Source organism: Ambystoma mexicanum, chromosome 1q (genome assembly GCF_040938575.1).
Source record: "Ambystoma mexicanum isolate Mex_15411 chromosome 1q, UKY_AmexF1_1, whole genome shotgun sequence".
Lineage (NCBI taxonomy): Eukaryota > Metazoa > Chordata > Amphibia > Caudata > Ambystomatidae > Ambystoma > Ambystoma mexicanum.
Genome location: NC_090922.1, coordinates 620,819,179 through 621,395,894, shown reverse-complemented (window position 1 = coordinate 621,395,894; position 576,716 = coordinate 620,819,179). Strand labels below are relative to the sequence as shown.

Below are 576,716 nucleotides of genomic sequence, written 5' to 3'. Positions count from 1 at the left end.
ATTGTGATCCTTGAACAGATCTGCACTAGTGTTGGCTTCAAGAATTTTCTCTGGAACAGAGAAACCCCCATAAGAGTTGGAGCATTCATCTCATTGTATAGCCATAAATTTGATAAAGCGGTTAAGGATAGAAAAAGGCTACATAGAAAGCAATTCAGTGAGTTGAGATCAAGTAATATGAATGCTTATGCGTATAAAAATAGCAAAAACCTTGTCTGGCAGTCTTCTAAACTGTTCACGCCAGCGCAGATTTGCCCTACTCCAGGCAGATGGGGAGAAAATATTGAATACTTGGATAGCAAAGAAGACATTTCTGGTCCCTCATCAATAATGTTAATCGCCCACAGATTTAGCTTCAATCAAATGTAGTTTCTGAAAATTCTTGGAGAGTTCATTGGAATACTATGAATGTTAAAATAGTGGGTGATCGAATGCTTGTTAACGCAAGTCATTAGGTTCTGCCATTTGCTAGAGCAGACATTGAACGGTTGATAATGAAAGCCTCTAACTCTGTTGCAGCAGGGCCGTAATGGTCTCACAAGTAAGATTCTAAAAGCAAATAAGGAATTATGGGCAGTTTGTTGTCAGTGCTCTTTAATAGCATTATCGTGGCAAAGTCTATGCCTGAAACATGGAAACTCTCAATGATTATTCCGATATTCAAGAGGGGCGATCGGTCTGACCCGGAGAATTATCGGACGGTCGCCCTTCACAAGGTGGATAGTAAGATCTTCTCCGCTTTGATATTGGAGAGTCTTGAAGCATGGATAAAAGATAAACCAAGAGATTAGAGATGGGATCTGGGCAGAAGAGAATGCTTCCCTTTGTCGCCCTAGTGAATTTCTCCAAAGCTTTTATTATGGGCCAAATTAAGAGCGTGGGGAATTCCACCTACTTCGTTGCCCGTTTTTTAACTCGAATACGGCTTCATGAGGAGGGACATTTGACCAATGTGATTAAGATTACTAGAGGTTTAAGGTAGGGATGTATATTGCGCCCCTGCCTTTATAATTTATAAATGGCTGATCTAGGAACCTCCTGGGAAAAAGTGGCCTTTGTCATTCCTAAAGTGGGTCATAGTAACATTTTCTGGATGGCCTATGCGGACGATGTAGTTTTGCTCGATCAGACTCCCATTGGCCTTGTTAGGGAGAATTCTCTCTTTAGGCTGAATTTCCTAACCTATTGAGTCCCCTAGCAGCTTTGCTGGATTTCAGGAGTTTTTTTTTTCCTCCTGCCAAGAGTGAGACTCTCTTCCTCCCACTCTTGGACATGATTAATGGTATTCCTTTGACTGGTAATGTGTTTTATGGGCTATGGGGTCCTTTACTCCATAGGGTCTCATGTGTTTTTTCCTATGTGTGTTACACAGCACCCTCCGTGCAGTAACACAGGGGTGTCAAAGTGACACCCCACTATAGACTCCATACCCTGGAACTGACTACTGTCTCCCAGGGAATGTAAAGTCACCATTGGCTTTACTAGTCCCAAATTATTAACAGAAACCAGTACAAACCATCATATTGTCGACGTACTCGTCGGGGCAATTCGATTTCCCCGGGGTCTGTTAGTCGAGGGGGCACGTCTCCGTCCCCCCTGATCGAGTTTTGGCTGGTGGCAGTGGAAACTACTTTTTATATTCAACCGCCAATATTTTCCTATGGGATTTTCCCATTGTTCGAGGCTACCAACTTTAATTATTTAATTCTCATAGCCTCGAACATACCGCCGGTTTATTTAATTAATCTTAATTCTCCGGTTGGTATTTTTTGCCAAGACTCGATTCTAAAATGGCGTTTGTGTTCTCTTCTGTGACTCCAACCCAAGTCGAGCCCTTTGTTCCATTTTTTTGGCGGGCTTCTCCACCCGAAGCCTCCAAAAGTGGTGCCACTCTGTCTGGGTACCACAGGGGGTATAGGAGGGGGGGTTTAGGCACCCTGGATCAAGTTACCCAGGTAACTCAGGTCGCACTCTTGTGTGATTGTCCCAAGTGGTGAGCCGCCCGGCTCACCGCTTAGCATGTTTGAGTGACAGCTAGGCTGAGTGAATGGGGGTTTTCTGCATAAAAGCAGGGCTTTGGGGACTGGAACTTCAGTCGCCACAGGACCTGAGAATCCGAGGGAGAAGCTGAGCCGACCTACCACAACACCACCGGTGGAGCCCTGCGGAACCGACTCACCACTTCCCGACGACAGAGAAGATCTCCCGGCTGGAGAGGCTTCTTCCCCTGACTGGTGGGCCCAACCAGTTTTCCTTTCTCTCTTCGCACCCCAGCCCCGGTTTGTGGTCAAACTGCCCGTGCCAAGCACCCCGGCAGCCGGGTAGCCACTCACCACTGAACCGCGAATCACTGGACCGCGCCTTGTACCTGAGAAACTCCGCGGCTGGTTTCTTCCCTGGCAGTGCAACGGACTCCTGTCTTCCTCCACGACGAGATCCTCTCTTCCCCCGGACGAAGCACCGACTTGCACCCGCTGCCAGGAACTGCCCCCGCTGGAGCGTTCTCACCACTTTAAGGTACTGTGTCCACCAGGCCTCCCTTTCTAAAGATTGCTACAAGGTAATAATAACTCCTTAACCTTCTGGACTGGGCTGGCCGCCTTGACCCTCTAACTGGTCCCTTTCCGTGGTCCAACTCCTTTTTGAACCTTTACAAGACCTTTGTGCACTGCAACCGTGTGACCTTGGACACATTTCGTTTGGATCCTCTGAAAGTGGATCCGGTCTCTTGAACTCTAACTTCACGGTTTTACCTTGCCTTCTTCTCTTGTTGTGCTCTTGAAAAAGTGTTGGGATCTGTTTCAATTTGTTCCCTGCTTTTCTCTCCCTTTTTAAAACGAACTATTAGAGTGCCATCTACGTTAAGCGCTCCCCGCTGTCTGAAAATAAGTGGGGCTTTACTTAAGACTTGTCTAATATTCTTTTAAGGGAGTGTATATCTTTTAGTGACCGTGTTTTTGAATTGCTTATTATTCGTGCCTGTGTGTTTTTCTAGATGTGGTTTTAAATAATGATATCTCTTTTACACCAAGCCCTGGTCACTGTTTACTTGTTCTATTGTGTGCTCTTGACCTATTGTGAATACTCTGTATACTGCCTAACTCTTCTTGAGGGAAGTCTGACTGCTCAGCCACAGCAACCAAGTGAATCTGTGTGGTACAGACTGCTACCAAATGGGTTTACTGCCAAACACCTGTAGTCCTAAATCTTTTGCAATGGTCCCAGAGGGAACTGCACAGGTTTCTGCCTAACAGGCCTCCAGAGACTATTGACATCTCTGGGGGAATACGCAGTTGAAAAGCAACAAATCATTCTCCAGCATGGGGTCTGGCATGGATTCACAGGCTCATGAATATTCCCCGTCGTCAGGCCGGGAATCCTCGGTAAAGAAAAAATCAGTATCAGTTTCGTTTCTGATCTGTCTTTCTTAGTAGTAACCAATCACTGATCTCTGGGTCATACTGCCCCCAGCCAATGACTGCCCTCTCCCTGAGGCCCTCCCCTGGCAGCCATTCAGGTTTTTACCGCACGCTCAAGTGTTGGGAGTCCTCGTGTTTAGCTCTCAAGCTTTTTGCTGCGTTTTTGTGCTTTTTCAAAGAGATGTTCTAATTTTTCAGTCAAATAGAGCCTCAAGCTCCACCGTGTCTACATCCGATCAACGGGGACCAGTTTTGGATTTTTCTACGCCCCTCAAGGGTGAAGTTTTCATCGAGTTATGCTTCTTTGAGGAGTCCAGAAGTTTGTGGCCTACCCCGGACATGGCCCAGGAGAAAGGAAGCTCGACGCCCGGAAAGCTGTTCAGGGTTTGCCCTGGATGCCAGCTGCAGAATGTGTTCAAAGAGGATGAACATTCGAAGTGCCTCTACTGCCTTCATGAGGACAAAACGCACGTGGAGAAGGACTGTGCATTTTGCAGGAACATGTCGGAACGGACCATCAAGGATCGACATCTTCGTCTCTCCAACCGGCTGGAAGGAAAGAGCCCGTCAGGTGAGAAGAAGTCGTCTGAGCGGTCTTCTAAGTCCTGTGAGGGCGCCCCGACGACGGGGGCCCAACAGAAGGCAAAGCACCGCGAGTCCACGGGCACCGGGAGTGCCGAACGGTCAGGCTCCTCGGCTGCCAGACAGGGCGCATCCCCTCCAGCACCATCAGCCACAAGCCAACGCTCTGGCTCAGGGAAGAGGAAAGCCGAGAACCTGGCAAAGCTTCTGGAGAGGCCCTGGTTGGTCTCGAAGGATCCAGCCGAGGGGGACCCTGGCGGTGACCCTTCCCGCCCCCCCAAGGTGAAGGCCACAGGCCTGCAGAAGGTGGTGAAGGCCTTGATTCACCCGGCTAAGGCCTCTATCGAGGAAGTCGCGGCGGCCCTGGCGCAGCCTGAGGAGGCTACACCAGTGGAGGCAACCTGGGGGCCCAGAGTTTCCCTGCCACCGCGGAGGGAAGCCTCTTTCAGGCCCATCAAGAAGACCCCAGTGAAGGCCCCGGCGGAAAAAGAGGGGGGGCAGCCGGTGGCCATTGTGGACACGGACACAGCCTCCGAGGAAGAACTGGTTGAAGTCTTGGAGGGCCTCTCCGGGGCGTCGAAGAGGCCCGGTCCCACGGGAAGGATCCCGACGAAGAGGACGACGAGAGCGGCGCCGGCGACGTTCCTAGTCAACCGTTGCGCCCTTCGCTTCCGGAGCCGCAGGACAACTCGGCGGCCATTTTGTTGGCAATACAATCCTTATGTTCGGAGATAAGGACGAGATTGCCCCTACCACCGATGGAGGAGCCGGAACCAGGCCCGATGGAGGAGCCAGAGCTAGGCCCGTCGGGAAGGACCCCAAACAAGAGAAGACGGACCCATCCAGCCCCGCCTTTTCAGCCCTTGCGGCCTGCTCAGCCTTTGCCCACGTCCCCCGTACCAGGGGATCACACGGGAACGGACATGGCCATGACTGGTACGGATGACAGTGGCGATGACGGGACGGAGCTCCCATTGCCTCCAGCCCGGGCCTCCCTTCCCGACGAGATTGGGTCTTTCCATGCTATGATCGCCAGGGCATCTGCGCTTTTTCAGCTCTGCCCCGAAGAGAAGAAAGGTTTCCTTTACCAACGGCGCGAGGCCAAGAGGAAGACCGTCCTCGCCGTGCCTCTGCTGGATGACATCTGGGACAAGGGTCTCACCCTTCTCAAGAACCAGTCTACGATGCCCGCAAAGAGGGATCGGTACGAGAAGTAGTACCAGGTCCCGACGCAGCACCTTTGTGCCTTAGGGCACAACCGACCCCTGACTCGGTCGTCTCAGCGGCGGCCAAGAAGAACCCGGGGGGGGGGTTTGCATCGGCCTCAACGTAAACTTCCCCGCCGGATGGCGAAGGAAAGAAGCTGGATGCAATGGGACGAGTTATCTCGGCGGCAACAACGATTAAGGTGGCCAACGCCCTCGCGATTGTGACCCGCTATGACAGGGAGTTATGGTACAAGATCGCCCCCTCTTGGACTTCCTAACCGACGACAAGAGGGCTGAGGCCCTGGAGATCTTGCAGGAAGGTCAGGTGGCGTACGACCACGCCATAACGGTGACAACGGACATTGCCGACACCGGTTTCAGCCAGCTAGGCAACGGCGTTTGCCTCAGACGACGAGGGTGGCTCAAGGCGACTGATTTCCGCCAGGACGTACAAGCCAAGGTTTTGGACATGCCGTTCGACGGGAACAACCTGTTTGGGAAAACAGTGGATGAGTCCCTCCAAGCCACCAAGGCAGACACGGAGCCAGCTAAAGCCCTAGGAGTTCTCCAGCAACGAAGGCCGTCCTTTCGGAGCTCCGGAGGCAAGGGATTCGGTGGTGGCTCCTCTACGTACCGCCAAGCGGCCCGCTCCTCGTTGCAGGAAGCCTATAGAGGACTAGGCAAGTCGGGTGGATCCCGCCGTCGTCGCCAGGGAGGCCAAGGCAGCAAGGTGTCCTTCAAGCAAGATTGAACCGACCGTGGCGTCGGGCCCCCACCGAAGCACCCCATTGGGAGACCGGGTGGCGAAGTTCGTCAGCGTGTGGGAGTCCATCTCCACCGACCGTTTGGTGCTGGACGCCCTGGCTCAGGGGCTCAGGGGCACGCCTTCGAATTTCTAAAAAAGTGCCCCCGCATTCCTCCCGTGGCCAGGAAAGAAAACCACGTCCCTCAACTACTGTTGGAGGTAAGGGCGATGCTTAAGAAAGGTGCCATCGAGCTCGTCCCAAAGAGGCTCCGGGGCTCCGGAGTGTACTTCCTCATGAAAAAGAAGACAGGAGGGTGGCGACCCATCCTAGACCTGTGACCTGCGATGGTCACCCTCCAGCATGTGCTGGACAGCTGGAGGAAGGCGATTTCCTGTCATCGTTGGATTTGGAGGATGCATACTTTCACATTCCCATTCTAAAAGGACACCGGAAGTTCCTCAGGTTCGTGGTCCAAGGGCGGCACTACCAGTTCAAGGCCCTCCCATTCGGATTGAAGTCGGCACACATGGTTTTCACCAAGTGCCTCGCTCCACTGGCGGCGCGGCTGCGCCTGCAAGGAATCCACTTCTACCCCTACCTGGACGATTGGCTCATTCGCGCAAGGACAAGGGAGCTTGCCGTAGAATACACAGCGAAGACCGTCCAGCTGCTCACGGACTTGGGGTTCTCAATCAACTTCCCCAAGTCCCACCTGGTCCCCTCTCAAGTTGCACTGTTTTTGGGAGCCAAGCTCGACACAGTAGCGCGTCTGGCCTCGCCGTCGGAGGAAAGGACAAAGGCCATCCTAGGCAAGGTGCAGCATCTGCTGGCCACCGACGTGGCCAGGGTGAGGTCCATCAAGTCCCTACTCGGGATGATGTCCTCTTGTATTTATCGCGTACGCCTGTGCAGGCTTCGGATGCGCCCTCTACAGGAGTTCGATGCCCGCTGGATTCAAGCGACGGGCAGCTTGGAGGACAGGATCCCTTTCAACGAGACCTTCCGACGAGCGATCCGGTGGTGGGGCATCCGCGCTCATCTAGCGGCGGGGACACACTTTCAGACCCAGGCCCAACAGGCGATGGTGACGACGGATGCCTCCCTGGAGGGGTGGGGAGCGCACACCAGAGATGTTCACGCGAGAGGCCTTTGGCTCCTGGAGGAGAAGCCGCTCCACATCAACATCCTGGAGCTCTGGGCAGTGTTCTGGGCCCTCAGGTCCTTTCTCCCGTCCCTCAAGGGCAAGGTGGTGAGGATCTTCACCGACAACACCACCACGATGTTCTACATCCGGAAGCAGGGCGGAACCAGATCCCCGGCCCTATCAAAGGAAGCCCAGGATCTGTGGCATTGGGCCGTTGCTCAAGGGATGTTTCTGGTGCCGTTTCATCTGGCAGGGATAAAAAAAACACCATTGCCAACTCACTCAGCAGAGAACTGCGCTCGTGCCATGAATGGGAACTACGCCAGGATCAAGTGGACCGACTTTCAGCAATGGGGCAAACCCCAGATCGATCTGTTCGCGACGGTGGCGAACTCCAAGTGCCAGAGGTTTGCCAGCCGGTTTCCCCAACCGAGGAGCATGAGCAATGCTTTCTCGTTCCCCTGGGACAGCCTGTTCCTATACGCGTTCCCTCCATTGCTGCTCCGACTCATCAACCAGTTCAAGAGGTCCCGGTGCAGGACGATCCTCGTCACACCGGTGTGGCCGAGGCAGATCTGGTTCCCGGACCTTCTAGACTTGTCGGCGTCCCTACCGGTCAAGCTGCCGACGGACGCAGATCTTCTTTCCAGAGAAGGAGGCCCCATCCTTCATCACGACCCGGAGTCGAACTTGCAGGCCTGGCGCCTGCAGCACTAGAGTTTGGAGGGTACAATATCCTGGCTGACTGCAGAGAGGTTCTCGCAAAGGCCAGGGCGTCTTCAACTCTCAAGTGCCACGGACATAAGTGGAAGAGGTTCTCTGTCTGGTGCCGTGCACAGAAGATTAACCCTCTGCGGATTACGGCCCCTCAAGTACTGCCGTACCTACTGTCGCTGGCCAAGGCTGGACTAGCTCATGCTTCCATCAAGATACATCTGGCTGCGATCTCCCGATACAACAGAACTACGGGACGGGCGTCCTTGTGGTCTCATCGCCTGGTGAAGGAATTTATGAAGGGACTGTTCCGATCGTTCCCGCCGGTGAAGGCTCCTGCCCCGGCATGGGAACTCAACGTGGTGCTGTCCAGGCTCATGGGGGCGCCATCCGAGCCTCTGTATTCAGCGCCATTGAAGTTCCTGTTGTGGAAGACAGCATTTCTTGTGGCCATCACCTCCGCACGACGAGTGGGAGAGATCCAGGCCCTATCCTGCAAGCCTCCATACTTGACTTTTCACGACACAAGGGTGGTGCTGAGGACGCACCCCTCCTTTGTGCCCAAGGTGCCGTCGGACTTCCACCTCAACGAGCCCTTGGTGGTTACCAGTTTTCTTCCCGTCGCCGGCTGAGAGGACTTTGCACTCGCTAGATGTGGCTAGAGCACTGAAGTTCTACGTGGACCGCACAAAGAGTTTTCGGAAGACGTCACAGCTATTTGTGAACTTTGGACCTGTGAACCAAGGGAAGGCTCTCTCGAAAGCTTCCATTTCCAGGTGGCTCTCTGGCTGCATCATGCACGGTCACCGGTTGACAAACCGACCGTTGCCCGGCCGTCCGAGAGCCCATTCGACCAGAGCGATCGCTGCTACCACGGCATTGTCTGGTGTGCCCCTGCTGGACATCTTCAGGGCTGCTACGTGGAGGTCGACGCACACCTTCTCGAGATTCTACTGCGTCGACCGGGATTCCAGGGAGGAGTCCACAGTCGGCCAAGCAATGCTGCGCAACCTGTTCGCCTGAAGGTGGGCCTGGTGAGGAGGTAAGAGTGCTTAATGTTGAGTTTATGTATTGCTTAATGTTGAGCCTTTGCCACCTCCCGTGGTTGTGCATGTGTGTACTGCTATGTATTCTTGTATTCGTGAGCATGTGAATCCATGCCAGACCCGATGCTGGAGAAGGAACAAGTTACTTACCTGTAACTGTTGTTCTCCAGCATGGGTCTGGCATGGATTCACATGCGAACCCTCCCTCCTACCCCTCTGCAGCTCTTCACTTGGTCATACTGCCACTTTATGTGCTACCAAATCTGAAGATGGCTGCCAGGGGACGGGCTTAGGGAGAGGGCAGTCATTGGCTGGGGGCAGTATGGCCCAGAGATCAGTGATTGGTTACTACTAAGAAAGACAGATCAGAAACGAAACTGATAGATTTTTTCTTTACCGAAGATTCCCGGCCTGACAGGGAATATTCATGAGCATGTGAATCCATGCCAGACCCATGCTGGAGAACAACAGTTACAAGTAAGTAACTTGTTCCTTAATCAAACTAAGTTGTGTCCTGCACCTCACCAAGTATTCTAAGAAAATATGTGGGTTTAAATGCTCAATAGAGGATGTCCAGATCCCTATGGTGAACCACACTAAGTATTTGGGATTTCTACCGTTGAATCTGGACTGTTATTGATAGATTGGAGGCCAAGGCAGATTTAGGTCTACATCAGATGAAAATGATACAGGGTCACTATTGCACATTTTCGCTGAAAATCCTTATTACATTTTGTGTTGGTAAGGTTGTGCCGACACTACTCTATGGGAGTGAGGTTGAACCACTGTGTATGAGATGCAATGGGAAAAACTAGAGGAGAGAATCTGGAAGCGTGTATTAAATCTTCCTCCTTCCACACCAATGCCTTCTTTGAGGTTTCAATTGGGCCTTCAATCTCTTCAAGCATGGTTCAAACGGGCGCGTGCTAACTCTCTGTGGTACAATCATGTTTCCCCCCTCAAGGCACCCTCTATGAAGTCTTAAAAGGGGACTTAAATGGCGAATCTAAAAGGAATCTTACTAAAAAGTGGTAGGACCATCTACGAATATAACAATCCCTTGTGGGTGAAAAAATTTACTAAGGAAATGGATTGGATTGAACCTATTGATAGAACAAGAAGTTGGCATCTTCATTCTACATTCTCAAAGGTGGATAAACCCTTGGGTTTATTACTAGAATATCTTTCATTATACCCCAATCCATATTATCACAGAATTCCTTAGATTTCGATTGAACTTATTACCCACAGGAAAAGTGTTAATGGTGCGCTGTCGCACTCTGGATCTGATCATTTGAAACAGTGTATATCATGTGTATCCGATGAGGCATTTTATTAGCTGTACTTTTGCTATTTAACGTCATTTCTCTATTGTGATCAGTGTAATGAATGATTTTAACACCCGACTCATTTGTGATCCCTCGCAATATTCGCGGATTGAAGCTCTATTGATGTGTATTTTAAATGTGTGTTTTCTTTTTGATGAATTTGAAAGATCTTGATCATATCAAATAAATACATTTAAAAATAAAAATACCGGATGCAGGCATCCTGAGGTACAGCCCCTGAGGACGCTTCCTACGCCAGATGCATTGTTTGAAGAACGCAGTATATGGCATTTGCGTCAGAGGGAGGTACCTTGCAGCAAGAAGAAAATGGAGCGTAGATTTGTCAAGCATAGCAAATCCTGACCTGGCTCCTAGGCGGTAAAAACATGAACTGGGTTTGAATGTTGGTGACCGGTGTGGGGGTGGATTGGTGAATGGGGGTCTGCATGGAAAGGGACCTGCACATAAAAGACTTCAAAACATTATAAGTTCATAAAGTGACAGCTATCGTTTGTACCAGCTTTTTTCGGACCTACCAGCCAACCAGATGGAACGGAGGGAGAGCAGGGCGACAAAGAAATGCATATATCCTTGGTTAAATAACTCCAATTTGAAAGCTACTTAAAATTGTGCAAAGTTAACAAAGAAATAATGGCAATGAGACTAATGAAATCTTAATCTTAAATTATTGGATCTCAGAAATGTTAGATGAGCATTATAGCATTTGGGGCAAGGTACTACTATCGAGGTTACTGTTAGTGTTTAGTTTCTACTGCGCAGTAAGTATGGACTCCATTAGTAATTGCCAATCACTTTAAGAAGCTACTGTTCTTATACTGCAACCCTGGAACAATGAATACATTGTTGTACTTGTGAGGTTTAGTGTGAACATGAAATAGTCCAATAGCGGAATGGCTCTCCTTTAGTTGTGGTCTTGACACAAATCAAACACGATTTACAATACAATGGGTTGGAACATGGATTGAATCTAGATGAAGTGTTTATATTTATAGATATTATTTTGTATTATTACACACTTGCTGATGTTATGGAATTTGCTACAATCTCATCCCTTTCTGCCACGACCAGTCTGACTATTCAAGCTGTGTATCTAGTTTTATCAAAAGGTGGGGTGTAGTGGCATAATCAGTTACAGTGTAATTTCTGCATTTTAATATAGTATATACTATTTTTCTGCCCTCCTAGTGATTATGCATTTATAACTATGAATTTCCTCTTGTGTAATGAGTGATTTTTATATTTCAAATAAAAACATCAGTAAATTGAGAATCAAAGTCAGAAACATGCATAGGCAAAAAGGCAATGTGATGAGAAACTATAGTATAAAATCCTGATTTGTTTACACTCGCTTTCTCTTCCCAACAGGTTGTATGGCGGAATGAACTATCGTCGGCTGGGTGGTGGTGTGGGAGTGATTAAAATGACACACTGCGAGTCGCATATCTGGTGACCGTCTCCACGATGGCAGTGTGGCACCTGTCCTCCTGTACAGAGTGAGAAACTTGACGATCTGCAGAGTGGAGGGCTCCCTTCTGTTTGACCGGAGCATTGCATCCCGACTTCCTCTCTTCTGCGGCCCCTCTACCACGCTTTCAAAGCTCATTGGGGTTCTTTGGTTTCTGACGATAATGCATATAGCAGAGTTTTACCTCTTGGCGAACTTCAGTTTAAGCAAACAGACTTTTTTTGCCTAAAAGTTTTCTTTAGAGTTTTTTTAATTTTATTTTAAAGTTTCCTCGACTTCAACCTAAGTGAACATTTGAAGGATTCAACTGCAGGTAAAAAAAGCCAGTTGGAGGCCATGTGAATCGAAGGCGCTCTCTACAAGTGTGCTGCTCGAAGACCACCCTCTGTACCTTCCCTGGATAACCATGCAGGGATTTGCTGCGGGAATCAATGCTTTGCCTTACTCCTCGTAACCGCAGGTTTATCCAAGCGGTCTCATCCCACCTTTGAACAGAAATAACCTTCTCGGAATGCGTACATGCAAAGCAGATATATTTATCAGTGTATTTTTTGTCATCACAAAGTCTTTGATTTTTTTGTCCACCTGTAGTTGGCCCTCTGTTCATGGACTATTGTCATGCATCTGTTGGGGGGTTGCACTTAACTTCAAAAGAACTTAAAGTAGTGTCCTTTTGCCACCTGATTCAGACAGTTGTTGGAACAGGAGTTAGGCTACTTTCAATTCTCACATCGCATCGTGGGTCATCTCGTAGGATGCTTTTGACAAAACCTTTAATCACCTGCAATGAACAGTGGTTAGAATCTGCTAAGAGCAACAGTTTTAACTCCTTCCTAAGTCTGGAACGCGAGGGAACCCTAAATAGGGCAACGCCTACATTTCATGATAATATATGCTGCATTAAATTGGTCACGAGGAGCAAAACAAGTATTTGGTTGCTGCCATTGGTGGACGTTGTATCACACGGAGCACATCAATCATCGCTTTGTTTCCATACTGTGTTTGAAAGATTAAACAAACTGAATCTCTTTGGTTTAAGACAGCAGGAATTGTTATGGATCCAGTTTTCCACACTGGTGGGCTTTCCTGATCGTAGGTTAGTATGGGAATGGACTGTGAATCTAAAATGTGCCCACAGCACCCACTAAAACTTTAATTGGGATAGCATTAAAGGGTTTTTGGTCTATTCTGTAATAAAACAATTGATATTGGTTTATGTGCATTTTTAAAGGTTTGCTCTGCCACCCCAACACCCCCTCCAGTTTCCTTACTTAATCAGTTTCTCACATTGTGTTCTTAATCCTAGACACCCATTAGAACCCAGTGTAAATTATGTACCTTTTTATAAGTCGTAGCCAAAATGATTGTCACATGAAAAGCAGTGTCACTCCTCACTGTTCCGATAGCGCTAAACACTATATCAAGGTTTACTGGGCCCGCATTCCTCTGAGTTTAGACAAGCTGTTTGCCATGCTATCTGGTTTACTGTGTGGCAGCCAACATCTGTTGGCCAGCCCCAAAAGTATGCCTACCATCAGTGCTTCAAATAAGAAGGTGTCAGTTTGTGTTGTACAACGGTGCCATCATTGCCCTTTTGGGAAAGTGTGTGTGAAATGTTAATCTGTAAACTGCTTGTACAGTATTGTTAATAGATCTGCAGCACGCCATAAGCTAGACAGGCTGGCCTTTTCATCCAGTTATAGAGTACCTCAGACGTTTTCAGAAAAAATCAAATTTTTGTTGCAAACCATTATTTCTCCCTTTAACATGGAAATTCATTGCCTTTGCTTTTTAGCACTTGTAACCATGGGCACCCTTTGGCCACCCTACAGTTGATCTGACACCTGAGCTTTTTGCAACTGGAATAATCACTATTACGTATGAGCTTCAACCTTGCTGTGGTGATAAGTGTTTAATTTTCTCGAGAATTCTGTAGTCCCCTTGCGTTAAAATGCAGCCATCATCTACAGCCCCTTTATTCAAGACTGGTGAAACACTTCAGTTTAAGCTAGCAAACATCCTCTCGCACAGTGCAAGGATCCATGTCAAATAGAGTCCACATGTACATGCATGGTTCTCATGTCAGACCCTGGCCATGCCTCAATTGATTCCCTTCGTGCTCCAGTCTTATGTTCTTTACATTAAAAAGATGGAGGGTTGCCCTGTTTCTGCTCAGATGGCATACTATGTCTTTATAAAGCAAGTTTCCCTTTGCTTCATTTCAATCTAGACGCATACCTCCCCCTTCACATAGGCAACGTTGTTAATACCCCCTGGGCCCGTATTCAAAGATTGACGGTCATACAATGACCAGATCTTGGACACTTACCTCCAACAGGCTGGCTTACGTTTCCTTGAAGACTTGCACTTTTTAGGGCCTTAAGTGTCTTGCCAACTCGGAGGACCATGAGGGTTCTAAGTCAGACTTCAACATCAGTTCGACCAGTACCAATCATGCCCTGCCAAGCCATTTCTAAAAGCAAGTCCCCAGTGTCTCTCTCTTACTGGCCTGAACTCGAGGCATTGAAAAACAAATCCCTAAAACGCCCATTTTGGAACCTACTATCATGTGTAGCATCTATGTAACTGATGTCTTCCTTATGGCTACAAAGCACTCCCACCTAGTACTGCTGCTCGTTTAGAGGGAAGGTTGCTTTGAGCATCCAAAGACTGAGGTTCTGTGAGACTAAAAATATGACTCAAGACTTTTGCATTTTTACTAGACAGATGCCTACTAGCCCATGCGATTAACACCAAAAGCAGATTCACAGACCCTACGTAGTCTTCAGAGCGTTGCCCAGGAGGGTTGAAATATATATTCCCTGCTGTTGAAATCGACTAATTTTTCAGTGCAAGATGCTCCTTACAAAATGCAGGAGTAATCGAGGACATGATCTTGAAACGACTCAAGATTCCTCAAGATGCTTGGCCACAAATCCCTGATCGCTAATCTGAAAACAGTGGATGAAAAATAGAAGTCTCAAATAGCCCTTCTACCCAGCCCCCAGGCAACTTATTGAATTTAGAGAAAGACTTTCACTCTTCAGAATTAGGCAAAAAGTAAATTTCTGCCATCTTGTTTGAAGGGAAACAGTTAATGTACTGACCCTGAGATATATTCCGTATCCTCATTGCCATGTCTGCTCCACAGTTGGCGCTTGTCTTGATTTGGGTCATTGGGGAGCTGTTTTTGTAGTGTGCTTTCTTTTCTCTTTTTAAGAAGTGCCATTGCTAATGACAATCCCACACACGCGCTAGTGGTGACACAAACATTTCAATCACTCCACATAGCATAGTATTCCTTGCAGAATTTAGCAATTCGTGATTTTCTAGCAGGGATTTTTCTACTTCAATCCCAAAGTGGAACAGGAAGGCTCCTCACACCCAGTGGAGGACAGCCGTCTCCTTACTAGCATCACAGAACTTGCTGCTTAATGCATGGATCTATACTCCTTTTAAAATGTTACTATATTATTTGGAAATTAAAAAGCTCATGTAAACGGGTATGCATTTGTGTTTCTTGAACCCTGAAGCACGATTGTAAGGCACCTGAAACCATAGGTAACATAAACCAATTCACCAACCACTACTTGCCCATATTTTATTTTATTAAAGAAAGGTGACCGTCAAGTCATTTGCATATACATTCCAAAATAGTGTATAAAATATGTAATTCATCGCAATTAGTGTAAACTCTAACACTGAAATGCTGAGTTTTAATTTAATCATTTTCAATCTTTGATTCCTGGGTTCATCTTGCATATCCCAAAGTAATACCTTTCTTCAGGGTAGTAAACGTCCCTCCTAATCCCCCTCCCTGCAGACCATCTTGTAGATGTTCAAAAAGGCCTGGTCTTACTTGCTATCAAACTGGTCCACCAGGAGCCCGGTCTTTACTCAGTGAAAAATGCATCACTGATCCAATTCCAGAGACAATAACCCACTCTCGACTTGTACAAGCTAAACACATTCTTTATGCTCTGAAACATGAAGACTATCACCTTGGCTCAGACTGTAATCTTCAAACGAGAGAGACTTAATCTATTTCTCCATTTCAATCTGGGACCATCATTGGCAGTTACTGTAGTTTGTGGTGTGCATCAGTAAAAAGCCCTTTACTGATCAAGCCTCTTCCCTCCACATAATGCACATGCTTCAAAAATCTTACACTTGCTGAAGTTCTAGGTGAAGTAGGCCAACTTTTGTCTTCAAATGTCAGAGGCGCAGGTTCATTGGGACTCCTCCCAAAATGGCTCATAGTCGTGAAGGTGGTCTTGATCCACTTCTGGAGGGGTCCTCTCTTTTAAGGTTGATGGTTTGTGGTCTGCGCTGAACTGCCTTTGCCATACCTGTAGTCCTGCCAGCAAGGCTCAGTAGTAGGAAAGTTCATATGCAGAGGTAATCGCACTGAAGGAAGGGTACTGAATGTACTTCCACTTACTTATTTGAATTTTGGCCCTACTAGAGGTAGGTACTCCGCTGTAAAGGTATTCAGATTTTGTATAACCCCTGTTTCATTCATCAAACATCAGGTGTTTTGCTACCGGGGGGCACACAATACTCACTAATTATGGACTGGGCAATACAGCCATCTGTTCTTCCAGCCCCACATGTAGAATTGGTTCTAGTTTACTCAATGCTTTACTCAAACTAGACGGGTGGCGCAAAGCTAGAGCATCTTCTTTTTCACCATTAGCTTTGTGGGAATGCATAACACAGGTTCTGGCAGATTGCATTATTTCACAGTTCAATGGGGATTAAAAACTAGAGTGTCTGACTAGACCTTTGGCTTTTGGGAAATTCAACATTTGTGTTTGTGTGCATTTTGCATGAGCAGGTGTTGATGCTCCAGTAAGGACAATGTCCTCACCTCACAGTGATTGCAAAGGGCTTTAGCAAAGTGCAGCTTCCAAGAATCCTGCGTCTTAGAGCATTCTCCATTAGAAAAATGTATCTTCAAACCGTCTCAACTTGAAAGCTTGGTTCCAGAAGCTCTAGTTTATAAAGGCATCTAAACTGGTGGTCTTATGGTTATTGCTGTACCCTTTGGGGTTAGAGATGAGGCTTTGCAAAATCTTAATAAAGAAGTAGCCGAATTGCATGTGGCCCTGTTTAGCATGTGTTCTCACACATCTGGTAGTTTGCCAACATCCAAGTGGATTATTTTAAGTTATTTGGTTGTAATAAAACTTTCTAGGCATACTCTGGCAGAGACTTGTTTGTCCTTTCAAGCAGTTGCGCACCATTTTGGCGGCCTAATGTATTTCTGTAGTAAGCATATCCAGCTGACTGTTGTTGTATGTATGTATTCAGCCTCCATTGCTAACCCCCAGTTATCCCCTTGGGACCCAGTGGAATTCAATTGTTGACTTTTCTTGGCGCTACCACGTTTGTATTCCCAGTGAGTGACGTATGACCTTACTAAGCTTCTGAGCCATAAACTGTTTCATTAGGGTACTTAAGATTTATCCCTTGAATTCTGACCTTTTTATCCACCAGGCTATCAGTCTTAGCACTGTCTTACCCAGGCTCGTTGCATCCGAGCCAGAGGACTTTGTGCAGTCACCTATGGGAGGGAATATCCCAGGCAGGGATGTTTCCAGGTCTTTTGTTGTCAGTGTGCTTTCTTCATGTATAATTTCATTCATGAACATTTGTTCCAAAAGACAAACCGTGAACAAAAGAAAACCCATGGACCACAGCTGAATTACACTCTAAATAAGTAGGCTTTTAGGGAACTCCTAAAGGCCAATTGATTATCGTTTTCAAGTGTAAAGGTAAAGCATTCCATTGTTTTGAAGGCTGTAGGGAAAAAAGGAGACCCAGCAGTGAGGGTCTTCTTACATTTTGGGATCATAATTAGTACAGATAAGGCTGATCAAGCTTGAACTACCAAAATTAATTTCAGATGAAGGAAGCGGTTAAAATAGTTGAGTGCTGTTTCAATGTAGACAGGGGAGGTGTTATCACAGTTGGAAAAAAATGTGGTGACCTAGGACGGCCCTGAGGTACACCACAGGCATAAATGGGTAGGTACTGAAATGGGTGCATAGTTACCACTTGAAATACCTAAATTCTTGATCTGTTCTAGTTTTGTCAAGGCCAACCGTGTGAAAGGCTACTAATCATATGTTGATTGAAAGTCAGCCCTCTGACTGCATTACCATAGATATATTTGTCTACGATTTGAAAAAGTGATACGTACCAGACTTGAAGCTCACTGATGCTATTCACCCAGTTTAATATTTTCTGTACGCTTAAGCACCAGTTATTTCCACTGGCCCTCACTTCTATCCCTGCATTTCTGTCCCTGTGAGGTTCCAATTTCAATGGATGAAATTTGTTTGGGAACTGAAGAGTGCGAGTCATGTATTGGGAGCATGAGTATTGGGGAAACGGTCTGTGGGATTGCCTTAATACCGTTGCTTTAGGCATTGTTTCAATGGATTGCCTTTTTCCCGCAGATTGCTAATCTGATGGATATGCCTTCCAGCTCTGTTGCTTTGGAAAATTTTCGACAGGGGGCGTAGTGGACCTCGACTCGACAAGTCAATCCGTCTTGTTCAGCGTTTGGTAGTCGGCTCCGGACGTGATGTCAGGCATCATATACATAACACATCACTGCGCCCCACACCTCAGTTCCTTTTTTCTGCATGCCAGGACGCTGCTTGGGAACACAGGCGAGTCTTCGACTCAATGTTTTCATCAGAAAACATTTGTACTTTTTTCATTTCCTCGACGTGAGATGTCGACGGTTGTTGAGAAAATATTCACCCCACAATCCCGGTCAATTTTTCAAAACACTGGCAGGTATCTTTGGCGGTAATGACACCGATGATCAGGGGGATGTCGACCCTGTTTACTTGGGTTCCGGGGATGGGGTCGATTATTTTGGCAACCAAAATCGGCTTTTGTAGCTGGCTGAAGGCCTCCTTGACACAAGCGGTCTGGACACCTCTCCAGGCCTCGAATTTCAGCAAGCCCAACCCTATGTGCATAATACTTCTAAATTCAGGGCTTCAGTGGAAAGGGTTGACACCCTGGGATTGCATTCATCTGTGGCGCCCATACAAGTTTATGACCTTACTGACATTTTAGATGAAGGCCTCACCAAATAACGCAATATTCCTTTAAACCCTGAGATTGCCGATCCTTTAACACTTATGTGTCAAAACCCTTGTTCCATTCCTCCCGTCAATATCACCGTTTCTGGGAAATACAGGCCGGCTAGACGAGACCCTTTGTACCTTGCCTCTCACCTTTCCCCCAAAGGTGCTTGTTATGCAGGCTGCTACTGTCTCGTCTAGACCTGCATCTTCCACGTTTACTCTACCTCCTGGCAGGGAAGCAAAAAAAGTTGATGCTTTAGCAAAGAAAGCATTTACTTCAGGCAGTATGGACCTGAAAGCTATAAATGTGGCAAGCAGTTTTGCCAAGTACTCCTTTGGTCTATGGAAAGCAGTTGAAAATGCTGCTCAGTATGCCCCAGAAGGAGAAATGTGCGAGGGCTTCCTACAGCTAGGGGAGGATGGGAAAGAGGTGGGCAAATGGTGGCTGCGAACGGGCCTGGACATCTTAGACATGTGTGGGCCGATTTATGGTGTCTGACAGGTCTATTTAAAAACTTCTGGTTTTTCGCCTAATGTTAAAGTCAAGCTTCTGGACATGTCCTTCGTAGCCGATTTTCTATTTGGCCAGAGTCTCGACGATTCCTTAGCAGTGATTTTTGGATTCCTTATATTTTTCTAAGTCCTTAGGCCTAGCTGTGCAGCCGGCCAAACCTGCATTAAGCTTCGCCTCTAGGGCATGGGGCTACAAGAAATATGCTCCTCATCAAACATTTGTGTATAGGCGTGTTATAAATGCCATATCGTATGGCAGGAGAGCATAGCTCCCACCAGCCAGGTAAGCACTGAAGCATTTCTTGCGCTCCAGAAGGGGCACCCGGGCTTCTAGAGGCCAACAGGCAGCGACAGCGGTGGGGGCAACCCAGCCTCCGAAGCCGCTTTGATTTTTCCCTCACGGTGCACTGGTTGGAGGACAGTTGACAGAACACTTGCTCTGGGGCAGGGAATTACTTGCCTGGGCCTTTCAGCTCATTCATTGGGGTTATTGTCTGCCATTTGTAAGAAAACCACTGGACAGACTGACTGTTCCCACCCCCAATCCAACCGGCACAGGATCTCCAGGAAGAACTGAGCGCCCTTTTGTTTAAGGGTGCTGTGGAAGAGGTACATCCTGAGCAGAGAGGATTGGGTTGGTATTTCCTGGTACCCAAGAAGGGAGGAGATCTCCATCCCATTCTGGACCTCGGGCCTTGAACAAGCTCTTGAGGAAAGACCAATTCCGGATGGTGAGGTTGAGAGATTCTCCATGCTCTCAAACTACAGGACTGGCTGGTGTCCATAGACCTACTGGACACTTATTTTCATGTGTCAATCCATCGAAAGCACAGGAAGTTCCTAAGGTTCACCATAGGAAATCTGAAATATCCGTTCAAGGTACTTCCTGTTGGTCTAACCTCTGCCCCAAGGATCTTCACAAAGCTCATGGCGGTAGTTGCGGCTCACCTCTGGCGATCCAGGGTCCATGTATTTCCAAAGCTGGACTGGCTGATCCCAGGAAAGTCTGCAGCGCAGGTCTTGTCTCATTTAGAGGACACCTGCTTTCTGCTGCACAAGCCGGACTTCTCCCTAAATGTAAAGAAGTCCCCCATGACACCATTCCAGAGACTCCAGTTCATCGGAGCAGTCCTAGATACCCAGGTGGGGAAGGCCTTCCTACCCAAGGAGAGAGTAGTCGGCTTGACTCAAATGGTGGTCTTGTTCTGGAACCATTCCACTCTACCAGCAGCTTCCTTCCTCTGCCTCCTAGGTCTCATGGCCTCCTGCATTTTTCTGGTGCAACGGGCCAGGTTGTGCATTAGATCCCCACAATGGCTCCTGCGGGGTCAGCAGTGGTCTCAGCACTCTCTCGGATCACCTCATGGTGTCTGCATTAGTGGTCATCAACCTTTCCTGGTGGGCTGACCGCAACAGACTCTTGGTGGGGGAACCCTTCTTGCCTCCTTGGCCTCAGACCCGAGTGGTCACAGATGCCTCTCTGAAGGGTTGGGGCACTCACTGCGAAGATTTGTAGATTTTGCCTCTGGTCAACGACGGAAGCCAGATGGCACATCAACAGGCTGAAGTTACGAGCCATCAGTCTTGACCTGAAAGCATTTGCCCCGTTTCTGCAGGGGAAACATGTCCTCTTTCTGACTGACCACACAAGGTGGTGTGCACTCCCGCCACGTCTGCACAGAGGCGATGATGCTTTGGTTCTGGTTGCTGGAGAACCGGACCTCAGTCTCTGCAGTTCATCTGGCGGGCACAGAAAACAACTTGGTGGATGCTCTGCGCAGGAAGAGCACGTTCTCGCACGAGTGTGAAGTGTGCCAGGGAGTCCAAAAGGAGGTCTTCACTCTCTGGGATACCCCAGCAGTAGATCTGTTTGCAACGGATTCCAACATGAAATGTGAACAGTGCACTGGAGGACATGTTTCTGATGGATTGGACCTTCCCTCTCCATTACGTGTTCCCTCTGATTCTTGTCATTCCATGGGTTCTCTGGAGGTTGAAGAGGTTTCGAGCGACCATGATATTGATCGCCCTGCAGTGGACAAGGAGAACATGGTACACCAACCTCTTGGATCTGTCCTCCTCACAGATTGCCTCAGGGTCCAGATCTCCTAACCCAGTCGCAAGGTCGGATATTCCACCCGACCCCGGAATCTCTCAACCTACATGTATGGCTCTTGAGAGGATGAGATATGACTGGGACCTCTGAGGAAGTACTTGAGGTGTCGATGGCTGCATGCAAACCGTCTACAAGATCATTGTACGCGTGCAGATGGAGAAGATTTGAGGCGTGGTTCAGGGAATGCGAGATTGAACCCATCTCTTACCCCACCACTACAGTGGTGGAGTTCCTTCTTTCACTGGCCTCAGCAGGCCGTTAGGTTACCACAGTCAAAGGATATTTGGTGGCCTTGTCTGTGTTTAAAAGATCCCCGGATCAAGGCTCATTTTCTACGATCCCGGTAATGGCACAATTCCTGAAAGGCCTTGTAAATAAGTTTCCATCAACTCCCTTTGTTCCGGATTGTGATCTTAATCTGGTTCTGACATTTCTGATGGTGGTTCCCTTAGAGCCTATGCACTCTTGTCCCTTACAGCTTCTCTTTGAAAACAGCCTTTTTGGTGGCTATTACATCCGCTAGGCAGGTGAGTGAACTGCAGGCCTTATGCTGTAAGCCACCCTCCCTGCATTTTTTCCAGGAGAAAGTTTCACTCTGGGTAAGGCCTGGCTTCTCCCCCAAGGATGTCACAGAATTTCACCTGTCTCAGTCCATCCCCCTTCCCATCTTCTACCCTCCACCACACCCTTCTGAGCAGGAAAAATGGTTACATCGCCTGGACCCAAAAAGGGCGCAGAGTTATATTGCAAAGACAACTGATTTCAGGAGAGCTGGCCAGCTCTTTGTGGCCTTTTCCTTGGCCCGCAAGGGCTTACCCATAACTAAGCAGACTTTAGCCTGTTGTATAATTGTCTGTATAGCTGAATGCTACCAGTCTGCTGGAAAGGAATTACCGGCAGGCATCCGTGCCCATTCGACAAGGGGAATCTCAGCATCAACAGCATTGCAGAGGGGAGTACCTGTCTGGGAGATTTGTTGCGCTGCGACATGGTCATTCCTTCATACTTTTTCTAAGCACTATAGTCTAGATGTGGCTCGTACAGCTGATGGGCGTTTTGGCAGGGCTGTGCTGCAAAATGTCTTAGTATAACTTTCTGCCCGTCTCCTTCATCTGCTGCTTTGGGAGTCTATCCGATGAGGAATCTGCAAGAGTAAGGCAATCCATTGAAGGAGAAATTACCTACTGTAATGTTTTCTATGGATTCTTCTCCCACAGATTCCTCATCTTCCCTCCCATCCAGCCCCGCTTAGAAAGTCAGTGGTTGGCGCGCATCTTCTTTCACGTTGGCTTGATGATGGTCCTATGTCTGTTTTCTGTCTTCCTGTCACAGGTTTTTAAGAAAAGAGATTTTTCTAACGCTACTTGTAGTGTTTGTTGCAATTGTTCCGCCTATGGAAACTTTCATTTTTAAGGGCTCATTAACCCGTTTGTTCTGTTTTCCTATGTAGCGTGTGGCGCTCTGGGGAAACTGAGGTGTGGGGCGTAGCGACGTGGTATTTATACAACGCCTGACGTCCTGTCAGCTGCCAAGCAAGACAGATTGACGGCCGGGTCGAGGTCCGCTACGCACCCTGTCGAAAAATGTTCTGAAGCAGCAGAGCTGGAGGGAATATATATCCGATGTAGAATCTCCAGGAGAAGAATCCATAGAAAGAACATTACAGTAAGTAATTTCTCCTTCCAGAGCAGTTTTTTTAGACTGCAGCGTTAGCACTTGTGAAAGGAGTGATGTAAGAAATAGCATTACAACAGCCGGTGAGTATTTTGTGTTTCAACTAACAGTGCTACTGATTAAATGAACACCATCCCATAGCATGCAGTTTACATACTGGAAAACGTCTGCACAAGAGAACTATTAAGATGTAGTTGATGATTTGGTATTTTAATCCAAAAGAATTTGGGTAAAAAAAAAGCTTCAATCGAGAGTCTTTTTTACTATAGGAGACTGTCTTTTACTACTTCATAGTTCTGCAAAGGTCGAAAAAGTGCTGGCTAATGTGAGTTTTGTCACAGTCCTTGTGTTCTCCCATGTTCTGAAATTTCAGCTACTACTTAAGTTGTCAATTGCACCTAAAATAGTTACTGTTCCCCGAGTGACATCCGACTAAGCGTGCCATGTTTTATTCTCTTCGACAGTGAGTTTTGAATGCCAAAAGTTCAGACAAAAAAGTGCTGAAAAGTGTTTTTTTTTTTTTTACAGGGGCGGGGCCAAACCCCCTTTTTTTAAACAATTATTTTACAAAACGAAATTAAAATAAACCCTTTAATATAAAAAAAATACATTCAAAACTTTTTTTCCGGCACTTTTGTGTCAGACTTTTAACATTAGAAACTATTGTTTAGGAACTTTGACTGGACACCTGAAATTGCCCATTTATGCATGAGTTAAAGCCACGTCTGAATCCAGGATGACAAGTCTTCAATACTGCGGATGCAAGGATCATGCTTGCATCCTTAAGTATTCTGCCTGTGCTGTCCCTAACCACTGCAGCAACGTTGTGAACTGATGAGAATTGGGCCTCTAATGCTGCTTTTCTTTTTGGTCGGTTCGAGATTTTTCCTGGTCCTGGCAAATGTTCACAAGACCCACTGCAAGATTGCTAATCTTTGAGATTGGTTTTTGGTCTGGATTGACATCTGCGTGCCTCCTGCAAAGGACTAGCACAGTAATTAATTATTGGTCAAGGCCATGTTTAAAGGACTCCTTTCCAACTTCCTCCAGGATCTTGAACTGATTGTTGCCCATCAAGTCCCAAGGGACACCATGCTATGTTATGACTTCATTAGAGGAATTGCTTTAGTAGTACCAATATATTGTTCTACGGTTGACCAGGCATTTTGCTATTTACTCAAACTTCCTTTTCCTTCTTTTTTCTGAGCACAAAATGATGCAATGTTACAAGTGGAGTCAAACGGATTGATGTTTTTACTGAGGCCAGGTCCTCTCCTGGCGAGGCCCTGTTGCTCTTTATTTCGAGTTGCTTGCCTCGGAAGCCATAACTATTGCAACTCTGTCATTCTGATTTGCACACAAATTGGCAATATCTGGGGCAGCACCAGGCAACCCAAGATCTCATGTTAGTTGGTGGGCATTTCTGAACATCAGGAAAACTTCGAGATTAATCAAGAGATGGAGGGCCATGCAAGTGTGATGGAAAGAATCCATGTCTACCACTCTTTGTATATGACATCATGGTTCAAGCGCTACGATCAACCTGTTCTAGCCGCCCTAAAGTTTAGGTTAGCCATATGGGATTCGCCTCATCCCGCCATCACCAATTCAGCCATGACATAGACTTTTGTCAGTGGTTCTAGATTACAGATTGGGTTTCTATAGAAGCACGGATGCTGGATGTGAACATCGACCTCTGTGAGTTGTAATTCTCTGGGTTTGCAGTTTTCTTCCCCTGCGCATTCCAGTGCTGGGATCTAAAGGATGCTAGACTGCCTACAGCTGGCATATATATTCCATCTGAATGAAGGCAGCATCGGCAGCTTCCATGAGCTATTTTATAATGAAGGTTTCATACAGTAGCAACTTGAGATGCATTATTTCCTCGTCACTTCTTTCACACGAATATTTGGGTTGATGGGTTTTATTGAAACGCACACACCCTATTTACACATAGTGTTAGTCCATAGGTCCTCCTATATTTCAGACAGCGATTTTGTAAACCTTACTCTGTTGCTAGTGCTAGTTTACTGGATGAGGTGCCAGTCTCAAATGTTGAACATTCATGTGCAGTTACAAGATGCATGACTGAAATTTGAAATGTCCGGTGGTGTCAATTACCATTGAAAGTTAATAGAGTTCTTATATGTAAGAACTATAGAAGGAGTGTTCTTTTTTCTGCATGCGAGTAAGAGGATTGATTTCACGGCTCCGTACCACTTGTTATCAACTTTTTTTATTGTGATTGTTACATTGACCACCAGCCAGCATTGAGTACACTGCAATATTTGCAAGACCTGATGTCATTGATTCTTAGCACTCCTTTGACGGACACATTTTACTTAAACCTACAACAAAACAAACTTCACAAGTCAGTACTGTGCTTGGGCTATCTGGCTATGGCATAAACACTGGCAGGGCAGCAGGTTCCTTCTCGCTGGGCCATTGTTGTGCCACAATATTTCAGTGACATTGGGCCCTGACCTCTTGCAACTGGAAATTTCAAGACCATTTTATTTATAACGGCCACCATAAAACTGGCAGATGACAAGCAGTTGGGGTCCCTCCTTAGCATTGCAGCATATTGACCATTGACTTTAACGAGCATAATCCCTACAGTGAACTGTGGTTAACACTGAAAAGAAAGGATCACATTAGATATGTTTGGAGGCTGTTACCCTCTTGCTCTTAATCTGTTCTCTTGGGCAGGGGTCTGCAACAGTCGGTTCTCTGGACTACAACTCCTTAGCCAGCAAAGGCAATTGTGAGCGATCATGGAAATTGTCCAAAACATTGGGAGAGCTGCAGATCTGCCCTATGCCATGGTTGGTGCCCTTTGGTAGGCAATATAGGGAAGATGTTTCTTTTGTGATCATTTTCATTTGCTGCATATCCAACTCATTTCACAAACACTACTCTTATGCATGTAGTTTGTGCACAGTCGGTTCTCTTCCTCAGGCAGGAAAATTGAGGCATCTCCTTACTTGGGTGAGAGTTCATCCACTTAAAGGAAAAGTTATTACCGGCCCATATATTTTCTTAAAATTCATTCATCTTGTTTTTGGTCTGTATTTACAATGGGAAATATGTATTCTCGTTGAAAACCATGCCCCAGGCCTTTCCTTAGCATGTCTTGGCCTGCACCCCATTAGATCCTACATCAGTCTAAAGCCATGAACACGTGGCTGGCTGAAGCTGGCCTATCCATGTAAAGGAACAAAAGCACATTTTTAGAAAGTGTAAAACCTGTTTCTAACGGTCAACTTTCACACTTTAGAGGGTAGTACTAGACCCGCTCTTTGGTGATTTCAGTACATGTAAATGTAGCCGGCTAATTGAGAGAGATTCTACTGCAATCATAAAAGTATGGGGAGGGGAGGCTTTAGCCTGTCTTCAATCAGTACATGTGTGTTTGTATACAGACCGAAAACTGGAATAGAAATATTTTGCCTAAACAAATGTATTGGCTGAGCTCTGCAATCTTAAACTGCTGTCTCGCTTAAGCGGCTTTAAAAAGAAAAGTCCCTTGTAGATACCCTATAATCCACACAAATGGAAAAGAAACGGGAGTTTACTTTGGCAGCTTTTTGCTAGAGTTGTTTCTAAATAGTTGTTGCTTGTGCTTGCCATCAGAGTAGTTTAGTTTAATGGGCAAGTTCTGGGTGACACCAGGATAATTAGATTGGAAATATTGCCTTCAATATTTTGCGGCCTAGGGAAGCAAATCAGGCTGATGTTTGCAACCCATTGTTACCCATAAACTCTCATGCTTTCTACATAATGAGCATCTTTAAGTAAGAAAATGGTTAGGTATTTGTAGCTTGCACTTGCAATAGGATCGGACAAGCACTGTTGGACGCTTACTAGTACACACTGGGAATCGTAAATCAATGTTAAAGCTCTACTGCTTTCAATTCAAAGCCGTTCCATGCCCATACAAAGAAACTCCCTGTGGACCTATTGTGTACTCCCCTCCTCACACAGATGTGACAAAAATATAATGGCACCTTAAAGAAAAGTGATCTTCTGAAACAAAGGAAATGTTTACATTTATAATTTGCCTTTTTTGCATGAGCAACTTGTATAATGAACGATATTAATGTGTTCTCTTCCTGAATAAAAACCATTCATGCAATTAATGTGGCTATGTTTTTTTAATGCAAGCAGCACACTGTCACAGTAATTAGTTATTTGACCCTTGATGTAGCCTTATCTGAGGGTGCCATTTGAGAGCTTGTCCTAATGTTGATGGTCTAATCTGATTTCTGAGGTGTGTAATATTTTTCATCCCCAGAAGATACTGCTGGTTCCAGTGCCTACTTCAATTTGCATTCCTCACCCTGTGTTTGAGGGATCCCAAACACCTGTCTGATGTCAGTAGGCCTTCTATGAATTTTGATATTGGCTGTGGTGTTTCTATTTTCTAACATCCGGCCTCCATTTTACAATTTATTGGCATGATGGCACATGGGTAGCCACAATGAGATTTGGTTTGGTTGGATAAGGGTAGACCTTCCATCCCAACTCCCCTAATTATACTATTGCATAGCCACCATGCATTTTTCAATGCGGTTATCTTTGAACGCTGTTTTAAAAGAAGGGGTGGGTAGTGGGTTGAGATAGATTGGCTAAGGCCAATAAGCAGCCCTTCATTTAAAACAGCCAGCTTGTCTATCTTCTTTGGAGACACTGTTCTAATTGATGCCTTGCCGAAGAAACACTATTTCACCTGAGTGTACACATGCGTCTGAGTGGCCTGTTCCTCCATGCAAGGCACTTACTAATGGGTACACGCCCTTAAGAAACATTTATTTCTGCTGGTACTGGTAACCATCTGCATTAGGGACGTTAATTTCCTCCCAAGCCCCGACAAATGCACTAGGACAAAATGTTTTCAATAACAGATTTGTTTTTGTGTGCCACCGAAACTGTGTTTTCTAGTTACTCACATCTTTCTGTTTAGGACTGGTTTTTCAACTTGTACCCCAAATGTTAACAGGCTCATTCTACATATTTCTCTACCTCGGTTCCTTTTTTCAACCCATTGAACACAGGTTGAAACCTTTGTTTGCACGGTTCTATTTTTGTTGTATTTTGACGGCATCCCCCTTCTTTTTATGTGGATTAGTGTGCACACTTTGTTTTTGGTTTCTTTTCTTGCGCTTCACTGCATGCTATTCAAGACAAGTTTCAAAACTTATCAGGACTACTCTCTAGACTATAGCCTGCTTCGTTGGTATTACACCCCCCCCCCCGCATATATTTTCGGCAAATTCGGAAGCAAAATAAAAGGTCAATTCGGCCGGTCAGTTGTATTCGAGCAATTCGTATACAACCTGCTTCATTATGTGTTGCCTTTGTTGCATAAGGTGTGCTGTGCTTCCCAACTTGACTCTTGCATGCGCCACAAATTTTCTAGTATGTGCTACTTAAAGATTTGCCAAAGCTTCACACATTGTTATAATGTGCTAGAAAGTTCATGAATATCACGTTTGCTACAGACATTCGTTCTGTTCTTTATAAATGCAAAGTCTCCGGCATGATCTCCTTGGAGACTTTAACATCCACCTGGATGCTTCCTGTCCTTCCTCTGAACACTTTTGCGACCTCTGCAAATCTCCCTCTCTATTATCCCCTCTGGCCCGAATCACTGTGCAGGGCACACCCAGGATGCCTTTCCCCCTCATGATCCCTCTCCCCTCTCCTCTCTCCTGGAGTGATCACTTTCTCCTTTCCTCCCACCTCACCCTCTCCAGCCCTCAGGCCAAGCCAACTCCAGCACTGCCACCTTCCTTCTCAGTAATCCGGCCCACGAAGCGTCACTTCGCCGCCACTTTCTCCCCCCTCTTCCCACATTGGCTGACTGACACCCAGACACAGCCCTCTCCATGCTCCACTCTGCTATATCTGATACACTCGATGCTCTTTCCCCTGTCATGAGGATCCGCTTGAAGCCCAAAACCAAGTGCAACTCTTGGTATAACTCTGACCTAGTCACCCTTAAACACAAGTGCAGGGTGGCTGAGAGGAAATGGCGGACTTCCGGTACATCCTCTGACAAACTGGCCTGACGCCTGCTCCAAGGGCAATACCGGCTCTCTGTCCGCACCAAAAAGAGAGCCCACATCCAAGCCTGTCTCTCTGTGGCATCTAACAACTTGGCCGAACTCTTTGAAATCTGCAAGTAGCTGGCCAATCCTGCTGCAGTTTCTACCTCTCCTGTCCCCTCCCAGGCCTCTGCATGGCCCTGGCTTCTCATTTCATCTCTAAAATCTCAGGACATCCTGTCCTGTCTCTTCCTCTCCCCCCTCCTCCCTCTACTCCCTGCTCTGCCTCTGGCCCTTCTTCGGCAACCTCTCCTGCCTCCTTCTCTGCCTTTCCCCGGTTCTCCATCAAGGACCCTATTGACAACCTTGCTCCTGCTCTGGTTGACTTCTGCAACCTCTCCTTTGCCACTGGAGTCTTCCCTTCCCCCCGAAGCACTCCCTTGTGTACCTTCTCCTTAAGAAACAGTCTGCTGACCCTTCCTGCGTGGCTAGCTGTTGCCGAATCGCCATCACTCCTTTCCTGGGCAAACTCCTGGTAAAGCTGGCCATCTCCCAGCTTAATCTGTTGGTTGTCTCCATGGCCATCAGTCTGGCTTCAGAGCAGCCAGAAGCACGGAAACTGCTCTCCTGAACATCCGTGAAGACCTGCTCTCCAACCTTGATTCCAACACCCCGTGTCCTCATCTTACTTGATCTCTCTTCTGCCTTTGACACGGTCAACAATGCCATCCTGCTGAACCGTCTGTGATAACCTGGGTATCACTGAACAGGCCCTGGCTGACTTCTTTCCTCTCCGATCGACCGTCCCAGGTCCAACTGGGGTCCTTCATCTCCTCTGTCTCTACCTGTGGTGTTCCCCAGGTGTCTAACCTCCTCTCCCTGGCTGTTCAACCAATACCTGGCACTTCTTGCCCACCGCATTGTCACTCTGCCCCAACTTTCAGTGCCATGTGGATGACACTCCACTCATTTTAAGGCTCCCTTCCGCCACCTCTTCGCATCTCATATCTGACTGTCTGCTATCCAAGAGTGGTGTGCTGCCAATCATCTCTGCCTTAATGCCAGTAAGACTGAGATTCTCCTCATCCGCACACATGCTCCCCCCTTTCCTCTCGCTCTCTGGCCGGCCTCTCTTTGCCCTCTTCCTGCTTCCACCTATCAGGCTAAAAATCTCGGGTTATCTTCGACTCCACACTCTCCTTCTCTCCTCACATCTCCGTCTCTAAGAAATCACACTACCAGCTGCACCTCCACAGAGGTATTCTTCCTTTCCTTCCCCCAGAAGGTCACGGTGTCCAGAGCGCTAGTTCTCTCTAGGCTGGACTACTGCAACAGCCTCTTTCTAAATCTGCCTGCCTCTACTCTCAGCCCTCTGCAACTTATCCAGAACAGGACTGCAAGACTTGTCCTTGGCCTCCAGCCCAGGGATCGTATCTCTCCAGGACTGAAATCTCTGCACTGGCTCCCAGTGGCGTCAAGGATAATGTTCAAAACCCTCTGCATTGTCCATAAGGCCTTCTGGGGCCTCAATACCTTAAACTCTCTCTTCCTAAATATCTTCCTTCTCAAGCTCTTCGCTCATCCACCTCCAACTCTCTCAGGGTCAGTCGCTTCTCCAAGTACGAGTTGGTGATAGATCTTTCTTCTGCTGGGGCCTCCCTCTGGAACAGCATCCCTGCCTATTTGAAACTTGAGGAGAACCATCTCTGGTTCCGGAAGCACCTCAAGAACTTCCTCTTTGCTTCTGCTTTCTCGCATCTGCTTCCCTGCTGATCTCCTGGCTGAAACTGAAACGGCACTGCTTTATCTGACCATCCTCTGATCTCGGGCCCAGGTCCCCTCCCCGCCAGTTGCACACCTGCACTGTTCACCCCCCTGGCAACCCTTGCACTCGGGGTCTGTCTCTGTATCCCTACAGCACCCCACCAGCACTTCACACCTGATGTCTGGCCTTACCCTTACACTTGCCACCAGCTGGCTGCACCTTATTCCCTTTCTTCATTGCGCCTTGAAACACGTGTGTATAGGCGCGTTATAAATGCCATATCATAACTTCTTCGTGTATGGGTCTGCCAAGGGGACAGGCAGGGGTGTCAGCTCAGGTAATTTGGGGCCCAGGAATAGCGTGGGCCAAATCCACTGTCTACAACCCCCAATAACATGTGTGGAGGTGGCAGGAGCTTTTCACACTGCTATTGGGATGCTTCCGAACCTTTAAGGAAATAGAGAGGCGTTCCTGTGGAGCCGGCAGCACTGGCATGCTTGGCTTCACACAAGCAGTTGCAGAATGCATATCCACTAGAATAAGACATGGAGCCAGAAGAAGTTGAAACTTGCGGTATTAACCAGCCATCTCACAAGATCTCTACACAGATATGCATGGAAAGTTGGTAGGCTAAGGGAGACCTTCCTGAGGGTGGGGCAAGGGTGTTGCTAGATGAGAAAATGCTATCCAAGGGGAGTAACTGACCAAATCGAAGTCCCACATTAAAGCCGCAGGAATCCTGAGGGTGAGGTTAAACTGTGAACCCTCCCCTGACCCCCCAGCCTTCTACCGCCACATAGGGTGAGTACCCGTAGGCCAGAGAGTGCAACAAGGGTCTGTGAAGGAATACAGTGGGAAGTTGCACATCACATAAGTGTTGTGTATAGTGAAGCTGAGTCATTTGAAAAGGAATTCAATAATAGTAAATTGTATTAAAGGTGTAGGGGAGAAAACAGTGTCTGGAACAAGGGCTGTACATGTACAGAAAACGCAAGTTCCCAATGATGCGGGAACTCATGTCCCCTGCAGATATACACATGTTGTCTCCAAGAAATACATGTGAAATGTATAGAGTAATATAATATTCATGAAAAAAGTCAGAATAAAATTTCGTTGTCAAACGTATAATAAATATAAATCCTAACACGTTTCAAGATATCAATCTCTTCATCAGGGGTGCAGTTCTTTGTAAATACTGAAAATAAGAGAAAGCTAATATCAGTGACCATTCCAATATAACTACAGTTATTCATGAAATACATATTAGTTTTGCTTTATTCTACGATGCACTGTAAGCTTGATAAATCAAATCATATATGTAAAAATCCAAAGGCTTCTCTGATGTTTGAGTGGGATCAATGGTCAACTCTTAAGTACTCCATGGAGGGATCAGACAACAATCTAAAAAAAGGTAAGTAAGTAGAGTAGGAGCCAGTCAATGGTTGCTATAAAGAGAAGTATTTCTTATAGAGGGAATGTAATTGTTAATATGTCCAGTAAATCCTTACCTCGACAAAGTTATGGAGTTTTAGGAATATTGGTAATCAAAGATGCTAAAGATATAAACCGTGATATAGTAGTTGATTGAATAGTGACTGCTATTTCTGCAATTATGAAATGTCCCATGGGACAGAAAATGAGTCCTCACTTTAGTATCAGCCAGGTGAGGTATAGTTGGGTGAGACAATGGGAATGGGTGGAAAATCCATCACAAAGAACGTTACGGTACGTAATTTGTTCTTCTAATGGATTCTTTTCTCCCTCTCTATGACACTGTATATAAATCTGGAGGGGAGAGAAAACTATATAAACCAGAGCACACTGCCCAAATAGGGAATCCAATAAGTAGTGTTTGGCAAATGTATGCAGTGGGGACCACCTGGCTGCTTGGCAAATATCCAAAACCAGGATCCCCCCCACCGCCTCTGCAGGGCAAAGGTGGAAGCAAGTTCTCTTGATATATCTGACACTGTGGGGGAACATTCTGCCGATCCAGACCATAGCATTATAAGGTGCAGATGATCCACCTTGACAGTATCTTTATACTCATTGGCCAACCAGCACAGGCACTACATAACCCACAAAAAGCTGGTCTGCTTTCCTGATATCTCTTTTTGGAGAGATGTAATATCTGAGGGTGTGCAGCCAATTAAAAATCTTCTTGTCTTTAAAGTGTGAGGTGGAGCAAAAAACAGTGGAAGAAGGATCTTTTAAGAGAAGAAGTGTCAAACCGCCTTGTGGAGGAAGAAAGGTCGCCATCTCAGTCACTTTCTCCTTAGAAAATCTAAAGTAGGGAGGTTTAACGGACGACTCCTGGAGCTCACTTGCCCGTCTCGAGGAAGGGATGGCTACCAGAAAAATTACCCTGAGGATAAGCAGCCTTAAAGGAACATGACTGCAGGGACTCAGTGACCTCCCATTAGGAGTCTACACTAAATTCAAGTCCCATGCTGTAACAACAAACTGCTGTGGGGGAAACTGGTTGCGCAAGCACCACATAAACTTCATAACGGTGGGGATTGTGAAGAAAGTGTCTTTTGATGACAGAAGTGCGAGCTACGTAGCCTGGTCCAGTGAAGCTACAAGGCCGACGTGTTATTTTGGATAATTGTCACGATGCCTACCCCCCCGGGGATCCAGATCCAGTCCAGCAGCCCCGGAAGCAGGCATCAAGTTATTCCAAGCAAGCCCAACAACCCCTGCTAGGGGCCATTTGGTGCAGTCCTGGCGTCTATGGTGCCAGGCTCATATGGAGAGTCAGTCCAGGGGCGTGGCCTGATGTCCGAGGAGTGAGGACGCAGGCTCCCTGAGCTCCGGTTAACCCACGGCAGTCAGATCCTCTGCTGGGTGCCTCGGCCCACAGACACCACAGACACAGGGACCCACCAACGATCGAGGCGAAGAACTCTGCTTTCCGCCTTACTCTGACGAAAATCGGAGCCTGAGAAGCCTCTGCAGCGACTCGGCCGGGCTCCCCCGCCTCCCCGTGCGAGGCGCACAAGATGGCGGCCGCCTCACGCTGACGAACCCGCCGCGCACATCAGGGCTGGGGACCAGCGAACACAGACCCAGGCGGACCCGGGCTGCTCACCAGTGCCCCCCTGCTGATGTCGCTCCCTGGGGGCACGGGGCGAACCCACGGCCCGACAGCCAGAGCCTGCTAAAACCCCACCAAGGACTGGTGGTGCCCCCTCCCCCCAGGGCCTGAGCCCCGAGGGCTGACATCACGCAGGATCACTGCGCGACGGGGCGCGCGGAGGCGCCGGAACCGGTGGCGCCTGAGGTCCATTTCAGAGGAGCTGCACGACGGGGAGCAGCGCCGACCCGCGCTGGAGGAGCCACGCCCCGCCGGCCCGTCTGGTGAGTGTTCCCACCGATCATCGAGCCCGGTGTGCCCACTGGAGGGGGGCGGCACTCTGTTCCAGGGAGGTGCGCTGACGGACCCCGCCGGGGCCGCTCGCCCCACCACCCGATAGACACCCCAACATTGGGGGGCTGCTGCCTGGCTCCCCAACCCATAACATAATTCCGGATTCCCGGACGGCCACCTCGACATAGGGGGGCCGGGCACCTACTCCCCGAAGCGGACCCTGCCTCACCGATGGGGGCCGGGTCATCACCCAACCACCTGGCCCCACGACCCTACAGCGCCAGAACATTGTAGCCCACCTGCGGCGCGCACGGAAAATCCCCCCCTGGGACCGGCGACCCAACCTCCCTCACCTACCAAGTGAGACTACGGCTACTTCACAGTGGACGAATTAATCAACCGAACTCTGTTGATTTGCGCTGGGGAAGCCTCCCCCACCGCTCCAGCCGCATACCATACCACTTAAACGGTGCCATCTCATGGGCCCCCTCAGAGGCCCTTCCACACCATAGAACACCCCATGGTCCCTAGAGACACTGCCACTCCCTGAGGTCCAGAACATCAAGGTGAGCGGCGGAACCACACAGTTGTACACTGGGCTGAGACAGCCTCTGAGAGCCCACACAGGATATTTCCCTCAAGGGGAACTACAGACACGCTGCACCACTTGCTGAGACCAAGCCAAAGAGAGATGGCCGCTGCCAGGAACAAAGCCAAGAACGCTACCCTAGACCCCTTCATGACACCCAAGCCTCACCCCACTGCCCAATCCACCCTGAAGAACCCAACAAATCACGACGGCCCAGAAGAGGAGGCCAGGCATAACCAACTGCTTGAGGCGATGGCAGCCCTGAGAACATTCATCGACACGAAAATAGGGGAGGTTAAGGCTGACATCCAACTCATAAGGCAAGACGCCTGCAACTTAACGGAGCGCGTAACCATCATTGAATCTTCCCAGAAAGACATTTCAGACGGGACATCGTCGCTGCAGAAAGAGGTCGCAGACTTAAAACGCAAAGTGAGCTTCCTGGAGGCGAGGTCCAAGGAAGCAGAAGGGCGGGCCAGACGAAATAATATCAGGATCCTGGGCATACCGGAGGGGACAGAGAACATGGACCCGACAGCCTACGTAGAATCCCTAATACAGCAGGAAATAGGGGCATCGAACCTCTCACAGGGTTTCGCCATAGAGAGAGCCCACAGATCACTCCCCCCGGATCCTATCCCCGCCCCATCATCGCTAAGGTTCTCAACTTCCGCGATCGTGAGGTGATTTTGAAATTTTCAAGAGACGGAGGAGAAATAGAGCGGGGCAATTCAAAGATCACCATATATCCTGACTATACACAATCGGTACAGAGAGCAAGGAATTCCTTTGTTCCGATCAAGGCCAGGCTGAGGAAACTAGACCTGAAATACATGCTCCTATACCCCTCTCGACTAAAAGTAATCCATAAAGGGCGTGCGATATTCTTAGAATCACCAGAGGCAGCCACCATGTGGATGGAACACAACAACCTGGCTGAGGTTCCCACAGAATCCACACCTGAGAAACACAAAGAAAGCAACCAGGGTTGACCGCTTACTACCACGGCCGGGGCACCCAAGCCCCTTGCATCGCACCCTAAACCAGAACGAAGCTACACTACCACTGAAGCAAAACTACCAAGTGAGAATGCTGAACGACTGCGGGGCTTGCCTGACCTCTCACCCATGGACACAGACCGCGCACCCACTGAAGACCAGTGCAGGCCAGTTGCCTGCACGCACCCACTCGCGCCAGAGACCCGGATTAGGTCAGACAGCGCGAGAGCCCCCGAGCACTGCACTCTGGTGACAGAAGCTGGGCGCGTCAGTTACAGTTACTGTTTTCAAGTTGTTATCGTCACGACTGTCCTACCTCAGATGAACAATGACTGGCCTGGTCTGGACCCCGAACCAGGGGCTAGTCCTACCCAACCCACACAAGCGAAGCAACATGCATCTCACGATGCAACACATTCGACAAAGAAGGAAGGGGAGGCGCGCTCCACAATGAAGAATCCACTCACGCAATGGCAGCAAAATTCAAGTTAATCACATGGAACGTTAGAGGGATGGGAACATACATACGGAGAAACCGAATATATTCATACCTGAAGAGGAAAAGAATATCACTGGCTCTTCTTCAAGAAACGCACCTAACCAAGGAGGCCACAGACAAGATGGTGAACTACTGGGGGGGCCAGGGCAACGGCTCATCCTTCTCAAAATATGCAAGAGGAGTCTACACGTGCATGAGTCCGGAAATACCGTTTCAACAAATGGGGGTTGAACTGGACAAAGAAGGAAGGTATGTGATAGTGTGGGGCATGCTTGAGAACTCCCCTCTATGCATAGTAAACTCGTACTTTCCTCACCACAGCATACCCTCTCACATCAAGGAACTATACGCCAGATTGCTGCACTACAGAGAATACACGTTCATATGGGGGGGGGGGGACTTCAACTCCGTTATGAATGCTGAACTAGACAGATCAGTGACCCCACGCATACCCAACAGCCCTTCCCCAGGGCCCCTCTCCAAGATGGTGGAAGACCTACACTTAACAGATATTTGGAGGGACCTCCACCCCTACGACAGATCATATTCATTCTATTCCGCTCCCCATAACCTCCACACCAGGCTAGACTATTTCTTCATCGCCAATGAGCTAACCCCACAAGTAGAATTGGTAGAATACATGGGCAGATCAATATCGGACCACTCCCCTCTACTGCTCTGCTTCAAGGGCCCTCGCCCACCCATCCCGATGTGGCGCATGCCAGTAGATGCCCTGACCGACCCAGCGTTCAAGGACACCTTAGGAGAAAAGCTAGAAGAATACTTACTGATAAACAAGGGCTCAGTCGAGAAGTGGAGCACACTCTGGGAGGCGATGAAAGTGGTGACAAGGGGAGAGATAATCGCCGAAGCTGGCGGGATCAGGAGACAACTACGCAGGGAACTAGAAGCAGTGGAGGAGAAAATCAAACAACTCGAAAGGGATGGTCCACTGAATACCGAAAAGGAATCGGAATTGAAACCGATCAGGGAAGACTGCAGGGCGGCATGGGAGAGACTCTCAAAGTTCGACTTTTCTGTCCGCACCCTAAAGGCCCACAGGGAAGCAGATAAGCCGGGCAGAATACTCGTATGGTTATGTAGAAAGGAACACCCGAGACAAGCCCTCAAGGAGATCAAAGACAGCAAGGATGTGACCCGCAGGACACAACAAGAGATCAACGACACCTTCACGGATTTCTATAATGACCTGTACGCCCACAAGAACGAGATCCCTGCGGCGGACATAAGAGACACCCTGGCCGAAGTAGGACTACCCAGACTGAACCAAGAACAACGGGACAAACTGGGATAAGCCATCACGATTGAGGACATCACGGATGCGATCAGATCCCTACCCACAGGCAAGTCCCCCGGAACAGATGGCCTCATCCCAGAATTCTACAAAGCCTACGAGGAGACCTTGTCCCCTGTACTGCATGCAGTATACATGGAGGCATATGAGTCGGGCACACTCCCCAATACCACGAGAGAAACTATTGTCGCCCCAATGCTCAAGCCAGGCAAACCAGCCGACATGTGTGATTCGTATCGCCCACTGGCGCTCCTAAACTACGACGCCAAAATACTAACAACCATATTGGCTAAGAGGCTTTCGAGGGTGATCGGATCTCTGGTGCACGAGGACCAGAATGGCTTTATTCCTGGACGAAACACCACTGCCAACCTCAGGAGGCTCCAACACATAATAGCACACACGACCGAAAGCGAGGAGGACCTAGCAGTACTCTCACTGGATGCCATAAAAGCCTTTGATTCTATTTATTGGGAATGGCTGATAGAGACCCTGAGGGAATTTGGACTCGGAGAGCACTTCATCCGCTGGATCAAGGTCCTCTACACCGACCCAGTAGCAAGAGTAAAAACAGGTGCTATGGTATCAAGGGCCTGGCCCATCCAGAGGGGTACCAGGCAGGGATGCCCGCTCTCACCAATGCTGTATATCCTAGGACTGGAACCAGTGGCAATATACTTTAGGAAACAGTTCTTCGACGCTGGCATCAGCATTGGTGGGTCGGACAACATTATCTCCCTATACGCGGATGACGTCCTTCTATACCTGCGCGACCACCTCGAAAACGCCCCGATTGTACTGAATGTTTTGGACAACTTCGCGAAATATTCGGGGATCAGATTCAGTAGACAGAAGTCATGCTCGTTCCCACTTGCAAGGCTAAAGGATAAACCTGTGGAAGAGCTTCCAGAGATCGGGATCCGTTGGCAGGTGGACACCTTTCGATACCTAGGCCTGGACATCACTCACACACACACACACACACACACACACACACACCCCCACCAGTATCCACCCACAAGTACAACACCGAGGCGGCAATGAGTGGAGTGCGTAGATCTATGCAATTCTGGTCGAAGCTCCCGCTCTCCATGATGGGCAGAGCTGCAATATCCAAAATGATAATTCTCCCCAGGTTCCTCTACTACTTCATCAACGTGATATACTACATCCCCCCACCTTTCTTCAAGAAGCTAGAATCCATGATGAGAGACTTTCTTTGGGGACGAGCCAGGCACAGACTCACTCTAAACGTCCTCACACTCGCCTACCCCGAAGGTGGTATCCAACTCCCCGATTTCCAAAGGTACTTCTTGGCGGCTCAATTGACACACCTAGCAAAATGGCTATCGGATGAACCCACAGCAGAGCTAAATCTGATATCCCAATTCTCCTCACCGCTACATCCCAAAGAGCTAATTTGGAACACTCGAGCAGGGCCATACAACCCACCCATGATACTGGAGGTGGGGAGACAGGTATGGAGCAGGGTGAGGTCCATAGTCGGACTACAACACACATACACACCCGACATTCCCATGCTGGCCGACACCTGTAAAACCTCCAGTGACCTAGCAACGATGAGGAGATGGGAGAGTTACGGCCTTTACACATGGGGGGGGGGACATGTTCCACGAGGGACTCTTCAGGGACTTCGATTCACTCCAAGAAAAGGATGGACTTCCACCAGGCCAATTCCTCTGGTACTAAAGAGTGAAACATGCAGCAAAAGAGAACTGGGCCGAATGGCCCGAGGAGCCAGAGACACATCCCCTCCTGAGGGAAATATACAAACTTAGCGACGGATGGAGACCGACATCCAGGTTGTACACCCAAATAAACAACAGATCCAACCCAAAGAGCACAAGGCTAAAAGAAAAATGGGAGACAGACCTGGGAATCGAAATCACGGAGACTGAGTGGTCAAGAGCCTTGATATACCCAAAGGAGGTATCTAGGAATGCCAGGTTTAGACTGATCCAGCTGAACACACACTACAGAACATATATGACCCCGCACAGGATATCCATGTTCAACAACACAGCCGACCCAAAATGTCCCTGGTGCTCCTCAGACCTGGCAGACATGATCCACATGTTCTGGACCTGCCCCAAAACTCAGCAACTTTGGCAGGCCGCCGAACAAACCTGCAGGAACGCTGGCCTAGAGACATACGAATGGACACCCAAGGAGTGCCTACTGGGCACTTACCCAAGATTAACTAAAATCAAGCACCTAGCAAAGATTATGGATATGGCCTGCGTGCTAATCAAGAGGACAATTGCCATGGCCTGGAAATCCCCAGCAGGCCCCAGGTATGAGCCCTGGATCAAAGAGATGGAGAGGTGGACCACGGCTGAGACCAGTGCCTGGGAGGAGGGGAACAGACGGGGAGGCGATGACGTGAGCAACACGTTAGAGGCTTGGAGGGCCCTCCTGAGAAACATGATCTTTTCAACAACCTATAAACCTCCCTGAGCCTGTACCCCAGAAGACAACAGCCAGCAAAGAACGGCCCATCAAACCTAACCACCCAACTTTGTTCCCGTCCTGAGTGGCCAAATACAGAGAACTAGCTCCAGACCTATGCCCCTAACCTAGAAACGAGGAATACAAGGCCTTAAGACACGGTGGGACAGTCAACGTTGTTGTATTGTTGGTTTATTTGTTGTTGCATTTTTATAAGACTAATTGGCACACAACGTATGCATCAGATGACATGACCCAAAGAAGTTGCTCAACAGATACTCTCTTCTTATGTATGTACATTTACAAATGCCAATAAAAACATTTAAAAATAAATGGAGAGTCAGTCCTGGCGCCATAGGCGCCAGGCTCATAGATTAAAACTTTCCTGATGCAGACCATGCTTCAGAGCTCCAAGCCAAAAGAGGCTTGGAAGGGGCTACTTTACCTAGGGACTATTTTTTTTTTTTTTTTTTAACACTCGGGTGGGTTCAGGGAGGAATACTTACCTGGGACTACTTTGAAGGCTATTTAAACCACACCCGAAGCAGCGTAACGCTCACCGTGCCTGCAAGTCTGCATCCAGTCTTCTGCCATGCCCGCCTCACGTCTGGAGCTTCTAGAAAAAGGGAGAAAGAAGGAAAAAAGGTTAGAACACGAGCAATACCTTTGATCCTTACTTGAATTCCCGATCCACCGCGCCTTCGAGCTGGAAGAAAGAAGTTATTTTATGCGCGTCACCTCGCCTGCTGCAGCGCCACGCTGAACTCACCGGCCTTTGCAACATCTTCACTATTCACCGCATCCTTCTGCATGTTCCCGCCTCACTCCGGCACCTAAGGGGAACACAAGAACAGCAAGGTGAGCCAAGGAAATAAGCAGAGGCAATATTAGTTACCCCCCCATAGACTTACCTGATTTTACCACCGGGGGTACTATTCCCCTTCACGGGTCGGCGCAGCCTCCACTGCATCTTTGCCGTACCCCGACCCCTAAGGGGAAACAAAAGGACAGCAAGAAGAAACAAAGGGACAAAAAAGGGGAATACTCCTCACCACAATAGACTTACCTAGTTTTACCGCCAGAGGCATTATTCCCCGAGACTTCATAATTTCTCTCAGCACCTGAATAAGGGAGAAAGCAACAGGTTATATACTGACATTATTTTATCGAACTGTGTTGGATAATACAAATCCTTACCTGAATGTTACCGGTTGCCATGAGGAACTCTTCGCTAGGGTCAAGCTGCTACCTGCAAGGAATCGGAAAAGAGTGAAAGTCAGACATTTGAACTCTTACGAACTATATACCTACAGCGTCTTGCCGGAAATCTGAGTCAATATTGTTCTGGAACTCACCTATTCTTCGAACCAGTGAAGCAACTGGTTATCTACGCGCCCCTGCGCTCAATGCAGGATGGAGAGCTCATCTTTCCAAACCATCAGGTGAGACTATAAGAGGGGACATTAAAGGTGATCAGTGGGGAGAACAGCGTGGGTGGGGGTTAAAGCTCAACTCCACGGGTGGTTAATTCCCTTTCTCCATTTGCAGAAGTATACTCCTACGGGCCAAGCAAACCAAGCTAGGTGGGCCAGTCCAGTCTGTCATCTCGGCACTAAGCATCACATTGGTGGAGACCACAGCTGTCCAGTTCAGATCGACGCCCCTATGGGAGCCCGGTGAGCGTAACAATAATCTCAGACTCGGGCAATCCTACGATCTTGCAGTCTGCTAACGCAAGTATTGGAATAACTGGGCCTAAACTAAGAATATGACAATTTGCTACCTGATTAATTTGAAAGGCTTTGGGGACTGTGTATATGCCCTATTGTTTTGAAAAAGGCTTAGTGTAAAGCCGAAACATGTGTCAATATGTTCTAAGATCAACTTTGTGATTTCATACAACTTGCAATTATAAGTTTGTGTTAACCTAACTAAGTTGTGGCGCAGTCTTTCATGTGATCAATCATCTATTCAACCACGGAGTTGGGGATCTTTGGCTCCTCCGACCACATCACATGTTTTTGCGACACACCGATAACTTAATGGGAAAGGTTGCTGAGCACAATAAGTTGCACCACACTCAAAAACATCCCAGAAATCTCCTCAACTACGTAACCCATTACAGAGTAAATCTGAAGGACTTTCTGGGCCAAAGAAAGCAGAAAATCCAGAACTGAGGAGTTTGGAGAGATGAAAGGGTCCAGACCAGTCTCCTGACACGAGGCTCCTAGTTGGTGACTGGTTTCTGAGAAGAAAGGAGTACATTCAGGACTTGGTCTGACAGGTTCCACTCTTTGTATCACAGCCACAAAGCATGAAGATTCAGACTGCTGAGATTTGGATGGTGTACCCGCCCCTCCAAATTGGAGAGTATGTCCACTGACATCGGGAGGTGCCAGGGAGGGGCGATGGATATCTCCAGAAGCACCGGGACCCAGCCCGGAGTGATCATAATCAATGTTTACCCAAACAGTCAGTCTGCTGAGAACTAGTGGAATCGCAGTACTTGGCAGGAATGCATAGAAGATTTTGAATTTTCATTTGACCATCAATACACCCGTCAGACCTTCCTGCTGAGGAAAGTCTGTGGAGTAGAATAACTTGCAATTTGTGTTCACACTGGCAGCAAAGCGGTTTACCAGAGAAATCCCACATACAGAGTAAATCTCTGCTAGAACCTCCTGGCAGAGCACCCTCTCGTGGAGGCCGAAGTCTATTTACTCAAAGCATCTGCTGCAACATTCTCCATCTCGACGAGATTGGGCCACCGCCAGAGAGGCATTGTTCTCCAGTGCCCGAGCCACAGTGGCATGACTTCTCTGCACAGAGGCAACAACCATATCCTATCTGTTGCGATACTGCGTGGCCGCTGCTTTGTTAATCGGGCCCAGCACATATTTTCCATGAACAAGGGAAGGAAGGCAACGAGGCCCAGCCTGATTGCCCACAGTTGAAGCAAACTGATGAGTTCTTGGACTTCTGTCATAGACCTGAGTCACCTGACAGTAAGATCTGACAGGTGAGCACCCCAGCCCTTTAAGGTTGTGTCCTGTACCACTGTCCGATGGAGCCGATGTTGCTGGAGCAATGACCCTCTCCGAAAGTTGTCTTCCACAGATCACCATACAAGGTCTTGCGACACCCTGTCCGAAACCTTAAAAAGATCTAACGTGTTGCCCTGGGACTGAGGCAACTGGCAACAAAGTAGCCAGTGCAGGCACCTAATGCGTAGCAGAGCCTATGGCACTTCCAGAATGCAGGAAGCCATCCGACCCAGCAGTCTCAAAGGCTGGAACCAGGGTCGGATTGGCCCCTCGGCCTTTCGGCCTGTGGCTGGGCCAAAATCGTCCCTGGGGATTGGGGCCGGTTTGGAAGGAAAAAAAAATGGAATTTTTTTTCACATTTTTTTTCTAAAAGCCTTTCATCCTTCTTAGGTTGATGAGTACCAACACAGGTCGGGTAATATTGTATGCATATTTGTTATGTAATAAAGTGCTATACAATAACATATCATTTGGCCTTGGGCGTCTGCTTGGATTCATAGTAATTTAGTGTACTTAGGCACAATGCTATTTGATGCCACTTCCTGTTTTGTCAAGGAGGTGAAAGGTTGTGTTTCATCACTTCCTGGGATGACACTTTGGGGTGGGGTCAAATAACATCACTTCTGGTGATGTCATCGGAGGTCAAGGGTCGTGAGAGGCGAGGGGTGGGCCACTGTTTGGAGACAAAGGGTGGGCTGTTTTCTTTTGGAAGAAATAAACCATCTGTAAGATGTTTGCCACTCGATCCTTGCTGCAGGGAAGCAATGGAATGCCTTCTCATGCAAATATGTCCAGGACTACACTGATGAATCAGAGGGCTTGCAAAACATGGGACATCTTGAAGCCCAAACTGTGCAATATGGGGCATTTGCTGACAGCCAGTCTGGGGTGCGAGCTGAGATAAGCATATTGTGCAGGTAGGGGAGACATGTATTCTTTCCTTCCTGAAGCGACTCTCAACCATTGCCAGCAGTTTAGTGAAGCCCCCTGGTGCTGAAGAAAATCAGAATGGCAGGACTTTGAATTGGTAGTGGGTGGATCTCACCACAAAACCCAGATACTTCTGTGCTTTGCTTTGGGTGGATAGGCACATTGAAGTAGGTCAACCCTGCAGATTGAGGGCCTGAAGAATCTGGGCCAGGAAGGCCGTCTTGAACTTGTCTTTACACCTGTACGTTTCCAAGAGTGTCAGATCCAGGATGGGACGCAAACCCTTGCCATTCTTTGGAACCAGAAAATAAAGAAAGTAACCAGCCCTTGCCTCATTCCAAGTAGGGTTCACTTCCTATGGGCCTCTTGGCTAAAACAGATCAACATCCTCCAACAGGGAGGGTTTGGAGGCAAAGCAGGGCTGGTCGGAGTATGACCTGGAGAGTGTTGAGCAGAAGTAGGGGGCGTGTGTGTTGGCAACTGGGAAGGATTTCCTCCATTGCTGCTGCTTCAGTCTTTGGCCCTGCCTCCCCCTGCGCACTGGATCTTCGAAAAACATGCTGGACTACCTGTGAGGGTGAAGCCTGCGTGAGTCAAAGGTGCATGTTTTGGTGCCCGGGAAGGATTTCCTCCTCTGCTGCTGCTGCTCCAGTCTTTGGTCCCCCCACGTACTGGCTCTTCAGAACCCACTGGGCTACCCGTGTGAATGAGACCCATGGGTGTCAAGGGCACGGGTGTTGGCACCCAGGAAGGATTTCCTCCATTGCTCCTGTGCCAGTCTTTGGCCCTGCCCCCCTGCATACCGGATCTTTGCTGGCCCGCAATGGTGAAGCGCTCTGGAGTCAAGGGTGCAGGTGTTGGTGCCCAGGAAGGATTTCCTCCATTGCTGCTGCTCGAGTCTTTGGCCCCACCACCCCTGCATACAGGATCTTCAAAGCCTGCTGGGTTACCCGCGAGGGTGACGCCCGTGGGTGTCAAGGGCATGGGTGTTCGTGGCGGGGAAGGATTTCCTCCATTGCTGCTTCTCCAGTCTTTGGCCTCGCCCACCTGCACCTCCTGCATACTGGATCTTCAAAACCCACTGGGCTACCCGCGAGTGTTAAGCCTGTGGGCGTCAAGGGCCTGGGTGCCCGCTTAAACCTCTGGGTATTAAGCGCGTTATAAATAACCTATCATTATCATAGCGTCCCGCTGACACAACTTGTCCACACATCGCGGCCGGCTAATTCCTTAGTGCCTCTGCAGTAATCTTACCCGCATGAAGAGGAAGTATCAACGGCTGGCGCAAAGGCTTACACGGTCTGTGATATGGGTAAGCGGAAAGCTGAGGGTAATGCTCCCCTGGGTGGTAGCCAAAATAAGATATCAAGAATGTTTAAACCGATAAGAGGTGAATTCCTTGATGGTGGAGATTAAGGACTTGCTGGTTGACATTGATGGCTTGAGCTGTGTCAACTCCATGGACTCGCCCGGGGGGCTGAATCAGATGAACCACGATTCTACAACTGCTCTGACTTCTTCCTCTAATTGGGCTGTTCGATCAAGTGCAATTGATTGTATGCCCATTTTAGTTGAGGTTTCTTAGTTTGATTCCCTCGAGTACTATCTGTACATTTAACAGATTTGAGTGCTTGTCCAAGGATCCCTCTAATACGAGAACAGTAAATAGCACTCTGCTGACCCCTGTTTGGAAGGTGGACTCTCGCAACGAAGAGAGGAAGGTACCAAAACTTCCATATTCACAGTTCAGGCCTGACAGGGACACCTGAATGCTGGGAGAAGTTTAAAACATTAGTAAACTTCGATAACATGTTAATCTAATTTAAGGAATTAATAGCCCAAAAAATTGAAAGTTGGCTCTGAGCTATCTGGATTCTTTAAGGAGATTAAGGAAAAGGTCATGTTGCGTTCCTCTCCTATAGAGACTGGTGCCTCAGTGATTTCAAAGACTTCTATGGACAGTGCTAAACAACTTACTAAGGCACTACGTCACCCTCCCTTAAATAACCTTTTGTCGACTACGGATGGGCTCTCCAGTCCCAGCCATCTCTCCCCATAAACTTGCATGTAGTCCGGGTCTTTAATACAATGAAACCCCCCCCCCCCCCCCCCGGCACCCTCACACATGTAAGGTTATCTGGTTCAAATCTTGACCCATTGGGCAGGGTAAGAGGGTATGGGCAATCAAGGGATTACCATCCTGATTTTAAGAAAATAAGTCATGCTCCGTATTCTTGGTAAACGTGCCTAGGCTGTCAAATGGGATATATGAAGTCTCCCCCCGCCCCCGGGATCCTTGATTAACAAATGTATTTATTAGATTTCTCACACCAAAGGTTGCCTTTTTATTGTCGGTGAGGACATTCTGAGATGTATACAGACCCAATTGCAGGCTCTAACTTTGATTACATTGCGATTTATTTTTGTATCCGTGGATCTGGTGAAAGGCCTTTTGAGTATTGATTGTAGGTGCTACCCAATTGAAAACTCTGCAATCATGATTAGATCCTGGGATTTTTTTCAGCTCCACTTACCGAGCCACATTAGGGGCAAGAGACTGATAAACCATGTCCCTTATATCCTCGTGGCCCATTGCTTTTCGGTCCTACTTTTAATGGTCTTTTGCAGGGGCAGTGGCAGGGCCTGGGCCTGGGCCCGATTAGAAGTACGAATGACCTTGAGGCAGTGGACTGACTAACCAAGGGAGAGAAAAGTAGAACGGATGTTTGTGGACATAAGTTCCTCTCCTGGAACATTGCGGGCGTCAATAGGTTGTTGATAACTCCGGACTGGTGCTTATATATTTTCAATGAAAAAACTCTGTTAAAGGGACGTTATGATTAAGTTGGACTAATAAAAACCTATGAAATTCAATGAAAAACCTTTGTTAAAGGGACGTTATGGTTAAAAGTAAAACTGAAAAACCCCATAAATTCCCCAGTTATGGTAAACTAAGCAACCATAACTCGCGCCACCACCCTGCACTGCTAGGACTAACACACAGGACATCAAAGATGACATCACAGGCCAGGTGGTTTGTTCACTGACCGTCAGAATATTAAAATTGAAAAAGATGCTATATATATCTAGACATTAACCTTGTCATATGTTCATTAAGTACTTTCCTTAGGGTTTGGTCTCAGCGCATGGTGTACGTACATGGGAAAATGAGCAGGCCTCAAACACACAATTCATTTGTATACATGAAGATAAACTTTAATGTAATTAACATTTTCTGATGATGCGGTTTCTTTCTTCCTTACTTTAATTTCCCTCTATGTGCCTCTGATTTATTTGCATTGTGGTTCTTCATATGTGCTGTTTGTACCAGCACAAGAGTTGTAAATCTTGAATTGTTAGCTAGTTATTACATGTTTAACATGACTCAACTCTGATAAGGTAGCATTCATTATTGTACTATCCAAAATTACAAGATTATAAATGGTGCACCTCTATGTTGCATGCTGCAGTCATTGTGTATGTTTATATATGATTAGGTTTCTGTATTAACACTCCAATACAATGATTTTAGATGAGTACATTCTCTAATAGATTAAGTAGTTCATGATGGGTCTCCCGATCAACCCTGACATCTTGTTACCAACAATATAAACACAACTCCTTGTAGGGACTTTTCATAAAAATGCATTTCACATGTGATGTCATCAATGACATTTGTGTTGTCATCTTTGATGTCCTGGTTGTTAGTCTTAGCAGTGCACGGTGGTGGCGCAAGTTATGAGTGCTTAGCTTACCATAACTGGCGAATTTCTGGGGTTTACTTGTAACCATAACGGGGGTTCCTCGTCATGCATAAAAAGTGCAAAACCCAGTGAAGGCAGTCTATCTTCAGCTTGTATCAGTGTCTTCAGTTTGCTCGAAGAAGCTACATAGAGGATTACCTTATCCAGTCTTGATTCCTCTGGGAATTCCACCAGATGAACATCCTTAGATTCCATACTCCTCAACAATGGGATGCACTTCAACAGTCGCATGATGTTTGCTTGGTTCAGTACTAGATTGTCTCTCCTCCAAACTACCCGTTCCAAAAGGATGCGATGTGTATTATTTTCTGTTTTCCTGATGGAGGTTTGTCTCTGATTCCTCTTGCTCGCGTTCAGTAGTAACTTTTCTTCGAACTTCTTCTCTTGTTTTATACTGGTCATGGATTTGTGTTCTTTTTTCTTGCATAGTAATAAAAGTGGGAGTTTTTTTTTTACCTTTTATTACAGATTTCAAGGGCACAAATTGGGTAATGGAATCATCCAAATCATCATCTATGTCAGGCAGATGGCCCCTGTCTTTATTTTATTTCTTATGGATTTTTATCTGGCTTTGAATTTTGCACACATTTCCACACTAAGTTAGTAGGCGGCTTAATTGTGCCCTAAGGCCTTGCATTTAATTGCTTATCCTCTTCTAGTAGCCTCTCCAACTGAGGGCTAATTTTTCCAGAGGTAGCCGGTAATTTTGTTCCTAGCTTTACCCTTGTACCAGCATCTTTCACTTGTCTTGCTGGTGTCAAATCTTCTTCCTCTGAGTCCTCCCTGTCTATATTTTCTACAATATATTCAGTCTCCCTTTTTCCTCTTGTGTCTTCATTAGAGCTGGTGTCTTCTTCTTCTGAAATGGTATAAGTAGAAAGATCCATCAAGTGTACCGTCTGGTCATATTGTTGAATGTTGTCTCCTAATTCATTCCTATCGGAATCATTATCTTTCAACTTGTTGCACCCATTCTCTGTCACCTTACTCTTGGGTCGTTTGAAGTGTAGTATGTTCTCTCGACTTTCAGTTTTGTCTCAATACAGAGACTATACCTTTTGTTGGAAGCAATACTCTAGCCGGTTGCACAGGTGCAGAATATTGTTGTTGTCTCCAGGCATTTTATTTGCTGTTTTTTTTGTTTTGTTTATTCAGCGCTGATTTGAGCAGCGCTCTTTTTGTGCTGGCCGATTGCGAATTATTCCCTGGAGCTGCCATTTTTTTTAAATGAAATATTTATTTTTGATTTGTGTAGCTGGTAGAGCCTGGGATTCTTCCATTGATTCATGAGCATTTCTTTGTGGTTTTGCTACGTCCTTGGTCACTGGTATTTCTTGTCTATGGACTGTGTCTAACCCCTCCACTGTAATGCGGTTCCCGGCAAAAACAATGTCTCTTTCAGAATACTCCAATACAAGCAAAATATCCTGCTGATTTACTTGCTGCCTTTGTATTGAATTCAGTTCTCTTACTACAGGCCCATTAGCTTTTAATCTTTCCCTGGCACATGTTGTTTTTATCTGTAATCATTGCGCCCATACCCTTGGTACCTTTCTTGGAGTCAGCTTGTCTTTTTTGTTTTTCTCTAATAATGGGGTCAATGATACCATGTAATATTGATGTAATTTGATCCTTTGATCCGTGTTCTTATCTAGATTCGACTGAATGGCTGTAACAAAACCTTCCAATAACTATCAATTTGGAGTGCAGCATGACTAATGGAGTCGATTGATTTCGAATTTGGTCGTTTAGCGACTCATGTAACTTCATATATAGGAATAACTTTAAAGTTAAAGCTGCTATTAGGTCTGTGTCAATCAAATGTTTTTATTTTTCCCTTCTTCCTCTTGTGCAACGGTTTATACAAAGTCCATTACAGATATCTCCATCAGAGGGAGGGATATCTTGCTCACTGCTCTGGTTCACTAATAGGCTGGTATGTAGGTCTATTCTGCTGCTGTTTGCATCATTTTGTAACCAGTTTGCACTGCAGATCCTTTTTGTAATTTCTGGTTTATCTCTATTCATCTGGTCTATTCCACTATGATGAGAGTTTGAATTTGAGAAACGGTGGACTTTGATTTGAACGAGCCGTTAAGCCCTTCTGATTGTTCATGGGCATAGGCAGGAGCTCTTCCCCTTGTTGCTTGTTTGTGTTATCTGCCTTCTAGAAGAATCATCCTTTTTTAGATAAAAGCATTTCGGAGGTTAGTGTCTGGGGCCTCCAAGTTCTTTTTCCTGAGATTTGGATTTGTTTTTTTGTAGTCTCTTGTGGAGTTGAATTTGACGTGCCAAACCTGTATATCACAGGTGGTGAGGTAGCCCGAAACTGTATCCTGACTACAGCCCTCTGATTCCACAATCTGTGTCCTTGAGACCGATAGCTCATTAGGTACAACGAGATCACTACTGCATAGATTGTTATCAGTTGGGAGTGCAGGGCTCTGTTCTACTGAAAGATTTGTTTGCATCTCTAAGGTATGATTCAAGTCCTGGATTTCATTTGTGTGTTTATTGTTGGAGTATATTTTTGTGTGAGACTGTGGCACAACAAATTACCACCCTTATGTGAATTGGACCGTCTGAAGACATTTCCTCAGCCTGGCCGGCTTATCTAGCCTATCCTCTTCTGCTGTTTTCATTTCATCTTTTGATATTGAATCAACATGAGATGGAGAGCTGTCTGCAGGTGGGTAAATACCCCTTCCATCTACCAAAACAGCCTGCATGATGTTGCTGATAAAGAGGTAAGGCATGTGCTTTACCAGTATTATTACCTTCCCTCGAAGGTCCTAGCAATGAGAACAGAGAATGACATTCTTGTTCCCGTTTAACCATGGGATGTGGAATAAGGGCTAGAGCCTGCCAACTATTGCCTTTCTAAACAGCGTTTCAGTTCCTAGTCTCGGAGAGGAAGGTTCTTAATAGTTTCCAGGAACAAAGGAGAAATCTCCCATACTGGCCCCTTCTGTTCGGATTTGCACAATTATGCAGTGGAGGGTATAAAAACAAGAAATAACAGTTTACTTGCAAGTCAGCCTTGGGGAAGACTTTTAAGGCAAGACAGTCTGGTCTGCTCCAAATGCTCCCTGCTAACTGCCAACTGCCTCTCACCTATCCTCGCTTTGCGGAGCAGAAGTGTTTTTAGGCAGTTCCTGGGGGTGGAGCTAGTCTGCCTGCACAGCATCCCCTGGCAGATTGAGCAATTAAAGGTGCAGTCTCCTTCTTTACACGCACAGTTGTACGTGATATATGAAGCTTCACGTTGTTCATTTATCAAGGAGTCTGTACTTATTCTGTCGCAGTAGAAAGTAAAACAAAGACGATCTCTCCACTCTAGCAGTTCCTCTGCCAACTGCCTCTCACTTACTTCATGCTCCTTTATATGGAAGTTCCACTTCATGACTGCCCAGGTCTCCTGTAGTGCTGATGCAGTATTCTTTTAGACGTATCTGTCCTTTCACACTCCAGGAATTAAGGGCCTGATGGGAAGGACGTCCGATTGCCTTTTAATCTGGCTCTGTTACCCTTAATTGGAAGATTGAAGTAATTCAAATTGACAGCAAATATCTCCAAAATCTCCAATTGTTTGAGGACTAGCAAGGATGAAATGTTCTGTTTATGTAATATTTACAATAGGCCCTGGGGTCAGCATGGTTTGTCAACCATAGAAGGTCTCCAATCCTACATTTGAACTAAGTTTGATCTTCTACCTGCAAAAGGGAAATACATAATTGTTGCAGGAAATGTTAATGTCTAGTTGGAACTGCTGAGAGAGCTGAAGGGTTTATGGGATGATCAAACCCATTGTTTGGCTGTAGACTACATGTGTATTCTGTCTAATCCTTGCCTGAGGGCTTGCAGTGGGAGATTTGTCAGAGAGCATCCGGCACAGTTCACTTTTAATGGGGCAAATGGGAACTCTTATCAATTGCATTTTCATCTCACCAAACGATTAGAGTTAGATTAAAGACTTTGAGATATACCCCAGATCAGTGTGACAATTTTCCGCTTTCAGTTTGTATCCTAAATCGTGTATTTACGTCTCAGTTCTTCCTAATTTAGATAAATATCTTCAAGTTGGATATTACTGACAAGTCATTGTTAACACATGAAGGCCAAATTCTCCCCTTTGTGTCGGCTCCTGTTACTAATAAAGAGGAAAATGTTAGCTCTCTCTCACTACTATAATGAAGTCCCATTCTGGCAAAAGGGAAGTTAAAAGATGTATTGCCTCAAAAACATGGTGTGGACAGGGCTACCCTTCAAATCCTGAGAGCCAACTATAAAAGTCTGACTAAGTCAAAAAAAATAAAAAAGGAATGTTTTGCAGACGAATGAATTGCCCTTCAAAATGCTCATATCAGAAGATAATTCTCTTTTTTGGAAATTGGTGCATGATAGGATTCGAATGATGACCAGTCTGCTCAATTGTATTAGTGAAGTTTGGAAGTTGCATTTTTCTGGCTTTTATTTTGACTCTGCCCCTTCTTTTTCCTCTTGCACATTACCAATTGTTTTGTCTTCAGATCTTATGATCATATGATCTAGTGCCAGTTACTATCTTTAAAGATGAGGTGGGGGGTGTGAGCTCCAGTTTTTTGTAAGATTTATAATGCAATCTTAGTCCAGGGATCTATTGCAAGCCCTTAGCTTAATGAAGGAGCAAGAGATTTGGTTCAAATAACGGACCAGGAAAGAGAAGCACTAGGAGAAATTACATCAGACGAGGTGCAGAGGGTCATTGACCCTTCTCAGCCATAATTCCCCCGGCCCGGATGGTTTTAGCGCAGATTTATATAGGTCTTTTAGGGAATCATTGATCACATACCTGGTCCCTCTCCAACGGAGTGAGGAGTAAGGGAAAAATTACAGCAACTATGGAAGAGGCAAAAGTAGTCGTCCTCCCAAAAGAAGGTAAAGACCCAACCGTATGCAGCTCTTATAGGACGATAGCCCTACTCAATGTGGATGCGAAGAGTTTTACAAAGGTCCTGGCGAACCACCTAGACCAAATCCTCCCAAACATAATTGGACCAGAACATTTGGGGTTCATCAGGGGCAGGCAGACGAGTGACGACAGGAGGATAGCTCACCTCATAGAAAAGGCTAACAAAAGTATTGCAGCAATATTAGTAGCTTTAGATGTGGAAAAGGCCTTTGACAGGGTGGGGTGGCAGTTTCTGTTCATGGTAAAGAAGCAAATGGGCTTTGGCGAGACATTTCTAACAAGGATCAAAGCCAACTACCAGAACCCATCCTTAAGGCTTGCAATAAATGGCCAGTTATCCAAGCCCATTAAGGTCCAGAGGGGTACTAAGCAGGGTTGCTCCCCTCACCCCTGTGCTCTATGCAATTTATTTGAAACCTTTGGTGGCAGTAAGAGCGAATGGGGAGATTGTAGGGTTGCCATTTGGGAGAAGGGTCCATAATATAGCTGCTGACTTTGATGAATCTGGAGGGCTTCCCTAAGGGCAATGGTGAGAAAGATTTTATGGTTCGGGTCGGTAGCCAGGCTAAAAATAAACCCCAAAAAACCCAGAAATGTTGAATCTCAACTCTGAGAGAGGAGGGGCTCAAGGGCATGCTTCCATACAAATGGGTTGAGAAGTCCATACCCTATCTAGGAATAAAGCTAACTAGAACCTTGGGCAGGTTTTATTGGAGCCAATAACATCGCCTTTCTGAAGGTATTAAAGAACAAACTAATCAACCAGGGACCAATAACGATAACCTGGATGGGCAAAATCAATGTTTTAAAGATGGTTATTTTACCACAGTAGCTGTATTATTTTAGGACTCTCCCCATCCATGTTACTGCCTCCTTTCGGGCTGTCCAAAAACATACTGGGGTATTTGTCTGGAACAGTAAAAGACCAATGATAGATGGAAGGGTTATGATGATGCCTGGAAGTATAGGAGGTATGGGGGAACCACACCTTATAACTTACTTTATGGCAACACAAATGAGGATAATGAGGGACTGGCTGAAAGATGACCGGGAAAAGATATGGAGGAGAATCGAGAAGGCGGTAATGGGGGGGACAATCTCGAGGAGTTACTCTGGAAACCAAGGGGAGATGGACCAAAAAATATGTACTTCAGTAGGATGCTGACAGTGGGAGGGGACTCCTGGGACGAGGCAAAAAGGCAGGCCGAAATCACCACATTTCCGTCTCCATTTACACCAATTTTTGGCAACCCAAGTTTCACTGCAGGGTGTGGAGAAAGGGGCTTTGGGGTGTGGCGGGAAGGAGTTTGCCAAAACATCTGGGATATGTTTGTCAGTCCAGACATTAAAACATTCCCTCAATGCAAGGCAGACTTTGGAGTGGAAGAGACAGAGAGGTATAAATACTTTCAAATAAGGCACTGGTTAATGCAGCCGTCCATGAAGGAACCAGTGACGTGCAGCTTAACCCCCTTTGAGAAATACCTAGTGTCTGATAAGTGATTCTGGAGACAAACATCTAGTGGGGTGCATTTTACTCCAACAGGGTGAGGAACCAGGGGAAAGGAGATTAATGGCATTCTGGGAAGGGGTAAACGGGCCAAGCGATTGATGCAACAGAATGGAAGCAACTGTGGGCTAATATACCCAAGCTAACAAGATCGCTACAAATCCAGGAAATATGGGTTAAATTCATGTTACAATGCTCCTAACCACAGATAAAATACAGAAATGGTATCCCTGAGTGTCTAATCTTTGCTGGAGACAATGTGGAATGGTGGGGACCTGGAACCATATCTGGTGGGACTACCTTCTAATTAAGGAATACTGGAAGGTAATATGGTAAGCTCTAGGGGAGGCAATGGGCCTGAACGGAAGAGGTAATAGAGGTACGTCCATAATAGAAGCGGAAAATATTCATGATTCTGATGATGGCTGCGTCGGTCACAAAAATGGAAATCAAAGGATCCCCCAACTGAGCATGAATGGGTGGGAAAAGTTTGGAACTTTGCAGTACGGAAATGGGCTACCTACTCGAGAGTGTGGGGGTCGGACGTAGGGAAGAGTCCCTCGCAGGCTGGACACCCGCTGAAGTTGACATGCGACGGGGAGGAGCATGATGCCGAAGGACCAAGTACCTGAATGACAAAAAGAGGACAAAAAGAAAGAAGAATACGGGGGAAGAGCATGTGGAATTACATGGCAAAGCCAAACACAGGAGCACTGGGGAAATCGGCCCATTCCCGTCGATACGGAAAAGGGGATTGAGGGGTGGTGCATTCTCCCAGGAGCACACCCCCGTGCGCCTCTAAATTTAAGGGGAAGGTTTTTTCTGGTGAAAAAGGTTCCATCTCCCGTCCCTAGTAAGGGACACCCATGCAGTATGGAGCAAAGGGGACGGGATTTAAGAGTATTTTCAGAAAAAATTAAAGCGAATTATAAACATCCTATGGCGAGATTATTAGTAAATGGGCAAATATCTTTCCCCATTTCATTGCACCATGGGACCAAACAGAGGTGTCCCTTTCACCGTTATTGTACACACTTCATTTGGAACCACTACTTGCTAGAATTAGACAGACACAGGACATCAGGGAAATTGACTTTTGGGGTATTTTGCATAAAATCATGGCGTATGCTGATATGCTCTTTATGGTGGAAGACCCTTTCAATATTTTGCAAGCAGCCATGCGTGAATTCACAGTGGGCCTAAAAAATAAATTATGCCAGATCAGAGGTCTTGAACCTGTCTCTCTCTTTGGCAGAGGTACAGTCTTTGAAGCTACACACTCAGTTGGGGTGGGCGAAGGAAGGGATAAAGTTGCTAGGGGTGACCATAACTCCCACAATGAAAGGATTATGCGCAGTCAACTATTCTGCCCTGTTAAAAGGTATTGAAACACAATTATTAAAGTGTGGCCCACTCACTATCTTTTGGTTGGGTAGGATCAATTCGGTGAAAATAGTTACTCTCCCTAAGGTCTTGTATTTCTTTCAGGCATTCCCTATACGAGTCATTCTTCCGGAAGCTCCATAGGGTGAGATCTACGTTTATATGGAACAATAAAAAACCAAGGGTATCCCTATGCATATTAATGACCACAATTGAACAGGGAGGGTTAGGTCTCCCTAATTTTATGAAATATTACTGGGATGCACAAATAGGCTTTGGGAGGCCACTGTGTCAGGGATACCCTTTGGTTGCCGAGACAAGATTGGCATCCTATATAGATTACGAGGACAGTAGAGGCAGTATGGGATGTAGTAGTTCAAAAAAATATCAACCAACGACCCCACCTTGCCCCCCCCCTGTTTAATAATCCACCATTTACCCCAGGTCTCTGCATTTAAAGAATGGAGGTGTGCGGGTTGCAAATGATTGCGAGATATGTTCCATGGAAATTATAGCAAATCATTTATGCAATATAAACAAGAGCTCGCCCTGCAGGAAACTTCCTGGTTCCAGTATTTCCAAGTTAGGCACTGGATTTTAGCCCCACCTGTTAAGAAGGCTGCAGTAAGAGATGTGACACCTTTTGAGAGATAAGTAACCTGTAATCATGGAAATAAGGCATTGTTCTCAAACATGAAAAAGTGATCAATACACTGAGCACACCTTCTTCTGAGGAAAGTAGTTTAGTTTTAGCCATACGTATTAATTTGCAATTAGGACAAATGTTATGTTAGGTACAGGTGCAGGGGAGAGGTACTCAGCCTTGGTATCTAGGCTGGGGGGTAGAGAGACAAAAGAGAGAATGTTTTCCTAATTAGGAAAGCTTTGTCCCCTGCACACTATCTGCAAGGCCAAGGCCTAATGATTGGTTAAGAATTAGGTGGAGAGAGACCATTTAGGAGCTCCCCAAAATTGGAGGCACTGATAATTGGTTACCACCCTTGGTTGAAAGACATTTTTAGGCATATTTAAAATTTTTAAACTTATTTGTTCCGAGATAAAAGATCTCCCCAAAGAATTCTGTTTGACAACTTATGTATCAATTCAAAACAATACAATTTATTATTCATACAAAATGATGTGAGTTGGCCCAACGCGTTTTGAGTTCGAAAAGACTCTTCATTAGGGGCATCTTCATTTTCAATTACATTTCTATAAAGAAAAGAAACATTTTAAATTTAACATTAATTGTTTGTCAGTATGTCTATTTCAAAACAACTTAAAAGACAAATTTCAAAACAACTTGAGTATGCAAAAGATCTCAAAATCACAAAGTAATGTCCAATTCTTCGGGTTTAAGGATCTTAATGTAAAGTACCTATTTTCATCAAGAGTCTAGTAACCTGGCTGGTTTGTGTATTTATCCGGGTTCTAGAGAAGAACCAGAAAACTATAGCTTAGATGTGGGTCCCAATGATTGGGGGGATTGATGAAATATTAAAAAATGATTTGCTAATACCTAGATAATTTAATAGGACCTGTCTTAGCCTATTGAATTGTCCAAATAGGGTAGGGTATCCTAAATTTGTATGGAAGTTGTTGCAAGGTAACTTACTGTTGTCTCTGTTTTTAGATTCAGATGGAGTGCAAACAGTCACGTCGTACTTCGCGTACCACGCAACATTGAAAAACAAACAATAGTGACGTCACTCGTGCATGCGCGAGTGACGTCACACTACCAACAACCCTATTTACTATGGGACAAACGTTCTATTTTTTGTTTTGAACTACTCACATGCTTGAGCATGCCCATAAACCAGATAGTTAACTGGTTTAGACACATCTTGTGTCATTTACCCCCAAATGCTTGCGCAATCGCGAGCTGCATACTGGCGATGACGTCACTCGCGCATGCGCGAGTGACGTCAGTCCACTTGTAGACGTATTTAAGGGACTTTTGAATCCAAGATGGCAGATGCTCCTTCTGCCTTCGCGGGACTAGACGCAGCACTCCATCTGGATCTACAAAACAGAGACAGCAGTAAGTTACCTTGCAACAACTAGCTACAATATCTTAATTTACAGGGAATAGTAGACTTACCTCTCTCCTTTTGGACTCCACAGGATATCTACTTTTTAGAAGTAGACCCATTGGATTAGATCAGCCAACAAGATCATTACATCTACTAAGGCTAACTGGTATTGCGGACCTGATTAAACCCCACCAGGGCAGCTCCAAGATCCATGAGCAGTAAGTCAACATCCTTTTAGTCAGATTAGAAATGTCTTTAGTTCTAACCCATTCAACCCATTTATTGTACTCTCATATTTCTTTAACCACAGCTATCCTCTACGGGTCAAAATATCTTCCATACAAATTTAGGATACCCTACCCGATTTGGACACTTCAATAGGGTAAGACTAGTCCTATTAAATTATCTAGGTGTTAGCAAATCATTTTTTAAATATTTAATCAATCCCCCCAATCATTGGGACCCACATCTAAGCTATAGTTTTCTGGTTCTTCTCTAGAACCCGGATACATACACAAACCAGCCAGGTTACTAGACTCTTGATGAAAATAGGTAGTTTATATTAACATCCTTAAACCCGAAGAATTGGATATTACTTTGTGATTTTGAGATGTTTTGCATACTCAAGTTGTTTTGAAAATTGTCTTTTAAGTTGTTTTGAAATAGACATACTGACAAACCATTAATAATGTTTAAATTTAAAATGTTTCTTTTCTTTATAGAAATGCAATTGAAAATGAAAAGATGGCCCTGATGAAGTCTTTTTGAACTCGAAACGCGTTGGGCCAACTCACATCATTTTGTATGAATAATAAATTGTATTGTTTTGAATTGATTCATAGGTTGTCAAACAGAATTTTTTGGGGTGATCTTTTATCTTGGAACAAATAAGTTTAAAAAGTTTAAATATGCCTAAAAATGTCTTTCAACCAAGGGTGGTAACCAATTATCAGTGCCTCCAATTTTGGGGAGCTCCTAATTGGTCTCTGTCCACCTAATTCTTAAGCAGTCATTAGGCTTTGGCCTTGCAGATAGTGTGCAGGGGACGAAGCCTTCCTAATTAGGAAAACATTCTCTCTTTTATTGATCTCAAACTCACCAATATTGCTGGTTGATACCACTCCTAAGGATTCAATAAGTTATACACAACGATGGTACCATACCTTGGGGGAGGAATTACCGGAAGAGGACTTGGAGGTGATATGGAAAATGATACCCAAACTTACTAGATCGCTCCAACTGACAGAATTTTGGTATAAATAAATGATGCAATGGCACTATACACCTGCTCGATCAGAGAATTATACCATCTATCTCTGATAAATGTTGGAGGGAATGCGGTATGGTAGGCGATTGGGAACATATATGGTGGTGCTGTCCAGGGTTGCAGCAGTATTGGGATGAGATTAATAAATGTATGTTTGAAATGTTTTCTTTGCAAGTACCTAGGTCCTTGAGATCATGCCTTCTGGTGGTGATTGATGAGAACCTTTGACAGAGCTGTAGACCTATACTGAAAGCTTTTGTTATATTACAATTATCTGCTCTGTTGGTCACAGCCCAAAGATGGAAATCTAAAGCGCCACCTCAAATCAGTGATTGGCGCTCCAAAGTCTGGGACTTTTTGGCATTGGAATGGATAACGTACTTTTATACAGGGTGCTTGTGTCAAATTCACCAAAGACTGGAACTTGCATTTTAGGTATAGCATGAAAATGTGAAATCTGGTAAAGTTGTATGGCGGTCAGGTCTATATACTTATCTTTTGTATGCACTCTGGGTTAGGGAGGGAGAGGGAATGAGGTGGGCGGTTTGGGAAGTTTGATTGTTGTAGTATACTGAAAAATCATAATTAAAAAAAAAGTCAACGAGGAAGACGTACATCGAAATGAAATGCATTCCAAAGCTTTGGGGCCAAGAATTGAAATGTACGGAAGCAGCACGAGGGATAGTAAGAATAAATTGAGGAAGAACATAATGGTTGATACAAAGAAATAAGACAGGAAATATAATTAGGAGCAAAAGTAGGAAAACATTTGAAAACAAGACACCCGAAAAACTGGAAATGGGCAGCAATAGGAAGCCTAGCAAGTTGAGCTAAACAGAGGGGAAATACTTGAATAGCCAAGATTGAATACACTACAAATCTAATAATGCAAAATCGAATGAAAGGGTGCAAGTGTGTAGTTGGGCAAACTAACACAGTGAGCAACAATAATCGAGCCAAGAAAGAACTACAGTTTGAAGAAATTGTTTAACAGAAAAAAAGATCAATACAAGATTAGGTTTGTGAATGTTAAAGAGCTAAAACCAACAAATACAAACAACTGAGAGGATTTGCTGCTGGTTGGAAAGTGTGGAGTGAAAAATAAAACCAAGAAAATTGATTGACCAGAAGGAAGAATGGGAAAGTGGAGGAAAGGAAATAGATGGGGTACTCTAATAGAGGCAAGGAAAATAGTGTTTGTTTTTTGGGATTACGTTTGAGAAGAGTGGACAACATCCATACATTGATGGAAGAAAGACAAAAAGATAGCCAATGATGTAAAGAGTAAAAGTGGGAAAAGAAACAATATCTGGGTAAAAGCAGCGTTTAGATGGATTGGAAAGTCAAATGGATAAATTAAAGAAGTGAATGGCATTCTATAAAACGCAAAAAGTAAAGTCCCCAATACTGATCCCTTGGGAAACCCCAAAGGTACAGGATAAAGGTGAAGAAAGGGAATCTTGCCATGCGCCTGAAAAGGTGTGATTACATGAATGAGAAGAAAAGCAGTCAGGAGCAGAGTCAGAAACCAGGAGAAAGAGATTGAAGCAGAATAGTGAGAGACAGTGTTAAAAGCAGCACTGAAATGGGTGACAATTTGATACTGTCACAAGTATGGGGAAAAACTGAGATGATACCCAGAAACGGAAGAGTTTGAGTGTTTAATTAAGAACATATTTGCAAATGAACAATCCTTTTTGAGTAATTTAGACAGGGGAAGAAGAGAAATCGTACAGAAATTTGAAAGGTCTGTGGAATCAAGACAGTGCTTGTGGAGAAGGGGGAATGACAGTTGCTTTCTTGAAAATATTAGGAAAAATACTAGTAGATTGTGATGAATTGACAAAGACAAACAAATAAGAAGGCAAGGAAGGAAAAATCGATGTAATCAAAGGGGCCGCAAGAGGATACCAGTGGGCAGCAGTCAAATGAGAATGGGAAATAACATGAATAATAATGTGATTGGAAACCAGAAAAAAAGGAATCTGATAATTATAGCAGAAGATACATGGTGAGAAGAGCTAGAATTCGAGATGTTATCCAAAGAAGACCAGATAGACTATTCTTTTTAACGAGTTTACAAAGAACTTTATTTTCATGTTCACGCAAGAACTGGACAATGCATAGCAAGCATTTATTCTACTGTATGAAAACAGAGTAGCTTCAAAAGTATATCTTCTCCAGCCACATTGGAGGTGGTCATTGACTACTCTTGAAAGTATAAACATTTCAAATAAAATAAAAGGCAACTGTTTCATAGGGTCATTATTCAATTGTGATATACTCACCCTTTATATTTCCTTTATAGAGTTGCCAGTCACTAGGCCACACTAGACAGAGTAGATGTGACCAGTCAGTGCAGGAGAATATAGCCCGATTTGGTCACAGGAAAGCTGCACTTTTTGCGTCAAATTACAAATAGAGCTAAACAAAGTAGGAAAAGGGGGAAGTAATAGCAAAAAATTGGGAATGGTTCTCAATGCGCCAACCTTTGTAGTCAAATGATAAGAACAAGTGATAATTCTTTGCTGGTGAGTCAAATAATAATACAATTGGTTAACAACTTGGATTCTTGAAGAGCTAATGCTCAGTTAAGTGTTTTTATTATCCAATTGTTCAATTTGTGTTACTTCACAATTAGATTTGTTTGAATTTTCCAAATGTGTGTTGCTTCACACTTGTAGAAAAGTTCAATTGGTGATTATTTCTAAATAAATGTATCCTATTAGTGTTGCTTCACACTTTAATAGATCATTCAGGTTATATATTTAATCTCTCCACACGTGTTTCACCATTGTTTTGTATAAATGGTTCTTCAGGAGAGAAAAGGTAACTATAAAAGAAAATAAAAGTATATGATAATTTTGAGATAAAAATAATAAAGAATAAACTGTTTGCCAAAAAATACATTTCTTTGGTCATGTCTTAATTGAGCCTTTTCCTGATTGTATCATAGAAAAAAGAAGTATATGAGACTCACCAATTCCTATTAGTTCTGAAGTCATTCCAATTTAGTTGTGCAATGTGTTTTCAAACATAATTCTTATTTTCTTCAAGAAGACTACTGAGCTGTGAGGAAATGTCCAGAGGAAAAAGGGAGGACAAAATGGAAAAAGGAAAAAAAGGCAAGAAATTGTAAAAAAAAAGTAGTAGTAAGGCAATCTGCAATAGAATTTTGTTGAATAAAGACACTTTTTAGTGCCCTTAATGTTGTCTAGAGGTGGGTAAAAAGAGGGAAAATGAGAAAAAAGCATCTGGCCTAAATGGATTAGGCTGAAAAGGCCATGATAAGCCTGGTGTCCTGTTGCTGTCCCGCAAAGGCACAGGAAAGAGAAATCGACTTGCGTTTAAATACGTGCGAGATTGCGTGAAAAATGCGTAAAATACGTGATGACATCATACACTGTTTCGAGCGTGATGATGCCATTGCGTATGTTCTGTGGCCACTGCCAATTTGGAAAGGGAAAATTTAAGGTGGTATGGTGTTTTTTTATGGGAAAATTACGGGATCAAAAAATAGACGTGAGAAAGTAACAAGGTGCTGTTTGAAGCATCCTATGACTGTTACAAAACGCAAGTAATTATGCATGTTGATAATAGGCTAGTATGATCATAAAGTTATACCAAAAATTCAAAGATGGTTATAACCAGGAAAACATTTCTGAATCATGATTTAAACCAGATATGCAGGTGTCCATGGTACAAATCAATTTGGATTCCTTTTGCCGAAGAATTCTTTCCTGGTTACCTCCTCTTGGTAATTTGTTTCCAATTTTCAAAAGCCAAACACTGTAAGGTCCTCCATTTTGAAATTGTTGTTCTGTTGCCATATGTGCTTTTAAAGGGTATCTGAGAACCTGATTTCGAATTGCTCAGTTATGCTCGAAAATCCTAATCTTTAACGTTCTGATGGTACTTCCGATGTAGATCTTACCACATTTGAATGAAATTCCATATATCACATATTTAGATTTTTAGACAGTTAATTGACTGATTATTTTGTTTCGTTTGGCCATTGGGTAGTAAGAAATCTTTCTTTCCTTGTTGTATATGTGGGCAAAGTCTACATTTTTGACATTTGAAAGTTCCTAGTAAAGGTGAAAGATTGAGGAACTCCCTTAAAGGTTGATTGGGAAGCTGGGGCTGATTTGGTTGCCAATTGTAGGAGCCTGTTGGTAGCAAATGTTAGGATGACTTTCCAAATGTTTGTTGAGACTCGAGTCTGTCAAAAGGATATTCCAATATTTGTTAAGCGCTTTGTGTTTATAGCTTCAGTGCTGAATGTGGTGATGTATTTGAGAGAGATTTCTTTATTAATGTTTTTGGATGTGTCTGTTAACAGATAATCCCTTGAGATTTGTTTTCTGAATTGCTCTTTTGACAAGTTTTGTTTCATATCCTCTTTGTTGAAATTTTGTTTCAAGTTTGCTGAGGTTTTCATGGTAGATATTGGGTAAGCTACAATTTCTTTTGGTTCTTAATATTTCACCTTATAACATATTGTTAATGGTATGTCTCGGATGGTGAGATGAAGCATGAAGAAGACTATTGCCAGCTGATCATTTTGTGAAGAGTTTGGATTGTATCTGTTTATTTTGTACAAAAAGCTCCAGATCCAGAAATTCAATTCTGTTTGGATTTACTTGTTTGGTGAAAGAAAGGTTGTAGTTCTGATTTAGATGGCTAATATAGAGGTCTAGGGTTTTGATGTCTCCCTCCCAGATGATTAAAATGTCATCAATGAAGCGTCCCCAAAATTGACATGATTCGTAAAGAGTAGATGGTTCCATGCATGTTTAAGTAAAATAAAGGCCATAAACAGGTTTGCAAATGACAGGGCAAATTTGGACCCCATTGCGGTTCCTTATAGTTGTCTGAAGATGATGATGTCAAAACAGAAGATGTTTTTTTTAAATGAGATATTAAGCATGGCCAGGATAATTTCATTTTATTGTTTGAAAGAGACTGATCGTGTTTTTAGAAAGTATTCCGTGTTTTTCAGACCATTTTCATGTTGAATACTCGTATATAACGAGACCGCATCTAAGGTTACAAAAAGATAATTCGAGGCAAAGGTTGAAAATCTCAATTGGATGGTTTGTGGGTTGACGTTCTCCTTTGGAGCCTTTGCTCAATACAACAGCTGCAACATTTCTGATTATAATGTGATGAATCATGCAGAACTATTACTCCTCCCTGCAATCCTGTGATTAAGAAACTGAGATTCTACTGTTGGTCTCCATGGCAACCAAGGAGAGGAATGGGGAGAACTCACCGGGTAATACGGGAGGGAAGGGTAAATGTACTGTCCATTCATGTCCAAGGTGCTACTGTTTAACTTGGTTGACTGAGAGCGCTCTTGCAGTGAGAGTTTCTGGTCAGACATACTCAGTTTGCCGCTTGAGCCTGTTGTCTCTTCTGAGACGTCTGGTGCAGTGTCCTCAATGGCTCCCAGTTCCACCAGCCGCCTGAAATCGGGTGTGGTTGACTCTGAGCAATGGTACATGAGTTCAGCTTTAAGATCCTTCTGTCTATTCTGCCCCTGCTCCCCACCAGGGGGAACTTTGGTCACATTCTGTCACCACAATGAAAGACTCCATGCCAAGGACAATATTCAAAGATGAAGCTGCACATGTCCGGTTGTTGTTTCTTAGCCTCCTGGCACTTGTCATCCTGGCAAATGGTCCTCTTCGCTAAAAGCCTACCTGAAACACATGATGACCCGGTGTACGTCCCAGCTTCATCCAAACATCTCCATTACTTCTGCCAGAGGTACAGTATCAAACCTCCGTTCTGCAGTTGTCCGTTTTGTTGTGGCATTGCAGTTTGTGTAGACAGCAGGGTCGGTGCTGCCAGTTCCAGGCAGATTAAAGCCAGCATTACTGGGATTGCTGGGTTTTCAGCTATTTTCTTCTGGTGAAGGGATTAGACAGCAAATTTGCTTTACAGCAAGGCTAGGAGATTCCAATTGACTTCTCAAGCACTAGAAGTGTGGTGCCATCCTGCAGCCCATGGTACCGCAGGGCTGGAGCACTCGAAGACCGGTGCAGGTCACTGAGCAGCGGTCAGGAGAGCCCGGACATGGAGAGGTAAATTGGAGCAATAACCACCTCGCTAGCAGCTCTGCCTCCCACAGAGCCCCTTCTTCCCTTCAGAGCTCCCTCTGAGACAACTTTGTTGAGAAAAAGATATAGCTAAATCATTTGCAGAAAAAGAAAATAAGCAGAAGAGTCACCTGAAAGAGGGATTAATAGTTTAAGGGTGGAAAATAAACACTGTGGAGATTGTTCAGTTGAGATACAAGAGTGTTAGTAGTTGGCTTTAGCATTCCTGATGGCAGAAGAATATGCAGTATGTAGATGAGAGAAGGACAAAAACATTTCAGTTGATCTATCTTGCAGCCACTTGCATTCAGCACATCAAAGTTGAACTCTTATATGCCTAGGAGACTGTGAGAGCCAGAGCTGTGGTGGCCTACCATTTTAAGGTAAAAGATGTTAAAGGACAAAGACTATCCAGAGAAGTAGAAATGGTATAGGCCAATGTAAAGGCAATAAGGTGTGTATTACAAAACAGAAATGCCTCAGAAGAAAAAAATCGAATCCCTGAGAGCAGAAAGAGTCTTGCCGTAGATCAGTGATTAAAAGGTAGTTAGATTGAGGCATTCAATAACTAGGATCCACTGGGATGGCGATTCTACAGGATGTGACATGAATAGGCTATTTGTTGTAAATAGCAAGTATGATCCCATACATGTTTTGCAATGCTCTTACATGATGTGCAAACTCAGTATTGAAACCCTAACATATTTATTACAAGATAAATGTGTGTTTGGGGTGCTGAATGATTGGGGGCTGTTTTGGAAGTTAAGAGGGTTCTTGACTGCAGCCGATAAATAATCCCTTATGTAGAGGTCGTTATCACGTCATTAATGATGCCAAAGTATTAGCTGTGGTCAAGTGTGCCAAATACCAAATTCCCAAAGGCCGTGTTCTAAGGGGGGAGGGGCATGTCATTGCTGATGCAGCAGAAAGGTGTGTAGGGGGGGTGGGTGGTTGAAGCTGCATTTTCCCCTGTTCCCTTAGCTGAAAACCTATTTCGCAAACTCTAGTGCTGCCACTTACACCTCCCTAGACTACTTTTTTTATTTTTTATTATAACTGTTTGAGTTTTATAGAAACAAAAACAATATGAACATAAATAAAAGGCAGCAGAGTCAGAAGATGTACCATACATATTACCAATCAAAAGCATGTTTTTTCATAGCGCTGAACTGTGGGCGTCAGAGGGGGGTGGGGAGGAGGAGAAAAGGGAAGAGGGTGGGGGTGATTGGGTGCTCAATAATCGTCCATCTGTTTCCCCCATATTTTCTGGATTTTTTTGGGACAACCTCTCGTTTTGTAGATGAGGTGTTCCATAGATGCACACCTACTTACTTTGTTGGGCCAGCAGTTTATACACAGTGTCTCAGCTGAGCCCCAGGCTGCGGCAGTCAATAGTTTCCCCAACCCCAAAGCCACTGCAAGGAATGATTTTTCATATTTGGTAATGTCCACCTCACCCCAGATCCCTAACCGTATCAATTCCGGGTCTCTTGGAATTGGGGACCCCAACGTCTTGGAGATCCTGTCGATGCATTCCCCCCAGAAAGTCTGTAGCACGTTGCAGTCCCAGACCGTATGGAAAAAGGTACCGCCTTCTCTCTTGCATCGAAGACAGACCACATCAACCATCCCACCCCACTTGGCCAGCATTGAACGGGAGTAGTGAGACTAGTGCAGTATTCTGAGCTGTATCAGCCTTAACTTAGCGTCAATGCCTATATCTCGGGAAAACATCAATGCGTCCACCCATTCTTCCGATTCCAGCCTGCTCAGGTCCCTTTCCCATTTTTCTTTCAACCTAGTAAGGTCCCTGGTGCCAAAGGAGTTAAGAGCCTGGTAAAGCATGGAGGTGACCTTGGAGGGGATGGGGTCCGCCAGGTTCAGGAATTGGGCGTTCATGGTCTGAGCGAGCTGTGTCTCTTAAGCGGTCCATGGGTTGTACGCCAAACTTCTCCTTCAGTGTTTCAAAGTCCAGAAGGCGCCCCTCATGGACTGTGTGCTAGTGTGCATATTCCTTGCTTCGCCCAATTTCCAAAACATCCCATTTTTCGTATTTCTGGATGGCGTGCGTTGTGCCATAGGGGTTGGGTTGGTGTAGGTTTTTCACCCCATCCAATGTGTCGGTGTGCCTGCTTCCAGATACGGCGGATGTGGAGTGACATTCTAGGTATGCCCAAAACTCTACTATTGGCAGCGCATAGAGCCTGGAGGGGGGGGGGAGATGGAGCCCATGGTGCCTAATTCCATGTATATGTGTGGGTGTGTGGAGTCACCGTGCAGCCAATCGTTCACCACCCCCGTTTTTGAGGCCAAGTAGTATGTACAAACGCATGGCAGTCCTATGCCTCCCTCCCATACTGAGCGCTGCAGTGTTGTAAGAGTGATTCCGGGTTGTTTCCCTCCCCAAAGCAGTGTCCGTAGGGTCTTGTCAATCATTGCAAAGGTTTCGGGTGGGGTGGGGGAGGGGGATGGGGAGTGGAGCGTTCTGTAGGACGTACAAGTCTTGGAAGCGTCATCCTTTTAAACATTGCCACCCTGCAATGGGGAAGAGACTGCCAATGAGAGACGGCTTTATCGAATCTATCCACCACTGGTTGTAGGTTGAGCCGGAGGAAATCGTCCAGAGTTGGACTAATACGTATGCCTAGATATGTGAAGCCTAGGATTGAAACGTGATATGGACAAGGTTCTGGGATTGCGGCATCGCCCCCTTGGATCGGGACGTACAGGGTCTTCAGGTTGTTCACTCTGTGGCCTCCAAAGTTTTGGTATTCCCGGAGGATTAGGGACACAATCGGGCAGAAGACCACAGAGTTGCTGAGGTAGATGAGGAGGTTTGATCATCAGTGGTTCGATAGCAAGAAGGAATAATAGGGGGGAAAAGGGGCAGCCCTGTATGGTTCCGCGACCAAGCGGGAACATCCATTCACTCTCACAGTCGCCTCGTGGGATTCATAGAGAAGCTTAACCCAAGATATGTAGCCTTGCCCAAAGTGCATCCGTCTCATGCTTTCCCACAGGGCCACCCACCCTACCAAATCAAACTCGGGAGGATAGTTCAGGGGCAACCTGCTCGCCTTGGAAGCAAGACGACACAGAGCAACACAGGGTCGATCCTCTGGTATTAAGCGTGTTATAAATAACCAATCATATATCATAAACGCCTTTTCAAAATCTACAGCTGGCAAGGCTAGCAGATCTGGTAACTCAGGGTCACGGTCCACAGCGAGTTGGATTCTACGTAGGTTCATGCAAGTGGATTTATTATGCATAAATCCGCAATGGTTCGGGTGAATGAGGGATTCAATCACCCCAAGTAGTATATGAGCCAGGACTCGCGCAAGGATTTTTGCCTCTCCATTTATTAGCGATACAGGACTTTAGGAGGCACAATGTTCCGGGGGTTTCCCTGGTTTAGGGATCACCACTATGCATGTTCTCCTAAGGTCCAGGGGAAGTTTCCCCTGTTCCTTGCTCCAGAGGAACATACGGTGCATATGTCCGGTTAACGTGCCACCTAGGCGTTTCCAAGTTTCTGATGGGAAGCCATTGGGCCCCGCAGCCTTCCCTGTTTGGAACGGCGCTAAAGCCTCCTGCACCTCGTTATCTGTGATGTCAGAGTAGAGTTGTTCGGCCTGCTGTTGTGAGAGTCTAGGGATTGCCATCGGGACTAGAAAGTTGGAGTGCCAGGGCATGGGGTCCTCTGCTGGTGGAGAGTAGAGTTATTTGTAATAGTTAGCGAAAGCCTCCGTAATGTCAGCGTCAGCCGTTAGCAGTTCTCCATCGATCGACCGGATGGCTCGCATGTGACCCCTGCTTTGCATACGTCTCTCTAGCCAGGCCAGAGTCTTGTTATCAGGGCACTGGTTCCGAGCTCAAGGAGTTGTTCTTCCAGTCTGGACACCCGTCTCTCTCTGCTTCCATGATCTCCCAAGTGTGGTGCTTGCAATAAGCCGATATCAAGGAGATGGCTTCCCCTCGAAGGACTGTTTTGTATGCCTCCCACCTTGTAATCTGGCAGTCCACTGATCCCTCGTTTAGGTCAAAGTACTATGTGGTCTTATCAGAGTCCCTCCACGATTTCAGGCAACCCTAAGTAATATGTATTCAGGCGCCAATAGGCGTCCGGTTTATGCTGTGTGCCTTTCAGTGTTATCAGTAGGGGGAAGTGGTCCGAAATTCCTCTTGCTAACAATTCTGCGGATGTGAGTCTGTGGGACATATTCTGGGGAATGAAAGCATATTTAATTCTCAAGAATGACTTGTGCGCATTGGAGTAGAATGTGAACCCAGTGTCAGTGGTGTGCAATGTCCTCCAGGTGTCGGACAGACCTGTGGCTTCCGCGAAGATATGTAGTATGGTCGGGGCATCCCGGATCCTGTTCCCCCTGTGTGATCTATCCTGGGTGACCACCATAACCTCATTGAAGTCGCCTCCCAAGGCCCACGACTCTGCTCGCTCTTCCAGTAATATTGTTTGTAGCTCACCGAGGAGCTCCTTTGTGAGTGCGGGGTGGGGGTCCGGGGGGGGGTGGGTCTATGCAGGGATAAGGCCCACCATTCCCCCCCCCCCAACATGTCTCAGAGCAGCACCACTAATCGGCCACGTGGATCAGTTCATACTTTTTTGATCTGAAAAGGTACTAGTTTATGAATAAGGATCATTGTGCCTCTAGCACCCCCTAGAGAACCCAGCCTGCTATGTGTGCGGGTAGTTGGACCTTTTGAAGAAACCAGTCTGTACCGATCAGATGGGTCTCCGTGAGCAAGGCTACGTCGGGAGAATATCGGTTAAGGTATTGGAGTACTAATTCTCATTTGATACTGGAGCCTAGGCCATTAACGTTGCAGGTCAACAGAGACAGCTGGCCAGCTTGTCATGTTCACGTGTACAGTGTGTCGTGACATCTAAGAAGCATCATGTATCATATGGACCTGCCTATCCCTGAAAGACCGCCCCCCCCCCCCGCCCCATGTCTCGGTGTGCATTCAATTCTGACCCCGCTGCTGCCTTGTTGCAATGTAACTTAAGCCATAACTGTCTGGTTTCTCCAGTCCTACAGGACTGTAGGGGTGTTTTGTATTTCCTACTCGGGGTGGAGAGGGTGCTGTAGCCTCCCCTTCCCCTGGGTTTGATAATTGGTGGTTATACCCCATTCCTCCCGCATATGCTAACATTGCCCCATGAACTCCCCCACCCCGTACTTCCTGTCCCCCTGCCCCAACCAGAAGCACCTGTCGCCCAAACACACAGAACTGTAAATTCATGAAACCTGTTCTGGAATTCCCCAGGGTTCAGTCCACCGCTCCTTGCCCCCGTCCGGGGCTGGCAATCTTAGTATTCCATTTTGTGAACATTGAGTATATTGTCAACAGGGGAGGGGTTGGGGGGAGAGGAGAGGAGAGGGAGGAGTTTCGTCCAAAGCAAATGCGGACTCTTGTGGATCTCATCTTGTGTCGTTAGCCCTCAGATATTTCCTGTGCGCCGAGGTGAGTTGTCATCCGTGTCCTCCCTGTGTGGCGTGAGGGTCTGCCCTTGGTTTGGACTGTCTCAGCCATCTTCCTTTCACGGTGTGTGGTCCCTCGGGCGTAGGACAGACAGAACCTGCGTCTCCAGCCACTCCCAGGCCTCCAGTGGGTTGTGGACACGTGGACTGTTATTGTGGTATAGCTTGAGGGTGGCCGAGGAGAAGAGTGTGTATTTGATGCCCAAGGATGCAAGTTTTTTTCTTTATAGTCATAGGACTGATGGGATTTCTGGACTTCTCTTGTGTAATCAGGGAAGAAACCAATTCAATTGTCATTATATGTAATAGGGCCAGTTGCCTGTGCCATGTGGAGGAGTGTGTCTCGATCCCTATGGTACATGTCTGGCAATCACCTTGTGAGGGAGGCTCCTGGTACCGGTCTGATGGCTGGGATCCTGTGCACCCTCTCAATGGAAAAGAAGTTGGAGAGCTTTTTAGGAGCCTTGAGGTCTGAGAGCCAGCTCTCCAGGAAGAGTTCCATGGATGGTCCTTCTTAATTTTTTCCTGAAGGCCCAGGATGCGCAAGTTGTTGCGGCGGGATCTACCTTCACTGTCTTCTGCTCCATTTTCCAGGGTAGTGAGCTTTTGCACTGTGTGCTCCGGGCGTTCTTCCAACTTCTTGACTGTATCCTCGGTGTCTGAAATCCGTTGTTCTGTTTCACCCACTCGAGATGTCAAATTCCACAGTTCCTGTCACAGGAAGGAGACTTCACAGGTTAGTCTGTCAGTTTTAGTCTCCACCGACGTCCTGGATTCCCCAATGGCCGCCATAATGTCTGTGAGTGATGGGGTCTGACAAATATTGCAGGCTGTGGCGCCGTCTCCTGCAGTGTCTGCGGATTCGGGGGCCTTTGCTGGGGTGCTCATAGTGTATTTATCAATTTTGTTCTGTGTCGTCCCTTTACGAAGCATGTGTTTCCCCATTGGTTTTGAATCAGCGGGCTGACCCAGGGATAATCGCCCTCCTTATCCCCAGGTCGGCTGCAGCCAACCATGTGTATGGTGCAGTGAATAGTTACTGTTCCGGGGGCGCCTGGGCAAGTGAGTTGTTTCCACCCCAGGACTGGAGGCTATCCAGATGTGGCCCGTTTTCTCAGTCCACTTAGAGGATTCAGGGTGCGGGGTCTTTGGTGTTCAGCCGTCGTTCCATTCCCCGGTGGGCCGGTTAGATTAGATTTGTCCACTGGGGGAGGTCCTGTAATATCAGGGGCCGTGGTCGTCTGCTGCTCAAAGCCCGGTCTGCAACCACCGGCGCAATACCCCCAATCTCAGGTGTTCTGGCTCCCTGCGGTATCCTCTTTTCTCCAGTTCGCAGTTCAGTAGACGGTACTGTATCTCATCATTGGGCCACTCACATTATCTGGGCAGGCGCGCTCTGAGATCCGGGTGTCACCCAATATGGCTACTGTCGTCGTGACTTTTTGCCACCCGCTGGGTGCCCCGTAGGCCCGCAGGGCCAGGGTGCAACCTCCCAGCACCACCCACCGACTGCACCAGTCTCAGAACACTCCCAGAGCAAGGTAACCCAACACTCCCAATGGGCACAGAGGGGAGGGGGTCACAGGGTGAGGTGAATCGGGTGCTCAGCCAACCTTAATGCAGCGTCTCGCCTCCACGGACCTACTCGTCCTGAATTCTGCCGGTGGTGGGGGTTTTAATTCTGAAGCTCCCTATATATTCCTCTGTGGTCTGTTTCTTCCGTAAACCACTTCCCCTTGCTCATGGGCACTGCACACATCCACAGAGTCCCTGCTGGTTCGCACTTACTTGGTGGCCCGTGTTCTCCGCCAAGGCTGCGCAGCACGTAAGGCGGCTGCCACAGTCAGTTGTGTCCTGTCCCTTCCGTGCACACTGGCGCCCCTGTGGGGGACGGAAGATCAGTGAATCAATACTGATGTAGCAATTGCCCCCAGAACATCGAGCTCCCCTCCCACCTGGTTGAGGGACAGGGGTTCCCTAATCTACTCTTGATGAATTTGCTGAAAAACAGCAAAATGCTTCACATGTTGATAAGCAGGCAGAAACTAAATTTTCCCCGTTAGGGCAGAAATCTCCTTTTAGTAGTGATGCAGTTCCTTTTTTAGGGACACTTACACATTTTGCTTATCCCTCTTTGGCATTGTAGGATCTCTGACCTCTTTTTGTGGACAGAGGGGCTTCTACACAAGGCTCCCTGTCCCTGCAAACCTTTTTGAGTATATGGTTCTTGGTAGCCCAGGAGCCTCACAAGACAGGAGTGGTGGTTAAGCACAGCATGCACCTTTTTTGTAGCCAAAATGTAATGGTGTACCAATGTATTTTCTGAAGTCCTGCACTTGGCCCTTTTCTTTCTTGGCCATTGCTCTGTTTGGGGGGAAACCACAAAGCGGTCCTAAAATGGCTGTTTTGCACACCTGGGCTCACTTTGACCATGCACCGCATCCTCTGCAGTGGTTTGGGCTGGTTTAGACCAGTCCGTGGCCCTTGACATGCCCATACACAAACCATGTGCGCTTTCCTGAACGTCACTCAGTTTTGGGGACCAGTGTGAATGACTGGCTGCCAAATCCTTTGTTTGAAGCCATGTTGTGTCATTTAAGGGCTGGCTTGGGCCTACCTCTGTGTATATGGGATATCTAGCGAAGGCCCTTTTCCTACACTCAACTGATTTACTTTCCTGCTGGATTATTTTTGCCATCTTGAAGGTGTTGATGCATGTTTATGACTACTGTGAGGCTACCTTATTCGTGCCTTTTGTTGCTCTCTGGATATGACTGTTGGAGATCTACCTTTCTATATGGATCCAATATATAGTGTGCATTTGTATTGCCCATATTACTATGTAAATGCAATGTCTAGAGTATCCTATTCACCCCCGCCCCCAACTTCCTACACTATATGTACAGTGCCCTTCACTAGATAGTGGGCTTACATATTATCAGAAGTGCTGGATTGAATCCCAACTGACCGTTGTTTTTTATACATACATTGGTTCCATCATGTCGTATTTGTACTTATTTTGTGCTCGTAAAAGAAACATGCAGTTTATTAAATGTACACATAATTCAGGGGGGAGCAGCTTCCCAGTTATGGCTGCCCAGCTTTGGAACACACTCCCAACGTACCTCAAGACGACCCAATCCTTTACCAACTTTAGGAAAAACTCTATTACCTGGCTAACTATGAAGGACCACTAAGGCCTCTCACTATACACTAGTGATACACTACCCTACTGCCTGCTCTGTTTTCTGCCTTATTCTACGGTTCTACCTGTTGTTATTCCTATTATCTGCAACTACTGTCATGTCCTTTATGGAACATGTGCTCTTATTTACAGTTCTAAGATACCTGCTGTTAATCCGATTATCTGTAACCACTGTCATGCCCCTTATGTAACATGTGCTACTTCATTGTACCGTTCTCATGTAATCTGTGATTTGCCTTACTTGTAACACTGTAACTTACTATAATGCACCCAGATACCTCCTGGTTCAGTGTGCTATAGAAATAAATAAACCTATATACTCTATGTACTAGTGTTGAATGGTTTCTTTGGTTAACTGTGTGAACTAACTGCCCTTCCTTGCCAGACCTCATCCCTCCTGTAGTTGAGCCTGATTGCTCTGCCATTTCTACTGCCCTTTAGAGAGGTTTGGCTTCCACTTTGGGCTGGATCTGTTGGGTCATTTCACTATTAGGTGGTTGCACATCCCTCACCAAAGAGCTATGTACAAATCCTCATAACCGTCCCTATTGCCCACAATCAGTGGGAATGATGGGGAGAGAAAATGGGGTCCTGAAAAATAAATTCTCAAAAAATTGTTCGGAAACCAGCCTCTGCTCGTTTCATTGAAAATGGGAGGCACAGCGAACAAGAAAACAGATCTAAGCCCATATGAGATTTGCCCTGGTACCCCCTGCTACCATTAAGTCGGGGAAACATGCACTGTTACAGTAGTGCCAGAATTCGGTCAAAGTAGTCCAGTGTATCTATTTGCAGGTTCAGCAGGCACTGTCAAAACGACTTGAAATTCCATGCCACATGTTCAAGCCAAGGAGCTGGGTCTACATGAGGAGTAGCTTGGCATCAAGGTAGAAGGGCCCCTTTGAGGCTCTCCTCATGACAAGCAGTGATGTCCACGGTAGGAATGCCTAGGTCCATTATAGATTTTGTCGACAAGTGACGCTGCCGCAAGCTGAGTTTGTACCCAGTTGAGATTATCACTAAGTGGAAATCTGGGATCTGATTCAGAAGCAACCGGAAGGGATGTTGGAGACAGTCAGATTGACAACAGAGGAAGTTAGAACCTCTCTCTCGTGGTAGAAAATTGCTATAATTGTGTGGCTGGGAGGTAATTGCTGGATTGCATTATGGGAATCGGGAGTCACTATTTTGTAAAACTTTCTGAACTGGACTCCAAATGATTGTGAAAGAGGCTCTTTTGAAGGCACTGCCTGTGTTGGACTAGAGCAAAAAAATGGAGGCTCCCCCTAAAATTAATGTTCCTCCTGACAAATTGGGTGGCCAAGCCCAACACAGAAAACTAATTTGACTTATTTTTCATCCAATATTGATTTTCTGAAACAAGGAAATCTATAGGAGAAAGTGCTCCATTAATGAAAGATCTATGGTACAGTGAATGGTGAAAGTGAAAAGCTGATGGGGAAGCATTCTTCAGGGTGAGTTCTATCACATACACATGAATGACCACGCAGAAATTGTAGCAGCCCTAGGGTTCTGTATACTGAGTAACCAACAAACTGAAAGAATGGAATGTTATATGGTTACACATTTCATGCAACATGAACTTACAGTGGACTGACTTTGGTTATCAGATGGGGTAACTGTGTGCCTAGATAAACTACCTGTGCAGTAAGTTGCTTGTACCCTGGTCCAACATGGGCTTTATCGCCCGATAATTAGAGACTTCTGTGTTATCATATAGAACATAACTGAGCTCATTTTAACGTCACCTTGGTCGGAAGGTAAAGTGGGATATTGCATGTAGTGAAATTTTAGACTACTTGAATGCCCACTTGAGAAAGATTGAAGATGACGTCTCTCACCAGACGGCCTGAAGAACTCAATACCGCTTCAGTAGTGCCAGTTGTGCTGCAGCCCTAGTGAACTAGGTGTACGTTTTCCAGCTGCCAGTGTAATGTAGAGATGGCACAAGGTTCAACATTGTTGGCCCCAACATCTAGAATAATACCTGGTTTTGGGGCAGGTTGCAGATGGAACTGGGTGATCACCATAATGCCTACAATATCCAAATCCCTGGAGACCTGGGTTGCTATGTCGAGAGCATTCCTGTGATGTCTGGGATATCCAAATCCCCCAGACCCAGTCGTTATGTCGTGAGCATTCCCAAAGTAAAGCCAGGTGTGTGGATCAGACCAGGACATAAATAGACCATTTGGCCATAAGAGCCAGCGTACCTTCCATCTATGGACGAGACGAGGCCCAGCATTGACTGGTGGAGGGCGAATTTGCTGGGAAGGTGAGGCCAAGGACTGACAGTTGGAATGAGAATCTCCAATGCATCAAACTTGTCGCAGAACTAACATATGATGTCAACTTTGTGTTGCACATAAAGACTGAGAAACATAAAAATAGCATCTATTGGCCCACAGAACTGAAAGTGTGACATATATTTATTCTGTTGCCATTTAAAATGTATTGAGACATATTCAACATTGTGCTGTAAACAATGACATGACCATACATAATCAATATGGCAGAGGAGAGGCCCTACGGCCTTACTAGCATGAGGAAGCCAAGAAGAATCATAGAAGCTCCCCTGGTACAGTGTTATATGACAGGTAAGAAACTGCAAGACATTTCTAAAATAAATTGGGGAAAAAAAAGGAAAACGGAACATTAAATACATAGCCAAAGTCGGCCACTAGGAATATAAAAATATAGTTATATAAGCAGGTGCTATATACAGTACATGATGCCCTCGCAAGCACAATGTCAAAATACCTCTCCACAGGTTACAATAATAAGAAAGCTGACATCTTGTGGGGCTTGTGATGAATGCTGGGATTGTTATAGTCATTCACAAAGGTTATTAGCGGGCTCCAATCCATTATAAATTACGCCATTTCCCCCTGCATGTAGTAGGCGCCCCATTCATTTTGGACATAGCGGCCACATACCACAGCCGTGCCCACCACTCCATGTCGGGTACAACCTGGGATTTCCAGTGTTTTGCAATCACAAGACATGCCGCTACCAAGAAATGAGTAATCGGGCATTTAGCTTATAATGACCATGACTCTTTGTTTCCCAAAAAGAAAACTAAGGGGTTTATCTCAAGCTCAAACCCACATATACCACTGAATTTGGGGACAACCCCACCACATGTGGAAATAAGAGTCCAGGGATGCCCCACACTGCCAACCCTGAGGGGAGCGGGAGACATTTTATGCAACGTACCAGGGTGAGATACCAGTGGCATAATAGCTTGAAACTATTCTCCCTCAGTTGCACAGCCTGGAAGGTCTTGTTGGCCCTCGTCCAGATGTTGTACCAGGCTAGGTCATCAGTGAGTGTCCCAATGTCCTCTTCCCATTTAGCCATATATCGATGTGGGGATTTGAGGCTAGTCTCATTCAGCACCCTGTAGAGTGATGCCAAGCTAGCTGCTGGTGGGTCACCTATAAATTTGATCCTCCGTGTGTTGTGTCCCTCCTCCCTTGAGATATTACCTTTGCTCGAGATGCCCAATGTTGAAGCTGCAAGTACGCAAAACCATCCATATCCTCAACAATATAGGCCTGTTTGCACTCTTCAAACGTGAGAAGATGGTTGTCCTTAAATAGCTGGCCCAGTCTGTATAACCATTGTTCCTTACAGCAAGCCAATCTGCCCTTATCCACCCCAGAGGGAACTCTGCATTATCCCAGGGACCTGTCATAGGCGAGGAAAATGTGGTTGTGGCATAACCTCACACAGTGCCTAAATCTCAATATTCCATTGCAGTTCAATTCGTCGGAAGCCCCATGCTCCCCCCCCCCCTCTTCCCCTACTAAGACATCCTACTAATAGCCACCCAAAGCTTGGGGTTGTGCTTAATTGACTGACTTTTCACTTTCCAGAACGGGAGTCAGCTGGGCCGCATACAGGTAGCTCTCAATATCTGGCACTGCTAAACCCCCTCCGCCCTTAGCTGCCAGTAGTGTGTGCCTCGCTACCCTCAGAAACTTTCTGGACCATATAAATCTAAACACATGCGACTGCAGATCTTGAAGCACTGCCTTTGGAATCCAGACTGGCAAGGTCTGGAATACGTAAAGCAGACGCGGCACCAAGGTCATCTTAACCGCTGTTATTCTCCACAACCAAGACATTTCTGAGTCCCCCCAACGAGCCAGGTCCTATTTGGCTTTGGCAAAAAGCGGCAGAATATTGCCGTGTACAGATCAGTATATTGGGGTGTCAAGTTCACCCCCAAATATTTCAGGGACTTTGGGGGTCCATAGGAAGGGGAACTATGCTTTCAAGTGCCTCACTGCTTCTGGTGATTCCAATATATTAAGGATCGTTGATTTATTTTGAAGTCTGAAACCATGCAAAATCTTTCCAACGAGGCGCAACGTGATACTAGCATCTTGCATACAAAACAGCATTTCATCCGCGTGTAACGCCAATTGGTGTTGACCCGCTATGCCTAACCAATAGATCTTCCCTGATGCACGCACTAAACAGGCCAAGGCCTCCATAGACAGGGCAAACAGGAGCGAGTGACAATGGGCATCCCTGGCTAGTTCCTCTGTGTAAACCCACCGGGTCCCAGAGGGCCCAGCTCACTTTTATCTGGGTGGACAGGAGCATAAAGTTGGCCAGTACCAATCTACAGAACATGGGGGCCAAACCAAATTCCTCCGACACCCTGGACAGGTATGCCGGGTCGAACGCTTTCTCAGTGTCGATGAAAGCAGGGCCATTGCGCGTTTGCTTTCGTGCCATGCCGACATATTTATCATGCGCCATATGTTGTTGAATGCCTGCCATTAAGGGACGAACCCGGTTTGGTCTGCAATTACTAACTCGGGTAATACTGCAGCTAGCCTCGTGACTAGGATTTTCAAATATATTCGGGAGTCATAATTAAGAACTGCAATCAGCCTAAAAGAGGAACATAGGGCGGGATCCCGACCAGGCTTGGGGATCAACGCGAGCGTGGATTCCCCCATTGTGGGTGTGATAGACCATGTATCGGCAAAGGAGTTGAACAATTCGGCTAATCTGGGGAGGTCTCCAGAGACTGTTTTGTAAAAAAAAAAAAAGAGCTGTAAACGCATCGGGCCTGGGGCTTTGTTACACGGGAGGTAGTGGATTGCTTGAACAACCTCCTCCACTGCTATGGGCGCACCCAACAAAAATCTCTGGTCCTCCAATATGCGAAGGCAAGCCTCTTGAATAGATGTCTCCTGTTGCTGGCTGTCCAGGGGATCCGCCGCAAACATGTCGGAATAGAACGGTGACAGTATTTGTATTTTCTTGGGTTCAGCCTCATGGAGTGAGTATGCCCACCTCATCCCGCAAACCCCCAATTGTGGTGCTATTCCTTTGGGCCTGGTGTTTGTAGGCAAAAAGTCGGGCACTTTGTTAGATGTACTATAATAGAAGTGCTTTGTTCTAAGTAGCTTATGTGAAATGTCGTCAGCCCATAGCGCCTGTAACTGTGCTCTTGCGTCTTGGAGCTGCCTATAGGTTTTCCTAGCCCCGTCCCGCTTATATTGGGCCTCCCACTCTTGAACTCTCTGCTCAGCCCAGACCCGCTGGGCAGAAAGAATCTTTTTGTGCATTGAGGCTATACTAATTCCCCCTCAATCTCAATGTAGGTTTGACAGTCTCCCATACCTCTGATACTGAGACCTCCCCTGTGAGATTCTCCTGAAAGTACTGCATGATCCTGTCGAGATAGTGGTGCAGACCCCGCCTGGTCAGCCAAAGGGGAGTCGTTCAACTTCCAGCCCGTGAACTTCCTTCCACTAGGCCATATCCGACTAATTGCAAGGTGATGGACGAGTGATCGGAGACCTCTATGGTGGCTGACGAGTGAGATACCAGAAAGTAGTCAATCCTGGAGTAGGACCGAGAAATGGGAATAGTCTCGCTGATGGGGGGTGCCGATGCTGCCACACAGCGACCAGCTGCATATCAGCCATGTGTAGATACATTTAGGATAAAAGATTAATGTTGTCCATTCATCCACAGTGGCTCACTGCTTTGATAATCTGCTAGAATTACTGCCCCAGATACAGAAGATTGAGGATGCAAAACAAGAATTGTGCATGTTACAAGTGACGTTCGAAAAAAGGAAAATACCTTCACATTGCACATAATGCACTTCAAACGCTATACTATGACACATCACCCAAATGCTCAAACTACTGGGCCCGCACATGTGCGCCTAATTACAGTAATCTTTGCCACCCTAATTCCCTTAATTCATCACATGTACATATACATACCGAAGCTACTACCTCCAACGCTAACCAATAGCATAGCATCGAGACAGATGATTAAATGGCACATATTATGCCAGTAGAGTATTTATTTAAAACATACGAGTATGCATTTAGATAATACCTTGACAACTGACTTGACTGAATGAATGGTTATTTGAAAATAACTCCGTACAGGAAAGGATACAAAATAAAGTCTCTGTCCGAGGCCTGGAATATTTAGGGAAATATAAATACTTGAATGCAATTGGGTGGAATAAAATATGTGGAAAAAACTAACAGTATTTTATGTTCTCTCATATGCACTGATCATGCAGCTGTAATGGATGGGGCAGAGGAGGACCCAGCCATGATTAATCATATGACGTAGTAGAGCTGCAAATAAATGTGAATAGTTGCCAGACGCTAGAAAAACAAAAAGGATAGGTGGCTGGGATGTTACTCTATACTTAGGACAGAGGCACACCCAGTGACATGTGACACAAGGGCCAGGCACTTGTCGGAGAACCGAAATAGGCCATCTATGTGCTGGTCACCACACTGTAGCTCGTTACATATGATGGAGTGATCCACTGCTGGCAGTGATTTTGCACTTGGGTAGGCAAGTGGAATTGTACAGACATATAATACTTAAGCTAAACTATGCACCTAGGGCCCGTTACGTTGCATTTGTAAGCATATGGTTCAACCGTAACTAGACTAAATGTATCTTACTGTCTTATGTATAATTCTCAATGTGTAAAACCTTATGAAAACCCCAATACATCTGTGCTCAGGGGCCACACATTTGGGATTGGCATACTCTGCTGGCATCTGTCAATTTCTCTACAACTGTACAGAAATAAAATATAATGCTGCTGTTGTGGTGGTACTCGCATTGGATTTACTGGACACACAACCTCATTTTTGTTGGGCACAAAAAAAGTGTCCTCATCAACTGATAGGAAAGAACCTTTTCATGACTATTGGATTTTAGATTGAACAATTTCAAACAGGCATTCCATCTTGTAACAACGGTGTGGAACTTAACCCACACAACAGTGTCCCCCATCATGTCTCGACAGCTGTCGAGGGGATGCTTTCTTTGACATGCCTAAAAGGAATCAAAAAAAACCTCAGAAGCCTGCATGTGGCCATCTCCTCTAGGATTTGTGAGAAATAGCAAGAACAAAAAAGTACTTACTCCTGGCAATGTTCTTTCGACTGGAGGTTCCTCACGCGTATTCCTCATCTTTGATAATCTCCAATATCCTGCTTGCAGCTCAGAAACGTTTCTCAGCAGAGGGCGCCGTGCGTCGTCGACATTGTGTCCTTCGAGGGCCTCTGTCCTCCTTGAGTATGCCATCTACGCTGGAATATAAAGGCATGCACCATGCCCGTTGTCTCAGTTCACGTTTTTCCTCTCACCAGCACAGCAGTTTCGAAGATGAGAAATACTTGAGCGTTAAGAGAGGAGGGTGTAAATCACAGAAACTCCTTCTTGACAGAGGGGATGGCTGGGAGGGGCAATGAAGAATACGTGGGAGGAACATCCAGTCGAAAGAACATTAACCGGGGTAAGTAATTTGTTTTTCTAATGGATTGTGCCCTTCCACGTAATCCTCATCTTTGATATTTTCCTATAGCAGTGCTTTACAGGAGGTAGGGAAGAAGAGTTTAATTTTGATTTATGCTGTGTAAAACAACCTTTCCAAATCTGGATTCCCGGCCCGAAAGGGAATCCAAACAGTAATGCTATGCAAATGTATGCACAGAAGACCAGGTGGCAGCATTGCAGATGTCCTGCAGCGGTACTCCTCTCTGGAGGGCTGAAGAAGTGGCTACACCTCTAGTTGAGTGGGCCCTTAGACCTTCAGGAACCTATTTCCCTGCCAAGTTGTAACATTCATATATACAGAGTATAATCCACAGAGAGAGCGTTTGCTTAGTAACCGCTAGTCCCATTCACTGGTCTGTGTAACCAACAAAAAGTTGGTTGTCCAGTCTTATCTTAGAAACCCTGTTAATATAAAAGCTCAAGGCTCTTCTAGGGTCTAGTCTGTGTAAACTCCTCAGATGGATGAGGGTAGAAAGCCAGTAAAACCATTTTTTGCATCAAATGAAATCTGGACACTATTTTTGGTAGAAAAGAAGGGCAAACCCCTCAAAACTACCGTGTCTTTGTGGAAAACCGTGAATGGTGGTGTAGAATATCAGGCCTGAAGCTCGCTCCCTCTGTGAGCAGAGGTAATGGCCATCAAGAATACTGTTTTCAAAGACAACATCCTAAGTGGATAAGAATGTAATGGTTCAAAAGGAGAACCCATCAAGAAGCTTAAAACCAAGTTGAGATCCCAGACCGGAATAATGGATGCAACCAGCGGGAAGATATTGGTCAACCTTTTTAAAAACAATTTCAATTGGAACCTTGAAGTAGGAACCTTGTTCTGGAGAGCGCTTGAAAATGGACAGCACAGCCAGATAGCCCTTGGCCGCAGCAAGCTGTAGCCCCTCATGGGTTAGGTGTAGTAGAAAAGACAAAGGAATTTTCTTGTGACACAGCATCGGTTTTATCTCTACTGCCAGCTGCAAAATGTGTCCCAGTGGCAGCGGTATAGAGATTTAGTTGCTGGCCTTCTGGCCGACAGCAACACCTCCATGACATCTTCTGGAAGGTCCCAATTTTTGTTCCTAAACCTCTCCGAAACCATGTTTGGAGTTTGAGGGTCTTGATATCTGGATAAAGAAAGCAACCTCCCTCTTGCGAGAGGAGATCCTACCTTTGGGGAAGACAAATTGTAGAGCAGATGCCCATTTCCAAAAGTTCTGGGTACCACGTCCTCCTGGGCCAGTCCGGGGCAATCAGGATCATGGATTTCCAAAACCTTCTGCCAACATGAGGCATGATGGGGATCGGTAGAAACGCATACAGAAGTGGAAATTCCCAGTCTATGAATGCATCTCCTAGAGCTACGCTCTGAGGAATTTCCCCGGGGCAAAACAGGTTGCAGTTCCTGTTGACACTGGACGCAAACAGGTCCACTTGAGGGGATCCTCAGAGGGGATCCTTGAAGGACTGCCTGAGCTGGCTCCCACAAAAGGGAGACAGTGCTCTGTCTGCTCAGAGCATCTGCTGCCATGTTTTCCTCTCCAGCCAGATGAACTGCCGACAGAGAAATTCCTTCTTGCAGTGCCAAAACCAGAGCTACATTGCCTCTCTGCACAGTGGTCGTGACCCTACACCCCCGCTCTGGTTGAGGTAATGCTTGGCCACTGTGTTGTCTGTCATTATCAGGGCACTTTCCCTGTACAGAGGGGAGAAAGGCCATCAGCACTAGTCAGATAGCCCTCAGCTCTAAAAGGTTGATATGCAGTTTGGACTAACACAGAGACCAGTGTCAGCTGATTGCCAAACCATTGGTGAGACCCGTCCGATCCCCGAGAGGCAGGCGTCTGTAACCACTGTAATCTCTGGCCATGGCTGCCAAAAGGGTTCTCCCTTTAACACATTCTCCTTGACTACCCACCACAGGAGATCCTGCATGACCGTGCTCGGGATCCGTACCAGATCAGTCATTCTGCCTAAGAACTGTGACCACCGAGTCCTGAGAGCCCATTGAAGGGACCTCATTCTCAGATGGGCCTCCGGCACCAGAAAAATGCAGGATGCCATGAGACCGAGCAACCGCAGAATATCGAAGGCCAGAAGATTTGGGGCACTCTGAAATTTGTTTACCATCTGCGATATGTGGATAGCACTTACCTCGGGTGTGTAATGGAGGCATCGTATCACAAGTATGACAATGACACAATAGATTCAGTTTGAAAAGCTATATTCAGTTTGGGATTTGGAAAAACTCCTACTTTGCCCTATAACTAGGATGGGAGTAGTCTCTACCATCAAAATAATAAAGAAACAGTCCTAATCAGTCTCTGTCAAAACAAAGATGGCCTATACTGACAAAACCTAGTGCCTGCACCATTTCTCTTTATAAAAAGTGTGTAAAGGGGAATATGTATGCAAAGGAAAATCAGTGTTGTAACATAAGAAATCAGTGTGACTGAGTCAGCTCTCCTTCCCACGTTGGACCGAATGGAGTAAGGCAGTCCATGTAAACAGTTCCAAAAACGTGGCTCGAGGCCCGCTTAGCCTTCCACGTTTAATCACTTCTAGCTTTCACCAGTTCTTTTGCAGTTCAAATAAAGTTCACACTTCAACAAAAAGGTCACATAGGTCTCCCTCGATCAGGCTTAGACATTTCAAAGCAAAATGTTCACGTAGGTCTCCCGCAATCTAGCTTGGACCTTTCAAACACAACTTGCAGGGGTTCCCTTTCCCAAGCTTAATTCACATTGGTTAGGGGTTCCCTTCCTCTAATCCATCGCACTTCTGGTCTCCCTCCGTCAGGCTCTGACCTTTTCCTGAAGTTGAAGACTTTCAAATGTGCAAGGCTTTTGATATAGACCTCCACAGGACCACTTTGACTTTCCCTCTAGATCACACTCTTGTTTTATCTGCCCCATTGCCTCTTGGTCAGGGTAGATCAGTATCACAAGCACAAAAGCTCAACCTTCACCTTGTCACTTCCCCTTTTGTCTGGATCATTCTTAACAATTACGTATTTTAGAGTTCATTCACTTTGTCGATTTGTAACAAACAATTCACCTTTTGCTGAGACTTTCGAGTGCGCTACTTCCTTTCGCCCGACCACTCCGCTACTCGGTATCGCTAGCTTCACAGTTATCAATAATTCAAAGTTCCTCACAGGTCTGCCTTCCTATGCGTTTTATACATACAAGTGCAGTCTTCAATTATGAGCTATATTGTTGCACTTTCAATCTTTCCTAAACACACAGTGGCCTTTCATGTCGCAGGCCAACTCACTGGCTGTGTGCATGCCTTTCTTGTCTTTTCTGTTTCAATTCACGAGTCAAGGTTAATACCAAAGGCAAGGGCATGGCCAGCCACGATGTGAACAGGATGCGACCAAAGCAAGCTAACCACATGATCCTGCTAAATCCTATCCTTCGTGCGAATTAAGAGATTCCTAGCCTCCAAAAATGCAACCTCAGACAGGAGAACCTCTGTGGCACCCACCACTCCATTTTTACAGGAGATTTTGCAGCTTCATTGAGGGGGAATCCACAGCGATAGCCCGGGAAGGGACGCCTACAAAATGGCAACCACTACAAACTGATGAGGATGGCGCGGAATGCCCATGCAAGCAGTCCTCATGCTAGAGGAGCCCTCCTGGAGCCCCAACGGACCAGACAGAAGCCAACGTCCACAGCTGTGTGTTAGGAAAGACTCCCATTTATGTGTAATTTTCCCTCCGGTTGTTTAACCCCCCCAGTGCTTATTTTGGCATTTTCCCATGAAAGGCCAAGCTTTCGCAGGCTTCTGCATGCTTTGTGTGTCTGCCTCCAGGATGTGGGCTGGACTGTCTAGTTCCAATACACATCCTGGGTGCCAGAGAGTCTGGTGTGCTGGGAATGACTGGGACCACCATGGTCCATGATTGGTCAACTTCAGGTGTGCCTGTATGTGAGCAGATCTCCCATTGGGTCCTCTTCGATTTGGCACAAAGGAGATTCTGGATAAGATAAGGCTCTAAACACCCATACCAGGTCGATCTCTTGAGCTCTCACTGAACCTACAATAGGATCTAAGCATCCTAAAACTAAGAAGCCAAGTTGAGGAACTGCTGGTGACCCGCTGGAAGGTTTGGCACCCTGAGCCCGCTATTGTCCCTCAGGACCCCTCTGCATTCAATCGAACTTATGTCTGCAAAGGCACTTCGGCCCATTTGAATAGTGGGAACAACTATTCACAGCACCAGTGTTTCTGGGCCAACCAGTGAACTGACCAGCTTGCCCAGGACCTTTGCTCTGAAACCATCACTAAATTCGAGTTGACACTTGAAACTTGGTAGATCATAAGCACTGGGTCGTACATCTAGGCACCCTAGGTCTGGAATTAGGAGAGTACACCTGAACCCGAGTGCACGCAGTCACCGCGTCACCCAGGCATGCTGACTAACTTCACAGGTGCCTTGCTGCTGTGCCCCTCTGTGCCATGAATCCTGCTGCAGTGAAACTGGCCTGATCCCTTCATCAGGAGCGGAGTAATCTCCACTGTGCTGCGACAGAATCAACGCTGTAACTCAGCCACTGAAAGCCGCAGAGCCGCACAATTGCCACATATGAACCTGAAACTGAAGTCGGCTCGACTGCCGAAGATTGGTCCGGAGTAAGCCTGGGGTCGGTGAGTACTTGCAACCCTTACCGGTGGTCCCCAAGCAAATCCATCCATTTTTATGCACAAGTGTCCTCTGAGGGCCACTCACCTTTCCACAGGTAGCCTGTGCTACCGTCCTATTCCCAACTCATGGAACCTCTTCTGCCCTCTTGGGAAGATCCTCCTTGAATAGTAGGAACTTATTCTTCATCGCATCACCCACCTTCCTAGGTCGCTACAACCCCTGCAAGAGACCCCATTTTCGTTCTACAGCACCATCGCGTGCACCTGCATCCGAAAGTTCTTTTGAGAGCTAGGCTTCACTCTTCGTAGGGACTGGATTTCCTCTTAGTTAGGGATTGATTGATGAAGAACTGCCTAAAGTTTATTTGCACTGTTCACTCCCTTTCTTCGTAGGTTGTGGACCCATTCTGTGCACTATTCCTTTAGGCCACACTTGGTAACTGTATATATGTTTCATAGTAGTGTTGAATTGGTTTGAAGTATTGCTGTTGATATTTGCTTTGTGTTTGATTTCAAAAGGCCTTGAATAAATGTATATGTATTTTTGATATATAAAACTGACTGGGAGTGATTTGTAGTGTCCTTTACTGTGTGTGCTCATTGTGGGCTTTCGGTCACCCTCACCGCTCTTGAGAACTAGTCTTGACCGCTGCCAATGCTACCTTGATTTGTCTGGCTTGTCCCTGTTCCAAGAAACTAGGCTGTCCTTCTGAACCTCTGCCCACCAGGTCAGAGTTTAGAAATCCATCTTAACACTGTGGACTAAGTGGTAAGAGCAGACATCAGCTCCCGCAGCGACAACAATCAGGGTTACCAGCAGCAGAGTGTAGACAGACCCGTAATACGCTGTAATAGAGGACAGGTTAGAGGAAAGGGCACATCCACCCCCATTTACCCTAAAAAGAAGCCTGCAGATAGTTTCAACAGCCCAAGCACTTCTCTTCCCAGACCCTTTTCAACACACGCAAGGCGCGAAGACATAACGCACCAGCCTGCTTGCATACTGACAAACCAGCTGCCCCCTCACCACCAACCCAGATCTGGATAACCAGAGATAGTAGCCGGGCAGCCCAGGAGCCCACACAAGCCCCGTGAGAGCACAAAGTGGGCTCCAGCAGGCAGCAGCCCATAAAACATTATATGCCGCAATAAACCACCAGGAACCGTTAACAGATCACCAAAAGAAAAAGGTGCCTAAACACATACAGGACCAATAATAAAACTGTGCTGGGCACCAGTCCCAGGATCCCCCCCCCACAAACAGAATAAATACTCCAGACAGAAGAGATCACAAGGCCTGAGCAACTTACCAAAACAGAGACTAACCCCCTGTTGCCTGAAGGAAGGAGGAAGATGGCCATGCAGCCAAAGCAGACGATGGAATCATACATGAAGAAAAATGACCCAAAATTTGACCCCATACACCCAGAAGACCATCCACTGAGCAGAGAACATGAACCCCAGCAAAATGAAACAGATAATAAGATCCTTGAGGCAATTGCAGACATGCGAACATCCATGGAAACCCATATAGGGGAAATAAAATGTGACATGAGCCTCCTGTGTCAAGATGTGCACAATCTGGCCATCAGAGTGGGCGAAACTGAAAAGAAATTTGGAGACCTCATCCTCCACCAAAGAACTGCGAGCAACAGTCCAAGACCTAACAGACAAAGTCGGGATGCTGCAGGTCAGGGCTGAAGACGCAGAGGGAAGGGCAAGGAGAAGTAACATTCAGATCCTGTGACTACCTGAGGGGCGGAGGGCAGAGACCCCACTATATTGAAAATATGTTCCTCCAGGAAATAAGGCCAGGAGCCCTGTCACAAGGTTTCACAGTAGAAAGAGCCCACATAGCACTTACAAGAACTCCCCCTTCCCCTTGACCCAACCTCCCGGGAGCACCCCTATATCCAGATTACAACATCCAAGTCCAAAGGAGTCGAGCTCAGTTTGTACCAAAGAAGGGCTCAGACGCCAGGGCATAAAATATATGCTCCTCTACCCGGCAAAACTTAAAGTACTACACAAAGGGAAACCTCTCTTCTTTGAAACACCAGAGGAAGTAAACAACTTGATGGATGCGGAGAGACAAAGCCCCAGCAGAGCCAACAAGTGAAAAGAAAAGGGACAGAATAACAAATAGGACGCTGTCCGCACAAACAAATTGTGACAATTTCGGCGTGAACCCCGCACACCTAGTTTTCAAAACTCACACGGCCAGACGAGTGCCAGGCCAGGACCACAGTGAGGGGTGCAATAACCGGGAATCATCACTGTCTGCCCCGGTTTCCCCATCCAAAAAGCCTGGGAACTGGATACCACACCTCCATTCGAAAGAACTAAGAGTACTCCCCAGTAGTCGCCCACCGAATCCCGAGATGCATCGAGAACAATTGGTGGCTTAGCCTCTATGGGTTTACACAGATGGCCAACATGTTAGAAGCTACACCAGAGGTTTGGTTGAAGTTACACTGTTCAAGTTACAACACAGTCAAAACAGCCACATAAGCAGGAATTTAACAAGAACCTATGGGTCAATACCACGAACGGAAACAACAAAGTCGGCTCCCTGAGGAACCGAAGAAACACAGAAAAAGAAAAAAAGGGAGAAGTACCTAATGGCAGGGACATTGCAAACTATCACCCAGTTCGTGGAAGGGCCACTCCCCACGGCAAGAAGCAGTGACTACACAAGAAGCTCCCCTGGGAAGGAGCGAATCACAGGGTCAAGGGACATAACCCTGGGCCGAGACCCTTAAGATAGCCACATGGAATGTGCGCGGCCTAAACAATTACGTCAAAAGACAGAGTGGCAGCATACCTATGCCGCAAAGGGGTCCACATAGCACTACTTCAAGAAACACACCCAACGCCTGCAAAGCAGACCCAAATACTCAGGAAACAGAGGGGAAAGGGGTCCGGGTCCACATAGTCTAACTACGCCAGAGGTGTACTTATTTGGATAGCAACTGGAGTGCCATTCCACCTATTACACATCCAAACAGAACCAAAGGGAAGATTAATACTAGTTCATGGATTCCTCCACAAAAAGAAAATCTGCCTAATACTTACGCACCCACCCACAATGCAGAAGCATTCTACCACTCTCGATACACCAAACTGACTCCTTATAAAAGGCATGATGTGGATTTGGGGAGGGGATTTCAACTGCACATTATACTCTGCCCTAGACAGATCAGATAACACACCCGGACCCCCTAACACCCGACTAAGGCTTTGAACACATTACCAAAGGATCTAGAATTACAAGAGATATGGAGGTGGATACATAAGGGAAAGAAGGAATTCTCGTTCTTTGAGTGTTCTCAAGATATATACGAGAATAGATTATGTATTTACAGGGAGAGGACAGCTGGGAAACATTGTGGGTGCCTCATACAAAAGGTAGAACTCCCTCAGACCACTTGCCACTGATAATGCAATGAATACTCTCTAATCACCCAGCCCCCATACCCACCTGGAAATTAAGGGCAGCAACACTGCGGGATAGTGCTTTCAGGGAAGATCTAAGACACCAAGTGGAACAATGTTTCGACCATAACACAGGGAGTGTTAAAGATATGCGGACAGTATGGGACACCTTCAAGGTAGTAATAAGGGGTGCAGCCATAGCCAAAGCAGGAGGGGTCCAAAAAGACCTATAACGACAAATTGCAGGTGCAGAGGCTAAGATCAAAAAGCTGGAAGGGTCCGAAGCCATAGGAACAAAGGTAGAAGAATCATAACAGACAAGAATGCCTCGAGAACTGGGAAAAACGGGCCAACCACAGCTATGCAAAATATACAGAAAAGCTACACGGGCAAGGTGATAAAACTGGTAGACTACTGGCTTGGTTGACTAGGGACAAAAATACCAGAGAAGAGATTGTAGAGATAACGGATGAATGTTGGGAAAACTGGAGATCACAGAAAGGTATCAACAAGACCTTTAGAGATTTCTATTGCAGTCAATATGAGGAGAACGCTGACTCGAAATCATAGAAACCCTAGAAGATATTGGCCTGCCCGTAGTGTCGGTAGAACCAAAGGAAACGCTAGAAGCGCCAACTACAATAAAAGAGAAACAAGGGATAATGGCCACACTACCAGCATGAAAAACTCCAGGAGGCAATGGCCTTCTGGCAGAGTTCTACAGGGAATACACAGACCTAATAGCCCCACAATTACTCCAAGTTCTAAAAGAGGCATATGAAAAAGGGAAACTACCTGATGCCGTGGAACAAGCGGTCATACTCACATTCCTAAAGCCAGGTAAAGATAAAAAGCTATGCAGAGAGACTTAAGAAAGTCGTTACAACACTGATACACCCTGACCAAATGGGTTATGTCCCAGGCAGTGCCACTAAAGAAAACATGAGACGACTCCAGGCAGTGATAGACAGAACACGTAACTGGCCCGAAGGCTGTTCGGTAGTAGCGCTCGGCGCCGTCAAAGCATTCAATCAGATGGGAATACTTGAGGAGAACCATCTCTGGTTCCGGAAGCACCTCAAAACCTTCCTCTTTGCTTCTGCTTTCTCTCCCCCTCTCCCCTGCTAAATTCTTGACTGAAACTGCACTGAATCTGCAACTGGGCCACCCTCACCGATCTCGGTCCTTGGCCCAGCCACTCTCCACTTGCACTGCCTCCCTGGCAACCCCTGTACTGTGGGACTGTCTCTGTATCCCTACAGCCCTCCCTTCCCAGCACTTGTCTGCACTTACCCTGCACTTGCCACCAGCTGGCCCTATTATTTATTTGTTATTCTACTTACCCTGTATTGCACTTCCCCCCTCCCTTTCCCCTTGCACTTCTCCCTTTCCCTCTACCCATGCACTTGCGCGATCTGAATGACACCTGGCCTAGTAGGATCGTTGTCTGCCTTCCCTTTGTCCCCCCCCTCCCTGCCTCGTTGTGCCTTCAAACACTTGTGTATAGGCGCGTTACAAATGCCATATCATATCAATGGCTGTTTGCATTCCTGGAACACGACAGCATGGGAAGCCAGTTCATGAGATGGACATGCATGCTTTACTCAAGCCCAACTGCAAGAGTGCGCACTGGGAAACACCTCTCAGACCAATTCTCAATCCACAGACATACCAAGCAGGGCTGTCCCCCGTCACCTCTACTATACATCCTGGCACTAGAACCCTTAGCAATACACGAGGAAAACACTTGAAGACACAGGGCTTCGAGTAGATGGGTCACTACACATTATATCCCTATACACAGATGACATGCTGCTATACATAAGACATCCAGAAGACAATCTTGAGACATATCTAGAGGTATTAGGAAACTTTGCAATGCGATCCCGAATCTCGATCAGCAAGACAAAATCCTGCCTCTTCCCCCTCTCGGGGTGGATAGGGATTGAGGAAGATCAACTCCCTCGTCTAAGACTTCAATACAAAGTCCACTTCTTTTGATACCTAGAATCAATATAGACCATGACATTAGAGAGACCCATACACAGAACACAATTAAAGCAAAACTGGGTTAGAGGCCGCAATTACATTCTGGGAGAAACTGCCCCTTTCAGTGATGGGCAGAATTTCCCTCTTGAAAATGATAGCCTCCCCCGCTTACTGTACCATTTTATAAATGTACCATACCTCATACCAAGAGCCTTCTTCACATAGCTAAATTCAACACCGAGTAGTTTCATATGGGGAAGTGGTAGGAGGAGACTCACACTAGATGTCCTATGCAGAGATTACACAGAGGGCGGAGTACACCTTCCACATTTTGAACTTTACTACTTAGCTGGGCAACTCCAGCATGTGGCAGGATGGCTAGCAGACTCGGAAACAATAGACCATGTCCTGAGCAGCCCAGTCATAGCCCCCTAACTCCTAAAAGAAGTGTTGTGGCTGGGGGAAACTAGAATTACCGACCCACCAGCACTCCTTCAGCTAGGCAGACGGATATGGTCCAGGACCAAAAAGATACTGAAGGTGAGAGAGCCCTACTCCCCACAGATTCCATTGGCAGCCCTACATGGACACAACAGAGAGCGCTTAACTCATAGCAGGAAGTACTGGGAAGAAAAGGGGATAGTAACAGTGGGAGATCTCTGTCCTACAGGGAAACCACAGACATTCCAAGACTACACACACCAGACTAACACACGCTCTAAAAAACACATGGTCAACCTTCCTGGATCTAGAAGAAGAAAATCTGACACTGGGACTGTTATATGATGTATCCGAAGGAGGACACATGGTGTTCAGAATATACCAGGGACTGTTGGAAGCAATACCCAAAGACTTAAACAGAGGGAAACTATTATGGGAATCACAGGTGGGGAGACAAATTACGGAAGAGGAGTGGTCTAAGGCAATGCTATACCCCAAGAGAGTTTCGAGAAATGTTAGACTGAAACTGACCCACAACTATACATTTCACAGGGCGTATATGACACCCTAGAAAATATCGTAAATCCCGGGGGCGGGAGTAAAGATTTTACCACAATGTGGGGAAGAAAAAGCCACCATGGGACACATGTTCTGGTCCTGGCCAGCAATCCGGGAATACTGGCAGGAATTAAAATGTGACTACAAAAAAGAGGGATAAAGGGCCAGGAATGGACAGCAGAAGCATGTTTCCTTGGGATCTACAAATACCCCAGGAGAGAGAGAGAGCGTGTGAAAAATGATAGACTTTGCATGGGTACTGGCCAAAAGCAGAATAGCGATGACATGGAAGACCAAAAAGGGGCCGAGCATAGAGACAGGGTGGTATGATCTGAAAAGATGGACCATGACAGAGACAGCAGTATGGTACAAAGCACTTCAAACAGGCAGAAGAGAAAGTTCTGAAGACATAACATGGAATACACTCGTACAAGATCTGTTTACTTTACCAGGTGACAAACCCCCCTGAAACCAGCTCCCCCCGATTAACACTCAAATGAGACCAATGATGGACATGAATGGATAAAGCCACATACTTCTCACCTGGACAGAGGTTTCAATGACCCAAATGATTTAGACTCCTGCAAAGTCCTATACCGTGCTTACAGTTACAGTTCATATTGGGTTTAGGAGGGAGTTGGGTTGGGAGAGGGAAATAAGAGATGATTATAAAATATTGGAGATAGAAAATGTAAATGACTTGTTATACTATGAGAAATACCCAATAAAACATTTCGTTTTTTTTTTTTAAAAAAGGTTAATACCACAGGCTTGGCCACGCCTCCCCAACTCGTCGTTTACCCGAGAGGGTCGCTGGCACCTTTGAAATACAACGCAGTTTTCTTGTCTCGGATTCAGCCTTCTCCACACTAGTGGCGTAACACAAAATGTGGGGGCCCCCCTGCTAGCCATGCTGAGGGGGGGGGCCCCCAACTCGGCAACAAATCGTGGGTCGCGCCTCACTCTGTGCCAGCCTAGATTGTCACGCTTGCGCAATACGCATGAACGTGCTGCTGAAGGGGTATGCCGCACACTGCACTAGGAGAAAGATATAAATATGTGTTTTAACGCAATATACAGCACACTTTCTGAGATAAACTGGCTATAAAGCCAGAGTGTTTGCAATTGTTTTGTAGGGTAACACAATCCAATACATGCAAGTCACCAACAGTGCACAGGAACATTAATGCTTTGCTATTAAAAATGACATGCCACAATGAAAACATGTCCAACTGGCTGCACAATGTAGAACAGTGTAAACACGTAATAACATTATAGTAAATCATGCCAGGCCACATTTAGCCATACCTAGACTGGTTGCACCAAAATGCCAGTCGAAGCAATAACACTCATCAAGAAGAGAACACACATTAAAGCGTGTGTCTGTGTGGCCTCTAACAACACAGCCAAACTCTTTAAAATCTGCAAGGAACTGGTCAATCCTGTTGTGGTCTATACCTCTCCTCTTCCCTCCAAGGCCTTCTGTACATCTCTGGACTCTCACTTCTCTGCTAAATCTCAGGACATCCTGTCCTCTGTCTCTCTCAGCCCCTTTTGGCCATTTCTACCTCTCCTCCTCCTCCTTTTTCCTCTTTCTCTCTGACAACACCTGATGAGGTTTCTAGACAAGTCCGATCTATGAAAGTGTCATCCAAACAGGTGCTCCGCTGCTCCTCCAGAACCATCAAAGACCATATGGACACCCTCGCTCCAGCCTTGGCCGATTTCTGTAATCACTCTTTCGCCACTGCAAAGTTCCCCTCTCCCTTTAAGCACTCCCTTGTGCACCCACTCCTCAAGAAGCCGTCTGCTGATCCTACCTGCCCGGCAAACTCAGCTCAATCTTCATCCATCACCCATTTCATGAGCAAACTCTTGGAAAAGCTTGCCATCTCCCAGCTTACTCTCCACACTGAATCTGTTGGTTGTCTCCATGACCATCAGTCTGGCTTCAGAGCTGCCAGAGGCATGGAAACTGCTCTCCTTAACACCCGTGCTGCTCTCTAACCTTGATTCCAGCATTCCTTCTGTTCTCATCCTTCATCTTTCCTCTGCTTTCGACAGGGTGATTGTCGCCATCCTGATCAATTGTCTCTGAGAACCTGGGCATCACGGATCAGACCCTAGAGTGACTGACCTACTTCCACTTGGACCGCCCCTCCGCTGCCAGGTCCATCTTGGTCCTATTCTCTCCACCACCTCTCTCTGCTTGTGGCGTTCCCCAGGGCTCTATCCTCTCACCCTGGTTTTTCAACCTCTACTTGGCCTCTTTGGCCTCCCTAACCTCTACCTTCTCCTCTAACTTTCAGTGTTATGCGGATGACTCAGCTTTCCTTCGGGCTCCCCTCAGCCTCCTCTCCTCTCTTGCTCATTCCTGACTGTCTATCCACGATTCAGGATTGGTGCGCCTCCAACGATCTCTGCCTTAATGCCAGTGAGACGGAGATCCTTCTCATTGGGACCCTTACCACTGCGTTTCCTCTCTCACTATAGCAGACCGCCTTGGGCCCTCTTCCATGCCTTCCTGAGAGGCAAAAAACCTTGGTGTCATCTTAAACGCCACACTCTCTTTCTCTCCTCACATCTCAGACATTGCCAAGAAGTCCCACTACCAGCTGCTCCTCCTCAAAGGGACTCTTCCCTTTCTCACTTTCCACCAGAAGCTCACTGTCTCCAGAGCCCTGATTCTCTCTAGGCTGGACTACTGCAACAGCCACTTTCTCAATCTGCCTTCCTCTAGTCTCTGTCATCTGCAGCTAATCCAGAACAGGACTGCAAGACTTACCCTTAGCCTCAAGCCCTGGGATTGTATTTCTCCAGCCCTGAAATCTCTCCACCGGCTCCCGGTGGCTGCAAGAATCAAGTTCAAGAACCTTTGCATTGTCCACAAGACTTTCTGGGGCCGGGGCCCATACTAAATCCAATGCTCTCTTCCAAAATACCTTCTTTCTCTATCCGTTCACTCAGCTACCTCCAAGTCTCTAAGGCTTAGACGTTTCTCCAAGCAGAGAGTGGGGTAGACATCTCTCCTTTGCTGGTGCCTCCCTCTGGAATGGACTCCCTGCCCCTCTCAAACTTGAGCCGGACAACCTGAAGTTTCGGAAGCAGCTCAAAACGTTCCTCTTCTCCGCTGCTTTCTCTCGCTCTCCCTCCCCTGCTGACCTACCTGTTTGCTGTACCGACTGGCTGTTTGGCTACCCTCAGAGTCTCTTTGAGTCCAGGCGCTTTCTTCATTGGTCACCTTTGCACTGCCTCCGGGCCTACCATGCACTTAGGGGCTGTAACTGTAACCCTGCAGTCCCTTGTTCTCCTTGCACAACCAATAGCCGCTCTGCCCTGGCTGCACTTACTCAGAGCATTGCTGTCCTGTTTTCCCCTCCCCTCTCACTTGCACTTTCCCCCTCCCTTTCCCCTTGCACTTCTCGTTCTTGCAATGACACAAGGCCTAGTGAGATTGTTTGTCTTGTCCTCCCTCTATCTTCCCTCCCTTGTGTACAATTGTGTACAGGCGCGTTATAAATGGCTTGTATCATATCATTTTATCACAGATGCCCAGAAAAATATACAATGCCGCAGTAAGAACTGGCTAGACTGGCAGCACCCAAATGCCAATCTATCCAGGTAATTAAAGTTAGCAGGACTGCTTTATCAGAAATGTCCAGTTAAAAGAAAGTCATACCAAACTGAGGAATGACTAGACTGGCTGCACCAAAATGCCTCTCTAGCCACTAATACCACATATCATGCCTGCTTAGCCTGGACATGGACAACCATTATGATTTATGTTAATGTTAATGTTAAAGGACATTTGTACCGCGCACTATCACCACCGGAGTGGTCCCCTGGCGCTCTGGCCGCTCTGAAAGAGGAGGGGAGGTTGAGTTAGTGGAAGGAAGCAGGAAAAGTGCAAGAGAGCAGTGATGTGCTGTTGGCGGCCTCCACACAATCCCACCCCCACACATCCCCTCTCTTTCCCAACCACTACCCCAACCTCCACAATCAGCTCCTTGGCCCAGAATTACCTCCACGTCCCTCTTCCTTGTCCCAGAGCTTACGTATGAGGCTCGTTGTCTCATAGGTAGGTACTGGGATGAGGAACAGTGGGACTAGGAGTGATGACGATTACAGGTAGCTAAATCAGGCATTACCTCCATGTACCTCTACCTCTTCCCAGTACTTGTGTATGAGGCAGAGTGCCTCACACACAAGTACTGCCTCATCCAGAAGTACTGGGACGAGGAAGAATAGGGCTACGAGTAAGCAAAGCATTCAAAGTAGTGGTGCAACACCATTGAGTTGACTGGGCTTCAGCACTACCCCCCCCCCTGAAATTTTGGGCTACATTGACTCAACCTGGCTAACCTTTAGAGCAGTTGCCGGACCGAACAGGACACAGATGTTAAACGGCACCTGGTTTTTGCTGTTAACAAGAACCCAGGAATTACCAACATGAAGCATTTCACTGTTAGTACCTACATTCAAATGCCACATTGTTTAGGCAATTGAAATCGTGATGTGGGTTTAGTAATTGCATGCCAGGGGAGTGATTGGAAGGGTATAGAGAGAACAGGACACTTAAAGGATAGAGTTAACTGCTTGTAACACCAGAACAGTCTCATTAAAATGCGGAAATAATTTGGATGCCCCCACACAAAAAAGTTTCCCTCTCCCCACCGCCTGTGAAGTTAGCGCCTCTCCCAACATTTGAAGGGTTAGCCCCCCGAAATGAAGGTTTTGTTGTGCCCCGGTACACAAGCACACACACCATTCACCATATACACACCCATCCATCCATACATTTAAGTGTGCGCCCTTCCACCATGCAGGCACACTCAGACAGCCACCCATACATTTAAGTGTGCACCCTTCCTTTCACCATACACACACAGGCAGCCACCTATACATTTGAGTGTGCACCCTTTCACCATAGACTCACACGCGCACACATCGTGGAGGGGAGCCCTATTACTTCAGGAAGAAATTGGGGCTCATTACGGGTCCAGCGGTAACCGTGCCGGTAAAAATTACTAGCGCCTGACATCCCGGTGCCACTGTGTTATTTTAAGTCCGGCGGCTGGGAAATCAGGCACCAGTAATTTTGTTAATCCCCAGACTCCACGGGAATGGGGACACGGAAGCACCGGCACCGTTGTTAACGGTGCCGGTGCTTCCGTGACAGGTCCGCCTACCGTGGCTGCTGTGCCTGGCAGGGTCAGACCTGTCGGGCACGGCAGCCCCAGCAGGCAGACCTGTAATATGCCGGTCTGGAAACAACAGTGCCTGTAAGCTTACTAGCACCGTTGTTTCCGGACTGGCATGGTCAGAATGAGCACCATTGCTACTTTTTTAAGTCACTCTAACTTCATTAAGAAATTATTTCAGTCAAGGACCGAATCATAACCAAAATAATTTCTTTATGAAGGCTGAGTGACTTCAAAAATAAACTATTTCTTTTTGAAGTCATAGGGCTCCCCCCCCACCCCATGACATGGAGGCCTCTAGCCTAGGGTCTTCCAAGTCATGGGGTAGGGGGGCCCTCGGACTTCAAAAAGAAAGTTTCTTTTTGTAGTCACTCTGCCTTCATAAAGAAATGATTTCTGTTATAGAAGAACAAGTTACTTACCAACTGTAACGTTCTTTCGATTGGATGTTCCTCCCACGTATTCCTCATCTTAGATATATCCTTACCTTAAGGTTTTGCCTCAGAATTTTTTTTTCTCTTTCTCCAGCAGAGGGCACTCCACTCGAGGTCGCGGCTTCGATGTCCCTCAGCGGCATCCGTCGAGTATCAACGTCATCCCTCGTATAAGAGCCTCGAGCACGCCCGTTGGCCTCAGTTCTGTTTTTTTGTATAATATAGTCCATGGATCTTACTTCGTTTAAGGTATGCCTCTTTTGACCCAAGCCCTAAAAGAGTTTAGAGTGTAATACACGTAAACTGTACTGTGGGGTTAGGATGGGAGGGTCGATGAGGAATACGTGGGAGGAACATCCAATCGAAAGAATGTTACAGTTGGTAAGTAACTTGTTCTTCAAATGGATTGTGTTCTCCCACGTATTCCTCATTTTATATAGACTCCCAAAGCAGTTTTGTCTCGGAAGTGGGAGTACAGTATCCTTTTTTAATCATGTACAGAATGTAGTACAGATTTTGCAAACAGACCTCCTTGAGAAGAAGTCGAGTCCAATGCATAATGTTTTATAAAGGTGTGCATAGATGACCATGTGGCTGCTGCACAAATATCTTGCACAGGGACACCCCTTTTTAATGCTGTAGAAGTTGCCATGCCCCTGGTCGAATGAGCTCTTAGTCCATCAGGTGGTTATTTTCCTGCCAATCTATAACATTCTGTTATGGCTAAGATTATCCATCTGGATAAAGTTTGTTTTGTTCCCGGAAGGCCCAGTTTACGTCCAGTGTATCCCACGAAAAGTTGATCACACTGGCGAATCTTTGCAAATCTAGAGATGTAAAAACTAAGAGCTCTCCTGGGATCTAGTCTATGAAGTCTTTCCTCTTCCTTGCTTGTATGAGGGGGAGGATAAAACATAGACAAAGTTATCTTTTGTGACAGATGAAAATCCGAAAACAATTTTTTGGCAGAAAAGAAGGTTTAACCCTAAGAACTACTTTGTCCTTATAAAAGATGGTGTGAGGAGGTCCGCTCGAAAGCGCCTGCAACTCACTTACCCTGCGGTCGGATGTCAATGCTACAAGAAGCATTGTTTTTAACATAAGGAGCCTTAGTGGGCAAGAATGTAAAGGCTCAAATGGAATACATGTGAGAAATTTTAAAACTAGATTTAGATCCCACACCAGAACCTGGAAAGGTACTGGGGGAAAGACATTATTTAAACCTTTTAGGAATTGAATTATCAAGGGTATTTTAAATTAACATTCTTCTTCAGAAGAGCGCTTAAAGATGGATAGCGCTGCTAAATATCCCTTATTGTCCCAACCTGGAGCCCCAGAATGGCCAAATGTAACAGAAAAGACAATATTGTGAGGCTATTACACTGAAAAGGGTCCACATTCTTTTCTCTGCACCAGCTACTGAACTTGTTCCAACGACACCGATACATAGACTTAGTTGCTGGCCTTCTGGCCGAAAGCAAAATCTCCATCACATCATCCGGAAGGTCCCAATCCTTGTATCTCAGCCTTTCAGAAGCCATTCATGAAGGTTGAGTATGTTGACCTCCGGATAGAGAATATGACCTTCCTGTCGCGAGAGAAGATCCTCTTTTCTTGGAAGACGAATTGGAGGGCAGATGGACATGTCGAGAAGGTCCGGGTACCACATTCTCCTGGCCCAATCCGGAGCAATAAGGATCATGGTTTTCCCAAACTTTCTCAACCTCCTGATTACTTGAGGGATCACAGGGATTGGAGGAAACGCGTACAGTAGTTGGAACTCCCATTCCACCACAAACGTGTCCCCCAGAGCTCCTCTAGGGGGAAATTCCCTTGAGCAGGACAGTTTGCACTTCCGGTTGACCCCGGTTGCGAACAGATCTACTTGAGGGGTTCCCCAAAGGGCGAAGATCACTTGAATGACTTCCTGAGTTATCTCCCACGCGTGAGAGACTCTGCTCTGCCTGCTCAGAGCGTCCGCTGTTGTGTTTCGCTCTCTGGCTAGATGAATTGCTGATAGAGAGATCCCTTCTCGTATTGCCCAGAACCAGAGTTGCATCGCCTCTCTGCACAACAGTAGTGACCCTACTCCTCCTCTCTTGTTGAGGTAGTACATGGCCACTGTATTGTCCGTCATTATCAGAACATTGTTTCCCCGTACAGAGGGCAGAAAGGCCTTCAGCGCTAGTTTGATTGCCCTCAACTCCAGAAGATTGATATGTAGTTTGGACTTCGATGGAGACCAACGTCCGCTGATTGTCAGGTCGTTGATGTGGGCTCCCCAGCCCGTGAGTGAGGCGTCCGTCACTACTGTCATCTCCGGCCATGGTTGCCCAAAAGATTCTCCTCTGAGGATATGATGTCTGCAAGCCCACCATTGTAAATCCTGTGCTACTTGGGCTGGGACCTGCAGTAGATATGACATTTCCCCTGAGAACTGGGACCATTGAGTTCTGAGAGCCCATTGAAGAGATCTCATTCTCAGTCTGGCTGCTGGCACCAGGAAAATGCAGGATGCCATCAGACTGAGCAACCTGAGAAAATCGAAGGTCGGAAGATGATGGGCATTCTGAAACTTTGTCACCATCTGCAGAATGTGGTGAGCTCTCGCTTCGGGAGGCGAGGCTGTGCCCGAACAGGTATCCAGGACTGCTCCTATAAATTGGAGCTTCTGTGATGGTATCATGTTTTATTTTTTTTAATTCAGAGAAAAACCTAGTTTGTGAAGGAAGTGACAAGTCTTGGACAGGTGATCCAGGGCTTGTTCTGGAGAACGTGCTCTGATCATCCAATCGTCCAGATAGGGGTAGACATGAATCCCCCCTCTTCTGAGACTCGCTGTCACCACCGCCATTCAACTTGGTGAAAACTCTTGGGGCGGAGGTCAACCCGAATGGCAGAATTCGAAACTGATAGTGAGAATTGCCAATTGAGAACCTCAGGTACTTTCTGTGCTTGAGATGGATTGGCACATGAAAGTAAGCATCCTGAAGGTCCAGTGATACCAGCCAGTCCTGTAGTTGGAGAGCCTGAAAGATCTGAGAAAGTGTGACTATCTTGAATTTGTCCTTCCTTGGGAACTTGTTCAAGTTTCTCAAGTCCAAGATGGGTCTCAATCCTCCGTCTTTCTTTGGAATAAGGAAGTATGGGGAATACCAACCCTTGTTCCTCTCCGTACAGGTACATGTTCTATTGCACCTTTCTGTAGCAGGGTTAAAACTTCCTGCAACAGGAGCGGATCCGGATGCTTGGCAGAGTTATATTCCGGAGGATGATTCTTTAGAAAAGGAAGGCAATAACCTTGGGATACTGTTTCCAGTGCCCAAGCATCTGAAGTAATGCCCCGCCATTCTTTCAGATGCTGCGAGATCCTGCCTCCCACCGGGGTAGTGTGGGTCAAAACCTCAGAGTGGTTTTGCGGCAGCTGCAGCAGCGGCTGATGGTACAGATGCCGTTGCTGGGGCTGATCTAGCACCTTTTCCTCTTCCCCGAGGAAATTTTCTTTGCCCTCTTTGATTGACCTGCCCTCTTCCTTTTCCAATTGAGGAATAATAGCAAAAAGGACGACCCCTCCAGGAAGATGAGCCTGTGTAGGGGCGTTGCTGAGGTTGTCTTATAGCGGCACTTAGAGATTTTGCTGCCGCTTTGGAGGTCTGTAGCTTCTCCAAACTTTCATCTGCCTTGCTACCGAACAACCTCGAGCCATCAAAGGGCATATTAAGAAGTCTGGATTTCACATCAGGAGCAAACCCAGATTTTCTTAGCCACGCAAATCTGCGTAGCACTGTGCTAGTCGCCATGGACCTGCTGATACTGTCAGCTGTGTCCAGTCTTGATTGAAGGCATTCTCCTGAAGCCTCCTTTCCATCCCTTATAATAGCTAGAAAGCCATCACCTTCTTCGCCTTCTGGGATGTGTTCAGCTGCCGCTGACATACAGTCCCACAGGGTATAAGAGAACCTTGCTAAAGTACAGGTTACACTAGTAGACTTCAAAGGCATACTACCCGATGTAAAGATTTTCCTGGACCATGCATCCACTTTTTTATCATCCCTATCTGGAGGGATTATAGGGTATGCAGCATTTTTTGTGGAAGTAGCTGCCTGTACTACTAAGCTTTCCGGAGATGGATGTTTACTGAGGTATTCCAGATCAGATGTACAAGGTCTATACTTTGCCACAAACTTTATATTCACACCCCCTATGGCTTCAGGATGTTCCCATACAGAACTAACCCTTCTTTGTAATGCAATGTGAAAGGGTAAAATGGGGTCTTGTTGGGGTGTTCCAGATAATATATCTGTCATGTCATCATCATGATTGACTGGTGAACTCCTACCCCACCCCATAAATTCTGTAACTCTGCCCATGAGTCTTCTATAACTCGTATCCACTTGTTCTGATGGGTCTGGTTTGTCAAATTCATACTCTGGAGAAGTATCCAGGCCACTTGCTGTTTGCAAACATTCTTGCAAATCTTTAATTCTTGATTGAGGATCAATTAATTCCTCTGGGACAGATCTTGTACCATATCTAACACCAGCACAGATTACTTCCTCTTGTTCTGATGAATCTCCCTCATATATGGATGACATGGTCCTGAAAAACTCATGTCGACTCAGATTGAAAAACCTTTTCAGGCATTGCAGGTCTTTCCTTCAATAGAGGTTTGGGTGTCGACGAAAGCGTCGATGGCGCCGAAGTCTTAATCACTTCCTTCGATATCGTTTAAGGAACTTTCGACGATCTCGATGTAATCGTCGAGGAAGCCGTGGTAACCGTCGAAAGAACCTTTGTGGTCTTCGAGCGCGAGCTCGACGTAGCTTCCTTCGAGTGAGTTGTCGACTCGAGGAGCTTCGAAGTCTTCGACGGCGTCGATGTCGACTTCGATGGCGTATGATCTTTCAACGCCATTTTGTTTCCCTCTGCCTTCAATTTATGCACCGAAGGATCTGTCTTACGAGGTGATCGAGAAGAATCTCTCGATGACGTTCTCGACGTCTTTTTATGAGCCTTTCTTGTTTTGGACCTTCTTCTGTCACCTTTTTCGTGAGCAGGAGCATGGTCTTCTTTAGCTATTTTTGAGGGGGTCTGGGCCGCGTTCTAAAAATGTTTCAACATGGATACTCGAAAGGCTTCCCATTTTCTAGGAGAGTCATGTTTGGATGGGCATGTTATAACTCCTTCCGAAGATGTCGAAGAGGATGAAGGAGATCGATGCCGTCTTTTCTTCGCCTTCTTAGAAGACGAAGAAGAAGATTTCCTCGATCTACTTCTCGGATGTCTTTTACGATGAGATTTCGAAGACTCGTCAGAGTCTTTATTTTTTAAAGTAGGCTTCGATAAACCCTCCCCCATCGCCAGTGGTCGGGGCTGAGGCACCAAAGACAGTTCTTATGTGGATCCGTCAAAGACATTTTCTTTCCACATCCTAGGCATTTTTTAAAGCCTGTCTTCGGCCTGGAAGGGTTCGAAGACGACGACATCACTTTTTGTCACGAAATACTGAAGCGCCGTTTTACTCGATCCGAAGCGAAGCTAACAGAAAAACGGAACTGAGGCCAACGGGCGCGCTCAAGGCTCTTGTATGAGGGATGACGTCGATACTCGACGGATGCCGCTGAGGGACATCGACGCCGCGCCCTCTGCTGGCGAAAGAGAAAACATTTTCTGAGGCGAAACCTAAAGGTAAGGATATATCTAAGATGAGGAATACGTGGGAGGACGCAATTCCATTCGAAATGTTCTTTATGAATGCAGAGTGAATTTCAAAAGAAACTTTTTTTTTTTAGAATTTTTTTTTTTAAGTGGGGCCCCCTCCAAGGACATGTGTTGGCGGGGCCCCCCGCACTGCAGGGGCTGCGGGAGCCCCTGTTACGCCAGTGCTCCACACATCTTTCACAGTTCTTCTGAGGCAATGACCTCCTGCAAAGATTATCCTGGGTTTCTCTGCCCTTTGCTCTCGTCCCTTAGCCGGTTATTCTGCTCCTGTAGGTTTCCCTTCACTCCGCAGAAGTTCTGCTCCTTCTCGTGTTCCACCTTGCTCAGAGTGTGTCACCATTTTCTGCCTTTTATGCATGTGGGGAGAGCTAATGGGTGTCGGATGTATGCAGTTAAAGTCAAATGCCTAACTTTGCCTGACCCAATTAGCGGGACATGTCCAATGTAATGTGTAAGGGTTAGCCTCTTTACTCTCAGTCGCTCTCTGCCTCGGCCCAGTGTTTGTGTAGAAAGGGGGGGGAGAAGAGTTGGGATGTTGGAGGATCCTATAAAATAGGATGGGTCATGGGCAAGGGAAATAGGGGAATACCGCATCTCCCCATCGGTTGTCTCACCCCCATTCCCCGAAGATCCCTTGCCCAGGTGATCCTCCCGCACTGGTCCACCCGCAGGGTCTGGATCCAAAGGCAATGGCTGTGCCCTGGCCACCTGAGAGAGAGAGAGAGATCCCTGGGGGATTAGTAGGTGAGACACCCTTTGGTTTCTCACAGGTGGTAAAGCTGTACCCGAGGAAGAGCCCAGGGCTGTTTCAATCAATTGCAGCTTTTGTAAAGCTGTCATATGGGACTTCTTGAAGTTGAGGGAGAAGCCCCAGCCTGTGGAGAGAGCGGCAGGTGCTGTCTAAATGTTCCAGAGCCTGCTCGGGTGATCAGGCTCTGATCAGCCAATTGTCCAGGTAGGGGTAGATGGGTATCCCCCCTCCATAGATATGCTGCCACCGCCGCTGCCACCACCACCACCACAAGCTTGGTGAAGACCCTCGGGCGGAGGGTAGCCCGAAAGGCAGTACCCGAAACTGGTAGCAAGAACTGCCAGCAGCGAATTTCAGGTATTTTCTGTGCTTGAGATGAATTGGCATATGAAAATAAGCATCCTGAAGATCCAATGATACCATCCAATCCTGGAGCTGAAGGGCCTGGAGAATCTCGAAAGAGTGACCATCTTGTACTCCTCTTTCCTGCGGAACCTGTTCAAGCATCTCAAGTACAAGACGGGTAGCAACCCACTGTCCTTTTTCGGGATCAGAAAATAAGGAGAGTACCAGCCGTGATTTCTTTCTGCTACAGGTACCTGTTCAATTGCACCCTTCTCCAACAGTGTCTGAACTTCCTGTAGGAGGAGCGGATCTGGTACGTTCAATGATTGGCCACGTGGGGGACAGTTTAGTGTTTTTTTCAGAAAGGGGAGGCAGTAGCCATGGGCATTAGTTTGCAGAGCCCACACACCTGTTGTAATGCTCTGCCATTCCTTCGGATGCTGGGTTAACCTGCCTCCCACCACAGACAAATGCTTTAAGTCTTCAAAGTGGGTTTTGGGGCACAGGTCCATGTGGATGGCAAGGAAGCAGATGCTGTAGCTGCTGCTCCTCTGCCTGTACAACCTGGGCCGTCTCGTGGTTGCCTTCTCTGTCCCCTTTGCGTAAACTGACCTCTTGCTCTCCCGACAGAGGAATAGTACCGAAATGAACAGTTTCTCCATCCCTGGTTAGAAGACGGTGTCCATAGTCTCTGTTGGGGCTGCCTAATGGCCAGATTCAGAGATTTTGCTGCTGCCCTAGACGACTTCTATTTCTCAAGGCTTTCGTCTGCTTTTGTTCCAAACGGACAAGAACCTTCAAATGGCATATCCAACAACATGGATTGCACATCAGAAGCAAACCCTGATTTTCATATCGAGGCGAATCATCTAAGCATTGTGCCAGCAGCCATAGAACAGCTAATACAGTCTGCAATGACCAAACCTGACTGTAAGGATTGACACTTACCGTCTTTTCCATCCTGATGTGCTCAGATGCCATGGCAGTTACCTCCCACAAAGCGTAGGTGGACTTTTCTAGTGCACAGGTTGCATTGGCTGCCTTCAGCGCCATACTCCCAGCAGAAAAAACCTTTTTTTCCATTAGCAACAAGGCTTTTATCCTCCCTGTCCATAGGAACCATGGGATAGGCTGCTCCATTAGAAGCAGAAGTGGCTGCTTGAACAACAAGGCTTTGTGGACTTGGATGTTTCAAAATAAACTCTGGATCAATTGATGAAGGTCTGTATGTATTTGTGAAGTCCTTGTGGACTGCAGGAGTGGTATCCAGTCTTTTCCAATTCTCCAAGACCCTATTCTTGAGGGAAAAGGAAGGATTGGGTCCTTATGTAGCCCCGTATCCAAAATATCAGTCAAGTCATCCTGTTCAAACTCAACAGATGACCTGGCCCAGCCCAGGTATTCTATTTCCTTTGCCATCACTGATCTAGAAGAAGCATCAGTGTGATCTGTGCATTCAGGAGTGCCAAACTAAACTTCTGGATAAGTATTCAGACCATTAGGGTGTCCACAAGGTCCTTCATTCTTCATTTGTGGGATATTAGCTCCTCTGGAACACCAGGAGTGCTGTACACCAGGCCAAAACCATAATTATAGCTTTCCTCCTCCACCTCCTCCTCATAAATAGAAGCCATACACTTAAACAAGTCTTTCTTGTCTTGCGGTTTGTAAACCTTTAACTGTTCCGAAAAGGACATGGAGGACCTCGACTCCAACAACTTCAAAGTCAATGACCTCAACCTCAATGTTTTCCACAGTGTCGATGGGTCGGAGCAGTATCCCTTGGAGGCATTGAAGTCTTGGAAGACCTGCTGTCCAGGCTCCAGGGCGCAGTCAGAGGTTTTCACTGACTCCCTGTCTGCCTTTGGTGCTATGGGGTCAGGAGTTTCTAACGACTTCTTCAAAGGGGCTGATATTGCCGCCTTCTGAAACACATCCAACGTCTGCAGATGGAATTTCTCCAGTTCTGCCTTACTAGCCCCCTTCTTTGGAAAGCTTACCCGTTTCCCTTCGGGGGAGGAATCCGTAGAGGATGATCTGGAGCGATGACTCCTTTTCTTAGATTTCCTCAAAGAGGAATGACGAGATATTGCACGATTTGCACGCTTGCCGTGCTTCTTAGCCCAGTGTTCAGATCTCTCTCTTGGGCTCTTATCTTCAGACGATTTTTTTGTGGGGGTTACCGAAGACTATTTTGGGGAGGGCTTGCCCAAAGCAAGTTTCCCCTTCCTCGCTTTGAAAGCTTTTCCAGTCGTTGATTATGTTGATTACGTTGATAATCGTTGATTATGTGGCCTGACCCCAGGCACCAGAGAAATACCCGATGAGGATCGGTTATAGACATTTTAGCCAAACACTCGGCACATCTCTTGAAGCAAGTTTTCGGGGTATGGTTTGACATTTTCGGATAAAACTCACAAACTACACAGTTATTGAACACGCTGAGGCGAAGAACCGTTTCCAGCAGCTGTATGGAAAAACACAACTGAGACAACGGGTGCAGTGAGTGCCTTACATACCAGCGTCAACGCCATACTTGAGGAGGAAGGACGGAGGCCCTCGAAGGACAAGGCTTCCCTATGGTTCACAGGACCAAAATTCGTGAACAATTGAAACATCTTCCGAAAACTCTAAGTCCGTGCCACGTAGAACTTCAGAGCACGAACAACGTCCAGTGAGTGAAAAGTGCCCTCAGCCGGTGACAAAGGTTTCGGAAAGAACACAGGCAACACCAAAGGCTTGTTGAGGTGGAATTCTGATGGAACCTTTGGCATGAAGGAGGGGTGCGTCCACAGCACCAGCCTCGAATTGTGAAAAGTCACATATGGCTGTTTGCAGGATAGGGCCAGGATCTCACCCACTCTCCTGGCAGAGGTGATGGCCACAAGGAAAGCCGTTTTCCATGAGAGGAACTTGAGAGGGGCCTGATGCATAGACTCGAATGGGGCCGCCGTGAGCCTCGTCAACACCACGTTCAGTTCCCACGTCGAGGCAGGAGCCTAGCCCTCAGATTCAGCGATCCCGGGTCGTTGTGCAGGATTGCGCCTCCTTCTCTGGTGAGCAGATACGCGACCACTGGCAGCTTGACTGGAGGTGACATTGACAGGCTGAGAAGATCAGGGTACCAAATCTGCCTCGGCCACGCCAGGGCCATGAGTATCATCCTGCATCGGCACTGTTTGAGTTGATTAATGACTCACAGCAGAAGAGGCAACTGAGGGAACGTGTATAGGAACAGGCCTTCCCACAGGAAGGAGAACGCGTCCCCCATGCTCCTCGGCTGGAGGAACCTGCTGGTGAATTTCTGGCATTTGGAATTTGCCGCCGTCGCAAACCCATTTCGATCGAGGGTCTGCCCTCTTGAGGACGATGCGGTCCACCTGATCCTGCCCAAGTTCCCACTCGTGGCAGGAGTGCAGTTCCGTGCTGAGGGAGTTGGCAATGGTTTTCTTGATTCCTGCTAGGTTAAAAGGGATAAGGAACATTGCTTGGTCGATGTCACAGTGCCACACATCCTGCGCCTTTCTGGAGAGCGCTGGGGATCGGGTGCCCCCCTGCTTCCTGATGTAGAACATTGTGATGGTGTTGTCCGTGAAGATCTTCACCACCTTGCCCTTCAGGGACGGAAGGAATGACTTGAGGGCCCAGAACACTGCCCACAGCCCCATAAGACTGATGTGGAGATCCTTCTCCTCTGGCAGCCTCAGGCCTCTGGAGTGCAGATGTCTGGAGTGGTTTTGAAACCCTGTGCACCAGGCACATTGGAGTGGACGCGCCACCACCTTATCACCCTACGGAACTCCTCGTCGAGATGGATCTTGTCTGTGAAGCTTCTGGACACTTGCACCCAGCGAGCAGCCAGGAACTCCTGAAGAGGTTGCATCCGTAACCTGCAGAGTCTGATAAGGTAGATGCACAATGACATAATGCCGAGCAGCGACTTGATGGTCCTCACCATGGCGGCATTCAATGACAACAGCCATTGTACCTTCCCCAGTATGGCCACTTCCCTCTCTCCCGAGGGCGATGCCAGGCAGGCAACCATGTTGAGCCTCGCTCCCAGGAACAGCGCATTCTGCGATGGTGTCAAGCAGGACCTTGGATAGTTGACGGAAAACCCCAGATCCGTCACCAGCCTGCCGGTCCTCTCTGAGTGTTCGATGGCTAATACCCTTGACTTCTCCCATATGAGCCAGTCATTGAGGTACGAGTAAGGAACAAGTTACCTACCTCTAACTGTTGTTCTCCAGCATGGGTCTGGCATGGATTCACATGCTCATGAACATTCCCCGTCGTCAGGCTGGGAATCCTCGGTAAAGAAAAAATCAGTATCAGTTTTGTTTCTGATCTGTCATTCTTAGTAGTAACCAATCACTGATCTCTGGGTCATACTGCCCCCAGCCAATGACTGCCCTCTCCCTAAGCCCCTCCCCTGGCAGCCATCCTCAGATTTGGTAGCACCTAAAGTGGCAGTATGACCAAGTGAAGAGCCGCAGAGGGGAAGGAGGGAGGGTTTGCATGTGAATCCATGCCAGACCCATGCTGGAGAACAACAGTTACAGGTAAGTAGCTTGTTCCTTCTCCAGCATGAGGTCTGGCATGGATTCACATGCTCATGAATATAAGCATAGCAGTATACACATGCACAACCACGGGAGGTGGCAATAGGCTCAACATTAAGCATTTCTTACCTCCTCACCAGGCTCACCTTAAGCGAACAGGTTGCGCAGCACTGCTTGGCCGACCATGGACTCCTCCCTGGAGTCCCGATTGACACAGTAGAATCTTGTGAAGGTGTGCGTCGACCTCCACGTAGCAGCCCTGCAGATGTCCAGCAGGGGCACACCAGACCGGAACGCCGAGGTAGCAGCGATCGCTCTGGTCGAATGGGCTATCCGACGGCCGGGCAGCGGTCAGTTTGCCAACCGGTGACAGTGCATGATGCAGCCGGAGAGCCATCTGGAAATGGAAGCCTTCGAGAGAGCCTTCCCTTGATTCACAGGTCCAAAGTTCACAAACAGCTGTGATGTCTTCCGAAAACTCTTTGGGGCCGATTCATGGAACAAACGTGCACCGAAAATCCATGCGCAAGCAGGCGCAAGGGAGCGCAAGCGTGAGAAACGCAGCGCACGCGCACGCGTGCAATTCAAGGAAGACGCTGCGCGTGTATCCCGCTGTCCGTGCGCCCAATCCAGCCATGGCGCACGCAGACATACACGGCGTGCGCTACGCGCACAGCAAAAGCGCACATAGCGCGGCGCACACAACCAAAGTGGGCGGAACAGTGGGCGTAACACACGGAATGGGGAATAACACGTGAAAAAGAAGGCGTAACTGGGGAAGTACTGCAGGGAACTACACGGAACGCCCACACGCACACGAACAACCCGTATTCATGGATCCGAATACGGGAAACCCGCGCACGGCAAAAGACGCACACAAGCGTCAACGCGTCCGCCACACGAAGGCAGGCAGAAGCGTCCCCGCGCACAGTACAAAAGTGCGCGCAAACAACAAACACATATATACGGTACGATGAACGCCCCATTTGTCGCAGCACTGATCGTGGGACACCGCAGGAGGAGGAGAATAGCCGGGGCACGCATTTTCACACCACGGAGAAGCCTTTTTGGGATGCCTGACGACCAGGGTTATGGCAGGTATAGGTTTCCACCCCACATCATCCTAGACCTGGTCAGGGAGTGGGAAGATGACCTTACATCCCCCACCCTTTGCTCCCAAGCATTGAGCCCCTTGGAGAAGGTGCTCAATGTCCTGCATTTTTTGGCCACTGGGTCATTTCAGCGGACTACTGCCATAGTGGGGGGGGTCTCACAGGCCACGCAGTCACGCTGCCTACAACAGGTACTGGCAATCATGACAGCACGCCCCTCAGTCCGCAGGCACATATACATGCCCAGAACACCCGCAGAAAGGCAGGCCGTTGTCCTGGATTTTTTCAGGGTGGCACACTTCCCCAAAGTGCTCGGTGCCATAGATTGCACCCATGTGGCCCTACGTCCACCTAGGGCCACTGAGCACATCTACCGAAACCGCAAGCACTGGCATTCCATCAATGTACAGGTGGTATGCGATGCAAAGGGAATCATCACCTGTGTCTATGCAAACTACCCTGGCTCCACCCATGACAGTTTCATATACAGAATGTCCGCCCTGAGCCAGGCCCTGGAAGCTGGGCAGCATGGCGACACATGGCTCCTAGGTGAGGACAAATGCCCTTGCACATGCATGCAAGTCACACACAGACAAATACCCAAACCCTAATAATCTCAACTATTATCACCTCCCCAGGGGACAGTGCCTACCCTCTGAGCAACCACATGATGACGCCAATCCAGAACCCCACCACACCACCCCAGGTAAGATACAACGCCGCCCATATTGCAACAAGGGCCATAGTGGAGCGCACATTCGGAGTGCTCAAGTCACGTTTCCGCTCCCTTGACCACTCTGGCGGGCAGCTACTCTATGCACCACCAATAGTGTGCAGGATCATTGTGGCAGCATGTGTCCTGCACAATGTTGCAACACGGCAGGGCGTCCCGGTGGACATGGTGGTGCCCCTACATCCCCAGGCACAGGCGCTGCCCATGGGAGGTGACAGGGCACGTGGCGAGGAAGCCCGGACCCAGCTTGTGGCCACATTTTTCACCTAAACTCCCACCCCTGCGGAATGCACACAGGCCTGGCACATACCAGGTGACAATCGATGATGACAAAGAGACAGTCAACTGTCACAACCCTACCACCCTGAGATAGTTGCCATGTAAGTGCCACATCGTCTGCATCCCTAGCTACTTAAACACAAGCTATCCTGTGTGACCAAAAGGCACACATATGACATATGACATGATATGGCCTATACACAAGTATTTCAAGGTGTGATGAGGCAGGGAGGGGGGAACAAGGGAAGACAGACAACGGTACTAGTAGGCCAGGTGTCATTTAGATTGTGCAGGGGCAGGGGGAAGGGAAAAGTGCAAGGGGAGGGGGTGGGAGTGCAGTACAGGGGAAGTAGACCAAAAAACAAATACATAGGTCAGCTGGTGGCAACTGCAAAGCTAAGTGCAGACAAGTGCTGGGAAGGGGGGGCTGTAGGGATAGAGAGACAGTACCGCAGTGCAGGGGTTGCCAGGGAGGCAGTGCAAGTGGAGAGTGGCTGGGCCAGGGACCGAGGTTGGTGAGAGTGGCCCAGTTGCAGATCGAGTGCAGTTCCAGTGAAGAATTCCGCAAGGGAGAGGCAGAGAGAAAGCAAAAGCAAAGAGGAAGGTCTTGAGGTGCTTCCCAAACCGGAGATGGTTCCCCTCAAGTTCAAGTGAGGCAGGAAGGCTGTTCCAGAGGGAGGGCCCTGCCGCGGAGAGAGATCTAACCCCAGCTAGTTGCTCTGAGAAGCGGATGACCCTGACATGCAAGGTGTGCATCTCACACACCTGCAAAACAGGCCATGGCCATCACTGTTATGTCACTCAAACCCTCCCAAACCACAACATGACATGGCAAGCAATACCCATACACCAACACAGTAACAATAAGGTACACATTGCCATGTCCAAAATGTACAGTGGCATCAGACTGATGCCTGACCTGGAATCAGATGAAATGACAGACCAACAACCTCCCACCCAAAATAAGTCATTTCCAAATGCATTACAAGAGTTGTAGACGTAACATAACAATGAATGCCTGTCTACATGCACATTGTGCATTGCAAAATTAAACCCTGCTGCTTCTGTGTGCTGTGTCCTACTCCTGCAACACACTGCTCAGCGCACAGCAAACAGCCATTGTGTGTGATGCACACCCTGAGCATTACATCTAAGCGACAGACCACATCAAAAAGCAAATTAGGCATGTACAGGATCCATAATTGGTCACAGAACATGTGCTGCAGGGACACAGTGGCCACCAGAAGGCAGTGTACACGTGGATATGCAAGGGTGGGAGGACATGTAGTGCATCAGAGTGCAAGTGTGTGGGTCTGCAAGGACATGCACTCAACATATGCATGTGCACTCAAGTGACCATCAGTGTTCTCTACACATCACATGTGAACATTCACCATGTGTACACCCCAGCATGTCAAACCACAACTATCACCTCGCACCTGAAAGGTAAACACAACACATGAACAGGCATTGATCAGCAGAACACAACATGTGCATAGGATACCACCATTACAATGTCAGAGTTCCCATCACACTGCAGGGCAAGGCAACTATCAACAACAACCCCCTCCCTCCCTCACAAATGACCATGACCCACTGAACAACTGCACCTGGGTCATGGAGCCTTCAACCCTCAATTCCACCTGGCCACAGGATCACCTTTACCCTTCGTCACCATCTCCCACCTTGTGTGTAAAAAGGTGCCTGCACCCTCAGAATCCACACTCATTTCCAAAATCACAAAATCCAAGCCATAAAAACAAACCAGAACACCCTCCAGTAGATGACTTGACGTAGCAGTACCTCACAAAGGCCAAGTACTACCACAAAGATGCAACAACCAAGGTAGCACAGTAAAACAATGCCACAACAGGATGTGAACCATGTGTGGTACATAACATAGGATGATGCACCATGAACGGATGTGTACTGTCACAGGTCCCATGAACAGGCGCAGGAGTGTCGCGAAACAACCACCCCCACTGTGTCCCGGGTGCCTGCAAGGTCAAACTCACACAGGCCCCTGAGACCCTGGTGGGGAAGGAGGGTCAGGGATATGCAGTCGGGACAGGTGTTGGCACACTGGATAACTGGAATGAGTGGCAGGAGAGGGGAGGAGGAATGACACATGAAAGTAGGGAATGCACGAAAATGTACTACCTGCATGAACACATACACAATCCAAACAAACTTGGACATCATTGTCATGGCCTTCTGTAGTCCAGGCTTAGGAGTGGTACGAACCAACCACCCCCTCTAGGGTTTTGGCGCCTGCAAGTTCGGGGCTTACACAGGCATCCGCAACCCCAGCGGGGAAAGAGGGTTAGGGAACATTGCTTGGATAGGTACGGGAAGCAGGAACGCCGGGTACAGGGTACAGGGTTCAAAATTGCATAGGATTCTGGGTGATTAGGGGGAAAAAAACATACCAAATTGAATCACACATACATCCATGCATTAGTGCACCCCCCAGCAAGCATATGCAGAGCAGTTTGAAAGAAAAACAACAAGACACTTAGCTCTGGTTTTGAGTGCTGGCCTCCTGCCTGCGCACTCTCAGGTCCGGTTACAGGAGCACTGCAATGCTGCAAAGAGAGCCACAGTCAACAACCTGTACGTGCCAATTACACAAATACACACCACCAAACATGCCCCATAGCAACAAACTACTCTACAGACAGACAATCTGGTGTAGATGCTTCATACCCATATATAACATTACCCCTGTGACGGGTCATACACAGTCAATGCAGTAAGTCAACTGCCGGTGGGTGCGTGGCAAATGGAACACCAATGTGTCACAATTCACACAACATGCAATGTTCCCTGGGTAAGCAGACAGACCCATATAGCAAGCCATGACTTCAGAGCAAGATGCGTACCACCATGACCGAAACAAAGTTGGCAGTGCATTCATCATAAAGTACATGCAAATGAAATGCACTGCACCCGAGTATGTCCCTTGCTGTATGTCCCTGTGAGCTGCCCCTTTCCATGTCTCGGAAGGCTACATGGTTGATACAAGTGCCTCGATGGACCTTGGTGTACCGGAGGGTATGTGCCACTGCCCCTGCAGGTGACCCAGACAACCTTACAATCAACAGCCATCAGTGCACCAACACATCTGAGCTGCATTGTGTGCTTCAACACCAATATCCGTCCAAGCTCACCCTCAGTGCTGTGACTAAGCCTGCATGTGCAACTCGCCTGGTGCAAGCTTTGCTGTGTTGTGGCCCCCCTGTGCTGCTCACCTTGCCTGGAGTTCCTTGGAACACGTCAGCAGTTCTAGGATGTAGGTCTGCAATCCCTGTGCCTCTGCTTGTGCACACATGTGCATGTGGGCACCAACAAACATGTCCAGAATTCTGTCGTCCAATGGGCCATGTCTGCTGGCAAAGGTGCTCTGGAGGCTCATCCCCCTGCAGAAAGGGCATGAAACACGTGATTAATGCTTCAAAGTCATCTGTGTGTGTCTCTTCAGGCATCTAATTACTTGACCATGTCAGAGAGTCACAGCATAAATCACACCATCAGTCCGTCTTTCACATCCAAAGTGTGGAACACTATCTACAGCATGAATTGCAACAAGCACGTGTACAGTAAAGATAATAAACATACTACACAATGCATAGAAATTAATGTACACATTAATCATGAAACACCCCATCTAGCAAAAGCTTAACAGTGGACAATAACACCAAAATGATCCCCACTAGGGGTGTAAACACAAGTCACACAGCACCAGACATGCCACAGATATGACAGTCCAAAGCCCTTGTGTAAAAGTTTGTGACACCGAACCATCCTTGCGAGCCCATGGATAAGGGAGGCAGGAGTGGCATATGTGAGTCAAGGACCCCAAGCACCAAACACATACACAAGACAAGCCTAAAGGGCCCAGCTGGAACAGACAGTGGATGCCTTCAAAAGCCACAAAGCACCGCACCGTCACATGAAAGCACAATAGACAAGCAATTTTAAACTATATTAACTAATTACACTAACTATGGAAAACCTACATTACCTAATTAAACTAACTATCAAACAGAAACTTAACTAACTAAGCTAAAAGAAAAATCAAAAATGTCCACATACGACCCAGGGGGGAGGGGAGGCACCCAGGAGGGGGGAGGTACAGGGTGCTGCTCAACATCCACATGCGATGATGCTGAGCCAAAAAAAAAACCTCCATGGGCTCAACGCCTGCACAGCCCGACCTATGTGGGAGATAGATGGTCGTCCGAGTCTGGCTCATCCTGGAAAGGAGGACGTGGCACAGTAGCCTGGCCACGCCTAGCCACAGCTTGCCCCTCGTCGGCAGCAAGTCTGCCGGACGGGTGAGCCTGGTTCTGTGTGGCGATGTGACGTAGGTCTGCATGCAGAACCTCACGTGATACACGTGCCTCCTCTTGCAAGGTAGCACGTGTAACACGGAGTTCCTCCTGCAAGGCCTGGCTGGACAACCGCTGCACCTCCCGGCAAGCCTGTAGCTCAGCCGAGATGGTACGCTCAAGCTGTGCAAACCTCTCCTCTGACACCCAGAGTGGATCTGAGGGAAGCATACTCCTCCCTCAGGGCATCCATGTGCGCCTCTGCGTGAGCAGCAATTGCTTGACGCAGAGACGACATTTCAGCCTGGCGTGCCCTGTCTGAGGCCGCCATGCCCAGCCTGAGCGAGCAGGCCGTGGACCGTGCCGCCTGCTGCTGGAGAAGCACCTGCCTAGCAGGGGGGAGCACAGATCGGGCCACACACTCCATGCTCTCAGCGATGTTCTCCATTGCTGCCCCCTCCCGTTCTGAATTGGCAGTCATGTCTTGCTCCCACTCAGTATACTGCGGAAGCGCGGCGACCGCGTTGCCGGGCTTGACCCCTGCGGGACCCAAGGACCGGGGGTCCTCGCTGTGTTGGCACCGCCCGCGGCTGCACGACTACATGCCCCCGTCGACGTGATGTCCCAGGCACATCAGTGACTGGTGTGGAGGGTGACCCTGCGTCCCGATCCACCACGGGCGGAGGAACCAAGACTGTCCTAGCCCTCAGTGCAGGTGTCGCAGACAGAGGAGTGTCCACATCAGAATCACTCACCCCTGACACATGGACTTGATGCTCATCCAACTCAACATGGACGTCAGAGTCGTCATCAAGGCTGGACTCATAGGCAGCCAGAGACAAGATGGACTGTAGCACTTGGGGGTTTTCGTGGCCTACCAACCCATGACCCCCACTAGTGCTGGGTTGAAGTAGTGGTAACAACCCTGTGTCTGGCATGACACCATCCTCCGCCTCCATTGCGTCATCACCTGAAAAATAGAGAGAAAAAAGGTCACTACACATGTCAGAAGCACACACCACACACACACACCGACAGCAAACGCATCAGGCAGACATGTGACACACAACATATAACCTGGCATGCATGCTGGGTCAACTTTGAATTGCTTCTCCGATCAGACCTGTTGAAAGGTGGCAGTTTCCATGGAAGTGGGTCTATGCAGTGCAGAAAATGTGTACGCCACTCACTACCTACATGTACAAGGACTCCATGGTGTGTGCCAGGAAATGTGAAGGCAGTGCAATGTCAAATTCAGACATCACGTGCATTGTGCATTCAATGTGTACCATATCTAGAAGCCAAGCACCCCTCCACACCAGTACCAAAGCAGGGATGCCTAGCATGGTATCAAAAGGCTGACCATACACCTGTGTATTGACAGGCAGTGTTGACTGGCATCAACAGCTTAATGTGATTCAAGTGACAAGACTGCAAATGATGCTGGGACAGTAAGCAGGACACATGATCAAAACTCTGGATTCCGCCCATGTGTGAAGAAGACACAACAACAGTTGGACTGAGTCATTGGCCATTGAACAGGCTGAGGCCTGTGAGCCACACAGATTGTCAGACCCTAAACATGTGTGCAACGCAGGACTGAGCCACAGTTGACATGGGAAGGCTGATGAGATGTCAGGCAATGTATGTAACCAAGGACTTGTATTACAGTGATCATCCAGTCAAGGACACATAGGGGCATGCTGTCATGAGCAGCCGACCCTGGCAGGTATGGAGAAGGTGGAAATGGTAGACGGACACCGCCTTTGTAAACATCAGGCGCATTCTAGTCTTCCAGCCTATAATTACCCGGAAGAAGCTAACGCGCATGCGTTGCAACTTTCCAGTGCTACGGGAAAGTTTTTCCTAACGCTCCGGTGCGTTTGTTTTTCTTCCTTCCCGTTTTCAGACGGGATCCCTTCCTTCTCCTTTCCCGGCTTTCCTGCCCTTCCCTCCTTCTGACTTCTTTCCAGTACGTTGTTCCCTGTGTCTCGTACTTTCTACCTTTTCCGTGCTTCCCTGTTTACATAGCCTTGTGCTATGCTTACCTTCGCCTGACCACTCCCTCTGTTGGATTCTCCGCCTGGCAATCTTTGCTGTACTGTTGCTGTTCCATTTTCGCCGATCTCCTGCGCAGCACTCTTCCCGGAATCCTTCTCCGAATACACGCATCCGCATCACAGTGCATCCTGGGAATTGAAGTCTTCAGCTGGTATACGCCGTCACAACTTGCCAGGGTTTTTTCGACAAGCTTTTTCCCTGGTCTGGGGTGGGCTCCCTGGGGTCCCCGCTGCCAGATTTACCCGCATTTCTGGCAAAGTGGCTTCCGGTGGAGCCCATACCTGCAACTACAAGCAGAAGGGAAGGATTTACCAGAAGGAGACCAGCGAAACTTGGCGACAAAGAAGGAAAGGAATCTCCTCAGGCAAATCGGAAGAATCCTCTACAGCTCATACCAGTTCAGGTGAGGAGGGGGTCGGGGAACCTGGTGTTACCACACAGTCCATCCCTGAGAGATTGCAACGCCCAAAAATGGCCTCCCTTGAACAGTTTCAGGAAATGGTAAATGCCATTCAGGCTCTGTCCACAGAAGTACAGTCCCTGAGAGCGGATAATTCCGCACTCAGACAAAAAGTCCAACAAATCCAACAAGCAGGGCAGCATGTCCCAAAACAAGATAACAATCGTGGAGAATTGCCTCCCATTCCATTACCTTGTGGGAAATATGACGGAAATCCCAAAAAGATTAAAGAATTCTTGGACGCTTGTACTATCCAGTTTACCTTTCGGCCTAGAACCTATGATTTAGATAAAACAAGGGTGGGATTCCTGGTTTCCAATTTGACAGGAAATGCCCTTGCATGGGCCACTCCTCTGGTGACAAGTGCAGATCCGATTCTCACTGATTATTCCGGTTTTGTCCAAAGATTTCGGGACAGATTTGAAAGACCCGAAGTAGGGTATTCGGCATATGAAAACCTGTTGGACATCCGCCAAGGTTCTTTTGATGTCCAGACATACGTCACAGGTTTTCAAAGGATAGCTGCCGAAGCTGGATGGCCAGAGACGGCCCAACAAACTATCTTCAGAAGAGGACTCCGTGAGGATATCAAGGATGAACTGGCGAGAGTAGCCAGACCGAATACCTTTCAAGAGTTGATTTCACTAGCTCTACAAATAGAGTTTCGCATGGCCGAAAGGAAAGCAGAAAGAAGAAGACCAAGAACCTTCGTTCCAGGCCCAAACCCCTCCTCAATACCTGAAAGAGGATCCATGGAAGAGCCGATGCAAATTGGATCCACCACAAGAGGACCGCTTTCCACCAGTGAACGCAAGAGACGGAAGGACCTTGGGTTATGCATGTATTGTGGTTCAAATGGCCATCTGCTACGGGACTGTACGGAAATCCCTCTCAGAAGACAGGGAAACGAAAGACCCCAACCTTAAACAGGGAAAGGGAATGGGTGAATAACGTAAATCCCTGTCGCCCAGCACAGCCTCCGGTTTTCAACAATAACTGTTTACTGGTTATCAAGGTCCAGATCGAGTGGGTCGAACATGAACCGGTGACATGTCTAGCCATGGTTGATTGCGGAGCTGCCGGCAACTTCGTGGACGATAAATGGGCTCTGGACCAACAGATTCCTAGACGCCCCAAGATACGACCTATACCCGTAGAAGGGGTAGATGGTAGCCCGTTAACCTCCGGTCCCATCAGTCATGAAACTCAGGATCTTAAGATCACAATGGCTTCCCATCAAGAATATCTAACTTTCGATTTGATCAGGGCGGCACATTTTCCAGTGATACTAGGCATACCCTGGTTGAGGAAACACAACCCGTATATCAATTGGAGTCTTAACACAGTGGACTTCAGATCCCAGTTTTGTGAACAACATTGTCTTACTGCAGAATGTTCAAGGTGTGTACAAGCAGCACTACATCCTTCTAATAGTATCCACATGATCCCAGCACACTACCAAGAGTTTGTAGATGTGTTCACTGACACACAACCCCGCCTACTACCTCCTCATCGCAAGGAAGATTGCAAGATCGACCTGATTCCAGACGCAGTCGTTCCCTTCGGAAGAATGTTTCCTTTGTCCTTACCCGAGAAAGAAGCCCTAAAGGAGTATCTTGCAACCAATCTAAAGAATGGTCTCATCAGGGAGTCGTCGTCATCAGCTGGAGCTTCACTTTTTTTTGTGTCCAAAAAAGGGACGACTGAGTTAAGACCCTGTATAGACTACAGAGGCCTGAACAGTCTTACGGTGCGGGACAGATACCCTATGCCCCTAATAAAGGACATTTTAGAAGCGGTTCAGGGAGCTCGAGTATTCACGAAACTAGACCTGAGAGGAGCTTACCACCTCTTACGTCGCCGTGAAGGGGACGAGTGGAAGACTGCTTTCCGGACACCACTAGGTCATCATGAATATAGGGTTATGCCATTTGGCTTAGTCAATGCACCTGCTCAATTCCAGCGATTTATGGACAATGTTTTTGCAGATATGCTATTCTCTTCAGTAGTAGTCTACCTAGACGATATTTTAGTGTATTCTACAAACCTGGACGAACATCGCACGTTGTTTACAGAGGTTCTACACAGATTAAGAAGACACAGTCTATTAGCTAAGCCCGAAAAGTGCGTCTTTGAAGCAACCACGGTACCTTATTTGGGTTTTGTTTTATCCGCTGACAATGTACAGATGGACCCAGCTAAGACTAAAGCAATCACCCAGTGGTCTGTACCCTCCAATGTGAAGGAAGTTCAAAGATTCCTAGGACTTGCGAACTTCTATAGAAAATTCATACCGAACTTCTCAATGATTATTCTACCCATAACGAATTTGCTAAAGTAAGGAGTCAAATTTATTTGGGACTCAAGCACCGAACAAGCCTTCCAAGTATTGAAAGAGGCATTTGTAAGTGCTCCTATTTTGAGACAACCGGACCAGACTAGACCGTTTATCGTGGAGACCGATGCCTCCCAAGGTGCGATTGGGGCTGCTCTTCTACAGAAGGAAGAAGATTATTTGGAACACCCTGTCTCCTATTACTCACGAACGTTAAGACCAAGTGAAAGGAACTATTCAGTCCTAGAAAAGGAGCTTCTAGCTATTCGCCAGGCCTGCAAAGAATGGAGACATCTTCTCCAAGGTTCCGTGGTTCCCTTCCTAGTTCGCACCGATCATCGAAACCTTAAGGTCTTACAACAGATGGAGTGTCGTAATTCAAGACATGCCAGATGGGCCTACTACTTTTCACAGTTTGATTTTTCTATCACCTATCTCCCAGGGAAAGAGAATACTCTAGCAGATGCCCTTTCACGCAGCTTTTGCGAAGAAGCAGAAGAGCCACACGAACAGGAACTCATACTAGCAGGAAAGACATTCATCAACACAATCAACTCTTTTCTACAGAAGGTACAGGCAGGACAACAAAGAAACCCCAGCACGGGAACATGTCTTAACGAGAAAGGTGGTTTTCTCTTCAAAAACGATGTCCTGTTTTTACCTACCCGAGACCTACAAACACAGGCGGTTTCTTGGTGCCATGATATTCCGTCAGCAGGACATAAGGGTCAGAGAGCCACGATAGAACTTACATCCCGTCATTTTTGGTGGCCTTCTCTGATCAAAGATGTAAAAGAATATGTAGCGACTTGTCCAGTGTGCGCTCAGAGTAAATACTCCTGCCATAAACCTTTGGGTCTTCTTCAACAAGAAGCACCTCCAGGTGGTCCATGGCAACACATTTCTACGGGTTTCATTGTGGATTTACCAGACTCATGTGGATACACCGCCATAATGGTCACAGTGGACTCCTTTAGTAAACTGGCTCACTTTTCTCCACTTAAAGGACTCCCTACTGCCAGTGTTACCGCAGAAGTTTTCTTGAAGGACATAGTGAGGCTGCATGGGCTCCCCAACATTATTGTCTCCGACAGAGGGACACAATTTACATCCAAGTTCTGGACCGTTCTGTGCAACATGTTAGGAATAACGAGAGCACTTTCTTCAGGATTCCATCCAGAAAGCAACGGACAAACAGAACGTCTAAACGCCACCTTAGCACAGTATGTTAGGTGTTTTTGTAACCAGGAACAAGATAACTGGCTCCATCTTTTGCTGCTGGCTGAATTCTCATATAACAATGCCATCCATACATCCATTGGAATGAGTCCCTTTAAGTGCACCTACGGATACGAACCCAAGCATATACCACTGTCTGGTTTGCCTCCTACCAATACACCTTCAGTGGATCAATTACTGGACACGATACAAAGATTGCATCGGGATACATTCACTAATCTCAAGAAGGCCCGACAAGACTGCAAAAGATGGGCGGATCCCAAAAGGAGCCCGAACCCTCAGTGGGAAATAGGAGACCGCATATGGTTGTCTACTAAATACTTACCCAGATGGGTTCGTCCAGGAAAGTTTGCACCCAGATATCTGGGTCCCTTCTGGATAACAGCTAAGATCAATCCAGTAGCATTCAAGCTGGATCTCCCATCAAGTCTCAAGAGGGTTCATCCAGTCTTCCATACGTCGCTTCTTAAAGCCTACAGTGAAGATCCCCATTCTAGAAAGATACAAAGACCACCGCAGAAGACTCCGGATTCTACAAAGGAATATGAAGTATCCGGCATTCTCGATTCCAGATACAAGAAGGGAGTTCTGCAGTACCTGGTCTTTTGGAAAGGGTATCCAAAGACCGAATGCACATGGGAACCACTTAGGAACATTTCTGCTCCTAAATTGCTTCGGAAGTTTCATTATCTCCATCCCGTAAAACCGGGAGGGAGAGCACTGAAGAGGGGTCATACTGTCATGAGCAGCCGACCCTGGCAGGTATGGAGAAGGTGGAAATGGTAGACGGTAAACATCAGGCGCATTCTAGTCTTCCAGCCTATAATTACCCGGAAGAAGCTAACGCGCATGCGTTGTAACTTTCCAGTGCTACGGGAAAGTTTTTCCTAACGCTCCGGTGCGTTTGTTTTTCTTCCTTCCCGTTTTCAGACGGGATCCCTTCCTTCTCCTTTCCCGGCTTTCCTGCCCTTCCCTCCTTCTGACTTCTTTCCAGTACGTTGTTCCCTGTGTCTCGTACTTTCTACCTTTTCCGTGCTTCCCTGTTTACGTAGCCTTGTGCTATGCTTACCTTCGCCTGACCACTCCCTCTGTTGGATTCTCCGCCTGGCAATCTTTGCTGTACTGTTGCTGTTCCATTTTCACCGATCTCCTGCGCAGCACTCTTCCCGGAATCCTTCTCCGAATACACGCATCCGCATCACAGTGCATCCTGGGAATTGAAGTCTTCAGCTGGTATACGCCGTCACAACTTGCCAGGGTTTTTTCGACAAGCTTTTTCCCTGGTCTGGGGTGGGCTCCCTGGGGTCCCCGCTGCCAGATTTACCCGCATTTCTGGCAAAGTGGCTTCCGGTGGAGCCCATACCTGCAACTACAAGCAGAAGGGAAGGATTTACCAGAAGGAGACCAGCGAAACTTGGCGACAAAGAAGGAAAGGAATCTCCTCAGGCAAATCGGAAGAATCCTCTACAGCTCATACCAGTTCAGGTGAGGAGGGGGTCGGGGAACCTGGTGTTACCACACAGTCCATCCCTGAGACATGCGTGCAATGCACATGGAGCATGAATGGGCACTCATGTCCCTGCGGGACCTCTGACCTATGCACAGTACAAGTGAGATACCCGGCATCGAGTACTAAGGCTGTACCACACGGCATATGTTTGGCAGACTCTACGCTGGAAGTGAGCATCTACACAGGACGCATGAACAAGAAAGTACACATTGGCAAGATTGAAGAACACCAGTGCAAAGATGGAACTGGGGTGCAGAGTGGCGGAGGAGGGGCAAGAGAGCATGCCTACATGGAGTCCCCGCATGCAGGCAGAGGAGACATGCATGACGGAAGCATTGCATTACTTACACATCAGAACCATGTACACGTCACATGTAGCGGCAATCATGCACAACACATCCCACAAGTGAAACACACACGTCCTCAACAAACACGCATCAACACTCACTGGACTGGGCATCAAAGTCCATCATCTCTCCCACTCCTTCGACCAATTCAGGTGGTATGAACTCCGCAACGAGTGCCTCATGCGGAGTGAGCTCTTCCTCCTCTGGTGCAGGCCCACCGTCAGTCACCAGAGTCAAGTTGTAATTAGAGGCACGCTTAGCCTTAGTGCTGCGTTTGATGTCATTCCAACGCTTTTTGCACTCTTGCGCCGTGCGCACCTCATGGCCGAATGAACTGACATGTTCCGCAACATGCTTCCAGTAGGTGTCACGTTGGGCAGCCGTAGTCTGACTATTGGCACCCACTAGCATGTCACGGCTGTGACCCCGCATGTAGTCCACGAGGAAGTCCAGTTCCTGCTTACAGAAAGGCTTCTTCCTCGACGTGCAGGAGGTCATGGCTGTGTGTGGGGTCCTAGCCTGTGCTGCAGGTGCAGCCTTCCTCCTCTTGGACTGTGGCACAGACCCTGGCTGGCTAATGCCGCCCTGACCAGTATGGCCAGTGGGTTCGGTGGATTGAGCCAAGGGAGTGGCAGGTGGAGGGATGACCAAAGGCCTGACTTGTGTCAGTGGCAGCTGGGTGCCCACTAATGGACCCTGCGCAGCAACATCAGCTGTGGCAGGGTCATTGACCGCAACGGTCCTGGTTGGCAGACTCACAACCGGGGTGCTGTTGGGTGCATCTGCCCCTGCACTTGCCAACACCCGGCTGTTCGGGGCAGCAGATGACATGACTGCCCCAGGGACACGTGTCTTGGTCTGAGCAGCCTGGCCTGTTGGAGATCTACCAAGGGCTCCTCAAGTGCCAACGCAGCCTGCGCTGGCAGACCCCAAGCCTGGGTGGCGGTGTCCACAGCTGCACCTGCAGCTACCACTACCCTTGGGCCCGTGGCAGTCGATGGAACGGACTGCCGGGTCACACGGGCACCAGTGCCAGATGCAGAAGCTGCATCCCCCGGAACCACTGGGGGTGGTGGCATGACTGCACCGACACATGGCACAACATTGTGCTCAAGTGGCGCACCCCTGCCTCTTCCCCCTCTGTGGCCGCCCTGGACACCCTGGAGTCCCCCTACTCCCTGGTCACCACGGCCACGTCCCCGACCACACCCGCCGCGAGGAGTACGCCCAGCTGAGGCGCCCCTCACCTTTGGTGGCCTCCCAACCATGGCACAGATGTAGTAGTGCTGGCACAGATGGAGTGGTGCCAATGGGAGGTGTACACCACAATTGACCTGGGCAATTGGGGCGAAGGGGGTGGGAAGCAAGATGTTAACAGCCCCCCTGTACCTGCAAGGCTGTATGTGACCCCGGTGATGTAGTGACGGGTCACGCAACGCTCAGGCACTCCAAAACTGCAGTAAAACCGTGCACGCAACCCTGCAGCCTACGTGCGTGGATTCAACCTCCCGCAGTACGCGGTGGCACCCAGTAACACGAATAATGCGTACGCATGGGACACGCAGGCTACTATGACACCGAAAATGGGTGCGATACACAGGGGCACCCGCAGTGGGAAAAAGAGCGTGTGCGACTCACCGTCTGACTAGCGCGATGCAGAAAAACACGTGTAGCCAATACCCCCGCCAAAAGAAGAGATACGTCCTTGATAGCTGTGAAGTTGTGATGGCGCGCGAAACAACAGGAAGCAGCAACACACATCGGTCTCCACGAAAGGCACGTACAGCGAACTGCTGGGCCCGCTCACCTTTAACCCGTGCTGAGGGAAACGCACGCGCACGTCACGTCACTTACGCGCATGGGCCCTTTCCTCGTATTACACGCGGACGTGCAGTTTTTCACGCGAACTGAAATGCCCATGCACGCCTGTGCGCGTCACATCACAGGGGCGCTTGTGCTTGAGGGGCCTTCTGTCCAATGAAATTGCGTATGCGTGCAGACGCGCTTACGCGCTAAGGGCCTTTCCTCGAATTACACGCTGACGTGCCGAATTTTCACGTGCCAAATCACTCCGTATCAAGCTGGCCACGCGTAAGCACACGGAAGACCACCCTCCTGCCCAGAAGGCCGAACTACTGCCCCCCAGAGCCCCGAGCACGCTCCCACCTGCCATCTGCTGCTGCCCGATTGCCTGCTGCCCACATGCCCTGCCATTTGCTGCCTGCACATCAGCCAGGGGTGCTGTTGCTGTGACCACCCCTGCTGGAACCGAAGACTCCCGACTGGGATTCCATCGCTCCACAGCCCAGCCCCAGGACCCAGTTGCCCACCCACTCCTGCCTCTGGGGTTGTCATGTCGGGCACTGCAACATCTGGCACCACTGACAACCCCCGGCCGGAGAGGCAGAGGGGCACCAGCTTCAGTGCCAGGGAAGTTGGTGTCCTGGTGGAGCAAGTCCTGGGGCAATATGATGCCCTCTTCGGAAGTTCCTGTGCCGACAAGGAAGGACGGACTCGGATCTGGACTGACATCGTGACTGCCATCAACGCGTAGGGGGTGGCAGTCCGCGACTTCCAACATGTCAAGAAGCGCTGGGAGGACTTCAGGTCCAGGACCCTGAACAAGGCCCGGCGCCTCTTGAAGGCAGCGGATGCCAAGGGGCGCCGGGGCCACTTGTCGGAAGATCAGATGAGGGTCCTGGAACGCATATCCCCAGCGCTCCACGTCCAGGTCCTTGAGAGGCAGACCCGTCTGGAGTCGAGCGGTAAGTGTACATGCATCCTGATTGTGAGCTGTGCGTGTGGTGATGTTTCAGTAGTGTGCAGGTTGCACATCTGTTTGTATGGGGTCGAGTATGGGTGGGGGTGTACAGGGCCGTGAGGCTAACACATGCGAGGGCTGTAATGTGTGAGACATGGATGGTGCTTGTGTGTGTAGGCTTGCATGCCAAATGCAGTTGTGTGGGCACACATGTTTGGATGAATGTGTATGTAAGTAGACATGTTCGTGATGTCACGCATGTATGTTGTTTTCAGCTGCATGTATCAGCACTGTGTACATGTGCATTTGTGTGTATTTGACAAGGGTGCAACAGTGATGCAACATGGATGCATGTGACAGCGGGATGTAGAAGCCTGATTGGCAGATGTGACATGGATGCCCATCTGAACACTGCGACACTTGGCAGAGGTGTACACATGCATGCAAGTGTGGTGGTGTGTGTACATGTGTGGTGCACTTCCTGTGTTGCATGTGATGTCTGGCTCAGCTTTGCCTGCTCATGCTGTTGTATGTGTATGGATGGTGCTGGCAGTTGCGATATGGCTGTGGTATGGCTCATGTGTGCGAGTTGAAATGACGTGTGTTGGGGATTGTGATGGCATGTCTGAGGTTTGCCAATGCCACTCATGTACAACTGTCATGTGTGTATGTGTCCATTGTACAGTGCCCTGATGCCTGTGTTTTATTTCTCCCTGTCTGCAGCGTCAACTGATGAAGAGGGCGGAGAAGGTGCTGTGGAGCACAGCGGCGGGGATCCCACCGCCAGCCGGAGACGCAAGTCCCGGCTCCCCTCCCATGTTGTCATCTCGTCGGGGAGTGAGGAGTCCGGTGCCGCGTCCCAGGCCGCAGCTGCCGGGGGGAGGTCCAAGAGGCGGAGGTTGGAGTTGGACTCCTCGGCAGCAGAAGGGGCAGCTGGGACCCCAGGGGAAGATGGGGAAGATGGGGAAGATGGCACGGAGTCAGGTTGGTGGGGGGTTTGGTGGAGGAGGAGGCCGTGCAAGCAAGCAACAGAGACGGGGTCTGGAGGTGGGGGTGGAGGTGGGGATCCCACTGGTGCTAGTGGTGCAGTGCAGGACCAGGGACAGGAGGCAGCACAGGCCGCCGCGGAGGTGCCTGTGTGCAATCCTGTCCCTGATCCTGTCCCTGCATCATCTTGCACCAGCAGGGATGCCTACGTCCAGACCCGTTTTCAGGCAGGGGATGAGCGAACGACAACTGGCCTTCCTCTGCCTGCGGACGTGGCTATCCGGGTCCGGGTTGAGCCTGTCCTGACTGGTGTGGCGTTGGGTCAACGGGCCATGCGAGGTGACCTGCAGTCTTTTCATGAGGAGACTGCAAGTCATCTCGAATGGCTCGTTGACCACGTCAGCCTACTGGGACAGGTCACTCAGGCCGGATTCCTCCGTTTGATGGGGCTTGCTACGACCCCCTCCTCAACTGAACCCACTACGCGCCAGTCCTCCGTGACATCTTCCCACCCCTCAGTCACCTGGGTGCCCTGTGGAGCTGCCTCTGACGGTGCTGCCAGGCTGGTGGAGGAGGCATCCCTGCCACAGTCGGGAGTCGGACGTCCAGCAGGGGTGGCCACATCAACGACTGCACCCCAGCCGGCAGAGGATGTGCAGGCAGCAGGAGGCAGTGCACGGGCAGAGGCACAGCAGCAACATGGTGGGAGCCATGAAGGCTCGGGGCCTTCAACATCGGAGGGGCAGGCATCGGCCGGAGGGCAGGAGGACCCAGGACAGAGAGTGTCTTCCGTGTGGCAGCGGTTGGGCCACGCCATAGATGCGGAGCGGCAGCGGGCGGAAGAGGCATGGCTCACAATGGTCAGGGCGGAGAACTCCATGCGGAGGGCCCTGAGGCGGGCCGAGTGCCTCGAGGCAATCCGCAGGGGGTTGGAGGTGGACACATCGACGGCCCTGCGGACCCTCAGGGCCATGGAAGAGGACCGCCTCCGGGACATTGAGCAGGAGTTCGATGCCGCCCTGGACCGGGACATCCAAAAGTGAGCTGTCAGACTAGCCCGCTGCCCTTGTACATAGTTATGTAGTTAGTGTTAGGTTTCCTTTGTTTTTGGATTTATTTTGGACCTTTTGGACATTGGCCACATTTTTGTATAGTTTATTTTATTAGTTAGTGTTGTTAGATAGATTTCATTTCTTTTGTTGGGATAATGGACCCTGGCTTGTTCGTCTGTACATGGTTCACTGTTGGATTTTCTTTTTCTTTCACAATTTACCCATGGAGCAATGGCTTTCAATTATTATTTCCCATTGGATTTTCTTTTGTGGACTGTGACTTTGGACACCATTCCTTTGGATTATGATTTTTGTTTTTTTTCACGGACATGCTTCTTTTCATTTTTGTACATTCCCATTTCTGTTTCTTTATTTTTGAATCTATTTATGTTTCCTTTAATACATATTTTTTGATCGAACTTCAATGTGTAGTATCATCTCATTGGTTTCATGCATATCATGATATGGGTTTTGAGATTCACTGACACCCATTGGGTGTATGTGAGGGACATGTGTTTGTTTCAAAACTTGCAATTGGTGTTCTGTCATGTAATTGCCATTTCTGAGTGGGTGGATGCAATACTCGGGTGGGTGTTTTGCATTTGGAGGCTGACCATAGGGACCAGGAATCTAGATTGTGATGACATGTTGGGTGGGGAACATGAGTTGGGGCCTGCTGGCAGGTGCCCCACAGTGTAGGGGGTGGGAGTGGTGGGGAACATGAGTTGGACATGGGTGGGGGCCTGGTGGAGGCTGCCCCTGCACTGCTGGGGGCTGGGGGTGGTGGGGAACAGGAGTTGAACTAGGTTGGGGCCTGCTGGCAGTTGCTCCACAGTGCTGGGGGGTGGGGGTGGTGGGGAACATGAGTTGGACATGGGTGGGGGCCTGGTGGAGGCTGCCCCTGCACTGCTGGGGGGTGGGGGTGGTGGGAGACATGGGTGGGGGCCTGGTGGAGGGTGCCCCTGGATTCTGGGGGGTGGGGGTGGTGGGAGACATGTGTGGGGGCCTGGTGGAGGGTACCCCTGGATGCTGGGTGGTGGGGGTTATGGGAGATATGGGTGGGGGACTGCTGGCAGGTGCCCCACAGTGCTGGGGGGTGGGGGTGGTGGGGAACATGAGTTGGACATGGGTGGGGGCCTGCTGGCAGGTGCCCCAGAGTGCTGGGGGGTGGGGGTAGTGGGGAACATGAGTTGGACATGGGTGGGGGCCTGGTGGAGGCTGCCCCTGCAAAGCTGGGGCGTGGGGTGGTGGGAGACATGGGTGGGGGCCTGGTGGAGGCTGCCCCTGCACTGCGGGGGGTGGTGGGAGACATGGGTGGGGGCCTGGTGGAGGGTGCCCCTGCACTGCTGGGGGGTGGGGGTGGTGGGGAACATGAGTTGGACATGGGTGGGGGCCTGCTGGCAGGTGCCCCACAGTGCTGGGGGGTTGTGGGGAACATGAGTTGGATATGGGTGGGGGCCTGGTAGAGGCTGCCCCTGCACTGCTGGAGGGTGGGGGTGGTGGGAGACATGGGTGGGGGGCTGGTGGAGGGTGCCCCTGGATGCTGGGGGGTGGGGGTGGTGGGAGACATAGGTGGGGGCCTGGTGGAGGGTGCCCCACAGTGCTGGGGGGTGGGGGTGGTGGGGAACATGAGTTGGACATGGGTGGGGGCCTGGTGGAGGCTGCCCCTGCACTGCTGGGGGGTGGTGGGAGACATGGGTGGGGGCCTGGTGGAGGGTGCCTCTGGATGCTGGGGGTTATGGGAGACATGGGTGGGGGCCTGCTGGCAGGTGCCCCACAGTGCTGGGGGGTGGGGGAGATGGGGAACATGAGTTTAACCTGGGTGGGGGCCTGGTGGAGGCTGCCCCTGCACTGCTGGGGGGTAGGGGTGGTGGGAGACATGGGTGGGGGCCTGGTGGCGGGTGCCCCTGGATGCTGGGGGGTGGTGGGAGACATGGGTGGGGGCCTGGTGGAGGGTGCCTCTGGATGCTGGGTGGTGGGGGTTATGGGAGACATGGGTAGGGGCCTGCTGGCAGGTGCCCCACAGTGCTGGGGGGTGGGGGAGGTGGGGAACATGAGTTGGACATGGGTGGGGGCCTGCTGGCAGGTGCCCCACAGTGCTGGGGGGTGGTGGGGAACATGAGTTGGACATGGGTGGGGGCCTGGTGGAGGCTGCCCCTACAAAGCGGTGGGGGTGGTGGGAGACATGGGTGGGGGCCTGGTGGAGGCTGCCCCTGCACTGCTGGGGGGTGGGGGTGGTGGGGAACATGAGTTGGACATGGGTGGGGGCCTGCTGGCAGGTGCCCCACAGTGCTGGGGGGTGGGGAACATGAGTTGGACATGGGTGGGGGCCTGGTGGAGGCTGCCCCTGCACTGCTGGAGGGTGGGGGTGGTGGGAGACATGGGTGGGGGCCTGGTGGAGGGTGCCCCTGGATGCTGGGGGGTGGGGCTGGTGGGAGACATGGGTGGGGGCCTGGTGGAGGGTGCCCCTGGATGCTGGGTGGTGGGGGTTAGGGGAGACATGGGTGGGGGCCTGGTGGAGGCTGCCCCTGCACTGCTGGGGGGTGGGGGTGGTGGGGAACATGAGTTGGACATGGGTGGGGGCCTGCTGGCAGGTGCCCCACAGTGCTGGGGGGTGGGGAACATGAGTTGGACATGGGTGGGGGCCTGGTGGAGGGTGCCCCTGGATGCTGGGGGGTGGGGGTGGTGGGAGACATGGGTGGGGGCCTGGTGGAGGCTGCCCCTGCACTGCTGGAGGTGGGGGTGGTGGGAGACATGGGTGGGGGCCTGGTGGAGGCTGCCCCTGCACTGGTGGGGGTGGTGGGAGACATGGGTGGGGGCCTGGTGGAGGTTGCCCCTGCACTGCTGGGGGGAGGGGGTGGTGGGGAACAGGAGTTGGACATGGGTGGGGGCCTGCTGGCAGGTGCCCCACAGTGCTGGGGGGTGGGGGTGGTGGGGAACATGAGATGGACATGGGTGGGGGCCTGGTGGAGGCTGCCCCTGCACTGCTGGGGGGTGGGGGTGGTGGGGAACATGAGTTGGACATGGGTGGGGGCCTGCTGGCAGGTGCCCCACAGTGCTGGGGAACATGAGTTGGACATGGGTGGGGGCCTGGTGGAGGGTGCCCCTGCACTGCTGGGGGGTGGGGGTGATGGGAGACATGGGTGGGGGCCTGGTGGAGGGTGCCCCTGGATGCTGGGGATGGGGGTGATGGGAGACATGGGTGGGGGCCTGGTGGAGGCTGCCCCTGCACTGCTGGGGGGTGGGGGTGATGGGAGACATAGGTGGGAGCCTGGTGGAGGCTGCTCCTGCACTGCTGGTGGGTGGGGGTGATGGAGGCTGCCCCTGGTGGCTGGGGGTGCAGGGGGACATGGGTTGGTGGGCAGTAGTGCAAGTTGACATTTGGGTTGGCTGGGGGGCATGGCCATGGTGGATGGGGTGCCTGCGGGACATGTGCAGGGTAGGCCCCTGTGGTGTGAGCCACCTGCAGGGGCCGTGGAGGGTGTAGAGGGAACACCTGGGAGGACCCACACGTGCAATTCACGTGTGGTGCTCCCCGCGTAATACATGTACCCTGATGGAATCGCGTGTGATACTTTCCGCGCACCCCTGGAATACACGTACCCTGCTGATATCGTGTGTGAAACTTCCCGCGCACCCCGAAATACACGTAGCCTGGACATTCGCGTGTGGAACTTCCCGCGCACCCCTGGAATATACGTACCCTGCTGATATTGCGTGTGAAACTTCCCGCGCACCCCGGAATACACGTAGCCAGGACATTCGCGTGTCGAACTTCCCGTGCACCCCTGATATATACGTACCCTGCTGAATTCACGTGTGAAAATTCCCGTGCACCCCTGATGTACACGTACCCTGATGGAATCGCGTGTGGAACTTCAAGCACACCCCTGAAATACACGTACCCAGCTGAAATGACGTGAGGGGCTTCCCGCGCACCCCAGTGGTACACGTAGCCCGCTTGCCGTGCTGGTACAGGGTTGGCGCAGCCCTTTGCGCTGGATTGGGGATTTTGATGGCTTTTCCCTGCGCTAGGGCGTTCTTGGGGGCGTAACTGGCGCTGCTGCAGGGTCGCTGCGCCACTGTGCGCCACGGCTGGTTTTGGTAGCTGGGATCCATGAATACGCTGTGCGCGGAAATGGGTTTTGGCGCACTCGGCTGGCGCAGGGATTCGCACACGCACACTGTGCGCCAGCCGCGTGCGCCACTTGTGCGCTGAATTCTATGAATTACCCCCTTTGTGCAGTCCACGTAGAACTTCAGCGCTCTAGCTATGTCCAGCGAGTGCAGAGTCCTCTCGGCCTGCGACGAAGGCGACGGGAAGAAAACTGGCAACACCAAGGGCTCGTTGAGGTGGAAGCCCGACGGCACCTTGGGCATAAAGGAGGGGTGCGCCCTCAGCACCACCCTCGTGTCATGAAAAGTCAAGTATGGAGGCTTGCAAGATAGGGCCTGGATCTCTCCCACTCATCGTGCGGAGGTGATGGCCACGAGAAATGCTGTCTTCCGCGACAGGAACTTCAACGGCGCCGAATGCATAGGCTCGAATGGGGCCCCCCATGAGCCTGGTCAGCACCACGTTGAGCTCCCATGCCGGGGCAGGGGCCTTCACTGGTAGGAACGATCGGAATAGTTCCTTTATAAATTCCTTCACCAGGCGATGAGACCACAAGGACGCCCGTCCTGTAGTTCTGGTGTATCGGGAGATGGCAGCCAGATGTATCTTGATGGAGGCGTGAGCCAGTCCAGCTTTGGCCAGCGACAGTAGGTACAGCAATACTTGAGGGGCCGTAATCCGCAGAGGGTTAATCTTCTGTGCACGGCACCAGACAGAGAACCTCTTCCACTTATGTCCATAGCACTTGAGAGTTGAGGACGCCCTGGCTTTTGCAAGAACCTCTTTGCAGTCAGCCGGGATATCGTATCCTCCAAACTCTAGTGCTGCAGGAGCCAAGCCTGCAAGTTCAGCGACTCTGGGTTGTGATGAAGAATGGCGCCTCCTTCTCTGGAGAGAAGATCTGCGTCTGTCGCCAACTTGATAGGTGGGGACGTTGACAAGTCCAGAAGGTCCAGGAACCAGATCTGTCTCGGCCACGCCGGTGCAACGAGGATCATCCTGCACCTGGACCTCTTGAGCTGGTTGATGAGACGGAGCAGCAATGGCAACGGAGGGAACGCGTACAGGAACAGGCCGTCCCAAGGGAACGAGAAAGCATCGCCCATGCTCCTCGGCTGTGTGAACCTGCTGGCGAACCTCTGGCACTTGGAGTTCGTCGCCATCGCGAACAGGTCGATCTGGGGTTTGCCCCATCGTTGAAAGAGCCGATCCACCTGGTCCTGGCATAGTTCCCACTCGTGGCACGAGCGCAGCTCCCTGCTGAGTGAGTCGGGGATGGTGTTTTTTATTCCTGCCAAGTGGAAGGGAACAAGAAACATCCCCTGGGCGACAGCCCAGTGCCACAGATCCTGGGACTCCTTGGATAGGGCTGGGGATCTGGTGCCTCCCTGCTTCCGGATGTAGAACATCGTGGTGGTGTTGTCGGTGAAGATCCTCACCACTTGTCCTTGAGGGACGGAAGGAACGATTTGAGCACCCAGAACATGGCTCGTAGCTCCCGGATGTTGATGTGGAGAAACCTCTCCTCTGGGAGCCAGAGGCCTCTTGTGTGGAGATCTCCGGTGTGGGCCCCCCAACCCTCCAGGGAGGCGTCCGTCGTCACCGTCTCCTGATACGCCAGGGTCTGAAAGTCCGTGCCTGCCGTGAGGTGCGCACGGGTACCCCACCATAGAATCGCCCGACGGAACTCCTCGTCGAGCGGGATCCTGTCTTCGAAGCTGCCCACCGCTTGAATCCAGCGGGCGTCGAGGAACTCTTGTAGCGGACGCATCCCAAGTCTGCAAAGGGGCACAAGGTAGATGCATGAGGACATCATCCCGAGGAGGGACTTGATGAACCTCACCCTGGCCACATCCGTGGCTAACAGGCGCTGCACCTTGCCCAAAATGGCCTTCGTCCTTTCTTCCGAGGGAGATCCCAATCACTCCACTGTATCGAGCTTCGCTCCCAGAAACAGTGCCACCTGCGACGGAACCAGTTGGGATTTCGGGTAGTTGATGGCGATTTCCAGTTCCGTGAGCAGGCGGACGGTCCTCGCTGTGTGTTCGATGGCGAGTTCTCTTGACCTTGCACGGATTAGCCAGTCATCCAGGTAGAGGTAGACGTGGATCCCCTGCAGGTGCAGCTGCGCCGCCACTGGTGCGAGGCACTTGGTGAACACCCTGGGTGCCGACTTTAATCTGAACGGCAGGGCTCTGAATTGGTAGTGACGCCCCTGGACTATGACTCTGAGGAACTTTCTGTGTCCTTTTAGAATGGGGAAGTGGACGTAAGCATTCTCCAGGTCCAACAACGATAGGAAGTCGCCCTCCTCCAGCTGTCCCAGCACGGGCTGGAGGGTGACCATCCTGAATTTCTGTGCTTTGATGTACTTGTTTAGCCGACGCAGGTCCAGGATGGGGCGCCAACCGCCTGTCTTCTTTCTGACGAGGAAGTACCTTGAGTATACTCCGGAGCCTCTTGGGGATCAGCTCGATGGCACCTTTCTTGAGCATCGCCCTTACCTCCAACAGCAGTTGAGGGACGTGATTCTCCTTCCTGGCCACGGGAGGAATGCGAGGACACTTATTTTGAAATTCTAGCGAGTGTCCGCGGGCCAGGATGTCCAGCACCCAACGGTCGGTGGAGATGGACTCCCACACGTTGACCAACTTTGTCAGCCGGCCTCCCACCGGGGTGCTTCGGTGGGGGCCCGACGCTACGGCCGGTTCAGTCCTGCTTGGAAGAGGCCTTGCCGCCTTGGCCTCCTTGACGACGGCGGCGAGACCCTCCTTGCTTGCCGCAACCTCTGTAGGCCTCCTGGCGGTACGTAGAAGAGCCACCGCTGGATCCCTTGGAGGCTCCCTGTCTGCCTCCAGAGCTCCGAAAGGGCCGCCATTGCTGAAGGACTCCTAGGGCTCGGGCTGTCTTGTGTCGGTCTTGATGGCCTGGAGGGACTCATCCACCGTCTTCCCAAACAGGTTGTTGCCGTCGAACGGCATATCCAACACTCTGGTCTTGTCGTCCTGGTGAAAGTCAGTCACCTCGAGCCGTCCTCGTCGTCGAAGGCAAAGCCCGTTGCCCAGCTGGCAAAATCCGGTATCGTCAATGTCCGTTGCCACCGTTATGGCGTGATCCAACGCCACCTCACCTTCCTGCAGAATCTGTAGGGCCTCTGCCCTCTTGTCGTCCGGTAGGAAGTCTAGCAGGGGAGCTATCTTGAACCAGAGCTCCCTGTCGTAACGGGCCACAATCGCTAAGGCATTGGCCGCATTAATCGTCGTCGCCGCCGACGAGATGACTCGTCGTCCCATGGAGTCCAACTTCTTGCCCTCGCTGTCCGGCGGGGAAGTGGAAGTTGAAGTCGCCGCACCCGCCGCTTTCTTCTTGGCTGCTGCCGAGACAACCAAATCCAGCGTAGGCTGGGCCCTGAGGCACAAGGGGGCAGCGTCGGGGACCCGGTACTTCTTCTCTTACCTGTCCCTTTTGGCGGGTGTCTTGGAAGGGATCTTCAGGATAGCCAGCCCTTCGTCCCAGATGTCGTCGAGCAATGGTACCGCGAGGACCGTCTTTCTCTTGGTCTCCCGCCGTTGGTAAAGAAAGCCTTCCTTTTTCTGTTCCTCAGGGCAGAGCTGGAAGAGCTCGGATGCCCTGGCTATCATGGCGTGGAAAGAGCCAATTTCGTCGGGCGGAGAGGCCCGAGGGGGGGGGTGATGAAGGAATGTCTGTTGTATCATCACCACCGTCGTCGTCCGTCCCCGTCGCTGTATCCGTCGCCGTATCATCCAGAGGGTTCGGCAAGGGGGGTGAGGGGTCCACAGGCCTTGTGGGCACAAAGGGCGGTGCGGGGTGGACTCTCCTCCACTTGTTCGGAGGGCTTCCCGACGGTCCAGGTTCTGGGTCCTCTGTCGGGGTCTGTGGTAACCTCGTCCTTATCTCAGTACATAAGGATTGGATCGCCAACAAAATGGCCACCGAGCTATCCTGGGGCTCGGGCAATGGCTGCGACGGGCGGGATGGCTGCTCCACTGGGCCCTCGTCGTCACCATCGTCGCTATCTTCGATCACATCAGCAGGATCCTTCCCCTGGGATCGAACCTTCTCGAACCTCTCGTTGAGGCCTTTCACGGTTTCCACCAGATCCTCCTCGGAGGCTGAATCCGAGTCTGTAATGGCCACCGCCCTCCTCCCGCTTTTTCCACCGGGGTCTTCACGGGGGTCTTAACGATGGGCTGGAAAGAGGATTCCCTCCGCGGTGGCAGGGAAACTCTGGGCCCCGAGGCCGCCTCCACTGGCGTAGTCTCTGCCGGCTTCGCCAGGGCTGCTGCAACAACCTCGATAGAGGCCTTTGCCGGTTGGATCAAGGCCCTCACCACCTTAGGTGCGTCCTGGGCCTTCGCTTTGAGGGGAGGGTCATCGCCTCGCTCCCCCTCGGCTCCCTTCGGGATCGACCGGGGCCTCTCCAGAAGCTTACCCGGGTTCTCGGACTTCCTCTTCCCCGAACCAGAGCGCTGGCTCGTGGTTGATCGTGCTGGGGAAGTTGCGCCCTGCTTGGCAGCCGAAGAGCCCAACCTTTCGGGGCTCCCGGTGCCTGCAGACTCACGGTGCTTGGCCTTCTGTTGGGCCCCCGTCGCCGGGGCGCCGTCACAGGATTTAGAAGACCGTTCAGACTTTTTCTTCGCCTTTTCACCTGCTGTGCCCTTCTCCAGCCAGGCGGCGAGGCGGGAACGACGATCTTGCTTGGTCCGTTCCGACAGGTTCTTGCAGAACGCACAGTCCTTCTCCACGTGCGTCTTGTCCTCATGAAGGCAGTAGAGACATCTCGAATGCTCGTCCTCCTTGAAAACATTTTGCAATCCGTATCCCGGGCAGCTCCTGAACAGCTTGGATCCGGGCGTCGAGCTTCCCTTGTCCTGGGCCATGTCCGTTGAGGTAAGCCTCAGATCTTCTGGAATCCTCCAAGAAGCGTAACTCGACGAAAACCTCACCCTTGAGGGGCGTAGAAGAACTCTGACACGGTCCCCGTTATCGGAAGTAGAAACGGTGGAGCTTGAGGCTCGATTAAACTGAAAAAATGAGAAAATCTCCTGAAAAAGCGCAAAAACGCAGTACAAGCTCGAGAGCTAAAGCACGAGGACTCCAAACACTTGAACGTGCGGTAAAAATCTGAGGATGGCTGCCAGGGGAGGGGCTTAGGGAGAGGGCAGTCATTGGCTGGGGGCAGTATGACCCAGAGATCAGTGATTGGTTACTACTAAGAAAGACAGATCAGAAATGAAACTGATACTGATTTTTTCTTTACCGAGGATTCCCAGCCTGACGACGGGGAATATTCATGAGCATGTGAATCCATGCCAGACCCCATGCTTGAGAAATGTGTATCCCCTGTAGACTTAGATGGGCCGCCACTGGTGCCAGACACTTAGTAAACACCCTGGGCGCCAATTTCAGGCCGAAAGGGAGGGCCTTGAATTGGTAGTGTCTTCGCTGCACTACGAAGTGCAGGAACTTCCGATGCTTCCTGTGAATAGGGACGTGGAAGTATGCGTCCTCCAGATCCAGAGATGTCGAGAAGTCTCCTTCCTCCAGTTGGCAGAGCATGTGCTGCAACGTGACCATCCTGAATTTTTGGGACTTCAGGTACATGGGACGCCACAGGTCTAGAATGGGCGTCCAGCCACCAGTCTTTTTTCTGACTAAGAAGTATCTGGAGTAGACTCCGGAACCCCAGTCTTGTCTTGGAATTAGCTCTTGCTGCTCCTGCTGGGTTCACTGGAGGGATGCATGGACACTTTCCCTGAAACTCCAGTGTATGTCCGTCGGCGAGAGCGTCCAGCACCCATCTGTCGGGGGAGCTGCTCTTCCACTCCCTGACAAAACTCATCAGCCGGCCGCCCACCAGGGTGCATGGGTAGGGGACCGACGTCCTGGCCGATTCAGTCCTGCTTCAGTGCCTGCGTCCCGCCTTGTGAGCGACAACGGCGATGGACACCTCCACAGAAAGTCTTGGACCTGCATCTGCAGGTCTCCTGGGTCGTGGATGGGAGGGTTGACGGTACGATGTGGAACCTCCACCAAGACACTTTGTTGATCCAATGGATTTTCTGCCAGAGGCGCGAAAGGTAGGGTGGTGCTGCTGAAGAGTTCCCAAGGCACGAGCCGTCTATGTATCAGTCTTGATGGCCTGTAAAGGCTCGTCAACGATCTTCCCGAAGAAGTTTTCTCTGAAAGGCATGTCCAGTACTTTCGTCTGGACCTCCTTGTGGAAACTGGTGGCTGTCAGCCAGCCTCGGCGACGGAGGCAGACCCCATTCCCCATCTGTCGGAAACCTGTGTCGGCGATGTCTAGGGCCACCGTGATGGCATGGTCTGACACCCCCTCTCCTTCCAGGAGGAGGGCAGAAAGTCCAGATCGGGGCCAGTTTGTACCAGTGTTCTCTGTCGTACCTGGCCAGGACCACCAGCACGTAGGCCGCCTTGACTGTCGATGCTGCAGAGTAGATGATCCTTCTCCCCATGGCGTCAAACTTCTTCCCCTCGCTGTTCCGCGGGATGGAGGACAAAGACGAGGGGTTAGATCTCTTCCTCGCAGCCGCCAATAGCACTGAGTCCAGCGACGGTTGCGACCGTATGCACCTGAGTGCGGACTCCGGCACGCTGTATTTTTTTCTCTAGCCTATCCTGCTTTGCTGCGGCCGTGGCCGGGTTCTTCATCCGGGCCAGGCCCTCCTTCAGATGTCATCCAGGAGGGGCACCGCGATGACGTTCTTCCTTTTTGTCTCGCACCTCTGGTAGAAGCAACTGTCCTTGCCCTCTTTGGGCGTCAGCTGAAGAGCTCGGACGCTCTGGCGACCATAGCATGAAACTGCCCCACCTCATCCGGTGGGGATGCCCTTGGCAATGTGACAATGTAGTCATCCATCATTGCCACCGTGTCCGTCCCCGTGTCCTGGTCCCTCAGGGGGGGGAGGGAGCAGGGTGTGGGGGCGGAGGCTGATGCTGATGAGGCTTTGCTGGAAGGCGCTTCCTCTTTTTCACCAGAGGTTGATCCAGGGCCACCGGAGCCGGGGGCATCCTTTTCTGAATTTCTGACACCAACCTGTGCAGGGTCGAGAGGATGTCCAGCGATATCTCTTGGAGTTGGGGTGGCAGGCCTACTAGGCCCTGCACCGCTGGCATTTCCGCCGTTGTTTCTGCTGTCGTCCCCGTCTGTGTTTGTCGTCGTCGTGCATCGTGTATATGGACTCCTCCGTTCCTTGGAGCACGGCTAGCCCTGAGGACTCCTCGCACCCCGCATTTTTTGCATCCTGAGGGGTCTAATTCAGGCTTAGGTCTGGCATCCTCTTTTCCGGTGTACTCTCCATGGCCACAGTTGAGGACTCCCGACTCGGGGGCAGGGGCACTCTGTGTGCAGTCGGGGCTACCTTGACCGGGTCAGCCTCTTTGGCCTTCGAGAGAGCAGCCACTACCATCTCGATCATCAATGATGATTATTCCTGCACCACCTGGCCGCCTTAGGCAGGTCGGCCTCCTTTTCTTGCACCTTAGGCTTCTCCCGCAGCTTAGCCAGGTTAGCCGATTTACTCTTTGAGGAGAAGCTGGATCAATGGCTGGAGGCAGAGGCAGATGGTGAGGTTGATTGTACCCTGCCCATTGCGGGACCTGGTTGCGCGGCGACCCCAACGGAAACAGAGTCACATTGCTTGGCCTTGTCTTGGCCCTTACGGATGGGGCGCCCTCAAAGGACTTCAAAGCCCACTCCTTGGACCGGCCAGTCATGGGTGAAGCATGCCACTGCTTGGGGCATGGGCTAGAGGCCTTGGAGAGTAAGAGCACACAGGCTCTGTTTGAGTAAAATAGCACTTTTTCCTAGAAAAAGCATGAAAAACGTTGAATAGTTCACAGGCAAAACTCAAGGACTCCCAACACTTGAATGTGCTGTAAAAATCTGAAGATGGCTGCCAGAGGAAGGGCTTAGGGAGTGGGCAGTCATTGGCTGGGGGCAGTATGACCCAGAGTGCAGCGATTGGTTTAGAGGAGAAAGACAGTTTGTAAGTGAAAGTGAAACAGTTTTTTCTTTTACAGATCATTCCGGCCTGACGACAGGAAATATTCACGAGCATGTGAATCCATGCCAGATCCCATGCTGGAGAACAGCATCTGCTATAGGATAATCAAAATGACACTGAATGCTAGCCAAAAACCTCATCTCGCACCAGGCTCCATTCCTGGGTAGAAGGAGACCCCTCTGAGAAAATGGCCAATGTTTCTTGGAATCCCACCTTTTGCTGTGGTTATTTATTGTCCGAAACAACACCAGTATGTGCGATTCAGGACTCTAGTGCCTGTCACTATGCTACAACCCATGTATGTGCCACACCACTTTAGCAAAGCAATGCAACGTCTGAAGAAGTGCGCAATATTAAAGCATGTGTTTAAATGAAGTGTGCCAAAAAGGCATGTGCATGAACGTAAAAAAGTCCAACACAAGCAAAACAATAACAGCATTGCACAAACATCACTGCAAAAAAATCCTGCCATTCTATGATATGCATACCCAGATAAGGTTGCATTTCTTTGTTCAACCTCTTCCTCCTAACCCAGCTTGCTCCTGCATCACCTGGACCCATCTCATATGACATGCATTACTCACCGTAATAGCATTTCTGATGATTGTATCTGCTTAGATTCACATGCTGTGCATATAGTCTGACATCTACCGGTAATCGCGGAGTATTGCATCTTTCTTTAGAAGATCGAAAGGGGACGTCAACATGGGCGTGACCAACACTATCCCTAACGTGATGTGCAGTGTACCTAAAATCCCTCATGCGTCGAGGCCCCTCTGGTTGTGTTGGGAGCCTTATAGTCAGCGTGAGCGAGTACAGAAGAGAGAAGTTGTAAGATGTCTATGTTCCTTCTACGCCACAAGGGGAGGAAGGGTGGGCGCATGTGAATCTAAGCAGATACAATCATCAGAAATGCTATTACGGTGAGTAATGCATGTCTTCTGATGCTTGTCAATCTGCTTAGAATGTGCATAGACTAGTGAGCAGTATCCAGAGATGGTGGTGGGATGTGTGAAGGAACAGTAGCAAAGAGATGTTTTAGCACCGCTTGTCCCACCTGAGAATCAGACCTAGAGTGTGTACCTAGACAGTGTTGTGTAAAGGTGTGTACAGAACTCCAGGTTACTGCTTTGCAAATGAGCTCAAGAGGAACATTTGCAATGAATGCTAGGGGAGCCCCTGTGCCCCATGTAGAGTGTGCTCTAGGCGTGAAGGGTAGATCTCTCTTAGCAAGAGCGTAACACAGTGTGATGTAGTTTACGATCCACTTTGACATTGCAGATTTAGAGACAGGGTCCCCTTCTCTGCCAGCTGCCACTGAAACTAAGAAGTGGTTTGTTTTCCTTATTGGCTTTGTCTTTTCCAGATAGAAGATTACCACTCTCCTCACATCCAGTTTGTGGAGGCTTTTTTCGCCACGTTAGTGGGGTTCTGGAAAAAGGTGGCTGGTTCTATGGCTTGGTTTACATTGAACTTTGAGATAAACGTAAGCGCAAAGCATGGGTGTGTGTGCAAAACCACCTTATCTTTGTAAATTGTGACAAATGGGCCCTGAACTGAAAGGGCCTGCAGTTCACCCACTCTCCTTGTAGAGCTGATCGCCACCAGGAAGATGGCCTTGTAGTTATGATATGGCATTTATAACGCACCTATATACAGGTGTTTCAAGGTGCAACGAGGCAAGGGAGGGGGAACAAAGGGAAGACAGACAACAATGTTGCTAGGCCAGGTGACATTGAGATCGCGAATGTGCGGGGGAGGGAAAAAGTGCAAGGGGAAAGGGGAGGGAGCAGTGCAGTACATGGGATCACACAGTAGAACAAATAAAACAAATACAAAGGGAGGCCAGCTGGTGGCAAGTGCAAGGGCAAGTGCAGACATCAAGTGTCAAGTGCTGGTAGGGTACTGAAGGGATACAGAAAAAGACAGAGTGCAAGGGTTGCCAGGTGGGCAACCAGTGCAGGAGTGCAACTGACGGAGAGGGGACTTGGGCCCGGGATCAGAGGGTAAACCAGGTGACCAGTGCAGTTTCAACCAGGAGTTCAGCAGGGGAGAGGAAGAGAGAAAGCAGAAGCAAAGAGGAAGGTCTTGAGGTGCTTCTGGAACAGGATATGGTTCTCCTCAAGTTTCAGTGAGGCAGGGAGGCTGTTCCAGAGGGAGGCCCCAGCCGAGGAAAGAGATCTACCACCAACTGTTGCTTGGAGAAGCAACTGACCCTGAGGGAGTTGGAGGCACAGGAGCAAAGGGCTCAAGAAGGAAGATATTTACGAAGAGGGAGTTGAAGGTTTTGAGGCCCCAGCCACCAGAAGGCCTTGTGGACAATGCAAAGAGTTTTCAACTTAATCCTCGCAGCCACTGGGAGCCAGTGAAGAGATTTCAGTCCTGGAGAGATACAATCCCTCGGCTTAGGGCCAAGGACAAGTCTTGCAGTCCTGTTTTGGATGACTTGCAGAGGGCGGAGAGTAGAAGCAGGCAGATTTAGAAAGATGAGTGCTTTAAGGCTGGCCTTGTGCATTGGTTCAAAGGGAGGACCCATTAGTCTGGTAAGAACAACATTCAGAGTCCCACACAGGAGCAGGGTTGGAAATAGGGGGGTGAAGCCTCATTATCCCTTCCATAAATGCTTTGATAACCAGAATTTTCCACAACAAACCGTGCTTTGGGACTGGGATGTGCTGTATGCTGAAAGCGCAGTTAAGTGGACCTTTTAAAGAATTGAAAACCAGACCTGAATCCAACAGGTGGGTTAGGTACAGGACAATATGTTTAGGTGAGCACTCAATAGGATTCATATACTTTCTTACAGAAACAATGGAGACATTTATGTTTATTAAAATCTTTATTCACATAACTTTCCTATTCACCAAAATGTTAACCCAATGTCGCATTGTTCATTGGAATTGCATGTCCATCTATCCACAATGGATTGCCACATTTGATATTGCTGGGACATGTGCGTATCTGAGATGCAAGACAGACCCTACAGTCCCATCCCCCCCATGCTCTTACCCACCAAGTCCAGGAATCGACAACATACTTCATGTTTATGAAAGATCACTTGAGGAGAAAGAGAAAGTGAACATGTACAAGAGAAGGAAATGGAGGTTGTTGCTTTTAAGTGAGTGTTTAGGCTGTCACAAAAAAAAAACAGCGATAAAAATAAAAAAAAAGGACCTGGGACTTCTGAATCTAGAAGGGCTTCGGTCGTTGCAGAGCCAACCCTCTAAGTAAAAACCAATGCCAGAATTACACAATTATCCAAGGGTACCGAGAATGTGATACATTTGAAAGTGTGGGAGCCAGAAGAGACGTCAATTCTTAAAAGTCTAAAACCTCTCCAAATCATGGATGTTGTTGCTCGCATGGAAATTGCATATTATTCTTCTAACTAGTCAACAACAGGGAACCTTTGAGATCTGCAGTGTGAAGCACATGACCTGCACAACAAATGGATTACTGAATTTATGGAAGAATAACAGATAATTATATTACAATTTGTAATAACATTTTCCACCTGCAAGATGTCAGTTACTAAAACAGGTTACACTTTTGGTAATATTTGGTTGAGGAGTAAAAAGAAGTGTTGCCCAGAATTTCTGCTTGGATACACATCGATTCCATTGCCCTGAAAACCACCACGACAGGGTCTATTAAGTTAAACTCACCCTGGGAGATAATGTATTGATCCAGCTATTGTTGTAATCCTTTTAATCAAAGATGTAGTCCAGGAATCATACACAGGAAGCATTGAATGGCCAATTAAACATTGCAAGGCCTTCTCCCATAATACCAAACACCACATTCAGTGCAAGAATATTGGCTAACTGAACAAATAAATTCTATTCAAAAAGGTAAATCTAAAGGGGGTCTGACTAGAGTGAATGAAGGGAATAATCACACCACTGTTCAGAAGCTGATTTTGTAAAGGAGATCATTTGCATCAAAATCCCATTATGAAAACAACTGATCTTAAAACTTGCTAAAAAGTTTTTTTTATTTTTCTTACATTTAATCACAATTAGACCCTAGGTGTGGATATATCCTCACTGTGAGTGGCAAGGTGAGCAGAACACTTGGCAAAAGGTACCTTGGCGCACAAACTACCAGGCAACATCACTCTTGAGGTATTATTAAGTTGTTAAAAGCAGTTGCATAGTGCTGAAGCCATGCATGCAGTTTGATAGCAGACTTCAGAATACAAAACAAGGATGTTAGGTTATTAGATGGAAAATTATGAAAATTTTCGTATGCCTGAAATAATACACAGGAACATGTGCCCACATTCTTTGTTGATCTTGAGAAAGCAGGACAGTGAAGCTTACGAAAAGGGTCTTTCTATGAAACTATATCCCAATTACTGTAAAATGGGCCTCCGGATGTTAACCTATTTAATTAGTTTGAAAATGACCTTTGTTAAGAATAGGAAGCTTTTCCATATGGGCCAAAACTTAAATGCTGACATAACCCATTCTTTCAGATAACCACGGATAGCCTAATTTAGACCTGCACGTGGCTTTTAGTTTAGTCTATTTTATTCAATTGAAGTGACCCAAGACTATACACATAATGGGGAAATTAAATCAATTGAAGGGACACAGTGTCCCAGATAACATGGGGGTCATATGACAACTTTATCCTTTTTCAGTTTGTTTGTGAGGCAAACTACCCTCTGAAATCAAAATACTTAAATGGGGTATGCCCCTGCTGGCCTTCTGTCTGAAACACCGAAACCTACCCAAGTATCCCCCAAATGAAAAGCAGCACAAAGTGAGTGATTTGGCATTCATGAAAAGATATAAACAGAGTTTAGTTTGATTTCCTTTGGAGGTGGGGTCAATAAATGACTTGCCTCTCGGTAATGTTCTTGCTGACTGATGCTCCTCCCACTGATTACTCATCTACGATAGTCCATCTCCAGCAAAGCCACCAGGGGTGCAGCACGGCTCTGAATTGGTTATGCTTGACGCCTCTACATGTCCCACGCCGGACTTGATGCCAGGACTAGTATATATCAAGGTGTCACACCCCATGACATCAGTTCTGCCTTTTCCCCTAGCACTCAACCACTGATGAGATGCACAAGGTATTCACCAAGAGGGAGGGTGATGAGGAAACTATGTGAGGAGAATCCACAAGAAAGAACCCACAAGAAAGAACATTAGTAAGCGAAAAGTAATTTGTTCTTCTAATGGATTCCTTACCTACCACTGATTCCTCTTTTATGAACTCCCACAGCAGTACGTGGAACTTTAGGCGGGAGGAGAGTTGGAGGACACCACCTATACCAGAAAACTCTGGAGGACTGCTGTGCCGAAGAAAAAATCCTAACCGGACAGGAAATCCAAGCAGTTGTGTGGAAAACATTGCAATGAAGCCCACGTTGCTGCCTGGCAAATGTCCAAGACGGGCAGCCGCATTCTGCAGGGTAGAGGTGGCAGCCAGCCCTCTGGTTGAATGAGCGTTGAGAACCTCAGGCACATCTTTCCCAGCCAGATCCTAGCATTCCGAGATGCACAGAATGACCTACTTTGACAAGGTCTGTTTAGTCACAGCCCTGCCAGCACGGGTACCAGTGTAATTCACACACAGCTGGTCATCTTTCTTGACATCCCTCGTCTAAGAGACATAGTAGCTGAGGGCCCTGTAACCAGTGCTAGCCGGTGGAATCACTCCTCTATGTTAGAAGAATGCGGCAGGGATAACAAAGAAGAAAAGAACAGGAAAATTGACATTTTGAGAAAGATGGAAATCAGAGACTACACCTTGGGTAGGAAGGACAGCCGCACTCTTATTGTCACCTTCGCTTTGAAAAAAACAAATAGGGAGGCTTCACAGATGACTGGGGCTCAAGCCCCCGCCTTGTCGAAGTGACTGCTCACCCTTAAGGTGACCTTCCTAATAGCCATCTTAATGAACATGTATGCAGAGGCTCAAACTGAGCACCCATCAAGAAAGCCAACATTTAATTAAATCCTAAGCTGCAACACCAAACTGGCATGGGGGGGGACTAGTTGCACAACCTCCGTAAGAACCTCATATCAGTAGAGGTTATGAAGAAAGAGCCCTGTTCCAGGTTTTCTTAAAGGCTGAAAAAGTAGCTAAGTGCTTCTTCACAATGCCAATCTGCAGGCCTGTTCAGGGCAGAACAAGTTGGTAATAAAAAACAGGAGGAAGGACAGGCAAAAGTATCCAGATCCCTCTTCTGACACCAAACTGAGAATTTACACCATCTGCAGGTATAAATGGATTTAGTGACTGGCCTTCAAGCCCAATGCAGTATGTCCAGGACATTGTCTGACAAATCCCACTCCTATCACTGCCTCTCAGCAGTCAAGCATGAAGGTTCAATATGCAGAGGGTTGGACGAGCACCCACCCCTCCGACTGCAATTGCAGATCCACCCAGTTAGTCATAGCTCACCTATGTTATATATCTGTAGAATTTAGAATTAACTCTCGAAGTGGAATCATACAGAAGGTGGGGCTACAGGATTCCAGATATGAGAGGAGGTTGAGTGAGGAGAAGGCTGCGTTTACTGTTCCAACTAGTAACATAAAATGAACAGAAGAAAACCTAATGCTATCCCGAGTGTCACTAGTCTCAATGGACATGAATGCATGGTTTCAAAAGGAATGCAAGTTAAGAATTTTAATACAAGATTTAAATCCCAAGCAGGTACCTGAAAAATTATAAGTTACTCACCGTGGTGACTAATGTACTCCTAGTCCACAGTCCCCTTTTCTCCATAGTGTGTGGGCCGTCCCTCGCTAGGGACTGGAGACAGAAACTTTTTCACCAGAAAAAAATCTTCTTCCCCTTTTAATTTAGAGGTGTGCAGGGCTGGGAGCATGGGCTCCCGTGACTCTGCCCACCGGCACCCTCCTCAGTTCTATTTGATGAGTCGACAATATTACCATTGCCTAATGACACCAGTTTTATTAAGGAGGAGGATGGTGGGACATATGCAGGAAAGGGGACTATGGACTAGGAGTACGTTAGTGACTATGGTGAGTAACTTATAATTACTCATACGTCCCGTCCAGTTTCCTCCATACTGTATGGGCGATTACAACTGAATGTAGCCCCAGGGTGTAGTGGTGACCTTCCTAAGCATATAAAGTTCCATAAAACTGCCTGACAAAATGCTGCGTCCGAACTGGAGCTGGCATCCAAGCAGTAGCGCTTGCAGAAGGACGAAGGTGTAGCTCATGTAGCCCCCTACTGATGACCTGCCATGGAACGTGCCTCTGGAAAAACACAGCCATGGCCTTGGCTCCGATAGCATGGGCATGCATATTTGCTGGGAGTGGTTTGTGCTTCCCCCATAAGCCTGCTTGATGGCCGCAACCATCCATCTTGCTATGGAGGCCTTGGAAGCTTAATAGCCTGGCCTTGATCCACCGAAGGTAACAAATAGTGCTCCCGATTTGCGGAAGCTCTTGGTTCTGTCCAGGTAGAATTTTAGAGCACCCCTGACATCTAGACAGTGCAGTACCCTCTGCGCTTCGTCCTTGTGGTCAGTGAAAAAAGTAGGTAGCCCTATCTCCTCATTGAGGTGAAACGAGGAGACTACCTAAGGTAAGAATGCAGCATGAGTTCCAAGGACCACCTTGTCCTTATGAAAGGTAGTATAGGGCTCTGAAGCCACCAGTGCCTGGATTTCACTGACCCTGAGTGCAGACATAAAACCCACCAAGAGGGCTGTTTTAATGGTCACGAGCCTGATGTCTGCAGACGCCATTGGCTCAAATGGTTAGGCGCCAGGGTGCCCAACACTACATCGAGGTCCCACAACGGGTGGGGCCTCTTGATAGGAGGGTAGAGCCTGGTGAGGCCCGCCAAATGTCTCTTAACTATCGGGCTGGAGGATGAAAAGGCCTCCTCCTCTGAGTTCTTTAGGCTCCGATGGCCGCCAGATATGTGCGGCATGTTTCCACTTGCACCCCCGAGTGTGCGAGGTGTGCTGAGAAGGACAGCACGTCATCCAATGTGCAAGTCAAGGGATCGACTTCCTTTAACTCTGCTCAGTGACAAAACCTAGTACACTTGCTCTTGTACTGGCTCCTAGTAGCGTTGCTTCTAGCACCCTGTATGATGTCTACGTTAGCCCGTGACAGATGCAGGTGTTTTAAGGTGACCGGTTCAGGAACCACGCTGCTAGGGCTAACCTCTGGGGGAGCAAGGTGGAGGACTGTGCCTCCCTGCTGTATGAGTAGGTGAGCTGGACCCATCGGAAGGTGCACTGGGGCCTGTTCCGACAGGCTGAAAAGCTCCAAAAACCATGGCCCCACGGGCCACCATAGAGCTATCAGGATGATAAGGAGGTGCCAAGCTTCCCTGATCTTGCAGATTACCCTGTGGAACAGGGGAGTGGGAGGGAAGGCATACGCGTTCAAATTGTTCCAATCGCGTCCCCAGAGAGTCCCAGCCCTGTCCCTGTCAGGACGCGAACTGGCGGCACCTCCTGTTGGACCAGGTGGCAAGGAGGTCTACCTGGGGATGACCCCATCTGTCGAAGATCCCCTGAAGGACCTGATTGTTCAACTGCCAGTCGTAGTGGTCCGCACCCAACCAGCTGAGCCTGTCCGCCTCCAGGTTGAATTCCCCCGGGAGATGTATAGCCCCCAGGTGTATGTTCTCCTAAGCCCACTCCCAAATGCTGACTACCAAGGTGCATAGGGGAGGGGACCTGGTGCCACCCTGCTTGTTGATGTAATACATGCTGGAGTAATAGTCCGTCTGGATGAGGATCGTCTTGCCACTGATCATCGGCAGGAAGGCTTTGGGGGCAAGCCAGATAGCCTTCAGCTCTAGCCAGTTGATATGGGCCTCCTGCTCCAGAAGAGACTAGACTCCATGGATGCTGTGGTTGTCCAGGGTGGCTACCCAGCCCTCCAAGGAAGAGTCTGTGGTGATGGTAACCTGCGTTGCTGGTTGCCTGAAGGGTCTGCCTATCCTTAAATCGCAGTCCGTGCTCCATCAGACAAGGTCCTGGTGGAGAAGAGGAGGAATTCTGACGAGTTCCGCCTGGGAACCCGGTTCCTGACTCCATGAGGCTGCGAAGTGCAGCTGCAAGCGTCTCATTCTGAGCTTCGTGTATGGCACTGCCAGTAGACATGCCGCCATGATACCCAAGAGGTGCTGGTCCCAACAAGACGAGGTCACCGCTCTGCTGAGAAAATGACTGGTGGCCCTCTTGTGATGGCTGTGATCTTGTCTTCAGCGGGAAAAATTCTCTCAGATGAGGCCTAGGAACGTTAGAATCGGAGTAGGATCCAGCTGTGAGTTCTTGGGATTGATGGTAAATCCCAACTCGTGTAGTGTATTCATGAGGGCGGAGGAGGTGTGATGGACCGTCTCGGGGGATCTCGCCCTGACGAGCCAGTCGTCTAGGTATGCATAAGCATGATGGCCCTGGGCCCTGAGAAAGGCTGCCACTGCATTCATGAGTCTGGTAAAGACCCTGGGGGCTGAATGGAGGCCAACGGTTAGAACCTTGTATTGGAAATGGAAGCCCATGATCCTGAACCTCAGAAAGGACCGGTGAGGGTGCCAAATCAGGACGTGTAGGTATGCGTCCTTCAGATCCAAGGAGCACACCCAGTCTCTCCTGCACAGTTTCTCCGCAATAAGCGCTGGTGTAACCATCTTGAACATTTGAAGAGGAAGGGAAAGGTTCAAGGTGGAAAGGTCCAATACAACTCTCTGGCCAGCCTGGTTCTTCTTGTGTATGGCGAAAGTCCTGGAGTAGAAGCCCATGCCCTACTCGGAGGCTGGGTCTTCAACTGTCTGACTCTATACGAGCGACAGAATCTCTGCCAACAGAGTTGTTGTCCCACTCTGTGGGAGGGGAGGATAGAGGGGAAGGAGGAACCGGTAGGTGGTAGCCTGAGGAGTCCACAGAGTATATATTATGATATTTTATTTATTTCACGCTCATACACAAGTGTTTCAGAGCACGAAAAAAAAAATCCAGGGGTCCGTGAACCTTGCGCACCAATAAGGTGTGTGAAGGGGAATCATGCCCCCCACCGGAGACACGTGGACCCGGAGGGGTGTGTCATGCCTTCCTTCCCTCCCTCCGTTCCTCCCTCTGTGGCTGGGGCGGAGGAGGGTGACTGAAAGAAGCCTTTGCTCCCTACCTTGTGCTGTTTGCACCGGTGCTGGCTTGCAGACCAGTCCGGCTGTCTTGACCTCCGTTCCTGGAAGCCTGGAACCCGCTGAAGGAACCCCCTTGTCGGAACGTTGATATGTCTGGCTGTATTGTTTTGGGCATGGCCTTTGTGAGGATACATAAGGATTTAGTAGTCTGGGAACTGTTTTTCTTCTTATCAGGTTCCTCATCGGTGGTGGAATGAAAAAGGATTGCCACCCTCGAATGGAAGGTCCAATATGCGTTCCTAGACGTCCGAGTTAAACTTCGTAGCCCGTAGCCAGGCCATCCTTCTCATTTCCGTGGCGATGCAGATGGCACAGCCTGAGGTATCTATGTGCGCCGTAGTGGACTCCATGATGTCCTGAGCCACCATTTTTGCTTTTGCCAGCCCCGCCTTGAAGCGTGCCTGACTGCACTGGAAGTTCTGGGAGGAAAAGTCAGCTATTTCCTGCCAAAGCCTCTGATTAACGGCTACGAGCATGGCGTCTGCATTAGACTGACGAAGGTGCAGCAAGGCATTGGAATAGACCTTTCCACAGGCCTCCAAGATCTCCTCCTTGCCTAGAAGAGCCGCAGACGAGGTGGCCAAGGATGACTGAGGTTTGGAGTAGTGACGTCGCAGCAATCACTGACGAGTGTGGTTGAGGGTGTGCCGACAGCAAGAGTGGATCCCCTCCAATTGTCTGTACTTGGCGTCAAGGTGCCGATTGGTAGGCTGGGCCGAATGGGGTTTAAGCCATCCCTTTTTGGCCAGGGAGACAACGTCCTTCTGCATCGGCATCCCCGTTCTCGCCACAGGGTGTAGAGTGAGGACCTCGGCCAGGACCCCCGCCTCTGGTTGTTCAACCTCCAGTTGCGGAAGCCCCAAGTATTCAGCCAAACCTGTGAGACGTTCAGGAAAGGCCTTGGCTGAAGATGGCGTGTCGGGGTCCTCCTCCTCCTCATCCGTGTCCACTAGGGTGTCAGGCTGGTCCGGAGGAGGTGAAGGAGTGCCGGGAGCCGAAGGCTGAGGCGTGGAGACCGTAACCGGAGGCTGGTGTGGAACCGCTGGAACTGTGAGAGGCAGGGAAGCTGTAATCGAAGGACCCGTCGTGGGCAGCTGGGGCTGCGCGGGGGCCTGAGGCACTGGAGCCATAAGAGGAATGACTATCAGCAGGACTGGAGGCAGCATGTCCCTGATCACATCCCAAAGGATGGCACTCATCTGAGGGGACCTCATAAGCATGAGGAACTTTAAAAAAACATGTCCTCAGAGGCTAGTGGGGTGGTATTGACGGAGTAGCGTGCGTCTGCTGGGGCCTGTGCGTACTCTGCCTTGCTGGTTGTGGGGTGTATCTGCCCTGCGACGCTGATGGATAAGCTGTAGGCCACGTACCTGCCAAAGACCAATCCCACCTGCGCACTCTATCACCTACCTGCTCCCCGAACGGGGGTGATGTTGGACGAGCGGCCATTTTGTCTGGTGCGGCGGCCATTTTGTCAGGCTGCATGCCACGTGCCTGCGCCGTGGTGCTTGCCTCGCTGGGCCCAGCCTTCACCAGAACTCTTGGCGGTGGAGCTTGAGCTCTACCCTGCACCTCAAGACGAGGCCTGGTAGGTGTAGTGCCCTCGGCTGTGTAGCCACGGGTTGTGCTCCGTACAGGTGCCCTCTCAGACATTTGTCCAGTAGTAGGGAGTAGTCCCTTGGGTGGAAACCCGGTAGAAGAACTGTACGGTCCCTCAGCACTGTCTCTGGAAGGATCTAGCGACCCCTCGGCCTGTCGGCTGGTAGCTGAAGTAGCCACGGTGCATGTGTTGGTGTGAGAACCTGGACGGTCCCTCCTGCTCAGACGTTTCCTTGGGAAGGAGTCACCCTTGGGCCTTGACTTGTGTCTGACGAAGTTCTACAAGTCCTCTGGAGGCGACTTCTCGAAGAGCTGCCACCACCGAGCTAACCTGTTGTTCAAAGCGTGTGGTGTAAGCGCGTTGCACACATTGCAACCCTCCCAGCTGTGTTCGGGCCAAGGCAGCAGAGGCAAAGAGCGTTGGGGTCGGATGTAGGAAAGAGCCCTTCGCAGGCTGGACACCTGCTGAAGCCCGATGACGTCGACATGCGCCAGGGAGGAGCTTGGCGCCAGATGACCGAGAACCTGATTAAGACCAAAAAACAGAAGACAAAATACAGAAGATAGTATCCTGGGAAGAGCTTGTGGAATTACAAGGCTGAAGCCAAACCCAGGGAGCGCTGGTGAAAGCGGTCCGTTCCTGTCGATGCGGAAAAGAAGACTGAGAAGTGGCGCCAGTAGGCAGAGTAAGGGGAGCGCATGCTCCCAAGGCTGCGTGCCTCTAAATTTAAAGGGGAATAAGATTTTTTCTGGTGAAAAAGATTCTGTCTCCCCTAGCGAGGGACGCACCATACAGTATGGAGGAAAGGGGATGGGACATAGGAGTAGGAGGAAACACATTAGTGAGTCCTTTAAGAAACCAAATGATATAAGAGATCTTAAAGTATGAGGTTTCCTCTGATGAGCGCTTGAAAATTGAAAGCGCTGCCAGATGACCTTTTTTTGTTGTGATCTGGAGCCCCAGATTTGCTAAATGAAGTAGAAAAGATAACACTGTGGGTGTATCGCACTGAAATGGATCCACATTCTTATCCCTAAACCAGCTGATGAACGTGTTCCAATGACAGCGGTACAAGGATTTTGATGCTGGCCTTCTGGCCGAAAGCAAAATCTCCAGTACCTCTTCTGGGAGGTCCCAATCCTTGTACCTCAGCATTTCAGAAACCATGTGAGAGGGCGGAGTGTTTTGACCTCTGGATGGAGAACATGACCCTCCTCTCGTGAGAGAAGGTCCTCTCTTTGTGGAAGACGTATCCGAGGGCAGATGGACATGTCCAGAAGCTCCAGGTACCACGTCCTCCTGGCCTAATCTGGGACAATTAGGATCATGGATTTACCAATCTTTCTCAACCTCCTGGTCAAGTGAGGAATGACGGGGACTGGAGGAAATATGTACAGAAGTGGAAACTCCCAGTCCACCATGAACACGTCTCCTAGAGCTCCTCTTGGGGGAAATTCCTTGGAGCAGAATAGCTTGCACTTCCGGTTGACACTGGTTGTCGAACAGATCAACTTGAGGCGTTCCCCAAAGGGTGAAGATCTCTGCAAGGACTTCCTGAGCTAGTTCCCACTTGTGGGAGACTGCTCTGCCTGCTCAGAGTGTCCACCTCCGTGTTCTCCTCTCCGGCTAGGTGAACTGCCGATCGGGAGATTCCATCTTGAATTGCCCAGTACCAGATCTGCATTGCCTCTCTGCACAGTGATAGTGACCCTACACCACCTCTCTTGTTGAGGTAGTACATGGCCACTGAATTGTCCGTCATTATCAGGACATTCTTTCCCTGTACAGAGGGCAGAAAGACCTTCAGCGCTAGTCTGATTGCCCTCAGCTCCAAAGGATGACATGCAGTTTGGACTCCGAAGGAGACCAATGACTGCGGATTGTCAGATAATTGGTATGGGCTCCCCACCCCGTGAGTGAGGCGTTCGTTACTACTGTTATCTCAGGCCATGGTTGCCAAAAAGGTTCTCCTTTCAGAATGTTGTCATTGCAGGCCCACCACAGAAGGTCCTGTGCGACTCTGCTCAAAACCTGAAGGAGGTCTGACATCCTGCTTGAGAATTGGGACCATTGAGTCCTGAGAGCCCACTGGAGAGATCTCATTCTCAGGCGAGCCTCTGGCACCAGGAAAATGCAGGATGCCATGAGGCCGCGCAACCTCAAAGAATTGAAGGCCAGAAGACTCCCGAGGAGGCATCCAGGACTGCTCTGATAAATTGGAATCTTTGAGATGATATCATATTTGACTTCTTGTAATTGAGGGAGAAGCCCAGTTTGTGGAGAAAGTGGCAAGCCACACTGTTCTCCAGGGACTGTTCTGGAGAACAAGCCCTGATCATCCAATCGTCCAGCTAGGAGTAGACTTGAATCCCCCCCTCTCCTGAGACTCGCTGCCACCACCGGCATCAACTTGGTGAAAACCCTTGGGCGGAGGTCAGCCCGAATGGCAGAACGCGAAATTGAAAATGAGAACTGCCAACTGCAAACCTCAGTTACTTTTTGTGCATCTGATGGATAGGCACATGAAAGTAAGTATCCTGAAGGTCCAATGATACCATCCAGACTTGGAGTTGGAGGGCCTGAAGAGTCTGAGAAAGGGTAACCATGTTAAACTTGTTCTTCCTGAGGAACTTGTTCAAGTTTCTTAAATCCAAGATGGGTCTTAATCCTCCGTCCTTTTTGGGGATTAGAAAATACGGTAGATAGAGTACCAACTCTTGTTTCTCTCTGTTGCAGGCACTGGTTCTATTGCACCTTTCTCTATCGGGGTCAAAATTTCCTTCATAAGGAGCCGATCTGGAATTTTCAATGAGCTGTTCCCCGGTGGATGATCCTGGGGCCTTTTTAGAAAAGGAAAGCAGTAACCCTGGGCTACCGTTTCCAGTGCAGAACTAATGTCTCGTCACTCTTTCAGATTCTGTGGGAGCCTGCCTCCCACTGTGGTCTTGTGGATCAAGGCCTCAGAGAGGTTTTGAGGTGGCTGAAGCAGCGGCTGAGGGCAAAGCTGCCGCTGCTTGGGCTGATTTAGCACTGCTCCCTCGTCAACCACGAGGGAATCTTCTTTGTCCTCTATCACTGGCTTGTCCTCTCCCTCTTACAATTGAGGAGTAGAAATTAAAGAACTTACCCCTCCAAAATGACGTACCGAGTAGGAACGTTGAGACTGTCTAATAGCAGTGCTGAGAGATTTAGATGCCGCTTTTGAGGTCTGTAGTTTTTCCAGACTTTCATCAGCCTTGCTACCAAACAGTCTTGAGCGGTCAAAAGGCATTTTGAATAATCTAGATTGTACGTCGGGTGCAAAACCAGACTTCTTCAGCCACGCAAATCTGCGTAGCACGGTACTAGTCGCCATGGATCTGCTAATACTATCGGCAGAATCCAGACCTGACTGGAGGCACTCACACATTGCCTCCTTACCATCTTTGATAATAGCCAGGAAGCCGTCTCTCTCTTCCCCTCTGGGATGTGGTCAGCCGCCATTGCTACGCAATCCCAAAGGATGAACGAAAACTTAGATAAGGCACAAGTGGCATTTGCCGATTTCAAGGCCATGCTACCAGCAGTAAATACTTTCCGTGTCCAAGCGTCCACCAGTTTATCATCCCCGTCTGTAGGAATGGTCGGATAAGCAGATTGTTTTGTGGATGTGGCTGCTTGGAACCCCAAACATTCTGGAGTCGGGTGCTTGGTCAACTAATCTGGGTCACCGCTTGATGGTCTATATTTCTTGGGAACTTTTTTATTGACCGGAGAAAAAAAATCTGGGGTTTCCCTATTTGTTGTTACCCTTTTTTGCAAAGCAATATGGAAGGGCAAAATGGGATCCCCCTGTAGACCTTGGTCTAGTATGTCCAAGAAGTCCTCCTGTTGAAAAGGAGGAGCAGTCTACCCCATCCCAAGTATTCTACTACTACCTTGTTCATCAGTTGTCTGTATGACCCGTCAGCATGATCCGCAGGATCTGGCTTTCCAAATTCCAGCTCAGGAGATGCATCTACTCCACCGGCTGTTTGCAGTTTGTCACAGAGATCTTTAAGTCTTGTGAAATAAACTCATCTGGTACACTTGGAGTGCCATATTGAAGACCAAATGGTATTTGATCATCATCAGACAGTACATGTCCTTCATAGATTGAAGACAAATATTTAAAGAAATCTTTTAGTGTTAGATTTCTCCAGTGTTTCCTTCAATGGTGGCAATGACTCCTCAACACCTTATCACTCTTTCAAGGCTTCGAAGGCGCTCTGTTCGTCAGGCCTGCGTCCCGGACTCAAGGAGCCTTAGACTTTCCCTTGTCGTCTTTATGAGCGAAAGGGACATGGTCTTCCTTTCGATCTTTCGTGGGAGTGGGGGCTTCTCTCAAAGACTCATCTTCTCTCTCCAAAACTCTTTCCATTTTGCTGGGGAGTTGGATTTTGTTGGACGTGTTATTCTCTCAGGTGAGGAGTCACTCGCTGAAGAAGACTACCTAGGACGCCTTTTCTTTGATTTCTTAGAAGATGAAAAATGACGTGAACGACTTTGCAATCAAGATTTCTTCAATCGTTTTCGATGAGGCGAATCTCTCGACTCATCTAAAGTATGTTTTTTTCGGGACAGAAGGGTTTTTGGAATTCTACCCACCACCAATGTACCTTTGCACTCTCTCAGAACCTTGTCAGTCATCGCCTGATAGGATTTGCACACTGTACGATTCTCTGGGCCGAGGCACCACAGGCAAACGCGGTAGGGGTCGGTGATTGACATCTTCGACCTGCAATCCTGACACTTCTTAAAACCCGTCTTGTGCGTCGATGGAGTCGACGGTGAAGACATGATGTTCTTTATTTAACGAACCGAAGCGCGCCGTAATTTCTCTTCTAGCTTCAGCTGCGTCAGAAAAACAGAAATTAAGCCAACGGGCACTGCGCTTGCTCCATATGCTGCGGATGATGTTGACCATCAGACAGAGGCCTTTGAGGGACATCGAGCTATTTGATGCTACCACACAGCACCTTCCATCGAGACAAGTTTCTCCGAAGCAGCTGAAGCTGGAAGAAAATTATCAACGATGAGGAATACGTGGGAGGACACAATCCATTTGAATGGTGATGTTTTAAATGTATATGAAAACAATGTTGCATGGATGGAGAAACAATATAGAAGAAATGACAGCATTATACTAGAGGGACACTCCTTTTACACAAGGGAACAGTTAGCTGGAGAGTGAATATATGAAGATCGGTCTGCTTTAAGAGGGCTAGCAGTACACTGCCATTTAGGGCAATTTCTCAATGAAGTACTCCCGAGATCAGTAGATGGTTCATACACGTAATTCAGATAAGAGCGTGCAGGGGAGGAATCTTAACCGTCACTGCAAGAAGTGATTCATATAGCAAAAAAACAGAGATCCACCAATGCGTGTATGAAAATAGCACAAGAAAGCGGGTAAGGATCATATATGTGCAGTGGATGCCAAAGCAATAAGGAACAAAATACCTACGACAGATCAAGATCAAAGGTCAACAACTTAACCATGATGTTGCAAATGTGGAGCGGGAGATCACATCGCTATATCCCAAGGCGTGCATAGCCATTGGGAAGAAATGCAATGTGCAGAGAGAAATAAACCAATTGGTTGTTGCTGGTGAAAATGGTAAAACAGTAGGATTAGAAGAGGACCATAATTGCAGAAGTTATGTATAAAGGAGAATTAGAAAACATTGAGTTGCATCACTAAGTACAATTAATAAAATAATGCATGCATACACAGGACATCCAATGTGAGTGCTAGGATGGCTTGTGTAGAAAATGAAGTTCAAGGATCGTGAGACATTGGGAAAGGGTCAATGTTGTCGACAAAGGACCACCCATTTTGAATTGGTGCCATCAAGCATAGTTTGGGATGGAGCTGATATCAGGGACGCAGCAACAAGTCTTGTTGGAGCATGGCCTGCAACAATTAATTGTTTTTTTAAAGAAAGGGTTAGGACGCTGAAAGGTTATCAGCCTAATATTAAACAAAGAAAACGTGGAGCCCTTCAAAAGCAAACTAAGGAAGGTTGCAGTGAGACTGCCAGGTCGGTTGGAATTACTATTGCAAGACATGGCCAAACAAGGCTTCATATAAGAAACACATTTTCAGAATGGGTGTCTCCAATGTTCTTAGTGATCAGACTAGACAATACCATCAGATTGTGTGTTGTCTTGAGAGGTTTGAATGCCAACATCATAACAGACACCTCCATTGCATAATATAACTGAAATGATACACAAAATTCAAGGTCCCATCTTTTTATTTACAACTGACTTACGGAGTGTGTACCATCTAGTAGAATCAAGCAATACAAACACCTAACTACTTTTATAACTCTGTGTTGACTATTTCAATTTAACAGGATACCATTTGGTTTAGCATCGGCCGGCCTGGTCTTTCAGAAGCTCATAGGGCAATTACACAAGGAACTCTTAGGCATATGTTTTCAAGATGATTTACTAGTATTTAGTAAACATGAGGTGGAACACACATCACAACTGGGCACAGTTGCGACAAGCTCAAAGAACATGACATGCAAATTAAACTGTAGTGAAACCAAGTGGAGTATTTAGATCACAAGTTATCCAAGGAAGGAATCGGTCAAAGAATCTTTGGGAAAATGCTAAACTGCTGCACCAGAACTCAGTGACAAATCAAAATTATCATAATTCCTGCACTATATGAGTGTTATACTAAATTCTTGAAGAACTTTGCAACCATAGTTGAACCGCTAGGAGAACAATAAAGAAAGGGAGTGAAATTAGAATGGAAGGAGACAAGTTGCATTTGAGAGGGACAAAGAATGCATAATTAGAGCATATACACTGATGCGGTTTCATACAAGGAGAAAAACTAGAATCACTTTGGATACCAGTGGTAAAGGCTTGGAGGGGGTCTTGACCCACGAGAATAGGAGACAAGGAGAAGACACCATTAGCTTTGCTTAAAGAACGCTGTCTCAAACAGAGCAAGGGTACTCTGTAATGGAGAGGCAAGCACTGGCCTATGCAGCACTTCAGTCCAAATGACAAATGGTGTCCCCCCCGCCCATATGAACTGCCTGATCACAGACCACTATTGAATGTACTGGGGTAAGTGGAGCAGAGAAAGCAACACCCAGGCTATTTCACATAGTTTCTAAATTGGTTGAATACAATTATAAAATGTAATACAAAGAAGGTCAACAGAATAACATAGCCGATTGCGTGTCGAGATTGTCGGTACGAAGTACAACTGAGATAGATGCCGAAAAACCAACAGAATCTTCAGCTACAGCCGTGTGTGTGTGTGTGTTAGCGTGATATAATATATCCAAGGAGGGGTGGCTGTCAGCCCAACATGATGAAATGGTGCTGCAGGAAGTAGGCAGGTACACCAAAGAAGGGTGGCCATCAACTAAGAATCAGGTAGAGGAAATGAAACCTTGTGGGAGGGTAACAGATGAATTATCAATGGAGAATGGAGTACTTCGTAGAGGAGAGAGACTTGTACCACTCAAAGATATTAGAGGTGATTTAATACCCAATGCCGAAATAGCTCACCAAGGGATAACCAGCACCAAGGGCATGGTAAGAGAAAACCTTTGATGGGCCAGCCATAAAGAAATAGAGAGATGTGTTTGGGAATGTACACAGTGTTTGGCTAGTGATAAAGTTTTGACAACCAGGACACCACCACTAGTGCCCTCTGCAATTCCGGAGGAACCATGTAATAAAGTCACCTCTGACATAATTGGTCCATTTCATGGGTTTGATAGAGTATTCTAGTCAATGGCCAGAAGCGGAATTGGTAAAGGAAATCCCAAAGGAGGTTGTGATAAAGTTTATGGAAGACGTTCTTTACTGACAATGGTAAGCAATTTGTCTGAGCGAAAATGGTACATTTCCTGAGGGACAATAACATAAGGCATGTTAAGACAACATTGCACCAAGTACAGGCAAAAGGAATAGTTGAAAGTTTCAATAGGGTAATAATGCAGTCTGTGCAATTGGTCAAGATCTCGAGTCTGGGTGAGAAGGGGTTATGCATGTACAGGGTAAGAAAACACCACAGCACAGCTAAATCAACTTTTACATTAACAAGGGGTTGAGGTCCCTAGGATAGTAGGTGTCTGCAATGGTTGGAGAGAGCGATGGGTATGAAATCAAGTGTGTACATGCTCCTTTGGATGAAGTGGAGAAGGAAAACAGAAACTGATCAAAAGTCACATGCAGGATATGTAGGGATCATATTGACGTATGCAGTTGACAAAGTTTGCTAGTCCCATCAGGGTTGAGAGAGTAACCAAAACCAGTGTAAGGACAATGATTGGTCAGGATTCGGGAAGAGTGGCTCAAATTGCATGAGTTGTATAGGTGTCCATGAAAAAAGTAAAGGAATGTAGTTTAGGTTCTGAAAGGGGGAAGATGTGTTATAACCTAGCTGAGCTATGACTATCTGTGGAATTTAGAATGACCTCTTGATGTGGAATATTTGGGACACCATCAGAAAGATGGTCTTCCGGGATTCCAGGGAGGTTGAGTGAGGAGGAGGATGTGTTTACTGTGGCAACTAGTAACATAAAATAAACAGAAGTGAACCTACTGGTTTTGTAATTCTCATACTTGGGAGTCGTCGGTGTGATACAACACACCCTTGGCAGGAGGCGCCAACAGAGGCAAATGTATATGTCCAGAAGTCCCAGGTACCATGTTCTCCGAGCGCAACGTGAGCCCAAACAGGTGTAATCTCTTGAGAACAAGACGTATGACAGAAATTAGCGGGAATGCATAGAGCAGACAGACGTTCCATATGATCGTTGTCTCCCCCAGAGTACCCCGTAGAGGGAATTCCATGGAACAGAACTCCTCGCACTTGATGTTGACACTGGTGACGAAGAGGTACACCTGAGGAGTTCCCCAGAAGGAGCAGATCTCCAGAACTTCCTGGTAGAGCTCCCACTCGTGGGAGGCAGAGGAATGCCTGCTCAAGACATCTGTCATGAAGTTCTCGGACACCGCCAGATGTGATGCTGTCAGACACCTTATTCTCAAAAGCCCATAACCACAGTCACATTGCTTCTCTGCACCAAGGCAAGGGCCCTACACCACCTTGCTTGTTGAGGTAAAGCACGCCCACTGAGTTGTCTGTCAGGATTAGCACACATCTGCCCTGCACAGAGGGAATAAAGCCAACCAGGGCCAGCCTGATCGTCCTCAATTCCATCAAGTTGATGTGTTCCCGAGACTCCAAGGGGGACCACAGTCTGCTCAGTAACATCTTGCAGGCAAACCAACCAGCCTTTCAAAGAAGCACCTGTGATTACTGTTAGTTGAGGCCAGGGTTGCCAGAGCAATTCCCCCTTCATTAGGTTGTGTCTCGGGGACCACCATATGAGGTCTCAAGCCACATTATTCGAGACCTGCAAAAGGTCTGACAGGTTTTCCTGATATCGAGACTGCTGCCATTTAAGCAACCTCATGCACAACTGAGTCTTTCGCACTACAGAATGCAGGAGGCCATGATGGCCTTTGAATGCAGGATGGTCAACGCTAAAACCTGTACGTTTTGGTACATTTGTGAGCAGTTTGCTTTTCAGGTAGGACGGGGCAGTCCAGTGGATGCATCAGTTTGTCACCGTCATAGCCTTAAATGCAATTCTTTCCTCAACGACTAACCAGCGTAGATTCCTTCTATCTTTGCTTATGTGTTCCTTTTTGGACTTCCTTTTTACAATCCCTCCGCATTATTTTGGATAGTTTGGCATTTGGCAATATATGACCCTTATATGTTCCGAGCGTAAGGGCATTGCCGTAATCCAGCCTTGATAGGATGGTGGCTCTGGCTATTGTTGAACAATTGTCTTAGTTCAGGTAGGGGCGGATTGACATGAGGAGACGAAGGTGGTATGTGCAGTTCTTATTTAATTGGAGAACATGGGCTTCAGCACTCATGGACGAATCCATATACATCCCTAATGTTTTTACTATGTCTACCACCTTGATTTGGATGTTGTTTATGCAGAAGGATTGATATGAGCTGTTAAGTTTGGCTCTGGCGTGGCTTGGACCGAAGACCATTAGCTCCGTCTTATTTGCATTTAGACATAGCCAGTTGTTATTCATCCAGTTCTCAATGGTTTTGTAGACTTCTTCCACCCTTGCGCTATCCTGTTCATAGTCCCGGCTCAATTCCACCACCAGCTCAGTGTCGTTGGTTTAGCTGATGAAAAAGGCACCCAATTTGTTAAGGACCAGACATAAGAATCATATGTCCAGATTAAAGAGTAGTGGAGAAGACAGGCTGGCTCCTTGAGGCACACTGCAGCCAATTGTCTCCATGAATGAAAAGTTGTTACCCCAATGAACCCTGGATTTTCTGTCTGACAAGAAGGAGTCTAGCCAGCTAATTGCTACAGGGGAGCAATTACGACCTTCGCTAAAGCCAATTTAAATTGATTATGGGGCAAGGCCCCTCCCACCTTACCCAGAAATCCACTTAATTCAGAGGCTGCACGTTTCCTGCGTGAGTGGTTCCTGCGAGTGGTGACTGCCCGGCTGTTCAGCTGTCTTTTTCTTTTCTCTCTGGGAAAGGATTCACTGCCAGGAGCCTTCTTGTCCGCGTATTGTTTTGCTAACCCTCACCGGAGAGAAAACATATGTATACACTAAGAACGGCTATGCCCGAGAACACCATGGAGTTAGTACGAACTTCGATGCCTGTCTCGGCAAATCAAAGGAATGCACAAGAAAAGCAAACATGCAAAAAAAAGGTCTGACATGTTCTAAATCAGTTGGTGTGGGCATCCGACAAATGTGGTTACCCGGCAAAACTAAGCTGGCGATGTTAACAACCTCATGCGAGGGTTCATCTAAAAAAAGCCCTTGCACTGAAAAGGAGAGCGAAAGTGGGTGTCTATTGAAAACTTTGGAGCATGTAACTGATGATGAAATCTTGGCTTTTAACATTCAAGGGTGCCTGTCTGAGACAAGAAAGCACAGTAGCATGTCACAGCTTGTAACCACTTATCTGAATGCAAATGTGATACATCCACCTCTACCTGACATACAAATTGAGTTTCATGCCAGTGTAAACTTGGATGTCCCCAAGTTATACTCTCAAATTGTGGCAAATGACAAATGCATTGTAAGTGAAGACTTACTCCACTTACCCAAAACATGTGGGGGTGGCTGTAAAGAAGTAAAGAACAATGTTGAAGCTGTTAAAGCACCCTCAGATAGCAAAATTCTTCAGTGTAATTAACAGAATGTGTCTGAGAAAGTTCTGTCGAACAACACAATACCTGAAAATAGCGGGTGTGAGCCAATCAGCAACAATATAGAGAATTGCATTGAGGACATATACTTGGAAGATGTGAAACCCCATAGATGTGAAAACGAGGGAAGTGTGCTGGCTTTGACACCCAGACAGCTGAAAAATAGTTGCTCTGTAGTTAAATCTGCTTTGACAAATTCAAGACACAGAGTCCCAAATGAATGTTTGTAATTCGATATCAAATGGGCTGAATGATATGAATCTCTCAGGCTCTCTGGTTTTTAACCCAGGTCCTCCAAAAGAAGCAATGAATTTCACTAGATCATCTGACATGTCATACATCAGACTGACCCCAAGACCCCCTTTTGGGGTTAATAACTCCATTATTGCAGCGTATGAAATAACTTTAGCCTCAATGAATACTGGGATTTACAGTCTAACCAAAATGTATGAACATATTGAAAAGAAAACAGACACATTCGACCTCTTTGACTGCCATCCATGTTAAAATTAATGATGTGCTATCTGAACTTAATCAGCTAAATTTGAGATTATTAGAGATGAAAATGCAAATATCCTCTCTGAAAATTACCTCGGATTGTCAAACGGAGGCGATAACACCAAAGGATAACCTTGGGAGCGGTCGGTGTGATGTTGATGTCTCCACTCATTAACATGATGAGTGCGGAAGTACAGAATAGAGAAGACCTGGAAGTTGATGAAACACGTAAGGAACCAACTGTGGAGGAACTCGAGAGTGAAGGGAATATTGTCCCGGATCTCGCCTTTGACAGAGAAAACGAAAACAGCTTGATAGAGATAGCAGATAGCAACCCACAAGGGGATGAGCAGTTCTACGACTTGTTCAACCGACAAAAGATTTGGAATAAAAAAAAAAACACAAGAGGTAGGCAGACAAAAAAAAATAAGAATCAATGTGCCTACAAGAGCACTAATCAAATAACAGGGAAGCAGACATTTTTAAAAGCTTTAACGATCCCACAACAGAACAAAAAATAAATCAAAGAAATTAGGGAAAAATCGTCAAAGATGCAGATATCTATCCAGAAAACAGAATCTGTTTCAAAATCTTGCGCGGATGAAGAAAAGAGCGCAATAATAGAATCGGAGACCGATGAGAATATGAGTGTACTTATGAACTTAACGCACTCTATAACATCTGCGACGCTTGAAACAGAGAATGTTGTACCTGAAAAAGATCCCATGCAGAGTTTAGATCTAGTTAACACCAACGATGGGACCTATGCCCCACAATTGAAGACAATGGAGCAGAAAAGGCATAACTGATTTGCTAAGAAAAACTCGAGAGATATTGCTGACGCGTGAACTGAAAAATTAGGAAAGTATAATAAAGTTGAATTTGAGCAGCAAATAGGAGATACACACAATAAAACTGCGATCAAGACCACATGAACTTGAAAAGGGAGGGAGGTTACAGACTAGTAATTGTTTTGTAATAAAGATGACTGACAGGAGGCATGGAGATCCGTACCCTGACATATCAACCCTACTGACGGTATTTCGTACCATCTTACCTCTGCAAGCGATAAGATCCAGAGATAAAGATACTGTAACAATTGCTAAAATAAATGAATGGACAATGCTGTTGTCTATGTCCCGTTGCTAATAGTTGGGCAATTGATATGGTCAGAGAAGGAAACCATATGTGAGAAAGGGTTTGCGATACAAATTAAAAAAAAAACAGGCTGGAGGAAACACAACGCAGCCGAAAGACAGACAGTGATAATAGAGGAAATGAGCAGAAGCGCTGAAATGGTACTGGTGAGGTGAAAATGTACTGATTAATTGACAAGCCCTAGCTGGCAGATTACGAAGAGAGGTGTACTATAAAGAAGAGAAACCCAAAACTCCCGTCAGTCAACCAATGAAGTGGGCATGGCTGTACCAAGACATGTCCGACACCAACCATCGACCACAGGACTAGCATAACAGCGACAATAATGAATCGGTATTGAGTTTTGCCATCTGGAATACTAGAGGCTACATGCATTTGATGCAGCCTGAAAATTCAAATGTTTTGAGCAACTATGACATAGTACTATTACAGGAAACTTGGCTAACTACCAGCCATAAAGCAGCCCAAACGTAGACCTACGATGGGCTTATTAGGTGCACTAAAGATGACATCACCAGGTAATTTGTCTTCATGGAAAAGCCCCCATCCACGACTACAATTAATGAGTTATAAAACGAAAAATCCACCCACTACTATGGATATCATAAATGTTTATTGGAACTCTAATTATTCCAGATGACTCCTTTCTAAAACTGATGACACATTTGTTAGATGATATTGACCTATACCCGACCATAACAACATTAATAGCTGGTGATCTAAATCTGCACTGCTTGATTAATGAAAATAAGCTTCTATCTGCGCGAGCATAGAAGTGGCTTAGAATTATGGAGAATTGAAATATAACAATGTTTAATGGGTGTGTTGAAGGGGATATTGCACCTTGAACCACTTGGAAAAAAGAGAAATCAGAAAGTATCATTGATTATGTCTTCTTGTCAAAAAAATCATTGGAAATAGTAACTAACTTCACCGTTATATCCACAAAGCTAAGCGATCACAACATACTAGCCATTACATGTGGACGATAAAAACCCCAGCCCTATGTCACTACAAATTCCATCTAAACGTGAATCAGGGACTCAATCGCATTAAATGGACACCTGAGAAGTTGGATAGGCTGTTGAATGACTTGATTCATACTAAACAGACGCAGTATGTAAATATACTTCATAAATTCAAGACAATACAAAATGAAAATAACATATCTAAAGAAAGAATAGTGAAACCATTTCATCCAATAATTAAAAAAAAGAAGATGGAAAAAAGAAAGGCTATGAGAAATATTGCATCTTGCAGCGAGTGTATCAGGAAAAACGTGCAATCATAAATACAAAATACAACAACTTTATAAAAGAACATAGACTCATTAAAACACAGAATGAAAATGGATGTATGTTACGCACAATTCCAAGTAAATCTAGTGTGCAGATATGGTGCTTACTTAAAGATGGAGCTAAAACCGAGAGATCACCACATACCTTAAAAGCACTAGGAGAAGAAGGATGGGTCAATAATTTTACCATGCTATTTTATAGGGTGAATACAAAAGAAATCTCGGACTAGACAGATCTGTCAAATACAATTCTGTAGAGAATTAGCGATTGATGTAGCATCTATACTCTACATAATAGAGAAGTTGAGTACTTAGAATGTGACCGGGACCCAATGGCATTTCGAATGCGACTATGAAACTGCATCCAGAAAAATGGGCCCAAATACTACACAAGCCATATCAAAAAATAAAGCTAGCAGGCATGATACCGGCAACTTGGAAACAATCCATCATACACCCTGTTTTTAAAAAGGGAGACCACTTGAATCCAGCCAATTCTAGACCGTTAGCTCTATTAGATTCAGCCAGGAACATGTATTCCAAAATTATCTTGATTGAATTGAGTAGATGGCTTAAAGAGAAAAACCTGTTCGATATAAACCAATCAGGATTCGTTACTGGAGTGGGCAAAGCCCTAAATCTCCTAATAGTACAAGCATTAAAATCTCAAGCATTGACCAGAAAAACACCTTTGTACATAGCCTTCATTGACTATAGACAGGCGTTTGACATGTTGTCACAAACGAGGTCATGGAGTAAATGAAGTAAAGCAGACTGCCCCAGATGTTTACTAAACCTAATTCAACAGTTCTATACATGGACAGCAGTTAAAGTCAAAATGAATAGAGAAGGTGCATTAACGAAAGGCATTATGACCAACAATGGGCTTAAGCAAGGATGCCTATTGGCGTCAACCCTTTTTAATTTTTCTATCAGCAATGTCAATAATTATTTTGACAGGGTAAGATCTTTCCATCCGCGAATAAATGTAAATGAAAGTACTATGACGATTATATTTGACCAAACACCTGTGGGCTTGCAAAGAATGCTGCAGGATCTTGAATTGCACACGAAGGATAACGATCTACAAATCAACACAGCAAAGCCAAATGTACTAATTATTGTCAAGAAACAAGGAACTATAAATAAATTGGTGAATCGTTAGACTATTGAGGGTATCATCATCCAAGTGGTCACACAGTACAAATACTTGGGATTGAACATTAATGATAGCAAGTATGAGGCACCATATAAGGAATAAGTAAAATATAAAATGCTAACTATGTTCTCAAGCCAGGCTAGTGCAACATAAATACGGTAAATTCACAAGCAAACCAATCATTATAGGCAATAAGTTACACTGTCACATACGGAGCGTCCACCAAGATGGTGACTGACCAACCAAATTGGCCATATTTGGAGGGGTTATATTGGAAGACAATCTTAAAACTACCGAAAGCTTCCCCATGCCGATTTTACGGCATGAGTTGGGACTCACCTCCTTACAGGCAGTCGTTAATCGGAGCTCCTTGTTATTATATGAAAAATGCAAACAGAAGGAAAGATATGAATTAACAGTTATTAGCACCATCTCCTAGATGTCCACTAGTGGGAGCAGAAATATCATAGCTTCCTGGATAAATAGTTGTAGTGAAATTATGGCTGAAGCTGGCATTAGTGAATTTCTGTTAACAAATGATCCAGATAGGGCTAAACAAATACTTTGGATGTCAGACTGGATAAAAACGAGAAATGAATGTGAAAGATATAAATGTTTTAAAACAGGTTATTTTCCAATGAAAAAATTAAATGATCTTCCAGGCTACATGCAAAAACATCGAAACATACAGTATCGTATAGATGTGATGAGATTTCGATTTAATCTGGTACCCACCAAAGTAGAAAAAGCAGGATGGGCCAGAAACAGAAAATTAAATTATATATGCCGATATCGCAAAAAAGAAACAGTAAAGGAGACCTTTAAACACATTATGAATGTGAAGCACTCATAAGTCTTAGATGTGAATATTTTAAAGAATATAAGTTCATCACACAAGATGACGTATGGTTAATGATGTGCCACTCTAAACACATTCCTAAATTTAGCGGTTGCAAGATATTTAACCAGGAAAGGACTAAGTGAGAATCTGAAACGCCACATATAGAATGTGATTGGAGAATAAGATAAAGCTAAAATCTATAATTAGACTTCTCCGATATAAAAATACAAATAGACGTGAAAAAATGACAATTTTAAATGCGATTTTGGTCTTAAAAATGTGTAATTTGAAAATGTTCATTTAGATTCTTTTTATTTATTGAATTGTCTTTTCTTCCTTTTTTCATAGTGAATGTTTTTAGTTGGAAAATGGAAGATAAATGAAATGTTACTATAGTGATTGTTTTAAGTTTGTATCATTCACATCGAATTAAATAATATTTGTAAAGATGCACTTGCAACTAATTCAAATTAAATTTAAAAAAAAATAAGGCCATGTCCAGACGAATGTCTAGGACTGCACCCATAAAATCGGTGGCACTGGGATGGCGAAACATGAGACTTCTTCAAGTTCAGGTAGAAGCCAAACTGCGCAACAGGCTGCACTGCCGTACAGGTGTTCTGACACCTGGTCGTGGAACAAGCTCATATGAGCAAGTCGTCCAGGTAGGGAACTCACTTCAGGTAGTGAGCTGCAACCACTTCATACGGCAGCACCCTAAACTAATAGTGGGAAGACTCTTGCTATGAATCTCGGGTACCTCTTGTGTTTGAGATGTATTGGCACATAGAAGTAGGCACCCTGAAGCTCCAGGGACACCGCCATGTCCTACATTATAAGGGTCTGGAGGATCCGCGCTATGGTGACCATCTTGAACCTGTTCTTACGCAGATACAAGTTCAAAAGCCTCAGAACCAGGATGTGACATATGCCCCAATCCTTCTTCGAAAGCAGAAAGTGCAGAGAATACCAGTCTCTGCCTCAATCGAAGCTGGACACCAGTTCTATGGCACTCTTGCCCAGAAGCTGGTGAACCTCCTCCGGTAGGTGGACAGGGGCTGCCTCACAGATGGCATGGAGGGCGGTGAAGAAAAGGGAAGTAATAATCCTGTCTCACAAGCTCAAGCATCAGACTTGTAAAGCGTAACGTATGCCCAGAAGCATCTTGGTGCCAACTTGCTAAACAGGGATATTCTCTTTCACCAGTGACGTGAGCAATGTCTCCTTCATGGGGGCTCTGCACCTAGGGCTGTAGAAGGGACGGCAGCAGCGATCCCACCTCCCTGGTCTCCACCTCTATTGTGGTCATGGGAGAGCACAGCTGTTTGTTCAAAGGGGCTTGCCTCTTGCTGCGGGGGGCATAGAAGGTGAAGGGGCGAACCATTCTTTCTCTAGCTGCAGTAGTCGATGGCTGCTGCACCAAGCCCTACGTCTTCACAGTGGCCTTGGGCGATAAACCTTTTTAAGGAGTTCCCAGCTTTTGCCCCAGATAGGCAGAGCCCATCAAAAGGCATTCCCAGACGCTTCGCCTGGATTTCTGAGTGAACCCCAAAGTCCTCATCCAGGAATTCCGTCTGACACCTGTACTCATGGACGAGCCACACAATCAACTATATGCAGGCCAGATTGTAGGACTTGTCTTGGCACCTCTCTGCCATCCTTGACAAGAGCGTTAAACTCGGTTCTCATATTTCCCTAAGAGATTCTCAATCACCTCTGACACCACTGTCCAAAGACCAAAGGACAATTTGGCCAGAGCGCAAGATGCCTTTACTGCCCTTAGGGTCAGGCCGCCAGAGGCAAACACCTTACACCCGCAAGCATCCAACCTCTTGCTCTCCCTATCAGGGAGCAAAGAGGGTAAAGCACAAGGTTTTAATTTGGCTGCTGTGGCCTGAACCACTAAGCTTTCAGGGGAGGCATGGGAAGGAAAGGAAAGGAAAGCAGGTTCAGAGGGTGCCCGGCAATGTTTTCTGGCCAAGTCTCTGTCAACTGCAGGGACTGAGGCAAGTTACTCCCAGACTTCCAACACTGATGTTTCAACTGCCATGTGGAATTGCAAAAAGGTTTCTCTTGGAGGGCCCGCATCCAAAATATACATCAACACAAATGGAGTTTCTGGTCAGGTGGGGACTGACAGGCCCAGTGTCTCCACTACTTTCACAATCATTATTTGGAAGGAGGCGTGGGGCTTTCCCAGAGTCAGCGCCGGAAGGATGTTCAAATCCACTGAGGTATCTAGGCCACTGGCGTCTTGTAGGTTAGAGGCTAGCTCCAACAGATCATCTCCCTCTGCGCAGAATTCCTCCAGGAAGTCACGCATCTCTTTAGTGTCCAGTCATCCAATACAAATGAGATAGTATGACACTAGTCAAAAACCTCAGTCAACTTCGAAATAAACGTGCCCATAGGGAGCAGAGCACAGTCTAGAGGAGCTCTGGCACTGAACAATGGTGCAGAGGAGAGGGGACCCAGGGCCTGGGGTTTGACATCAAAAGGTGGAACTGCTTGGCACTGCGATGGATCAATAGCCTTGTGAGTCTGAGCAGTAGGTGTGTGGATGCAGTATCTGGAAGGGTCTCTGCCAGCTCGTCCAAGTGGGTCCCAATAGCACCACCAGCATCGGGCCTTGGCAAAGATGTCTAGCATCTTAAGCTGGAAAGTCTCCTATTCCTCTAGAGTGGCTAATTGGGTGAGACTAACTGTGGCACGTGCCCTCTGTGGAGACCCTGTAGCAATGGCTACTCTTCTTCAAAGACAAGGGCTGATGCTTCAAAGACCTGATGGGGATCATGACCTCTTGGCGGGGCTTCTTTCTCTTCCTGGTTAGATATTAGTCTTCCTCTCGCACCCGCTTCAGTCCCAGCAACTCCAAAGAGGTCCTTTTGTCTCTGTGAAAAAAGTGCATATGTTTTGCGGCATGCTCAGGCAAAGCCTTAGGGTTCATGAATTTGCATGATCCACAGTACTGCAGATCATGTTCCTCCCCTAGGCAGTAAAGACAGATCCTGCGGGGATCGGAGACAGACATCTGCCCCCCGCAATTTGTGCAGGGCTAAAGGTCTTACTAGTTTGAGGCATGACAAAGGTATTAGAATTTAGAAAGAAATGGCTTTCCTGCAGCATACGGAGTGCACGAATAAAAGGAACTGAGATGTTGGGCCGTGGTGCGTGTGTCTCTCTCTAAACACACACACACACACACACACACACACACACACACACACACACACACACACACACACACACACACACACACACACACACACACACACACACACACACACACACACACACACACACACACACACACACACACACACACACACACACACACACACACACACACACACACACACACACACACACACACACACACACACACACACACACACACACACACACACACACACACACACACACACACACACACACACACACACACACACACACACCCCCCCCCCCCCCCCCCCCCCCCCCCCCCCCCCCCCCGAATTCGAAAAGGGTCATCGACAGGGCGTGTTTGTAATACTATCCTTAGTGTGACGTACACTTGGTTAATCACACGTCGAGGTCCTCAGATTGTTTGTTTCTGACATGTGGGAGCATGAAGTGTATGCGCAAGTACAGGAAGGTGAAGAAAGGTGCAAGTTGTCTATGTACCTTCTACTCCAAGAGGGGAGGAAGGATGGGCACATGTGAATCCAAGCGGATACAAGCATCAGAAAGGCGACTACAGGTATGTAATATTTGTCTTCTGAGGCTTGTGGGTCTGCTTCGAATAACATACTTTGCATTGACTAGTGAGCAGTACCTGTAGAAGGAGGTGGGTTATTAGAGGGTACTGATAGGGTGGTCATGAAAGATCCTGATGAGAAAGAGGGGTTCACGTTGCGAACGCCAGATAAGTGACTGGGGGAGTGGCAAAGTTGGCACGATGTTGCAATTTTAAAAGTATCTAGCGCCGTGAATGGGATATGTGTTACTTTAGTGTTACTTTGTGTTTAAGTTGATACATTTAAGATTTGCATGTGCGCAGCAAGATAAATGTCAAAATCGCTAGGGAAATATAAATACAATGTGGTTATGGTGTTCCACGAAGCGCCTAGAAGCCGGGCAACGAGGAGCTTCAATATGCACATGCGGGAAAGGGGATTTGTTATGAAAAACCACTGTGAAGAGGTCACAGTAGTTTTAAAACAAGCATGCACCAACATACATACATGGGGGGTCAAGGGATATAAGTTGAGGACAGCTTGGGGAACATAGTGAGAATGTACAAATCTCTAGGCTGTGCGTCTTTCAAAGTTTGGCCAGGCACTGCAGCCAGGGCTTTGTGAGGTGAACTCTGACTGGGAAAACTAGTTTTGCAGAGTTTGGAGGCTGAGGGAGAGGAAATGAATAACCGCGACATTAGGTAGTTTCGTGGATAGGAGATGCAATCTTTTAAGTGCATGGGAGCTTGTTATTTATTGTTCAGGGGAATCTGGTCATTTGCTTTTTGACCAGCAATAAACCTTGGGTGAAGGAACACCTGAGGCCAGAGTTGACCGATACATATGAGTTTCAATTATTTTCTCAACACTTTGTCTGGAGATCATGCGTGTTGAATTGGTAGTGTCACAGCCAGCAAGTCTGGGTGGGTGAGATAGTTATCACCAGCTCGAGGGAACTTATTTACTCTTCCCTTCTCCATATTGTTTGAAGTGTCCTTGCAAACCATGTGCAATCACATCTGGGGTTAGAGGTCTCAGTCAAGCTGGAACTTGTAATGAATTATGTTTGTATATGAATATGTAACTATATGATCATGTGTCAACCTACCATGGACAAATCCTAAAAGCACACATGAGCTGAAGATACTAGTTAATGTAATTGTGACCAATGACAACGGGGGAATTGGTAGAGGATTGGATTTCTTTTGTATAGGTTTTGACCAATCATGTGTGGGGGGCGGTTTGTAATAAAAAAGTGGGAGTGTTTTTTATTGTTGCAAAAATGTATATAATGTGTCAACTTGTGTGGTTCAGGTAGACTCAGGGTAGTTTGACTCTATTGCACAATAAACTTGCTTTATGTACAAACGTGTACTCGCTTCTTAAGTGGTGGGCGTGCTTTGGGTTGAGGTGATTAGAGGCCCATCCACACAGTATAGACCGTATAGAGGCAAAAAGATGCCTTAACACTGCCTGGCCTACTTGAGCATCTGCTCTTGTATGAGCATCCATGCAGTTGTGTGAAAGTGTGAATGGAACTCAATGTAGCAGCTTTACAAATTCCTATAAAGGTACATTTTCAATGAAGGCTGGAGTAGCCCCAGTACCGCTTGTAGGGTGTGCTTTAGAGTAATGTTTTCTTTAACAAGATAGCACAGTTGGATGCAATTTATAATCCACCTGAAATTTGCTGATTTAGAGACAGGATCCCCTTCTCTATAAGCAGCTATGAAGACAAAGAATTGATCTTCTGGATTGGTTTTGTCTTGTTTAAGTAGTACATTACAGCTCTCCCGACATCAAGTGTATGGAGGCTTCTTTCTGCAGAGTTTTGAAAGAACACAAGTAGTTCTATGGACTAATTAACATGAACAACAAGGGTGTGTCCTTAACACTACCTGGTCTTAATGGATGGTTACAAATGGGTCATGGATAGAAAGTGCTTCACAGACTTCTTATTGCGATAATGGCTACTAGAAAAGCTGTAGGTCGAAGACGGTCGTCTAAGTGCTTTGAATCTGTTGAAATGTCGCTGAATGCCACTTGTAGCGTTGAATGATGTTATGGAAGCGGTTGGCGAATAAAAATAAGTTATTAATAACGATAAGTAAAGGCTAGACGCCAAGAACTCTGCATAGAGCGACCGACCACAATGGTGGAAAAAAACAATCTGAGGACCTTGACGCATCAAGGACCATGGGTACAGTACACATCACACTAGGGATAGCATTACAAACACGCCCCGTCAATGTCCCTTTTTGTATTTCGAAAACAAGTCATGCAATACTCTGCACCTACCACTAGATGTCGGCCTGTGCAAATCATGTGATTCTAAAACAGATCCACAAGACTCAGGCGTCAAGAAAATGCAGAGGCGTACATGCTATGTATGCCCCACGGTGGTGAACATAGTTAAGAAGGACAGCTGTGCTGGAGATGGAATATCATAGATGAGAATGAGAAATCTGCGGGAGGAAAGAATACATCACAATTCTATATTTACATATAGACTTCCAATCCAGCTGTCTTGGGTGCCAATCCCAAACTCCCATGGAACAGTCAAATCTGAAGGAGTGCGAGATGGTGGTGTTTATCATCTCCCTTTCCCTCCCACTTTAGTGCCTTCCAAATCATTCCTCACTTACTTCTCCCCTTATTTGTTGTGGCCTTATGTGCAATTCTTACACATGGATCAAGAGAACTAAAAACATTATAAAAATATGAGGTGCTTGAAACTCAGAAATGGCAATGTGATACGCAAGTTAGAAGATGTGCTGCACAAACAGCCTTACTTCTAACCCACCTCTAACCCACCCTTCCTGCTTTGGATGGGGTCATGCTGTCTGTCAAATGCTCAGATATCCTTATCATACCCAAGGTCTGTCCCCAAATTCTATGGCCAAAGATGCTTCTACATGTTATAAAAAAAGTCCTTAGGTGGGCAGAGACAGTTCACAAAGATGGCTATAAATTGAAAGTACAAAATAAGAAGTAAATGAAATAATATCTATTATTAGGAAGGCAAAATATCTATGAATGACATCTGAAGAGCACAAAAGAGAGCATTGGTCCAAGATTAGGAGAGAAGGGGCAGAGGATATCAGTATTTTAGCGCAATACCAGGTGCAGTGTTTGGAAATGAAGGAGGAAATGTGCAAGTTCAGTAAAAATAATATTCTTGTAAATTAACCTTGCAACACAGTAATCAATGTAGGGAGATACTTTGGAAGAGAAAAGCAGAGAAGGAAATTGGAGAATCATTTTGGACAGTAGGCACATTTTGTCAATTTGTATCAATATCCCACCAATTCTGAAATTTGGAGCATAAAACTCAATCTTTCCCTGATCTTTCACTGCTGCACCAATGCGCAGTTCACTTGTCCTCCCACAGGAGGAGATCCATTTTCTACTAAATAAAAACAAACATACTAAATAAATAAATCCCGGCTATAAAAATAAAATCTGCAAATAGGTAATAGACTGATACAGGAGTGTGAATCTGCAACACTCTACTCCCACAATCTTCATCGGTTTATCCGGCTGCCCATAAGGTTCCATGGCTGGAAATAATTTTGAGCCACCGACAGCAAGCCTTGCTTTAACAAGCATTAATTCAGGAAGGGAGGTTCGACAACCTCTGTTCGACACCCTCCCCCACAAGGGATTTGCTATGTCTATCCACTCGACTGCCACACCCATATAAGTGCCAATGACATTCAAGTTGTGTCCGTACTTGGGAGCCTAAAAACAACGGAACAAACGCTCTGTTCAGAACTTGAGTTCATTGGAGCAAGCTTGTACCAGCAGTTCGATTATCCTCTAGTAGTACCAAACCAAAAAATGAAAAACCTGCCATCTCGACAATATCCGATTGTGGCTACAGATATACCTGTGGCATTTCATTACCCAACCAAGAAGATGACCCGCACAACTTCTTCGGACTTTGCTAGACATGGCAATCAAACCTGGTCTGTTAGGGTCTTCTTGGTCAGTTCCTTTTCAAAAAATTTGGACACCCACCTTCCCAGGCAAACTAAGCAGAATATAAACAATTGCATGAACAATTGCTATGCAACCACCCACGCCTTTGCCATTAAATGTTCTGAGTGAGCAAGTGAAGTGATGCACCTCCTCAGTTTACCTATTGTATATTGTGAGAGGTTCTCATCCTTTAGTGTAATCTGGCAAGTGTGCAAAACTTGCCAGTAAATGGATGATCACACAAAGAGGTTTGCTGCCTTAACATTCTTCTTCAAGACAAAGTTACTGCCCAACACCCGAGCAGTGTTTGGAAAGGTTCAAATTGAAACATCAGGTAAAGGTATTTTATGTGTACCGCTCAACACCTTCACCAAGCTTCGTAATAAACTTTCAATAAAGTGGTTATGTAAAATGCCAGATTTCCTTGTGTGAATGTCAACCTCTGCAGAAATAATATGTTGGTAATCAAACTGTCTCAAGAAGACCCAAGTAACACCTCTCCCATTTAGTCTATGACTCTTAAATGAACATGTATTGTCGCAATGATTCACTTTATTCCTTTCTCTTTTGGAAGCAAAGAATTCTCACCAATATGGCCCAAATAAATCTGGAGATTCCCTGAACAACGACTCTGAAATATTGTTAATGGCTGGCCCCCCTCTCCAGAGGTAATGCCCCTTCTGCCACCCTGAGGGCCCATAGATTCACAAGGACCCGTTGGGCGGGTTATAAAATCCATCAACCTTCTTGGGTCCAATCAAAATCTTAAATCTCACTCTGTTTTCTGATGGCATTAAGGCCGGACCATATGTCCTTAATGTTGTTCAGTAGTTTGGTGAGAAGCTCACAGGTGGGCAAGGGGCATTCTGTCCTCCATCAGTACCACGTCGGACCCCAGTTGGTCTGTGCATTGTTTGACTGTTGCCAGGATGCCTAGTAGCCGCCGTTCCATTGCTTCCAAATGGGAGTCTGAAAGCACAGGAGCAATGGGGTCATGTGAAGTGGCTACCTTCATGGCAGACCACAAAGAATGAGCCTTGAGGTGGTTTAAACGGTTCCAGGTGGAGACTCTGATTCTACAAAGACAAAGAAGAGGGTTTGTGAGAATCAAAACAAATATTGTTGCCAGAAGAAAGGTTGGTAAGGCAAAACCCCAGAAAGGAGTGGGCCACATTTTCCTGAGGAGCATTTAACATGCCCACTAAGCACAAAGTTCAATGGAGCCCCAAATAAGTCAGTCATTGTACCCCTTCCACCTTCCCAAAAGGAGCAATAGTTAACATATTAGTATGGAACAAAACTCATTTATCAATAAGGAGCATTTGTCAAATGAACTGTATGCCCAAAATCCCCCGAAAGCAACAACAAATGTGCACCAGGAAGATAAAGTCCCAACAAAAGTGCAATTCACATAGCCAAAGGAAATGCATGCAATGTCTCTACGGAAGTGCAAGTAATGAAAAGGAAGGGTAGCCACCTCTACATAAGATGCATTATTCAACATATGCCCAAATTGTTGTGCCAATAATGAATATAATAGCTATAAATTGCTCCATGGCATAATCTTAAAGGGGAGTGAGCCATATTCACAGTTTCAGCCATGATAGAATGCAAGCCATAATTAATGTAGCGGATCAGAACATCATGATTTTGTTCATTTACCATTTGATGGATATGTAAATATGCACACTGCTAGGGCAGAATTAAATGTTTGAGATTCTCTGGATCTACTTTTTTGGTACCCTAAAATAATTGCTTTCCTTTTAACGGCTTCCCTGATTTTTGACTTTATGTTTATGGCCAGAGGGACTTCTGTTTAAGACAACTTTCCACAGCAACTCTTTTTGTGCTGTGTTGCCCTAGTAGCCCAGATAGCTAACAATGCAGGGAGGCTTTTTAAGCACACTATTTTGTTGTCCGGGTGACTATCACCATACAAGTTTGTTGTGGAGAAGGTTAGAGACAGCTGTAACTAATTTTGGATTCACCAGGAGTGCTGTAAATGTTACTACATTAGTGCCCAAAGTACCTGTAGAGTCAGCAGTGAGTACTAATGTATATCTTTAAGCCATACCCATGGCCATCTTGTTTAGGTCTAACCATTTGTCTCTATGGACCAAGAGGCAGGCTTATAATGTTAGTTGTGCTGACTTGGGCTCACTCTAAAGCCAGTCCTGCACTCCCTAAAATGGTTTAAACACTATCAGCCTGGTCTTCTGCCCCAGATATGCCCAATATATATAATGTGTGAGTTGACCGGACGGTGGCCGCCAAAACCTGTGTTAATCTGTCTGGTGTGTGACTGAAGGTTTGGCTAGGCCAGCGTCTGAGTGTTCTTTGTTGGTTGGATGACCCATCTTGCCCATCTAACTGCAAGATACCCTTGGTCGGGTCCTTACGTCTTCCTCATGCCTTTCCAGTTGATGCTGCTGCGTCTGCATGGTGGACAGTACCTCTGGATACAAGGATTCATCTATTAATCAGCCTGGATGTCCAAGGTTCAAGTCCCGGATCCTTCTACCAGCCCTATACAGTGACTGGCATCATGAGTACTTGGCCCTGGGTCCTAATATAGTTCAGGGGTCACCTGGTTCCATGAGTAGGGGGGTTTTGCTGCTCCCCCACCCCTTTACAGCATGTTACCACCAATTTCCCTTGGTCCAATTTCCACCCATCTCCAGTTTGCTGGGTCTCAATCGTAGAGCTGGGGGTTCTATATGGGGGGTCTACTAAGGTGTTCCCTGGGGTTAGTTGCTTCTTTGGCTGCACCTGTGGGGTAGACCGGCTGCTTACCTTGCTGTATCTCATAACTGTGCTTTGTTTTCTATGTACAAATCCTTTATAAACTTTTTAACGTCTACAACTTGACTGAAAGCAGGTATGTACCTAGACTTCTGCCTTTTTTTCATCCCTGGAGTTAACTGCCACAAGCTGACTTTAGAATGTACGAGCAATCTATTAGGCACTTTAATGTATTAAACACTGTAGTTCACTGTTTCCATATGATAACACTGGACAATGTCACAATTGTTGTTACTGTGTTTCTGAATGCAGCTAGGGGTGAAATGGAACCGAGCTAGGCCCAATACAGTCTATCAGATTTGACTGAATTTTTGGGTGGCCCGTTGTGCCTGGGTTGTAATTTCTTTGAATCCTTTTACTGCTCCTCCTTTGGATAGCATTATATGTGCCTAGCACGTTTCCTTCTAAATGTATGCCTTTTAGAGGTGTGGGGAACAACTGACATGGTAATTAAAGGATATGACAATGCATTACTTACCGTAAAAGCATTTCTGATGGTTGTATCTGCTTAGATTCACATGCTGTGCATAGTCCGGCATCCAGTGGTCACTGCAGAGTATTGCATTTTGTTTTTTGTAGTCGAAAAGGGGACGTCGACAAGGCGTGTCTGTAAGACTATCCCTATAGTGACTTGCATTGGACCCACAATCCCTCACACGTTGAGGTCCCTCTGTATTTTTTCTGCCCTGAGGGAGCCTATTAGATGTGAGTGAGTACAGAAAAGAGAGAAAGATAAGGATGTCTATGTTCCTTCCAATCGAGCGGGGAGGAAGGGTGGGCGCATGTGAATCTAAGCAGATACAACCATCAGAAATGCTTTTACGGTAAGTAACGCATTGTCTTCTGATGTTTGTTAATCTGCTTAGAATCACATGCTGTGCATAGACTAGCGAGCAGTACCCAGAGTTGGAGGTGGGTTGTGAGAAGGAACAGTAGAAAATAGATGTCTTAACACTGCTTGCCCCACCTGGGAATCGGATCTAGAGTGGGCATCCAGACAGTAGTGTTTTGTAAAGGTGTGTACAGAACTCCAGGTTACCGCTTTGCAAATGGACTCCAGAGGGACATTTGCAATGAATGCTATGGAAGCCCCAGTGTCTCGAGTAGAATGTGCTCTTGGCTTGAAGGGTAGTTCTCTCTTAGCAAGAGTGTAACAGAGAGTGATGCATTGGACAATCCATCTTGATATAGTGGATTTTGAAACTGCATCTCCTTCTCTTCCTGCTGCCACCGAGACAAAGAACTGATTAGTCTTTCTCAGAGGTCTAGTTCTTTCCATGTAAAACATGACAGCCCTGCGCATATCTAGTGTATGCAGGCTCTTTTCTCCCAAACTTGAAGGGTTCTGAAAGAACGTTGGTAATTCTATTGATTGGTTGACATGGAATTTAGGAATATGAATATCGGTGCACACCTAGAATGTGTGCGTAGAACCACCTTATCTTTGTGAACTGTTACAAAGGGGTCTAGTATAGAGAGCGCTTGTAGTTCACTCACTCTCCTAATGGAGGTGATAGATATTAAGAAAGCAGTTTTAAGAGTGAGGTTCTTAAGGGATGCTTTGTGCATGGGTTCAAAGGGTGAGCCCATAGGCCTGGTAAGTACCACATTTAGGTCCCTTCCGGGAGCTGGATTAGCTATAGGAGGGTGTATTCCCTTTACTCCCTCCATGAAGGCCTTAATAACTGGGACTTTCCACCATTACACTTTGTGTTGAGAAGTGGTATATGCGGAAAGGAACAAGTTACTTAACTGTAACTGTTGTTCTCCAGCATGGGTCTGGCATGGATTCACATGCTCATGAATATATTCCCCGTCGTCAAGCTGGGAATCCTCAGTAAAGAAAAATCAGTATCAGTTTTGTTTCTGATCTGTCTTTCGTAGTAGTAACCAATCACTGATCTCTGCGTCATACTGACCACAGCCAATGACTGCCATCTCCCTAAGGCCCGCCTCTGGCAGCCATCTTCAGATTTGGTAGCACGTGAAGTGGCAGTATGACCAAGTGAAGAGCCTCAGAGGGGTAGGCGGGAGGGTTCGCATGTGAATCCATGCCAGACCCATGCTGGAGAACAACAGTTACAGGTAAGTAACTTGTTCCTTCTCCAGCATGGGGTCTGGCATGGATTCACATGCTCATGAATATAAGAATACACAGCAGTACACACATGCACAACCACGGGAGATGGCAAAAGGCTCAACATTAAGCAATACAACGACTCAACATTAAGCATCTCTTACCTCCTCACCATGCTCACCTTAAGCGAACAGGTTGCGCAGCACTGCTTGGCCGACCCTGGACTCCTCCCTGGAATCCCGATCGACGCAGTAGAATCTCGTGAAGGTGTGCATCGACCTCCACGTAGCAGCCCTGCAGATGTCCAGCAGGGGCACACCAGATAGGAACGCCGTAGTAGCAGCGATCGCTCTGGTCGAATGGGCTCTCGGACGGCCTGGCAGCAGTCGGTTAGCCAACCGGTGGCAGTGCATGATGCAGCCGGAGAGCCATCTGGAAATAGAAGACTTCGAGAGAGCCTTCCCTTGATTCACAGGTCCAAAGTTCACAAACAGCTGTGATGTCCTCCGAAAACTCTTTGTGCGGTCCACATAGAACTTCAGCGCTCTAGCCACATCCAGCGAGTGCAAAGTCCTCTCGGCCGGCGACGAAGGAGACAGGAAGAAAACAGGTAACACCATGGGCTCGTTAAGATGGAAGTCCGACGGCACCTTGGGCATAAAGGAGGGGTGTGTCCTAAGCACCACCCTCGAGGCATGGAAAGTCAAGTACGGTGCTTTGCAGGATAGGGCCTGGATCTCTCCCACTCGTCGTGCGGAGGTAATGGCCACCAGGAATGCAGTCTTCCACGACACAAACTTCATCGGTGCGGAGTGCATCGGCTCGAACGGGGGCCCCATGAGCCTGGTCAGCACCACGTTAAGTTCCCACGCCGGGGCCGGGGCCTTCACCGGCGGGAACGACCGGAACAGTCCTTTCATAAACTCTTTTACCAGTCGATGGGACCACAGGGACGTAAGTCCTGTGGTTCTGGTATATCTGGAGCTCGCCGCCAGATGAATCTTAATGGAGGCATGGGCTAGCCCAGCCTTTGCCAGCGATAGCAGGTACGGCAGCACTTGAGGGGCCGTAATCCGTAGGGGGTTGATCTTCTGTGCTCGGCACCAGATAGAGAACCTCTTCCACTTGTGACCGTAGCATTTGAGAGTCGAGGACGCCCTGGCCTTTGCAATAACCTCTCTGCAGTCGGCCGGTATATCGTACCCTCCAAACTCTAGCGCTGCAGGAGCCAAGCCTGCAGGTTCAGCGACGCCGGGTCGTGGTGGAAGATGGCGCCTCCTTCTCTGGAGAGAAGATCCGCGTCCGCCGACAGCTTGATGGATGGGGACGGTGACAAGTCCAGAAGGTCAGGGAACCAGATCTGCCTCGGCCACGCCGGTGCGACGAGGATCATCCTGCACCGGGACCTCTTGAGCTGGTTGATGAGTCGAAGCAGCAACGGAGGGAACACATACAGGTATAGGCCGTCCCAGGGGAACGAGAATGCATCGCCCATGCTTCTCGGCTGGGGAAACCTGCTGGCGAACCTCTGGCACTTCGAGTTTGTCGCTGTTGCGAACAGGTCGATTTGGGGTTTGCCCCATCGTCGGAAGAGTTGATCCACCTGATCCTGGCGCAGCTCCCACTCGTGACACGCGCGCAGCTCCCTGCTGAGCGAGTCTTCATTGCTTGTTCAGATAGTACATGGCTGTGGTGCTGTCTGTGAGGACCATCACCGTCTTCCCTTGCAGGTGTGCCTGGAAAACCTTCAGTGCTTTGAAGACTGCTAGCAGTTCCAGCAAGTTTATGGCCCTCATTACAACACCGGCGGTAACCAATGGCGCTATTAGCACCATGGTTGCTGCCGGTATTGTAACAAGTCCGCCATGGTGCAATGGGGAATTACCACCCCATTCCAAAGTTGGCGGGGCGGTAATTCCCCCATGCACCATTGGCCCTTCCCCATTCCCATTTTTGCCCCGTAGGGCTCAATGGGAATGGGGAAGGCTGTAATTAGGGTACCACAAATTGTGGTACTGTAATTACCTTCAAGGTCCCTTTGCGGGTCCCTACTTTAACGGCTGGTCCAGACCAGCCGTTAAGGTTGGGAGCCGCAAAGGGACCTCGTAATTAGGCGCTAAGGGGTTAACGGCGCTGCAGCCTTTAACGGCGCCGTTAACCCCTTAGCGCCAGGGTCGTAATGAGGGCCCCATGTGTTTGGACGCTACGCTCGGAGTCCAAACTCTGTATGCAGTCTGATGGGATAGGTGAGCCCCCCATCCTGTGAGGGATGCATCTGTGGTTAGAGTGGCCTCCACTGCGGGGGTGGCGAATGGTTTCCCTATTACAAGGTTTTCCTTCGACCACCACCGTAGCGAGAGAATCAAGGCTTGAGAGACCACCACTAGATCGTCCCATTGTCCGCTGGCCTGACACCACTGGCTGTTGAGCCACTCTTGCATTGGGCGCATGCGCAGTCGCGCGTGAGGTACCAAATATATACATGACGCCATCATTCCTAGCAAACGCATTGCTTGCACACCATCACCTCTCAACCGGCCACATATAGAGGGATCTGAAACAGCATATTTTGGACCCTCTCGTTGGAGGGGAAGACGAGGCCGTCCTTTGTTCGAATTAGAGCCCCTAGGAATTGTTTGATCTGGCTGGGGTCTAGGCTGGACTTCTTCTCGTTGATGGAGAAGCCCAGTTGGAACAAAAGGTCTACAGTCCTTTGGGTATTTGAGAAGCATGTTTCATAAGAATCCCCTGTTATGAGGCAATCGTCGAGGTAAGTGTATACTGGGATGGAGACAACCTCTGCAGGTGGGCCGCTGCCACTGCCAGTACTTTTGTGAAAACCCTTGGCGCTGACGCTATGCCGAAGGGTAGCACTCTGAACTGGTAGCGTTTGCCCTCTATCATGAACCTGAGTTATTTTCTGTACGCTGGCAACATTAAAATATGATAGTATGCATCTTTCATGTCCAGTGTTGTCATGTAATCTCCCTGCGAAAGTAGGGGGATTACTTCCTGTAGGGTCACCATGCAAAATTTTTGAGGTTTGACAAATTTGTTCGCTGGGCGCAGATCTAGTACAGGGCGCATGGTTAAGTCCTTTTTGGGTACTAGGAAGTACACTGAATAAATACCTTCCGTTACCTGTGATAGAGGCACGACCTCTATTGCTCCTTTTAGTAGCAGTAGTTCCACTTCTTGAAGAAGAATGGCGAGGTGTTCCGATGACAGCCGTCGTCCCCTTGGGGGTCTGTACTTGGGGGACCGACTGAATTCTATACAGTACACGTGGGCTATATAGTTGACAATACCCATCGGTCTGATGTTATTCCCTCCCATGCTGGTAGGAAACATGTTAACCGGCCCCTGACCGGTGATGCATGGGAGGGGACCCAGATCTTCGGATCATTTGGTATTGGTAGCCGGGGAACCTCTGGGAGTGGGGCCCCCGACCTCTGCCCTTGCCACGGCACTATCCTCTTTGCGTGTACTTCCACTGGTTCCTGAGTAGAGGACCAGTTGCCTGTAGTGTACTGCTGTTGTTGACGTTGTCCTCGAAAAAAGCATTTGTTGCCAAATCCTTGCTTATTGGGAGGCCTTGAGATTTGGTCTAAGGCCTTGAGGGTGTCGAATTCTTTCTTCGCAGTCTCCAGTGGGTCGTCCACTGCCTTCCCAAAGAGGTTATACTCCTCTATTGGTTTGTTAATGAGTGACGCCTGGGTTTCCGGCTTGAAACCGGAATTGCAGAGCCAGACATGCCGCTTCAGAAGAATTCCCTGCACTAAAGAACGGCCAGCCGTTTCTGCAGCATCAAGAGTGTTTTTAATGATGCACTGGTTAACCAGAGTTCCTTCTGTTACTGTGGCCAATAAGCGAGTTCTTAAGGGCTCAGGAACTTCGAGGTCTTGCTGTAATTTTCCCCATTGGGCATCAGCATAACTTGCCAGTAGTGTATTATTTTTGGCAATTCTAGTTGAAAAAGCTGCCGAGGCTGTAATTCTTTTACCCAGGACATAGAGCTTCTTTCCTTCTTTGACTGGGGGAGCTTCGCTGGTTGACAGCGGAACCCCCGCTCTTTTCCTTGTGGTAGTTACCACCAAGGAGTCCGGAATTGAGTGACCCCTAATGTATAATGGTCTGACTGAGAGGGAGTAAACAATTTTTCAATTCTGGGATTGACCCCTCTTACCAGTGCAGGTGTGGACAGCGATGGAGTAATTTGTCTCTTAACTGAGGTGAGGAAGGGAATGATTTGACTAGTGGGAGGTCGTCCTTGGAAACTATACGCGCCAAGCTCTCGACGATTAGTTCCTCCGTCGAGGGTTCGTCTGGCGTCGTGCTGGGCGGTGCCGAATCTTTTTCGGCGACGATAGCGCTCTTACAAGGCACGTCGCCTGATGTTTTGGTGGTAGCACACTTGTCTGCAGGTCGGCCAGTCGCTAGTCGCGGCTGCGGTGGCGGGGAGGGCTTGCGACCCTTATGGTCAGTTGATGTCGCTGGTAGGCCCGGTGTCTCCATTGGCGCTAGGGCTGTCTTCGATGAAGATGTGCCGTGGGTTGTGTGCTTGTGTTTGTGTTTTCTGTGTTCGTCCGTGTCGCCGGGGGTGTTCATCCCCATAAGCAGGGCGTGAGCTGAGCTTGTCGGGGCCGGGGACAGTCACACTCGGCGGCGGGTGAGGAATCAGACCTAGACATAGCATAGGCTTCCCACCTTTTGACCCTGCGGTACTTTAAAGTCTTAGGTTTAAGAAGCTTACAGGCCGCACAGCCGTCCTCTTTGTGGTCGAGGGGCAAGCAACGGTTACACCGTTTATGCTCGTCTTTCCAAGTGAATTTGCCATTGCAGTGCGGGCAAAATCTAAAGGGAGTCCTCTCCATAGCTGAGGATACAGTTAAACGTGATAACGATCCCGAAGGAAAGGGAGTGTAAAGACGAAGGCATTCTCAGAAAGAACAAGAAATGTCCTACGACCCCACTCTCCATACTGTCTTAGGCTGGCAAGGCCAGGCCACGTGTTCGGCAGCGCTGAAGGATCTCATCCGTCGAATCACCGCCGTCGAAGTTCTTATTCGGCGGTGAAACAGCTTCTCAGCTACGATGTCGAAGGAGTGTTCTAATGTATATGTTCTTAAATAACGACCAAAGGGTCGAGTAAATGTCTTTGCAATTTCTCTCGAGGAGCTCCACGTAAAGGCGGCCAATATCTGGGCGGGAAAAAACAATCTGAGGCACCTCGAAGCGTGAGGGATTGTGGGTACAATGCACGTCACTACAGGGATAGTGTTACAGACACGCCTTGTCGACGTCCCCTTTTCGACTACGAAAAACAAAATGCAATACTCTGCAGTGACCACTGGATGTCGGACTATGCACAGCATGTGATTCTAAGCAGATTAACAAACATCAGAAATGAATATACTTACCTATCCAGCATTACAATGTATAGAGTTTGCCACCGTGTGCAGGCCATCAATTTAGCTTCAGGAGCGGAAGGCGTGTACATTAAGGCCCTAAAGGTGCTTGCTGGTTTTTACTGTGTTGAATTACATATTAGGTTGTTAATCAGTTAGAATATGTACTTTGGTATAAAGAGTGTATGTTTTTAAGTATACCTGTGTAGTGTAATTTCCTATGTTAGCTATTGGGACTAACTGTAGACATCCACCCCCTCTACCGTCCCAGAGCAAAGCCAAGACTGCTCTACTACATTTATCAAGATAAAAAGTTCGGACTACCTTGTGTGGTTACCCTGTTTTACCCTTAGGTTAGATGGATTCACACACCCCATACCAGGGGTGTGGTAAAATCTCCCCCACAATCTTAGAGCTAGACACAAACTCATTGTGATTATCCACACTGTAGATTTCTTTAATTCAAATGCCGATTTCTTTTTCTTTTTAAAGGGAGCATGCAACATGTAAAAGCAGAATTAAAGCAGTCAATTTATCTCTTCGGAGCAACAGTAAACATGTCCGTGGGGAGTCAAATCCTCAGAAAGACGCTGTCTACATAGCTCAAAAAACCCTGTAGACAATAAGTTGGCAGGGAGAGCGACATTAATTTATTTGAGATTTGTGCTGCACAGCCTGCATCAAGTTGCTTCCACAGGTAAGTAAAACACGAAAACATTCACTAGTGATATATACACATTCACCTTTATGTACTCTGCTTTCTAAAGAGCACTAGCACTTCACTTTTGAAATACTATTCTCAAAACTGATTCTAAATGTAAGTGTAGTAAAGTAAGTGAATAAAGTGATAGATCCAGCCAATTAATCAACATTATGGGAACTAATAGGAAAATAAAGAGTTAGCAAACGCCATACAAAACATCATAAATAAGGCACTATTCTTAAAATGTCCTTCCCTAGCTACATAATAAAGGGCCTAGTGTCCCTGGAGTCACAGGTCGCAATGAAAGTCTTTTCAGGAGGCTAGGGGTCTCTTTAGGAGAATTGACCAAGTGTCGGCTTGAAATAACAAGTAGTTTCTAAGTGTTCCAAAGCACAATAAAAACAAGAGGAAAGTCTTTAACAGGGAGGATACCTGACCAGAACACCATCGCTCAAGGATAAGCAAGGGAGAGGTAGGGTTTGGACTTTGTGCCCATGCAACCATGATATGATATGATATATGGCATTTATAATGCGCCTATACACAAGTGTTTCAAGGCTCGACGAGGCAAGGGGGAGAACAAAGGGAGGACAGACAACAATCCTACTAGGCCAGGTGTCATTCAGATCGCGCAAGTGCATGGGAAGGGGGGGAAAGGAAAGTGCGCAGGGAGAGGGGAAAGTGCAGTACATTGGAAGTGGAATAAATAAGACACATAAAACAGCCAGCTAGTGGTAAGTGCAAAGGAAGTGCAGACGTAAGTGCTGGCAGGGGGACTGAAGGGATACAGAGAAACGGTCCCCAAGTGCAGGGGTTGCCAGTGAGGCAGTGCAGGTGGGTAATTGACGGGGCCTGGGCCAGAGATCAGAAAGGGTGGCCAGATAACCAGTGCAATTTCAGTCAGGAGTTTAGCAAGGGAGGGGAGGAGAGAAAGCAGAGGCAAAGAGGAAGGTTTTGAGGTGTTTCCGGAACCGGAGATGGTTCTCCTCGAGTTTCAGGGAGGCAGGAAGGCTGTTCCAGAGAGAGGCCCCTGCCGAAGAGAGTGATCTGCCACCAACTCGTTGCTTGGAGAAGTGACTGACCCTAAGGTAGTTGGAGGCAGATGAGCGAAGAGCTTGAGAAGGAAGGTATTTAGGAAGAGAGAGTTGAAGGTGTTGCGGCCCCAGGCCTTCCTTCTCTGGTCATAAAGGGACGTCTCTAACCTTAAGGACATTACGACTTTTAATATAATGTGTACATTTATCTTTGGTGCTAGCTACTTACACGCAGCACTGATACAGGGGAGCCAGGATACTCCTTTCATCAAGTGCAGGATTTCCAAAGCTGAAAAGAAAAGGCAATAGTGATTAGTCTACCAGCAGTTTGAAACATACAACCCGCATGTCCAGACGTATTACACCTTATCTAAATAGTTATGTACACCCCAGGAAAAAGTACATTTACAACTAATGGTTATGGCATGAGGAGTATAAGGCTGGCACTCTCAAAGCCATTAGATCAACCCCAACGGCTTCCCTTTAAACTGCTCTCTCACAAAGAAAGTATAATGTTCAAATAGAACATTATAGGATTATAAAGTCAATCTAACTTCAAGCAAACATCAAACTCATTTAGCGCCTCTCTTGCGTCCCGTCACTGAATTTAGGCAACCATTCTACAATACTTTATCGTTGGCTCAGGGTACTAAGCCCTGGGAACCGGATCCTAAAAATTGGGCCACATTGTTTCAGATCGCTGGAATCGTTTCTGCTGAATCCACTGATGTATCTACTTTGGAGTCCAAGGAAGTGTGATTATTCACGATACTCACCACTCGGTGTTCCCCCGTTTTGTAGTAGTGATTCCTGGGAGGCAAGTCCTAAGCTTTATTCCCCATATGGGGGCAGCGGCGGCTCCTGTTATGCAACTTCTTCTGGGGTGCCTCTTCTGACCTTCGGAACCCTTCCTTGGGTTCTCCTGCGGTCTCCCATGGGGTTGATCATCGCAGCATCTGAACCTGTGGAGAAGAACTGTACTTACCTCCCATACTGTGGATGGGCCTTCAGCCTTTCCCTTTATCTCCTAAGAACATTTTAACTAACACTGGAACTCTCCTTAAAGTGACTTTGGGGTACTTACCTGCACCTGGCCATTTTTCCTGAGTCCCCAAGGTGTTCAGTGAGCTCATTATTTTTGTACTTACTTACTCCCAGCCAATGAGGAGGCTTGGAACGGGGTCCTTACCACACAGGGAAAGACCCCGCTCCAAACCTCCTAGGGGCGGGAGGCTGCCATCTTCCCTCGCCGGAAATCAGATACGTGTGCACCCCGTGCCCCCTTCCTCCCACCCCCACCCTACTTTTTCACATATTTAAGGGCCCACCTCCGCCTCCCAACTTACCTTCTGCTGCGTTGTTCCTCGCTGGCGCCGGGAACAGGACTGTCCCTTCTCCCTTTCCATGGCGACTATTTTAGGGGCAAGCAACGGTTACACCGTTTATGCTCGTCTTTCCAAGTGAATTTGCCCTTGCAGTGCGGGCAAAATCTAAAGGGAGTCCTCTCCATAGCTGAGGATACAGTTAAACGTGATAACGATCCCGAAGGAAAGGGAGTGTAAAGACGAAGGCATTCTCAGAAAGAACAAGAAATGTCCTACGACCCCACTCTCCATACTGTCTTAGGCTGGCAAGGCCAGGCCACGTGTTCGTCAGCGCTGAAGGATCTCATCCGTTGAATCACCGCCGTCGAAGTTCTTATTCGGCGGTGAAACAGCTTCTCAGCTACGATGTCGAAGGAGTGTTCTAATGTATATGTTCTTAAATAACGACCAAAGGGTCGAGTAAATGTCTTTGCAATTTCTCTCGAGGAGCTCCACGTAAAGGCGGCCAATATCTGGGCGGGAAAAAACAATCTGAGGCACCTCGACGCGTGAGGGATTGTGGGTACAATGCACGTCACTACAGGGATAGTGTTACAGACACGCCTTGTCGACGTCCCCTTTTCGACTACGAAAAACAAAATGCAATACTCTGCAGTGACCACTGGATGTCGGACTACTTTTTCACATATTTAAGGGCCCACCTCCGCCTCCCAACTTACCTTCTGCTGCGTTGTTCCTCGCTGGCGCCGGGAACAGGACTGTCCCTTCTCCCTTTCCATGGCGACTATTTTGTTTGTTTATTTATTTTCCCATTCATTTCTGATCCCTGGCGTTTTTTTTTCTTGAGTCGAGAAACAATTTCAATGCCGTTTCTCATCTCGAGAAAAAAATGCTTTTAGTACCCCGGTATGGCGTGCCGGGGTACTAATTGCAATAGAACCCTCAGAGGGGGGCATTACCCGTCTGGAAACGCCCCCAGGACTTGTAACTATCACCCTGGGGGCATTACCAGACCCGTAATGCCCCCCTCCGAGGGTTCTATAGCTTTTTCCTAAGGTTCACTATGGTTTCATCCTCTTTGTGGGTGTAATGCATTGTTTTGGGCAACTGGGAATTAATGCTATGATAAGCCCTAGGAGGTCTAAATGTATAAATGAATTGCTTTTTAGGCAGATGGGATTGTAAATCTATTTGTCCTCAGGATAAAATTGTGTTTCCCTTTTAATCCCACACCCTGCTATATGTTAGCTATGTGCTTGCCAACAGGTCTAGGGCCTTCCACACATAATAGGGTTGGAGTGTTTCTTTAGTTCACTGCAAGTAGTTGTGCAGGCTACTAGATCTTGTAGGGTTGGATAATATCCTGGTACTCCCCAAGACCCCGTTATTTCTTTTGGGGTGTTGGCCCTTGGCAAACACCCCAAATACAGACAATGGAGTTAGGAGAGTCCTTGTATAGGCATTACTGTTTTTATAAATATACTTGATATTTGTTTAATACTGCAGATTTTATCTCCTAAAGTACTTATTTGACTGGATACCTCTGCGTCTACCTACAACACTATCTGAAAGTTAAGCTTTGTTGTTCTGACCACACTACTCCCATTTAAGAGAGGTTTGTCTTCCCTTTCTTATAAAGTGTTTTAGCCTTCCCATAGGGTTAGTTGGTGTCTCCTCAACAGTGGGTGATACAAAACCTGCTATAATGAGGTGTGAGAAGCAAGAGGTACTCCCACTAGTATCTGTCAAGTGGAGGTGTACAGAGCTCCCGGTTTTACCTATAGTAACATTTGACAGCAGGACAAGTAAGAGGATTCCCAACTTGCACTACCCCAACATCTGTCAGTATGCTAAATACAATTATGTCAGGCTCTGGTGCATACAGGTCTCTGCACCAGTGACTGATGTGTAGAGAGGAGAGTATCATTTTCATACTGAACCTTTTGGCATTGTCCAGCAGTATGAGCATGCTGGTCCCTTCATCGTCTTGGAAGCTCTCATAGTGATGGCGGTCCGCATTGCCAATCAGATAGTCGAAGACTGCTGTGTCAATGACATCAAGGAGGCGGGGGCCAGAGTCGTATGGCGACATCTTCTTTACTGCATCACAATAGCTCTCATCATACTCCCACCTAAAGAAAAGATGTTTAAAAAAAGCCCTTTGTTAGACAGCCACACCAGAGGATCAATGGCCAACGGAAACTAGAGAGCACAAACAAATACATAAATGACTCCGGTACATGGCAGGTTTACATCTGGTGCTTCAAGCTTAAGCAGCAGATGAAAATTCAGGGAAGGGGTGCACTGGCAGGGAAGATTGTGGGACTCATTACTAGTGTCAGAAGGTCTTCCGGTCAGGATGGTAGTACATTAACAAAACTGGATTTTGGATCAAACTATTCAAAAAGTGAACGTGCAGTGGGTTTGTGCAGAGTTGCAGTGTCCTAATAATAAAATCAATGGCTGTGCAGCAGGAACAAATTCCAGTGCTTTGGAAGGGATGTGTGTTGAGATTCAAAATTTAAAAACAGTCCTACAACTCAGAATTGATGTACGTTAATAAAGCTGCATTTGGAACTTCAGGGCTTGAATATAAGGGGTAGTGAAGGTCAGGATTATTTTACATTGGTAGATGTTAGGGCAGAAATCTCCCCTGCTCTGTGAAGGGTCAGCAATACAAGGTAGACAACCTTTTGATATTTGTTTAAAATATGCTATTTTATTATAACTAAAATATTATCAAAATGCCTCACTTGCCCTACTCTACGGTGGGTTTTCCTACCTAACAAAACTAAGGGAACACAATCTAACATATGAATGCTGGTACTCACTCCGAACATCAAATGCAAAAGAAAACATATGGAAAATCAGTTAACTTCAATAATGACATTCACAATATATTGAGAACCTCTCTACTAACTGGGTGAACTCCCTTCCCCAGGATTCAAGGTATATTCTTCAACTTCCAGCAACGAAAATATAAGGAAAATTCACAGTAAAGTCCCAGATCAATTCTTGAAAAGCCAATATCAGCTTTTGAAAAGTCAATATCAGGGTAAAGATTTGTTAACCACAGTTCCAACATCAACAACAGTTACTCTTCTGCTGAAATAAAGATCGTCCACTTCTTCAGACTAGCATCAATGGTTTTCTCTGCCATGATGTCTTTTTACCACTTCCAAACTTGACACAGTTCAAAAGTTAATACAACTTCCAGAAGGCTTATGGAACAAAAGTCTTGGTTAACGATGCTTATTCATCTCTTCAGGTTAGAAATCACAGTAGGTATATTTGTTAGGATAACTTCTTAGTTCTGCTGCTTCTACTTCTTAACTTATATCACAGTTTACCATGAGGACACTCGTTGAACCCATAGCACTCTCCTTCAATTGAACTACTGAAGTCTTGCATCCACTGACAACCAAAAAGATACCATCACAACTTCAGTACTTTGCATTGCAAAGACAGTTTTGGCTTCAGTACTGTGTACTGTAAAGACAGCTTTGGCTTCCGTACTTTATTATTGTAATGATAGGCTTGGACAAGATTCACTTTAAGGCACTGCAATACCACAAAGTAGACATGGCACTCGTCCGCTGAATATCTCTTCTCAAAAAGGCAGCTTCTTTATGTTTCTTGTCATTCTACAACCACAACCACTTCAGACTTGTATTTGAGTAGCAAGGTTTCCCTTCCCCAACTTTGCCACCTCTTTTGCCAATGCCAGACCCACAATTACCCAGAAGCCTTGGTGCCACTCTCTTGGCTCTCGGCAATGCTTGCACGCTTGTATCTTAGGCAAGTTTGATCTTATGTAGGCTCACAATATTCATTAGTACAGTTTCTGGCTTTGAGAAAAGGCTGATTTATTCTCAATAGGGGAATACTCTTAGCTTAGGCAATGCTAGCTCTCTCTCTCCAACTTCAATTATTAAGTTAAACACTTGGCTTCTCTAAGTAACAATGATTGTTTGCTTCAATAGAGAAGTAAAGTTCCTTCTGCACTTTGTATTTGTTTTTATTTTATTTGTATAGCGCACCAAGCCCAAGGGCATCCGGGCGCATATCTTGGCGCCGAACATTGGTACAACACAGTAATAGTTACAGTTAGAAAGCATGATAGCAAGGAGAGGCAATAGGTACACAAAACAAAGTGTACACGAAATACAATATAAAAAACCAACAATGTAAGGTGAGCACTATATATACAGTAGCATTATAAACAATATATAATATAACATGCAGCATTATCTACAGTTAGCATATAGACTTTAATTACAAACGCTGGGCAGGTAGCGAGCTGAAAGGAGTTTAGTCTTGTGTAGTGGATAACCAAAGTTTGTTTTTTTGTTTGAATAGGGATGGAGAGTTTTCGGATCTGATGGTTAATGGAATCAAATTCCATAGTTTGGAGGTGAGGACTGGGAAGCTTGCACCCCCTGCTTTCTGCAGTTTCTATCTAGGGATGGTCAGGCAGTGTGCTTGGGCAGATCTGCGTAGCCGGGTAGGCGAGTAATGAGAGAAGCGGGAGGCTAGATAGACGGGGGCCTGATTGTTCAGACATTTGTGTGTGAGGGTAAGAGATTTCAGAGATATTCTTTGTGTTACTGAGAGCCAGTGTAGACTTCTCCTTGTTTCGGAGATGTGCGAGGATCTAGCGATGTTGAGGGCAGCTCTGATGGAGTTATCTTGGGTAACCTGGATTTTATTTAGGTTATGTTGGTTTGTCCCTAGATATAAGGCATTACAGTGGTCAAGTTTGGACATAACCAATGTCCTAGCCAGATTAATGCAGTCCTGTGTGATTAGGAAGGGTCAGCATGCTGTAATAAGCTTACATGTGTAAGCGGAGGCAGAGACAACAGCATTAGTTTGTCTGTTAAGTGATAAGGTGGAGTCAAGGTTGATTCCTAATCTTTTGGTGTCAGTGGAGACTTTAATGGAGTTGCAGTCAATGTTGAAAGTTTTGAATGAAGGGTCAAGTCTGTTCAATCGGTGTTGGGAGCCCAGGTTGAGGAGCTCTGTCTTTTCATTGTTGAGACAGAGCTCACGCTGGGCCATCCAGGCTTGGATGACTTGATAGATATCATTCAGGGCTTTTGAGTCCACTATGTAATCACTTGTGATGGGAATGAGTATCTGGGTGTCGTCGGTGTAGTTAGTATAGGTGACAAGTACATCGAACAGAGGTTTAGTGAATACGTTATCGAGCGTTGGTGAGACGCAAGAGCCTTGAGACACCCCGCAAGGCACCGGTGTAGGCTATGCCGATGCAGTAGGTGAGAATACCCTCATCTGTCTGTTGTCCAAGAAGGAACTGATCCATTTGGTGGCTTTCTCAAGAAAGTGGGCCACTGATTTCAAGTGACGACAGAGGATTTGATGGTTGACCAAATCGAAGGCTGCCGATAAATCGAGTAATAAGGCCATTTTACCATTGTCTTTTAGGTCCTCAATTTGAGTTTTAAGATCTAATAGGGCTGTTTCCGTCTCGTGCTTAGGTCGAAAACCAGATTGTCTTGTGCCGAGAAGATTGTTGGTTTCTAGATACTTCTGAATCTGTATATAAACTGCCCTATCCAAGATTTTCAATAAGAATAGGACTGTGGTGATGGGCCTATAATTGGTGGGAATACTAGTGTCCAAAGTAGGTTTTTTTAGCAATGGGATGACCCAGGCATCCTTGAGGTTGTCAGGGACAATGCCCGAGTGAAATGAGGAATTGATAAAGGTGGTGATGAAAGGGGCAAGTTCATGCGCAGATTTCTTAATGATGGGGGCAGGACAGGAGTCGCCCTGACAATTGGACGGTTTCAGTTTACTAATGATGCTTTCTACCTCAGGGATGGTAAGAGGAGCAAAGCTAAATGGTGTATGAGTGAAAATGGGGGTTTTGAGTTTATTAGTCGAGAGTTTAGTTTGGGAAATGGTTTGTAGGCAGTTTTGCTTAGCATTGATTTTAGACTGTAAGGTGGATATTTTAGTAAGGAGGGCTTTTTGAATGTTGTCGCACTATGTGCTGTCCTTATTACATGTATGGGGGATGGAGGAGGGGTATTCTAATTCTTTAAGAATTTTAAATAGCTTCTTCGTATTAGATTCTGCTTGTGAGATACGTTGGTTGTACGTCTCTTTTTTTGCTTGTACAAATGCTTCCTTGTAGTTAAGTGACACTATAATGAGGTTGTCTTTATTAGCCTCACATGGATGACTTTTCCAGAGTTCGTCAGCATTCCGTTTTTCTTTACGTAGTGTTCTGAGATGTGGAGTGAACCAAGAATTGAGGTTGGCGTGCTGTTTAGGTTTCCTAGATTTGAGAGGTGCTATAGTGTTAATAGCTTTAACCACAGTTTGGTTAAAGGTGTCCACTAAGACCATCGGGTCATCATGTGCGAAGGCACGATTATGGAGTATGGGCAAGATGAGAGGGAGCAGTTTGTCCCTGGTAATGTCCTTTTTGTTTCTTGTGGGGAGAGAAGGCGCAATATTAGGTTTGGTGCGTGGATCATTGGCGGGTATGTTAAAGATAATGATGTGGTGGTTTGACCAAGCACAAGGGTCGTTGCAGCCAATATGCGTGTTGCAATTTAGGTCAGCAATCCAGTCGAGCGTCCTCCCCTTGGAATGGGTTGGTTCGAGAATGTGACGAGAGGATCCTAAGTTTGAGATATTGCTAGCAATCTCTCCGGCATGGAGGTCATTAGGATCCAGTAGTCCGAGATTGAGGTCACCAAGTAGTAAAACTTGGGAGTTAGGTTTAGTGTTGTTGGCAAGGATGGTCATGATGTCATTCGAAAATGTAGAGAGAGGGCCTGGGGGTCTATAGATGAGGTGCAAAGCGGCTGTGTTATTATGGGATAGAGAGAGTTTGACTGAAAGGGACTCAGCAAAACTAAGTTGTGTGTTAGGAATCAATCTCATATTGATGTCATCTTTGTGGATAAATGCAACACCGCCTCCTTTAGAAAGGTTGGAGTTGCGATCACTTCTAATAATGGAGTATCCGTCAGGGATGGCTAATGCCAATAGAGGACCTGAGGCTGCATGTAGCCATGTTTCCGTGATGGTGATAAAGTCAAGGTTTTGTGTGGTAATGAGATCTGCATTGTCAAGGGCGTGGGCCGGGAGGGATCTGGTATTGATGCGAGCACCCTTTACCTCATTTTTAAAAGGTGTCTTGAGGTTGTCAGACTGTACCTGGGCAGTCTGAGGCGGGATAGTGTTTATTCGCCGGTAGGTAATATGAGAAGGTTGTGGTGTGTGGAGGAATCTAGATCCTAATCTGTGGTTTCTCAAGTGGAGCGAGCAAGGTTGATTGGGTGTGGATTTTGTTGCAAAGTGCTGAAGCCATAGGGACGGAGAGTTGAGGTAAGGATTAGTAGTGTGGGGAGGGTTAACATTTTCGGTGATACAGTGTGTAGGTGTAAAAGGCAAAATGGGTGTGGTAGTATGGTGAGCCAGTGGTTTGGTGACAGGTTTCACGGCCGGTGACATGGTAGTAAGATAATAAAGGTGGGTCTCTTATGTGATGTTGCACAGTGAATTGTAAGTGCAGGCCAGGGGGGTTGCCAAGGCCCAGTGTGCAAGGAGGTGGCAGGCAGCAAAGAAGTGCAGCAGCATACCGAAATGCGGATGTACTGTAGGTTGGCTAGTTCTGAGCAGGGTGATAAAAGCGTGGCAGTGATACTAAGTCCTAAGATCAGGGACAAGGTCACTATCATTATTTATGCACAGTGCTAACATAGTAGGAGGCAGACATTCTAAAATCATTGACACAATCGCCTGTATGCGCGTGTTAGTAGAGCTAGTGCGCAAACACAGTCACAATCACAGGAGTAGAGGAGTAGGACACAGAAGTGCTAAGAGCAATTCATACAGTAGGTAACTTTGTAAGTTGCAGCCATGCCGGTGCACAGATCTAGAACTACAAGGGGAAGGTGCAGTACATTATGCAGAGGGCAGCGGTACAGGGTATAACGGAATATACATGGCAAGTTGTCAGAGCAGTAAGGCTAGCAGCGCAGAAGAAGTAGCGTATTTAGTATGATTAGACAGAAGTTGGAATACAAAGTAAACAAGCAATGAGAGAGTATAAGGCACACTAGTGCAACGAGTCGGAGACAACAGTGCAACTACTTCATAGCATATTTGAATTACGGCAAGTAATCAGGAATCATACTTGCAGGCACACATAGTGACGCAGTTAGTGTTTGTACAACGTGGTGCTCAGTGTCTCAGGGACAGGGTGTGGGCGCTGTCAGCATGAGTGAACAGGATGCAGGCAGACTCTTACCGGTGGTTTGGGGAATGTTCAGGAAATGAAGTGCAGGGTGGTAGATGACTGGAATACTTCCGTTTGACACAGTTTGCGAGAAGGAGGCAGTGAAGAAGTGTCACACGCCGTACTGCCGGTGTGGACAGGTGCAGACAGGAAGGGGCCTTACTCGTTGTGTGCCTTTTGTTGGTGTGGGCCGGCTTCCGCCTCCGGCTCAACGTGTGAGGTTTGACCTCGTCACACAGCAGTTGCTAGGCAACCATGATAAATAATGTGGGAGCAGGGAGGCGGCCATCTTAGAGATCTGGGAACGGAGCTCCGGCTCCTTGTGGTGGTAAGAGGCCGAGGGGCGCTTCATACCTTGCTGGAAATCAAATGCAGGTGATCAGAGAGCCACGATGGGTAATGCCACAGAAGACAGATCGAAGATGATAAGCTCTGTTGTCGGGAGCGCATATGCTGAGCTGCTGGGCTAAAGTCCAACTTCCCCTGCAGCACACGAACTCCGTGGGCAGCGCGGTGCTGCTGAGTGAGGCAGGGCTCCTGTCCTGGGGAAATGAGCTGAGGTGCAGACAGGAAGGGGCCTTACTCGTTGTGGCCCTTTGTCGGGGTGGGCCGGCTTCCGTCTCCAGCTCACTGTGTGAGGTTTGAACTCGTCACACAGCAGTTGCTAGGCAACCATGATAAATAATGCGGGAGCTTCATTGAAAAGGAAACCAGGCACATGCAACCACTTCATGTAGTTTCAAACCCTTAGGTGTTGTGTTAACAAAGGTATTTCATGACAGTCTTTTTGCTTAATGACACACACGCAACCTATAATGTTCACTCTCCGCTTAGGAAACAAAATTAGGTACACTCAACCACTCCTTCTTGAGTTTAAGGACTTTAAGGGCTTAATAATAGTGTTCCCATAAAATTAAACTTCTACGCGAGTAAAAGAAAACCTTTCCATTCACACCTGAATGTTATTGTTAAGACATCCTTTCTGCACGTCTTGCGCTGCGCAGCCGCTGCAATTCTGAATTTGGGGTAATAGGACCCTCTCGGAACAAGCAGATGAAATCTGCTGCATCCATGTTCCGGTGCCTCTCTGGTTATCCCACTTCTGCTTGGTTTGCCAGCTCCATCCCTTCTTCTTTCATCTTCTACTGTCACTGCTGCATGCATTCCAGTCACAGTTCCAGCTTCTTACTCTCCTTCTCTCCATTGCGTGCCCCTGACGGGGGGCTTTTATGCCTCCCAGGTTCCTTCAGGTGTGGGCTGTAAGGCTTAATTGCATGACTATGCTAACAACATGCCTCTTCAGCCCTCTTTCTTGTCTCAGTACTCATGGGATTATGGGACATGTAGTCCCCAACAACAAAGTTAATTCTCTTAGGTTTTTGTTTAACTTCAAGGGTAGGTTTACTTCCCTTAAGGTTACTAAAAAGTAAACCTTTAGAATGTGTTGGTACAGGGGAAGACCATCTATTTAAAGGCAACATTTCCACATTCCTTTACACTATACCGTTGAGAGTAAGGAAGGTATAGATCCCGAATGACTTTAAAAGGTCTTTCTATTGGTAAGGCTTTCTTAGATGTTATAATACTTGTGTCCAGAACCCCAGATTCTATATGTGGGTCAGGGACAGCACAACGACAATAAGCAATAACTGTTTTGGAAACCTAGAGAAGTTTTCCTGGTCACAGGACAAATACTTTGTCTCATTCCACGGGATCTCCTCACCACCCTGGGCCTGAATCCTCCCAGGTGATCCTTCTGCAGTACATCACCCCCAAAGTCAGGATCAGGAAGTGTCAGCGTTTCCCTGGCCACCTGGGAGGAAACTTTAGGCAGGGTTTCAGTGAAGAATCTGTAGGATTCTTCACAGCCCCCTAATACTTATGCTGATTTTGCTGATGCACAGAACACATTTTTGCTTAAGTGAGGCTTTTTCAAAATGACTCAATTGCATGTGCCTTATAGCCCATGCAGCTTCAAGCGTAGAGGTGACCATTGTTGCCCCTTTCATTATCCTTGGATGACATTTCCTCTTCTAGGCAGTGTTTTTGGTGCAAGTCGGTGGCATCGATATATTTTACTTGATTGCACACTTCGGTAGCCAAACCTACGGTAGCACTTAGCCCCTATTTATTTTAAAAAACCCTGAAACCTATACTACTGGCTTTGTTGGTCGTCTTGATTCATTTTCCCCGCAACAATGACTATATTTGTCATTCACTTTTATGGGCTCTACACAGAGCCCACTAAGGAGCTTTGAATTAATGGAATCCAGATGTGACTAGTTAACAGTCTCCCACTAATCTGAATCTTTGTGTGTATGCCTAAAAAGTGGAGTTTGCCAGGCCATCCATGAATCGTGCACAGTGATTACAGGGTTGGGGTTGTTGGGGGTCATGTACCATTGCCTCAGTTTACTACCATCCTGATCCTCAAGTTGCAGAGAAACGAGAGACCATAATGTTGCAGAGAACTCCTGATTACCCTCAGATAAAGCTCTCTCTCAATGACCAGATTAAATCAGAATCAGGCAATTCCATTCCTTGAGACAGCAAGTGCAGTCATTGCATCCTTCATTGCAGCCTCTTGTGCAATTCCCTGTAGTTCCTGAACCAGGAAAACCTCTCCACACAGAAGCAGACACTCAACTACTACTCTTCTGGCCTCGTCAAGAAGGGGAGGAGCGCCTCTCAGCTAACTAGGGAGGTGGGGAAGGTCTACGGGGAAGTACAAGGTCCATCGTAACCTTGAATGGGATGGTAAAAGCAGAGAAAGCACCAATTCCTGTTTCTCCCACTGGTGCCCAAAATGCTTCTGTGAAGACCAAATATTGCTTGTGCCATGCTTTGGACCAATACCTGTCAGTCTCCTTTTATTCTTCACAGGACCTGCATGCAGCCAGGTGGAAGATAAGTCAAAAGCCAGGAAAGAGCAGCAGACGGAAAAAGCAACCAAAGGCTGGTACGCAGAGAATGCACCACCAAAACCAACTGGCAGAGAGAAAGACCACTCCAACCCACTCCATGATGTAGACCGCCCTGAGCTCCCCCTCCCCCCACCAGAGGGAGCTTGCGGAACACCCACACGGGCCCCTAGAGCTCTTGGGACCAGAACACAAGGCAAACCCTTACCCCTCAGACTTACTGTGTGAGCCCTAGGCACAGGGCCCGGCAACACAAGCATAAACATTGACCCTCATAGGCCACCAGATGCAGTACACTACGAACCTGTGCCGATGAAGAGGGCTGGGCACAGACCCCCTTCTTTGAACTTTTGGCCTTTTGGCCTGATTGGCTAGGGAGAGACATACAATCCTAGTAGAGGGAGGGGAATTAAAATAGAAACAGGAAGTGTGGTTTATTCAGTTGTGGTCAGCAGTGGAAGTGAAGGTGTACCAAGAGACCAGTAGGAAGAGGAGATGGTGAGGTACTGGCTTGGGAGTGAATGGGGTTCTGCAGTTTGAGTGTGTATGGTTGTATGGCGAGTGAGTAGAAGTAGTGTAGGAAATGAATGTGCAGTGGCTGGTACTGAGTGAAAGAAGGATGTGTGTGTAGTTTGAAGGGTGGAGTAGCAGTAGGAGGACGAGATTAGTGGTGCGAGGAGGGAAGTAGAGTGGAGGAGGGGAGTAGTGTGGAGGAGAGAGAAGGAGAGTAGTTGTGGGAGGAGGAGTGTGGAAGAGGGAGCAGTGGTTTGAAGAAGGGGACCAGTGGTAAATAGGAGGAGTAGGGTACTAGATTGGTAGGAGAGGTAACATGAAAGGGCGGAGACAAGGACTAGATTGTGTGAAAGACCGGAGAGATAGGAGAGGAGGAGAGAAAAGGTTAGAGGAGTGGAATCAATATAGGGACTGTAAAATTACATACAGAACACTAACATTTGGATGGAGTAGGAATGTCCCTGTGGAAGTTTAGATTCATTGTTTTAGGGAAGCATCCATGGCCTAAAAAATCCATTACACAGTAGGGGTAACACTTGGTAGCACTAACTGGGGATACGGATGCCTTGGTTAGGGAGGAAACTCCAAGGGCAATGAGAGCGAGAGGGTCAGCCCTAGGGCCCACAAAGAAAACTTAAATCCTTGAACTGTTCCTGAGACTCAAGAGTGGTTTTCTGTGCATCCGTAATATCAGCTAGTCAGACAGGACTTCCAGCACCACCTTCTTTCGAGGGGCTGTCATTTCTCCTGGCTGCAGTGCAAAAGTCTTCAAAAGAGAAAAGTGTCTGAGCTGACCAATGCTGAAAGGTAAGCATTGTGCTTTTCTTTCTGGGCTGTGGCTGGCCCCACCATGTCATATCTTGCAAATCCTTTGCCTTAGTTTCCCTCCTCCGACCCAGCCATCCGACTCCAGATAAGATGCCTGCAGTCCTGCAACGTAACCTCAACTGTAACCATTAGAAACCTGACACTAGCAGCAGCTCCTGTACCACAGAGTACCATAGTCCTATTGGTCCCTTCAACGTAATCCAGCAGCTTGATCAACATCTTGGTGACTTCCTCTCATAAATCTGTCACTGGTTGCCATCTTTGTACTCCGGGGCATTGCTTGCAATCATCTTACCAGGTACTGATACCATGACTTGTGTTCTTCCACAAACTTCTTCTGCCACTATAAGGTTGAACCTCAGAAAAGGATTCCTTTCTGGAGAACCTCCATCGTCACCGGCCGCAGATTATCATTTCTGCTGCTCCCCAAAGGCAGTGCTAGAGGTCCCCTACCACTTTCCTACAAAGAGGAGTTTAATATGAGCCTTTTCCATTCTGTCCTATGGAAAAGCCATCTCACACTTTAAAACTTGAACAGAATTAGCCAAAAGATTACATATCATTGAAATTGTGTTTATGCTGTAAAGAGTAGTGTTGCCTTCTAGAGACACTTCCACTGATTCAAACATACCTGATTTGTAGTACATAGCTGTTTTTAGATTGAATGTTGTGGCTCAAGAATTATGCACGTATTTTAAGAAATTCAACTGATTAGACAATCCTTTGAGTGCTGTTGTCTGTGTTCACTGTACATTACCACCTTCTGCCCTCCTAAGAGTCACATTATCACTGACAGTCCGAACTAACTTGGTGAAAACCAAGCACATACACTGACACCTAGTCTTCCTAAGCAGTCACCAGAGAAATTCAGAAAAACTTATTAAAAGGAGATCTTTTGGTGGGCTACGTGCTGGAGTAGGAGGAAGTTCTACCCTTTAAGGAAGGCTGACAAGGATGTTAGAGAGATCTGTATTTGTAATAGCAAGTGGTTCTGCAGATCAGGACATAGGTGGTTTTGGCAATGCATACAGCTATGTAGGGGATCCTGCCTTCGGAATAGAACGCATGCTGCAGGACTAAGGTGTACAAATGGAGAGATGTGCTAGTTTCAGTGGTCGAATAGCAAGCAGTGGCACATGCCAGATTGGGCACACATTTGCAGAGCGGTTTGAGCATCCATACTCTAGAGCAGCAAGGACTCCAGCAGATCAAAAACGGGGTACACCTGCAGAGCATTGTATGGGTATCAGTGCTCTAATAACAGGACCACTGCAGGTCAAGAATGAGGTGCCAGACAGCTGTGTGAGAGTTCCAGTACTGTGGCTATAAGGGTTTCAGTGGCTTGAATGATTAAGCCATACAATCCTCAGAGATGACAGGCTCCTAACTTACACCATCTTCACATTTTCCTTTTTTATTCTAACATATAGTTTAAACAAACTTTTATTACACATTCACCATTCACTTCAAGCTTCTTGGCTTCAACCTAAAACAACTTCCAAAAAATAAATAAGAACATATATATATATAATACATTACTCACCGTAATCGTATTGCTGATGCTTGTATCTGCTTAGATTCACATGCCGTGCATAGGTCGACATCTAGTGGAAGCTGCAGAGTATTACAGTTGTTATTTTCGAAACTCGAAAAGGGACGTCGAATAGGGCGTGCCAGTAATACTATCCCTAGTGTGACGTCACCTGTAGCCATGATCCCTCACGTGCGTAGGTCCCTCAGATTGTATTTTTCTGACATAAGGTAGCATGAGGAGTAGCATGAGTACAGAAGTATCCAAGCAGATACGATAGGCAAGCTCACAAGTTTATGTGCCTTCCCTCAGAGGGGAGGAAGGGAGGGCGCATGTGAATCTAAGCAGACACAAGCATCAGAAATATGATTACGGTTACTAATGTATCCCTTTTGAGGCTTGTGGAATCTGCTTAGATCACATGCTGTGCATAGATTAGGGAGCAGTGGAAGAAGGAGGTGGGATGTGAGAAGGTTCATGAGCGAATAAATGTCTTAGAACCGCTTGTCCCACTTTTGTATCTGTCTTGGAATGAGTGTCAATGCAGCAGTGCTGAGTGAAGGTATGTACAGAGCTCCATGTAGCTGCTTTGCAAATACTGTCTAAGGGGACATTTGCAATGAAGGCCAGAGTGGCTCCTGTACCTCTTGTGGAGTGAGCCCTGGGCGTAAAAGGCAGTGTTTCATCTGATAGGGAATAGCACAGTTGGATACATCTGACTATCCACCTAGAGATGGCATTCTTAGAAACGCAGTCACCTTCGCTGCCTGGCGCTATGGAGACAAACAATTGATCTGTTTTCCTTAGCGGTCTGGTTGTGTCGCTCTCCTCACATCTAGTGTGTGGAGTTTTACCTCAGCTGAGCTTTTGGGTTCTTGGAAGAAAGCCGGTGAACAGGAAAAATGTTTTAAGTCTGTTCCATCATGTTCTTGTGTTACGTACTATCGAGTCCAGTGATATTCAGGCTGTGGAATTCAAGGATGATATTGCTTTGGATAGAGTGTTTTTATATGTAAACTCCAGACTAGTGGGTGAAACTCTATTACAAGGTGCTGCAGCCCTATCATCTTGTGGCTTTGACATTGTCGAAGTAGATAGAACCATCTCCACTAAAGAATCTAATAATGTGGTCCCTTTGACTGAATGTCAGCGAAATGAACTTCCAAATGAAACTCAGTCAAATTCGCAAACAACGGTAGATGAAAGTTGGAAAGCAGACCATAAACAATTTAATCTGCTCCGAAATGAACAATCTGATAATCAGCAAGCAAAACAATCCGAGCTAATTCGAATTACAGTAAAAAATACTCATCAAATTCCTAAAAAAAAAGGAAGTGAACAGATCCAAGTACCTTATAACGAGTGGAACTGGTTAGCAGCAACCTTAGCGAATAACAACCGAAGTTAATGTTTATTGAAACCAAAAAATGTTGGTCTAGCCATTGGCTCGTGGAATACAAGAGGCTTTACTCATTTGTATAACTTCAAAGAAAAGTGGGTCAATGAGCTAGACATGATATGTTTGCAAGAAACTTGGTTAGATATTTGTCCTATTGCAGAGGATTATGAAATAGCATTCAACCCTGCTATTAAAGGGATTAAAGGACGTCCAAGTGCAGACATTCTCACTCTTGTAAAAAAAGCTTTTGGTTGTAGACTGATGGAATATGACAACATATCATCTTATATTCAAGTTGTCACCATCAAAAGGAACTTTAATGAAGACAATAAACATCTGATACTTTTTGTCATAAATTTTTATTGGCATCATAGTAAAGCTGGAACATCGTCCTTTGTTGAACAAATTATGGATATAACTGATGAATTGATGATCAAAGATACCAGTGCCGGTCTGATTATATGTGGAGATTTTTATCTGTATTTTATAAAAAAAAGCAAGAATGACCTTTCAAGGAAACAGAACTTGATACAAAAATGGTCCGGAGAATTAACCCTACGCAGAATCTCCACGTTGAATGGTAATGTCGAGGGAGAGATACCTGCCAAATCAACCTGGCAAAGAAATGAACAAAACTCAATTTTGGATTACATTTTTGTATCTGAAAATTTATCATTACGGATTCTAAATTTTGAAGTCCTTAACACACAAGTCAGTGATCATAATATTATCATAGCACATTTCGAAATGCCACAACTTTCGCCATCAACAACATGGAATTGGAATATAACTCCTAATTGTAGTGGTAATAGATTAAAACTTAACTCACAGCAAGTGAATATATTGAAAAACACATATGAGAAACAAATTGACTTGTTGGGTGTAGATTATACCCCCTTGTTAAAACAATATAAAATCTCGAGGAATCCAAATAGTATTCAGCCTCAAAAATACTCACATTTATAATCCTGAAATTGCTGCAAGAAAAAGAGAAATGCGCAGGGCCCTGCGACAATTAAAAAATGACAGCCAAATGGATGAGTTGAAGATGAGGAAAAAGATCAAACAAAACTACAAGAATTGGTGGATAGCACATCGTGCTCTAACTGAACAACATGATGCTGAACAAATAATAAAGCCCTTGAAAGAGAAAAATTCTGCAGACAAGAACATGGTCACAGAAAAAAAATTGACTGAGCATTTTTCGACCCTGTTTTCAAAAACCCTTCGCTACCTGCACTCTCTTTTTGGGATATTCAAGTTGAAATTTTGTCAGACATTAAAAAACTTTCTAACTCTCGTGCACCTGGTCCGGATGTCATAACAAATGCCATGTTAAAATCTGATCCGGAAGCCTGGGCTGAGTTTTGTAAGTTTCTGTTTGATAAAATCTCCATGGAAGGTACCCCCCCCCTAAGTCATGGAAAAAAGCCATTGTTGTCCCAATATTTAAAAAGGGCAATCGATCAAACCCAATAGACTATAGGCCTATTGCTTTGTTAGATGTAATGGGTAAGATTTATGCAACACAACTTGCCAGACAAAGTGGATTTGTGAAGGGTGTTGGCTGCTGCCTAAACCTAATCCTCATCAATTTAATGAAAATGGACATGATTAGGAAACAAATCGAAAGTGTACCTTGCATTTGTTGACCTGTCTCATGCTTTTGATAGCATAGACAGAGAAATTCTTTGGACAAAATTAAAAAGCTGGAATTGTCCAAATAGCTTGTTACAATCCATCAGGGATTTGCATACCGACATTAAAATTTATATTGGTGGCACCTTATCGGAACCCATTCTTACCCACTGTGGAGTCAAGGGTGTCCTCTAGCGGCTATAATATTCAATGCCTTCATCTCTGATATCGGTGAAGCACTTGAGAAAGCAAAGGGATTTGACCCGAAATAATGGACTCTGCCTTAAATGGGATCCTATATGCAGATGACTTAGTACTAATGGACCTTACACCCATTGGACTACAACGCAAACTGCACGTGCTAGAACAATATGTCCAAGCTAATGGTCTACAGATAAATCCAAGTAAGTCTGTCATCTTAACACTGCAAAATTTGAATAAAGGTACATCCAAGAAATTTAATTGGCGCCTTGACGGCGAATCACTACAACAGGTAAAATACCTGGGCATGTGGTTAAATTCCAATATAAATGATCATACTTGGGTCGAGAAAACGAAATCCAAATGTTGTCAACTAAGTACCCAAGCCATGGTCTTAGATATAAAATATGGCAAGTTTTCACTGGTTCCAACTTTAAAGTTTTACAAACAAAAAGCGGTGCCTGCGATAACTTATGGCGCCGAAACTGCCTTGGGTTGCCCCGCGAGTTTGTCGAATAATTTTGAAAACATCTTTTGGGGCAGAATCTTGAAAGTTGGCACAGGAATACCGGCAGTAGTAGTAAGATACGAATTGGGGCTGATCTCAATAAATGCAAAAGTTACATGGAACACTGTCAATCTTTCGCAAGATAATCTTACCAAATGGTGCACCGCGAATGAACATTTTACATGATTTGGTTGACAAACAATCAAATACAGTTTTTCGGCCTGGATAAATCAATGTCATCAAATTCTAATGGATATAAATAGTGATGTAATCACTTTGAAGGAAAATCCAGATGGTGTAAAGAAAAAATTGTGGGAAACCGATTGGATCAGCACCTGTACGAAAAGAGCCAAATATTCACTCTTGAAGAATGTTCCTCCAGAAGGGAAAGCCTACAACTCAACCTATAAATATCTTGAAAAATATCCAGACAAACAAAAAAGGACCCTGCTTATGAAATTCAGGCTAAATCAATTTAAGACAAAAGAAGTAATTATGCGATGGAGCAAATTTGAGAAGCTGAACCCTAAATGTAGATTCTGTGACCATTTCGAAGAGAATATCAAACATTTGATTTTAACCTGTGAAGCTTTCTCCACGAGAAGAATGACATTGTTCAATACAATTGTGGCAAATAAACCTTTCCATACCATGGAAGAATGGTGGATGGAATGTTTTACAGAGGTAAATAATAAACTAACATACGCCCTGACATTCCTCCTTAAAAACATTGAAGAAGAATTAGCCAAATCGCATGAAAAATGGAACTAGAAACTGGCTTTCGACTTGTGTTGTACTTTGCCCAATTCAGTGTTCATTACTTCTCTTTACTATTTTAAACTGTTAATATTTTACTTTGTGATCTTTTTTGCTTCCTTTTGCTCTTTGCTAATTGTGATATCTTTTTATATGAACCGTTAAATGTGATGCCATTTTTCTTTAAAGGTTTATCTAAACCAATAAAAAGAAATAAAAAATATAAAAAGAAAGCCGGTAGCTCAATTGACTGGTTTACATGAAATCTGGAGATGAATTTAGGTGAGAACCTCGGGTGAGTATGTAAAATCAGCTTGTCTTTGTGTACAACAAAGAAAGGATCCTACACTGATAAAGCTTGAATTTCACTGACCCTTCTTATGGAAGTGATAACCACTAAGAAGGCAGTTTTACAAGTCAGGTGTTTGAGACCAGACTTGTGCATAGGCTCGAAAGGGGTTCCCATTAGCTTAGTGAGTACCACACTGAGGTCCCACCCTGGCGGCGGTTTAGAAATTGGAGGGTGGAGTTTCTTTACCCCTTCCATAAATGCTTTGATGACTAGTACTTTCCACCATAAGACCTTATTGTGAGAGGTTGTGTAGGCTGACAAAACCACAAGGTGGACCTTTAGGGAGTTAAATACTAACCCTGCATCTAGCAAATGGAGCACAGAAGTTATAATGTGTGATGGAGTACATTCTATTGGGTTGATTTGTTTTGTCTGGCACCAAATTACGAATCTTCTCCATTTGTCAAAGTAACAGTGCCTAGTGTTTGGTTTTCTTGATTCTTTCAAGACATCCATGCATCTCTGTGGCAGGTTGAGATGTCCGAACTCTATGACCTCATGAACCATGCTGCCAAGTTCAATGAGTGTGGCTGCGGGTGCACTGTTAGTACCTCATGCTGGGTGAGTAGGTTGTACTGGCAAGGGAGTTTGATGGGATCGCACATCGCCAGTTTGCGCAGATGTGGATGCCATGGTAGTCTTGCCCACATAGGAGCAACTAGGATAAGCGTCATTGGTTCCTTGTGTATCTTTTTTACCACCTTCCTCATTAGAGGGCTTGGTGGAAAAGCGTAGGCAAATATCCCTGACCAGTTCATCCATAGGGTGTTCCCCTTGGATCCTGGCTGGGGGAACCTGGACGCGAAGTCTGGGCATTGACTGTTTTCGCTTGTGGCGAATAGGTCTATTGTGGGGAAACCCCACTGAGAGAAGGTGTTCTACGAAATCTTTGTGTAGTCGCCATTCGTCTTCCTCTGGAAGGTGATCTCTTCTCAGAGAGTCTGCTAGTGAGTTGATTTCCCCTGGAACATGTTGGGCTGACAGGTAAAGCTTCTGTTTGAGTGCCCATTTCCAAAAGTGCTGGACAAGCCTGGACAGATTTTGAGAACGAGGGCCCCCCTGCTTGTTTATGTAAAACATTGCAGTTGTGCTCTCTGTAAAGACCTGCATTGACTGCTACGATAAGAGGGGTTTGAATGCCCAAAGCGCTCTGAACACTGCTAGAAGATCCAGCAGAATGATGTGGTTCTGAGCAATCTTGCGAGACCAGGGACCCTGAGCTGTGTGGTGAAGGTAGTGAGCTCCCCACCCTGTTAAGGAGGCGTCTGTTGTGATGACGGCCTGAAGGGTTTTCCTTTCGTTAGATTCTCTCTCGTCCATCGGCAAAGAGTCTGTACTAGTGTTGGCGAAAAGACCACTAGATCGTCCCACTGACCACTTGCCTGAGACCACTGTTTCGCCAACCACTCCTGCATGGGAGTGGTTGGCGAAACTCCTGTTTGGATCTTTTTCATAAAAACCTGCCATGAAGGTCATCCTTTTCATTACTCTGTCTATATCCTGAGAGCTCCATTCTTTGGAGCTTGGTATAGTAACAGAATGAGGGCTAAGGCCCATGTCCTCATCTGTGGGAGGTGTAACTTTGGTCTTGGGGGCTGACCGAGGTTCCTTTGATTTTTTTAGCAGCCTTGTCCTCCCTATGCTTCTCTTTAGCAGTGTGGGTATCTTCAGATTACTTTTTGCGGCATTTACCGCCTTCCACATGGCCATAAGTGGTCTTACTAGACTTTTTGGGTCCTTCGGCTTGGTCCGACACATCGCGTCGACTCTCAGAGGCGTGATCCGACGAGTAGTGTTGAATTTCAGGTGTAGTGTTAGACGCGGAGCGTCCAGTTTCGGTAGTGGGTTGAGACACGGTGTCGTCGTCGGACGATCGGGGCTCGGCGGCGGTTTGATGGACGACACCTTTTCAGTCTGAGGACGGATGGGCCTTGTCGTGAGGCTATCGGGAACGCCCAGAGGACAAGGATTCGGTGAACTGCTCTCTAAGTGTCGACCGTTTCCGATCGCTCGACACGCGTGCCGACTCTCGGCTGGAACTAATGTGTTTGGTGGTGGATGTACGTGTTGCGCTTTTGCCGCCGGGTGTGGTCCCCACAACATGGCCGCCGGCCAGTCCTACGGGGTCGGGGGTCTGTGCATGGGTAGCTGAAGCCGCCCTGTCAACCTCCGATTCGGCGGTGTTGCTGCCATCGCTGAATGCTCCCTCTACATCCATGGCTTCGAGCTGCTTGGCGTAGTGGGCCCAGTGCTTAATGGATCAGTCCTTTAGGGTTTTATGCTTAAATAGTCGGCAGGCCCGACAAGAGGCCTCAAAGTGGTCCCGAGGGAAACACAAATTGCAAACAGAATGTTTATCCACCCTGGGGAACTTTTTGTTACATTTGGGGCAGAATTTAAACGGAGTACTCTCCACAAGGTCAAGGTAAAGCAGAGGGCCGAATATATGTAGGAAAAGGGGAATGAATATATATATGTATGACCTCTGCCCACCCTCCCCCTACTGACTGGGCCGAGGCCTGAGGTGGCCTTCCAAGGCATGGGTCCGAGGCAGCAGTCTTCGACGGAAGTCTCTCCGACCTTCACCGGCGGCGTTATTCGGCGTTCAGTGAATAAAGGCTAGGAAGAGATCTAACAGTAATTGAAATATAGATAAGGCTGTACGCCGAAAGGATCTCCGCACACATGCGTCCGACTAGTATGGCAGAAAAAACGATCTGAGGGATCATGGGTACAGGGGACGTCACACTAGGGATAGTATTACTGGCACGCCCTATTCGACGTCCCTTTACGAGTTTCTGTAATACTCTGCAGCTTCCACTAGATGTCAGCCTATGCACAGCATGTGATCTAAGCAGATTCCACAAGCCTCAGAAATATATATATATATGATACATTACTCATCGTAATCGTATTTCTGATGCTTGTATCTGCTTAGATTCACATGCTCTGCATAGGCTGACATCTAGTGGAAGCTGCAGAGTATTACAGTTTGTTTTTCGAAACTCGAAAAGGGCTTCGACACAGGGCGTGCCAGTAATACTATCCCTAGTGTGACGTCCACTGTACCCATGATCCCTCACGCGTCTAGGACCCTCAGATTGTATTTTTTCTGACATGAGGTAGCATGAGGAGTAGCGCGAGTACAGATAATCCAAGCAGATAGATAGATAGAAAGGTAAGACTACAAGCATCCATGCGCCTTCTCTCAGAGGGGAGGAAGGGTGGGTCGCATGTGAATCTAAGCAGATACAAGCATCAGAAATACGATTACGGTGAGTAATGTACCCCTTCTGAGGCTTGTAGAATCTGCTTAGATCACATGCTGTGCATAGATTAGCGAGCAGTACCTGAAGAAGGAGGTGGGATGTGAGAAGGGTCATGAGGAAATAAATGTCTTAGAACCGCTTGTCCCACTTGTGTATCTGTCTTGGAATGAGCGTCAATGCAGTAGTGCTGAGTAAAAGTGTGAATAGAGCTCCAAGTAGCTGCTTTGCAAATGGTGTCAAGGGGTAAATTTGCAATGAAAGCCAGAGTGGCCCCAATGCCTCTTGTACAGTGGGCCCTAGGCGTGAACGGCAGAGTCTTTTCAGAAAGTGAGTAGCACAGCTGGATACAGTTAATAATCCACTTAGAGATGGCACCTTTAGAGACGCGATCCCCCTCTCTGCCTGTAGCTACGGAGACAAACAGCTGATCTGTTTTCCTTAGCGGTCTGGTCTTGTTTACATAGTAGAGGACTGCCCTATGCACATCTAGTGTGTGTAGTTTCACCTCAGCCGAGCTTTGTGGGTCTTGGAAGAAAGCCGGAAGCTCGATAGACTGGTTCACGTGGAATTTTGAAATAAACTTAGGTGAGAACCTAGGGTGTGTACATAAGACATGCATTACTTACCGTAAAAGCATTTCTGATGATTGTATCTGCTTAGATTCACATGCTGTGCATATGGTCCGATATCCAGTGGTAACCGCAGAGTATTGCATCTTGTCTTTCGGGGGACCGAAAGGGGACGTCGGCATAGGCGTGTCTGAAACACTATCCCTATCGTGACGTGTGTAGTACCCAAAATCCCACATGCGCCGAGGTCCCGCCGATTGTATTTTTTCTGCCATGAGGGAGCCCAAGGCTATAGTGAGTGAGTACATGAAGAGAGAAAGTAGTAAGAAGTCTATGTTCCTTCCACCCCGAACTGGGAGGCAGGGAGGGCGCATGTGAATCTAAGCAGATACAATCATCAGAAATGCTTTTATGGTAAGTAATGCATGTCTTCTGATGCTTGTTAATCTGCTTAGAATCACATGCTGTGCATAGACTAGCGAGCAGTACCCGGAGTTGGGTTGTGAGAAGCAACAGTAGAAAAAAGATGTCTTAGTACTGCTTGTCCCACCTGAGAATCAGACCTAGAATGAGTGTCTAGGCAATAGTGTTTTGTAGAGGTGTGTACAGAACTCCAGGTTGCCGCTTTGCAAATGGACTCTAGGGGAACATTTGCAATGAATGCTATGGATGCCCCAGTGCCTAGAGTAGAATGTGCTCTAGGCTTGAAGGGCAGTTCTCTCTTTGCCAGAGTGTAACATAGTGTGATGCATTTGACAATCCACCTTGATATTGCTGATTTAGAGACAGGGTACCCTTCTCTACTAGCTGCCACTGAAACAAAGAATTGTTTAGTTTTCCTCAGTGGTTTAGTTCTATCCATGTAGAACATGACTGCCCTGCGCACATCTAGTGTGTGAAGGCTTCTTTCGGCCATGTTAGTAGGTCTATGGAAGAACGTGGGTAGTTCGATTGACTGGTTCACATGGAACTTCGAAATACATTTCAGCGCAAATCTGGGATGAGTGCGCAGAACTACTTTATCTTTGTGGACTGTAACAAAGGGGTCCAAGACCGAGAGGGCCTGTAGTTCGCTATCTCTTCTGATAGAAATGATAGCTATTAGAAAGGCTGTCTTGTAAATCAGGTCTTTCAGACTAGCCTTATGCATAGGCTCAAAAGGGGGTCCCATGAGCCTAGTTAAAACCATATTTAGATCCCACCCAGGGGCTGGGTGAGTGATGGGGGGATAAATTCTTTAACCCCTTCCATAAAGGCTTTAATCACAGGTATTTTCCACCACGACACCTTCTGCTGTGACGTGGTGTAGGCTGACAACGCCGCTAGGTGAACCTTTAAGGAATTGAAGACTAACCCAGAGTCCAACAGATGGGTTAGATATAACACAATGTGTGAAGGCGAACAATCGGTGGGATTGATGCCTTTGGAACTGCACCAAATAACAAAACGTTTCCATTTGCTGGCATAGCAATAACGTGTGTTAGGCTTTCTTGCCTCCCTCAGTATGTCCATGCATCTTTGAGGGAGTTGCAGATGTCCAAACTCTATGACTTCAGGAGCCAGGCTGCTAAGTTCAGAGTTTGTGGGCATGGGTGCAGAGTCTCCCCCCTGTCCTGAGACAACATGTGGTACGGGCAGGGCAGCTTGACTGGTGGGGAGAGGGACATTTCCATCAGGTGCGCGAACCAGGGTTGGCGGGCCCACATGGGAGCCACCAGAATCATGGTGACTGGTTCCTGGTGCATCTTGTGCACTATCTTGTTCAGAAGGGGAGTCGGGGGGGAAAAGCGTAAACAAATTTCCCCGACCAAGTTATCCAGAGACCGTTCCCCTTGGATCGGTTCTGGGGGTACCTGGAGGCGTAATCTGGGCATTGGGCGTTCTCCTGAGTAGCGAACAAGTCGATCTCTGGAAACCCCCATTCTGCAAAGACGTTGGATACAATGTCTTCGTGCAGACGCCATTCGTATTCTTCTGGCAGGGGAAAATCTCTGCTGAGTACGTCTGCCAGAAGATTGAGTTCCCCTGGAACATGTTGGGATATCAGGAACATCTTGTGTTTGAGAGCCCATATCCAGATGTTTTGGGACAGCTTGGATAGCCCTGGAGAGTGAGTGCCCCCCTGCTTGTTCAGATAATACATTGCTGTTGTGCTGTCGGTTAGGACCAGCACTGTCTTCCCTTGCAGTTGCTCCTGAAAGGCCTTCAATGCTTTGAACACTGCTAGTAGCTCCAGTAGGTTTATATGGTTGGACACTACCTGAGTGGACCACACTCTGTGCGCTGTCTGTTGAAGCAGGTGAGCCCCCCCCACCCTGTGAGAGATGCGTCTGTCGTGAGAGTGGCTTCCACTGCAGGGGTGGTGAAGGTTTTCCCCTCCAAGAGGTTCTCCCTCGACCACCACTGCAGAGAGAGAACGAGGGCTGGCGAGACAACTAACAGATCTTCCCATTGTCTGCTGGCCTGACACCACTGGCTGTTGAGCCACTCCTGCATGGGACGCATGCGCAGCCGCGCGTGGGGGACCAAGTATATGCATGACGCCATCATCCCTAGCAAACGCATAGCTTTGCGTACCGTCACCTTCCGACTGGCTACATACTGAGGAACTTGAGAGAGCATGTTCTGAACCCTCTCGCTGGAAGGGAAGACTAGACCGTCTTCCGTGCGAATTAGAGCCCCTAGGAACTGTTTTACTTGGCTGGGGACTAAGCTGGATTTCTTTTCGTTGATAGAAAATCCTAGGCTGAACAGTAGGTCTACTGTCCTTTGGGTGTTCGAAAAACAAACGTCGAACGAGTCCCCTTGATGAGCCAGTCGTCGAGGTAATGGTAAACTGGAACTGAAAGTCTGCGCAGGTGTGCTGCTGCCACTGCCAGGACCTTGGTAAACACCCGTGGCGCCGAGGCTATGCCGAAGGGGAGTACCTTGAACTGGTAGTGTTTGTCCTGAATCACGAACCTTAGGAATTTTCTGATGGCTGGCAGCATTGAAATATGAAAGTATGCATCTTTCATATCCAATGTTGTCATGAAGTCCCCTTGTTTTAGCAATGGGATCACCTCTTTAAGTGTTACCATGCAAAACTTCTGGGTCTTTATGAACTTGTTCGCTGGGTGCAGGTCTAGAACAGGACGCATGGTGAGATCCTTTTTGGGTACAAGGAAGAATATTGAATAAATACCCTTGTTTACCTGAAGAATCGGGACGGCTTCTATGGCGTCCTTTCCCAGCAGCGCCTCCACCTCTTGGACCAGGATCTGCAGATGTTCCGGTGAAAGGCGTCGATGTTTCGGCAGTCTGAACTGTGGGGGTCGGGCGAATTCCACGCAATAACCGTGGGCGACCGTCTTTAATACCCACTGGTCTGAAGTTATCCCCTCCCATGCCTTGAGGAAAGATGTTAATCGCCCCCCGACCGGGGAGACATGGGAGGGGACCTGAACTTGGTGGTCATTTCTGACCAGAGGTTGACGCACCTCTGGAATTGGAGCCTCTGCCTCTATTCTTTCCGCGCTTCTGACCCTTCTGGGGGTAGTAAGTGGGGCTTTCAGCCGGTTGACTTGCGTTGAAGTTGCCCGTGCCGAAATTATTTTGAGCGGCACGGGCTTGTCCTCGAAAGGACCGCCGAGAATTGCTGCCCCTCTGTGAAGAGGGTTTTTGGGAAATTTGGTGCAGCGACTTAATAGTCTCATGCTCCTTCTTGGCTGTCTCCAACGCATCGTCTACCGCTTTCCCGAAGAGGTTGGCCTCTTCTATGGGTTTATTGATGATGGATGCCTGGGTCTCAGGCCTGAAACCAGACGTGCGCAGCCACGCGTGTCTCTTTAGGAGAGTACCCTGTGCAAGAGACCTGCCTGCTGTCTCTGCGGAGCCCAGGGTATTCTTTACAACATTTTGATTGGCAAGTTTACCCTCCGAGACAATGGCGAGAAGCTTGGCTCTGGTTGGTTCCGGAACCTCCTGGAGGCCTTCCTGGAGTAGGTTCAATCGGGCATCGACGTAGCTTGCCAGTAACGTTGTGTTATTGGCAATCCAGATGGTATAAGCAGCCGCCGACGTGACCCGTTTGCCTAAGGCATACAACCTTTTGGACTCCTTGTCCGGGGGTGACTCTCCCGTGGCAAGGGGAACCCCTGCTCTCTTGCGAGTGTTGGTCACCACCAGCGAGTCTGGGATTGCGTGCCCTTTGATGTAGAGCGGGTCGGTGGGGGAGGGCTGGAAGAGTTTTTCGACCCTTGGGTTCACAGCCCTCGTCTGAGCGGGTGTGAGTAAAGAAGGGGCCACCCGTCTCTTTACAGAGCTCAAGAGAGGGATAGACTGGCTAGCCGGAGGCCTGTCATTAATAATGTTTTCCGCGGAATCCCGTTTAGGCAATGCCTCAATCGTGGCAATTTTAAAGAATTCCGCTGCTTTTTTCAACGTGTTGTTGAAAGCCATTTGATCATCCACCGGGGGAGCCTGCCTAACCAGTGTGGATGGAGGAGAGTCGAGGCAAACGATATCAGAATTGTGATCGTCCTGCTGGGTGTCCTCCCAGTTGTCCGTTGCGCCTTGATCTTCCCCATAATTGTCCAGAAAAGAAGTCTCCTCTTCTTCTGTATAGATGTCTCTATACGTGTCCTTCTGGACATCTTCTTGATAATCAACATAGTGTTGAACATATAGGTGTTGGGCAACTTGTGTATGAGGGTTAGGGTCTACCCGAGCTTTTTTCGGTGGAGGTTGATCAGAAGCACCGAAAACCTGCTGCAGCCGATCCATATACCCCTCAAATTGCTCCGTGGTCCACTTGGATGACCCAAATGGACCCAGCTGAGCAGGAACCGGGTCCTCCGCCCTAAGGCGTTCAGAGGATCTCCTCAGGGTGCTTGAGAGGGGTACCTGGCTCTCTTCGTAAGAGTCCTCAGGGTCGTCTTCCAAAACCGTGGAAAACCTTTCGGCGGATTGGCCCATAACTGTGGGCGAAATCGGTACAAGGCCCACCGCTGTAGCAATCCTGTTGATGCTCTTACTGATAGTTACCGAATCTTCGGGGGACAACGCCTCCGATGATGGCTTCCCGGGTAGAGGCCTAGTTAGAGGCCTACTTGTAGTTTTCGGGCCTGCACGGGCCTTGGAAACCTTGAAAGTCGAAGTTTCTTGTTCAGTAGCGCCTTTCTTAAGTTTATTAAGCCCAGTCGTCATGCGCTGCTGCGGATGCGGGGAAGGCTTCGGATCAGATCGATCCGATGGCGCTTGAGCCTTCTTCGACGTCGTCGAGGAGGGCGCTTGGGTTGTGTGTTTTGTGTGGTGCGATTGTACACCCCTGTCACCGGGTGTGGTCCCTGTAGCAAGACCAGAGTCGAGCCTGGAAGGGTCGGGGACGGGCTTGGCGGCTCTAGAATTGTTCGCCTCAAGGTCTACAACGTCCGCGTTGGACGTTTGGTCATCCGATGTACCCCCGTCACTCTCGGCTGGTGTTGCGGCAGGGGAGGGAGGCTCCATGCGTGAAATACCGTGTGCGGCCCACCGCTTCAACCGGCGCTCCGTAAGGGATTAGGTTTAGGAGTTTATACGCCGAACACCGCTTTAGTGCTCTAGGGGAAGACAAGCGTACAGGAAGTGTGCTCGTCTTTCCACGGATATCTGACCCTTCACAGAGGGCAGAATCTAAATGGAGTCCTTTCATAGCAGAAGGGAAGGGTGACCAGACCAAAAAGGAAAGAAGTGGAAAAGAGGAAAGACATCTTATAGCAGTATGGCAAAACCTGAGCCCACTGTCCCTACTGTGTAGGCCGGCCAGAAGGCCCGACCACGAGGAGGTCCGAACGCCGGATCTTAGGTGCCGGAATCCACAGCCGTAGGCGTTCCCCCGTAGTCTTCGTCGAAGATGTTCTTGATAGTTGAAGTCACTTAACGCGGATTAAACCGACAATTCGGTAGATAAACAATGTCTCATGAAGAGCTCCGCTATAGGGCGACCAGTTATCTGGGTGGAAAAAAACAATCTGAGGGACCTCGGCGCGTGAGGGATTTTGGGTACTACACACGTCACGATAGGGATAGTGTTTCAGACACGCCTTTGCCGACGTCCCCTTTCGGTCCCCCGAAAGACAAGATGCAATACTCTGCGGTTACCACTGGATGTCGGACCATATGCACAGCATGTGATTCTAAGCAGATTAACAAGCATCAGAAAACCAGTTTATCTTTAAGGACAGTAAAGAAGGGATCTTGCACTGACAGAGCCTGAAATTCACTGACTCTTCTTATAGATGTAATTGCTACTAAGAAGGCCGTTTTGCAAGTCAGGAGTTTGAGACTGCTTTGGTGCATGGGCTCGAATGGGGGGCCCATGAGCTTAGATAGCACCAAGTTAAGGTCCCATCCTGGTGGTGGGTTTGAAATAGGAGGGTGAAGTCTCTTTACTCCTTCCATGAAGGCTTTAACTACTGGTACTTTCCACCACGACACCTTGTTATGGGAAGTGGTGTATGCTGACAGGGCTGCCAGGTGTACCTTTAGTGAGTTAAAACCAGTCCTGCGTCCAGCAGGTGGAACATGTATGTAACAATAGTGGAAGGAGTGCAATAACTGGGTTGATTTGTTTATTCTGGCACCAGATAACGAATCTCTTCCATTTGTCAAAGTAGCAGTGCCTCGTGTTAGGTTTCCTAGATTCCTTTAGGATGTCCATACACCTCTGTGGTAAATTGAGATGTCTGAACTCTATGACCTCAGAAGCCATGCTGCCAGGTTCATTGAGTTGGGTTGAGGATGCACTGTTTGACCTCGGTGCTGGGACAGTAGGTTGTACCAGCCCGGAGGTTTGATGGGTTCGCACACCGCCAATCTGCGTAAGTGTGGGAACCACGGTTGTCTTGCCCACACGGGAGCAACTAGGACGAGCGTCATCAATTCTCTGTTCATCTTGTTGACCACCTTCCTTATTAGAGGAGTTGGTGGAAAAGCGTACGCAAACATCCCTGACCAGTTCATCCACAGGGCGTTCCCCTGGGAGTCTAGTTGGGGAACCTGGATGCAAATCCTCCTGGGCATTGTCTGTTTTTGCTTGTGGCGAATAGGTCTATAGTGGGGAAACCCCACTGAGAGAAGATATCTTCGACGACCTCTCTGTGTAGACAGCATTCGTGTTCCTCTGGGAGGGGGTCTCTGCTTAGAGCATCCGCTAGGGAATTGAGATCCCCTGGAACATGTTGCGATGACAGGAAGATGTTACGTCTGAGTGCCCATATCCAGATTTTCTGGGCAAGCTTGGACAGATTTGGCGACCGAGTACCTCCTTGCTTGTTCAGGTAGAACATGGCTGTAGTGCTGTCCGTCCGGATTTGCACTGACAGATTTAATAGGTAGGGCTCGAACGCTTGAAGTGCTCTGAATACTGCCAGAAGCTCTAACAGGTTGATGTGATTCTTGGCCACTGAGTGCGACCAGAGACCCTGAGCTGTGTGGTGGAGATGGTGAGCTCCCCACCCTGTCAGGCATGCATCGGTTGTGACTACCGCCTGTATCTCGGGATCGTAAAAGGGTTTCCCCCTGGACAGATTCTCTCTTGTCCACCAGTGAAGGCTTTGTACAAGTGTTGGCGAAACGACCACTAGATCGTCCCACTGACCACTTGCCTGAGACCACTGTTTTTCCAAACATTCTTGCATGGGACGCATGCGCAGGTGCGCGTGGGGGACCAGGTAAATACATGACATCATCATGCCCAGCAAACGCATTGCTTTGCGTACCGTTATCTGGCGACCGGACTGATGTTGCGGAATTTGCAGCAGTATATTCCGAATTCTTTCCTCGGAAGGAAAGGTCAACCCCTCTTGAGTGTCTAGGATAGCTCCTATGAACTGTTTGGATGTGCTTGGCACCAGACTTGACGTTTTCTTGTTTATTGAGAAGCCCAATTCGAAGAGGAGGTCGATAGTCCTTTGAATGTTTGCTCTGCAAATAACTCGGGTCTCCCCTGTGATGAGCCAGTCGTCCAGGTAAGGGTACACCGGGATTGCCTCCCTGTGTAGGTGTGCTGCCGCCACCGCCAGTACCTTGGTGAATACCCTTGGAGCCGAAGCTATCCCGAAGGGCAGTACCTTGAACTGGTAGTGCCGACTGTCCACCTTGAAGCGCAAGTACTTTCTGTGCGCTGGGAACATGGAAATATGAAAATAGGCATCTTTCATGTCCAATGTTGCCATGTAATCCCCCTTTTTTAGGAGGGCGATTACCTCTTGGAGAGTAGTCATATGAAACTTTTGGGGCTTGACATACTTGTTTGCAGGCCGTAAGTCCAATACTGGGCGCATTGTCAAATCTTTTTTTGGCACAAGGAAGTAAGTTGAATAAATAACCTTAATTACCTGGTGTCACGGGACGAGTTCTATCGCGTCCTTTGCTAGCAGATTGACAATCTCCTCAAGGAGGATCTTCTGGTGGTCCAAGGAATGTATTTTTTGTTGTGGAGGATGGTTTCTGGGACGCTCTAACAGTTCTATGCAGTACCCTTCGGATACTGTGAACAGCACCCATCTGTCTGATGTGATCCCTTCCCAAGCTTGGGTGAAGTTGGAAATGCGTCCCCCTACTGGGGTTGCGTGAGAAGGGACCCTGAACGGAGCGTCACTGTTTTGGTGGAGGCGTGCCGCCTCCTCTACTGGGGCTGCCTCTACCTTTTCCGCGTCCTCTTTTATTACCCCTGCCGTAACGCTGGGTAGACTGTTGGTTATTATTGCTCCACGGTGTACCCTGCCCCTGGGAATAGTTAGATCCTCTCTGGGAATTTTGGCAGCGTGGGTGACAAAAATTGCCATTCCCTCTCTGATTAGGGGGTTTATTGGTTAGTTGGCCTAGGGATTTGAGTGTTTCATACTCATCCTTGGCATTTTTCAGCGCGTCCTCGACCGCCTTACCAAACAACAGATCCGGCTCCACCGGTTTATCTAACAATGATGCTTGGGTTTCAGCTTTGAACCCAGACTGCCGTAACCAAGCGTGTCTCTTGATAACAGTTCCTTCTGCTATCAATCTGCCGGCGTTATCCGCGGCATCAAAGGTTGCCTTTAAATTGCAACCGGACACGGCTCTCCCCTCCGCCGAAACTCGTGCCAACTGGCTCTTTAAGGGTTCTGGGGCGGAGTCTATGAGTGCCGCGACTTCTTCCCACTGATGGCAGTTGTAGCTGGCCAACAGGGTGGTGGAGTTGGCAATCCTTGCCTGGTAGGCGGAAGTGGAGGCTACTTTCCTGTCCAAACCATACAGTTTCTTGCTCTCCTTGTCAGAAGGAGCTTCGGACGATGACAAGGGTGTTCCAGCCCTCTTACGGGTGTTTGTAACAACCAGGGAGTCCGGTTTCAGATGCCCCCCTTATATACAGTGGGTCTGATTGGGCTGCCCTGAAAGTTTCTCAATCCTGGGGTTCACTGCTCTGGTGAGGTTAGGATTTACGAGTGAAGGGTCTATTCTCCTCTGAATAGCTTCAGGATAGGGATGGCCTGAGCAACAGGCCTCCTTTCTCCCACTAATCCTTCGGCGAAGACCCTCTCCTCTTGAGCACCCTGGGTGTCAATGTGGAAATGTTCAGCTGCTCGAGACAGAACTTCATTCAGGAGAGGTTGGTTGTCGACAGGGGAGTCGGTAACCGGGGGTTCCTTCTCTACCGGGGAATCTACTCTGTAGGTTTCCGGGTCGTCCTCATTCTCTTCTTGGTCCTCATCATCCCCATAGTAGCCCGTACCAGTTTGTTCTTCCAACATGCCCAAATCTGGATCCTCACAAAAGGATGTCTCTCCTTGATACTGAGAGTAGGGCTGTACATAGAAGGGGTCCGAAGACCGTGTTGGTGTTTCAAACCGAGACTTTTTACTTGGAGGTATAGGATCCTTAGAGCCTGAGGGTGCTGACCCGTCGGGAGTATAAGGAACAAGTTACTTACCTGTAACTGTTGTTCTCCAGCATGGGTCTGGCATGGATTCACATGCTCATGAATATTCCCCGTCGTCAGGCTGGGAATCCTCGGTAAAGAAAAAACCAGTATCAGTTTCGTTTCTGATCTGACTTTCGTAGTAATAACCAATCACTGGTCTCTGCGTCATACTGACCACAGCCAATGACTGCCCTCTACCTAAGCCCCACCTCTGGCAGCCATCTTCAGATTTGGAAGCACGTGAAGTGGCAGTATGACCAAGTGAAGAGCCGCAGAGGGGTAGGTGGGAGGGTTCGCATGTGAATCCATGCCAGACCCATGCTGGAGAACAACAGTTACAGGTAAGTAACTTGTTCCTTCTCCAGCATGGGGTCTGGCATGGATTCACATGCTCATGAATAAAGAATACATAGCAGTACACACATGCACAACCACGGGAGGTGGCAAAGGCTCAATATTAAGCATCACATCAAACTCAACATTAAGCATCTTACCTCCTCACCAGGCTCACCTCAGGCGAACAGGTTGCGCAGCACTGCTTGGCCGACCCTGGACTCCTCCCTGGAATCCCGGTCGACGCAGTAGAATTTCGTGAAGGTGTGCGTCGACCTCCACGTAGCAGCCCTGCATATGTCCAGCAGGGGCACACCAGATAGGAACGCCGTGATAGCTGCGATCGCTCTGGTGGAATGGGCTCTCGGACGGCCAGGCAGCGGTCGGTTTGCCAACCGGTGACAGTACATGATACAGCCGGAGAGCCATCTGGAAATGGAAGCCTTCGAGAGAGCCTTCCCCTGATTGACAGGTCCAAAGTTCACAAAGAGTTGTGACGTCTTCCGAAAACACTTTGTGCGGTCCACGTAGAACTTCAGCGCTCTAGCCACATCCAGCGAGTGCAAAGTCCTCTCAGCCGGCGACGAAGGCGACGGGAAGAACACAGGCAACACCAAGGGTTCGTTGAGATGGAAGTCCGACGGTACCTTGGGCATGAAGGAGGGGTGCGTCCTGAGCACTACCCTCGTGTCGTGAAAAGTCAAGTACGGGGCCTTGCAGGAAAGGGCCTGGATCTCTCCCACTCGTCGTGCGGAGGTGATGGCCACAAGAAACGCTGTTTTCCACGACAGAAATTTCAACGGAGCTGAGTGCAGAGGCTCGAACGGAGGTCCCATGAGCTTGGTCAGCACCACGTTGAGCTCCCAAACCGGGGCCGGAGCCTTCACCGGCGGGAACGATCTGAACAGTCCCTTCATGAACTCTTTCACCAGACGATGAGACCACAAGGACGTCCGCCCCGTGGTTCTGGTGTATCGGGAGATCGCAGCAAGATGAATCTTGATGGACGCGTGTGCCAGTCCAGCTTTGGCCAGCGTCAGCAGGTACGGCAGTACTTGGGGGGCCGTAATCCGTAGAGGGTTAATCTTCTATGCGTGGCACCAGACAGAGAACCTCTTCCATTTGTGTCCGTAGTATTTAAGAGTCGAGGACGCCCTGGCCTTTGCAAGAACCTCTCTGCAGTCGGCCGGTATGTCGTATCCTCCAAACTCTAGCGCTGCACGAGCCAGGCCTGCAGGTTCAGCGATTTCGGGTCGTGGTGGAGGATGGCGCCTCCTTCTCTGGAGAGTAGATCCGCGTCCACCGGCAGCTTGATTGGCGGGGACGCCGACAAGTCCAGAAGGTCCGGGAACCATATCTGCCTCGGCCACGCAGGTGCGACGAGGATCATCCTGCACCGTGACCTCTTGAGCTGGTTGACGAGCCGGATTAGCAGTGGCAAAGGAGGGAACGCGTAGAGGAACAGGCCCTCCCAGGGGAACGAGAAAGCATCGCCCATGCTCCTCGCCTGGGGAAACCTGCTGGCGAACCTCCGGCACTTGGAGTTCGTCGCCGTCGCGAACAGGTCGATCTGGGGTGTGCCCCACCGTCGGAAGAGGCGATCCACTAGATCCTGCCGTAGCTCCCACTCGTGGCACGAGCGCAGCTCCCTGCTGAGTGAGTCGGCAATGGTGTTTTTTATCCCTGCCAGATGAAACGGCACCAGAAATATCCTTTGGGCGATGGCCCAATGCCACAGGTCCTGCGCCTCCTTGGACAGTGCTGGGGACCTGGTTCCGCCCTGTTTCCTGATGTAAAACATGGTGGTGGTGTTGTCGGTGAAGATCCTCACCACCTTGCCCTTGAGGGACGGACGGAAGGACCTGAGGGCCCAAAACACTGCACGGAGCTCCAGGACGTTGATATGTAGGGATTTCTCCGTCGGGAGCCAAAGGCCTCTTGCGTGCAGATTTTCGGTGTGCGCTCCCCACCCTTCCAGGGAGGCATCCGTGGTCACTGTCTCCTGGTGGGCTGGGGTCTGGAAGTCCAAGCCCGCCGTCAGATGCGCGCGGGTGCCCCACCACCGGATCGCTCGTCGGAAACTCTCGTCGAGTGTGATCCTTTCCTCGAAGCTGCCCGTCGTTTGGATCCAGCGCGCGTCCAGGAACTCCTGCAACGGGCGCATCCGGAGCCTGCACATGGGAATGAGGTAGATGCAGGAAGACATCATTCCGAGGAGGGACTTGATGGACCTCACCTTGGCCGCGTCGGCCACCAACATCCGCTGCACCTTGCCCAGGATGGTCCTGGTCCTCTCCTCCGACGGGGAGGCCAGAAGGGACACTGTGTTGAGCATCGCTCCCAGAAACAGAGCGTCTTGCGCGGGTACCAGGTGGGATTTGGCGTAGTTCACGGAGAATCCCAGGTCCGTGAGAAGTTGGACGGTCCTTGCCGTGTGAACCACGGCAAGCTCCCTCGTCTTGGCTCGGATGAGCCAGTCGTCCAGGTAGGGGTAGACGTGGACCCCCTCGCGGCGCAGCTGCGCCGCCACCGGTGCGAGGCACTTGGTGAATACCCTGGGTGCCGACCGTAGTCCGAAGGGGAGGGCTTTGAACTGGTAATGACGCCCTTGGACCACAAACCTGAGGAATTTTCGGTGCCCCTTTAGGATGGGAATATGGAAGTAGGCATCCTCCAAATCCAACGACGACAGGAAGTCTCCTTCCTCCAGCTGACCCAGGACGTGCTGGAGGGTGACCATCCGGAACTTCTGCGCCTTGATGAACTTGTTCAGACGCCGCAGGTCCAGGATGGGGCGCCATCCCCCCGTCTTCTTCTTCACGAGGAAGTATCTCGAGTAGACTCCGGAGCCCCGAAGCCTCTTTGGGACGAGTTCGATGGCGCCCTTCCTGAGCATCGCTTTTACCTCCAGGAGAAGTTGAGGGACGTGAAGTTATTTCCTGGCCACGGGGGGGGGACGCGCGGGCACCTTCTCTGGAACTCTAGCGCGTGGCCCCGGGCCAAGGCGTCCAGCACCCAACGGTCGGTGGAGATGGACTCCCACACGCTGACGAAGCTCGCCAGCCGGCCTCCCACCGGGGTGCTTCGGTGGGGGCCCGACCCCACGGCCGGTTCAATCCTGCTTCGACGAGGCTTTGCCGCCTTGACCTCCTTGGCGACGACGGCGGGGTCCGCCAGACTTGCCTCGTCCTCTGTAGGCCTCCTGAGACGACGAGCGGGCCGCTTGACGGTAGGTGGAGAAACCGCCGCCGGAACCTTTGGAGGCGCCCTTGCCTCCGCTGCTCCGAAAGGGCGTCCGTTGTTGTTGCAGAACTCCCAGGGCCCGGGCCGTCTCAGTGTCCGCTTTAATGGCCTGAAGGGAATCGTCCACTGTTTTCCCAAACAGGTTGTTCCCATCGAAGGGCATGTCCAGGACTCTGGTCTGAACGTCTTGACGGAAGTCCGTAGCCTTGAGCCATCCACGCCGCCTAAGGCAAACGCCGTTGCCCAACTGGCGGAACCCAGTGTCGGAGATGTCCGTCGCAACGGTAATGGCGTGGTCCGAAGCCACCTCACCTTCCTGCAGGATCTCCAGGGCCTCTGTCCTCTTGTCGTCCGGCAGGAAGTCCAGCAGGGGAGCCAGTTTGTACCAGAGCTCCCTGTCGTAGCGGGCCACGATAGCCAAGGCGTTGGCCGCTTTAATCGTCGTCGCTGCCGACGAGATGACTCTGCGTCCCATAGCGTCCAATTTCTTTCCCTCACCGTCCGGTGGGGAAGTCGATGTGGAGGCCGCACCCCCCCCCCCGCTTTCTTCCTGGCCGCCGCGGAGACGACGGAGTCCGGGGTAGGCTGCGCCCGGAGGCACAGGGGGGCCGTGTCCGGGACCCGGTACTTCTTCTCGTACCGGTCTCTTCTAGCTGGCGTCGTGGAAGGGTTCTTGAGGAGGGTGAGGCCCTCATCCCAAATGTCGTCCAATAGAGGCACTGAGAGGACCGTCTTCCTCTTGGCCTCGCACCGCTGATAAAGGAAACCTTCCTTCTTCTTCTCCTCAGGGCAGAGTTGAAAAAGCTCAGATGCCCTGGTGATCATGGAGTGGAACGATCCAATCTCGTCGGGCGGAGAAGCCCTGGTGGGAGGCGACGACGGTACATCCTCGTCGTATACCTCGTCGTCCGTACCCGTCGCTGCCGTGTCAGTCCCCGTATCATCCCCTCGGGTGGACGGGGAGGAGGGCTGGACGGGGCGCGACGGCTGAAAAGGAGGTGGAGGGTGGATCCTTCTTTTCTTAGTAGGGGGAACACCAGAAGGTCCCGGTTCTGGGTCCCCCGACGGGAGAGGTTCCTCCGTCGGCAACGGTAGTCTCGTCCTTATCTTTGAGCATAAGGACTGTATAGCCAACAAAATGGCCGCCGAGTTGTCTTGCGGTGCTGGCAGAGGGGAATCCGACGGGCGATCAGGGGCCCCGTCGGTACCCTCGACGATGTCGTCGTCACCTGCGTCGGGATCCATCCCGACGGGCCGGTCTTCTTCCACGCCGAGGCCGTGGCTTAAGACCTCGACCAGTTCCTCCTCCGAGGTTGAAGCCGAATCTACGACGACGCCCTGCCCCCCCTTTCTCTTCCCCTCGGGGGATTTCACGGGGGTCCTATCGATGGGCACAAAAGAGGACTCCCTCCGAGGTGGCAGGGAGCCCCGAGGTCGCCACCACTGGTGTAGCCTGCACAGGCTGAGCCAGGGCCGCCGCGACAGTTTCGATAGAGGGCTTGGCCGGATGGATTAAGGCCTTCACCACCTTAGGTGCGCTCACCGCCTTATCCTTGAGGGGGGGGACACCGCCTCGCTCCCCCTCCGATGAGGCCTTCGAGCTCGACCGGGGCCTCTCCAGGAGCTTCGCCGGGTGCTCGGCCTTCCTCTTACCCGACCCAGAGCGTTGGCTCGTGGTTGATGGTGCCGGGGAGGGTGCGCCCTGCCTGGCACCCGTAGAGCCCGACCGTTCGGCGCTCCCGGTGCCAGCGGACTCGCGGTGCTTGGCCTTATGTTGGACCCCCGTCGCCGGGGCGTCCTCAAAGGTCTTAGAAGACCGCTCAGATTTCTTCTTCTCGCCGGACGGGCTCTTCCCTTCTAGCCAGTTGGCGAGACGTTGATGGCGGTCCTTCATGGTCCGCTCCGACATGTTGCCGCAAAACGCACAGTCCTTCTCCACGTGCGTCTTGTCCTCATGTAGGCAGTAGAGACAAAAAGAGTGTTCGTCCTCCTTGAAGACGTTCTGCAGCTGGCATCCAGGGCAGACCCTGAACAGCTTTCCGGGCGTCGAGCTTCCCTTCTCCTGAGCCATGACCGGGCCTGAGAAACTTCTGGAGTCCTCCAAAAGCGTAGCTCGACGAAATCTTCACCCTTGAGAGGCGCAGACGAATCCGACACGGGTCCCCGTTGATCGGATAGAGAGTCGGTGGAGCTTGAGGCTCTTTTGACCGAAAAAACGAAGTTTTTGAGAAAAAACGTGAAAAAATAGCACTAACGCTCGAGAGCAATAGCACGAGGATCCCAACACATGAACGTGCGGTAAAAATCTGAAGATGGCTGCCAGAGGTGGGGCTTAGGTAGAGGGCAGTCATTGGCTGTCGTCAGTATGACGCAGAGACCAGTGATTGGTTATTACTACGAAAGTCAGATCAGAAACGAAACCGATACTGGTTTTTTCTTTACCGAGGATTCCCAGCCTGACGACGGGGAATATTCATGAGCATGTGAATCCATGCCAGACCCCATGCTGGAGAAGAGAGAAAGTGTTCAGGGTTTTTTGCGTAAAAATCTGCCAATAATGACATCCTTGACATGACCCTGTCTATGTCATCACTGGACCATTCTCTAGAACTGGGGATGACTCTTTCTGGAAGTTTCTCTGACTTATCCTGACTAGACTTGGTGGTCTGAGTAGGGGTCTTTGTGATAGCAGAAGACTTGGACTTGTCTGTCTATGAGTGGAGTGTATTAAAGGTGTGGAAGTAGGCAGAGGCTGCTTCCTTTGTTGTTTTTTCCCCCTCCCCGTGAGTGGAAGAGTGTTTTCCCTGTTTTTTTTGCCCCTTCGGAGCCTTTCGACGCCTGGCGTCGAGGTTCGGGGGTAGTGTCCCTATCCTTCGAGTGTGGAAGTAGGGGTTCGGGAACCGCCGTAACGCGGTCTGCGGGCGCTGACTCCTGGAGTGCGGTCTGCGGATGGAAGTCGGCTTCGTCCTCCGACGATCGAACTTCCGTTACCTTGGGGAGCGAGGCACTCTTGGCAACAGTGGATGATTGCCTGGAGTCATGCGGCAATCTTGATCGAGAACATCCAGAAGACGCCGATTCGGACCGTTCTCTATGTGCCTCTTTCCGAAAACTCGACGTGTGCGTCGAGTCCCGGTTGGACTTCATGTGTTTTGTGGAAGTGCTGTGGGAAGCGCTTGTGTCGCCGGAGGTCTTCCCCATAGCCGCCCTGCCGGACGACCTTCCGAGGTCGGGGACTTGCGCTCGGCTGTCCTTCGACGCCATAATGCCCTCGCCGTCCGAAAGCACGGCGTTGCTGCCATCGCTGAAGGCACCCTCCGCTGCCATGGCCTCTTGACGTCTGGCGTGGTGGGCCCAGCGCTTGATCGAACGGTCCTTAAGTGTTTTGGGTTTAAACCTACTACACGCTCTGCAGTTCGCCTCGGGGTGGTCCCTCGGCAAGCAGAGATTGCACGTGGCGTGCCTGTCGACCCAAGGGTATTTGCGGTTGCACTTGGGGCAGAATTGGAAAGGGGTACCCTCCATATGCACCTTGTGGCAGCAGGCTTGTAATTGTAGGAATATATAAGAATGTACCTATATACCAAAAGAGTCTAGAGTATGTCCACCCCCCACTCTCCCTACTTGCAGGGCCGAGGCCAGCGGGCCTTCCTAGGCCCAAATCTGTCGTGCCGCTGTCGACGGTCGAATTCTTCTCCGGGCCGGCGTCGAGTGTGGAAGTTCAGTGACTCGACGTTGAGGTGGAGAAATGGGTAAATTTAACAATATTTAGCAAAAGTATGGCTAAGGCCAGGGAACTCCGCGAAATGCTTCCGACCAGTATGGTGGAAAAAAACAATCTGAGGGTCCTAGACGCGTGAGGGATCATGGGTACAGTGGACGTCACACTAGGGATAGTATTACTGGCACGCCCGTGTCGACGCCCTTTTTCGAGTTTAGAAAAACAAACTGTAATACTCCGCAGCTTCCACTAGATGTCGGCCTATGCACAGCATGTGATCTAAGCAGATTCCACAAGCCTCAGAAATATGGGATACATTACTCACCGTAATGGTATTTCTGATGCTTGTATCTGCTTAGATTCACATGCTGTGCATAGGCCGACATCTAGTGGAAGATGCAGAGTATTACAGTTTGTTTTTCGAAACTCGAGATATTTGTGTAAGTCAGGAGCATGTCATCACTGAGGATCTTCACATTATAACCATGCCCAAGGTGGATTAGCATTGGTACCATACCTGGCCAGCTTGCCTTCACGGTACGTTCGGCCCCATGGGTGCCGGTGGTTCTGTAGGGGCCACACATCAGGAAGCCAAAGTGTAACTGATCCTTCCATGACTTCCACGTTGGCACAAGCAGGTTCTGTTTCCCGACAGTAGTAGCACTTCCCATAGAAACAGCTGTTATTCCCTGAGAGGAAACAATGCACAGGTCAAGAGAAATTAGCTCCCATGCCCCAAAAATATTGAAAAACAAGGGCAACAAGGGACCACTGCCATTCCTCCCCACCATGATTACACCCACACGGCTATTAGGGAATAGTCAAGAGCACTCCAGGCCTACCAAACATAGGCCACGTTGGCAGAAAACAATACATTTTCACACATGTAATACAATAACACAGGAGGTACAGTTGCTTTGCGGACATGATGCATCTGGCCCAAACAACATCATCTATGATCTGCTGGTCTACCATGCCTACAGTTCCTGCACCTAAGGCTAAACAATGCTGCCATGGATTTGAGAGTGCTGGGATCTGGATTATTGTAATATGTGGTTTCAAGTCTTTTTTAATTGTAACCAATAAGTAATTGGATAAGGACTCCATTATTTTTGTTTTTAATATAACATATTGGATATTAGTACCCAGAGGGGGGAGCAGCCTCTCAGCCAATGAGGAGGCTTGGAACGGGGGCGAATTACCAGACGGTAATCCCCCACTCAGCCTCCTCACGGCTGGAGCCCTTCAACTTCCCCCGCCAGGGAACAAGGTAAGTGGTCCCCCTCTCCCCTCCGCCATTCACAGAATTCCCTCCCCACCTCCTACTTACCCTCTTTTCTGTCCATTTTGGGAGAGGACGCGCTAGGAACACTTCTTTCCCCAGCGCGTCCACTCCTGATCTGCGACAGGCCGTCATGGAAAGGAAGATGGGATTACACGTAGTCCCTTCTCCCTTTTCCATGTTGGCTTTTATTTTTGTTCATCCTTTCCCTATTTTTTGAATGGCCCCCATGGATAGGGAGAAGTGACTACATGGAGTCCCTTCTCCTTTTCCATGGTGGGCATTTTGTTTCTTTACTTTGTTGTATTATTTTCAATGGTCGCCATGGAAAGGGAAAACAGACTTAGTGTCCCCTTCCATGGTGGGCATTTTTGTTGTTCTTCCAGTGAAAGAGTGTTTTGCAAAGAAGAAAGAAGCTTTTAGTAGCCCAGTTCAATGGGTTTGGCCGGAGTACTAATAGCAATATGTGGGGGCAATATGTGGGGGGCATTACAGAGTCCGGTAATGCCCCGGGACCTTCGTTAAGGCCCTGCTACGCTCAAGCCTGTAACTATGGGCCCTGGGGCATTACCTGACTCAGGGATTATTACTTAAATACAACCTCTCAATGCCACTTTCAAAGCATCCCAGTTATTGTGAACCAAAGTATGTGCTGGGCGATTGATGATAATGAATTAATTAATAAAGGGATTCTTTTTTTGTAGAAAAGTGGCATCTTTCAAAAGAAAATAATAAAATCTCCATCTTGGGGAAAGCCTGGGGAAATGAGTCCACTCTAATGTAGTAGTGACGGGAGCATGATCTGATAAAGTGATGGGGCCAATATGTGAATCAATTAATGCTAATGTCAACGAGGGATTAATAAATATATAATCTATTTTAAATAGGGAGTGGTGGGGGGGGTAAATTCTTTAGAATCAGGGTCACAAAACCTCTAGGAGTCAATTAAACTGAGATTGTCCAGTAAATGTGAGACATTTTCAGGCATTTTTTTGTTTCATATTGAGGTTTATTGCAATTTTCCATACAACAAAAACAGCAGCATAACAGGAGGTAAAACCCCAACATAGGTACACCATACCACTTCAACAAAAAGAACCAACATTGCACATCATATTCACAACACGGCTGGGTACCCCGAGAGTCCTCGTTCCAATATGGGGGGGGGGAAAACATCCAGAGATTGCAATAGATTCCAAAACCAAACCAAAACACTCATTGATAATATTAAGAGTCATCAAGCATCCCTCTGCAGGCTCCCTCACCCCCAAATAGAAACCAGCCATGCCACACATAGACCCCTGGCACATATACCACTAAGATACAATACCCAGGCCGCCACGGAGACACACTGCATAAAACACCTTAACTTGAAAGTAGCACATTTGTACACATTCACTGGGAATCGGAGGATCGAGTCTCTGAAGATATAACCAACTGGAGACAGAAAAGGCATGCAGCATTGCCACAGTGGAAGACCGAAAGGCCTCCTCAAGACCCAAACCTCTCATCCTTTATCCTGAGTAGGAAGCGTCTAAGCTGGTATAGTTGACAACAACTTTTCAGCGCTCTCTGGGTCAAAGAAGATGTATTCCTTATCGCACCATATCACTCTGAGTTTTGCAGGTCTATGCAACCCCGCTTTCACCAAACAAACCAAAAAAGACTTCTTAATGATGTTGAGCCTCCGTCTTTTCTTTTCGGTCGCTCGGACTAAGTCGGGGAAGATATGGATCACATTCTCCTGGAACTCTAGCGACTTCTTCAACCCAAGCGTCACAAAGCTTGACAATGAGTGTCAGGCCAGTAGACTGATTCAGGGATCTATTGGAGGAGGAGGATTTGAGTCTAACATTTGTCCAGGTATATAGGGTCTTCTTCCACCTCTAGATTGAGCAGTTCTGGGAGCCAAATAGAAACAAAGGTAAGTGGGTCATCTCCTTCCGCTCCCATTGGCAACCCAATTATCCACAGTTGATTCGCCCAGGCCACATTCTCCAGATGTTCCAACCTATTTTCTATTGCCAAATTCTCTTTAAGAACCCCGTCAATCTCCCGCAACGTCTGCTGAACCAAGGGAAGATGTGCGCACATCGTTGGCCAATTTCAGAGGTTGTTTGCTCCAAAGTGACGGTTTCCGTTTCTAATTGGGCGTCTTTCGCATTTAGTGTGTCGAATTTCACTTCCAACCGTGCTATGGACTGCTTAGCCTTCTTGTCATCCCTGCCCTTAACACCCCAAGATGGTAAACACTGTAGAATGCAGACCAGGAGAAACTATCCTGCAGGCCCTCTTTTGTGTCACAGACCCCCACTGCCACAGATCCTTTCTGGTGGGCACCCTACCACCACTGTGACCTGATGGCCTTCTTATGTAGGGGTACCTTCTTGCATCAACACTTTCCATGTAGTCCAGACTTGTTGCTCAGGCAGAAAAGAGGCCCCCTCTAGTCCAGATCACGGCACCATAGAACATCTCAGTCATAACTCCCCTCTTTCCAGCCACTCCTCAATCTGGGTAGCACGCTGTTGCAACTGTGCCGTTCGAACCGCTCTGAAGCTCCACCTCTGCAAGAGCGCCGTCCCTTCACGAACAGGCCTCCATAGCGGCCCAGCCGCTTGAGCCAATACGGGCCTCACGATGGTCATATCACCACCCAGTGGGCGCGCCCCTGGGCCCGGATGACAAGGAAGAGGGGAATCACTCACAGGAAGCGCTCTTGGTTTCACCACAGTGGACCTGCCCTCCTCAACGGGCCGGGGCACCACAGGCATGCATCGAGCGTACCCCGGCCAGGCACTACACCCTCAGATGTCGGGCTGCGCCCAAAGTTGGTCCACTTCCCCTCCAGCACCGGAGCGGCACAGAGAAGGGCCCATTTTCATTGGGCCGTCAAGTCACCCCCCACCCTTTTATGCGATTTTGAGTTGACAAATCTGGAAGCAGTCTTCTGGTCTAGGGTAAAATCAACCAACTGGTTGATATCACCACAAATAATACGTCGATTACAATCTTTTTGCAGAGGTTTTAATTTCAGGTTAGATAAAAAAAAAAAGGTTAGGAGCAGTAGGACCATAAACATTCACTGTAGTGACAGGAAGTTTATTTACAATAGCATTGACAACAATCCAGCGACCGCCTCAGTCTTTTTCTTCTTTGAGTAAAGAAAATGAAATCCGCTTGTTGACTAAAATAGAGACACCCCCTTTTTTACCATCTGCATTAGAATACAAAGAATGCCCGATCCATTAACTTTGACCTTAGCAACTTCACAATCGGATTCTAAATGAGTCTCTTGAAGTCAAGCTAAGACAATTTTATATTTCTCAAGCTGCAAAATGATTTTCTGGTGCTAGATTGGATGATTAATTCCATTAACATTCCAGGTAACAATTTTCATAGTCATTTGTAGGAATCATAATAAAGGATAGTCATCGAGAGGATAGCTCAGGGGCAACATGCTCACCTGGCAAGCAAGACGACACGGAGCAAAACAGGTTCGATCCCCGGGTCCGCGCTTAGAAACCTCTGGGTATTAAGCGCGTTACAAATAACCTATCACATCAAATGTAGAGAATTAAAAAGATAATGTAAGGGGTTATATGCACTTTATGTCCATTTTAAAACGGCATTTGACTCGGCCAACAGAGACCGACTGTGGCAAGAATTGGAGATATATGGGTCCCCAAATCACATACTTTATTTTATTAAGCAACTCCATGTTGATAATACAGTTTGGGTGTGGTTGGATGTTGAGGGGACTTTAACTGCCCCAATTAAGATCTACAGAGGAGTAAAGCAGGGGTGTGGCTTGGCCCCCTTAATTTTCAAGATCTACCTGGCCGATATGCCACTAACTATGAATAGGGTCGGAAACTGTCCACCTAGGGTATTTGGGCAAGGGTGTTGTGCCTTGGCTTATGCAGATGACCTGGTTATCTTGGACCGCACGTTTAGTGGGGTGAAAAGAATGTCAGTGGAACTATGGGGGTATGCTGCTGATAATGATTTGATTATGAATCAGGACAAGGCGCACCTGATGTATTTTGGCAAGGTAGGGGTCAGGATAGTAGCTTTAAATGTGGAGGGGCAATCAATCCAGTACGTTGAACAATACAGATATCTGGGTATCATCATGGAGATGCGCAAAGGATACAATGAATGTATTAACGATCGGATTAGAAGGGCAAATCAGCTTGCGGCACTAATTTCCCAATATGTATTGCGCACTGGGGGTGTTAGGCTTTACGATGATAGGTACTAGGATGCTGTACGTCCAGTGTTTCCTTCCACCGGTCCTGTATGGACTTGAGGCGTCGTCTATGATAGATTTGAAGTGGCTCCAGGCGATTGAAAGTACGTTTTGGAGGAAAACCTAGGGGCTCTCTCTGTGTGTCCCAATTGAAATCATTTGTCTGGAGCTGGGGCTAATATCATTGAGACATCTTCTCACACAGAAACGAGCTACTCTACATTAAGACAAGAAAAGCAGGAACAGATCTGCTGCTTTATTTGCTTGGTATGAAAATGGAGACAAAGAAGGCAGAGGTATATGTGGCTCAAATTATGAGCCTGTTGGAAAAGATGGAGTGGTATGCAGATCAGGAGGAGCACTTGCAGGTTATAAAGAATAGGGTGATTAAGAAAATAGAAATGGAAGATTGGGTAGGGAATTTCACACATTTAGCTAAACTAAAACGCTATACATTTGTATCACAAATGTTATACGGGTTTAAGAAGCCACAAGCCTATCATTGTCGTTCCAAGGAATTGCGGCGGTTCATAGTGTTACTACGGTTTCACCGGTTGCCGGTATTGGCAAATAAAGGGGTTATCTTGAAAACACCTCTAGAAGAAAGATACTATGGAATGTTTAAAAACAAGGAAAGAATTAAAACGGGGAGGCATGTGCGGACCATGAAGGGACCAACATGTTTTACAAATATGGGTGCCTTGGTAGATGACCTGGATTCTATTAAGGAAAGGGAATTCTGGTTAATGTGTTTAAATTCAAATACTAGGTCAATGCTAATCGCTCTCTATAGAACATGACTGGTGGTAAAAGAAAAAATGCAGGTAGAGCGAGTGGTAAAACATGCCTCTATGTCATATCTACAAGGCTTTTAGTATTTTTTAAAAGAATGTTTTGACAAATTGATTGGTATTTAATTGCTGTATTTGTACATTTGGTATTTTATGTAATCGTTGTAATGAAATTGTATGTTTATTAATTGACTTTGTCATTGTATGTATGTATGAAGTTTTAATTAACGGCAACAGATTAAATAAATAATATAACCAATAACTTACCGGATGTATAATAAGTAGTCTACAAAAGCAAAATTAACTTTTAAATGTTACATAAACATAGAAACCAAGTGGAAGGATGAATGGGGTAAGGTGAATATTAAAAGAAAAAAAAGAAAGGAAAGGAGGGGAGAGGAACTGATTGTACAAGATTAAAAAAGATGAGAATACATAGGGAGAAAAAGAAAGAGGAAGAAGGAAAAGTAAAGTATAGGCAAAATAATGTAATGAGAGTTACAGAAGCACAAGATAAGTTCTGCATGGACTCCAGCAAAGGACCAACAGGAGATAGAGAAGTTAACGCAAAATTATAGGATGGTTACAACATTGTTATATGAAGGTAATGAGAAGAGTAACATATTAGTTAGAGATTAGTAAAGTGACATTGCTACAAAGTTGAGCGTTTTAGCATTGCAGAGAGGTAAGAGAAGGCTCAGCAATTTTAACAGAAGACCTCGATGTGTCTCTCGATCTATCAGGGCTATTAGAAGGATCTGAGGGGATCGTTGATTCGGATCTGCTACAGGCGACGCAACATTTTCCTTGTTTTACTTTTAGTTCTTTTAAAGATGCGTTGTTGTGGAAGTAATTAAGCTTGAATAAAAGTTGAGGGCGGTCTGGGGGGTTTCATGGGAATTGCTTGAAAGGATTGAAGAAATTTAAAGAGGTCACTGGAGTCATCAAATTCCTTGGTGGGACCATCCGGGATCATTATGATCATTATGGCGGGATTGAATAGTTCATAGCTGACGCCCAACTTTTTCAAGTGAGGTCGCAAGTCCAGAAATCTTTTCCTCTTGGGTTAAGTATTTTTTGAAAAGTCCAGGGAAATACATATGTTATGACCTTGAAATAAAATAGGAGATTGCTTTTTAGCTGCAGATAAAATTTGGCAGACATGCTGGCGCCTTAGGGAGCAAGCGAAAAGGGGCCTGTGAGTAGAATTATTAGAGCTAAAGTGAGGTTTTATTCTATGTGCTTGCTGTAATTCCAATGGTGGAGAGAAGGTAGATATTAATAACTTTGGGGATACTATTTATAAGTAAGTTCATAGGGTCATCAGATTCAGATTTTTCCGGGATTCCATAAAAACGAAGATTAAACCCTGGCGGTTTATGTCTTTTAAATCATTGATGTCCGATTCCAACTGGAATAGTCTTTGTTGCATGTTCTCAAGACCCTCAACTCAGTCTTCTACAGTAGGAATACTTTCTGCAGCCTCATCCAATCTTGCAGTTATAAGTTTCACTTCACTGTTAAAGCATTTTAAATCTTCCTATACGTTAGAAGAGCGTGCATCAGTCAGAGATGTTGAGGAGCGAATATTAGTGAGTTCATCCCCAAAATTGTCATACCCGAGTTAAGTGATGAGGCATCAGGTGAGGATATATTTTTGTGTATACACAAATATATCGTCTGACAGGATACAAGTTGCCGTTATGGAAGGGGAGTGAGACACGCTCTGCATCAAAGGTTGAAGGCAGAAAACCCATCAGCATAGAAGAATCCCAGAAGAAAGCGTCTGATGGGAATTATAACTGCCTCACCAGATGCGCTGACAGGCGTGAAGTCCCTGAAGCCAGCACAGCAGTGCTCCATCACGGATTCAGTCAGCAGCAAGGAGCTCCACAGAAGTCTCGTCAGCCAGGGATACAAACGCTAGCAAAATAGCTAATAGGAGGCCACTTAATTTATATAGAAGGTACATGCCTTGCGAGTGAGTTACAGAGCGATATTAAAGGTCCATAATTGAAGATTATCTCTCTATCGGAGGGCCCCAATATCTAATACGACAATCTTGTTGCGGCTTGGCCACGCACCTCCGGGATGATATTTTTTTAACTAAAGGTTTGTCAAGGGCCACCCCAAACTGGAAATTTCCGTTAAAACATGACAAAGTTATAAAAAATAGTAAAATGCAGTTTTCAGCCTACTCCCATTCATTTTCCCATAGAGAAAAAGTGCAGTTTTTGAACAGGCGTAGCGTGAAAAACTGCTGTGCAGATTTGGACCAAACTTTGGAATGAACACCCCCACGACCTTACAGAGTAATAAAGTTCTCGATATCGGAGAGGGACTCAAAACTCTTCTGTTTATGTAGTCACTCCTAGGAAAAGCAATGGCAATCACACATCAGGCTAGAGTTCAGGTGCAGTAAAGAAGACCCAATATGAAGTAGGAGATTTGGCCGTGGGTTGGGGAGGCAGTTAAGGGTAGAACATTTTAGGTTAATCAGGGGAAACCAGCGTGAATCTCAAGATTACAGTGGCAACGCTGCAAGACATGCTCAGAAAACAATGTGCATCACACTAAGCGATGCGTGATAAGGGGTAATTGCAGAGAGTCAGAGATGGCAAAAGCTATTCAATGGAGTGAGGGGACCTGGAAAAAAGAAGGGAGACCCGTGTTGAGTGCCTGTGAGGACATGGAAGGCAATAGCTAGTGAGACCTCAAGAAACTATGCAACATGTTCGGCCATAGCCACTGGCCATACCGGGGGAATCCCACATGCATGGGTAGTTCAATGCTGCTTTATGTGTAGTTTGTTGTGATTATTGCGGGAATATCGGGGTATCCCGCAGGAATGGGGAGAGGGTTAAATTTAAATTGCAGTGATCACATCTCCTAAGCAGGGGGCAATGGATCTTTATGCCGAAGGTCATGGCTAGTAGACCCCCAAGAAACCATTGGTGCAACAAAAGAGGCCATGGCGAAGGCAGTGGCCAAGGGATATGAATAGTGGGCCGCAATGAAGCCTATTGGTGAAACATGGGCACTGGCCATGACCAAGGGCCATTGCTAGTGGACAGCAAAGAAACCTTTTGGTGCAACATGTACAGTGCCCACGGCCAAAGGCCATGGCTGTGGGTTCAGAAGAAACCTTTTGTATGACATTACAGTGTCGACGGTCGAAGGCCACAGCCAGTGGGCCCCAAAGAAACCTGTTGGTGCAACATGTACAGTGGCCATGGCTAAAACCCTTTAAATTCATTGAAAAAAACTTTAATTAGGAGAGAGTCAAGATGGTCAGATTTAGCATGAAAAATACATACAAGGCATCAATTTGTTTTCCAACATTAACAGAGATTGCTAATTAAAATTGTCTTGATTAGCAAACAAATCCATTTGATTAGCAATGTTGTACTCGTATTTTAACGCCATCAGAAGGTACTTGTGCCATACAAATTAACAGTGCAGCAGTTTTGTGTACCACTGAAGTAAGAAATTTGTGATTCAAGTTCTAGCCTGCAAGTTATTTAAAATTCCACTAGACCTGCAGGTCGAGTAGCTTAGTTTACGCACTCGACGGAAGAGAACTGCATTAGACCTATGGCAATGGATGACAACAAATTTAAATGTGCTTTCTGTAAAATGGTGCATGTCACCACAATACCACTTTAGTTTGATACACTGCTGTCATGAAGAGGACAGGCCTGCACAGTGAAACTTTAATTTGACATTTACTGCAAAGTAAAGTTTCAATAAACGTTTCAAACATCCCCAGCAAATGGTACTGGCCCTTCTTAAAATCTAATCCAATATGCGAGTGGATGAAAGTACTTTGCGAGCCCTGGCAGAGTGTATCTGAAAGATTATCTGCATGAATGGAGACAAACAGATATGATAAAAAGCCTCTGCAAAACGTTTGGTTAACTATCTACTGCAGGTGCCAATATATAATGCAATAATAACCGTAGAGCAAAGAGTGTTAGGGAGAATTCTCAGAAATGTGCTAATTCCCTTCTACCTTAGAGACCCCCAGCTCGTTTGCTGGATTTAGGGACTTTTAATTTCTATCCTGGAGAGAGTGAGACCTTTTTCTCCGCTCGCTCATGTATTTTTCATGTATTTTTCTGTGATTTGAACTCTATGTTTCTTGTGGTTTTGGAGTCTGACAAACTCCATAGGAATCATCTTTTTACATTGTGACACACAGCACCTTCAATGCAGTGTCACAGTTTAAATACCTTCACTTGGATAACTACTGTTTCCAAGAGCAGTGAAGTGAAATTGACTTTACTTACATTTATAACTTTCGAGACCCAGCACACACTATCTTACAAAAAGGTGCTGGAGGGGTTACTTAGTATCCCCTTTGTTTAGTTTCTCATGTAAACATTTTTTGTTACCCTTTCTACAATTAATGGCTGGTGGCAGCGGTTTACTTTTTACTGCCATTGAATGTTTCTAACGCAGGCTGCAATTGCAGCTGCAGTAGAGGAGCCATGGGTGCCCATTTTGTCAAAATGGCCCGGTCTTCTTTTTTCGCCATTTATTGTTCGAAAGGTCCTTCTTGAGATTTACTCTGCGCGCCAAACCAGGTTTGGTCTCTTTGTTCATTTTGTCTTCGGCGGGAGTCACTGGTGAAGCCAGCCTCTGGCTCCAGCGTGTCTGGCAGGGCAGGAAGCGAGGGAGGTGCCCGAAACTCCCTGTGTTTAGTCTCCTTGGTTACAGGAATGCACCCAAAGGTGATTGGCTGGCTGGTTGTCCTCGGAGGACAGCCACCCTGCTGTGTGATTGACAGCTAGGCTGCGAATGAATGGGAGAAACCTGCATAAAAGGCGAGGTTTTTGCTTGGGAGGCAGACACGACCACTGGACGAAGGAATCCGAAGAACTTGGAAGAGACGCTTGCTGCAACTCCTGGACCATGTGTTCGCCCGGTGAAGCCCTTCTGCAGTGCTGAAGATCTGAATTTGCCTCGACTAGAGAAGCCCTGCAAAGGACGACTTCTCCGCTTGGGTTGGTAGGACCAATCGATCCCAAGAAAAACTCATCTGGAAATCCACTCAGAGCTGGCTGTACTTCCATTGCTGCTGCAGGAAACGGTTGCCAGGGAGAGGAGCACCAGAATCGAGTATGTCGCCTTTAAGTCAGACCCGAGCTCCAGGAAGATCCTCTGGACTCCCAAGAAGCAGGACTGACCAAGCTTGAGCCACCTCAACAGATTGCTGGACCGCAGATGCAAGGAAAGTCCATAAGATATCCGAGAAGTGCAGTGGTGCTATTTGCGAGAAGCTGAAACCACGAAGTGCCGCTGATCTGAAGTTTGCCCATTGCTGCCGCCGACCTTCAATTCGTAGTGCAGGAGTCTCCAGACGTCCTCCCTCTTGTCCCCATGACCGTGGCCCAGGAACAACAGGATCTGCAGACCTACAACAAGAACAGAGGCCAGCTGGAACCAATTTCTTCAGACCTAAGGTACTGTAAAACTAAGGGGTACTTACGTCTTGTTGTGTAGCCTTGCTAGCTATCAGTTGAGACTTGTCTTGGTTGCTTTTGCAGAGTTGCTTGTAGCTTTGCCCATCACAAGCCTCCCAGCTTGTGGTCGAACAGTGATTTCATTTTCTACAAACATTTCTAAAACATTGTGCAAGACTTTTTACTTGCTTTCAAGAAGTGCTTCAGCTCACCTAGCCTTTTTGCTCAATTGACATTAGCTGTCCTGGCTCCCTGAAAGACTCTTCTAACCTCTGACTTTGTGCTTTAACTATCCCCCCAAAAAGTCACACATTCTATAGCTTGTATAGCTGGGAAGGGGTTAATTTACTTTGCATTGGGGGTTTAAAAGTACTTAACTGCTTAAGAATATTTGTTAACCATTGTTTTATTCCCTAACTACTTTCCTTTTGACACCAAAATCAGTATTGCTCTAAATGTACCAGTGATATATTAATGTCCACAGTGTCCTAGTTAAAGTCACCTCAGTGTGTAGGAAGTGTCTGTATGCCATCCCAAATGGGAGTATATTTTTTAAGTATTTTAATTGTTATATAATTGCTCCCTTCTAAGGAAGGCTTATTCAACAGATTGTTAAATTAATAAATAATTGTTTAATCAAGAAACCTTGAGCATAAGTGTGTATTTGAATACTTGTCACTGTGGAACTATGCTACAAAACTACAGCTCACATTGAACACTCTTGAAATAAGCCTGGCTGCTCGGTCACTCTACCAACTTGTGTAGTAGATGCTTATTCCAAAAGGTTGAGTTAACTATTACAAAGAGGACAAGGCTGGTGCAGTCTCCCACAGGATACTGCATACAACCTTGCCTAACAGAGAGTGATGGAGGCCAACTACTGTGATGGTAGTGCAGTAGATCTAAAGATGTACAGACTAGATGGAACTATTGATCACTGCTATTTGTAAACATCTAGTTAGCTTTGTCTATTCATTATGTAAGAGGAAAGAACGTAAGAGACTAAGCAGAGTGGATGGTGTAGCAGGCAGAGAACTGGGCAAACTAGGTAGAATATTGTGGTTGGCAGTCATCTTAGTTTCAGGACAGCTGGTATAAAGCAACAGGGGTAACAAAACAGAATGTCAAGGAGTACAGGATCAGCTTGTGAGTTGCACAACAATTGCAAGATGCATGTAAACCAACAGATTACATAACTAGGTTTGCCATCTAAAGCATTTGGCCGTTTCATCATGTACATTTTCAAAAATGTTCACTCGTCAATATGATGCATCTTACCCAACTAAATGAAATATAGTTGACACTATGATATTTAGATAAACTAACCTACCCTTTACTGTAAAGCATGGAGACAATGCAGTGTTTTACAGTAGCCATACAGTAGTTTAGCACCTGGGCGCCACTCTGGTGGTGATGGTGCGTGGTACAAATTAATTTAACATTAATCATGCATTATGTAACAAATTACATTTTTAGAAATGGAATTGAATAACCGCATTAAAAAAAAAGAATAAAGTTAACACATACTTGTCTTTGGCAGACATGGTATGGTTAGTTTAATAAAAGTATTTTACCCGATTACTTCTAGTTACCAATTATTTGAAAAATAAATTCTTGCTTGCATACACACACAGGCCTTTGGCACATAAGGGTGGAGGAGACTGGTGCACCCCCTCTCCATTAGCCCTTTTGATAGATGTCCAGTAAAGAAATGCACCCCTGTGTGCTGGATCAACAGCACCTAAGGGGAGCCGATTTTGGCAGGTGTGTAGGAGAATTGTGCAAAAAAGGATTTTTTTTCAAATAACTTTTAATTAGCATTTTCAACCCTTTTTAACAGAATAAGGAACCCCCTCTCACCCTCCCCTTTGGTCCGATCTTGATCCTTCATTAGCCCCTTTCCTCCCTCCTTCCTTCTTTGTACCTCAAGCCCCTTTTGGACTGTAGAGTCCCTTCCTTCTCTTTGATGGTTTCAACGTACTTGTGTCCCTTGGGCGATTGGCCGGCAGTGATTACAACAAGCCCAAGAGTTTCATTCTTCTCGGGCACCAGTTTCCCCTGGCTCCTTTCTGAAGGAATCGCAGCACCAGGGCCCAATCGGTCAAGTATCCTTGGTGGTCTCCTTGTAGGGAGTAAGATACCCATTCCAGAGCTGCAAAGTTCCACATTTTTCCCACCCATTCATGTTCCATTGGAGGGTCCTTTGATTTCCACTTTTGTGCAGTTACCTGTGCCCCTGTCATCATTAAGATTACATATACCTTGCGTTCTGCTTTTGAGGGAAATTCGTCCAAAGTTCCTCCCAGGCCCATCAATGCCATCCCTCTGTTGCTCCCTCCCTTAACTCCCAGGGGTTTCCTCTACAGCCACTTGAATTACCCCCCCAATATTTTTGGATGCACGGGAATTCCCACCAGATATGTTTCCAGGTTCCCTCCTTTCTGCATTCCCTCCAACATAAGTTAGATACTGTGGGATACCATTTATGGATTTTTACAGGGGTTAGGTGCCATTGTAACATACGATTTAACCATATTTCTTGAATTTGAAGGGACCTCGTAAGTTTGGGGATATTGCCCACAGTCGCTCCCAATCTGTTTCTTCTATTAGTTGGCCTGTTGCCCCTTCCCAACTTGCCATATATCTACTTTGCCCTGGCTCCTCCCCTTGTTTGGTGTACAAGTATATTTCCCCCATTATGTTTGTCGCCTGGTTCTGACACTAGATATTTTTTGAAGGACGTTCGGGTTTGTGTCGCAGATTCCTTCAGTGGTGGCTGTAGTATCCAATGTTTTATTTGGATGTATCTAAACCTCTCCCCTTCTCCCACCACAAAGTATGTCTTGCAGACTGAAGGGTTTATTTTCAGTCCCCTTGAACATGTTACGGATCTTGTGAAACTCTCCCTCCTGCCATTTGCTAAACCCCTTTCCACCCTTTCCATCCGCCCCCAGAGAAAACTGGAGATTCCCAAAAATTGGCATAAATGGGGATAAGGTAATTTGGGCCCGCTTAATTAATTCATTCCAAGAGTCTCCCGCCACTGATAGTATGTTGCTGCAGTATATATTTGTTGGTCTATCATTGTTGGTTTCCATAGTACCTCCTCTAAGTTCTCCCCTACCAACGCTTCATCCATTGCCCTCCATACCTTATCCTGATCATCCCTCAGCCTGTCTCGAATCACTCTTGTTTGAGCCACTAAGAAGTACACTTTAAAGCCTGGCTCCCCCATTCCGCTCTTGTTCCTTGGTATCATCATTACCCTTTTCACTATCTTCAGACTTTTATAATTCCAAATTAATCTCCCCATTTGTTTTTGGATAACCTGGAAGAAAGAGTTAGGAACTTGTATTGGTAGGGTTGTGAAATAGTGCAGTAGTTGGGGGAAGGATGACCATCTTCAAAACATTGATTCTGCCTAGCCATGTTTTCGCTAATGGGCCCTAGTCGGTCAGTTTGTTCTTTATGGCCTCTTGCAGTGGCGGGTAGTTCGCCAGAAAAAGCTCCTCCATGGTTTTCGTTAAATTCACTCCTAGGTATGTTATAGCCTTCTCAACCCATCTATACAGGGGAGTTTCTTTAAGTCTGCTTTCCATTTCTCTTGGTGTATTGAGGTTCAGGATTTCTGATTCTTTAAAGGCTGTTTATTTTAAGCTCTACTACTGACCCGAACTGATGTAATCTTTCTCCATGGCTTTAAGGTAAAATTCAGGCTATGTTACCGTTAGTAGCATGTCATCTGCAAAAGCAGCGATTTTGTGGTCTCTTCCCCCAAATGGAATCCCCACTCCCCGTTTTTCCTTACTGCGGCCAGTAGGAGATTGAGGGGAATTGCATAAAGTAATGGCGAGAGGGGACATCCCTGTTTTTTACCTCTCTGTACTCGGATTGCATCTGATAATTAGCCATTGATTACTAATCGTAATGATGGATGCTGATAGCTAGCTATAATCATTGCTAAGAATGTTTCCCATGAAACCCATCTTCTTCATAGACTTTACCCTGTCAAAAGCCTTTTGGGCATGTAGGGCAGGAACAAAGTTTGTTGACAGACACAGACACACCTATCATTCACTATAACACAAACATACACGCATCCATACACATATTTAAATAAAAAATAAATGAACATAAATGTACCTTCTGCCCCGGTCCTGAAGTTTCCTCCCCAGCATTAAGGCTCCTGCATCATGAACAGGAATTGGGAAGCAAGAGCTTCCTGGCTCCTGCACATGCGTGCAGGGGCCGGAGTGTGGGTGCTGCTCTGTCTGTATGTGTGAGGAGGCGCAGGAGCTATTTCCAATGAGCTATGATAGGCTGCAAAGCAAAACACTCCAAGCCTTGCATGGCTCATTAAGCATGCGCGGCTGGGGAACTGAACTGTCAAAGGGAAACAGTGTTTCCCTTTGATAGTTCAGCCAGCCCAGGAGCACTCCCTCAGCTGGAAAAAATCATCTGTAAGGAACACATGGCGGCAACAGTTAAGGCAGACACAAGTGATCACAGTTCAAGGCTGTTTATTAAACTGTATGCAGGGGTGAGAAAAAGGCCTAACATAAAGCTAAAGCTAAGATGGGCGCAAGCTACGACCATCAAATAATAAGGCAGTCCTAGTAGCGTCTTGTCAAATAAAAAAGTGTCTATACTAAAAAACCTATTGCAAATCCTTACCAATGAGTTACAAAAAGAGCGTGATAATGTTCACCAGTAAAGGAAGTAGTGTTCTGAAGTCAGGATGGTATGGCTGGGTCTCCCTTCCTCACATTTCAAGCATGGAACAAGGAGCACAGCACACTCCTGGGCCTCTCCAACATGAGGCTCACTAGTCTATTCAACGATACCAGAACCTGCAAGGGCGAAGTCTCTTTCCTCAAAGTCTAGAAGGCCTGCTGAATCAAAAACAACAAACAAACACGTTAAGTTTCCATGCCAGGGCAGGCGACTTCACCAGCAGGAACTAACTAAACAGTCCTTTGAGTAACTTCTTGACGAGACGGTGGGACCAAAGAGAAGACCGTCCTGGATACCTGGTGTAGCGGGAGATAGCCACCAGATGCACCTTGAGAGGCGTGCGCCAGCCCTGGCCAAGGACAACAAGTACGGAATAATTTGCAGGCACGTGACCCTCAGTGGGTAGATCGTCTGCGACCGGCACCACGTAGCAAAACACTTCCACTTGTGCCCGTAGCACTTAAGAGTTGACAATGCTCTGGCCATGGCAAGGACCTCCCTGCAGTCCGCTGGCAATACATACCTTCCGAACTCTAAGGCTGCAGGATTGCACCTCCTTCTCTGGTGAGCAGATCCGTGACCACTGGTAGCTTGACTGGAGGGGACATTGACAGGCTGAGAAGTTACGGGTACCAAACCTGCTTCGGCCACGCCGGGGCGATAAGGATCATCCTGCATCGGCACTGTTTGCGTTAATTGATTACTCGCAGCAAGAGAGGCAACGGAGGGAACGCGTACAGGAACAGGCCTTCCCACGGGAAGTAAAACGTGTCCCCCATGCTCCTCGGCTGGTGAAACCTGCTGGCGAATTTCTGGCATTTGGAATTCATCACTGTTGCAAACAGATCGATCTGGGGTCTGCCCAATTTGAGGAAGAGGCTGTCAACTTGATCCTGTCGAAGCTCCCACTTGTGGCAAGAGCGCAGCTCCCTGCTGAGGGAGTCAGTGATGGTGTTCTTGACCCCCACTAGCTGGACAGGAATGAGGAACGACGGCCCAGTGCCACAAGTCCTGCGCCTCCCTGGAGAGCGCTGGGGATCTGGTTCTGCTGTGCTTTCGGGTGTAGAACATTGTGGTGGTACTGTCCATGAAGACTCTCACCAAATTGCCCTTGAGGGACGGAAGGAACGACTTGATGGCCCAGAACACTGCTTGCAGCTCCAGGACGTTGATGTGGCGATCCCTCTCTTCCAGCAGCCACAGGCCTCTGGCGTGGAGAAGTCCAGTGTGGGCTCCCTATCCCTCCAGCCTCCGGGGAAGCGTCCGTGGTAATCGTCTCCTGTGCCCGCAGAGATGTTGAAGCACACGCCCCACTACCTTATTGCTCGACAGAACTCCTCGTCGAGAGTAATCTTGTCTTCAAAGCTTCCAGATACCTGGATCCACAGAGCGTCCAGGAATTCCTGAAGGGGTCACATGCACAACCTGCAGAGTCGGATCAAGTAAATGCACATCATGCCGAGTAGAGACTTGATGGCTTGCACTGTGGTGGTCTTCAGTGTCAACAGCCATTGCACCTTGCCTAACAGGGCCGTCAACCGCTCGTCCGCGGAAGAGACTGGGTTGAGTATGGCCCCCCCAGGAACAGTCTGTTCTGCGATGGTATAAAGCAGGATTTTGGATAGTTGACAGGGAACCCCAGATACGTCAGCAGCCAGATGGTCCCCTCTTTTGTTTGGCAGCCAGTTCCCTTGACCTGGCCCGGATGAGCCGGTTGTCGAGGTACGGTTACACGTGTATCCCCTGTAGACACAGGTGAGCCGCTGACGGTGCCAGGTACTTCGTAAACACCCTTGGCGCCGACTTCAGTCTGAAGGGGAGGGCCTTCAACTGATATTGCTTACCCTGCACTATGAAGCGCAGGAACTTTTGATGTTTTTTGTGAATGGGGACATGGAAGTAAACGTCCTCCAGATCCAGCAACGTCAGGAAGTCTCCTTCCTTCATTTGGCTGAGCATGTGCTGCAATATGACCATCCAGAATTTCTGGGACTTTTGTTGAGGTGCTGCAGGTCTAGAATGGGCCTCCAGCCCCAGGTCGTCTTCTTTACCAAGAAGTATCTGGAGTAGACTCCAGTGCCGCTTTGGAAGCAGTTCTATCGCCCCTTTTCTTATAATGGCCCGTACCTCCTGCAAGAGCTGTGGGATGTGCTGCTCCTGCCGGGCCACAGGCGGTATCCACGGACACTCATTGGAATTCCAGAGTGTGTCCATGGGCGAGAGTGTCCAGCACCCATCGGTCAGTGGAGATCTTTTCCCACTCGCTGACAAAGCCCGCCACCCGGCCTCCCCCTGGGGTGCAAGGGTGGGGGCCCGACGTCCCGGCCGTTTCAATCTTGCTTTGGTGCCGATGTGCCACCTTGGGAGCGATGACGTTGGCCACTTCTTCCGAATGCCTTGGAGCGGCCTCTGTAGGCCTCCTGGGTCGTGGATCAGAAGGGCTGGCGGTACAAAGAGGATCCCCCGACAAAACCCTTCAGAGACCCGCCAGGTTTTCCTCCTGAGGCACAAAAGCAAGGACGATGTTGCTGAAGCGTGCCCAGGGCCTGAGCCATCTCTGTGTCAGTCTTAATGGCCTGCAACGATTCGTCAACAGCCTTCCCAAAGAGGATGTCCCCGTCAAAAGGCATGTCCAGCACCCTCATCTGGACCTCCTGATCGAAGTTGGTGGCTTTGAACTAGAAACGACAACGGAGGCAGACACCATTCCCCATCGGGCAGAACCTTGTGTCCGCGATGTCCAGAGCCACAGTGATGGTATGGTCCGATGCCATCTCGCCATCCTGGAGGATATACAGCGCCTCGAACCGCTTGTCATCGGGCAGAAACTGCAGCAGCGGGGCCATCTTATACCACAACTCCCTGTCATTATCTGGCCAGGATTGCAAGCGCGTTCGCTGCCTTGGTTGTAGTCGCCGCCGAGTAGATCACTTTCCTACCCATGGCATCCAACTTCTTCCCTTTGCTGTCCGGAGGGACGGTGGCTGAATAAGAGGGGTTAGATGACTTCGTTCTTGCTGCAGCCAAGACCACTGAGTCCGTAGAAGGCTGCGAACGTAGGCACTTGGGTGCAGACTCTGGCACCTGGTACTTTTTCTCCAGCCTATCCCTCTTCACCAGGGCCGAGGCCGTATTTCTCATCAAGGCCAGGCCCCCGTCCCAAACGTCATCCAGGAAAGGCACCGCTAGAATGGTCTTTCTCTTGGCTTCACGCCATTGGTAAACAAACCCCTCCTTCTTGGTCTCTTCTGGCATCAGCTGTAAGAGCTGACGCTCTGGCTACCATGGCATGCAACGAATCCCATTTCGTCTGTGGGAGAAGTGTCCATAGTCACAGTGTCCGTCCCCGTATCCCTAAGGGGGGAGGGCATCTGTAGAAGTTGATGCAGCGATGTAGGGTGCTGTCTCCTCCTCTTCTTTGCCGCGGGCTGGCCCGGTGTTGCCGGGGACGGCGGCGCCAGAGGCATTCTCTTCTGGATCTCCGACACCAGGGTGTGGAGGGTCAAGAGGATATCCAGTGACACGTCCCTTAGAGGTGTGGGGTGAGTAGGTTTTCTGGGGCCAGCGCCCTTGTCGTCTGCATTTCCACCGTCGCCGCGGTCGCCTGGGCCTTCAGGCGTAGGTCGGACACCTTTCCCTGCGCCTTGGTCTTCTCCGGCTTCTCCCGCAGCTTCCCTGGGTTAACGGACTTCCTCTTTGAGGAAGAGTTGGAGCGATGACTGCAGATGGAGGCGGACAGTGAAGAGGAGCGCGCGCCCTGCACATCGCAGGATCCGCTTGCGCGGCAACCCCTCTGCCCCCCGACAGAAATGGACTTGCAGTGCTTGGCCTTTTCTTGGGCCCCCACGGATGGAGTGCCCTCAAAGGACTTAGAAGCCTGCTCCTCGGACCGGGTGGTCCTGGGTGAGGCATGTCCCTGCTTGCCGTACGAGGTAGAGGCTTTGGCGTTGAGCCACGCAGACAACCTACTGTGACTATGCTTGACAGTACGCTTGGAAAAACCAAGGCAGATTTCACAATCCACGTCCCTGTGGTCCGGATGGAGACAGTAGAGGCACTGGAGGTGTTTGTATTCTACAAGCACGTTTCTCAATCCGCAGCTCGAGCTACTTCTCCTCCGACATGGTCTGGATTTGGGTGTAGGCATGAAAGGCCTTAATGATTCTTGCCCTTGAGGGGCACTGAAGACACCGACAAATGGATCCCTGCTTACCAGTCAAAGGAGTGAAAGAGCACACAGACTCAATTGAATAAAAATATAACTTTTTATCTGACACAAAAGCTAAAACTTAGAAAAGCTCACGGAGCAAAACACAAGGACTCCCAACACTTCACTGCAGTAAAAATCTGAAGATGGCTGCCAGAGGAGCAGTATTACCCAGAGCTCAGTGATTGGTTTAGAGGGGAAAGACAGTTTGTAACTGAAAGTGAAACTGTTTTTCTTTTACCAACGATTCCTGTCCCGACGACGGGGAATATTCCTCAGTATGTGAATCCACGCCAAACCCCATGCTGGAGAACAATCTTATTAGTTGTGTTTTTAGTTTTGAGCACTTTTTGGCAAGTTTATATGTAAAATTGTTGACAGGTTTCCCCAAACAGGACTACAGGTACTAATTAAAGTCCTGTGCTTGGTCTACGCCTTGGGTAAATATTATTTGATTATATAAGGGCAAGAATGCTGTAAGTACAAAATGCCCAAAAGTTAACTGCTGAGTGATATATAGAAGGGAATGCAGAGGGTGGTGGGAAAAGGGGAGTAAAATCAAACTGTTTGGGAGAGGGGGATGTTGTGGACTTGCAATCCATAGTGAATGACCATTACACCTCAACTGCATCTCGCTCAGCTAATGGTCCAACGATACAAAAAACAGAGGTTATGTGAAATGAAACCTTACGCGACTTTGAAGTAGGGAAAAAAGTAGAGCAAGTAAGGGACGCAAACTATATCCTTCTTGTTGGTAAAACAATTGGGGATGGACAGGTACCGCAGTGCATAATTGAATACATCTGTCCTAGGCACAAAGAAGAATTACTTCTTCTACCACCACCCATTGACCCGGCAGTGACTTTGGAGGTACCCCAGGTAGCTGTCATTATTGACAAAGAGGATGACGTGGAAGAGATTGCACTTCCAATTCCGAACAGGTTTTCGATCTTGGGGCTGGAACCTGCCATCAACTTAGACAAGCCGTGGGGCACTGGAGCATAACGAATGAAACAAAGGTCAAAACCAGGGCCAAAAAATATTCCAGAAAAGGTGCAGAGGGTCACAGGCACACAGCAAGGAGTACATAAAACAGTGAAGATGGTAAACAAGAGGGAGAGAGAGCATAAATCCCCTGGTATGACCATGGAGAGCATCATGGGACAAGTTGTGGAGGATGTGGCCAACATTAAGGTGATCATGAACAAGATCCTGGAGGAGGTGGGGGGGAGCGTAAGGCAAACAGATTACTGGTTGCCCAACTGATGCAAAAATGATGACCCAGGTTGAGGGATCCTCAATCCCTATGTCAATGCAGCACCAGTGCACTTAAAAGCAGATCGGCGGAGCCCCCCATTGAACCATCAATCACCAAAGGGATGAGTCATGGTTTAACAGCTGATAGATGACCCACGGGGGCAGGCACCCTTATTGAGGCGATAGGGAGGCAAGCTGTTAAAGCCCCTACCCGCCAAAAACAATCTGCCTTGTTCTAGGCACCCCCTACAACCTCAAGCCACACCCGCGGTATTGTACAGCCACAATACTCACTCGTCTCTGTGAGATTCTCAAGATTATACAATCCAATGAGAAAGGCTCCATGGGGACACATTGATTCACCTGTATTTATGACTGACATCCCATGTTATCAAAATAGACCTTCAAAAATCAAGATGCACTCACTAACAAAGTAATATCCTGGATGCCCTACAAGAGGGGTTTACGTTTCTGTCATTCGTGAGGACATTGTGGCTAGTAGAAGACTTAGTTAACCTTACAGTAGGGCAGCCTGTATTGAGATCACCCTGAGGGACAACCGGCTGGCGCAGGGGCTCCTAGCGAATTAATCTAGATCTTATCCTCCCATAGGCTGTAATATTGTTCTAAGAGCGACCCTGCCAGAGCAGATTGAAGTTTTAATAGATCTATCCTCGACCCCCCAAATACTATGGATTGTCAACCCACTAGAATGCAAAGGCCCAATTCTGGCAGAGGGTTAGGTGAAATCCTTGTGAGTACCCCGCTGTACATAAGGGCCTGGATGGAAGATTGACTGCCCATGGAAATTGGAAGTATGGCTCACCCAAAGTCCTGGAACATTGCAGGGGCCGTTGAACATCTTAAATACAGTGAATGGGTAAAATGATTGATGGGTTTTGACGTCATTTCCCGGCAAGAAACATGGACCACAGACGAGATAAACATCCCGGGATATGCTTCATTTTCTGTCAGAGCAGAAGAGGGCCGAAGGGAAGACCGTATGGAGGGCTAGTCACATGGGTGAAGGCTCCCATGAATTGGGAGGTTAGCCAGATAAGTACAGGTTCCCCATATCTGCAGCAGTTGGCAATCAGTACGCCCGAGAACCGAAGTATATTATTGCTTAATCTTTATAACAGGCCAAAAGAGAGACCACATTTAAATGCTCTAGTGAAGCTAGTGGAATGTGTAACTGGCTGGGAACATGGTGGTGATTAACGACATGATAGTTATGGGAAATTTGAACATGCAGTTTGAACCCTTAAAAGAACTTGAGGGACTGTGGGAAGACCAGGATGCTGCACTGGGTGTCCCCCAAGTAGTTGCCAACCCACCAGCCAGAACTCAAAAATGCAATGGAGCCCGTTCAAACCCCCTATAACCTTGGCTTGAGGGCATGTAATGGTCGGTTTATATCCAATCAGCCAGCAAAAGACACTTATTAGGGCACGAACAGGAACTCGAGAATGGACCACGTCTTGGTTCTCGCTCAGGACTGTGGACAAGTCAGTCCTTGGGTTAGAGGTGGCTGAATGTTTGGAAAGCGATCATAGGCCCCTGATATTTGCCTTGGCGGATTCCACCATGGGGAAAGCTAGGAGTTCTACAACCCTTGTTGACATTGCGATCAAAGGACATGCCCAGCACGATGTGAAATGGGCCACATTGTTAAAGAAAAATCAAATCAATATAATGTATTATTCAATAATGGGGTACATCGAGTGGCTGTGTTCTAAGGAGTGTGTGGGTACTAACACCTTGTGTGAGTTTGGGAAGCTGGTTGAGCAAACACAGTTGTGGGTCACTCTCTAGACCTTAAAACCCTAGGAATGCAAAAAGAGGGGAGCCATGGTTTGACCTAGCCTGTAGAAATGCAAAACAAAAACGGCTGGCTTATATGAACTCCAAGGAACATCTGGATAGGACGCATCTTCATATACTGAGAAAAAGGGAATACAAAATACAGTTAAAGAGTGAAAAAAGGGATACATGAAGAAGAAATGGGCTTTAATGCTGGAATACGCCAAGGCAGGGGATTCCAAAACATTCTGGTTGTCTGTCACTGATAGAGGCTTGAAGGGTGATGGTACCATGCAAGTCTGTATCCCCCCCTGACACGTGGCATTCCAACTTTGAGACCCTCTACTATTCCCCATGTGGGAATGGCAGAGAAGGAACAAGTTACTTAATTGTAACTGTTGTTCTCCAGCATGGGTCTGGCATGGATTCACATGCTCATGAATATTCCCCGTCGTCAGGCCGGGAATCCTCGGTATAGAAAAAAAATCAGTATCAGTTTCGTTTCTGATCTGTCTTTCTTAGTAGTAACCAATCACTGGTCTCTGGGTCATACTGCCCCCAGCCAATGACTGCCCTCTCCCTAAGCCCCGCCTCTGGCAGCCATCCTCAGATTTGGTAGCACGTAAAGTGGCAGTATGACCAAGTGAAGTGTGGCAGAGGGGTAGGCAGGAGGGTTCGCATATGAATCCATGCCAGACCCATGCTGGAGAACAACAGTTACAGGTAAGTAACTTGTTCCTTCTCCATCATGGGGTCTGGCATGGATTCACATGCTCATGAATAAGAGAATACATAGCAGTACACACATGAACAATCACGGGAGGTGGCAACAGGCTCAACATTAAGCAATACAACAACTCAACATTAAGCATCTCTTTCCTCCTCACCAGGCTCACCTTAAGCGAACAGGTTGCGCAGCACTGCTTGGCCGACCCTGGACTCCACCCTGGAGTCCCGATCGACGCAGTAGTATCTTGTGAAGGTGTGTGTCGACCTCCACGTCGCAGCCCTGCAGATGTCCAGCAGGGGCACACCAGACAGGAACGCCGTGGTAGCAGCGATCGCTCTGGTCGAATGGGCTCTCGGACGGCCGGGCAGCGGTCGGTTTGCCAACCGCTGACAGTGCATGATGCAGCTGGAGAGCCATTTGGAAATGGAAGTCTTCGAGAGAGCCTTTCCTTGATTCACAGTCCCAAAGTTCACAAACAGCTGTGATGTCTTCCGAAAACTCTTTGTGCGGTCCACGTAGAACTTCAGCGCTCTAGCTACATCCAGCGAGTGCAGAGTCCTTTCAGCCGGCGACGAAGGAGACGGGAAGAAAACTGGCAACACCAAGGGTTCGTTGAGGTGGAAGTCCGACGGCACCTTGGGCATGAAGGAGGCGTGCGTCCTCAGCACCACCCACGTGTCGTGAAACGTCAAGTATGGCGGCTTGCAAGATAGGGCCTGGATCTCTGCCACTCGTCGTGCGGAGGTGATGGCCACGAGAAACGCGGTCTTCCACGACAGAAACTTCAACGGTGCCGAATGCATAGGCTCAAATGGGGCCCCCATGAGCCTGGTCAGCACCACGTTGAGCTCCCACGCCGGGGCAGGGGCCTTCACCGGCGGGAATGATCGGAACAATCCTTTCATAAATTCCTTCACCAGTCGATGAGACCACAAGGACGCCCGTCCCGTAGTTCTGGTGTATCGTGAGATGGCGGCCAGATGTATCTTGATGGAAGCGTGAGCTAGTCCAGCCTTGGCCAATGATAGTAGGTACGGCAATACTTGAGGGGCCGTAATCCGCAGAGGGTTAATCTTCTGTGCACGGCACCAGAAAAGAGAACCTCTTCCATTTATGTCCGTAGCACTTGAGAGTTGAGGACGCCCTGGCCTTTGCAAGAACCTCTCTGCAGTCGGCCGGGATGTCGTACCCTCCAAACTCTAGTGCTGCAGGAGCCAGGCCTGCAAGTTCAGCGACTTCGGGTTGTGGTGAAGAATGGCGCCTCCTTCTCTGGAGAGAAGATCTGCGTCCGTCGGCAGCTTGACTGGTGTGGACGTTGACAAGTCCAGAAGGTCCCGGAACCAGATCTGTCTTGGCCACGCCGGTGCGAGGAGGATCATCCTGCACCGGGACCTCTTGAGCTGGTTGATGAGCCGGAGCAGCAACGGCAGCGGAGCGAACGCATAAAGAAATAGGCCGTCCCAGGGGAACGAGAAAGCATCGCCCATGCTCCTCGGCTGGGGCAACCTGCTGGCGAACCTCCGGCACTTGGAATTCGTCGCCGTCGCAAAGAGATCGATCTGGGGTTCGCCCCATCGTCGGAAGAGTCTATCCACTTGATCCTGGTGTAGTTCCCACTCGTGGCACGAGCGCAGCTCTCTGCTGAGTGAGTCGGCGATGGTGTTTTTTATTCCTGCCAGATGAAAAGGCACCAGAAACATCCCTTGGGCGACGGCCCAATGCCACAGATCCTGGGCTTCCTTGGATAGGGCAGGGGATCTGGTTCCGCCCTGCTTCCGGATGTAGAACATTGTGGTGGTGTTGTCGGTGAAGATCCTCACCACCTTGCCCTTGAGGGACGGAAGAAAAGACCTGAGGGCCCAGAACACTGCGCGGAGCTCCAAGATGTTGATGTGGAGTGACTTCTCCTCCGGGAGCCAAAGGCCTCTCGTGTGAATATCTCCGGAGTGCGCTCCCCAACCTTCCAGGGAGGCATCCGTCGTCACCGTCACCTGGTGAGCTGGGGTCCGAAGGTCTGTGCCCGCCTAAAGATGAGAGTGGGTACCCCACCACCGGATAGCCTGACGGAACGTCTCGTTGAGAGGGATCCTGTCCTCGAAGCTGCCCGTCGACTGGACCCAGCGGGCGTCGAGGAACTCTTGTAAGGGGCACATCCGAAGCCTGCAAAGGCGCACCAGATAAATGCAGGAGGACATCATCCCGAGAAGGGACTTGATAGATCTTACCCTGGCCGTGTCCGTGGCCAGCAGACGCTGCACCTTGCCCAGAATGGTCCTGGTCAGTTCCTCTGACGGCGAGGCCAGCCGCGCCACTGTGTCGAGCTTGGCTCCCAGAAACAGGGCGACTTGCGACGGAACCAGGTGGGATTTTGGAACGTTGATGGAGAATCCCAGGTCCGTGAGCAGCTGTACGGTCTTCGCAGTGTGCTCCACGGCGAGCTCCCTTGTCCTTGCCCGGATGAGCCAGTCGTCCAGGTAGGGGTAGACGTGGATCCCCTGTAGGCGCAGCCGCGCCACCACCGGTGCGAGGCACTTGGTGAACACCCTGGGTGCCGACTTCAATCCGAACGGGAGGGCCTTGAATTGGTAGTGCTGCCCTTGGACCACGAACCTGAGGAACTTTCGGTGTATTTTTAGAATGGGGATGTGGAAGTACGCATCCTCCAAGTCCAACGACGTCAGGAAATCGCCCTCCTCCAGCTGTCCCAGCACGTGCTGGAGGGTGACCATCCGGAACTTCTGTGCCTTGATGTACTTGTTCAGTCGTTGCAGGTCCAGGATGGGGCGCCAACCTCCCGTCTTCTTTTTTACGAGGAAGTACCTTGAGTAAACTCCGGAGCCCCGAAGCCTCTTTGGGACGAGCTCGATGGCACCTTTCTTGAGCATCGCCCTTACTTCCAACAGTATTTGAGGGACGTGATTTTCCTTCCTGGCCACGGGTGGAACGCGAGGGCACTTTTTCTGAAACTCGAGGGTGTGCCCTTGGGCCAGGGCGTCCAGCACCCAACGGTCGGTGGAGATGGACTCCCACACGCTGACGAACCTCGCCAGCCGGCCTCCCACCGGGGTGCTTCGGCGGGGGCCCGACCCCACGATCGGTTCAATCTTGTTTGGAGGCCGCCTTGCCTCCTTGACCTCCCTGTCGACGACGACGGGCACCACCTGACTTGCTGCGTCCCCTGTAGGCTTCCTGGGACGAAGATCTTGCCGCTTGGCGGTACGTGGAGGAGCCACTGCCGGATCCCTTGGAGGCACCTTGTCTGCCTCCGGAGCGCCGAAAGGACAGCCGTCGTTGTTGGAGCACTCCCAGTGCCCAGGCAGTCACTGTCTGTCTTGATGGCCTGAAGGGGCTCATCAACCGCCTTCCCAAACAGGTTGTTCCCGTCGAAGGGCATGTCCAAAACCTTGGTGTGTACGTCCTGGCGGAAATCCGTCGCCTTGAGCCATCCTCGTCGTCTCAGGCAAACGCTGTTGCCCAACTGACGGAAACCAGTGTCGGCGATGTCCGTTGCCACCGTGATGGCGTGGTCTGAAGCAATCTCACCTTCCTGTAGGATTTCAAGGGCCTCAGCCCTTTTGGCGTCCGGAAGGAAGTCCAACAGAGGGGCTATTTTGAACCACAACTCCCTGTCATAGAGGGCTACGATAGCCAGGGCATTGGCTGCCTTGATAAGTCGTTGCTGCGGATGAGATGACCCGTCGTCCCATCGTGTCCAGCTTCCTGCCCTCGCCGTCCGGCGGGGAAGTTGATGTCGAGGCCGATGCCCCCCCAGCTTTCTTCTTTGCCGCCGCCGAGACAACCGAATCCGGGGTAGGTTGCGCCCGAAGGCACAAGGGGGCAGCGTCGGGGACCCGGTACTTCTTCTCGTACCGTTCCCTCTTTGCCGGCGCCGTGGCAGGGTTCTTGAGGAGGGCGAGCCCCTCATCCCAGATGTCATCAAGAAGTGGTACGGCGAGGACCGTCTTCCTTTTAGCCTCGTGCCGTTGGTAAAGGAACCCTTCCTTCTTCTCTTCTGGGCAGAGCTGGAAGAGCTCGGATGCCCTGGAAATTATGGCATGAAAGGATCCAATCTCGTCGGGCAGGGACGCCCGAGCAGGGGGCGACGGGGGACACGTTCCGTTGTCGCCTCCGTCGTCATTTGTACCTGTAGTAGCCATGTCCGTGCCTGTATCGTCCCCGTGGGTAGTAGACCGGGGGAAGGCAGAGCAGGTGGGAGAGGTGGCGTAGGATGAGTCCTCCTCTTCTTATGCAGTGGACTTTCGAAAGGTCCCGGCTCTGGTTCCCCGTCGGGTCTGGCTCAGGTACCTCCGTCGGGGGGAGGGGCAACCTTGTCCTTATCTCCGAGCATAAGGACTGAATCGCTGATAAAATGGCCGCCGAAATGTCCTGCGGCACCGGAAACGACGGGCGTGAGGGCTCTTGAGGAACCTCGTTGGTGACACTGTCGCTCTCGTCGTCGCCCTCCCGATGGGCTGGGCCTCTTCCACGACTTCGATGAGCTCTTCTTCAGAGGTTGTGTCCGTATCCACGATGGCCACCTGCCCCTCCCCCACCTTTTCCAACGAGGACTTTGTGGGGGTCTTCTCAATGGGCCTGAAAGACTCCCTCCGCGGTGGGAGGGAGACTCTGGGTCCTGAGGTCGCCTCCACTGGCGTAGCCTCCACAGGCTGAGCCAGGGCCGCTGCGACATCCTCAATCGAGGTCTTAGCAGGGTGAATTAAGGCCATTGTCACCTTCTGTACGCCTGGGGCCTTCACCTTGGGGAGAGGGTCCGAGCCTCACTCCCCCTCTGCCGGAATCTTCGAGATCGACTGGGGCCTCTCCAGAAGCTTCGCCGGGTTCTCGGACTTCCTCTTACCCGAGCCAGAGTGTTGGCTCGTGGTTGATGGCGCCAGGGAGGATGCGCCCTGCCTGGCAGCCAAGGAGCCCAACCGTTCGGCGCTCCCGGTGCCCGCGGACTCGCGGTGCTTGGCCTTTTGTTGGGCCCCCGTCGCCGGGGCGCCCTCACAGGACTTAGAAGACCGCTCGGACTTCTTTTTCTTCTTCTCGCCTGACAGGCTCTTCCCTTCCAGCCAGTTGGCGAGACGGAGGTGGCGATCCTTCATGGTCCGCTCAGACATGTTCCTATAAAACGCACAGTCCTTCTCCGTGTGCGTCTTGTCCTCATGGAGACAGTAGAGCCATAACGAATTCTCGTCCTCCTTGAAAACATTCTGGAGCTGGCATCCAGGGAAGGTCCTGAACAGCTTCCCGGGCGTCGAGCTTCCTTTCTCCTGGGCCATGTCCGGGGTAGGCCTCGGAACTTCTGGAATCCTCTAAAAGCGTAACTCGACGAAATCTTCACCCTTGAGGGGCGTAGAAAACTCCGAAACGGATCCTCGTTGATCGGATGTAGAAACGGTGGAGCTTGAGGCTCTATTTAACCGAAAAAATGAGAAAAATCTCCTGAAAAAGCGCGAAAACGTAGCAAAAGCTCGAGAGCTACAGCACGAGTACTCCCAACACTTGAACGTGCAGTAAAAATCTGAGGATGGCTGCCAGAGGCGGGGCTTAGGGAGAGGGCAGTCATTGGCTGGGGGCAGTATGACCCAGAGACCAGTGATTGGTTACTACTAAGAAAGACAGATCAGAAACGAAACTGATACTGATTTTTTTCTATACCGAGGATTCCCGGCCTGACGACGGGGAATATTCATGAGCATGTGAATCCATGTCAGACCCCATGCTGGAGAAGAGTCAGAATTTCCAACTATGGATGAATCTCAGGGGATGGCCAACTTGGTATTCACTTTGGAGGAACTAGAAGAGGCACTGATGTCTCAGGCTGGTGGGAAAGCCCTGACAATATACCTGTTGATTTTTTTTTTTTTTAAGCAAGCTTGTAATTTGGGTGCCAGTACTGACCAAGGTTTTTAATGCAATTCTGGCCACTGGAGTGATGCTGGCCACTGGAGTGATGCTGGCCACTTGGAATGGTGCTGTGATTGTCACAATTTTCAAGCAGGGGAATAGGGCTGTGCTATCAAATGACCACCCTATCTCCCTTCTTTATGTGGCTGACAAAATATTTGCAAAATCCATTTTTAAGCACTTACAATGATGGACCCTCGCCAGTGAATCACATTCAAGCGGGTTTCCAGGTCAGCATAAGCACGGTGGACCAGAGCTTCAGGTTCAATCTGATCATCCAGAAGTATCTCCTGATAACTGGAACTCTGTTGTATGCAGTGTTCGTGGATCCCAAGATGGCCTTCGATTGTGTCCCTACAAGGGTGCTCTGGGAGGCACTTCGGGTCAGGAGCATTCCAGAAAACATTTTGATTCCGATACAGCGATTGCACTCTAATAATACTGCAGCTGACCGATGGAGTTTGGAGGGGGCGCAAATAAAACTCTAGGAGTCGACAGGGGGATGCGTTTTGGCTCCATTGTTATTTTGTATCTGTAGAAACTCTATCACTGATGGACTTCTGGTAGCCAATTCAGATTCACCTAGGCTTGGAAGAGATAAGGTCCCTGCTCTCTTCTTTGCGGACGACGCAGTGTTGTTGCCCACATCCCTGATGGGGCTGCAGCAGGCATTGGACTGCTTTGAGAAAAAGTGTGGTGAGCTTGGGCTGGAGATCAATGCTAGAAAGACCAAGTTAATAATTTTCAGCACATGTAATCTCGGAGCCCGAAGCCTGAATGCTATGGTGGGAGGCATTGTATTGGAACAGGTACAGTGGTATGACTATTTGGGTAGTCGCTTTTCATCTCGTGGCAATTAGCTGGCACAACCTTTGAAGGCCAAGTCCACATTGGAGAAAACTAGTGGGGCTTTAAAGCGTTACTACTTCAGGCACGGTGGAGGAGCAATTAAGCCAGTCCTCGTAGTGTACCATGCTCAAGCTAAGGCATTAGCAATCTTTGGGTCTGAGGTATGGGCCTATGTGAATTCTGCCCCTCTAACAGTGGTGGAGAGTACATTTCTCAATAATGTTCTACTCGTCCCACAAAGCACTCCAACTATAGCAGTACAGATGGAGTGCGATGTAGGATCCATTGGTGACGAAGTAGAAATGAGACCTGTTTTCTACTGGCTGAGAGTATGGGGCACCCCCTGGCCTGGTTAAGTACAGAGATGCTCTTTACTACGGGATGTCCCCGAGGGGGGTCTTATAAAGTGCCCTGGCTGTTCCATGGAAGGAAATGGCTTTCCATTCTGGACATAAGTATATTTTGGAAAAATCCTCTAAACGTGCCTTTGACTGCTAAACTATTGGTCAAATTGGCTTATGGACGTCGTAGCTCCGCCCTATTGTTACGAATGATTTCTGAACTCTGACATGGTGGGCAGAGGTTCAGAAGGCCAGCCTAGTTTCTTGGAACAGGGTAACCTTCTGGACAAGCCAGACCAATCAAGATAGCATTGGCGGCGGTAAAGACAAGTGTTGGGAAGGAACCAGGGTCCTCCCGAACCCCCCCAACCGCTTTAGTGTTAGGCCTAAGTCACTATAATGGACTAAGGGGGAGGAGGGGCACTGGGAAGGCTCTCTCATACAAACCTAATCACATACAGACATAGTCAAGCACTGAAGAAGGTAGTCCTTGCCTAAATATAAGGCACAATTAATTATTAGCTTGATAGATGTGCAATGTCAGATCCTAGGCATTGTAAAATCTTAGTGCTGTATATGAGTCAAACTCCCCGTCCTTCAATATGGAATGCGGCCTGTGGGATCTAAAATTGAGCACAGGTGCTTAAGTGCACAGTGTTAGTCACCATGGCCAGCATGAACTGACTCACCAGGTGTCCACTGTCCATCAAGGGCCCATGCGTGTTAAAAATAGGACTAGCTTGTTTTGTGCAGCAAAGTGCATTTAGAAATACAAATACAGGACTCAGATAACGTTAGCAGGAGGAGTGGAATATGGAGAGAAAGACTGGAAAGTGTGCGTACATAACATCTTTTAGTTTTTACTCGGGATATGGCCTCAAGGTTTGTAAACCTCTGCAGAGCTGCATGTTATTTTTTTTGCATAGTTAGCAAAATGGAGGAAAACATGAGCTACAGTGTGTTTTTGAATAGCTAGCAAAATATAGAACCGCATGCCCTGACAAAACAGCTGACAACGAGAAAGGCGGCTTTGGAGCATCCCTATTATAGGCAAAGGACGGATTGGGATGAAGCCATGATCCAGTGAAACCACCACAGCAAACCAGGTATATATAAACCCACGCTTGAAAGCACTTTGGCAGGAAGGAACGGGGAGAGAGACAGGAGAAGACTTTTCAGGCAGCAGAGTCCTTTGCTACAATCCTAATTTTTTAAGATTAAACTTGTTATCCTTACAATATCGCCTTTTTACCTTATTTCCTTAGAGGGGTGTATTCATTCTGATGTGAGCATAATTAGGGACACACCTTACAATAGGTCTCAGGAGGTTACCCTGTTCCAAGAAACTGAGCTGGCCTTCTGAACCTCTGCCCACCAGGCGAGTGTTCAGAAATCCATCTTAACAAATTGGTGGCAGTGGTGGGATAGATTGAAGGTACCCAGTGTTGTGCATTGGTAAAGGTACCCAGATTACACTTATCCAAGACACACAGTGACCTTAGTAGTAACGTAACAGTAAAGCTAACAACCTATCCTAAATCATGGAAGCAATAACCAAAATACCCTTGAATGCTTCCAAGTCAGAAGCACTGAGAATGATGTGTACAGAGAGGCTTAACTGCTCAAGGTACAAAGAGTGAAATGATCCAAAGGATCATGGAGTGGCAAGAGGTGCAACTCGATGCCATTACCTTGGATGAGAGTGCAGAAGGTGGTGGGGCTGCTCTCACTGACAGCTCTAGCAGAGCCGTCGCTGCACTTATCCATGGGGTCCATGAAGACAGGGATGATGTAGAGTCCCAAGTGTTATCTGTCAGCTCTGATGCTGAAGCAATGCTTGAATTCAAGAAGGAAGAACTACAGTTTAAGCAGAAGGAGCTTGAGTTCAACATGGCAAAGCTGAGAGTTGAGCAGGCAGAAAAACAAAAAGGACAGGGATCACCAGTTGTAACTGGCAAAGATTCAGGCTACAACTGGGTCCTCCAAGGGATATGGACATGGGTCTGTGTCCTCCTCCCATCCAAGATTTCCTAAAGATCTGCTCAGTATGTATGATAAGAAGAATTACATTATGGACTGGTTGACTGCATTTGAGTATGCCTGTGAAGTCGAAGAGGTTGTGGATGCTGATAAGATTGCATGGCTGGTCAGTCGACTACCCCATTCTGGCTGCAGTACCATTATGGAAATGTCTAAGACTGATCAAGTAGATTAGAGAGTACAAAAAGAAAGAAGTTAACACTTGGGTGTCCCATGTTACCGATTCCTTGTAAAACTTCACTGGCTGGGTAGAAGGCTATAAGGTTGCCACCTTTAAGGGTATGATATGTTTAGTCATGCTTGAACATATTTTTGCATTTTGTTCCCCTGAGCTTAAGCAGCACTTAGCTGATTAAAAGGAGATAGATCTGACTAGTGCAGCAAATTTGTGGGTGTCTCACAGAGTCCCAAAAGAACAAGACTACTTGTAAGCAGGAGGAGGGGAAAAAGAACAAAGATTAGGACGGTGGGGGTATGGAAACTTCCTCCCAAAAGAGCTACAAAAAGAAAAACAAGGGTAAGTCCCAAGAGAATGTATGGGGTAGTGGGAGTTATACTCCCAAACAGAACTCTGGTTATAGTGAGCCTCCCTATGTCCCAAGACCCAGTGGATCTTGTGTGTCTTGTGGAGCAAACGACCATGTGAAGGGTGATCCCAGATGTAGGGTCAAAACATTGGGGGTCCACTCTGCGAGTCTGGCCTTCCCCTCCTATGAGGAGGAAGAGATCACAGGGGCATCCTTCTCCACAGGCTCCTTCCCCAGTGGGCTAGAATCTGAGGTAGTCCTACTTTCCTTGGTTCCTGGGAGCCTAAAGTCTCAGAGGCTTATGCTAGCATTCCAGACAATACCAAACACTACTTTAAGGATAGTGTGCTAATCAATGAAGTAGATACGTCTGCCCTTAGGAATAGTGGGGCCAGCAGAACCGTGGTAGATTGGGGCCAGCAGAACCGTGGTGGATTTCACTTTGGTATACCCAGAGGAGCTTGCCAGAGCTCCCCTGATGCCCACCAAGTTAGCCGATAGTCCCCCTCTCAAGTTCCCAGTAATGCCTTTCAATCTTATTATAAATGGTACGATGATCAGGATTCCAGTGAGCATTCAGAGGCAAGTACCAGGTAAAGTCCTGCTGGGGTATGATCTCAGAGGCTTGGGTCTAGTGGGTGACACAGCAGAGAGGCCATGCACAAGGTCACAACAAGCGCTGCCCTAGCCAAGCCAAGGCAAAGCCCAAGCCAAAGGGGAAACCCAAGGCTAAAAGGAGTCAAGAATGACAAGAGAGGGAAAGAAAATATTCCCCCTAACTAACCTACCACTGAGGTGGAGGTAGTTGGCCAAACACCTGAACCTGACGAGGAAGAAGGAAGAGGTGTTGCCTGAAATTCTTAATCCACATGACCATCCTGAACTCCAAAGTTTATTGGTAGAAGGTGGTCCTGATAGGTGTGAGTTTAGTAAGGGCCAACAGGAGTGCCCATCTTTGAAAGGCCTAAAGAGACAGAGCTGCACCTAGCTTGAGGGTGAACCTCCTGGGAAGCACAGGACCTATTGGGAAGGTGGGCTCCTCTACAGTGAGCCCACAGAGTCTACAGAAGGAGGCCATAGGAGGTTGGTGGTTCCCCTTTATGTAAGACTCTTCCTCTTGCAGCTGGCGAATGAAGTCCCCCTTGCTGGTCACCTTGGCATCAAGAGAACCAAGCAAAGGTTAGCCATGCACTTCTACTGTCCCAAAACGGGGCCCAGGTAGAAAGTCACTGCAGGAGTTGTGCCACCTGCCAGTTATCTGAGAAACGTGGCACAACAACAATCCTAGCTCCATTCGTACCACTCCCAGTTGTGAGGGTACCATTTGAAAGGGTAGGGATTGACATGGTTGGTCCCCTTGATCCTCGGACATCCTCAGGCAATAGGTTTAACCTGGTGCTGGTTGACCATGCCACCAGGTATCCTTAGGACATCCCATTAAAGACTAACTGCCAAGTCAGTTGTAAAAGCTTTGCATATTCCCTAGGGTTGGCTTCCCCAAAGTTGTGTCTGATAGGGGCAGCACCTTTATGTCCAAGTACATGCAAGCCGTGTGGAAGGAGTGTGGGGTTACTTACAAGTTTTCCTCAGCATATCACCCCCAAACCAGTGGCTTAGTTGAGAGGTTCAATAGCACCCTCAAAAGCATGACTTGGGCTCTGAAAGAGCTCCAGAGGAGAACATGGGATCTCCTTCCATCCATTGTTTGCCGACAGAGAAGTACCTCAAGTGGGGGTTGGCTTCAGCCCCTTTGAGCTTCTTTTTGGTCACCCTGTAAGGGGACCCTTGGCTATAGTCAAGGAAGGGTGGGAGATGCCTACTCCCATTATCACTACAAATGTAGTGGACTATGTGCTAGGTCTAAGAGGATGGTTCTCCTGATGGGTCAGGCTAGTGATAAGGTGAAGGCTGGGCAAGCTCTAGTGAAACACTGATATGACCAGAAGGCTTCCCTTGTCAACTTTACACCAGGCCAGTAAATCCTGATCATGAACCTACAAGGCCTAGAGCTTTACAGGATAAATGGTCAGGCCCTTACTCGGTAGTGGAGCCCCTGGGTGCGGTAAACTTATTTAGTGGACCTTGGAAGGGCTGGTCAGGCTCCAAAAGTGTTCCATGTGAATAGACTGAATGCTTTCATCCCTACGGTTGAAATAGCTGCACTGCAGTTGACAGACATAGAGGAAGAGTCAGAACCTCTTCCTGATCTGTTCCAGGGCAATCCTTAAGACAGCTCCATTGAGGGTGTCAAAGTGGCCCCTCACCTGACTTCTGTTCAGCAAGATGAGGTTAGAAGTTTGCTGAGGCAATTCTCCCCCTTGTTCTCCCTAGCTCCTGGTTTGACACCTTGGTGCAAACATGATACTGACACAGGAGATAATGTACCTACCTATAATGGTCATGAAGTCAGGGGCACAGGCATGCAGGGGTTGCATGCACATGAGACCTGGGTGGACACTGTCCTGGCGCCGTTGGTGCCAGGCTCATGAACAAAAGTAAACAAGAATATCCATTTAACACCAAAAAGCTTTTATTATTGACATAGCACTTCAGATGCATTAACCATGAACATTCCATCCATTAAGCAGGATGCATTAACCTTGAACATTCCATCCATTAAGCAGCCCCAAGTGTATTCTTGGGTGTGGCTGCTAATGGATTGCCTTCGCACGTGCTCACTCTCTAGGAGTGGCAGGGTGTGGCTAGTAAGCCGGCCCCAATGGTCGTGCCTACGATCTCAGCTATATAAGCTGCCCCGATCCTCAAGACAGACTCTTCGCGTTATTCTGCACTTGCAAGCAGCATAACGCTCACCGTTGCCTGAGGTCAGACTTACCTTTGAAGATCCTGCTTCCTGGACATCCTGCTTCCTGCCAGCATACTTATCAACTGAGGGAAGCTGTTCTTACCTGTACATCTCTTCGGCGAATTAAGTATTCATCTTTAAACTTTCTGGAATGCCGAAACCTTCATCTTGGCACCGTAGCACGACACGCTCATCGTCGTGTGCAGCGCCTGCAAGGAAAAACAGAAGTCAAGGTTAGACATCGAAAATACAGTCAGTTTAAGGTTGCGCTTCGCCATACTTTGCGCTTTTCCTTAAACCATCACTTACCTGCTGCCGAACATTACAGTAGCATCCATCTTCCATCCGGCCGCATCTCGCGTCTCACAGCTGCATTGAGGCCGCATTCCATCTAACGGAAGAAAGCAGAAGAGAGACATTATTGCGGGCATAAATAGGAGCAACATATAAAGACAAACAGAACAAACAGCATCACAAGAGCTCAAAAAAGACTTAACCAATCAGGAGGAGAAGCATAATCGCAGCTGGACTGGACTATTCCTTATCAGGGATCAGTGAAGGAACTTGATCCCATTTGACGCGCCCCTGCCAGAAGTAGCAGGACGGAGAGCTTATCTTTCATAATTCACAGGTGAGCTTTATGGGCCGGCATATTCTCACAGAAACCGTACTTTGGGGTCAAGGGTTCGAGAGGTACAACAATCACAGATTGGCACACTCACACACTCTTATCTCCACGAAGAGCAGTATCACCACGTACCACCGCTCATAGCTTTTCTACTGAGGGAGAGGCCTGAAGGAGGTGATTCAAGTTCAGGGAGGGCTGCAACCGTGCCCCAATGCCTCCGCAGAGACCAGGTAAGCGTAACACTACCAAAAGTAAAGGATACAGGATGTCAGATAAGGTGAAATATTCCACCAAGACAGAGGTCAACAAGATGTTAGAAATTGGGATGATTGAACCCTCGAGTAGTCCTTGGTCCAGTCCTGTGGTTCTGGTCCCAAAAGAAGGTTCCTCCGAGTTGAGTTTCTGTGTGGATTACAGGGCTCTGAATGTTGTCACCAAGACACATGCAAGCCCCTTGTCTAGAACTGATGAGCTGGTGGATACCTCGGGTGCTTCCAAGTATCTCAGCACATTTGAACTCACTGCAGGGTATTGGTAAATAGCCCTAGCAGAACACGCCAAGGAGAAGACCGCATTCTCAACTCCAGAAGGCCTTTGTCAATTCAGGGTAATGCCATGTGGATTGAAGAATGTACCGGCCACTTTTCAGAGGCTTGTGAATCATGTCCTTAATGGGTTGGATGAATTCTGTCTTGCATATCTAGATGATATAGCAGTTTTCAGAGCCACCTGGGAGGATCATGTGAAACATCTTAGAATTGTGTTGCAGGTTCTTCAAAAGGCCCACTTCTCCATAAAGGCCAGCAAGTGCCAGATTGGTCAAGGTTCAGTGGTATACCTTGGGCATTAAGTAGGTGGAGGGAGGATTTAGCCTCTACCCTGTAAAGTACAAGCAGTATAAGACTGGCCTACCCCACTACTAAAACTAAGGTGAGAGCCATTTTAGGTCTCAATGGGTATTATATAAACTCATGGCAGACTAACTGCCCCTCAGATGGCTCTCACTACTCCAAAGACGCCCAAGAAGGTCTCTTGGTCTGAGGAGTGTGGGAAGGCCTCCAATGGCTTAAAAGACTCCCTGTGCCAGGCCCCTGTTCACAGGGCCCTTGATTACAAAATACCTTTTATTGCGCAGACAGATGTCTCAGACACTGGGATAGATACTGTACAATCACAGGTAGATGAGAAAGGCAAGAACACTCAATTGGATTCATAAGACACCAGCTTAAGAACAGAGAGCTCAGGTGGTCCACAGTAGAGAAAGAATGTTTCTCTGTTGCGTGGGCCCTAAGGACGATGAGGCCTTACCTCTATGGGACCCACTTCACTGTGCAAACTGACCATAAGCCCTTAAAGTGGCTCATGAACATGAAGGGAGAGAACCCTACATTGCTCAGGTGGTCCAAAAGCCTGCAAGGGTTTGACTTCACCATTGAGCATAGGCCAGGTGTCCAATATAGCAATGCTGATGGGTTGTCCAGAATGTTTAACTGGCCTGAACAAGAAGCTCATCCAGGGTCGAATTAGTCCTTGGTCTGTTAGGACAGATTTCCATTTATGGGTAATTTTTCCTCCAGTTGTGTACTCCCCCCAACTTGTTGCTGTTGTCTGACCATCATAGCCTCACTTTTGCCAGTGGAGCCCGGCTTTCTGCTCTACTCCGCTTGGCTTTTGCTAATTTTGTTATGGGGAAACTGACATGCCTTTAAGACAGACAGTACTGGGAGACTTTGTTGCTATTCTTAGTAACATTTTATCAGTGCACAAAGTACCTTACAGTACAGTGTCCTGGGGCCCCTTTTTCACTTTCAAGGCCCTAGACACCCGCAAAGGATTTTCTGGTGAATGTACAGATTAGCGTTGGACAGAGCTGGTGGCAGCTGTTACTTTTTATGTTTTCAACTCTTTTCAATGGTCCTAATCGCGTTTGGCCCAGCACACTGGCCAGTGCCTAAAATGGCCATGCCACAAGGTCCTTTGTTCTGTCCTTTGGCCATCTAATCCCTTTGCCTTTCCCAGGTCCAGACCTGGGAAATTCCTTATTTATTCATGCAGACCCCCGCGCAAACCAAAGCTTTCGCTGGCTTTTGCATGCCTTGTGTGTGCGCGACCTGGGATGTGGGCTGGAGCAGTCTAGTTTCAACACACATCCAGGATGTCTGATGTGCTGGGATGACTGGAACCACTGTGGTCAATGATTGTGCCATTTCTGGGATGGCTGTACGTGAGCATATCTCCTATTTTCTCTTCATTTTGGCGTGAAGGAGATTTTGGATAAGAGAAGGCATCTTACACCCATTCCAGGTCAATCTTCTGAGTTCACACCAAATTTAGTAAAGGAGCCAAGTATCCTGAACCGAAGAAGCAGAGCTGTGGAATCGCTGGTGACCTGCTGGAAGGTTTGGCACCCTAACCCCGCTTTTGTCCCGTCGGACCCCATGTTCCGGATCGAACCTAGGCGGCCTCCAAAGGTGCTTTGACCCATTGGAATAGTGGGACCAACTATTCTCAGCACCTCCAATTTAACCTCTAAGAAAGCCTTTTCGGAAGTGTTCCTGGACCGCCCCGTGAAATGACCAGCTGGTACGGGACCTTTGCCCTGGAACCGGCGCTGGCCTGGCTCGAGTTTCGATTTGAGACTGTTAGCTATGGGTATAAGGCACTCCCCCACCGAGTTTCATGCACCTAGCATTCCTAGGTCTGGAATTAGTAGAATACGCCTGAACCCGAGCATACGCGGTCACTGTGTCGGCCAGCTGTGGTGACAAACTTAGTGCCTTGCTGCTGTGCACCCCTTTGCCCACAGACTCGCTGCAGCAGAACTGGCCTGATCCCTTCACCAGGAACGGAGAAATTGCCACTTTGCCGCCACAAAATGATTCCTGAAACGCAGCCCATGAAAACCGCAGAGCGGCGCAACTGCAGGATTTGAACCTGCGACTGAAGTGGACTCGACTGCTGAAGGTTGGTCTAGAGTGCGCCGAGGGTCTGCCAGTACTTGCAACCCTTACCGTTGGCTCCTGGCGCATCCATCCATTTTTGCGCAAGTGTCCCCTGAGGGCCACTCTTCTTTATCGAGGTAGTCTGTGCTACTGAGCTATTCCCAACTCTTGGATCCTGTGCTGCCCTCTTGGGCAGACCCTCCTCCTTAACTGTACGATTGCGTGCGCCAGCACTGAAAGTACTTTTGAGCTCAAGGCTCGGCTCATTTTAGAGACTGACTGGACTGCCTCTTAGGTAGGGTGTGAATTGTGAAGGACTGGCACAGAGATATTTGCACTGTATAACTCCTTTCTTTGCAAGTTGTGGAACTGTACTGAGTAATATCCCTGTTGGCCATTGATTACTGTATACATGTTTGCTACATTATTGTTGTGTTGGTTTTGTTATTACTGCTGAATAATTACTTTGCGTTTCACTTAAAAGGCCTTTAATAAATGTATATATATTTTTGATATACACCTGACAGAGTAATTTGTGGTGTCGTTTACTGTGTGTGCTTATTGTGGGCTTTCGATCACCAACAACCCTCCTGAGACCTAGTCTTGACCGCCGCCAATGCTACCTTGATTGGTCTAGCTTGTCCAGAAGGTTACCTTGTTCCAAGAAAGTACGCTGGCCTTCTGAACCTCTGCCCACCAGGTCAGAGTTCAAAAATACATCTCAACACCTATACCCGAGGATTATTTTCACTTTGCGGCTGAGGTCTGTTACCGCAAGCTGGGACAAGAATCAGAGCAAAAGTTGCCCAATCTGTGATGCTGAGAATGAAAACTTAAAGAATTTCTTGCTTCTCTGCCAAGGTTTGAATGACCTTAGGAGTAAATATTGGATCCCACTGTTTACTCTCCTTTGGGTGAGAACTATCAGGGGGGCTATGGCTCACTGTAAATCAGTTGAAAATCTGAATACTGTATTTTTTGTCTCCCTGTACATTTGACGGGCATGGTAGAAGAGGTATAACTCACTAACCCTTACAAGTTGAATATTATTCATTTTCTGCACCAGCACTTTCTGCCTTAAGGTTTAAACTTTTTTGTAAGGATAGTGTGGAAACATTGTCTATTTATGGAATTTTAAAATTGTTTTGTATGCATGTTTTGTAATGAATGTTTCTATTTGTGCCTAATGGCTCACGCTGAAAAAAGATTTTCAACAACAACATATATTTTCTTTGTGTGTGTAAACTAGAGGCGGCTGGGACTGTCTTGTCCCAGAGAACACCTTCTGGCACCTGCAAGTCTGTTGCTGGACAGATGGGATGGCCAGTGGTGAGTCAGTATTGGACAACCATGAGCTGTTTCAATGAGAATGAAGGTGGTCCCACACCACTACATGAGAATGTGCCTCTCTGACAGCAAGAAACAGATGCTGGGCTACCAGGACAAACTGATGATTATACATTAATCCATTCACTGAAAAAACCTTAGTTCAGGTGCAGTCAAGTTGCACAAATTTAACCCAACAAACCCCTTGAAATTCAGCGGATGTGGGAAGTCATGACCAGCTTAACTCGGCGTGCTCCCACTGGAAAGCTCTTGAGCACATACATATTAAAAAAAGGGATTCACAATGACATACAAAATGGCATTATGGGGGGGGGGACATCAACATGAAACGGCCAAGTTAATCTGGTCATTACTTCCCACATCCACTGAATTTCAAGGGTTTTGTTGCGTTAAATCTGCGCAACTCTGCACATTAACTAAGGGGTTTCAGTGAATTCCGAGGGTTTTGTTATACCATTGTTTGTTCACAGGCCACTAGCCATGGTCTTTGGCCCTGGCCAGTGAGCACACCCTTCGGCTGTGCCCACTGTATATTTTAAAACACTACCGGGCCAATAGTCGTGGCCAAGGCCTTCGGCCGTGCCCATGTACATGTTCCCCCAATATATTTCTTTTGGACCCACTAGGCCGTGGCCACTATACACGTCTTATGGGCCCACTAGCCAGGGCCTTTGGCCATGGCCAATGAGCATGGCCTTAGGCCATGCTCACTGTATATTTTAAAACAATACTGAGCCACTGGCCATGGCCAGAGGGCACGGCCTCTGGCCGTGCCCACTGAACATGTTCCCCCAATATGTTAACTTGGCAGCTTTTTCTTTTAATTTCTGAAAAGCCTGCCAGCCTCTCTGATGCATTCTGGGACATACATATAGCTTTAATTCTGCGAGAAGGGGGCAATTGATTTGCTAATAACCTTTGACTCACATGATGGATTTGGCTGAAATTTTGCACAGAAAGTTTGCCACAGGCCCAACTAGACTAGACATTCTGGAAAGGATTAGTTAGCAATTGCATAGTCAGCGAACAGGGTTTAAACAGGGAAACGTGAATGGTAGGATGAAGTCTCCAGGTAAGAGGTAATTGGAGTTGCACCGCAACTGGATTGATCATCCGTGTAATGGGATAAGGACCTACAAATCTTGGCAAGAATTTCTAGCCATGTAGGTGTATGTGAATTGTGTATACAGGGTCTGTGTGCCTATGTCAATATGCAACAATAAGGTGTTTATCTTGGCTTTACGTAGGTGTTCAGTTACCATGTCTTGTACATGCATGAGGGGAGTGAGTGAGCGGATAAGTGGATGGGGGTTCAACGGACAAGGACCTGGGATGTTGACTGTACAGTGCATAAAATGGAGGGCTGTCTATAGAGGAATGACATGAATTGTTCCACGCAAATTCAGCAATGGTAAAGGCTCCTTATTGTTGGACACTGAGGCAACAGAGGTATTGCTCAGTTGTTCAATTGGCCCGCTCTGTTTGGCCATCCATTTGTGGGTGAAACGCTGAACAGTATCTGGCATCTACCCCCAATATCCTGGTCAAAGCCCTTCAAAAGTTTGAGGTAAACTGTATACCCAATCCGTGATGACAACGGTCAAATGCTTTAATTGTTCTTTGAGTACACATAAACGTCCTGATGTATGGAGCCCCATTGACTACCTCAGCATTCATGTCTGCAACGAGTTTGGTTGTTCTTTAACCCATTGTTTCACTTGTTCAATAAAATTGAAAGACGTAGGGTAGGCACAGACTATCTTGTAGGGATCGAGCAAAAAATAAAAATAAAATTATGTTTGTCCCATGTTATGAAATATGCGTGAAAGTGCATCGGCTTTACTAGGCAATCCGCCTGGTCAGTGAGCCGTAACAAAAATCAAATAATGAAAAAATCAAATGGAAGAGTGTTTATCTAGGATTGGTAAACTTCAGGGAGGCAATTGGCCGTCAATTCAGATGATCTCAATACACCATAACTGGAGTCAAAGCCCCTTGGAAATGGTGTCTCCATTCTTGGAAGGTAATAAATTACAACTAGAGTCACAGGGCTAGCATATTCTGTCTGAACCCATGTATAGTTTAACACAACACAGACAGAATCTATGTATTAAGTTACCACTTCTAAATCTACAGTAACCTACATCTGACTAAATGTCCCTAAAAGGAATCCCACTATCCCTCAAATAGATGTTCTATCCCTAGTAAGCGTTGGTGTAAAGCCTATCTAGGTTTGGGGAAAGATAAGAAACTCGCCCTACCCTCTCTCAATACTTTTTCTGTCATCTAAAATTATGTGCACACATGTGGAAGTCAATACTCCTCTTTTTATTTGTATTGCTTCCATGACTTATCAATACCCAATGTACAATTTTTAAAAAAATATTAAAATGCACTCCATTTTGTGTATTGCTAGATTTGTGTATATCAATTTATCACTTTTCATGAAATGATACCATTTTACCAAGCTTGCTAATTGTTAAGCATGTCTCAGGGCTCAGGTCATCACCCTGAACCTGTTTTTTGTCAACCGATTTCAGCAGAATAGGTATCCCTCTCTGCTTTCTTCAGGACTCTATGACTTCAATTATAAAGTTACGACTGATATTTTATAAAAAAAATAATCTTTTTCTTCATCCCTTGTTCTCTATTATCCTGGTCGGGGGAGAGCGTCTCATATTTCCTTATGTGGACGTCTTTATTTTCCAGGATCCCTAAGAGGGAATACATAGAAAGGGAAAACCATCACTTTTTGTCTCTGTGTAACTAATCTGGGCATCTATAGTAAACATATTTATTTTTCAGGTATTCCTACCCATCTTTTTAAAAAATTGTTTTTATTGTTTTTATCAACACCACAACATTAATATCATTTCAGAATCAATGAAAAATCCAGAGAGTCCCTCCCCCCTCTCATCCCTCCCTTCTTCCCTAGACCACTCAGTTTCGTGTTAGGCACGTTCAGCACCGCAAGTTATCATGGGCTGTGCATGTCCCCGTCAGAGAAGCCCTCATCCCTCGGTGGAACAGAGACTCTGTGAGTGCCACCCACTGTAGTAGGTCATCAGAAGTGTCTAGTTTTTGTTGTCGCTGTGCGTTTTCCCAAGCTCCTGTTTCAGCGGCCGACCATCTACATAGATCTTCCCACCATAGCGGTACGCTAGGGGCTTTGGGACTTTTCCACCCCATGGCGATGTGTCTTTTCGCTAGAATGTACATTAGGTCTTTAAGTTTGTTTAGTGGCTTGGTTTTTATGTTTTTAGGGTATCTGCCCAGGATGCAAGCCTTTGGTGTCTGCACGTCCAAAACGATGTCCGCTTCGGCCACTCTAGCCTTGATTTGAGTCCAGAAGGATTGGATTACTTGGCATCCCCAGAACATATGGGTCATTCCCGCACGAGGCTCTCTACATTTGGGGCATTCAGTGGCTATCGCGCTCCTCTAAATCTGGAGATGGCTTCGGGGGTAAGGTATGCTCTATTACTGATGTAGAACTGTATGAGTTGCAATCGGGAATTCCTGGATACTTTTTTGTGATAGTGCGTTATGGTCTCCCATTCTTTGTCTTCAAACTGCAGGCCTAGTTCCAGTTCCCATTTCGCTTTGCACTTGAGGTCTTGTTGGGTGATGCATGCGAGCATGGACTCGTAGAGTCTCGAGGTTTCGTGCCCTCCTGCAGAAGGCACTAAGCAAGTTCTCAATGGCCCGGTGTCAAGGTTATCGATTACCGGCCAGCAGCTTGCGAGTCTGCTTGCTACAACGCCATGTAGCAGGAACTGGCCTGTTGGTAGTCCGGAGGCCTCCTGCAGTTCTGCAAACGTAAGGATGCCCTGGTCATCGACCAGATCACCGAGGGTAGCAACGCCATGGGTTTCCCAAATGTCTCTCATCGCCCTCGGGGCTCCAGGTCTGGTTGTTATGATAGCAGCTATAGGACTTTGATGGGAGTAAGGATCGGCTAAGTTTGTGATCTTGCAGGCTCATTTCCATATCTGGGTCCCAAGGGTAATTAGGTATGTTTCGTGCAGTTTTGGTCTAGGCGTGATCCAGAGGAGGTCTCTAAGCAGCATGTGGGAGATGGCGGGATGTAGGAGGCGAGTGCCCGTTGTGGCGTCATCAGCCATCCACTGGATGACATGTTTCAGTTGGGCCGCTAAGTAGTAGAGTTCGAAATTGGGGACCTTGAGGCCACCTCTCTCATAGGGTCTCTGTAGTGTTTCAAGTGCGACTCTTTGTCTACCTTCTTGCCATAGGAATTTCCTCCAGAGTTTATTTAGGTCCTTGAAGAATTGCTGCAGGATACTGTATGGGACATTGGTGAAGAAGTATAACAGGTAGTGCCACCATCTTGAGAAGGCCCACTCTGCCTGCTACCGAGAGCGGAAGTTTGCTCCAGAAGTCCATTGATTTCACCAGGCCCTCTTTAGCCCTAGTAGTGTTTAACGCGTGTTCCGTCTTGGGGTCCCGGTGGATCATGATGCCCAGGTATTTAAAGGAGGTGGTTTCCCACTTTTAGGGTCGGGAGGCTCTCTGCACTGGACTGGCCCATTGCCGCCAGGGGGTAGAGGCAAGATTTGTCTTGGTTGATCTGTATCCCGGTGTATCTGTGGAATCCTTCTAGGGTCTCAAGTATGTACGGAATTATGTGTTCTGCGTCTTTTAGGTAGAGTAGCATGTTGTCTGCATACATAGAGACTAAGTGGGTCACCCCATTTATTACTATACCCCTGTCACTGTACTCCTGCCTCAGATATGCTGCCACTGGTTCTATGCCTATGATGTACAGCATGGGGGAGAGTGGGCATCCCTGCCGGGTGCCACGGTGGAGGTTCCATTTGCTCGAGAAGGTGCCGTTGGTGCACACTCTGGCAGCGGGGTCAGTGTATAAGTTTAACCCATTTGAGAAAGGCCGGCCCTATTCCCATCTTGGTCATGGTGGCCTGGAGACATTTCCATCGAACTGAATCAAAAGCCTTAGAGGCATCCAGGGACGCCACTGCAGTTTTTTCAGGACTGCTATTTGTACTGTATATGACGTGGTGCAGCTTACGTAGGTACACATACCCGTCTGGTCAAGATGGATCAAGTGTGGGATGGCTGTCCGCAGCCTATTGGCTAACAGCGCTGTCAGTATCTTGTTATCAACATTCAGCATGGATAGTGGCCTGTATGAGCCACACTCTGCACTGTCTTTATTAGGTTTTAATAGTGGGATGATGACTGCTTCTCTCATGGTGTCTGGGAGGGAGCCTATTTCATATGATTCACTCTACACTTGGGCTAGTAGTGGGGCCAGTAAATCTTTGTATGTCTTATAGAACTCACCAGGGAGCCCGTCTGGTCCTGGTGCTTTTCCGGAGGGGAGTGATCTAATGATGGCCGTGACCTCCTCTGGGGTGATGGGCTCGTCGAGAGTATCTGCCATTTGTTTTTCGAGGTGTGGAAACTTGATGATGTCAAGGACATCGTCAATTTCGGTGTATGTGGGTGGGGAGGGGTTGGTGTAGAGGGCCTGATAGAACTCAGTGAATGCTTGATTTATTTCCGCCTGTGTGTGTGCAACCCGGCCGTCCGTTCCCCTGATTTGACAGATGGGTTTTCCAGGGGTTTCACGTTTACAAAGCCACGCTAATAATTTCCCAGGTTTATCGCCTAGCGCGTGGTTCCTTTCCGTGTATTTTGCGTGGCTGAGTTTTCCCAATTTCTCCCAGTGTACAAGGCAGGCCTGTTTGAGTTCTATTATTCTATTTAAACGGTCGGGGTCGGAGGGGGCTCCAGCCTCCAGATCTCTCAGCTCCTCTTCGGCGCCCAACAGCGAGGTCATAATAGACCTTTGGGCCCCCCCCAATGGCAGCGATAATTTCCCCTCTTATCACCACTTTGTAAGCCTCCCAAGCTGTGCTGATGTGTTGGACGCTGTCTGCATTAATTTGCCAGTTGTCTGTCGTGCCCTTCCTGATTTGCTCACAGAAGGCTATGTCCAACAGCGCTTCGCTTCTAAGCCGCCAAGTGGGCGCGGGGGGTCTAGGTGCGACTATTGTCCAAGTGGTTACCAGAGGGGAGTGGTCCGACAGTACCCTGGCCTGGTATTGTGTGTCTGCAAAAGTGTCTAGGTGTTCCTCACTCACGAATATGCAATCTATTCTTGTGTGTACGGCGTGTGGGGCGTAAAAGGAGTACACTCTGTCTTCGGGATGTTGTTCTCTCCAAAGGTCTTTCAGGGCAAGCTGTTGTGTGAGTGCGTTCAGTATTTTGGTGGGTGGAGAGGGGCGGGCGTGTTTGCCGTCTGATCTGGCGCTGCGGGGATCTAGGGTGCAATTGTGGTTGCCTCCCCATATCAGGATGCAGTCCCTGTATGGGCCCAGTCGTGTATACAACGAGCGGAAGAAGACAGTGGCGTTGTGGTTAGGGGCATAAGTGTTAATCAGGCAGCTATTTCTCCCTTCTATGGTGCCTTGTACTAGGGCCATTCTGCCTTTATCATTTGTTTTAGTGTGTGTCAGTTTGATGGGGACGGGTGGGGCGATCCAAATTAGGACTCCCCTGGCGTACGTGGAATACGAGGCGCCTATTAGGGTTCCACGTCAGGCTTTGGCTAGAGCTGTTAACTTCTGTGCGTTTAGGTGGGTTTCTTGCAGGAGGGCAATTCCGACTTTGCAAAGTTTCATAAACGTGTAGATTCGGTGATGTAGCTGTTCAACCCTCTCACATTCCAAGACAAGATTTTGATTTTGTCAGCCATCGGCATGGTATGGTTGAGAGTTCATGGGGGGGCTCAAGAGGCTGCACAGCTTTCTGGTCTGACGGTATGCGGCGCTTTGGGTGGTCTAGGTGTTTCCTGTGTACAACTCTAATCGGGATCCTAACTCGTGGGTTCCCTTCCCTCTAAACCTTAAACTTAAAACTTCCCATTAACAAAACTGGTCTAGCGGGGTTGCCCCCGTTCTGACTAACCCGTTTCTGCTCCATCCGACCTTCGGTCTTTTGGTGCCCTACGGGCAGGTTAACTACCCAAACTAATTTGGGGGGGTAGAAGTGAGTCTGCTTCAGATGGTGTCACTGGACAAGCAGTTCGTGCTCAGTATGGCTCCGATTAATTCACTGTTGCCGCATTCCGATCGTGGTGCAGTGTTTTACTGTAAGATTGCCTGGGGGTTATATGGGTAGCTGATTGGGTTACAGTTTGCCGTGGTTTGCGCTGCTTCACTTCGATATCGGGGATCTGTTCTCTATGCATCCACTCACTGACTTCGACAGGTGTCTCGAATAAGAGGACTTTATTGTTATGCAGGACTTTCAACTTTGCTGGGTATAGGATCATATAAAGCATGCCGGCATTCTTTAGCCTAGCTTTAGTGTGAATGAACTGGGCTCTGCTCATTTGGACCTGGAGGGTATAGTCCGGGTAAATGGCGATTTTTGCTGAGTCTCTTTGTATGCAGCCACCCGATCTTGAAAAAGCCAGAATTGTCTCTCTGTCCCTATAATTGAGGACCTTGGCTATTGTCGGCCTGAGTGGGTTGCCTGGGGGCGGCCGTTTGGTGAGGGACCGGTGGGCCCTTTCAATAGTAAATCCCTGCGATAGTTTCCCAGCTCCGATTTCTTGGAGTAGGAGGTCCTCAACGTAATTCGTGGAGTCGTTCCCTTCGATGCCCTCAGGCAAGCCTATAATTCTGATATTGTTTCTGCACGCGCGCCCTTCTGCCTCATCTGCCCTGTCCTCCAGGTTTTTAACCCTTTGCGCCAGGACGTCTACATCCTTTAGGAGCTGAGTTTTAGTTTCAGTGTTCTCGTGCACTTGGGTTTCCAGTGCTTCAGTTCTACTGGCTATGGAGCGTACGTCCTGCCGTAGTAAGTTTAAGTCTATTGCAACGGCGTCTATTTTGCTCTCCATTGTCTTCTGTAGCGTCATAATGGCCTCCAAGAGCTGTGAATTCGCTGGTTCAGGGGCATCGACCCGACGCCTCTGTGGTGTTAGTGGAGGCATTGGGCCTAGCAGCGCCAGCAGCCGTGTAGGTCTCCATGGTGGTTTGTTTATTCTTACTTCTTGCCCCTTAGTGGTCCTTCCCCAGAGGACAGGCGGGCCCTGTGGATTTACTTATAGGCTAGCTCAGCGGGAGCTACAATGGTGTGGCACAGGGGCGGCGCTGACGCGACACGCCGCACACGGTCTCACAGTCCGAGTGTGCTTCACTCTTCTCCTGTGGTGTATCTGGGGTGGGACCCTAGGGTTGCAATGGCTCTGTCAGGCTCCCCACCCCCAATCAGGTGTCTGGTGCGTGAGGAGGGCAAGGGTGGATCCTCCAGGCTGGCAAGTCCGGGCGTCCCCCCGGCAAGGGCGCGGTGCCCAAGAGGGGCCAGGGGGGCCCACTATACGAGGCTCAGTTGTACTTGGGTATGCTTAGCCGAGTGCACGGCACGTCGAGCGCTGTGGGTGGTCCTGGAGTCCGCTTGAGGTAGTCTCGATGGGGCACAGCTATCAATGAGGATCGCTGCACACGGTCCCACAGTCCGAATGTGCTTCACACTTCTCTTGTAGTATACATGGGGGGGGGGGGGGGACCCTTGGGTTGCAATGGCTTTGTCCGGCTTCACGTCCCCAATCAGGTGTCTGGTGTGTGGGGAGCGCGGGGGTGGACCCTCCAGGCTGGCAAGTCCGGGCGTCACTTCAGCAAGGTCTGCGATGATCAAGGGGGGCCAGGGGGGCCGACTTTTATGAGGCTCAGTTGTGCTTGGGTCTGCAGGGTGGTCCTGGGGTCCGCTTAAGGTTGCTGCGATGGGCACAGTTGTCAATGTGGCCCTACTGCCTGTAGCCCAGGTATGGGCTCTAATTACACTGTGGCAATGGAGTGCGATTGTTCCTGTCCAGGGGTCAGAGGAGGAGCGGGGGGAGGGTTACCACTTACATGGGGCGCTGGGGCAGTGGTGTCGTCCAAGCCCCCACCCCTCCGACTCCTTACCTCATGTCTACGGTTTTGCTGCAGGGTACCCGGTGTTCCAGAGCAGGTGTGCAGCCGCGCCTCGGCTCTCTGATGCACCCGCTCTCTCCTGCCCCGCAGACTCGCTCCGGATGCCGGTCCGCTCGCGCCGCGGTCTGCCGAGTCTGGTCTGCTGCTCCCGCCCCTCCGCAATGCTCGTGAGCAGCTCCGGGTCGCAGGTCCAGATCTTTGTCTGTTGGCCTGCAGCTCTCCTCAGAATGCTGTGCGAGGCGTACCGCTGTGTCTGTGCTACGGGGCTCGCAGTCGCCCCAAAGTTCGGCCGATGATGCCTCAGGCAATCCTCTGCATACAAGGTGATTTTCGATAGTTTCAAGAAAGCAAAGCTGTTAGTTTACGGCAATATCAAGGGCACATCGATGGAGCTGCCCGAGAACGCGTCTACTTTACATGGCGGTTAGCCACGCCCCCACCTATCCTCACTTGTTGGGAGATTCTTCTTTTTCCGCCCAATTCTTCAAAGCCTATCCATTCCTGTGCATAGTTACCCTGTTGGTAAGTAATCAGGAACTCAATCTGTAAAGTTGGTAACAGTATGAAACAGTGCTTGAGGTATTCAAAGTTCACTCTGCTTACCAATTTTTTTCTGACTGTATTTACTCAAGGGGCCATGGGTCGTAATCTGGATGGTGGATATAGGTGCATGCCGTTTCCTCCCTCCGCTTCCCACAGTGTTCTTTCGTGGGTAGTTAAACAACCTGTTCAAGAAACACACATGCAAATTAATCGCAGTCCTAGAATATTTACTGCCCTATTTGCTCAATTGTCTATAATCAGGTGCATGTCCCTGTCCTGGGAGTCGTTACTCTCTTATAAGCCGATTCTCCAATTATTTCTTACATTTGAAAGACTATCAATTGTAGGATGTATATTTTCAGAGGAAGGGTTTGTTCCAATGGGCCATCTCACTGTGTCTATGCACAATCACAATGCGTAGATAGCGTCTTCTAATATTTCAAACTTCGTTATGCATTCCGCAATGCTTTGCAGTTCGTTTTAGAGACGTTCTGCTTTTTCACTCTGCTCACTGATAGCGTCTTCTAATGTTACTAACTTTGTTTTTTTACTTCTGCAATGCTTTGCGGACAATCATACAGACTTTCCCCTTTTTTATTGCTCAAATCGCATCTTACCTCAGTTGCTTCAGTTGAGACGTTTACTCCTTTCTTTCTGCTTTCCAAATGGCTACGGCCATTTTGGAAATTACGCATGCATATATTCGTAGCGTCAAGGTCTTGTTAGTCCTCTTTCTATGGTCTTGCCGTTACCGCATTGTATCTATGCATAATGCTGCCATTATTCTAGGCATCATTACCTGATGTTACGATACAAGTATCTTCCATAGTCTGAACTACAAGAGGATTATTATCGAATACTTTCAGCCATTTGTCACGCATGTATATTGCGCTCGGCATTCTGGGCATCGTAGTTTGTAGCAGAATAGTGTGTACACCCGCTGTTATTTGTCATTTTCTAAATCTCTCTGTTTTTTGTATGGTTAAGCATTTTACATTGGAGTAACAGTATCAACCTAAATTTCGAAGATGTTTCATGTGTTATTGTATACCAAAAAAGTTGTTAAGGCTTGTCACTGCCCCGTATCTCGCGCATGTCTTGCGTGCAGCTTTCGGGGATTTGTAGTGTAAAACAGAGGATGAATCCACCAGCTTCAATTGTAACAGTGTCTCATATATCCTAATTTTCCAGGAAGGGTTATTCCGGCTTTTCTCAACCGCTTGTCCCACGCATATTGCTTATTGGATGTCATTCTGCCTATACCCAAGGGGTGAACATATCAGCTTTATTTACATCACACGTTATCTCTGATTATTTCTCGAGATTATATTATTATTCTTAACAGTGCTATGAAAATACTGAAATTTCATATTTTGTTCTCCTTATGCCCTAATGGGATACTCTGTATCCCGGTCTAAAATATCTATTAAGGCCTGATACTGGTCGGGTTTCTGTGTCCTTCAGAGTATATTCAGGGATTTCCTGACAGTGATGTAATAATCCTGATATTTCTTTTTCTGTGATGGGATGCTACATGTCCTTTTCTCAAATGTCTAATTTCGGCCTGTGGGATCCTCTGTTGCATGGTTTAATCATAATTCCCTAGGTCTCCCATCCATCTATTTTATCTTTATTAGTTGGATATGGCTTCCATTGTCTATAGTGTGGCTAGTGTTTGACAACATATTTCTTAATTAAGCCCCTCAATGTGGCTTTTTAACCGGAAGATCCAGAGTTGTTCCTTTCTTAAGAGCATAGGCCCTATATTCCTCCTCTTTTGGGGACCAGCACTTTTTCAAGTATCGTCCAGGTTATATCATTTTACGAAGGTTTGTTTTCTACAAAATGTTCAACAAGTGGAGCTGTCATCCGTTTTGTCCCGATGTAGGATCTATGTTCACAGATTCTGATTTTAATGGCTCTCGTCGTCATCCCAATGTCTTTCTTCCCACAGGGGCATATAATGAGATATACCAAATTGGCAGTGTTGCAGTTCGTAAGGGATCTTTGCTCCCATGGCGTTGACCATCCTATATCTATGGTTGTAGTGCGTTTGGTAAAAAGGCATACAGCGCATGTTCCACATGGTGTGTGTCCAGTGGCTCTAGGTAGACCCCATAACGTTGTTTGGTTCTCAGTCTCTTGTCTCTCCTCCTTGTACGTGTGCACTGGTGAGTAACTGATGTTTCTCCTCCTCTTGATTGCAAATAGAGGGAGGGTTAGAGTACTCTCTCCTACATTCAGGAAATGCCACATTGTCTTCACTTCTTTTTTGATAAGTTTAACAAATGGTGAGTGGCTGAAGACAGCCGTTATTTAATTTTCTCCCTGTAGCTTTTTCCCATGTTGTGTCAATGCTATCTCTCTTGGTATATTCCGGGCTCTTTTCCTAGCATGTCTGATTGTTCTCTCAGGGTAGTTCCTTCCTTTCGGTGAGCTTTTGAGTTAGTCTTTTTGCCTGCACATCATATCCGTTCCGGGTTGTACAATTCCTTCCGAGTCTCAGGAATTGCCCAAAGGGCAGGTTTTCTTTCAGGGTTCTTTGATGGAAGCTATTAAATTCCAACAAAGAATTTCTATATGTAGCCTTTTGGTAAATTGTAGTTTCCAGACTGGTTCAAGTTCTGACAATCTTCAGGTCTAGAACAGTTGCCGATTCCTTACTAAATTCATGACTGAACCTCAGGAAAGGGTTTTGGACATTAATCCACTATGAATTTTAATAGGGTGTTTTTGTCTCCTTCGAAGAACATCAGCATGTCATCTGTGTAGCGACGCCAACTCAAGATGTTTTTTGAATAGGGGTTAGACTGATGTATATGCTTCTCCAATTCTGCTACATAGAGGTTGGCTAGAGTGGGTGCAAATGTCACACCCATTGCAGTGCCCGATATTTGTTCGTAATATCTATCTTCTACCAAGAAGTAGTTTTTTGTGAGTGCTATCTCTGATAGCTGCATTATTAAATGAATAGGCATCTCTACTTCTGGTCTTTTTGCTTGTAATACCTTCTCTATCACTTTCAAGGTTTCACCCCAAGTAATTTTTGAATATAGTGATTCTATATCCATTTTGACTATGTAGATGTCACTAGGTAAGGCCATGCTCTCAAGGTGTACTAATACCGCTGGTGTATCCTTGGTATATGATATCATTTGAGTCACCTCATTCTTGATTTTTTTTAAAAACTACAAATTGAGGTAATGTTATGTTACTTGGTTATGTAATGTTACTTGGCATTTATATGGCGCCTTATGCATCATTGGTATGACCTCAAAGCGCTGGTAGGTTGAACGCCCTCAGGAACCGTAGTTCATGTCAGTAGAGAAAGAGTGAGCGTTGAATGGTGCGTGGGCTTAGCGGATATGTGTGCAGCTGGTGTGGTTGTTGTATGATAGCTGCTTCTTAGCAGCAGGGGTGGTGCTGAGGAAATCAGTTGGATGTGTTCAGTCTGGAGGGTGGACATCCAGACTGAGTTCTGGCTGCGTTAGGCCTGAGGAGACACTTAAGCTACCCGGAATGTGCTTCAGCTGGCTGTGTATTATTAGGATGTTGTGGGGTTCGTGTTAGTATGACAACAGCTAGACCGAATGCGTCATAGTACAGCTATGTTCTAGTTGAATGATGGTGTAAAGGAGAGAGTAAGCTTAGTAGTGGGATATGGTGGTTATCAGTAAAGCACTTGCGACGAGGCACGAGAGCAGGACAGGGGGTGTACATAGTGACATCCGTATATAAAGCAACAGGCTGGATAGGGTAGACATGTAATACAGATAACATGGGGATACAGGTAGATAGCATTTACATAGCAAAGTTCAAACTATGGCACAGTGACGCTAATTAGGCATATTTAAAAAAATCAACTGTACTACAGTGATGCAATTAGGCACACTTTCTAAGTTCAAACCTTGGCACAGTGACGCTAATCAAGTATACTACAGTGACGCAATTAGGCACACTTTCTAAGTTTAGCTATACCACAGTGATGATGTACTTTCTAAGTTCAGCTGTACCACAGTGATATTAGGCAGGCTTTCTAAATACGACTATCCCACAGCGACGCTATTCGGTACACTTTCTAGATTCAACTTTGACACAGTGACACTATTAGGAACACTTTCTAGATTCAACTTTACACTTTAGGCACACTCAATGATGTTGGGGATACTTTCTAAGTTGAACTTTAGCACAGTGACGCTAGTCAACTATACTACAGAGAGGCAATTAGGCACAGTTTCTAAGTTCAGCTGTACCAGAGCGATGACATTAAGCAGGCTTTCTAAATACGACTATCCCACAGTGAATCTATTCGGTACACTTTCTATATTCAACTTTGACACAGTGACGATATTAGGAACACTTTCTAGATTCAACTTTGTTTGTTTGTTTGTTTTATTATTTATAATGCGCACAAGGCCCAGGAGCATCAGGGCGCAGCAGAAAGGATATGTTCAACTTAGTTACATGGCCAAGCAGGCCGACATATAAAATAACACGTCAGTATATACAAGAGTAAATTACATAATCACACGAAAATGCACTGAAATTACATGTGTCCATGAGGTACAAGACAAAGTAGGCAGTGGCATGTCAATATATACAAAATAGGTTCCATGGTTTAGGTAGCATGGAATGAAGTAGGCGCAATACCTTAGTAAGGTTGTCCAAGTGGACTGGTGCAAAGTAGGCAAATCCATGGGCAGGGGATAGGGGCAGTGCACCGCGACAGTGTTAGTCTGAATTTATTTGTCATTTTCTTTTAGCCAGTTAGTCAAGATCTGTCTGAATTTGGCATAAGGCTGGGGGACTCTAATACATGGAGGTAGGGAGTTCCATAGCTGCGCAGCCTTGACAGTGAAGCTATGTCCACCAATAGTGGAAAGTCTAAATCTTGGACTATGCAGGCAATTAGAGTTAGCCATTCTCATCGGTCTGGAGGATATTCTTTTGCAAATTCTGTCTGTGAGGTAGGGTGGTGCATGGTTATTGAGGCACTTGTGAGTGAGGGAGGCAGTCTTAAGTTTGATTTTATCAGAGGTAGATAACCATTTGAATTTTCTTCTTGTAGAGGAAATATGCTCACTTCTGTTGATCTTCAATGCTGTTCTCAGGGCATTGTTCTGGAGAACCTGTATTTTATGGATAATTTGTTTATTCGCTCCGATGTAGAGTGCATTATAATAATCCAATTTGGAAAGTATGAGGGCTCTAACCAGCGTAAGGCAACTCTCAGTGGAGAGGAATTGTTTACTAGCTCTAATGAGTTTGCATGTATATGCAGTAGCCGAAGCAAGGGAGTTAACTTGTTTAGTGAAGTTCATGGTGGCGTCTAGATAAAAACCTAGGGTCTTCACTTCTTTTGCTACTTTTATATTATTACCATCAATAGCGAAGTTGGCATAATCTAGGCTAAATATGGCTAAAAGGGACGGGGTGTCTAGAATGATGAGCTCAGTTTTGTCGTTGTTTAGGCATAGGCCATGAGTGGCATCCATGCCTGAACGATACTGTAAATTCTATTCACCAAAGCCAGATCAGTGGCATAATCTCCTGAAAGCGGAAGTAGGATTTGGGTATCGTCTGCATAGTTAGTGTAGGCGATACCCAAATGGTCCATTTCGTCAAAGAGGGGCTTGGTGAATATGTTATAGAGTGTGGGTGATACACAGGATCCCTGTGGAACGCCACAGGTTATGGGTATAGGATCTGCTGAGGCCAAGGGAGAGAAGACTCTCATGGTCCGGTTACTCAAGAACGACTCAATCCAGGCTATAGCCTCCTTAGAGAACTGGGCTGCGGAGTCTAGGTGATTACATAGGACTTTGTGGTCGACCAAGTCGAATGCAGCCGAGAGGTCTAGAAGGAGGAGTAGTGCTGCTTGGCCTTTGTCTCTAAACTCATCTATTTGGGCCTTAAAATCAATTAAAGCCGTCTCAGTGCCATGTTGAGGGCGAAATCCAGATTGACGAGATCCTAGGAGGAGGTTGGATTCCAAGAAGTTCTGAATTTGAATATAGGCCACTTTATCTAAGATTTTTAGAAGAAATGGCACAGTCGTGATAGGCCTAAAGTTAGTGGGAATGGCAGGGTCAAGGGTTTGCTTTTTCAGTAATGGCAGGACCCAGGATTCTTTCAGATTGTTTCGGGACCGTTCCTGTGGTGAATGATGAGTTGATAAGTTTGGTTATGAAAGGAGAGAGTTCTCTTGCAGCATCCTTGATAAGTTGTGCCGGGCATTGGTCTCCTTTGCAATTGGCCGGTTTGAGTCCCAGTATGACCTTCTCTACCTCGATAGTCGACATTTTAGAGAAGCTGAAACGTGTTTCTTGTTTGTAGTGTGGTAGGGGAGCGTACTCTGAGGCATTTGGGGTGCTAGAGAAGCTTTTTTGTTGGCCATTTTGGTCTGTAGGTTAGCTATTTTGTTGGTTAGGGCATGTTGGATACTAGAACACCACTTTCTATCTTTAATACAGTTTTCTTGTGGTACAATGGGTGTTTCCAGTTCTTTCAGGATAGTGAACAGTTCTTTAACACTGGACTTAGATTGGGATATTCTGTTATTATAAGTTTCCTGTTTGGCTAGGAGAATGTCTTTCTTGTATTGAGAAGAGCTTTTGGTAAGGTTAAGTTTATTTTCTGCTGATGGGGACTTTAACACTTCAGGCACACTCAATGATGTTGGGGATACTTTCCAAGTTCAGCTTTAGCACAGTGACGCTATTCGGGCACACAATGAATTTGGGCATATCTTCCAAGTTCATCTTTACCATGCTGTTAGGGATATTTTCTAGATTACAATTTAACATAGTGACGTAATTAGGTACACTCAATGATGCCTCTAATATTGAGCCTATCCCTGAGTCTATAGGGCGTCCAGGTGGTGGTGTGGTGCCCTTATGTATTTTCGGGAGTGAGTAGAATGCCGGACATCTCGGGTAGTCTGTGCAGAGGAAGTCTGCTTCCCTTTGAATGATGTACCCCTCTGCCAATGCTTCCTCTATCACCAGATTGATCAAGTTTCTCAGCACTCTTGTTGGATCAGTGCCTAGTCTCCTGTATGTGGTCAGGTCATCGACTAATTTATTAACCATTTCGTGGTATTGTCCCTTGTCCATGACTACTATCGCCCCTCCCTTATCTGCAGATTTGATGACAATATTGTTGTAGTTTTGGAGGTCTTTTAGTGCATGTGTCTCTATTTAGGTTAGGTTATAGAACGGATTGCAGTTTTCTGTCTCTATATCCTCTATTTTTTTGAGCAATGCTTTTTCAAAGATGATCGATTCTGCTGTTATTGAGTTAGGTGGGGGATAGAACGTGGATTTATTGTGCAAATTGGTGACACCTTTCCGAACTTCATATGAATTGTTTGCAAAATAATTGTTTCAGACGGATCATTCTCATGAGCTGTGTTGCCTCAATTCTTGTCCGAAATAGGTCGTGTTTAGTAGTCGGGACAAATGACAGTCCTTTCTGTAATACCTTAACTTGTATTTGGTTCTGTTGTGTTTTTGGCAAGTTCACCACTAGAGACTGTTCGGATTGAACTTGCATCATTCTTCTATCTCTTTTCCAGTCTAGACTCCTGGGGTGTTTTGTTGGTACCCACTGCCCCTGTTGCGCGTTATCCTGGGTGATTGATCTTGCCACCATCCTCTTGGTCTTCCACGTCCTCTCGGTGGTTGAAAACCCTGGTTGTTTCCTTGTCTTTTCTGCTCCTGATCTTCAAACCGTACATTTCTGCCAGGTCTTGTTGAATCTTCATCTGAGCTGCCGCTTGAGAAGTTCCAGTTGTTAGGTCTTGGTCTGCTTTTCTGTTTGTATTGTCGTCCTCTTTTGGTTGACCATTATTAGGATTTTGATTTTTGTCGGCTTCTTCATAATACTCATCGGTAATATATAGGTATTCCTTTTTATGTGAAAACATTGCAATGTCTTTCTTTAGTTTTATACATTTTTTGTTTAAGTTGAATTCTTTGAATTCTTTTATAGTTGCGTCCAATGCTTCCATACTTTTCAGATAATTGGCTTCAATCATTTTGGCTGTCAAGGCGTCTTGTTTTTGTATTATTTCGTTCATCATTTTTTCCGAAACTGCCTTGGCTGTATTTATAATGAGGATCAACCAATCCCCGGTGCACTTATTTGCGATGAAGCTCCAGTCCTTCCTGAATTAGATCTGGTCAAGAAAAAGGTGTGGTTCAATCTTTATGATGAGCCCATTCGGAGCAATATGTGATCTAAGGTATTCAGTCATAATGGCTCCATGGAGCTCCGTTTTGATTAGTTTCTTCCGCAGAACTTCCAGTTCATTCCATTTGCCTGCAGGGTGGCTTATTGGTCTACTCCCAAGATGGAGAGATTGGCTAAGATGCCTTCCACCAATTCCTCCGCATAGGCCAAATAAGTTGCCTCTGCCATATTGATCTCAATTTTCAATTGTCCTAGTATAGATGCCGTCTCAAATAGTCCCCTTTACACTAATGTCCTTTTAAGTGTCATTGGAAGTACACTGACTCATGTGGGTTACACCGCTAGAAAGGTAATAAATTACAACTAGAGTCACAGGGGTAGCACATTCTGTCTGAACCCATCTATAGTTTAACACAATACAGACAGAATCTATTTATTAAGTTACCACTTCTAAATCTACAGTCACCTACATCTGACTAAATGTCCCTAAAAGGAATCTCACATTTTACAATAAATATACCATTTCACCAAGCTTGCTAATTGTTAAGCATGTCTCAGGACATCACCCTGAACCTGTTTTTTGTCAATTGGTTTCAGCAGAATAGGTTCCCCGCTCTGCTTTCATCAGGACTCTAACTATGACTTCAATTATCAAGTTAAGACTGATATTTTATAAAAAAATGCAATCTTTTTCTTCATGTCTTCATTATCCTGGTCGGGGGAGAGCGTCTCACATTTCCTTATGTGGAAGTCTTTATTTTCCAAGATCCCTAAGAGGGAATACATAGAAAGGGAAAACTATCACTTTTTGTCTCTGTGTGTAACTAATCTGAGCATCTATAGTAAACGTATATATTTTTCAGGTATATTTTTCAGGTATTCCTACCTGTCCTCACTTGTTTGGAGATTCTACTTTTTCCGTCCCTTTAATAACCTAAGCAAAATAGAGACAAATGCACTAAAAGACCTCCAAAACAACAATATTGTGATCAAATCTGCAGATAAGGGAGGGGCGATAGTAATCATGGACAAGGAAGAATACCACGAAATGGTTACTAAATTAGTCGATGACCAAACCAGATACAGGAGACTACTAGGCACTGATCCAACAAGAGCGCTGAGAAATTTGATCAATCCGGTGATAGAGGAAGCACTGGCAGAGGGTTACATCAGTCAAAGGGAAGCTGCCTTCCTCTGCCCAGACCACCTGAGATGTCTGGCATTCTACTCACTCCCGAAAATACATAATGGCACCACACCACCACCTGGATTCCCTATAGTCTGAGGAATAGGCTCAATATTAGAGCCATTATCTCAATTTGTAGACTTTCTTTTATCAATAATGAAGTGACACAAATGAGATCATATACCAAGGATACAACAGTGGTATTAGTACACCTTGAGAGCATGACCTTACCTAGCGCCAACATCTACATAGTCACAATGGATATAGAATCATTATATTCAGAAATTCCTCAGGGTGAAACCTTGAAAGTGTTAGAGAAGGTACTACAAGCAAAAAGACCAGAAGTACAGATGCCTATTCATTTAATAATGCAGCTACCAGAGATAGGACTCACAAAGAACTACTTCTTGATAGAAGATAGATCTTACGAACAAATATCGGGCACCGCAATGAGTGTGACATTTACACCCACTCTAGCCAACCTCTATGTAGCAGAATTTGAGGAGATAAGCAAATATTCCATCAGTCCAACCCCTACTCAAAAAGCCCCCCCACTGCAACCTGGAATGAATAGGATGTGTAGGCAAAAAGACTAACTCAAAAACTCAGAGAAAGGAACTACCCCGAGAGAACAACCAGACATGCTAGGAAAAGAGCCTGGAATATACCAAGAGAGATAACATTGACACAACATGGGAAAAGGCTACGGGGAGAAAATCAAATAACGGCTGTCTTCAGCCACTTACCAGTGGTTAACCGTATCAAAAAAGAAGTGAAGAAACTATGGCATATCCTGAAAGTAGGAGAGAGTGCTCCAACCCTCCCTCTATTTGCAATCAAGAGGAGGAGAAACATCAGTGACTCACTAGTGCACACGTACAAGGAGGAGAGACAAGACTGAGAACCAAACAACATTATGGGGTCTACCTAGAGCCACTGGACACACACCATGTGGAACATGCGCTGTATGCTCCTTTACCAAACGCACTACAACCATAGATATAGGATGATCAATGCCATGGGAGCAAAGATCCCTTACGAACGACAACACTGCCAATGTGGTATATCTCATTATATGCCAAAGCAAGGAAGAAATACAATGGAATGACGACGAGAGCCATTAAAATCAGAATCTGTGATCACAGATACAACATCAGGACAAAACAAATGACAGCTCCACTTGTTGAACATTTCATACAAACCAAACATTCGGAAAATTATATAAACTGGAAGATCCTTGAAAAAGTGCTGGTCCCCAAAAGAGGAGTAAATATAGGGACTATGCTCTTAAAAGGGGAACAACTGTGGATCTTCCGGTTAAAAAGCCACATCGAGGGGCTTAATGAAGAAATATGTTGGCAAACTCTAGCCACACTATAGACAATGGAAGCCAAATCCAACTAATAAAGATAAAATAGATAGATGGGAGACCTAGGGAATTATGATAAAACCATGCAACAGAGGATCCCACAGGTTGAAATTAGACAATTGAGAACAGGACACAGAAAAAAAAATATCAGGATTATTACATCACTGTTAGGAAATTCCTGAATATTCCCCGAAGGACACAAACCCAACCAGTATCAGGCCTTAATAGGTATTTTAGACCGGGATACAGAGTATCCCATTAGGGCATAAGGAGATCTAAATACGAAATATCAGTATTTTCATAGCACTGTTAAGAATAATAATATAATCTCAAGAAATAATCAGAGATAACCTGTGGTGTAAATGAAGCGGATATGTTCACCCCTTGGGTAAAAGCAGAATGACATCCAATAAGCTATACGCACGATATGCACGGTACAAGGGGTTGAGAAAAGCCGGAATAAACCTTCTTGGAAATTTAGGCTACATGGGACACTGTCACAACTGAAGCTGGTGAATTTGTCCTCTGTTTTACACTACAAATCCCAGAAAGCTGCGCGCAAGACATGCGCGAGATACGGCGCGTGACAAGCCAGAACTACTTTTTGGTATAAAATAAAACATGAAACATCTTCGAAATTTAGGTTGATACTGATAATCCATGTAAAATGCTTAACTATACAAAAACAAGAGAGATTTAGAAAATGACAAATAAAAGCGGGTGTACACACTATTCCGCTACAAACTATGACACCCAAAATGCCGAGCGCAATATACATGCGTGAAAAATGGCAGGAAGTACTCGATAATAATGCTCTTGTAGATCACAGAACATGGGAGATAATTGTATCCCCTAACATCAGGTAATAATGCCTGGAATAATGGCAGAATTATGCATAGATACAATGCAGTAACGGCAAGACCATAGAAAGATGACTAACAAGACCTTGACGCTACGAATATATGCATGCGTAATTTCCAAAATGACCGTAGCCATTTGGAAAGCAGAAAGGAAGGAGTGAGAATCTCAACTGAAGCAATTAAGGGAAGATGCGATTTGAGCAATAAAAAAGCAGAAAGTCTGTATGACGGACTGCGAAGCATTGCAAAAAGAAAAAAACAAAGTTAGTAACATTAGAAGACGCTATCAGTGAGCGGAGTGAAAAAGCGGAAGGTCTCTAAGACGAACCACGAAGCATTGCGGAATGCATAATGAAGTTTCAAATATTAGAAGACGCTATCTACGCATTGTGATTGCGCATATACACAGTGAGATGGCCCATAGGAACAAACCCTTCCTCTGAAAATATACATCCTACGATTGATAGTTTTTCAAATGTAAGAAACGATCGATGGAGAATCGGCTTATAAGAGTACCGACTCCCAGGACAGGGACATGCACCTGATTATAGACAACTGAGCAAATAGGCCAGTAAATATTCTAGGACTGCGAGTAATTTGCATATGTGTTTCTCGAACAAGTTGTTTAACTACCCACGAAAGAACACTGTTGGGAGCGGAGGGAGAAAACAGCCTGCACCTATATTCACCATCCAAATTACAACCTATGGCCCATTTAGTAAATACAGTCACCATCCAAATTACAACCCGTGGCCCATTTAGTAAATACAGTCACAAAGAATTGGTAAGCAGAGTACATTTTGAATACCTCAAGCACTGTATCATACTGTTAACAACTATACTGACTGAGTCTCTGATTACTTACCCACAGGGTAACTATGCACAGGAGTGGATAGGATTTGAAGAAATGGACGGAAAAAGAAGAATCTCCAAACAAGTGAGGACAGGAAGGAATACCTGACAAATATATGTTTACTATAGATGCCCAGATTAGTTACACACAGAGCCAAAAAGTGATGTTTTTTTTCTCTATGTATTCCCTCTCAGGGATCTTGGAAAATAAAGACGTCCACAGAAGGAAATATGAGACGCTCACCCCCGACCAGGATAATGGAGAACAAGACATGAAAAAAAAGATTGTCTTTTTTTATAAAATACCAGTTGTAACTTGATAATTGAAGTCTTAGAGTCCTGAAGAAAGAGGAGAGGGATACCTATTCCGCTGAAACCGGAAGTGATGACCTGAGTCCTGAGACTTGCTTCACAATTACCAAGCTTGGTGAAATGGTATCATTTTATGAAAAGTGATAAATTGATATAGACAAATCTAGCAATACAGAAATTGGATTGCGTTTTAACATTTTTTGAAAAAGTGTACATTGGGAATTGATAAGTCACACGGGATGGAAGCAATATAAATAAAGAGAAGAGAATTGACTTCCACAAGTGTGCACCTAATTTTAAATGACAGAAAAAGTATTGAGAGCGGCTAGGGCGAGTCTCTTATCTAGCCCCTAACCTAGATAGGCGTTACACCAGCGCTTACTAGGGATAGAACATCTATTTGAGGGATAGTGGGATTCCTTTTAGGGACATTTAGTCAGATGTAGGTGACTGTAGATTTAAAAGTGATAACTTAATAAATAGATTCTGTCTGTGTTGTGTTAATCCATTCTTGGAAGGACATACGGACTGCAAATAATTCTTTATCTGTCGAAGTGTAGTTCCTGTCCATGGCATCGAATTTACAAAACAAATGCAATGGGATGCAGTCGTCGTGTCTGACTGCACCTTTGTTATAGAATGTCCCCCCATGGCTATTGCTGATCCGTCCACTTCCACAATGAATTGTCATTTTGGGTTGAGATGCTGTAAAACAGGAGCTGTGGTAAATGCTTTTTTCAATATATCAAAAGCATTTTGTACCGTGGCTGACCCATGAAACAGGATCCCAGGTTTAGTGAGTTTGTTGAGTGGAGCCGCAATCTCAGAGAGCGAGGAGATAAAGCAGTGATAAAAATGTGTGAAACCCAAAACTGATTAGAGGCCCCAAACAGACGCAAGCGTTGGCCAATCTATGAAAGCTTGCACCTTTTTGGGGCGCATGTGTACTACTTCGGGTGTGATCGTAACTGCAAGAAATTCAGCCTTTTCGGCATGGAAACAACACGATCCTAATTTAACATATAATTGGTTCTCCGGTAATCATTGAAGGATAGTTTGTATGTGACGTACATGCTCTTCTGGATTACTTGAATACATAAGTATATCAACTAGATATATGACGACTAATTAATGTAGAACGCTATGAAAGATGCTATTGACAAAGTGTTGGAAGGTTGCAGGAACATTACAGAGGCCAAAAGGCATTCCGAGGTACTCAAACAGGCTGTACTGCATACAAAAGGCGGTTTTCCATTTGTCACCCTGTAGCACACGTATAAGATTGTATAAGATTGTAGGCACCTCTTAAATCAAACTTGTTGAAGACTATGGCAGTTTTGATTGATCCAATAGGACTGTAAGCGAACGGGTAGCATTCTTTTATGGTTAGCACATTGAGAATGCAGTAGTCAATACAAGGCACCCTTCTTCGGAACGAAGGACAATGGTGAAGCAGCGGGTGACTGAGTGGCAGATCCAACCCTTCTTTAGGGACTCCTCGATATGAGTCTTGAGCACCAGGTCTCCCTCCCTTGCTAGGGAATAAATACAACAGTGATGGATCGATGCACCTGGAAACAAGTTTATCGGGCCATCGTACTCCTGGTGTGATGGTAAATGATCGGCTGCCTTTTCGCGGCATACATCAAAGGCATGATATGCATTCAGTAAGGATGGTTCTAATGCCCCGTCATGACAAGATGATCTGGCCACCCCAAAAAGCGTCTGATGGAAAAAAATAAAGGAAAAGCAGCAAAATGTTGAGGGGACCTAAAAAGTGATCCAGGAGTCCCCAAAAAAGGACTTCTGTCTTAACAGTTCCCAAGATGAAACAAGGAAATTAATTGTGGGGTATGCATTTTGTTCTCCCCCAATAACAGTCGAAAGTGCCCAGTAATCAATTGTGTTCTCCACACAAGTTGCAGAATTAATAACCCTACACGTATGTTAGTGAATCAACATAGCATTACAATATACACATATTCTAGGTAAGCCTTTGGCGGATCACATGACTTTGGCCAACTATGGAAGAAAAAAGGCTTCCTTACATAATTTTCACAACTAATAATAGAAGCAACTGCTTAATAGGCGGAAGTTACTGGCTGATAGGATAAACATGTATTAGAGTGACGTGTCAGGCACAGAACCCCTACTTTCTCCTTGATGCAGGAGCTGGCAATTCTACGAGATGCAACCATTAAATCAGAAAAAGGCATCTGGCCTAAAATGGGCTGTCAATTCATGTTCATTGTACCAACAGTTAAATCAGAATGGTCACCTCATTGCACCAAAGTTACTGTTATCCTGCATGACTTGTGTTTCCCATGGACTCAGCCACGTAGGAAAGAGGGTATGGTGGCTATCCTTAACCGGGATTGGGAAGCATCAGCTTTTTCCGCAATGGCACAAGCGTATTGTAGACTGTTATATCTGCCAGCAAAATAGCATAGCCAATTTCAGCCGGCCAGGCAGAAGCAGGTGCAGAGAGCGAACCCAGTGTGCCGCTGGTGCGGTCGGAGCCAGGAATGCCTTTATTGCGCTTTACCAATTTATTACTGAGCTACCTGAGTCTCAGGAGCCTTAATAGATCATTGCTAGAACTCTGAACATCGCGGTCCTCTTGCCGAAGAAGGTAACAGGGCTTGTGGGGTGTGGGGTTGACTGTTTTAGGGGCTCTTCATTGGATATCAGATATGTTTGGTATCACGACCCCTAGTAATTAGTTTAGGTGAACAAGTTACTTTCTTACCTGGTAATGTTCTTTCTATGGGATGGTCCGACGACGTATTCCATATCTATGACATGCAATCACCACAGCTGTGCTGCTTCTGAAACTTTTTTCGGCGTCTGCGTCCTGCGTCGATGACGTTGATGCGCCGTCGTCGAGGACCTCCTCCGACGTCATCCGATGTGATAAGTAGGACGCACGACGCCCGTAGCCTCAGTTGTAGTTTTTTCCCCCAGAACGTGTGACATTAGTCAACTGCCAGTCAGACACAACGCCTTGCGGAACGTAAGCTGCAATCGCAAAAGAAATTCTGCAGCGGGGAAGGCAGGGCGGGAGCGATATGGAATACGTCGTCGGACCATCCCATCGAAAGAACGTTACCAGGTAAGAAAGTAACTTGTTCTTCGAGGGGATTGGGTCCTCCGACGTATTCCATATCTATGACAGACTCCCAAAGCAGTAACAGAGCAAGGAGGAGGGAAAGAATTTAGAATCAAAATTTAGAATAGTCAATCAAATAGCAGAGCAAAGGACCGTCTTGCCAAAGGCCAGATCCTGTCCTCGGATGGAATCAAGGGAATAGTGACGTACAAGTGTATGTACTGAAGCCCAGGTGGCTGCATCACAGATGTTGCGAATAGGAACACCCCTCTGCAGGGCAGTAGATGCAGCCATACCCCTGGTAGAATGGGCCCGCAAGCCAGCCGGTGGGTCCTTACCCGCCAAGCGGTAACACTCCGAGATGGCCAAAATAATCCAGCGAGACAAAGTCTGTTTCGTCACAGCTTGCCCCAAACGCTTTCCAGCATAACCAATAAAGAGTTGAACGTCCACTCTGACCCGGGACATGCGTGAAACATAAAAGCTTAAAGCTCTCCTAGGATCAAGCCTATGGAGCCTCTCCTCTTCCTTACCAGGATGCGGAGGAGGATAGAATGCCGGAAGAACAACCTTCTGGGCCAAATGAAATTCCGTCACTACCTTCGGAAGAAAAGAAGGACGAACTCTAAGGACAACCCTGTCCTTGTGAAATACAGTGAAGGGTGGCTTAACTGAAAGTGCCTGTAACTCACTCACTCTGCGGTGGAAGTAACCGCAACTAAAAACACAGTTTTCAGAGTTAACAGCCTCAAAGGGCAAGAATGTAAAGGCTCAAACGGAGCACCCATAAGAAACTTAAGAACAAGGTTTAAATCCCAACCGGGCACCAGGAAAGGTGACGGAGGGAACATGACGGAGGGAACACATTAGTGAGCCCTTTCAGAAACTGTGAAATCAAAGGGATTTTAAAGTAAGAACACTCTTCAGACGAGCACTTAAAGATGGACAGCGCCACCAGGTAACCTTTAATGGTACCCACTTGCAAGCCCCTGTGGGCCAAAGAAAGTAAAAAGGACAGAACCATGGGGATGTCACATGCAAAAGGATCCACATTCTGAACTCTGCACCAGTCGCAGAACTTACGGCAACGGTACAGAGACTTTTTTGCTGGCCTTCGGGCCGAAAGCAACACCTCCATCACGTCTTCAGGGAGGTCCCAATCCTTATACCTCAACCTTTCAGAAGCCAAGCGTGAAGGTTGAGGGATCGGACCTCTGGATGGAGAACCTGACCCACCTCCCGTGAGAGCAGATCGTCTCGGTAGGGAAGACGACGTGGAGGGCAGATGGACAAGTCGAGAAGGTCCGGGTACCACGTCCTCCGAGCCCACGCCGGGGCAATGAGGATCATCCGGGAACCGAACTTCCGTAACCTCCGCAGCACTTGCGGGATGACGGGGACTGGAGGAAACGCGTACAGCAGCGGGAATGACCACTCCACCACGAACGCGTCTCCTAAGGCTCCTTTTGGAGGAAATTCCCACGAGCAAAACCTTTCGCACTTCCGGTTGACACTGGAGGCGAAGAGATGCACTTGAGGGGTCCCCCAAAGGGCGAAGATCTCCAGGAGAATCTCCTGAGCCAACTCCCACTCGTGAGAGATTGCGCTCTGCCTGCTCAAAGCGTCCGCCGTCACGTTTTCGTCTCTGGCCAGATTAACTGCCGAGATCGAAACTTCCTGCTGGATGGCCCAGAACTCGAGCTGCAACGCCTCCCTGCACTCCCTGCACAGAGGAAGTGACCCTGCCCCCCCCTTTTTGTTGAGGTAGTGCATGGCCACTGTGTTGTCCGTCAGGATCAGGACACTCTTTCCTCGCACAGTCGGGAGAAAACCCTTCAGGACTAGCCTGATGGACCTCAGCTCCAACAGATTGATATGGAGTCTGGACTCCGACGGAGACCAACGACTGCTGACTGCCCGTTTGCATGAGCTCCCCATCCCAAGAGGGATGCATCCGTCACGATCGCCACCTCCGGCCAGGGAAGCCAAAATGGAGCCCCCTTCATCAAGTTGCCTTCGACGGCCCATCACAGAAGGTCCCGGGCGACCGAAAGCGGCACCTGAACCGGGTCCGATATCCTGCCGGAGGACTGCGACCATTGCGCCTTGAGTGGCCACTGCAAAGATCTCATCCGCAGGCGAGCCTCTGGCACCAGAAGAATGCAGGATGCCATGAGGCCGAGCAACCTCAAGAACTCGAACGCTCGGAGCATCTGGGCATGCTGAAACTTGTGCACCATCTGCTGAATGTGAAGAGCCCTCACCTGGGGAGGAAAACACTGCCCCAGGGAAGTGTCGAGCACTGCTCCGATGTACTGGAGCCGCTGTGTTGGCGTCAAATGGGACTTCTTTAAATTGAGGGAGAAGCCCAGCCTGTGAAGGGAGTGGCAGGTGACGGACAGATGATCCAGGACTTGCTCGGGAGAGCTCCCCCTGATCAACCAATTGCCCAGGTAGCGGTAGACGTGAATCCCCCCTTGCCTGAGATGCGCTGCCACCACCACCATGAGCTTGGTGAAAACCCTTGGGGCGGAGGTCAATCCGAACGGCAGGACCCGAAACTGAAAGTGCGAGTCGCCAACCGCGAACCTCAGGTACTTCTTGTGCTTGGGATGGATCGGCACATGGAAGTAAGCATCCTTGAGGTCGAGAGACACCAACCAGTCCTGAAGCTGAAGGGCCTGGAGGACTTGAGAGAGAGTAACCATCTTGAACTTGTCCTTCCTGAGGAGTTTGTTCAAACCGCACAAGTCCATGATGGGTCTCAATCCCCCCGTCTTTCTTCGAAATCAAATAATAAGGGGAATACCATCCCTTGTTCCTCTCCGCTACAGGCACCAGTTCTATGGCACCTTTCTCCAGCAGGGCTTGAATTTCCTGCGCAAGGAGCGGATCCGGACTCTGCAAAGAGAGGTTCCCCGGTGGATTGTCGCGAGGCCTGTGCCGAAAGGGAAGACAGTAGCCGTGGGTTATGATCTCCAGAACCCACACATCTGAAGTAATGGCTTGCCACTCTACAAGATGCTCCGCCAGCCTTCCCCCAACCGGCGAACCATGGGACATGGCCTCATGATTGAGTGGGAGCGGCTGCGGCGTTACCTGAGGGCAAAGAGGCAACTGCCCGAGCGGCCTTGGCACCACGGGTACCCTGTCGTCCACCTCTGGTACCCCTGCGTTGGCCTCTTTGACTGCCAGCTCCTCTCGCTTTACTGAAGGACGAGTAATAGCGAAAGGAACCACCCCTCCACTGCTGTCCCCTGGGACGAAAAGGCAGAGGTTGGCGAACTGCAGCGCCCAATGACTTCGCTGCAGCTTTTGAGGTCTGCAACCTCTCAAGGCTCTCGTCAGCCTTGCTGCCAAAAAGGTGTTCACCGTCAAAGGGCATGTTGTGGAGCCGGGACTGCACATCAGGAGCAAACCCCGACTTCCGCAACCACGCAAACCTGCGTATCACGGTGCTTGCCGCCATGGACCTACTGACGCATTCAGCTAAGTCCAAACCCGACTGAACGGACTCACACATGGCATCCTTACCATCCTGGACCATAGCAAGGAAACCATCCCGTTCGTCCCCTTCGGGAATATGTTCAGCCGCTAACGCAACACAATTCCACAGAGTGTGTGTGAAACGAGACAAGGCACAAATGGAGTTGGCCGCCTAAAGCGCCATACCACCAGAAGAAAACACTTTCTTCGCCCAGCCATCAAAACGTTTGTCGTCCCTATCAGGAGGGATGGTAGGGTACGACGCCTGCTTTGCCGGGGCCGTGGCCGCCTGCACCACCAAACTCTCCGGAGTGGGGTGCCTGGTCAAGTAGCAGGGGTCACTACTGGCTGGACGGTATTTTCGCGACAAAGATCTGCCCACCACCGGGAGACTCTCCGGAGCAGTCCAAGTCGCTGCCACCCTTCTCTGTAAAGCCATATGGAACGGCAGTACCGGGTCAGTTGGGGGACCAACATCAAGGATGTCCGTTAGATCATCCTGCACAAACTCCCCTGGGGGAGCAGACCATCCCAAGTACTCAGAAACCCTAGCCATAAGGCGCCGGTACGAGGAATCGGCATGAGAGCCAGGCTCAAGCCTACAAAACTCCACCTCCGGAGAGGTGTCCAGTCCACTGGCATCATGCAGTGACTGCCTCAAATCGTCAAACTGACTATGGCCCGAGACAATTTCATCTGGAACCTGACTAGGAACCAGGCCATCAGAATCCTCATCCGCCTCTGAAATATATTCCAGGTGGCGAAAAGAAGGCACCCGAGAGTGCTTGCTCTTAACCAGAGCCTTCCTAGGGGGTTCCCCTGTGTCACGGGCTACCTCCGACACGAAAGGAGTCGATGGCGTCGAGCGAATCGGCGCCGGCGTCGAGAGAACAGGCATCGGCGCCGAGAGTATCGGCATCGACGAAATCCGCGTCGACGTCAGATGCAGCGCCGCCAGCATCGGCGGCGTCGACACAGCCCTTGAAGCCAGAGCCCCGAGCGTGTCCTTCGACGACCTGAGCGTCGACGGCTTCGACGACTTCCTCGGAGCCGGAGCCTCGAGAAAGCCTGTCGACGCCCTCGACGCCTCAGACGTCGATGTCTTCCTAGAAGACCTCACAGGTGCACACGGTCTCGAACGCGTCGAGGACCGGGACCTGGAACGGGTACGTCGAGAACGAGTCTCCTTGTCCGAACGGGACCTCTCCCATGACTCGTGCCGACCACTCTTGCGAGAGGTGTCTCTCGACCTCTCACGACCGACCCCCCTCGGGGGCGCGGACGGCTTAGTACCCTGCGACTCAAGAATCGCCAGCCTTTTCTTCCCGAAGGAAGCCCATTCCTCCGGCGTCGCACGGCTGGTGGGGTAAGGGACGTGCCGGGCAGAGTCCTCCGAAGAGGACCTGGAAGACGACCGGTGTCGGCGCTTCCGAGAATGCCTCGAAGAGGCTGAGGAGTGGCGAGACCGACTCCTAGAAGGAGACCCACGAGACTTCTGACGATGACGCGGAGAGTCACCCCTCGAATCATCTGTCGAAAGCCCCGCAAACTTCGACTTCCGGGGCTTGGACACCCGACCTACCGACAACAACTTCTTACATTCGCGTAAGGCTTTGGACGTGAGCGACTGGCAGTCGATACAGTCATCCGTGTCGTGGGCCTCCCCGAGGCACCAGAGGCAGGTGTCGTGCGAGTCCGTCACCGACATCTTGGACCCACACTCCCCGCACTTCTTGAAGCCCGGACGCGGGGTCGAAGACGAAGTAGAAGACATCTTCACACGAAGGATTTTCACAAAAACTAACAGGTTTGAAGAACCGAGACGAACAGAACTCCAAAGAGTCGAGGCGTTAGAGATTCACGAAGCAACATGTTCGCGGAAAAAACGGAACTGAGGCTACGGCGTCGTGCGTCCTACTTATCACATCGGATGACGTCAGACGTCGGAGGAGGTCCTCGACGACGGCGCATCAACGTCATCGACGCAGGACGTAGAAAAAAAGTTTCCGAAGCAGCACAGCTGTGGTGATTACATGTCATAGATATGGAATACGTCGGAGGACCCAATCCCCTCGAAAATTAAGATTAGACCAACAAGGTACGCTCTCTAAACAAATACAGACCCAAAGAGGTGTAAAACAGGGTTGGCCTCTGGCGCCGACACTGTTTCTTGCGTTCCTCGGTGATATCAAAAACACTGAACTGGAGCTCCGTATGTTTCCATCGAAAATTGCCAAAGCTCAAATAGACTTCTGTATGCAGACGATTTGATACTCCTAGATTATACACCAATAGGATTTCAACGCCAATTTAGCAACCTACAGTCATATATGAAAGAAAACAACTTGGAGATCAACGAAAATAAAACTAAATTTATAACTGTGTCAAAAGGTAAAAAAAGGAATGAAAAAAATAAACTTGGTCCTGGAGGGAAGACGGATAGAAAACGTTGTGGAATTCAAATACCTAGGAGTGACCCTTGATAATTCCAAGAACGAATCAGGCATGCAAAAATCCTTGAAAGAAAAAACTAAAAAACTCATGACCCAAGGTTGCGCAATTGACAGGAAATTTGGGCGTTTTTCTTTAATTCCTGTATTAAACATTTACAAGATGAAAGTTGTCCTGACACTGATCTATGGCGCTGACGCCATGCCTAATATTCCAACCTCACTTTGGTCAATATTAGAGGCCCGATTCTGGAGGAAAGTGTTAGGTCTACCAAACAGCACGGCAATAGCTTGCATCAGAAAAGAACTAAGCCTACTCTCCTTAGCAGCCTCCGTAAGGTGTAACTCCTTGATGCTCTTTCGTAAATGCCAGCTGGCTGAACATCCGTCGCTATACAACCTCATTTTCCAGGAAAGTATGGACTCAAGCTGTGAAATGCTAAACAGATGGGTTCCTCGGAACCAGGAAACTCTTCTTGAAGTGGCTTCAGACGTAGAAACACTCAAAACATCCCCAGTGAAAGTTTTGACCAAAATAAAAGAACTGGATTGGATCAAGACCGGCGAAACAGCAGCTGCCAATAAACTGACGCGCCATCTTCCACTAGCTCCGAGAAAATTAAACAACTTACAACCCTTAATAAAACAGTTTCCATCAAAACAGGCAAGGAACCTGTTAAGAGCAAGACTGAGGTCTACCTGATGTGGTGGATTCCGTCTGACATTTACTTCACACCTGTCCAGGCTTTTCACAGTTAAGAGGTCATTATTTGAGGTACTTAGCCTCGGACTTCGTTTTGCGAAACAAAGACTTTTGCTGGTCCAGAAAGATGGGAGACAACAGATCTTGGCTGTTGGCAACTTGTAACATCTTGCAACACATACAGAGTTCTTTCCCTACGCCATCAGAACCAACGAATGACTGATGATTGCGGTTTGACTCATACAGACAGAGTTCTCTACGCCTAAAAGCTCGAATGGCTAACCTTTACAAATTAACTTAATGAGACTACAAACCTCTTCTTGTATCTTCTGCTACTTCAGTGTTTTGTAAAAATCTATTTGGATTAAAATACAAAAAAAAAATAAAAATAAGATTAATACTTAGGTTAAATGCAGCAAGAATTGGGCTAAGTATCTAACTGCCAAGTAACTTTTCTTCTGCTTTCAAAAGAGAGAGATAGAGAAAGAAAGAAAGAAAGAAGGAAAGAGAGAAAGAGTGGGAGAAAGAAAGAAAGAGAGAGAAAGAAAGAGAGAGAGAAAGAGAGAGAGAAGGAGAGAGAAAGAGAGAAAGAGAGAGAGAAAGAGAGAAAGCGAGAGAGAAAGCGAGAGAGAAAGAGATCTCAATCTCAAATTCTTACTTCTTGCCATCGGAAGAGGTGTGACCGGTAAGAGTTAAGTTTAAATGACATTAATATAAGAAAATAGTTTTGATTCTGAAAATGAAGTAACAATGTGCATTTGTTGTCCCGCTGCAGAACGTGGTAACCGGAGCCAGCGAATCATCTGTCTCTTTATTATTTTATCCACTACCCCTTTCCCCTCCCTGGGGTATCTGACTCAACTGTAACTAGGAAGGTTTAGTTGGAGACGTCCAAAGGGCGTCTGTGGGATCAGCAGTTCCTGCAGAGAAGATAAGAGTCTGATCCGGACACTATTGTTGCACTTGTCGTTACAGTCTCTCTAACTGTGCCCAGGCCGGCCCATTGTTGATCACTGACACACCTTATCTATCTACAAATAGACTTGTTCCGCAAAGCATAGAAAGCAGAATTAAGTGGCGTCAGTGCTGGGTGCCAAGCTTCAGTGCTGGAGGCTGTAGTGAGAAGCAGCATTTGATTTTAAATACAAATAGACCGGACAACCTTGAAAAGGTACAGTAATTCCTTTTCCATATTGCCGGCTTTATTTACGTGCTTTCAACGTGTTGGGTTTGGGATCCTGAACCTTTAAGACTTTTTTTAATGTATAGATATCTGTGTAGTCAGATAAATATGACAATCAGTTGTGTGATGTCAGAGCAACTAACAATAGATGCGCCCAGTATTTCGCCCATGTTGCCACAAAGTACTTTACAATCCTTTGTGGGTCCTGTTTCTGGGGGAATCAGAAGAAACTGGAGCTGAGAATTGCAATATTGACGCCCCGGTCGCAGATAATAAAGAGGGGAGAAAAGGTGAAACAGTAAATAAGATCAATACAAAGAGGAAACGTTGAATGAGTATTAAGTTTACTGGCCTCTACTGAAAATGATAATGTCTGTACTGTGTTTCAAAGTCTGGAATTGGATAAAGGAGGTAGACAAACACAAGTGGAGCAAAAGACTCTTAGGCTGGTCAGCGGAGGAGGAGACAGTTCTGGCCATAGGTCAATGCTCTGGGCCTGAAGTAAGAGGCATACAACCATCAGAATGCTTGATGACCCAGAAACATGATGGACAGACGGGAGAATCCATGGCAAATGGACTTATGCCAAAAGAGATTGATTGTTGTGGTGGAGGTACTACGGGCTAATGAAAGGGCAGTGGGGGTGGCTCGCCTCTGTCCCATGTGAGACGGCAGAAAGAGCCGGTCTGATACCCCAAGAGTCAGGTAGCTCTTTATTACTACACACTTTGAATAATAGCCTGGTAGAGGAAGCAGAGCAGTTTGATTTGAACATAAGGAAAGCACATATTGCACATATCGCAGAACATCCAAATAGTCTATCAGGCCCCCATCTGGTTGGTTCACAAATGGACTCAGGAGAAAATAAGGGCCTGCATCATAATCTTGAAGAGTTAGATAATCATGTTAGGCTAAATGCTCCCGAGACCTCGGCCCTTAAAATGGTGCTTCGTTTTTTTTCTACTTTGTATGAGAATATCAAGCTGGAGCTTTAGAAATATGCTGCAGCTGAGCGACATGAAAATCCATCAGGAGTCCTTGGAAGAGGGCCTCAGTAGCCTCACATCGATGGTAGCCCTTCTAAAAAATGAAGTGGCCAGGCCAAAGGAGACCATTTTGGTTGTGGAGGGGCAAAACGGAGCACTCCAGAACATCTTCACCAAAGGATTGAAGTAGCGTGGCAGGAAAAATGACAAGAAAGGAAATGGGTCGTAAAAAGCAGAGCACTGGATCCTGAAAGTTCGTAACGAACATCCAGCTTACGGAGGAAGATGTTCTGGAGTGCCAGGCTCGGGAATCCTTGCTGGAAAAGGAAAAAAAACAGCCTGTAACGATGGTGAATGCTGAGACGCAAAGCAAGGTGGTTGAAACCATTGTATTGGACAAAGAGCCTTTGGAGAGGACGTGTTTTTGAAGGGTGGATTGTACATCCCAAACCGTGCCCATTTGTTCGTATGCCAAATGGTGGGGTATGGATAAGGAGGGTACGGCAAGGACCAGCTCAGGGTAGATTGAATAAACTATTGTATTCCAAGTCTGATGGGGTGGTGCCTAGTGTGTCTGGGGAACAGCTCCTTTTCCCCGTCCAGCCATCACTGCAAAATCGATGGGGGCTTTGGTTTTAGAAGATTTTCACACAGGTGTCCTCTGGGTGGCTTATCCCCATGTAGGGGCTTCTGCTCTGGTGGGTACCTATGGCCTTTATCCTTTGTTTACTAAGACCGTAAAGGATAGGGGCTATCAGTGCCAGTGAGCATTCATAAGAATGGATCTTCTGAGGGTGAGCCTATGCCTCCGAATTTGGTGCAGCCTGAGGAGTTGAGCTTGTTTGAAATCAGGCCCGAGCACCAAAAATCTGGGTTGTTGGGGGGAATCGGGACCTGAGCAGAGGATGGGTGGGATGCTAAACATAGACATACAGTAGGGGGGAAATCAAATCAGGAGGTGGGTTGTGAAGTGGATCTAAGTGACCCTGTGGTCTCGGGAATGGCCATGAGTACTGTGTTGATTTCACAGGAGGGTGAAGGGGCCTCGGTAGGTAAGAAAGCTGGTTCCCAGAAAGCAAGGATGGACATCTTGTTCAATAGTGTAAAGGATCTATTGGTAACCTGACAGAATGTCTGAGAAAAGGTGTAGGGGAAATTAACAAGTTGCTTATGATAGTGAGCCTGTGGCAATAACAAAAATAAAAACAAAAACAAAAAAGTAGGACGGCCACTAGGGGGACGCATGGTTGGTGGTAGCGTAGCTGTATCGCTCCAATTGCACTGAGTCTAAAAGGGTCCTGAGCCCCCCTTTATAATCCCTGATGTAAATTCTAAGACGATCGGCCATGAGAAGCATTCCCTCTGCACATCTGATGGAAATCTGGGACTGATTGCCCCAGGGGTTCCCGAGCTACGCCCGAGTGAATACACAACGAGGTCTGCATGGAAGCAGGCATCACAGAGCTGCATGAACGAGCGCAGGAGAGAGGGTGTGGTGTCGCCTCCCTAGGCCGCGCAGGCCCCAGCATAAGAGGGTGAACAGAGAGAGGGAGGTCCCCGCAGTGGCTGGAGTGCAAAGCCCCCCGCATTGGGAACGGGGAGGAGTGAGGCACCGGCCCGGGCTCAGTACTCTATACGCACCCTAGCAGCAATCAGAGGTGGGAAGCTACTGGATATAGAGGACAGTGAGAGGGAACCAGGTCTCGGGAACTGTGAGGGACACCATACTCTGGGTACGCACTGGGTGTGAGGTGGGTAAAGAAAGGGCAGCCCACCAGACCGAATTACTTAGGCGACCACGAGATCAACCTGAAAGCATACAGCGCAGGAGAGTGCACGCTTGAGGTTGAACCCAGTCTCTGGGTGTCTGCTAGCCATTCTGCCTGTTACTGAAATTTATCGCACATGGTATTGAAGGGGCCGACTGTGGGATGCCTTGTCAGCGGCGCTTGAGACCACGAACGGGGGCTTATTGAGGTGGCCCGCTCCAACGTGGCTGGAGAGCGTAAGAGGAGGCAATCACGGGCACCGAGGTGGGTGGGGGGCAGACAGGTGTTCCACAGAGGAGCTCTGCATGGTCTACGGACAGTGACGGGTCTTGCAGGAGAAGGAGGATAAGGAGCCCAAGGCGGGGGAGCCTTGGGGGCACTGATCTAGTGGAACCAGTGCGCTGTGTGGATACACAGGGAGAGAGTACAAGGGTACCCCACAAACTCGGGGACCCTACAGCATGGTAGACCATGCCCCACAACAAGCTGCTGTGAAGTCTGTGCAGGGAAGGCGTGGTGGTGGTTCCTCAAAGGGCAAAGATCTCCAGAAGGACTTCCTGAGCCAACTCCCACTTGTGGGAGACCGTTCTCTGCCTGCTCAGAGAGTCCGCCGCCGCATTCTCCTCTCCGGCTAGATTAACTGCTGAGAGTGAGATTCCATGCTATATTGCCCAGAACCAGAGCTGCATCGCCTCTCTGCATAGCAGGAGTGACCCTACCCCACCTTTTTTGTTGAGGTAATGCATGGCCACTGTGTTGTCTGTCATGATCAGGACACTCTTCCCCCGCACAGACGGCAGAAAAGCCTTCAGGGCCAGCCTGATGGCACTCGGCTCCAACAGGTTGATGTGGAGTTTGGAGTCCAACGGAGACCAACGACCGCTGGTGCTCAGATCATTGGCATGAGCTCCCCATCCTGTGAGGGAAGCGTCCGTCACCACCATCGTCTCTGGCCACAGTTGCCAAATAGGTTCCCCCTTCAGCAGATTCCCTTCGCTGGCCCACCACAGAAGATCCTGCGAGACCGAGAGTAGAATCTGAACGGGATCCGACATTGTGCCTGAGAATTATGACCAATGCAGCTTGAGAACCTATTGAAGGGATTTCATCCTCAGTCTGGCCTCTGGCACCAGAAAAAATGCAGGATGCCATGAGGCCGAGCAACCTTAAGAATTCTAAAGCCAGAAGACTCTGGGCACCTTGAAATTTGTTGACCATCTGTACAATGTGATGAGCCCTCACCTTGGGAGGTGAGCACTTCCCCAAGGACGTGTCCAACACAGCCCCGATGTACTGGATGCTGGAACTATTGGGAAGGTGTCATAAGCGACTTCTTCAAATTGAGGGAGAATCCCAACTTGTGAAGGTAGTGGTAGGTGAGATGGAGATGATCCAAAGCTTGTTCGGGAGAACGCGCCCAGACCAACCAATCGTCGGGGTAGGGGTAGACGTGAACTCCCATCCTCTCCTGGGATATGCTGCCACCATCACCATTAGCTTGGTGAAGACCCTCGGGTGGAGGTCAATCAGAATGGCAGGACCCAAAACTGAAAGCGCAAGTTACCAGCCGCAGACCTCAGGTATTTTCTGTGCTTTGGATTATTCGGCACATGAAAATAAGCATCCTGTAGGTCCAGAGACGCCAACCAATCGTGAAGTCGAAGGGCCTGAAGGACCTGAGAAAGAGTGACCATCTTGAACTTGTCCTTCCTGAGGAACTTGTTCAACCAACGCAAGTCCAAGTTGGGTCTCAGTCCCCCGTTTTTCTTTGGAATAAAAAAAGAAAATGGGGAATACCATCCCTTTTTCCTCTCCGCCACAGCCACCAGTTCTATAGCGCCTTTCTCCAGCAGGGTCAAGATTTCCTGCATAAGGAGCAGATCCGGAAGCTTCAAAGAGAGATTCCCTGGAGGATTGTCTTGAGGCCGCTGTAGGAAAGGAAGGCAGTAGTAGTGGGCTACCGTATCCAGAACCCACGCATCCAAAGTAATAGCTGGGCATTCTTCGGGATGCTGAGACAGTCTGCACCCAACTGGCGAACAATGGAACATGGCCTCATAGCTGTTTTGAGCGGCTGTGGCAGTGCCTGAAGGCAAACCTCTAGTACCCCGTCCAACACGGGTACCCTTACAATGACCCCTTTGATTAGCGGCTCCTCTCGTTCCACCAAAAGAGGAGTAGTAACGAAAGGAACCCCCCTCCACTGTTGTCCCCGAGGACAAAAAGGCAGAGGTTGACGCACAGCTACGCCCAAATATTTAGCAGCAGCTTTTGAGGTCTGCAACCTCTCAAGGCTCTCGTCATACTAGCTGCTAAACAAATGAGAGCCATCAAAGGGCATGTTCAGAAGACTGGCTTGCACATCCGGAGCAAATCCCGACTTCCGCAACCACGCAAACCAGCTTATCACGGTGCTCGCAGCCATGGACCAGCTAACACTATCCGCCGTGTGCAACCCAGAGTGAAGGGATTCACACATGGCATCCTTGCCATCCTGCACAAAAGCAAGGTACCCATCCCTTTCTTCCCCCTCGGGAATATGCTCAGCTGCTAGAGAGAGAGACAATTCCACAGAGTGTATGAAAATCTTGCCAAGGCACAGGTGGGGTGGTAGGGTACGTTGCCTGCCTCAAGGTGGCCGTAGCCGCCTGAACCACCAAACTCTCTGGAGTGGGGTGAGTGGCTAGGTAGCTGGGGTCGATACCAGATGGGTGGTATTTCTTAGTCAACGACTTGCTGACCGCCTGATGAGACTCCGAGCTCTGCCAAGTAGCCGCCACCCTTTTTTATAATGCCAAATGAAAAGGCAACACTGGGTCAGTGGACGGACCCAGATCCAAAATATCAGTCAGGTCATCCTGATCGAATGCAACTGGAGGACCAGACCACCCGAGATACTCTAACTCTAGACATCAATCTCCTATAGGAGGATTCAGCATGCACCCCAGGCTCTGGCCTACCAAACTCCACCTCCGGAGATGTGTCAAGGCCACTGGCGTCATGCAAAGATTGACGCAACTCCTCCAACTGACTGCCTTTAGAAAAGACCATGTCAGGAACCTCATGAGTCCCAACAGGCTACAACTCCATATGTGACCTCTCCTCATCCTCAAATATCATGCAGAGAATGAAGGAACTCCTTTCTAGGGACAGGAGCGGCCCTGGATTCCACAACAGGCCTCACAGTCTTGCATAAAGCCTTTCTCGGAGGAGCCACAGTGCCGCAAGGCCTTGGCAGTCAACGACTGGCACTTCAAGCAGTCGCCGGTATCATGACTTTCGCCCAGACACCACTAGCAGATGCGGTGTGGGTCCGTAATCGACATTTTGGACTTACAGTCCCAGCATGTCTTAAACCCAGACCGCAGAGTCGGAGTAGAAGATGAAGATATAGACATTTTCTTCGAAGAAGATAACACGAGGCGCGCCAAGTTCTAGAAGCAAACACGTTTGCGGAAAAAACTGAACTGAGGCTACGGGCGCTGTGTGTCCTATTTATAACATCCAGTGACGTCACCCTCGACGGAGGCCTTCGAGGGACATCGACCCGACGCAAGACGCACTCTGTCGAAAACATTTCCAAAGCAGCACTGCTGTGGACATTACATGTCAAAGTTGTGGCATACGTTGGAGGACAGAATCAATTTGAAATTCTCTTTCTCCAAGAGAAAAGATTTTCCCGGAGAGAGGAAAGGGCTGTTCCTTGTGGTCTCCTTGGACATGGGTATTGGAGGTCGGGTGACTCCAGCAAGAGGGGGGTTGGCATTTTGCTTCGTAAGCGTTTGAGGATCGAGGAGTTTGGGTCGTGGAATAGTGTGGATGGGAGGGCGCTGCTTGTCCCGGGACCCATTAAGGGAATAAGATTTACGTCTGCGATGATATATGTCCCCAACCAGGGGCAGTTGAAATTCATAAAGCCAATGCTGGCAAGGGTGGTGAATGCGGGCACAGGGCACTTAATAGTGGGTGGGGAGACATGAATATGTGGGCAGATTTAACATTGGATAGATGGATGTTGGGTTTATTGGGAACGGAGGCCAGTAGGTGGGAGGGGAAGGTCTGCAAGTCTTGTCTGCACTTGCATGGCCTACGGGACTTGTGGCACTTCTTTCACCCCCAGGAGAGGAGTTTCACCTGTTACTCCCCGCCTCATTGGACCTATACTCGCATTATCTTTGTATCTCGTTATGGGTGGTGGCCCTGTGCTTGGAAATTCACCCGTTTAGTTGGTCGGATCATGACATGGTCTCTACAGATTTATCATAGTTGGGTTTGAGTGCTCTTAACTCGTTATGGAGATGTAATAAATCTTTATGGAAGGATCTAGTGTTCAGGGAAGAATTTGAGGGGGAGATTAAGCCATTTTCTATCTTGAATGTTACGTAGTGTTAAGGATTTCAATCAGGCACACACCCATGTCTCGCCTAGCATGTAGCACGCAATGAAACCCTTATTTATTTGTGTCTATAAGTTCAATATTCTGAATGATATACCACTCATATCACACCCTTCTCAAAATACCCCCTAGGTCACACTGGATCAGGAATCAGGCTAGTTTGAATAAATAAAGAAATCTTTACCTTTACAAACTAGCCTGATTCCTGAATCCCCCCACCCCCCAAGGGTGAAAATACAATTCAAAATAAGTAAAGCAATTGAATTCACTTATGATAATGCAGAAGGTAAAACACAGGGAAAAGAACAGTTTTGGTTTGTGCACAGATAGCGTTTAGATTAATATTTCTCCCTGCCAAGTACTTTAAGGAACAAATAAGCAGTCCTACACAGAGGTAAGCAATCAGCAGGTATTCAGGAATGAAAGATAATGTCTAGAGTTTAAATGCAATCTTCCCTCCCCAAACAAGAGAGAAAACCGTTCCTGGAATTTGACTTTGTGTAATAATGCAAAAGGGTGCAAAAATGCTTAAATGGAGAAAAATTCACAGGAAAGCAACACTAAACAGGTCCTAACACACAACAGTACACACTTTAGATCAGTATGGGATTTGAAGAATGCTTTGAATGGGGAAAAGACACGTGTAAACTTGTGAAAACTGCAAATTCACTGCAAAATTTCACTATGCAATATTTGAAAAAATGGGTCAAATACTGATCTGTGATGCTGTTTTTGAGTGTGGATTTAGCTAAGGGTCTTAGGTATCAGTGAGGTGAAATTTCGTTTCTATCTATAAATTTGAAGAAGTTATAGAGGTTTTAGTGAGAGGCGTTTTTGTAAAATAGGCGCAAAATGAAACAAAAATTCGGTTTTAAAAATGACAGATGGGTTTCATTAGACTATATTAATGACTATGAAAAAGAGAATGCCACACATGAATCTTCACAGTTACGTGGCCAGCGTAACCCTTCACGTGGTGGATACTCTAATTCTTTCTGGGATTTACTTTAGTTACTCAAAATCACTAATGACTTAGGTTTTGTAATACAGATGAGAGAAAAATCAGCGCAAGAATGGTTCTGAAGTTAAATATGGGATGGGTTGAGATGGGATAAGACAATGCAAATATACTATGGGACACTGTTCTTCCTATTAATACTTACAGTCCCTTGTAATTAAAATTGGACCGTCATGGTTCTGGTCATGGATCAGGTCAGGTCTACCGGCAGCAGGGCACTTCTGGAAGGATTGGATCAGCGGCGCGGTTCTGGTCAGTTTTGGACTGCACCTCAGACTGGATTTTGGATGGGCCCTTCTGGTCACTGGACACAGTAGATTGCAGGATGCAAGTTTCAGCGGGCAAGCCTTAATGGGTAGCAAGCCAGACTGAATCAGAATTATTCTTTTAAGTTTTGGGATGGTTGAATTTGGGCCTAGCTAAAAAGAGTTCAGCAATGCTAAGGCCTGGTTCTGCAAAGAAATCTGGAGTCAACTGCAAGGTGAAGAGTTCTGGACAAGATGAAGACGTCAGAAACAACACGTTGCACAGAAATCTGGATGTGTTCTGGAAGCATTGTGTCCTATGTCAGGTGAAGTTCCTATATTTATACTATCAAATGACATCACCAAGTTTGTGGTGTGGGCAGAATTTCAAAACACCCCCCACGGCTGTGAGTGGCCACAGGCACATGCTTTGTTTTGGTTGGCAGTCAGAACAGAGCTATCATCTTTATGATGGAATTTAGGAACTCCCACATTGATTTTGACCAAACCTTTGCACAAATGTACATTTCTAAAATGATGTACCCTAATAAAATCGGACATATACATTTCATATTTGATGGGCTATATTCACCTTCAATCCCCATCTCTGTGCAAGCTGTCTTTCTCATTCCATAGCATTTTCTCAATTTTAACCATAACAGTTTGAATCAATAATTTCTAATTTGGTACATCTCTGGGCGCTTATCAGTGGATCATGTACATACAATCTTAGGCTTGCAACATTAATAGTTCTGCTACAATGAGTTTTTTTTCCATAACTTTGGTTCCTTAAGTGGTACAGGTTTCATCAATGTCTTCAAAGCAAAACCCTGCAATTAGGTTAACATCTACCAGTTTTCAGATTTATCCTTCTTTAGGTTGCACAGTTAAAGAGTTTCAAACTTAACCACAAATACAGATTTAAACACAAAAAAGTTGCTTTGAAATGAGTTTTTTTCTCTCCTGTCAACAAACAACAGATGTCAGATCCCTTTGATCAGGGTGGGGTGTAGAGGGAAGCATCCTGCCCCTCCCCAGCAGAGCCTGTCCTTTGTTCTTGGCTCAGCCACAAGACGAATGTCTAATGAAGTCTATTGTGCTCCATATGCAAAAACCTCCAGCAGCCATTAGCTTTCCTGTAGCAAGGGGCTGTCAAACTGAAGTGCCAAACTTTCCCAGGCTGGCCACTGTCCTATCAGAATTAAGCAGTTACTTAACTCCAATACTGGGTTGCTTTAAAACTCACAAAGTCTTTTCTTTAACACATATAAAAATAAGCACAGTTGATAAGGGATTTGGACATTTAAAAGAATTAAGTCCTTCATAAACATGCTTTAAATCGGCGAATGCTGCACTTCTTCAGAGAAAATGTACTTTTAAACTGGGTTTGCCATCTAATTTTCTAATGCAGCTGTCAGGCAGTGAGGCCTGGATTCCTCTGACTGTATTGGATGATCTGTGGTTTCAGCACACTTTAATTTCAATAGTTCACTTGCAAAATGCCTGAAATTAGCATCAAAACAGCACTTTGAAGGTTGCAATTGATTAAGAGGACTGTATTTTAAAGGCATTTTTGGATTTTAGCCCACTTCTGTGGCCTTTGACATCATGTGGCAGGTAACAGGACCCATTGGCATTCTCCTGCAGGGAGTTCTTGTTTTGAATCAACTTTGGCTGTGTGTGGCAAGGTGATGCAGCCTTTTTGTGATTCATGAACCTTGCACAGTTTTGCAGATTTGGCACGCACAGGGGTTAGCGTCTCCATTTTTGGCAGTTTCTTTCCCCCATTGGCAAAGGGGTGCAGTGTGGGGCATGGGCATGGGTTGCAATATCCCACAGTAGATGGACCTGGGCACTATATGGGATGCGGCAAAGGCGACTGGGAGGGGTTTATTGATCAGGAAGGGGGCCCGGAAAAAGAGGGAGAGGACTGGGTTGGAAAATAGACTGCGTGCTGAGATTGGGACTCTGGAAAGATGGCTACAATTATCGGAGGGGCGAGTGGGAGAATTAATAGAGGAGGCGAGGGGCAAGAGGGCGGAGCTGCGGTTATTAGAGGAGGGTAGTCCAAAAGCTTCAGTTCTTGAAGCAAAACTATTACAAGAGGGGGGGGGACAAGGCTGATGCCCCATTGGCAGCCTGCCTACACGGGCAGCGTACCGAACAGTGGATAGCGGCGGTGCAGGGACAGGGAGGTGCAGTGGAAGCGTCCGCAGGGATTGTGGAGAATTTTGCCTCCTTCTATAAGGGGTTATACGAGGAGAAGGAGCAGCTGGGCGTGAATGGTATAGAGGCTTATTTGTGGGGTAGGCTAACTATATCATGGCTCGGGCGTCTTAAACGCTATAAAAATGAATTTCCTCCCCAGGATTTTATATGTATTCCAGATGCTTCCTACTATGATCCTGAGTCGATGTTCCAGAAGGTGAAAGGGCATCTTTTGAAGTTTCTGTGGCAGGGAAAGAAGGCTCTGTGGCGTATGTTGTCTTGGTCCTAGCGAAAGAAAGAGGGACTGTGGGTTTCCCAGACTTGTATCTGTAATATAAGGCCGCCCAACCTCAAATCTTGAGTCTGCATTTGAGGGAACAGTGGGAACGTCAGTGGGTGGGGTTAGGTCATTTTCACCTCAGGCCAGCAATGGTGGGAGAATGGCTAAGGGTGCTGAGGGACTGGATCCGGAGAAGAATTAGAGAACACCCTATTTTGGGGATCATTTGGAACATTGACATAAGGGTCCAGAGATGAAGGGTATCACGACTTGGCCCTCCCCGTTGAGTCATTTGTGGGCCCTGGGTGTGAGGGACCATATCCTTGGTTTGAGGCAGGTCTAACCAGGATTGGACAGTTATGGAAGCATGGACAGTTTATCCCTGGGAAGTCTGCCTGTATTTTCTTATCTGCAATTAAAGGGAGCAATCACGACCAAAGTCTGGAAGGAGAAGATACCGAGAGCTCTCACCCCGATGGAGAATGTCCTGGACTCTCGAATGTAGATGTAAGGGTTGATTTCTCTCTATAAGGTGCGTGGGTGGAGGTAGGAAAGGGGACCACATAGAGGCTTCGGAGTCAATGGCAAAGGGATCTGGGCTTGGAACTTGACAGGTTATTATGGTACAACCTTTGCTGTAGAGCGAACAAGGTTTGAATCGCATACCAATATAAGCTTCATGTGATTAAACTGTTGCAACAATTGCACTACAATCCGGTGTGCTTTTCAAAAATCTGTGTGAGGGTGAGCCTGTTGTGTTGGCATGAGTGTGAGGCATGAATGGATTATTGGCATATGTGGTGGGGTTGCAAGAGGGTGCAGGTCTTTTGGGATGAAGTGCTTGGGTGGGTTAAGGAACCAAATGGGGTCTCCGGGTGTGTACTCCACTATTGGTACTGTTTGAATTGGAGGGGATTGAGGCGGAATATATTGATTTGTCATACATGGGGCACTGCTTGTTATTGGTGGGGAGGGCATGCTTAGAATTGCATTGGAAGAGGGTCCTGCTCCCGGGAAAGTAAGAATGGATAAACACAGCAAATAATATCTATATGATGGAAAGAATTACGGAAACCATCCACGGAAACAGTGTGGATATTGAGGTGGCATGGGGCAAACTTTGGGCTAGGTACATGTCACCTGGGATCTTGGCGGCAAGGGGAGTGGCATAATAGGGGGAGGAAAGGACAGGTTTGGAGGTAGTTGAGGTGCTTCAACATAAGACTATGAAGAGGGCAAGGGAAATTGGGAGGAAGGGAACCAGTCGGCGGAAGGTTGACGAGCAGGTCCGGTTGGAACATTCTAAGGTGCCTGTAATTATACTCGGGTCAGCCGTTGGTGGTGGCAGTCTATACCAGGGACATTGGGTAGGGGGGTTGTGGGGGGATTTGGAGGCTGGAGGTGTTGGGGTAAATGTGGATGTTATGTGGATTGGCCTGTGTTATGTGGCTTGTTGGGAGTTGTATTGTTGGTTTTTGGCCTCGTGTTACTATGCAATATTGGAAAAGCTAACAGAGTCAAACTTCCCACTGCACTTTCTCACTCAGGGGTACTCTGCCTTTCCTCTCCTTCCCCCAGAAGAATTTGAACCAAAACATTTGTAAGCATTCGCAGCCTGTCTTGGGAGGAAAAGTGTGAGATTGTAACAATAGAAAAATGACTGGTTGACTGGTTTATTGAAGGCTTCGGTTGTTCATATGATGAAAAGAGGCTTTCTGCGAGTCACCCAGCGTATCCATTTGATATTGCTCTAATGGAAAAAAAGAAGGAGTTGAGAAGGAATATCAGGCCTGCTCGGGGAAAGGAGGGCCAAAACCAACTGTGTAACGAGGAAATAAGGAAGCTAAAACAAACCTTCAGAAACCTTCAGAAATTAGTATAAGAGCCACAAACACATTCAACTCCAAAGGGAAGGAGAAATTATGTTGACAACGTTAGTGGAAAAGACCTCCTGTAACTAATAAGAGTATTAAACCATACGATCAGGTAAAAACTAATCTGATTTCAGAAGGTTCTTAGGAGAAGCATTTTGGAAAGTTATATAGAACATCGAATGAGTACTCATCTTGCTCGCACTATCAAGCTCTGTGGTTATTATCCTTTGAGAATCTTATTAGAAAAGCCTCAAATTCCAGAGCAGCTGGCCCAAGTGGCCTGACAAATGCCCTAATAAAATTGAACGTTGAACTTTGGGAACAGATTTTATTTGTATTATTTAGGGCAATTATTCAGGCAAGACATTTTTTAAGCTCTTGCAGTCAGTTGATAGTTGTTACAATATATGAAAAGGCAACAGATGTGATCTGTACAACTGTCGTCCAATCTCATTGATTGACACAGAGAGTAACGTTTTTGCCTCTATTATTTTGGGGGACCTCGAGCCCTGGGCAGTAGCAAGTGGTCGTTTGCAGATGTTTCAAACAGTTTTTCATAGGGGGCTATCTACTACACTTAATCATTTCATCATTGGACGTCTTCAAGAATATTCTTGGAGTAAAGTAGCCCCCACTATTTTTACTGCAATGATTCACTACTCCCAGGCATTCAACTCAGTAAACCGCTCTTTACTGTGGAAAAAACTGCAGGACTGGAAAATCCCAGGGCCACTTCTTTCTATGCTAACAAGGCTGCAAGAATAGCCTGCTGCAGGTACGATTGAATGGGCATGGAGCTTTGACTAAGATTATCCCTACTATGAGAGGTTTGAGACAGCGGTATGTGCCTCTTCAATTTATACCTAGCAGACTTAGGAAAACAATCTGGGGGAGTCTAGCTTTACCCCACCAAAAATTGGTAATCTAGCAATACGCTATTTAACATATACGGATGTGATGTTAATGGATAAAACCCAGATAGGGTTGCAAAGGCAACTGGCATCTATCAAGTGCTGCTCCCAAAAAAACGAATTAGTGATAATAGAGACAAAAACAAACATCATCCGAACATCATCCGCTTTATGGGTAATGCAGGAAAGAAAGTTCAGTTTAGATGGAAAGTTGGGCTCCAGATGTTGGTCCCAAAACCTCAATTATTTACCTAGGTTTATTTATCAACTCTACCCCATCACAAAAGAACACGTTATCTACCCGTGGTAACGTACTTTCGATTGGATGTTCCTCCCACGTATTCCTCATCTTTTGATAATATCTTTCCAGCTCTAGCTGCTTCAGAAATATTTTCTCGACAGAGGGTGCTGTGTGCTGTGTCGTCGAGTCGATGTCCCGCGAGGGCCTCTGTTCAACTGTCGATGTCATCATCAGTATAAATAGCGCACGCAGCGCCTGTTGGCTTCAGTTCTGTTTCCACCCCCTTCCTGTAGAGGAACTACAAGACGTACCATAGAGCGTAGCCTCCAAGAAAGCGTAAAGACATGTAAATTCTACATTGGGGTAGGCTAGGAGGGGCGATGAGGAATACGTGGGATGAACATCCAATCGAAAGAACGTTACCATGGGTAAGTAACTTGTTCTTTGAATGGATTGTGTCCTCCCACATATTTCTCATCTTTTGATAGACCCCCAAAGCAGTAATAATTTGGTGGTGGGAGTATGAATTTTATTTTGTCCTTAAATGTGGTCATGGACTGGATGAAGGTCCACTTTCCCAAATGTTCCTTCTTGACTGGAAGATGATCCAGGCAGTAATGTTTTACAAAAGTGTGAACAGACGACCAAGTGGCTGCTGCACATGTCTTTTACTGGAATACCTCTCTGAAGAGCAGCAGAGTTTGCCATGCCCCATGTAGATGTGCCTTTAAACCTTCCGGCGGGTCTTTGCCCGCTAACCTGTAACATTCCCCAATAGCCACAATAATCCATCTGGCTAGGGTCTGTTTTGTCACAGCTAAACCAAATTTAGGAGCTGTATAGCCAATTAATAATTGGTAATTCTGATGAGTTTTGGACGTTCTGATATATAAAAGCTGAGAGCTTTTGTGGGTCCATCCTATATAATCTTTCCTCCTCCTTTCCAGGATAAGGAGGTGGCTAGAAAGATGGTACAATAATATTTTGCTGTAAGTGGAAGTCAGAGACTACCTTTGGTAGAAAAGAAGGTTTCACCTTGAGAACAACCTTGTCTTTATAGAAAACTGTGTATGGGGGTTTACAGGAAAGTGCCTGCAAGTCGCTTACCCTGCCGGCTATGTCATTGTTATTAGCAAAACACTTTTCAGAGTTAACAGTCTTAATGGGCGCGAGTACTGGCTCAAAAGGAATGAATGTTAGACATTTTAACACCAGGTTAGGATCTGATATAGGGACTTCGAATGGAATTGGTGGAAATACATTATTAAGATCCTTTAGGAATTGAATAATCGGAGGGATTTTAAAATAGGACTCCTCCTCCGAAGAGGGCTTCCAAATTGAAAGTGCTGCCAGAGAACCTTTAATTGTTCCAATCTGGAGCCAAAGATTCACCAAATGTAACAAAAAAGAAAGCGGCATAGGTGTATCACACAGAAAGGGATCCACATTCTTATCCCTGCACCAGCTGCTGAACTTGTTCCAACGGCAGCGGTGCTAAGATTTTGTTGCAGGCCTTCTGGCCGAAAGCAAGATCTCCATTACGTCATCCGGGAGGTCCCGATCCTTATATCTCAACCTCTCAGAAACCATGCGTGAACATTGAGTGTCTTGACCTCTGGATGGAGAACCCGTCCCTCTCGCGAGAGAAGTTCCTCTATTTGTGGAAGACTGTTAGGAAGAATTCTCAGAAATGTGCCAATTCCCTCTACCTTAGAGACCCCCAGCAACTTTGCTGGATTTTGAGGACTTGATTTTTTTTTACCTGGAGAGAGTGAGACCCCCCTACCTCCCCCACTCATGTATTTTAATGTGATTTTGAACACGTTGTTTCTTTTGGTTATGGAGTCTGCCAAACTCCATAGGCATCATCTTTTACATTGTGTCACACAGCACCTTCAGTGCAGTGACACAGGGAAGTCTTTCAGATTTCCCAAAGGTTTAAATACCTTCTCTGGGATAAACTACTGTTTCCCAGAGCAGTAAAGTGAAATTGACTTTAGTTACATTTGTAACGTTCTAGACCCAACACACACTATTTTACAATAGGGTGCTGGAGGGGTTACCTAGTATCCCCTTTGTCTAGCTTCTCATGTAACATTTTTATGTTACCTTTTCATCACTGAATGGCTGGTGGCAGTGGTTTACGTTTTACTACCATTATGGGATTTTACCGCGGGCTGCGTTCGCACCCCTGGGTGCCATTTTTGTCAGAAATGGCCCTGGTCTTCTTTTTTCGCCATTTCTTTGTGGAAAGGTCCTTCTTGAGATTTACTTTGCGCGCCAAACCAGGTTTGGTCCCTTTATTCCCTTTGTCTTTGCCGGGCTTCACAAGTGAAACCCACCTCTGGCTCCAGGGTGTCTTGCGGGGGCAGGAAGTGAGGGAGGTGCCCAAATGCACTCTGTGGTGATTGGCCGGCTGACTGTCCGGCAAGGACAGCCACCCTGCCCGGTGATTGATAGCTAGGCTGGAATGAATGGGAAAGTAAGGGGGAAGTGGGCCAACTAGACCAGAGATGACAGCTGACTTATTTAAATCATAGTAGCATTATATTTATTGTACAGATACAATCGAAATTATACAAAAGATTTTCAACAGTTGCATTCATATAAAATTCAGCTCAATATTTCAAACAACACATCCCTCCGTACACTATTCATTCATGACTTCTTCATGCATTCATCATATTCACATAAATGGAGACAAAAAAGTGATATATCGTTAATATCACAGTTGCAAGTCAAACAAATGTCAATTTCGCAATCTATTATTTTACGATGTGACCCTCTGTCTAGATTCAAGGGGTTGGAAAACTGTTGTCAACATGTTTCGGTTGAGTTCTCTCAGCAAGGGTAAGGTCCCCTTGTGCAATAATTTTATATTCAACCTTCTTCAGGATGGAGTGCAATCGCCAATTCCGCGTTGCCTCTTCGTAACGTAAAAGAGTTGGGGGGGTGTGGCAAGAGAGCCTTGTTTCTGGGAAATAAAAAATATATGAAAGACTAAATTAGTCTCAATATGTCATCTCTGTTTATTTACAACCCTTTACTGGGTAAAGGATACAGCTGTATTATTCAGCTATATGGTACCACCTCACCTCCTCTGGATTATATGGGGCCGGGAAACAGGATTATCAGGGGCCGGGAAACCGGTGTAATGGAGTTGATCCTGTCGTGAGTGCTCCCATTTGTGGCGCTTTACGTCGTGTTGGGTGTCCTATATTGTAAAAGGACATGAAACTCAAAGTGTTGTCTGCAGTAGAGTAAATGGTTGCGGCATATATTGCCAGGTTGGCTGATACTCAATGTTTAAAATTTCTTGTAAACCCAATATCGTGGAGCCAAAAACAGATAAACTGCCAATTTGTCTATAAGCGTGGTTGGTACGTCTGCAGAAGAGGAGACAAACATACCAGAACAGAGTGTCACCTTTTATATGGTTTTACCCTATTGGTACATACGAATAACTAATTGTCTTACGAGAGTGGATTGCTTACTTTAGACGGCCGCCTGCTGCGGACTGAAGGCTGCAGGTTACTGGGTGCCGACAGATATTTTTGTCAGGAGGCCGTGGGCTGGGCTGATGTGCCGCACGTCAATGGAAACCTCTCATTTCAGCTATCGGGCTGCCAAAATATAAAAGTGTATTTGGCGTCATTAGTAATACTGCTCGAGCCGCCTGTGGTCCTGTGCACATCCCTGCGGTGGCTGGATATGGGTTGGTTTGCTTACCTTGTAATCGGAAAGTGATTTATGGCCGGCTGCAGGGTTCGGGCAAGTCGCCAGTGTCTCCTCGCTTGTTCGCTGTAGCTGCCGTTGCTAAGGTAACATTTGATCATGCGCCGGGTCCGTCTCACGTGGCCGCTTGGAATTGTGGGCACGGGAGTCCTCATAGAACGGGACTTGAGTGTCAGGAGCGGGCACAGATCCTGCGGTTCTGCAATTACGCACAAATGTGTCGTGTAGGGCCAATGTAGTTCAAATGGGAAACAGAGTTCCTAATGCGAACTTAATACGGTATGAATGATCTTAATTAACATAGTTCCTCGGGAAATTGGAGTAATACTTACCTCTTGTTAGAAGGTACGTTACATATGGAATTATGGGCAGTGTAGTCCTGATGGGGGTGCCTAGATGTCATCCTCATAGGTTCAGGTTTAGTGTAGTGTCATGGATGACATCATGCCTAGGAAGGCGGGGAACCATCTTCCTAGGCATATCATGTCCAAATCATTAGGTTAATTACTGTTTAGTGCATTCCATTCTATTGAAATGTTTAAACCGTGTTGTACCGTATCAAAGGAAATAAATCCATTTTTGTTTGAGACGGTGTAGGGCACTTTCCATATCTCCGCCTCTGATTTTTGTACTTATGGATTGCAATACAAACCATTTCATTTCGGTGTCTTTATGGTTGTTTCTATTGAAGTGATCAACCAAGGGTTTGTCTGGTATGTGGTTCCTGATACACGAGCGGTGCTCCGCAATTCGCACCCTGACTTCTCTGGTGGTTTTCCCTACATATAGCAGGTGACATGGGCATGATATGACGTAGATGGCATTTTTGGTTTGGCAATTGGTATGACTTTTCATCGTCCAAGTCTTGGCCCCATACTGGAAACTGTGTTTGGTCTCAGTCAGGGGGCATACACTACAGTTGCCGCATTTGTAATGTCCAATAATTGGGGGAAGTCCCCATTGGTTCATAACAGTGTTTTCTTTTAGTTTCTCACGGTATGTGTGGACCAACTTTTGCCGTAAATTGCAGTTGCGTTTGAACGCAAACATAGGTTTTTTGAATAGGGTACCTGGGTTTTTGACTAGGTCCCAATTTTGATTAATGATTTTTTTGATCGCGTTACTGATGGGGTTATATGTGGTAACGCAGATTAGTCTCTCGTTCAATTTTTTGTCCTTGCCTTGTAAGGTGAGTTCTCTGTGTTGGCAGCTCTCTTAAGATTGTTTTTGATCAGGTGTTTCGGGTAACCCCGTGTACCCAGTCTTTCTTTTAGTTTGTGTGGCGTGTGCATTGTAATCCTCTCTGTCTGTGCAGTTTCGTCGGATCCTTCAAAATTGTCCATATGGTAAATTATATTTGAGACTCTCCGGGTGGAAGCTAGAGTAGTGGAGTAGGGTATTCTTATCTGTGGTTTTATGGTATAGTGAGGTGGCCAGATTGTTCCCTTGTTTTTTAATCATCAGGTCCAGGAAACTTACCTGGTCTCTGCTCCATTCAATGGTGAATTTGATATTAGGGTCACACGTGTTGAGCCACTTGTGGAAGGTGAGTAAGGATGTGTTGTCACCTCGCCAAATGAAACACGTCGTCGATTTAATGATGCCACATCTTGAGTTGTCCATGTGTCTGTTCTTGTAAGACTTCCGCAATGTGTCTTGATTCAAACTTGGCCATGTATAGATTGGCTACATGGGGAGCAAAGGTTGCCCCCATGCTCACCCCTTTCTGTTGTTTATAGATTTGATTTTTGAAAAGGAAGTTTTCTTTCATGGCAAGCCTAGAACATTCTAGTATAAATCCTGTTGGTGGTTTGTGTGGTCTTTTGCGTGTGTCTAATGCGTGTGTTTAATGCTTCCAAGCATTCCATTTGAGGAATTGACGTATACAAAGCCTCAACGTCCATGGTAACTAGGAGGTCTCCTGCTTCTATGGTGACACCTTGGAGGATTTAGATCATATCTGTGGTGTCTTTGATGTAAGAAGGCATAGCCAGAACAAATTGTTTAAGGAAGAAATCGCTGTAGATGGATAAAGGTTCGAGTAGAGAGTCTATTGCTGACACAATTGGTCTGCCTGGTGGGCTATCAAGGCTCTTGTGTACCTTTGGTAATGTATAAAAAGCTTCTTTCTTTGGATATTTCTTGTTGCGAAATGTCGCCTCATCCGGGCAAATCCATTCTTCTAGTAGGGCATAGGCTGTGAGGCTTTTGATTTCGTCTTGTAATCTTTCAGTGGGGTCTTGATCTAGTTTTCTATATGATCTAGTGTCATTCATTAGTCTGGTCTGGAATTGCCTGGAGGGCCATAGACATTAATCAGGCTTCCCTTGTATTTTTTCCTGGAATTAATGGGAGCAAGCTGCATAAAAGGCAAGGCTTTTTGGCTTGGAAGGCAGAGTCGACCACTGGATGAAGGAATCCGAAGAAGAACTTGAAGAGGACGCCTGCTGCAACTCCTAGACCGTTGGTTTGCCCGGTGAAGCCCTGCTGCTGTGCTGAAACTCCGAAATCGTATTGACACAGAAGCTCCTGCAAGGACGACTTCTCCCTTTATGTTGGTGGGACCAATCAACTCCAAAGTAAGCCAGCTGCACATCCTCTAGGAGCTGGTTGAAATTCCACAGAGTTGCTGCTGGAAACCGAATAGCCAGGGAGAGGAACACCAGTTAGTGTGCGTTGTTTTTAAGCTGGCCAAGAGCTCAAGGAAGATCCTCCAGGACTCCCAGGAAGCAGGAATGACCGAGCCTGAGCCCCCTTAACAGAGTGCAGGACCCCAGAATCACCTCGACAGCCAGGAACCACAGTGTTGCTATTTGTGGTAGACGCGAGAGGCTGAAACACCTGGTTGCGAGCAGTGACCGTCCCATTGCAGTGTAGAATGCCCAGAATACCTCCCTCACGACTGAGGCCCAGAACAGTGAGATCCGCAGAGCTGCTCAGGAACAGAAGTCATCTGCTGCCCTTTTTCTTCAATACAAAGGTACTGTAAAAGTCTGAGAGCACTTACCTCTTGTTGTACCGTTCCTTGTATCTTCTACCCCTCACAAGTCTAAATAGCTTGTGACCCTACATTGATTCTTCCTTTGCTTCAAAGACTTCTAAAACATTGTGCAAAGACTTTTCTTGCTTACCTGCAAGTAAGTGCTTCAGCCCATATATACTTTTGCCCACTGACTTTAGCTTAGCCTGTTACACTGAAAGACTTGTATTGGAGGATACAAAAGTATTTGCCTGCTTGGGAATATTTGTGGTCTCTTGTATGTTCTAATAACCTTTTCCTTTGACATCCTAAGAATATTCTAAATACAACAGTGATATATTAATGTCCCCAGAACCCTAGCTCGTGAAGTCACCTGAGGGTGTAGGTTGTGTTTGTAGGACATCCCAAAAGGCTATTTACTGATTTAGAAATATTGAGTGTGTATTTTGCGAAGTATATTTGAGTGTTACTATTATATTGCCCCCTTCTGAAGAAGGCTTACTCTAACTGACTGATAAATTAATAATTGTTTATTCAAGAAACCTTGTGTGCAAGAGTTTATATGAATACTTGTCACTGTGAATCTCTGTGCAACTCCCCCACAGCTCCCATTGACCCCTCTTGAGATAAGCCTGGCTGCTCAATCACGCTACCAACCTGTGTAGTACAGACCTATACCAAAGGTTAGGTTCCTATTGCCAGGAGGTCAGGGTTGTTGTAGTGCACCCAAAGGGTATTGTATACAATCTTGCCTAACAAAGACGCCTTGGAGGGCAGATGGACATATCCAGAAAGGCCGGGTACCACGTCCTCCTGGCCCAACATGGGGCAATTAGGATAATGGATTTCCTGAACTTTCTCAACCTCCTGATCACGTGAGGAATGTCGGGACCTGGAGGAAACACAGAATTTTCAGTCCACGTAGTGGACTGAAAATTCCCAGTCCACTACGAGCGCGTCCGCTAGAGCTCCTCTTGGATTAAATTCCCTGAAGCAGAACAGTTTGCACTTCCGGTTGACACTGGAAGCGTACAGATTCACTTGCGTGGCTCCCCAAACGGTGAAGATCTCTTGAAGGACTTCCTGAGCTAGTTCCCACTCGTGGGAGACTGTGCTCTGCCTGCTCAAAGCGTCTGCCGCCATGTGCTCCGCTCCGGCTAGGTGAACTGCCAACAGAGAGATTCCTTCTTGAATTGCCCAGAACCAGAGCTGCATTGCTTCTCTGCACATGATCCTACACCTCCTCTCTTGTTGAGGTAGTACATAGCCACTGTGTTGTCCGTCATTATCAGGACATTCTTTCCCTGTACAGAGGACAGGAAAGCCTTCAGCGCTAGTCTGATTGCCCTCAGCTCCAATATGTTAATTTATAGTTTGGACTCTGGTAGAGACCAACGACCGCCGATTGTCAGATCGTTGGTGAGGCATCCGTAACTACCATTATCTCTGGCCATGGTTGCCGTCCTTGCAGGCCCACGGCATAAGATCCTGTGCGACTCTGTTTGGAACTTGAAGGAGGTCTGACATTCTGCCTGAAAATTGGGAACACTGTGCCCTGAGAGCCCATTGGAGGGATCTCATTCTCAGGCGAACCTCTGGGACCAGGAAAATGCAGGATGCCATGAGGCAGAGAAAAATAAAAAAAATGTTAAAAAAAAAAGAAAAATCGAAGGCTGGGAGACCCTGGGCACTCATTTGAGGGCCATCTGTAGAATGTGCTGAGCCCTCACCTCGGGTGGCGAGGCTTTCCCCAAGGTGGTATCCAGTATTGCTCCGATAAATTGGGAGTCCTTGTGATGGTATCATGTGGGACTTATTTTTAATTGAGGGAGAATCCCAGTCTGTGGAGAGAGTGGCAGATTACGCAGAGATGTTCCAGGGTTTATTCAGGTTAACGTGCCCTGATCAGCCAATCGCCCAGGTAGGGGTAGACACGAATCCCCACTCTCCTAACACTTTCTGCCATCACCACCATTAACTTGGTGAAAACCCTTGGGCGGGGGTCAGCCCGAACGGCAGAACTCGAAATTGATAATGAGAATCGGCAACCTCGAACCTCAGGTACCTTCTGTGATTGTGATGGATACGCACATGAAAATAAGCATCCTGAAGGTCCAATGATACCATCCAATCCTGGAGTTGGAGGGCCTGGAGGATCTGAGAAAGGGTAACCATCTTCAACTTGTCCTTCCTGAGGAACTTGTTCAAGTTTCTTAAGTCCAACATGGGTCTCAATCCTGGGTCCTTTCTGGGAATTAGAAAGTACGGGGAGTACTAACTCTTGTTCCTCTCCGCCACAGGTAGCGGTTCTATTGTACCTTTCTCTAGCAGGGTAAACATTTCCTACACAAGGAGCGGACAGATGTGGGATTTTGAAAGAGCTGTTGCCCGGTGGATGATTTGGAGGACTTTTTAGAAAAGGAAGGCAGTAACCCTGGGGTACCGTTTACAGTGCCCAAACATCTGAAAAAATGCCCCGACATTCTTGCAGATGCTGTGAAAGTCCGATTCCCACAGCGGTCTTGTGGGTTAAGGCCTCAGAGTGGTTTTGAGGAGGCTGAAGCAGCGGCTGAGGGTAAACCTGTCGCTGCTTGGGCTGCACCACTCCCTCATCCACCACAAAGGAATATTCTCTGACCTTTGACTGGCCTGTCAACTCTCTCTACCGAATGAACAGTGGAATCAAAAGGACATCGACGAGACGAGACTGAACAGAGCGCCCTCGGTTGAGAAAAATGTATCGAAGCAGCTGAAGCTGGAAAGATATCAAAAGATGAGGAATACGTAGGAGCACACAATCCATTAAAAATGTGTGATTGCTCGATCGGTGGAGAAGGTCGAGCAATATGTGTGTCAGGGTTCCTTATTTTCCTCGCAACACTGTCAATACTGTTAGGGGTCCATGTAAAAACGTTCTATGTTAAATAGTTTAGATTTTCACCCAGAGAAAACATTTGAGATGGTGCTGGTAGCAGTCTTTTCATCGTGAGCAGTATCAGGAAGCAGAGAGGATCAGTCAGCTGGAATATAGGTCAAGACCAAGAGACTAAACTAAATGCATTCATTCCTAATCCAAAAGTTGTAATTCATTTTCTGAACTGAGGCTAGTTAGGAGATTGCTGAATGCAGTGAAATGGGAAGAAGTGTTTTAGTAAACTCAGAAGTCCCGTAGCTCAGTGGATTAAATCACACGCAGGAGAGGAGTTATTAAGTATTCAGTGGGTATAATACATATTAACAGTGGCACGCGGGCAGACAGCGTTGTGACAGATACTAACCCAACTAATGTCATAACTCATTCTTTAGGGTAAACAGCGTATTCATTTTTGGTTCGGAGTTGGAGTCTGAAGGTTTACGATCGTGCGCGCAGTAGTGGAAGGCACCGGCAAATGTACCGTGCGCCTCTTCTTTTTTTGTTCATGTCAGTTAACATAGTATGCAGTAGTGCTGTCAAGACATGTATTCTCGGCGGAACTGCAATTACGCACAGAAATCATTGCGTGCATCGGCATGGTGCAAGCAGCTGAAAAGATATGTTTAAGTTATAATCACAATTGAGCAGAGGCAGCAATTTTAAAATATTTATTTCGAAAAGAATCAAGACACAAGCAGAAATGTAAACTTCAGAAGCAGCAACCAGAGAAAATTCCAGCAGCATAGGTTTCTACATACAGCATATCAGCAGCCAGTAACTATATACAAGCCTATCAGCCTTAAGGCATAGGACGCAGGTACTGAGGGGAGCTTGGGTTTAAAATAGTTCTAGAGTTAGATAGCAGCACACTAGAACAAGTAACCCGTTGAGATTTATTATAGGTCTTCTTCTGAAGAGTCCTGTCAGGAAGAGAGCAGGATACGAAGGCAGTAGAAGATTTGCATTTTTTATTTTCTCCACTTCCCATTTCCCCTTGGGTTTGCCAGTTGGACAATTGTAACTAGAAAGATTTTTGGGCTGGCAGACTAGGGGGTTCTGGTGGGCCATCGTCACTCTTGCAGGAACAAGATTGGGCAGACCTGACAATGTGTCACAGATTAAAAAGATCTGTGTTAAACACTGTCCATTTTCCATAACCCCTTGGATTAATTTTTACACAATGAAGGTGGTACCAGCATTATTATATGGTATGGAGACGACCCGAGTTACATCTATATGGATTGGGGAGTTGTGGAAGCTAGATTGTGGTGTAAGGTTTTGAGGCTTGAGGCTTCTTGACTCTATACCAGTCCATACATTACATTTTGAATTAGGTTTAACTTTGCTAAAGTGTTAGCTATATTAGAAAATTCTGACCCTGTACTGAAATGTAATGGTCCCTGTTCATTGTACGCTGACCTTGCCAAGGTTATGCAGACTGGCAGGTCAGTAACACTAAAAAACTTTGAAGATGAAGTGTTGACAATATTAGCTGAATGTAACCTCCAAGTAGCGGAGCTAATTTGTGATACAGTTAGGCTAAAAAAGAAACATGCTTGATTTTGATTGGATCTGCACAACTGATAGTGAATTCGTACAAACTATATGAAAACCTGTTCTTGTGGACAAGAGAAGAGGCACACTGACACTTTACTTGAAAACATTCCCTAATTGCTATTGGAGTACTTTTAATTAAATGTCTTACATACAGGTGAAGTACTGCAAAGGACTTCCCTAATAATGTTTCTGCAGGGGAGTGTGGCTGCTGTAAGTGACAACGTGTCCTTCAAACAAGATTTAATGTAATCATTTAAAGTGAAACCATGCGACCGTTAGTAAAAGAACTGCGGGCTAAGTAATTGCAAGTTTTTCAGTTCATCGAATTATTCACATTTTATAATAGTCACGAGCAGGAGGTGACTGGTTTGATATGTAATGTGATTAAATTGCTTAAGGCAGCGGGGCTAATTGAATTACGTATTTAAATAATAGGGACTGCCGATTGGAACCATAATTGCATTTTACTCTAAGCATAGACACCTTAAATTCGGGAGGGATTTGGTTTTTGAATTGCACCTTACTCTAAGCATAGGCACTTTAAAGAAGGATCTGGTTTTCTAGTAGCGTCCAAAAATGCACTTTTGTTATGCAAGTGGACGGTCAAATGAGGGGGTGTGGGTTAAGATTAATGATTGCATTTTATCTTGTAAATCTGTTTTTAAATACAGGACGTATCTGGGTGCCAAATTTTGTATAAAAATATACTTTAGATATGTATACATTTTGTTTGGATATAAAGGAAGGCTGGACCTCAATCTAAGCATTTGCACTTCAAATCCTTAAACGATTGGATGTTTGGGACTGTATAAAACTATTTTAAAAAAAAAGATTGAGGGGAGGGTCATTGAGAAAAAACAGGATTGTTTAGGTTTTTTAAAATAATTTTTGGGAATGTATTTTACAATTTTGTGTGTCCAAATATGTATTTTTTCTTCCCGACTCATCTTTCTGTTATTAATGTGATTGACGTAACAGAGGTGATTTTACACAACTAGTATTACAATAAATTAAAAAAATAACAGTTAAAACTGTCAAAGCGGCTCATCCTCTCCCATGGGGCCCCTTTGTTAAAATCCAGAGGGATTTTATTAAATTACACAAATACCATAGGTATCAGTTCCTATAGTTATCCGTTTGTCTTGGTGCTCATTGACACAATCTCAGGGTGGCTAGAAGCAAACCTGTGCCACAAAGTCAAAACGTGACAGTGGCAAAAAGGTTTTGCAACTCGGTCCAGTGAGGCAAGGATAAACAATGACACAGGCACCCACTTTGCAGGCCAAGTTATCAAAGAACTAGGTGCAGCATTCCAAATAAAACGGAGAATACACCACCCGCATCATCCTCAATCAGCAGGGAAATTGAAAAGGCAGAATGCAAATATATATGTCAATTTATAGAAGCTGTGTCCTGAAACAGGCAGATGCACTGATCCTGCTACTTTTCAGTATTCAAAGTCCCCATGAAATCTCGATGAGATGCCCTACATGTCAAACCTTGCTGATAATATGGTACTAAATCTCTGAAAAAGGCGTATTTTTTTAATTAAGTCTTTTCACATGCAGATAAAAGAAGCAGTACTGCAAGAACGAGATCAAGCTTGTCACACCTTGAACCCCAGAGACAATGTCTAAATCAAAGTACATCAGAGGAAATCCTAGGGCCCGGGTGGAGGAGTCCCTACAAGGTCTTAATTCTCACAAACACTGATAAAGGTGAGAGAGAGGTCCATATGTAGCTGCAGGTCATCCATTTCAAAGCACACAAAAAAAAAGAAAAAAAAAAGAAAAAAAAAAAAAAAACTGTTCACACGAAGGATTCAGAACAGCATAATCTAATTTACGATCATACTGGGTTTCCTCTATTTTGTAGTTTGATCAGTGACTTCAGACAATGGGAAATGGATGTCAGTACCATGGCCGAAGTGACAAGCTAGTTTTGGAGGAGATAATAATGGCACGACACGGAGGAAAGTGGATTTGTGGGACGCTGTTATTGTGTGAAATAGATTGTCTATTACGTTTTATTCTGTTGGCAGCTAAGAGTGAGAAGGACAGGTTACTCCTCCAGGTTCTGCTCTTTCTAATGGAATTTCAGATTAAGAACATGCGATAAAACTAGCTGCAACCACTGTTAAACCAGACTGCTGCCATATATGTTCGCCCAACTGTGCCCGTTAACGCTCAAATGACTACTACTGTGCCAGATAAACTCAAATGGCTTGAACCATGTCATGTAACTGACCAGATTTCTTATAGATCATTTGCATTCGTCATAGAACGGACACAGTGTTGGGAGATTCATCACATGCTATGCAAATGGTACTGTTCAGGTAATAAAAGGAGAAACTACTCACTAGGAGGCACATGAGGGTATTACAAGGCTTAGAGTTCCTCTTACAGAAGCAGTGGACATGGTGGCAGTTCCTGGTTATTTCCATATTGAAAGGGACAGTGATAATTTTAATGGATTCTATTGTTTCCTGTTTACGCCAGAGTTGTTTCTTATTGCATTGTGATGTTTTGGGTGGGCTTAATTGTGGGTAGGCTTGGACGTGAACTTTATCTCTCGTCTACTAGCTTGCAACATGACAATTCTATCCCCTTGAAAAGTGTCCATTTGGCTACCCTGGTAATACATATATTCTTATTGACAGGAAGAAAGCAAAAGAAAAGATGTATTGGCCAATATCAGATGACGAACTTACCCACTTTTATAAAGGTGCTCAGCAGTACGTCTGTGGCGACAGTTTTAATCTCTGACTGCAGGTTTACGAAACGCCCTACAACCAGTGGAGCTCGCCGGAAACCCAGAATCCTGTGATGGGACAAAGGAAGGTGTTGAGGCAGGTCTTTGTTATAGTACCACACATACGCCCCATCTTTATTTCTTCAACAACAAACTTATAACATTTACTCTTATGACGATATGTATTTAAGCAATAAACCCCTGCAAAGGCCTTTAACAAGGGCACAGATTTGTTTCCCAAAGGAGGGTTTTCTGGTATTAACACATACTCAGGTGCAAACCCACAGGGGGCTAAGGGTCTGTGAACAGTCAGATAACTGACTGCAGTAAACGTGGGACAGAGGGAGTCAGTATTTGAAATAAAATAAAAACAACCAACATGGAAACGAAAGCAGAACACCCCCCCCCCACTTCCATTTCCATGACCTCAGCAGGAGGAAGTAGCGAGAAAGATGGCAGCCGGCGGAGGATTAATGGGCCAGTGGAGAGGGGTCCTCAAAAATAGGTCAAGAGGTCTGGGTGGTCTTGATGGGGGCAGGCGGTGTGGGAGGAAGGAGAGGAGTAAGGGCGTCAGGGTCAAGGCAGACACATGGGTGCCTGGGGATGCAGTGCCACCCAACAGGGTGGAACGGAGGATTTTATCGGTAAATAAATCAGTTATAAAGTGACTTAGCAGGACACAGCAAGTAAGTTCACTTGTAGAAACTTTATTAAGTTCCATTACAAGTTCAGGTAGGTTCCAGGACAGGTACCACGCTGGGCAGAACATCTTAGCAGTCACACATACACATTCTAGAAAGACATCACTCACGCTGACCTCACACTACCAAGCATTCATCCATCCAGACATACATCAAAGACATACACAACACACCTCCCTTCCTTACTGAACACACAACCCAATAACTCATTAAAATACATCCATAACCTTTGGCACATGCCATACTACCTCCTTAACTCACTTCAATTCCTCCATAACATTTGCTATAAATCCATAACATAGGGCACACCTATGGTGCCCCCATAAAATTTGCTATTCAACATATAACACATGGCACCCCCGGTGCATAGATAACACTTGTTAAACATCCATAACATGCAGCACACTATAGTGTCTTCATAACAAGACACCGGTGACACAGGGAAGTAGACAACGATCCCCCATAGTTTCACTCTGCACTCCAAGGCAAAGGAAATCATAAAACGGTTTGGCTTACCACAACCCTACAATTCGATGCTGGCAGTCTGGGATCGATCTTGCGCCCCATGGAACATGCAACCCTTAAAATGTCTTTTGGAGCAGAATATCTCCTCATGCTGCACAAGACAAGTCATGAGCATGTAACACACAACATGGCATTTCCGAAATCATCTTTATGTCCTGAAGATGGCTGGTGTATGTGACTTAGACAGATTACCCAGCAGAAATTCGAGCAGACATGTTTAAAACTTCCAGTGGACAACAAATGCTTGACAGCTCAATGAAAATTGAATAAAGCAAATGATTGTATCATAAATGTATTATTGATATAAGCCAGCATTTCTAAATGACACTGCATTTATGGTCATTATAGCACGTTGCACTTTAGGTCGATTTCCTTTTTTGACCTATCCTTGTTTTAAATGATTGTTCATCAATTTGCACAGTCTGAACAAAATCGTATGTGAATGATGTTGTTCAGGTTGAGTGATTGGTGTGTAGGTTGTGTAGGTGAATCAATTTTTTAGTAAGAGTGGAGCTATCAATTCAAAAAGATTTTATGAATGTTTTCTGATTTTTCACTGTTTTCCTTATGTACCAATAAAATTGTTCAAATAAATGAAATTGAGACAATTCGATATTGAAATTGAAATTTTATTTCTATCAGGCTCGTACACAAGTGTTTCAGAGCGCGACAAGGCAAGGGAGGGTAGGGGAACAGGGGAGAACAAAACAGTGATCCTACTAGGCCCAGTGACGTTGAGAATGCGCAAGTGCATGGGGGAGGGGGAGAAGTTGAAAGTGCGAAGCAGAGGAGAAACAGATAAATAATAAATAAATAAGGCAACAGTGGTAGTGCAGCCAGCAATTTGCAAGTGCTAGGTTTAAGGCAGCAGACAGGGTAGGTCTGATAGGTGCAGGAAGAAAAAGGGGGGGGCTGTATGGGTACAGATACAGACCCCAGTGCAAGGGGTGGCCCGAAGACAGCATCGGAGTGTGGCAGGGAGAGCAGGTACCTGGGCCCGGAGGACAGAGGGTGGCCAGGTGCACGGTGCCAAGAGAGAACAGATCAGCAGGGGAGAGGGGGAGCGAAGGCAGACGAAAAGAAGAAGGTCTTGAGGTGCTTCCGGAACCGGAGATGGTTTTCCTCAAGTTTTAGAGTGGCAGGTAGGTTGTTCCAGAGGGAGGCCGCAGCCGAAGACAGATCTACCCCCAGCTCGTTTCTTTGAAAAACGACTGACCTTGAGGGAGTTAGGGGTAGAGGAGCAAAGAACTCGAGAGGGGAGGTATTTGCGGAGGGATAGCTGAAGGTATTTTCGACCCAGGCCCCAGAAAGCCTTGTGGACAATGCAGAGGGTTTTGAATTTAATCCTTGCATCCACTGGGAGCCAATGGAGAGATTTCAGAGCTGGAGAGATACGAACCCAGGGCTTGAGGCTAAGGACAAGTCTTGCAGTACTGTTCTGGATTAGTTGCAGAGGGCGGAGAGTAGAGGCAAGTAGATTTAGAACGAGGCTGTTACAATAGTCCAAGCTAGAGAGAACCAGAGCTTGGGATACCATATACCATGAGCTTCTGGGGGAAGGAGAGGAAAGGCAGAGTACCTCTGAGGAGGTGCAGTAGGAAGTTTGACTTCAGAGATGTGGGCGAAGAAGGAAAGGGTGGAGTCAAAGATGACCCAGAGGTTCTTAACCTTGCAGGTGGGGGTAGGAGGAGGGCCAAGGGAAGCCGGCCAGAGAGTGAGCGGAAAAGATGGTGAAGGTGTGCCGATGAGGAGGATCTCAGTCTTGCTGGCATTCAGACAAAGATCATTGGCGGCACACCAATCTTGAATGGCAGTTAGGCAATCAGAGATGAGAGAGGGAGAGGAGGTGGCCGAGGGCAGCCTGAAAACGAGTTGAGTGTTGTCAGCGTAGCACTGGAAATTTGAGCAGAAAATAGCAATGCAGTGGGCGAGAGTTGCCAGGTATAGGTTGTAAAAGCCATTGTTACTATGTGTAAGAGTTTGTAATACTAGAATACTTGATGAATGCTATGAGAGGTGGTATATGCCTTTTGGTATATACTATTTTTTTGTGTCTTGTGTAAGGAAGGCATGGTATCAAACAGTGAAGACAGACACAAGTGATCGCAGTTTAAGGGTGTTTATTGAACTTCAAATGGGTTGAAGTTCCATGGGTTGGTTGAATGCCTATCTAAACCTAAAGCTAAGGATGGGAGCAAGCTACCACCATCAAATAATACCGCAGTCCTAGTCAAGTCTCTATCAAATAAAGGAGCCTATACTAATAAACCTATTGCCAATCCTTACTTCTAAATACAAAAGGGTGTGGGACAATGGTGTACGCAAAAAGAAAAAGTGTTCAAGAAATTATATATGTCAGGACGGTTGAGCAGTTGGCTTCCCTTCCCCACGTTTTCAGCACGGGGCAACGCAGCACTGTTAGGCAAGATTGCATGCAGTACCCTTTGGGTGCACTACAATAACCCTGACCTCCTGGCAATAGGAACCCAACCTTTGGTATAAGTCTCTACTACACAGGTGGCAGCGGTGGGATTCACGAGTGAAGCCTGCCTCTGGCTCCAGGGTGCCTGGAGGGGGCAGGAAGCAAGGGAGGTGCCCGAAACTCCCTGTGCTTAGTCTCCTAGGAGACAGGAATGCACTCCTAGGTGATTGGCCAGCTGGCTGGAATGAATGGGAGAAACCTGCATAAAAGGCTAGGCTTTTTGGCTTGGAAGGCAGAGTCGACCACTGGACTAAGGAATCCGAAGAACAACTTGAAGGGGACGCCTGCTGCAACTCCTGGAACGTTGGTTTGCCCGGTGAAGCCCTGCTGCTGTGCTGAAACTCCAATTTCGTTTCAACTAGGGAAGCCCTGTAAGGACGACTTCTCCCTTTCCATTGGTGGGACCAATCAACTCCAAATTAAGCCACCTGGACATCCAATCGGAGCTGGTTGAAATTCCACTGCAGTTGCTGCTGGAACTGAATAGCCAGGCAGAGAGGCACACCAGATCGTGTGCGTTGCTTTTAAGATGGCTAAGAGTGCTGGACCCCAGATGCAAGGAAAGCCCATCTCGACAGCCAAGAGTCCGCAGTGTTGCTATTTGCTTAGACGTGAGGAGCTGAAACCGCGAAGTGCCACTGAATAGAAGTTGGTCCTTTTCTGTTGCCGATTGTCCCGTTGCAGTGCAGGAGTCCTCCAGACGTCCCCCCTCTTGTCCCCACGACTGAGGCCCAGGAACACGGGATCTGCAGAGCTGCACAGGAACAGAAGCCAACCAAAGCCCTTTTTCTTCTAACCAAAGGTACTGTACAGTCTAAGAGAACTTGCCTCTTGTTGTAACCTTACTTGTTCTCTGCTGAGACTGGTTTGGGTTGCTCTGTGGAGTTGCTAACAGCTCCTTTACTTCACAAGCCTAATCAGCTTGTGGCCCTGCTTTGATTTCTTCTTTCCTACAAAGACTTCTAAAACATTGTGTAAGACTTGCCTACCTGCAAGAATTGCTTCAGCTCACCTAGACTTTTGCCCAATTAACTTTGGCCTAGCCTGGCTCCCTGAATTACTCTTCTTCCCTCTGACATTATGTTTGGTCTTCCTTCCAGGAAGGGGTTAACTAACTTTGCATTGGGGGTTACCAAATGTACTTAGCTGCTTCAGAATATTTGTGCTATCTCTTGTTTTGTTTGAATAACCTTTTTTCTTTGACATACTCCGAAGTCTGATTCTAAATGCAAACAGTGGTATATTAATGTACACAGTGTCCTATTTACTGAAGTCACCTGAGGGTGTAGGAAGTGTCTGTGTGCCATCCCAGAAGGGTACTTGCTGATTTATAAAGATTAAGAGAGTGTATTTTTGGAGTGTATTTTGTGTGTTACTGCTATATTGCCCCTTCTGAAGAAGGCTTAGTCTGACTGTTAAATAAATGAATTGTTTAATCATGAAACCTTGTGAGTAAGAGTTTATTTGAATACTTGTGACTGTAGAATCTCTGTGTAACTCCCCTACAGCTCACATTGACCCCTCCTGAGATAAAGCTGACTGCTCAAAAAAGCTACCAACCTGGGTAGTACAGACTTATACCAAAGGTTGGGTTCCTACTGCCAGGAGGTCAGGGTTGTTGCAGTGCACCCAAAGGGTAATGCATACATTCTTGCTTAACAAACACGTTGAAGCTTTGCACAACTCTGACTTCTCGGCCACGAGGATACAGTTCAAAGCACAGACATCAGGGCCTTCTGCCAAAGCCTCTTTTCTAATAACAGTCTCTTAATGCAGAGGGTCCGTCATAACAAAGTCTCAAAGTTCCATTCCTATCAGGATTTTCACATGCACAAGTTCTCGTTTTCAATGTTCATCATGCGTCTCCCTCTACAGGCGGAGACCATCTTTTTATCACAGTGTTCACACTTGGTTTCCCTTGTTTGGGCTCAGACCATGGATCTCCCTCATTCGGGCTCAGTTCCTCTTGATATGGATCTCCCTCGCTCTTCCTCGGATCCTCTTAAATGGATCTCCCTCGTTTGGGCTTGGATCCTCTTGATATCAAAATCAAAGACTATCGAATGTAAGATGGGGTTTGTTTAAACCATCGCTGGACCACTTTGTTTAACTTCACACATTTATTTTCATCAATTTTCTACTTTCTTTGTTGTTGGCGGGATACCTTACAGAGACTTTCGATTGAGCACATCCACAGTGCCGGACCGCTCTGTCAACAGTATCTTATCTTTCTTTCTCAAGCTCAAACATTCATCAGCAGTTTAGCTTTACTCGCGCCTTTCATCACACGCGTTCAACAATGTTCGTTCCAGCTCTCACTAAACAACGTTGCCGCTTGCAAACTTGACTTCAACATAAACCGGTCTTGCATCAGTCTCCCCAACTCACCGGCTGTGTTGATCTTTCTGGCACTTCGTTATTGGAGCCAAGGACGATACCACAGCGGCTGCTGCCCCCCCCCCCGTCTTGGTCAGTTACGTGGGAGGTCCTTCAGTCTGGTTTCCTGGCCTTGCGCGTTCTGCCTTGAAGGTTTCTTGAAAGCAACAGCGTCTTTCCAGAAAGGTCAAGGGTAATTAACTTCTTACATATCCTTCTTGGTCTGCCGTCTTTCTCCCCTCGTTCAGCTGCCGACTTGAAACTGCTGTACCTTTGTGTGCTTTGCCTCGCTGAGTGTGCTTTCATGCTCCACCCTTTATCCGTGTGGGGAAGTCTAATGGAAGTCAGGTGCGAGTGATTATCAGTAATTGCCTGACCGCGCCTGACCACAGTAGCGAGACATGTCAGATGCACTGCTTGGGCTGTCCATGTGAAAGTGCTGGAAAACAGAAGGGGGGTGGAGAGGTGTAAGGTTCCCACGTATCCTACCTGGTAGGATGGAGGTAAAGGTATTGCAGGGGGAGGGATACTGCATCTCGCCATCTGGTGCCCCAATCCCAGAAGCCCCCTCACCCAGGTGAGCCTCCCACACTGGTCCACCCCCAGGGTCTGGATCCAAAGACACACAGACACACACAGGCACACATCTCTTTAATACTGAGACAAAGAAGAGGCAACTAGGAGCAATGCACACATCCACTTGGGCACACCACTCTGGTACTGAGATGAAGAAGAGGCCTATGAAACAACACTACCATGGTCAGGCATGTCCCATTGATTGGGGTCAGGCAAAGAGTCAGAGGGAAAGAGTCTGGCTTGGAAAGAGAGAGAGAGAGAGTCCAGTTTGGAGGGAGAGTCCCGTTTGGAGAAGGCGTCCTGTTTGGAGAGAGGAACCCGATCAGTGAAAAGGACGCTGAGCACTGCAGGAGAGTGAGGGAGACGTTGCAGCCCGAACGGTCTATGAAACAGTAAGGAGCCCTGCAGAATCCACTGAAGACTCTAGGGAGCCGTCAAAAGCAGCAGGAAGTTTCAAAAGAGGCAAGCTCTGCTCTTGTCGAAGCTCCAGAAGAGTGAAAGGGGAGCAAGGGACCGAAGAGCAGAAAACCGGAGCCACCCAAAGGAGCTGCCTGATACTGGTGAGTGACAGAGGGAAAGTCACGCCGGGGCGCTCCAGGGGCTTGGATTTGGGTACAAGGAGATGCTGATCAAATGAAAGCTTATGCTAAAAGGGGAGAAAGATTTGTGAAAACACAACGAGCTGCAAGGCTTTTCATGCTAGGATGACCCGGCACCTGTACCTGCGTATCCACTGAAGAGTTCTCCGTATCAGAGGGAACGGAGGGAAGGCGTAGAGGAACTTGTCCATCCACGGAAAAGAGAACGCTTCCCCCAGCGAGCCTTCCTGTGGCCACCTGCTGGCATACATTTCGCACTTCTTCTTCTTCGTAGCGAAGAGGTCCAGCGGAGGCCGTCCCCATTTCTCGAAGACTTTCGACAACTGGACGCTGTCTATCTCCCACTTGTGAATTTGGTCCATATTTCTGCAGAGCGAGTCCGCTTGCTCGTTCGGCACCCCCGGAAGATGATGAGCTACGATGGATATATCGTGTTTCAGAGCCCAGTGCCACACCTTCTGAGCCTCGGTGGAGAGGGTTCTGGATCGCGTGCCCCCTTGCTTCCTCAAATAAAACATCGCCGTTGTGTTGTCTGTCAATACTCTCACTATGGACCCTCTGATGTGCGGCAGGAACAACTTCAGGGCCCAGCGCACTGCTCTCAGTTCCAGAACGTTGATGTGCAGGAGAGATTCCCTCTGAGACCAACGACCTTGCGTTTGTAGAGTGCCCATGTGTGCTCCCCAGCCTGTCAGGGACGCGTCTGTCACTATGGTTAGCAGAAATTCCGGCTCCTGTAGGGGTACCCCTTTGGATAGATTCTGGAAGCTTCTCCACCACTGAAGAGCTAGTAGGAGCTCGTCGTCGACGGTCAGTTTGTCCGACCAGAGCCCTTGGGCCTGCGTCCATCGGTCCGCCAGAAACTCTTGCACCGGCCTCATGAACAGGCGGCAGTTGCCCACCAGAGGAATGCAGGACGCCATAGCGCCCAGAATTGACATATATTTTCTCACTGACAGTCTGGTATTGATTTTCAGCTGACCTGCCAATCGATTGAGTTTGGTTATTCTGTCGAGGGATGGCTTCACTAACCCTGACTGGGTCTCGAACTGTGCGCCCAGGAACACCAAGCTTCTCGATGGCGTTAACAAGGATTTCTCAAAGTTTACTGCAAACCCCAGCCGTTGTAAGAGGTGCATGGTGGCCTGCAAACTTGTGTGAGTCGACATAGGGGAGGACCCCCTCACCAACCAGTCGTTGAGATACGGGTATACATGATGGCCTTGTCTTCTCAGCCAGGCTGCCACCGGGGCCAAGCATTTTCTGAACGTTCTGGGAGAGGATTTCAGCCCAAAGGGAAGTACTGTGAACTGGTAGTGAGTCTGCCCTACCACAAACCTTAGGAACTTTTTGTGTCACTGACACATCGGTATGTGGAAGTACGCGTCCTGCAGGTCCAGAGACGCCAGAAAGTCCCCTTCTTGGACTGACCGTATTACTTCTTGGAGCGTGAGCATCTTGAATTTAAGGCTTTTCAACGATTTGTTTAGATCGCGCAGGTCTAGAATGGGACGCCACTTTCCGTTTGTTTTTTTCACCACAAAGTATCGGGAATAAACCCCTTGATCCCTCTGTGACGACGGAACCAATTCTATAGCACCTTTTTGTAGCATAAGTGCTACTTCCTGCTGCAACACGCTCAGATGGGGTTGAGCTACAAACGCCGGTGGAATGTGCGGAGGGTTGCTTTCGAATTGCAGGGAATGTCCGTATCTTACAGTGTCCAACACCCATTGATCCGTTGTCATCTGCTCCCATTCGTTGATGTAGCACGATACCCTGCCTCCCAGAATGTTCCGATGCCTGTCATTGCTGGTCCTTGGTCTGCTTATCCCTCGTCGACGATGAGTAACCTGTTCTCTTCTTGGGGGCCTGGTAGTCCCAGCGTCGTTTTGCCGCTTGAGAAGCCCGTCTGTATCCCTGGGAGGGGTATGCTGGCCTACTGAAGGATCTGTCTCTCGATGCCGAGAATCTGGAATTTCCCGATGCTCCTCTGATGGGACGAAAAGACTGGAAGCTTCGACCACTTTGAAGGGCCCCCAAGGAATGTGCCGTGTCCGAGTCCTCTTTCATGCCCTTCAGGGCCTCGTCTACCTTCTCACCGAACAGAAGGTCTCACTCAAAAGGCATATCCAGCACCTTGTATTGCACCTCTGGTCGGAAGTTGGTGCATTTCAGCCATGCCTGCCTTCGGAGACCACACCGTTATTCACCTGCTTAAACCCCGATTCCGCTAGGTCCACCGCGATGTTTATGGCATGACTGGAGGCCTCTTCACCCTCTCTGACCAGTAACATCGCCGCCTTACGATGTTCTCCCGGAAGATGCTCCAGCATAGGAGCCAGTCGGTGCCACATCTCCCTGTCGTATCTGGCTACTATAGCCAGGGTATTGGCCACTTTCACTGTGGTAGCACCTACCGACAGCACTTTTTTGCCAAAAGCATCCTGTCGTCTGGCATCACTTTCCAGGGGAGTCGTGCACTTGTGCTGGGCCCTCGCCTTTCTCGCCGCCGCTGCCGACACCACTGAGTCGGGAGTTGGTTGGGAGGAGAGACACTTGGGGGTAGACTCTGGAGCCTTAAACTTTTTCTCCAGCCGACCTTTTATCGCTGGTTCCGAGAAAGGGTGGCGCATGTTCTGCAGCCCCTCTTGCCACAAATGATCCAGGATGGGTACTGAAAACACTGACCTTCTCCAGCATGGGGTCTGGCATGGATTCACATGCTCATGAATATTCCCAGTCGTCAGGCTGGGAATCGTCGGTAAAGAAAAAAACAGTATCTGTTTCGTTTCTGATCTGTCTTTCGTAGTAATAACCAATCACTGGTCTCTGCGTCATACTGACCACAGCCAATGACTGCCCTCTACCTAAGCCCCGCCTCTGGCAGCCATCTTCAGATTTTTACCGCACGTTCATGTGTTGGGATCCTCGTGCTATTGCTCTCGAGCGTTAGTGCTATTTTTTTCACGTTTTTTCGGTCAAAAGAGCCTCAAGCTCCACCGACTCTCCATCCGATCAACGGGGACCCGTGTCGGATTCGTCTGCGCCCCTCAAGGGTGAAGATTTCGTCGAGCTACGCTTTTGGAGGACTCCAGAAGTTTTCTCGGGCCCGTCCCGGACATGGCCCAGGAGAAGGGAAGCTCGACGCTCGGAAAGCTGTTCAGGGTCTGCCCTGGATGCCAGCTGCAGAACGTCTTTAAGGAGGACGAACACTCCTTTTGTCTTTACTGCTTACATGAGGACAAGACGCACGTGGAGAAGGACTGTGCGTTTTGCGGCAACATGTCGGAGCGGACCATGAAGGACCGTCATCAACGTCTCGCCAACTGGCTGGAAGGGAAGAGCCCGTCCGGTGAGAAGAAGAGGAAGAAATCCGAGCGGTCTTCTAAGACCTTTGAGGACACCCCGGCGACGGGGCTCCAACACAAGGCCAAGCACCGCGAGTCCGTTGGCACCGGGAGCGCCGAACGGTCGGGCTCTACGGGCACCAGGCAGGGCGCACCCTCCCCGGTACCATCAACCATGAGCCAACGCTCTGGGTCGGGTAAGAGGAAGGCCGAGCACCCGGCGAAGCTCCTGGAGAGGCCCGGTCGAGCTCGAAGGCCCCATCGGAGGGGGGAGCGAGGCAGTGTCCCCCCCCCTCAAGGATAAGGCGGTGAGCGCACCTAAGGTGGTGAAGGCCTTAATCCATCCGGCCAAGGCCTGTATCGAGACTGTCGCGGCGGCCCTGGCTCAGACTGTGGAGGCTACGCCAGTGGTGGCGACCTCGGGGCTCAGAGTCTCCCTGCCACCTCGGAGGGAGTCCTCTTTTATGCCCATCGATAGGACCCCCGTGAAATCTCCGGCGGAGAAGAAAAAGGGGGGGGAAGGGTGTCGTCGTAGACTCGGCTTCGACCTCGGAGGAAGAGCTGATCGAGGTCTTAAGCCACGGCCTCGGCGTGGAAGAAGACCGGCCCATCGGGATGGATCCCGACGCGGGTGACGACGACATCGCTGAGGGCGCCGACGGGGCCCCTGATCGCCCGTCGGATTCCCCTCTGCCAGCGCCGCAAGACAACTCAGCGGCCATTTTGTTGGCTATACAGTCCTTATGCACGGAGATAAGGACGAGACTACCGTTGCCAGCGGAGGAACCACTCCCGTCGGGGGACCCAGAACCGGGACCTTCTGGCGTTCCTCCTCCCATGAAAAGAAGGATTCACCCTCCACCTCCTTTTCAGCCGTCGCGCCCCGTCCAGCCCTCCTCCCCGTCCACGACTCGAGGGGATGATACGGGGACTGACACGGCCGCGACGGGTACGGACGACGAGGTCTACGACGAGGATCTTCCGTCCTCACCTCCCACCAGGGCTTCTCCGCCCAACGAGATTGGATCGTTCCACTCCATGATCGCCAGGGCATCCGATCTTTTCCAACTCTGCCCTGAGGAGAAGAAAAAGGAAGGATTCCTTTATCAACGGCGCGAGGCCAAGAGGAAGACGGTCCTCGCGGTGCCTCTACTGGACGACATTTGGGATGAGGGCCTCGCCCTCCTCAAGAACCCTTCCACGACGCCAGCGAGAAGAGACCGGTACGAAAAGAAGTACCGGGTCCCGGACGCGGTCCCCCTGTGCCACCGGGCGCAGCCTACCCCGGACTCCGTCGTCTCCGCGGCGGCCAGGAAGAAAGCGGGGGGGGGATGCGGCCTCCACATCGACTTCCCCGCCGGACGGCGAGGGAAAGAAATTGGACTCTATGGGACGCAGGGTCATCTCGTCTGCAGCGACGACGATTAAGGCGGCCATCGCCTTGGCTATCGTGGACCGCTACGACAGGGAGCTATGGTACAAACTGGCTCCTCTGCTGGACTTCCTACCGGACGACAAGAGGGCGGATGCCCTGGAGATCCTACAGGAAGGTGAGGTGGCGTCGGACCACGCCATCACTACTGCGACGGACATCGCCGATACGGGATTTCGCCAGTTGGGCAACGGCGTGTGCCTTAGGCGGCGTGGATGGCTCAAGGCTACGGACTTCCGTCAAGACGTACAGACCAGAGTCCTGGACATGCCGTTCGATGGGAACAACCTGTTTGGGAAAACAGTGGACGATTCCCTTCAGGCCATTAAAGCGGACACGGAGACGGCCCGGGCCCTTGGGGTTCTGCAACAACGACAGCCGCCCTTTCGGAGCAGCGGAGGCAAGGGCGCCTCCAAAGGTTCCGGCGGCGGTTTCTCCACCTATCGTCAAGCGGCCCGCTCGTCGTCTCAGGAGGCCTATAGGGGACGAGGCAAGTCGGGCGGACCCCGCCGTCGTCGCCAAGGAGGTCAAGGCGGCAAAGCCTCGTCGAAACAGGATTGAACCGGCCGTGGGGTCGGGCCCCCACCGAAGCACCCCGGTGGGAGGCCGGCTGGCGAGCTTCGTCAGCGTGTGGGAGTCCATCTCCACCGACCGTTGGGTGTTGGACGCCTTAGCCCGGGGCCACGCGCTCGAGTTTCAAAGAAGGTGCCCGCGCGTCCCCCCCGTGGCCAGGAAAGAGCTTCACGTCCCGCAGCTTCTCCTGGAGGTAAAGGCGATGCTCAGGAAGGGTGCCATCGAACTCGTCCCAAAGAGGCTTCGGGGCTCCGGAGTCTACTCGAGATACTTCCTCGTGAAGAAGAAGACGGGAGGATGGCGCCCCATCCTAGACCTGCGACGTCTGAACAAGTTCATCAAGGCTCGGAAGTTCCGGATGGTCACCCTCCAGCACGTCCTGGGTCAGCTGGAGGAAGGAGACTTCCTGTCGTCGTTGGATTTGGAGGATGCCTACTTCCATATTCCCATCCTAAGGGGGCACCGAAAATTTCTCAGGTTTGTGGTCCAAGGGCGTCACTACCAGTTCAAAGCCCTCCCCTTCGGACTACGGTCGGCACCCAGGGTTTTCACCAAGTGCCTTGCACCGGTGGCGGCGCAGCTGCGCCGAGAGGGGATCCACGTCTACCCCTACCTGGACGACTGGCTCATCCGAGCCAAGACGAGGGAGCTCGCCGTGGACCACACGGCAAGGACCGTCCAGCTTCTCACGGACCTGGGATTCTCCGTGAACTACGCCAAATCCCACCTGGTACCTGCGCAAGACGCACTGTTTCTGGGAGCGAGGCTCGACACAGTGTCCCTTCTGGCCTCCCCGTCGGAGCAGAGGACCAGGGCCATCCTGGGCAAGGTACAACGGATGTTGGTGGCCGACGCGGCCAAGGTGAGGTCCATCAAGTCCCTCCTCGGAATGATGTCTTCCTGCATCTACCTCATTCCCCTGTGCAGGCTCCGGATGCGCCCGTTACAAGAGTTCCTGGACGCGCGCTGGATCCAAACGACAGGCAGCTTCGAGGAAAGGATCACACTCGACGAGAGTTTCCGACGAGCGATCCGGTGGTGGGGCACCCGCGCGCATCTGACGGCGGGCATGGACTTCCAGACCCCAGCCCACCAGGAGACAGTGACCACGGATGCCTCCCTGGAAGGGTGGGGAGCGCACACCGAAAATCTGCACGCAAGAGGCCTTTGGCTCCCGACGGAGAAATCACTACATATCAACGTCCTGGAGCTCCGTGCAGTGTTTTGGGCCCTCAGGTCCTTCCTTCAGTCCCTCAAGGGCAAGGTGGTGAGGATCTTCACCGACAACACCACCACCATGTTTTACATCAGGAAACAGGGCGGAACCAGGTCCCCAGCGCTGTCCAAGGAGGCGCAGGACCTGTGGAATTGGGCCGTCGCCCAAAGGATATTTCTGGTGCCGTTTCATCTGGCAGGGATAAAAAACACCATCGCCGACTCACTCAGCAGGGAGCTGCGCTCGTGCCACGAGTGGGACTACGGCAGGATCTAGTGGATCGCCTCTTCCGACGGTGGGGCACACCCCAGCTCGAGCTGTTCGCGACGGCGACGAACTCCAAGTGCCGGAGGTTCGCCAGCAGGTTTCCCCAGGCGAGGAGCATGGGCGATGCTTTCTCGTTCCCCTGGGAGGGCCTGTTCCTTTACGCATTCCCTCCATTGCCACTGCTGATCCGGCTCATCAACCAGCTCAAGAGGTCACGGTGCAGGATGATCCTCGTCGCACCTGCGTGGCCGAGGCAGATATGGTTCCCGGACCTTCTGGACTTGTCAGCGTCCCCGTCAATCAACCTGCCGGTGGACGCGGATCTACTCTCCAGGGAAGGAGGCGCCATCCTCCACCACGACCCGAAATCGCTGAACTTGCAGGCCTGGCTCCTGCAGCGCTAGAGTTTGGAGGATACGACATACCGGCCGACTGCAGAGAGGTTCTTGCAAAGGCCAGGGCGTCCTCGACTCTGAAATGCTACGGACACAAATGGAAGAGGTTCTCTGTCTGGTGCCACGCACAGAAGATTAACCCTCTACGGATTACGGCTCCCCAAGTACTGCCGTACCTGCTGACGCTGGCCAAAGCTGGACTGGCACACGCGTCCATCAAGATTCATCTTGCTGCGATCTCCCGATACACCAGAACCACGGGGCGGACGTCCTTGTGGTCTCATCGTCTGGTGAAAGAGTTCATGAAGGGACTGTTCAGATCGTTTCCGCCGGTGAAGGCTCCGGCCCCGGCGTGGGAGCTCAACGTGGTGCTGACCAAGCTCATGGGACCTCCGTTCGAGCCTCTGCACTCGGCCCCGTTGAAGTTTCTGTCGTGGAAAACAGCGTTTCTTGTGGCCATCACCTCCGCACGACGAGTGGGAGAGATCCAGGCCCTTTCCTGCAAGGCCCCGTACTTGACTTTTCACGACACGAGGGTAGTGCTCAGGACGCACCCCTCCTTCATGCCCAAGGTGCCGTCGGACTTCCACCTCAACGAACCCTTGGTGTTGCCTGTGTTCTTCCCGTCGCCTTCGTCGCCGGCTGAGAGGACTTTGCACTCGCTGGATGTGGCTAGAGCGCTAAAGTTCTACGTGGACCGCACGAAGTGTTTTCGGAAGACGTCACAACTCTTTGTGAATTTTGGACCTGTCAATCAGGGGAAGGCACTCTCGAAGGCTTCCATTTCCAGATGGCTCTCCTGCTGTATCATGTACTGTCATCGGTTGGCAAACCGACCGCTGCCTGGCCGTCCAAGAGCCCATTCCACCAGAGCGATCGCAGCTACCACGGCGTTCCTTTATGGTGTGCCCCTGCTGGACATATGCAGGGCTGCTACGTGGAGGTCGACGCACACCTTCACGAAATTCTACTGCGTCGATCGGGATTCCAGGGAGGAGTCCAGGGTCGGCCAAGCAGTGCTGCGCAACCTGTTCGCCTGAGGTGAGCCTGGTGAGGAGGTAAGATGCTTAATGTTGAGTTTGATGTAATGCTTAATGTTGAGCCTTTGCCACCTCCCGTGGTTGTGCATGTGTGTACTGCTATGTATTCTTTATTCATGAGCATGTGAATCCATGCCAGACCCCATGCTGGAGAAGGAACAAGTTACTTACCTGTAACTGTTGTTCTCCAGCATGGGTCTGGCATGGATTCACATGCGAACCCTCCCACCTACCCCTCTGCGGCTCTTCACTTGGTCATACTGCCACTTCACGTGCTTCCAAATCTGAAGATGGCTGCCAGAGGCGGGGCTTAGGTAGAGGGCAGTCATTGGCTGTGGTCAGTATGACGCAGAGACCAGTGATTGGTTATTACTACGAAAGACAGATCAGAAACGAAACTGATACTGGTTTTTTCTTTACCGAGGATTCCCAGCCTGACAACTGGGAATATTCATGAGCATGTGAATCCATGCCAGACCCATGCTGGAGAACAACAGTTACAGGTAAGTAACTTGTTCCTTCTCCTCTTTCCCATGTGGTCGAAAAGAAAACAGTCCTTTTTCTCTTCTTCCTGTGCCAGGCCGAATTCTGTACAAGCCATCATGGAGTGAAATGACCCAATATCGTCCGGGGGGGGGGGGGACGGCTGAGCCGGGCTTCTAATTCTGCTTCGGACTCCCAGGTTGGAGGGAGAGAGCGAGACCTTCGATAAGGCTCTACTGTCCGAGTCTGAATCCATCAGCTCTCCTTCCTCGCTGCGTGGAGCCGAGAGGTCTGTAACCGCTGGCAATGCCGCGGGGGTTGACTGAGGTGGCCGACGAGACGGGCCCGGGTCGTCGATGGTCGACCTAGCCGGAGTTGCTTGAGGTAGTCTGTCGTCCAGTGTCTTCAGCAACGTTTGCGACGTGGATAAGACCTCCAGCGACAAGAGTGACTGCGGATTGAGCAGAGGGGTAGACCCCGGAATGTTCCCTGAGAGGGGCCTGGTAATCCCTCGTAACCCAAGGTCTGCAGGGCCAGCTATTCTCACATCCTCATCTCCCAAGGACACCGAAAAGGCCTCTTGTTGCAATAGTGTCTCCGGCAAAACTGGGACGTAAACCTCTGGTCGCCAGGCCTCTTGCGGAATCTCCGTCGACGAAGCAATAGCTGGACTCGTCGTCGTCGTTATTGCCTGCGGTCCAAGAACGGTTGAGGCCAATTGTGCCAGCGGCAGAGAGGTGGTCGACGACTGCCCTGCCATCAACGACGGCGGCGGTCGTGCCGGTCCTTGAGGCGTTCCCGCCTTTTCCGAACTCGACCTGCGCTTCTCTGCATCTCGACTCGTGGTAGACCTATGATGATCGCCCCAGGAGGATTTAGATTTTTCTTTTCTGTCCTTCTTCGTTGAAGATGAGGATGACGAGGCTTTCTTCGACGAAGAGTCCTTAGAATGGCCTCTCGATGATTCCTTCTCCGCCGGTCGTGATTTCTTCACCAGGGGTTCTGACGATGTTGAGCGGCGCGGGGCCCATGAAGATTTTGACACTGAGGCCACGCTGCGCGTGGAGCCCACCTCCGAAGCCGAGTATGCCCCCACTCCATCGTTTAACCATGTCACAAGTCTTCGACTTCGATCTTTAAGAGTCTTCTGGGAGAAGCCCTTACATATGCCGCACTTGTCCACCGAGAGATGAGGGTGTAGACAATATATGCAATCCATATGTCCGTCCCCCTCATACACCTTCTTCAACCCGCACGTAGCTCATGGGCGGAACAGCGCTTTTCCTGACATCAGGAGAAACTCCAACAGCACAACCTAGACAAAATAGTAGACTACACGAGGTGCTCCCACTACTTTGGAGACGGTTGAAATCTGAAGGGAGCCGCGGGGTGGGGCATTTATACCGCTACGTCGTAGTGGGGCATGTGTGCGTGGTCCCAAAACGACGTAGATAGGACACAAAAGTGTCAAACGTTTTCCTATGGGAAACGGCTTTATAAGTGTACCGAAGGTTCCCAGACTGTCGACAGGGAATATTCTAAGCATGTCAATCCATGAAAGATCCAATGCTGGAGAAAGATTAAGATACTGAAGCTGTTGTTCCTGTCAAGTATTAAAGTAATTCAAGAAAAGAACAAGCTAAGTGAACTATTGAAAAGCCTGAAAGTTTGCAAAGTTGATTTGGAATACTTATTGAAAGCCAAGAGAACTGACCATAATTTTTAAGCTAAAAAAGAGTTGTCTTCTCGGGGAAGGGAACCCCGCGGCCGTTTGGAACTTTGTTGGACTTGGGGAAGGGAACCCAGAAGCCTTCTGAAACTGTGTTTGTGTGGAACTGTTTTGAACTTGGGGAAGTGGCTGTAACACAAGCAAAGGAGCTGGAAGAAGCTTAGAGCTTTATTTTGAACACTATTTCTTTGGTTGCCGACATCCCTATACATTGTATATCTCTAGTTGTGAGGGCTAGTATAGGTTTTGGACACAGACTTAAGTTGAACTTAAGGACAGAGACTATCCTTAGTTTCTTTAATTAGGGAAATCCCACATTGGTATAGGCCAAGTTAGGCCTTACTCCATCCTGACAAATAAGAAATAAATATTTGATTTTAAGAAAAGTGAATATGTTGTCTGTGTCTTACTTCATGATGCCTTCACAAAGGACACACTGCTTCTGTCACCACAAAACAACTCAGTCGAACTGTTGCCGCCCGTCAACGTTGGTCTATGCTCCTCAGTTCTGTGGCTTAAATGCCACCCCGGCAGCCCGCACATCCATCATTCTCCTTGTGTGGTGATGAACAAATAAACTTGCATGCAACTTTAGGCACTCGCTCGTGCACTTACTACGCTAGCTCTGCTTTCCTGATCGCAAGTTGCAGGGTTGAAATTAGATAGGCTCATAGAGCCATTTAGCTGCTGGTTTGTATGTTTCAGCACCTGCTCATGCCACTCTGAACTGTTTCCTGGCGCTGCAAACAGTGCCTACTATATATCTAAAGTGTCCCCCGCAATTGTCTATTTTTGCCACCACCTGGCAGTAGAGGAGGCACATACAGACACTGTTAATGGGAGCGCAGCAGGCGACTATGCAAGTTTGATTGTTAACTATGTCAGTGTTACAATCCTGCCTTTTTTGTAATTAAGAGGTTGAATCAAACTTCTTTTCCTTTCTTCCCCGGAGGGAAAAGCTTAAACGTGGGGGTGTTGCCTGCAGTCTTGGGTATCTGCCTTGTATGTGGGACAACCGCCCTTCAGCCCAGCGGCAGTCATGGGGTGTCCTGGCCGGGTGCCCATCCCCCCTCAGAGGAAAAAGCATCAAGGCAGCCCGGCCAGAGCTCCAGGGCGGCTGGGGGTGCTGCCCCTGGCTTTGGGCATCTGTCCCCAAGCCCAGCGATAGTCCCAGGGAGCCCTGGCAGGGTTCCCATCCCTCCCTGGAGGGAAAAGCTTCAATGTGGTCCGGCCAGAGACCTAGATCGGCCGTGGGTGCTGCTGTCGGCTTCCAAGAGGTGGCCAAATGGGGCCAGACCCCCCGTTCCCCCACCACCAGGGAAGCAGAAAGGATCTGCACTTCTGTGGGGGGGATTCCTGCGAGGGCTGGCCCACATGCACTGGGCCAGCCCCCTTGGTCCCCCAAGGTTGCCACTCTACATGGAGTGGAATGTTGTTTTGCCCTCCTTGGGAGCAAATTGGTTCAAAACAGCACCAACATGCCCCCAAAGAAGGCAACACAACAATGTGCGCTCTTGCTGCCAATTTTGAGAGTTGGGGTGGGAGGCTGTTTGTCCAGAGGGTGTGCTCCACACCCCAGAATAATTTTCCTGGTGGCCTAGGGCTCCTTTCTGGTCCCCCCGCTCACCTGCCAGGGTGGCAAAATTGTGCCAGACCCTCAATTTAGCCCCCCACCGGGTAAGCAGAAAGGATCTGCCATTCCTTGGGGGGATTCCTGAGGGGGCTGGCCCCACAAGCACAGGGCTAGCTCCATGATGCCTCCAAGTGTCCCTCTCCCAAAAATGCCCTATTTTGTTCTGCCTTCCTTGGGGGCAAATGGGTGCGCACCCATCTGCCCTCAAAGAAGGCAAAACATTGTGCCCTCTATATTTCAATTTTATGTGTGGGGGGCTGTTTGGCCTGGGTGGATCCCTCACCCGGAAAAATCAGTTCCCTGGTGGTCCAGTGGTGATTGCTGGTCGAGGATTGAATGATCCTTGACCAGCAATCTGCTTGTGGGGGAGGCTTGTTTGAAACGGAAGAGTCACCCCTTTCCAACAAGTCCTACCCCAAGCAGATCAGGCAAACAATGCCCATGCAGCCCGACAAACCGTGTCTGCACAATTTACAAGATGAAGCCAAAAGGCTTTAGCATGTAAATCTCACTTCTTGCTCACGTCAGGGCTGACCCCCCCCAGCATGAAATGGGAAGTCCCCCCCTTCATTGCCTGGGGGTCGGGAGGATTGTTGCTGCTCCGGGGAGGAGGGGGGGCAGGAGGGGTGTTTCTGCCCTCCCCCAACAGTTAGGCAGTGCGGAGGATGAGATATCTTGTCCCCCGCAGTTAAAGGGTTAATCAGACAGAGGGCATCTAACTCGCTAGTCCCCGGGGAGATCTCTCTCAGGTGGCCAGGGAACAGCCATTGCCTTTGGATCCAGACACTGGGGTGGACCAGTGCGGGAGGATCACCTGGGTGAGGGGTCTTCGGGAGTGGGGGTGAGATAGCCGATGGGGAGATGCGGTATCCCCCCCCCATCTACATCCCCACTGTCACTTGCAGGTCATTGGTGGTAGTCGAGATTTCTGCTACTGTACCTTCTGTCTCACCCACCCGGCTCGTTACGCTGCGCACATCCTGTCGTAAAAAGTGCTTTTAAAACAGCGAAGACGGCCCGTAGATCGCTCTGAGCATTCTTTATAAATGAAACTGCCATGCCTCTGCTGCAAACGAGTGTGCGCAGGGACTGACACACGCAGCCAGATGAGGGAAGTCACAGGAACAATGTAAATGGTGTGTGTGTGTGTGTGTGTGCACACGTGGGAGAGGAGGGGGAATGTTTGCAGTGGGGATTGGAAGGGGCAGGGGAAACATGTGATTACGTGACTCTGGGGGAATGTGTTGGGCTGGGAGGGGGGGGTTGATGGCCCCAATAGTAGCAGCACACCACCAAGCGAGAGAGAAAGAAAGTAAGAGGGAGAGGAAGAGAAAGGGAGAGTGAGAGAAAAAGCGATAAAGAAAATGAGAGAATGAGAGAGGGTAAGAGGAAAATGGAGAAAGAGAAAAATAGAACACGAGAGAGCTAAAGAGAGAGAAACAAAAAAAGATAGACAGACAACAGCTGCAGCACAGAGATCCGCATTGCAGGACCAACAGAGTACACTGTCAAGCTTGCGCAAATCAGTCAAATATCCCCTAGACCACCTGGGAGAAAGAGCGAGAAAGGAACCATCTTACCATAAACCTATCCTAATACCACAAGGGAATGGGTCCTAAAACATGAACTTGGACACTGCAGTTCCTACGCCGCCATCTTTAGTACCTGGTGAGTCTACCGAAAAAGTGGGCAGGGCTTCGGACCAGTTTTATGATTTTGTTTCTCACACATGCACAGCCGGGTGCAGAATACAGGGCGAGATTGGCCTGGCATAGTTGTCCAATCCTCACAAGGGGAGGGGATTTAAGCAGATGACAGAAAGTAGAAGTGTGGGTTTTTCGGGTGAGGTCTGAGGTGGACGACCAAGAGACCAGCAAGATGAATGAGGGAGTGGCAGCTTGTGGAGGAAATGTGCATAGGCGAGGAGAGTTTATGAAGGGCAAGGACAATTTCCTTTCATGGCGAGTATAGGGATGTTGAAACGTTTAATTTGCCATTTACTGCAAAGCAACATACTTTGCAGTAAATAGCCAATAAACTATCACTGTGTGTTTGTCCACTGGGTTGCAGCATTGGCCAAATATGATATTTATTCATGGTGAAATGCACCAATTAATATAAAACACTGTGGATTTTTATTTTCAACATATTTGGGGATAAGGTATTACCTTTGAAGTGAAGTGGTTCTGCAGCGTGAGTGTGCGTGTTCGAGTACAGAGGTTCGTGTAAGGAGTGAATGTGGATTGAATAGTACAGGGCGACAGGAAAGTGTTTAGTAGTTGGTGGGAGGAGAAGCCGTAGTGGGAGGAGGAAAGCATTAATGGGAGGAGAGGATTCACAAGTTAGGGATGAAAGTCCTGTCCCCATGCACCATTGTTGAAATGTGCTCCAATGGCGAGTATAAGAGCACCTAGCATGCTGTCCTTTAGATTCTTAACTGCAGCCGAAAGTGAGATGCAGGGGACAGTTGATTTGGTCCCACGCACATGACAATCTAAGTTGGCAATAGTGTTCAAGGTCTGTGCTTTCATGCCCCCTTTGGATTATGTTGTTTAAGTGGTCTTGTATAGCGCCCTTTTGCCAATAATGTTGGTGCATGGCACTTCAAGACAAAGATGTTGGCGGGGGCAAGGTTAGTGGGAAAGACGGGAGAAAAGCTGTGGTGTTGGCAAGTGTAAGTTTGAAGCACCATTACCTCTGGCCAAGCACAGGCGATGGGTATCTCTAAACCAGGGATCCTTGATTGGGGATGCGCTACCGTAAATGTGTGGAACAGAAAGCTGGACTCCTTTATAGAGAGCTCAGATGTTAGGCCAACTAAGCACCTAGATGCTTCATGAAATTAGACAGAAGATGTAGATCCAACTTGCTTAGTTAACAAGCCATGTCTCAAGTTGTTTCCTAGACAGCAGGTCACTCACTTCAATGCGAAGATACTTGGGTAAATTAGTTCCAAAGTTTGGTGGCCAATATGGAGAAAGATGATCCTCCTGGTCTCTTCTTCTGAAAATCAGATTAAGGACTCCACCCAAGTGTTCTGTAGGGTGAGCAATGCTGGACAATTCTTGTGAAGCAGGCTGGACCTCTTCCATGGTAAGCATGGTGGGCAATGCAGAGGGTTTTGAAGTGTATTATTTTCTTGACATGGAGTCAGTGAAGCATGCCAAGTGGAGGGGCGATTTGTTCAAACCTTTTCATCTTGAGAAACAATCTGGCTGCTGTGTTTGTAGTCTGTCCATGAGTTATTCCGTGAGGACAAAATAAAGTATATATGCATAGTCCAGTCTTGTTATCACAGCCATGGTCCTATGAGTGAATGACAGATATGGTCTGATGTGTCGTAGAGTAAACAGCTTCTCACGATGGCTCTTACTTGCAGTTCTAGCGTGAGGCTACTGTCCATTGTGGTTCAGAGGTTCCATAACATGGAGGAAGTTGTGGGGGCGAAGGAACTGTCAAAATATCTAATGGGTGTGACAGTGTCAGGAGCATGGTCTGTGTCAGAGGGGAACAGGGACCCCCTTCCATCCTGGGACAGGAGTTGTTCAAGTCACCCGCTCAACTACAGCTCAAAAAGATCAGGCTAAAGGGCCCCTCGATCAATGCCGCTCATTCAAAACCTTCCCAGTCAATGATCTAGAAGCAAACTTTGCAGGCTTCCCACCACAGGGAATACATCAGGACTCCTGGAATTATTCTGCAACTCTGCTACTAAACTAGTTGACACTCATGCCCCCCTAAAATCCAGCCGGGCTAAAACCAAACCATTTGGCCCAGGGTACACGCCCGAAACAAACGCTCAATCAGAGCCCTAGAGAAACAGTGTCGCAAAAGCCATAATTCAGGAGACCTCACCAACCTCAAATCTCTCAGCGCAAACATTAGGATTATGATTACTGAGGCCAAAGCTGCTTACTACTCCACCACCATTGCGGCAGCCTCCAATAGGACCAAGGCCCTCTTTGAAGTAGTAAAGCATTGTACCAAAACCTCACCCGACTCGAGGTACCCGCAACTCAGGAAAAATGTGAATCCACACATTTTAGGGTGAAAAAATAGGCTAAATCCGAGAGACCATTGAATCAACATCTGACAGCATTAGCATCCCCTGCATCCCGGCACGCATGCACACACCACTTCTGAGCCTAATTTGCTCCTCTATTTCCCCAAGATCTCCCAAAAATGATTTTTATTTATTGCTTGTGCGTTTATAAAGCGCCAATACAGCAAATGATGTTTCAAGGCGTTTCTCCCTCAAACCTACTTCTTACTCAGACAATATAATTCCGGCCTCCATCATTGAACAATTGACAAGCGTGGTGCTTAATGCACTCCTCAGCATCAAGAATGACTCCCACGCAGAAGGATCATTAATGAACACCTGTAAGACTGGTCTCATATGACCTCTTTTGAAAAAAACAACCGTAGATCCAGACAACCTAGCCAGTCAGCTACAGGCCCCTTACAAGCCTCCCTTTTATTGGCAAAATCTTGGAAAAAGTAGTTGCTACATAACGACTAACCAGAATCGAGCAACTCCACCTCCTAAATGACAATCAGTCAGGGTTCCACCCAAGTGTAGCATCGAGACAGCCAGCATCCAGGTGGTGTATGATGCCCTGCAAATCATGCATAAGGGCGACGTATGCCTCCTTGTCCTCCTTGACCTCTCGGCTGCATTCAACACAGTCGACCACCACATCCTTCTATCCCTCCTTGCTGACAGGATGGGACTCTGGCACTGTCCTGAATTGGTTTGCCTCCTACCTCTCAGGCAGATAACAAGCTGGGCAGATGAAGTTGCTGCGTTCTAATTGACTGCAGGTCTCCTGCAGAGTCCCTCAAGGCTCCACCCTCTCACCAATCCTTTTTAACCTTTACATGGAGCCTCTGGGCACTCGCCTCAAAGATCCCAATATACCCATCCACCAATTACGCAGACAATACTCAGTTGTACACGAGAGTAAATAGTTTGCAGGACATCTTTCGTCTCTGTGATTTTATATCCATCATCCAGTTCTGGATGTCGAATGCCTACCTCAAACTGAATTTGTCCTCATTGGTCCACCCGCTTGTCCAACAATGGCTCAATGATATGCGCCTAGAAGGAAATTATCCACACATCTCAGACTCAGAAAAATCATTAGGCTTTACCATGGACAGCAGTCTGTCCTTACAGAAATACATCACCAAGAAGGCCCAAACAGCCTGGCTCAGAATCTCTACCCTTAAAAAAAATCAAACCCTTCATCCCACACTTCCAGACTGTGGTGCAGGCCCTTGTGGTCTCACACATCAATGGGGGAACTTCTCTACTGACCGGGCTCCCAGCTGCTCACTTGGCATCTCTAAAAACAGCTCACCACGCTGCAGCATGTCTTGTTACAGGAGCACAGAAATTTGACCGAATTACCCCCATCCTATGCAAACTATATTGGCTTCCACTCCCAGCCAGGATACTATTCAAGACTGCATGCATCATCTACAAAGCAGTCACGAGTAGCACACCAGCGTACCTGGCGGCTAAGCTCCACACATCTGATGGCACATGCTCCTCACGCAGCAAATCGACCAACCAGCTTGAATCACAACTCATCCACAAAGAGAGGACCCGCAAACAATCCTTCTCTTGTCATGCACCCACCCTCCGGAACTCGATCACGGTGTACTTTGCTACAGTTAAAAGATGCCAGCCCAAATGCCTGCTACCTACACTCAAGCGCTCCGTTGCTCTCGAGCTAGGTCTGCAATTTAAACATTAAAATAAAAATACAAATATTAAAAAGGGTTTACCAAAGACAGTTCTGCTGCAGAGTTAGGGTGAGGGAATTGGTAGGGCCCCAGTTTCTGCCCCCCTGTATGTGCATTATTAAATGAATATAGTGCCACTGTCAATCACTCCATACCGTGACAATTTGATGCTGGCCTGTGTTGGTTTTATTACAGAACTACCGATACCACCATGCACATCAGCTGTCCTGGACTGTAAAAGGGAGGGACCTGCGGTGCCAGTAACATCTACGAGTGGAGAAAAAAAACAAGGTCGTAAAATAAAAATGGTGAGGGGCCTCAAAAAGTGGCCTTCGAATCCCCAAAATAAGAATTCTGATTTAACACGTAACAAGAATGGGAAATGGCTACTCAGGAACACAGGATTAATTATTAAGGAAAAATGAGCCATAGACAGTGGGTCTTAGAGCTTCTGTCGTCACTCAATACCCCATTGCAGCACACTCTGCGTAGTCAGCCAGGAGTCTTTGGTAGCAAGCAAGAGGAAGCAAGGGCAGTTGGTGATAAATACAGTAGAAAAATCCAGTACCTGTCCAGGTGAAAGGCAGCAACCTCTGCATTATGTCGGTCGTAGCCTGCATACGGCTCCCCATCCACCACATAGTCCCGGCTGTACCTGAAATGTGAACCAATATGGATTATACAAGGAATTGCAGTTCTGCCCAACCAGTAAATATCCAATCACTTAAATACATGAAGCACATATAAAATAGTGTTAAACTAGACTGGCAAAAAAAATGTACGAAGCGTGAAACCCTACCACACAAGAACATTTAGGACACACCAGTGAAACATGCTACTGACAATGCTTAAGAACCTTAATATGCAAGCCTTTCACCTGGAAGACTTATTAGCAACTCATATCAATTTGTCAGAGCTTTGGAAAGTTACATTTAAAATTAATAGCACTTCACTACATCCTGTGTAGCAGAAAAGGTGCTGAGTCAATGCGGGCATGGCTGTATGAGACAGACCTGGCCTGTACAGTTGCATGAGGGTCACCTGCAGCAAGTGTGAACTCAGTAGCTCAAACTCCAACCCTTTGATTCTGGGGGCGGATCTACCACTGTGCTGCACAGCACTACCTGTAGCAGAAAGTGATCACAGAAGCACCCTCATGTAGGGACACAGCCAAAACCACTGCAGAGGGGCCCACTGTGGCAGAGTGTGAGAAGAGCAGGTCTACTGACTTCTCATTACCCCACCATGCCCAACCCACAGTGGTCAACCTGGCTAGCTCCACTGCCCAGTATCTACAGCAGCAATAAGCAAGCCTAACCGGTTGTACAAACCTGGGCCCCCTGCAAACTAGTCTGGGAACGTTGTGTCTAAATCTCAAGGATCTGGGAGAGGTACCCAGTCTCAAACAATTCACAGTCCCCTCTCTAACAGTGTGGGACCACTATACGGCCTCAGTAGCAGGACCACTGCGTGGGCGTCCCGACCCTGAAGCATATAAGACCAGTAGATTCCACAGACATTTTCCCTTCACCCAAACCTCAGGGGAAAACCTAGCATTTTGCACTACGCAGTGCCACCCGTAGCCGAGTGCGAGCGTTTCAACTTCCACAATCCTGGCAATAGACCTAGCCTATACCGATTCATGGGTGCATTCTGCACCAAAGTGGACGAGACAATTTCCACATACGTGCTGAAAAGCGTAACTAGTAACATGAACCTGTGCAAGCAAGCAGAGATAATTCCACATCCCAAAGAGTGGTGGGACAGCCTGTATCACTGTAGCACACTGATAACAGAGAGGCTTTCACATCCCATGAGGTGGGAGCTGACCTGAAACAGGGCACATGAATCTGCAGAAATGTCTGATCCACACCATCCTTACCAACTGCAGCGGTTCTTTGTAAGGACAGCAAGTTTTGCGGCCTGCAGGAGAGGGCTTACGATACAACAATCTTGTAAAAGGTAGATATCTCCCCTTACATTTACTACTGGGTGATTTTTATTTCCACAAGCGATGGGGAGGAACAAATGTTAAATATTACAGTTTGCTTTTACACCTGATAATGCGCTAACACTAAAAAGCTAGTTCCAGAAAAACATGACATTGTGCGTGGTCTGCATTAGAACATACAAATATGCTGGTATCTCCCTCATGAAAAATTGAATGTGGGACAGAATTCTCAGCTCTGCGATATTTTCTGCATAAACTGTCAGTTAAATGTGCCAGCTGCAACAACCTGTGTGCAACCTGAAAGTCACAGGTTTGAATCCCAGTAAACTGGCACAGCAACTTCATCCTTCCAAGGTTGATACAATAACTATAGTTTGCAATTCTGAAGGTTCATCCTATCCTTCTGGTGCGTGACACAAATATTTTTGCTACTACCCATATAAGGGATACATTACTCACCGTAATCGTATTTCTGATGCTTGTATCTGCTTAGATTCACATGCTGTGCATAGGCCGACATCTAGTGGAAGCTGCGGAGTATTACAGTTTGTTTTTCGAAGTCGAAAAATGGGCGTCGACACAGGGCGTGCCAGTAATACTATCCCTAGTGTGACGTCCCCTGTACCCATGATCCCTCACGCGTCTGGGATCCCCAGATTGTGTTTTTCCTGACATGAGGTAGCATGAGGAGTAGCGTGAGTACAGATAGTCCAAGCAGATAGACAGAAAGGTAAGACTACAAGCAACCATGCGCCTTCTCTCGGAGGGGAGGAAGGGTGGGTCGCATGTGAATCTAAGCAGATACAAGCATCAGAAATACGATTACGGTGAGTAATGTATCCCTTCTGAGGCTTGTGGAATCTGCTTAGATCACATGCTGTGCATAGATTAGCGAGCAGTACCAGAAGAAGGAGGTGGGATGTGAGAAGGGTCATGAGCAAACAGGTGTCTTAGAACCGCTTGTCCCACTTGTGTATCTGCCTTGGAATGAGTGTCAATGCAGTAATGCTGAGTAAAAGTGTGAATAGAGCTCCAAGTAGCTGCTTTGCAAATGGTGTCAAGGGGAACATTTGCAATGAAAGCCAGAGTGGCCCCAATGCCTCTGGTAGAGTGGGCCCTTGGCGTAAAAGGCAGAGTTTTTTCAGAAAGAGAGTAACACAGCTGTATACAGTTGATAATCCACTTTGAGATAGCGCCCTTAGAGACGCGATCCCCCTCTCTGCCTGTAGCTACGGAGACAAACAGTTGATCTGTTTTCCTTAGCGGTCTGGTTTTATTTACATAGTATAAGACCGCCCTACGCACATCTAGGGTGTGTAGTTTCACCTCACCTGAGCTTTGTGGGTTTTGGAAGAAAGCCGGAAGCTCGATGGACTGGTTTACATGGAACTTGGATATGAATTTTGGTGAGAATCTAGGGTGTGTGCGTAAAACCAGTTTGTCCTTGTGGATAGTAAAGAAAGGATCTTGCACTGACAGAGCCTGAATTTCACTGACCCTTCTTATGGAGGTAATGGCTACTAAGAAGGCCGTTTTATAAGTCAGGTGTTTGAGACTACTTTTATGCATGGGTTCGAAGGGGGGCCCCATGAGCTTAGATAGCACCACATTGAGATCCCATCCTGGCGGTGGGTTCGAGATAGGAGGGTGAAGTCTCTTTACTCCTTCCATGAAGGCTTTAACCACTGGTACTTTCCACCACGAAACCTTGTTATGGGATGTGGTGTAGGCTGAGAGGGCTGCCAGGTGTACTTTCAGAGAGTTAAAAACCAACCCTGCATCCAGCAGGTGGAGCATGTATGTTACAACGTTGGAAGGAGTGCAATCAACCGGGTTGATTTGTTTACTCTGGCACCAGATAACGAATCTTTTCCACTTGTCAAAGTAACAGTGCCTTGTATTTGGTTTCCTGGACTCTTTTAGAATGTCCATACACCTCTGTGGTAATTTGAGATGTCCAAACTCTATGACTTCAGGAGCCATGCTGCTAGGTTCATAGAGTTGGGTTCCTGATGCACTGTTTGACCTTGTTGCTGGGACAGAAGGTTGTACCAGGCTGGGAGTCTGATGGGCTCGCATACCGCCATCCTGCGTAGGTGTGGAAACCATGGTTGTCTCGCCCACATGGGAGCAACTAGGATGAGCGTCATCGATTCCTTGTTCATCTTGTACACCACCTTCCTGATGAGAGGAGTTGGTGGGAAAGCGTACGCAAACATCCCTGACCAGTTCATCCACAGGGCATTCCCCTGGGAGTCCGGTTGTGGGAACCTGGATGCAAATCCTGGGCATTGTTTGTTTTCGCTTGTGGCGAATAGGTCTATAGTGGGGAAACCCCACTGAGAGAAGAGATCTTCTACTACGTCTTTGTGCAGGACCCATTCGTGTTCTTCTGGGAGGGAGTCTCTGCTTAGAGCATCCGCTAGGGAATTGAGCTCCCCTGGAACATGTTGCGATGACAGGAAGATGTTCCGTCTGAGTGCCCATATCCATATTTTCTGGGCAAGCTTGGACAGATTTGGCGAACGAGTCCCTCCTTGCTTGTTCAGATAGAACATGGCTGTCGTGCTGTCCGTCCTGATCTGCACCGACAAGTTTAGTAGATGGGGCTCGAACGCCTGCAGCGCTCGGAATACTGCCAGAAGCTCTAGCAGATTGATGTGGTTCTTGGCTACTGAGTGAGACCAGAGACCCTGAGCTGTGTGGTGGAGATGGTGAGCTCCCCACCCCGTCAGGCATGCATCTGTCGTCACCACTGCCTGTACTTCGGGATCGTAAAAGGGTTTCCCCTTTGCGAGATTCTCTCTTGTCCACCAGTGTAGGTTCTGTACGAGTGTTGGCGAAACGACCACTAGATCGTCCCACTGACCACTTGCCTGAGACCACTGTTTCGCCAACCATTCCTGCATGGGACGCATGCGCAGACGCGCGTGGGGGACCAGGTAAATGCATGACGCCATCATGCCGAGTAACCGCATAGCTTTGCGTACTGTTATCTGTTGACCTGACTGATAATGCGGAATTTGCAGAAGTATGTTCCGAATTCTTTCTTCCGAAGGGAAGGTCAATCCTTTCTGAGTATCTAGGATAGCTCCTAGAAACTGTTTTGAGGTGCTTGGCACCAGACTTGACTTTTTCTCGTTGATGGAGAAGCCTAATTCGTGGAGGAGGTCGATGGTCCTCTGAATGTTTGACCTGCAGATTCCTGGGGTTTCCCCCGTTATGAGCCAGTCGTCCAGATAAGGGTACACTGGGATTGCCTCCCTGCGTAGGTGTGCAGCTGCCACCGCCAGTACCTTGGTGAATACCCTTGGTGCAGAAGCTATCCCGAAAGGCAGTACCTTGAATTGGTAGTGGCGACTGTCCACCTTGAAGCGCAAGTATTTTCTGTGCGCCGGGAGCATGGAAATATGAAAATAGGCATCTTTCATATCCAAGGTTGCCATGTAATCCCCCTTTTTTAGGAGTGGGATTACCTCTTGTAGTGTGGTCATACGGAATTTTTGGGGCTTGACATACTTGTTGGCAGGCCGTAAGTCCAAAACTGGACGCATTGTTAAATCTTTCTTTGGCACAAGGAAGTAAGTTGAATAGATACCCTTGTTTACCTGGTGTCCCGGGACGAGTTCTATCGCGTCCTTTTCTAGCAGAATGGCGATCTCCTCGAGGAGGATCTTCTGATGTTGTAAAGAGTGGACTTTTTGTCTTGGAGGATGGTTCAGGGGACGTTGCAGTAGTTCTATGCAGTACCCATTGGATACTGTTGACAGCACCCATCTGTCGGATGTTATCCCTTCCCATGCCTGGGTGAAACTTGATATTCGTCCCCCTACTGGGGTTGCATGGGAAGGGACCCTGAACTGAGCGTCACTGCTTTGGTGGAGGCGTGCCTCCTCCTTTACTGGGGCTGCCTCTGCCTCTACCACGTCCTCTTTTACTACCCCTACCATACGCCTGGGTAGACTGTTGTGAGCTGGTGTTCCACTGTGTACCCTGGGTGTGGGAGTAGCTATTTCCTCTATTGGAATTTTGGCCGCGGGGGCGACGAAAATTGCCATTCCCTCCTTGGTTAGGTGGTTTGGTAGTTAACTGGCCAAGGGATTTGAGGGTGTCGAATTCTTCCTTAGCGTTTTTTAGAGCGTCCTCGACTGCCTTACCAAACAGGAGATCACTTTCCACTGGTTTGTCTAAGAGCGCAGCTTGTGTTTCTGCTTTGAATCCCGACTGCCTCAACCAAGCATGCCTTTTGATGACAGTCCCCTCTGCTATAAGTCTACCCGCATTGTCAGCGGCGTCCAGAGTTGCTTTTACAGTGCAGCCTGACACGTTCCTTCCTTCCGCACAAATGCGAGCTAGCTGGCTTTTAAGGGGTTCGGGAGCAGAGTCTATTAGTGCTGCCACTTCTTCCCACTGGTGACAGTTGTAGCTAGCCAACAGTGTGGTGGAATTCGCGATTCTGGCTTGGTAGGCTGCCGTGGAAGCTACTTTCCTGCCAAAACCATAAATTTTTTTACTTTCTTTGTCGGGGGGAGCCTCAGAGGAAGATAATGGTGTACCAGCTCTTTTGCGGGTGTTGGTTACTACTAGAGAGTCTGGCTTAAGTTGACCTCTAATATATAGGGGGTCCGACTGGGCTGCTTTAAACAGCTTCTCCACTCTCGGATTTACAGGTCTTGTCAGGTTTGGGTTGACAAGGGATGGTGCTATTCTGCGTTGAACAGATTTTAGGATGGGAATGGTCTGGGCTACTGGCTTCCTTTCCCCTATTAGTTCTTCCGCAAAGTCCCTTTCTTCCTGGACACCTTGTGTGTCTATGTGGAAGTGGTTAGCTGCCCGAAAGAGCAGTTCATTCAGGAGGGGCTGATTATCTATTGGGGAGTCAGACACTGGGGCTTCCCTTTCGACTGGTGAGTCCATTCTGAAAATATCTGGGCTATTTTCTGGCTCATCCTCGTCTTCGTCTTCGCCGTAATAATCTGATCCTGCAGGATCTTCTGGCGTGTCAATTTCCTGACCTTCTATCAGGGAAGAGTTTCCTTGGTCTGTAGGGAAGAGGTAAGAATAGGGTTGGACCTCGATGGGGTCTAAAGGCCTAAATGGTGTCTCGACCCGGGGTCTTTTATTTGAGGGGATAGGGTCCCCTGACCCTGAGGGAGAATCTTCCTGAGGGTTTAAAGCTAGGAGTTGTTCAGGATGTCTTTCGAAAAAATTCGCCAAGGAAGACATCCTTGTCATTACTCTGTCAATGTCCTCGCATGACCAGAGTTTTGAGCTTGGGGTGACCTTGCTGGGACTTTCTATGGATTGGCCCTGAGAAGACTTGGTCAGTTCTTTTGTAGTGGAGGACTGCAAGGGTTGTTTCCTTTGCTGTTTACCCCCTTCCCCGTGGGTGGAAGTGTGTTTCCCCTTTCCCTTATCTTTCGACGCCTGGCGTCGAGGATCGGAGGTGGAATCCCTGTCTTTCGAACTAGCCTTCGAAACTGGCCCCTCTTTACTCCCAAGTGATGTACCCTTTTCCTGGGGTGCAGGCTGGGGGTGGAAGTCGTGTTCATCTCCGGACGATTGATCTTCCGGGATATTAATGGTCGAGGCACTCTGTGCAAGTGTGGAGGCTTGCCTGACGTCGTGCGGCGACCTCGACCGGGACCGCCCAGAGGACGTCCTTTCGGACCGCTCCTTCTGTGCCTCTTTCCGAGGTTTCGACGACGTCGAATCTCGGGTGGATTTTTTGTGTTTAGCGTGTGTATGTGTAACGCTTTTGTCGCCGGGGGACTTCCCCATAGTCGCCGGGACGGACGACCTTCCGAGGCCGGGGACGTGCGTTCGGCTGTCCTTCGACGCCTTGGTGCCCTCGCCGTCCGAAAGTTCGGCGTCGCTGCCGTCGCTGAAGGTACCCTCCGCCTCCATAGCTGCTAGCTTGGCGTGGTGGGCCCAACGCTTGGTGGAGCGGTCCTTAAGAGTTTTGGCCTTAAACCTATTACAGGCCCTGCAACCCGTCTCGGGGTGGTCTCTGGGTAGGCAAAGGTTGCACGTAGCGTGCTTATCTACCCAAGGGTATTTCTTATTACACTTGGGGCAAAACTGAAAGGGCGTACCCTCCATACGCGCCTGTGGGCAGCGGGCAAGTGTGTGTAGGTAATAAGGTGTCGAGTGTGGAAGTGTACCACCCCCACTCTCCCTACTTGTAGGGCCGAGGCCAGCGGCCCAGGCCCGAGCCGAGGCGGAAGCCTCAAGGCCCAATCCGTCGGGTATTCGACGTTGATCTCCTCCCCGGTTCGGCGTCGAGATGTTGATCGACGAAAGGTTGGCCAAACGGGGCAAATTAGAATTAGTTTAGAGTGAAAATATGGCAAAGCCAGGGAACTCCGATGAAGTGCTTCCGACCAGAATGGCGGAAAAAAACAATCTGGGGATCCTAGACGCGTGAGGGATCATGGGTACAGGGGACGTCACACTAGGGATAGTATTACTGGCACGCCCTGTGTCGACGCCCATTTTTCGACTTCGAAAAACAAACTGTAATACTCCGCAGCTTCCACTAGATGTCGGCCTATGCACAGCATGTGATCTAAGCAGATTCCACAAGCCTCAGAACTTGGTTTACCCACCTTTTCCTGGTGAACCCTCATCAAGGGTACTGAAAGGTATATAATTATGCTCATAATTCTCAGCTAAATTCCAAAATATTCTCCAACTCAGCAGATGCTATCCAAAATGGTACAATCTGTATGTGCCAAATAAATCAATGGATTGCATAGAATTCCCCCAGATAAAATCCAACCAAAAGAGAAATTCTATTTATTTATTTAATTCATTTTAACTTTCGTAGAGCACGCCAAACCTTTAGGCATTAGGGCGCTGGCTGCATGAATAAGGCACACTAAGGTACATCAAGGATCATAAACAACAACAGAAGGCAACTAAATAGGGATAGAAGGCACAAGAGTCAAGGGGAAGTGATGGTCTTGGTGAAGGGCTCCTGCAGGTAGGGCATCCTTGGTGAACAGCAATGTCTTGAGGTGCTTGCAGAAGACCCAATATGATTGTTCAGCTCCAGGTTTGTGTGGGAGAGTGTTCCAGTGTTCTGTGGCAATGGCAGGGAAGCTTGCACCCCCAGCTCTTCTCAGTCTGTACCTTGTGGTGATCAGTATTTACCCTATGAGCGTAGAGACAAGGTGGCGTCTAGATACACTCCTAGGATTTTAACCACGCGGGATACTGGTATTGTGATTCCATCTATGGTAAAGGCTTTGTAGTTGAGGTCAAGTTTGTTGAGGGTAGTCTGGGAGCCTGTCAGGAGGATTTCTTTTTTTTTTGTTGTTTACATTGGTGGCATAGCATGTTGGAAGCCATCCAAGCTTGCATCGAATGATAGGTAAGAGTTCAGGGTAATGGTGGCAGCATTATAGCAGCACTATAGGTTGGAGAACATCCAGAACAGAACAACCATTAAACATTTGCCCTCTCAATTTGGAATCTGCCCCCCCTGGTAACAACAGTAAAGAATTTAGGAATTATGGTTGAGACCAAGCTTCCCCTGGCACCCTAAATGGCATCATCAGTAAAGAAATGTTTTTACCAGTGGAGAATTCTTTCCCATTACTGAAATTTCAATGAAAGGAACAGATAATAGCATTGGTAAAGTCCCACACTGACCATACCAATTTTATCTACCTAGGCAGTCTGGCATATAGGGCGTTGCGATTTCAGAGTATACAGGTAGCATGAAAGCTGGGCAAATAACACCTGTGTTACGGTCTCTTCCCTGGCTTCCAGATACAGTTGGAATACAATTTAAAGCCCTCTGCACAGCACAGTATCCGTTTGCCAGAAAGTCTGCAGGTTAATCAGCAACAAACGTGGGCCGGAAAGTTACAGGCCACGCCGACCCGGCTGCCCACGGAAGGGATGTCCCCCTACTCACCGCTGCTCAGCAGCTGAGGTCCGCCTCTACCCAGGGCACCGGCCTCCACAGCCAGCAGCGCCGTGTGGGTCTAGTCTCTGCGCAGAGTTGATCACCACCCAGCCAGTGGCGGGTCACCTGTGCGAGACAGAGCCTCGGATCTCCACCTGGCAAGTGCACTCGGGCGACCCAGCTTGTCAACTGCCTGCAAGGGTGTTCCTAGTGACTGCTCTCCGGGTGTAGGCTCACTCCGTCCCCAGTCGCCTCAGAGCTCAACACAGTATGGCCATCTTGGCTAAGCACCACCTAGAGCCCCCCAATGATCCTCCCAATTCTGCTCAGAAGTCTTTTACAGACAAATTTTAGGGTGGTGAAAATCTGAAAGTTACCAGATTTGTTATTCAAAAATAATCCAAATGACTTTTTCTCGATGGAAACCAGTACACGTTTCTATACGTACATAGGTTTTTCATGCCTTTTATTCTCAATTCTATTTTTCTGATGCCCTGATTGCTGATGCCCTGACAGCGGTCGGGAAGCCACACCCAGACACATTTCACATAGAATTGAAGAATAAATTGAAATGTGAGAAATACGTTTTTGGATTTGTAAATGCCGCAATATTTACAAATCAAAAAACGTTATTCTGAATGCGGCAGCTTTCGCTGGGAGTCTCCTGGACTCCCTCAGGGTTGGGGGAGCCCAGGAGACTCCACGCGAAAGCTGCCGCTGTCAGAATAACAACGTTGTTGTATTTGTGATTGCCGTGGTTTTCTAACCACAGAATTCACAGTCCCCTCTCTAACAGTGTGGGACCACTATACGGCCTCAGTAGCAGGACCACTGCGTGGGCGTCCCGACCCTGAAGCATATAAGACCAGTAGATTCCACAGACATTTTCCCTTCACCCAAACCTCAGGGGAAAACCTAGCATTTTGCACTACGCAGTGCCACCCGTAGCCACAACAACGTTCTATTTTTAATTGGTGCGGCTCGGCTTTTTGCCTTCATTTTAGGTTTTCTGTGCTTCCCTGGGATTGGGGGGCACAGAAAACGTAAAAAGAAAGTGAAGGCAGCCTCCTCAGCTCTGCTCAGGCTGCAGTAAGCAAAACCTCCCAGTAGGGGGCTTTTGCTGCTTGTTTAGTGCCACAAGGGCAGAGCTGAGGAGGCTGCCTGAAATCACAAAATGGATGCTCCCATGTTTTCTCAAAGTGTTTACATAGGAACTTCCATTTAAAATATGTCTAAACTATGTTTTAGACTATTGCCAATCATTTTATAAATCATTTCTGAGCGCACTATTCCTTTAACCAAGTGTCAACGTACAAGAAAGGACATGTCTTAACCACCAACAACACATCGTGCGTGAGCAAAGCCAGACTGCATTAGCATCCAAATTTGCAATAACCGTAATCAACAAAGTCTATCAACTTTCAGTCATCTTTTTGGCAAGGACCTTGGAAAAGAAAGAACGTCCTCCTGGTCAGTTAAGAAATGAATCTTATTACTTTGTACCACTCGCAATCTTGACGTATATAGCTTTGCATACTGTAGCCCTCGTTTACATAGCCGGCGTTTCACCACCAGAAAGGAAATGTGTCTGGACACAGTGCGTAACATTCGGGTAAAAGGAGATCTTGGATTTGTTGATATTGGAGATCACCCAGTTGGCATGCCTTCCTCAAGATAATTTCCCTCTTTATTTGTCGTCCCATGACATGCGGTCAAAGATATAATACATTATAGCTGGGCTGTAAATGATACATGTCGCAAACGATGTGCCCTCCTCCCAAGGACGCTCTCTGATCATTCCCCTGTGCTGAGGAGATTTGGATTGGAGGGTGGATCTATTACTAGTCCTTTTTGGCGATTCAAGGCACAGGCACGACAAGACATTGTATTTCAAGGGAAGATACTAGAGATTATTCATACTTTTTTTTTTTTTTTTAGACCAATGTGGGGTTTTGTGCCTTCTGTGGGGACGGTGTGGGTGTGGGAAACATTTAAAGTATACTTGCAGGGGCACTGCATTGTGTTGGAGAATGGGGTCCTTAAAAAGGTACTCTGCAGCAACTAACGGGGTTGGAAAGCGTGCTCCAGCAGCTGGAGACCGGGCAATCTCTTAGAGAGGGTACGATCAGAGTCGCAGTTGAGCGATTCAGACTTGAAGCCGACAAGGAAGTCAAATATCTCGCTGCCCCTCGAATGGCACGCAAATATGGCAAAGAAGGCAGGCCTGCATGGCATTTGGCTAGCTTACTGAGGCGCGAGAACAGTCATGAAGATATATCTGATCAGATATGAGGATAGGACGCTTGTATTATAGCCAGATAGGATACTGAGAGCCTTTCATCGTTTCTATGAGAAGCTATATACTAGGAAGGAAACCCCTCTCCTGGAAGCTTTGCATGCATTTGTGGGTAGTCTGGGAGAAGATGTTTAAAGAGTTCTGTGATGCTCTAATTACCGTTATTGATATTTTTAGCGGCTTTTAAGGCATTGCCAACTTCCAAAGCACCAGGTTCCGATGGCATCACATCAGAATTGTATGAAGAATTCGGAGCAAATGTGGCATCACACCTGCTTCAGGTGTGGCAGGAGGCTTTGCAGGTCGGTGGCTTGCCTCACACGATGAGAGTGGGGGTAATTTCACTGATTTCAAAGGCTAGCAAGGTCCCAGTAGATTGCTCGTCTTACAGGCCGATTTCAATAATAAACCTATATTCTAAGATTTTCTCCAAGATAGTGGTGGATAGACTCCTTCCTCATCTTACCACTATAGTTCATCTAAGTCAATTTGAATTTATGCAAGGATGTTCCACTGCCTTGAACTTGCAGCAGATGTTTGCGATCTGTGCACAAATTGACACAGCGGTCCACACTGTGGGAGCCTTATTAGACTCAGGAAATGCGTTTCATTCAGTGGCATAGGAGTACCTGTGTTTTGGAGAAGATGGGAATCCACTATTTTTTGCACTGTGTGAAGTTATTGTATGAGGGGGCCACAGCGAGTATTGTGTTTGTTTGGCCCCGTTTTTGTTGGGGCGGGGTACGCGGCAAGGGTGCCCACTATCGCCACTATTGTTTACACTGGCCATTGAGCCCCTTTCAGTTTGACTATGGTCGCTTCACCGTCAGCGTGGGCTAGCCTAGGGGGTAAGGGGAGGATGCGCGAGTTGCTGTCCCTATATGCAGACGACATTGTACTATACATTAAGTACCCCAAGTTGAATTTGCTTTCCCTTACTTAGGTAGTGGAATATTTTGGTAAAGCATCAGGTCTGTGCATAAATTGGTCCAAATTAATGCTGTTCCCATTGACGGACATGACTAAGCCGACTCAAGGGAATAGCATATATCGCTGGGAGCAGTCTGTAGTCCAGTATTTACTTATTAAGGTGTGCAGGGACTGGGCCACACTACTGAAGAACAATCATTTTGCATAGTTGGAACATTTATGGAGAAAAATTGATAGATGGATCACGGTCCTGCTCTGCTCTCAGGCCGTGTCACCATTATTAAGATGGTGTTGCTCCCTTTTGACCAGGGGGGCAGTTCTTTGCAGAATTACTATTAGAAAAATTGATATTGCATCCCAGGGTATGACATGAGAGCTAAAAACAGCTCCTAGGCGTCAGGCATCACCAAGTAGGCAGGAGCTACCACTAGGGAACTAAGAGCGAGTACCCAGCGCACTGCAAATCTCACTTCCACATTAGAGGCGCACTTTAACTTTTTGTCCATTTTCTATGATTCATTATGTTTAAATGTGTACTAGATATGCCCTAAATCTTCTTTATAAGCATTCTCAAAGTTAATGTCACATATGCATGTGTGTACGGCACCAACTGGCCTGGGGACCCAAATGTAGCTTCTGATAGCTGTAGGTTTCAAGCTAGCTAAACAGGATCTCCTAAGCTAGAAGCAGGAGCCGAATAGCTCCCAGCTCCCCTCAATTTTGAACCCTGCATCTGAAGATTCCTACTGTTAAATGGGATATGTTATTCACACCACACGTCCAAGGGGGTCTAGGAGTACCGGATCCAGGGCTGTATTACTTGGCTGCCGAGGTGTCGTTTGCTTCATTCTGGATGCCTGATTCACGAACATTGCTGCACGTAGCAGTGGAGAGGCATTCGACCCACCCGTGTTCACTGCAGGGTGCCTTAGTGACTTGGACCACTAAGGAAAAGTGGCAGTTTGATCCGGTGGGGTGTATGATTAATGCATGGAACAGACTCAAACGGCTGCTCAACCCATCTGAATATTTATTTATTTATATTTATAAAGCGCACAAAGCGGCCCTTAGGCATCGTGGCGCTGTTACAGTAGGCTTACTTAGTTGTGCAGGGAGTAAAACAAATGACAATGAGGACCAACATTGTGGTAAAAAGATACAGAGAGAGAGTTACAAATTACATGGTGGGGTTAGCCAGGTGTTCAGAGGAAACAGGTTGTGGTGGCTTATGCAGTGGGGACGGCTTAAAAAGGGACTAGACAGACATTAGACTTAACAGTGCAACTAGCAATGTGTATGGCATGATGTGTCCGTGGTTACAGGGGGCACAAATCAGACGCACAGGCAATTCATAGATCAATAATAACTGGAGTTCCGAAGGGGTGCCGGGTTGTCTGGTGTGCATGTTTAGTTGAAGAGTTTGGTCTTAAGCGCTTTCCGGAAGACGGTGTATGAGGCTTCATTTCTGAGTGAGGTGGGCAAGGCATTCCAGTTTTTTGGTGCTAGATGTTGGCAGCTGGAGCTTCCCGCCTTGGCTCTTTTGAAGGTGGGGACGTAGATCTGATTTGATTGGTGAGAGCGAATGGGTCTGGAGGATGTGACTGGAGTAATTTTTTCGGATAAGTAGGGGGGGGGAACAGTGCGATGGAGGCATTTATGTGCGATGCCCATGGTTTTAAATAGGATGCGCTCTTTGACTGGCAGTCAGTGCACATCTCTTCTAGCCTTTGAGGGATGTTCCCTTTTCAGAATGCTCAGTGTCGCTCTGAGGGCATCGTTTCGAGTGACTTGTAACCTGAGGAGATTTCCAGAAAAAGGGCATTGCAGTAGTCCAATTTGGCCCCAATAGTGGCCCTGGCTATCGCAAGGCAGTTTTTGGTAGAAAAGTAGGGTTTGACCACGTTGATGATTTTGGTGGTGAGAGCTGCGGAGGAAGCAATGGCACTGACTTGGCGCATCATGGACAGTGATGAGTCAATGAATACCCCTAGAGTTTTGACTGCTGATGACACAGTGATGGAGTATTGTCAATGTTAAAAGTCCTGTATTGAGGGTCAAGTTTGTTGAGCGTGTCTGGTGCCTACCAGGAGGATCTCTGCTTTAGCCCCATTGAGATAAAAACCCTTTGCTGCCATCCATGCCTGTATGGTTGTGTATATGTTAGCTAGAGTAGCTGAATCCTGAGAGGAAGTACTTGCGTACTAGCCGGTCAAGTGGCACAGCGAGTAGAGCGCTCGCTTTGACATCCGTGCAGAGCCTGTTAACGCAGGTTCGAATCCCGGCAGGGCCAAACTCAGCCTTTCATCCTTCCGAGTTCGATAAATGAGCACCGCACACGTGGGTAATAATAAGCAGCGCTCAGATACCTGAGGGTTCGTAGCGCTATATAAATGCCTAATTATTATTATTATTATTATTATCATCATCCTCGGCATAGTTTGTGTACGCTATGCCGCGATCATCCAGATCATTGAAAAGGGGTAGGGTAAAGATATTGTATAGAGTGGGTGCGGTACACCACAGTGGATGGTAGTGGGGGCTGCGCATGCCTGGTCAGAGAAGACTCTCATGAGTCTCCCCTTGAGGAAGGAAGAGATCCAAGATGTAGCCTCAGGGGAGAAGTGGGCTGCATTTTTTAGTTGCTTACATAATTCATCATGGTCAACAAGATTGAACGCAGCCGACAGATCTAGGAGGAGAAGTGCTGGCTTGCCTTTGTCCATGATGTCACAGAGTTGTATCTTGAGATCCAGTAGAGCAGATTCTGTCCCATGGGCAGGGTGGAAACCAGATTGCCTCTTGACCAGTATGCCATTTGCCTCCAAAAACTGCTGGATTTGCATATAGGCAACTTTGTCCAGAATTCTGAGCAGGAATGGGACCGTGGTGATAGGTCTGTAGTCAAAGAGTGTTTCTGGATCTAGGGAAGTTTTATTTTTAGTAGAGGGCGAACCCACGCCTCTTTAAGGGATGCAAGGACTGTGTTGGACTTGAATGAGGCATTGATGAAAGCTTTCAGGAAGGGGCTAAGATGTCAGCACACACCTCGACGAACTGGCTGCATCGTCTTTGCATTTTGAAGGTTTGATTTTCCGAATGATGGCAAGTACTTCAGTCTCTGTTACTTCCCTGAATGAGAGAAGAACAAGTTACTTACCTTATCTGATAACGTTCTTTCGATGGGATGTTCCTCCGACATATTCCACATCTATGACAGGTAATGACCTAAGCTGTGCTGCTTTGGAAAATTTTTGGCAGAGGGCGTCCTGCGTCGATGACGTTGATACGTTGTTCCTCGAGGGCCTCTGTCGAGGGTCGATGTCACCAGATGTTATATATAGGATGCACGGCACCCATAGCCTCAGTTATAAGTTTTTCCCCAGCATGTGCGGCACTAATCACCTGCCAGTTTGACTGCAGAAAGCCTTGCGGAAACGTAAGCTGTAATCGCATAAGAAATTGGGAGGGTGCGATGTGGAATACGTCGGAGGAACATCCCATCGAATGAACGTTACCAGATAAGGTAAGTAACTTGTTCTACGAGGGGATTGTGTCCTCCGACGTATTCCACATCTATGACAGACTCCCAAAGCAGTACCAATGTATGGAGGTGGGAAAAGAATTTACAATTTCATAATTTTGGAATGCCCAATTAAATGGCTGAATAGAGGACTGCCTTACCAAAGGGCAAATCCTGCCCATGGATGAGTCCAAGGAATAGTGTCTCACAAAAGTATGGACAGAGACCCATGTGGCTGCTTCGCAAATGTTGCGAATCGGAACACCCCTCTGCAGGGCAGTGGAGGCAGACACACCCCTGGTAGAGTGAGCCCGTAAGCCCACTGGAGGGTCCTTTCCCGCCAAACGGTAATACTCAGAGATCGTCAAAATGATCCATCTAGACAAGGTCTGTTTGGAAACAGCCTGACCCAAGTGCCGTCCAGCATAACCAACAAAGAGCTGATCGTCCACTCTGACACGGGACATCCGTGAGAGAGAGAAACTCAAAGCTCTCCTAGGATCCAACCTATGGAGCCTCTCCTCTTCCTTAACAGGATGTGGAGGAGGATAAAACGCTGGAGAGTTACCTTCTGGCTCAAATGAAATTCCGACACAACCTTCGGAAGAAAAGAAGGCCGCACCTGCAGGACAACCCTGTTCCCTTATGGAACACAGTAACGGGTGGCTTGGCAGAAAGTGCCTGCAACTCGCTCACTCTGCGTGCGGAAGTAACCGCAACTAAAAACACAGTTTTAAAGGACAACAGTCGCAACGGACAAGAATGTAAGGGCTCAAACGGATCTCCCATTAGGAACTTAAAAACCAAAATTCAAATCCCATCCCGGCACCTGGAAAGGCGACGGTGGAAATACATTAGTTAGCCCTTTTAGAAACTGAGAAATCAAAGGGATCTTAAAATAAGAACATTCCTCAGACGGGCGCTTAAATATGGACAACGCCGCCAGGTAACCCTTAATGGTACCCACTTGCAGGCCCTTGTGGGCTAAAGAAAGCAAAAAAAAGCAAAGACGACAAAACCACAGTCACAGAACTTTCTCCAACGGCAACGGTACAGGGATTTCGTTGCGGGCCTTCTGGCCTCCATCACATCTTCGGGGAGGCCCAAATCCTTATACCTCAACCTTTCAGATACCAAGCATGAAGGCTGCAAGACTTGACCTCTGGATGGAGAACCCGACCGCCATCCCGTGAGAGCAGATAGTCTTGGTAGGGAAGACGGCGTGGAGGGCAGATGGACATGTCTAGAAGTTGCGGGTACCACGCTCTCCTGGCCCATGCCGGAGCAATGAGGATCATTCGGGAACCGAACCTCCGCAACACTTGCGGAATGACTGGGACTAGAGGAAACACGTACGGCAGTGGGAAGGACCACTCCACTACGAACGCGTCCCCTAAGGCTCCTCTTGGGGGAAATTCCAGCGAGCAGAATCTTTTGCACTATCGATTGACACTTGTGGGGTTGCCCAAAGGGCGAAGATCTCCAACAGAACTTCCTGAGCCAGCTCCCACTCGTGAGAGACCATGCCCTGCCTGTTGAGAGCATCTGCCGCCACGTTTTTGTCTCCGGCCAGATGAAATGCCGAGATCGAAATTTCCTGCTGGGTGGCCCAGAACCAGAGATGAATCGCCTCCGTGCACAACGGGAGTGTCCCTGCCCCCCTTTTTTTGTTGAAGTAGTGCATGGCCAACGTATTCCGTATTGTCTGTCATAATCGGGACATTCTTCTCCCGCATAGACAGCAGAAAAGCCTTCAGGGCTAGCCTGACGGCCCTCAGCTCCAACAGATTGATATGGAGTCTGGACTCCGACAGAGACCAACGGCTGCTGACTGTCAACTCTTTAGCATGAGCTCCCCATCCCGTGAGGCATGCGTCCAATACGATCGTCACCTCCGACCAGGGTAGCCAAAATGAAGCCCCCTTCATCAGATTGCCTTCGACGGCCCACCACAGAAGATCCTGGGCGACTGAGGGCAGCACCTGAACGGGATCCGACATCCTGCCGGAGGCTTGCGACCCCCGCATCTAGAGAACCCACTGCAGAGATCTCATCCGCAGCCTGCTCTGGCACCAGAAGAATGCAGGATGCCATAAGGCCGAGCAACCTCAAGAACTCGAACGCCGGGAGACTCTGGGCACGTTGAAACCTGTCCACCATCTGCAGAATGTGATACGCCCTCACCTGGGGAGGCGAACACTGCCCCAGAGATGTGTCAAGCACTGCTCCGGGGTACTGGAGCCGCTGGGTAGGTGTCAAGTGGGACTTCTTTAAGTTGAGGGAGAAGCCCAGCCTGTGAAGGAAGTGGCAGGGGACTGACAGATGATCCAGGATAGCGCGACCTGATCAACCAATCGTCCAGGTAGGGGTAGACGTGAATCCCCACTTACTTGAGATACGCTGCCACCACCACCTTGAGCTTGGTGAAGACCCTCGGGGCGGAGGTCAATCCGAACGGCAGGAACCGAAACTGAAAATGCGAGTCGCCAACCGCGAACCTCAGGTACTTCTTGTGCTTGGGATGAATCGGCACATGAAAGTAAGCATCCTTGAGATCGAGAGACACCAACCAGTCCTGAAGTTGAAGGGCCTGGAGGACTTGAGAAAGAGTCACCATCTTGAACTTGTCCTTCCTGAGGAGCTTGTTCAGCCAATGCAAGTCCATGATGGGTCTCAATCCCCCGTCTTTTTTCGGGATAAAAAAATAAGGGTAATACCATCCCTTGTTCCTCTCCACAACAGGCACTAGTTCTATGGCGCCTTTCTCCAGCAGGGATTTAATTTCCTGCGCAAGGAGTGGATCCAGACTCTTCAAAGAGAGCTTCCCTGGTGGGTTGTTGTGAGGCCTCTGCCGGAAAGGAAGATGGTAGCCATGGGCTATGATCTCCAGAACCCACACATCTGAAGTAATGGCACACCATTCTACAAGATGCTGCGCCAGCCTTCCCCCAACCGGCGAACCATGGGACATGGCCTCATGACTGAGCTGAAGCAGCTGCGGCAGTGCCTGAGGGCAAAGAGGCAACTTCCCGAGCGGCATGGACACCTCGAGGACCTTGTTTTCCACCTCTGGTACTTCAACGTTGGCCCCTTTGACTGGCAACTCCCCTCGATCTACCGAAGGACGAGTAGTATCGAAAGGAACCTCCCCTCCATTGCTGTCCCCTAGGACGAAAAGGCGGAGGTTGACGAACTGCAGCGCTCAACGACTTCGCTGCAGCTTTGGAGGTCTGCAACCTAGTCAGCCTTGCTACAAAAAGATGGTCACCATCAAAGGGCATGTTGAGAAGCTGGGACTGTACATCAGGAGCAAACCAGACTTCCGCAACTACGCAAACCTGCGCATCACGGTGCTTGCCGCCATGGACCGGCTGACACAGTCTGCCACGTCCAGACCCGACTGAATGGATTCACACATGGCATCCTTGCCATCCTGAACGAGGGCAAGAAAACCATCCCGTTCCTCCCCTTCGGGAATATGTTCATCCGCCAAAGATACACAATTCCACAGAATGTGAGTGAATCTTGCCAAGGCACAAACGGAGTTGGCTGCTTTTAAAGCCATACCCCCAGATGAAAACACTTTCTTCGCCCAACCGTCAAAGTGCTTGTCGTCCCTATCAGGAGGGATGGTAGGGTACGACACCTGCTTCGCTGGGGCGTAGCCGCCTGCACCACCAAACTCTCCGGAGTGGGGTGCAAAGACAAGTAGCCGGGGTCGCCACTGGCTTGACGGCATTTTTTCGGCAACGACTTATTCACTGCCAGGAGACTCTCCGGAGCAGTCCAAGCTGCCGCCACTGTTACACTCACCTGGTATCCCAGCTGGGTTACTCGCTGGTATGCTTCTCAGCTTTGCCCTGATTTGGTCTGCGGGGAAGGTTCTTGTGGTAGAATTAGGCGTGCTCTCCGTCCTGCCTTCTTTGCAGGGGCGCGTTGTCTTTCATTGGCAAGTGCGGTCCAGTTACTTCACTGACGCCAGCCCGTTTGATATTGTTCAGGTAGGTCTTATTGCTGTTATTTAGTTTTGTTGCTATCCTGCATGCCTTTCTTTGTTTAAAAGGTCTCTTTTTTCTCCCTTAGGTATGCCGAGCTTCAGCACGGCGAACTGGATTGGTTGAGCCCCGCTGGTAAATGATGGCGCATTAAGAGCGCTATGATGCGGTAAGTAAGCGCTATGCGCAGAGCTGCGAAGTCTTGCCTTTGCTAACTTGTGTTTTCCTTCCTTGTAGGTCGTGGTGTTCTTCAGCGCAAGTGGAATGTCCGGAGTGGTGCCAGCCGAGAGGCGACCAGCCAGGTAAGCCTTTTGAGCAGTTCGTAATTTGTAAATATCTCTACAGCTTTCTTTAATGTTGCCGCTATCTTCCTCTTTCAGGTCGTTCTGTCTGGGAGGCGTGCAGATTCGAGGAAGCTGTTCTCAGTAGCTGCAAGTGTGTAAAGATGAAGACTGCAGGTAAGATGCTGCTGCTAATGATGTTCCTTTTGTCTCCTTGCAGGTTCTGCTTCTCCGAGGTTCGAGGGAATAGCTGGACACGGTGAGCGTCACGTTGCAAGCTGCAAAGTAACACGAAGCATGTTCTGCAGTCAGGGTGTGGTTTATATAGCCCAGGTAAAGTAGTACCAGGGAAAGTAGTTCCAGGCCTGCCACACCCAAAACACTAGACCGCATAGCTTGGTTCTTAGGAACCAAGCTATGTGGATGCCTCCATGTTGGCTGACAATACAATAAGGTAGTTCCCAAGCACATTGTTGTTCATGGTGTATGAGCCTGGCGCCATAGGCGCCAGGACTGGCCCCATGAGGGCTTTTGAACAGGATGCCAGGCTCTAGAGGCCCGAGTCCTGACTCCACCTGGCCAATGGGTTTGCCAGAGGGGGTTTTGGGTGAGGGTCGTGACAGCCACCCTTCTTTCTAAGGCCATATGATATGGCAGCACCGGGTCAGTGGGTGGAACTTGGTCCAAGATATCTGTCAGGTCATCCTGCAGAAAATCGACGGGTGGAGCAGACCACCCCAAATATTCTGTCACCCTCGACATGAGACGCCTGTATGAAGATTCGGCGTGAGTACCAGGCTCAGGCCTACCAAATTCAACCTCCGGAGAGGTGTCCAGACCACTGGCGTCATGCAAAGATTGACACAGGTCTTCCAACTGGCTATGACCAGACAACAGTTCATCAGGAACCTCCTGAGGAACCAAACCTTCCACATCCGACCCTTCATCCACCTCAGAGATATAGTCCAGAGGCTGGAACAAATCCCTGGATGAGGGCACAGAAAAAGGCTCAAACACAGGCCTCACCGACTTACTCAGGTCAGGGCTTTCTTCGGTGTATCCACCGGTCTCCGGGGTACCTCCGATAAAGCCTCCTCAAAAGGTATTGATGGAATCGGCGTCAACGCCGAGCGAGGCGCTGACTGCTTCGACGACGGCTTTGAGGCCGGAGCCCCGAGCGTGTCCTTCGACGGCCTCTGCGCCGATGGCGTCAATGACTTCCTCGGAGGCGGAGCCTCGAGAGTCTCCCTCAACGGACATGGCGTCGACGTCTACTTAGAAGACCTCACAGGCTCTGATGGTCTCGAGGGCGTCGAGGACCGGGACCTGGAGCGGGCATGGCTAGAGCGATCTACCTTGTCCGATCGGGACCTCGACGGCACCGATGATCGCGCCGACCACCCGAGCCCAGAGGCGTGCGAGCTGTGGCCCTAGCGCATTCCCTGCCAGCTTCCCTCAAAGGCGCAGACGGAACGGAGCCCTGCAATTCGAAAATCGCCATCATCTCCTTACGAAATGCGTCCCATTCCGCAGGAAATTAATGCTTGTTGGGACAAGCTACCCGCCGTCTGGCGGAGTCCTCGGACGAGGAAGGTGACTGGTGACGGTGCTTCCGTGAGTGCCTAGAAGAGGCAGATGAATGGCGGGAAGCACTCCGGTACCGAGACCCCCCTGGACTTACGCCGACACAGAGAGTCGCCCCTTGAATCGTCGGTCGAAAGCCCAGGAGATTTTGACTTTCGGGGTTCGGAAACCCTACCTACAGATAGCTTCTTCTTCCGCTCCCGCAAGGCCTTCAACGTCAAAGACTGGCAATCGTCACAGTCATCGGTGGCGTGGTCCTCGCCGAGGCGCCAGAGGCAGACGTCGTGCAGGTCCGTAAGCGACATCTTGGAACCGCAGTCCCGACACTTCTTGAAGCCCGACCGCGGGGTAGAAGAAGACGAAGACATGATTTTTCACAAAAACCAAGAATTGATGCAATCAGGAGAAGAACCAAGGTGCGCCGAGATTCCGAAGCGAACACATTCGCAGGAAAAACGGAACTGAGGCTACGGGCGTCGTGTGTCCTACTTATAACATCCAGTGACGTTGGCTCGACGGAGGCCCTCGAGGACAGCGTATCAACGTCATCGACGCACAAGAACTTTCCGAAGCAGCACAGCTGTGGTGATTACCTGTCATAGATGTGGAATACGGAGGACACAATCCCCTCGAAGTAGATGGGAGGATGCAGGCTTTTTACATATGCCTTGGGTGAGCATGAAACTCTCAGGATTCTGGGATCAGGTGGTGGATATCACAGGTCAACTAGTGGGGCGAGATGTGCTATGTGAACTGCTATGCTGTATGTTTGTTGGTTGCCAGGGCTGGCTTCACGCAGTAGGAAACTATTGTCAATATGTATGCTATTGGCTAGGAGGTGTATTCTGATGCTCTGGTCGAGTCCGGCCCTGCCCACCATTAACAGATGGTTGATCGATTTGACGTGGTGCTGTGACACAGAAGTGGGCTGTTCTCTAATGACAGTCACATCCAGGCATAGTAATATTTGGGGACTTAGTCTTTCCTCAGCAACAGAGCGATGGCGGTGGAGAGTGACAGAAGCATGTTGGTGTCTGTACCCTGAATTGTACCTCTCTCAGGGGCCCTCTGGCATGTTCTACTTATGTCACAGATTGGAAGATACTGGTAGTGTTACTATGGAACCCTTGTTCATTGTATGCAGTGGCAATGCCTCTTATTGTTTCTATAGTGGGTATGTGCGTTGCAATATTTAGAAATGTCTATGTAATGTCCTAATGCCAATTACTGCTGTATGTTATTTTTGTGCACAATGTGAACTGGAATAGCTCACGTTTTATTACAAACAAAACGAAAAAAGCATTTACCAAATTACACCATAAACTGCATTTTTTTCTAAAGTATAAAATTCACAACCTAGTTATGATCAGCAGATTAATTAATATCGGCAATGTAGGACTCAATGCAGAAATACAGTAATATTAAGATGGATTGTGAGTAATTAAAGGAAACTCTAGGAAATGTGTCTCCGACTTGAGACTCTTGACACCAAGCACTTAACAGTTTACCAGGCTTATATATTGAGAATAAACCAGTCGTAGAGCAATGTAACTAGACAAACGAATTCATGACAATGCAGGAGGAGAATCAAGCCATCCAAAAACTGGAGGCTAGAAAGCCTTTACAGAACAAAGCAACTGAAGTATATGGATAAGAATAAAAGCGCAAGAACACCTTTTAGTGTGAGTAAAGTCCTAGTAGGGAATTGTAAAGAGCAGCCACCAGAATACATTGTATGGAGAACATAATGTATTCCAGAATAAAGCCATGAGGATAATGTATCTAGCAGAAAAGGCCACTAAACCCTCTGTAATGATAATAAACCAGATTAATTGCTCTTGAAAATAAAAGGCAACAGAAAACGCTATATGGAGACGAAAGCCATCAGAATACTTTGCATGAAGATATGTTAATGTCATGAAGAATTGTGACATTGCAAAAAGAGCAGGGAGAACAAAGGCTTTATAATACATTTTATGGAGAATAGAATCATACAAATGCAGTGAATAAAGGATGCATCTATTAGACTACATATGCAGACTATTGTGTAGTAGGGCGAATTACACCCAAATACTTTGCCTAGGTTACAAAGGGATCACTGTGCGTGATGAGAAAACTCAATTAGAATACTCACTAAAGGAAACCAACACCACAGAAAGCTTTGCATACAGAATAATTAAGGAGTAACAGCATGCAAAAAGAATTAACAGAATACTCTATATGTGATATAAAACAATCACTAGATCTCTAATAGAAAAGTAATTCATAAGAATAATCTTTGCTTGTTTGCCTCCCTCCCGCTTGCCTAGAGGATCACCCTTCTTAAAACTCACTTTACGCACATCGTCAGACTGAAGAGGATACTTGTACAGATCCCTGCCCAGCATGCCACTGCGCCAACCAACAAATGGGAAGAATAAGAACCAGGCTTCTCACTCATTTCATCCCCCTTATCCTGTGCTTGGGCTTTACGTGATGGAGCCCAACGGCAGCAACACATTGTACCTTTTTACTGCATTCGTCCCGGTCTTCAATCTGTTTTGATTTGCCCAGCGCGAAACCTGGCTGGGCAACATTTGGCCGCCTAAGAAGGGATGCACGCGTATATGCACACCATAGATGAGGGAGTGTTGATCACCTATTTCGGATCAGAGTTGATTCCTTAGCTTTATGCTCTTGTGTGCCCACTTATGGGTAAAGGATGACAGAAAATTTAACAGCAGGGACCAAAATTCATGTTTGATAAACAGGAGCTAAAAGCAGCTTCTTGGGCATCCAACATTGACCAGTGACCAGGAGCTACCACATGGGATCTGGGAGCTACTACATAGCTTTCTGCAAATCTAACTTCCACATAAGATGCAAACATATCAATATGTCCATTATTTATGACCCATTATGCTTACAATGTTGTATAGATGTATCTTAATGTTCAGCTATAAATTGTCCTAAATGCACAGATTTAAATTCACATAGATGTGTTTGTTTGGCATCAATTGGCCTGGGGAGCCACAGGTAGCTCCTGGTAGCTGTTGCAGTCAAGCAAACCAGGCTCTTCCAAGGTAAAAGCAGGAGTTACATATCTCCCAGCTCCCCTCAATTTCAAACCCTGTGACAGTGGCGAACCTTAACTCCTGGGTTTGAAAAACGATGTTTGCAACTATTGCAGTATGAAGAGAGATATTTATGTAGGTCCTTGTAACCAAAGGAGAGAAATCAATTTCAATTGAGTCAGTGTTTTGTTTTGGGTTTCATTAACTCAGATTTGAAGACCATTTTCAGTCTCTACTCTAGTATCACTTTAGGCTTCAGCTGCATGTATTTTTAAACTTGATATGCAGGTATGTTTGGGAGAGTGGGGAGGAATAAAGAACTCAGCTGTAGGGTACCTTACTTTTTGGGTTTAAATGCCACTTTCTGACCCCCTGTTCTAGCATTAGCAACGTCTTCCGCTGTGTTCCCTTGTAGCCCACATCATCCTTCACAATCTTCTTTGGCACCATGGCATGCAGACGAGCACCCAACGCCAGGGTGTCTTCAGGGTAAAGCACTTGGTTGCTTACAGGAGCTAGTTCTGTGTTAGGGAGATTTATCATGTTTATGCTTCATCCCCTTTCCTAGTGTGACCTCCAGCACTTTTTGCTTGACTTCTGGACCTTTTTCTTTATATCCTGAATGAGGGGAGCCTTTTTCCACTCATTCATTCTTATGGGCTCTACCTTTTGGAACTCTGCTCTCTGTGTTTTACCTTTACTATGGAGTCTACTTTCCTCCATCTCTCTTTTAAGGCATCTATGTTTAACATTTGCAGCACACAGCTCCTTATGGGCAGTGCTGCTGGGAACCCTTTGGGTTCTCCTTTGAGATTCTTTCTGCATCATTACTTTCTACTTTTCTTAAGGATAGTATCTCACCTAAAACGTTATATTCTGAAAGATTGGCACACGCCACCTTATATGGAGTGCCAAGGGGATGTCTTAGTTACTTACCTGTAACTGTATTTCTCCAGCATTGGTATCTTTCATAGATTCAGATGCTAGAATATTCCCCGTCGTCAGACTGGGAATCCTCAGTGATAAAAAATAATTATAATTTTTTTTAATATACCCACATTGCTACATAGCAATGCATGTACATAGCCCATTATAGCCTAGGAGCCATTCTATTGGGTAGTCCCTCCACCTCACTTTGGTCCTTTATGGCCCCAAACCAATGAGGTGGCAGGGCTTAAGCTGCGCCCCCAGTAGCCATCTTCAGATTTTGGACCGTATAGACTACAGTATGATGGATGCTGAGCGTAGGAGCAGCCTCCCAGGGGAGGCGGGTGGCCGCATGTTAATCAATGAAAAATACTAATGCTGGAGAAATACAGTTACAGGTAAGCAACTAAGACTTCTCCAGCATTGGATCTTTCATAGATTCAGATGCTTGAATAGAATACCAAGCAGTAAAAACATGCCACCATCATATACATATATGCATAAATACAGAAAAAACATATTTCTGATCAAACCTTTACCATGCAGCAACACAACGGTTACATACTCCGGGAAAGGTGGGAAAAGGAGGCTGGTCCTACCTTATGCAAAGAGATGGCGAAGCACTGCCTGTCCAACTGCAGTTTCTTTGTTGGTATCTTCAGCCAGGCAGTAGTGTTTCCCAAAAGTGTGCAGAGTGCTCCACGTGGCTTCTCTGCATATTTCCTTCAAGGCAACCCCTTCGTGGAATGCTGTTGACACCGCCCTCCCTCTGGTGGAGTGTGCTGATAGCGGTCTAGATAGAGGGTCGCCTTTCAACTGATGGCAGTGGGTGATGCAGGACGAAATCCAGCGTGCCAGACTTTGTTTAGCGATATGCTGGCCCTTGGTACGGACAGAGAAAGCAATGAACAGTCGGTTTCAGGAGCGCAACTCCTTGGTTCTCTGCAAGTAAAACTTCAACATTCTCGCCACGTCCAGAGAATGTAATGTTCAGAGGCGTGATTCTGTTAAGACAATGGGCTCAGTGAGTGTCATTTCCGACAGCACTTTAGGAAGGAACTTAGGATGTGGTGTTAAGATGACACGTCCTTCTGTAACAAAGTAAACTGAGGCTCAGACGACAAAGCTTGCAACTCACTGATCCTTCTGGCTGATGTGATGAGTATCAAAAAGGCCGTTTTCCAAGACAAGAAGGAACAAGTTACTTACCTGTAACTGTTGTTCTCCAGCATGGGTCTGGCATGGATTCACATGCTCATGAATATTCCCCGTCGTCAGGCTGGGAATCCTCGGTAAAGAAAAAAACCAGTACCAGTTTCGTTTCTGATCTGTCTTTCGTAGTAATAACCAATCACTGGTCTCTGCGTCATACTGACCACAGCCAATGACTGCCCTCTACCTAAGCACCGCCTCTGGCAGCCATCTTCAGATTTGGAAGCACGTGAAGTGGCAGTATGACCAAGTGAAGAGCCGCAGAGGGGTAGGCGGGAGGGTTCGCATGTGAATCCATGCCAGACCCATGCTGGAGAACAACAGTTACAGGTAAGTAACTTGTTCCTTCTCCAGCATGGGGTCTGGCATGGATTCACATGCTCATGAATAAAGAATACATAGCAGTACACACATGCACAACCACGGGAGGTGGCAAAGGCTCAACATTAAGCATTACATCAAACTCAACATTAAGCATCTTACCTCCGCACCAGGCTCACCTCAGGCGAACAGGTTGCGCAGCACTGCTTGGCCGACCCTGGACTCCTCCCTGGAATCCCGATCGACGCAGTAGAATTTCGTGAAGGTGTGCGTCGACCTCCACGTAGCAGCCCTACATATGTCCAGCAGGGGCACACCAGAAAGGAACGCCGTGGTAGCTGCGATCGCTCTGGTGGAATGGGCTCTCGGACGGCCAGGCAGCGGTCGGTTTGCCAACCGATGACAGTACATGATACAGCCGGAGAGCCATCTGGAAATGGAAGCTTTCGAGAGAGCCTTCCCCTGATTGACAGGTCCAAAGTTCACAAAGAGTTGTGACGTCTTCTGAAAACACTTCGTGCGGTCCACGTAGAACTTCAGCGCTCTAGCCACATCCAGCGAGTGCAAAGTCCTCTCAGCCGGCGACGAAGGCGACGGGAAGAACACAGGCAACACCAAGGGTTCGTTGAGATGGAAGTCCGACGGTACCTTGGGCATGAAGGAGGGGTGAGTCCTGAGCACTACCCTCGTGTCGTGAAAAGTCAAGTACGGGGCCTTGCAGGAAAGGGCCTGGATCTCTCCCACCCGTCGTGCGGAGGTGATGGCCACAAGAAACGCTGTTTTCCACGACAGAAACTTCAACGGGGCCGAGTGCAGAGGCTCGAACGGAGGTCCCATGAGCTTGGTCAGCACCACGTTGAGCTCCCACGCCGGGGCCGGAGCCTTCACCGGCGGGAACGATCTGAACAGTCCCTTCATGAACTCTTTCACCAGACGATGAGACCACAAGGACGTCCGCCCCGTGGTTCTGGTGTATCGGGAGATCGCAGCAAGATGAATCTTGATGGACGCGTGTGCCAGACCAGCTTTGGCCAGCGTCAGCAGGTACGGCAGTACCTGGGGAGCCGTAATCCGTAGAGGGTTAATCTTCTCTGCGTGGCACCAGACAGAGAACCTCTTCCATTTGTGTCCGTAGCATTTAAGAGTCGAGGACGCCCTGGCCTTTGCAAGAACCTCTCTGCAGTCGGCCGTATGTCGTATCCCCAAACTCTAGCGCTGCAGGAGCCAGGCCTGCAAGTTCAACGATTTCGGGTCGTGGTGGAGGATGGCGCCTCCTTCCCTGGAGAGTAGATCCGCGTCCACCGGCAGCTTGATTGGCGGGGACGCTGACAAGTCCAGAAGGTCCGGGAACCATATCTGCCTCGGCCACGCAGGTGCGACGAGGATCATCCTGCACCGTGACCTCTTGAGCTGGTTGACGAGCCAGATTAGCAGTGGCAAAGGAGGGAACGCGTAGAGGAACAGGCCCTCCCAGGGGAACGAGAAAGCATCGCCCATGCTCCTCGCCTGGGGAAACCTGCTGGCGAACCTCCGGCACTTGGAGTTCGTCGCCATCGCGAACAGGTCGATCTGGGGTGTGCCCCACCGTCGGAAGAGGCGATCCACTAGATCCTGCCGTAGTTCCCACTCGTGGCACGAGCGCAGCTCCCTGCTGAGTGAGTCGGCGATGGTGTTTTTTATCCCTGCCAGATGAAACGGCACCAGAAACATCCTTTGGGCGACGGCCCAATGCCACAGGTCCTTCGCCTCCTTGGACAGTGCTGGGGACCTGGTTCCGCCCTGTTTCCTGATGTAAAACATGGTGGTGGTGTTGTCGGTGAAGAACCTCACCACCTTGCCCTTGAGGGACGGAAGGAAGGACCTGAGGGCCCAGAACACTGCACGGAGCTCCAGGACGTTGATATGGAGGGACTTCTGCGTCGGGAGCCAAAGGCCTCTCGCGTGCAGATTTTCGGTGTGCGCTCCCCACCCTTCCAGGGAGGCATCCGTGGTCACTGTCTCCTGGTGGTCTGGGGTCTGGAAGTCCATGCCCGCCGTCAGATGCGCGCGGGTGCCCCACCACCGGACCGCTCGGCGGAAACTCATCGAGTGTGATCCTCTCCTCGAAGCCGCCCGTCGTTTGGATCCAGCGCGCGTCCAGGAACTCCTGCAACGGGCGCATCCGGAGCCTGCACATGGGAATGAGGTAGATGCAAGAAGACATCATTCCGAGGAGGGACTCGATGGACCTCACCTTGGCCGCGTCGGAAACCAACATCCGCTGTACCTTGCCCAGGATGGACCTGGTCCTTTCCTCCGACGGGGAGGCCAGAAGGGACACTGTGTCGAGCTTAGCTCCCAGAAACAGTGCGTTTTGCGCGGGTACCAGGTGGGACTTGGCGTAGTTCACGGAGAATCCCAGGTCCGTGAGAAGTTGGACGGTCCTTGCCGTGTGCTCCACGGCGAGCTCCCTCGTCTTGGCTCGGATGAGCCAGTCGTCCAGGTAGGGGTAGACATGGATCCCCTCGCGGCGCAGCTGCGCCGCCACCGGTGCAAGGCACTTGGTGAATACCCTGGGTGCCGACCGTAGTCCGAAGGGGAGGGCTTTGAACTGGTAGTGACGCCCTTGGACCACAAACCTGAGGAATTTTCGGTGCCCCTTTAGGATGGGAATATGGAAGTAGGCATCCTCCAAATCCAACGACGACAGGAAGTCTCCCTCCTCCAGCTGACCCAGGACGTGCTGGAGGGTGACCATCCGGAACTTCTGCGCCTTGATGAACTTGTTCAGACGTCGCAGGTCTAGGATGGGGCGCCATCCTTCCGTCTTCTTCTTCACGAGGAAGTATCTCGAGTAAACTCCGGAGCCCCGAAGCCTCTTTGGGACGAGTTCGATGGTGCCCTTCCTGAGCATCGCCCTTACCTCCAGGAGAAGCTGAGGGACGTGAAGCTCTTTCCTGGCCACGGGGGGGACGCGCGGGCACCTTCTTTGAAACTCGAGCGCGTGGCCCCGGGCTAAGGCGTCCAGCACCCAACGGTCGGTGGAGATGGACGCCCACACGCTGACGAAGCTCGCCAGCCGGCCTCCCACCGGGGTGCTTCGGTGGGGGCCCGACCCCACGGCCGGTTCAATCCTGTTTCGACGAGGCTTTGCCGCCTTGACCTCCTTGGCGACGACGGCGGGGTCCGCCAGACTTGCCTCGTCCTCTGTAGGCCTCCTGAGACGACGAGCCGGCCGCCTGACGGTAGGTGGAGAAACCGCCGCCGGAACCTTTGGAGGCGCCCTTGCCTCCGCTGCTCCGAAAGGGCGTCTTTCGTTGCTGCAGAACCCCAAGGGCCCGGGCCGTCTCAGTGTCCGCTTTAATGGCCTGAAGGGAATCGTCCACTGTTTTCCCAAACAGGTTGTTCCCATCGAACGGCATGTCCAGGACTCTGGTCTGTACGTCTTGACGGAAGTCCGTAGCCTTGAGCCATCCACGCCGCCTAAGGCACACGCCGTTGCCCAACTGGCGAAACCCAGTGTCGGCGATGTCCGTTGCAATAGTGATGGCGTGGTCCGACGCCACCTCACCTTCCTGTAGGATCTCCAGGGCATCCGCCCTCTTGTCGTCCGGTAGGAAGTCCAGCAGGGGAGCCAGTTTGTACCATAGCTCCCTGTCGTAGCGGGCCACGATAGCCAAGGCGTTGGCCGCTTTAATCGTCGTCGCTGCAGACGAGATGACCCTGCGTCCCATAGCGTCCAATTTCGTTCCCTCGCCGTCCGGTGGGGAAGTCGATGTGGAGGCCGCACCCCCCCCGCTTTCTTCCTGGCCGCCGCGGAGACGACGGAGTCCGGGGTAGGCTGAGCCCGGAGGCACAGGGGGGCCGCGTCCGGGACCCTGTACTTCTTCTCGTACCGGTCTCTTCTAGCTGGCGTCGTGGAAGGGTTCTTGAGGAGGGCGAGGCCCTCATCCCAAATGTCGTCCAGTAGAGGCACCGCGAGGACCGTCTTCCTCTTGGCCTCGCGCCGTTGATAAAGGAATCCTTCCTTTTTCTTCTCCTCAGGGCAGAGTTGGAAAAGCTCGGATGCCCTGGCGATCATGGAGTGGAACGATCCAATCTCGTCGGGCGGAGAAGCCCTGGTGGGAGGTGACGACGGTAGATCCTCGTCGTATACCTCGTCGTCCGTGCCCGTCGCTGCCGTGTCAGTCCCCGTATCATCCCCTCGGGTGGACGGGGAGGAGGGCTGGACGGGGCGCGACGGCTGAAAAGGAGGTGGAGGGTGAATCCTTCTTTTCTTGGGCGGGGGAACACCAGAAGGTCCCGGTTCAGGATCCCCCGACGGGAGAGGTTCCTCCGTCGGCAACGGTAGTCTCGTCCTTATCTCTGAGCATAAGGACTGTATAGCCAACAAAATGGCCGCCGAGTTGTCTTGCGGCGCTGGCAGAGGGGAATCCGACGGGCGATCAGGGGCCCCGTAGGCACCCTCGACGATGTCGTCGTCACCTGCGTCGGGATCCATCCCGACGGGCCGGTCTTCTTCCACGCCAAGGCCCTGGCTTAAGACCTCGATCAGCTCTTCCTCCGAGGTTGAAGCCGAATCTACGACGACGCCCTGCCCCCCCTTTTTCTTCCCCGCCGGGGATTTCACGGGGGTCCTATCGATGGGTACAAAAGAGGACTCCCTCCGAGGTGGCAGGGAGACTCTGAGCCCCGAGGTCGCCACCACTGGTGTAGCCTCCACAGGCTGAGCCAGGGCCGCCGTGACAGCTTCGATAGAGGGCTTGGCCGGATGGATTAAGGCCTTCACCACCTTAGGTGCGCTCACCGCCTTATCCTTGAGGGGGGGGACACTGCCTCGCTCCCCCTCCGATGGGGCCTTCGAGCTCAACCGGGGCCTCTCCAGGAGCTTCGCCGGGTGCTCGCCCTTCCTCTTATCCGACCCAGAGCGTTGGCTCGTGGCTGAAGGTGCCGGGGAGGGTGCGCCCTGCCTGGCGCCCGTAGAGCCCGACCGTTCGGCACTCCCGGTGCCAGCGGACTCGCGGTGCTTGGCCTTGTGTTGGACCCCCGTCGCCGGGGCGTCCTCAAAGGTCTTAGAAGACCGCTCGGATTTCTTCCTCTTCTTCTCGCATGACGGGCTCTTCCCTTCCAGCCAGTTGGCGAGACGTTGATGGCGGTCCTTCATGGTCCGCTCCGACATATTGCCGCAAAACGCACAGTCCTTCTCCACGTGCGTCTTGTCCTCATGTAAGCAGTAGAGACAAAAGGAGTGTTCGTCCTCCTTAAAGACGTTCTGCAGCTGGCATCCAGGGCAGACCCTGAACAGCTTTCCGGGCGTCGAGCTTCCCTTCTCCTGGGCCATGTCCGGGCCTGAGAAGCTTCTGGAGTCCTCCAAAAGCGTAGCTCGACGAATTCTTCACCCTTGAGGGGCGCAGACGAATCCGACACGGGTCCCCGTTGATCGGATGGAGAGTCGGTGGAGCTTGAGGCTCTTTTGACCGAAAAAAACAAAGTTTTTGAGAAAAAACGTGAAAAAATAGCACTAACGCTCGAGAGCAATAGCACGAGGATCCCAACACATGAACGTGTGGTAAAAATCTGAAGATGGCTGCCAGAGGCGGTGCTTAGGTAGAGGGCAGTCATTGGCTGTGGTCAGTATGACGCAGAGACCAGTGATTGGTTATTACAACGAAAGACAGATCAGAAACGAAACTGATACTGGTTTTTTTCTTTGCCGAGGATTCCCAGCCTGACGACGGGGAATATTCATGAGCATGTGAATCCATGCCAGACCCCATGCTGGAGAACTTCACGTCGCATCTGTGTATGGGTTTGAAGGGAGGTACCATGGGGGCTGTCAAGACAGTGTTCAGGCTCCAGTTCAGGACTGGCGTGGGAGTAGGAGGATAAGTACGCTTCAGCCCTTTCAGAAAGACTTTAACCGCCGGCAAAGAGAGCAAGGATTGCATCTCCGGAGTTGTTGTGTACACAGCTATGGCTGACAGATGGACCTTCATGGAGGACAATGAAAGCCCTGTTTTAGCTAGGCACAATAAGTAGGGTAGAACTTGGTCAACCAAGATAGTGAGAGGATCGAGGGCAGATCTCTCACACCACTTGGAAAATCGAGTCCATTTCCTCTTCCTGGTGTAGGTGACTCGTGTGGACGGGGCTCTCGCGGCCCTGATGATATCCCAACATTCTGATGGTAGCTTAAGATTCATCAGTTTACGCTGCTCAGGAACCATGCCTTGACAGATAGGCTCCTTGGGTCGTGGGGTGGGGTGGGGTGTGGTGTGGTTCTGGTGCGTCAAAAGATACTGATGCGCCTTGAGGCGAATCGGGGGCCGTCGGTATAGATGCTTCAGAGTCGAGTACCAGACTTGTCGTGCCCAATCCGGCGCAATTAGGATCATTGAACAATTTTGTTCCTTCAGTCTGCGTAGTACCCTCGCAATGAGGGTAATGGGGGGAAAAGCATAGAGGAACTTTCCCGTCCCAGCCACTGAGAAAGCGTCTCCCACTGATTGATACTCCGGGTACCTCGTGGCAAACCTTCGGCACTTCTTGTTGTCCTTGGTGGCAAAAAGGTTGATCTGCGGATGGCCCCATGAGGCAAAAATCCATTGGGTTTCCTTTTTATCCGGCTCCCACTCGTGAGACATGTATTCTCTACTTAGTTTGTCCGCTAGGACATTGTCCATTCCTAGAAGATGCTCTGCCTTGATCTGCACTCGGTGGTGCAAGGCCCATGCCCAAAGCTGTTGGGCTTCTTGTGACAGGGTCTCTGACCTCGTGCCTCCTTGCTTGTTTGTGTAGTGCATGGAGGTCGTGTTGTCTGTCTGGACTGTAAGTACCTGTCCAGCTACTACAGGAAGGAAAGCCTTCAGCGCCCACCTCATGTCCCTGACCTCTAACACATGGATGTGGAGTTGGAACTCTTGTGCTGACCAAGCGCCCTTGGCTTGGAGGTCCGCAAGGTGAGTGCCCCAGCCTGATAATGACGCGTTCGTCCTCAGCAGAAGGGTCGACGTCAGTGCTTGAAACGGCATCCCTGTAGAAGATTTTGTGGAACATTCCACCATCGAAGAGCCTTGTGTAACGTCAATGGAATCTGGACGACGTCCTCCCAACATCCGAGAGCTTGTTTCCACTGGTGGTCCAGGGCCTCCTGAACTGGTCTCATGCGAAGCCTGCAATTTGGTATGAGGAATATGCACAAGGACATCATGCCCAGAAGGGATTTGTAAGAGGGTACAGATGTCTCTCTCTCCAGGAAGCACGAGGTTGAGCGTAGAATCGCTGCTACTCTTTCTGCCGATGGTCTAACCCTGGGAATGCTGGTATCAAACTCAGCACCCAAGAAGAGAACTGTCTTGCTGGGAACAGGGCAGGACTTTGCGTTGTTTATGGAGAAACCTAACTATTTTAAGAGGTTGATAGTCCTTAAAACTGCTGAGCGAGCACTTGCGGCGGAACATGCTTTTATCAACCAGTCGTCCAAGTATGGGAAGACTTCCATTCCTGTCCTCCTGAGTTTTGCAGCTACTGGTGCCAAGCATTTTGTGAAAACTCTCGGTGCCGATTTCAGCCCGAACGGGAGTACTCGAAACTAAAAATGAAGTTCTCCCACCGCAAACCTAAGGAACTGCCTGTGAGCTGGATGGATCGGTACATGGAAGTATGCGTCCTCCAAGTCTAAAGTGGCCAAGAAGTCGTGCTTGTTTAACCAAGGAAGCACTCCTTGCAATGCTACCATCTTGAACTTTATGTGTTTCATATATTTGTTGAATGCCCTCAGATCCCAGATGGGTCTCCATCGACCGTTTTTCTTTTTGATGAGGAAGAAGCGGGAGTAGAAACACTTTCCCTTCTGGGTGTACGGCACAGGCTCTACCGTGGCTTTCTGGAGCAGTTTTTGAACTTCGGACATGAACTGCTTTAACATATGCACCCTGCGCAAAGTTGGAGGCAGGGAAGGAGGTTGGTCTAGAAATTCTAAGGTGTGACCCTCTCGGATCACCTGCAACACCCATTTGCCTGATGTAATTGACTGCCAGTGCTGGAAGAACAGACTCACCATTCCCCCCACCGGGGTGTGACATTGAGGGGAAAGAATCGGATAGTCCGTTTTGTTTGCTCTGCCATTTCCCCTTGGCGGCGCCATGCCTGCCTCTATGGGATTATCTGTTGGAGGATTGACACTTGTTCTCTTGGTACGTGCTACCTTGCGCCTTCTGACGATAAGAGGAGCGGCCCTACCCTCTGTACTTGGAAGATGAGCCTCTAAAGGGGCGAAAAGACCAACAGTCCTTATCCTTGTCCTTTAAAGAACTGATGGCTAGGGCTGTGTCCTTGTCGGATTTAATTCTCTTCAGGTGGTCATCGACTTTCTTTCCAAAGAGCTCTTGTCCATCAAAGGGCATGTCCAATATCTGCGCTTGGACTTCGGGCCTGAAATTGGTAGACTTCATCCAGGCCTGTCTCCTGAGTACTGTGCCGTGAGCCATCTGCCTGAAACCTGATTCGGCCACATCAACCGCTGCGATGATTATATGATCCGAGGTTGCTTCACCATCGGCGATTATCGATTTAGCCTCTTCCTGGAGCTCTGGTGGTAACTGGTTAGCCAACTAGGACATACGGAGCCAAAGCTCGTGGTCAAATCTCGCAGTCATGGCCAGCGTATTGCCCGCTCTGATGTTAAGTGATGCAGAAGCGGATACCTGCCTGCCCATGGCTTCTAGCTTACATCCGTCCTTGTCCGGTGGTGCTGATAGCGGCGAAGTAGGATTGGCAAGCTTCTTCCTAGCTGCAACTGCGATGACAGAGTCTGGTTTTGTATGACCTCTCAGACAAAACGGTGCAGACTTGGGTGCTTTATATTTCTCCTCTGGTCTGGACACCAGAGCTGGAGTAGATAAGGGTGTAGACAGAAGCTTGGATCCGGACTCCCAGATGGTGTCAAGGAGAGGGATGGTGGTCAGCGTCCTCCTGCGTTTGTCTCTGTGCTCATAAAGCACCAATTTCTTTTCCTCTGATGTAACTTGAATCTTGAACAATTCTGCAGCCTTGCCTATTATGGTGTGGAAAGAAACCAGATCATCCGGAGGTGAAGCATCGCCTGTGGAATCTTTCTTCCTGGGCTTCTCGACAATGTATTCATCCCACTCACTGGCTGCGTCAAGCTCTTGTGTAATCTCGCCTTCTTCTGGATCAGAGAATTCTCTAAAAGGATCCTCAAGCTAATCAGAGACTGAAATGGAGGACGGCACCATTGTTGGATCCCTATCCGGAGATCGAGGTCTATACGAAGATGGTGGTGATTCGAGCAGGCTCAGATGATCGTGCTATCTTTTGAGGCCTACTCCTGTGATGTGAACTTCTTGATGTACCTGGAATTGGAGACGTGTCTCTCAGACGAGTTTCCAGTTCTCTCGAAGCAGCCGGCCTGCTCTGCTCCCTTTGACGCCTGTAGAACTCATCCATGATCCTCTGTATGGACAACATCAGTATCGGGTCATGAGGATTGGCGACCTCTTCTGTAGAAGGCTGCCAAGGGGGACTGTGTTGCTTAGGAGAAGGACAAGGTCGTTCTTCCACCACTTCTGCATCTGAAAACTCCTCCTGGAGAATCACGTCAGGAAGCTCTGCCATGTCCCCCAAAGGAGATACTTGTGCCATCATTGGTTCAGCAACTTCTGCAGCTTCAAGGAAACTGTCCTCAATGACAGGTGTCACCCTGGCGTGAGCGGGAGGCGTCTCAGGCTCCAATTCCTCCGTAGATACAGGAATTTGCGGTGTTGTCGACGGTGTTGTGGTCGACGGTACATTCGTCGAAGAGCATCCCGCCGGCGGTAGCTTCGTCGATGAATGTGTTTTGGAGGGTCGCTCCCCGTCGACGTGGACGAGTGTTTCGAAGACGAGTGCCTCGTGTGTTTCCTTCGTCGACAACAGTTTCATGGACGATAAATCTGATGACGAGGACCTTGCCGTAGACGATGTCTTATGTGTAGTCGTCGACGATGAGGGTTTCGTCGATGGACTGGCCGACGACGGGCCTTTATCCTTCCCATCGCTCGTGGACGGTTTCCCCGTCGACAAATGCCCCCCCCCCCGGTTCTTTGCAAACTCCTCCTTACCTTTGGAGGTAGATTTTGCTGTCAAATGTGACTTCTTCTGGCTCGTGCAGTCCAGTGGAGGTACAAAAGGTATTAACTCCAGCTTCCTCTTACTTTTGGCAATGGGAGAGGAACTCCTTTCCACTGAAGAGGCCCTTCTCTTCGAAGTATGCCTCTCAGATGGAATGCTGGAGTAGACAGGAGCTGTTCTGACAGACTCTCCGATGATCCCTGGCTTCCAGATGTAAAAGAAGTCTTCTGTGCCTGCCATGAAGGGTCTTGTTGGAAAAGGACTTGCAAATATCGCATTTCTGAATGTCATGCGGATACAAGCAGTAAATGCAATGTTCATGAGGGTCCTTCATGTAAACTAACTTCTTCTTGCACCTCGTGCAGTCCCTGAACAGGGAAGGCTTCTTGACAGCCTGAGATGCAGCCATTCTGAAGAGAAGGTTTACACAATGATTTTGGGTCAAAGACAAAGGTTATTTGTCCCAAAAATGATCTGAGAACAAAGCCCCTTACCAGGTGAACAAAGTAGAATATATTTGAAAAATATATTCCACACAAAAAAGTAGAAAAGAATTGAAGAGCTCAGAGAGCTTGAGGATTCCCTATGTCTGTTAGACTGCAGTGAAAAATCTGAAGATGGCTGCCGGGGGCGGAGCTTAAGCCCTGCCACCTCATTGATTGGGGCCATAAAGGACTAAAGTGAGGTGGAGGGACTACACAATAGAATGGCTCATAGGCCATAATGGGCTATGTACATGCATTGCTATGTAGCAATGTTTGTATATTAAAAGAAAATGTAATAATTATTTTTATCACTGAGGATTCCCAGTCCGACGACGGGGAATATTCAAGCATCTGAATCTATGAAAGATCCAATGCTGGAGAAACTTGGTAACCCCCCTTCTCTCTGCTCCTGTGACTTTTTACTCGCATAGACAAGCCTCTAGTTATGGCTGTTGGCAGTGGACGTGTTCTACCAACTATTGTGCTATTTTCTACTGCAGACTGTACTCACAGTCCCGGCTGTGAACATTAGGGTCACCTATGTACTAAAATGGTGTGTCTGTCTGTCTGTCTTTGGCAGGAATCCTTGGGTGTCCCTGCCTAGGCTTCTGTGTGTCTGGGCAAGCAGAAAATGGGGGAGGAGTGCCTGAATGGAAACGGCTCCCACTAACTGTCTGGCTGTCCAGATTGGACCGCCACCCGCCCCTTTCTGTAAACTGCAGAGAGAGATTGCAGAGGAGTGTGTGCTGAAACTGAATAAAAGGTGAGGTTCCTGGGGTGAAATGCAAGTCGACCACTGGAAACTGAAGTAACTGAAGAAGACAAACAGAGACGCCTGCAGACCCTTTGCAACACTGAAGCGACCACTGCTGTCCTGACCCTATTTTCTATGCGACAGAGGAACTCTGGAGAGGACGACTCCTTTCCTTTGACTTGTGGGAACAACCAGTCCTGTGATAAACTACAATCTGAGCCATCTCCCGAGGTCCTGTGACATTTTGAGAAACCTGAAGGTTCTTTCGCATCTACTCCCACATGGATATTCTGTTCAGGTGGTCAGGGAACAGCCATCGCTTTTTGGATCCTGACCCTGGGGGTGGACAAGCGAGCGAGGTCCATGGTGATTGGATAGAGGGTAGCTGAAGGTGAGACATGGTATTCCCCTCCCCCCTTCACTAATGCGGACCTAACCGACCCTCCTTCAATCTTCATAGGATAGTCCTATTGTCAGTCCTTTCCAGTTTTTCCCTGTAAACTCCGATCGGGTACTGAGATGAGGAGGAGGCAACTACGAGTAATGCACACTTCCATTTGTAAACACCACTTTGGTACTGGGACGAAGAAGAGGGGTCTGCATGCACTTCCTAATTAAGGTCAGGCATGTCACACTAAAAGGCTTACACAAGGTCAGGAAACTGAGTCTAACCCTTTTCACCTGCAGCCTGTTAATAATGCTAAAGAGTATAAAAGCTGGAGCCCAAAAGCAGAGAGAGGAGAGAGAGGGAAGAGAATCTGCTGTGTTGGGACCGAGCCAAGGAGCAGAGATGCTGGCAACGATTCCCAGAGACCTGCCAGAAGAGCTCTGCAGGACCCGGATCCCTCTACTGTGAAGGCGGGCAGCAGGCGCTGCCAGGTAGCAGAGGGGAGAGAAAAGCTGTACGCGCCGAAGCCCCAGGTACACCTGGAGCTGTGGAAGACTATGCGGACCACGTGTAGAGCAGAGGAGCCTTGGCGCGTCTGCAGATGTGCCCAGCAAACGAACTGAAGGTTTTCCTGTTCGGTGAGAGCTGCTGGGAGGAGCCGCGAAAGCCGGTAAGTGTCAGGAGACGCGGAGGAGGCCGGAGCGCACCAAAGGAACTTTAAATAAGTAACGGTTCCTGCATTTAAGTAAATGCTACTCATATTGAATACCGAACTGAATGAAAACCTCTAATTGAATAAACACAAGTAAATGCTATCCATATTGAATACCAAACTGAAAGAAAGTTTCCATTAAAATGAGCACAAGTAAATGCTACCTGTAATGAATGCCGAACTGAAAGAAAGCTACCAAATGAATAAACTACGATATGCCGAATGGTGAATTAACACTTAAATAGATATGTCAACAAGCACCATCAATTAAGAGCAGTATGGCCAGAATCAAAGGCATATGAAGCATTGCAGAGTTGTGGCAAGCAAAGATCAGAAAGACTTAATTAGAGTTGCAAACGTGAGAAAGTCATCAATATATTACATCAAAGAGGGTTACAAAGAATACAAGTGTGCAAAGTGAAAACCCAAGGCAAAAGAATCTACAAGGGGCCCAACAGCTTTGGGGAGACTTATGGTAGCGTAAACTGTGATGGGTGGACCGTGCAGTCTGACAACTGCTCCTACACCAGGAAACCCTGAACAATGAACAAGCTGTAAAGAACTGTGAAATACTTGATGAAGCAAACCTAAAGAAGGGTCAATCTGACCAGGTGTTTTCTTTTGAACTATTGAGAAGGGGAAACCTAAAGTGAAAGTTATGTTAAAGTTTTGGGTAAGGGAACCCTGAGAGTCAAAACACTGAAGAACTTTGTCTTGAGGAAGGAAGTCCTAGGACCTCTATTTTGTGTAAAAAGTGCTACCGGAGAAGGTTGTCTTGTGGAAGGGAAACCCAGGCTTTTAATTTTGTATAAACTGTGCTATATTAAAACTTTGGGAAAGAGAAGTCCCGGACCTTTGTTTTGTGTAAATAGTGATACGTTTGAACTTGGAGAAGATATTTTTCTGAACTTGATCAAACACGATTGAACTGAATCTTTCTTGTAAATGTGTTGAACTTGAAACATGGAACCCAAGAAGAACTCAAGCTGAAAGTAGCTCAGTCTTTATTTTTGAACACTTCTATTTTGTTGAGAAAGATTCCCACACCAGGTTTTGATATAGTTGTGAGGACAAGCATAGGTTTCGACATAGACAGACTTTCCTTTTGGACTTGCAAAGACTTTCCTTAGGTTTCTTCAGGCAGAGAAAATCCTGCTATGGTATATGGCTAGTTAGGAGTTACACAATCCTGATCATTAATAACGTTTTGTTTAGAATGGCACTTCAGTTGTCTGCTTCATCTCCCTTGATACCATGCCTGTCTCACAGAGCTGAAGACTGCAAATACCAGGAGACCTCCGACCCAATCATAGTACATTGTCTTGCCAAGGCCTAATCCGTCCAAGTCTTTGCTGAGCTCCAGGTGAACCTCTAGAGACCCAATTGGACTCATCCAAGTCCCCTCACCAGAGTGCAGGACTCGAGGAATGGAAGAAGATTGACCGGGCGAACAGTGTCCATTGTTGGTGCTGCAGAAAAGGTGCCAAAACCCCAGACTGACCAAAGAAGCAGAAGAAATCTGTGTCAGAGGTCCTCCCTTGAGACTGCTGCTGAGAGATCCCGTCCATTGTCCTGCCTTTCATCACCAGACCAAGGAATCCGGAGGTCGGGTCCAACGCTGCCACAACAAGGAGAATCCAGATACAAACATTTCTTCTAACCTAATGTACTGTGGGGAGAAAAGGTATTGCTTACCTTAAAGAAGTCGCTCCAGAGTGTTGGAGTGCAGGTAAAGGTGCCCACTCTTACCTCTGACCCATGCTGCCAGCTTGTCTCACTTTGTCGAGTCCTTTAATAGGGTCTACACCATCGAGTTATTCTTCTAGTATCCTTACCTAGAGACTGAAAGTATCCACATGAACCTTTGCTGTTCTGCTGCTTTGTGAGACTTTGAGCCCTCTCCAAACTGACTTTTACATACTTACAAAGTGTTAACTTGCGCCAAAACTGCCTCTAGAACGTTAAGCTCTGCTACTGTTTTGACTAACCAACTGTTTTCCTTCCAAAAAGACTTAATTTATATGTGGTTTTGCTAACTAAATACAATTACTGTACATCTTTGCCTGTGCCCACGTGCGTGTTATTACAGATTGAACAGTACAACTGTCCTTAGTGTCAAACTCAATTGTAACGACAAGCAATAACCATCTAAAACTATTTCTATGTATGTTGGTTTAATTATCTAAGCATTTTGAAACATTCCTTGTGCAAATATAATATATATTTTAATATTCACAAACAAAAAAACCTTGTTAAAAGGGACGATATGGTTAAGTTGCACAACTACAAAACCTATGAAATCAAATGGAAAAACATTGCTACAGGGACGTTATGGTTACAGGTAAAACCTAGAAACCCCAGAAATTCGCAAGTTATGGTACGCTACCCAACCATAACTTGCGCTACCACTGTGCGCTGCAAGCACTAACATCAAAGATGACATCACAAATGCCATTGATGACATCACAAGCCTTGCACCCTCTTTTTTAGTTTAGTGAGATATGTACACAAGGTGTTTTTCTTGACTAGCAGTGAGGAAATGCAAAGTGAGAAGGTACTACATTTGTACACCTTACCTTCTCATATGTTCTTACACTGCTTTCCTTAGGGGTCAGTGACATCCTATGCTACGTATGGGATACATTACTCACCGTAATCGTATTTCTGATGCTTGTCTCTGCTTAGATTTGCATGCTGTGCATAGGCCGACATCTAGTGGAAGCTGCAGAGTATTACAGTTTGTTTTTCGAAACCCGAAAATGGGCGTCGACATAGGGCGTTCCAGTAATACTATCCCTAGTGTGACATCCACTGTACCCATGATCCCTCACGTGTGTAGGACCCTCAGATTGTATTTTTTCTGACATGAGGTAGCATGAGGAGTAGCGCGAGTATAGATTATCCAAGCAGATAGATAGATAAGACTACAAGCATCCATGCGCCTTCTCTCAGAGGGGAGGAAGGGCGGGCGCATGTGAATCTAATCAGATACAAGCATCAGAAATACGATTACGGTGAGTAATGTATCCCTTCTGAGGCTTGTGGAATCTGCTTAGATCACATGCTGTGCATAGATTAGCGAGCAGTGTTAGAAGAAGGAGGTGGGATGTGAGAAGGGTCATGAGCGAACAGATGTCTTAGAAATGCTTGTTCCACTTGAGTATCTGTCTTGGAATGAGTGTCAATGCAGTAGTGCAGAGTAAAAGTGTGAATAGAGCTCCATGTAGCTGCTTTGCAAATGGTGTCAAGGGGTACATTTGCAATGAAAGCCAGAGTGGTCCCAGTGCCTCTTGTAGAGTGGGCACTTGGCGTAAAAGGCAGAGTCTTTTCAGAAAGGGAGTAACACAGCTGGATACATTTGACTTTCCATTTTGAGATGGCACCTTTAGAGACTCGATCTCCCTCTCTGCTTGTAGCTACGGAGACAAACAGTTGGTCTGTCTTTCTTAGCAGTCTGGTCTTTTCTACATAGTAGAGGACCGCTCTTCGCACATCTAGAGTGCGTAGTTTCACCTCAGCAGAGCTTTCGGGTTCTTTGAAGAAGGCCGTTAGCTCAATGGACTGGTTAACGTGGAATTTAGAAATGAACTTCGGTGAGAACCTAAGATGAGTTTGTAGAACCAGTTTATCCTTATGAATGTAAAGAAAGGATCCTGCACTGACAGAGCCTGAATTTCACTGACCCTTCTTATGGATGTAATGGCTACTAAGAAGGCAGTTTTATAGGTCAGGTGTTTGAGACTACCTTTATGCATGGGTTCAAAGGGGGGCCCCATGAGTTTAGCAAGCACCACATTAAGGTCTCATCCTGGTGGTGGGTTAGAAATTGGAGGGTGGAGTCTCTTAACCCCTTCCATGAATGCTTTAACCACTGGTACTTTCCACCACGACACCTTGTTATGGGAGGTGGTGTAGGCTGATGGCGCCGCCAGGTGTACCTTGAGTGAATTAAATACCAACCCTGCGTCTAGCAGGTGGAGCATGTAGGTGACGATATTGGAAGGAGTACAATCAACATGGTTGATCTGTTTATTCTGGCACCAAATAACAAATCTTTTCCATTTATCAAAGTAACAGTGTCTTGTGTTTGGTTTCCTAGATTCTCTTAGGATATCCATGCATCTCTGTGGTAGATTGAGATGACCAAACTCTATGACTTCAGGAGCCATGCTGCCAAGGTCATCGAGCTGGGTTGAGGATGCACTGTTTGTCCTCTGTGCTGGGATAGTAGGTTATGCCAGCATGGGAGTTTGATGGGTTCGCCCACTGCCAGTCTGCGCAGGTGTGGGAACCACGGTTGTCTAGCACACATGGGAGCAACTAGGATGAGCGTCATCGATTCCCTGTGCACCTTGTTGATCTACTTCCTCATCAGAGGAGTGGGTGGAAGAGCGTAGGCAAACATCCCTGACCAGTTCATCCACAGGGCGTTCCCCTTGGAGCCTGGCTGGGGGAACCTGGATGCGAATCCTGGGCATTGTCAGTTTTCGCTTGTGGCGAATAGGTCTATAGTGGGGAAACCCCACTGTGAGAAGAGGTCTCCTACGACTTCTTCTTGTAGACACCATTTGTGTTCTTCTGGGAGGGGATCTCTGCTCAAGGCGTCCGCTAGTGAATTGAGATCCCCTGGAACATGTTGAGATGACAGGTAAATGTTCCGTCTGAGTGCCCATTTCCAAATTTTCTGGGCAAGCTTGAACAGATTTGGTGAACGAGTCCCTGCCCGTTTGTTTATGGAAAACATGGCTGTGTGCTGTATGTTAAGATCTGCACTGACAGTTTCAACAGGTGAGGTTTGAACGCTTGAAGCGCTCTGAAGACTGCCAGAAGCTCTAGCAGGTTTATGTGATTCTTGGCCACTATGTGAGACCAGAGACCTTTAGCTGTGTGGTGAAGGAGGTGTGCTCCCCAGTGCCCAGTGTGCTCGTAGTGACTACGGCCTGTATCTCTGGGTCGTAAAAGGGTTTCCCCTTTGATAGGTTGTCTCTTGTCCACCAGTGAAGACTCTGTATTAGTGTTGGCGAAACGACCACTAGATCATCCCACTAACCATTCTTGCATGAGCCGCATGCACAGGTGCGCGTGGGGAACCAGGTAAATACATGATGCCATCATGCCTAGCAAACACATTGCTTTGCGCACCCTTATCTGGCGAATGGGCTGGTATTGAGGAATTTGCAGTAGTAGATTCCGAATTCTTTACTCCGGTGGAAAAGCCAACCCCTCTTGTGTGTTTAGGACAGCTCCTAGGAACGGTTTGAGGTGCTTGGCACCAGGCTTGACTTTTTCTCCTTGATTGAGAAACCCAATTCGAAGAGGTTGTCGATCGTTCTTTGGATGTTGGAACTGCAAATTACTGGGGTCTCCCCAGTGATGAGCCAGTTGCCCAGGTAAGGGTACACTGGGATTGCCTCCCTGCGTAGGTGTGCTGCCACCACCGCCAATACCTTGGTGAATATCCTTGGAGCCGAGCCTTTACCGAAGGGCAGCAACTTGAACTGGTACTGCCGACTGTCCACCTTGAAGCGCAAGAATCTTCTGTGCGACGGGATAATGCAAATATGAAAATAGGCATCTTTCATGTCCAATGTTGCCATGTAATCTCCATTTTGTAGGAGGGGAATTACCTCTTGGAGCGTAGTCATGCAAAATTTTTGGGGCTTGACATACTTGTTTGCAGGGCGTAAGTCTAATACTGGGCGCATTGTCAAATTTTTTTTGGCACAAGGAAGTACGTTGAATAAATACCCTTGTTTAACTGGTTGCCCGGGACAAGTTCTACCGCGTCCTTTGCGAGAAGATTGACGATTTCCTGGAGGAGTATCTTTTGGTGGTCAAGGGAGTGTATTTTTTTGTCTTGGAGGGTGGTTGCGGGGGCGCTCCAGGAGTTCGATGCAGTATCCTGCGGACACCGTGGAGAGCACCCATCTGTCTGAGGTGATCCCTTCCCATGCTTGGGTGAAGTTGGAAATGCACTGTTAGGCAGAATCCTGTGCAGTTCCCTTAGGGAACACTGCAAAAAGATTAAGACTACAGGAGTAAGCAGTAAACCCAATTGGTAGCAGTCTGCACCACCCAGATTTACCGGGTAGCTGTGGCTGAGCAGTCAGACTTCTCTCAAGAAGAGTTAGGCAGTATATAGAGGATACACTATAGGGCCAAAAACACAGTAGAACAAGCAAACACTGACCAGAGCTTTGTATCAAAAGTATATAATTATTTATTTAACACACACTTTAGAAAATACACTAGCACTATTAATCAAAGCAAGTTCAAAACACAATCAGAAAAGTATACACACCTCCCTTAAGAATTATTTAGACAAGTCTAAGTTAAAAACACCACTTTTTGTCAAAACAGAGGTGAGCGTGTAACTTAGATGGCACTCCAATAATTAGGTTAAAGGGAGAGAAAATGACAGGTCATAAAAATAAAACAGTTCCCAACACTTTTAAGAGACAAAATCAAGTTACTGAAGGCAGGGTATACTGTAGAGCCAAAGTTCATAGGCCAGGCCCACTTTGAATGGAGCAAGGAGAAACGTGCCCAAGATCACACGGTTTAGCAATGCATTAAAGTCTTTGTAGGAATGTTCAAAAGAGGTTGGGGTGGTTCAAAAGATAAAGTTAGAAGGTCTGGGGGCCAACCCAGTTGGAAAGCCAAGGATTTAAGGGTCACCTTGAGCAAACCAAAGAAAGGGAGGCCAGGTGGAACACAGTACCTTTAAAGGTGAGGACGCTCCAGCGGTGGCAGTTGTTCCTGGCAGCGGGTGCAGTTCGTGGTTTCGACCAGGGGAATAGAGGATCTCGTCGAGGAGGAAACTTGGAGTCGTTGCACTGTCCTGGGAAGAAACCAGCCGCGGAGTTCGTCGGTTAAAAGGTGCGTTCCTGGTATTCACGGTCACAGTGGTGAAACTTGGCTATCCGGCCACCGGGGTGCTTGGCACGGGCAATTTGACCAAGAGACGTCCTGGAAGGCGAAATGGCGAACTGGTTGATCCCACCAGCTCAGAGGGAGCAGTCTCTTCCAGCCGAAGATCTCCTCTTGTCATCGGGAAAGTGGTGAGGTCGTTGCAGCGCGGCTCCACCGGTGAAGATGCTGCGAAGGCCGGTGAGTTCAGCGCGGCGCTGCAGCAGGCGAGGCGACGCGCATAAAATAACTTCTTTCTTCCAGCTCGAAGGCGCGTGGATCGGGAATTCAGGTAAGGATCAAAGGTATTGCTCTTGTTCTAACATTTTCTCCTTCTTTCTCCCTTTTTCTAGGAGCACCAGACTCGAGGCGGGCGTGGCAGAAGACTGGATGCAGACTTGCAGGCACGGTGAGCGTTACGCTGCTGGATGCAGAATAACGCAAAGCGTGTGCTGCTCTTCGGGCGTGGTTTGAATAGCCTCCAAAGTAGTCCCAGGTAAGTATTCTTCCCCGACCCCACCCGAGTAAAAAAAGTCCCAAGGTAAAGTAGTCCCTTTCAAGCCTCTTTTGGCTTGGAACTCTTGCAGCATGGTCTGCATCAGGTAAGTTTTAATCTATGAGCCTGGCGCCTATGGCACCAGGACTGACTCTCCATATGAGCCTGGCGCCATAGACGCCAGGACTGCACCCAAATGGCCCCTAGCAGGGGTTGTTGGGCTTGCTTGGAATAACTTTATGCCTGCTTCCGGGGCTGCTGGACTTGATCTGGATCCCCGGGGGTAGGCATCATGTCAACCAGGAAGTAACGGTGTAGTGTGACTCCGCCTACGTGACATCAACAGTGCACGCAGGCTTAGCGCACTGGAAAAGGAGGGGCTACTGCTCAGAGATGGCACGCCAGTACAGCACGCAGCCCTATTGAATAGGCTGATTAAGGCACTAGAGCTCCCAGTGGGCATAGCGGTTGTGAAATGCGCCGCCCACACGAAGGGGACAGATTTTATCTCACGGGGAAACCAAGCAGGAGACACAGAAGCCAAGCGTATGGCATCCAAGAGCGAGACGATCATGGATGTGGAAGTCACAAATCTAAATGAAGTCACAAATCTAAATGAAAAAATTATTGTCGCACGGAGTGAACCTGAAAGCTACAATAATATGGGACAAACAGTTAATGGAACTCCAAGTGGAGGCACCACAGGAGGAGAAAAACCTTTGGAAGCAGCAAGGGTGTTCTTTAAACCCCCCCCGAAAGCTTGTGGTGACAAGACAGCACTGGCAAACCAGTAATGCCTATAGCCCTGTTAAAAATAGCACTGGAACAGTTACACTATCCAGCACACATGACAAAAGAGAATCTCGCAGCAACACTCTGGTTCATACCGAATTTAGCAGAGCACGTTGCATTTTTTATGGTGAACTGTATAATTTGCCAACAGTTCACGGCTGAGCACACACTAAAAGTAATTAGAGGAGTCATCCCAAGGCCCAATGGACCTTTTCAGCACTTGCCTGTGGATTACGTCGATATGATTCAAGTATGTAACGAGTACAGGTATCTAATTGTTGTGGTGTGTCCATTCTCTAGATGGATAGAAGCAGGTCCATGTACATACCCAGACTCTACTTGTGCGGCCACATTTCTGGTGAGAGGTATTTCCCAGGTGGGGAGTATGTGAAGTCATGAGATCAGATAACGGGACTCACTTTGTAAATGAAGTTTTTGATCAGATTAGCTTGTTGCTTGGTATAAAGCACAAGTTTTTGTTGGCTTATCACCCGCAAGGTAACAGAACATGTGAGAAGCTCAACGGCTTGTTAAAGGAAAGGATAGCCAAGTTGAAGCTTACTCTAAGAAAGGGATGGTTACACTGCCTTCCTTTGGCACTGTATGCACTCAGAAACCAACCCGGTTCTGACCATCATCTTACGCCGCACGAAATAGCCACAGGAAGAAGAATGCGCACTCCCCTGATACCCAGAGACAGAGCTAGATGTGATGCCCAGCCAACAAGAGAAGTTTTAGGGTCTGAAATGCAAAATTACTTGAATTGCATGACATCTTGTCTTACTGTAATTTCAGGCATGCTGCAGCGACGACGAAAAGGGTGCAGGGCAGCACGGAACACAGAAGGAGATGCTACTGCAGACACAGCTCAAGGACTACGTGTTACATCAATCTTCCCTGGAGACACCAATCTGGTGAAGAACCACACCAGGAAAAAGTGGGACGAGCCAAGGTTCAACTGTCCCTTTACAGTGGAAGACGGCACACCCTCTGCAGTAAAACTACAAGGAAGAAGAGCTTGGATCTTTTTGGGTGACATCAAGCCATGCATCGGAGAAGGCCCCCTGCCTGCACCCCACCGTGAAGAGACTACGGATGACGGGGAAGAACCACAGCACGTGCAGACACAATCCATGACGAGGAAGAAGGATGCATGACCAGAAGCAAAGCAAAGACAAGGAACTTTTGTGCAAAAGTTGTGGCTTCATTTTGGACATTCCTCTGAGCAAAGAAGTGGATAAGGGCATAAAAACTGACACTCTGTGCATCCTAGTTGTAGAGTGAAGAAGAAAATTGCACGTGTAAGCCACAACCTAGTCTGTTGACTTTGAACTCTGGACTGAGGCACGCTGAAGCCTTGATTAGAAAACAATATGCCAAATTTTGATCGAGGACACATTAGTTGGAAGAAAATACAGTATCCAGATTCTTTCCACACACGTTGTTCGGAATCAGTTATGGTGTCTCACAGTAGCGGCATCACCAAAGATGTGTTGACATATTTCGATCTAGTGCTAGGTTCGTACCCGTCACTGGTGGGGAGGCTCACCAGTATCACAGACTTTCTTCAAGATCCTAAAAACAAACAGACTAAGGAGGCTGCTTACTGTAATTGCCAAGCAGTTCCTCCTGCTTCCGGAATACAGCGAGGAAAAACCAAATGTCCGAAGCGGAGGAAGAAGCGAATAGGTTTATCAACGTACTGTTCTTTCGACTAATTGAAGACTGTCCAGATCTTGTCGGAAGAACTACAGGCGTCTTGACATTTCTTCGAGATCCAGCAAATACAGAACGTCTAAGTATAATCCTGAACGGAATTGTTATTCAAGTTGTTCTTTATGCACACCGAAATTGCAGAAACTGTTTACAGTGAGTGAGGGCCAAACAGTCCCAAAACTCAGCAAGGGCAGGACAAATGTCCCTGTCACGAGAAGACAGCAGGTTGGCGAGTAACGTTTTCTTTCGCCTAATCGAGGATTTTAACTGTCGGTGTCGACGTCCTCACATTCATCAGATACCCAGCTAACTCTGCACGGTTGGGCATGCTCTTGCATGGTATCGTGATGCAAGTCGAACTTTCTAACCATCAGAAGAACTATTTGAGAAGATTTTAAACTTTCCGCTGAGGAACAGATCGAGGAAGTAGTGCAAGAGACTTCACTTTTGTTATACTGACAAGGACACAACATGTCTTCAGGAATTAAGCAAATCAGAGGCACAGATTGGGAACTCGTATATTTTGAACATGGACAGTAAAGAGACTTGCCTGATTTTGACACTTCACATAGCCAAGAAAAAGAACTGTATCCAGAGATAACAGGCAATCCATTGTTCAGACAAAGGGGGACAATTGTTTTAGTACCTGCAACTCACAAACAAAATCCAGAGATAATATTGTTTAGAAGTTGTATTAAAAGTTAGCATCTTTCAACGGATGATCGAGATGGGGATCCAAAACAGCAATCTCGTCCTCCCTCAGGAGGAGGGACGTTTGTACTTTTCTGGAAGTAAATGCTGTAGATGGACCTACAGGGGTATTATGCATTTATGCATTATATTCATCATTGTTTTACTGTCACTGACGATTAGAACTGCATTTTTTTATTGGTGCACAAAGCGTTCCAATCCCATTGCACCCACCTAATGATGCACACATGAAGCCCACGAAGGTACCCAGACCTTACATAGTCATTCCGGTCATTCCAGTCCCTAGAAGATCTGATGGTGGAATGAATGAACTTGAGATGGAAGTGATTAGCAATGACACACACACATTTATGGTAACAAGCAAATTGAAAAGCCAGAGACAGGGTCGGCAGAGTATGAATGTAAAAAGGTTACTGACAACCACACGCATGCAAACATTGAATGCACACACACCAGGCCTAGTGTCAATAACTACAGAACCATAGGTCAAAGGAGAGTGGAAGGCTGGACAGCCAACAATGGGAATCTACCCTACCAATGCAGTGACAAGACAAGTGGGAAAAAATGAACCTGTAAAGAGACAAAAGGAGTTGAAGAATTAAACAACCCAAACAGCATTGACAGGCACTCGTGATCCAGGGGACAAGTACAATACAGCCATATACTGGACCAATGGCAGAGTGGATATGGACATTTTTAACCAAAAGAAAAAGAATGCAAGAGGAGTTGCAGAAGAAACCAACAGAAATAACATTAATAAACACCCCTGATACGACACTGATAGAGACAAAGACAAGCTCAAAGAAAATCTCACGAGCATAGCTGATAGCAGAATCAATATGGCCATCATTAGCCAGAGCCAGGAAGAGGCAATAGAAAGAATTTCCAGACTTTCCTCCACTCGACTGGCACAGATGAAGATACCTGCATCATGGATCAGGATACCTGAGGACCCTCCAGCAAGAAGAAGCCATACCGATGCATTCAGGGATGTAATTGTAGCAAACTACATGAAGACCTTAAGAATCAAGAGAAGCACACATGGAGATGACAGTGAACTAAACGATTACTTGGACAGCACAGCACATTTGGGAAACAACATCTGGTATCAACATATGAAAGACGTTGGAAGACGAAGTTTAGAGGGGGAATGCTTTGTTTGTGCACTCCTACCGTATAGCATGGGGACGTCCAAGATCTTCATAGCTGTAGAAAATGATGTCCAGACAGCACACTGTCCTTCACACGTAGCAATGTGCAAGACCAGAGGCCAGTTCATGGAAAGTGATGCCTCACTGAAATGGGCAACTGAAGCAACTGATCCAAATGAAGATGATTATGTCCAGGACATAAAGACAAGAAACAATGGAAAAACAAAACACATTATGATCAGATATGAGAAGCCTGGAGTTAAAAGAGCAGAAATCAGAAGAGAAGCAAAGCAGAAGCTAACTGTCCAAGGAAAAACTCCAGAAGAGGCTCGAAGTTGGAAAAACAGAGGCCAAATGCAGATTTGGGGAACAGTGCTTTCACCAGACGAACGGGAGAAAGGAGTAGGGATTTGCAGAGCATGGATGGTCATTGGAGTCTGCAAAGAAGCAATTGAAAACGCACAAGGGATATGCAAGCCATTGTGGCCAAGGCTTGCAAAACTGCTCACATGGGTCGAAGATAGAGGACCCCCCTTGCAGATAGCACCACTGGAGAGCTCAAAATTGTGCTTCAGGAATAATGGAACAAGGAAGATGGCAGAGAATCAGAACTGTGGACGCATCTTTAGATGCTCCAGGAATGATGCATGGAACTGCAGTAATTATGGACCATTACTGGGCATGTGGATCCAAAGCATACATCAGACTGCCAAAAAACTGGGGAGGTATATGCACACTGGTGAATGTCCACGTTCCAGCATTGGTGATCCCGAAGAGTGACCTGAACATTGACAGTTTCCCGAAAGCAGATGCTCACCTGAGGAAGAAGAGATCTGTGGAACTGCTGAATCGAATGAAGAGAGAGAATTACTTTTCTGCCAAACCAGAAGAAGCCTTTCATGCAATCCCATATGAACGCAGACTGTTCAGCCTCACCTCATCAGTGTTCGCGACAATCTTCATGCCAAGATTTCAAGTTGGAGCAAATACTAAATGGTTGCAGATAACCAGATGGGAGTTACTGCAAACCATCAACACAAACATAAAGGGATTCAAAGCAATCAAAGAAGAGTTAAGGGCAATCCGACTGATGACTCTCCAGAACAGATATGTACTTGACATGATCACAGCTATGGATGGAGGTGTTTGTGCAAAAACAGGAGAATCATGTTGCACATTTATACCATCTCACAATGAAGAAAATTGAACTCTAACAGAGGCATAGGTATGCTGACGAAACTACAGAATCAGATGATTTATGAAACTGACTAAGTTGACGATGACAGCTAGTTTGGATCACTATTTTCATGGGTTCCACAATGGATGGCAGATGCATTCAAGTTCCTAGGAGCCCTGGTAGTGGTGATATCGCTAGGATTCTGTGTTATCAAGATAATAAGCTCTCAGTGCCAGAAAACTGCGAAAAAAGCTATAGGGATGAAGATCATGATTGATGTTGAGCCAGGATGGAAGCTCAAAGAGCTGACAGACGAGGAAATAAGAGACTTTGTGAAGGGCAGCATTCATGCACCAGAAGGAACAAAGTTTCTATATCCCAGGAAGCATAGAAATTATGTGGGAAGATGGGTTTACTGCAGCCCAAATGGACAGTGTCAACTGATGACGTGGAACAAGGACGAACACGTGAGACTAGCAGGAAGTTTAAAAAGGAGTAATAAAGATATGGACCCCAAAGAGACATTTCTTCAGACCATCATGTATAGACCCAGAAGATGAAGAAAGAATGGACCCAGGCGATGAAGTGAAGGTGAATACAGAGGAACCAAAGAAGATGGATCCAAAGAAAGAGGTGAAAGTAGTCGATGAATCGCCCAGATGGGGGAGTGTAGAGGAGGTCCCAGAAATTATGTGGGAAGATGGGTTTACTGCAGCCCAGATGGACAGTGTCAACTGATGACGTGGAACAAGGACGAACACGTGAGACTAGCAGGAAGTTTAAAAAGGAGTAATAAAGATATGGACCCGAAAGAGACATTTCTTCAGACCATCATGTATAGACCTAGAAGATGAAGAAAGAATGGACCCAGGCGATGAAGTGAAGGTGAATACAGAGGAACCAAAGAAGATGGATCCAAAGAAAGAGGTGAAAGTAGTCGATGAATCGCCCAGATGGGGGAGTGTAGAGGAGGTCCCAAGTACAGCCCGCACTCCAACCGTCCATTTTGAAGTACCAGAAACATTCAGGCCGAAATATGTGAAGTATGATGAGCAAATAAACCAGCAGAGAGCCGCAGTGGGACTCTGTCCAGTACCCAACCGAAGAACAACACCTATTGAAGTACCAATACCAAGGAAACCATGGACAGTAAGGTACCCATTAAGAAAATCCATATCAACAAATGAAACGAAATGAAGATTGTCAAAGTACAGTCCTTGAAGAAGCCAAAAAGGTTTTAATGTAAGGCGAATGGTGACGTCACGAGAACCCAGACTGACTCACATATAGAAGAAATGACGACCAGAGAATGACGTAAAGAAACGAAACACCATGAACAACGGACATTGTGGACCTAAAGTGAAAAGACGAAGTTAAATGTAAGAAGAAGTAAGCATGATGAAGATATTTAACCAGTTTACGCATGTACATATGCTTGAAACTGCAAGAAAGCTAAGAAAACTGTGCAGCTTGTATGCCACCTATACATATCTACCTCAAACAAAGTACATTATATAAGTATACTTCCACTTTGCACAAGAAGCAGAATTAACCAAAGGTTACTAAAAGCCACACTAGGAGAGCTTCGTATTCAACAAATCGAGAATAAACGGCAGAAAAGAAACTCAGCAGAGGCAAATCGTGCCAAGAAAGCCAAGGTCGTATCAGTAGAATAGACAAACAGTAGCTACAATTAATTAAAGCGAAGAACAGAATATCCTGCTTCAGAAAGGTCAAGATAAGTAACTGGAGGCAGGTGGTGAGTAAAACGAAAATCAACTACACGAATTACATGAAGAAGAGGCAAATTCACGGTGTCTGAATCATGTGACCAGCCGAGCAAGAAGAAGTGAGACTTTCACATCTACATCTAGTGAGCATGGCAGCAGGCCAGGTGAAGATATCAGAACTTTTCCAGACAGGAGATGCAGTCTCGAGGACAACCACAGTGAAATAATTGAAACATGGCCACTAATGTGATGATTGATTGTAACAATAACTGGAGGAAGGCCGGGGAGCTGAAGGTCACCCTGGACCTGGCCGACCATTCTGCGTGCTGCTAGGCAAAATGGTAAAGTAGGAGTGGGGTTGGTGCCAACCCAATCATAGTGGACCAAGTAATCTAGGGTCCTATAGTTAGTAGAACCAATGAGATGTCGTACTTTTAGTGACGTTTACCGGAGGCCTTTTGAAGGTAGGGCTTAGATGCCCTACCTGACAGTGTTTATCCAATCCCCTTACTCTGTTACCATATACAGATATAGTACCTATATTAAAGTTACCTTTCCTGAACCAATAGAATTGCATGCCAACTTTTAAGCGTTAAACGTCAGTGATGATGAGTTTTTTGTATAAATGATGTGTTTTTTATGAAGTTCGTTGGAGTAGTGAAGCGAGAGAGAAGATCACGCATCCGCCGATATTCATGACGCTCCCCATTTTTTGTACTTGTCATTAAACAGACTACATTTGCCAAACCGTTCAGTTGTTATTATTGATTTGGTGTTGGAGTATACATCTGCACCCCCATCCATCTCACGGGTGCTATCTTATCTTAAAGTGCTTCTGGGCAAACCCTGACTCTATGGGCCGGTTGGGGGTCCCGGTATACAGGCGGAACCTTGAAGCCCACCACCAGGCAGCTATTTGGAGAGTTGTCTCCTTCCAAGTAGGCAGTACGTTACTGTCCACTGCAGCATGCTCCGCATCTGCTCCTACCACCAGTAGAGACACTCCAGTGGGCCACCGCGTCCCGCAAGCAACCTTGGAAGACATACACAATACAACAGACCCCTACCTTTCAAAAGTAACTGTATTGTGCATATAATGCGACGCGGTACTGTGTAGGGGAGAACACTGTCGAAGTGCTTTTAAGTCAGCAGTCCGGGACCATACCCAAATAAGGTGCACCTTATATCTGCTACTCTCCACTTACCATTTCTTATCCCTGTGCTTGGTACGCTCTGTGAAATCTCTCTTCCACTGCTGTCTTTTCTGGCGTCTCTTATAACGGGAAAAAAGCTAAACAGCCCGAAAGCGGGGCAAACAAAAAGGCGCTTTTCAGAGCCACCTTCCAGTGTTTAAAAATACAACTTCAAATGAAGCATGCAGGCAGTGACGCAGCCTATAAGTGCAGTGTACATAGATAGCAACAATTAGCGGCGAGACGCCGTCAAAAGCATTTCCACAAAAAAAGTAGTGGCTCTGAAAAGAGACTTTTTGGTAGTATTTGTATTTTAAATGTTACAATTTGGGAAGGACCACTGGGAAAATGCATCCTATACTTGCAGGAAGCGCTGTGCTGCATTTTGGATATTACGCAGAAAGATCTCATTGCCAGCATCAGTCGGATGAACTCAATCTGAACGAAAAATGTTCCTACTATGTAAGGTTATGTTTTCATTGTGGAAGGAGAACATGCCAACGTCACAGTGAAAAGCGCACACAGCCTTGTTCACATTGCGTTGCGCTTTCTCCATTTGTGGACCACAGAAGGAAGAACGCAGCCACGCCTGCCTCTGGGCAATGAGAGAAAAGATTATGTGTGAATTTGGAAACATTTCCATTAGTTGGCAAAATATCTCCTTCATTGCAAACTGCAGTGAAATGCCAGTAACATGCCCTAAACTGTTCCCTCCACAATGAATAATAATAATGTCTGAATGAGGAAGCGTCAGCAAACTAGCACAAAAAGGACCTACATGGACCCACTGCATTCCACGTATTCCGTACCAGTGCACAGCAACATTATCGAAACCAGGGTGGGCTGCTAGTGCACAACGCTCTGCGTAAAGTTGTACCCAATGTATCCACGAGTCGCCCAACAGCCATATAGTCTGCCTACTTAACGGCACACCCGTCGCCGTAGCCATGTCCAATCCTGTTGGCAAAGAAACGTTATGCCACAATCTTTTCCTACACACCACACCCACAAATTCATATTGACCAATCCAAACTCCTGCATAGTCCCATTTCCATTCCAGCCACCCTCACAGTACCCGGACGTAGCACGTGCGCTCCTCCAAAAGGCGTGGCTTTCGCCAACATATTGCCCTGTGTACGGGGATACACAAACACATTTGAAGCGTAATGAAAAATCGGCGTCTACGTAGAAGCTATGCAAAGTGTTTATCTCTAATTTTGCTAAAGAGACGTGTCAAGAAACAACTTCTGTGCTCCTTCGTTATGGTTTGCTCTCGGCTTCTCCTCCATATATCACTACATGTGTGTCTGCAGCGTACATAGGATGTACTGCAACAGATTACTAATTGCAATACAGGAGAAAAAAATTCACTGCTACTAACAAACGTCACACTACAAGCACTAACGTTATCATAGGCACAAAACAACATCCTACCATGGAACACAAAAGCATACATAAATGTGAATCACTCAATCGTAGTCCCATTTCCATTCCAAGCATGTTATGAAGAACACCATTTAGCATGTGCGATTTCCCCTACTGCCACAAGGGATGCGGCCCAGTAGAGCAGGGCCCGTCCTTCTTCCCTTTCAAGTAGTCTTTCAGCAGCACTCCCTGATTGGCTACTGTTAAACTATTACATATGCATAAATCAATTACAACCAAGAAGGGTGCATTTAATTGTATCACATCTAATGAACAGTGCGTAACAGCTGTTACTGACGCAGAGGTGACTTCTCTTCTAAATGAAAAGCACCTCCATGAAAAATTACAGGTGAACGATCTTCGCGTTCTGCGCCCACAAACATCAGCATCAGTACCCATCAGCACACCCAGTAGGTATTACTATTTTTTCTACAGTGCAGTGCCAACTGTGTTAAACTTCTGCATACCTCTCAAATCACACGCTTTTGGTGGCTGTCACCCGCCACTTATACAATTGTCTGGTCCGCCAAGCTCCCAAAACGCCCATACCAATGAATGGGCTTTCACACACCAATTACAACATCAGTTGTTTTCACCCGCCCAAGAGCCATGAAAGGTTGAGAACTATACACCATGCGTAGCGACAGAGTACCTAGGTCTACATCTCCATAACATACTCAAAATGTGTACTGTTGTGCCTCCCATCACATACCATGAAATTGATCCTACGGTGGTAGGAGGTGGCAAAGGTTCCATTTTGCTGCAACACGCATTGGTAGACGAAAAAGGTTACTGTGTTTTTTTGTTCCGTCTTTTTTTACAATTGTTTCCCCCGTTACACCACCTCCTAGCAATTTTGTACAAATCGCAAACACAACTATCAGGCAGCCTTTCCGACCAAACTATGCAAACTACATACATGTCAAGCATAACAACAGTTTCCACCCGTACGTCATCCCTAACAACAGCAGTTAAGCACTAAAAAAAGTTATCGCCACATTCAAAACAGTAACATACGTAAATGTGCATATTTTTTTTGATTTATTTGAATTTAATTGCATTGCGATTTTTACAAAAGAACAACATACAAGTCCCATGTACCCACTGATGGGTTTTCTTTTTCCACCTTTCCACCAAGTGTTCATAACATTTCCATCCTTGAGTTCTTTAGTTAGGGGTTGTTGGAAGGAATTATCGGACTCAATGGGAAAACTTTCTGAATTAATCTTACTACCGCGAACACCCATGAAGAAGACGTGCCGCTCATCAAAGCAGACCATTGTTGGTCGTCATCCAAAGTGTGCAATGAGTGGAAGAGAGGTGTTAAGAGCTGCTGTCAGAGGACAATCAAACCAGGGCAGTAAATCATCATGTGTTTGATTGATTCTACCGCTGCCTCGCTCATACAGAATCTGCAGCCAATCAACTGGCTAAGCCCTCTTATAGACAGGATTTTATTTGTTTGCATTAGATTGAGGTGTACTCTCATGAAGGTTTCCCTGTAAGAACGATCTGGGAATTTCAGAAGATAAGACTGCACTTCATTGAGTTTCAAAGCACTCTGAGGTATCCCTTTAACCAGTTTCGAGGCGTTTGCCTTCTCCAAAGTTCTAATCCAGTCAGCGCAAAACAGTTTTTCCTTCACAGGCATCGGGTTTGCAATGAGGTCCTCTTCTGAGCACCACACGTCAGCCAAAGTGGTCTTGATGTGGCTGACCCAGTTGGTCAGTCTCTAGGGTGGGTTTTTCTTGATCTCACTATTAATTAATCCCAGCACCTTTGGCCCATTTGGTGTAATTATTTTCCGAAATAGGGTAAGTCTTTTCCAGTCAACTGCTGCTTGGATCGATGATGATGTTAATTCCCTGCGAATCACATTGATTTGGACTGAATCTGGGAGATTGCATTTTTTTTTCCAGATGATTGATTCAAGTCGCCCCCAGGACACAACAGGGATACCCAAAATACCTTTGATACCGTATGTTAACTGTCAGGTTGGAGCGACATATTCTTTACATACAGTATCATATACGCATTTACATTGGGTCAGGGGAGACACATATTTAGTATAGGAAGGTTTTGGGAAGTTATTATGGGTTATATTTTTAAACAGCCAATTTTGCCCTTAACCTTCCTTGTAGTCTATGGAAAATGCCCCAAGCCAAGATGGAGGTTCTCAGTCTAAATTCTAATTGGCTGGAGATTGTTTATAGGGAGGACAGTGAACATTCTAAACTGCCTTTCCTCGTCTTTGCCCAGCTGAGAGGTCGTGTGCCTTGCTGCTCCTGCTTAACTTGTTCAAGGGTGTCACGTTTCAAGCAGTCGAGCGGCATCTTTGAAAATATAACAGGAGTCGTGTTTGGAGTTTGGTGGAGACACAGGACAGGAGTGAGAAATTTCCAATTTTCTGAGAAAAGAAGTTTTCAAGTCTCAATCACAAGATAAGTGACTTTCCATGTTTTGATGAACTTTGTAAAAAGGTTATATTAATTTTAAAGGATAGAAATCGCAAATCTGAATCTAAAAACTGAAGCACGTACGTTTGTTTTCTTTCTTACGTATCATTTCAAACTAGCGCGTGATTTTTTTGCCGTTACTTTGAGCCTGCGCGTGTGACTGCGCGTGAGAGTGAAGCGCGAGCGTGAACTTTGGACTCGCGTTTACTGTTCATTTACGCGAGGGTTTTTTGTACGTGAGTTCGCGTGTGTGTTATATTACGCGTTTCGTATCTGCGCGTGCTCAAGAACAAATCTATGTGGAGCTTTCGCGCGAGCTCTCAGAATTGTCACGTGATAAAATAAAAGCGCGTGTGCTTTTTCCCGCGATTTGGTTTTTGCGCGTATGCGTATTTTTTCGTGGGTTGGACTTTAGCGCGAGTGAGTTTTACTCGCGTCTTGGACTATAGCGCGTGTGCATCTTACCCGCGATTTGGATTTTCTGCGCGTGTGCGTATTTCCCGTCACTTGGAGAAAAGCGCGTGTGTTTTTTCCCGCGGTTTGGATTTTCAGCGCGTGTGCGTATTTCCCGCGACTTGGAGTAAAGCGCGTGTGTTTTTTCCCGCGGTTTGGATTTTCAGCGCGTGTGCGTATTTCCCACGACTTGGATTTAAGCGCGAGTGTTTTATCCCGTGGTTTGGATTTTCAGCACGTATGCGTTTTACCCGCGGTTTGGATTTTAGCGCGTGTGCTGGATTTTCCACGTGAAGATTTCATCGCAAGTTAAAAATTCGTTCCTGAGTAAAAGACACTCTAAAAAGAAAATATAAAAGCAAATACAAGAACTTAAAAGAACTTCCTTAAACTTATTTGAAGAACTTTAGACCTTGTTCAAGAATCTTGAGGTTGAGAAGACGAACTACAAAGTTAAATATTACATTCATGGACCTGCTGAGAAGGCTGAATGATCTTTAAGATTCTGGTCAACAAGTAAGGAAGTCTTGTCTGCTTATCACTTCTCTGGGCATACTGAAGAGAAGTACCAGGTATGGTTTTTTGACTATTTTGGTAAAGGATATAGAGTTTAAGGTTAGTATAGTAACCCATTGAGTAATGAGGTGTATTACATGTTTATGTTTTAACTACAGGTGAAGAACCAGCGAGTTGATAGCTTCCAGCCTGGTGTTTGTTTATTTGTCCCTTCCCCCTTTCCCCTGGAAGTGAGGTAAACTGAGCGGTTATATATTATCAGCCCAGAGTGCCACATTTTGGGTGGATTGTCGGGGGTTCAGCAGCTTCCGCAGACACCAGGATCTCAGCCTGATAGAAACGAGGGGATAGTTTTTCCCTTGTAAAAAGTTACGGCTGCCACCAGCGAGAATCGACCAAATTTGGCATCCATCATTTTTACTTGGCTAGCCAGCTGTTTAGCTTTGACTTGTACGTCTTCAAGAAGCGGAGTCTCCACTGAGCTATTGTTGGTGGTCATTCCCAGATATTTAAAGATCTCAACTTTCTCAATTGGGTTCGAGTCCACGGTTCATGTGAAAGATTCTTTCTTTTGGTTTCCTTGTTTAAAGCACATGACTTCAGTCTTGGATTGGTTTATTTCCAAGTGGTTCAAAACGGTGTATCTATGTAGGCTGTCAACTGTCTATGCAAGCCAATTCTTGTGTGATCGATCAATATGAGGTCATCCGCGTATACCAAACGCGTCACTTTCTCCCCTCCAATTGCTGGTGGGAAGGATCTCAATGTGTGCTCAAAATGATGAACGTCTGAGGTGAAAAAGTTGTAGATGGCTAGGGCCAAGGGGCATCCCTGCTTTACTCCTCAGTAAGTTGGAATTGGGGAAGACAAGAGCCCTGCTTTGTTTAACCAAACTTGGATTTTAGTACCTGTATGACGCGCTTTCAAAGGGCCCGTTACTTCTCCAGGGTATCCTAATGCTTACAACTTTTTCCATAATAGTTGGCGATCGACTGTCGAAAGCTTGGACGAGGTCCACAAATGCTATGAAGATCTGGTCTTTGCTGGAATGAGTCATCTTTCAGCATGCTTAATAGCATTAGATTTACTGAGGTACCCATGATTTTAACAAATCCGGTCTGGAATGGATCGATTGCATTGGTATATAGGGTCCAGGCTGAACATTTTTCCAAAAGGAAGGACCCGAAGATTTTCCCCATCACGCCCAACAACGCTACAGGTCTAAAATTCTTTGAGTCAGACTGATCTCCTTTCTTGTGAAAAGGAACTATTACTGCTAGTTTCCATGAGTCTGGGATTAACCTTCCTTTAGAGATTTCACTGAAAACAGCTCGAATGAAGAGCGACCATTCATGGGGGTGTTCCCTTAAAATAGCGTTGGTCAGGCCATCTGGGCCGGGGGCCCTTGATCTGTTAAGCTTTTTTATTTTTTTCGTGATATCAGTTGCTTCATACTCACAGGCCCACAGTGCACCAACTTCATTTGAGTTCCCAGATCCTAAGCTCTGATTTGGATCGGTAAAGAGGGCAGAGAAGTGGGATATCCAAGCCCTTTCATTCACACTGTTCGATTGGACCTCTTGGTTTATGTTCGAGGCACCTTTTATCAGCGACCAGAATGCTTGTTTTTTTTCCCCCACTGAGAGTTCTTAGCATTTGCTCTGCATCCTTCTGTAACAGCATGTCTGTGGTTGATTATCCAAGATGTATACTCTTTTTATGGTTCTAGCAGCCTTAGCTTTAAAGCCTGGATGGTTTGATTTTGCAGCCTGCCGTTTGATGTACCTCATCGATCTTTTTTTCTCAAGCAAAATGGGATCGAATGAGTGACGTCGCAAGATGTTTTGGTTATTTTTTGATGAACTGCTGTTAAATGGAATTAGCAGTAGTCTGTAATCAATCGTTTTTAAAAGTTCTTTGCCAGTCTTTCTTATGGCAGAATATGCTTTTGTGACCGATGTTATGTCATCAGATTTCAAGCGCAGCCTGTTACCAGCGTTATTTGTCTCGACTCCAACCGTCATTATAGAGCGCCAACTGGTAATTACTTGATGTAGCTTTAGTTCTAAGAGGTCATGGTCACTATTTGCAGTTATTTTAACAGTGACAGTGTTACTAAGTTGGAATAGATCGGGAGTGACAAAGATATGTTCCAGATCAGCAGATTGATGTTCTCTTTCCAATGTGGGTATATTTATGTGATCGGTACCCTCCTCCTTTTTTAGTTGATGGAAATCTCTACCCTTCATTAATCTTGACCATATTTTACCTCTTCATAGGGCCGTGCGGTTCGCTTTTTGAAGCTTCATAGGTTGCTTTGCAGAAATAAAAACAGCATTTAGATCTCCACAAATTAAGGTGTGATCGATCTCGTTTTCTGCCAAGGAGCTGTCAGGTATTGAGGTAACCAACTCAATGAATTTAACGTCCGAGATTGCTTTCGGATTGCAGTAGCATGTCACTATCAACAAGTTTTCGCAGTTTTTTTCCTCGCTGACTTAGCGGTTCATTAACCATTCAATAATGATTGCTAAACAGAAAAGGTCAGAATAGATGGTTTTAATTACAGTCAACCACACTCCGGTTCTAACTGCTATCAAAAGGTCGCAGCAGGGGTGTCCTTTCTCTCCCTTTGTGGCCAGAGCAGCAGTTACTTCATAGCCGTCTATATATAAACGCCCAGGTTTACATCGCTTGAAGTCGTTAGATGGTGAAATCCTCTGGTATTTCAACAGGCCAGCTTTAGTGGTTTGACTTTATCCATTTGATCGGCGTGAAACGGCTCCAAGTTCAAATTTGTGTTTGCCTGAGCGTCATGAGGGGCCATTTGCAGCGAGCTGGATGGCTATGTTCTTCTATTACAAAGCGCATCTCAACCAGGGGCACGTTTGTTTCTTTCTCCAGGGATCTTCCAGATGTTAATAGATACGGGATCCTGTTTTCTGATTTAACGGGCATAGTGATGGCCGGTCTTGGTCCAGTGGGTTTCCTTCCTATACTCAATGGGTCCAGGTAAGCCCAAAACTCAGGTTTTACCTGGGGCACGTTCTTGCTCGGGGAGGGACTTGGGGGTTTCCTTACATACTTGTTGAGACTGAGCGTCTTCTATGGTTAAGGAACTTTCCCTTGTTGGAGCAGAAGGTCGGTCTTGTTCCACTGGCGTTAGATCAAAGCCTAAAATTCTGAGATTTTCTGTCTCTTTAGACACCATTCTTCGTACTACTCGAGATGGTATATGGAGGAAAACACAGTCAGTTCGGCGTTTCATGCCAAATTCCACGATTTTAATGTCTTCAGACACGAGTTGACGTAAATTAGGAATGCTGTGTAAAATGTGTACAATTGTTCGTCGGCTCAAAATGAGCCTTTTGCTTTTGTCTAATATAAATTTGAACTTAAACAACCTGTTTTCTCTCTGGTCGTTTCTCTGGTGCACAACATTTTGATCGTGTCTATGGGTGTCATTTTGGCATCGAGGTGAAGCGAATCTTCTAGACCCAGGTCTTGCCGTGTGAAGTCTATGATCACTGACATGGCCAACCTCGTTATTGGGCCGGTCTTTGTTGCACTGGGTCGAGGTTGGCTTAGAAAACTTATTTTGCTCCTTTAACATCCGACCATGGTCCTGGGCCAAGGATTTGGGCTTTTTTCCTTGCGTAGTTGAAATGCGCGACTGACCTTATGTAGGGCAGGGGAAGGAAGGCCTCGCCTTTTCTATGGTGCCCTTTCTCGTTTCCGATAATGTTAAAAATTTGGATGAATTGTGCACGTCTGGGCTTCCTGCCGCTTCTGTTATATTCGACTTTTACAGTTGTTCCTGATTGCCAAGTTCCGGTTGGAGGTCGGCCGGGCTGTCTTCCTCGGATTCCTCTGTTTGCTGTTGTGAAAGATAAAGCAGATTGGTAAGAGTTTCCGAGGATTCACTTATATGTCTAGAAACAGCGTTGGTCGGGTTAAGGTCTTCACAAGGGACCCCAAGAGGAAGACAGCGTTCAATTACCAAAGCATTTTCGTTCGCCCGTTTGGACGAAAGATCGTCAGAAGAGGTCTTAGATCTTGGCCCTCTAGGCCCTTGTCATGATCTCTGCTTCCAAAAGGTCAGGACTTGCCCAACTCCCTTGGAAGCAGACCCATAACCCAGGTTCCGAGTGCCAATCAGTCCCAATTGGGACCTTTTGGACCCTGTCCTGGCGCCAGTGGCACCAGGCTCATAAATATGCCCAGTCCCAGCGCTGGAAGCGCCGAGCTCATAATGCTTGGGTGGACTTACCTGCAGCAGACCATGCTGCTTACTTACCTGCCAGTTGAGCCTCTGATCCTCTTCTGTTTGGGACTACTTTTCCTGTTGGGTGGGGCAGGAGCCACTCCCTAGGTTCAGAACACTGGAACTCTTCTGGAAAGCAGGAACTCTTTTTCTTCTAGGCGAGGCTGTGGAAGGAGACACCTAAGCACTACAGGAGGCTATTTAAACCACACCCGATGGATGAATCTTGCTTTGCGTTATTCTGCATCCTCTGCAGCAGAACGCTCATCGTGTCTTCTGCATCTGATCCTGGGCCTAAGGGAAAAAGGCTTACCATCCTGAATCCAGTCTTCAGCAACACCTATAAAGACAAGAAAGAACAGGTTAGCACTACGGTCTTCAGTGACAGCGCATCTCTTACCTGGTCCATTGGCTGTCACCAACGCTTCGCGCTGCATTCCGGCATCTGAAAGACAAAGGCTTACCTACTCTTCGCGTGCTCCGGAGGTCTTTGCACTGCATTCCGGCATCTGAAAGACAAAAGCTTACCAACTCTGCGCACGCTCCGGAGGCCTTCGGCGCTGCATCCCGCATCTGAAAGACAAAAGAAGGTGCGTTTAAAGACATTGGGTAACTTTAATACTCACGTGCCATTACTCCTTCCCACGCCGAACCCAGTGGGTTTTCCGGCATCCTTCAGCAGCTCCGAACTTGTACCTGCAATATAAAAGGACAGTTAGTGCGCATCGTGAAGCAGGCAACAAGCGCTTACTTACGTGCTTCCAGGCGCTTCTATTCCTCACAGGGGTTCCATCCTCAACTCACTTCGGCCCGTCATCCGCCATCGCCGGAACCCTGCAAAACAAGAGACATCATTACAAAAGACTTTTAAAGACATTTGAAATGCTCGGAACTTACCGTTCGTGCAGTAAACGACGGACAGCAGTCCTCTGAAGTCAAGAGGCCTGCACCCTTATCCAGTGAAGAAACTGGTTACGGCACCCTGCCCCGAGGCAGATGGAGAGCACGGCGTTCACTTACCTAAGGTGAGAGCGTTAACCTTTGGGGTTCTACAGGAGAAGAGAAAGGGAAGAAGAGAGAGACACCCAATAACCCAGTTCATTAATCCCATATTTTCTATCTGCAGACATCTTACTCTTCGAGTCAGACATACAGTGCACAGAGGTCCAGCCCAAAGAGCCAACCGTGTGTTACACATCACCTTTGAAGATACGGTATTCGCCCAGTCAAGACCGGCGCCTCTGCGGGAATCAGGTGAGCGTTACAGCCCTTAACGTGGGGTGATAGGTACCCTGTTTGAGCAATTTCCTGGTCTGTTTTTTGGGTCAGCAGGCTTGAGGTTTCTTTTCTCAAAAATCCAATAGTCTTTGTTAATGGTTTCGTAAGTGTGATTTTCAATTGTCACCTTCCGAGTCTGTTGGCGGGGGCGGGGGGAGACTGCATCAGGTCCGCTAATTTAAGGACTACACATCCATTACTATGTCCTCTTTGCTTGGTTGCCAGCCAGCTTGGTGCTTTTCCCACCGGGAATCGTTATTTTTTGAGGCTCTTGAGCTTGTAGAGGATTTAAGAGACTGGGTGTTTGTGTTGATCTTTCCGATGTGCATATTCAAATTAAAACCCCCATGCAATCGCTGCACTCCGTTACTGAGCATACATTTGCACAAAACTGCATGCACATGGACGCCCAAAAACATTGTACTTTCCACTCTGTACATCTTTCTGCACCTTTGTCTCATCCTCCCACACTGCACAGTACTGCATTTGTCAAGTAAATAGGCCTACACTAATACACACACGTTTTCCATGACCTGTCACACACTAAACTCCCAAGTAGGCCACCTACTCCCTCAACAAACATTCTTTTACTCCCAAACCGCCCTTCATATTGTAGACCTTCCACTTATACAAACACACTTCGTCTTCCTGCCAAGACATCCCCATACAGTTCTCAAAAATGTAATGTAAAAATGTAAGCATTATGTCATTAGCCAACATATTTTCTAACTGTCTTCTTCTACAGGAGCAGTACCCACCAGCCTCTGGGAAGCTACTGGAGTGTACACTTCAAAATACAGCCTAGAAGACACCTACTCTCTGCAATCAACAAAGTAAGTAGAATAGCAGCATACTCTTGTGTGTCTTACTAAACCAGTGCACTAATATTGTACTGTAGCATTATCATGTGTGCCCATCCAACCATACAGGTGCTAAGTGTTTCTTATGTCGCCACCATTACAATAATACCCACATACCAACAGTGTCCCCAACCTAACCTTGCACACCACTGCACAGTCACACACTTGCACTTAAATAGCTGCCTACCCTCCCATTCACCCACTGCCGCACATTGTACACAGATGCATGTGAAATGTGCACACCCAAACTTCCCTTTCTTCGCCAACAGCTACTACACAATGCCTACCAAACGGCAATTCCGTAGAAAACAACGCAGAAAGAGAGCCACGCAACCTACAAACACAGAAAGTACCCATCCACTGCAATCTAAACGTAAACAGAAAGGTTCAGGAGAAGAGTTAATTTAGGCAGTAAGGAAAACAAATCCATCTACCAGTAAAGACAGTATAGGTGAGCTGGCAAAATGTGAGAATGTACAGGAAACACAAAATACAGTCCAACGTAGAATACTCCTAAAAGAGCACACACAAATAGTAGTGTAATCACAAGCAAGCATTCAAGAAAACTAAACTCAAAACCTTACAAGTAGAGGACAGAAATCACGTTCAACCCTCAAACCCTACTGCAGAAAAGTCATCCTGGAAGCTCTTGTAGACACTGCTATAAGTGTGAAGCGGAAATTGTTTATAGTAACTTTAAAGAGAATGAAACCACTAACAAGATTAAATGGTAAATTACAAGCAGTACTATGAAACAAAACGCAATGTCACCATAGATACCTTTGGCCACATATGTGCAGGTGAGTGGAGTCACACCACCAACACAGAGCCATACTTCAATGAAGAATCCTACAAACAACTAACTAAATTGCCTTACATCAAAGTGGACGAGGATATGAAAAGATAGCCAATACTATAATGGAAGAACAAACACTTCTTTCACAAATATCTCCATCAAACTTAGATGGCACTCTCCAATCCACCAAACCAACACACCTTACCTACAAATGGCCTTGCACATCTATGTGCGCTGTTCGCCCATGCCTAATCAAAAAGTTGCAGCAATTCCTCAATCAGTATGTCAAAGGCACCAACAAAAGAAAAATTAAAATACTACAAAGTATGGACTCCTATCCAGTGCGCAAGTAGACTGGAATACGCAGACATTCCTTAGCCTGCATTTGTGGAGCAGCTGGCAAAAGCACCTTCCAATGTATTAAAATGTTAGCAACCCACCATTCAACAATCAGCAATCTAGTCTACAAACTGAACTATGCAAAAACTCCAGCTTTAGCAATCCAACGTTTAAATGATATTCTCCTACACGGTACAGCCAAACAAGTGCGCGATGAAGTTGAGCACATCCTAAGGAAATACTGTGTAACTGAAGAGCACTTACCCACTGCAACATTGTCAGCCAACAAAACTGACAACAGTGCTGCTATTAACGTTTTACATCACACATACACAAAAGAAATTGAAAAGTTCAAAAGCACTTCTGCTGAAATGCCAAACCAAGTATGTGTGTGTTGTAGTAGAACTTTCTATAAAAAGAGCACCAAAGCGGTTGATATAATTCAGAAAATAGAAGGCAATGAGGAATCCCAATGGTTTCAATTAGCTGTGTACCTTCTAGCAGACAACAAGTACGACATTACCAACACCTCCATACTGTGCACATACTGCACTTCAAAACTTGACAATGACCAAAGGCCTTCATGTGCAATTAATAATAATTTGGAACGGTTTCCAGTGCCAAGCGCACTGCAGCAGCTTAATTTGTATGAGAGCATTATAATACGAACAGTGCACCCATTTCAAGCAATAATATGTCTTCAACCAAAAACTGCAAAATTACCTCCCACCGAATTACTCAAAGGCATTTCTGGTAAAGTAGTTTATTTACCGTTAGATCTGAAAGAAAATGTAGAGACTCTACGAGTGCAAAGGCCAATACACGAATCTTTGATTATCCTGGTAAATGGTGTACCTACAAAAGACAAACAAAACTGACAACACCAAGCGCACTTAACCAAAGTTAGAGAGGCCTTGCAGTACCTTAAAGAGAACAATGAATACTACAAGGAAACAAACATTGAAGAAAACCTGAGAGCAACAACTGAAATAATGCAGGACTCCTCAACAAGTGGCCAATTTGAACACCTAGATCCTAGTGCAGCCTCCAGTATTTTAGACCACTATACAATTCACCCACTGCACTCCAGAGATACCATGGACGATGCACTAGAAACATATCAAATGCGGCAAGCCAAAAGGAGTCCCAATCAGTATATGGGAAAACAGTGTGGAAGCGCAAGCCTTTCCTCTACTCTTCCCCACTGGAAAAGGTGGAAGATATGATGAAAGAAGCACACAAATAACAGCTTCCGAATACCGCTGTTTACGAATGTATGCTGAAGACCCAAGATTTAGACAGAATGTGGAGTAAATATTCCACCTGCTCTTTGAAAGTGAACTAGCAACCCTATGTTATGGAGTTGCCCACACATTAAAAACAGGCTCCCATTTCCAAAACAGGTCTGCTACACAACTACTTGAAAAGGTGCAACAAAAGCATTAAGTTTTACAAATTAGTGTTACAAATGTCTTGGCAAACATGCGTGGCACCAAAGAGTACTGGTTCTGATGGCACGCAAATGTACAGTGTATGCTACGTAACCTTGGCCCACCCACATGGTTTGTCACTTTAAGTTATGTGGAGTATGTATCGGAAGATTCCTACACATAGCAAAACAAAACAGGTATAGACATGAAAACACCAGGAGAGCTGTGCTCTCTCGATCCAGTAAATGTTTCACGCTACTTTCATCATCGCTTCCTTGCGATGCTGCACTTCATTTGCAATAAAAGACTTCCTGCCCTCTGAGAAGTACAACACTTCTTTTGGACAATCGAATATCAAGCAGAGGAGCACTACACATCCACATGCTTTTGTGGATTAATAATGCTCCTAAAATTGGTGAGGAGTGTGATGAAACTGTGTTGGAGTTCATTCACAAATATGTCACTTGAGAAATCCCTCCTGAAAGTACCCATAGTGACCTACGAACACAAATTTTGCATTTCCAACTACACAAGCAAATACAAGAACAGAGGCAAATACTACACCAAATGCCGCTTTGGTTTCCCTAGACCAGTTTCAACAGGCCAAGTAAACCGCTTCATGTCTTCAGTTCGACACAGTGTTAAAGGAAAATCTCCTAAAAACACATATTTAGGACCGAAGCATCCAAGTACATCAATGATTGCAATTCAATTATTGCCCTCTTGTGGAATGCCAATGTTGATGTACAGTACATTGCAGACAATTCCACTACTGTTGCATGATATGTCACCACCTACTTAACCAAATCAGAGAAAGCAGAGCTGAAAGACCTCTGGGATGACATTCTCTGAGAACACACTGGCAAAAAATGTACAGCTTTGGCATTAAACTGCTCTCCCATAGAGAATGTGGGAGCTACGAAGCCGCTGACCGCTTAACCAGCACAGCCTTATATGGGAAATCTGACAGCATAGTGTGGCTAAGCCTTGGGCCTGCAGCATCCAGAAATAGAGTACTTAAATCGTACGAAGACATACAAAGAATAGCCAAAAGCAATCCCAACAGCCAGGACATTTTGAAGAACAACTTATTGGACACATACTACCCAAACAGGAGTACTAGTTTAGAAACCTTGTCCTTGTACCAGGGAGCCCAAAATGTCTCATACAAAAACAACATTACACCAAATGAGGAAAAATGTAGATACATAGTGGAAAGTTGTGAAGGCAGTCTCGTGACACTAACCAAACGAAGCCTAATTAATCATATGAAGTTGTCCTTAAAAACTCAACACAAAAAAAAAAAAAAAAACTGTACTACATGGCTCTACTGCAACTTTTTTAAATCTGGAGAAAAGAAGATTAGCCACCTACACGCGCTATGAAGATGCTTTTCAAAGCCACTGAAAGTACAAATACTGATGAAAACTTTACACGGTACAAAACCATATTGGACAGTGAACACCAACAAGAAGAACTTCAAGTACACCTAAATGTAGACACCTCTGAAAGCAGTGAACCTTTGCAAACAGGCAGCCAAGAACCACTTGGAGAGCCACTCATAGCAAATGAGAAAGAATTAGCCATGACGGAGGTAACCACCACTATGCTTCAGTACGAGCACTCTGCAGAAGAGTTTGCAGTACTGAAATCGCAACTAAACAATAAACAGCGTACCATTTTTGAAGAAGTAAGTAAAACTATCGACCATGGCATACAGCACGAAAGTACAACTTGCACCTGTAAGAACTACAAACCTATACTACTGTATGTTAAGTGGTGAACCTGGAACAGGTAAAACATTCTTAATTCAAGTTATCAGTAAATATGTCCAACAAAGAAACAACAAACTTTCTGCGGTTATAACTGCCCCTACAGGTTTGGTTGCATACAACATAGGTGGAGTCACTCTACACCGATTTCTACTCCTTTCAGTGTAGCACCAAAACAAATTAGAGTACTATAAACTTTCAGCACAAGCTGCTATGGAGCTACGCAGAGTTTTGAAACAAATGAAAATACTCCTAATAGATGAGGTCAGCATGATTTCCAACCTAATGTTGGCTTTGATTCACCTCAGAATGCAAGAGGTTCTCAAAACAGACTACGAAGAACTCTGTGGAGGAAAACATGTCATTGTTTTCGGAAATCTCCTTCAATTGACACCAGTCAAAGGTGAACCTATCTTCCAAACCTTAGGACACAAACAGTGCCGTAAAAGTCTTGGAAGCATGGGCAATGTAAATCTTTAGCACAAAGAGGGGAGTCCCCCAGATGAACCATTTTGAACCAAATTTAATAACCTAGCTCCAATTTAGACTAGGTCACATTCCGTGAGTTGTATACATCACCTCACAAAATGAAAATTACACAGAGTACCAAATTTTTCATTTAATAAAAAATATTTTCATAGTTTTATTACGTAGGCCATGGGTCCTACGTGCACCAATCATAAAAACACCACACAAAGACATGTATCAATGTAGAAAATATGTACAATGCATCTATTAGCAATTTCATGTGTAGTCATAAAAACACAGATGACGCCGCCAGGGTTTTGTGTCACTGAGCTGGGAGGGCACATATTCTAACTTCCTATCCCTATCTGGCTAACAAGTCACAGATATGCTCTGTATGGCAGTGTCACCCAATAACAATGCTAAAACTAATTAGACATGGTACATAAAAAAATTGCGTCTGACCAAAACACACACATCCCAGGGATTTTTTTATGTGCCATGTCTAATTAGTTTTAGCATTGTTATTGGGTTATCATAGAGTACAATAGACTACGTGCACTGTACACACCCCATCTAAAAATGTACCCTATTCCTCAAAAACTTTAAAAAGAAGGCTCATTCCATCAGAAGTACTAAATGATTGGGCCACAGTACCATCAAAGAAATTCAAGAGTCGTACTACAGAAACTACCAAAGGCACATACAAAAGGAGTAAAGTAGACAAACCAAACTCCACCCACAAAAAAAAAGCCTCTGCTAAGAAACCACGTAGCCTTCCATTAAAGGGCTCAGACACAAAACGACCTGTCTCATTCAAATTTTCCAATACAACAGGTGTTAATTGCTATGCAAATGTAGCAATAAATGTTCTATTCCAAATACCAGCAGTTGTTGAACACATTTATTCAAATGGCGCAGACCAATTGTGTTTGCAAATGCTGATCCTTCACAGAATTGCAGTAAGCAATCGTGACACCATTTACAGTGTCTCAGGAATAAGGCAAAAATTGGACTACAGTTCTGGAATGGTGAAATTCACTTTAAACCGACAAGAAGATCCCCAAGAATGTCTAGTGTACTTACTACAAATGCTGGAAAGAAAAAACATACTTATAATATTTCCTACATATGGAGAAATACATGCACCCTTTGCAACCATGTCATTGAGGAGCAAATCCCTAACGAATCCTTCGTGTATATACCAATACCCACCTGTGACTCCATTCCATTTCAGCAACTGGTGCAAAATGCAAACCATAGCAGGTTCTGTATGTCGTGCAATTATGATAATCGTTCAACGCTACATATACACTCACGTAGTCAATATGTGATATTAATGCTCTTAAGGTACAATGTCGACGGTACCAAAAATAACGGCAAATTACTGCCTTCACACATGGACAGATATCCCTTGGCAGGAAAACCTTCACAACTGTAGCCATAATCTACCACACAGGAGACTCCACCAATGCAGGCCACTATACTGCATACATTAGGAAGCAATCGTCATGGTGGGAATGCAATGATGTTTCCATCAGTCCAAAGCACAGACTATCTGCAAATGCCTACTTCATTATCTCGAGGCCAAAATGTACTCATTAATATGCAAAACTAGTATACCTTACTCCCCAGCACCAACCAGTACCTTCGTAAGAGCCAAAAAATGTTTTCCTTCCACACTATCGGCCTAAAGCAACATACCATACATGAAGCATTGTGAAATGCAGAGTATATTTGCCAATTTTATCCCCAATGATTCCAAGGAGTACAGTTGCACAAACAGTACGTGCGCACAAAGTGTGAGGGTTCAAAACTATCCTCTGTAACCTCTAAAATCACCACTAACGGAAATCAGTCACCAGCTCTTCAAGAATAGTCCTACAACTACCAACACATATTTACGTATCACCACGTAAATACACAAATGGACAGTACCACTTCAAAATGTACACAGATGTCCAAACAACCACAGGAATGCAAAACTTCTTTACGTACCCTTTACAAACGGGACACTGCAAACAGTTAGAATATGCCACCTAGTATCTAACTGCAACCTGAATACGACAATGTTATTTGCAGAATCACAACTACCCAACTCAACCATCAACAACTACTGTGCTACAAACATAGCATCAAACACTTCCAAAGTATAAGCAGTTACAATACGCCAACAGCTACGTAACAACTGTCATAATACTGCATAACCACTTAACAATATGATAATACTTGCAAACCACCAGCAGAAACCAAACGCATAAAGAAACAATGGTACAAAAAGGAAGCAGTGAAACATTTACAAATCAGCACCTGCTATAGAACGCCACTCATCCTACCAACATATATTGTACACCATTACATTTCCTCCTATTTCAACAGTACTCCTTAAAAAGTGCTGTAACCACTTCAAGCGTCACTATCACTCATTCTGCACTATATTAGCAACTACATTTCAAAGTTTTTTTTTAAATCCAGCATGGATTTATTTTCCCCACAGACCCAATGATTATTCAAAGAACCACAGGAACTGCGCTGATTGCACAGTGCACTGGTTCAAAGCGTAGTACTTACGAAGTGCTAGTTATGAGGGTTCACAAAATAAAGAAATGTATGCTATGTAGTGTACTTCAAAGTAACAAAATATATGCGCTAACATATTGTGTTCTCTTTTCCCACAGATAATACAGCAATCAGTACGACAACATTTTACACTCCATACCCAAAACACAGTGCAGGGCTTCCTCAATGCAAACAGTAAGTCTTCAACGATTGCTATTATACTTCTGTACAATATCCACAGTGCAATAAGTGCACTTATTTCTGCTATACACATACCAATAGCACCACTGACAATGCACACCTATGTTACACTATGCAGATTGTGGCCATGCCCTACACGCTTCACTACACCCTCTACATTGTAGTGCCTCCAGCCATACACTAAACATTATACACCCTGACCACTATTGCCGCTATACCACAGAACCGCACATACAAACATCTATGCATGTACGACTAACCCCACACATAACACAGATACCTACCCCTTAGCCACTGCAGTTTACATTGCCTACTACTTCACAGAATACATAACCTGTTTCCTACGTACTCTGGTCACCTAACCCTATTATAAGTGCACACACTGAATTAACAACACTACAGTAACCTACCCTGCAATCTGCACAATTACAACCATACCACTTCATGCATGCATCCATACATCTTACGTAACACTCCTAAGTTCTCCAACATTTGCCTCCTTCCTTTACACTGCCACCATGTATGCCATTAGGTCACTTTCATTGTTATGTACACTATTTTCAAAAAACATAGCCAACCCATATTTCAGTACAGCGCATACATCATAGCTCCCCAGTTAAATTGCAGCCACTACCGTACCTCTTTACTTTTCCAACTTGTGTTACCCTTTTTTCTTCTGTAAAGAAAACACCATTTACAGGCCACAACCGCCTTACAATGTTAAACAAACGTTCACACTAACTGCTTTCCTTTCCTGAACAGTAGCCCCAAAAACAGTCATGCAGTATAACACCAAACTGCGTACTATGGACCACCCACCCAGGTGTTCTCAAACAGTAAACACAGGGTCACACTACCCACCGTTGCCTCGTAACACAGTGCACATCTAACTTTTCCTTACACACTGTAAAAAAACATTGTGTATTTTGCCATCTGTGCACTCACGTGACCATTTTTACAGCACCATCATATCAACTTGTACGTTGCACTACCTTCACCGTAATGACACTACCAACATTCGTAAATAGATGCTACACTCGGAACACGTTCCTGGCTAATTCCTTCCTTTTTTTCCTGCCTCATCTCCGGAAATCGAAACTTAACATACCTCTCCTTAAACATAACACACGCTCATTGTAAAACAACCTTGAAGGGGAAGCATGTGTAGAAGTCCTGCAAAAAAAGATACATAACTTGCACTGCAGATCCTCTGTCAATGTGCCCCAAAGGTACTCCGCAACCATCTCATACGCCATACAACGCCATTTCACGGCCTCCCAATAAAAGGATGGAATTTGCAGAAATTATGCAAGTGCACATTTGCATCACGTGTATTACATTTGCATCACATGTGTATTACGATTAACAGTTATGTACGTGCTCCTCATTATGCATATTTACAAACTTGCTCTACCGCTCACTTTCTCTCCATACATTAGACGGACCTTTGTGACGGCAGTAAAAAAACGCTGTCAGACTGCCATGTCTCCACCATTCCCAGTAACTTGCAACTGTCATTGTACTTTCTTTTGCTTCTCGTACAGTAAAGCACCTCACCTTCTACGCACTCGTACACTGCTAGATTCCCTGTTCTGCCCTTTGTATGCCTTTCACACAATTACTAGGTCTTCACACCCTCAGTGAAGTATCCGTTGTAACCGACACAAGTGCACGCGGCAGTCAACCGGCACACAAATATGAACAACTCACATTTCTTTCACGTGCTTCTTACCAAAGCAGCTACTCCATTCTCCAGCAATCCAAGGTAACCCCCATTACGTTTCTTATTGTATTACTTTCTTTGTAAACACACTGACACATTGGGCCGTGGGTCCAACTACACTCGCTACCAATGGCAATTTTCTTTAAATTGTTATTTTTTATTAACATCTCTGTATTAAGTTTTGCACATGAACAATAAAATAGAACAAACGAAAACTCAACAGTACCCCCCCTCCTGTACCACCCCACCTACCCCCCGGACGATTTCCCCCTCCTTTCTAGGGGGAGCCCCTGGTTGGGCCTGTTCATTAAGCTTGATACAGATCTAGGATCTTGAGGCGTTGGGGGCACCAGTTTGCTCTGTAATCGTCTCTAAGGAAGGCCAGCGTCTCTCCCCAGTCTCCAGCAAATATCGACAGTTCCCCGTTCATAGCACATGTCACCCGCTCGAGAGTGATAGTATCCCATAACCTTCGTAGCCAATCTTGGAAGGTCGGCACATTAACACTCCTCCATCTCTGGGCAATAAGAGTCATAGCAGTAAGTGTCAATATCACTCTTGCTCTTTCTCTGCTGTGCGTTCCCCAACTGCTCCCCTGCCCCGGAGGCCCAGTGGCACTAACTCTGGAGGTCTAGTCCCTCCTTCTCCCAATGCTTGATCCTGTCCCCTCTGTACTTCCTCCAAGAATGGAGCGATTTTCGGACACCTCCACCAAATATGTTCGGCTGTTCCCTCCTGCCCACAACCTCTAAAACACTCCCCTGCAATCTCCGGGTTCATCCTCCACAGGTGGGACCATTCCTCTGGTTCCAAACCCCTCCCTAGTACCCGCTCCCACCTTTTCATGAAGGGCCATCGCTCATGGGGGGTAGATTCTTCCAAGATCTTGTAAAGATTGCCGATTAGACCCTTTGTCCCATCAGTAAGAATTTCTCAAGGGAAGTGACCTCCCTTGTTGCTGTTTGTTTATTTGGCGGATATAGCAGCCAATGGCGCAACTGGGCGTACCTAAACCTCTCCCTTTCGCTAATCCCAAAGGCCTCTTTACATTCCATAAATGACCGGATTTCACCATTCTGAAACATGTCACACATTCTCCTACAGCCCCCCTCCTCCCATCGCGTGAATGCTCCCTTCTCGGTTCCAGGGGTGAAGTCAGCGTTGTTAAATATCGGTGTAAAAGGGGATGGGAAAGATGTAATCCCCCTCCTCTTAGCCAGACGGTCCCAGTTGGTCGCCATTAAACTCGTAATGGAGCTTTCATACATGTGCTTTGGTCTAAGGTCCTTCCTCAACCATAGAACCTCCCCTAGGTCAAATTTAGTCACTGCCCTATCCATTCCTACCCATAAAGGTCCCTCCCCTTCCCGCAACCACTCTCGGATAACTCGCAGCTGCGTTGCTTCATAATATTGGCTAAAATTTGGAAGGGCCAAACCCCCCTCCCTCTTGGAGGACTCCAACAGGCGTCTGCTCTAGCTCGTCTTCCTTCCCAAATGAACTCCTTTGTAAAAAATCGAATCTCCCTGAAAAATTTCTCCGGGACCGTCTGCGGGAAGGCTTGAAACAAATAAAGCAAACGCGGTAATATGACCATTTTAATCACAGCTATACACCCTGTAAAGACTGGAGGGGGGTGTCGGTACTTCTGCTCTCTATATGGTAGAGGAGAGGCACAGAGGACCCCAGCCAAGATTCTCCATTATTGGTGACGTAGTCGAGCAATCAAGGCCTAGCTTCTCAGGAGGTGATGCAGGCTGGTTCTTAAGTACAGTGTAGTCCCCAAGCACCCACAAAGGAATGTCCGCACACTATCGGTTAAAACACAGTCTTTATATAATTAATATTCAAGGTTATGTACACTATCACAATAACTCACTTTGTAGAACTGTATATATTTACCATTGTTGATTTTCTGAGCACAGTGGTACCACAAATCGCATTAAAGTGCATCACCTATACTGTCAAAATGTCACACAGATCAATAAAGAGGAAACAAGCAGTAGAGAGAGGAAGGAAAGCAAGATGGATGAACAATTGGCAGAATACTGGTCGCTACCGTTAAACACAGCTCTGTGTGGAGATCCCCCCCCACCTGGGCAACCTGTAGAATAAAAAGGTACAAGCCCAGTCCATATATTGTTCACAATAGACTTTCCAATAGTTCTGCAACCCCAAAGTACCTGGCGTTGTAGGGTTCCTCGTCAGGGAATCGACGGCCCTTCTTGAGTGCCCTCCCTTTAAGGCAGGAGTCACGGGTCGACGAAAGAAGACGGAGAACAGGGTGAGCTACGACAGTGAAGTGGCAGCTTCGTTCCTAGCAATGCTCGTTGACGGGGAAGCGTAAACGTCCTGCAAGAAGAGGCGTGCGGGGCACCTCGGTGTCGATAGTTCTGGACCGCAAAGAGTTTGAAGAACTGTGGCTCAGCAAGGGCGTCGAGTCGTCTGCGTTTCTGTGGTCTTTGAGTGGCGGGAAACCCACCGGCGGATGCTCCTCAGCTCGTCGACAGTCAGGCCTTCTCCAGCAGGATACAGCAACGACGATGCGGACGAGAGCGTCCTTGGATCAAATGAAGTTCTTAGGCAAACGGGAGCACAGCGGCTCCAGTCGGCACCAGCGGTCGTCGACAGAGGCGGACAACAGTCCGGGCGCTTCTCTTTGGGATTCCGCGGCAGTCCCTGTCTCCGGTCGGCAGGATGTCGTAGGTCTGTCTACCGGGGAGCTTTGGCAAAGATCAGCTGCTGCACGATGGTCCCTCGTAGCTCGGGAAGAGGGCGCCTTACCAGGTCCTCTCTGGGTCAGTTCTTGGAGAAACAGCAGCTTTCAGATTGATGAAGGAGAGCAACAGCAATTCTTCTCTTCCAGCAGGGCTTCAAGGTTAAGCTTCAGTTTCACTCCAGTTACTCTTCAGCTTCTGAACACGAAGTCTAGCAGTGGGAGGCCCCCAGATATACTAGTTGGTCTCCCATTCATTCTGCTGGGTCACACTCAGCAACCAATCTGTCAGAAGGGCATTCATGCAGGCAGGCAGCCAATCAGGTGCATTGTGTATTCAGGCCATTCACTCCTCTCCAGACACTCACAACAAGTTATGTGTGTTGGAACAAGTACCCAGCCATTCAACACTCCACACTGCATTCATACCAGGTTCAGGCAGGGCTGTCTCAGTCATTGTGTCAAACACCAGATACTAGACACCCACAACACAGAATGCGTATTCGTCACAAACTCCATTCACCCAGGCCCCACCCACAGGGTGTACCCACAACATACAGTCACTGGGAAGGCTCCAGCCAGTCTGGTCTGGAGTTCACAACAACACCATATATGGAACTTCCACCCAACAGCCGGTCAGGGGGAAGGGGCAGAATCAGGGCTTCCCAGGACTTTGGGAAAACAAGGTAACAGGCAATAGAAAGCAAGAGGCCACGGGAGGCATCTTGTTTCCTAGCAGGAATCAACTGATTCCAATGACAGGGCCTGGGTATCCCAAAATGGAGGATACTCAAGAGCACCTGTCAAATTCAGCATGGAGCTGCCACCAGCCCATACCCTGCTCTGTGGGCCACACACAGCTGCCCAAAAACATACACTAGGGGCACAGGGTGTAACCCCCACCCATGGGTGCGATAAGGGTATCCAATGTGTCTGTACACCAAACCAAAAGAGAGAGCTGCTCCGCCAGGAGTCCCACAAGAACTCCTGCATGGTAAACACGACAGAACACACGATAAAAAGTAGTAAAGGACAAGGATACAGAGGCCCTGTCCCTCCGATGCATTTCCAGCATCACAAGCCCCAATCAGGACCCCCATCTCCTGAGGTCCTTTTTAATCCGGTCCAAAAGAGGGAGATAGTTTGCCACATACCAGCCCTTGAGTGTAGGGTTGACCCGCACTCCCAGATATTTAATTCCCCCCGGGGACCAGACAAACAGGGTTTCCGTTTTCAGTCTAGCGTTCAAGGCCCCATCCAGGGACAGGCCCATAAACTCTGATTTTCCCAAATTGATACGAAGTCCCGAGGCCTCCCCAAAGTTTCCAAGTATCTTTTTGCTGGCTTCAAAAGAATCTACTGGGTTGATTATGGAGAGCAGCATATCATCGGCAAATGCCGTGACCTTATGCGGCTTTCCCCAAATGGAATTCCCTACATCCCATCCACGTCACGTATTAATTGCAGGAGTGGCTCCAAATATATTGTCATGATCCCTGCTTCCAAGGGGTCAGGACTGGCCCCACGACCTTGGAAGCAGGCCCATGACTCTGATCCCAGGAACCAGCCAGTCCCTATAGGGACCCTCTGGACCTTGTCCTGGCGCCAGTGGCGCCAGGCTCATGATGGTGACTGGTCCCGGCACAGGAAGCGCCGGGCTCATATTGGATAAGGGTGCTTGGTGGACCTACCTGTAGCAGACCATGCTGCTTACTTACCAGCTAACTGGTCTCCTGATCCTTCTCTGCCTGGAACTACTTTTTCTGTCTGGGTGGAGCAGGAGCCACTCCCTGGAAGCAGAACACAGGAACTCTTTTAGAAATCTGGAACTCTTTTCTTACCTGGGTGGGGCCGTGGAAGGAGACGCCTAAGCACTACAGAAGGCTATTTAAACCACACCCGATTGGTTTCACGTGCTTCGCGTTATTCTGCATCTGCAGCAGGACGCTCACTGTGTCAGCTCCAGGAAACCTCCAGCTCCAGATCCTGTGAACACGAAATAACCTGCTGGAATCCAATCTGCAGTCTTCTTCAGTCTTCTGCAGCTCCTGCAAAACAAAGGCACAGGTTAGGTTAAAGTAAAGGCAGTGAATCTACTTACCTAATCCAACGGCAGCATCCAAGGCACCTTTTTCTGCCTTTCTCTTCCGGCATCCGACATCTGCAAAGAGAGAGAACATCGGTTAGTAATATTCAACTACAAGTTCTGCTTACCTGTGTTACGCCCGTTCCAACTCAGCTCGCGCTGCATTCCGGCACCTGCAAGGCAAGATACATCGGTTAGTAACGCTTAGTTACAAGACTGCTTACCTGTGTTATGCTCGCTTTCAATCTGTTCGCGCTGCACCTCAGCACCTGCAAAGACAAAAGAGACATTACGGAGCATTCTCCAGCGCTAGTGCAGTCTTTCTACTTACGTGCCATTAGAAGGATAATCTTCATCGTCACAGCATCTGAAAAGGGAAAGAACTAGACTTTACAGACTTAAGACTTTTGAAAGAGAAGAAAACAAGGCAAAAGGAACTTTAATACTTACAAGGCACGCTCGTGCATTAACGGCGTCTTCGCTCTCAGCAAATCCTCTGCTATCAAGAGGCAGAGCTCGCATCCAGTGAAGCAACTGGATCCAGCGCCCCTGCATAAGACGCAGGATGGAGAGCCCGGCATTTACCTATATAAGGTAAGCGCAATATCAACCCAGTTCCACGGGGAAAGAAAGGGCGAGGGGGGGCTAGGAACTTTCCGAACCTTCCAAACACTAATACCTTGGTTTACCCTTGCAGACATCTCTCTCTTCAGCTTAAACTCTCGGTGGGAAGGGGGCCCAGTCCGGGAGCAAAACGAACCCTGCGCCTAACACTGAAGACAGTATCCTCGCCAGATCAAGACCCGCGCCTCCGGGGGAACCAGGTGAGCGTTACATATATGGCGTAAAGCAGCGGGGATAGGGGACAGCCTTGTTTTGTGCCCCTATTCAGTCGAAAGGAGCGTGAGAGAGTCCCGTTCACCATAATCCAGGTTTTTGGCTCTTGATAATTGGCCTTCACCATTTGTTTTTTTTTTTTTATTTTTTTTTAAACACTTTATTTTTGGAATTTAACACACTATACAACTACACACCCACATTAGGGTGGAAAGTAACTTTGCGCCGTCGTCTTAGAACATCCCTTCAACCCCGTCACCTCCTCCCCGCCCGCGCCCAGCCTCTGCAGAAGCTCGTCCCTCCACTCCCGACTCGTGGCCTGGGGGAGAGATTGTCCAGGAATAGATTCCTTTAGGGTGTGTCTCCTGACTCTGAGGTGTCACCTGAGGGAGGTTCCGCCTCACTTATCAGGAATGATGTCAGCGGGCCACAAATGTCAGGAGGTCGAGCGTGTAGAGGTAGGAGTTTTATAAAGTCCGTCTCTACATCCTGGTAGTAGAGTAAGTCTTTGCGCCAGGCTGCGTAAGCCGGAGGGGGACCCCGGCCCCACGCCATGGCCACTCTTCTTCGGGCAAGTGTCAGCAGGACCCCCGTCAGCCTCCTGGATGGGACGGAAAGCAGCCTCGTCATGCCGAGCAACGCGGCTGTATGCCTCGGGTGTATGGCTTCACCGACAATCGCCGTCGTCGTGTCTAGCACTTGGTTCCAGAAAGGGGCTATTTCAGGGCACTCCCAGGCCAGATGAACAAAGTTCGCGGATAAGGAACCGCATCTCTTGCACTCCGCATGCGCGTCCGGGTGATGTTTGTTGGTCTTTTCGGGCGTGTGGTAGGTTTGATGGAGGAAGTTGAAGTGGATGAGTTTGAGGCGTGAATTGAGTGCGATTTTCTGATTCTGCTTCAGGACGTAGCCCCAATCCTCATCTGAAATGGCTGTGTTTAGTGCCCTTTCCCATCTGGATTTTGCTCGGGTGACGGCGGGGGTCGCGCTAGGGATTAGTGCTTTGTATATTTGTGACACCAGCCTGCCGTCGCCTTGGGCTTGAATAACATCATGCAGCAATTGCCAGGTAGGTGGTTGGTTCGGGAAGCCTGGCAGGAGGGACTGAAATGTATAGCGAGTCCGGAAATAGAGGAAAACGTCCAGTGCGGTGTTGCCCCCTTTCGTTTTTGCTTGGGCTGGTGTCAGAAAGCCTTCCTCCGTGAAGAGGTCTCCTAGAGTATGAATATGAAGCTTCTCGACCCACTGGTGAAAGACCTTCTCCGAGGTTAGGGGGATTCCGGGTATAAACTTGACTGGTAAAAGAGGGGAGTATCGTGTTTGCACACCGAGACTTTGGGCTAGGGTTGACCAGACTTTGTACGTCGTGAGCATCGCGTTCATCGTGTGGTTGGGAACGTGAATCTGGCCAAAGATTACTGCAGTCAGAAGATTAGGCGTTGCCAGGGCTCGCTCCACTTGTACATGAGGGCGGATTGTGTGAGTCGCATACCAGTGGCTGAGGTATTGTGCCTGGGCAGCCCAAAAGTATTTCTCCAAGTCTGGGAGGGCCAGTCCCCCATTGGGCACTGGAAGAATCAATGTTGAGTATGCCACTCTGGCTGGTTTTCCTGCCCAGAGAAGTTCAAGAACCAAGCTTTTCAGCTTCTTCAGAAAGGTTTTCAGTAATAACACAGGGATATTGTTAAAAAGATACAGCAGTTTCGGGAGGACCACCATCTTGACCAGTGAGGCCCTGCCCCAGAGCGTTAGTGGAAGCGTCTTCCAGCGTGCAACCTTGTCCTGGAGGGCCTTGACCACTTCCTCATAGTTCTTGCAAAACACCTCATGCTTGTCCAGGGACAGCTGTATCCCCAGGTACCGGACACTTGCGGTATTCCACATCAGATTGAATTCGTCTGTAAACTGTTTTGTGGCCCTGGTCAGTGGGAAGACGACGGATTTGGAATGATTAATTTTTAGCCCAGAGGCTGCTCCGAATTTAATGACTTCCCTCATGACTGGGTTCAGGTTGACCTCAGGGTCACGAACGAATAGGGCCACATCGTCGGCATATAAGGAGATGATGAGACTGTGTGGGCCGATGATAAGCCCCCTCTGTTGTCTGAGTTCCCGAAGGTTAGAAGCGAGCGGCTCCATCACCAGGGCGAAGATTAACGCTGACAGAGGGCAGCCTTGTCGTGTACCTCTTTGCAGGTCTATTGACGCTGATTTTGCGGAGCCTACAATGATGTTTGCTCGTGGCTTGGTGTACAGGAGAGAGACGAGCTTGATGAAACGGTCTCCCAGACCCATCCTGGTGAGGACCATAAACATAAACGGCCACTCCACTGAATCAAACGCTTTCTCTGCGTCTAGAAGTACTGCAGCTGCCTGACTAGAGGGGTCTAGTGCCTCAATGATGCCGAACATTCTCCGGATGCCGAAGGTCGTGTTGCGGCCTGGGATGAAGCCGGCTTGGTCTGCTAGCACAAGGGCAGGCATCAGGGGCATCAATCTATTGGCTAGGACCTTGGCAAGTATTTTGTTGTCGAGGTTAAGTAACGAGATTGGGCGGTACGATGCGCAATCTTCTGGCGGTTTGCCTGGTTTGTGGAGCAGGATGACATTGGCTTCACAGGCGGAGTGGGGGAGAGTCCCGACTTCCAGTGCCTCTTCGTACACTGCCGCCAGGAGGGGAGCCAGGGTGTCCGCAAATGCTTTATAGAATTCTCCCGTTAGGCCATCTGGGCCGGGTGCCTTGGAAGCGGGTAGGGCCTTTATAACTGCTTTAATCTCTTCCTGCAAGATCATTTCATTCAGAGGCTCCCGTAGGTGTTGTTCGACCCAGTAGAGCTCGGTGTCTTCTAGATATTCCGACGGGGTGTTTGAATCGTTTGGGAGTTTCGTACTGTAGAGGTCTTGGTAGAATAGCCTGAATTCTTCTGCAATCCTGTCGTCGGTGTGGATCACCTCGCCTTGTTTGGTTCGGATCCTTTCGATTTGGGATTGTTTGTTGTCGGCTCTGATTAGCTTCGCCAGAAGTGCGCCTGGTTTTTGACCCTCGCCATATTGGCGGACTTGACTGGGGCGGCTTAAAAATTTGACCTCTCGCTCTGCAGTGGCATTGAATTTTTGCAGTTCTATTTTCAAAGCTGCCGCTGTCTGTGGGTCGGATGGGTTCGTGTTCTGGATCTCGAGAGATTTTAGTTTACTTTCGATAGCCGCAAGCTCGCTCCTGATGAGCTTGAGGATGCCGTTTTCTTTGGCGTGGCAGACTCCCCTGATGAAGCATTTTAAAGACTCCCAGATTGTGCCTGGTGAGGGGACAGAGCCAAGGTTGGCTTCAAGAAACACGTCCATCTCTTCTCTTAATTTGGCGGCAAAGGCTTCGTCGTGTAAAGAGCCCGTTTTGAATCGCCAGCGCTGCAGGGGCGGCGTGGGGTTGGACGGCTTGAGATTGAGAAACAGCGGTGAGTGGTCTGAGAGCGTTCTTGGATGAATGCAACATCGGCCACGAGTCCAGGGGCCGTATGCTGAGGTGAGTAGATAGTCGATCCTGGAGCTCGTGTTGTGGACCGCGGAGTGGAAGGTAAAGTCCCTCAGGTCTCCGTTAGAAATTCTCCAGACATCATGAAGATTAAATGCTTTGCAGATTTCCTTGATTTGGAGGCTGGCCTTCGAGGGTGGCAGCGGAGTGGCTCTTGATCTGTCTCTCATGGGGTCTAAAACAGTGTTCATGTCTCCGCCCCAGATTATTGTTGCGTGGTCGTGGGTGGAGAGCTGTGTCATCACCCATCCAAAATTGTCAGGCCCGTCCACATTTGGCGCATAAGAGTTAATGAAGGTCATTTTTTGACCTGCGATGATGCCGCACACCAGTACGGCTCTTCCTTCAGCGTCTTTCGTCGAGTGGAGTAGACGAAACCCGAGCCTCCTGTGTATGAGTATAGCGACTCCTCTCGAGTATGTAGAATAGGATGAGAAATATCTGTGGCAACCCCAGCTCTTGGCCCACTGATGATCTGTCCCTGGGCTAAGGTGCGTTTCCTGGATCAGGGCCACATCCACCTCATGACGTCTGAGGTACTGCAGGATTTTTCTGGATTTTGCTGGGATATTGCCACCTCTTATATTCCACGTTAGGACGTTGAATGGGATGAGTAGAGTGTTATATCAGACCACGTTGTCCTTCCGATCTGTTGGGCTGATTTGGCAATGAGTGGTCTAGTGCCAGGTTTAGGGCTCCGGGGTGGAGGGCCCGGTTGTGGCGGCGAGATTAACACTGAGCAAGGAGCAAGCGGGGAGCGGGACGGTCGGGAGCCGGCGGCGCTGAACATTACCAATGCCCTCTGAGGGCACGAACTCCGGGCAAACCCCAACTGGCCCGAAACTTTCCTCTCCGAAGGGTGGGCAACCCCCAACTGGCCCACCGAGAGGCCCTTCATTGTCCAACTGTTAACCCAAACGGCCCATGGCATCTCCATGCCGAAGAATGAACCTCCACCTCCGTGGAACAAACTCAACTAAAACTAAACTTAACGGTGGCTGAGCTAGGGGCGCGCGGGGCCCTCCAGGTGTCCCTGCCCCGTCTTCAGCTCAGCTTGAAAGTTCCGGCTTGCTCTGTGCAGTGGACTAGTTACTGGGTCGCCACCCAGCCTTACACTTTATGGAGGATTCCTGGGATTCCTTTCTCTCTGCGGTCTGGGGCGGGCTTGGTTTTGGTCCGGACATCCCAAACGGTCCAGGAATAGGTTTGCCTCCTCCGGGGTTTGGAAGAACTGGATCTTCCCTTCGTGCTGGATTCTGAGGCGTGCGGGGTATAGCATTGAGTACATCATTTGACTGTTTCGGAGTCTTTGCTTGACACTGGTGAACGTTTTCCGTTGTACCTGCACTGATGGGGAGAAGTCGGGGAAAAAATGAATAATGTCCCCCTCGTGGCGCAGCTCGCCTTTTTCTCTGGCAAGCCGGAGTATGGAGTCCCGATCTCTGTAATTCAACAGCCTTGCTATTATTGGTCTGGGTGTCGAGCCCGGAGCTGGTCTAGACATGGGAACACGGTGAGCCCTCTCTACGATAAAGAGATGTGATAGAGCCTCTCGTCCGAACAGGTTTATGCAGAGGGACTCGACGAATACCTCCATTTTCTCCTGCGTTTGCTGTTCTCTCACTCCCACTATCCGAAGGTTGTTCCTTCTTGATCGACCTTCCAAGTCTTCACACTTAGCAATTGTTTTGAGTTGCGATTCTAGTAGGGAGACTTTGTTGGTTAGAGTCGTTGAGCTGTCGTCGAGATTTGAGACTCTCTGCTCTATGTCGTTCAAGCGTTCAGTTTGCGAGTCCATCCGATGTTGTAGTAGGTCGACCTTAGATGCAAGACCATCCATTTTATTGCTCAAATTGCCGATTCCAGCTTTCAGGTCGAGGAGGATTTCTTTGATTTCGGAGGGGTTACCACTAGGATCTTCTTGTTGCGGGTCGACTGACATTGAGGCAATGTCATCCTGGGGGAGTGGTGCTCTGGGTGTTGAGCCGCTTTCAAAGTTTAACTTCCTCTGGTACTTGTCGGCCTTCCCCATCGTGACCACGGATGTGGGAATGACTGGTGACGGTAGCGGGAGTGGGGATGGCAGTTGTCGGCAACTTCTGTCCAGACTCTACCAGGGGCGCCAGCGGGACCCTTCCCGGGGCTGGCCTGGTCGCAGGCTGAAGTGGCTGGTGATCTTGTGGGTAGCGCAGGTTGAAGCGTCACCAACCGGTGATCACGGGCAGTGGGGAAGGGCTCCGAGAGCTTCTGTGGGGAGGGCTCTGCAATTCGGGGTATATGACACTCTTGCTGCGGGGTGGTGTAAAGTGTTCGGGCAGCGATGTTCTGGGCACAGCCGGAGCAGGGTCTTGATGGGCTGCTTCCTTGCTCTATGGAGGTCCCGGCTGTCTGGGGGGAGGGGGCAGCCGCGTGTTGGTCCGGCGCTCTACGGGGAGTGATGAAGTCTTCCCCCCGACTCCTTACCTCCACACCCGCTCAGCCTCTTCTTTGTCCCGGTCGCGTTCCACGCTGGGCGCACTCGGGCCTTGGGGAGAGGGGGGGGGTCGTGGTTCCTGGTTCTGTGTTGACGCCTGGGCAGCGATGGTCTCTGCGAACTCAGCAGGGGCTGTACGGGCACCGGAGGTGGGGGAAGGTGCCGGCCTCCGACTGCTGCTGCGGTCCTCGCCCCACGGCCCTCGGCCCCGGAGCCGGGCGCCGGAGCGGGCGCGGCAGAGGTGGGCGGTGACGCCGTGAAGGAGCCGCTGTTCCTGTCTCGACTCCCCTGAGGCCGACGCCGGGCGCTGGGGTAGCTTGTGGCCACGTTTGTTGCACGGCTGCCGGGGACTGGTGGCGAAGGAGGCTGGAGGAGGGGGGGGGGCACCTGTGTCCACGTCGACACTCAGTCTTCTGGCGGGTGCCCGCCCGGAGTTGTCGGCTGCCCTCCTGGCGCCCTTGTCCCGGCTCGGCTTCTGGTGGGGGGGGGGGTTACCGCTGGCGAGGAGGCGGGGTATTGGCTGGTCGGTGCCCCGCCAGCCAGCTACGCGAGGTTCGGGGACAGAGCCGCGCGGGCCGTGCTCCGACTTGGCGGCACCGATTCGGCTCCAGATTTTCGCAGACTGGTCGCTGGGGAGACCGGGAGGACAAGGATCTGTGGGCCGCTGCACTGATCTGCCGGGACTTGTAGGATTCTGCAGGATTAATACGGGGCGAAGCGGGAGCTTTAGACCTGGTCGGCCATCTTGGATGGCCCTCTAGCGCCCTGGCCTTCACCATTTGTAAGAATTCCCCTCCCAAACCCATCCTCTCCATAGTGCGAAACAGATACGACCACTCCACGCGGTCGAAAGCCTTCTCAGCATCCAAAGAAAGTAGGACCGCGGGAGTGTTCGTTTTCTGCGTTTTTTCCACCAAGTGTGCTACTCGCCGTAGGTTATCTGCCGTCTGCTTGCCGCGGATAAACCCCAATTGGTTCCGGTGGATTAGCTCCAGGAGAAATCCCTCCAGTCTATTGGCCAGAATCTTTGTGTACATTTTAGCATCAATATTAATCAATGCTATCGGCCTATATGATGACCGTTCTAAGGGGTCCTTGTGGGGTTTCAGAATCAGGGACATTTTAGCCTCCTCCATAGAGGGAGTTATACGTCCGGTAATTTTGAACGTGTTAAATAAGTAGGTCAAGTGCGGAGCGAGAAACGCACAAATGTTTTATAAAAACGCCGACGTACACCCATCGGCACCTGGGGCCTTACCAGGGGGGAAGAGTTGATATGATTCGTCTCACTTCGTCTTCTGTAATCTCTTGGCTTCTGACCTCTTGGGACTCCTCATTGATTAACTTTCCCCAGGAGCTCTTCCTGGGATCGGGGCGTGGGGTGCTGTGATGTGTAAAGTGTCTCATAATAGGTTGCTAGATGTTCCTGGATGTCCTCATTGCGCGTTATCCTTTCTCCCGCCTCTGACCTAAAGTGCCCCCATCACCTTCTTCACTGCCTGCCCCCTCAGAAGTCTGGCCAGGAGGGCGTCTATTTTGTTCGCCTTGGCACAGAATCTTTGCCGTACGGACAGTAAGGCCCCCTCTGCCTTTTTCGTTCGGAGGATTCGGAGCTGCTCCTCAGCTCGCCTATACTCTCTCAGAGAGGCTCTATTCGGCGTTGCTTCTGCTCTTAGTCGAGCAGCTTCAACTTCCCCCTCCAACTGTCTCTCAAGCTCCCCCATTTTCCTATCTCGATTGGCCTTGGTTGCTATGAGCTCGCCTCTAATAGTAGCCTTAAACGCATCCCATCTTACACCCTCAGATGTATCCCCCTCTTATTTTCTTCCATGAGTTTTTTCATTTTACCTTCTATTTCCTCCCCGAGAACCGGGTCTCTCATGAGGGCCGCCGGATATTTCCAGTTCCAAATCCCCCTCCTCCTCTCTCCTAATTCTAAGCGCATAGTAAGGATTTTATGATCTGCTATACCCAGGGGGCCCACATCTACTTCCTTAACCTGACCCAGGAGGATCGCCGACACCCAGATGTAATCTATCCTAGATTGGGTCCCATGTACTCCTGAGAAAAAACGCCTCATCCCCCCCATGCCTCGCGCCAAACATCTCTCAGGCCCAACCCTGCCATTCTCTCCTGTACTTCTGCTGAGACCGCTGCCTCTGTGCCCGTTGCCCTCTTCCCAGATCTATCTCAAGCCCCGTCCCACGGTAAGTTAAAATCCCCCATTACCACCACAGGGCCCCTTGCCATTCCGCCTAAAATTTCAAGGAACTGCTTCAGAAACAATTCTTGTACTGTATTTGGAGCGTATATAACCGCGATTGTGCATACAGCGCCCATACACGTCCCGCGCACAATGAGGTATTTGCCCCCCTTGTCCGGGACTATGCACTCTTCCCTGAACTGCCAGAGTTTTTAAATGCCAACCCCGCCCCCACCGTTTTCGTGCTAACTGAAGCCTGAAAGATTTGGTTGAAGCCCCTAAGCCTCAACCTCTTTTGGTCTTTATTTAGTAGATGTGTTTCCTCCAGACCCAATATGTCCGGCCCCTCCTTCGTAAACCTCTCCATATTTTTTCTACTCAGGGGGGAGTTAAGCACCCGCACGTTATGGGTTATCCACTTGAACTGTCCGGATCGTTGCTAGATCCCTTGTAGCCACCCATTTCTAGGGCCTCTCCATTTAGAGACTTTCTCCCTTTGGCCCCCTGGCCCCTGTGTCTTATACCAGAGAACCTCTCACCCTGCCCAATTAGATCCCTGTTGCCACTTTTCTCGTGCACTGGAAATTGTCGCCAGTGTTCCCCCCTGACTCCCCAACTCCCCCCTCACCCTCTTTGCCCAACTGGGGTTTTCCCTCCCTAACCCCCCTATGTTCCCCACTTCCATTACCGCCCCCAAGATGTTTGCTCCTTGTTGCTCCCTGCCCTAACAATAGCTTCTAAGCCCACCACCCCTTTGAATCAGAGCTTTACCATTAGGGAGTCTGCCCGTTGGCTGTGTCTCCCCCTCCATTCTGCTTTTCTCTTCTTTCAGACCTCTCAGGGAGTCCCATGAGAGCAGGTTTCCTCCTTTTTTTCTCCCCACCGTAGACCAAGCCCTAGTTTTCTGTGCGTGATCGACCCCCTGTGACCTCTCCGACCTCCCCCGTGTCTCTTCCTGGTCTAGCTCCAAATGCAGCAGGTCCGCTCCTTCTTGCGCTAAGGTTATCCTTTTTTGAACCCCCTACCATTCAAAGAGGAGGCCGAAGGGAAAAATCCATTTATACTTAATCCCCTTAGCCTTTAGGAATATCAGGATAGGGTTAATTTGTCTCTTCACCAAGGTGCTACCGGCCAAGTCCTGATATAGCTCTATTGTATGGCCATCATGACTTAGGGGTTCCCTCTGCCTGTCAGCTCTCAAGACTGCCTCCTTTTGTGCATACCTGGCGAATTCCGCTAATACATCTCTTGGCCTGGCATTTGCTCCACTGTTGATATGGCCCACCCTGTGGACTCTATCCAACTCCACAGATTCCGGGGAGGATTCATCCAGCAGCCTCGCAAATATGTCCTGCAGTGTCCCCTTTAAATCCTTGTCTTGGACCGCCTCTGGTAGCCATTTCAGCCAAATGTATACTCTCCTAGACCTATTTTCCAAGTCCTCCATCCTCGGCTCCAAATTCCTTGTTGCCGTGTCGAGTCTTTCAATCGCTTCGCTATTCTCTGTGACCTCTTTGCCCACCTCCTGCAGGCCCTTTTCTAGAATGTCCGTTCTTTCACCTAGCTGGCCCACTCCTGCCTCATTTCCACCACCGCCTGATTTATGTCTGCTATGAGCAGCTGAATTTGATCTTGGAAGGTCTTGACCAAGTTATTCTGGAGTGTTAGCATCTCGCCATGGAGGTCCTGTCGTGACATCGGGGCTTGCATGGCATCCCCCACATGGGGGCCCGGAATCCTGCTTTTCTCCTGGGGGTCCGCCTGCTCGTCACATTCCTCTCTATGCTGCCACAAGGTTGAAAGGGTGCAGGAGGTCTCTGCTGGTGACAGGCCACCCTTGGTCTGTTTGCTTTTATTCTTTGAGGACATTCTTGAAAGTGGGGCGGGTGGCGGTCAAACCCCTCGCCTTGCGGAGGCACCACTCCAATTGGAACCGCTGATGTCACTGCGCCTCCCGAGCAGCCGCCTTCTCCCCAGGCTCTCTTCTCCCCGTTGACCTAAACTTCGCTATCCCTTCAATGAGCTCTGTGTGAGGGGGGGGCACGAACACTCACGTAGCCGTAACTTCCGTCTTGCCTCAGCTCCTGGCCGTACCTTGAGCCTTCCGCCCCGTCTCTCCTCCTCGCCCGTGCCACCCTCTTTCGGGGTCACCCTCCTCCCATAATTCACGGCTCACCGTGAGAGCTGGAAAGCACGGCTGGGGGGTGAGGTGGGCTAATAGGATGCTGATATCTCCCTCCCTTGTGACCTGCCTTACTTCCCACGGAGCCTTTCCGTTTTCACGTTCCTAATTGTAGTCCAAATGAAAGTCTAGTCTGTGGCTTAAGTCTATGGCAGTACTAATTTGTATTGGTTGATATATCCGCCGTTACTGTTCCAAGCATACAAACAATAACTGTCATCCCTCATGGCGCCTACAGCTTCTCCATAGCTTTTCGTATCTTCCGGCTTATTGAAATGTAAACAGTGGAGCAGTAATTTTATACGTGCTGTCAGATTCAGGATTGAGAAGTGGACCGGGCCAGTGTCATGGGGTCCACCCCGCAGTCTCTCACTCTCCTGCACACGGGGTCGACCAAACGGGGGGGTCCACCCAGCACTCCACTCATACCCTATGGCCGCATACCTTGTCCGCCGCAGCCGCGCTCCATGCAGCAAGGCGGCTGGTCTCCATGCAGCCGTTGTTGGCCCAAAGCTCCTTCAGGCCAGACAGGCCCCCTCTGCCGTCGCACTCTGCCCGGGCGCCTCCCTGTTCCTTGAGAGCGCTGCACTACTCTCAGCTGTCTTCAGGCTTTCCTCTCCTACCCGGCACGGAAACCTTGCTGTCGCGGATGGTTAAGTGGGGTGGTGGGGACTGCTTAACACCGCCTGAGGGCTCTGGAGCGCCGTTGACACGTCTATCTCATGTCGGCGGCCATCTTGAAGTCCCACTGGCAACTTTTGTAAAAAAGCAACACATGAAAACATCATCTTGTCCCAACGGGTCCAACACATTTTCTTCTGTGCACCTGTACAATCACTGTATTACCTACAAACCAGACACCAGGACAGTGAGTTCATATATGGCGCTACGCACTAACACACACGTCATTGTTACTCAGCCATTCATCTAGGACTACATTATCCTTCCCACAAAGTTTTGTTCAGTACGCTACAACTTATAGCCGCTACTTACATGTACTCTTATTCCTCTTTCCACTCAGATATGTTGTACCCTACTGCGCATGCCACACATTCCACATTCCAATAGACGGCTGGTGGACCAACCACTGGAAGATTACCATAAGCAATGTCTTTTCCATTGTTATTATCTGGGCCGACCACTATGGGTCGGTATGTCCACTTACGGTTCCTGCTATACGAACCAACCTGCAAACCTTCATTCTATAAGCCATCCCAGAGGCACTGCATGCTCCCTTGGCTACCTTTCAAAGACAATGTCTTCTTCCACACGGACCACCAAGCAGCATTACATACTCCTTTTCCCCACTGTGCTACACGAGAACAGAAGAACAGAATTGCACAGATGGCATAGGTCACTGTATTTTGTTGGCAAAATAAAAGAGCGGTGAATCCACCAACTGCGTGGACATTCTGTGGCAAAATAAAGCACTTACAACCACTCACTGTATTATTAGTAAAGTATGGAATGATCTGGAATTGTACAGTCTCTCTGCACATGTCCGCTTTTTCTTTTGTTATGTTGTTCCTTTCCAGATCTAGGTGCTCACATGACAGAGTGCGCTATGCTTGGCACGCACATAAAATACATACCTGGAGTGCACGCCGTGAGGAACGACCGTCCACAAGTAAAGTCACTAATGCCAGTGACTGCTGCAATGGTGTTTGCGGCACACAGGCACAGCTAACGGAAGTGATGCACACATTACAAATGCACACACTTCAAGCTCCACTGGCTTCCTTTCGCCCTCTGAACAAGTACGTCAAACAAAAGCTAACAGTCAGATGGCCTGCCATCCTGTATATAACTCCACTTAACGGCGTCCATCATGTTGCCAGCTGCAAATGTATATTTTTTCCAATTTACATTCTCCATATGTAATACTCATTAACTTGTGTCATGTTGCACTGCCTTCCTTCTGTCTCAACGTACTAGGTATTATGAGAGGTGTACCATACTGTACATTGTGTCCTCTCACCACCTCTACTGGTATGGCACCTGCAAAATTTCCTCCACAACCATGCTGCGACAGTGAGCACCCACAGTAGACATACATATTTTCTGCCCATGTACGGTGGACTTCCATATCAGTGCAAGAACTGGACCAAAGAAGGGAAGATTGTTAAACCTACTTCCGAACAATGTCCACATTGTTAGGTGAAACACCCGTAGCTATACATACACGGCAGTACGCGCTTGCCACTCCCAACACAACATGGTACACCAATTAGAGCAATCCCTATACCATCTGCAATACACTCCAAGGTGGTCACCAGCGCACCTACCCCACACCAGTTGATGTGTTCGTATCTGCGTACATGTGCCATGTCGCAAACGTTACGTACTAAAACAAGCCTTGCATTTCCCACTATCTTACTGCACTCCCTGAACTGAATCTCGTCCACAGCCCTCAGAACACAAATGATGTCTTATCTCTGCAATTCCCCTTTACGACCTGCACCATGTCCTCCACATTAATGCTGCAAAGGTGCGGATCTTACGGCACTTACATATTTACAAGTGTATAAAATAGCACAAGGTAAGCTTATAATGTACTGCCTACAAGCACGTACTGTTACAACAATATACTCATACAAGACAATAGTGTCACACCTACTTACAACCAGTGCCCACACTGTTGCAACCAAGGGCCGTACTCATGCACACAAGCCAGTACAGGTTTTACAGGCACAAGACACCATGGAAGTTCGAATGCAAATATCGTCATATTGTCTCCAATGCACTCCCCATCCCCAATAGTCTGCATGCACTCACCGAAAAATTATAGTCGCCTCCAGAACTGCCCACCAATTAACTATCTGTGAGTACCTGTATACAAATTCCTTCCATCTGCCAATGTCTACCTGCCCTCCCTGAAGCGAGGCTGTGCCCAAGCCCTACGCTCTTGGGTACATAGGCGAATACATTCATGCATGGAAAACATGTCAGCACTTACCCTTTTTGACCACAGATATATAGCAGTTCAGTAATACACCCAAGCAAGTCAACTATCTGTTACCTACTTCCAACTAGTGGCCACCCTCTTATGTTAAATGGCCCCACCCATGTGCACAAGTCAGCATAGGTTTTGCAAGCACAATACAACATACCACTAATACTGCAAATATCCTTATATACTGTCCAATGCACTCCATCCTCAATGCAGTCTGCCAGCACTCACCAGAAAACGATAGTCGCCTCCACAACTGCCCATCAATTAACGATCTGTGTGTACCTCTGTACAAATTCCTTCCATCTGCCAAGGTCTACCTGCCCTCCCTAAAGCAAGGCTGTGCCCAATCCCTAGGCTCTTCGGTACATACGCGGAGGCCTACGGCCTCCACCCATGCACCCAAATGCCTAGTCCTACTACACATCCACTAGAAAGCAATAAGGTCATGCATGGTAATATTTCCCACAGTGCTTTACTGCCTACCATTACGTATAGATACAACAGACTCAAACAAAGCAACATTCTCACACCTACTTCCAACCAATGCCCACACTGTAACAGCCAAGGGCCGTACCCATGCACACAAGCCAGTACGTGTGTTACAGGCACAAGACAACATGGCACTCCGACTGCAAACATCCTCATATTGTCTCCAATGCACTCCTCATCCCCAATAGAGTCTGCCTGCACTCACCAAGAAATGATAGTCGCCTCCACAACTGCCCACCAACTAACTATATGTGAGTACCTCCAAACAAATTCCTTCCATCTGCCAATGTCAACCTGCCATCCCTAAAGGAAGGCTGCGGCCAAGCCCTTGCTTCTTGGGTACATAGGTGGAGGCCTAAGGCCTCCGCCCATGCATCCAATTGCCTAGTCCTATTATACACCCATTCGAAGGCAATACAGGCATGCATGCTAACATTTCCAAAGTGCTTGGCTTCCTACACGTATGTATACGTACAGTAGAGGCGCAAACCAAAACAGCATTCGCACACCTATTTCCACCAGTGGCCACACTGTTACGGCCAAAGGCCACTGCCATGCACACAAGGCAGTAGGGCCTTTGGAGGCACAACACAATGTAGTACACCGACTGCTAATATCCTCATATTATCTCCAAGTCATTCCTTATAGTCTGCGTACAGTGACCAACATATCATACTTCCCTGTGCAACTACTCACCAATCCAGTGTATGTCAATAGCTGCAGGATTGCTGCATATCTCGACAGTGTGCTGCCAAACAATCCTTTTTCTCCATGTCGTCATGCACTCCCTTGCAGCAATGGTGTAAGCAAACTAACCCGCCTACCTAATCGCTAAGTGCCTCTCCCATACAATCAGCCCTTACATTAGGGGGGTTGTACCCAAGCCGTACACGCTTTCTACATGGCGTGGCCATGCAGTGAAAAGCCTATGCCTTACCCAGACCCACAGCAAGTCAAGTAAAAGAAGCAGGTTAATATGTCCTCACAAGGATAAGATATCTTGTATTTAATGACCCTGTAGCATGTATTGCTCTGTGTATACAGTTTTAGGGACAACTAAAAGTTCCCACCATGGGATCTATGATGCAATGAACTTATTGAATCATCACCATACATCTGGTTTTTCTCCCATCCCTTTTAATATAAGTTTTGTTAGTGATTTAACTAACCAGCATTGCGCTTTGCTTTTGTTTCTGCTATATGCATGTCTTATAATATTCTTTTGTATTTTTGAATTTCATTGTCAATTGCACTTAACTATATGTACCATGTTGATTTATTTATTCCTTTTTATGCTTTTGTTTGATACTATACCCATGTTGACTTTCTGTTATGCTCTTTGCTGAAAATACATGATTTATACTTTTTCGGAACTAGGATTTGATCTTTTTTTTTATTGTTCAGACACTTACCTGTCAACCTTAGTAATAATAATATAAACACATGTCTTAGAAACAAATAGCAATTTCACTAAGTGAGTGGCAATCTGCAAAACAGCGGATGATTCAGTCATAGGATTTCTAGAATAAGGAAACCTAATCCTGTTATAAAGTTAAAGTTAGTGGACAGCTCTAGATACTTAAATATCTGTCCACCCAAAATTTCTGTGGCTCCAAACAGAATCAGTAAGGGTACACTCCTTCATTTAGATAATATGTCCTCACAAACTCGCTGCAACAAAACAACTCAAACGCACAACCTCAACATAACCACTGGCAGCCGCAGCCTACAACACAAAACATTGGCAAAATCTTTGCTTCCCCTTCTTTCACCCAGCCAATCCTGCAAAGCAGTCTTTCCAACGACTTTCGGCGCACCACTATCCTCTGATACATGCGTCTCACAAAAACTTTGATGCACAGCACGCTTCCCTCCAGCCAACCACCGGCCGCGTCCACTGTTCGCGGAGAGCACAGCGTATGGCGACCCAATTACACATCGGTCCGCAGAGCGAAATGGGAAATGGGTCCACAGAGATCACACATTTTTTGGGACGTACATTTCAGTGTTTTGCAAAAAAATGTAACGGTCCGATTTCCACCGAACACACAAAAGCACACTTTCTGGCCCAAGCCCCTGCCCTTGCCACAAATTAGGTGAAAATCCGTCCAGCAGTTCGACCTGTAGCCGTGTGCAAGTTTTTCCCCATTCAGGCTATGGGAAAAAAAACATTTTGGGACCCCTTCACGAAACCTCGCCCAACTGGCGAAAAAATTCTGAGCCGCCCATATACTTTTTCTGCAAAGTTTGGTGAGGATTCGTCCAGGGGGAGCGAAGTTATAAGCTGCCTAAAAATTGCTCTTCCTATGAGTTTAGCAACTTAACCATAACTACACGCCCGCTACTGTGGGCCGTGTAATACATTTATTGGTGCAAGTGTTTCTTTGTCCTGCTTTATTAACTAGGTTCAGTGTACTTACCTACAGCTCACACCTTCCTCTTATGGTAAGCCTGACTGCTCTGCCACTCTACCAAGGTTCCATGAGTAGTACAAACGGATACTAAGAGTTGGGGACATGTATACCATTGGGATAGTTTTATGAAGTCTTACCTCAAATGGACTTTAGGAAAACTCTGCGCCCAATAAATACCTTAATAATAAAAGAGAAAACTTTCCTTTGCAAAACCCACATACAGCAGCCTTACAGGGGTACTGGGCTGCATGATCCAGGTGTAGGAACAGGTGCGCTTTGAGTGGAAAAAGAACATCAGAGTTTTTTGCATCTAGAGAAGGCCTATCAGAGTGCTTGTTATCGGAACACACACAAGAGAATATCTAGCATGGTGAATAAAGTTGCAAAATGAGTTTGAATAAAGAATAAAAAGGCATTAAAATCAGCATTTGTGAAGATAATTTAAGAATACAAAAACCTCCAAAATACCAACCAGGTTGCGTACTGCTTTAGCCGAAAGACCGCTTTCAAAGAGCCACATACACGCAGCATGAAAGCAACCAACTCAAACTGATGGCAGTTACCCTCCTAACAAATAAGTAACTGAGTTGTGAAACATGGTGTACTTTCCGAGGCTACTTTGCCAAAAACAGTTTTTCGCTTAACATAGAAATAAATGCAAAATATTAACTTAAATAAGAAACAATCACCAAAATTACTTCATCTAGAGAAAAAAGTTAAATATTACAAAACGTTACTTTCCATGGATACTTTACTTATCAAAATGCTGTATGAAAATAAAGTTGCCAGAATGTTTTTCTTGAGAAATAAATATAAAAGAATGCTTTGTGTGGAGCATAAAGCCAAAAGAAATTTGACATAGAATGAAAGACACCAGAATACAGAGTTTGTAGACGAACGTTGTATGGAGAAAAACAGAACGCTATACTTTGGAATACCATACGTTGTCATTTTTATAATTCCCCAATGACACATGATGGCATTCTGAAACAGAAGTGAAGATGAACAAGAGAAAGTTTAATTTCACCCAACTTAACTATTAATCAGATACATGAAAGACAGGAATAAAATGCTCACAGAACATTTTAGAGGAGTATAAAGCCTGGAAAAAATGGCCATAGAAGAAAAGGTCTTCGGAAATAGTGAGTGGAGAATAAAGACAGCACAATACTTTTCATGGAGAAAAATACCAGTAGAGACCATCTCCAGAATAATTGGTTATGAGAATAAAGCCAATCCAAGCATTTACAGCAAGAATAAAATCCTTAGCAGGAATAATAAAAGGCAAGACATCCTAATGCTTTGTTGGGGAACAATGGCACTTGTCTATATTTATTAGAGAGAACTAATGCACCACTAATGCACCACAACATTTAAAAGACTAAAGTAAAATCATTTGGATGCTTTGCAAGGAAAATAATGGTGCCATAACTCTTTGCGCGAAGAATATTAGGAAGGCATGACAATACTAGTATGCAAAAGTATCAGAATGCTTTGTATGGAGAACAAAATGAATTTGCATATGTATCATGGAGTTAAAGTCTTCAGAATTAGAACTCTTTAAACCCTTCCTGCGTAACTTGATCCTCTCGTTTTAGCTTCGTCCCCACTTCTCTTGATGACACCTCTCTTAGAGCTCAATTGTATGTGATCAGCCAAAATGAAAATGAAAACAGACCCAAATGAAGAAAGAAGCTGAAATGTTCCTGCCCAGCCTGCCACTACTCCAACTGGCAAAGAACAGGAGAAGACAAAATACAAAACATATTTCATAGTAAAGCTCACTTCCTATCTTGCACCCTTTGCTTTTGCTTTCAATGATGGTTCGGGAAACAGAGCAACATTTTGCCGCATTCCCCTACACGTCCCCTTAATATTGATCAAGTACTACAAGGGCAGCCTAATGGAGAAGCAGGAGTGTAAGCAGATTATGCAACAGGCAGTGTTAATTACCAGTTTCCACTCTGAGTTGATCCTTAAGCATATACCTCTAACCTCCCAAACCCATGGTTATACATAACTTGGAATAAGTAGACCTTAACGTGATGGGTGAAAGACCACTCTCTTCACCTACTCCAATATAAAACAGAGAATATAGGTCAGAATGGTTTCCTCGGAAACAGTATCAGGGGTGACAGAAATGCATTTTGGGGCACCAGAACTCTTAAATGTGACATAGAACCCTGCTTTGGGTTACCTTACCTCCTGGGCTTGAAGACCACCTTCTGACCTCCATCCAGTGTCAGCAGAGCCTTCAGTTGGGTGCCTTTGTAGCCCACATCAGCCTTCACAATCTTCTTAGTGGCCATTGCATGCAGAACTGCGCCCAACTCAGGAGTCTCATCCGGATAAACCTCACGCGGCACAACCCATTGTGCCGCAATCTCCCAGGGAGACTGCAGTGTGTGGTCCAGGCGTGGGTCGAGAGACACTCGTAGGCTCTCTTTCATGCGGTGAAAAGAGCGCTGGTCCTCCCGGTTGGCGGCCGATGTGTCCCAATTATCTAGGAGGAAGACCTTGGTCAAGATGAGGAGGACAAGGAGAACAGCCAGCAGGACCACCCGCTGTTTCAGCTTCATAGTTGCCCCTAATCCTTCTACTCCACCTTCCTAGGCCACTTCACTGTGGGAAACAAGACCATTTTCTAATCCATTGGGGGAGGATGAAGAGGTGAGCCAGCAGGCTATCATCATGGCATTCATTATGTGTGAGCCAACATTATAGCAGCATCTAATGTGGACCTGAAAGTGGAAAAAGCGAGAAATGTGTGTTTATTTTGTCTGAACAGTTCTACCAACAATACTTTACATAAGGTGCAAAGAGGATTTAAGAATATGGTAGCAACCTAAACTGTAAAAGGTGTGAAGAGAAGGCATCAGTACAAGACATAGCAGTTAATACAAAAGTTCATAGAATGTTTAGAGTGCCAAAACTGGTGGATGTGACAAGCTGAGAACTTAGCGATAATATTCTACTGAGAGCCAGTTGACTCTGGGCTGTTTTAAAGGCCATCAATGACAGTCATTAATGGCTTTTGTGTTCAGGTGCGTTATACATGCCATGTCAGTCTTGTCTATGCCCATTGTGAGGCTTGAGCAATAGTCCATTTTTGACCCCATTATTGCTCTTGCGATGGTCTCTGCATTTTCCTGAGATATAAGGGGTCTTAGATGAGCTAGTAGTTTTATGTAATAGGAATATGAAGATAGTAAGCTGCTAACATGTTGCTTAATGGACAATCTTTGGTCAAAAGTGACCCTGAGTGTTTTCACTTTTTTCTGTCTGGATGTGACGTGAGTTAGTATTAAAATTCTGTCTAGATCTAAAGCAATGCCAGTCTTCACAAATTCTGTCTGGATGTGATTCGAGCTAATCTTCACAATTCTGTCTTGATCTAATGCAAGCTAGTATTACAATTCTGTCTAGATGTGACGCAATGCTAATCGTCACAATTCTGTCTAGATGTGATGCAATGCTGATCTTCACAATTCTAACTAGATGTGACGCAATGCTAATCCTCACAATTCTGTCTAGATGTGACGCAATGCTAATCCTCACAATTCTAACTAGATATGACGCAATGCTAGTCTTCACAATTCTGTTTAGATGTGACAGAGGCTAATCTTCACAATTCTGTCTGGGTATGAAGCAGGCTACCATTACAGTTCTGTCTAGATATGACGCAATGATTATCTTCACAATTCTGTCTAGGTGTGGTGCAGGATGACATTCATAATTTTGTCTAGGTATGATGCAAGCTAGTATTACAGCTCTGTCTAGATATATCACAAGCTAATCTTCACAATTCTGTCTGGATATGAAGCAAGCCAGTATTATAGTTTTGTCTAGATACAATGCTATATAATCTTCACAATTCTGTCTAGAAATGACGCCTGCTAGTATTACAGTTCTTTCTAGATATGACACAAGCTAACCTTCACAATTCGGTCTAGATATGACACAAGCTAGTATTACAGTTCTGTCTAGATATGACGTAATGCTATGGACTAGCTAGCACAGAGTATAGTCTACCTAGTTGTGAGATATTGCTCACTAATAGTTATCTTGATGTGAGAGATCTAACATAATCATTCTGGCACAAATGGGGTAAATGCGAAATGCTGCTGTCTGGCACAGTTAGGCTGAATGTGAAATGCTGCTATCTGGCACAATCAGGCTATCTGGTACAACCAGGCTAAATGTGAAATGCTGCTGAGGATGAAAAATTAATGCTATCCAGAGGGAGTCAGAAGGAAGAGGAAGTGGTTGCTGCTGTGATTGATGGGAAGTAGACCATTTCTGATTCAGGTGTATTACATATTAGGTCATCTAAGATCAACCAGATGAAAATGGTGGCCATGCAATTGTTACCCTTTTACTTGAGTTCAGTAGTAAGGAAAGAGTTTGGGTGTCAGGCTAACAGGTTGTAGGCGAAGCCAAAAAGTGCAATAGTGTACACTGTGAGAAAGAAGGTGTCTCCATGGCTAATCCCCGGGGATCTGTCATCCAGTCGGCAAGGACACGGCCATCGATATTGGATCCAGTTCCTGGGGGTGAACCAGTGAGGGATGATCACCTGGACGAGGGGTGAGGGGGAGGGGAGTTCCTTCAGGGAGTGGGAGACCGACGGGTGAGAGGCGGTATCCCCCTTCCTTCAGCACCTTTTCCACATCCTAACACGTTGACATTCAAAACCACTGTACGCCCCCTTTTTCTGACATGAACACTTTCACACGACAAACCACAGAACAACTAGCACCTTAGCTGTTTACCTGACATGTCCCAATATAAGGATCAGGCAATTGATCAGAATCACACACACCTGACGGCCCTTTCCCTTCCCCACAGGGATAAAAGGAGAAGCAAGAGAGCACAGTACGAGCAAGGCAGACCACACGACGAGAAAGCTATCCAGGTCCGGCAGCTCAAGAGAAGGAGAAAGGCGGCAAATATAGAGAGGCTGACAAGGAGAGACACGACCTTGCCCTTTCCGACACAGACCCGCGAAACCTCCGCAGAGGGAATCGTAAGACCGAGGACAATGCCCAAGTGTGCTGCAACAGATGTCAACGGTACACGGAGCGTGTAGATGCTGATAAGCAGAAGTGAGGGAAACTCCTGCTACCGTAGTACCGGCCTTGACTCCAGTTACAAAGAAAGCCATGTGGTTCATCACAGCAGGTGAGTTGAGGGGTGAGCCAATAAGAGCCGGGCTGTGGTGGATGAAAGACACAAAGTGGCAAAAGAACTGTAAAGTGTTGAGGGGAGACCAGCTGCAGAGGGAACCGGCACCATGTGGGTGCCAACTCGAGAGACTCTGGCCGATCCCTGTTTGAATTAAAACTACAGAAACCAGAAGGCCATGGGAGGTCAAGCAAAATCCCTGTACAGTTGAAAGACTTTGATCTACGAACTTGAGAAAGCCAGGGAAGTAAATCGTGCAAGCCTTTATGTATGTGAAGTTGACAAAAGTGAACCCAGCCGAGGGATGTTCAATGGAACTCTTTAAAAAGACATTAAGATTTGTGAACCAAGGAAAAGCCGTAGTGAACCCAGAGAAGGTAGGTTGAAAATAAAGAAGGGTCAACGCCCAGGAAGAGGGGGACCCAGGGGTGAAATGTCTTCACCCAAAGTGAAACCAAGAAACAAACTTTCATTTTGTTGAAGGACTTTTGTTTTGTTGTTGAATACATCAGGTCCTCGAAGGCAAGAGACTTTCAAGAGAAACGTGACTTAGCCATCGACGGTCCCGATAGCTGCAAGTGGAACTGTCGACTCATGCTGGGGAAAGTTCGAGTGTGTGCTGTTCTCCAAGATCCCATTTTACCCAGTGTTCAAAATGTGGAGAAGGGAGAGCCAAGCTATTGCATCCTGGCATATTATTTGGGGGCTGTTAAGCAAAGTTTGCATGCAGTACCCTCTGGGACCACTACACACAACTATGACTACAGGTGTAAGCAAAACCGACCTTTGGTGTAAGTCTGTACAACACAGTTTCTGGTAGCGAACTGAGCAACCAGGCTTATCTCAAGAGGGAATGTGAGCTGTAATGATGTTACACAGAGGTCTACATTCATAAGTTTTCAAATGGACTCTTAAACTCAAGGTTTCTTGGTAAAACACTTATCAATTTATTACACAGTCAGTTAGAAAACATTCACTAAAAGGAGGCAATCAATATCACAAAAATATTCTACAGTACTTCACACTTCCCGGTTCTGAGGCATTTAAACTATTTTGAAGGAGGAGCAAATGGCATAAGTTAATAAAACGAATAGTAAAATTATTCTTAAACAGTGCAAATAGTTTGAGTTCACCAGAGGAGTTATCAATTCAACGAAATCCCAAGAACCCAGAGACTAAGGCCTTATCACCCACTTCCTCCTTTCACAGAATCATTTTACTACTCATCGGGTTCGCCAATCACTTCAAACCCCTCAGAACAAGAGCTAATTAATGTGGTACTTGGACACTATACACTAACACCACATACAAAATCTGTCAAAGATGTACATAATTTAGTTGGGCATCATTGCCTCACTGACTTATGTTCTGCACTCCACCGTTAAGGTGATACTACTCAGCACTATCATATAAACACACTTGTGGCTGTGTTACTGTGTTCTTGTTCCCATAAATCCATTGCTGATGGAATAAAAGTGAAAGACCACAGTTGTAAACTTCCGGAGATATCAATCAACTATCCACGAGGTATAGGCATTGTTTTGTTTTATTTAAAATTATTTATTGCCCGTTTGGCTATAGCACAAGCCTTAAGCACATATAAAAAACAAATAACACAACACCAATATATTAAATAACTTTGCAGACAAAATCCAGTATAAAAAGACTGTTAGGTTAGCAAGCAATAAATCTCAAACCTCATTAAAAATACATACAAGATTTGACATCTATAAATACTTAAACTCCACATGTTATACAAATTTCAGAACAATTTTAAAAACTCCTTCCAAATATAAAAAGCAGCTGAAGTCATAATCACCGATTCTGCTCTAATGAGTGTGTTCCAGAATTGATCTCTTCAATCTGATCAAAGTTATTAATAAAATGACTATAGCCTTTAACATAGAACTTCTTCAGGACAGGGCAGGTCATACGGATGTGTCAAGAGGTTTCTATGTTCTCACCGCAGATGCGGCACAAACTGGCCTCTACTGGTATTTTTTGCCAGGCACATAATAACTCTCCCGTTTGTAGGATAGTCAAGCATAATTGATATTGAAACGTAGTTGAATTATAAAAGGGGTGTTGGGTGAAAAACATTTGGTAGAGAATTCCTTATCTCGTCTTATATTGGAAAGCTTCTCTATATTATGAGTAATATCCCCATCACTTAATTTACTCCGTACAATGCTCTTAATGTTAGGGGTGGTCAAGGCCGCATACAAGGGGATGTTTAGTATTTCCAAATAATCAAAGGCAAATCGTAGCTCAAGGATAAACCAGTTTTTTTAGATCCCTTAGGGGTTTTACCAATCCGAGTCTGTAGCTCATTTAAATTTATGGCACTTGCTGTAGCTTTTAAGTAGAGCAAGGTGGCTTGGGTGGACCATAAAGAAGATAAAGAGCTCAAGCTATATTCCAATCTTGGTGCCTTCACAGGGATTGTAGCTGGGAGGTTAATAACAGATCGTAGAATCCTACCCTCGATTCTATCCAACCAAATCATGTGTTTGGATGGCAATACGAAAGCCCATAGAGCAAGCTTGGAATAATACTAATACGGTCAATCTCCAGTAAAGCCTCAATATTAAGTCAATATTTAGTCATCGCAGTTTGGTTATATATTTTTTGCCATATGCCATTTTCTCCAAGTTTTAGGAGTCATAAGCATCTCATAATATTTTAAAGTGGGATTCAATTTAATAGGGAAGCCCAGGTAATAGTATTTGTCCACTACACTAAGGACGATACCGTTTAGTCTCCAGATAAAAACGGGTTTCTTTGGGAAAGAACTGCCAAGGCACATCATTTTGGTTTTTGCCAAATTAATTATCATAAAGTTCCCTGTGACTTAGGCTGAGAGTGCATTCAAAGATGGCTATAGGCCAATCAGTGTCCTATCAAACAAGATTGTGTCGTTGGCGTTAATCAAACATGGAATCTTGAGTACCATAGATATTTGGTGGAAAATTGTGTGCAGCACTAATAATGCCTACCAAGTTTGACATGCATAAATTGTACAGCATAAGAGCCAATACGCATCCTTGCTTTAGGCCGCGGTTAGATTTGCAAAAGCCCGATATCTCACCCTCTTGGTTTAAAATCGTACAGTAATTGAGGTATTTGTATAGAGAAGTTTAATAAAATATAAAAGTTGAGGTTCAATCCCCCAAGATTCCAACTTGTTGCATAAGAGGTTGTGAGACCAGGTCGAAGGCTTTGCTAAAGTCGACAAAGCAACAAAACAAATGATGATTAAAAGTGCCTCTTGTCGCTTCAGCCATCAAGAATTGGCTAACAGAAATGTTATTTATGGTGCTAAACGTTTTTCTAAAGCCCATTTGAAGCGGCCTTAATAATCCCCCTATTTTTTGCCAAAGTCGTGAGTTTATGTAATAGAATAGTGGCAAAAACATTTTGGCTAGAGCCTACCATAACCAATAGCCGATAGCTGGCAGCATCCAAACGGTTGACTTTCTTAAAAACAGCAATAAGTATGGATTTTAGCCAACTACTGGGAATAATGCTTGTAGACTCAATGGATTTAAAGATATTAAATAAGATCCCAGCCCACACCTGAGGATTGGTTTTGAAAAAGACATTAGGAACTCCATCTGGCTCTGGTGCTCTAGAAGATTTCAAATTGCCCAGGATAATGCTCATGTCTTCCGCGTCCTAATCCATAAGGATGAATCAGTCTCTCTTTGGTGGTGGAGATTTATCATACTTATCGCTTTGTATGTCATAGAATAGTTCGGTGATAGAAGAACTCCAAATTGAGGTAGACATTGAATTGAGTTCCACAGCACTAATCCATGTTTTAGTGTCATTAAAATAAGCCATCTAACAATAGCCAATTTACACTTCTCAAAGAGCATTTGTGGGATCGTAACCAATTTTTATATTGAGTAGCCAGATTAATCAATTGAGATTCTTTCTCTTGTTTACTTAAGGAAAGTCATTATCGAATATGTGCCCTCGCTTTACGAAACTCTAATTTGCGTTTGTGGATCAATATAGAGAAAAGGAGAAGAAATAGAGCTACAGGTATTTCCCAGAGGCTATTTTAATTGTTTTTTCCCAATGGGTACATTTGCAGATTTTTTCAATCTGAGCCTCCATATCCCACCTTCTCTGGGTCATCCAAAGCTCAAACGCCTCTTGATTGGCATAGATGAAGTTGTTGACCTCTCTTATCTTTGCGCTGGTTCAAATGATCTGGTTGCCCTGGGGAATAATTCTAATATTGATGTTCTGAAATAAAGGGTGTTGGGTCTCGCGTATATTCACTAGCCATTTAAGGGAAGAATGATCATTGCCAGCATTAGTCTAAATTCTGACCGACTTACAATGATTGCTCATCATGAATCAGTAATGACAATCAATGTGGGAACTTAAATTCCCATTAGACTATGTGCAAGTGGGAGTCGTAGGTGTAACTACCTCGAACGAAAAGTACTTCAGCCCATGGGAGACAAAAAATTGGCAACACTCATTGTCAATACCACCAGGGGAGATAAGTCGCTGGCATTTAAATCACCCGCTATCATTTTACTGCTGCATGGATTTTTACCATACCAGTGAAAAAGTACTTTGCTAATAGTCCTCTGAATTTCCTTGAGTCCCGTGGGGGAAGGGGGGGTCATATAAGTTTATAATTGAAATCTTCGAAGATTCATTGTCGCTTAAAGAGAATATAGCAAATAATACATAGGATGAACTGATATGTTCACTGAATGGTTCAAGATCAAATCTAATCTTTGAACCAATCGCCAAACCACAGCTGGTACGCACTCTAGTAGAAGGCTTGGCTAATTTGTGCAGTATGGTATAGCATCAATCCTAAAAGCATGGGTTGTCCAAGTTTCCTGCAATAAAAAAAAGGTCAGAGGCCAAAATGTTAGTGTAACCATAAGGATGCGTAAGAAATTATTTGTAGCATCTCGCATTCCAGGACAACCAAGTCAAAGTGCAAGGATCAGGGATTTGTCAATTAGAGCCCTTAAGAGTCCTTTCAGGGATCCAAAATGTTGCTTGCTGTTGAACTTCGGTAAATGCAAGGCCCGTTGTATAGCACGCTCAGCGGTATAGAGCTCAGTTGTCTTTGCGGTTTTTCACCTTAAAAATTGGCTCCTCTGAATAGTGAACCATTTTCTTCAATTTACGGCAGGTAGTCGGTGTGAAGCCCATTTCCTCGAGGGCCAGTATATTAGATTTCAGTAGGGCCACCAGTATAGGAGAGCTAAACTCTACGAGAGCCCAATTAGTAGCACTGCCTAATTTAGGAATTTCAATTTGCACTATGCCAGATGAGAAAATAATACTAGGCTTATAGGAGGATATAAATAGATGTAAAAGACCGGACCGATTAAGGAAAGGGCTGTAAATGGAAGGATCTGGTTCTTCCAGAAAAACCCACTTTCCCAAACTCCCAAATCTTCCCACATGTTGGGTCAAAGTTTTTGGTTTCATAACACTGTCAGCAGAGTGTTGGAGTCTTGCAGTAGAATTTACCAAAACAATCAGTGATTGAAAAGGGGGAGGGGGGGTCAGCCCTTATAGAGGACACGTCATCTTGGGGAGTTAAAGTTTGAGTAGCTGAATTACTGGATTGAGGAGGTTTATCAGACGACTTCACTGGATTAAAGGGAACCGCTTTGGAAGTTCTAGGTTGTAGCCATTGTGTTATCGGGCCTCATACTCTGGCCTGCCTGATAGTACCATCTTGCAAGCATTTGAAATCAGAATTCCTTTCTGTGCATTTCTTGTTTTACAAGAGTGCTTGCCTCCAACTGGTTTTGTGCCAGATTTTACTAAAGTATTGGATTTTGTCCGATTTAAATTTGTCTTTTTCCTCCAAGGTTCTGAGTCAAGCGAAAGCTGCAATTCTTCAAGGGATACATTTTCAGCATTTTTCTCTTGGTCATTAGGGGAGATGAACCTCTCTTCATAATCCCAGTTTGGCTGTAGAAGGAGTAGGTTGCGCCACAATGACCCCACTATTAGTAGGTATTTGAGAGTCAAACATCCAAGTTCGTTAGAGGCAGTTTAAAGTTTTCACGCTGCTGTTTCAGGTTGCCAGTGGTGTCTGTTAGCCTTACTCCAACAATTGCAGACTTGGTAGGGGTTGGTCAAGACAATACCCACTATTTTCCCCAGTATTGTTTTGACTTCCACTTGCTCTTTAGCAATGATTGAAATCAAAGCCATTAGGGCATACATTTTAGAGTCAATTGACTTACCAAGGTTCATAGACATGGAAATCCCTATACTTTTCAGTGAACCAGATTGAGAAAGAGGAGAGAGTCATCACTGTCTGAGTCAAATATTCTGATGACTCAGTAGTAGAGGCCCATATTGCTAAATCTGGAGTAGTAGGCAAATTACTAGCAGTGATAGATTCTATTCCATTCCGTTGGGGGTAAAGTTGTCACCACCAAGTGATACAGACTGTAATCCAATACACATTTCAAGAAGTGATTTATTGTTGCCAATAGTAGAAGATATTTCTGAAGCAGTCTTTTCAAGATTAATGTTAGTGCTAGTTTGTTTGTTTTGAAGCCCCAACTTGGGAATAGTTTCAATAGCATTGAAAAAACAAGTGATAGAAGGCTGAATGCTAAAGGATGCTTCAAGTGTGGCCTTCTTTGAGTTGCCCTCAGAGTTAGTGTTTTTAGAGGTCAAGGCCAGGCTCTGAAGTCTTTTTCCTGGACAGACTGCCACACTACAATGGCCCGACTTGCATGCAGTAGTGCACTTCATAATAAAGCACGATTAGGTGGAATTGTGGAGTATGAGAACTTGGCCGACACCACCTCCTCCACGGATGCAATTGCATGACCCGAGCTGCCAAACACCAATGTCTCCCACCACTCTGTAATTGAATTGGGGCTGCTAGGTGATTCGTAAGGTGAAAAAATATTAGCCACAGAAGGCCGAGGGGCACTACAAGGTGGAATTACTACCACAGGCACAGCCGGTCCTAGAAAGCAAATTTAGCTGGCCTGGGAAATCCTCACCCGCCTCCCGCCTTGGGCCGTGAGAGATCCTGTTTCCCTCCCGGGGCCATAGAAGCTCCTTAAGCACCAGGGAAATATTAGTTACAGCCTCCACTAGAATTTTTTTTGGGGGGGGGATAACGTTTTCCTCAGGATGCAACGTGCACTCAGAGGGGCACCAGAAGGGTTTGCTGGGAATGTCCCATAATTTGGTGCTCTGTCCCCCTCTATCAAGATTATGTTTCCATTGGAAACTGCAGCGGCCAAGGTTTTTTGTAGTAGCTCTTCATAGCTGGGAGGCAGGAATGCACATTCTCGCACAGAAGAAATGCTACATTTTACACCTTAAGATATTGTCAGTTTGTGATAAATTAATTATAATGTGTGTTTATTTGAACAATAAAACTCAGACCCCCTTCTCCTCCAAACGCTACTGAAGTGTAGTGCCTTGACAGCCACTTTCAAGAGTTAGTCCTACTTTCATGTTAGTTGCCCTGTCACAGTTTTAACTTTTTTAATCTGGTCACCCCTAGTCACTGAGAAATCTAGTAACCCCCCACTACCTTAGCACAGCATCAGCAATAGTAACACGACACCAAAGCCTCCCACAGGTCTTCTCACTTAGTTACCGCACTTTATTCAGGCTTCTAGGGAATTCAGCACCTCATGACAAATGCTCTGGACCTTGGAACAAATACTCAAATCGGGTCAATGAGCAAACCTCCACAGTCAAAAGCATGGACCGGAGATCTTACGTTTTCCGCCTCTGCACCAGTTTTTCTGTGCCCTTCGCAGCACCAAATGGGCTAGAGGAAAGGACCTGTTGCCGACCTGCGTCAAGCCGCACTGCAATCAGAAAGAGTCAAAGAACAAAAAGGCAGCCACTTCCCACGAGCTGGAGGTTTTTACTCCACTTTACCTCATCATTTAAAAATCCCCCACACATCAAAAACTAGCAATTGAATTAGCCATTCCCACATTACACCCCAACCACACATTAAATCTGCCTCAGATTTTTCTTTTTTCCAGAGCACCTCAGCTTCTAAGACTTGCGCAATGAACTATTATATTCTATGCTTTGCTAGACCAGAATTCAGGAAATCCTGTAGTGCGCCCCAACACACTGACATGAGCGCATAGTGCAGAGATCCCACTTGTGGCGTTCTATCCTTTTACAAAAGTACAGAAAGCATAAAGAATGAAGGCTCTGGCGAACAACAACCTTGTGTATTAAAACTTGTGATAAATGCTTCAATACCTCGCTAACAACTGGTCACCAGAACAACCAAACCCAACCCAACGCTATAAGTAGCAACATCAAATATCCAACCACAACCACACGGAAGAAGGATGAACAACACCAGAAACAACAAAAACATGATCGATTCAATAACACCTTACATCACCAAAACAAAAGGAACTACCACTCAACACCCACAACTCCTGGAAGACGAACCCGATGAAAACAAAAATCCAAGACAGAACCTAGAAGAACTCTTCAACGACACTGACGCCCCTGCACAAATACCTCAACAAGAGATCGACCAAAAAGGAAACCTAAACACTGATCAGAAGACGACCCCAACTAGAAAGCCCAAACCAAACTTCACCTCCAAACTCCACTACATTCTAATAAACGCAAGATCCATGTCAAAACACTCAGAGATCGACTCGATGACAACAGCATTGACATCCTATTCATCACAGACACATGGCTGGACGACAACTACAAAAAGCTGCCTACCAACCAACTTCAAATGCCTTCTAATAAACAGGAAAAACAGAAAAAAAGAGGGAGGCATCGTAATAGAATTCAAAGAACACCTGAAAATAAAAAACAGACGAACCTCTCAACATCATCAACTGTGAAACCATGGTAATACACCCAACAGCGAGCCCACAAACCAACATCACATTCATTCTGGTGTACAGACCACCGACATACGATGCAACCTTTGTCGATAACTTCATAGAAGCCATCACCAACATAGCCATCAAGAACGAACATCTAATCATCCTGGGGGACTTCAACATCTGGTTTGAAGAAAGTCACACCAATTCCCAAAACTCACTGATTGGACAACTCACTACCATGAAACTACGACAGTTGGTCAAAGGGGCAACACACTCGGCAGGACACACCCTAGACGCAATCTTCGCCAAGGAAAAACTCATCACCACGGCACCGCTGATACAAATACTGTGGAGCGACCATCTCATCATCCCATTCATGATCACTCTACTAACTCATGTCTACATCCACCCTCTTAAACTCACAACCACCACAAAAATAAACTGGAAACACGTCAAAGAAAGCAACCTATTCGAACAACTGGAGATGACCAAACCCTCAACTATAGAACTAGAGCTGGCTGAACTAAACGGGAAAGCGGAGCTATTACACAAATGGATTGCTGATATAATTGTCAAGATCGCCCCGGAAAAAACATTCACCCACATCAAAAAAAAGAATAATGGCAAAATGGTTCACCCCACTACTAAGCCCCATGAAAAAGGAAAACAAAAAGATGGAACTGGAATGGAGGAAAGAATACAACTCAGACAAAAAAACACTGTTCCAGTAACAAATCCGCACATACAAGAAGGACATTAAAAAGGTGAAGAGAAGGCATTAGGACAGAATCACCAATGCCACCAACACACAAAAGAAATGTTCAACATCATTAAAGAGATGAGAAACCCACCAGGCTGCGACAACACCCCAACCCCCTCAGAGAAACTATGCAACGACCTGGCAGACCACTTCAAGAACAAAATCAATGACATCCGACAAATCATACAAAACAGACCAACCAACCACAACATACAACCAAACAAACCTAACACAGAACCATGGCACAAACTCTGAAACTGTCCTGAAATATCAGCAGAGGCATTTGCCATGTTGGTAAAACACAGCAGGAAAGCAGGATCACCCATGGATCCCTATCCCCCGGACATCTACAAATCATCCTCGCACAAGGAACGCCAGCAGAATATTACAGAAACCTTCTAAATCTATCGCTAGCAATAGGAAGTGTACCAAGGACCTTCACATCAGCATATATCAAACCACTTTTAAAAAACATAAGTGGCGATGTAGAAGACCTCTCCAACTACAGGCCGATTTTAAACATTCCCGACCCAGTAAAACTCCTTGAAACCTACATATACAAACTAATCCAAGAACACGTAGAAAGACACCACCAGCTAGAAGCTCAAGTCAGCTTTAGACCTGCAAGAGGAACGGAAACAGCACAACTTTCCATCTGGGACAACCTAAAAACTAACAGACTCAAACACAACCTCTGCCCTTATTCTACTCGACCTCTCCGCAACCTTCGACACAGTTACCCATGACACCCTAACCAAAAGACTAGAAGACATAGGCATAACAGACATGGCACTACTCTGGATTAAATCATTCCTAGCAGACAGAACAGAAAACGCATGGATTAAACCCTTCAAATCCATCCCATTAGTTAACAACTGTGGAGTACCACAAGGATCCTCACTATGACCACTTTACTTGAACTTCTACCAGATTCCAGTTATCAGAATCTTCAAAAAATACAACATTACATGCTACAACTATGCAGATGACACCCAAATCATCGACAACACTCAAGCCGATCACTCAATCTTATTCGAGTGTCTAACAGAAGTATTCAACTGGATGAATTCCAACAATCTGAAAATCAACCCAGGAAAGACAGAAATCATGATCATATCCAAAAACCAAGAGAACGAAACTGCCATCACGTGGCCAACAAAAACGGGAACCGCACCAACACCATCTAAGGTAGTAAAAAATCTGGGAGTCCTGATGGACAACACTCTAACCTTAGAACCACAAATAAATGCAATCATCAAGAAATTATTCTTCCTCCTCCACATGGCAAGAAGAATCCTACCTTTCCTCTCCTTCATGCACAAAACACTCACAATCGTAGCCCTCATCATGTCAAGAATCGACTATGCAAACAGCCTCTACCTCGGAACACCAGACTACCTCATGAAGAAACTACAACGGATCCAAAATACAGCAGCCAGACTACTGCTTAAACTATCCAGAAGAGACCACATCACTCCTGCCCAAAAAACACTACACTGGCTCCCAGTAAAACATTGCATCACCTTCAAAATAATGTGCATAACACACAGGCAATCAGCGGACAAGGAGCAGAATTCCTACAAAAGAAAATAATCTACAAGCCAATGAGACTCCTCAGGCCAAGAAACGAAATCCACATGGAACAAAAACCATACCTTAAGAAAAAACTTGGAGGCACCTCCTTCACCCACTTAGCCGCAAAAACCTGGAACAAAATCCCAAAAGAAACACCAAAGATCAGCTACAATTCAGAAAATTACTAAAAACCTGGCTCTTCAACACCACAGATTCAAACCGAAAAATCGAAACAAAAGAAAGGAAAAAGGATGACTAAACTTAAGAGGACACGGACAACACCCAGAACGACCCAGAGACACTTTTACAACTAGATCGGTAACGCCAAGTCAAATAGAACACTAGTGACACCCACAAGGACAGAATTAGCATTCCCAGCCAATCCCAATCAACAACCTCACCCACCCCATAATTGCGACCAGGTATTACACTGATACAGAGTTGTTTGAATGTTAGCACTGACCACACTCGAACTAAGTTGTGGACATCAGCATAGACACTAGTCGCATGAGTGGCGAAGGAAGGCAGGTAAGGTTATGAAGGAAGTTGAGGCCAGGTGTGAAAGGGACAGAGTATCGGACAAGCCCAGAAAAGGACAGAGGGGCAGAAAGCTATGCTTTGCTGGAGCGAACAGAGGTAACAGTCCGAGGCGACAAGTGAAAATTGGCAATTTATTTGGAACTTGGCCTAACCCATTGAGAACCGTGCTGTTGACAAAAAAAAAAGACGTATTATGTCCATGTAATTGGAGAGACCGATGGTGACGATTTAAGCACTGACCAGAAGCCTGATAGCACATACAAAAAGGTGTTTTGAAGTGGACCTGAACAGGAAAGGTGGTTCCTGGGGGATCTCTATCAGGAAAACTCCAATAGAGGCTCAACCTGTTGTTTTCCTAAGTTTGTCTTCATTAATCGGGGATATTGCTACGGCTGCAGACAGGATTAATCCATTATTTTCGTTGCCCACACAGCCATTACAAGACGGAGGAAGTGTGACCCACCCTACTATACCTAATGCGACTTTATTGTTGTTCCCGTTTATGTCCTGAAGATGGTTGACGTACTTAGTGGACTGATTGAAGTCTATAAGATACAACCGAAACACGCGTCGACCTACTGCATGATTAAAAACAGGCAGTTATCGGAATTTTGAACTAAAAGCATTGAATTGTTTTGTTTACGTATATAATTGTTGTATTGTGACCTTAACATTTAGGTTATATTGTATTAGTGCAAGTGTTTGGATGAGGAAGTGAATGAATTGAATGTAGGGACGAATGGTTTTATGGATCAAAAAATAAGTATGAATTTTTTTTATGCTTTGACTTATTTTACACCTAATCGGTGAATATTTAATAATAAAAAAGGTTACAAAGAATTTAGAGAATCATTTGTCGATATTTATAAAAAAAGATAAATTAATAGGTTGTCATCCTCTATCCAAGGGTCCACCTTTATTGTTTGATATATATTTAGCTGAAGGACCCTGGATATCATTGGGCAATCCCCTTTATTTTTGATGTCCAGTGCTGGCAGAGTACATTTTCGACTACAAAACCAAATAAGAGGTTTATCGCTTTAGACTCCGACATATGTACGCTAGACATGCTGTTTTGGAATATAACTAGGTGTGATGAATCCTGCAGAGTGCTCACAGGATCCTTGGCAACAGTCTCCTCCCAGGTGACCAGGGGAAGGCAGACTCTACCTGATCCTAACCCTGGGGGTGGTGTTAGCCAGGTGGATTACCTGGGAGGAGAAGGGCCCCAGGGGGACAGGAGTATTCTGTTGGGGCGGACGCAGTATTTGTCTTCTTCAGAGAGGTAGATTTCTAGGGTGCCAGGATATTTAATGATTGTCAGAATAAGAGCTCCCTTCATAAAGCTAATTACACTGAGGCTAGTGAAACCTCGTATATATTTTTTTTTTGTATAATCAAGAGGGAAATAAAACACCTGAGAATCCGAATCTTGATACTTTGACTTACGATAAATACAACACTTCCTTAAAGTTGAATAAGCCACTAAATCCTCTAAAACCCTTTTCTAAGGAATCAAGTTGAAGTTCATAATTATGTAGAAAAACAGAATCAGTACATTGGGGACTTCAAGTCCCACAATGCCTTAAGTACTGGGACGAGGAGTAGGGAGTCAGAGGCAGACTAATGGTTCTAATGACCCACACTCGAGTGGGACTTCTGCATATATATGGCCCCCTCAGATGCAGGCCATTAGAAGCAGAGCCAGGAGGTGGAGTAATTGAAGAGGCTGCCATTCGAAGTGGCAGCAGAAGAAGAAACCAAGCAAAGACCCTGGAGCCGCCGCTGTATGTGGAGCGGGTGATGGTCCTGAGAGGGTCTCCAAGCGTGCCGACTTTGATTGCAGCAATATTGCCGCAGGAAGCAAGATTGTAAGAAACCTCCCTGCAGGAGAGAAAGGCTCTCCGTATTGCGTGTTACATTCTGGTGGCCGGCGAGCACCGGAGTGTCCCAGGAGTGAGGAAAGCTCCTTTTCCTATCAGCACAGGCCACAGGAAACCAGCAGAAGCAGATTGCCATGGCAACAGAGGAAACAGAGAGCTGTGGCAGCAAGTCAATCGGAGGCGTGTGACTACACTGGTGAGTTTCCCGTTCTCAGGTAAACCCAGTATGCTCTGTAGACGACCGATGGATACACGTAACCAATTTGAATACCAAACTAATTTAAACAAGTCTGATTGGCATGATGGGAACTTTGTAAGCAAACAAGACAAGAAAGCTTATGATCATTGTTATCAAGGCCAAAGGTATTGCCAAGACAAAGAGGGGGCAATATTAAAGCAAACAAATACTAACAAGCATTGCCAAATTAAAGAAAGAGCAATCGTAAAGACAACTAATTATAACTATTATTGCCAAAGTAAGGAAGAAGCAGTAGTTGAGCAGGAAGTCAACAAGCATTGCCAAAGTCAAATAAGGGCAAGTGTTGTAAAGATACACATGTTTTCCCACTCTTACATTGCCAACAGTTGTTTGATGTAAGAGTGGGAAAACATGTGTATCATGTCTTCCCAAAAATACTTATGTTGTTCAAAGTCAAATACTTGATCAAGCTGTTTGAAGTAAACTTTACCACAGAGTACTTGTAGTAGTGTTAGGAGCTTTTTGGTCATGGCAGGAGAGTGAACCAGTAAAAGGGACCTTTTAGTGGTAGTCCCAATATAGTACAGACCACATGGACAGATGATTGCATATACCACAAATCTGCTTCTACAATTAATAAAATCTTGACTCACCAAGGATTGCTTGATGTTATCGTAACATTCGTGAGTGTATTTGCACATCCTACATGTGCCATATTAAAAAGAACCTTTCGGTTTAAGCTTAAGCCACTTTTACAGAGTTGGTGCTCTCGTAAAAACCACATCTGGTTTCTTAGATCTATACCCTTGCAACTCAGTATCCAACATCAGTATTCCCCAATGCGTCTGCAGGATTTTAAAAGGTTTAGCATTCTCACATGAGTACTGATTTAGTGGTAGTCCTGTCACTGAACCAGGAAGAACTTGTTGAAGTAATACACTGTGGTTGAAGACTGTGAAGAAGAATAAGTGGCAAGATCACTAAAGTGCGTCATAAATAAATTGTTGTTGATACAGAAGAATTGTGAAATCATTTGTGTTCTATTAAGGAGAAGTTGTGTTGAAACTTGATCTATACTTGAAGAGCAAAAGGGCCTCATTACGAGTCTGGCGGTAACCCTGCATGTGCTTCTGGCGGGTTGCCGCCAGACTCGCAACATTTTATTGGCACCAAGACCCAGCGGACCGGGAAGCTGGGTGCCGGAAAATGTTAGTCACCATTCCTGTGGACTCCACAGGAATGGGTTCACAGAAGGATCAGGACCGTTACTAACAGTGCTGATGCTTCCGTGATGAGTCTGCCTACTGGGGCTGCTGCGCCCGGCAGGGTCAGACCTGTCAGGCGCAGTGTTCCCGGCAGGCAAACTCCTACTGTGGCGGTCCGGAAACAAGGGTGCTGGTGAGCTTACTGTTTGAACGTGTGGTTAAGAAGTCCAAGTGGAAGACCTTTTGGAGTAAGGCGAACTTTATAATCAAAACCTAGCTACAAATAGGAACTTTCTTATTTGAACTTTGGGTTGAAAAGTCTTCTTTGAACCTGGGGAAGGGTAGCCGACCCCGGTTTCAAGGATATACAGTTATCAGGGCTATGTTGAACTTAACTGTTTTTTCTGTTGGATTTGAACTGCCATTGATTACCTATATGAGTTTGATGTATGTATGTACAAGTGTGCGGGACAGATTCCTTTAATTATTTTGATCGGTAGGGAAATTCTCTTTACGTTAGGGATAGTGAGGTGTTTGTCACATAATTTTAAGTTAATAAAATGGCTAATTGTGAAAAGCCTTTACCAATTTGTTCGCCTCACAATTTAACGCCTCGCATAGGCTTGGTAGTAAATTAGAGTAGGAGGATATCTTCAGTGTCATCAAATCACACTCCTTAATTTGCTTGTAAGAAACTTAGCATTCGGAAAAAAATATATCTTTACACCTATATTTGCATTAATGTTCCATCCAGGTCCAACTCTGGAGGCAGGAACTTCGGCTGTGAGATATTGGTCTCAAGGTATCCCCTAGTAACTTGCACACATGTATTTGAATCCAAAGACATGTTGTTGATTAAGTTTTGGTAACAGATTTTATTTAATGAATTAAGTTACACTGATGTCAAAAAAGATGATTCCATTATCAAACATTTGAATTGGGTATTATCAGAAGTGTATGCACTTTGAGGAGCACACTTTTTACCCTTGTGTGCTGTGATTTGAGCACCAAGATTGGTAACATTGTCAGAACTATAGCTGAAGACACCGAAAAGGGTGCTGATGCCTATGGATTTCCCATGCCTATATTCAAAGATACACAGTATTATAATAATTAATGGCACTTACTATGGAACGGACACTTAGAAGAGTAAACGGTAGGTAAAATCAGATACCCAGGGAAATGGACGAGAAGGAAGTGACGTGGAGGACGAGGAGGTCCTCAGTAAAATAAAGGTCAGAGGTTGGAAACAGACCCTCTGTGCGCCGTGCCAGAAAATGCAACAGTGCCAAGAGGACAAGGGAAGGCAAAGGACCCTGTTAAGAGGTCAGGAATAAGCCCACCTCCCAGGACACAACAGACACAGGATTCCATGTGCCTGGAATAATGGGAATGAACATTCCTTTCGCACCATGGCGTGTGGATGAGGAAGCGCAGGGTGTAAGAGCACTTATTAGAAGCAAAACAAAGACATCAAGAACAAGGCCATGTCCGATCAAGACATACCCGCAACTGTCTCAGTGCGATCTTAAGGCATGTTCCAATTGGCACACAGCGAGTCTCTATCGCTACAACTGCCTACAGCATCTGACTTACTGACACCAACAATTTAGTACCACGGTGGGTACACTGGATCCGAGACTTTAAGGTATATATAAGAGCGCTGGGCCAATTGGATTATGAATCCCAAGATTGTAACAAATGGCACCAATTTGTTTCTCGCTTTCCCACACTGAAGTTGTGAAGCAAAAGACATTGCTGACCTGTTGAAAGCTAACAAGCTAACCCTTACCACAGAAGTACTTCTAGTTAGTAGTTTTATTCTGTACTGGCAGGAGAGTACACCAGAGCAGAGGTCTTTGTAGGCAGTTGAGAGGACCAGGTGAAGTCATTGAAGTACTCTGGTGTGGTTAAAAACCTTGAGGAAGAAGTTGAAGAACCACAAGTGTTTTGTGAACGGTTAACTAATCAACCTGACAAAATTAATATTGCTGATGCAAGTGTTGTACACTGTTGCAGAATTATCCTGTCCAAGACCAATTTTGTTGATCCTAATGACATAAGGAAGTATTCTTTGTTGATGAGAAGGTGTTTTCAAGTGGAAGACTGCAGTACTGTGCTGAACATGATGTTCGCTGGGGGTGTTGGTGGAGGCATGTGGCGTCAGCCAGTAGTTTCGTAGAAAACTATGTAGTTCGAAATCCCATTGGGCTTCCTGGGCTCTTGCGCGATTCTTATGACTTTGTTAATTGCTCTCATGAAATGCTCTGCATCACTGTTTACCTGGGGCCAACGCGGTATGATGAGGTGGTGGTGTGTAATCCGGAGGTCATCCATGTATCTTGAGAAGTTGGCCCCTTGAAACGGGTGTCCATTGTCACTTTTCAGATATTTGGGTAGTCCGTGTGTCGCAAACATCTTCTCTAAAGCAGGCACCACGGCTTCCGCCACCGTTGAATGGACCACCTCTACTTCCGGGTATCGATAGTGCTCATTGATGGCGGCTAGGAGGTAGGTGCCCTCCTGTACTGTGCAGACGTCGTTGTTTACCGACTCCCAACGTGACATGCTTTGTCTTAGGTGCGGATCGGATTGGCTCTGGGGGTGGCAGTGCCCCCGTGGTCAGGCATGGGAGACAAAAAGAGACAAGGGATTCAACTTTGGCATCAATCTGTGGGAACCACACCCAATCTCGTATTCGTGCTTTGGTCCTCACCATCCCCCTGGTGGCCTTTGTGCGCCAGAGCTACTATTCTGTTTTGCAGCTTGGGCGGTATTAGAATGCGTGTCCCTCTTAACATGAGAAAGCACATTAGTGTCCTTAGCCGTTTGCACATATGCCCCCTTATATCTCAATAGGCAATATTAAACAAAAGGTCCATAAATTGCCAATTTGTCTTTCTTTTAATTGCAATCCAATGGTAGTGTGCCAGTTAGCTAAATGGTTATACCTTCGGGATTGAGTTTATAATGCACTAAGAGATTGACTTTTTGGATGTACACGGTTATGTTAAAGGCAATAGAATTTTGTCAAGAACAATCCGTAAGCCAACAGAGGTGAACTGAGTACTTTTGGCTTCAAGTTCACACAAGTCCAGTGTTATTCAAAATATATCAGTGGGGAGTTTGTCCGGGCACAGCGTAATTGTAAAGAGATGCCGGAGTTTGAAAAGGAATGTGAATTTTTGAATATGAGATTTCGAGAGAGGGGCTATAAGAGACAGTTTGCAAAGGAACAGAAAAGATATGCTGCAACCAAAGGAGGTGGGGACTATAGAAGTGAGTCAGTGAGGATGGTGAATCAGTACTCATGTGACAATGCTAAACTTTTTTAAATCCTGCAGAAGCATTGAGGAATACTGATGTTGGATACTGAGTTGCAAGGGTATATATCTAAGAAACCAGATGTGGTTTTTACAAGAGCACCAACTCTGAAAAAGTGGCGCAAGCCTAAACCGAAAGTTTTTTTTTTTTTTAATGTGGCACATGTAGGATGTGCAAATACACTCAAGAATGTTACGATTAACATCAAGCAATCCTTGGTGATTCAAGATTTTATTAATTGTAGAAGCAGATTTGTGGTATATGCAATTATCTGTCCATGTGGTCTGTACTATATTGGGAGCACAATCTGGGAACATAGGCTCCGAGTCTGGCATAATTGGTCCATTGGTGTCATGGTTCCCCCTGGCAGTGCTGGTGGCATTTGGTCGAAGAAGATAACAGAGTGGCGCAAGAACTGCTATTCCCTGGTATCAGCCCCTTCCAAAATGGCCCCCAGGTTGGGATGCTTAACTGAATCCAACAGGGCCCTGCAAGGAGCCTGTTATTCAAGAATCCTTGGTGGTCTAGTGGTGCTGGGTGGGCCCAGGGTATATAAACCCTGCCCTGGGCCACAACCAGCGCTTAGCGTTCTCTCCGGCTGGGGATCAGCGTGATGCTTGCCTGTCACGGACCCAGCTCTTCCAGCAAGTATCCCGCGTGCAACCCGACTCTTCCAGCAAGCATCCCACGTGCATCTAGCTTCAGGTACCAATGTTTCCAGCAGACTTGAACTCACCTGAATTCCAGCGCGGCCACCTGCAAACTCACCTGGATTCCACCTCGGCTCTTCAGAAGCAATTCAGCAATCTCTGGAATCAGTGACTGGATCCCCTCTCCGGAACCATCTTTACCACGGGCTTCGGCATATCCTTCTGCTGCATCCTGGAACTCCTGCAACACCTCTGGCAACACCTGTAATACAAGGAATAAGGGGGTAAGCAAGATGCTTTCCACGCCGCCCTTCAAGTCCCCCCAACTCAGCACTCACCTCGATCAGCTCCCTCCACTGAATATCTGCAAAGATCCGGTCCTTAGTAGTAACAGCAGAGCAGACCTACAAGGGTGATACGAACAATATTAGAACATTCCATGCACTATAGAAAAATGTGTGCCTCTGCCCATAAGACGGTACGCTGGCACACTGCTTTCTTACCTCTACTGGTTCCAAGGGGACTTTAACTAGTGCGGATTTGTGCCCATACACACAGAAACTTTCAAGGCGACAAAGTAAACTGGTGTGCTGCAGCCAGCCTGAGCCACCGTAGTCCAGTGAAGGAACTGGACTAGGACTGCAATACAGCCTACCCAGTAAAGGAACTGGTATTGACTTGCTACACACCCGGAGATCCTAAAAGACCCAGCAACACAGAGTGCCCCGGGATTCCCCTATTAATCCAGACCACTCCCAACTCTCTGACCACTGGATTATAAGCCTGCAGTGAGCAGAGGGAAAGGAGTGTTTTGGCCAGCTGCAAGGGGACTAGTGATCGCCGACAGACCGGACAGGCACTCCTGCAGGGCCCCAGAGGTAAGCGTTACAGAACGCTAAGCCCATGATTCTGCTTTGCCCGAGTGTCATGGCATCAGAAGTGGACCAACTAGCTGTCTTGCTGGGCGAGTTACGAGCCGAGATGCATGCTGCACGTTCAGAAACTAATGCGATGAGAAAGGAACTGGTAGTGAACAGGGAAAGGACGGAAGAACTGGCAAAGCACCTTAACCAAACCCAAGCTGGACAAACCCATTGCCTGGTTCAGCAGATGGTGCCACAGCAACAGCATCCCAGATACAGGTGACTACTCCAGTCACCATCCCTTTGGCCCCACCAGAAAGGTTTATGGGAGCCCCCAGAAGTATGGAGTCTTCATGACCAGTGTCGGCTCCATTTCCTATGCTGCCCAGGGGTGTTCGCGACGGATCAAACCAAGGTGGCCTTCGTCCTGTCCTACCTAGGTGGGCATGCCGCTAGCTGGTCCGTACCACTAGTTGACCGGGATGACCCTGTTCTACATAACTTCGCTAACTTCCAACAGGAAATGGACAAGCTTTTCTCTCGCCGTACCCGGGGACATGCATTCGATGGGGAATTGTTGGCCCTTCGCCAAGGGTCTCAGGATTTACTATTGTATATAATGGCATTTAATCGGCTGGTGGCTGAGACCAACTGGCCCGAAGACAAACAAACTATCCTGTTCTATTGAGGACTGCGAAGCGAGCTGAAAGACGTTCTAGCACAGGTGGTGAACCCACCGGATCGTTGTTCGGACTACAAAGACCTGGTAGTCCAGCTAGATCATCGTCTACAAGAAAGGAAGTCTGATCAATCCCGTTTTGAGAACCGACCCCTGTATATCCGACCCCGGGAAACACCACGAACCTCTAATAACACGCCTGAACCAATGCAATTGGGGAGCATAAGAGGCCCGTTAACCAAGGAGGAGCGAGAGCGACGCAGGAAACAACAGTTATGTTTGTACCGTAGAAAAGCAGGACATTTTTTAAAGGATTGCCCAAACAAAGTACCCCGGAAATCATTGGGAGTCATGGAAACCACTTGCAAGAGCCACCAGGAAACTGCATGGCTCTACAAGAGTAGAGACCGGCTTGTCGGGGAAAAGGAGAGACGTCCGCGGTCTCGCATTTTACAACACCAATTATCCTATTATGCCCGGAGCAGCCACAACGGATGCATGCCCTGGAAGCGTACATAGACTCTGGGGCAGTAGGTAATTAATTACATGGACATCACGGTAGCCAGGCGCATAGGTGTGCCCATTCAGAAACGGGAAAGAATCGACCATATCTTGTCTTTGGATGGGACACAGTTATCATCTGGCCCAGTGACCCAATGTACTGGAACCGTTGTATTGCTATGCCATGACGGCCATCGGGAACAGATTGTTTTCGATCTCATCAACGCTCCCCAATTCCAACTAATCCTGGGAATGCCTTGGTTGGTGTGCCATAACCCAGCTATTGATTGGTGGACTCATTTTGTGATGTTTTCAGCCGGATGCATCCGAACCTGGTACCCTGCTCCAATTGAAGTCCACGAAATCCCAGGACTGGTAACAAGGTCACCTGGAACTGTGTTAGGGGTAACTGGTCAACTGCCTCCAGAGTATGATGATTTCAAAGACTTTTTCACAAGGAGCAAGTTAACACCTTACTGCCCCATAGGGCGCAGGATTTCCAAATTGACCTGGTTCCAGGAGCACAACTCCCCTGTAGCCACATTTATGCCCTTACTGAAAAGGAGAACCAGCACCTACGGGAATACCTGGATCAGTATCTGGCCAACGTGTTTATCCGGCCTTCCAAGTCTCCTGTTTCATCAGCCCTTTTCTTTGTCCCCAAGAAGGAGGGGGACCTCAGAACCTGCATAGACTATAGAGGACTCAATAAAATCACCATAAAGAACCGGTATCCCTTGCCCTCGATTCCCGCGCTGTTGGACCAGGTAAAGGGGGCAAAGATTTATATACAAAACTGGACCTCAGAGGAGCCTACCATTTTGTTTGCGTGAAGGCGGGGACAAATAGAAGATGGCCTTCCGCACCAAGTTTGGGCTGTATGAGTACACAGTCATGCCCTTTGGACTGTGCAATGCGCCAGCCGCATTCCAATACTTCATGATGATGTGTTAAGGGAGCTGCTTGACGTCTGTGCTATGGTGTACATAGATGACATCTTGATCTACTCCGAATCTGTCGAGAAGCATGTACACCACGTAAGAGCAGTCTTCGAAAAATTACGCCAACATCATCTATTCACAAAAATTGAAAAGTGTGCTTTTCATGTGACCACAGTGGAGTTCCTCGGGCACATACTCAGCGCTCAGGGCATCCAAATGGACAACTGCAAGGTGGAAGCAATACTACAATGGCCTTTGCCCACTTCAGTCAAGACAGTCCAGAGTTTCCTAGGCTTTGCCAACTTTTATCGGAGGTTCATTGCTGACTTCTCAGAGATTGTCCATCCCATAACATCATTACTTCGCAAAAACCGCACTTTTGCATGGACTACCGAAGCCGAAGAGGCCTTTCAGCAATTGTAGCAACGTTTTACCACTGCACCCATACTCAGGCATCCTAATTCAGAACTCCCGTGCATCTAGCTTCAGGATACCAACGTTTCCAGCAGACTTGAACTCACCTGAATTCCAGCACGGCCGCCTGCAAACTCACCTGGATTCCACTGCGACTCTTCAGAAGCGTTTCAGCAATCTCTGGAATCAGTGACTGGATCCCCTCTCCGGCCCAGTCTTCACCGGGGGCTTCAGCATATCCTTCTGCTGCATCCTGGAACTCCTGCAACACCTACGGCAACACCTGTAATACAAGGAATAAGGGGGTAAGCAAGAGACTTTCCATGCCGCCCTTCCAGTCCCCCCAACTCAGCACTCACCTCGATCAGCTCCCTCCACTGAATATCTGCAAAGATCCGGTCCTTAGTAGTAACAGCAGAGCAGACCTACAAGGGTGATACAAACAATATTAGAACATTCCTTGGACTATAGCAAAACGCGTGCCTCTGCCCATAAAACGGTACGCTAGCACACCGCTTTCTTACCTCTACTGGTTCCAAGGGGACTTTAACCAGTGCGGATTTGTGCCCATACACACAGAAACTTTCAAGGCGACAGAGCAAACTGGTGTGCTGCAGCTGGCCCGAGCCACCGTGGTCCAGTGCAATAACGCCTACTCAGTGAAGGAACTGGGATTGACTTGCTACACACCCGGAGATCCTAAGAGACCCAGCAACACAGAGTGCCCGGGATTCACCCATTAATCCGGACCACTCCCAACTCTCTGACCACTGGGTTATAAGCCTGCAGTGAGCAGAGGGAAAGGAGTATTTTGGCCAGCTGCAAGGGGACTAGTCGTCGCCGACAGACCGGACCAGGCACTCCTGCAGGACCCCAGAGGTAAGCGTTACAATTGGGTTCAAAAGCATCAGCTGGACAGGAAGGAGGATCTTAGATTTATTGGACTGTTAACAGTCTTGAGTAATCCAAGAGGCAGTGACAGGGAGAGGGAATTGCGGAGAGCAGAAGCGCGTCTGATTTGTAAGCACAGAACCGTCATGCATGGGCTTAGAGCATGATATGGGGTCCTTTTTGTAAAGTAACGTTAACCTGCTAGAACTATGGAGACCATCTGGTTTAGGAGTTGATTCACTGAAATAGCAGACTATAGGACATTTGAAATGAACATATATTTGATAGCCACAAGGGGCCCAGTACGTGCGAGTACGTAGTTGTGGATGGTTTTCCCATTTGGGGTACAGTGTTGGATTTAAGCAGAGGTTTGTGGTTGGAACGCTTGCATGAGTGTTCCAGCCAGGTGGTAGTTGGGGTATCAAGCATCTGTGGAGAACCATAGCATGAGGCTTGGCCCATTTGGGCAGGAGGTAGGATACGCAGGGTTGTTATGTAGGTATCCTTTGCGCGAAGACACTTTCAAGTTATATTGTGAAGAGTGGCATAATTAATTTTGTGGTTTTAGAAATGAGTGTGAGGGTATAGGATACAGTGGCATATGGGTGATTGTATGATTAAGAATAGGAACTATATCTAATTCCATTTAGAGGGCCGTCTCAGTGAGAGCAATCGCCACAGGGAAGAGCATGAGAGTGAGTAGAATTTGATAGGTTGAAAAGTCAGTAGTGCGGGGACGTCATGACACACGCATAAAGGGCAACAAGGTGATACTGTGTGGTGATTGGCTCAAGATCTCGCAACACGAGGACGCCATGACGTGAGTGTCATGGTTGTCATGACAACGTGGTATATGAAGTAGGATCATTGAGATGAATGTGGTGCTCGCCAATTGGGTTTGTTTCATGGAAGACCGCAACAGTGGCCAAAGGGCTCTCGTGACCGCAACCGCACACGAGTAAAGGTAGCAGCATGGGTGTTGATAGCTAATTCTTAATAGTAAGACAGACTGTTAAAACTAAAGGTTTGATTATATGATTTTCTATGTAGATTTCGGAGTATGTGTTAAGAAATTAAAGCATCTTAACTTGGCACACATGTTGAATGACACTATGCAACTAGTGGTTGCAATAAGGTAAATAAGAATGCGTACGTTGGTGGTGTGGTGAGGGTACATGATGATGGCTAGGTATTTTGGTATCTTGGAAACATGGAACGTTTGCAGTTTTTTCTTTTGTCTTTTTGGAATGAGATGCTAACGTGATTGCTCCAGCGTTAGTTCTTTATTGATCCAGCAACGGTAATGACCTGTGCTATTTGTACTGCCAAGTTTTGGGGTTGGGCACAGTGATTGGTTTGTTAGTGTGGAGGCACAAGGAGTCACAAGGTGTGCATACTTTTTGGGTGTTTTGAGGTTATCCGACAAGCAAGTTGGTGGTCGAAGGGAGCTGGAATTTCTTAAGGAGATAATTAATACAGGGAATGGCTTAACAGTAGGGCAGGTGCTCTGGCCATATGGCCCGTGTCAAGCATATTGGGGGGGGGGCACATAAATACATGTGATTGTGGATACTAAGGGCCCAATTCACAGAAGCGTTTTATAATGGCACAGTTCCATAGGAAAACGTTCTGTGAATCAGACTTGAGTCTCCCTCATTCTCATGTGTTTCTCTCCCCCCACAACTTGTGAAAATGATGATGTTCTTATGTGCTGGTGGAACTAGTCTACAAATGTTAATTATGTATTAAACTGAAATGGGCAATTTTTGGTGGAATGTGTATCACTATGGGTATCAAAATGTATATTGATTGCAATTGTTGAATTGTTTGGTGTATAACTATGGGTGTCATAATGTATACCGATTGCCATTGTTGGAATGTAATTGTAACAAAATTATCTGGTAACGGTAGCCCTTAAGACCCAGTAGTAGAGTCGAAACACGTGTTGACACACTACAGTTGGATTGCAATTAAAAGAATGACAAATTGACAACTTATGGACCTTTGTTTAATATTGCCTATTGAGATATAAGGGGGCATATGCGCAAGCGGCTAAGGACACTAATGTGGTTTGTTGTCTTTTTGAGCCTGGGGGCTCCAGTCACTCCCTTTTGACCGCTGCCGATAGCCATAGTTTTTTTAGGTGGCAGCTCGGTGTGGTTGAGCCCAACCTTTACAAAACCTCTTAGCATGAGGCCTTCGTCCATGATGGATAGCTCATGTTGGACTGTAAAAACTCCTGACAGGAAATCCTTAGCAGCCAGAGTGCAGTTATGATTATTTTGAAGGAAAGAGTTCCACTCCCCAGCCAGGACTGTGTATTTTGTCGGGGTGCAACAGGGGTCACTGTTTGTGTCTTCCACCAGTTCAGCTTTAGTCACCACTTTCGGTTTTGTTGCCTCCATGACTAACCACATGTGTTCTTCCATTTCCGCTGACTCCAAGATCTCAGCTGCGGTGGCTGCTCATGGGTGCCTGGACAGGAAGTCTGCGGGGCTGTCCGTTCCTGGTCTGTAGATGAATGCAAACTCATACTGCTGCAGTTGTAGTAACCACTTCCTGACTCGTGCTGGGGTGTGAGGTGCTTAGCCTGTAAAGATTGGTATTAGCAGTTTGTGACCTTGAACCTCCGTCCATATAGATACAGATGGAAGTGTCTGCATCCCCACAGGATGGCAATGGCTTCCTTTTCAGTGTTAGAGTACGTTGTTCGGTGGGGGTGAGGGCCCTGGACGCCTAAGCTACAGGTCAGGTTTTGCCAGTTGAGGTCTTCTGAAACGGTACAGCTCCTAGACCCACAGTACTTGCATCTATGTACAGTTCTATGTGCAGGTGGGTGTCGTAGTAGGCCATGGTGGTGATAGGTGACAGCGATTCTTTGATGTTTTCAAAAGCCTCTTGGCATTGCTTACCCCACTCCCATTTGGTGTTTGTTTTTGTCAGGGCTCGCAGTGAGAGGGAGGTGGCCAGGTTGTTGATGAACTTCCCACAGTATGTGGGAATTCCCAAAAAACTGGCTCCCTTGACGTCTACCACCTTGAGGGGGTCTGCTGGCACACCCCTGCTGTTCAACACATAGCCAGAAAACGTTAGTTCCTTCTTGAGGAACTTGCATTTGTCCTTGTGGATGGTTAGTCTGGCTTACGGTAACCCGTCGGGGGCTGCCGCCAACCTCACCAGGTGCTCTTCCTTGTTTTTGGCATGTACCAAGATGTCATCGCTGACATTAAGTACTCCAGGGAGGTTGTGTAGTAAGTTGTGTTGAAAAACCTCTGCACCGGGTGATATACTGAGATTCAGCCGCTTGTACCTCCTCAGCCCCAGTTGCGTTGAGAATGTGGTTATGTATCTCGAGTCTTTGTGTAGCTTCAACTGATACCACCCTGCTTTCATGCCAATCTAGGAGAATACTTTGGACTCTGAGGTCTGGAATTCATTGAGTGTTGGGATGATGTGTCTTTCTCAGATGATTGCTGAGTTGGGGAGGCATATATCTGTGCATATTCTGATCTTCCCCGGTTATTTAGGTTTGTCACCACCATCGGGGCGACCCATGGCATCGGTCCCGTTACCTCCTCAATGATGCCAGCTTTTTCTAGCTCCCGTAGTTCTTCGGCCATTACGTTCCTCATATGGAACGGTGTTCTCTGGTGTCGTACTGCTTGTGGTTGAATGGTCGGGTCGATGTGCAGTTTGACTACTTTACCCTTCAAACACCCTACTCCTTCAAATAGCTTGGGATGAGTGGACAGGAGGTTGCAGATCTCATTGACCTACGAGATGTCGCTGATTAACTTGATCAATCCTAGATCTACCGCCAAGTTCCCACTCAGTAGGCATTAGATTCCTGCATCTAGGACAGATTTTTGATTTCATTGTCGGGCCTTCCTTTCTGCCGAGTGCGGTGCAAAACCTTCCCGATATATGATATGGCATTTATAATGCGCCTATACCCAAGTGTTTCAAGGCGCTACGAGGCAAGGGAGGGGGAACAAAAAGGGCCGACAGACAACGATCTTACTAGGCCAGGTGTCATTCAGATCGCGCAAGTGCAAGGGAAGGGGGAAAGGGAAAAGTGTGAGGGGGAAGGAGAGGGGAAAGTACAGTATATGGGATAGTAGAATGAATAAGATAAATAAAAACGGTTAGATGGTGGCAAGGTAAGTGCAGACATAAGTGCTGGTAGGGGGACTGTAGGGGGACAGAAAACAGTCCCCATGTGCCGGGGTTGCCAGGGAGGCAGTGCAGGTGTGAAACTGGCAGGGCCTGGGCCCGGGATCAGAAAGGTAACCAGTGCAGTTTCAGCCAGGAATTCAGCAGGGGAGAGAGGGAGAGAAAGCAGAAGCAAAGAGGAAGGTTTTGAGGTGCTTCCGGAATCGGAGGTGGTTCTCCTCAAGTTTCAGGGAGGCAGGAAGGCTGTTCCAGAGGGAGGCTCCTGCCGAAGAGAGAGATCTACCACCAACTTGTTGCTTAGAAAAGCGACTGACCCCGAGGGAGTTGGAGGCGGAGGAGTGAAGAGCTCGAGAAGGAAGATATTTGGGAAGAGAGAGTTGAAGGTATTTCAGCCCCAGCCCCCAGAACTTAATCCTTGCAGTCACTGGGAGCCAGTGCAGATATTTCAGTCCTGGAGAGATACGATCCCTGGGCTTGAGGCCAAGGACAAGTCTTGCAGTCCTGTTCTGGATAAATTGCAAAGGGCGGAGAGTAGAGGCAGGCAGATTTAGATAAGAGGCTGTTACTATAGTCCAGCTTAGAGAGAACCAGGGCTCTGGAGACGGTGAGCTTCTGGGGGAAGGAGAGGAAAGAAAGAATACCTCTGAGGAGGTGCAGCTGGTAGTGTGACTTCTTAGAGACGTCAGAGATGTGAGGTAAGAAGGAAAGTGTGGAATCTAAGATGACTGAGGTTTTTAGCCTTGCAGGTGGGAGCAGGAAGAGGGCTAAGAGAGGCCGGCCAGAGAGTTGCAGGGAAGGAGGGAGAGGGTGTGCCTATGAGTAGAATCTCAGTCTTACTGGCATTAAGGCAGAGGTCATTGGAGGCACACCACTCCTGCATAGCAGACAGTCAGAGATGAGGGAAGGAGAGGAGGCTGAGGGTAGCCTGAAAATGAGCTGGGTATCATCTGCATAGCACTGAATGTTGGGGCAGAGAGCTATGATGCGGTGGGCAAGGAGTGCCAGGTACTGGTAGAACAGCCAGTGAGAGAGGTTAGAAACCTGGGGGACACCACAGGTAGGGAAAAAGATATCGATGAGGAAGGACCCAAGGTGGACCTGGGAGGGTCGGTCGGGGAAGAAAGAAGTCAGCCACGCCAGAGCCTGACCAGTGATACCCAGGTAATCACAGAGACGGTTGAGCAGGATAGCATGGTTGACAGTGTCAAAGGCAGAAGAGAGATCAAGCAAGATGAGGACGCACAGGGTGTTGGCGTCAAGGTTGGAGAGCAGGTCTTCGCGGATGTTCAGGAGAGCAGTTTCCACGCTTCTGGCAGCTCTGAAGCCAGACTGATGGTCATGAAGGAAACCAACAGATTTGGTGTGCAGATTTAGCTGGGAGATGGCCAGTTTCTCCAGGAGCTTGGCCAGGAAGGGAGTGATGGAGATTGGGCGATAGTTAGCCGGGCAGGAGGGATCGGCAGAGGGTGTGACTGAAGGGGTACCTTTGACTGTGTTCCCTCCGTACCCACGTTCTCCTCACCTGGGCTTTCCGAGTCGATGGTATCTTGCAGGCCTCGACGTGCCAGGTAGTCTCTCTCTTTCCTCTGGTGCGAGGGCTTGTCACGGAGAGAAGCCACTGTGGCCGCTGGGTGTGAACAGCGGCACAGCGACCCCCTCTCCGGAATCAAACCAGAAAAAGCAGGGAAAAACCCACTAGGGGAAAAAACCCTGATAGGAGGTGCCAAGACTGTTCTCAGAAGGCCAGCAGTCCACCGATGAAGAGGAGGAAGCGAAGGATCACCAAACGCTGAAAACGTCCACTGTAGCGGTCGACCTGGAGAGAGGCGAGGGAAACAGCAGCTGGGAGGTCCGGACTGAAGGTAGAAGTCTTCCGAGAGGCACTGCGGAGGAACACGGGAGCACGGGAGAGAAAACCCCGCGATGACCAGACTCAAGAGCTAGGTGAGAGGACGAGAGGGAGAGAGAGAGAGAGAGAGAGAGAGAGAGAGAGAGAGAGAGAGAGAGAGAGAGAGAGAGAGAGAGAGAGAGAGAGAGAGAGAGAGAGAGAGAGAGAGAGAGCACGGCAGACGCCGCCTAAAGGGGGTCGGCGGATGGCAAAGGGAAACAAAGTATGGAGGTTACTGGTGACTGGACACCTATGAGAAGTAACCGCGTGGGGGTAAATATTAACCCCTAGTAGAATCCAAAGCGAGGTGCAGAGGAAGAGCGAAGGACCCAGAAACGAAGTAAACAACGGAGAGGGGTTGCAACGCAATGACCTGCCGGGAGGCAGGGATTTTATACTCCCGGCAGCGTTGCGTCTCGCGTTAGGAGCTGCGGCCATAAACACAAAAAAGGGACTAAAGCAACCTTCCCCCATGACCTCTCAAACTCCAACGCGGAAGTAAACGCCAGTCACGGCGATGGCCGCGACTGCGAGTGACAGTATGCCCCCCCCTAGAGTGCAACCGCCCAGGCCTACCTGGGTGCAAGCGATGGAACTTTGCCAACAGTTGAGGGGCATGTACATGGGAAGCTGGCTCCCAGGAATCCTCCGACCTTGGGAAACCCTTCCATGACAGGAGGTATTCCAACCGACCATGAAGGAATCTGGAATCACGAATGGCGGAAACTTCGTATTCCTCCTGGTCGGTTGTAGTGACAGGTAGTTTCCGGCGGAGAGACCGGTGATTGGGATCTGAATAGTAAGGTTTAAGAAGAGAGGCGTGAAAAACAGGGTGTATGCGTCTGAGAGACGGAGAGAGTTGTAGGCGATAGGCAACTGGATTGACCTTGGAGAGGATGGGAAAAGGTCCCAAGAAACGAGGAGATAGTTTAGAAGGCCTTGTCCATCTGGGAAGGAATCTGGTGGACAACCACACTTTGTCCCCCGGTTTCCATGAAGGTGTATCCCTGCGGTGTTTATCGGCCTCGGTCTTATTCCGCCGTCTGCAATCCGCCAAACTCGTTAATGCACTGTCCCTGGCCTCCTTGAGATTACTTAACACCTCTTCTGCAGTGGGAGAGTTGGAGTAACTGGGTACCTCGGGCATTAGATAACGCGGGTGAACGCCATAGGTACAATAAAAAGGTGATAGGCCAGTGGCACTGTGCTTGGAGTTGTTGTACACGAATTCCGCCGTAGGGAGTAGAGAAACCCAATTATCTTGGCACTGGGAAATAAAACATCGCAAGTACTGCTCCAAAGTTGCGTTGAGTCGCTCCGTTTGGCCGTTTGTCTGGGGGTGAAACCCTGAGGATAGGGCCCTTTCCATCCCCAATCGAGTACATAAAGCCGTCCAGAATTTGGATATGTACTGGCTTCCTCGATCGGATATCATCTTGTCGGGGAGGCCATGATGCTTAAAGATATCTCGGGCAAAGGTTTCTGCCATTTTGGTGGCCGAAGGGAGTCCTGGAAGAGGAGAGAAATGGGCTAGCTTGCTTAGAGAGTCCACTGTCACCATGATACATGTGCATGACTCGGAGTCGGGAAGCTCCACTATGAAGTCCGTGGAGATGAGACCCCACGGGCGAGTCGGCATCTCTGCTTGGGTAAGAAGTCCTAGGGGCTTCCCGGAAGCATATTTGACACTGGCACAAGTAGGGCAGGTCTTTACGTAGTTAAACACGTCTCTCCTGATGTTGGGCCACTGGAACGATCTCGAGATGAGTTCCAACGTACCATTCCCGCTTCGGTGTCCACCTAGACGTGAGTCGTGACACCATTTAAGGATTTTCCGGCGCAGTGACCCCTCAGGAATATACCACTTCTTCTTGTAGAAGACCCAGCCGTCTTTGATTTGGAAAGGAGAATCAACGGAAAAAGAGAACTGGGGAGCCTCTTGCGCAACGGCAGCCTTGACCTCCTGAAGGAAAGAACTCACTGTGGCTAAGATCCGATTTCTGTGGAATAACGGCTCAGACTTGACCGCTACCGTTTCCAAGTGGGAATCTTTGCGAGACAGAGCGTCAGCCAGACGGTTGAGAGACCCAGGGATGTACGTGATCTGGAAGTCGTACTGCGAAAACAGGTAGGCCCATCTAGCTTGTCTGGAGTTAGAACATTCCATGTCCTGTAAAGCCTTGAGGTTTTTGTGGTCAGTGCGAATGAGAAACCGATGACGGGCACCCATGAGAAGGTGCCTCCATTCCTCACAAGCCAATTTCATCGCCAACAATTCTTTCTCCAAAACCGAGTAGTTGAGCTGGCTGGGAGAAAGAGTCTTAGAGAGATAGGCGACCGGATGCTCCACCTTGTTGAAAGACTGAAGCAACACTGCTCCTACAGCGATAGCGGAGGCGTCCGTCTCCAGAATAAATGGAAGAGTTTGGTTTGGATGCTGCAGAATCGGGGCAGAGCAGAAGAGGGTTTTTAGATGACAGAAACTTCTTTCTGCTTCAGTAGACCAGGAAAAAGGATAGGCCGTCTTCTTGAGTAGGCGGGTGATGGGAAACACCACCTCTGAAAAGTTCGGAATGAATCTTCGGTAGTAATTTGAAAGACCCAAGAACCTCTGAACCTCCCGGACAGAGGTCGGGGCCGGCCAGCCAAGAATCACTTGCATCTTGTCAGGATCCATGGCGATCCCTTCTTCTGATAGCACGTATCCCAGATAATGTACCGAAGGTACCGCGAAGCTGCACTTCTCCTCTTTGACCAGAAGATGGTTTTCCTTAAGACGCTCCAAAACTCGTCGTACTTGTGCTATGTGTTCTCTCATATTAGGGGAAAAAACCAAGATATCATCTAAATAGATGATGACCGAGATGGAAAGCATGTCGGAGAACATCCGGTCCATGAACCTCTGAAATACCGCAGGGGCGTTCACCAAGCCAAACGGCATTACCTTGTATTCATATAGGCCCAGAGGAGTACGAAACGCAGTTTTCCATTCGTCACCCTTGGCTATCCGCAACAAATGGTAAGCGTTTCGTAGGTCCAGTTTGGTAAAGATTCGAGCACCTTGCACTGCCTCAATAATATCCGTGATTAGGGGCATCGGATACCTGTCACGGACTGTCACTGTATTTAGACCCCTGTAGTCGATGCAAGGTCTAAGATCGGTGGAATCTCTTTTCTTTATAAAAAACAAAGGGGCTCCTGCTGGAGACTTGGAAGGTTGTATGAGACCATTCTCCATGTTGGTATCCAAGTATTTCTGAAGCACTTGTCTCTCGGTCTGAGTGAGGGCGAACATCCTTCCGAATGGCACCAAGGCATGGGGCTCCAGGTCGATAGTGCAGTCCTCTGGCCGATGGGGTGGAAGTCTGGCATGGAGGCACTCCTGAAAAACGTCTGAAAAATCTGAGCAGAAATAGGGTAAAGCATGGATACCTACATGATTATTGGGAAACACCTTGACTGGCTGAAGATCAGCCCGACCTTCCAGAGAACAACAGTTAGTAGCGCAATATGGGGAACTGAAGCTTATTTGGTTCTCGGTCCAATTAATCAGAGGATTGTGTCGTCGGAGCCAGGTAATGCCCAAGATGATGGGAAAATGAGCCGCTCTGATAATATCAAAACTCAGGACTTCCTTATGTTGGTTGATCGTCAAAGTGAGTTCCTCAGTGGTATGGGTGATAGGACCTGAGGACAAAGGCGAGCCGTCTACTCCTTCCACCTTCTGACCTTCTGCCCGGGGAATTCGACGGAGGCCCACCTTGTCAGCCCACACGGTGTCAACAAAGTTCCCTGCCGCGCCACAGTCCAACAGAGCCAGTGTCTCCTCCTGATGGTTTCCGAGGTTGAGTTGTACTGGAATGACCATTAGCCTGGAATCTTCCTTAGACTCGGAAGAGGTCACTGACAGAGAAACATAGGGACGATGGAGATTTCTTAAAGACCCTCGGTCGTTTGTCCCTACTAACGCCGAGGGTAGTCGTTTCCCGACCTCTTGTTTGACAGTTCTGTGCAGTCTCTGAGAAAATGCTGCTCTGATCCGCAGTAGGCACACAGTCCTTTCTCTCTTCTGCGACGTCTTTCAGCAGCGGACAAGGGCGCCCTGGTAGCACCGATCTGCATAGGTTCTTCCGTAATGATGTTAGTAGAGCGACCAGGGAGAACGGGTACAGAGGGGTCTGAGTTATGGCCAGGAGTCCTTTGCTTACGACGTTCAACTCGTCTCTCCTGAAGGCGATACTCGATGTGAAGAGCAGCAGAAAGTAGATCTGTGAAAGTAGGAGAACGAGGAGACCTGGCTAGCTCGTCTTTAATTTCTTCCTTCAGTCCTCTTCTGAAAATGGCATACTGGGCTGTCTCGGGCCATCCGGCCCCGGCTGCTAATGTCTTGAAAGAGGAGATGTATGATAACACGTCTAGCGAGCCTTGCCTGACATCCAACAGGTCTTCGCAGGCTGTAAAGGAGAGCTCTGGTCGTTCGAAGGTGTGCTTGAGAAGATTCTGAAACCCCGGATAGTCCTGCAGAATGGCGTTTCCGCTAGTCACCAGAGGGGTGGCCCAGGAAAGAGCGTTTCCCGTCATGTTGGTTATTAGGAAACCCACCCGGGCCTGATCTGTAGCAAAGGTACGGGGTCTGAACGTAAAGTGAACCAGGCATGCTTCGAGAAACTCCTTTACCTTCTTTGGGGAGCCATCAAATTTCCCCGAGGACAGTGCCATGGGTGGCAATTCCGAGGGAGTAGGTTCCCTAGCCGCAACCATCTGTTTAAGCAAAGCGTTCTCAGTCTTGACCCCTTGTAGCTCTTGGGACATCGCTTGGAATGCCTTCCAGAGCTCTTGGACTTGTTCGTCAGCTGACATCGTGATACTCTTTGGCGTTGCAATCTGTGACTGAAGGGGTACCTTTGACTGTGTTCCCTCCGTACCCACGTTCTCCTCACCTGGGCTTTCCGAGTCGATGGTATCTTGCAGGCCTCGACGTGCCAGGTAGTCTCTCTCTTTCCTCTGGTGCGAGGGCTTGTCACGGAGAGAAGCCACTGTGGCCGCTGGGTGTGAACAGCGGCACAGCGACCCCCTCTCCGGAATCAAACCAGAAAAAGCAGGGAAAAACCCACTAGGGGAAAAAACCCTGATAGGAGGTGCCAAGACTGTTCTCAGAAGGCCAGCAGTCCACCGATGAAGAGGAGGAAGCGAAGGATCACCAAACGCTGAAAACGTCCACTGTAGCGGTCGACCTGGAGAGAGGCGAGGGAAACAGCAGCTGGGAGGTCCGGACTGAAGGTAGAAGTCTTCCGAGAGGCACTGCGGAGGAACACGGGAGCACGGGAGAGAAAACCCCGCGATGACCAGACTCAAGAGCTAGGTGAGAGGACGAGAGGGAGAGAGAGAGAGAAAGAGAGAGAGAGAGAGAGAGAGAGAGAGAGAGAGAGAGAGAGAGAGAGAGAGAGAGAGAGAGAGAGAGAGAGAGAGAGAGAGAGAGAGAGAGAGAGAGAGAGAGAGAGAGAGAGAGAGAGAGAGCACGGCAGACGCCGCCTAAAGGGGGTCGGCGGATGGCAAAGGGAAACAAAGTATGGAGGTTACTGGTGACTGGACACCTATGAGAAGTAACCGCGTGGGGGTAAATATTAACCCCTAGTAGAATCCAAAGCGAGGTGCAGAGGAAGAGCGAAGGACCCAGAAACGAAGTAAACAACGGAGAGGGGTTGCAACGCAATGACCTGCCGGGAGGCAGGGATTTTATACTCCCGGCAGCGTTGCGTCTCGCGTTAGGAGCTGCGGCCATAAACACAAAAAAGGGACTAAAGCAACCTTCCCCCATGACCTCTCAAACTCCAACGCGGAAGTAAACGCCAGTCACGGCGATGGCCGCGACTGCGAGTGACAGAGGGTTTCTTAAGAAGAGGGTGCACAAGGGAGTGCTTCAGGGAGGATGGGAAGACTACAGTGGCGAAGGAGTGATTGTAGAAATCAGCCATGGAAGGAGCCAAGGAGTCGATGTGGTCCTTGATAGTTTTGGAGGAAAAGGGGTGAACCTGTTTTGACGAGACTTTCATAGATCAGACTTCTCTAGAAACCTCGTCTGCAGGGGAAAGGGGGAAAGGCAGAGAAGGAGGGAGGAGGGGGTGGCTGCAGAAGGGCCAGAGGAAGAGCAGGGAGTAGAGGGGGGAGGCGATAGGAGGAGAGTCAGGACAGGATGTCCAGAGTTTTTTAAATGAAGTGAGAAGCCAGTGCCGTGCAGAGGGCCTGGGAAGAGACAGGATAGGTAGAAACTGCAGCAGGATTAGCCAGTTCCTTGCAGATTTTAAAGAGTTCAGCCGAGTTGTTAGATGCCGCAGAGATGCAGGCTTGTATACGAGCTCTCTTCTTGGTGAGGACATAGAGCCGGTAGTGCCTTTGCAGTAGGCGGCAGGCCAGTTTGTCAGGGGATGAACATGAAGCACGCCCTTTCCTCTCGGCCACCCTGCACTTGCGTTTTAGGGAGACGAGGTCTGAGTCATACCAGGAGTTACTCTAGGCTTTGGGCTTCATGCGCATTCTCATGGCAGGGGCAAGGATATCAAGAGTATGGGCTTCAGGCATATTCTCATGACAGGGGCAAGGATATCAAGAGTATCAGATATAGAAGAGTGGAGAGCGGAGAGGGCTGTGTTAGGGTGAGAGTTAGCCAAAGGGGGAGGAGGGGGTGAGAAGGTGACGGCTAAAGCCTCAACTGACACGCGGGTAGGGGCTTCTTACTGTCATTTGCGTACAGGCAGGTGTTTGTGTCCTTTAATGTTGGTTGGAGTTACATGGTGTGTAAGGTGTTGAGAGGCATTGTGTTCACTGAAGCCCCAGTGTCTATCGTCATTGTCACTACCTGCGCTACCACTTGAATGTTGCACATAGCCTTGTCCTCTTCTTTCTTTGGTCTTCCCCGCACTAGTATAGAAATGAGGTGGACTTTCTGGGGTTGTTTGGCTGCAATCGCTGCTGCTGTCCTGCTCTCTTGGTCTTTCTACTCCGCCGATGAAGAGTCATCCTCAACCTCTACTTGGTGCGCCTTTGCATGTTTTTGGTCCTTGGGCAGCAGTTTCCATGTTTGGGGTCTCTGGTCTGTGGGGTTAGTCGATGATCGGCAGACTCTGGCATAGTGGTCCAGACAATCACATGCCCTGCACGTGGTGCCTTTTGCTAAGCAGTTGTGTTTTCCATGTTGCTGTGCACCACACTACCCGCATTCGCTAGTGCCAGGGACTCGGGATGCCATCCGGGGTTCTGGGTTGGGCCTTTATCATCCTTGTGGTGGCCCGTCTGTGATTGCTGCAATTGGTGGGGCCGGTGTTAGCTGTAACCTTCGCAAAGTCCTGTTCATGTGCACTGCCCTTGCATGTGAAAGTTCCCTCTGGCGGCCGCACTCCAGGATGTGGGATACTGGAATCCCCTTTTCGCTTAGTATGACCCTCAACTTCTCAGAGCACATCCCATTGATGATCGGAATTAGATTACAGTCTAATTTCTTTGTCAGTAGCTTCAAACTCGCACAACAGTGCGAGCCGCTGCAGTCGGGTGTCGAGTGTTTCTGCTTCACTCTGAATTGTTGCGCAGAAGTTGAAGATCTCATGATCTGGGTTAAGTTGGGGCATAATATGGTGTGTGAGTGTGTCTTTCACTGCTTTGTACTCATCGTCGGTGACTGGTGCGTGTGGGAGTGAGTTAAACATGTGTAAACTGTCAGGGGCACTGCTGAGCAGCCTGCAAGATGGCTGTGGTTCGTGACTGTCCCGCCGATGATCCGCCCACCTGTTTGGCAACTGAGAGCCGGTGCACGCTGACCCGCAGATTGGGAGGTGTGAATACAGCAGACACATACTGTTTCAATTTGGGTGCTCTGCTCTGCTCCCCAGAGAAGAAGATATCAGTGCTGTGGCCTCGTGGGACCACACAACGGCGAAGGAGTGAGAGGTGGGAGGAGTGGGCCCCGCCATGGCAGCCTTGCTCCGTCTGCTCCAGCTGGCTTGTGGTGGGGGCCAAGCGAGCGGCTTCTCCTGAGAGCCTTGTGCGGGCTGTGGACACCTGGCAGGGGTTGTGGCGTTTGTAGGGGGAGGGTAGGAGGGGGCAGGGAGGTGCTGGTGCTTGTTGCCTGGAATCCTGCTGGAGCCAGGGCCCGGAACGGGTGCCAGTGGAAGACACTGCAGATCAGACCACTTTGACGGCCTGCGGCGAACGGCCCCCGGGTAGTGTGTTCAGGGGAGGCATGCTGTTGCAGGCTCCCCCGAGCTTGACTGCTGTCTCCCGGTGTTGCACAGAGAATACCACAACTTTTGGCCACACAACACTGTAGCAACTGGTGGCAGACTGCATTATGATGGGTCAGTGCCTGTATAGTGGATTGATCTGCCATACCACCGGGCCCCGAGTCAGACCCTTAACCAGAAGAAGCAAATCCTGCATAACGTACACCGGTGGTAAGGTGCACCGACAAAGGAGGCCTGCCACAATAGTGGATGGCTGGTTGTACACCATTCACAGGAGATCCTAGTTGCGATTACCCACCTTGCTTGGGTTGAAGATACTGGCGAGTGCTCCACCTGGCATCCCATGAACTCCTGCCTTACGTCTCTCTGGTGGCGCTGGAACTTGGAACTGCACCTGGTGCCTTGCTTTGTCCGCCCTGTGGGCCCTTTGATCGCCCACTCTTCCTGCTACCATGCCTAAAGATGGAGGCAGCCTGAATAAAAGAGTAACCTCGATGAGTTTACATGCCAGTCAGGTAGACCTCGGGCTGAACCATCCAATGGACTAAGTGAGCAGTTGAGCTCGCAGGAGGAGCAGGACACCCCCAATCTCCGGCAACTAATGGATGGCATACAGGCAGGGTTTGCCTCCATGACAGACAAGCCTGATGGGATTAAAGCCGACATCGGATCTCTGAACAGAAAGATGGAGCGCTTGTGCTCAAGAGTAACGGAGACAGAAACACGTATTGGCACTGCACTGGATGACAAATGCCCTCAAAGAACAGGTGACCGGGATTCCAGGGATTTGAAGGAAGCCCTACAGAACTGCGACGACCTGGAGTGCAGGTTCAGTAGGAACAACATACGAATTGTGGGCCTTCCCGAGTGATTTGGCCATGGCCCTATGGAAACTGCGGTGGAAGCATTACTAAGATCTGCTAGTGGGCCAGGACTTTGACTGCATTTGTGGTAGAATGGGCCTATAGAATGCCATCGATGAAATGAAAACCTGGGGCCCGACCCCTGCAAGTCTTTGCGAAACTACTGAATTACCGGGACTGGGACACTACACTTAGTCTGGCTAGGGAGAAAGGACCTTTGCAATACGACAATATTACAATCCACATCTACCTGGACTTCTCCACAGCGGTGCAGCAAGAGCATAAAGCAATCCTTGGTGTTAAGAAACTGTTACGGGAGAGGTTGATTCCGTACGTAATGCTTTTCCCTGCTAGATTGCGACTGCAGCACCAAGGTAAAGTACTTTTCTTTCTACCGCCCATCCGGCAATTCACAGAACTTTGAGGTAAACCTACTCCATATCCTTCAGGATAACTTAAAAGCTTCCTCCAAAATTATCTTATTAGGAGACCTAAATTTGGGCCTTCATGACCCTAATGACCCACTAGCCACGTCACTATCCAACACCCTTGATACCCTAGGCTTCAGTCAGCGCATCACCAACCCCACCCAGATGAAAGGACGCAAACTAGACTGGATAGCCAACCATAATTGCGAAGTCACTACCATCGCCAACTAGGCCTGCCCCTGGTTGGACCACCACATCATCCACTTCGTTATGCGAGAAAAAAAGAAGTCTCACCCAATCCATTACCTCCTGCAGTCACACAGGGCTCACAATGGCTCAGCAGAGATAACAGTTTGCCTCTGGGGGACACCCCATGCCTCCAGCTCCCCGCTCACCACCGACCCCAAGTCACTAGCAGATATATTGTGGGATGTTTTTACCCAAGCATCAAAGCCCTACCATAAAACTGTGCAGTACTGGCATGGAAAACATCATTATGGCCAGAACTCCCCAGAGAGTGCACAGAGAAAACATGAAGAATAGGCTGCCACCCATTTTTGCCTATGTTGTGAGCACAGGAGGGCACTGCCTAAAACCACCATTGGGCTACACACACAGTAGCCTGAAACCATTGGGAATGGCAATGCTGATTGCCAAAAAGCAACTCAGAACTGTGGGGAATTCATTTTCTTAATCCCAAAAATGGTTGCAATACCGGTACTCACCACTATCAGAAAGCCGGCGTTTTAAAACCACCAGACTTTTGTGTAAAACTGAACAGAGGAACCCAAACCAGACCAAGGAAAGACTTGCTAAGAGGTGGATACAATGTAAAACTATATTCTGAAATGACTTGAAGGAAGTAATTATTTAATGTATAGGTAAAAATTGTAAGTTTGATTTAAACTGGGAACTAAAGTGACATTTAGCTGAATTCTGCCTGACAACTACCCCCGACAGGAGAAACCTGCTCAGCCACTCTTCCCAGGCCTAGCTGCATCCTGCTTCCCCACCAAAGGGGTTGACACATCTCTGATTAGATTAGGGGAGGGGCACCGGCAGGAGGTTGCACAAAGCCTTGTCCTGGACTCAGGCAGATGTTATATTGGGGGGGCCGCAAAGTGGCTTCCTCTTGGGAGAAGTGGGAGGAGAAGTGCCTCTGGGAGCCACCCGAGCTGGAGGCGGGGGCAGACAGAAGCTTCCCCCATGTGCTTTGGAACCTAAACCACACCCATCTGGGCCAAAGCATAATTTTAAAAAAGATGGATAATTCATAGTACGGACTTGTCAGAATTATATAAGTAATATCATTATTCTTGTGATTTTTCTGTGCACGTTTTAAGAGGTGTTAGGACCCTGCGGCGTATGCTGGGGGTTGCTAGCGGAAAATAGGGTCTTACTCCAAATGTCTGCATGTTAAAAATCTGACACTTCATCAATTAATGTCCATACTCCTTGCGCACATGTGTGTAATTTTTGGTAAATGTCCGATATTGGTAAACCAGTCAAAAAGCGCAAAATGTTGTCATTTTTGAATGCAAACCCCCAGGAAGATCAGAGGCGGACAAGCATGGACCATAAGGAATATATAATGTGTACATGTAATTTCAACAAATTGTGTATCTGGGAAATATGTATTTGAATCAAATATAGATTTGTGGGCAAATTGACCAGGGGAGGATCCTCTGACCCATAAACAGACCTCATCATGATGACAATCCATTTCCTTCCCCCAATCATGGGAGAGGGGAGAATTGGGCCAATGACAAGTAGAGAGGGGCAGGCTCAGTTATGCCACGCACACACCCACTTCCAAAACACATAAAAAGAGACTGCTGAGACAGGTAGAGACATTCAATTCCATTTTCTGCGGGACGCTCTGCCAGGAGACTCCAGACTTCACATCCATCAATCTTCAGAGACCAGAAATTTACTTCAGAACTTAAAGCAAGGGCCTAAACCCACAAACTGAGAACTCTTCTCAGCAGGCCTCAGCATCCTTAAAATCATTTGCAAACTATTCCACAGCCGGGCGAGCTGTCTGAATTCTTTTGCCAAGAACTTTTGCCAGTACCCAGAAAGCAGTGTTACATCCAGAATCCACTTGATCCGGACCGGAAAACAGAGCAGTATCCAGAACCAGAGGCCGCTGTATCCAGAGAGGCTAGACCAGCAGAGCAGAGCTGACCCAGACTACTGTGAGCAGAACCAGAGATCCTGATCGCTGTGAGGAGAACCGGTGCCTGATTGACCCGCCGAGCAGACAGAACCGCTGCCGGACGTGTTGACCACACTTGTGACGAGGCCCATTTCAAATTTATATTGCGAGTACCTAGCAGAACTGTGCAGAACCAATCTCTTAGTTAAAATAATCTAATTCAAGCTATTGTAACCTAAGTAGAACTGCCTCCTAAAAATCCTGTCATCTGTCATTTTTAAAGCTGCACAACTGTCACCTGTCAATTCTGCAGCTGCAAGCTGTCACCGGTCATTTTGAGTTTTACTTTAAATCCGAAAACCTACCGTTATTAAATCGTCCGTATCTCTGGAACCGTTTGGGCTAGGAACGAAATGTAATTTTAAAGCTGTGATTCTAGGCTTTCCAACGAACCTAGAACCGACTTCCTACTCCCTATACTTTTTCCGCAATCGCGATTTACGCACTCGCGAAATTTACCGCGATTTGCGATTTTGGCTCAATTTCTCCACTTGTCAAAATAGCAGCTCCATTCTTTCCTTTGTTAAAAATCTGTTTGCAACCTGGTAATAACTCAGAGCATTGCTAAAGTGAGCCTGAACTAATACCAACAAGCATCTCTCACTCACCCTGAATCTCTAGAGAGAATTAAAATCAGTTAGCACATTTTCCCATCCGTTGCCATCACATTTAAAAGCATTTTGGGCCTGTGTTTCAAACTTCTACCTGTTTCCTCTAAGCTTGCTGGGGGGAACTGAATTTCGTATTGTATTTGATTGCATTCCTGAGAACTGTGTGCTCCTCTTTCCATCTCCTTCCATTTCTTACATTGCATGGGGGCGGGGGGGGGGGTGAATTGCCAGAGAAAAAGTGATTACATTGTTGTTGGTTGAAATCATATCAGGTTTATTTGCTGTACTGCATTTTATTCCACCTTGCATTTCCTTGAAACCATAAAGCATTTTCAGCTACCTCATCCTCTATACTACTCCTAAGTAATCCAGTGTACCACTGTAACATTACCCATTGTGGATCCAAATCATATGTCTCAGTGTACTATCAGATATTAATTTATTATAAAAGTGTGATATATATATATATAGTTTAATTTTTCAAATAAACCTTTTAATTTACAAAACAAACCTACTTCTTGGCTCAGTGGGGTCAGGGGGATTCTAAGAGAGGGGTGTTATATAAGGGTTGTCATCCAGAGTACATGAACTGGACCTAAAAATATATCAATAAGGGTTTCCCTCAGCATCCCAGACTAGGCATTGACTTAGCTGTACTGTTGAAGTGAAGCCGCTTAACAAAGTGGGGGCTTGTAGCTGGAGATTCTGGGTTAGATCTATCACTTGTGCAGATTAATACAGTGTGCGAACTGACAGGAGACATACATCCGGTCGGATCACCACGCTGTGTTATGCTGTAAAGCACTCCTCAAAGGAACGCTCTAAGGAAACTGTCTGTTTTGCAAAAATAAAATACAGACTTCTGTAAGTCAGGAAGGAACTCAAATTCCAGAATGACGACACTGGTAGACATCAAAATAGCCAGGGAGCACTTCTTACATAAGCTATTTGTGAGAGGTGAGTGGACTCATCAGGACCAAACGGTCTGGTTGCAGGCAATCGCGCAACAGGTCACTGAAACAGGGTCAGATATATGGAGAGATCAGGGTCCATTACATGTGGCCCTGAGTGAATTATATATGGCTCCTAAAGCTAAAGATGAACACGACAAGATGGTTAGGATAGCGGCATATGTGTATCTATATATGGGAGCCGTGCAGGACAAATGTGCTGAAGGCCAAGATCTGCCAAATAGGCAACAGATGGCGTTAGAGAAGGCCCAATCTGATCTGGACTCTTCTGAGCAGAGACTTCTCAGGAGCCAGGAGTCAGAAAAGGACAGCAGACAGTACATCACTAAAATAAAGGAGGATATGGATGTGCTGCAACAGGAAAAGGCTGACCAGGATACCAGATTTCTGGCCTTGCAGAAGGAGTACCAAGAAGGTTTGGACTCCCTACTGCAGAGACAGAAAAAGCTGGAACAACAGTTAGACTTCAATAGGGCATGTGCTGAGCAGGTAGTCACCCTGCAAAGCCACCTAGATAGGGAGAAGGCAGAGAGCAATAAACTGATTTTGAAAGACCTGGATACCCAGGCAGAGTTTGACCAGGAGCGCCAGAAAGCTGGTGCCTTCCAAAGGCAAAGGGACGACCTGGCGGCACAGATGCAGGCTCTTAGTCAGGAAAGGGATACCTTAGGCCAGGAAGTCTGCCACTTAAAAAGGAAAATGGAAGAAAATCACCTGGCCCTCCAGGGACTGGGTGACCTCCAAAAAGAACACCAGAACTTGTTAGAGAACACCAGGAGGGTGGAAGATGCTCTGGCAAGAAAGGAGCAGGCCAATAGGGACACAGCTCAGGAGGTAACCCTCCTGCAGCAAAGACTGCCCCAGTACTCCAGGACCAATCAGGAGGCACAGAGAGAGAATGAGGCTCTCTGCCAGCACAATGATAGGCTCCAGCAACAGGTAGCGATGCAGGAGAGACTGATAGAGTCTAGCAAGGCCTTAGTGGAGGAACTGAAAGCGCAGGCTCCTGTATTGCAAAAGGGAGCAGGGGCTGATGGAGACGCAGTTCGCTGGGACAGGGAAACGCCTGAGCATAACCTCAGGAGCCTTAGTGCCAGAGGCCTTCACCTCTACCAGTCCCTGGACTCTGCCACCCCCCATGTTCCCTGGCGCACATGAGCACGGGGCCACAGGGATGGCAGATTACTATCCAGCTAAAAGTATGGGGCTCATAGGCCAGTACCTCCCAGGAATGGATGGGCGGGCATCCGGGTATGGGCACCCAAGCACAGTGCAATTTAGTGGGGAACCCCAGGAGAGTAGGCCCATTAAGGGCATCCTGAAAACCTCTGCCCAGTTCGGTCAGTGAGGGGGGTACCCATCAAATCCTGGCAGCAAGGAGGGATCTGAAGACTCCTCTGAGCGTTACAGGACACAGGAGACCAGGTCCCCACATTCAGCCAGCCATTCCCAAGCTCACAGAATCCGGGAAAACCTGGAAGATCAGACGGGCACCTCTGGGAGCAGTGCTTCTGAGTCAGAGGATGAATGAACCAGGGTTACCCGAACCAAAAAGGCCAATAAGGCAAAAAGGGCCTTGCTTGAGGACCCATTGAAACAAATAAAGGCAATAAGGAGTGTCATCACGCCTTATTATAAGAACGCCAAGTATTCTGTTTGGGAACACTTGGAGCTCTATGAGCAAATGATGGAGACTTTCCATTTGAAGGACAGCAGTAGCTGCATCCAGTACGTCAAATGGACATTCTCCCCAGAATACTCCAGTTTCTTTGCAGGGCTGGAGGATCAAAACCATTCAAGGTGGTCCACATACAGGACGGCCATCTTGAAACATTTTTCTGTGCACAGAAATCCTCAAGAGGCTCGCAAGGCAGCCTACAATTTGCAATGTGGGGAGGATCAGGCCCCACAAGAGTTTGTGCAAGAATTAAAGCGTGCTTTTGCGCAGACCACCAGAAGGGTGCGCACGGATAGCAGAGAATTTATCAATACGTTTTTCCATGCCTTACCCAAATACATAATGACCCAGCTCGTGAGAGATTTTCATGAGAAAAGATCTTTAGACTGGGTCGTTGAACAGGCTACCCGGATCTATGAGGTGCAGAAGCCCATCGAAAACAAAAATAATGCGCAGAAAAACCCCAAAACCAACAGCACCCCTGCTGCTGCCAAGGTGGCAGAGGTAAAGGTCACCCCCGTTTTGGATTTGGAGATGGGGGGGCCTAAAAACCTACCTGCACCTAATAATGCCAAGCCCAGAAGGCCCTCGGGCCAGTCACAGACAGGGAGTCGAGGAGGTAGTCCCACAAATGGGGTCCCTCGCTCCCCTGACTATGTAAATCCCCGCTATAAGGGAAACCGACCAATCCTGGGTTATGTGTGGACTCCTCCAGCCCAAGGGGGGGGGTCCAGCCAAGCACCTGACCCGGGGAACTTCCCTCCTAACTTCCCCCAGGAGGGCAGAAATTCACCAAATCCTGGGCAGAACTTTTTCCCCCAGGTATCCACCCAATTTTCATCCCCAAAATCATCTATCCTTCTTTCCCCAATTCCCTGAGCCCAGACAACCTAATCCGGGAGAGGGGAGGCCAAGGGTGGAGGGGTACCCAAATCTTCCCAATCCGGGGTATTACCAGAGAAGGGATAGCTACCCTTCCCGGGATCAGCCCAGGGGAGAAAATAGAGCCCCGTATCAGCCTGAGCGGGTTTCACAACTTGAGCGGCAGGTCCAAAATATGGCACGAGATCTGGGTCACATACTGAGGGCTCAACAGAACCCTCAGATGAGCATGCCACCGCAGAATGCCCCAAACTCTGGACCTGGTGCTCCAGAACAATGATGGGGGCAGCACCCCGATAACCCACCGGTTCCCAGGGAGGAGGCACAAGGGGAAGGGGGGTGTAAAGCCTTGGAGGAAGCTTCCTTCCCAACTTGTAAACAGCCCCGGGAAAACCAGGAACCGGAAACAAAATCTCCTGCCCCTGAAAGCCTGCCTCCCAAGGAGCAGAGGGGGGGTAGGAGAAACAAAGGACCCAAACAGACCCACTTTGTGGAGGAGGTACAGGTCTTTCAATTTGAGGGAGAGGGATCCTCAGAAGATCCTGGGAAAAGGATCTTCTCCTTCAGAGATGGGGGAACTCCTCCCAAGGAAAAATGGGTCCCAAGGGATGCCAATTCAGACTGGGGAGATATGGAGACTGAGCTACCGCCGCCCATCATCTCATCCCAGAACCCACAATACCGAAATCCCCTGGTTCAAACCCATCCTGGTGACTGCCTCCAAAAAGGGGGGGTGGGTGGCCCAGAACTGGAACCAGGGGAACCCACAATGGCTCTGATCTCCAGTTGCCAACTTTTTCTTTCAGATTCCCAAGACTCTCCACAGAATTCTGCCCAAATCTCTTCGCTAGCAATGTCCAAAACCAGAAAGTTAGCCCACCAGTTGTCCAAAAATGTGCATTATCTGTGCCCCCTTGAGGAGAAGGAGGGAAGATATTATGCCCCGGTACAAGTACAGGGGCAGGGTACAATTTCGGCACTGGTGGACACTGGATCCCAAGCTACCCTTCTGTCCAAAAGGGCCTTTGATGAATTAAATGCAGGAAGGGGGGAGAATTACCATATTCCTCTCACCTCTCTTCCTGGACAACTGCAGAACTTTGACGGGAAGGAAATTCCCGTCGAGGGGACTGCAGACTTGGACATTAAAATTGGGCAACACAAGGTGAAACACCCGGTCATAGTAGTGACTCCAGAGGGCACCCCTTGTTTACTAGGGAACGACCTCCTGAGAAGGTTGTCACCCCTAATAGATTGTGTAAACAAGGTCCTCTGGACCCAGACTAGCCGACCAATAAAATTAAAACAGAGTGTCAACCATGTTAGTTTAAACGGCACCTGCCACATGGTTGAACAAAAATCTGACCAAGTAGAATTTCACTTCCAGAACAACCAAATTCCAGACGTGACAGTAATAGCAGTAGGACAACAGACTGGTGGTGGGGGGTCCTCTCTATTTCTGAATATCAACCTTCCTTCCAGTTTAAGGTGGTATTCCACACTGGAAGGAAACACTCTGAAATTCTTTACCAATCCACAATCAGACACTCCCACTCCTATAGTCCAGAAAGATGTGAAATCAGCTCAGAGCCTGGCTGATATTCAGCAAATTGGAGAGCAGTTGTTCATCCCTGTTCAGTTAAATGATGGGAAGGACTCTGTTCTCGCTCGAGTGTGTGTGAACAATGGTAAGAGCTTCATTAGCGAAGCCATGTTCCGCCAACTCCCAAAAGATACAGTCATTCCCACATTCAAACTGATAGACAAATGGGAAATGGACCTGGAAGCACCTAATTCCAAACATCTCCTGCCAAGCAGGTGTATGCTCAAACTCTCCATTGGCAACAAGAGCATAGTCCATTATTGTTGGGTCGTGCGAGACGTCACTGCCGCCTTTTACCTAGGCAGTGGCATTCTCAATCGCTTTGCCATTAGTTTGGACCTAATAAACTTCAAAGCTTGGTCCCGATTAGCGGATAATCCCATGGGCTTTGATGATCAAGAAAAAGCATTTAGGTCAGCTCAATTGCTACCTTATGCAGTTGAAATTCAGATTAAAGAGGAAGTCACCATCCCAGAAAGGACCCGACAATTCTCCCTGGAAGTGAAAGTTAAAAGAGGACAAAAATTGAAAAACCCCTGATGCTTACATACATCTAAATGCTTCTCTCCAACAGCAAGGGTTGTGGGTAAACCCGACACCATTAGTCAACATAGAACATGACACCATTCCAATAGAGGTGGATAACAGCGACTTAAAGAGTATTACTCTAGCCGCAGGCACCATTATTGGAATGGCGGTTGATGACCGACATTTCTCCATTGATTTAGGAAATGAACTGTTAGGACAAATCCCCCAAGGACTGTTTTGACAGTGACAGTGATGACAATACAACACCAGACAGGATTTTCACCCGGCATGGGGGGAACTTCCTGGTGTACACTTCTTGCCCTTATGGAAAGGAAGATGTGACTTGTGACTTCAGGCTGGATTAGGTGATTTTCCAGGTCCATGAGGGCTGCCTTTCCCACCTGAAGCCTCCAGTCCAAATCAGCACTCTGACCAGGGACTTCTCCACCCAGCTGGAGGAGGCTGCTGAGATAGCCAAACCAGAAGTCTTCCAGGCTTCAGGAAGATGGTGGAAGAGAGAGTCAACCTAGCTGATGCCTGTGTGACTCTGGAACAGAAGCAAAAGTTGAAACAAGTTTTCTTGGATTTCCAAGATCTCTTTGCAGTAGACTCATATGACTGTGGTCGCACCGACATCCACACCACAACAATTCCCACGGACCCTGGAATGACTCCAGTGTTTGTGAAGCAATATCGTTTGCCTCTCGCATCCATGGAGTCCCTTACTGGAATAATTAAGAACCTTGAGTCCCGGGGAATAATCCGTCCAGTACACAGCACCTTCAATAATCCGGTGCTGGGAATATTGAAGCCAAACGACCAGTGGAGACTCTGTGCCGACCTTAGGGAGCTCAACAAACGCGTCCATACTTCCCGATGGCCCCTGCCCTACATTGACCAAGGGCTGGCCCAGATTCAGGGGTCACAGGTATTCACAGCAATAGACCTGACCAATGGATACTGGACCGTGCCTGTCAGTAGGGAGGACCAATACAAACTGGCTTTTACCTTTGAGGGCCAGCAGTACACATGGACCCGGACTCCCTTCGGATACCTCAACTCCGGCAATGAATTCAACATTTTCCTACATAAGGCCATGCCCGACCTGGGTGCGAGGGGTAACCTGTCTTATGTAGATGATGTCCTCATCAAAAGTTCATCTGTGGAGGAACACATAGCGGAGATCCGTTATGTTCTGACACAGTTGAGGGCCGCCAGAGCAAAACTTTCCTTTCAGAAAGCACAGTGGTGTAGAACCCGTGTTAATTTCTTGGGGCATGAGATTACTCCTCAGGGTCTCTGTCCCCAGGAAAAGAAAGTGGAAGCACTCCAGAAACTGAAGGATCCCACAACTTTGCGGGAACTAAGGAGCCTCCTTGGACTGACTAATTACAGCAGGAAGTTCACTGAGGGCTACGTAGAGATCACCAGACTCCTGATTCATCTCTTGAAGTGGGGGGTCAAGTGGGAATGGGGTCCAGAACAATCCGAGGCAGTAAGACAACTCAAAAGAAGCCTCTCACAAGCACCTTGCCAAGCTTACCCTGTCAGAAACAAGGAGTTCTTCCTGGAGACAGGGTTCTATAATACGTGCTTGACGGCAGTATTATACCAAAAGCATGACAAGGTCAATAAAGTAATCTCCTATGCGAGCAAAACTTTATCCTCTGTGGAGGAAAAATTCAACGATTGTGAGAAGGCACTCCTGGCAACGGTGTGGGCATTGAAGAATTACCGCCCGTTTATCCAGGGGGAACACATCATAGTGGAGGCTCCACACCAGCCTCTGCAATATCTCCAGAGTGACAGAATCCGGGCCGGAAATGTGAGTAATTCCCGAATTACTTCCTGGATTCTGTCAATGCAAGGCTTTCCTGTAGAGGTCAGATATGGCCAAAACAAGAAGAGTCCCCTCGCGCAAAGTCTGGCTGACTTGCATGATTGTGCCAGAGAAAACTGTCTCGAGGACGAAAGTCTAAAAATCAAGGACAACAAGGAGGCATACCTTAATTCCCCACACAAAGTCTTTGAAGAAGACAAGTGTGAGGGAATGCCCACTGTCTATGTGGATGAATGCTTTTACCATGTTGACAACCACGGGGAGAAAGGACTGGTGGCCGGCGTAGGGAATGCATGGGTGAATGAGTCCCCAGAACCCTCCGCTGGATACAAAATTGGTCCCCGAAGTAGTCAGGTGGCAGAATTGATGGCTGTGCATCAGGCCATCCTCACTGCTGTCCAACATCAACTCCACGAACTGGTCATAATCACAGATTCGGATTATGTATGGAACAGGTTCGTGGAGCACCTGGTTAATTGGAAAACCAGAGGCATGTTATGTGCTAATAACAAACCCCTGAAACATGGGAAGCTAATCCAAAATATTGATGATCTGGTCACATCGAATCGGATGACCATCTACTGGAAAAAGATCAAGGGTCATTCCAAAGTAGAGGGACCAGACAAAACTGGAAATGACTTAGCTGATCAGCTGGCCAAAACCGGGGCCATCCAAGGGGATCTAATAGAAATAGAGTCCCTGTTGGGGGAAATCCAGGTCACCGCTATCACTAGGTCCCAGACAAATGCTCACAATGATCTCTCAACTGCACAATGGAGTAAGGAGACCCCTGATGCTGATTTGATTACAGCTCAGAAGGGGGATCCAATTATTGGTAAGTTTTAACAACACCTTGAGGACCCTGAGAACTTTCCCCTGGCGTATACCGATTACATTGGGAAAGAGGACCTAAGAGTGTTGATGAAATGTCCAAAAATGTTCAGAATCCAAGATGGTTTGCTGGTAAGGAAATCCAAAGCTGGCCACGATCAGTGGGTGGTTCCTACCTCATTCCGAAGCCTGATGTTAAGTCACGCCCATGATGCGGCCACCGCCGGTCATAGGGGGTTTCACACAACACTGGAAATCTTAAGAGAGGTTGCATACTGGCCACACATGGGGCAGGACCTCGACCAATACTTGAAGGGGTGTCTTGTGTGTGCACAATTTCAGCCATCATCCCTCACACACCGTGCGCCTCTCCAAAAGAGGGGGATGACACTGCCATGGTCAGATTTGCAAATCGACTTTGTAGGCCCTGTAATTTGCTCGTCTAGAGGAAACAAGTACATGTTGACCGTTACATGCTTGTTTATCAAGTGGGTGGAATGTCTCCCAGCCCCAAACTGCAAGGCAGAAACAGCAGCTGCCCTGATGATTAACCACATCATTTCCCGTTTTGGTCTACCTCAAAGGATTGAGTCAGACAGAGGTAGCCACTTCACCAGTGAAGTAATGACAAAGATGTGGGAGATACTGGGGGTTAAAAGGAAGCTACACATTGCTTACAGGCCAGCTTCTTCTGGAGCAGTGGAGAGATACAACCGAACCATTGTGAGCACATTAAAAGAGTTTGTGGCAGATTCTGGGCCAAGTTGGGATATCCGATTACCTCTGGTCCTAATGGCCATCAGATCTACCCCTTCATCTGCAACTAAAATGTCACCATTTGAGTTGATGACCGGACGCAAGATGGTGCTTCCCCAGCATTTGCTCTACAGGACCCAAGAGCAGACACTGATAAATACCTCCACAACTCATGAGTATGTGGAGAATTTAAGGAAACACCTCCAACATGCTTTTGCCTATGCTCAGCGGAATCTAGAAAGATCAGCTGACAGTATGAAAACGCACTATGATTTGAAAACCACCAGGAAGGAATATGATGTGGGAGACCGGGTCTATCTATACAATTTCCAAAGGAACCAGGCCAAACAGCGAAAATTTTTGCCTACATGGAAGGGACCCTTTGAAATTATAGACAAGATCTCCCCTGTTGCCTACAAAATCTGCATCCCCAAAGGTAATTTGGCGGAAGGGGAAGATAAGTGGGTCCATATTAATCAGCTGAAGTGTTGCCATCCCAGGCACACTCTGCAGCAACTGGGGGAGTCCTCTACAATACCAGAGGGGGCCGCTCCAGAGTAATTCAGTTCCAACCCTAAAATATCCCATATATAGTCTCTAAAATATTATGACGCTTGTAAGCCACTGTCTCTGAATTATATCTTGTTTTTAAAAATTGGAATGCTATGTCTATTAAAGTATAAAATGTATATGTCGCCCCACTATATCAATAGTGGGGGAGAAATGTCTATGAATAGGTATTGCTGCTTTCCTTTGTCGTCCTAGGAGAAAGAAAACATGGAGACTGACCACGGAAGGCGACCTGGGGACCGGGAGCGAAGATCCGAGGGGTCCGGGGTACCGCCCAATCCTCCCATCAGGACCAGCAAGGAGAACTGATTGATCGACTGGAGGGAGGAAATGATGCTGAACTGTGCCATCTATGGAATTGGAAGAAGAGGAGGCGAACATCCCAGATCTTGCGAGTTCCATCAGTGAAAGGACAGAATGGCCATCGCAAGAGGGGGGGGCTTGTGGGATGTTTTTACCCATGCATCCAAGCCCTACCATAAAACTGTGCAGTACTGGCATGGAAACCATCATGATGGCCAGAACTCCCCAGAGAGTGCACAGGGAAAACATGAAGAATAGGCTGCCACCCATTTTTGCCTATGTTGTGAGCACAGGAGGGCACTGCCTAAAACCACCATTGGGCTACACACACAGTAGCCTGAAACCATTGGGAATGGCAATGCTGATTGCCAAAAAGCAACTCAGAACTGCGGGGAATTCATTTTCTTAATCCCAAAAATGGTTGCAATACCGGTACTTACCACTATCAGAAAGCCGGTGTTTTAAAACCACCAGACTTTTGTGTAAAACTGAACAGAGGAACCCAAACCAGACCAAGGAAAGACTTGCTAAGAGGTGGATACAATGTAAAACTATATTCTGAAATGACTTGAAGGAAGTAATTATTTAATGTATAGGTAAAAATTGTAAGTTTGATTTAAACTGGGAACTAAAGTGACATTTAGCTGAATTCTGCCTGACAACTACCCCCGACAGGAGAAACCTGCTCAACCACTCTTCCCAGGCCTAGCTGCATCCTGCTTCCCCACCAAAAGGAGTCGACACCTCTCTGATTAGATTAGGGGAGGGGCACCGGCAGGAGGTTGCACAAAGCCTTGTCCTGGACTCAGGCAAATGTTATATTGGGGGGGGCGTAAAGTGGCTTCCTCTTGGGAGAAGTGGGAGGAGAAGTGCCTCTGGGAGCCACTCGAGCTGGAGGCGGGGGCAGACAGAAGCTTCCCCCATGTGCTTTGGGACCTAAACCACACCCATCTGGGCCAGAGCATAATTTTAAAAAAGATGGCTAATTCATAGTACGGACATGTCAGAATTATATAAGTAATATCATTATTCTTGTGATTTTTCTGTGCACGTTTTAAGAGGTGTTAGGACCCTGTGGCGTATGCTGGGGGGTTGCTAGCGGAAAATAGGTTCTTACTCCAAATGTCTGCATGTTAAAAATCTGACACTTCATCAATTAATGTCCATACTCCTTGCGCATATGTGTGTAAATTTTGGTAAATGTCCGATATTGGTAAACCAGTCAAAAAGCGCAAAATGTCATTTTTGAATGCAAGCCCCCAGGAAGATCAGAGGCGGACAAGCATGGACCATAAGGAATATATAATGTGTACATGTAATTTCAACAAATTGTGTATCTGGGAAATATGTATTTGAATCAAATATAGATTTGTGAGCAAATTGACCAGGGGAGGATCCTCTGACCCATAAACAGACCTCATCATAATGACAATCCATTTCCTTCCCCCAATCATGGGAGAGGGGAGAATTGGGCCAATGACAAGTAGAGAGGGACAGGCTCAGTTATGCCACGCACACACCCACTTCCAAAACACATAAAAAGAGACTGCTGGGACAGGTAGAGACATTCAATTCCATTTTCTGCGGGACGCTCTGCCGGGAGACTCCAGACTTCACATGCATCAATCTTCAGAGACCAGAAATTTACTTCAGAACTTAAAGCAAGGGCCTAAACCCACAAACTGAGAACTCTTCTCAGCAGGCCTCAGCATCCATAAAATCATTTGCAAACTATTCCACAGCCGGGCGAGCTGTCTGAATTATTTTGCCAAGAACTTTTGCCAGTACCCAGAAAGCAGTGTTACATCCAGAATCCACTTTATCCGGACCAGGATCGATTACTGCAATGTTCTATTCACAGGCACTTCCTCAGGTAACAGCCACAAACTCCAAGTCATCCAAAATAACACCCTCAGAGCAGCCCTTAATATCCCAAAAAGAGAACATGTCTGCAGAGCAAGAAGAGAAGCACACTGGCTCCCCATTCAGGAGTGTATCACCTTGGAAACTCTATCCATTGCCCATACGTGCCTCTCCAATACAGCCCCTCATATCTCGCCCAAAGAATCACCAAAGCTCACTCCTCAAGACGCACCAGGACCCCCTACAATGATCGACTAATCGGGCCCAAAGTAAAGAGATGCAAAGCCAGTGGCTCAAGTTTCCCCTACCTTGCTGCTAAACTCTGGAACTGCCTCCTTCCCCCACCCACCCCTAGGGCTAAAAAATCCTACTGGGTCTTCCGCAAAGCACTCAAAACTTTTCCTAACCCATTACTCCCCCTGTCCCCTACTCTTACCTGCCAGTAAATTAACACGGTTACACTACTTTATGGTATGGTAATGTCACTTGGCTAATATGTACCTGTGGTAACCTTGGTTTTGTATGACGAAGGCAATACGATCATTTGATTTGCTCCTGTAAAAGCGCCTCAATGCCCCTGGATTGTATGCGTGCTATACAAATGAAATTAATAAATATATTGAGGACAATATCCCGCCCCCTGCCCTGCGGGAGGCTAATGTGGAAAATAATTTGGGGGCCTCTTCCAGGTGAGGGGTATACTGGGCAGCACCAGAGGCAGTGGCGCGTCTCTGACAAAGCCTCTTCACGATCCCATATAACACTGACTGGTGGGTTGCCCGACGATACATGCTGTGTCTGTCCCATAGATGTAGCGAAGATGGTAACTTGGTGGGTGATCCATTTGGATTATTGTTCTAACATCCCATTTGGATTATTGTTCTAGCATCCTGATTTGAGAGGGGCAGGATAGTACCAGAGGTCAATAGGAGTTGTAGTGGTGTCCCCCAATACAAGGTTGCTGGTTTAGTGATGGTTTTACCGTTGGGGAGGGATGGCGGGAGGGAATGGGCATCCCTCAGTTTCGAGGGGTGATGAGGGAGGTGGGGGGAGTTATGTTAACATTGTTTTGACAAGCACGTAGCGGAAATGGGTGCATCCATTACCAGTACTGGCAGGTACTCTCAGGTTGTATGTAGTTCCGGTATGTCTCCATGGGAAGCATTAAAATACTTAGCTGGAACATCTGCGGTCTCAGGAATTATTCCAAGGCTAGGAGAGTGGCAGCATACGTGAATAGGCATCACGTGCACATCCTATTCCTGCAAGAAACTCATATGCGGAGGAGTGGGAATGCTAATTTTGGTAGGGGCTGCGGCACCAACAAGTTTTATACCAACTTCTCGACACAATCCAAGGTGGGTGCTCAACCCAATACATGTCTTAAGTTTGAACTGCTTCACTCCTACATTGATCCAGAGGGTCGATACGTTATCCTACATTGTAAGCTGCTCAGCAGAGAATTACTATTAGCTAATACATATGGGCCCAACCTGGATGATCCAGATTTGTATATGGCTGTGGCGGACCTGCTGGCAGCTTACCCTTTGGTGCCGGTGGTGTGAGGTGGATACTATACTGGACCTCCATTTCGACAAGATGGGAAAGGTGCCCAGAATGCTCTCAAGGCAGTGCACTGCATCTTGAGCCAGATAGGCAGACTTGACCTATGTGACGTGGGGTGGACATTACATTCAACGCTGCTGGGATTCTCCTTCTACTCTACGGCACATGACATGTCCTCTAGGATAGACCTTTTTTTGACCGCGCGCATCTAAGTGGGACAGGTCTCTGCGGTTGATATACTACTGTGCACTTATTTGGACCACTCGCATATAGTGCTCTCTCTGCACTGGGGGGGTGAGAGCCATGGATCGTAGCAGGTGGCGGTTTAACTCAGCAGCCTTGCAGGATGTAGATGTAGTGTTCCGGGTGGGCATAGAGGAAGATATACGGACATTCTTTCGCATCAATGATAACGGCGCTGTATCAAGGGGTATACTATGGCAGACATTTGAATGAATGATACTTTATTTATATAGCGCCTATACACACGTGTTTCAAAGCGCTTTATTATAATTAAATATGAGGCGTACAACAGGCTAACGGTACGTTCATGTATATTTATTCACGATACAGCGTAGGTCTTGTGCGAGGACACCGGCACCTCATCCGGCAAGCTCCGATTTCCAACTGCCACTCCAAGAACGCCAGCATGTCACACACACCATATTCCAGGATTCTATCACTTGAACCCACGAGACTACCAAGACCCATTACAACATGCTTCAAGGCAGGGGAGGGAGCATGGGAAAATACAATGACAATTTTACAAGGCCTTGAGACATTAAGAATGTGAAATTAACTATCGTACTAGGCCTGGCGACATTTCAGATAGTGCAAGAGCTTAGACAATGATAGGGAGGGGACGAAGGGGAGGAAGGAGATGGGAACAGACAAACAACTATCGTACTAGGCCTGACGACATTTCTGGTTGTGCCAGAGATTGACAAGAGGTGCCAGAGGAGGAGAGGGACAAAACAAGCAACTATCGTACTAGGCCGGACAACATTTCAGATAGTGCTGGAGGGGGAGGAACAAACAAGTGAGGTGAGGGAGGGGGAGGAACAAACAAGCTACTATCGTACTAGGTCTGACGACATTTCTGATAGAGTACGTGCGTAGAATAAACTAAGGGAGAGGGAGAGATGGAAATAAATACAGAGAGAAAGAGAAGACCGATGAGTGTGGCGAGAGAGAAGTAGAGGCAAGCCAGCGAAATACAGTGTTCTAGAGCGGAAAAAGCAAGTGATGGTGTCGCCATAATGTGTCAATACAAACGCCCACAATGGGTAGGGAGGGATTGATTGATGTAAGGAGGGGGGGTAAAATAGCAGGAGAGGGCTACCATGGGGCAAGGGGACGGAAAGATGAAGGATTCAGCCTACAGGCATCACCTGCAGCCAGCAAGGGGGGGGGGGTGAAATGAAATACAAGAGGCAGGCATACAGGCATCACATGCATACAACAGGGGGGGCAGTGAAATACAAGAGGCAGACATACAGGCATCTCATGCATACAACAGGGGGCAGCAAAATACAAGAGGCAGGCATACAGGCATCTCATGCATACAACGGGGGCAGCGAAATACAAGAGGCAGGCATACAGGCATCACATGCATACAACAGGAAGACAACATACTGGAGGCGGGTAGCGTTAAGGTAGCGGACAGGGGCCTTTGATGTGGGCCTTCATAGTCTGGGCCGGCTCCTGCCTCCCGGTTGCTGTTATTGGCCTATCAAGGCCAAGGCAACCAATGGGAGAGGGAGTCAGGCCAGACCAGGGTGAAATGCACAAATCCAGATTTTAGATCCATGCGGTCTGGCCCTTCCAAGATGGCCGGGTCAAACAGAGAGCAAACATGAAATGAGGGTGAAAAACCCAAAAAATGGGTTACATCAGGTAAAGTGATTGCTCAGAATGCCATTGTCGGTTGACCCACAGAATAATCACACTTTTTGCAGAAAGGTTGCTGAAATTAGCGCAACAGGCGCCATTGCACATCAATATTGCAAGGCCTACCCCAGAAAATGTCATGGCATCAGATGATGCTTGCAGGAAAGTCGAGGGCTGCAGTAGCAGAAAAGCAGGGCTCCATGTCTTGAAAGTGAAGGCAGAAATTAAACAAAATCCTCAAGGTGGGCCTTCATAGTCTAGCCCGGCTCCCGCCTCCCGGTTGTTGTGATTGGCCTATCAAGGCCAAGGCAACATTTTAGATCGGGCCATCTTGGTGGAAGGGCCAGATCACATGGGTCAAACAGAGAGTAAGCATTAAATGGGGGCGAAAACCCCAAGAAATGGGTTACATCAGGCAAAGTGATTGCTCAGAATGCAATCAGCGTTTAAAGTATTCATTAGGGGTATGGCTATGGCCAAGGAGTTCAGGGTGCTTCAAATCATCAGCAGAGATATTGCCCTTAGTGAAAGCAGGCTCAAGGATCTAAAAGATAAACATGCAGCTACATCTAGCCATTCCCTACTGGTGAATATTAAAACACACATCGCCTCCTTCATACAACCTGCAAATAGGGAAGTGAGATACTTTTCGAATACGACTGCAGCCAGGAGTTATGGGGAAGGGGGAGCGCCCAGGTAGGACACCATCAGAGGTGGTCTAGTTGGAAAAGGATCAGGTGCACATAGTTGGGATTAAAGACACGTCAAATCATGCAATAATCAGACCAGGATATCAATGGGGTGTTTGCTGACTTTTATAGATCTCTACCGGGCACCCACTGCTAACGGGTGGCACTTACATTTTTTGCTTTTTTTTACTCAAGGTCTCAATCCCGATGTCCATACTTTCAGATAGTGCCAGAGCGCACATTAACACCCCTTTCACGATAGAGGAGATACTTAAGGCGATTACAGGACTACCACGAAATAAGTCCCCAGGCCCGGAAGGGTTTATGGACGAATTTTACTTACAATATGGGACCATCCTCAGCCCCTACCTTCTGAATGTGTGGGAGGAAGCTGTGCAGTGCGGTCAGCTATCTGATACAATTCGAGAGGCCACCATCATAGTTCTTTTGAAGCAAGGGGAAACCTAGTGAGGACTGCAGGTCGTATAGGCCACTGTCCCGGATTAATGTTGACACCAAAATATATGCCAAAATGATAGCCAATAGGCTGCTACCACCAATGCCCTCACTGGTCCACGAGGACCAAGCAGACTTTATACCCGGTAGATCCACGTCCTCACATTAGGCAATTATTTAATGTTATGACCCAAATCTGCCGAGACCCAGGCCGTAGTGGGGACGCTGGATGCAAGCAAACCATTTTGCAGAAATGTGCGATGGGAGAAATCACATAAACCAGTACATTAAACTCCTCTATACAAACCCCACATCCACTCTGTGTGTTAATGAGATATACTCGGCACCATTTGCGCTTGGCAGGAGGACTAGGCAAGGCTGCCCGCTCTCCGCCTCTCCTATTCGCCCTGGGAATTAAGCCCATGGCGGACCCGATTAGGGATCGACATGGAAAACAGGGCATTCGAATATCTGGCACACTAGAGATAATTTCTTTATACGTGGATGATGTGTTGCTATACAGTATGAACCCTCAGGACAATCTAGACCTGATGACAGACATCACAGAGTTGTACTGCTTTTCAGGATTTACAGTAATCTACAATAAATCAGAGATCTTCCACCTTACGGATAACACGTGTCAACCTCAAGGGGCTTTTTCTGCTGCAGTGGACACCAGACAGGGTTAAGTACCTAACGGTGTGGTTTCCAGGGGCAAAGATACCCTGATGACTGACAACTTCGGGGCACATACTACTTATGTTACTGCTAAGATAAACCACTTGGGGTGGGGGGGGGCCTTTGGTGCTGGTCAAGATGATATTATTACCCAAACTGCTTTATCTTTTTGCCAATGTGCACGTTAGCCTGTCCCAGTTTTTGTGGCATTCAGTTGCAGTGCGGAAGAAATGGAAGAGCATGGCCCAGCCCTATCACAAAGGGGCGTTCACTAATCCACATCTGGAGGTGTACTGGCTGGCAGCGCAGGCCACGACTTAGTGGTATGGTGGAGCTGCACTCCCGCCACATGTTAAACTAGAGACAGCCGCAGTGGGACGTGCAGACATGAAGACACTGATCCTGGGCTCAGACTACACAAATGAGTGCCCCTTTGACCCTGTGCAGACCACACTTTATGCCTGGAGGTCAATTTTTGAAAGAAAGGGTTTGCCATGCACGTACTATAGATGGTTACCGCTTGGAAGGTTCCCCAATCTGTCCTGCACTTTGGAGGACTCACTGATGATGATCTGGTATAGGCTGCGGTACTGCTCCATAAGGGGCTTATTTCCGAATGGGAAGTTCCTGAAAATGCAAACATAGTAGGAGGAACACAGGGGCACAACCACAGAAATACTGCAGTTCTATAGTTTAAGAGAAGCAGTGCAGCAGCGATGGGAATGCTATCCTTTGGAATTCCCGGAGAATGCTCCCTTGGTCCTCATATCCAACTCTTACGGCTGCCGGAGAACGCTGACCTCACTATATGCCTGTATATTAGATGGAATCCCTTTGAAAAACGACAAGACTCGAGAAAGATGGGCGGTCGAATTGAAGTTGGACATATCTGATGGGATGTGTAAGAACATGTGCTCATTCACTAAATTAGTCTATGAATATGAGATTCAAATTGATACAATATAAAGATTCTGCATATGTTACACTACACACCACAGGCACTGGAGAAGATATACTCAGATCATGGGGGTAGTTGACCGAGATGTGGCCAGGATAGCGCTGGCTATATGCACATGCTCTAGAACTGCCCTGGGTTGGTATGTTTTTGGGAGCAGGCGTACGCCACATTATCTGAGGTCGTGAATAGGCCACTGGAAGGATCACCTGTGAGTGCGCTGTTTGGTATGTGGGGGGGTACAGGAGAAGCGACTGAGGGCCCTGCTGAATGTGGGGTCCCTGCTAGAGAAACGTTGCATACTCCAGCGATGGGAACGTCAATCGCCCCAAATAAGCAGCAATGGTTTCGGGACTCGACATGGGTTCATTAATGTGAGAACGCCTAGAATGCTACGCAGCCATGGACATCACGCCCCAGGGACATATGGAGCGAGTTCCGAGCGTTCCTTACAAAGGACTAATGTCTAATGTGCAATCTGTTTTAAGGCTATTGTAAAGTGCAAGTTAGCCAATGGGTGCAATCTGTGCAGCAATAACACGATGTAACCATGCAAAATATCTTTCGATGCATACCAATCACATGCTTGTGAGGTTTAAATAAAGTTTTTCTTTAATGTGTAAAGTGTCATCTTCAACGTTTAACAGCAGGTGGAACAGCATCTTTTTGGGTGTGGTAATGTCCTTGCAGTACATGGCCATTTCGAATTTTTGAATCTATAATGTCCATCTGGGTGCGACAAACGATGGTTCTGCATATGGGTCAAAAGGAGCTATAGGCATGCCCATGTGTCCTTGTGTGCGTGTTTTGGGCTAAACGTCAGTGTTATCTCGCAGGACTGATGAGCCAGGTGGTGTCGGCAGTGTAAGGTTGGGTAAGGCTAATGACCACGGCTGCTGTTTTTTGGAGCGTTGTTGAGCAAAAACCCACTTGGCTGATGGTGCTCCTGCATCAAAAATATATTTTCCTTACTTTTTTCTTGTTTGCGTGGAGGCCTGCTTTGCATCAGCAGGCTGGAGCTGGCCTGCTGGTGTGTCCCCTTGTGTGGTGCGCGTGCAATGTTGTGCTTGTGTTGGCCTTTGTTCATTCGCGTTATTTTTTTCTCTGCAACCCTGTTGTTTCGGGCCGGGATCCCGCTCGTCGCCAGTGTTGCTCTGATTACTTACTGGTCATCTTCATTACTCCTAGTCCTACCCTTCCTCGTCACAGTACTTACCTCATGACGACCCTGCCTACAACACAGGACCTTCTTTTATTTCTATTTTCCCCTATATCTCCTGCCCTCCAATGATGTCCCCCAGTTTACATAACCAAGCCAGAGCACGGGACCTTCTCCACAGGGTGGGAGAGGAAGGTTGTCAGTACTGTGACAAGGAAGAGTAGGACTAGAAGTAATCAAGATTACCTGTAAGTAATCAGAGCATTAACTCCGGGTCCACTCATCCTCGTCCAGTACTTACCTCATGAGGTATATCATAGCAGCAACAGGGAAAGGTCCCAATGAGACACAGAACTAAAAACAGTGCAGAAAACACACCTTTAATAACTCTAAATTCACATCCCCACTGACAAAACCCCAACCCCGAAGTAACCAACCCCTGAGTGGGAGACATTCAACCTATAGTGGTTGATGAAAGTGCTTTGATCTGCCCAGGTGGCAGCCCTACAAATCTCCTGTAGAGAAACCCCCCCTTGCATCGGCGCAGGAAGCTGCCAAACCTTTGGTGGACTGCCCCCGAATGTGCTGAGGAACAGGCAGGTCAAAAGCCACATAGGCCACGGAGACCACAACACGGATCCACCTGCTAATGGAAACCACTGAGGCCTTGCGGCCAGCACCAGGCGGGCCAAAAGTAACCAGGAAACTATCAGATTGGCGGAAAGAGGCAGTCTTAGCCAAATACTCCAACACCGCCCACCGCACATCAATAGTATGCCAGGCCACCTCCTCTGGCGTTTGCGGATCCTGAGAGGTGTGAAACCAAGACAACTTTTAATCACACCTCAACACCACTGAGTCTGGTAGCACTCCCAGGAAAGTGGGTTGACATAATAGAGCCCCAATCTCCCCAAGCCTACGGGCAGAAGTGATGGGGATAAGAAAAGCAGTCTTCAGAGTAAGATGCTTTCTGACAATCTCTTAAATTGTGTCAAAAGGAGGCCCTTGAAGGAACCTCAAGACAAGAAAGAGATCCCAAGGGGGAAGCCCTTTATAAGTACAAGGATGGGAAGAAGAAAGACCCCAGAGCCACTTCCCCATCAAAACCTCCCCATCCAGGTAACCATCAGAGTCCCCCAAGATGGATTTTATGGAGGCCCGTTTGGAGAGAAGCGTGAAAAACCCCAGGCCCTTGTAAAACCCCTCCTGGAGGAATTGGAGAAAAGCGGGCAGATCAGAACTCAGGGGAAGGATGCCAGACCGCACACACCAGTCCCGGAAATGGCCCCAATGCCTGCCATACGCCTTCAGAGTAGAGGGTCGATGACCATTCATAATAGACTCAACCACAAGAGCAGAAACCCCCTGCCCATTGAATCTGTCGGACTCCAAACCCCAGACCCCCCTGTAGGGGACATGGTCACTCGGAACCAGCCAAGGCTCCTGGGACTGAAGCTCCAACAGAGAGGGGAACCTACTACGGTGGGGCCAGAACGGAGCAACCAACAACAGAGTCGACCTCAACACCCTGATGCGCTGAAACACCCGGGGAACAAGGGGAAGAGGCTGAAATGCATAAATGAGACTCTAAGGCCACTGCACCGAGAGGGCGTCCACCCCCACAAGTCCCCTTGGCCCGAACCCGTGAGCAGAAGACGGGAACCCTTGCCGAGGCTGGAGAGGCAAACAGATCTAGAACGGGGATCCCGAACCTGACACATCTCTGCAAAAACCTGATCCGATAGAACCAGTCCCGCAGAGGAGGGAAACCGGGCGGCTGAGAAGATCCGCTCTAACATTGTCCACCCCCCGGACATGTGAGGCCACCAGGGAAACCAGATGAGATTCCCCCCATGAACATATCTGAGCCGCCAAAGCATTCAAGGAGCGGCCGGAATCCCCCCTGGCGGTTTAAGTATGCCAAGGCCATTGTATTGTCCGTCCGGACCAAAACTGCCCGGCCCTCCAGAAACACTGAAGTACACCAGATCCTGGAGAATGGCACACAGCTCTCTCCAATTGGATGACTGACTGCTCTCCCCCGGATCCCACAACCCCGAGTCGAGAGGACCCCCAAGGTTGCCACCCACCCTTTTCCGCTGGTGTCTGTAGTAAGAGTGGTCACAGGAGGAAGGACCAGGGAAACCCCTGCCCGGAGATTCAGAACCCTCAACCACCACTGCAGGAAGACCCTCAGAGCGGGGACACCGGGATCATGGCCTCGTAAGCCTGAGACATCGGGAGCCAGTGGGAGAGAAGATAAGATACCAGAGGACGCAAATGAAGACACGCCCAAGGAACCAGAAACAAGCAAGATGCCATGTGCCCCTGCAACTTAAGCAATAGGGGAGTCGAGACACACTGCCTCCCAAGAATCCTGTCCAGAACAGCCAGCAAGCGATGAACCCTCTCCCGGGAGAGAAACACCCTCCCCATCCTGGTGCAATTCTGAGCCCCAATGAACACTAGATCCTGAGAGGGCTCCAGCTGAGACTTCTGCCAGTTTATCAGAAACCAAAAAGTGGTTGTTCCTAAAGAGTCCTTTAGGAACTCACGTCCCCCGCACACTTTCTAATGTCTGAAGATCAGACCAAACATTCAAGTAGGTAATCAATAGTTCATATTAACCATTTGGCATAATTGACAATTTGATATAAGAAACTCTATTTTTCAATATTTCAGTAAAACACAATATTTTATTATACAAATAAAGAAGCCCAACGCGTTTCGAGTCACAAACTCTTCTTCAGGGGCAATATCACAATTCATCAGATTTCTAAAAAGTAGAAAAGAAACATCTTAGTGTAAACTTTCACACTGTAATTCAACAATAAAGTATTCTTTAACACAGTAACTACTTTTTAGCAATTTTTAACAAATCACGTATTAATACATACTTAGATCAATCAGGGTCCTCTATATCCTAGAGGTAAATCAGCTAGTGTAGCTATTATTAGAAATGTGGAGAAAAAGAGCTTGGCTTGGCTCAAAATAACCAGAATTCTATCGAATCAATCCGCACATGCAGTCAAGAGAGAGAGATTGCTGTCAAAAGGTCTTAACTCAGTATGGTCGGAGGAAAAGCGGACAGCACTTACCCCAGCAAGTGGGTGTCTAGATAGGGAAACAATCCTTGAGGTGTATGTATTCATGAAGTAAATGATTGATAGGACCTCGTTAAAACAACGGCAGAACTGGGATCTATCTTAGAAGATATCAATAGCAAACAAGACAACTACAAAAAGGAAATAGAACAGCGGAAAATAAGGAAATTCAGGCGAGATACTCTTGATTACCCCCGGGATATTGTCTACTCTTGGCAGGAGTTCTATAACAGCAAACAAGCCAACTTTACACCAAGGCAACCAAAACCACGACCCACTAACAATAATACGGATAGTAGCGAAGTCACCAGCAGTGAGCTTGAAGAACGTCCTTCGACTAGCGGGACGACATTACCAACAGTGGGAATTACTCCAAGTGATATTTCTACTCCCACAATTGGGACCGTACCAGCACCAATACCACCACCTGAGAATTTTTTAGGAGGTTGGAGAAAAACCAGACGAGGGAAAAAGAAAACCCATCAGAAGAACAAACATTGAAGGAACCAATAATAGTCAATATCTCTTCCAAACCTCTTTCTCAGTCACAAATAGATACTCTCAATTTAGGTATCTCATTTATACCAACTACCAATACAAGTCTGTTTGAAGAGGAGGTCAATCTGTTCAAATTAATTCGAAAAATGGAACTGAAAGTCTTTTTTGATAATCTCACTACAGTTACAAGCACAAAAGATAAATGTCCTTATCTGGAAATAAAAGACAAAAGTCATTTTAATCCACAAATTAATCATCCCCTGATAAATTTGTTTAAATTAAAAACCACAAGAGCAATTAGAAGCTTGAAATACACGATCTCTAGCAAACAAAATATCAAAAAACACCAGTTGAGAATAATCAAAGATCTAGCTGAGGATAATAGTATAACTATTAAGAAAGCAGACAAAGGAGGGGCCCTCGTTATTATGGACACCTCATTTTATAATGAAGGCTGTTTGAAACTGTTATCTGATCAAAATACCTACCTTAAATCGGATAGTGACCCTGTTAGCAAGATTAAGGCTACGATCAAAACAACCATAGAAAAAGCCGAAAATGCAGAATGGATATCAGAGAACACAAGTACATTTCTGATTAACAACAATCCGGTAACACCGGTGTTCTATGGACTCCCGAAAATTCATAAGAACAGAACGGACCCACCTTTTAGGCCAATTGTCGCGGGTACAGAGAGCATCTTTCATCCCTGGGCAGTATACCTGGATACGGCACTGCAACCGCTAATTCAAAAAACAGAAACTTATCTAAAGGACACAACTCATTTTCTACAGAATATCAGAGATTTGAACTTGGAGAAACCTAACCTTATACTATTTACAATGGATGTTACTAGTCTCTACACCTCTATTCCACATAACCAGGGCATTAATGCCCTCGAATGGTTCTTACTAAAACATGAAGAAGTTACTATTCACAAAGAATTTGCAATTGAACTCATTAACATCATTCTCTTCAACAATTACTTCAGGTTTAATGGACAATTCTTTCTGCAAACATCAGGTACATTGATGGGATCATCGGTGGCACCCTCATATGCCAATATTTTTATGTATTTCTTCGAACATACACACGTTCTAGATAATGTTGCTTGGAAAGACAAAATCAAGAGCTGGTTTAGATACATTGATGATATCTTCGGCATATGGAAAGGAACCGAAGAAGAACTTTTGAAATTCTGGGAATACCTCAACAAATGTAACGACAGGATTAGGTTGACAATGGACATAGGTAAACCATCTGTACATTTTCTGGATGTCACCATTGAAATTACGAATGAGGGTCTTAAAACACAGATCTACAGGAAACCGACAGATGTGAATAGTAGTCTACATTTCCAAGGTTTTCATCCAAAACATCTTAAAGAAAATTTACCTTACAGTCAACTTCTCAGAGTGAAAAGAATTACTTCGGAAGCAGATAAACTAGAGGAAGAATACATCAACATGAAAACAAGATTCAGAGACAGATGTTTCCCTGGAGACCTGATCGATAAAGCCATACTCAGAACTGAACTGCATAGCCGAGAGGACCTCCTGGACCCAAAAGCCAAAATGAAGAAAACTGACTTAATTCACTCTTTGAAATATTCCAGTATGAGTTTTCAAATCAAGAGAATTATTCACAAAAACTGGGAGATCATAAAAACAGATACACAACTGAACAACCTTTTTCCGGAACCACCAATGCTGGCATACAAGAGGGGCAGAAACGTTCGCGACAAATTGATTAAGGCTGAAAAACAGAAACCTGCTAATTAAACTGTGCTGTGTAAAACCAAAAATGGGACTTTTCCATGCCTTAATTGCCAACACTGTTCAAATGTGATTAAAGGCGATCACATCCGCCATGGCAATACTGGCAAAAAGATACCTCTGAAACAATATGCTACATGTGACTCTAAAGATGTTATTTATGCCTTACGCTGTCCATGCGGGAAATATTAAGTTGGCAAATCCACCAGGAAAGCAAAGGAGAGATGGACAGAACACAAGTCTAATATTCGCACAAAAAACATTAAATCACCAGTATACAGACACTTCAGAGACCATCAGCATACAGTAGCACAAATGCGCTTTGTAATACTAGAAACTATACATCCACTTCCTCTAGGAGGTAACTTACAGAAGTTACTAGCCCAAAGAGAACTTTTTTGGATTCATTGCCTCAACTCCCTCTCCCCTCTTTGCGGATGAATGAAGACTATTATCTGGGCCCTTTTTTATAAATTTGTTTATAAATTTTATAAACCATGTATCCAAATTTACTGCCTTTCATCATAAAAAGTGTAACTATTTTATTTCCATTCTTTTGTAGTAGGTCTATTTTTCATGTGACTGTGTAAGATTGTACGCCCCTAGGTGGGCAGGCAGTACATGTATTTTCTAAAGACTCCTCAGTTTTGGACATTTATGACATAGTCCCTGTAGGAAGACTGACAATTTCACTGATCTTCACTTACTTTATCATCTCCATTGCTTATTCTTTTACGTAATGAGTATTTTACTGTTTTACGCTACTTCCTTTTCCATAGTTTTTTACAGCCACCATCACGTTCTGACGCAGATCGTGTCACTATGGTGACGGCGCTATGAGTATTCCACACTTTGCTTACTTCCTAACGCTACTCTCCTTCCTTACGTGAATACTTTTACTTTTTAAGCGTTCGCGCATGATAAATGACATCATTCTCATGACGCCCTATATCTTTCCATCAAACGCACACGCATACGCCTTCTTGATACGTCACGGCGCTGTGTTTACTTTCCTTCCTTAGGGTATTGCGCATGTTCGCATACGACGCAAGCCTTACGACGCTCTTGACCTTTTCCTTAGGCGCACGCGCAATCTTCTGCGCATGCACTCCTTTACACTCCTTTGAGTATAAATAAAAGGCACCCATTGGAACTACGCATCCTACTTTGGTGAGATGTGTCGCTCCTCGGCTCCGATGTTCGTTGATCTTTGGCGAATTCTGTAAGTAGCTTAGGTACGTTTCCCTGTACCATGGACTGACTCGTTATTCGAACTAGCACTTATCCTTTCCTTCTTACTTTCAGCATTTTGCGGTTAGGATTTCTTCTGGGTACCGTTGAGCAGGACATCATCATTGATGTAAGTGTTTATCTATTTTCTTTTACTACATTCCACCGAGGCTCTACTTCTTTTCCTAATTAGAGCTATTACTTGTATTGCAGACCTAATATTGATCTATTGTTGGACGCGGGGTCCTATCAATCAGTTACTTCATGAATACATACACCTCAAGGATTGTTTCCCTATCTAGACACCCACTTGCTGGGGTAAGTGTTGTCCGCTTTTCTTCCGACCATACTGAGTTAAGACCTTTTGACAGCAATCTCTCTCTCTTGACTGCATGTGCGGATTGATTCGATAGAAGTCTGGTTACTTTGAGCCGAGCCAAGCTCTTTTTCTACACATTTCTAATAATAGCTACACTAGCTGATTTACCTGATCTAAGTATGTATTAATACGTGATTTGTTAAAAAATTGCTAAAAAGTAGTTACTGTGTTAAAGAATACTTTATTGTTGAATTACAGTGTGAAATTTTACACTAAGATGTTTCTTTTCTACTTTTTAGAAATCTGATGAATTGTGATATTGCCCCTGAAGAAGAGTTTGTGACTCGAAACGCGTTGGGCTTCTTTATTTGTATAATAAAATATTGTGTTTTACTGAAATATTGAAAAAGAGAGTTTCTTATATCAAATTGTCAATTATGCCAAATGGTTAATATGAACTATTGATTACCTACTTGAATGTTTGGTCTGATCTTCAGACATTAGAAAGTGTGCAGGGGACGGGAGTTCCTAAAGGACTCTTTAGGAACAACCACTTTTTTGTTCTTACATATCCAACCTAGATGCCAAGGTTGAGCCTTTGCCCCCCGCACCTCAAAACTCCATATAAACATTGTAGAATGTCTTCAACAATACCCTTGCAGGTATTTAACCAAAAGAACCTTTAAAATAGGTGTGCCTTAGTGTTATCTGCTGTTCTTATAGTTTATCAGAAACCCCGAGTCCCACAAATCCTGGCAGACCAAACGCAACTGAGTCAGAACTGTCCGCCAGAGGGCTGCCTTGACCAACCAAACGTCTAGGTAGGGAAAAATCGGAATGTCTCTCAGATGCAAATGCGCCACAAGTGGCGCTACCAGCTTGGTGAGCACTTGGGGCTGAACGCAACCCGAACAGGAGCACTCGGAACTGAAAGTGTCGGGACCCCACTGCAAAACGGAAGAACTTCATGTTAATAGGGCGGAGAACCACGTGGTAATATGCATCCTAGAGATCCAGAGATGACATCTAGTTCCCCCTGTACAACATCGGGAGAATGTTCTGCAAATTCTCCATCTTGAATCGATCCTTCTGGACAAAGCAGTTCAGCACCTTGAGGTCCAAAATCAGGCGATACTTCGCTGAAGGTTTGGGGACCAGGAACACCTGCGAGTAGAAACCCCATCCTCGAAATGGGAAAGGGACGGGCGTGATGGCTGCCTTCAGCAACAATTCGGATAGAGCGGTTTCCATGGCCAACCTCTTGGTTCGGGACCTGGAAACCAAAGTCCGAACAATGCCATCCTGGACAGGAGGAGACAGGAAGTTCACTAGATAGCCTCTCCAAATGGTGTCCAGAACCCAGGAATCCAAGCACCACCTGTCCCATACTTGAAAAAACTGCCAGAGACACCCACCCACCAGCCTGTCCAAACCATCAGGATTTCTGTACTGGACCAGGACGTGAAGAGCGTGGAGTACCCCGACCCCCCCCCTTGATCTCCGAAAAGGGCCAGGAAAGGATGTTCCGGTCACAGTACCCCCCACCAGAGGAAGACTTCTTGGTCGTTGAGGAAGGCTTGTGCCACAACTTGTCCGCCTGCTTGTCGCCCTAAACACTTCATCTTTAAGAGAGTCACCAAAGAGTTTGCACACATCAAAAGGAATTTTTAGGGCAGCCGCCTTCTGAGAACCTTCCGTTTTCTAATCCTGCAGATGCACATGCCGCCGGGCCGATACACCAGCACCCATGGCCGAGCCATGCTCCCCAGAAATTCCAGATCGGACAAAAGTTCAATTTGGCTCTGCATCTTGGATAACAAAGGAAAACAATCAGAACCACCATCCACTGTCTTTTTCAATTTTCTGAAACCACCGAGGACAGTTTCTGCTGTGTAGGAACCATAGATATTTGCCCCCGAGGGCCAGATGTGCCCCAGCATGAACCTTCTTTAGGTCGGAATTAACCCTACAGGCCACCGGATTCCAGATAGCCGCCTCCTCGGCCGACAGAGAAGCGACCCACCAGGCTGGAGAGGATATCATCTACCTCAACTGGATCTGACAGCAAAGTCTTGCCCACTTTCAACGGGTAGAGTTTGGCCAGAAAGCAGGGCATTGCAATCTTTTCTGGATCACACCATTGCCGAAGGATTTTATCCTGGATATATCGAAACCAATGGCAACCCCATCCTAGGGGTATGCCTATACTGGCGAATAGTAGGGTCATCCCCTCCACCGGAACCAGGGGCTTAAAGAACCTCATGCAGTCCCAAACTTTAGCAAGCACATCCTCCTTCCCTCCTTGTCCAGAAATGTCTCTTATGCATCAGCCATTGAGGAACAGGAAGAAGCCGAGGCCTCAGAGCCAGAAGATGAGGATGAAGAGGAAGACATACGTTGTTGCTTGTGGCCATGTGCATGACTGCGTTTCCTTCCAGCGTGATGCTTCAGCAGGCTCTTCAATTACTTTTTAGTCAAGGAAAAACGTTTAGACTTCTTCTTGCTCCTCCTGCGAGGTTCGGGTGAAAAGGAAGATGAGGAAGAAGACAGGACCAGGTGCCTGAGCTTTTCAGAACGTTTACCCATGGTGTACAAAGAGAAACAACACAACCTTGCTAACCACACGTTTAAAAAGTAGGCCAGGAGAGCTCCCATCAATGAGGTAAGTACTGGGACAAGGAAGAGTGAACGTGGAGGCAACGTGTGCTTCTCTGCACACACTGCTGGAGCTCCAACCCTGGTTAGGAGGGGGCCTGGAGCCCTCGTGTGGTGGCGCGTCCTATGCCGAAAAAATGCAGGTCTACTCAGCTTCATAGGCGGACTCCATTCCAGGCCCCAAAATTCTTGTTGGTTGGGAGTATATTAAAGCCCAGTCCATGGTTTTGTTTTTTAAAACTACATGGAGATTAGGTAATGTAAAGGCATGCTCCAGAGACAAGCCAATATCATTTAAATGTGTCAGCACAGAATTCTGTACATCTGAGAAAAATCCATTCTGGACCACGTCGGACAGATGTGGGGCTACAAGTCCTAGCAGAGAGTCTGCATCAAGGCGTACGATCAAGACCTAAGAGACAAGGCTTTAGGTAGAAGTAGAACTTAGTGCGCTGAAGCAACCTTAGTGATCTGATTTATGGTACACCAAGCTCCAATGTCAAAGCCTCAACGGATACTGCATTGGGAACACCCAGTACGGATCTCATAATTTCCCGTCAATGTTTTCCAACCAGGTAGCATGTGTAAAACTGATTTACTACAATTGTAACATGGTAAACACTCCCAAAGATATGAGGGGCAGTAGTGCATATAATTATAAGTTTAAAGCCCGTATAACATAGTATAAAGCAAAACATGTAAATAATGCTATAAGTGCATCAGACTGTAGTGATAACTATAGAGCCTACTGCCAGTGCTATAACCGCGACAACTACAACGATAAAGGAGCTCCCACTGGCAATTGCTGTAACGGCGACAGGCTAGACCCACCAACCAGGTCATAACTGCGACTTCCTGCAGTAGGGACATCATTCGAATTCCCAGTGCTGCAATTGAGACAGAATTAAGTAATAACTAAGAAAACTAGTATATTGGAAAAATGCCTCGCTGGGGAGAAGGTAGCAGACATTGCCCACAACGAACGCTTAAGATGTGATAACGTAACCCCCTCTGTGCAGTGGCTCCCCTGATGTGACTTTCGCGGTTACCGCTGCCGCTAGGCTGTCTATGGCCACTGTCCCCACCACTTAACCTAGTAATCTAGCGGAAAGTAAAGCTAAAACCACAGGGAAAGTGTACACCCAGACGACTCTTCTCCTGCCAACACCACTCACCCCTTTGGCTCCATCACTTGGCAGTGGCTGGGACACCCGGATGTGGCTCAGAGTGGAAACTGAAAACAGACAACGGGGCATGGTCCTGTAAAGCAAAGCATCCTAGGAAGAAGTGTAAACAGCCGGCTCAAAGATGAAAAGCAGTCAATTAATAAGAAGCGCACAGAAGTATCAGACTTGCTAAATATGATATGAAATTTGTTGCAACCACTCTGCTTTAGTATAGGGGACAGGTACAGAATGTAGTTTATACTTAGGAATTATACAAAGCACTAAAAACCCAACTTTTTTTTTACTAGATGGCACATTCATTAAGTCTACATCTGTTTACACAGATTCTCAGTTACAATGCCTTTTTGTTCGCAAATTGCGAACGTAACCATCATGATCTGATAGCTGTCCTGGTCTGTTTCTTCTAGAATCTCTTTACTGTTCATGTGTGCGCTTCCTAACCTGGGGGATATATTTCATAGCAGGTCCTCTGCCATATTGGAAAATCTACGTTGTTTGTTCATACCCGCTATCGGAGCCGTAACTTTTAGCGCAATTAAATAGATCTACAAAAAGAAAATGTTTAAAACAGTATCTTATTTAATTTGAATTGATATCTTTTTAGACTTACATTAATTTTTACATTGTCTGAAGATTGTAATACAATTAATATAGACATCCAAAACGTTCATTTTGCTTCACTGTTTTTTCAATTATGCTTTTTTTGTTTTGATCTGAACATAAACGGCTTTATTCCGAAATTACCTCCGTGATCTGGAATAGTCCTACCTTTGTTTTTATGGGAAGAGCAGAGTACAACTGAGACACGGAGGTGCCACATCCCTCGGGTTACTGCAAGAGCCACGCAAGCACCTATTGGAAAGGTAGTGTCTAGTTCTCATTCGAAACGGACCATAGCAACGCCCCGCCTACTCTTCTTCACGTGACTTTGCCCACGTTTAGTTCCGTGCAGTGCACTTCGCGTTCCACATCATCTTGTCCATTGTTATGATTTTCGTGACGGAGAATCGGGAAGGCTTCAGCTGCAAGAGCAACCGGAATCTGCTTTGTCTTGTTGGGTGGCTGAGATTAAAATGGGCATTTTCTTTGGGATACTTGGAAATGTCCCACAAGACACCAGATGGAGCGTCCGAATTCATCTTGTCCCTCGTCGTGATTTTAGTGAGCGGGTACCGGGAAGGCTAAATGGCCATTTTCTTGGGGCTTTGGCAGTTTGGCTGCCAGGGCATCACGAATCTGCGTAATCTTGGTTGACTGAGATTAAAATGGGCATTTTCTTCGGAATACCATGAACGCTCCTGCAAAACAACAGATGGAGATGAGGGAGAGGAAAATTAGATTTACTTTAAAAATCATTTTCATCTATTCAATGTGAAAGGCATGGAGGGCTATAGAAAAGGGACAGTGGGTGGTGGTGTTTAACTGATCAAAGGGGGCTAATTTAGAGAACTCATTTAAAGGAACGTTTAATGTTACTTTAGGAGTGTGTTTGGGTTAAATGGCAAAAATTGGGTGGTTTTAGAGGGGGTCGGCTGGTGGTTCGGGGGAGGCACATGGGCATCTTGGTGTGCGCCGGCAAGGTGGCTGGGGCATCTTGCTATGGTGAGGGAGGATGGGCATCATGGTATGAGTCTAGAGGGGAGGGATGGGGCATCTTGGTGGTGTCTGGAAGGGAGTGATGGGGCATCTTATTGTGTGTCTGGAGAGATAGTGGCATGTTGATGTGCTTCTCGAGGGATGGGGCCCATTGGTCTGGGGGAGGGATGGGGGTGTTTGGATAGGGATGAATGCATCTTGGTGTGGGTCTAGAGAGCAGGATGGGGCCATCTTGCTTTGTGGAGGGAGGATGGGGCCTCATGATATGGGTCTAGAGGGAGGAATGGGGAGTCTTGGTGGCATCTGGATCAGAGGGGGGCATCTTGGATCTGGAATGGAGGGATGGGGACAGCTTGGTGTGAGTCTGGAGGGCATGGAAGCCCTACTCACAGAATGGGTAGCACACTGGAACTTTTTATTTGCTTCTAAATAAGAAGTTAATGTTTACTCTTCACTCACTATCCACTGGTTAGACCACTCCATTATCCAATTCTCTTGGAAATTGGTCCCTTCTAAGTCTGTAGCTAAGCCTCGCCTTGTTCCTTGGCAGAATAATTATAATTTTTTATATTTTATATAGTGCTTTTATCCAATGCACTTTAAATGCTTTAAATAGCACATATTTACATTATTATTATCATTCGAAATAGGTATTCACTTCATCGACCTCAGAAGGATGAATGGCTGAGTCAACCTTGCTGGGATTTGGCAGTGCAGATCAAACAAAGATCACAGCAACGAGTGTGCTTCACTCACTGAGCTATTTGAATTGGCGTTTTCTATTCTGTGCTGCTATTTCTACTTTGCTAGAAGCTTGTTGCTCTGTAACTCCCGATTTCAAAACCATTGCTCTAGCTCTCACAGCGACCACTGACCTTGTTGCCCCTCTCGAAGCACTTAAACCTAAAGCTCTGTTTTCAGAGCCCTGGTTCAATGATCAACTTCGTGCACTTCACCTCCAACGCAGGTGGCACTCAAATTATGATGCTGCTGCTAAATTAGGAGCCTCTTGTCCTCCCGTCTCACTTCTTCAATTTCTTATGAAGCTTCTTGAAGCCTTGGTCTGCCCTCTGCTGAGTTCCTTTCTTGAGGAATCTTTCTTCTTTAATGCTTCGCAATCCGGTTTTGGTCAGGACGAGGAACCAAGGGGGTGCTGGTCTTGTCAATGACATTCTGGCTTGGCTGCATAATTCGAGCAGCATTTGTGCTGTATTGTTACTTATCTGCCGCCTTTGATACCATCGACCATACAGTCTTGCTCGACCGCATCGCCGGGGCCGGACGATCTGGTGCCGTTCTTTCCTGGTTTTCTTTGTTTCTCTCTGATCGTACAATTCCTTTCGCTCTATGCCCACTACATTGACATGTGGAGTCCCTCAGCGTTCCTCCATCTCCCCGGTTTTGTTTAACATTTACATGCAACCTCTTACTAAGCTCATCTGCTCTCACGGCTTCCAATTGTTACTCTTAGCAGATGACACACAGATTCTGCTCCGGGTGGACCTACTCGTTGAGACAGAAACCAGATTCAGAGCCACCTCAAAGCCGTGGGTGCATGGATGTGTAGGAACTGGCTCAAGTTGAACGGGGGAAAACGGAGGTGTTGGTGGTGGGCCCTCCTTCCTCTAATGCCTTTTGGACCCCTCTTTTTGGCCGTCTTCCTTATTATCTTACCCTATTCCTACTCCTGTTCCGCTAGTGAAGAGTTTAGGGTTAAAGATCTCAGCCTCTCTGTCCGCGGAATCTCAGATAAGTGCAGTAGGTCAAAGGGGCTGTTTTCAACTGAAAACCTTTTGTAAGGTTCTTCCTTTTCTCCCTTCTCAGTTACATGCTCCCGTGGTATGCTGACTTTTTATGTCCGCCATGGCTACTGCAACGCCCTATTTCTGGCACAACCTTTCTACCTTTTATGGTGCCTTCAAGTCCTGCAGACCTCTGCGGCCAGAGAAGCCACTTCCACACCTAGATGTACTCACATTACTCTGTTTCTGCGCCATCTTCATTGGCTGCCTGTGGCCAGGCGCATTCAGTTCATAAATTGTCCTTGCCCCCTCCCGGACTTATCACTGTTCCTGTTACCTTCTCTTGAGGAATTCTTCACAGGTTTCGCCAGGGGTCACAGGTTCGATATCCTGCTTTTTACTTTCTTCCACTCTCCTTTGGCCCACTAAACTTTGCAGCCCGTCGCTCTCTTCTTCGTCGGTCCTCTCAACTTTGCAGTCTCACTCTCTTCTTTGGCCCGCTCGACTTTGCAGTCTGTCACTCTCTTCTACTCTTCTTCAGCTCGCTTGACTTTGTGGTCCGTTATGGCTGTTGGTCAGTGTGACAAATCAACTTCTGGGGCACCAGTGGTGAATATAGGTTTCTAAAACATCAATCAACCCCACACTTCTAGTACACCAGAAGGGATCCAAACAGATTGGAATGCAAGTGAATTATAAGACCTCATTATCCAATTTTGGTAACGTGGAAAGAACAGTAGTCTTATCTCCGAAAGGTCCTGGATCGTTGGTTAGTTGCAACACAGCGAAAATACAATTATTACCCAATGATAAAAGGGACTGTCCAGTCAAGGTTGTATAAAAATATCTACTTTATTATTACTACAACAGACACTTATAGCAAACTACAATTACAACCCACACTGTAAAGGAACACATAGGACAAACAGTTTCACAAAGGAAAGGGATGCACTCTGGATACTGACAGGAGGGTACTTGGTAAAGCAATCTGTCTTACTGTTCAAGGTTATTTGGTTTCAGCACCAAAGGAGCAAATGGTCGTAACTGTCTCTATGAGCCTTCAGAGAAGGACCTGGGGGGGCAGAACTACAATGTACCTGGTGCTGAAGAAGTTCTTGGTGCTCGACAGCGTTGAGGTGGTTCCAGGTCGCTTCGCAGCCCTTGAGACAGTTAGTAGCGGGAGGCAGCTGCGGGTCCGAGGTGGCAGGCAGTTCGGCAAGCCAGGCTGGACGGATGTCTGCTGGCTGTCCGGCGCGGCACTTTAGGGCCAGGAATCGCTGTCTCTGTGCTAGTTGGCGGATCTGGAATGTTGGTCGAGGCGTCTCGGACGGCTCTGGTGACTGCAGCTTGACAACAGTCAGCGGTGCAGCTGGATGCGGTTTGAGAACTCGACTGTCTCAAATTTCCTTTAAAAGCTGGATGATGCTTGTGTGGCACTCGTACCTTCTTCGCAGGGCTTGTGTCCTTTCAAGGCAGACAACCCAAAGCTCAGGAGAGTGTTTGCAGGCAACAGCCTTGTTCTTTGTCCAGATACTCTCTGGCACTTCCCACCTAGGAACCTAGCAGGGCACGCTCTGTGCTGGCTGGGTATAGGTTCTGGAGCTGCTGGAGGGTTCCTCTGAGTCCGGTATCTCCCTTTGTTCCCTGGGAGATATTTAGGGGCGGGATCTTGCTTCCCTCTTATAACTCCTAGACTTCTTTCACTGGCAGAAGATGTAAGGTAGACTGTACCTTTAGCTCGGGTCCAAATTAGTCCGTCCTTGCTCCTTTCAAAGTCTTCAGGTGATCTCTTAAGTGAGGGGTTCAGCCCTCTTTTAAAGCCAAATGGGCCCCAGTGATTGGTGTAGGCTATGCCCACCTTAATGAACCAATCCTGGGTCACCACCAAAAATCTTCTGTTATGAACAAGGTCAGGACCAGAGTGCTGTGCAACAGGACATACAAGCGGGTGACAACATATACCTAAGTCCCACCCATCTCCCTGTCTGTTGTAGATCAAAGTGTCCCTCTGGTTAAATGAGCCCTCTGTGACTCTTGATTAAAGCGCAGGATTACCTTGAAGTCTGTGCGAGGAGCAGTCTTCCTATCTCCTCCAAACCACATACTTCTCCCCTCTGAAAGGGGTTAGCTCTGAGGGGTTTGCCTGCTGTAAATAGTGGACCCAGACATGCATTTCACTGCCTTTCATACAGAGGGGTGGGAACTAGCTTCAAGTTGACACATTGCATACCAAAGGGATGTTAGCTCTACCTTCCTGTTGACTCCTCCTTAACCAAGCCCCTTCAGCAGGCTTGCTTCAATTATCTTGTTAGTATGCACTGCCACCAGCCAGAGTGCAAAAGGAATGCAGATCCATGGGGCCTTTGATATTTAAATTAGGCTGCCCATGCTGGAGGAAGGTGTGACTTCCCCCTCCTTGAGATGTTTTGATGTACCCGGGCTGTCACATTCCAGCTGAATATGACTGGGGAAGAGGGCACCTGTAGGTTGTGTCTTCCCAGTGTACATGTGACTGCGTTCTATGCGGGAATCAGATGAACTGTGTCTGGAATGGCCTCATACAGTCCTTGGAGGTTGGTTTCCCATCATTCCTTTTCATTATTAAAAAAATCAAAAAAGCTGAAGCGAGCGCACTCTCCCCATGCAGATGGTCGAATTCCTCACAGTGAGGGCGCAAGTTTTCGGACCAAACGGTCAATCCATTACAGGTCTCACAACCAACACAGTTTCTCATAATTCCCATGCAATTGCCCACGCGGCTATGCCCGCCCGGCTCAGCTGTAGGATAGTGCTAATAGTCTGGGCATCGTTCTTGGATCGCATGATCCACCCACTACAGGTCACACCACCGCACTAACTTTCGACTTGAGGTTTGCTGGCTCTGCACCAACGGACGAGATGCTTCCCCCACGTTCCTTGGTTCAACTCCAGCACTTCAGGCGGCTGTCTCGCTACAGCCTCAGAATGCCCTGCTTCCAACTCTCTGGCTTTTGGGCAGCGTTGTCGCTTGTCGGACTCTCCTTCCGGAGGTAGCACTCTCTCCGGAGGTGATTATCCTAGTTCTTTGCTGTTTGTCTTACCTGGGACTGCCCTAGCATAATGTCAGTCTGATTGAGAGCAGTTGGTTGAATACTCCTCTTGCTTGACTGTAGCGTTCTTGGTTTCTTCTTTGTCCCAGTCCTTATCACAGTGATGCATATCAGAGTGACACATCGTCTCTGATGTTATCATGTGTAAGGAACAGTTGGGTGTTATTACCCCTTGTGATTGGGAGTTAAAGGTGCCGTATCCCAAACGCTCATCCTTATCCCCATGTGGGGAGTTCCTCCCTATGAGGTCCTTTTGCATGTTACCAGCCTACGGAGACTACCAGTTAGCGGTCTCGCTTCCCTAGCCTCCTGGAAAGGGTCCTCTGCCCGGCCCACCGTGGGGAAGTGATCCCATCTTAAAAATTGTTACAGAACCTAGGTTATAGTCACCTGGGACCCTCTCAAAATAACATGTGGAGCATTAGGACCACTAAGAAGGATTCCACCAGATCACGGTAAGTGAGTAAATGGAAGTGTTTTTGCCACTGGTGTTTAGGGAGTGACAAAAATCACTTGGATGATATCTCCTTCATCACATAATTAGTGTAAAGTGGTGCGTCTGTGGTCTTGCGTATAACCTATTAGGAAGCAATAGGGGCATAGCTAACTGCAGGTGCTGTAATTAGCAAATCAAATAATTTGGAGACATTTTCGGTCTACATGGACTACCTGCCAAGGAGAATACTGCACAAGGGACCTCCATGTGGTTCTTTCGACAGTCGTGGGAAAGCTGCTTGAACCACCAATTGTCGATGGTTGTCGTTAAAGGTGGTCTTTTTGGTTGTTGTCACCCAGGCCTGGTTCTCAAAACACCCCTCAATTTACAACCAAAGGTGGTTTCTGCCTTTCACATCAGTGAAGAAACAGCACTACAAATTCTCAGTGTCTGCTGCATAGCAACAAAGCTGAATATACAAAGAACTTCATGGGTGAATTCTCACTAATTGACTAAATAAACATAACTAGCTTTATCGAAATCCACAATAAATGTTGCTGAACAATACATTGATATACTTTGAGTCATTTTCCTCAATATCCCGGGCTCAGTGTGGAGCGTAAATAAGTCAACTGTATGTGTTAAAAAATTAATGCATAAAAGTGTAATGCACATAATGTATGTAAGGGCAGCAAAATATATGCAGGTGCAAGGTAATGTAGAAATACATAACACTCGGGGACGTGGCCAGGCGGCGCACTGACATGGTGTGTTTGCTGTAGGCTCCTGGACAATTGCACTGAAATGCTGGTAATCCGCACACAAAGTTAAGTTAGCTGCTTGCCAAGAACCAGTGTAACGGGCAGTTCGACACAGGGAACGATCACTGCAGCACAGTCCCCGTACTGCGACGGAAACCGCTACTGCTGGGTGCACCAAAATGGCGGCCACCACTGGACCATGAAAAACGGACTTGCCCTGACGACCATCCACTTCCTGAGACCCTGCCGCCACTAGCCGAGTGCTGGGAGAGTGCCAACTAGGCTGCTGCAAGGCCTAAATTAGTTTTAAAAAATTGATTAGTTAAAAAAATTTATTAGCCGAGTTTGCTAATTAAATTTGTCTTGATTAGCAAACAAACCCATTAGATTAGCAATGTTGCACTAATATTTTTTATGTCACCATAGGTTATTTCTAACCAAGACATAAATTGAGCAATAATACAGTAGTTTTGTTTATCATTGAAGTAAGTCATTAGTGATAGGTGTCAGGCCTTGCAAATTCTTAAACATTCAGCTTGACCTTCTAGGTAGAGTAACTTAGTTTACCTACTCGACCTAAGAGAAAGTCACTCGACCCATGGCAACAGATGTCAAAAAATGTAAATATGCTTTCTGTAAAATGGTGCAAATCATCAGAAACCCACTATTTTGGCATGCTGCTGCCACCCAGATGCCAGCCATGCACATTGAAGTCTTTATTTGACATTTACTGCAAAAAAAGTAAATGTTTAAAAAAGAAAAAAAGTACAAATATCCCCTCCGTATGGCACCCACCCACCACCACAAAATCTACTCGACTATGTAAGTGGGTGAAAAGACTTTGCCAGCACTGGAGGAGTTTCTGTACAATGTAAAAGGTTAGCTACATGAATGGACACACAAAAATAAATAGATATGATATAAAAGCATCTCAAAACAGTCTGGCCAGCTCTCTCCCGCAGGAGATAATATATAATGCAATCCTAATCATAGAGTAAAGCGACCTCTGGAGGCTACCTACAGTGTATGGTAATGCAGTAGATCTGTGGGTGTACGTCACGCTCACCTGGTTTCTGGGGGGACGTTGGAGCCCTCCCTGGGATCGGTTCTCACCCCCAGCTGCTGCCAAGTATACTGTTCTAGATGTGGGTACTGCCCCTTTGGGAACGCGAGAGGCAATGAGAAGGGGGTGGAGGTATCGTGACTCCCCTAGGACCTTTCGTGCCAAAATGAGGTAAGTAAGTGTTTACCCATATAGGCTCACCTGATATGTAGTTAGGGCGAGCTCTCCGTCCTGCTTCTCATCAGCAGAGGCGCTTCAAGATGACCCAGTTGCTTCACTGGTCCATAGATGTGGTGGCCCAGGCCGGCTGTGACCGAACCACTTTGAAGGTAGGAGTCTTTGTGATGATTATTGTTCATATAAGTATGAATGTCTTGTCACATGATTTAAGTTCGTACTCTTAATGTCTCTTTCTCCCTTATAGGTGATGGCAGCCCAGCGGAGCCATTGCGCTGGTGGAGGACTTCGAAGTGTTGCCAAGAAGATGACTAGTTGGAATCCACAGGTAAGCGCTAGATGCGATGGCGTGCGACCTTAGCAAATATCTCAATTAGGTTTCTAACCTTATTTGTTCTTTTTTCCTGCAGGTATAGTCTGGGGCGCTTGGAGAAGAGTTGCAGTGCGTGGACTTGGCGGCAGGTGAAGGATGCCTGCGACCGCGAAAAAGCTGGCCGTGTAGAACTTCTGAGTTGGTGTCCGAGCTGATAAGGCGTGCAGTCAGTGGTTGTATTCCACGAGCCAGGTAAGTGCGCTCTGGTCGATCGCGGATGGAGTCACTGCGAGCAGGTAAGAGACGCTTCAGCCATGATTCAGCTGGTTCTGATGGAGAAAACAGGTAATTTGCGCCTCCACGATGGTTTGGCTGGCTATGCAGGTAAGATGCTTCTCCAGAATGGTTTCACTGGACGACAGGTAAGAAGCTTCTGCGAGATGGTTTCGCTGGATGACAGGTAAGATGCTTCTCTGAGATGGTTTGCTTGGAGGGTAAAGGGGTAAAGAGCCAGAAAGTCCCAAGATGGATTTGGTTTTGAGGTCTTTGATCTTCTCTTCTTGGTGGAAGCAAACGTTAATGCTTTCTGGAGGAAAGGTCGGCACTCTTTTTCGCCAGTCGATCCTTGGGTTATGTGTTTCCAGCCACGGCATTCCTAATATCATCTGGAACTGTGCAGCTCCAATAAGGTCGAAGGTAATGTCTTCTTGATGGCCACCCTGACATATCAGCCTGACTCTGTCGGTATGTCGCGTCACAGGGCCAGATGACAGTTGAGACCCGTCCACCGCTGTGACGTTTTCTGACTTGAGCTTTTGCTGAAGAGGAAGGCCTATTCGTTCGGCCAGATTTTGATCAATATAATTTCCTACATCACCACTGTCAATATATGCCTCCAAGGCATGCACCTTTGTGGGTTGCTGATGGTTGACCAAAAGTACCGGGATGACCAGGTGTGAGGTCTGTAAAGATTCCTTCTTTTCGCTCGACAAGTGGACCCCTACACTTGCCAGGCGCTGGAGTTTTCCTGATCTTATTTCTTTTCTTCCTTCCCATTGTCAGTGGCTCCTACACTTCTTTGGGGGTTTGATGGGGCACTCTCGAAGGAAATGTCCTGCTTTTCCACAGAATAAACATAGTTGTTGCTGCCGCCTCCTTCTCTCGCTGCGCCTTGGAGATAGGAGCGCGTATTCCTCCAATCTGCATTGGTTCGACTGGTTCATGGGTTTTGGCTGAATGGTCCTGGGGTCGCATATAGACGAACCTCCCTTCATTCCTTGAGCGGTCCATTCTTCTATTCTGCAGCCGGTGATCTAGTAGTACCGTCAGATTTATATATTCTGCACACCCTTCAGGAGGATTAACCACTGGGGCTACCACATCTTTTAATTCCCCACGCAAACCCTGATAAAAGAGCGTGGTTCTTTTTTCTTCTGGCCAATTTGTCTGCGCCACGAGGCGATTGAAGGTGGCGATATAGGTAAGCAGGTCTTGGCTGTCCTGTCTTAGGGACAACAGTTCAATGTCCAGGGCTTGGCCTTGGGTATGTCTAGCAAACAACTTTCCCATTTCTAGTTGGAAATCCCCAAAGTTTCGGAGCAGAGGATCATCCTGGTTCACTAATGGTATCGGCCAGTCACTGCGCATCCTCCTAAACAGGAAAGGACGAAAGCCACTCATGCACTATCATTTGGAAAGCCCCCAGGTCGGCACAGAAAGTGGAGATGACATTGATTCATAAATATTGCATATTTGTTTGGCTCGCCGGTGAAATGTTCAGGTGGGGCTAATCTTGGGGCCAAGTCCTGCCGTTTGCTCTGCTGCCCTGCCTCCCTGGCAACCCCTTGCCCTTGGGGACTGATTCTGTATCCCATCAGTCCCTTACCAGCACTTATGTCTGCTCTTACCTTGCACTTGCCACCTTCAAGCCGTTATTTATCATATTTATTCTTCTTTCCCATGTACTGCACTTTTCCCCTTTCCCTTCCCCTGACACTTCTTCCCTTTCTCCCTACCGTCGCACTTGCGTGATCTGAAAGACAACTGGCCTAGTAGGATCGTTATCTGTCTCCCACTGTCTTCCCCTTCCTCGCCTCGTCGCGCCTTGAAACACTTGTGTAAAGGCACGTTATAAATGCCATATCATATCATATGATGGCTGCGATGTAGGAGGTTGTGACATCCCAGGTAGCGGAACCTGTCCTGCGTGTGTCTGAAGCATTTGCCTTGCCAAATCATCGGTTCGTTCCCAAGTTACAATTAAGTCCCTTTGCAAGGCACTGGCCTCTTGTCTGGAAGGTTTGCATAACGCCCAGGCAGAGATTCAGAGAAGCTTTGCTTTCTATTACTCTCGCCTGGTCTCTGCGGGGACGTTGGGGCACGGTTGGAGCCCTCCCTGGATTCGGCGCCCTGGGATCGTTTTTCACCCCCAGCTGCTTCCAAGTATACTGTTTTGGATGCGGGAACACGAGAGGCAATGAGAAGGGTGTGGAGGTATCGTGACTCCCCTCTGACCTTTCGTGCCAAAATGAGGTAAGTAAACATTTACCCGTATAGGCTCACCTGATATATAGTTAGGGCGAGCTGTCCGTCCTGCTTCTCATCAGCAGTTGCGCTTCAAGGTGACCCAGTTGCTTTACTGGTCCATATATGTGGTGGCCCAGGCCGGCTGTGACCGAACCTCTTTGAAGGTAGTAGTCTTTGTGATGATTATTGTTCATATAAGTATTAATGTCTTGTCACATGATTTTAAGTTTGTACTCTTAATAATGTCTCATTCTCCCTTATAGGCGATGGCAGCCCAGCGGAGCTGTTGCGCCGGTGGAGGACTTCGAAGTGTTCCCAGGAAGATGACTAGTTGGAATCTAAAGGTAAGCGCTAGATGCGATGGCGCGCGACCTTAGCAAATGTCTCAATTAGGTTTCTAACCTTATTTGTTCTTTCCTCCTGCGGGTATAGTCTGGTGGCGCTTGGAGAAGAGTTGCGGGTGAAGGATGCCTGCGACCGCGACGAAGCTGACCATGTAGAACTTCTGAATTGGTGTCCGAGCTGAAGGTCAGGCAGGCGTGCAGTCGGTGGTTGTATTCCACAAGCCAGGTAAGTGCGTTCTGGTCGATCGCGGATGGAGTCACTGCAAGCAAGTAAGAGACGCTTCTGCGATGATTCAGCTGGTTCTGATGGAGAAAATGGGTAAGTTGCGCCTCCACGATGGTTTAGCTGGCTATGCAGGTAAGATGCTTCTCCGCTATGGTTTCACTGGACGACAGGTAAGATGCTTCTCTGAGATGGTTTCACTGGACGACAGGTAAGATGCTTCTCTGAGATGGTTTGCTGGGTGACAGGTAAGTGGCTCCTCCGAGATGGTTGCACTGGAAAACAGGTAAAATGCTTCTCAGGCGGCGGTGAGCGTTCCGCTGCTTAGGCAAAATAACGCGAAGCCTAGGCCTGCGGGCGGGGCAGGCTTAAATAGCCTGGTCCCGGACACGCCCCCTTGCTCTGCTAGATGGTTCCACCCTGCCACTCCCAAATGATGCTGCACGTGCAGCTTCATTGATTCCTATGGCCACGCCCGGCCCAGATTCACATGGTTGACTGATATGAGATGGAATGACACGTGCCCAAGGGAAAAAGTGTGCAGAGCACACTTTCTTATTAGCCTGGCGCCAAAGGCGCCAGGACTGGCTCCAACTGGACCCTTTAGGGGATGTGAACTGGGGTTCCTGTACAGTGGCCATGACAGCTTTTGGACTGAATGAAACTATTGATCACTACTTTGCCTAAACATCTGGTTAGCTTTGTGTATTCATTTTGTAAAAGGAAAGAAAGAATAAGTAGAGTGGATGGCTTAGCCGCAGAGAACTGGGCAAACGAGGTGGAATATTGTAATTTGCGGCCAGTTCACTTTCAGGGTATCTGGTATAAAGCATTGAATATAAGAGAGAATGTCCAGGAGTATGGGATCAGCTTATGGGTTGAGCACCAGTTGCACAGAAGAATGCAACCAGCAGGTCACAGAACCAGGTTTGCCATAAAAAGCATTTGGATATATGATCATTTTCGCATATAAAAGTGTCCACATATGATGCACCTGCCTCATCATAATGAAATATAGTTGACACTATGAGATTTACATACACTGACCTAAACTTGACTGTAAAGCATGGAAACAATGCAGTGTTTTATAGTAGCAATACTGACTTTTTAAAAAAAAATACATTAAGTGAACACATACTGGTCTTTGCCATACAGGATATAGTTTTTTTGTTTTTTTTAAAACAATTTGATTGATTTTTATCACAAACAACTTTCAACAAAACCTTGCAGTACATGTCCTAACATTTCAAATTTTGCATATATCATTCAGTGTCTACTGCCTACCCCTTTCCCTCCCCTCCATTCGAGCCTACTCCACTTCGCGGTCGGCACCTTTCAAAAGGGGTTCCTTTTTTTATGTCCTCAACAGAGTCCTGGTCGGGCCTGTACAGTGTGGCCACTAAATGTTTCCAGGCTGTCAGGGTTTCTGCCTCTTCCTCCCCCCTATTGCCCGCTTCTTGCCACACTGCTGTTTCAGCTTCAGTCCATTTCTGAAGGTCTTTCCACCAGACTTCTATCCTAGGTCTCTTGCATGCCTTCCATCCCATGGCGATTCTACGCTTGGCAAGTATGTATGCCAAGTTGTGTAATTTACTTACATGTTTAAATTGGCGTGGCTTAGGGATTCCTACCAAGCATGCCCATACTGATTCAACATCTATCTTGATCCCTTTCTCCTCTAGCCGGTGGGCTACTTCTTCCCAGAATTTCCCAATTTCAGGACATGCCCAAAACATAGGCGTCATCCCCACGTTTTCTTCCCGGCATTTGGGAGATGATTGTCGTTCTGTGTTTTTAAATTTAGCTATCGTGTGGGGTGTCCTATATGCCCTGTGGGTTATATATAGCTGTATTTCCTGTAGCTTCGTGTTCCTAGATACTTTCTCATGGTATCATTGGGCCCTCGCCCACATCCCATCACTCATGGGTACCCCAGCCTCTTCTTCCCAGACATACCTTAATTGTGCCACTTCCTTCCCCACTTTGCACATCAATAGCTCAGATAGTCTGGATATCTCATGTACTCCTTCTGCTATATCATATATAGTTTCTATGGCAGCATCAGGTTGCTCTTCTAGTGTTATTTCCGACCATGTCTCTCTGATCCGCCGTACCATTCTGTTATATGTGATATATTGCCCCGCATGTAACCCTGTTTCCTTCGCCAACATCCCAAATATCTTTATCTCCCCTTCTTGCCATATGTCTTCCACTGTTAAAATTCTCACCGGTTCCAAGTGCCTCCTAATCGGCTTCATTAGTTGTCCATCCCCTCCCGTCAATACGACCAACGGCACTTGTGGAGAACACGGGGCTGGGTTCTCCATGACCTGACAAGCTCTACGCCATACCTTCCATCCCAGTACCAACATCTTTGAGCGCTCTTTCACCTCTCATTTGGGCAGCCATATCATTTCTTTCAGGAAGTTCAGGGCACAATCTAGTCTCAACAATCTTGATTCTGAGGTCGGGTCTTCTGATAACCATTTGGCCACATATTGTAGTTGACTAGCTAAGTAGTAGATCTCATAGTTTGGCAGTTTTATACCCCCTTTATCATGCGTGTTCTGCAACTTCCAGAGGGCGATTCTGTTCCTAGTCCCGTGCCATAGAAATTCCCTGCATATGCTCGGTAGCTTAATAAAAAATCTCCTCGGTATCAGGTATGGTATATTCCCGAATAAATGTAATCATCTCGGCAATACAACCATCTTCAGCAGCGCCTCTCTTCCCATCATTGCCAAGGGGAGCTTAATCCAGAACCTCACACTATTTTCGATGTTCTTTACCGCTTTCTCAGTGTTATGCTGGTGTTCTGCCTCTACCGTGAGATAAATGTCTATCCCCAGGTATCTGAATGTATTTGCCTCCCATGGTATTTCCAAGAGTAGTAATTTATCCTGTGAGACTCCTATGTACCTCCCCAGTGGGAATATGCATGATTTTCTGGGGTTCACTGCTATGGCAGATAACGATGCAAATCGCTCCATCACTTCCAGGATATATTGGAGGTTTTCTTCAGGATACCGTAAGTACAGCAGCATATCGTCTGCGTATAGCGAGACCAATGCGGCTCCCCTTTTATGCTAATCCCTATTGCTTTGTACTGCTGCCTCAGGTATATCGCCTGGGGCTCCAGTGCTAAAATGTACAGCATCGGAGACCATGGGCATCCTTGTGTAGTACCCCTACTCAATTGCCACCTTTCCGAAATGATCGCCTCCGTTTTGACTCTGGCTAGCAGTGCACTATACAGTAGTTTGACCCATTTGAGGTACCCCGGCCCTATCCCATAGTTAGTCAGGGATGTAGTCAGCCAGGGCCATTTGACAGAGTCGAAGGCTTTTATTGCATCCAGCGATACAATTGCCATCTCACCCGAGTCCCCTTTTGTATGCTCCATAACCCGGTGAAGTCGTCTGAGGTTGTCGGATATGTTCCTGCGCGGGACATATCCTTTTTTGATCGGGGTGTATTAATTTTTTTATCCGTTTCATTCTATTAGCCAACACCCCGTAAGCATTTTGCTATCTTGGTTCAGCATCGATAGCGGTCTAAACGATCTGCAATCCTTGCCTGGCTTATTGGGTTTGGGGAGTGGAATAATGATCGCTTCTCTCAGGGATTCTGGTAGCCGCCCTGTTTTGAATGCCTCATTTAGCATTGCAATTTATTATTTAAAAAAATGTTGAGGTGTATATGCATGCATCTTCTATACTGGTTCATGTATTTATGTTATGACTAGCTTACATAACTACAAACAGATTGAACCGATCTTTTATATGTTGTAATTGCAGGACCTATGGCCTACGCAATAAATTATGGAATTTTCAACATAATACAAATACTATTCTCTGTGTGTATTGTTCTTTGAGGTAATTCATTAACCCTTGGAATAGAGCCGAGTTGTAGGAAAAAACTGGGCCTTTGAACGATTTGGTTAATGGTTCATCTGGGCGACCCGACCCCCCTTTGTGTGTTCATTTAGCATTGCTAGCAGCGGGGGAAGCACCTTAGTTTTTTACATTTTGTAAAACTCACTAGGGAGTCTGTCTTCCCCCGGGGTCTTAATAGTGGGTAGTTGTACTACCACCTCTTCTAGTTCTTCTAGCGTGATTGGGGCATCTAGGGCCTCTCGCTCCTCTGTGCTCATTCGTGGCATACCTATGTCCTCCAGTGTGTCCATTATCTCCCTGCTGTCGCTCCCTTCTTCATCCCCATACAATCTTTGATAGTATTCAAGGAACTCTCAGTTAACGCCCTCTTGGGTGCCCATTAATTGCCCATCCTCCCCCGTAATTGCTCTGATCGCAGGTCTGGAGTTCTCACTTTCATACAACCATGCCAACATCCTCCCTGGCTTGTCTCCACCCGCATGTTGCCTCTCTACATACTTTTTATAGTTCAAATTACATAATCTTTCCCAATGTCCTGCACACTCCTGTTGCAGTTGGCTTATTGTTTCAGCATCCTCCTTAGTGCTACCTCCCCTGCCCAGGACTGTTTCTAGCTTGGTTTCTGCCTTCCGCAGTTCCCTTAATATGCCTCCCTGCAGCACTTTAGACTTGGCTATGGCTATCCCTCTAACCACCACTTTGAAAGCTTCCCATAGTGTACCGGCCGACTCGACACTTCCTGTATTGGTCTCAAAGTAACTTATAATTTCTTCTCTCAGGTCCTCCCTAAACACCATATCTTTCAGTGCTTCAGCTCTAAGTCACCACGTTGGAATCCTGGCCCTTGGAGGTCGGTATTGCCATGTTCGAACCAAAGGCGAGTGGTCCAATAGGACCCTCGCCTTGTATTCTGTCTGTACAATTTCCGCCATCACCTCCTGCGTGGCAAACATGTAGTCCAGTCTTGTGTAAAAAGTCTGTCGAGCAGAGTAATGCAAATATTGTCTGTCTTGTTGGTGGTGCACCCTGCATATATCTGCTAGCCTAAATTTTGTCAACAGAGTTTGCAGGGCCCTGGCAGAAGGGGCAGGCCTGTCTGGTTTCTCATCTGACCGATCTACCTTCGGGTTTAATGTGCAGTTAAAGTCCCCACCCCAGATCACCCCCCACAGACCCCCCCAGATGCAAGCTCAATTTGTTGTATAGGGTCTTGGAGTATGTCACTGTGTCCTGATTCGGAGCATATGTATTTATAATGCATATTTCTTTATTTTCCACCAACCCCGGTATTGCCACCATCCTCCCTTCCTCTTCAACCGTGGACTGTATTAACTGAAATGGGACATGTGGTGCTACCCAAGTAATCACCCCTCTGGCATATGCCGAATATGTTGCACCGATGACAGTCCCCTTCCACTTCTTCTGGATCACTTCTAATTATTCTTTTGTGAGGTGAGTCTCCTGTATTAGGGCTAGATCTATTTTCTGCCTTCTTAGATACATCATGACCTTGTTCCTTTTTAGGTAGCTATTGAGCCCACTGACGTTCCAAGAAATTACCTTAAAGTCCCCCATATTCTGGCCGCATCCCGCCCCCCCTTGTATGTCTTCAACCTCTATCTGAAGCGCTAACGCTCGTGTATGTAAGCTTGTTCCCCTACTTAAACTACCCCTACCCATTAACACTGCAACGTCCCCAACTTCCCTCCCTTCCCTGCCCCAACTCGATCTCCAACTCCCTACATTCCCTCCCCCATCCCAACTGATGCCCAGCTCCAACCCTGGATCACAGGCGCCTATGCATGTAGCCCTTTTCTTGGCTATTGCCAGTCCTCGGGGCACAGCACAGCGATATCGCCCTACTGGCGCTTCAGCTACTCTACCTACTGGGGATAGGTCATCTACATCCAGTGTCTCCTATGTTGGCCCTAGATCGCAGAGCACTTACTGCTCATATTTGACATGCACACTTTTATATTCCAGTCCAACAAGTCCACAAGTGTGTAAGTTAATTAGCATTTGCACTTTTCTAACGCGTCCCTTGCACCCCCTTCATGTATCACTGCTGCAATTACACCCGCCCCCAGCAATATCAGCATGGCCCCGGGTCACTTATCCTGTCCATCTCGCTCCTGACCGTCTCCAGACTCTGGACAGGCTTGGGCGTCCATCCAGCATGCCGCCTCCTCCACGGTGTCGAAGAAGCGTGTTTTGCCTTTGTGTAGGGCCTTAAGTTTCGCAGGGTACAAAAGCATGTATTTGAAACCGGCTGTTCGCAGTCTTCTCTTCACCGCCACGTAGCTGTAGCGCTGTCTCTGCACCAGCATGGTGTAATCAAGGTATGCAGTGACAGTCGCCGACGCCCGCGTTATTGTTCCAACTTTCCGAAAAAATTCCAGGATCTTTTTCCTGTCTCTGTAATTCAATATCTTCGCTATGATTGCACGGGGAGGAGCCTTCTGCCTCCTCCGCTCGATTTTCCAGGTTGGACACTTGTTGTTTCAATATGTGGACCTCCTTGGCGGCGCTGACATCCGTGTTGGTTTTCACGGCGCTCTCTAAGCCACTCGTCCTTTCCGCCAACGCTCTTACATCCTGTCTCAGTAGGTTGACCTCTATCCCTACTGCGTCTATCTTAGTTTCCAGTGCAACTTTAAGATCTGCCATCGCAGTCCTCCACGAGGATTTCAGTTCTGTGATGGCTGCAAGGATCAGGTGGTCGTCCCTTGGCGAGGTCGTCTCTCCCGGCGTAGTGGCCATAGCTTGTGCAGGCGTGGTTGGGGACTTCTTAGTGAAAATGTCCATTGTTAGCTGCTTGCCTTTACCTTTGCTCCCCTTGAGAGCCATTGTACTGGGCGTCCCCGGCCCTGCCCGTCTACTGCACAAGGTTGCGTCTCATCAGTTGTGTATTGGTTCTTGTGTCGGCCCGCGGCTCTGATTTCGCTGGTGCAGGGCTTCCAGTGGCACCTCCTGATGTTTACACCTATTCCATGGTGTGCGGGTCCACCACGTGCGGGATCAGCAGCTCTTACTCACTGGCCTTTCAGTTCTGCATGCTCTTGAGTAATCAGTGGGGGCCCTAGCACTTCCTCAGTCCAGTGCTCGAGCCCCGGCTCAGCGCCCCCCCGGGCACCACCCCTATATATTCCGTGTGTGCCCCCACTCCCAGGCAGCGATGTGTACTGGCCGTTAGTAGTGTATCCAGTCCCTCCTCCTGGACTAGGGTACTGTCTTGCCAGCGTAAGGCGGGCCAAATGTTAACTCAGCTTAACTCCTGGCATGTCGCAGGGTCACCTGTGCCATGTTGTTGTCTGGCACCCATGTTGGGTGGTCTAGTGTTCCACACGCACTTCACCGGGGATGTCTGACTCGTAACCCTAGAGCCTTCTCGTTTGCCAATATTGTAGTTCTTATGCCGGTCCACGGCCCACACTTCGCAGGTGCGAGGCTACCTGTGGTGCTGCCTTTCTCTTACTCCTTCTCAGTGGCCGGGTCTGCCGTGTGCAGGATCCACTTCTCTCATCCACTGGCCCTCAGGGCCTGCATGATCATAGTGCTTCTTCAGCCCAAAGTTCAATCACTGGCTCATCGCCTATAGGACTCCGCTTTCATGTGCTACCAAATGCGCCAAAGCTGACCGCTAGTTATGGGCCCGGTCACTTCTCCTTGGATTCAAGTTCTAGATTAGGGTTCAGCTTGGTGGATCATGTTGGGTTGGGCGACTGCTCAGCTGAACTAATGGTGCTGCGGGGGGCAACCCATGCCGCACGGTGGTCCAGCGATCGTCCTGGGTGGTCCAGTGACCCCTGCGCACTCCTATTGGGATGTCTTGCTTTCACCTTTCTGGACTTTCTGTTTGGCCCAGTCTTTCGGTTCTCAGATGTCCTTATGTCCACCCTATCAGGCTCACACACTACTTGACTTTGCACGCCCTCGCTCTCTACATCCTTCAGCGAATATGGATGGTATTTCGCTTCTGGGTCTTCCCGGTAAACAGAGGGAGGCTGGGAGGTATCTGTGCTGTGTTCAATACGCCTATCAAAAGACACAACAGCATCTGCCCCTCACCTTATCCCGGAATGTCCTCTGCCGAGCCTCTCTATTGTAGGAGGTGCGTCCTCTGGCAACGGTCTGCTGATGTTGCAGGGCTTGCTACCTGGCAGCCCCTGTCAGGGGCTTAGTTCCTCCACCCTCCTCCTCTATGGCGTTGACCTCGCCTGTTACTTTAAGCCCTGATCCAATGTCCCCAAGTGTAATCCAGTCGGTTTGTTGCCAATACTGTGTATTGTCATTAGCGAGGGGAGGGGCACTGCAGCAGTGTTTCACAGCGTCTCCCCTCTGGCCAAGCCGCCTCTGCTCCCTCTATGTCCCGTCAGCCAGTATTGGGCCAGCAGGGTTCCATTCAGCCTTCTCGTTGTGCTCCTCTGCTTTCTTGCGGACGTGGTGCCTGCATCTGAGGTGTCCGCTTGTCATGTGCGGTCACCTCTTGCTGCCAGGCATCGGCAGCGTCTTCCAGCTCTGCATTAAAGGTGCGACCAGCGTCCCAGTGTTTGGACTTTCCGTGCCTCCCCTGCCGGATCCTCTGGTTTACGGAACTCTGTCTTCTCTGTGCTTCTCCAGGGGACTTTCCCTCTGCCAGCACGAATGCCCTCAGGCGATGCGCTGCAGCAGCGGTCCCACAGGCCCACAGGTGCAAGTGACTCCATTAAGCTAAGTCGCCCGGCGCCCCCGCTGTATATATGTTGCGCTAGTCAGCTGTGGTTAGCGCTCACAAGGGGTGCCGGCTCGGCCGCCCTATTCACCTTCCACTCTGATCACCGCCCTCACATCAAAGGGCTCCTTTGTCTGAGAGCCGCCGCCATTTTACTTTCAGCTCCGTAGTGCTCGTGGAGATCAGCAAAGTTCTGTATCTTCTGCTCTGCTCATTCATTCTTCTTTCAGTTACTTGCATAGGAGTCTCCTCATTTTCCCATTCCCTCAGTCATATTTTATTGTTGGAATTCCAACTTAAGTGCGTGCGCTGTTCTGGATCGTTTTTTCGGATCAAGGAGCTCACCTAGTCCATGGCTGCCAAGCCACGCCCATACAGGATATAGTTCGCTTAATACAAGTATCATCCCAATTACTTCTAGTTTGAAATTATTTTAAAAAGAAAAAAGAATTCTGTTCCAGCAATGCTTCTCGGCCTTTAGCATGAGGAGTGGATGAAATGTTTACTGCTCTGTTTCATCGACTATGGTAACTTAAATAGGTAGCTTTCCTACACAATTGTCAATTTAATTAGCAAACCTACAGAATTGCATAGCAAATTGCTCTGCGACACTGCTTATTTTATGCCTTGCCGCTGTGATAAGCGGGAAAGAGCCGCAAGTCTGCTACAGCCGAAACTGATAGGTGAGAAGGCTGTGGGAGAGAGACTGTGATGGCCCCATCGCCGCATCCCCTTGGACTTCACAGCGGTGGCGTCCCTGGGTGCGGTGTCCCAAGCCTCCTCCATGGCATCGCTGGAGCTGCCAGCAACCAAGTCACGGTGAGTGGTAGCGTGATCCCCCTCAGTTGAAATGGGGGCAGTGAGCAGTTGGTGGTGCTGAGGGCCCCCATTATTCTGCAATATACCAACACAGGCCCCCTGCACCGAATGGCCCTGAGCATCCACAAATACTTGTGCATTGCAACCTCATTTTGGTCAGGGTGGGAGAAGCCAGCCCTTCCATAGGCACCCTCCTGAAGCACCCAAACACCACCCTGGCCAGCAGAGGATGCAGGCACCATAAGTGATGGTCCCAGGGAGCCCAGCCAGCCCTTGAGGACACACCGACTCACGCATAATGACCCCCGAAGAGTGTCGGGACCTTTGGGCTTGATCTTCAGCAGCGTATGAGAGTCTAACAGTGTGAAGCAATCAATGGTGCAGTTGGTGGAGTGGGGTGTCTGCCACCCCACAATGTTCCCTCAAGGTGGGGGACCCTGGAACAAGTGGGTGTGCCCAGGTGGTCTCAGGGAGGAACACGGAACAGGTGCTGTGTGAGAGGCCCAGTGAGGGACACAGCGAGTGCTTGACTTCCGAAGGGAGCCCCGGTGGTCACATTCAGTAGGGTACCCCTGCATCTATGACCCTGCTGTCGGGGCCTGCGCTCTAATTGACTGAAGTGGGGCCTCCCAGAAACCTTTAAATCTGAGGCCCTGAAACTCATCTGTGCCCACCTTAGTGGAGGCTCCCCCTGGTCAGGCATCCTGATCTGCGTCCTCGCGAGTCCGCCTGCAGAGAAGAGAGGAGAGGAGAGGAAATGGCCAAGGCGCTGGGTAAGCCAAAGCAGGGGGACATTCAGATCATGCTGACCTGGCTGGACCCCAAGGAGAAGCATGTTATATTGGCCACTGCACAGGTCCACGTACCTGTGACGGCAGCGGGTCGTGAGGACGGTCTGGCCACCAAATCGGACCTGATGCTGTTGTTGGCAGAACTCAAGCAGGAAATTCAGAGCTCAGGAGACACTCTCAAAATCCATAGCCGAACTGAATGTGCGGTAGGTGGGAGAGGAGGTTAGATGATCTGGAGACAGCGCATTGCGACCATGAACAGGGGCAAGTGGAACTCCAGCAGCAGCTCCTCACTGTAGAAGTGCCACTTGGAACAAATCTGGATCTGTTAGGATGATATGGAGAACCGCTCCTGACGCAACAACGTCTGCATTTGGGGACCCCCCCTCCGGGCGAAGGACCAGGAGCTGGAGGAGTATGTGGGCGAGCTCTTCTGCCACCTGCTAAACTTGGAGAACAAGGAGGACCTAATTCTGGACAGAACACATATAGTATATTCCTCTGTGCAGATACAGATAAATCTGCTCCCCGACATGCTGACACAGGTCCACTTCTTTAAGCAGAAGGAGCAGGTCTTGGCAGCTGCAAGAGCGGAAGGATTCCTGACTTTCTGCGAAACTGACCTTGAGTTGTTCCAAGACATAGCCCCTGGGACTCTTGCCTGGCTGCGACAGCAAGTGACAAAGTACAAATGGGGATTCCCATGTAAATTACTCTTCGAACACTGAGGCCGGAAACCTGTGATTGGGTCTGAGAGGGAGGCAAAGGAATTCCTTAAGCAGACAGAGGATGGCAGGCGCAGCCCTACAACTGGTGATCTCCACCATACCCAAGACAACCCAGAGAAGGGGGGGATCACCTCCTAGCGACAGATACACAAAGAGCCCCAAAAGGATCCTCAAAGAAGAGAGCCTTCCAGTGACTGGGAGATCGGTGACTTTTAGTGACTGAGCTGGAAGCATCAACCAGACTTGCTTGAGTTGCAGCTGCTGGTAGATGGTCGAGGTGTGATCGCTTGAGGGGAGGGTTGCAGTGGAAAAGATGTGTAGTTCTAGTCAAGTTATGTCTCCTGGTTGAATTATGCAGTTGCATGTTGGTTTAACAGTTAGCTTTGGACAATTTATCAGTATGGTTGAGCCCTGCGGGGAAGCAGTCCCGGCATAACGCCTGATGGAGGATAGTTATCCGAGGGATGATTTTTTTGGGGGGAGATTTTTATCCTTTTTTGGGGGTTTGGGGGGAGAATTGTATCCTTTTTTTGTTTATTTTGGGTCTTTTCAGGGTATGCAGTAATAAAATCACAGCAAAAATGTCGCCTGTGCAAAAATCGTGGGAAAAAATGCTGTGGTTTGACCTGGTAAAGGTGTACCCCGTTATACTATTTAAAGGGTGCAGGGGTTGCAGAGGTGTCCCCACTCCCCTTAAATGGTATAATGGGTCTGGGGGTTGTGGGGGTTCCTGCATCCTTTACATGGATTGCGGCGGCAAACCCACAGCCTTTTGCCGCGATTTGGAATGGGGCTTCTGTACTGTTAAAGGGGACGACATAATTATCATGTGGGCTTGGCGCAAAGTCATTGCGTTCCCTTCCTGCCTTGGTGGGGTGCGAAACCAATGATGGCTTTCTCTCCCTGGGGCTGGCAATGTAGCACATCCTTTGGTCCTGTACCTCTCAACACCATCCCGCGCTTCCCAAGCAGGATAATGCAACCATAATGGAATGCCTGGGGATGCCCCTGATCTTGCTTGCCACACCTGGAATGTCTATGGTCTTACTTCCCAAATCAAACACCTTCAGAGGCTAGCAAAACCTGTACCTAACCTAGTGTTTCTTCAGGAAACCCACTTACTCCCTGTGGATGAACCGGGCATAGTCCACAAAGTCTACTTCAGGTCCTGTTTTTGCCTCTAGTGGCACCAAAACAAAAGGGGTGGGTATTCTCATTAAGAAGGGGCTGTCGCTTAAGGTAATGGGGGTGGTGTGGGACCTGGGAGGCTGATTTATAATTCTAAACACCAAACTGGGGCCCCGGAGGATATCCCTTGTTTCATTATACGGCCTGAAACACTGGTCAAGAATTCTTCTTCACTACACTCACCAAAACGCTACTGTGCTTCTCGGAGGGGGATATAATTATAGCCAGGGATTTGAATTCTGTTAAAGATCCTGGGAATAAACAGAGGGTGTTTCACAACCTAGTCCCCTGGGATCCTGTACTCAGGAGGCCAGGGAAAGGCCATTGCTTTTGGATCCCGACCCTGGGGGTGGACAAGTGAGGGAGGATCACCTGGGTAGGGGGTTCTTGGGGTGTGGGGGAGAAACATCTGATGGTGAGACATGGTATCCCCCTTTTTCCATAACCCATCTAACCCAGATCCCTGCTTATCTTATGGGAAACTACAGCTCCCATAATTCCTCCCCACTTCACATTGACAACACTACTGAGCCGAGGAAGATGAGGAATGAGGCTAGGAAGATTACCTCTACTGACTTGCAATGGCTCTGTGTTTTTAATAAGACCAAGCAGAGTCAGCCACTTAATCCTAACTATACACATCTGCCACTTGTTAACACTCCCTGCCAGGATAAAAGGTGGCGCGCACAGGCAAACTCTGAGCGAGGCTGGGTACAAGAAGGAGCAGCACTTTCGGGGCTGATGCTAACCAGAAGATGGAAGTTGGAAGGCCAAGGAGCTGATCGGCAGCTACGAAGAGTGAGCCAGGCGAGAATTCCACACTTCGGGAAGCCGCACGCGTTCCAAGACTGAAAGCGAGTGAGCGGACAGGAGAAACCTTCACGATGCTTCAAAGAGGCCCACTACCCCACCAGGTGAACGACCGAGATGGGGAGGAGCAGAGGAGGTGTTGGTAACAGCCTTGACTGCTACATGAAAGGCGTTGACGAGAGAAGCCCAATTAACACGAACGGTGAGTTATCGAAGGCAACAAAAGCCCAGTTTGTGTTAAAAGCAAAAGGGACTGTAACCAAAAGTTGAAGGTAGTGCGTGTGCCGATAAAACGTGTAATGGAAAGGACAGTTGCTGAATGAAGAAGAAGGTATACAAAGTAACAGTGGTCCTGCAAAAGTCTCTGTGAAATGTTTTGAGTAGAAGTGTATTAAACGGGAACTGAACGCAAGAAGGTAACTGCGATCCTGAGCGAGTTGAATAAGTAAAAAGCAAAGTATGTGAAGTCTGAATAGGCCGAGGGGGGGCAAAGTATATGAATTTTGAAAGCGGGCAAAGTAAAGAGATTAAGAAATTACAAGTACCACGAAGCATTGCGAGATGAGGAAGATTGATTGTTGAATGTAAAATCCTTGCAGTTTCAAAAGTCTTCAACAGTAAAGAATATAAAGACAAAATGTAGGGAAGGCAATCCCCCACGAAGAGAAAGAAAGGCTCGAGCCTGGCAGAGGGAAGTCTGGGCTGAACTGTGATCAAGTAAAAAGATGAATGTGAAAAAAGAGGAAGGCTCAAATCCGGCGGAGGGAAGCCTGTGTTCAATTGTGGCAAATTAAAAGTCAGGAGTAGGACTGTGTATGTATGAGAAGGCAGAAGAAGCCTAAGGAACTGATTGAACTGCTAAAAACTTGAAGCCCAAACGTGAACTGTTGAATTGTACCAGTAAGCCAGAGTATGCAAGACTGATAGAACTGTGCCATCCACCCATCCTTTTAAAGAAATTCCGAGACCCTGTGCTGCTGAACGTGGAGAAGAGAAGTTGTTACCTAAGCCATTCTGACATTTCTTTTAAAACACTATTTTTCCTTTTGAATTCCCTTAACACATTTGTCATTTGAGAAGGGGGGCAAGGTTTGTTTTGTTTTTAGTATAGGCCTTTTTATTTTGACTAGACTGACTTGGATTTGTTTGTTATTTGTTAAATGGTCGCGACTACTCCCATTCTAGAGTTAGGGCCAGTTAGGAATTCTACCAACCCAACTAAAACACCAAAATAAAGATTTTGGAAACTTTTATCTATTGTGTCTGTGTCTACTATTGATACCATGCCTTCCTTATAATCCCACCAAAGACAAAACCCTAGCCCCATCAGCAGCAAATTTCTTGGTCTTGACAAAGCTTTTGAGAGACCTCTCGTTATAGAGGTCTGGAGGTTTTTCCATCCGGACGAACGGGATTATACTTTCTATTCCGTGGTGCACCAGGGACATTCAAGGCTGGATATGGCATTGGTCTCTTGTTCCAGCAGGCACCCGGTGTGAGATGCTCCTGAGGTTCCTCTCTGACCATGCCGCGGTCTGCATTTGTCTGGACCTCGGGGCCCCTGTGAGCCAACATCGTAAATTATGGTGTTTCAACGACTTCCTATTGAGGGACGTTGTGATGCGAGTGCACATGTCTGAAGCATTTACCAACTACCTTGCGAATAATGACACTGGGGCCATGAACCCGCGCATAGTCTGGGATGCGGCCGAAGAGGTCCTCCAAGTAGGCATTGTCAGCCGCACAGCCGCATACGCAAGACCTCATAAAGCTAGGGAGGAGGAGTTGGAGGGGGAGGTTCGACAGCGGGAAGCCTATCGCAAGCAAATTAATTCACGCAAATCCCCGAAGGAGCTACAGGTTGCGCAGAAATGATTGGAAGTCCACCTCACAGACAATGCAGCACAGGCTTTGTTCTCGGCCCATCAGTATTATTATGTAAGGGGTAATAAAGCCAACTGACTGCTGACTGGAAGCGCGTTCAACATAATTTTATCCCGGCCCTACTGGGCGGGGATGGCAAGAGGGTTACTCAGGAGGCGGCCAAAGTAGCACTCATTGGGGGGAGCATTCCCGAGGTGCAGGATCAAAAGGAGCGGTAATACGGCGCAAGCAAGGTTCCCACAGCTTGCGGCCAAAGACAAAGAGGCTCTTGAATCTGAAATTACTGAACAATAGGTCCTGGGAGCTATACAGACTCTCCCTGCGGGGAAGACCCCGGGACCCGGTGGCTTCTCGGCCCAGTTTTACAAAGTTTTTGTGCCCATGGTAGTCCCCGCGATGGCTAAACTGTTCAACAGTTTCTTGAGGTTGGGTGCAGTCTCGGATACCATGGCTGAATCTACCACCACGCTTATATTAAATCCAAGGAAGGATGGGGCAGATCGCTCGGCGTACAGGCAAATAGCCCTTATGAATGTTGATGCCAAAAGTTATGGCAAGATCTTGGCCTGCAGGCTGACCGAAATTCTCCTCAAGCTGTTTGACCGGGACCAAACCGGTTTTATAGTGGGGCAGGGGGCACACAACTATATTCACAGAGTGGTGGACGTAATAGCAGCCAAAAGGGAAATCCTGGAGTGCTTTGTATTGCTCTCCCTGGATGCCCATAAAGCGTTCGATAGCATGGATTGGGCGTATATGGAAGGGGTCCTGCGACACTGCAACTTTGGCCCAAATTTCGTTTGCCTTGTAATGGCCAACTATAAGGCCGCTGCGACAAGAATAAATGTTAAAGGTCAGCTCTCCCAGTATATTCAAGCGGGAAGAGGTGCAAGGCAAGGCTGCCCGCGCTCTCCTCTTATCTTTGGCCCTGGTGATGGAGCCTTTGGCTCAGCACGTCCGGTGCAACCCGTTGATTCCTGGGTTGACCCTCCGGGGAGACAAGCACAAGCCACCACTCTATGCCGACGATGTGCTGTGCTTCCTCTCTGATCCCCTGCGATCCCTGCCCGAATGCACAAATGCCCTCGACGAATTTGGTCAGGTATCCGGCTTTCAAATGAACAAAGATAAATCCCTGGGCTTGCATGTTTCAGAAAACATGCATAGGGTCGAATGGGAATCTGGCTACCGCTGGGCATCTACTGAGTTTCTATACCTGGGTGTTGCAACTACCGCCGCCTTTGCCTCGCTGGTGGATGTCAATCTCCCGCACCCGATAAAGGATGCCAGAGACCAATTGGTACATTAGACCCACCAGGAAATCTTGTGGCTGGCCTGGATCTTGGCTGTAAAGATGACCCTACTCCCGAAGCTCTTATGTGTTTCAGGGACTGCCTCTAAAAGTGCAGGCAAGGTCTTGAGGGATTACGAAGGGACATCGTCAAATTCATTTGGGGGGCAAGGCCTAGAGGGTCCCGAAGATGGTTCTATTAAAAGCCTTTTTTGGGGGGAGCGCTCAAGAGCCCCAAGAAAATAGCCGTTCCTCTGAGCAGCTACGGCCTGGACGGGAAGCAGCCCACCCTGCGGCCGTCTTCACTTGATGGTGGTGGTGACAGACCAGCTTGGTGACTGTTTGACGTGTCAGCGCACAGGTAGGCCAACTTTGGGCACAGCTAGACATCTAGGGGCTGAGATACAGGCCCTTTTGGCCTTGGCGCCTGGTGGGTGTATGCCTGCTGTGTGCCTGCAGTGCCCGGGTCTGTTGGAGGGGGAACTCAACCGCGGTGACACCAAAAGGTGTTGGAAGTGAGCTATCCCTCACTTCCTTGTTGCCCGGGCCCGGGGGCACACCCGCTGGGATGCATATCGACCATCGAGAGGCCCGGATCTACGGAGGCCTGTTTGCAAGGAGACTGTGCAGTTAGCGGAGCTTCGGAGTGGTATGATAGGCAGGTTTGAGGAGTGGTAGAGGAGGGGATGTGCTTTCACTGAGATGTGCAACAAGTCTAACAGTAGTGATGGCCTCTGGGAGGTCCAGTAAGAAGGAGAAGGCGAAGGAGACTGACTTTTTCCCACCAAGGGGCAGGCAATTGAGTCAGTAAAAACAGGCGCCCCAGAACCTGGTGATAGCTGCACTGGGAAGGATCGAACAGTCAATGGCATGGTTGGCAGGGAACTTCAACACGCTGAATGCAAAAGTCGCTCAATTGGAGACAAGGACAGCCACCTTGGAGCAGACAACCTCTGAAATGGGTCGGCAACTTGCGCAAACTCTCCCCTTGGTTCAGCAGACGCGTTGGAAGATGACTATGGTTCTCAAAGGGAATTTGGCAATATAAAACAGGTTGGAATCTGGAGAATGTGGTCCAGGTGCAACAACTGCAGATAATTGGGCTACCGACAGGATCAGAAGGAGATGACCCAGTTACCTTTGTGGCCAATTGGCTCCCCGTTCTGCTTAATCATGAGGTGGAAGACCCTATATACCTGGACAAATGCTATCGACTCAAATCCTCCTCCCCAATAAATCCATGAATCGGTCTGCGACCCTCATTGTTAAGCTTTGCAACGCTCGGGCTAGGGACAGGATTTTGGAAGCCGCTGCGTTGAAGAAGTTGCTGGAGTTCCAGGAGAATGTGATCCATATCTTCCCTGACTTGGCCCTGGTGACCGAAAGAAAAGACGGAGGCTCAACATCATCAATAAGTCCTTTTTGGTTCGTGGGGCGAAAGCAGGGCTGCTCAGACCTGCGAAACTCAGTGACATGGTGTGAGAAGGAATATATCTTTTTTGACCGAGAAAGTGCTGAAGAGTTGTTGGCAACCATACCAGCTAAAATGCTGCGCATACAGGAAAAAGGGTGAGGGGTTTGGGTCTGGAGGAGGCCTCTCGGTCTTCTCTTGATGCAATGCTGCATGCTTTCTTGACCTACAGTTGGCTATGTCTTAGAGACTCGATTTTCTGATTCCCAGTGACTCTGTACAAACGTACTACTGTGTTTTTTCTTTTCTCTCCAGGAAAAAGCGTATTATGTTGATGGCCCGCGTGGTTGCATTTTAGTGATGAAGGACTAAGTGTGGTAGGGCTGGCTTCTAGCTGGGGTGCGGTGGCCTGCAGGAGGATGCTTGATTAACCTTAAATAAAGAGTGTTTTGTTTAGGAATTTACTACAATCTCTTGACATTACCCTCCCCCCTATATTGGAACAAGGACTTTCATGGTCCCCACCCGTGTTGGGTGTGCGAAGCGCAATGTTGGTTTTCTCTGTTCAAATGGAGTGGTGTACCCATGCAGGGGTTTTGTTATATGGCAAAATTGCAATAAACTTAAATTTAAAAAAAATAAAGAAAAGGCCTTGTTTGCAGGTGGGCTTAGGGTCCTGTCTTTGAGAAATTACCTTCTTGCGGCGCAAATAGCCCCAGTCCGGGACTGGGTGCCAGAGATGCGGGCCTCTCGTTGGAAGCATATAGAGAAAGCAGGCTTATTGACCCCATTACACAAGTTCCTATTACTGTCAGTGGAGGCTAGGCACCGGGGGGATGAAATCATGCCATTCACTGCAGTCACCCTGGGACACTGGGATAAGGTGTGTTGGCTCCTGGGAATCCCAAATGGTTTGGGCACCCTCAGACCTGTTTCGTACTTACAGACTTCTCCCCCGGGATGGCTAATGGGGCTTTTGCAGCATGGGAAGGAAACTCCCCGCTGAGACTTCAAAATCTATTTCACAAAGTGGAACCCCTCGCCTTTACAGATGTGTAAGGCCAAATTCAATTTGCCCGAAACCGAGCGATTCAGCTATATCCAACTTAGACACTGGATCACTAGCCCAATGACCAAGAGAATGGCTACCAGAGAACCCAAGGTGATTGAACTCTCAGCCTTGGAGGGCCTCTCATCTATATAAGCTTCTGGGGAACCCAGAGGGGGAAGTAAACTCCCTTACATGCTAATGTGGAAGCAAGAGTTAGGGCGGGAAATCTCAGAGGACTCTCTGATTATGGGCTAAGATCTGGCGGTGAACACCTGCTAGTTCAAGGTGCAGGCAATAAAACCTGTGGTACTTCACTCTGGCGAGACTCCATCACATATCCCTGGAGCTGTCGGGCCGGTGCTAGCACAGGTGTGGAGAGGTGGGTAGCATGCTACACATGTGGTGGTCCTGCCCCGTGATTACTATATTTTGAAAGGAGGTCCTAGCGCAAATTAAAGACATAACTGGGGCCTACTTCCCATTGACCCCCTGGCGGTTTCACTTCACGACATGCCGGAGGATGGCTCATACCCACTCTTGGGTTCCCGGGCATCCCTGATAACTGAACTGCTCCTGGCAGCGAAGATCACTAGTGCGCAATTTTGGAAAACCCAGGCGGTTCCCTGCCTGGCTTACTGGTGGACAAAGGTTTGGGAGATTTTGACCATGGAGAGGATTACAGAACTTATGACAAATACTATTCCCAAATACATGCAGACCTGGTCCCCATTCTTTGAACATGTTAAGGACAGAGGGGCTCACCTATTCAGACCCTGTATTATGTGAAACATGAGCCTTTTGTGATCAGTTGATGGTGGGATGCCGGGTGGGGGGCCGGGGATGTGGGGCACCAGGGAGAGGGGAACACTGAAACATTATGGGTACTGAAAACGCAGCACAATACCTATTTGGTCCCTGTACTGCTGCAGGACTTGAGGCTTGTTATTGTTCTTTCTGGGGCAGACGACTGGAGCTCAAGAAACTGAAGCCCAATATTGCCTCCTGTACGACTCCTGTTTTTTCTTTCTTGGGGTGGGTGGGGATTGGAGGAGCGGGTGGATTCAGAAAAAAGTGTCACTAGACTTTTTACTGTTGTGCTTATTGTGTTAACTTGTCTTGTCATGTGACCGGAAATAAAGCTTCACAAAAAAAGAAATGCATACCACTCATTTTGCCCTGCTCACAATGACTAAATTCCGAATCACTAACTGCATACCTAACGCATAGAGCTCATCATAAAAACAAGAACACATATTAAAACGAATAAATGCATGTTAAATATTGACAAAGCTGCCTTGTACATACAAATACATTATACATCCGTATAAAAGTGCTGAGTGCAAAATGCGACATAAAAAGTCAATGCAGAGCCGTATTACTTCACCAAGGCAAATTATAAATATTGGAAAGGCCTGACTAAAGTAAAAAGAGTATAGCAGATTCTAAAAGTGCCAGGCGCCCTTCAGAAAAGTGCCAAGTGCTGCATGTTTGAAAAGGTGCCAAGTGCCATTCAAAAAGTGTAGAGGGCCAACTAGATAAAACCACATTTAATCTTGTTGTAGTGTTCACTCTGACTACATTCCCTTTCTATTCATCATATAGCCAAGGGACTGGCTAGTTTCGAATGAAGAGCACAGAGCCTAGTCTTCCTCGGCGCAGAAAATTCAATCTAAAAGATAGGTTTTGGGAAAATATTAGCTTATTGCCAATTACCAACACTCTATATTAAGTGGTGTATGAGAGTGATGAACATGGCAACAGGCTCCGGTCCTGTTCCATGGAACAGCCCAAGATTATGGAGGAAAGGGGACTTTGGACAAGAGTAAAGGTATCACTATGGTGAAAAACCTTATGCCTCACCATTCACTATGCTAATTAGGCCTGATGGGAGTTGTATTCCTAAACATCTGAAGAGCAAAGATTGCAAACCATAGCCCATGGGTGAGTGGTCAGAGAGTTAGGTTTTGTCCGAGTTCTTTGTACTCTGATCACATTTTATATTTTAGACAGTGCAAGTTGCTTTTCATGTTATCTTAACTCACTGTCCTATACATTTTTTAACTTGGACATTTTCTTTCGGAGATCTTTAGTTGTCTATAGTTTACCCGTACTTGTTCACACTACAGCACCATTATTCAAAGCAAATCATGTATAGATCGATAATTGCGTCAGAAACCTCAGGCACTGTATCAGCGTGCCCCTGCTGAAGGTCTGAAGTCGTGATATCTGTTGACCCCTTCTATTGTGACAAAAGATTGTGAACGTTTGGAATAATAAATACTTTTTCCGTTATCGATTTCTTGCAGCTTTCATGTGCAGTAATGATAACAGTTTATCTGCAAATGTTTCACTCCTAGGCTTCTTTTTCTTCCAATCCCCCCAGGTAAAGCAGGTGCACTCCAAATGGCTCCACCAATTCAATCTTTGGTTTAAAAAAGGCAATTGCCAAATATACTGTGTAATGTAAAGTATGTGTCCACTCTACACATATGTACTATTTGTTGCTTTACAGTGTAAGCACTTTTCATAATAAAAACACATCGATTCATTTTCAATTTCTTTCACTGTTTTTAATTTAATGTTTTTTAAGTTGTGTAGATTTGTATTAAGACTATTAGTGAACATAACATTAACAGTATAATAATGGGTTTATGTATTTTGGTCAACCTTTCCCCCGAACCCCTCCCAAATGGTTGAATTTTCCACCCTCCAACCCCCACACATTTTCTTACCACCAAAAGGTAGATGGTGGGTTGGGAGTCATGCAATATTGGTTTGAGTAAGGGGTGGTGGAGTGTCGACCTACCCCATATTCTGCCGTAAAAAAATGAGGTGCAAAGCATTTGGACATAAATTTGACTAATTCAAGTAAAACACTCCATGATTATGCCAATGGATAAGTTATCATCTTCACTTTGGTTCAATTAAATGGTTATACTCTTGAATATGATAAATATGTAAGAACCATGATTACTTGATGACGCAAGTAAAATAATAAAATAAAGTTCTACTTTAACAATGTAAATACTTCCTGGAATATAAATGACTGAAAATATGAAACAGTCACTGAAAAGAATTACATACTGAGTACAACAATGAACTGAGTGAAAGCATAAAAAAGTAGAGCGCGGGCATTGCAGCCCCAGACTTTGAATTGTATTATTTAGTGGCTCAGGCACAATTCGCCAAACATTGGTTTGACCTTGACGACACAGCTGCACATATCCCAATTGAGAAATACACAGCCTTCCCCTCGGATGTTAGATCAATAATTTTTGGTTCCAACAACAAAGACTCTTGTGACTTCGATCCGGCAATCACTACTGTACATGCGTGGTCAAAAATGTATAAGAGGATTGGACTAACGGTCCCATATAATCCAGATGTCCCACTGTGGGACTACCCCGGCATCACACCCATGTTTGATAAGACCCTACAGACACAGTGGGACCCGACCAAACAACTCAAAATGCTAGACATGTTCCCTGGCGGTACATATGTAGACCTGAAATATTTTGTTGACACGGTAGGAGGGGTGGCAACTTAAACGTTTCCAATATCACCGTATGAAGGCCGAATTTGCTTCTAAGTGGCCAACATTCCCTAAGGAACCCCCCACATATGAATGCACGAGAGCTATGACAATGGCCGGAGGGCGGAGGAAAGAGATCTCGATGTCGTATTCCTTGGTTCAATCACATACAAATTCCTGTAATACCATGAAGGAGACCTGGGAACGGGATCTGGGAACTAATTTGAGCAAGGGACAGTGGCTTAGATCCTGCCAACTCACTAGATCTGTATCCCTGAACTCTGGTCTCCGACTAATCCAATTTAAAATACTTCAGCAGTTGCACTACACCCCTTCTAGCTGGCCAAATTTGTGTAGGGTTGCTCGGGGAACTGTATGAAATGTGCCGAACCTAAAGCGGACGCCTACCATATGTACTGGACATGCCCCCCCTGTGGCGAGATTTTGGGGTGAGGTTGCGGATATCCTCGAGGAAATTACATCAATCTCTGCATCCCCGTCCCCCTTGAAATATCTGTTTGGGGTCATTGCTAAGGTTGCCGAGGCCACCCGGCGATTGTTTAATGTTGCTTGTGCGGTTGCAAAACGCTGTGTGTTGAAATGCTGGAAATCAGTCCATGCACAGGGAAGATTTCCTTAGGGACCTTACAATGGTTAATGAATGTGAAGAGCAATCTATATTGACTGTATCAGCAGCTTGTTGCCCTAAAGATATTTGGGCCCCGTTTAGAAGTTACTTGTGTAACATGCTTTTGGATAATGACTCATTATGAGCATAAAAAAGGAGAGAACTGTGACAATGTTTCCAGGTGGACACACAGGAATGGAGCTACGGAGACCTTCGGGCCAGGGCTACCTTCAGAAAGATAATAGCCAGTATATGGGGTATTCCCAAGGCGTCTATCCTATCCATTTTCTCCTTTGCCAGCTACCAGTCTGTAATACAAGACCTGGTAGAGTTTTGAAGAATGAACAACTCCTTAGTAGAAGACCAAAAGGTCTGTGGGTATTGTCTTCAGGGATGTCATTTCACCAAAATGCCTTGGGTAGTGGAAGTGACATCACATGACCCTTGATTTCTGATGACATCACAGGAAGTGATGCCATTTGACCCTGGCCCAAGTGACATCCCAGGAAGTGATGACACACAACCTTTCACACTTTGACAAAACAGGAAGTGGCATCACATAGCATTGTTCTTCAGTACAATAAGAAAATATGGTTACAATATCACTGGAATATAATATACATGTCGTACAAGAATGGATCACCATTTGTAGCGTTACTATCAATGTGTATAGGCCCATATTACCAAATTACTGTGAATGCAAGGAGACCTCCAACACAACAACCTGAACTATTGTACATCACCCGGGCTAAACTGTAAACAGAGCATCTCGAAGAGGCCTAAATCTCAAAGCGCAGACATCCAATGCCTGCCAAGGTCTGGTTACAGACTGGAAACAGCAGCTGACCAACACAAGTCCAACCAGAAGACAATCAGAGGCTGCACCGCTTCATGCGTTTACACTTCGACAATACACACAGATTTGTTTGTCAATGGTGCACTTTGAACACTTGAACAGCAACCCACTCCCACCAGTAACCTAGAGCCTGAATGTCCATTAACCATTTTCACCACGGGTACCCCACCATCCACTGTGAATCGCTAAGGGACCTCCACCAACAGCTTTAAATGTCTGGCACCCACTCCCGCCCTCCACCACCTTACACCTTCAGTGTCTTGCTCCAGCAACTTAAGTCTCCAGCACCATCAACCTCAAGCAAACTAGAAAAAAGCATACATGAAGTGGGATTGAACAGACATATGTAAAAAAAATATGGGAGAGTTCAACGAGCAAGTTGCGGTGCCAAGAAGAGGGAAAGAGGGAGAAAGAGAGAGAAGAGGTGGGTGGCTGGAATGATAGAAAGGAAAGAAAGTCGTGACAGGCGGGCACAGGTATACGGTTCGGAGGTGTGAAATACACTCCTTAGTGTACTCAGGAGTATTAATTTCACCTTTAAAAAACTACAATTATCAGGCGTCAAAACGTCACCGACCATAAGGTAGTGTTTTAGTCGGCTGCCGCAGGAAACTCCCAAACTTGGGTAATGGTCAGATGCCAAACTTGCTGCGTTTCCTGCAGAGATCAGTATTGAACCTAGCTGTGGGCCCTCTGCCCGCTTTAGTGGGCAGGCCATTCCACTTGGTCCCTGCATAAGAAAAGAAAAATAAGTGCATTTATTAAAAACGTCAAAGATCATTTCCTCTCATAAGGAGTGAAAACTATGTAGCTAGGAAACCCAAATTGCAAGTAATGGGCAAGTAAGTCATTGTGTGACTGGAAGTCTGGTAGAACTTGGAAGTGCGGTTCCGGTAGGAAAAAAAGACCTATGCTCTTAGGGGACATATTCGCAGAGGAGTTTTCCCCTATTTTGTGACTTCAGCTACTCATAGCTTAGCACGCTATTCTTCATAGAGTTCACGTGTGCCGTGCTTTACAAAATGGAGCCCGTACAAGAGCAATAAAGCAGTCTTTCCACACACTTATACATCATAGAAGTGTGTGCAGACAGAGTGATAGACTGCAAGTTTTCAAAAATGTTTAATAATACGCATACATTGACCAACTCACTACCTATATTTTGTCCATACAAATGACAAGGGCTCCATGACCTAATGAGGCAAATTAACTAGACGTAAGTGAATGTCTCAGGCTGATGAAAGGTGCTTAACTGCATTTTGTTGATGACCTCTTAAGTAAATGTTTCTTTTGTAAAGCCGGCAGATATGGGGGAGAGCTAGACACATCTGAAAGACACAGCCCCACGAACTTGTCGAGGTAGTGTGCTTTTAGCAAGTGTCCTGTCGCTGGCTGTGAACATGATTATGGTTATTGAGGGAGGTCGCTCAGACTATTGCCAAAGTGGGGACAAATTGCATAACAGCAGAACAGCAAATCTTTGGAACTCTCCCCTGGAGGTTTTGCACGTCCTTGAGTTGAGGAAGTTCGGGTGGGAAAAATACAACTGTCTTGTTGTTATACAGCCTTGCTCTGCTCTCTGCTTCCCCTGCCTGCGTTGCCGATCTGTGCTTTGTTGCACATTGGGTTGCAAATTGCACTACTAAATGACGCACGTACATCTAATAATTTCTGCGTGTGCTCAATGTCATTTGGAATATGTTCCGTTATTGGTTTTTATATAGCGCTCTGCTCCCATTTTTTGTTTTCTTGACTCTGGCAGATGCGGTTCAATCATTCCTGCTATTATTCTTTGAATTACGGTGCGCCGGTCCAACTCAACCCTCCTCTCCCCTCGACTTATCTGAGGCACAGGCCGCCACTGGCCACAGGGCTCGCTCAGCTCGCTGCTTGACACACACCACACGTGCTGTGGTTTCCGAGCAGAGTCATAAGACTAAATGGAGGACGCAGCCCATGGCCTTTCTCGAAATCGTTGTTTCAGCCATGCCCCCAGCACAGGGGTCGTAAGGGATTGGTGGGGTCGCAAGGGATTGGTGGGGTCGCAGATTAAAAGCCAGGAGTCGCAACTGCGACCCCAGAATGGCGTCCTTGATTGTCTTTGAGCCAACTAAAAGTACATTTGAGTACACAGTCTGCGGGATGGACTGTGAAAAAGACATACTTGACCTTGAGGGTATGCAAAGCAGTTGGTAGATGAGGGGGTTCAAGGTTGGCAGAATTATGTGCAGATGCCTCCACGAGTCACCATGGTGGTATAAGGCAGCGGCCATGACAGCGCTGCTTGACTTCAAGATGGCAGCTGACAATTTATAACCGATACAAACCACTAGATCTGAAAAGGACATGAGTGTTACTCAGAAGAACCAATCCCTTTGTCACATCCACTTCAGGACCCAGGTACAGTCATTAACACCCTTGTTGTGTCAGTTCAAAAAGAAGCAGAACTATAAAGGGAGGCTGGGGCAAAGGCCTACTATGGGTGTTTGGAAACAGGCAAGCATTGTAGTAAAGAGTGAAGTAAAAGATGACAGCGGAAGAAGGAAAGCGAAGGGAATGGAAGAAGGGTAAGACTTAGAGAGGTGGATGGTAGGTGAATGGAGAGGAAGGTGAAAAGAAGGGAAAGGGGGCAGCAGTGTGAAGAGGGGGAAAACTAAAGCAAGGAGAGGAAAAAGGAGAGAGATGGAAGAGGAGACACGAGAGGAAGGGGGAAATTACTTGGAGGAGGAGAACGTTTGAAAGGTACAGACAAAAACAGTGTAAGAATCTGAGAAGAACTTGGGGAGGAACATTTTGAGAGAGGTACAGAGGAAGAAAAGGGAGGTGGAGGGCAGAATATGTGCAGAAGGTCGACCCTGAAAATAAGGTAAATACTCTGGAAGAAGGTTCAATGCTTGTGTCAGTTAAGAAGCATGCTAGCTGGTACCTGGTTGTACATCTTAACTTAATAATTAGCCCATAAGAAAAGTCAAAAGTAGATAGAGGGAGTGGAAAGGCGAGGAGGAGCGCACTACCCTGGGTAAATCAATTTGACCGGGGTTTGAATCTCAACACCACAGTGAGTGGTGCCTCTCTCTTTGGTTTTTGGTCCTCCAGGTGCATCACATCAGTTTCTGGCCCCTGAAGGCTCTATCTGTTTTCAAGCCCAGGAGGGACAAAGGGTCTTTCTGTCCAGGAGAGCAAACATATCTTCATGACTGGTAGGGCCAATGCACCGTCAATCCTAGGAGAGCCAACCCATGTTCATGTAGAAGAGAGACAAGAAAGGTGTGTCCTAGAGCACTCTAAACCACCATAGAGGGGGAGAAATTGAGCCATTCACACTGGGCAATACAACCCGAGATGAGTATTATTAGAATACGGAAAGTGGACACAGGAATAAAGTTCTGTAGAAGAAAGGGTGCCTCCTCACGAGAGTTAGGAATATCAGTAGAGGAAATGTTATGGATATGGAATGGGAACAGTGAATGCAAGGCAAGTAGTACATTGGTTGGTGTAATGAATATGACGATAGTCATTACTCCTTTCCCAGTGATAACCTCTTCCCATGTGGCCAGGGGACGTCAGTCGCTGCTTGATCCTGACATGTATAGAAGGTGGTTGCAGGCATCCAGCAGTTCCTTGGCGAGAATACAAAGAAAGGTGTGGTGTAAGTTGTCGCTGGCAGGCTCCTACTATTGTGTCTGCCCAATAGTTACAGAGAATAAGGTGCGGTGTTTGGAGTCAGTATCCTGCGCCAACTTGGTTTCTTATCAATTGTAAATTGGAGTTTTGGGAATTAGTTAGTTTCTAATAGGTTTAGTTGTTAATCTTTAGTCCTCCAAAGTACTGGTTTGGAATAGGCACAGTTAGTCCTTACAGAATTAATGTTAAGATCCGATCCTCGTATGAATGTTAATATCCAGTCCTCTAAGAAATATTTCACTTCTAGTGTAGCCAGTGGCTCATCAAGAGGTACTTAGAGCAGTTTGCTCATAAGTTGGTGTATTAATGTGCTAGCTCTGAAAGCAGCCGTTTTTAAAGATCCTTTGTATTCTTGAGTTTTCGTTTTGGAAAGAGATGATTCATTGGTTAGGTTGACGCCCCGCGTTGGTTTCAAATTCGGATTGGAAATTATTCCATTTAGACCTCTGCGTCCAGAAACGCTGATCCTGTTGGACCAAAGATTGGAGTACTAAAGATTAACAACTAAACCTATTAGAAACTAACTAATTCACAAAACCCCAATTTACAATTGATAAGAAACCAAGTGGGCGCAGGATACTGACTCCAAACATCTCATCTTATTCACTGCCTGACCCTGGACGTGGCCGGTTTTGTACAAAAAGACTGTATCTAAACGGTCGCATGTACAAAAAGTTCTACAAATGCTAGCACCAAAAGTCCGAACACCAAAAGTTTGAACTTTTGGTGCTAGCATTGTAAGTTTTAAAAAAATAAATAAATAAAACACGGGGGCTGTGGGGGGTCCCCTGCAACACCCCGCTCACTATACTATGTGGTATAGTGAGCGGGGTGTTGCTGGGGACACCCCTGCACCACACCCGCGGAAAAAACAATAAAAAAATAAAATCGGGGGCCACTGGGGTGTCACAGAAGTGAAAGGGAACTGGCGCCACAGAGACCCAGCGTGATGAGAAGGTAAGTGGGGTTTGTTTATGTTGGGGGTGTGGATGAGGGTGTGGGTATGTACGTATGTTCGCATGAGAAAGATGCAAACTTTTGGTAGTTCGCACCTTTCTCATGCAAACATTCCGGCCGCGGTACATTCAACTGCGGTCGGATCACGTGGATTCGAGGTGGCCACATGAGGGAGGATCTCATGGGGGGAGGTGACATTCAAGGGCGTGGTGCATCATCGGATGAGACACGGTGCCACCCTTTTCCTTTTAGGGATACACCTTCTATTCCCCATGCCTTAATGTCCTATTGTCATAACTCCCTTCCACAACCCAGGGAACCCAATGTGGATATCTTCCCTTATGTTGTACATAAATCACCTACAAGTAATTACAACTCTTAAGAATACAAAGGTACTGCGACGAGAGAGCTGCATAGAGCAATGAAGATCATTGGAAGTGAGAAGCACAGAACATGGTCTAGTTGTAGAGAACTGCTGATAGAAGCCGGAACATTTAAAAAGCTCACCCAGGAAGAGAGGCTGCTGGCTGGAGGAGTCCCGGAGAGCCAAAACTGCCAAGGAGGAAGGACAATGGGAGCGAGAGGATGACACCGGGGGAAGGACTCCCTGGTCGCGCTGCCCGAAGTGACCTACCGAGAAGTCAGAAACCGGGTGCAGGGCAAACAGGAAACAAGAGGCGAAGGAAGCTCCCTCCAAGAAGTAATATCGCAGGGCGGCAGGTGTTGGCGTCCCACTCCTGCTCCTAGGAGGACCTGTACACCGTTCTGTTTGGCCACACCCCTGCCTCCATAAACTGAAGAGGATCTCCCACCAGGGCCAAAGCCCGCAGGGGTCCAGGGGCGGCAGGTGTTGGAGTCCTGCAGGGTGTTTGCGTGCTGCAGAGACACCCTTCTGTTGCCTTCCTGCTGGCTGAAAGCTCTGGAGTCTGCTTTTGTCCCCTGATACTGGCCGGGCCGATGGTCGTGGAAACAGGGCTACAAGGAAGGTAATTTTCTTTTCTTGGAACTCAGACTGCAAGCTCTATGAACTGTTTCTTTTCCATGATGCCAGCACTGCCTGAATTCAGCCCAGCCCACCAATATTGCATGCCTGCCTGTCAAATACGTTCAAGACCGGGGGTCGCCTGATTGCCTTGAGAGGTGTCCCTTTACTTCCTCACGATTCACCATGTCGGCGTACTCTGGCCAAGATAGGGGGTGAACCATCCATATCTACCTGCACCTTCAATCTTCTTTCGGCCTGGGCTTGGCCCTGGGTCTGAACTATGCGCCAAGAGGAAACTCTGTACACTGAAAAGGAGGAAGTAAATGGACACAGCATCCGCCCTGGCTCTCACGGGAATCCCCAAAAAAGTTGAAGCCCCAATTGCATTCAGTGACACCCACATACTAATCAATGAAATTCAGATGTCCTTTGGCGCCCCAGGGGAGGGGGGTCCCATTCCACCAACCTTGTCAATGGACGGTTCTGCACTGGAACACCAACTGTGTCTTATATCTGCCCAGTCCGGAGTGAACAGCTTGATTCCCCGCTGGGTGAGGGGGAGAGTCTCCTGCTAATCATCATATTGTGCAATCTATCTGGATTCAATTGATGCCTAAGGAGGAACTTCCTTGCTCCACAGACCCAGAAGGCATGCCTCCACCCCTCGCTTGTCCTGTCATCAGATGTGGGCAGACTGAGGTCCCCCAACCTGTGCACGATGGGGGAGAAGGGCAGTGCTTTTTGCTGCCCACAGGAAGACTGGTTGGAGGAGCGTGGGTCTTATCTACGCCACAGGGGGAATCAGATGGGCTGGCACCACAAGACGCTGGCCCAATGCTCGTAGGGAAGGATGCTGACATGGGTGGGCGGGTCGGCAGTGGATCGATGGCCCGTAAACACCCCTCCACAGACTAATAAGGCTGGCCAAGCTGCTATCCCAGTGGTCACATCAGCATCAAAGTGGAAAGAGGAGAGATGGTTGGGGGGGCATAACTACAGCCAACTGCAATGGAGCAATGAATGGGGTAATCTCAACCATCCTGGGAGAAGATACGCATGTTAAAAGTAACGGGATCAACCAGGAGTCACAAATGTACCCCAATTGCTCCACCAATGCACCCTGTCCAACTCTGCCCAAACTTAAACAGGACATAAATGGGCCCAGAGTCAGGCCCATCCATGCGAGAACCCAAGGGGGACAGGGTCTACCTTGTAATCAAACCCCGCCTGTATTTGCTACAACGGGGCTCAAGAATCACAACGCTCTTTTGAGATGGGCGACTCTGAGCCTATGTCATCCCCCAACCAAGTACAAAAGGCCCTCTGCAACCAGGTCAATC

The 576,716-nt window shown here is 47.6% G+C and overlaps 2 protein-coding genes across 11 annotated transcripts in view; one reads left to right on the top strand and one right to left on the bottom strand.

The window, feature by feature from the left end:
• The window catches only part of KLHL20 (kelch like family member 20), a 1,054,184-nt gene extending 1,041,300 nt beyond the window's left edge, over nt 1–12,884 (top strand). For 4 of the 9 annotated variants that reach the window (XM_069641184.1, XM_069641182.1, XM_069641180.1 and 1 more), the window contains one exon: nt 11,574–12,884. In XM_069641184.1, coding sequence (XP_069497285.1) covers nt 11,574–11,658 — 85 coding nt within the window. In that variant the 3' untranslated portion in view covers nt 11,659–12,884. The remainder of the gene's footprint in view (nt 1–11,573) is intronic. The other 5 variants (XM_069641177.1, XM_069641176.1, XM_069641178.1 and 2 more) reach the window with 2 other exon arrangements.
• A 164,492-nt stretch (nt 12,885–177,376) lies between these two features.
• FAM20B (FAM20B glycosaminoglycan xylosylkinase) lies at nt 177,377–534,832 on the bottom strand. Of its 2 annotated transcripts, none has more exons than XM_069641175.1 (8): nt 534,653–534,832; nt 459,225–459,763; nt 358,863–358,949; nt 333,126–333,235; nt 230,693–230,864; nt 192,134–192,325; nt 189,098–189,157; nt 177,377–177,920 (listed from the first exon to the last, which is right to left on the bottom strand). In XM_069641175.1, exons 2-8 carry the CDS (start codon nt 459,599–459,601, stop codon nt 177,689–177,691), a joined length of 1,230 nt encoding a protein of 409 aa, XP_069497276.1. In that variant the 5' UTR covers nt 459,602–459,763; nt 534,653–534,832; the 3' UTR covers nt 177,377–177,688. The 2 variants fall into 2 exon arrangements, with proteins under 2 accessions (XP_069497276.1, XP_069497275.1); XM_069641174.1 differs by lacking the exon at nt 534,653–534,832 and adding an exon at nt 533,873–534,001.
• Nucleotides 534,833–576,716: the final 41,884 nt, after the last annotated feature.

What these genes read in the sequence shown, in the direction of transcription:
- FAM20B (XM_069641175.1), bottom strand. Translation starts at nt 459,601, where the DNA reads ATGAAGCTGAAACAGCGGGTGGTCCTGCTGGCTGTTCTCCTTGTCCTC. An exon ending in GAGCACCTTTATAAAAGTGG is followed by an intron (nt 230,865 to 333,125) that starts GTAAGTTCGTCA and finishes GTTTCCTCTCAG; the next exon opens with GGAATAACAGCTGTTTCTAT. An exon ending in CCCCTGTATCAGTGCTGCGT is followed by an intron (nt 177,921 to 189,097) that starts GTAAGTAGCTAG and finishes TTGTCTTTGTAG; the next exon opens with AATCAGAGTCTCCACCTGGA.